Genomic DNA, 576,716 nt, shown 5'->3' with positions numbered 1-576,716 from the left:
ACTACGTGGCTCTGGGAAGAAGGATAAAGGAGTTGGAGGCGCAAGTGGTGTTCTCGTCCATCCTCCCCGTGGAAGGAAAAGGCCTGGGTAGGGACCGTCGAATCGTGGAGGTCAACGAATGGCTACGCAGGTGGTGTCGGAGAGAAGGCTTTGGATTCTTTGACCATGGGATGGTGTTCCATGAAGGAGGAGTGCTGGGCAGAGACGGGCTCCATCTTACGAAGAGAGGGAAGAACATCTTTGCCAGCAGGCTGGCTAACCTAGTGAGGAGGGCTTTAAACTAGGTTCACCGGGGGAAGGAGACCAAAGCCCTGAGGTAAGTGGGAAAGCGGGATACCGGGAGGAAGCACAGGCAGGAATGTCTGAGAGGGGAGGGCTCCTGCCTCATACTGGGAATGAGGGGCGATCAACAGGTTATCTCAAGTGCTTATATACAAATGCACAAAGCCTTGGAAACAAGCAGGGAGAACTGGAGGTCCTGGTGATGTCAAGGAATTATGACGTGATTGGAATAACAGAGACTTGGTGGGATAACTCACATGACTGGAGTACAGTCATGGATGGTTATAAACTGTTCAGGAAGGACAGGCAGGGCAGAAAAGGTGGGGGAGTAGCACTGTATGTAAGGGAGCAGTATGACTGCTCAGAGCTCCGGTATGAAACTGTGGAAAAACCTGAGTGTCTCTGGATTAAGTTTAGAAGTGTGTGCAACAAGAGTGATGTCATGGTGGGAGTCTGCTATAGACCACCGGACTAGGGGGATGAGGTGGATGAGGCTTTCTTCCGGCAACTCACGGAAGCTACTAGATCGCATGCCCTGATTCTCATGGGTGACTTTAATTTTCCTGATATCTGCTGGGAGAGCAATACAGCGGTGCATAGACAATCCAGGAAGTTTTTGGAAAGCGTAGGGGACAATTTCCTGGTGCAAGTGCTAGGGGAGCCAACTAGGGGGAGCGCTTTTCTTGACCTGCTGCTCACAAACCGGGTAGAATTAGTGGGGGAAGCAAAAGTGGATGGGAATCTGGGAGGCAGTGACCATGAGTTGGTTGAGTTCAGGATCCTGACGCAGGGAAGAAAGGTAAGCAGCAGGATACGGACCCTGGACTTCAGGAAAGCAGACTTTGACTCCCTCAGGGAACAGATGGCCAGGATCCCCTGGGGGACTAACATGAAAGGGAAGGGAGTCCAGGAGAGCTGGCTGTATTTCAAGGAATCCCTGTTGAGGTTACAGGGACAAACCATCCCGATGAGTCGAAAGAATAGTAAATATGGCAGGCGACCAGCTTGGCTTAATGGTGAAATCCTAGCGGATCTTAAACATAAAAAAGAAGCTTACAAGAAGTGGAAGGTTGGACATATGACCAGGGAAGAGTATAAAAATATTGCTCGGGCATGTAGGAAAGATATCAGGAGGGCCAAATCGCACCTGGAGCTGCAGCTAGCAAGAGATGTCAAGAGTAACAAGAAGGGTTTCTTCAGGTATGTTGGCAACAAGAAGAAAGCCAAGGAAAGTGTGGGCCCCTTACTGAATGAGGGAGGCAAGCTAGTGACAGAGGATGTGGAAAAAGCTAATGTACTCAATGCTTTTTTTGCCTCTGTTTTCACTAACAAGGTCAGCTCCCAGACTGCTGTGCTGGGCAACACAAAATGGGGAAGAGATGGCCAGCCCTCTGTAGAGATAGAGGTGGTTAGGGACTATTTAGAAAAGCTGGACGTGCACAAGTCCATGGGGCCGGACGAATTGCATCCGAGAGTGCTGAAGGAATTGGCGGCTGTGATTGCAGAGCCCTTGGCCATTATCTTTGAAAACTCGTGGCGAACGGGGGAAGTCCCGGATGACTGGAAAAAGGCTAATGTAGTGCCCATCTTTAAAAAAGGGAAGAAGGAGGATCCTGGGAACTACAGGCCGGTCAGCCTCACCTCAGTCCCTGGAAAAATCATGGAGCAGGTCCTCAAAGAATCAATCCTGAAGCACTTAGAGGAGAGGAAAGTGATCAGGAACAGTCAGCATGGATTCACCAAGGGAAGGTCATGCCTGACTAATCTAATCGCCTTTTATGATGAGATTACTGGTTCTGTGGATGAAGGGAAAGCAGTGGATGTATTGTTTCTTGACTTTAGCAAAGCTTTTGACACGGTCTCCCACAGCATTCTTGTCAGCAAGTTAAGGAAGTATGGGCTGGATGAATGCACTATAAGGTGGGTAGAAAGCTGGCTAGATTGTCGGGCTCAACGGGTAGTGATCAATGGCTCCATGTCTAGTTGGCAGCCGGTGTCAAGTGGAGTGCCCCAGGGGTCGGTCCTGGGGCCCGTTTTGTTCAATATCTTCATAAATGATCTGGAGGATGGTGTGGATTGCACTCTCAGCAAATTTGCGGATGATACTAAACTGGGAGGAGTGGTAGATACGCTGGAGGGGAGGGATAGGATACAGAAGGACCTAGACAAATTGGAGGATTGGGCCAAAAGAAATCTAATGAGGTTCAATAAGGATAAGTGCAGGGTCCTGCACTTAGGATGGAAGAATCCAATGCACCGCTACAGACTAGGGACCGAATGGCTCGGCAGCAGTTCTGCGGAAAAGGACCTAGGGGTGACAGTGGACGAGAAGCTGGATATGAGTCAGCAGTGTGCCCTTGTTGCCAAGAAGGCCAATGGCATTTTGGGATGTATAAGTAGGGGCATAGCGAGCAGATCGAGGGACGTGATCGTTCCCCTCTATTCGACACTGGTGAGGCCTCATCTGGAGTACTGTGTCCAGTTTTGGGCCCCACACTACAGGAAGGATGTGGATAAATTGGAAAGAGTACAACGAAGGGCAACGAAAATGATTAGGGGTCTAGAGCACATGACTTATGAGGAGAGGCTGAGGGAGCTGGGATTGTTTAGTCTGCAGAAGAGAAGAATGAGGGGGGATTTGATAGCTGCTTTCAACTACCTGAAAGGGGGTTTCAAAGAGGATGGCTCTAGACTGTTCTCAATGGTAGCAGATGACAGAACGAGGAGTAATGGTCTCAAGTTGCAATGGGGGAGGTTTAGATTGGATATTAGGAAAAACTTTTTCACTAAGAGGGTGGTGAAACACTGGAATGCGTTACCTAGGGAGGTGGTAGAATCTCCTTCCTTAGAGGTTTTTAAGGTCAGGCTTGACAAAGCCCTGGCTGGGATGATTTAACTGGGACTTGGTCCTGCTTTGAGCAGGGGGTTGGACTAGATGACCTTCTGGGGTCCCTTCCAACCCTGATATTCTATGATTCTATGATTCTATGTACATGGCAGAGGGGCATTGCTGGCACATGATGGCATATATCACATTGGTAGATGCGCAGGTGAACGAGCCTCTGATAGTGTGGCTGATGTGATTAGGTCCTATGATGGTATCCCCTGAATAGATATGTGGACAGAGTTGGCAACGGGCTTTGTTGCAAGGATAGGTTCCTGGGTTAGTGGTTCTGTTGTGTGGTGTGTGGTTGCTGGTGAGTATTTGCTTCAGATTGGGGGGCTGTCTGTAAGCAAGGACTGGTCTGTCTCCCAAGATCTGAGAGAGCGATGGCTCGTCCTTCAGGATAGGTTGTAGATCCTTGATGATGCGTTGGAGAGGTTTTAGTTGGGGGCTGAAGCCCCCCAATCTGAAGGAAATACTCACCAGCAACCACACACCACACAACAGAACCACTAACCCAGGAACCTATCCTTGCAACAAAGCCCGTTGCCAACTCTGTCCACATATCTATTCAGGGGATACCATCATAGGACCTAATCACATCAGCCACACTATCAGAGGCTCGTTCACCTGCGCATCTACCAATGTGATATATGCCATCATGTGCCAGCAATGCCCCTCTGCCATGTACATTGGCCAAACTGGACAGTCTCTACGTAAAAGAATGAATGGACACAAATCAGACGTCAAGAATTATAACATTCAAAAACCAGTTGGAGAACACTTCAATCTCTCTGGTCACTCGATCACAGACCTAAGAGTGGCTATACTTCAACAAAAAAGCTTCAAAAACAGACTCCAAAGAGAGACTGCTGAATTGGAATTAATTTGCAAACTGGATACAATTAACTTAGGCTTGAATAGAGACTGGGAATGGATGAGTCATTACACAAAGTAAAACTATTTCCCCATGGTATTTCTCCCTCCCACCCCACCCCCCACTGTTCCTCTGATATTCTTGTTAACTGCTGGAATTAGCCTACCTGCTTGTCACCATGAAAGGTTTTCCTCCTTCCCCCCCCTGCTGTTGGTGATGGCTTATCTTAAGTGATCACTCTCCTTACAGTGTGTATGATAAACCCATTGTTTCATGTTCTCTGTGTGTGTGTATATAAATCTCTCCTCTGTTTTTTCCACCAAATGCATCCGATGAAGTGAGCTGTAGCTCACGAAAGCTTATGCTCTAATAAATTTGTTAGTCTCTAAGGTGCCACAAGTACTCCTTTTCTTTTTGTATTCTCTGAATCTGATCTCACTGATACTTGGAATATATATATAATTTAAAAGCAAAACTGCTGGGAATGGAAAAGCGAAACACAGAACTACAACAATAAGATATAACCTCCTTCAAAAAAACCCCAACCTAACAGTGCCTAATGCTCACTAGGCAATGATAAAGAAATACATCAATCTTAAATCCTTTCAATTCTGATTTAGAAACCTACCATCCAGAAAACTGAATCTGTTTGACTGGAAGCTAGTTCCCAAATGAGGAAGCTTAATTACTACAAATTATTGCTCCAGATGTTTCCAAGTTATATTTTGGACACACCAACAAATCTCCAGAGTCAGATATCAGTGAGAGTTGAGGAGTAATTCAGATGGATATTCTGGGCTAATGTTGTTAAGCACTTGTAAACAAGGATGAGTAGTCTTGAAATCCATCCAGGATTTCAGTGGGAGCCAAAGGAGAAACTTCAGAATGGTGGGCAAACTGATCAAATTAAGCTCTTTCCAGTCAGAAGTTGTAAGTAAATTCTTGGTATGTAGTTTTTGTTTTTTTACACTGAATAGCTTTGCTGTAAGTGGGTTTTTCACTGAAACTAGAATTGTAATTTGCATATTGTACTTCACTGAGGAAAGAATTAGGACTGTCAATATCATTGTAGTATAGGGCTTGACACATGGGAGGTTTAATACACAGTTTTTTCCTGTGCATTGGGTAATGCATTGTAGGCAAGCCTCAGTAATAGCATGCACACAGGACAGTATGCATCGTTGTGTACACACGATAGCGGGTTTGCTGTGAACTGAGAGTATGGCATTCTTGGAGGGCATCCCATGCTCCTTTGCTTCGCTGCTGAGCAAAGTTCATTGTGGAATGCATAAGAGAAGCCAAGCTAGTTCAATTTTTTTTAAAATCCCATGATTCATTTGTCTCCACCCCATCTTTCCTTTAGGGGTAGGCTAGCGCCGTTTTTGAACCACTGTTGGCTACCATGGACCCAACAATATTCCATGCTACTATGCTCAAATACACAGAGACTGCTTGGGCTGTACTTCGGCACTCAAGGCTTCAGACATCACCTACCACACCACTGAGCAGGTGATGTGTCAGCAGGCCCTCCCGCAGCAGGAGGATCTTCAGTGGTGGTGGAACCAGAACACAGACAAGGAAGAAGAGGAAGACACCGAACAACTGATGATAGAGGACAGATTCCAGGTGCAGCTTCACAGCATTCAGAGCTGTTTCTGGGCTTGAGAAACCATATTGCAACCCCATGCAGTATCTTTGTGGTCCATTGTCTATATGAATGGTTTATGTATGATTGTATTCTACTTCATGGAGACAGTTACCACAGCTCTGCCAGGAACTAAAAGCAGTGAATGATTAAGGCAAATCAGTCAAGTTATAACACCCTTTGATGGGATGCCCACCCCACACAAGGTTTGAAAAGATTTTGGTGGCCAGGTAAGTCAATTAACTCAACAGGCTGCACCTGGAGGCAGAGCCAGGGAGCAGGTGTTGGTTAAAAGAGGCTCACCTGGGAAGGGACAGGCGAGGCCTCTACCAAGTCCTGGAGCTAAGAGCAGAAGGGGGCTTCAGGGAGGTAGTCCACAGTTATTCTGTGATTGAAGGGAATTGGGAGGATGCCAAACCAGGGAAGGGGAGAGCCAGAGAAGTAGGAGAAGGCTCAGGAAAAGAGCAGCAAGGAATAGGAGTGTCAACCTTGGCTGCTGCTTAGAGGTCCCCTGAGCTGGAACCTGGAGTAAAGGGTGAACCCGGGTTCTCTTATCATTCCCTGAGGAAGTGGCATAGATCAGGCAAAGGATAGTGGACTGCCTGGGACAGTTTGTCCTAGAAAGACTTAGTTACACCTCCTTACCCAACCCTGGAAGGGGGAACCACATAGTGACTTGGCTGCGGTTCCCGGAGTGAGAGGGGTGAGACCGGATGGATGAAGACACCACCAGAGTAAGATACGGTGCTTGGCAGAGCTAATCCCCAGAATGGCCAAGAGGAGGTGCCACTAGTGGTGCCTGCACCCTGTCACACACCCCCAGAGAGGTACCACCTCCTGGGCAGGATCACATAGATTAGTTCAAACGGAATTCTCCAAAGACAAATGGACAAAGAAAATACTTTTTTTGATAAATAACCTGAGTTTAAACTGACTCAGGCCCTTCTTTCTGGTCCAGCAAACCAACAGGACCAAGGGATGGGAGACACCCAGAAGGGTTGGAAAGACTTTGGTTTTCTGGGGTCCATAAAATTGATAGGTGACCTCTGGTAAGCTGTTAGCATGCATATAGGAATGTTTATTGTTTATTAATATGTTTTATCTATAATTATTTTACCTGAAGAATAATTGTGCTTGCTTGGAATGAGTTGTGTGGTAATTTGTTACTGAGGGCAATACTCAGAGTCCCTAGAGAGAAAGCAAAGCACAGGTGATGGCCTTTTTAGGCCTTTTGCTCATATCACAGTATGGATCAGGAGCTGTGCAGCCTTTAAACCCCCAATCAGCTGGGAGTGAGATGTGGGTCTCTGCCCAAGAGAGTATCAGAGGGGTAGCCATGTTAGTCTGCATCCACAAAAACAACAAGGAGTCCGGTGGCACCTTAAAGACTAACAGATTTATTTGGGCACAAGCTTTCATGGGTAAAAAATCCATTTCTTCAGATGCATGGAGTGAAAATTACAGATACAGGCATAAATATATATTGGCACATGAAGAGAGGGGAGTTATCTTACAAGTGAAGAACCAATGTTGAAAGCCAATTAGGTCAGGATGGATGTGGTCCACTCCCAATAATTGATGAGGAGGTGTCAATACCAAGAGAGGGAAAATTGCTTTTGTAGTGAGCCAACCACTCCCAGTCCCTATTCAAGCCCAGATGGATGGTGTTAAGTTTGCCCAAGAGAGGTGACCACTGGGAACCAGAAACCTTTAAGTGGCTGCCCTTGAGGGACCACAGAGGGGAGAACACAGGTGCAGTTGCACTAAAACTGTGACAAGAGCTATTTCTGAATTGCTGCCAGCCCAGCATGGACCCAACCATGTTCTTAAAAAAAAGAACAAGGAGTCCGGTGGCACCTTAAAGACTAACAGATTTATTTGGGCATAAGCTTCCATGGGTAAAAAAAACCCACTTCTTCAGATGCATGGAGTGAAAATTACAGATACAGCTGCTTATGATCAAATAAATCTGTTAGTCTTTAAGGTGCCACCGGACTCCTCGTTGTTTTTGTGGATACAGACTAACATGACTACTGCTCTGATACTTGGAACCCTGTTCTGTGCCCCTGTGCGGCAACCTCCTATACGCAATGGCTGCTTGGGTTGCATTTCAGCACTTGCAGATGGATGGATTTGACTTGAGATTTCATCAGCTGCACCACCAAGCTGACAATGTGGCAGCAGCTCCTCCAGCAGTAGCAGGAGGGTCTTCAGTGGCAGTAGAACTGGGGCATAGATGAGGAAGACACCAAGAAACAGAGATTAGAGGACCAGTTCCTGGAGAAGCTTCACAGCCATTTCAGGACTTGGGAAACTAGTGTGGATTGGTGGGAAAGAATGGTTCTGCAGACCTGGGGTGACCAACAGCGGTGAGAGCATTTCAGGATGGGTAAGGCACCCACTTTGGAGTTCTAGGTTGAATTAACCCCAGAGCTACAATGAGAGAACCAATAAGCAGTACCCCATGCCCATGGACAAGAAGGTTGCAATTCCCATCTGGAAGATGGCCACCACCGAATGCTACCAGTCTATAACAAATCAATTCACCACTCAGGCCATTATCATACAGGTGTGATGCCATGGAGAAGGCACTGTTGGTAATGCTCAGGAAATTATAGATGGTTTTGCATGTATGGGGTTCCCAAACATATTTGGGCAATTAATGAGACCCAGCCAATAAAGGCTCAAAATTCATAAACAGAAAGGGGTATTTCTCCATGGCATTCCAAGAGCTGGATGACCATTGTGGTGAGTTTATGGATATAAATACTGGGTGGCCTGGAAGAATCCACGATGCTAGGATCTTTTGGAACTCACCTGTGTTTAAATTAACGGTGAAAAGATTGTTTGCACACATAATCACTATGGACACTAATGTATGGACACTGCTCTAGTTATCCTGGGAGACCAGGTTTGTTCTCTGGTTAATGAAGCTATTCACAGGTGCTTGGGCAGAAGGAAGGAATTATTTAACTACTGCCTAAGTAGTTGCTGAATGGTCGTGGAGTGTGCATTTGGCCATTTAAAAGGGAGATGGTGCTGTCTCTGGAAGGGATTGGAAGCAGCAGAAAAATAATCCTAAAGATTATAGCAGCATGTTTTGCACAATATTTGTGAGTGTAAAGGACAGCGGGAAGCCAAGCTTGCTCAGCCATCTGAGCAGCCAGTAAGGCATCCAATACAAAAGTCAAACAGCTGGAGCAATATGGTCAAAGAAGACTATTGCTCTTATTTTGAGACTCGGGCCTGAAATTGGAAGTTTTTGTGCAGTTCAATGTTGTTTGTGGGCGGTGGGTGTTGTGGCAATCCCTGCTGTATCTTATGTGCCTATTCAAGCCATGTGTTTCTAAAGCCTTATGAATTAGTGCAAACTTAACTATTTTCTATGTAAAATTAACTCCCAAGTCCTTATGAATGTTTAATATACTAACCTTTAAAATTTCAGTTTATTAAGCAGCAAACAGAAACAATCCTTCAACTGAAATGAAAATGAAGCAGGTTTGAATTATGAAACAATATATTTTAAAAAATTAATTAAACCAGCAGTGAAACAAGATGTGCAGTGTGCAATGCTAGAATCATAGAATCATAGAATATCAGGGTTGGAAGGAACCTCAGGAGGTCATCTAGTCCAACCCCCTGCTCAAAGCAGGAACAATCTCCAACTAAATCATCCCAGCCAGGGCTTTGTCAAGCCTGACCTTAAAAACTTCTAAGGAAGAAGATTCCACCAGCACCCTAGTTAAGCATTCCAGTGTTTCACCACCCTCCTAGTGAAAAAGTTTTTCCTAATATCCAATCTAAACCTCCCCCCATTGCAACTTGAGACCATTTCTCCTTGTTCTGTCACCTGCTACAACTGAGAACAGTCAAGATCCATCCTCTTTGGAACCCCCTTTCAAGTAGTTGAAAGCAGCTATCAAATTCCCCCTCATTCTTCTCTTCCGCAAACTAAACAATCCCAGTTCCCTCAGCCTCTCCTTATAAGTCATGTGTTCCAGTCCCCTAATCATTCTTGTTGCTCTCCGCTGAACACTTTCCAATTTTTCCACATCCTTCTTGTAGTGTGGGGCCAAAACTGGACACAGTACTTCAGATGAGTCCTCACCAATGTTGAATAGAGGGGAACAATCACGTTCCTGGATCTGCTGGCAATGCCCCTACTTATACATCTCAAAATGCCATTGGCCTTCTTGGCAACAACAGCACACTGTTGACTCATATCCAGCTTCTTGTCCACTGTAAGCCCTAGGTTCTTTTCTGCGGAACTGCTGCCTAGCCATTCGGTCCCTAGTCTGTAGCGATGCATGGGATTCTTCCGTCCTAAGTACAGGACCCTGCACTTGTCCTTGTTGAACCTCAGCAGATTTCTTTTGGCCCAATCCTCTAATTTGTCTAGGTCCCTCTGTATCCTATCCCTACCCTCCAGCGTATCTACCTCTCCTCCCAGTTTAGTGTCATCTGCAAAGTTGCTGAGGGTGCAATCCACACCATCCTCCAGATCGTTTATGAAGATATTGAACAAGGGCCAGGTGGATGTAAAGTCATGGGCAGATAGATATCTTGGCTCTGCCTCTTCTGGTTTGTGGGACTTTGGATGTTGAGTATCATAGAATATCAGGGTTGGAGGGACCTCACGAGGTCATCTAGTCCAGCTCAAAAGAGCTTATGTCTGAGGGATCCCTGTTCTCAGTGTCCTGAGCTGGGGTCTGTGAGGGAAATAGCCTCAGGGAGCAGTGCTGTGTGGGTACAACCGCTGCTGTTCCCAGTAGACTGTTTTGTCCAGGGTCTGCATAACATGGGTGGTGCTGATTTGCAGCACTGCACTCCCTGCTTCCTTCATGGTAACATGCGCTGCAACCAGGCATGCTGACTTTGTGTGGCTGCTAGGAGTTGCCTCTGCATCTCCCTGTCTCTTTCCACACTGACTTTGGCCATGGCAGTACTTTCTCTGGCAACTTGCCACACTGTCCTTTGGCACTGCACCAATCTCTTTGGAAAGCTCCTTGTCAGATTCTCTCTCTGTCCTTAGGTACTGCCTCCCCCTTTTCTTTTCTTGGGGGGGGGACTCTCTAATGATGTCAACATTTCATCATAAGTTTTCCAGTTTCTCCTTGTAAGGTTTGCCAGACACTTGACCATTGATAAGGGCCCTTTGCTTGAGGGTCTGGCTGTGTGGCAGCTGTGGGTGTATTTAAAAAAAAATGTAAGTAGTTATTGTTCATAATCCCGGGGAGGCTGGGATAGCATTTTGTTTATATCCCTTTCGGGCTTGTCTTCCCTGAGATTCTTAGTCCTGCCATGAGTGCAGGAGACTGGACTAGATGACCTCTCGAGGTCCCTTCCAGTCCTATGACTCTTCCCATTCTTGGGGGAACCTCAGAGATGGGACGTGGTGCATGAAGTGGGATATTTTGTCTGTGCAGCTCATGTGGTTTGTCTTTGCCATGCTGTCTTGAGGGTGGGAATTATGTTCCCAGTATGGTTTCTCAGTTTTGGTGTGCCTTGGAGGTGCTTATATTGCATCAGATGGGTTAACAAGGTGAATCTGGGGACGAGTTGGACAGTAATCCCCTCTATGTCCCCTTTAAGCTGTCCTGACTCTGGATGATATTACATTGAGGCAGGTAACTAGGGGTTTGTCTACACCACAATTAGACATCTGCAGCTGGCCCGATGCAGAGCTCAGGCTAAGGGGCTGTGTAATTGCAGTGTAGATGTTCAGGCTTAGGCTGCAGCCTAAGTTCTGGGACCCTCCCACCACACAGGGTCCTAGAGCCCCTCCTGAGCCTGACCATCTACACTGCAATTAAACAGTCCCTTAGCCCTAGCCCTGTGAGCCCGGATCAGCTGGCATGGGCCAGCCGCGGGTGTCTAATTGCAGTGTAGACATACCCTAGGAGACAGAGAATGGATTGATTCAAACAGGCAAAAGGCAAACCAGCAAGATGTGCTGTGAAGTTATTCCCCAAGATGGGTCCCTTCCAGAAGTGCTGCAGAAATGCCAGGAAAGCATATATACTGGGCAGTATGGCTATGCAGCTATTCCTCATAATCACTGAACAAAACTTGAACAATTTCTCATTCAGAGCTTTTGCTTTATCTCCCCTGTAGACATGTTGAAAGTGCAGAAATAGAAAGGACTCTTCAATGATTGCCTGAAGATTCATTTTACCAGTCTATAAGAGTGTGTGTCACAGGGGAGAAGTATTCTTTTTGTAGCTTTGCCGGCATGCAATGTCCATGTCTATCTCGTGTACAGTGAGAACACTAATCAAACTTCTTTTCCTGTAACCACCATCTCAAGGAATGTTGGCACAAACGTTTACTTATTTGACTCTGCTATAGGAGGGGGTGGGGTAGAGGCTGCAGCTGTGCCATGCTGCCAGATGCCATTATGAGACGGTGAATGGGGTTTGGAGGGCGGCTGGGATTCTCCAAGCAGCTGAGGGAAGGGGAAAGGAAAAGAGATATGCGGGCATATTCCTTCCAGAATGTGGGCCTGAAAATGGTCAGTAGTTGGGGTTTCAGAAAGAGACAGAAGCTAATTGCCCAACAGGAGTAGCTGCCATGTTGGAAAGGTGTATGGAGGGGGTTGGCAATGGATATAACATAAGAATAACATAACATTAAAACATAACTATTACATTACACAAAATTATACAAAGCCTTACATGCCAAGGATATCTCCATAGGATCAGGTTTCAGAGTAGCAGCCGTCTTAGTCTGTATTCGCAAAAAGAAAAGGAGTACTTGTGACACCTTAGAGACTAACTAATTTATTTGAGCATAAGCTTTCGTGAGCTACAGCTCACATCCGATGAAGTGAGCTGTAGCTCACGAAAGCTTATGCTCAAATAAATTTGTTAGTCTCTAAGGTGCCACAAGTACTCCTTTTCTTTTTCCATAGGATCATTCTCCTGAATCATCGTCCAGGTTGCTGCCTGCGAATCGGGGTTGGTTGCCGCATGGCAGGAACTGGGCTCATCTTCTACCTGGCTAGCGTCAGGGCCGTGAGTCTGAAGAGATCCTAACAAATTTATTAGAGCATAAGCTTTCGTGAGCTACAGCTCACTTCATCGGATGCAGGTAATGCATCCGATGAAGTGAGCTGTAGCTCACGAAAGCTTATGCTCTAATAAATTTGTTAGTCTCTAAGGTGCCACAAGTACTCCTTTTCTTTTTGCGAATACAGACTAACACGGCTGCTACTCTGAAACCTGAAGAGATCCTGGATTTCTGGGGAGATCTCTTCACTGGTCTTCTCAAGCCAAGATCCAATGGATCTTGCTAGTCATCCTCAGGGGGCAAAGAGGAGAGTGCTCAGCAGGATCCACAAGCTTCCTGTGGTGGCTGGTCACATAGTTACGTAAAATCCTATCTAAGTCCTGGAAAAAGTGACAGGTTACATTTCCCCTCCTGGAGTTTTCCTGATCAGTTTGCTCTTTATTCAGCACTGTTTGGCATTCTGGTCTTGGCCCCTTGCAGGCATCTGACTAGCAATGTCCACAAAAAGGTCTTTATTTCAGTGGCTGGCCTCAAGAGTTTCCTGCCCCAGTGCTTCTCCCCAGATGGTCATGAGATCCAGGGTCTCAGCCTGGCTCCATGCGACTGCTCGAGGCATGTTGCAGGGCTTCGGGAATATGATTACAGCTATTGTGATAAACTTGAATCCAGGAGAGGATGGACAAAATCTAGCTCTGCGCCAGCGTATGAAACGAGGAGGGGATATCCAGTTAAGCTGACCACACACTAGGGGAGAGCACACAGACAAACAGACAAGTCTATAATGATCACCTACAAAGCAGTGTGATATAGTCACTGGAAGAGTGCCAAAGTAGTTCACAGCAGCATAGCACTTACATGACCAATAGATTGGACTAACTTGCTTCTCAGCAAACTTAGCTCACTTTGAATGAAAACTCCAGAGTTCATGATAAATATGGATTCAGTGCACTACAATGAATTATGTTGTGTGTGTGCTGCCTGGTTTTGACAAGTACATTACCTGAAATAATTTCAGATGTGAACCTCTTCTGGACTACACTTTAGCCTCCTATAATGGTTTGTGAAATTTTCTGGGTTCTGAAGCTAAAAGAGGACTGAAAGGGAGGTTGGAGTGGTAGGAAATCGCCCTATTTGTCAGGTTCTGCAATTGTTGTTGATTATTTGTGAAGAACAGCTGAAAAGCAAAGAGATGCTGTCTGAAAGGTCTGCTATGTTGCTCTCACTGTCCATTTAAAAAAAGGTTGTATCAAAGGATACATCGAGATGACCAGACCAATGTCTACCCAATTGAGGGTAGTTTTGGCCCAAGGGCATTACATGGAATAGGGCTTGAATTATGTCTCAGCTTATGCTCTGTATGCTGTCAATGCTTAATAATAACAACAATTAGTAAATCCTGAGACTGCAGCCACAATCTACTTTGAGCACACTAAAGACTTTGTCACTAAAGACAAGTCCCAAAATGTAATTCTGCATCCCGATCTGATCAAAGTTTTCCAAATGAAACTGGAGGAACATGTGGTGACCAATAGTCTCTCTAGGGTATGCTGTGTGAGAGATGAGGGCAGCTGTTGGCCACATTTTAGAATTGAAAAGGCTGCATTTGGCCCAGTGCTAATACTTCACAGATTTGACCTTAGGACTTTGGAATGAGTCCACATAACACTTTTCATTCTTACTCTCCTAAAATGTAATTGACTCCTGCCCACTGTTTGGCCATCCATGGCAGAAGCATTGTGAATAGTATATTTTAGTGCTCTTCTTTCACAAGCAATTCATACAAAAAAGGCAGGCAGGTAAGGTTCACACATACAACATACTTGACACATATGCAAGGAAATGAAAAGTCATGTCACCAAAGAGTATAGATCCTCCTTCTCCACCCTCAAGTACACACCTTCATTTTACTATAGTTACCATAAACCACAGATCACAACTATAACTTCAGTGTTGCCATCTCTCTCCATCTAATCACAAATATGATATTTGGTGCTTACTTAATACCCCAGCTCCTGGAGCCATTTTATTATGTGTGAATCTCCCTCCCTCCCTTTCCCCTCCCCCAGCCCTCATCGCTGCAATATAAAACTTGAAAATATGAACTCTAAAGACTCCAAAACAAATAAAATAATCCCAAATCTATTATTTTTATGATTTTTTAAAGCCAATCTTATGAAAGTTTGTGACCTGACTTATGATTTTTGAACACTTGAGGTTGGTAACACCGCAACCTTAAATTTGCCGCCCTTCAATGCACTCTGTTCCATACACTCTTTTACCAATCTACTCTCCCCCAATACTATTAATTGTGGATGTTTAGTGTGTTGGGTTAGGTCATGGGAGCTTGATAAAGAGATACTGGCAGACTGACATCTCTAGGGCATGGAAGGCATCGCTCTACTTCTTGAGAAAACCAGGAACTGAGCCCATTTTAGAATCCAACCCGAACTATGGTTCTGCCACCAGATGACACCATAATTAGTGCATTTCAATATGCTAAAACTTAACTAACTTGTCCTATTATGCTGAGCTTTGATTTTATTTTTATCCCAAAGGTCTCTAACTTGATGTTATTTACAATGGTTAGGTTACCAGGCTTCAAATGCTTCTGTCTGGCATTGACTTCCTTGGTTTTCACCTACAAAATTTTCAGAATGACAAATCCAGTATTGCCAACTCTAGCTATGTTGGGGTGTTTTTTTTACTTGCCTCATGAAGACATGAGGAAGGGCTCCCAACTCACAAATTTCCCCTAATTCAAAATGGCCACCTATTACTGTCAATGGATATTGAAGCCAGAAAGGTGAACTCCATTTCCTTACAGTGTATCTAAATGTGGAAGTGAGACTGCCCTTAATTAAGTTGACTGACACCTCCCATGTTTTCAATAAGATAGAAGCCATGACCACAGGCAAAATGGCTGCCTTTTTGTAGTTCACGGGCTGGATAGGACACAGGGACTGTGAGGAGCAGTAGAGACACTATGAAATGTGGATGTGTGAATGTGTGGGAGGAGGAGGCAGATTTAGGGGTTGCAGAAAAAGAGGGTGCAGGAGAACATGGTGCAGGAGGGAGGCTGATGGGGGAGGGTGTAGAGGATAGTGATGGGGGAGAGGTTAGATTGGGAACTCTCCCTGCCTGAGGGTAGTGATGGGTTAGGGAGTCCCCTCTGAACAACCAAGGGAAGCCAGTGTTGCTAACTCTCATGAACTAATTGTGAATCACAGGATTTTGGAGCTGTCACAATGATGTTCAAGCTAAATTATTATAATGTTCAGCCACTAAGTGGCACCAAATGTAACACAGCTTAGCTCACAACAGACATTCCTGAAGAAGAGCTGTGTGTAAGCTTGAAAGCTTGTCTCTCTCAACAACTGCAGTTGGTCCAATAAAAGATATTATCTCATCGCCTTGTCTCAACAGGCATTCCTGGCAGTACATTAAAATATCTTAAGAAGATACATCTCTGGTGTATCTCCCTAGGAGGGAAGCTCTGTAGCCAGTCCATGGCTGCTACAGAAGCCTGACCCATCAGTAACAATGTCCTGTGTACAAGATGTATATGACATGGTGTCAGGAATGCTCTTCAATGCCCCAGAGAACTTCAGTTTTGACAAACCTTCAGAATGGACCAACTGGAAACAGTATTTTGCAAGATGCCATATTGCAATCAAACTCTACGAGGAAACTGGAGATACTCAGGTATCTTCTTTAATTTGTTATGGGAGATCAGGCAGCATATATATATTAAAATCTTTCAGTTTTTACTAAAGAAATTAACAAAGGTGACTATGAAAGAGTTTTGGCTCTGTTGGAGGCATACCTAATACCTCTGAGAAATGTGATTTATGAAAGAGCATGTTTTCATCAGAGAATTCAGGAACAAATTTTGAATCTCTTCTAAGGGTATGTCTACACTACAAAATTAGGTCGAATTTATAGAAGTCAGTTTTGTAGAAAGCGTTTTTATACAGTCAAGTGTGTGTGTCCCCACACAAATGCTCTAAGTGCATATAGTTGGCGGAGTGTGTCCACAGAACCGAGGCAACCGTCGCCTTCTGGAGCTTTGCACTGTGGGTACCTATCCCACAGTTCCCGCAGTCTCCACCACCCATTTGAATTCTGGGTAGAAATCCCAGTGCCTGATGGGGCTAAAACATTGTCGCGGGGGGTTCTGGGTCCATATCGTCAGGCCCCTGTTCCCTCTCTCCCTCCCTCCCTCCTCCATAAAAGCAAGGGCAGACAATCATTTTGCGCTTTTTTTCTTGAGTTACCTGTGCAGACGCCATATCACGGCAAGCATGGAGCCCGATCAGCTAACCATCACCGTATATCTTCTGGGTGCTGGCAGACATGGTACTGCATTGCTACACAGCAGCAGTATATTGCCTTTTGGCAGCAGACAGTGCAGTATGACTCGTAGCCATAGTCAACGTAGTCCTGGGTGCTCTTTTAACCAGGTGCCTGGGCAAACATGGGAGTTACTCAGCCAAGCCATTTCCCTTGTTTCGTCTCATGGCGATTGAGTCCTACTGGAAGTGCACTGTCTTTTAATCTGCAGCTAGCAGAAGATGATGGCCAGTAGTCATACTGCACCGTCTTCTGCCGAGCACCCAGGAGATGACGATGGCTAGCGGTCGTACTGCACAGTCTGCTGCCAGCATGATGTATAAAGATAGATGAAGTGGCTCAAAACAAGAAATAGACCAGATTTGTTTTGTATTCATTTTCTCCTCCCTCCCTCCCTCTGTGAAATCAACAGCCTACTAAACCCAGTTTTGAGTTCTATTCTTGAGGTTTTAAGTTCTATCCTTGAGGCGGTCATTCAGTTTCTCGCAAAGCCACCCCCTTTGTTATTTTAATTCCCTGTAAGCCAACCCTGTAAGCCATGTTGTCAGTCGCCCCTCCCTCCATCAGGGCAACAGCAGACAATCGTTCTGTGCCTTTTTTCTGTGCAGACTCCCGCTCAGATCACTTTGGCAATTAGGAGCACATTAAACACCACACGCATTATCCAGCAGTATATGCAGCACCAGAACCTGGCAAAGCGAAACCGGGCAAGTAGGTAACATCAGTGCAGTTACGAGAGTGATGAGGACATGGACACAGACTTCTCTCAAAGCACGGGCCCTGGCAATGTGGGCATCATGGTGCTAATGGGGCAGGCTCATGCGGTGGAACGCCGATTCTGGGCTCGGGAAACAAGCACAGAGTGGTGAGACCGCATAGTGTTGCCGGTCTGGGATGATTCCCAGTGGCTGCGAAACTTTTGCATGCATAAGGGCACTTTCATGGAACATTGTGACTTGCTTTCCCCTGCCCTGAGGCACAAGAATACCAGGATGAGCGCAGCCCTCACAGTTGAGAAGTGAGTGCCAATAGCCCTGTGGAAGCTTGCAATGTCAGACAGCTACCAGTCAGTCGGGAATCAATTTGGAGTGGGAAAATCTACTGTGGGGGCTGCTGTGATGCAAGTAGCCAACACAATCAAAGATCTGCTGATATCAAGGGTAGTGACCCTGGGAAACGTGCAGGTGATAGTGGATGGCTTTGCTGCAATGGGATTCGCTAACTGTGGTGGGGCCATAGACGAAACCCATATCCCTATCTTGGCACCGGAGCACCAAGCCAGCGAGTATATAAACTGCAAGGGGTACTTTTCAATAGGGCTGCAAGCACTGGTGGATCACAAGGGACGTTTCACCAACATCAAGGTGGGATGGCCGGGAAAGGTACGACGCTCACATCTTCAGGAACTCTGGTCTGTTTCAAAAGCTGCAGGAAGGGAATTTCTTCCCAGACCAGAAAATAACCATTGGGGATGTTGAAATGCCTATAGTTATCCTTGGGGACCCAGCCTACCCCTTAATGCCATGGCTCATGAAGCCATACATAGGCAGCCTGGAGAGTAGTCAGGAGCTGTTCAACTACAGGCTGAGCAGGTGCAGAATAGTGGTAGAATGTGCATTTGGACATTTAAAAGCACGCTGGTGCAGTTTACTGACTCGGTTAGAGCTCAGCAAAACCAATATTCCCACTGTTATTACTGCTTGCTGTGCGTCCACAATATCTGCGAGAGTAAGGGGGAGACGTTTATGGTGGGGTGGGAGTTGAGGCAAATCGCCTGGGTGCTGGTTATGCACAGCCAGACACCAGGGTGGCTAGAAGAGCACAGGAAGGCGCAGTGCGCATCAGAAAAGCTTTGAAAACCAGTTTCATAACTGGCCAGGCTACGGTGTGAAAGTTCTGTTTGTTTCTCCTTGATGAAATCCCCCGCCTCTTGGTTCACTCTACTTCCCTGTAAGCTAACCACCCTCCCCACCTCCTTTCGATCACTGCTTGCAGAGGCAATAAAGTCATTGTTGCTTCACATTCATGCATTCTTTATTAATTCATCACACAAATAGGGGGATAATTACCAAGGTAGCCCAGCATGGGTGGTGGAGGAGGGAAGGACAAGGCCACACAGCACTTTAAAAGTTTAAAACTTATTGAATGCCAGCCTTCTGTTACTTGGGCAATCCTCTGGGGTGGAGTGGCTGGGTGGCCGGAGGCTCCCCCCCACCGCGTTCTTGGGCGTATGGGTGAGGAGGCTGTGAAACTTGGGGAGAAGGGCAGTTGGTTACACGGGGCTGTAGCGGCAGTCTGTGCTCCTGCTGCCTTTCCTGCAGCTCAACCTAATGCTGGAGCATATTAGTTAGATCCTCCAGCAGCCTCAGCATTGAATCCTGCCTCTTCTCATCACACTGCCACCACCTTTCAGCTTCAGTCCTCTCTTCAGCCCGCCACTTACTCTCTTCAGCCTGCCACCTCTCCTCCTGGACATTTTGTGCTTTCCTGAACTCTGAAATTGTCTGCCTCCATGTATTCGTCTGTGCTCTGTCAGTGTGGGAGGACAGCATGAGCTCAGAGAACATTTCATCGCGAGTGCGTTTTTTTCGCCTTCTAATCTTTGCTAGCCTCTGGGAAGGAGAAGATCCTGTGATCCTTGAAACACATGCAGCTGGTAGAGAAAAAAAAAAGGGACAGTGGTATTTAAAAAGACACATTTTATAGAACAATGGGTACACTCTTTCATGGTAAACCTTGCTGTTAACATTACATACATAACACATGTGCTTTTGTTACAAGGTCGCATTTTGCCTCCCCTGAGCGTGTGGCTAACAGCGGTAAACATTTCTGTTCAGCCATAGGCAAACAGCCCAGCAGGAACGGGCACCTCTGAATGTTCCCTTAAGAAAAGCACCCTATTTCATCCAGGTGACCATGAATGATATCTCTCTCCTGAGAATAACACTGAAAGATAAAGAATGGATGTTGTTTGAATGCCAGCAAACATACACTGCAATGCTTTGTTCTACAATGATTCCTGAGTACGTGCTACTGGCCTGGAGTGGTAAAGTGTCCTTCCATGATGGATGGAATAAAGCTGCCTTCCCCAGAAATCTTTTGCAAAGGCTTTGGGAGTATATCCAGGAAAGCCATGAATGCCAGGGCAAATTAATCATTAAACATGCTGGCTTTTAAACCTTGTATAGTATTTTAAAAGGTACACTCACCAGAGGTCCCTTCTCCGCCTGTCGGGTCCGGGAGGCAGCACTGGGTGGGTTTGGGGGGTACTGGTTCCAGGTCCAGGGTGAGAAACAGTTCCTGGCTGTCGGGAAAACTGGTTTCTCCGCTTGTTTGCTGTGAGCTATCTACAACCTCATCATCATCATCTTCCTCGTCCCCAAAACCTGCTTCCGTGTTGCCTCCATCTCCATTGAAGGAGTCAAACAACACGTCTCGGGTAGTGGTGGCTGAACCCCTTAAAATGGCATGCAGCTCATCATAGAAGTAGCATGTTTGGGGCTCTGACCCGGAGTGGCCGTTTGCCTCTCTGGTTTTCTGGTAGGCTTGCCTCAGCTCCTTAAAGTTTCAGGCGGCACTGCTTTGGGTCCCTGTTATGGCCTCTGTCCTTCATGCCCTGGGAGATTTTCACAAATGTTTTGAAATTTGGAAAACTGGAACGTAGTTCTGATAGCACATATTCCTCTCACCATACAGCGATCAGATCCCGTACCTCCTGTTCGGTCCATGCTGGAGCTCTTTTGCTATTCTGGGACTCCATCATGGTCCCTTCTGCTGATGAGTGCATGGTCACCTCTGCTGATTAGCTCTGCATGGTCACCTGCAGCTTGCCACACTAGCCAAACAGGAAATTGAAATTCAAAAGTTCGCGGGCCTTTTCCTGTCTACCTGGTCAGTGCATCTGACTTGAGAGTGCTGTCCAGAGCAGTCACAGTGGAGCACTCTGGGATAGCTCCCGGAGGCCAATATTGTCTAATTGCGTCCACAGTACCCCAAATTCGACCCAGCAAAACCAATTTCAGCGCTAATTCTCTTGTAGGGGGTGGAATAAGGAAATCGATTTTAAGAGCCCTTTAAGTCGAAAAAAGGGCTTCGTCATGTGGACAGGTGCAGGGTTAAATCGATTTAACACTGCTAAATTTGACCTCAACGCCTAGTGTAGACCAGGGCTAAGAGCTCTGCATGCATTGTCTGGAAACTCTGATTTTGGGATTGCAAACCATGAAAATGTCAGAAACAGACTTGTTTTGGGGTTAATAGATAAAAATATTTCAAAGCAGCTACAATTAAAAACAGACTTAACCTTACCCACAGCCCTATCCACAGCTATACAAATGGCAAAGCAGTCTGAAGAAGTCAAACAGCAGAACAAAAGGCAGGAGCAACTTGAAAACCCTGAAACTAGCTTGGGAGCTGTAAACAGCATGAGCACTAATAGTCATTATCATAAAATCCCTGAGGGAAGGAGAGAGAACTCCCAGGCTAAAAGAGACAAATTCCAGTCAAACACCAAAACCTTTCAATCTAAATGCACGAGATGTGGAAAAAATTCATAGCCAAACAGATGTATTTTGGCAAGGTATAATAAATGCACAAAATATCAACATTTTGCAGCTGTTTGCTAGATCAAAGCAGTCAGGAAGTTGACTACTATTACAGTCAATCAAGAGAAATTGTTGCTGGGATCTGTAATGTGCAATGACCCAGAGCCTGCTTGGAGTGTGAAACTGAATATTCATGGAAAGACTGCTGACTTTAAAATGGACTCTCAGGAGTAGATGTCACAGTCATCTCAGAAGGGACTTACAGTAACTTTCAGCCTCTCCCAGAGGTGAAGTCACCTGATGCAGCCCTGGCTAGCTGTGGAAGTATTCTGAACTGCATGGACCAGTTCACCGTAGAACAATTTACACTCTGAATGCAAAGCTTTTGTCTTTGTATATGATCAAAGGATCAGACCAACAGTCTTCTCAGCTGCAGCTTGGCAGCCATGATGGGCCTAGTGAGAAAGCTGGAAGAACTCAATGAAGTATTTGATTATATTAGACTTCTGAAAGGGTATCCAGTACAAATTACCTTAAGAGACAATTGTGAACCATATAGAATAAAACACCTCTATCAGATAGACTTTGGAAGAGACTAGATGCAGATTTATGCAAATTCTGAGGACATCATTACCTGATTGTTGTGGACCATTTTTCCAGGTATGTAGAAATAACGTACTCGAAAGACGTAGCATTATAGAGAAACTGAAGTGCACTTTCGGTACTCCTGAACAACTAGCAATGGACAATGGACCAGAATTCACCACAGGAGAATTTTTAAGTCATTCCAAACTAAATATGATTTTGATCATATTGCTTGCAGCTCACATTACCCAAAACCAAATGGAGATGTTGAGAGCTGTATAGACAATCAAGAAAATCCTACAGCAGGAAGAGACGGAAACGGCTCACCTTGATTATCACTACAAAAGGATTTTTCCCCCCGCTCTCCTGCTGGTAATAGCTCACCTTACCTGATCACTCTCATTACAGTGTGCATAGTAACACCCATTGTTTCATGTTCTCTGTGTATATAAATCTCCACACTGTATTTTCCGCTGAATGCATCCGATGAAGTGAGCTGTCGCTCATGAAAGCTTATGCTCAAATAAATTTGTTAGTCTCTAAGGTGCCACAAGTACTCCTTTTCTTTTTGTGGTTACAGACTAACACGGCTGCTACTCTGAAACCATTCCTTGATCTGTAACTCTGAAGAACAACACCAATAGCATCTACTTGATATAGTCCAGCATAACTCCTCATGGGAAGACAGCTCAGGTTCTTTTCCACAGTCAGAATAGTAGTTCTATTTCCAAACACTCTTATAGCAGATGTCACTCCGTTAGAGAACTTCCAGGTCTAGAATGGTGACAATGTTTGTCAAAGTGGATGGAGTAAAAGGATGGAGAAATCCAGCTGTCATAAAGATAAAGAATTCATTGCCCAGATCATATGTGATTGTTTTTGTTGAACTCTTCACTGTGTGTCTCAATCAACATATTCAATTTGTTCCTCAGAAAGAACAATCACCAGAGCAAACTCAACAGATAGTGGCTGCAGAGCAAATAGAAGCAGACTCAAAGATTCCAAACCAACCACAGCCAGTCATTGCAATTAATGGACAGCCAGATGATCAAGTTTTTACACATTCAGGTTATGCAATTAGAAAATCAGTATGGTTCAGAGATCTGCACTGAACTTCAGAAATAGCGTGACAGTATACATTTTATACATGATGGGAACGTAGAATTTAAAGGTGATGTAATGTTAAACTGTATTATAATGTTCAGCCATTAGATGGCACTGTGTGCAACACTCCTTAGCTCATAACAGGCATTCCTGGCAGTATATAGTGTCTTAAGATGAACACATCTCTGGTGTATCTCTCTGGGTAGGAAGCTCCTTAGCCAGACCATAGCTGGTACAGAAACCTGATTAGCTGGTAGCAGCCATGCAATCCACAGTGTGCAGGGGGTACATGACAGTGAGAAGCTCCCATGATTTTCAGGACTGGGCAGAGCTTTGTGTGAAAGCCTGGAGACTAAGGATATAGGTCTGCCCTGCCACTGAGCCCTGCCTTCCATGTCTGAGGCCCTGGAACCTGCAGCAAAACTCATTTGCCTCCTGCTGCCTTGGGATCTCTCCTCTATTTGGCATCTGGGCAGAGGAGAACCTTACAGGGCAGTGGGAGGCAGGGAAAGGGATGAGTCATGGAAATGGTGCTGCTGGGTCCAGGGAAGGGGAGAACCTTGGGGAGCAGTGGGAGGTGGAGGGAGCAGTCAGGGAGGTGGTGCTGCCAGATCTGAGGGAAAAGGAGAACCCCATGGGGCAATGAGGTGGAGTGGGTTGGGGGAGGTGGTGCTGCTGGGTCTGGGGAAGAGGAGAACCCCACAGGCCACTAAGGTTGGTTGGGTTGGGGAGGAGGTGCTGCCGAGTCTGGGGAAGAGGAGAACCCCATGAGAGCACTTGGTTGGGGAGGAGGTGCTGCTGGGTCCAGAGAAGGGAGGAGCCTTGGGATGGAGTGGGGCAGGGGAAGGGGCATCAAGAAAGTAATAGGAAACAGATGGCAGTTCCCCTCTCTTTAGGGTGAGGTGAGGGTAAGAGGGCTGTCTCTGAGCAGCCAAGGAGAGGCATGCATTTGAATGCATTAAAGGTTGACCTTTCACCCTGAAATCCTCTCTCACACCCAGTCACAAGAGTAGAGGGAAATTAAAAAGTCAAAAGATGGACTAAAAACATGTTTTGATGATTTTAAAATCTCATGATTTATAGGGATCTGACTCCTGATTTTTGATCTCTTGAGGTTGGCAATGCTGCAAACTAGCCATCAGATATCAGGGAGCAGATCATCTGATTTGCTTATCTTGTGTAAGCGTATGGTACACCTAGATTCACAACTTTCTCAAGATCTCAGCTTTAAGTGCATAGTGTAGCGGGCAGAACAACTGTCAGAGCTCAGTAAACCCTCTCCAAGCCCTCTTAAAAAAATAATCCTATTTTATTCGTTTTTCAGTTATCCTGCTGGAAGCTTAGCACCCAGCGACTCCCGCCGAGACCAATAGGGCTGATCATCTTATAGTGCCTAAATGGGAGCTGAAATCTTCTGAAATTTCAGCTCCCTAGTTAGGTGCCTAACTGGGAGTTGTTAGGTGGTGGGCTCTTTTGAAAATCTGGCACTTAAGGTATTTAGCTGCCTAACTCCCATTAATTTCAATGGCTTCTGAATACCTGTGAGGATCTGGGCCTTAATGTCATTACTACTCCTAACTCACCCGCTTTTATAATTGTGATCAAATCAAAATCTCAATACGCTTGGCAAAATGTCTTCTTTCTGAGCTTAGAAGGGAATACCCTGCCTGTGCGCCATCACTTTCCTGCGAAAGTTACTTTCTCCTTCATTGGGCTGAAATACCGGACTTTGAGCAAAGCTCCTTTTTGCATAGGAAAAAACAAGCCTTTGTGCAGATGAAGCAGACATGATTTAGAATCTGGTTTCTTGTGTGAGGTGCTTGTGTCTGTTGCTTGTAAAGATATCCTAAGGAGCTCAAAATTAAACATAGTGTCAGTCTTTAGGCATTTTTTTAGAGCTGCAGTATATCATAACTAGAAAAGCTAGTACAAGTGGTGTTGGGGAAAGTTTTCCACTGCCTTCAGGACCAAAACCTGTAAATTCTCAAAACAGTTTCTGTGCTTTAGCCACCCAGCCAACGTTAAAATCTATGGAGTCACATGGCTCATGCCCTATCTTTAAATGGACCCAAATTATTTTAAGGTTTAAGGAAGGTTCGATTCAAAACCACCCAAGGAGTTAATTTCTCCCTGCATAGTGCCATTGATTACACCACATTTATCTATGGAAGTGATTTCAAAAAGTTTTCATCTAAATATGTTCACTTGTTCCATTTTCAGGGAAAATGAATTAAAATGATGTAAAGGTTCAATTCTTCCTGAGCGGGTTGAAATTTGATAGTTCTAATGTACTCCATAACAAATAGATTTTGTTTGTTGTCCCTTTAAAAGCTAGTTCTTGTTGAATGAAGTAAGATGAAGCAAGAAAGGCTGGTTTTGTGTTTGACACTGGACTGTTATACAAGAAATCTGAGTTCGATTCCCAGCTTTAAGACAGTCTTTCTGTGTAACCTTGGACAAACCAAGCAGAAATCTGTGTCACCTCATTGAAGCCAATGGGACCGCACACATGTGCAGGGGTCAGTGTGCACAAAGTCAATTGTGGTGTTTCATATGAAAGGCTTTCTCCAGCAATATGTACACTGAGTCCTAGCACGATGGGGCTCTGATCTTGGTTGGTACCTACAGACACTTCTGTAACACAAATAATAATGAACAGCATCATTTTTACAAGAGGAAAGGTTGGTATCAAACACAAGAAAAACTGGAAACCTTTTATTGCCAAAGATTTAGGTTTATTAGCTGTTTTTTCAGCCCTTATCATAAATCCCCCAATTTAGCTGGACTACAGGCAAAATATTTGGCAATTGCACCAGCAATCTGTTTCAAGATGTGGTCAAAGTAAGTCATAAACCTTTGAGAGAGACTTGTTTGCCTGTAATTTATTTCCTGCTCTTATATTTCCTTTGGGTTTTAAAGGAGGAGATTTAAAAGTAAAATGTTATTCTCTGATAATCCCATCTTCCATTAGGATCTTTATATGTTCATGCATACTGGGAAATTTTCTATTTGGGCTTGAACATTAGTTTCTTATTAAGAACCACAAAGCCCTAATAAATGCCTATTGAAGTCAATGGAAAGACTCTCATTGACTTCAAAGGGCTTTGGAGTAGGCCCTCAGTGTAAAGATTTACTCACATGTTGAGTGAAATTCTCACCCCACTGAAGTTAATAGTAAAACTCCCATTGGCCAATGGGGCCAGGATTTCACTTGCTGCATTGTATACTGTGCTGCCAGTCAGCTTTGACATAGTCAAAGAATTTGTGGCAAAAATATCTCTCAAGTTATTTAATAATTATCCCAGTCAGTCGCCAAAAAAGCAGAAAAGCTTCAATCGGTTCTTTCACCAATATCTCCAATGCAGGAAAGGATTTTTTTCCACAGTTGTTTCTGATGAGCTTTTTAAATGTTGGGCTGAGCTCATCCTCGATGTGACAACATTGACTTCAGAGGCCTGCAGTGTCTCATGTTCAAGTAATTCCACTATTTCAAATTCACATAATAAAAAGAGGCTCCTGGTCTTTTATTTTCAGCTCAGTCTGATTGTTGTCAGATTATTTCACTCATTGGACATAAATTACGCTACAGAAGAGGGTTTGTGACACTCCAATGTAACTCTCCCATACAGTTTCTTAAGAACCTCTCCCTTCCTTTACAAGGTTTGACAAGCCACTATTGTTTTAACTATTTGGAGAAAAATTCAGTGATGGCCACACTCCTAATTCAGCATTAGAGATGAGTGAAATATTTGATGGAAATTTTAAAGAGACGGCATCAACTTGAAATGTAGACACTTTAAAAAAATAAAAATTTAAAGTAGTCTAAGGCGCTGCAATTTCCCTTGATTCCCACTATTACTTGTGGTTTTACAATCACATTTTACTATTTTTTAAAAAATACCCTCTCTCTTGTTGCTCTGTCAAAGACCCACACATGTCAAGCACCAGTGGCTAGATTCCGTAATCCTTACTCCCATTGGTGTGTAGTTATTTACATGAGCAGGCCCAATGAAGTTAATGGGCTGACTTGTGTGAATAACTGTGCTCATTAGTGGGAGTAAGTGGCTTAAAATGCTCCCAAATATACGAACTGGAAAGAAAAAGGAAGCTTTCCTCTTGTATCTCAGTTCTAGTAATTATCATTGTCACTAGTAATGAGAGGGGAGGAAAAAAACCTGAAAATTCTATTCAGCCTTTATCCATATGCATCACTTTCCAAAAATGGATGGTTTGAGTTCAAAGGATTCTTTTTTAATTTGCAGTGTTTCAAATAAAAGGTTTCCTGTTCTCCACATTGTTGACAAAATGTCCCGCAAGAATAAAGAGATGGGGACAAGCCACATGCAATGGCCCAAATTTTGTTTTCAGTTGCACCTGGGCAAACAGGGAGAAACAGAGTTGGTCAAAATACTCTGAAATTTTCTGACAACAATAAAACACGAAAAACTTTCCATCAAAAATGTTTCCAAAGTTGTCAAGGGTTTCATGGTTTCCAGTGGATTGTTCTTTTTTCTTTTTCTTTTTAATCAAGAGTAAAAACCACTTCACGTGGTTAAATGACTAAACCAGGACAGATGCTGCTGGAGATGTTTCAAGTTCAGGCAACATGGAACTGAATGGAATACTTGTGGCACCTTAGAGACTAACAAATTTATTTGACCATAAGCTTTCGTGAGCTACAGCTCACTTCATCAGATGCATTACGATGAAGTGAGTTGTAGCTCACGAAAGCTTATGCTCAGATAAATTTGTTAGTCTCTAAGGTGCCACAAGTACTCCTTTTCTTTTTGAGAATACAGACTAACACGGCTGCTACTCTGAAACATGGAACTGAATGTACATTAAGTCAGGTAAGTAGATGAGAGACAGCCGAGGCAGCTAAAATGACAACCAGCCCCTTTTTGCACAGCAAGTAGTTGAAATATGTGCAACAGTGTCTGTTTTGGCTAGCAAAGGAATGTGTGGTACAGTATGATGATGCAACAACATGAACATCTGTTGTATTGACATAAAAGAGGCCATTACAGTAATATCCATGATAAGGGTAACATTTCCCCTGCCAGGAATTTTTACTTAATCCAATTAATGGTAAAGTTTTGCTGAGAATTAACTGGTTACAGTGTAGCTTCCTCTCATCTCAAACTCCATTACCCTCACTGATCTTCTGCTGTTCGCTACAGAATCCACTTCAAAATTATTACTTTTTTGACCTAGTATCTACCTAGTCCCATGACACACGCTGCCTTTCTCCCCCTCACCTAATCTGGCCTCCTAAGTAACTCTTGTCAGAGGGGGAAAGTCTTTCAAGTCCCATCTCTATGGATCTTTCTGTCACCAAGCAACTGAGTCATTTCCTTGCTTCAAATCCACTTTAAAATCTTCCTCTTCATTTTCAGTCAGTCGTTGAAACTAAACTTGGCTCCCCTCCTTCCACTACCTCCTGCACCATTTCACTGTCTTCACTGTAACTTGTCTTCAGGAGCACTAGCACAGCTGTATTAACTCTCAACTTGCTTTTTTTCCCCTTTCTTTCCTTTTTCTCTACACCAGTTCCGTAAGTTGCTTTCTGCATGTTTGAGGCACAGTATTAAACTCTGTTGAAGTATTATCTCTCTGGTCAGTTTACTTCTGTCCTATTCAAAATACTTTATTGGCAAGAAAACCATACAAGCATTGCCAAAGATGGAAAGAGGGGATCAGAGCCGTCAGGGCTCTAGCAGAGATAAACACAGTATTTCAACTATTGGCCTGGGAAAGCGCTTGGCAATGCATTTGGAGCTCAATCACCTGTGCAACTTGCTATTGATCATTCCCGATTTGGCAGAAGGTTGCTACATAGCTTAGTACTATCTCTGCTGTCTCTTTCTTTTCTCCCAGGGTTATGCACTAGTTTTCCTCATTTTAATGGAATGTCTTTTATCTTTTCTGAATATATGAGGAAATATTTTTCTCACACTCCCTCATGTTTTTGATCTTGGAATACGAAATCATCCTCTATTTCAGAGTTTCCTTTTCAATTCTGGTTGCACAGATGTTACTCCCTGGTTTTATTCTGGGTTTTAATGGCTGTTCCTATTTCCAGCTGTAGTTTGTAGTCTCTGATCCTGTACAGAGTGTACTGCTTTAGTTTTTCACATTTCATTGTGTTGAGATGCAGTTGTCCCAGTGTGAAGGTTCTGCACTGGGCTCTGTGGCGCTCTTGTTGCTTTGGCTGTTTCTTCAGTGATTCATACGTTACTTTGGAGGGTTGTCCGGTGTTTTGAATATCTTTTGGCATCTGGTGGAGCTGTTTCCTCTGCTGGTCTGAAGGACTGTGGTGTTGAAGGCCTGAAAGGAATTCTATATAGGGAGACTGTGGAGTGCATTATGTTTTCATTTGGATTTGGATTTGATCCCCTAGCACTTTATAGAGGAAAGAAATGATATTCTGGCTGAGATGACACTACACACTAATTTGTCTAGAACCCACTGTGTTCTTAGCACTTTCTAGACATATATGAATGCATGTCCCAAAAGAGTTTACAACCTAATAGAGACTATATAGATTAAGGACTGACGAAAGGGGAGCAACAAATAAGTAATTTGATCAAACTGATGTTAGCTACACCTGTTCCACATTTTCTTCCTATTTATTTTAATTTCTATGGGTTTCAAATGCCATGAGTCTGTGCGATTCAGCTTTTAACTAGCTTAAAATAATAACTTGCTGGTAAACATTAAAATGTGTTCATTGGTAAATTTTAGAGTTAATAATAACAGTGATGACTTCTGGGTCAAGCATTTCCTGTCAAATAATAACCAGCTGGGTTAAGGGCCTTAATCCTCAATTCCTCCAGCCATAACTAACCTCCCAGTGCAGAGGTCATAGTAGCTTACTTATCTAAGAAACAAGCCAGCTAGCTAGAACTGTTAGAAAATGATGCCATTAAAGCCAAGTATCATTAAAAAGTATAAGCTGTCTAATGGTCTCACAGTATGAGAGAAGTGATAGACTTGCAATTGATTGGGAAGTTAGAGACATGTAATCACACCTCTTTGTTTATAAACACACATGGGAGCAAAACTTTGTTTGCAAAAATGTTTACAGAAGGGGAAAGTAGTATAAATACAGGTGCAAATATGCATTCCCAGGTGAAGACTTGTATGAGAATTTACACTAGAAGAAAATTGGCACAAGTACTTCCACCTATTCTATCGGCATTTTTTATAACATGCTCAATGCCGTGACATCTTCATGCCTTGCAGGTTAACTGGAACAGCTGTAGCAACAGAAGAGATCATTATCCTTCATGCTGGGTATGTGTGTGATGAAGAAATGGGTGTAATTCCTTTAGGCGTGGGTGTCTTTTGCCTCTGGCATCATAACCTGAGGATAATAGGTTACAGTGTGTTCAGCCCTTTATAGCTGTGATTCCTGGCGTATCTAGATTCTAAAGTGTGACCATATGGTCAATGGCCTTCTGCTTCAATGCCCTTGAGAGATTCCATATCCCCTTCTGTATTTCTGGTTTTGATAATATCAACTTGTGGCTGTGCCTCTCCAAGATATTGCAGTAAGAAGGGGAGATATTCAGCAGACTATTTCCCATCCAAGGAGTGCCTGGTCAGCTGATTGAAAAATTGTGACAAATTTTCATCAAAACATTATAAAAAAGTTTCAGTCGGGTCTATTTGTCTCCTGTTTATGACTAAATCTGGATCATTACAATGACAGAGTCAGAGAGAGGGGAAAAAAAGTAACACATAACTTATATCGTTTAGTTGCAGTGGCTACTACAGCCACTACTAGACTTGCCCAAACTGATAGAGGCAAGTCATTAGACATTCTCTTTGCACTAAGAAAAGGAGTACTTGTGGCACCTTAGAGACTAACAAATTTATTAGAGCATAAGCTTTCGTGAGCTACAGCTCACTTCATCGGATGATCCGATGAAGTGAGCTGTAACTCACGAAAGCTTATGCTCTAATAAATTTGTTAGTCTCTAAGGTGCCACAAGTACTCCTTTTCTTTTTACGAATACAGACTAACACGGCTGCTACTCTGAAACCTCTCTTTGCACTGAAAACCTTGGACATTTTTTCCAGTACTTCTCATTAGATGACATTACTTTAAAAGAAAAGTGGCCCTTTTAGTTTCTTGCAAAAGAATTCCAGCACTGATGGTGAAGTGTCCCCCATTGGACTCAGCCAGAAGCCTTGGGAATGGTATGAAAGCGTTCGCCTGAGCTGCTATGTTCTGTCTATTGCTCAACGGCAACAGTAGCTGAGTATAAATAAACCCTGTAAAGCATGCAGGGCCTATGTCACTAATCCTTGTCTGAGTTTCTTTTCTACCGGAAATTATTGATCACTGGCATCATCTTGCTTTTAACAGAGGTTCCGATTTATGAGGTGTCACTTTACCCGTGTCTGAAATCAGTTAAATGAATGAAGTTCTTGAAAGTAAATGAGCCATATAACATTACTAGTCTCTTAAAAAGTCTAACTTTAAAAAAAGACACATACAAGATTTGTACAGGTTATTTAATCTGAGAGTCCTGAGCTGCAGTAACTCCATAAACCTTACATCCATCATCACTTTCTGCTCGTATATGGGCCCTTTTTTGTCCTCATGCCCTGTGGCAGTCCCAAATACTCTCTCTTGCTAAGAGGACTGGTTTAAAATTCAGTGTTTTAACTGCAATAAACCTAGCAGCAAATGCCATTGTTATTCTTGAGGCTGGGAATATGAGTGAGGGAGAAAGGGGTATAATACCATTAGGGATAGGTGTGTTGTTTTGGTTCTAGCCTCAGGATAACTGGGTCAGGTTGCTCTGCTCTTTACAACTATAATTACAGCTCCTTTTCTAGCAAAAACTTACATGCTGTATATTCTATCAAAAAATGTTAAAAGAACATTAAAGTTGCTTGGGCCAAATATTCAGAAGTTAGGACATGCCATAATTAAAGTACCCTGTGCAACCTTAATTTGGCTACCTTGTATGTATGCATTCTGCTACAGTCTTTGTTAATTACCAACTGCAGACCAAGCACTTGGGCAGTGGGTTTCACAGATAGAGGGTTTCATGGTTATTGCTGATGGGGAGTAGGTCGGGACACGTGGGAAGCATGGGCACGGGGTGAGGGGGTCCCCACTTGCTCTGGCCCAGGGCCCCATAAAAGATTAATCTGCCTCTGACTGGAGCATGGTCAATGCAGAAGGAATCTTGGGAAAATTTAGGTGCCAATTTCTAACAAGTCTCTTCTGAGCATGTTTGAACTGCTATTTTTGAAGACTTATAGCTAGAGTAAATTTGGGCAAATTTCTGCAGGAATGTCACATCCCTGTCACCAGTGTGAAACCACACATCCTTCACACCTGCACACACACACTCCAGCCAAATTTTAATTCCTTGCTCCAAAACTTGAGGTGATAGATCTTCTCAATATATTTTTTCCTAATCTCATTTCTCAGCCCTGGTCTACACTAGGCATTGAGGTCGAATTTAGCAACATTAAATCGATGTAACCCTGCACCCATCCACATGACAAAGCCCTTTTTTCGACTTAAAGGGCTCTTAAAATCGATTTCCTTACTCCACCCCCGACAAGGGGATTAGCGCTGAAATCGGTATTACTGGGTTGAATTTGGGGTACTGTGGACGCAATTAGATGGTATTGGCCTCCGGGAGCAATCCCAGAGTGCTCCATTGTGACCGCTCTGGACAGCACTCTCAAGTCAGATGCACTGACCAGGTAGACAGGAAAAGGCCCGCGAACTTTTGAATTTCAATTTCCTGTTTGGCTAGTGTGGCAAACTGCAGGTGACCATGCAGAGCTCATCAGCAGAGGTGACCATGATGGAGTCCCAGAGTCGCAAAAGAGCTCCAGCATGGACTGAACGGGAGGTAGGGGATCTGATCGCTGTATGGGGAGAGGAATACGTGATATCAGAACTACATTACAGATTTCAAAATGCCAAAACATTTGTGAAAATCTCCCAGGGAATGAAGGACAGAGGCCAAAACAGTGACCCGAAGCAGTGCCACGTGAAACTTAAGGAGCTGAGGCAAGCCTACCAGAAAACCAGAGAGGCAAACGGCCGCTGCGGGTCAGAGCCCCAAACATGCTGCTTCTATGATGAGCTGCATGTCATTTTAAGGGATTCAGCCACCACTACCCCAGCCGTGTTGTTTGACTCCTTCAATGGAGATGGAGGCAACACAGAAGCAGGTTTGGGGGATGAGGAAGACGATGATGAGGAGGCTGTAGATAGCTCACAGCAAACAAGTGGAGAAACCAGTTTTCCTGACAGCCAGGAACTGTTTCTCACCCTGGACCTGGAGCCAGTACCCCCCAAACCCACCCAAGGCTGCCTCCTGGACCCGCCAGGCAGAGAAGGGACCTCTGGTGAGTGTACCTTTTAAAATACTATACAAGGTTTAAAAGCCAGCATGTTTAATGATTAATTTGCTCTGGCATTCGTGGCTCTCCTGGATATACTCCCAAAGCCTTTGCAAAAGGTTTCTGAGGAGGGCAGCCTTATTCCATCCACCATGGAAGGACACTTTACCACTCCAGGCCAGTAGCACGTACTCAGGAATTATTGTAGAACAAAGCATTGCAGTGTATGTTTGCTGGCATTCAAACAACATCCGTTCTTTATCTCTCAGTGTTATTCTTAGGAGAGAGATATCATTCATGGTCACCTGGATGAAATAGGGTGCTTTTCTTAAGGGGACATTCAGAGGTGCCCGTTTCTGCTGAGCTGTTTGCCTATGGCTGAACAGAAATGTTCCCCACAGTTAGCCACGCAAGTGGGGGGGGGAGGCAAAATGTGACCTTGTAATGAAAGCACATGTGCTATGTATGTAATGTTAACAGCAAGGTTTACCGTGAAAGAGAGTGTACCCATTGTTCGTAAAAATGTGTCTTTTTAAATACCACTGTCCCTTTTTTTTTCTCCACCAGCTGCATGTGTTTCAAGGATCACAGGATCTTCTCCTTCCCAGAGGCTAGCGAAGATTAGAAGGCGAAAAAAACGCACTCGCGATGAAATGTTCTCTGAGCTCATGCTGTCCTCCCACACTGACAGAGCACAGACGAATACATGGAGGCAGACAATTTCAGAGTTCAGAAAGCACAAAATGACCGGGAGGAGAGGTGGCGGGCTGAAGAGAGTAAGTGGCGGGCTGAAGAGAGGGCTGAAGCTGAAAGGTGGCAACAACGTGATGAGAGGAGGCAGGATGCAATGCTGAGGCTGCTGGAGGATCAAGCTAATATGCTCCAGCGTATGGTAGAGCTGCAGGAAAGGCAGCAGGAGCAAAGACTACTGCTACAGCCCCTGTGTAACCAACTGCCCTCCTCCCCAAGTTCCATAGCCTCCTCACCCAGACACCCAAGAACGCGGTGGGGGGGTCTCCAGCCACCCAGCCACTCCACCCTAGAGGATTGCCCAAGTAACAGAAGGCTGGCATTCAATAAGTTTTAAACTTTTAAACTTTTAAAGTGCTGTGTGGCCTTGTCCTTCCCTCCTCCACCACCCATGCTGGGCTACCTTGGTAATTATCCCCCTATTTGTGTGATGAATTAATAAAGAATGCATGAATGTGAAGCAACAATGACTTTATTGCCTCTACAAGCAGTGATCGAAGGGAGGTGGGGAGGGTGGTTAGCTTACAGGGAAGTAGAGTGAACCAAGGGGCGGGGGATTTCATCAAGGAGAAACAAACAGAACTTTCACACCGTAGCCTGGCCAGTCATGAAACTGGTTTTCAAAGCTTCTCTGATGCGCATCACATCCTCCTGTGCGCTTCTAACCACCCTGGTGTCTGGCTGTGCATAACCAGCAGCCAGGCGATTTGCCGCAACCTCCCATCCCGCCATAAACGTCTCCCCCTTACTCTCAGATATTGTGGAGCGCACAGCAAGCAGTAATAACAGTGGGAATATTGGTTTTGCTGAGGTCTAACCGAGTCAGTAAACTGCACCAGCGTGCTTTTAAATGTCCAAATGCACATTCTACCACCATTCTGCACTTGCTCAGCCTGTAGTGGAACAGCTCCTGACTACTCTCCAGGCTGCCTATGTATGGCTTCATGAGCCGTGGCATTAAGGGGTAGGCTGGGTCCCCAAGGATAACTATGGGCATTTCAACATCCCCAGTGGTTATTTTCTGGTCTGGGAAGAAAGTCCCTTCCTGCAGCTTTTGAAACAGACCAGAGTTCCTGAAGATGCGAGCGTCATGTACCTTTCCCGGCCATCCCACCTTGTTGTTGGTGAAACGTCCCTTGTGATCCACCAGTGCTTGCAGCACTACTGAAAAGTACCCCTTGCGGTTTATGTACTCGCTGGCTTCGTGCTCCGGTGCCAAGATAGGGATATGGGTTCCGTCTATGGCCCCATCACAGTTAGGGAATCCCATTGCAGCAAAGCCATCCACTATGACCTGCACATTTCCCAGGGTCATTACCCTTGATATCAGCAGATCTTTGATTGTGTTGGCTACTTGCATCACAGCAGCCCCACAGTAGATTTTCCCACTCCAAATTGATTCCTGACTGACTGGTAGCTGTCTGGCATTTTAAGCTTCCACAGGGCTATTGCCACTCGCTTCTCAACTGTGAGGGCTGCGCTCATCTTGGTATTCTTGCGCCTCAGGGCAGGGGAAAGCAAATCACAAAGTTCCATTAAAGTGCCCTTATGCATGTGAAAGTTTCGCAGCCACTGGGAATCGTCCCAGACCTGCAACACTATGCGGTCTCACCACTCTGTGCTTGTTTCCCGAGCCCAGAATCAGTGTTCCACCGCATGAGCTTGCCCCATTAGCACCATGATGCCCACATTGCCAGGGCCCATGCTTTGAGAGAAGTCTGTGTCCATGTCCTCATCACTCTCGTAACTGCGCTGATGTCACCTACTCGCCAGGTTTCGCTTTGCCAGGTTCTGGTGCTGCATATACTGCTGGATAATGCGTGTGGTGTTTAATGTGCTCCTAATTGCCAAAGTGATCTGAGCGGGCTCCATGCTTGCCATGGTACAGCATCTGCACAGAAAAAAGGCACAGAACGATTGTCTACTGTTCCCCTGATGGAGGGAGGGGCGACTGACGACATGGCTTACAGGGTTGGCTTACAGGGAATTAAAATTAACAAAGGGGGTGGCTTTGCGAGAAACTGAATGGCCGCCTCAAGGATAGAACTCAAAACCTCAAGAATAGAACTCAAAACTGGGTTTAGCATGCCATCAATTTCACAGAGGGAGGGAGGAAAAAATGAATACAAAACAAATCTGGTCTATTTCTTGTTTTGAGCCACTTCATCTATCTTTATACATCATTCTGGCAGCAGACTGTGCAGTACGACCACTAGCCATCATCACCTCCTGGGTGCTCGGCAGAAGACGGTGCAGTATGACTACTGGCCATCATCTTCTGCTAGCTGCAGATTAAAAGACAGTGCACTGCGGGTATGATTCAATCGCCATGAGACAAAACAAGGGAAATGACTTGGCTGAGTCACTCCCATGTTTGCCCAGGCACCCGGTTAAAAGAGCACCCAGGACTACGTTGACCACAGCTTCATACTGCACTGTCTGCTGCCAAAAGGCAATAAACTGCTGCTGTGTAGCAATGCAGTACCATGTCTGCCAGCACCCAGGAGACATATGGTGACAGTTAGCTGAGCGGGCTCCATGCTTGCCGTGATATGGCGTCTGCACAGGTAACTCAAGAAAAAAGGCGCAAAATGATTGTATGCACTTGCTTTTATGGAGGGAGGGAGGGAACGGGCGCCTGACGATATGTACCCAGAACCCCCCGTGACAATGTTTTAGCCCCATCAGGCACTGGGATTTCTACCCAGAATTCAAATGGGCGGTGGAGACTGTGGGAACTGTGGGATAGGTACCCACAGTGCAAAGCTCCGGAAGTCGACTGTTGCCTCAGTACTGTGGGCACAGTCCGCCGACTACATGCACTTAGAGCATTTGTGTGGGGACACACACACTCGACTGTATAAAAACGTTTTCTACAAAACCGACTTCTATAAATTCGACCTAATTTCGTAGTGTAGACATTCCCTTAGAAATGGCTGTACACTTCTTGCTAAAACTTGTATATATTTTCAGCCTGAGGTAGACACCTGGGTCTTATAATGGGAAGTAATGGGCAACCTCAGCCATAGGCATTACTACCTGAGTGCTTATACTACACAAACATTCAAGTGATCTGCTGCGCAAACTCCCAAGGGACTCTAAATCCCTATGAACACTTTCCAGTGATGGTGTTGCCTTTAGGTATTCCAGTGTGGAGAAGAAAACTTAAGAGGAAAGGATGATTTCCTATTTGGGCCACCTGAACAGCATCTTCCCTGAAATGGATCTGCTAAATTCCCTTGTCAAGAGGGAGTGCATTTAGGGATTAGATGTTTAGATGGCTAATGAGAACATCCACAGTGACTTCAAATAGTACACAAGATCTACGGACTCAGGACATTATCCAGTCACTAACAGGGGCACAGTAACAAAGACACTTCCCCTACAGAAAAGCTGTTCCATAATTGCCACTTTGAGTCTTTTGTACCTTCTTCTGAAACATCTGATACTGGCTTTTATCGAAGGCAGATTCCCTCTGTTTTCTGGTGTTTATAGCTGTGACTCCAATTTCTTTTCAAGGTGTTCCCTTACATCACCTACATTCTACAAACAGGTACCTGAAAGATCTTCTGGCCACAATCAGTCTTTCCCATTTATATTCTTGCCAACAATAGTAGCTCACCCAGAGCAGTGTCCTCTCTAGGCAATAATTTATCTTGAAGAAGAATCTTAATAGATAATGAAAGTTACTTATCCAGGCACTACCAAAATCCATAGCTAGATTAAATAGGCTTCATTCAGATGGCATGGAAGACAAAGGGAGTAGTAATTCTTGGCTTTTTCCTGCATGATGAGATCCAGGTAAGTAGTAGATAGTCTCTTTCATTTGGGGAATATTGTCTCTTCATTGATCCTATTCCTTTCATAATGGAATTTAAAGTAATGCAAGACCTCCAGCATTTCTAGAATAAGCCCTGACAACTATCATGCTGGCAAGTCAGACAAGAAGGATAGTAAATAGCTCCTGCACCTGAATTCCAGCACTGACAAATGTCTCCAAAAGTGCATTGACAGATGCATTGACAGCTAATGAGAAAGGAGCAAAGATGTCCATTTCAGCTTCTGTGTTTGCCCCATCACAAAGGCTATTGCCAATGAGCAAATACAAAAACAAACATGTAGGCAGATTTTACAGGTCCCAGTTTGATCCATTTCTTTTCAAAGGAAATTGTGAATTCGATACATCAGTCTTTATTTTTAAGCAGACCCTTTTATGGAAGCCATTATATGCAGGCTGTCTTGTTAAGAAAACATCTCTTGAATTATTTAGCTGAAATAGAATGTGTTGAATATACAGGGCATGCACTCTGCTAGATAAAATAAAACCCCTGCAACTTTTGCGGGCTTTGTCCCAAATCCCATTAACTTTCTAAAAGAACCCTCCAAATTCACACCCTCGCTCCTCTTTGACTTCCCAGTTACATTGTTATGCCAAGTCCATCAGTAACACATCTTTACAAAGGGTCTGTTTTAAAATGTACAGTGTTGCAAATGGAACGTTCCTAGCTGCAGGCATATCATTATCCAGTATGTTGTGAAAATGTGAGGAGAGAGAATATCCCTCCGGTGCCTTCATTTGTCTATTTTATCACTTGGTTACCGGTTCCCTACTCTGCTTAGGTCCCTATAGCTGGACCTTTCAGGTTGGTCACTCCCCAGAATCTAGGTATAGGTACTCTGTGAGACTTTTGATAGTGTTCTAGGATATTTCCCCACCTACCTTTCTTAGCATTGATGGGATCTTCTTGGGGCATTGTCCTTTTCTGCCAGAAAGAGGAATAATTCAAAAGCTGGCTGGTCAGTCCTAGCAATGATGTGCAGTGACTAATAACTGGTTCTTATTTAGTACTTTTCATCATTATATCTCAAAGCACTTTGGAAAGTACATACATTACATTTTCCCAATCTTACAAGGGGGAACTGAGGCACAGAGTGGTGAAATAACTTTCCCAAAGTCCCCCAGCAGGCCAGCAGCAGAACTGGGAATAGAATCCAGGTCTTCTGAGTCCCAGGCAAGTGCTGTAGTCACTCGGCAACACTAGCTCCCATCTAGCTCTGGGGGAACAATTGATTTTTTGGGTCCACAGGCACTTCTGAAAAATCAAAATAATAATAAAAATCAGTTCAAACCAAACCAAATCCAAAAATTATGAAAAATGTTGGCAAGTTTAAAAAAATCTATATTGGATCAAACAATGTATTTCATTTGACCTGAAAATGTTTTAAAAGGCTACATTCACAAAATGAGTAGACTTCTTATGATTTTCAACCCTGTAGTTAATATACTCAGGTGAGCTGTCAGAAATGTGGGTTTATTCCCCAATCTGCCTGATTCAGACAAGAGATTTTAACTTTGGTCTCTCACACTGCAGCAGAACACCCTAACTGGGGGGCTGTCTGATATTCTGATGTGGATGTTTCTCAATCTCGCCTGTGGAAGTTATTCCACTTTTTATAAATAATTAAACAGTTGTTAGAGCAGAGACTTGAACTTAGGTCTCCCACGTCGTAGGTGAGAGTCCTAATCACAAGGTCATAGAAGCATTTCCACTCTATCCCTGTCCCAGTGACTATTCATTGTCAGTATGAATTGCCACTATTTGTCCAAACAAACAAACCTGCCTAGATCTACTCCCATCTGTTTCATTCATCTGGCAAAAAAGGGGCAGTTAGTTTAATTTTGCCCTATTCTTACGGATGGAATATGTTTAGCAAAGCAAATAGAGAGGGCCAATGTTTATCTGAAGTTCTTTTGATTTGATGGTATCTTCTGGTATGCTATCATGTCCATCCTGGTAGGAGATTATCTGTAATTAGAAAGTCTAATTTCAACTTTGACTGTGAAGCATTCTTCCTAGTGCACAGCCCTCGTAGTTATAGCTGTAGTTCACCCTGTAGCAGGGTGGTCACCCTGCTCCTGCCTTGAAGGGGTTAAAAGCAGCCCTGGAGAGGGTTGCAGCTGGGTAAAAGGGATTAAGAACAGTTGGGGAAGCTGACTGTGTAGCTGACCACAGCTGTGACCAGCTCAATTAGGCCCAGCTGGCCCTGATAAGAAGGCTGTGGGCCAGAAGCTGGAGAAGTCTCACTCTAGCCCTGGAGTGGGAAGGGATAGCTACCTGGGAGCAAGGTACCTGAAGTGGAACAGTGCTGGGGAGCTCCAGCCTGGTAAACCCCAAGACTGTAGGCCTTGTTTAAGGCCAAAAGGTACTGGGGTTGCAGTGCTGCAGCCCGGGGACAGGCAGAGGCAGCTGGTCCTACCCTCTTGCTAATGATGAGTGTCCATTACAGTCTGCCTCAAGGGGGCTGGATGACTGTTAGAGAGCTTATTCCTTCACTCTCCCACTTCCCTGGTCCTTCTTGCATGAACAGAGAGCAACAATACCCAAAGTCCGAAGGTGCAAACAATTCAATGTTTATTGGGGTGAACTTCCAGCAAGCTTACTTCCTATTTGCCCCTAATTTATATAGTAATATTCTTAGCTAAACCTTAACCAATCCTTCTACTGAAATTTACCTAACCAACCCTAATATATTGTAACATGATTAGCTAACCAATTATATCCCACCATCTTAATTAGTTTACACCCAGCAAAATTAATTATATAGTGGTCAGAAACAATCACAGAACCAGACAGAGACCATGCAAATAAACAATACCAAAGTGGGAACTATCATGACAAAACAATACAGAGGTGAGGATTTCACAACTACATCTATAAAGACATAAGGGTTTTCCAGCTATGTCTATTGATAAGTGAGTTCTTACCAGACAGAAACCTATCAACCTAAATTTCCTTTTACATCTTCTAGGCTCTTCCTTTTCTCTGGAGCTGATAGATCAGATCACCTTCCTAACAGCCCCATATTGACTAGTTTGGAATATGAGGATGTGACCGTTTGCTTCTCAGCTTATGGCTGCTTCTGCTGCTTAGCCAAAGGCCTTAGCCTAAGAACAAGGCCTCAGATTGTCACAGTGAGAGAAGGCCCTTACACAGATTCTTTCTTGTATACCTCTATTACTAGCTAAATGATAAACATATACCTACATTCTTAAAGTATAGGTCTTTACAGGCAGGCCTGAATATCTATATCCTAACAATGACAACTGGCAGTAGCCACGGAGGCAAGGTGGATTTGGAGGGTTGGGGGTTCCCCGGGAGGGGAGACCCAGAGTAGTTCTGCTGGGGCAGAACCCCGAGGGAAAGAGGCACCGGGGTCCGGGAGGGACACGGGGCCAATGGCAGGTTAGACACTAGCCAGAAGGAGGCGCTCTGGAGCTGAAAAAGAGCTAATTCTCAAATGACCAGCAGGAGGCGCTGCACCGGTGAGTCATTGTCCCGCTACACACCCCCTATTCAGATTGAGTGCCTAAAGTCTATGTAGAGGTACTCTGAAGGACTTGGAATAGATGGAATCCCTTTGGGCCAGCACCTGTTGTAACAGCCAGGAGGAGAAATCTTCAGGGGAAATGGCTATCTTGGGAGAGTCTTAATTTGAGCCCCTGAAATGGACCAAAATATGCTACCAAGACATACCCAACAGACAGTCATGTTGCCCTACACTCACCATGCACAAGAATGTGAAGGTTCTCCATGCTCAAAGGTAATCTGTGCCTTGGTTCTGATTCTCCTCTCATGCTGTCAGATCCCTAATGAACTGTTTGACCTTTTCAGTGGTTCTGCTGGCACCTTAGGTGATGAATGAGAGGATAGTCTGGTGGATAAGGCACTGTATTAAATTGTTGGAGATCTGTGTTCACTTCTTGGCTCTGCTACAGACTATGCCTGTGCCCTGTGAGTGAGTCGCTAATCATTCTGTACCTCACTTCCCATATATAAAATGAGGACACTACTTCCAACCTTCACAGGGTATATGTCTACACTGCCGCTGGGAGTGAGCAGCCCAGCCCAGGTACACAGATGTGGGCTAGCTATGTGTAAGCTAGGGCACTAAACATACCACTGTGGATGTGACAGCATGGGCTATCCTCCGTGTACTGATGCGGAGTTTAGGCAGGCTTGTACTCTGGTGACTAGCCATGCCGTAACCTCCGTACTGCTACTTTTAGCACATTAGCTCGACCAGAGCTTGTACATGTCTGTCTAACCAGGCTGGGTGTCTTGCTTCTAGCTGCATTGTAAACATACCTACAAAGTGTTCTGAGGGACAGTACATTCTTTAATGCTTGTGAGGCACTCAGGTGCTATGGTAATGGAGATAAAAGCAGACAGATAGAAGGGCACATACAGACAGTTGGTTACCTAAATAGCGTGTATGCTGCGTATTTGTTAAGCATTTTAATTTACTTGGTGGCAAGGGAGGGTGAAGATACATTTATTGAAAACTTTAGAGCATACTCTTAGCAGAAGGAATGCTATTGCAAAGATTTCAGTTTCATGTTTGATTAGGTCATCTTGCCTTGGTTTTCAGAAGCCAGAAGAGAATAAGAACAGGTAAACTACAATAAAAGACACTATAAATCTGTTAAAAGAAACTTATACTGACAAAACCAGCACTATTGTACTTGCCCTAACAGAAGTGGACTGTGACACATTACTTTTGTCAGGGCCATCAATTATGGATGTGAGAAGCTTTAAACTTAACCCTAAAAGCAAAATTGGCAATTTCTAAATTTGCATCTAGAAACAGATGATACACAGAGGACAAACTTTACCTTAAAGAAATAGAGAATGCTTGTTAAGTACAGGTTACAAATGAACAAGTGTTCAGAAATAGTAGACTTTATCTGTAACAATATTTCATGTACACAGCTCACTGAATTAGACCCCATGTTATTTGGATACAGGTAGCCATTGAGGATATGGGATCGGAAAAACAAAGCAAAACTCTCCCTTTATTAAACTAGCACATTTTGCTTAAGTATTGGTGGAACAATATGGCCCTCTCATATTACACATCCTTTTCAGTCTGAGATAATGAATTTACTCATTATTCCCAAAATGTGTTGCAATTGGAGATCAACATCATCCCTGCACACACAAAATATTAAACTCTATTCAAGTTGCACTGACCATTGTTAACTTTGCCTTCATGTTTTGTTCTGGAAAAGACATATGCTATTCAATGTCTACTGATGTTTTTTATGCAGTGTAGTTGTAGCCATGTTGGTCCCAGGATATTCAAGACAAGATGGGTGAGGTAATATCTTTTATTGAACCAATTTCTGTTACTGAGAAAGACAAGCTCAAGCCACACACAGCTCTTCCCCCAGTCTGGGAAGGGCTACTCTGAGGTTAAGTCTACACAACAGACCTTACAGCAGCACAGCTGTACTGCTGCTGTTGCACTATAGTTAGGTCTCCTCTGTAACCACTCTATGCCAATGGGAGAGAGCTTTCCCATCGGCATAATTAAACCACCCCCAATTAGCGACAGTAGCTATCTCAGCAGGAGAGTGTCTCCTGCCAACATAGCACTGTCCACACTGGCGCTTTCGTTGGTGAAACTTATGTCGTTCAGGGGTGTGGGGTTTTTTTTCACAGACTTGATTGACAAAAGTTTTATGGACAAAAGTGCTAGTGTACACAAAGTGTGAGTGTCACAGCTAAATGCAGGGTGGAATGGATTGTTTAGCATAAGTAGTTAGCACATATTCTAAGGGATCATTCAAGGTAGAGTGGTCCATTAACATCTCTGCAGTCATAGGACAAAAAAAGAAGGGGTTAGTGGGCTACAGATTGTTGTAATAAGACATAAATCCAGTGTCTCTGTTGAATCCATGATTTTTAGTGTCCAGCACAGTTATGAATTTAACTCCCAGGCTCGTCTTTTGAAAGTGCTGTGCAGTTTTCCTTTGAGGATGGGGACTGATAGGTCAGATCGCTTTGTGAAAAGTGTTCTCTCACAGGTGGTAGTGTTTTTTGTCTATAATAATTTTCCTGGGTGAGTTCATTCAAGAGCGTAGTAATTATCTGGTTTCAAATTAGTTGGGGCATTTAGTTCATTGGATGAGGTTTGCCACATGTTGTGATAGGCATGTGCAGGATCCATGGGTCTTGAAAGGTGTGTTGTGGGGCATGTTGATCATTGTAGCAGTGGAAATATGTCTGCACATTTTGCATTTGTTCTGGCACGGTCTGGTGCTGCTTTGAATTAGTGTGTTCTGGTCTGTGGGGAGCGTGCTTCTGATGATGAACTTGGAGAAGGATGTTTGAAGCCCAGAAGTGGGGATTCAGGAAAGATTTCTTTCAGGATGGGGTTCCTATTGAGTATGGGTTGTAGATGTTTTGATATCCCATGTTGGTTCCAGTATAAGGTGGTAGATTACAAGTAGGGGTTTACGGTTGGAGGGGAATTTATTTCTGTAATGAAGCAGGTTCTTTTGGGCTATTTGGGTGACCCATTCCAGGATGTGATCTCCTTCTCTGGTGGAGTGTCCTTGTTTGATGAAGGTGATTTTAAGTGTGTTAAGGTGTCCTTTGGGCATATTGTGTAGTATCTGACAGTATGGCTGTAGATAACTGATAATTTTGTATATTTAATACATAGCATAGTAGAGAATTATAAAAGAAACAGAGTGCCAGGCTACATCAGTTGCAAAAGGGAGATCTACCGAAGACACTGGATGGGCTTGCAAAACAATGTGTGTTTCTTGAAAGAAGAGAAAACTAGGAATGAGGGAGGTTGAAGACATAAGAGAAGTGATGTAATGTTGTCAGGGAGCCTGTGTTGGGTAGGAGGGAACCGTGTGGTGAACAGTGGACACAATAGCCTGGTGGAGTCCTCCATAGGTATGGTATTCTGGTGGAGTCCTCCATAGGATGTTTGTCCAAATCAAAACATCCCTCACACATTTACTTTCCAACCAATGGCTCATGTGACATGGCCTCCCCGACAAAATTTTTGTCAGTCCTGTCTGCTCTTTTCTTCTTCTAGGGAAGGACCATTGACTTGCTAGCCACTCCAGTATCTTTGGTGGATGCTATTCCTGTGTCTGCCCTTTGGAGTACTTGGGAGTAGGGGGTGTCTTCAGGCAGAACCAGCATTAGGGAAAGTGGCACTCTGGGCAAACTTACATTTTGGCTCACCTGGCCCCTGCTACCTCTCCTGGCCTCCCACCCATCCCCCCGGCTTTTGCTGCCTCCTGGGGCTCCCCAACCACCCTGTTGCCCCTGGGTCACACTGCCTCCCCCCACATTGCCATGAGCTCCCTACCATAGCCTCACACCCCAGGACTGACACACTCCTTGCCTTTTGACAGTGGCATCCCCTAACCATGGTGCCCCTCTAGCCATGGTGCCCTGGGCAATCACTCGCATTGCCCACCCATAAGGCTGGCCCTACAGCAGAGGCACTGTCCCCCTCAAATTCTGGGAGACAATAAATGATCCTCCCTCCTGGCTGCTTTCTGACCAGTGCACATAATGCAACCGTTACCTCTGAGAAAGCGAGTCAGAATGGCTTCTGCTAACTCTCTTGGATACATGGAATATGCCAAGTCAATCTGTCTATGAGTACGTCTACACTGGAGCTGGAGGTGTAATTTCTAGCTCAGGAGATGTACAAGTATAATCCTGTCTCAGACCCTAAGTACATACTTGGGCAGCTAGCTGTGCTGCCACAGCTAGACTGGTATATTTGGCACACTAGCTCAGTCAGAGCCACCATCTGTACATCTGCATTAGCTGGAAATTACGCCTCCAGCTGCTGTGTAAGACATACCTTTAATGGCACCCTTTACCAAAGTTTCTGAGCATCTCACAATCTTTAATGTATTTCCTCACAACTCCCCGCCCCAGGATGTAGAGGAGAATTATTATCTTCATGGGGAACAAAGGCATCAACTTACTCAAGATCACCCAAGCAATCTGTGGTAGAGCAGGGAATTGAATAGGATGAGGGAGCAGCAAAGGCTCCTGAGTTCTAAACTAGTGCCTGAACCAATGGCCTCTGATCTGTAACCTCTAGCAAAGATCAGCCAGCTCAGGTCTAATTTATAAAAGTAGCACATATTTTAGTGATCTTAATACAATGGTTCATCTAACTGGCTAAGAGAATTGCTTAAATATTCTGCAAACTTGCAAAATGGACATTTTGAGGGGGGAAATTGCTATTCTGTAAATTGTAGGAGGGGAACAATCCAGTGTTGGTTGGTAAAGATTATCGACAGCATGACCCAATAAGTCTCATCTAGCTTTAATGTCTACAGGACCAATTCTGCCATGCTTACTCATGTTGAGTAATAGCTAACCCCCCAAATAGTCCCAGTGAGGCAAGATACTGCTCAGTGTAAGGACCTAAGAAAAGTGAAGCTGCATTTTCAGCAATCTGTAAAATACACATTATTCCTTTCTGACTTGGGTGCAGAAACCAAACATTTTTAAGAATGCCTAAGTATTTGCTGGCCAGACACAGAACAGACCACAGAAATGCTGGCCAGCAATTGGAAGAAGATTACATGACTAGCACTCAGTGCTCCTTGCCTTATTTTTGCCCATTATAAATTACCGCCAAGAAAAAATCTCTGAAGTTATCAAGCACTGCTAAAGAGGACATCCCAGGTCTAGTTAGGGAAGTTCATACTGTGCTTCATTCTGTAAGATGATTGAGGCTGCAAAGTTAAACAACAATAGGTATGTACAGTTTAAAAGCACTCGCATGTAATGAGCTTCACATCTTTTCTGTTTTGCACTTTGTCTCATTTGTATAGAACATGAGTTTCTGTGACATAAAGAACCGGCAGAGAACAGAATGTGATTTCAGTAGCCAATATAACTTGTTAGTGATCTGAACCCTTCTTCCAAGTGCCTAAATCTTCAAATAATCTGTGTAGGTTGTAGCAAAAAATAAACTACTTTTCACCGAAAGGCTGAGAATGTTGCTAAAAGTTGAAATTCTCCAACAATTTTGTTAAACAAAACAACCCTGCTTTCTTTATATGTACAGCACACAAATACAGTCTGCCAGATCTTCAGCTGGTCTAAATTAGCATAGCTCCACTAAGTCATTGGAGCTACACTGATGTACACCTGCTAATGATGTAGCCCAGTACAGGTGAGAATGATCGTGTACTAAAGCATAGACTCCTCCCTTCAGTGGAATTGGTAGAATGTTATTGATAACTGTGTATTTGACACTAGCAAAGAAGTCTTCTGAGAATGTTGTCTGAAGGGTGTAATAGCTCTCAAAAAGAAACTTACCTGGATGTATAACTGAGCACTTTGATCAGTTCATTGATAATAAATTGTAAGTAATACCATATGGCAGAAATCTAGTTGAACAAATGGGTTGCACAGTAATGGAAAGTTTAACAGGATGTTCAACTCCACAAATTACAGTTTTGAAAACTCCCCATAAGTCTGGATCAAGATATCCATTTCCATCTGCTGCCTCACTATACACAGGCAATAATGTGGTCATTCTGGAAATTCAGTCATACGTGCAAGCCAGAAAAATTGTCACAGTGAGAAATTATTTTACGGCAATTTGGCACAGCCACATGCATTTCTCAGTCAGTCCTCTAACCTAGCAAATCCTGCCAGCACTTCTGATACTGCTTCAAGGTCAGCATTTCAAAACTTTCTCCTTTTTGGAGAGTTATTTCATAGACTGTCTCTAAACTGGTCTACTACCATAACACTAAGCTACTAGGGGTTTTTTTTAATGTCGTATTTCTGCCTAGATAAACCCCTTCTAGATAGTGCCACAAGCAGTCTATCATAACAGCAAAGAGCTCAGCACTGCAGCTATGAAAAATTCAGTGCTTTTGTTTTGCAGGGAATCAGGCAAACATTGATCATGATACACAAATGAATGAAAGAGGCACAATGATGGATATAAGTGGTGAGCTGTAACTTTGTTAAATTAACAATGGGGAGGGATGCTTGCTTCCCTCTTCCCCCCTTGCCAGCTGTTTAATGAGGTCTAGTGTGTGGTTATAGAGCTCCCACCATATAATCAATAATTTGGTGTAGACCTTCAGCCTGCCCCTCGGACTTAGCTCACTTTTGAAGCCTCCCTGTGAGGTGGAAGAGAATATCAAAAGGGGCCTTAGTCCTATGAAGACTTCAGGTCCCTCCTTTTCTTCGCTGGCAACAGGTCCACCAGCCATGTCCCAGGTCTCATTTACCTCTAGGAGCTGGCCCTTTTAACCTCCATCCCCAATGGACATCGGCCAATAGGGTGCCAGCTATACATCTGGTGCCACCCCACTGCCTGGTAGCTATTTCCTTCCTTATCAGTCCCTAAGCTCCCCCAGAAACATGTCAGCCCCTCTATCTGATAAGTTCACTCCATCATCCCTAAAAAGCTCAGGCTCATTGACCCACCTTGATTATCAATATAAAAGGTTCTCCCCCACTACCCCCACTCTCCTGCTGGTAATAGCTCACCTTAAGTGATCACTCTCATTACAGTGTGTATGGTAACACCCATTGTTTCATGTTCTCTGTGTATATAAATCTCCCCACTGTATTTTCCACTGAATGCATCCAATGAAGTGAGCTGTAGCTCATGAAAGCTTATGCTCAAATAAATCTATTAGTCTCTAAGGTGCCACAAGTACTCCTTTTCTTTTTGGATGTTCCTGTATGTGATTGCTGGGCCACCAGTGTCCAAACAGATTCTGGCATCACACAGTTCACGGTCTTCCAGTCCCCATCTACACAGACTGGCTTGATAGTCCCCTGTTATACTCACATTTCTGACTGCACTAATCTTTTGTTTGTCCATGATCGTCCAATCCATTCCACACCCTTCTGAATCCTAACTGTCAAATCTAACCCCAGTGCGGGCCCTGAGATCATTTTCTCCAAGATGAATAACCAGGACATTAGGTAGTTGTAGTGCATGCATCGAAGAGTACAGAAGAGGTATGAGTTGATCTCACAACATGCCCCTTCTGCCAAACCATTGAAGCCAGACACCCTTCGCACAGAAGTTCAGCTGTGAACTATGTGCTGACCTGATTTCCCACTTGTGTATCCAATGTGTTATAGAGTACCCACATACACAGACATCAACTTTGTTTCCAGTGTCATCTGCAATCACAAACATTGTTAGCTCACATTCTTTACCTGACCCAGTCCCCCATTGGTAAGGGAAACTTAAATCTTGTAACAGTCAAGTTTCTACCACCCAAATGCCTGGACCTCCGGGAGTCAAAACTGTCCAGTGCTGCAGCCCTAGTCCTGGAGAAAGTGTGTCAAAGTTTGCAGGATTGAGACTCAAGTAGGCTAAGGCCTTACTCATTCCCACAGCAAATGGTACCTAGTCAGGTAGCTACCATCCCTTTTGTGCAAAGAGAGGCTTTGTTCCTGCATCCATATGGCTATAACAAGCTCTGAAGGCTCTTACTGGATATACCTGTTCATATGAGCATTCTCTTAGCTCTACCATGGCCCTTTTCCAGTTTGATCAGTTTATGAATACCTTGATTTAAAGGACATTGTGCCTGACTTGAATTGCATATCTGCCAATTCTAAGGCACACCTGGAACTGTCCCCTGTTGCCTGTGGGACAATCTCACACTAACCCTCAAGGCACCAAAAAGACCACAACAAATGCTGCTTTAAAGAGAATCACCTGCATCCCACAACAGAACCCTCTAGGTAAAACTTCCAAAAACCCCCAAACAAAAACTGTATATTTATGGAGTGCCTGTTCAATTCCCTGCATCCCTCACATCTGGATCATCCCTCCAAAAGCTTCTTTAGTAAGAAACTTTTACATGGTCAACAAACCCTGCAAGCCTGTAACAAAATGAGGGGCCAGCAAGGCAATCCAATATTGTGGAGGATGCCAAACCATGGTGCACCAATCACACTTTATATCTCACCACCTGAGGCTTGGGGATGGGCCAAATGCTCTGGATACCTCCCTTAACTCTAAGTTCTATGAACTCGACAAAACTGGTCTGAATGTCCTTGGGGTGATGAAGTTTTATGCCAATCCTAAAGCTGTCAGGAGTGTTCCACAGACACTGAAGCATCACCTGTTGGCAAAAAGTACTAGCTCCTGGAATCTGTCATCCTGATATTGAGAGAGAGCATCAACAATGCCATTATCAGCACCAGGAACATGAAGGCATGGAAATGTTAGCCAAAAGGGCAGTGCAATGAAAATACCCTCTAGTCACATTATGTGTGCCAGCTTTGCTGACTGTTGATTAATAACGTGAACCACTGCCCAGTTGTCACATCAAATACAACCTCATTTTTTTTTCTAAATTCCTCACTCCAGATAGTGACTGCCACCTGTATCTCCCCCCCCCCAAAAATCAAGAAAAGTAATATCTCTTGTTGTACCATGCACTATCCACCTTTGCATACACCTGTTTTCTTGATGTTATACTCCAAAACTGATCCCCCTAGAGGCATCAGCTTGTACCTGAATCTCTGATCCCAGCATGCTCTACTGATACCACATTGAACTGTTCCAAAAAAATGTTTCCCATGCCTCCAAATCTTCCTTCACTTCTTTTGTCTCCTGACAAAATAATGAGGCATCTTGATTCCAAAGGTGACAGATGCCAGGCAAGTACCAAAGGCTCTACCCAGCATAACCACCTGTCAAGGTTTCTTACCCACTCTGAACTCCAGGGTATAGATGTGGGGACCTGCATGAAAACCCCTTAAGCTTATTTTTACCAGCTTAAGTTAAAACTTCCCCAAGGTACAAACTATTTTACCTTTTGCCCTTGGACTTTATTGCTGCCACCACCAAGAGTCTAACAAATATATAACAGGGAAAGTGCCCACTTGGAAACGTCTTTCCCCCCCAAATCCTCCGCAAACCTTACACCCCCTTTCCTGGGGAAAGCTTGATAAAAATCCTCACCAATTTGCATAGGTGACCACAGACCCAAATCCTTGGATCTTAAGAACAAGAAAAAAGCAATCAGGTCCTTTAAAAGAAGAATTTTAATTGAAGAAAAAGTAAAAATAATCACCTCTGTAAAATCAGGATGGTAAATACCTTACAGGGTAATCAGATTCAAAACATAGAATCCCTCTAGGCAAAACCTTAAGATATAAAAAGACACAAAAACAGGAATATACATTCCATTCAGCACAGCTTATTTTCTCAGCCATTTAAACAAAACAGAATCTAATGAATATCTAGCTAGATTACTTACTAAGTTCTAAGACTCCATTCCTTTGTTGTTCCCGGAAAAAGCATCACACAGACAGAGAGAACCTTTGTCCCCCCCCACAGCTTTGAAAGTATCTGGTCTCCTCATTGGTCATTTTGGTCAGGTGCCAGCGAGGTTATCCTAGCTTCTTAACCCTTTACAGGTGAAAGAATTTTTCCTCTGGCCAGGAGGGATTTTAAAGGTGTTTATCCTTCCCTTTATATTTATGACACCATACTACATGTAAAGTTGAAGTGGGCCATGATTTACTGTACCTGTTTTAGCATAACTTTCTTAGAACCTGTGATTGCCACCATCTTTATATGATCAAACTTGTCTTTCGGTAGCCATGATGCACCCTGCATTATATCCAAAATGCCAGAATTCCACAATCAAGGAGGTGAACTGTGGTGAAAAGCCCATCCTGGTTCAGTGTTGAAGTGAAGGTAGCAATTAGAAATAAAAAAGCAAGCAATCCTGATGATTTAGTTGGGGATTGGTCCTGCTTTGAGTAGGGGGTTGGACTAGATGACCTCCTGAGGTCCCTTCCAACCCTGATATTCTATGATTCTAAAATATAGCAAATGGACAAAGGGAGAAGGAGGTAGCAATTAGAGGTTAAAAAGTCCCGAAAATTTATAAAGCTGAAGACCTTGAGAAAAAAATCCATGGTTCACAAGACTAAAAACAATAAGGAATTTATTAGGAACAAAAGAAGCCGTAGCTATGGTTTAGCCCTAGTTAAAGATGGTAAAAATATTAATAATAATGCAGAAAAGACAGAAGTGTTCAGTAAATATTAGTTTTCTGTATTTGGAAAGAAAGGATTTTGTACTAGTATATTTTGAGGATGATAAAGTACTTTCCAATCCATTAGTAACTGATGAGGATGTTACACAACATCTACAAGGGATAAACATTTTTAAATCAGCAGGCCCAGATAACTTGACCTAGGTGTCCTAAAAGAGGAGATTATCTCTGGCCCACTGGTGTTAATTTTTAATACATCTTGGAAGGCTGGAGAAATTCTAGACTGAAAGAGTGCTAAAGTTGTACCAGTATTCAAAAAGGGCAAGCATGATGACCTGGGTTTTTCCAGGGTCCCTTCTGGCCTTAAATGCTATGAATCTATGGATTCACCTCACAAGTATATTGACTTCTGTGCTGGGCCTTCTGTCTTTTTTGCGTCCAGTGCCATCTCTTGAAATAAGCAGGTACTTTTGCCCATCCCATATTTAATTGCTATTTAACTATGAGCCAGGCAATCTGACATTAGTCCCAAGCAAAATAATGGAAAAGGTGATATAGGATTCATTTGGTAAAGAATTAAAAGATAGGAATATAGTTAATGCTAGTCAACATGGTTTTATGGAAAATAGGTCTTGTCAAAAAACCTGATTTAATTATTTGATGGGATTACAAGTTTGGTGGATAGAGGTAAATGCATAGATGTAATATAGAGTACCGCATGACATTCTGATTAAAAAATTAGCACTGTGCAATATGAAAAGAGCACAGGTTAAATTATTAAGAATTGACTAATCTCATCATTGATTGGGGATGTTTCTAGAGAGGTTCTGAGGGGATTGGTACTAGGCCAAAGCTATTCAACATTTTCATCAATAATCTGGAATTAAATATAAAATCACTGCTGATTACATTTGTGTTCTTGACACAAAGATTTTTGGAAAGGGAAATAATGATGAGAACAGGGCAGTCATACAGGTGAACTGGATTGCTTGGAAAACCAGGCCCGTTCAAGCAAAATACATTTCCGTATTGCCCAATGCAAAGTTATACACTGAGGAACAAGAAATGCAGGCCATACCTACAGACTGGGGACTGTGTCCTGGACAGCAGTGACTCAGAAAAAGATTTAGGGGTCATAGTGGACATGAAACTGAACATGGGCTCCCAAAGGGAGGGTGTGGCAAAAAAAGACTATAGTGATCTTTGGATGTATAAACAGGGGAATAATGAGTAGAAGTAGGGAGGTGATTTTCTCTCTGTATATGGTGAGACCGATCCTGGACTATAGCATCTCATTCTAGTGTCAACATTTTACAAAGGATGTTGAAAAATTGGTGAGATTGTAGAAAAGGGCCACAGAAATTATTTGAGTGCTGGACAAGATCCCTTCAGTTACAGTCTAAAAGAGACGGATCTGTTTAGCTTATCAAAACAGAATGAGCACTTTATTACAGTGTATAAGAACCATTGTGGAAGAAAATACCAAGTACGAAAAGGTTCTAATTTAGGAGAGGAAGGCATAACAAGAACGAATGACAGGAAGCTGAAGCCAATTTCAAATTAGACACAAATTTTTAAAAGGGAGGGTGATTAACCACCTGAACAAAACTACCTAGGAAAATGATGGATTCTCCATCTTTTGACGTCTTCAGATTAAGACTAGATGCCTTTCTGGAAGATATGTGTTAGCCAAATACAAGTTGTGCTTTAGTCAAACACAAGTTACTAGGCTCAATAAAGGGGTAAGTGTTTGAAATTTACAGGCTGTGATATACAGGAAGTCGGACTAGATGTTCTAATGGTCCCTTCTGGCCTGAAACTCTGTGAATCTATTAATTCAGTTTCCAAGTTGAGTTTCTGTGTTGAGCCTTCCATCTTTTCTGTGCCCAGAGCCATCTCCTGAAACAGGCAGGTGCATTCACCCAATGCATATTTAACTACAAAGAGGAAGTCATCAAGATAGTGAACTGCCTGGTGCAAGCCTGGCACCTCACTACTTCCATTCCAGTATGGCACTAAACCTTTCAAAGGCTGAGCACAATATAGAGCAATCCCTAGGCCTGGCCTTGTCAAAGTAAAAAAACCCTTCAAACTGAAAACCCAGTGAGTTAAAATGCACTAACTTAATGGAGTAACTTCAATGAAGATTTAAATGTCACATTTTGCTAGCCATGCCTCTAGGCCACATCCCCCAATCATAGCTACCACTGCATCACATGAGATATACCAAACAGAACACAACGGAAGGTCAAACCACCAGAGTAAGATAAATCCTGTATTCTCCCTTAGCTTTTTTAAGTATCACGCTGGTGGGATAGCCATAGGTTTGGCATTATTAATCTCAAAAGAGATCCAGCTGCTCTTTTAGCTATTACCTTTTCCTAAGTTCCCCACCCCACCAGTCTACTGGTTGGAATCCTTTAACAGATTTTAAATTTTCCATCCACACATAATATAAATTGTGTCCCTCATATGGGTTTTGAAAACCTATTAAAACTCCCTTCCATACACAAGACCCATCTGTCTTGTTAGGATACAACCATAACAGGGTGTTATGGTTAACTGGAGGTTGGGCTTTTTCCAGAACTGCTGCTGGATCCCTTTATGGTTCAGGGTGGCCAGCTGCCCGACCCCTTTCAGAAAAGCCTTGCTCATCCTCAGCTGCTGATTTTCTCCTACTTCTTGCCTCAGAGCTAGTCTCTGTTCTAGCTGCTGCCAGTTCTGTCTGGCACCTAACTCTCATGAGGCGGTGGCAGGTAGAGGCTGCTCTGTTAATTGATGCTCTTACTGCTGCTACTGCCCTATCTCTGCTTCTCCTGGTTGTGTGCATATATCATACTTGGTCCTGACTACTGTAGTGCAGCCACAGCTCTCCCAGTGTCAACCCTTCCAGGCATTCCTGTAGTTTGCTCAGATTCTATACAAGCAAGATGGCCCCTGGATGCCAAGGAAGGCTTTAACTGGGGGATGAGGGTGGCATGAAAATCAATTTTCAGAGTAGCAGCCGTGTTAGTCTGTATTCGCAAAAAAGAAAAGGAGTACTTGTGGCACCTTAGAGACTAACAAATTTATTTGAGCTACAGCTCACTTCATCGGATGCATTTGGTGGAAAATACAGTGAGGAGATTTATATACACACACAGAGAACATGAAACAATGGGTTTTATCACACACACTGTAAGGAGAGTGATCACTTAAGATGAGCTATTACCAGGAGGAAGGAGGGGGGGAAGGAGGAAAACCTTTTGTGGTGATAATCAAGGTGGGCCATTTCCAGCAGTTAACAAGAAGGTCTGAGGAACGGTGTGGGGGGGGGAAATAACATGGGGAAATAGTTTTACTTTGTGTAATGACCCATCCACTCACAGTCTCTATTCAAGCCTAAGTTAATTGTATCCAGTTTTGAAATTAATTCCAATTCAGCAGTCTCTCGTTGGAGTCTGTTTTTGAATTTTTTTTGTTGAAGAATAGAATCATAGAATCATAGAATCATAGAATATCAGGGTTGGAAGGGACCCCAGAAGGTCATCCAGTCCAACCCCCTGCCCAAAGCAGGACCAAGTCCCAGTTAAATCATCCCAGCCAGGGCCCTCTTCACCTCTTCACCGGGGTAGTGCAGAAGCCAGGAAAGTTCCCCACAATAGTGGAACTATTCCCTCGCTTACACTTAGAGCAGAGGTCTGGAGAAGGGATTAGGGGAAGGCTCTTGGGGGGCCCCATATTACTAGCAGAAAGGGCAGGACACACAACACTCGTGGGATCAGTGTGTCCCCTGGTCACTTTGCTGGCAAAGCTGCTCCACTGCTCATCTCTCATGAGGAGGATGGTGCAGCTGTCAGGGCTAGTCTTGTTCTCAGTGAGTGGGGGTGCTCTGACTGACTAGACCCCAGATGGAGCAAAAATGGGGAAAGGCTCCTTGCTCCGAGTCACAATCCTTGTGCACCTGCCCAGGGCTCGCCACCATCTGGTACTAACCGTTTTCCTCTCAACCTCTTTGTTTAATTTTAAAGTTTGTTATGCAAAACATTAGAAATGACTCTCATGTCATCCCCACCCATAGCTTGTCTCCCATATCACTACAAAATTTGTTCTGTTTGAGCTGAGAATCTTCATTTACAAGCCCTTAGAATAAGTAATTTATAAAATAAATTACGCAACTTGCATACAGAGAGACATTCAAGTAATCAGTGCATCATGCATTGAAGAAGGAAACTATACAGCAGAGTGACCTAGAAGGCTTGCATTAGCAGCTAACATAGCCTCATGGCAACACATCAGATAAGAGTGGCTGTAATGTTCCCTTGAGTTATTAATAATGTGTTACATCTTGTAGCTCTTCTTTCAAATGATGAAAATCATTTTGTTTCTTCCATATTATTGAGAAGGTCTAAACAGCTTTAATGTGGCCTCTAATTGCAATTTCTATTGTGTTGTATTAAACCTTTTTATTATCTTTCTTTTTGTTCTAAGGTGTGTGCCTCTGAACAAAAAGTACAGAGTTTGTTCTGAGGCCAGGAAAAGCCCTGAGCAGTGAACAGTGTGTAGATACTGTTTTCCCCTCCCACTGGTCCCAGAAGTGACGAGCAGTGATTTGTTGCTGAACATTACACCACCACTTGTCTGAGCTCACCTGTACTGGCCAGCGTGTCGGGGTGGAGTCACAACAGCCCATCCCCCCACACTCTCTGCCCCCTACTCACTTACTCCTGCTCCAGTGTCCTGGTACTGCAGAGCACTGTGAGGTGGATTCTTAATCCTCTTCCTCCCCTATGAAGGTGTGTGGTACAAATCACACTCCGACCCTGGAGTATTAAGCTGCTTAAATGGAACGATCAGGAAGCAAAGTTGGCAAAGATTAAATGTCAAATGCAAGCCTGGTGATCCTACCTATTTACAGAAGCAAGGTCACAGAAAAATGAAGAGAGTAATTTATATGGTCTGTGAAAATTGAAGCATGGTTATTATTCATCATTTTTACATATTGTTTGTAATTCTGTGCCTATAAGGGCTTACATTATAGAGTAACAGAGCTTGCAAATGTGAAGATGAGACTTTCAGGGAGTCAGATACCTTTATATATTAAAGCAGAGTATTATGTGTGTGGAAGGCCCTTTGATAGCTAGTAAGACATGTTCTTATGAACTTAATCTGCGTAGGTAAAATCCATCCTTTTTCTCTGCAACTCAAATGATCAATAAAAAGAATAATTCATGCTTTTATTTATTTTTAAACTCTATTATCTTTTAAATTTCTCAGCATGAACTACTTATACATAGGTACAATTTCATTAACCATAACTGTGACTTATAGTAATGCATAAAAATGAAGAACTTTCCATGCTATTTTACTTTCCAATATCTTTATTAGACCCTCTGACATCTCTTGTCTATAATCATGCATTGCAAATAGCTTACCCCATCATTTTGGGTTTGATCCTGCACAACGCAGGTTAAAGATACTGTGCATGATGCAAATCAATGAGCAGGAAGAGAATGTGTGCTGCATGGCTGCAAAGTTTCTCCTTCCCAGGGGGGAAGAGTAACACCAAAGAGAGAAGTGATTTAAGGTCAGGGACTATAACTTACTATATGTTTTGTACTGTGCCAAGTGCAATGGACCACCAACCTAGTTGACTTCTAGATGCTACTGCAATATAAATGTTTATTATAACTAATGATAATAAGTAATAATAAATAGCATAGCTAAGGCTTCATTTTACATTCTCAAGATCATACTTACACTTCTGTTTTCTCAGACATACCCATTCTCTGCTCACCTGACATGCTTTTTTTAGCCCTATATGTCTCTCTTGACAGGGAGAAAGGAGCTGCCAGAAGAGGCTTCAGACCTTTTATCATGTAGGGTTTGATACTGCAAGGTCCTGAACTTTCCTACAACACCAACTCACCCTGATTTCATTGTGAATTCATAGATTCCTAGGCCAGAATGGATCATTGTGATCACCTTGTCTGACCTCCTGTATAGCAGAGGCCATATAACTTCCCCAAAATAATTTCTAGAGCAGAGCTTTAGAAAACATCCAGTCTTCATTTAAAAATGATCAGTGATGAAGAATCCACCATGACCCTTAGTAAATCATTCCAATGAGTAACTATTTGAACTTTTCAAAATGTATGCCTTATTTCTAGTCTGAAGTTGTCTAGCTTCAGCTTCCAGCCACTTGATCATGTTATACTTTTTCCTGCTAGATTGAAGAGCCAGTCATTAAATATTTGTTTCCCACATAAGTACAAGTAACCCCTAAACCTTCTCTTTGTTAAACTAAATAGAGCTCCTTGCGTTTTTCGCTATTAGGCAGGTTTTCTAATCATTTTCATGGCTCTTCTCTGAACCCTCTCCATTTTTTCCACATTCTTCTTGTATTAAGGCAATAATGCTGGCAGACCAGGTGCAAGCTCATGCCAAGGTCCCCATGCCTCAATTGAATATTGACAAATAGCTGGAATCAGTCTGGTTCACCTGTTCGTTAGTATTGTTAAAACTGGTATTAGAATTATAAGAATGTAGTTAGTGTTTAGATTTTATTGAATGCTTGTGAGTTGCTGCATGAATTAATCTGTGTCTCATATTGTAAGGTAAATTTGAGTGGATGTATTGCATGCCTCAGTTACTATGTAAATCACTAGACAGGAAGGAGACATTAACTAGTGTAAAGTGCTCATCTCCAACAAAAGGTGTCGCACCTGACCTAGCAGGAAAGATGCATTGACACCAGACAGACTATTGTGGGATAATAAAGTGGAAAAAAGACATTTGTTGTTTTGCCCCATACATGATAAATAGGTGCGTAAGGAGCCAGTCATCCTGTTCCCTAGCATGATTTGGTGGCTGTAGCAGACACCAGCTAATACTTCATTTTGTGCTTTTTCTGTTAGGATATTGATCTGTAAGAATTAAGGTTGCTCAGCACCTCTCAGAAGCACATACATCATAGTACCCTGCATAAGAGAGCCCTCAATGAGTTGGACGTAGTGTTTTACCTTATTTGCACCTATGTGTTGCCTCTGCTATATGCATTAGAGTGCAACGGAAACCCACCCCTTTATGTGCACTGAGCAAGAACTTGTAGAATCCTGCTTTGGAAAAAGTATTTGATCCAGGTCCTCAAGACCAGCTGTTTGGCACCTGATGAAGCCTGGGAAGGAAGTAGCCATGGTGGTTACAAGCAACCTTTGTGCTTTTCCCTGCCAGCAATCCTTGCACTGCTGAGACAGTTCTGAAGAGCAATGGAGAACACCTTTTATTGTAGACATTTTTGAGGTACCACACCTCAGGGCAGGTCAGTTGCTATAGGGCACCTCTTCCCACTCATCCTCACCACCTCCCTAGTCAGGCAATTGTCCCAGAGCAGGGATTTAAAATATTACTCTGACTTATTTCATTAAGGGATGTCAAGTTATGATTGCTGCCACCTCTTCACTACAGCCAACTGTCCCTGCCTCCTACTCTCCCTGATCTGAGTGTCTCGTTGCAGTGAGGTAGAAGCAGAGTTGAGAGAGCTGGAGAGGACCACACCTTGTCTGGAGAACTGTACAGTACATAGTTCTAGTGACTATGTCATACACTGCAAGTGAACACATCAGCATTACACTGGGACCAAGGCTTTGTGAACTGCATCAGCCCTGTCTTCACAAATTAATGGCAGGGAAGTTTGACAAGGATAATTGTGGATATATCTAGAACTCTAATCTGCCCTGCTTTTAGTGGATTCTAGGATGCAAATGAACTGTTCAGAGAGCAGTGTTTACAGTACTTTATTGTGTATAATGAAATGACCAAAAGGCCTAAAATTTGGCTAGCACCTCTATTTAGATGAACTGTGTATGGTTAGTGTTTGCTATTTGACAATAAATAAATAAATTTGTTAGTCTCTAAGGTGTCACAGATACTCCTGTTCTTTTTGTGGATACAGACTAACATGGTTGTTACTCTGAAACTTGGCAATAACTAAATCTGTGGTTTTGAGAGTAGTGTCATTGTTGCTATAGATTTATCTCTGCACTCCTAGACTGTGAAGTAATGTTTTACACTTGATAAAATATGTATTAAGCATTGAAGGTCTAACAGACAGGCACATTTTGAATATGTTGCCATTTCCATTGCATGTCTATAGTTATAATCAACAAAACTCTGCTTCACCACTGATGCATCCAAGCACATTGAATGATCTTTGTTAATAAAACTGCATAAAGCACACGATCCTGGAAACCTTCCAGTGCAGAACGGTCCTTAACTACATCAGGACTTGAGCATACAAAGGGCTAGCAGGATTGGGCCTACATGAGTGATATTTGTTTCCTTTATAACAGTACATTCACTAACTAAAGTAGGATTTATTAACTTTTGTAAAGTGCTTTGAAAACACTAAGTGCTGGTAGTATAATCTAAATCACTTTGACACAATCTCTCCCACTGACTGGTTAATACAACAGCTTTTCTGCAGCCTGCAGCCTCCTCAATTACATTAGAATCTTTAAATATGCCTTCATAATGAAACCTCCTTTAGCTGCACTCTATACGTTCTTCAGTTTTTACTAGGGATCTTCTACAAAAGGTTTCTTATTCCCCTTCCTCCTCCCCCCCCCCCCACATATATATAGCAATCACCTCAAGTAATGCTTTCCACCATCTCTGCTTAGCTAGGAGACTCCTCCCATCCCGGCAGACATAGACCTGACCTTAGTTATTTGAATCTTCATCATCTTTTGGCTGTAGTACGGCAATGCGATATGCCTGGGCATGAGGTACGCTGTACTTCGAAAACTGCAGCAAGTACAGAACATGGCTGTGCATCTCTTGAGCAACTCAACCTACCACGAACATGTCAGACCTATCCCTCAGCTCTCTACAGGTTTCCTATAGAATTTCAAATCAAGTTCAAGGTCTTGGACCTTATCTTCAATGGTGTAGGCCCAAGATATCTCTACAGCTCTGGGACGAAGACCATGAGTGACAACTACATTTCTCTGGCACAAGAGAACTCTCTGTGATAAGAATGAAGCTCATATATGTGCAAGACAGAACTTTCTCTGGGAGCTGGTCTGAGACTGGAATGAAATCCCCCAAACTAAGGGTCATCACAAACCTCATCACATTCTCCTCAAAGCGCAAGGCACATTTCTTTGACCTTACTTTCTCTAATATAAATATATAGCAACTGGTATGTTCATATAACAAAAAACAAAGCAAAAAGCCCCCAACATGCTACAAAAGCAAGACCTTCACTGCACATGCTTCTCCCTGCCTCTATCTCAGAATTCAGTAAACGTCAGAATTGCATTGGCACATACAGACTATTAGGTGAAAGTAACTGAGCCAACAAGGGAATATTCTATCCATTCACATTTACTTTGGACATGCTCTCAGTCTCCCCTTAAGGAGACTGGAACATTCATAGCGTAAGCCAGCTAACTCCCAGGTTTAGAAAACCTGCTCAGTGACGTTGGTTACCCAGCACAGCAAAATTTGAAATCACTTTTTCCTGTACCTGGTGCATCCAAATTATTCTGATTGGCTTCTAGTTCCACATGCCAACATCATAATGAGTTTCTACATGCACCCATTCTCCCCAGATAATTCTTCATCTTGGATATACAGGAAAGAATCTGGGATGCCTCAGCTCCATGACCTTCAAATGGGAATTGTTGCTTTTGTTTTCACAACAGACAACCCAGGAACAATTCCACAGTCTAACCCTGATGATCTATTTCAGTGGCAGCAGTAATTTAAAAGCACTCTTGGGCTGATTCTGACCTCACATAACTGTTACCCAGGAGTGTATGCTATGCCACAGTGCCTGATACGAGGAGGACCCTAGGACCGAGCAAAGCTCTTCAACTGAAATCACTGTTCCTGTTGGGATCCAGGAAGTGGGTGGGCGGAAGGACCCCCGCCGCCCCCGTTAGCCTAAGGGGAGGATCCACAGGACCTGGACTGTTGCCAGATTCCAGGTCTATTCATAAAGAGGTAATACTGCTCTGCTTACACTGACAGCCAGGCCAAGCTTTTCAAATTAACTCCCAGGATACTAAATGGATCTGCAATGTGCAACTCTATAAACAGCCTATTCTCAGAAGAAAACTTTAAAAGAAAGTTTGTAGGCTGCTTAAACTGATAAAAAAGAAAACTGAAGAGAGGGGGATAAGTGTGTGAGAGGATGTTAGGAGCAGGAAAGGCATGCTACTTGTCCATACACACACACACACACACACACACACACACACACACCTACACACATGTAGGTACCTGTATTCTCCCTATCTCTATTGTAGAGTGTAAGGTTTTTGGGGCACAGACTTTGAAATCTGTACCTTGTAAAGCAGCAAAGAAACTGTTAATGCTTAATAAATAATAATAGTGAGACTCTTCTTGGAGTATTTCCCTCCTCACGCAAATCTGGATTCAATGAAAATCGTATGCACTTGCAACACACTATAAACAATAATATTCTGCTTTAAAGCTCTTTGAGAGATGTGATATCTGCCAACATCTGCTAAGGTATGGTTTGGAGTTTCCAAACACTTATGCAATTCTGACCCTATACCCTGAAGCTTTCTAGGCTGGTTCCACTTTATAAAAAGTCCTTATAGAGAGATCATTTATAGGTTCAACAGTTAATCGCCCCGCCCCCCCCCAGTAGTGGGAGAAGATGAGCATGCATAAGAAATACTTAAGGTAGCATGACTTATCTGTTTTGGTTTATTAACATTTCAACGTAATGGATAGTTCAATGCAGTCATCAAGCAGATATGCTAGAGAAGGGGAGAGCTGGCTTAGTGTGTGTGTTTAAGGGACAATGTGACATTTATAGCAAGTGGAGGCCATATCAAGGTAAGCAGGTATAAAAATACAGGAGGGTGTGCTGACCTTATCAGGATTAGATAGCTTTACTGGAAGTATTACCTTGAGAAAGAATAGGAGTTTCTGGGAAACCAGCAAAATTGATTGGTGGCTGGAGGCATCTGAATGTGGGCAGGCAAAGCTAGCACATAAAATTATCCTCACTGTTAGCTTAGAGGCTTAGATAAAGCCTATAGAGTATAGGAGTCATTAGAGGGAAAATAAGCCTATTCACAGGTGTTGCTGCTGACAAGAGAACTTGATTCTGCAACCCTAACTGACACAAGTAGCCCCCTTGAACTCACTGGGATTAATCCCTTGGGTAAAGGTTATAAAATCAGACCCAGAATGACCAGTTCAAGCCTATTATGGTCATACTTTCCAGTGTAATGTTGAAGGCAATTTACTTCACAGAATGAAATCCAGAGCTTAGCAGGTTCTTCGCATTCACAAGTGTTGGTATCCAAATCAACCACAGAAAGAAACCTAGATAACATAAGCACTCAGCAATGAAAACATCATTAAAGGTTTAACAGAGATAATTCAGAGGTGTGATTAAGGTCTTGTCTACACTACAGATTTTTGTGAATGCAAGTTAAGCAAACAATCAAAAACTGGTATAATTACATCGCTTGTGCATGTTCACACAACACTCCTTCAGTCGGCAAAGTGTGTCCACAGTTGGTGCTCTACCACTGACAGTGAAAGCAGTGCACTGTGGTTAGCTATCCCACTGTGCTATTCGCCAGCTAGAATATGTGCTTCTGCAGCTAGAAGTTGTGGGAAGGTGAAGTGGATTGCAGTGCATCATGGGTGCAGGCTCAACATCCCATGATGCAGTTCTTTCCATCCCAGCATTCCATGGACTTCGACTGTGTTTCGTGGAGTTTTTCAATGGCCCCTGTTTACTGTGCGCCTGCCATCAAAGGATGGATCCCGCACTGCTCCCTACTGTTGTGGTCACTGTTATGAACACATTGCAGATGGTCATGCATGAGCGGTATCATGAGCACCAAATCTGAACAGGAATCAGAGTGGCCTGACCTGCTGTGTGCCATGGAAAGAAACAACACAAGATTATTTTTGGCATTCACAGACCAGCTGCACATGGTGGACCATTGCTTTTGGGCTTGGGAAACAAGCACTGGGTGGTGGGATCGCATTGTTATGCAGGTCTGAGATGATGAGCAGTGGCTGCAGAACTTTCAGATGTGCAAAGCCACCTTCCTGGAACTGTTTGTGGAGTTCACCCCAGCACTGCAGCACAAGGACACCAAAATGAGAGCTGTCCTCTTGGTGGAAAAACACGTGGCGATCACGGCAAGGAAGCTGGCGACTCCAGAAAACTACCAGTTGATAGTGAATAAGTTTGGAAGTCAACTGTTGGGGCTGCAGTAACATGAGTGTGCAGGGCCATTAATCTCACCCTGCTATGAAGGACGGTGACTCTTGGCAATGTGCATGAAATATTCAATGGCTTTGCGGCAATGGGATTCCCTAACTGTGGTGGGGCAATGGATGGCATGCATATTCCAATTTTGGCCCCGGACCATCTTGTGATGGAGTACGTCCATCGAAAGGGGTACTTTATGGTATTGCAGGCACCTGTGGATCACCATGGGAATTTCACAGATATCAACACAGGTGGTCCAGGAAGGTGCATGACAAACACATCTTCAGAAACACTGGGCTGTATAGAAAGCTCCAAGCAGGGACTTTCTTTCCAGACCAGAAGAATCCAGTGGGGGATTTTGAAATGCCCATAGTGCTCCTGGGAGACCCAGCATAACCCTTGTTCCCATGGCTCACGAAGCCTTACACGGGAAACCTGGACAGCAGCAAGAAGAGCTTCAACAATAGGTGGCACAGGTGCAGAATGACCTTTGGCAGATTAAAAGTGTGCTGGCACTTCCTTTATGGTAGGCTAGACCTAAATGAGGAAAATATTCCAATGGTCATAGCAGCCAGATGCATGCTCCATAACATTTGTGAGGTTAAAGGGTGAAAAATTGCCCCCAGGGTAGAGTTTAAAGGTGGATCACCTGGCTGCTGAATAAATCATCTGGAAAAGAGGGTAAACAGTGAGGTGGCAAAATTTGCAGATGCTATAAAATTACTCAAGTTAGTTAGAGATCTTGCAGTCATTGTGGATTCTCTGAAAACATCTATTCAATGTACAGCACCACTCATAAAACCTAACAGAACATTAGAAACTATTCAGAAAGGGATAAATTATAAGACAGAAAATATAAATCCATGGTACGCCCACACCTCAAATATTGTGTGCAGTTGTGGTCACTCCATCTTAAGAAAGATATATTAGAATTGGAAAAAGTACAGAGAAGGCCAATGAAAATGATTAAAACTATGGAACAGCTTCTGTATGAGGACAGGTTAAAAAGACTTGGACTGTTCATCTTAGAAAAGAGATGACTAAGGGAGATATGATAGAGGGTTATAAAATCATGAATGGTATGGAAATAGTGAATAAGGAAGTGTTATTTACACTTCCTTCATATAACATACAAGCCAGGGGGTCACCCAATAAAATTAATAGGTAGCAGGTTTAAAACAAATGGAAGGAAATACTTCTTCACACAACGCACAGTCACCCTATGAAACTCATTGCCAGGAGATGTTGTGAAAGCCGTAAGTATAACTGAATTCAAAAAAGAATTAGATAAGTTCATGGAAGATAGGTCCATCCGTGGCTAGTAGAAAAGATGCTCAGGTATGCAACCCCATTCTCTGGATGTCCTTAAACAGTCCTTAAAAGTCTGACCACCAGAAGCAGGGCCTAGATGACAGTGAATGGATCACTAGATAATTGCCCTGTTTTGATCATTCCTTCTGAATCACCTGGCATTAGCCACTGTCAGAAGACAGGATACTGGGCTAGATGAACCACTGGTCTGACCCAATATGGCCATTCTTATGTACTTTGGGGCACAATTTATACCATAAATACAAAATTACAGACACAGTCAGATCTGTGTAGTTGTCTTTGTACTGCACAACTTCTACAAGAATAGACAGTTTGTGTAGGGGCACGCAATTCTGCACCATCCCAGACAAACTACCTAAAAACTGTTCTAGAACAACATAAGTCCAGTAGTTCACATGTTGCTCAGTGGATAAAGATGCCTGGCCATATCCCCAAAGAAAAGTCCTCTTTCCTGGAACTGCTGCTGGTGCTTTTCTTCTGAGATTCCAAAGTACTCCAGAATGTCCGATTTGATGGCTTTGTTGGAGGTGGCAGTAACCTAATGCAGGGTCTCACATATAGCTTGCACTTCTGTTTAAAAAGAAGCTGAACAGATAGACTGAGTCTCCTTTTCTCACTGAGCCCCAGTGGCCACCCACTCCAAGGTGACCAGGTAGCTTCAGGGACATTGTCTGCTCGTATCTCAGACTGAGGAGGGCTGCTGCACACCAGCAGCATCTCTGGGTTAATAAATGTTTAGAACATTTGTTTCCGGAGCTGTCATTCCTATTCTCAGCATGGGTTTGCAGTTAGTTCATAACTTTCTGCAAGACTAAGTATTTATCCACAGTGGAATAGTCACTGGACCAGCGAGAAAAGGCCAGCGAGACAGTGGATCTGTAATCCAGTGGTTAGGTCATCCATGTAGAAGACCTGGGTCTAGTCCCCCCCTGCTCCAATTACTCTTTCATTAGCTATTCCACCATGGAACAGCTTCAATGACACAGATTTAAGGAGCCCTCAATTCTGACTCTCCCCAATTAGAGCATTCTCTTGAGAAGTAGAAGCCACCTGTTCCAAACTCTTCTCCCTGACTAGAAGAGATGAGGAATTGAACCTACCTCTCTCCCATCTCTGGTGTTCTCATCACTGTGCTAATAGTTATAATGTGGACACCCCTACCACCTGTGCCTCCTCCAATCATTTTGTGTGGAGTGAGGGAGGTACTTAACCCATTCCCGCAAGAAATGTCTTAGATGTCTAAGCTGCCCAAGCCCAAAAGACAGTTCCCATTCACAGATCGTTAAGCAGGGGTAGGTGGCTCCTTTCATCACAGACCTAGGCACCTATTTCCATGAGAGGGAAGGGGCTTAGCACACACTTCTCTTTGCCAGCAGCTGGTATCACCCGTTCGCTAGCTTAGGTGGCTCCTTGCCTACTGTACTGGCTTTTGTGGAGCACATGCTAAGGCACCTATCTCTCCTTGTTCATTGTGCAGAGAACCTAGGTGCCTAACTCAGGCTTTGTGGATCACAGTGTTGTTCCTGTGGTTTTCTAGTCACTTAAAAGTCAGGCACTGTGATGTCTAAATCCTGCTGTGGTTCCAGCCTCTTATTTCTAGATGTGATAACAAGTTGTCAGTGACTCAGCAGCCACCACTTAACCCTTTTCCAAGAGGATTAAAACCAGTTACCAGGGAGAAGTGTTTAAGGCAAACACTGTCAGTCTGTTATAGGTGAGACACTGTGGGGAGCTTTTTAAATAAAGTCTTAAAATTTACAGGACCGTAATCTGTTATGGGGGCTGGAACTGCGGATGCAGCTCACTGACAAATTATTATAATCACAGGGTAACTGAGATAGCTATTAAAGTGTTTACTGAATTAAAAAATCTTGTGTTTGGCAAGTCATTGGGTTATTTGCTTCTTGAGTTTAGGTTGCTAGTGGTAACAGGATATTGGTTATTAAAATCCCAGAGTGTCACTCAGAGAGAAATGACTCACCAGATCAATCTAACAAGTAATTCGGTCATCATGACACACTGACTCCTGTTCACTAAATTGTGCCACAACTTTATCCATGAAAAAAGCAATCCGAGTATGGCTGTGCATTAATTATAGTGCAGTGCAATAAACCTCACAAAAGACAACACTACAATTAACACAGAAACATATACTTTGACTCAGATTGACAAAAGCAAGGAAATTCAGAATTAATGTCATTGCTAATCCACTCTTCTGACTCTAGGCATTGTATTCAGAACAGGTTAAAAAAATTGCTAAAACTTTTTTGATTGGAAATGCCATTTTGTTGAAACCAAAATGTTTTGCAGAAATGTAGCAGTTTCAAATAAAATTTCTTAGAAAAGGTTTCTCAGTCCAGGATGGACTTGAGAATATGAGCATAGCATAGCTGATAGATCAGTGGTTAATCTGCTGGAATGTGGGAGACCCAGATTGATGTTGCCACTCTGGCTTATTGGGAACAGACTTGAAGCAGGGTCTCCTAACTCCAGCTGAATGTCCTACTTAATAGGTTATTCTGATATCTTTCTCCTTTGTTGTTGTTGTTGTTGTTTTTGAAACCCTTGTGATGATTTGAGGAACACACCTGTACAATTTATGAACTAAGGTCAATATTATGAAGATGTTACTATGAAAAAATGCTGTAGCATGGAAAACTTCTATGTTGGTGGATCCACCATTGTTGACAAGCCTTTAAACACATCTCTGCCAAACTAGATACACTGTGGAGGCATTAACCTTAGTGACTGTACTCTAACCAAAATAGGTATGCAAAGGAGGTTGGTGGGAGCTGGAAGAAGCCACTTCCTCAAGCATGTTTGTAGGGAGCTGGCATTTGGACAATGGAAACTTTCCAACTGCAGAACAAAAATAAAAAACAAGGTGTTGATAATAGCCTTTAAAATCCGCAGAGATTGGGGTGGGTGAGAAGATTCACAGAGCTCCCCAGGAAGCTTTGAGCCAGCCCAAAGAATGCTCCGGAGTGGCAGAAAACTGAGAGAGGGAAATGCTTTTGAGTTCATTATTCTGTATTTCTCATGCAATTAAGAGCAGCAATGGTATTATAATCCTGTTCAAAGTGTCTGTGAAGTGTATATGTTACACCCACTATGTGCCCTTGAAAAGATAATGTGCAGACCCAGAAGACCCACACAACTGGAGTTCTGGCAGAGGGTCTGTTTAAGCTCTTGTGGAGGTCTAAGGGGGTCAGCCCTTTTAACAGGACCTGGGCAATGGGCTGTATGGTTGTAGCTTTCAGGTGGGGGTTCTAGGCAGAGGGTCTGCACTGTGAGAATGTGCAGAGAGGCCACAGGACAGTGGCTGTGTCCAGTCTCTGGAGGTTTAAAACAGATGGGACCCTTCATGGAGAAGTCATTTGCTTTAAATTCCTGCCAGCTTTTAGCTAGACTCATTACCTAAAAAACATGCATGGAAATTACCAAACTACTAAACAGATTAATGGTTAGATCACTAAAAGGAAAATTAGTATTCAGAGATACTAATTGGTTAATATTTGCACAACATTGTGAAGATATAAACAATTTTGGAAATGTAAGCTGCTATGGAAACATTCAGTATTTTATTATTATTATTATTATTATGCTAAGCATAAATTTGCCCCAAGCTGTCTTCATACTCCATTGGGCTAGTAAGATCAGAAACACACGCAAAAAAAATCTATCTCAGCCAAAAGAACTTAACTTGATGAAAATATATTTTAAAACGTATGCACTTAAGAAGAGAATGTATAGACTCTGCATAGACTATCTGCAGAAAACAGTCAACTTCAAGGCGGAGCAATAAAAAACTTTTATACTGGAAATGGAAATCATTTCAGTTTCGTAAGTAGAGTGGGTTGCTTTGAAATTCAGGAACTAAATATGATGAATGGGGCCATAAAAAGAAAGAAAGTACACTGTAAAGAGGGAGAAAAGGAGACGTGTATTCCCATGAGAGACTTTCTCTCTGAGGTGCAGATGCCATATCCAGTTTATAGCACTCTTGTAAAATGGTATAAAAATATATTCTATTGGAATGAAATGTATTGAACACAAACTAAGATTTGAAGCAAATCATAAAAAAAAAACCAGGAACATGGTGGTGAACACAGACATCTTAAATATGGTGAAAGGGATTTTTATGACCTTTCTCAACATTACCTAAGAGATAGGAAAGGCTCTTCAGCTCATGAAAACAGAGATGGCCATACCTTGATTATATTCCACTGGAACTGTAAATGGTTTCCTACAAAATATCTGCAACCTGATTTGCTATGAATTGTAGAACTACTTTGTCAACAATAGAATGCTTAAGCAAGCTCCTCAGCCAAAACCAATCCCAATTTCTTACCAGCTCCCTGACTTTATATCTGTTTCATTAAAAAACCAACAAATCCCAATTTCAGGTTGTCTTTGGTAACATATCTTTAAACAAACACAGACAGGGCCGAGTTCAGTGATGGTATAAGCATGTGTTACACCACTGAAGTGAATGGAATTCCATCTGATTACTTCACTCACCCCTCAGATTTCTGCATGAATTTTACTCTTTTCTCCAGTTTTTATTCTTTAGTGCCTCAAAGTAGCACTGGGTATTTTAGTGAGGATAAGTTTAAGTGGTTCTCCCATAATGTGTAGACCAAGAGCAAAGCTGATCTTCAGAGTTTACTCTTAACTAACAGTTGACTTAGTCTACAACCATAGACTTTCCCACCATTGCTGCCAGTGGAATTGAACTGTAGCACACAAAGGCTAATAGCATTTTAACCACAATGCCATCTACAAGCTGCACTGGGGGATGCAGTTATCACCAGACTTTGTCCCTAATATGCTCAGTGGAACCACACTGGTTTTGTTACCGAAGGGCCTTCTGCACCTATGGTCTTTGGTGTGGGGGACAGGATTTGCCTTCTAATAAGAGTCAAAGTTAAATCAAAGTCTCCACTCCCCAGTGGAGACACTTCAAAGACATCTTTTAAGTTATATTTAGAGATATTATATATAAATAATATATAATAAATTATAATATTGTATTCATATGTTCCAAGGTTGAAGAATATGTTCTGACCCTACAATTACTTTCTGAATATGGAAAGGTTATAGTCAGAGTGTAATTGTAGAGTCAGAACATATTAGTCAACCTTGGAACCATCAGAGTTCTAAGCACTGAACAGCTGCAGGATCAGTCACTAATCTTACTAAATGGAGAAAAGGCTACTGACTGCACAGAATGGTGAGTTTATGTGTGCAGGGTTCTATAATGTGAAGTATGGAGAAAGTGTAACTCTCACTTTGATTTCAAACGTAACGAACAGGGCTTTTTTGGGCTTTTTTTTAAAATACAGTCGATGGATGGAAGCAGTAATAATATCTATTTCTTTAGGTCAAAATTGCCAGAAATTTATTTCTCAAGAGAAAATTGTTTCATTTCCTCTTTCCTGGGACACTTGCACTAGAAGTGTCACTATAGCAACTTGACTAAGGGCAGTATGAACGTTGCTAGGTAGCATGATAGCATAGTTTAGAGCTGAACGTTGGTTATATTGTTTTCAGTGGTTAGCAGAAATGCATTTGATTTAAAAGAAACTTGTTTAAAAAATTTGGTGAATTAAGATGCAATTGCAGATAGGGTATCTGTGAGATATGAAGGGAAAATAGAAGAGACACCAAGTAGTGCATTTCTAGATAATTATTGCATGCTTCCAGTGGTGTTAAAGGTTAAGAGACTAAAGGCAATGACATTAGCCGCTCCAGGAGTGCACTAATATTCTAGAAATGCACTGCCTGGTGTGCCCCATTACCATTATAAAATAGAATTATCCATTTGTATTTACAGAGCACTATTAATTTTGTCATGAGGGAGGCAGAATACATTAATTCCCTCAGAAAGTAGTTGCAAATAGAATCGGAATTGAATAAGTATTTACAAGTAATGACAAAAGTCTAAAATGTGAGACAATGTATTATCAATTACTTGGAAAAGTTGAAGGCAGATTAAAAATAAAATAGTCCCAATTAGTTTTAAATAGAAAAATTCTCTAGTATGAACTTACATCTGGAAACCAATGGGAGGTGTCTTAAAACAGATACTTTAGTGTCGCCACAAGGATTTTTTAAACAATAATACACTATTTGAAATATAAAGAAAAAATGTAGTATAAATAACTTGTACCATGCATCTTACAAATCCCATTGGGACCTAAAAGAGGAAATAGAGTACATTGTAGCATGAAATGATTTTATATTTTATTAATCACAAGTTGTCAAAACTGCATTGAAATAAAGAATATCAAATAGCTGATGATGAATAGTAATTCAACTGAAAGGGAAACTAAATGTATGCAAGGGCAGTAGGACAATATGAATATCTCAACATCTGAACATTCAGATGTTTTCCCCGTTAAGTTACTAACCAGAAATTAGGGGAAACACTTTGATATCAAAATATTTTGGTGGATTCAAGTATCAGTGGTAAAGGGATTTGCTTATAACACTACTTTGAAGAAAAGTTATTTTTTTTAAAGCCCAGCTCAACTCCCATTGATGGCAATGGAAATACTCTCACTGCCTTCATGAGGAGATGGATCAAGCCTTAAATAGGAAATCTTTAATGATGGGAATTGTCACAGGGTGGCCGGTCCTTTGAAGGGAGATGGGTCTTAGCTCCACCTGTGACAAGGCCAACTCACCTCCCCAGATATGTGACTAACATGATCGGACCTCACCTGCAAAATAGGCAGGAAAGAACCTGTTTCTCACTGCTTAGGTGGGAGCTAGATATCCAGATGCCTAACATGGGGCAGCAGTGCATACATCCAGAGAAAGAAATTTAGGTGCCTAGGGAACTTTTACCCTGAAAACTTAGGTGCTGAGTGAGTTTAGTCACTTACAAGATTAGGTGCAGCCGAGCGGGGGTTTTGTGGATTGCAATGGGACCTAACATAGGATATAGGCACTAAAATTTTGGATTAGGTGCCGAAGTACCTGTATGGATCTGGGCAGTAGACAGGCAGTGAGTTGCATACCTTTCAAAATGGATACTGGTTACCATTATATACTTAAGTCTAGAATATGCTTTGTAGGTGCAGTCCTATGTTGAGGACAGAGCAGAGGTGCACCATCCCCTGGGGAGCACTCCAATTACTACTAGGCTAAGTGAAAGTGTTTTAAAAAAGATTCAATAGGTCCAACATCCCAAGAAAGCTAATGTTACTCTGAATCACTCTCCTGTGTAAATACATATCCTCAATATTGCAGTGATTTATTATATATTTCTATTGTGGTAGCAACTGAGATGGGGCTTCATTGTGCTAGGTGCCATACAAACTCATAGAGAGAGACCACTCCTGTCCCAGAGAGTATAGACAAGACAGCAGAAAGATGAGAGGAAGGTTATATTGCAATTATATTTTATAGGTGGCAAGCTGAGGCCCAGAAAGATTTAAATGACTTGCCCAAGGTTACAAGAAAATCTTTGGTCAGTTCCAGGCCTCTCTGTCAATATATTTTGCAATTAATATTGCACAAAGTTACCACGCAGTAAGTGTGCACACGTTTTTTAAGGCACTTCAGTTTGTTCCGAACACAATTTCTGGAGCTCATACAATGTGTTTCCTTAAAGTGTACATCCTGGCAACGTTTGAAAGCAAGATCAGTAGACACTCATGTTTTCCAGATCTTCAATGATTATTTTAGGGAAAAGAGGTGAAATTTTTTTTTTGCCCAAAAGAGTTTTTGTCTACTGCATCTTTTACTATGTATGCATATGTGTTTGTGTGAACTCTATGATTTAATACAGTTTAATGTCTTCCTGATTACACAGCTGCCACTCTTTTTGGCAAAATGTTTCTTTTGCCATCACTATGGCAGGAAACTGAAACTAACAGAGAACAATTTAATTCTGATGACACTTTATTTTTAGAAAATACATGTTGAATAAGTATGCCAGAAACTGAAGGACAACAGATGGAAGGAAACTGAAATTAGATAGTATCATATTTTTTACTCTTATGGCCATATAACTGATCTATTTGTCATACTCATCACCTTAGCATCTGCGTGCCTAAAAAAGAATTTGGCAGATTTGCTCCTACATTGTGTCCCCTTGTGACACACCACTGGTGAAAAGTTAACATGAAGTTGACATAACTGAACATGGGAGGAATCCGTATTCTCCAGTGTTCAAGAGCCAATGTAACAGCCCATCCTCTCCCTGCTGCAATATAGGATGTGGCTTAGAGAAAAAGAGCATGATTTGGAACAACTCATTCCCTCATGGTTATAACATCCCCAGCATGGCCTGAGGCTGCTCTCATTTATCCCAATGGGAATCAATTGGTACAATGGTAACCCACAGTCAGAGGAGCAAAAACGTGGCTTAAAGCCACCTTGGGAAAAACCTCCCTTGAACTGTGCTGTGCACCCTTTGTGGCAGCTGACAATCTAGGTCTTTGTCGTAAAGTACTGAGTATAGTTTCTGATGTAATCCAATACTGAGAACAAAGAGCCAGAATCATAAAGGTACTTAGGCTCCTATGTCCTGCATTCTGAAAACCACCACTTAGCTGCTGCCTCACCCCGGAGGCACCTAAGTTTCTGTGGCAGGCTTGTGCAAAGCCACATAAATCTTGGCGCTGCCCATAGCTAAGGAGCTGTTTGGAGCTCACACCTTGTTTACCCACCAATCTTCCCTGTGAGGCTTCATTTGCATGAAAGACAGCTGGATGTGGGCTGGAATGCTCAATAACCCATTGGGCAAGGCACTCATATAGGTTAATGGAGACCCACATTTGGCTCCTTGCACCACCTCATTTGGAGTAGGGACTTGAACCCCTGCATCCCTGCTGAGTGCCCTGGCCTCCCGGCTATTGAGTCAACTGTTTGTTTTCTTTTCATTTTTGGCCAGTGACTACATAATTATTTATACAAAGTGAAACTGCTCTAACATGACAGACTGAGATAGACCCACCCCAAAATCCTGCACATTCCTTCCCACTCCTGGCTAGCTTAGACAGCGCCCCACTCATTTGCTGGCTTCTGAGAATCCCTTTCTTAGGTGTTGAACTCTCTCCATGCACTGCCTGGACACCAAACTCAGAGCTGTGAATTCCACCATGTGACAGGATGCTTGGGAGTTAGGCATTACAATGCCTAACATCCCTCTGTGAATTTAGCCCAAAGTTCCTTATGCATTCACAACGTACGTGTTAGCACAGACAGCAAAATTCATCAGGTGGGAACAAGCTGTTTATAGATGCACTAACATTGTTCTAGAAGCAATTGCATTTTATATTTGAAGGAGTACTTGTGGCTAGCCACTATGGATGTAGAAGCCCTCGACACCAACATTCCACAAAAAGAAGAACTAGAAGCCGTCAGGAACAGTATCCCCGATAATGTCACGGCTAACCTGGTGGCTGAACTTTGTGACTTTGTCCTCACCCACAACTATTTCACATTTGGGGACAATGTATACCTTCAAATCAGTTGCACTGTGATGGGTACCCGCATGGCGCCACAGTATGCCAACATTTTTATGGCTGACTTAGAACAATGCTTCCTCAGCTCTCGTCCCCTAATGCCCCTACACTACTTGCGCTACATTGATGACATCTTCATCATCTGGACCCATGGAAAAGAAGCCCTTGAGGAATTTCACCATGATTTCAACAATTTCCATCCCACCATCAACCTCAGCCTGGACCAGTCCACACAAGAGATCCACTTCCTGGACACTACAGTGCTAATATGCGATGGTCACATAAACACCACCCTATATCAGAAACCTACTGACCGCTATTCCTACCTACATGCCTCTAGCTTTCATCCAGATCATACCACACCATCCATTGTCTACAGCCAAGCTCTACGATATAACCGCATTTGCTCCAACCCCTCAGACAGAGACAAACACCTACAAGATCTCTATCATGCATTCTTACAACTACAATACCCACCTGCTGAAGTGAAGAAATAGATTGACAGAAGAGTACCCAGAAGTCACCTACTACAGGACAGGCCCAACAAAGAAAATAACAGAACACCACTAGCCATCACCTTCAGCCCCCAACTAAAACCTCTCCAACGCATCATCAAGGATCTACAACCTATCCTGAAGGACGATACATAACTCTCACAGATCTTGGGAGACAGGCCAGTCCTTGCTTACAGACAGCCCCCCAACCTGAAGCAAATACTCACCAGCAACCACACACCACACAACAGAACCACTAACCCAGGAACCTATCCTTGCAACAAAGCCCGTTGCCAACTGTGTCCACATATTTATTCAGGGGACACCATCATAGGGCCTAATCACATCGGCCACACTATCAGAGGCTCGTTCACCTGCGCATCTACCAATGTGATATATGCCATCATGTGCCAGCAATGCCCCTCTGCCATGTACATTGGTCAAACTGGACAGTCTCTACGTAAAAGAATAAATGGACACAAATCAGATGTCAAGAATTATAACATTCAAAAACCAATTGGAGAACACTTCAATCTCTCTGGTCACTCGATTACAGACCTGAGGGTGGCTATCCTTCAACAAAAAAACTTCAGAAACAGACTCCAATGAGAGACTGCTGAATTGGAATTAATTTGCAAACTGGATACAATTAACTTAGGCTTGAATAGAGACTGGGAATGGATGAGTCATTACACAAAGTAAAACTATTTCCCCATGTTATTTCTCCCCCCCTCCCACCCCCCACTGTTCCTCAGATGTTCTTGTTAACTGCTGGAAATAGCCTACTTTGCTTGTCACCATGAAAAGTTTTCCTCCTTCCCCCCCCGCCCCCCGCTGCTGCTGGTGATGGCTCATCTTAAGTGATCACTCTCCTTACAGTGTGTATGATAAAACCCATTGTTTCATGTTCTCTGTGTGTGTATATAAATCTCCCCACTGTATTTTCCACCAAATGCATCCGATGAAGTGAGCTGTAGCTCACGAAAGCTTATGCTCAAATAAATTAGTTCGTCTCTATGGTGCCACAAGTACTCCTTTTCTTTTTGCGAATACAGACTAACACGGCTGCTACTCTGAAACCTGGCTGAACAAAGGGTTTCATGTCTTTTCCTAAAAAAATCCCTGCACCAGAGCAGCCCAGTGTGAACCTGCTTGGAGGGGGCACTACCACCTTTTCCATTACCCCTCGTGTGCAGCATAGTTTCCTGTAAAAGGAGAAGAAAGATGGACTTCCGGTTACCTGTCTAGAATTAACAAGACCATGAACATTAAAGAGCTGAATATAGTTCTGACATACCAAGCCATAATTTCACTGCATTTATCCTCTTGTGAATAACTTCTTGATCTGGGGCCACGCAGTGCCATACTAGGTATCTTAGCAAGCAAATTTTCTTTCTTTCTTTTAAATTAGAAATTGAAGTCTTCTGTAAAATTGTGCAATGTATTTCCTTTGAATTGCAAAAATTACCCTTGACTGAGGTGCATGCTGTGCCTAGGAACCAGCACTGGTTTACTTGAATGTTGATCCTGGCCATAACCTGTCTTCAGGAGGCTTTTGCCTACGTGGCTCCTATGCCTGCCTGCCTGCCTGCCTGGCTGGCTGGCAGATGCCTAGATGTAACAGGGGTTCTGAGTCAAGAGATCAATTCCCCTTCAATATAAGTTAATTGGGATCTAAATGGAGGACCAATTAACAAGGGATGTTGCAGCTGATGGGCTAATTAGAGGGGGATGCAACCCCAGCAGCTGGGAACAGATAAATGGAGAGGAAGGAAACCCTGAAAAGGGGGAGGAGTCTGAGGGAAGGCAGAGCTGGAAGTTGTTAGGACTGCTTCCTTTCCCCAAGCAGTAAGTGGGGTAACTGACTGGGACCTGTAATTATGTATGTGGTACTACAGACAACAGCCTATAGGAGTATATAATAAAGCATAGTGGTAGTGAAGATTATATAAAGTTGGAGGACTCCCTGTGATACTAGAATATTGCAACTTCCTCAGTTATTGGAAAATCTCATTATTATTTTAGATTTTTTTTTGCTCCAACAATAATTATAGCCCAGTTTTAGGAGGGAAAATTAATGAGACCAATTAATTAAGGTGGGCTATTATCTGCAGGAGGGAAAAAAAACCTTTTGTAGTGATAATCAGGATGGCCCATTTCAAACAGTTGAGAAAAGGTGTGAGTAACGGTCGGGGGGAAAAATTAGCATGGAGAAATAGTTTTTACTTTGTGTAATGACCCATCCACTCCCAGTCTTTATTCAAGCCTAATTTAATGGTGTCCAGTTTATGAATTAATTCAAATTCAGCAGTTTCTCATTGGAGTCTGTTTTTGAAGTGGTTTTTTTGTTGGAGAATTGCAACTTTTAGGTCTGAAATTGAGTGACCAGGGAGGTTGAAGTGTTCTCTGACTGGTTTTTGAATCATATAATTCTTGATGTCTGATTTGTCTATTTATTCTTTTGCATAGAGATTGTCCAGTTTGGCCAAAGTACATGACAGAGGAGCATTGTTGGCACATGATGGCATATATCCTATTGGTAGATGTGCAGGTGAATGAGCCTCTTATCGTGTGGCTGATGTGATTAGATCCTATGATGGTGTCCCTTGAATAGATATGTGGACAGAGTTGGCAACTGGCTTTGTTGCAAGGATAGGTTCCTGGGTTAGTGTTTTTATTGTGTGGTATGTGTGGTTGCTGGTAAGTATTTGCTTCAGATTGGGGGGCTGTCTGTAAGTGAGGACTGGCCTGTGTCCCAAGATCTGTGAGAGTGGGGGATCATCCTTCAGGATAGGCTGTACACCCCTAATGATGCGCTGGAGAGGTTTTAGTTGGGGGCTGAAGGTGACGGCTAGTGGCGTCTTGTTACTTTCTTTGTTGGGCCTGTCCTGTAGTAGGTGACTTCTGGGTACTCTTCTGGCTCTGTCAATCTGTTTCTTCTCTTCAGCAGGTGGGTATTGTAGTTGTAAGAAAGCTTGATAGAGATCTTGTCGGTGTTTGTCTCTAAGGGGTTGGAGCAAATGTGGTTGTATCTTAGAGCTTGGCTGTAGACAATGGATCGTGTGATGTCGTCTGGATGAAAGCTGGAGGCATGTAGGTAAGTATAGCAGTCAGTAGGTTTCTGGTATAGAGTGGTGTTTATGTGGCCATCACTCATTAGCACAGTAGTGTCCAGGAAGTGGATATCTTGTGTGGACTGGTTCAGGCTGAGGTTGATGGTGGGATGAAAATTGTTGAAATCATAGTAGAATTCCTCAAGGGCTTCTTTCCATGGGTCCAGATGATGAAGATGTCATCAATGTAACGTAAGTAGAGTATGGGTGTTAGGGGATGAGAGCTGAGGAAGCGTTGTTCTGAGTCACCCATAAAAATGTTGGCATGCTGTGGGGCCATGCGGGTATCCATAGCAGTGCTGCTGACATAACCTGTTTTCAATGTCAGAGCCGCAGAACCATTGTGAACTGTGTCTCTCCCAAACAACTGTAAATCCCTTTATCAGTATTGCCAACCCCAAAAGTCCAAAAATCATGGATCAGACCCCAAAAACTCATGAGATTATTTTTGAATTACACTGTCTTTTGGGGTCTATTTTTTACTTTTAAACTCTCCTTGCCCACCTCCAAAATGTGACTGTGTATGACATTAGTGTTGCTACCTCTCCCAAATCTGAGTCAAATGATTTTGGCTCTGCCCCCAGCTTCTCCCCAAATGCCAAAATTCTAATTAATTCTCTGTCCCCTCTCCAACCTCTGCCTATCTCTTAGCCCAGCAATTAATAAGGCAACCTCAACATCATTTCTTCCCCCGCCATCCCCTATATCTGCCTGTTCCCAATCCTATCCCTGCTTCTCCTCTAGCTCCAGCGGTTTTTCATCCCTCTTTCATAGGTCAGCAGGGCAACTCCAGAGGCTCTTCAGCCCCTCCACCTTCCCAGGCCTTGTTTTGCAGGGATGGGGGAAGGGAAGGAACATAGCCACCCTGACCTACTGGGTTCTTTTTATTGCTGCTTCCTCCCCTTTCTCTGCCTACAAGAATGGTGTGGCTGTTCCCTCTCACCCACAAGCCAAGACAACTTTTGGCTGGGAAGGGGAGAGCTGTGTTTGCCTTATAAAGCAGCCCTTATGGGCTGCTCTTCCAGAGAAGGCAGGCAAGTGTGGCTAATCACCACCACCAGCTCCCCAATGTGTTTTGACCCTGTCCTGTAGGGACCAAGTGTAATTACTTTCATGAGTGAAGAGGCTCCATATATCTGCTATAAAAATATTTTTACAAGAATCTTCAACTACAACATAATCCCCAAAGCTTTTTTTTCCAGTGGGCAAAACTGATTTTAATGCTTCTAAAGCATGTGGTAAGATAGCCACTTCATTTCTGGTCATAAAGGAAATCCAAGATGTTCATGACCATATGGAATGAATGCAGAACTTCGTAAAAACATAGTATTCTTGGCAGCAAGTTAAAGAAGTATGGATTGGATGAATGGACTATAAGGTGGATAGAAAGCTGGCTAGATCATAGAGCTCAATGGGTAGTGATCATAGAGCTCAATGTTTAGTTGACAGCTGGTATCAAACAGTGCTCCAGGGGTCGGTTCTAGGGCCAGTTTTGACATCTTCATTAATGATCTAGATCAGTGGTTCTCAACCAGGGGTTCGGGGACCCCTAAGGGGCCATATGCAGGTTTCGGGGAGTCCACCAAGCAGGGCCAGCATTAGACTCACTTGGGTCCAAGGCAGAAAGCCAAAGCCCCACCCAGTGCTGAAGCCAAAGCGTGAGCAATGTAGCTTTGCAGAACACCCTCTGGCATGGGACCCAAGGCAATTGTCCTGCTTACTATCCCTCAGTGCCAGCCCTGGCTTTTATATGCAGAAAACCAGTTATTGTGGCACAGGTGGGCTGTGGAGATTTTACAGCATGTTGGGTGGGACTCAGAAAGAACCCTGAGAACCCCTGATCTGGATGGATTGCACCCTCAGCAAGTTCATGTATGACACTAAGCTGTGGGGAGAGGTAGATATACTGGTGGGTAGGAATAGGATCCAGTGTGACCTAGACAAATTGGAGGATTGGGCCAAAAGAAATCTCATGAGGTTCAACAAGGACAAGTGCAGAGTCCTGCACTTAGGATGGAAGAATCCCAGGCACTGCTACAGGCAGGGGACAGACTGGCTAAGTGACAGTTCTGCAGAAAACGACCTGGGGATTACAGTGGATGAGAAGCTGGAGATGAGACAACAGTGTGCCCTTGTTGCAAAGAAGGCTAACGGCATATTGGGCTGTGTTTAATAGGAGCATTGCCAGCAGATCGAGGGAAGTGATTATTCCCCTCTAGTCAGCACTGGTGAGGCCACATCTGGAGTATTGTCTAGTTTTGGGCCCCCCACTACAGAAAGGATGTGGACAAATTGGAGAGAATCCAGCAGAAGGCAACTAAAATGATTAGGGGGCTGGGGCATATGACTTATGAGGAGAGGCTCTGGGAACTGGGCTTGTTTAGTCTGCAGAAGAGAAGAGTGAGCAGGGGATTTAATAGCAGCCTTCAATTACCTGAAGGGGGGTGCCAAGGGGGATGGAGCTCGGCTGTTCTCAGTGGTGGCAGATGACAGAACAAGGAGCAACAGTCTCAAGTAGAAGTTTGAGAGGTTTAAGTTGGATATTAGGAAAAACTATTTCATTAGGAGGGTGGTGAAGCACTGGAATGGGTTACCTAGGGAGGTGGCCAAATCTCCATCCTTGGAGGTTTTTAAGGGCTGGCTTGACAAAGCCCTGGCTGGGATGATTTAGTTGGGGTTGGTCCTGCTTTGAGCAGGGGTTTGACTAGATGACCTCCTAAAGTCCAACCCTAATCTTCTATGATTCTATGAAGTCCCACCAGATAAGAAATTGCAGAACCTATGAATATGTCTAGGTAGCTCCTGTCTATACTGGCCAGGGAAACTTTGTCTTCTAACTTGGTATGCCTGGCCAGTGCAGAAAGGACCCAGTCATACTATAAATCTGTTTACAAAGATGATCAGTTTACAGGGATAGAACAGTTGGGGCCTTTCTACAGTGACCAAGGAAACTGTGTTAGTGCCTTTCTCTCAATTACTATGTTTAAGAAAAGATGGAATCATGCTGGAATCATGTTAAATGGCTTCCCTGGACATAGCAGACAGGATCTTATTGCAACAGCACTGGATACAAAACGTTAAACAAAAAAAAGTTCAGTAAACTGTTTATTACAGTTAAATCTTTAATGTGTATCTATCTCCAAGTCATTGCTAACCATGAGAATTTTCAAACTCCTGCCTCCTTTAGATTTCATAAAGGACTTAGTTCAGTGATAATATCCATCAGCTACAAAACAGTAGTTCCAATAATATCCTAGGCTACTTTGATGTGGGGTTAATTAAGTTTATCTGACTTAAAATACCATATAGATTTGGCTAAGGAGAATCCTTGAGGTGGTGAACACAAATGTTGCACAAGTCACTGTGCCTCCTTGTGTCTAAAAGACTGAGGGTGGCATTTTTTGGTGAATGAAACTTGAATGAGCTCCCCCTTTTCTTTTTCATTTGCTTTTTTTATAGAGCCGTTAGCTATTCATTTGTGTAACCTAGAATCTTTTCAAGATGTTCAGACTGTAATGAATCTATTCTGAGTCTGTTAATTATTGTTAGTAAAGCACTCTGAAAAATGAAGAGTGCTGCATAAGTACTAAGGACAGTATTTGGCCCAACTTGCATCTAGTACAGCTGGAAGACAAAACACTTGTGTTATTATTATTATTATTTATTATTAATCACATGGGCCAAATTGGTACAACTCTCAATGGCTACACTAGAAATTGTGCCTGTGTGCTGTTTCTTTAAATTTGTCAGAGGAAGCCAGGTAGGGTGGGGCTGGGGCTGGGGAAGGTGATAGGCAGAAGCTGTGCAGTGAAGCAAAGACAGATGTCTTCCTTATTGTAATAAACTTCCTTGTCCACTGAAAGAGGAAAGCAACTTTTTCAGTGGTTCTTTCCTATTTTCACTTGTTAGGGCTTGTTTTGGCCTTCTGACTTAAGGGTGTTCACTAATAATCTACCTCTCGGCTATCCTATTGAATTTTGCTTTATAAGAGGAACGGGAGAGAGAGAAGCCCTGTCTGCATGGGTTAACCATGCTTAAGCACATTTTTCGTTTTTAACATCTAGTTATGGCCTAGCAGGGTTTTAGCACATTTCAGCCAAATAGGCTAGAATTTCGCTGTTCTAAAAACTAAGCATGATCTCCAAAGTAAGGCCCCAGGACATGGTTAATAGAATACAGGTTTTCCTCATTATCAGATCAGTGAACTTGTATAAAAATTTGTTTGACTAGAACCCATTTTGAATCATACGATGTTTTTAACTCCATTATTTAGCTTGTTCATACTGAGCTGGAGCTTAAATAAAGGGAGGTTCCACATCCAGCTAAGGATTAAAATCGTATCACAAAAGTATAGGGCTGGAAGGGACCCTGAAAGGTCATCTAATCTATGTCACTCTGAGGCAGGACCAAGTAAGCCTAGACCATTTCTGATGGGTGTTTGTCTAACTTGTTCTTAAAAACCTCCAAAGATGGAGATTCCACATCCTCCCTTGCTACCCTATTCCTGTCATTAAATATCCTTATAATTAAAAAGTTTTCAACCTAAATATTCAACCTAAATCTCCCTTGCTGCAAACTAAGTTGATTACTTCTTGCCCTACCCTTAGTGAACATGGACAACAATTGAACACAGTCCTCTTTATAACAATATTTTACATATTTGAAGTCTATCGGGTACCCTCTCAGCATTCTCTTCTCTAGACTAAACCTCCTCGTAGGTCATGTTTTGTAAACCTTTATTATTTTTGTTGCTTACCCCTGGACTCTCTCCAGATCTTGTTCAGATCTTTAAGTGTGGCACCCAAAACAGGACGCACTACTCCAGCGGAGGCCTCACCAGTGCTGAGAAGAACAGAACAATTACCTTCCATGTCTTACACGCTACGGTCCTATTAATACATCCCAGAATTATATTAGTTTTTGAAACTGCAACATATTTTGGCTCATGTTCTATTTGTGACTATAACTCCCAGCTCCTTTTCTGCAGTACTACTTCCTAGCCATTTTGTATTTGTGCATTTTGATTTTTAACTTCCTAAGTGTAATATTTTTGCACTTGTCTTTTCTGAATTTCATCTTGTTGATTTCGGAACAGTCCTCCAATTTATCAAGGTGCTTATGAATTTTAATCCTATCCTTAAAAGTGCTTGTAACTTCTCCAGGTTTGGTATCATGTGCAAATTTGATAAGCATATTCTCCTCCAAATCATTAATGAAAAGACTTAATATTCCAGACCTATATAGCCTGTGTTTTCACCTACATTTACAGGAAATGGGCCCCAGAACCTGTGACTCCTAACTCAACTCCCACCCAATCACTGCCCTTATCATTCTAGAGGTAATTCTTTGAGACCATAACCTGTGGCAACACAACATTCTACCCCCTGAATAAAATTCCAACCTCTAGTTGTCACGGAATACAGAGTGTGATTTTATTTTTATTCTTTGGGAGAACTGGGAGTCACTTTTGAATTAACCTGAGGCCAACTAAAAGCACAAACCTCCTTAGGAATCAGTTATTTAACATTAAGAATGGTTTTTAGAGAACAGGCCAAATTCTGCTGTCATTTACTCTTGAATTTATAGAAGGGTAACTCCATTAACTGCTATGGAAATTGCTTCAGATTTTTACCTTTAACTAAGAACAGAATTTGGCTCTAGCAATAGAGAGGAGTGGGAGAGAGGAAAGGAAGAGAGAGAATTGAGATTTTGGAGCCTTTACTGAAGAATTTTTGTTTTGTTTCTGATTAGAAAACAGATTTAAATACTAAAATGCAGTAGAATGTAAAACAATAAAAAAAATAAACTCCAGTACTTATAATTGAACAACAATTACAGGGCTCTGATGAGACGTTGCAAGTGGAGAATTAGCCTATCCCAGCACCCATCTCATCACCTCCTGATGAGATTGATACCTGCAACAGCCATCTCACAGCCCAATGATTTCAAAACTTTCCAGGAGTTGCTGAACAGGATGACAGACTCACTGGAATCTCTACTGTAGATTGTCCCGGGAAAAATTGTACAAGCTCCTGGATCTCTGAAACACCTCTGTGCTTGGGTGCCTGGCAATGCCATCAATGAGTGACTAGTGGAGACTGCCAAGTTATTCTGGCAAACACCTGCTTCTCTAGCTAACACATCTAGCTAACAAATAGAGCAGATCACCACTACTAAATGTTTTCCCAGGTTTCTGAACAATTTTAAACCTACCCTGCACATGAGTGGTTGTATTCGCTAATGAGAGAACCAGATATGGGCAACAGACATCTCTACCCTGAAACAAAGAACCAAAAAACTCAATAAATTTGGTCAGAAAAATTATTCAACATCAAGCTTACAAGTTAGGATCATCAGTTATCAGGTCTCACTGGAAAATATGATTATTTGAATTGGGATTCTATCTCTAAATTTGTTGACAAAATTCTTCAAGAAAGCAGAGAGGAATTTAAAGTCTTTGGTCCTGGAGGGACAGCTCATAGTGTGCCCATCCCTTCAAGCAGCTATTGATGCTGCAGATACAATCGATGGCATCTTGATTAACAGGAGAAGATCTTCCTGGCTTCAATCCTCTGGTGTCCCTATAGAAGTACAAGTAACAATAGAGGATCCACTGTTTGAGGGCTGCCAATTGTTTAATATAAAGACAAAGTCTTACATATGCTAAAGAGCTCTCAGGGGACACTGACGTCTGTAGGAGTTGCTCCTGCATCCAAAAGAAAACAATTTTGACCTCAGGCATAACCAAGGCAGGACTCAAATTCAGACACATGATCATAGTGGCTCAGGGATGGCCATGGCAGGTTTTCAGACCTCATGAATCTCTCTCACCTCCAATCTGATTACCTCTTCAACCAGATCTGATATTTCCATCTTCCCTGCACCTCATGGCATGGATGCTGGCTGGTTAAAAACAGTAGCCAGGAACTGTTCTATGGCAGTACAGAACATTCTAATACATACTGGAAAAGACTCTACAAGACTATTTAGACCTTTGAGTGGAAGAGAATTACCATTCTGGGACAGCAACATCAATTAGCTCCTTCAGCTAGTTGAACTATTTCTTTTCCTTCAAGAATTCAGGACTGTCTGTAAGCTCCACCTGGCAAATATTTCTGCTTGCCATCCACCTATTCAGGATCATTTAACATTTTAATACCCTACATTCCTAGATTCCTGAAGGGCCATATGCAGGTATATCTTCCAACCAGGATCCTCCCCCTCATTGGGATTTCAAGCTGGTGCTGTCCAGATTGATGGGTCCGACCTTTGAGCCCCTGGCCACTTTTTCATCAAAAGAGCCTTGCTAGTGGGAATAACATCTGCTAGAAGGGTGGGGAGATACAAGCACCCATGTTGGGACCTCCATACAGTATCTTTCACAAAGATAGGGTGACTTCAAAACCTCAACTAAAGTTCTTGCCCAAGGTAACATCTGGCTTATACCTTACTCAAGTTATACACCTGTTTTCTTTACTAAGTCTCATTCCAACAAGGGGGAAGCTAAGTTTCACATATTAGATATGCTGAGGACATTACCCTTTCTTACAGACAGGACTGTGCCCTTTAGAATGTCCCCTAGGCTATTTGTAGCTGTAGCGGGGCAGTCACCCTGCTCCAGCTCAGCCTTGGCGAGGGCTGGGGCTGAGAGCCAATGAAAAAGGCTGAGAGGCAGCCAATCAAGGCCAGGCTAGGCCCTGTAAAAGGGCTGCAGGGCCAGAAGGCAAGAATCTCTCTCTAGCTGTGAAGAGAGAAGGACCTAGCTGCCTGGGAGTTCAGGGTACTGGGAGTAGAGCAGTGTGGGGGAATCATAGAATCATAGAATATCAGGGTTGGAAGGGACCCCAGAAGGTCATCTAGTCCAACCCCCTGCTCAAAGCAGGACCAAGTCCCAGTTATACTGCTCCCTTACATACAGTGCTACTCCCCCACCTTTTCTGCCCTGCCTGTCCTTCCTGAACAGTTTATAACCATCCATGACTGTACTCCAGTCATGTGAGTTATCCCACCAAGTCTCTGTTATTCCAATCACGTCATAATTCCTTGACATCACCAGGACCTCCAGTTCTCCCTGCTTGTTTCCAAGGCTTTGTGCATTTGTATATAAGCACTTGAGATAACCTGTTGATCGCCCCTCATTCCCAGTATGAGGCAGGAGCCCTCCCCTCACAGACATTCCTGCCTGTGCTTCCTCCCGGTATCCTGCTTTCCCACTTACCTCAGGGCTTTGGTCTCCTTCCCCCGGTGAACCTAGTTTAAAGCCCTCCTCACTAGGTTAGCCAGCCTGCTGGCAAAGATGTTCTTCCCTCTCTTCGTAAGATGGAGCCCGTCTCTGCCCAGCACTCCTCCTTCATGGAACACCATCCCATGGTCAAAGAATCCAAAGCCTTCTCTCCGACACCACCTGCGTAGCCATTCGTTGACCTCCACGATTCGACGGTCCCTACCCAGGCCTTTTCCTTCCACGGGGAGGATGGACGAGAACACCACTTGCGCCTCCAACTCCTTTATCCTTCTTCCCAGAGCCACGTAGTCCGCAGTGATCCGCTCAAGGTCATTCTTGGCAGTATCATTGGTGCCCACGTGGAGAAGCAGGAAGGGGTAGCGATCCGAGGGCTTGATGAGTCTCGGCAGTCTCTCCGTCACATCACGAATCTTAGCCCCTGGCAAGCAGCAGACTTCTCGGTTTTCCCGGTCAGGGCGGCAGATAGATGACTCAGTCCCCCGGAGGAGAGAGTCCCCGACCACCACCACCCGCCTTCTCCTCTTGGGAGTGGTGGTCGTGGAACCCCCAACCTCAGGACATCGCATCTCATGCCTCCCAACCAGCGGAGTCTCCTTCTGCTTTCTCCCCCCAGACATATCATCTGGTCCACTCTCCGCATTGGTACCTGTTGCTCCAGACCTCCAGGGAAAGGCAAGAGCAGCTGGGGAGCTCCAGCCTGGCAAATCCCCAGGCTGCAGGCCTTGCTAAAGGCCAAAGCAGGTAATGGTGTTGCCAAGGTGCAGTCCGGGGTTAGGCAGAGACAGCTGGTCCGACCCCCTTGCCAATGATGAGTGGACTTTACAGACTGTAGTTTTCCCCAGTGAAAGGGGACTAGATGACAACTGGCAGTAGTCACTGAGGCAAGGTGGGGGTAGAGGGTTGGGGGTTCCCCTGGGAGGGGAGACCCAGAGCATGGGGACTGCTGTGGGCAGAACCCCAAGATAAAGGGGCACTGGGATCTGGGAGGGGCACAGGGCCAAAGGCAGGTGAGATGCCGGCCAGCAGAGGGTGGTCCGAAGCTGGGGTTGAGCTAATTCCCAGGACAACCACCAGGAGGTGCCTCGCCAGTGAGTCTCGACTTTGCTACAGTAGCTTATGCAGATAGGGTGAGAGGTCAGGTGTTATCAAATCAGACAGTCTAATTGGATTGTGCTATGAAGTAGCTAACATAACATGCAGCTTTGAGGGTTTCAGCTCAGGGCTCAAGCCGCGTCTGCAGCTACTTGAAGATGTTTTTCTAATACTAGGCATTTGTAGAAAAGTAATTTGAGGCTTGATACTTATATTTACCAAATATTACTTCATAATAGAAGCATCAAGTTCTGATGCTTACTTTATCAGAGCTTTCTTGCAATCATTGTTCAGGTAAGACTCTTGGAACCCACCTTGTGTGATCTAGGTCACTGCTTGTGAGTCACCAACAATGAAATATGGATAGGGCAAGCACTCGAAGAAGAAAGGGTTAGTTACCTTATATAAACTGTGGTTCTTTGAGATGTGTTGTCCACATATATTCCACAACCTACTTCCCTTCCCCGCTATTCAGTATGTGCAAAAGAACTGAAGGATAATTTGGGTTCCCTGCCCTGTATGCCCTCAAGTGAGAGATGCAAGGCATGGCCCCAGCAGACACTGCTGGCCAAAAGAATCTGAACTTGAGTGGATGGGACCCATGTGCATCAACAGTGGAGTGTATATGAAAATAACACTTCTTTGAAGAACCATAGTTACTGTAGGGTAAGTGACTGTTTCATATTTTATCTGTATCTGCATACCCAGAATTACTTAAGGTTCCAGGGCTGTACAGCAATAAAATTCGACCCTTCCTACGTGTGGCTTCCATGGAATAGAATGACTAGGGCTTCTAAGTGCTACAGTAATACAAATAAGAAATAAGAGTTTGTTTGTTATCAAAAAAAAAGACTTCTTTCAGGAAACTGACATTTTAAGTGGGGGAGGTTTAGGTTGGATATTAGGAAAAACTTTTTCACTGGGGGGGTGGTGAAACACTGGAATGCGTTACCTAGGGAGGCGGTGGAATCCTTTGAGGTTTTTAAGGTCAGGCTTGACAAAGCCCAGGCTGGGATGATTTAGTTGGGGATTTGTCCTTCTTTGAGCAGGGGGTTGGACTAAATGACCTCCTGAGGTCCCTTCCAGATATTCTAAGATTCTCTGATTTTAAGGTTCAGGGGCTATGTGTAATTTTTAATACAGCTTTAAGCAATTTCAAAAGTTTCATTTATGAACTCATCTCATTAAATTACCACTTCCTCTGAATTTAATGTTTCCACCTATCCAACACAATTGTCCAATGCTATATACAACGTAGTGTTACCATGTACCATCTCTGTTGTACTGATGCAGCTAATTAGTGACAATTACAACAAAGCTACGAAGTCTTTAAAATGATCATAAAGCTAGACATTTACAAGATTCAAGCTGAATGACAGAAAGCTCTTTTTTTAATTGCACTGCAGATAAAGTTGTAAAAATAGAAAACCGCTCTAACTGCGTATTTTCAGGAGATCCCTCAGGAAAACAAATTTTGTATATATGATTTCATTTTAAAAACACTAATGACAGCCTATTTTTAGCTGAAAGAATTGAAGAGTATATATTATAGTCTCTAATTGAAAACAACATCATTAAATTTTTTGGAGACGTGTGAAAAAGCTCTTCAGAAAGCCAGCATGACCTCTACAACTCAATAAAACCCTCAGAATAGCCTTTCTCCATCCATAAAGAGAAAAATCCACTCGCTTCCACTCTTCTGAAGTGATAAGATGGAATAGATGGAGGGATTTTTTTTGTATATTATAGTTACAAAGAACTCTTTGTAATAGCTTATATTCTATAATAATGGGGGAAAGCACTTCTAATATTATCCTGCCACCTAGCAGTTTTTCAGCTCAATAAGTTGTAACTGTATCAGAAACCATGCATTTTCTTAACATGGTAGGGAATGTGTTGCTCTGAGCTGTCACCCCCCCTCCCCAATGTAGGCTGCTGAGTCTATAGAAGAGACCAAATGCTATAATCTCCCAAAAAAGAGCTGGGTAATACATGCCCTTATATGTCTTATTCCAACTAAAAAAAATAGAACGAGGGATTTATTCACTACCGTCTTGTGCTTCAAATATTGTCTGAACTTATTAAAGAATACCCTGAATGCCATTTTCTTCTACTGATTTTGTATGTCTTTACTGCAGAGTTTACCCTTGTCCAGACACCCATGCTTGCCAACCTGTGTGAGAGCATCCACACTGCAGAGCTGCACCAACTCATACCCGTTTAGCGGCATCCACACTGACATGGCAGTAGCCCAGGTTAGGTGTTGGATTTTGGAGAGTGTATCCTATGGTTCTTAGCCCATCATTAACTGGAGTCACTCTAGGACTTGTTTTGTGGTGTATTGTGGCAGAACATATCTGTCCTTCCCAAGCCCCAGTGAGGAAGTCTTTTTAGTCCTTCTGGACATTTAATCAAGGCACTTCAGGCTGTGCATGCCACTCACTTCTGTCCATTTCAGTGGGCGCCAAGGCATGGACCCAGCACTAGCGGATGAACTCTTTCTGCTTTTGTCTGTGTTTGTTGTTGCAGCAGATTGAGACATAGTGGATGGTATGGTGGAGGACATTTCAGCAAGCTATGTCAAGTGTAAGAGGCCCCATACCATAAAAAAAATAATTTATTATTTTCACAGAAAGGACATTGAATATATAAACATGAAAGCCTTATATCTGCATATATATACAAAGGTGAAGTTGTAAAAATAGAATAATAATCTAAACTACAACATGTCTTGCAATATGCCGGTTTACATTATAAAATAATTAACATGTTGTCATCTGTGATTTCTTAATTAGTAAATATGAAAACTTTGTATCTACAGCAACAGAAAACCAGCTACAGTTATACAGACCAGTTTATTTAATGGAAGAAGTACAACCTGCAGTATGTCTGTTTGCACATCACATTAATTTTAACACTGAAATGTAAAACATTTTCTTTCATGATTTTTGGAGAGAAGTCATTGATGTCCTCAAATGACAAGCTATGGAGTTTGTCACTTTCAATGCACAAAATTCTTTTTGGCAGCATTTTCTAGGCAGATATCTCTCTTCCTGTTCACTTCTCTATCCTGTCTCCCCCAGGACTACTAATTAATTTCAAGTAAACACCTCAGACACACAGAGTGACAACAAGCTATATGCATGAAAGAGAGAGACTGGTTATCTCTAAACAGGCATTGAGAAAGTTAATCATATATGCACATAGTTTGAAATAACTTGCTCACCAAGTATTCAGAATATTTTGAAATATATGTATATCTTCCTTCACTCCTCAAGATCCATTTGACCCAAGTCCATAAGACAATCACCTGCAAACTCAATCATTTGAAGCCTGGATAGTGTATGAAGCAGAAAGCAGTGTGCACAATGAAATACACAATTATACATCTGAACAGATCAAAAGAAGAAAACACACTAACACTTAAGAAAACAAAGGGAAAATAGGAGCGAAGGCACTGTACGACTGAGCGTGCTAGACCGTAAACAAAAGATGGCGGCCTTCCAGCTATTACCAGCCAAGGGGGACACTATATATGACATCACTCCTATGATGAGTCCCATACGAGTATGAGCTTGGTAGGATTGCTTCACGGCGCTGCCGTCTCTGACCTCACATTTTTCCCGATTTTTATCAGTGGTGAGATTATTTATTTTTTTTAAATAAATTATGAAGGCATGGTCAGAATTTTGCCAGTATCAGCTGGCCAACAAAATGCTGCCTTAGGAGACTGCTAGCAGACTTACTCATAGAAATACTAATTTTACAAGTACAATTATTTTTTTCCCAGTGTTGACCTCCCACCTCTCAAAAATGAACAATTAGTGAAGGGTAATGGTATTTGTGTAGCCAGCTGTGTATATTTTTGTCATATTTGAACAAAAATGTCTATATTTAGAGAGAATCTTTTTTCCCATATCTCCTTTATTTATGAACAGATTTTGATAAAATTTGAATGGAGTCAGCATTTTTTCTTTTTTAGAGGCCCCTCATATTGCGAGGCTCTAGACTCTAGAAAGTCTTCAAATATGTAAAATGTAAATACTGTGATCAATTGTTCTCCATGTCCATCGAGGGTAGGACAAGAAGTAATCAGCTTAGTTTGCAGCAAGGGAGATTTAGGATGGATATTAGAAAAAACTTTCTAACTATACCGATAGTTAAGCACTGGAACTAGTTACCTGGGTATGTGATGGAATCCCTATCACTGGAGATTTTTAAGAACGGGTTAGACAAACACCTGTCAGGGATGGTCTAGGTACACCTATTCCTACCTCAAAGCAGGGAATTAGGTGACTTCTCAAGGTCCCTTCCAGCCTTGCATTGCTAGGATTCTATGCTGTGGCTCATGTGCCCATAGTTTGCCTGCTACAAGGAGCACATGTATGTGTCAACCATAAAGGCTACTATGTGATTATTATGCAGACCTTGGTCAGTCACAATGGCAGGTTCATGAATACTAGCATGGGATGCCAGAAAGGTGTGTGTAAACTGGGAGGAAGCACCCAGTTCACAGAAGCAGAGAAATGTGTGCAGAGGAGTGTGTTGTTTTGGAATATTTTTATAATATAAATATGAATATTTATAATAAGTTGTTTGTAGAGGTAGAAGGAGTAGGGAAAAATGGACCTGGAGAATTATGGGATGGCATTGGAGGGTTATCAAAACCTGAGTGACACAACCTGGGCTTTATCTATGTCCCCATTGCAGTAGGTGGGTTTGACCCTGCCTTGCAGCAAAACCTAGATGCTAACCAGGAGCAGTACCAGCCATTTTGCTGGGCAGAGCAGAAAACATTTTTCCTCCTGTCACCGATCCACAGGATTTCTGCTATGCTCCAGCTTTCTACAGTCTCTCAGAGGAACCCCTTTAGTGTGACAGACCCCCAAGGGGTCTCTCTCTTGCTCCAGAGTAGGCCACTCACCCTCTCCTCCTCCTAGACTGAGCTTCTGGGCTCCAGCCATCCTGTTTCACACTAAGTTCTGCTCAGCAAGTCCAGCTGAACTAGAGTCCAGGTTAAGGACTTGGATGCACTCCGTGATAAACAGCCTTTTCAAAACAGAGTAGGATTTATTGGGCAACGGAAACACAACACTGGGAGTCCTTAGCTTAGCACAGAGAAATAAAGGTTAAAGCATGCTCCATTTTAGTCGAGCCAGAGCAAACCACCAGCCCAGCTGCAGTGGATTCCATCGCAGCGTCCCTGGTCAGTCCCAGGAGAGAGCTGCAAGCCTCCTCCAGAAGCCCACAATTTATCCCCTGCTCATCCTGTCCTTTGTTCTCAAGCTGGAATCTCCGCTCAGCTTCCCTACTGGTGTTGGGGAACCTGCTTCCTTGGGGTCATTGGTTGCTAGGTGTCAATGTTCTGATCAATGGGGCTTTCCATTGTCTCGTTCAGATTCTGCATTGATATGAGTCGTTTTCAGCAGGTTCCAGTCAGTTCCTTAACAATCTTATTCCCTGCAGCCCAGACAAAAAGGTGCCACACTAACCTCATACTCTGTGCTGCCCCAAGAGCAGAGTTAACCCCTTTTTCCCTCCATTAGATAACAAGGCAGAGTAAGGGGGAAACTGATGCACACGTAGGCTTCATAAAAAGTTACAGAAAATTCCTACTTTGTCACATTCCCTCCCTCCCCCAGCTCCCCAAGCAAAAAGAGAGCCAAGCAGTTTGGCTCCCTCTAACAGTTGGTGTCTTCCCTCCCTACAACCACCCCTGGCTCTATTCTGTACCCCCAGCTAGGCAAACAAGCCTGGGTTCAAAGCACATCTAAGCCTTAGCATAAGGGTTTTGTGTGAGCCCAAGTACAGGGGATTTGGCTAAAACCTGGGTATAAGACTGAAGTAAGTCTGCAGTGAAGTTATACCCTGAAACTGAGATGCAATGAACAAGTAAAAATAGGGAGAACTCCTCACAGAGTTAGAAGTGGGAGATTTATACTGTAATATTGTTGCAGTACAGATTATGACAAACAGTTTTGCTACAGAGGGATTATATATATAAAACATGGGTTATGTATATTATATATGGATTTTGTGTTTTTAAATCAACTATACAGATTATCACTTGTTTTGTTCATAATAATTTTAATGGGTTTTTAAAATTAATTTTAGCTATTTTAGGGTTTCATATGGCTGCCCATTACTGTAGTATCTCAGTGCCTATTTTGTTCTAGTGGTTTCTCTAGCATTTGATTATTATTATTTAACAAATACTGGGAGGGGGAAAAATTAACAGAAAAAGGCAAAATAAAAAGAAACCTTGATGTTTAGTCAAAACCCTGTGAGCATACAGTATCTCTTCACTACCAGCCCTAGATTTGGGACTGGTAAATTAGTGCAAACACACCAAATATAAGGAGGAATGGCAAATCCTTCTATTTATCTTTCCAATCCCTTTTGCATCTGAACATGTATTAGCACATTTGCCTTCCAAAATTCCAGGATCGAAAGATTTCCTGAGCATGGAGATAATGCCTGATATTTTCAGAACATGCTAGATCAGACCTAATGATTAAATAACTCACTTTTTTAAGATAGGGATTAAGTTCTCACATTTTTAAAATCTAGATTTGAGACAGTTATCACCTAAATCTTATTATTTTGTACCTCTATGGGAATAGCACTTAGAAGCTGCAAAAAGATTCTATTCTATATAAGTTCTTGTACCATACACATCACTGTAGTACGAGTGCCTTTCAGCACAGCAACATGACTAACATTTGTCATGTTGTTTGTTCTGTTATCCTCTTTCTTGGGAGGAGAAATGGATGCAGTGGAGTATTTTCTTTGAAAGTTTTTCTATCTACAATGTTTTTAAGAACACCTGTCAGGGAAGGTCTAGGTTAACTTGGTCCTCCTTCAACACAGGCAGCTGGACTTGATGACTTCTCAAAGTCATTTCTATGATTGTGTGTGTGTGTGTGTGTGTGTATTTATTTTACACACATGCATACACACACTCATTCTGGTCTGTTACACTATGTTTCTATAGCACTTAGGTTAAGAGATAGATAATGAGATATTTGGGCAGGGACTATGTTTTAGGACTAGGTCCTGGTCTATGACTAGGGCCCCTAGGTGCTACAGTAATACAAATAATAGGTGCAACATCTGAGTGAAACAAACAAATGGAAGGAGACGGAAAGAGAAGTAGGGATAAAAGTAATGTGAATGTTTCTACATAGACTATCTGCTATGTCTACATAGATATATACTTATGTAGCTCTCATCTGATGTAGCACACTAACAATAACGGCATAGCAGCGGTAGTAGCATGGGCAGCAGTGGCACAGGCTAGCAGCCCCAACTACATACACATGCCATCCAGGTGGATTTATACTCGGGGTGGCTAGGATGGTGCTGCTGCTGCAGCTACCTGTGCTACCAAATACACTACTATTCTTAGCATATTACCTCAGTGAGAGAATCACACTCGTAGTGTAGATGTAACCTATTTGCATAATACGGTATCATGTAATTACTTTTTTCTTTTAAGCATTAAATTTGTCAGTAGCAGTAGTCTCAGCTGTCTGCCTGTCTAGCCATTGTCAGCTGTAAATGTTCTGTAGGCACAGTAAATCTCTAAATAATCCCACTCCAGTGTCACTGCTAGAAGCAATGTACAAAATTATAATAGCAATTTGTGGTCTGTTATATGCCCATTATATTTTGTTTTTAATGCAATTCCTATTAACTCTAGCTTCTTGCAAACAAAACTATAAAATGCCAACACAATTTGCAGTTAATATTACCCAGTTAAATCGACATTGCAAATCCTCACTTTGTATCAATGAAATTGAATACATATGAACTGTCAGTTTCATTCAATGTATGGAGTCCTCTTATGGGTTTAAATGGCCTAACTGGTTACTTCATATACAATTCATTTTTAAAATTTCTCTTTCTTAAAGAGGAAGAAGATCTAGTTATTTCAGAAAAAAATAAGCATGTTACATTAAAGAACACAATAAAAGTATCCTTTAAGGTTTTGCCATTAATGGCAAGGTTAAATGTGGTACTTTTTGCTTCATTGATTCAGAGATTCATGACCTAAGTGAGGTCATTGCTTATGCACAGAACACAATTAAATCAAGGTTAGACAAGCAGGGTGCTTTAGTACAAGATAATGTGCCAAGAAATTACATAGCTCTTGAAAATTTGCATATGAATCATACTTGATGATGAACTTTTATTAGTTTTTGTGACTGTCTCAAAAAAAGATCAAGTGGTGAGTTATATCACATTAGCATTGCTTTAATTTAAAAAAAACATATACATGCTATTATTCTAAGATGGTACCTATTAAATGTAGGTCTAACTTTACAGTAACTCCTTTTAAAAATATGAATAAACAAGCAAAAAGAAAAAAGGTTGCTTCGTTTAGTTTTTTATGCCTTGTTTATACTCTTTCAAGATAACATTAGTATATAGAATTAGTTGAAGAAACTCCAGATACTTTATAAACTTTCTAATCAGAGTTGGACATAATACTTACATAAAAGGTCTCACTTGCAGGCTAAAGATTTCCTATCTTAAATTCCTTTAATACGCACGTATTGTTCAGTCCTTCACATATATGTTTTAATAAAAAGAAGGCCATTGCCAAAGTATGACATGCAAAGACTATGTTCTGACATCAACTGATATTTTAATAATGTTAAAGGGTTCCCTCCCACAACCAAACAGCAAGGAAATTCAGACTCAGAGCTGCTATTTTAAATAGGGAAATAGTTAATTTGCTTTCTATATGTACTATTATTTGTTGAGAACACTCAATATTGTACAGTAGAAAAATTGATGCCTGTTCCATAGAAACTGCCTATCGGACTCGAAGAAGAGCTCTGTGTAAGCACAAAATGTTGTCTCTCTCATCAACAGAAGTTGTTCTAATCAAAGATATTACCTCACAACCTTGTCATGCTATATCTGATGCAGATTAAAGTGCAAACATAAAAGGCTCACAGAAAGAAGGTCCAAACTTCAAGCAATACAAGTATTTTCTTTCAAATATATAATCAATGTGTGTTGATCTATTGAAAGGCCTCACAGGAAAAGTTAGTTTTGAGAGATGAATTGGAAAAAGAGGAGGGAGGCCATTTGGTGCCCAAGGTGAGGGAGGTATTTCTGTGCATGAAGTGTGGGGAGTGGAAGAAGAGAAAAGACTGGAGTGGGAGAGTGGCTGAACCCTGTGACACTGAGAGAGGCAGAGTTAGGAAAAGGCTCAGGGAAATGACAACAAGGTGGGATGTTGCACACCTTGGGGTTCCTGAGCTGGAACCCATAGTAGAGCTGGTGTTGGGGCTCCCTATCAGCCACCGGGGAAGTGCCACAGCTTGGGCAGTGGAGCAGAAGACTGCCTGAGACAATTTGTCCAGTAGGACTTTGATACCCCCAGAAGGAGAAAACACATATGAAAATGGAGCAGTCCCTCCCCCCGGAGTAATACAGAAAGAGAGAGAGAGAGAGAGGGGCAGTGGGCATGGAAGTGAACAAGTGATGGAAGGAGCATCACACCTGGAAGGATCTAATCTCCCGATCCAGCAATTTGATAATATTGCATGTTAACAATCACTGGCTCCTTGCAATCCAAGTCAATGTCATAGGAGCATAGGTATTGCCATATGAGATTGTCATGCTGTCTGGCATGGCTCACTACTGTGAGTGCCTGTCTCAGAGCAGTCTGTCAGAAAACAGGGCTGAGACCCCAAATTGGTGGTGTGTTCTATAATTAGACTTCACCAAGCTGGTGACAAATGTGAACTTCTAGATCACTGTAACAGTCTTACCATGGAGTCACAGACATGGTAAACTCTCCAGTCTATCTTGCCACCCAGAAAAGCTGGACTTTGTGATAAAAGGTCACTTAAATCAAAAATCACACCACATCAGGTTACTTCCAGTCCCAAGAGACCAGTCACTTACTCCATTTCAATTGCTACTCTAAATCTTACACCAAAGACAAGCTTGTAGCCAATTCTATAGTAAACTAACTAAAGGTTTATTAGCTAAGAAAAGGAAGTTTGTGTTGTTGAAAATATATGCACTGGTGAGTCACAGTTTGTAATTCCAAAAGGTGGCAGTGATGTAATAAACTTCCAGTTTCCCAAAAGTCTTTTGAAGGTACACTGTAAGAGTCCAGACAGTTCAGAGATAAAGGATCTTTCTCTGAATTCATACTTATAGCTTCTTCTCAGAGAAAACAAGCTGACAGAGTAAATACCCACAAATGCTTTTCTTTTGATGACAGGGGGAGCAATGCATTTTGAATCTTTGACCTCCAATCACCATGCACAATGACCACTTACTTTGAAATTACCTCTTTTCTAATAGATTTTTTCATTTGCATTCTGCAAGGCTTCTTTCTCCTTTGGGTTATTTAGTGACGGGGTATACACAATGTAAATGTTTGCTACTACATAATAGCACGATACAGATAAGTGAAAACAATGCAAGTAATATCCCATTCCTTTTCATAAAGTTTAAATACCAAAACCACAGTCTTAAACATTTAACAATCACTTTAAACTATACCAGGGGTTCTCAAACTGGGACCCCTCAGGGGGTCGTGAGGTTATTACATGGGGGGGTCGCGAGCTGTCAGCTTCCACCCCAAACCCTGCTTTGCCTCCAGCATTTATAATGGTGTTAAATATACTAAAAAGTGGTTTTAATTTATAAGGTGAAGTCACACTCAGAGGCTTGCTATGTGAAAGGGGTCACTAGTACAAAAGTTTGAGAACCACTGATCTATACTAATACACAAGTGAATTGGCCTGGATCTGCAGCATGAGCTAGTACCTAGTCTGCCAGCATCATAGAGAGCAGAACAGTAATCTAGCCAGTCCAGTAACCTTTCTCTGAAAATATATGGTATCAGATGCTTCAGAAGAAGATGGAAGAAACTGTGCAAGGGCTGAGTTTGCAAACTGATCTTTTCAGTTTGTACCACAGAATTTGGTGTGAACCAACCAGTGTTTATCTATCTATGCTTCAGAGTAGCAGCCGTGTTAGTCTGTATTCGCAAAAAGAAAAGGAGTGCATCCGATGAAGTGAGCTGTAGCTCACGAAAGCTTATGCTCTAATAAATTTGTTAGTCTCTAAGGTGCCACAAGTACTCCCTATCTATGCTATTGGCCTCTGTGTAAGTTTCTTCTGTATCATATTCATCATGATACTATCTGAACACCTATATATCTCAGGTTTGATAGGGGTTCTGGATTGAATGGAAACTTACAAAGGACTCTGAAGCCAGTCTCACCCTCTGAACCCAAATGCCAGTTACCACCAAGAAGCCACTCCACCCTCTTCCTTACCCAGTGAGTCTTAAGGATGGAAAGCACTAGGGCTTATTGCAGGAGAAGAAATGCTAGTTGTTGTGTAGGATGAATGGGCTGGGAGGAGATTTGCTGGTATTAACTACCTCCGTTGATGTTGCAGGCATGGGATGAAGTTCTCAAAAGCATCAAACTTCAAAGCCAATGCTCATGGAAAAGTTCAATGTGAATTTTTTGCATTGCTCTGGTCAGGAGAATTACTCTCCATTATTGACAGGTTTCAGAGTAGCAGCCGTGTTAGTCTGTATTTGCAAAAAGAAAAGGAGTACTTGTGGCACCTTAGAGACTAACAAATTTATTTGAGCATAAGCTTTCGTGAGCTACAGCTCACTTCATCAGATGCATTCAGTGCATTATTGTTATTAGTTAAGCTTACAAATATGGGCTATACATAGTTCTCATTTAAGGACTCTCACAAAAGTATTAAAATGAACATCAAAAGGGTGAAAAAAATCAGATAAACTCAAAGGACCAAATTCTAGAAACACAATTTGGCCACAAAAGTGACACAAAGGAAGCCCCATTCAGACCCACAGTTCTCACACCCAGCCTCCAGCCAAGTTAATCAGGCACAGGACAAGAATGTGCAGGTACCATCATTGATTTAGGGAACATACATGCACAAATGTGCTGATCACATTATTTGACCCCTAATGACCACCTGAGAAGTCTCCTGTGTGAAAGGCCTGGAGAATCTCTGCAAACTTTGGCTGCATATAGTTCACAGTTTTCCTGTTGGCAGAGGTACATCAGCCAATCAAAATTTGGCCAGGTTTTTACATAATTATCTTAAACTTTTCCAAGTCACTATCAATCAGGTTATGTTTCTCAACATTTCCAGTTTAAATTGGCTGAAAATAGTATTAGCTGTTCCTTTCTCTTGTTGCTGTTTTGGTACTCCTGCTTCTGATTGAAACCAAAATATTGAGGCATTCATCGGACAGAATAAATGTGAAAAAGAACTTACAAACACTGGCCACACATGAAGTTACCACATTCCTTGGTTCTCCGGCCATGAGATCCTATTTTGCCATACAAATCCCCAGTCCTCAGACACACGTACATATAATATCTTTGCATGTTTTGTTTAATTTGTGTGGTTAATTCCACATAATTATCAGAAGACTTGCTATGCTTTGTGATATCCATGTATATGAAACTAATAAAAAGATATCATAAATGTAGAGGCACACAAGAATTGAAAACAAAATTGTAAGTAATCCTTTCTTAATGCCAATTAAGATTCAGGTTTAGTTTCAGGAATGGACAAAAATTCAGGACTATTGATTTCAATGGGACTATTCACAGGCTTGAAGTTGAGCATGTAAATCAGGGCCATCTTACTAGGCTGGTATCATAAATGTACTGTAAATGGCAACACAGGTATGTACAATAACTTGACTCGAGACAAAATATAAAACACACTATGGTATGAGGAAAGGCCTAACAGGGCTATATCTTGTTATTCAGCCAGCATTTTCAGGGACTGTTACAAACAAAACAAATGTGACCTATTGACTGCACATTCAATTTAATAAAACATCGCAATTTAACAGCACCATTCACCCAGGGCTCTGAAAATGCTTACAAACATTAATTAATTTATTCTAGCAACACCTGTCCATGAGTAGGCATTATTATTTCATTTTATAATGGAAAAACTTAGGCAGAAATAAGTTAAATGATTTTACCTACAAATAGTCACTGAGCATGTTCTTTATTCAGCACAATTACAGTTTGGTGTGGAGTGTCCTAGCATTTGAAAAATGTAAAAATGAAAGCTGCCCTGTTGCTTAAGGGGGAAAAATAGTCAATTTATGAAGCATCCACAGTGTTTTATGTTCTACTGTTTTGCAGCCAATACAAGTTAAATAACAAACACTGTTCCTAGAGCCATGCTGACATTATCCGTGCTGCTAGTGCACAAACAAGCACATAAATGAAACTAAACCATGTTGGCTTGTGCTCCAGAAGATTCCTCTGCCAAGTGGAAAAGTACACAACTAATCGGGACATAAATGTTAGTTTCAAGCTTCTAAAAGGATAGCACGTTATTACAAACTATAGGAAGCAGAATATTTTCAGTTTTGAGTTTGGATTTAATCTTTTTTCTGGATATTGCTTTGGAATTCCCTTTTCTGAGAAAAAAGAAGATATCAGCCCCCCTCCCCAAAAAAGGCCTGTCCCAGATGTTCCAAAATATAAACAACGGCTTTATGTTTTATGCATTGCAAAATAGCCAGTACCATCAATTTGTCTTGCAGACAGCATGACCATTAGCAAGCAGGAAAAGGGCAGAACAAAACAAAAAAACAAAACAGAGTTTTCAACAAAGAAAAAGTTGGGAAGAGGAGTTGTTCGATTGTTTTATAAATGGCCTCCACACTAAGACTGTCAGGTGTCTCATGCAGCATAGCACTCATGGTGGTATGTCATTTAAAAAATAATCCTGTTCTCGCTAGACCCAGAAGTAATGCTGACCCCTCTAAGTGGCACTTCCAAGTCTTTGTTAATAAACCACTTCTGACTTCTGATTTGCTAGTACACATGCTTCTGTGAGATCCTTGTTCCTATTTGTTTCACAAGGCCACATTGTGTCTTAACTGGCTGGACCCTACTGCCAGAAAATGGAGAAAGCACAATGAAAAGGAATGAAAGAAAAGTGAAGTTCAGTTCCGTATAGGTTAGGTTTGTTTTCCTTGCTCTCATTCATTGGAGCTGCCCACACAAAAGGGTGTTCTTCTGTCATGGCTGAACTGAAAGAGAAGACAAATACAGGAGGGAGAGGGAAAGAACAACACACTGGCCTATAATAACAGGTTTCAGAGTAGCAGCCATGTTAGTCTGTATTCACAAAAAAGAAAAAGAGTACTTGTGGCACCTTAGACTAAATTAAATTAAACCTTAGACTAACTAAATTTGTTAGTCTCTAAGGTGCCACAAGTACTCCTTTTCTTTTTTGGCCTATAATAGGAATTTTAAAGCCTATGATTTTCCTCTCAACTAACCCCTAATTCCCTCTCATCAACTCCTAGGTTTCTCTGTTTGAAAAGAAAAAGAAAAACAATCTATCCCAGACTTTAACAGAATCAGGCCAGCAATGAGGCCTGTGGACTACCTACTTGGACACTATTTCTCTCAGATCTATTCAGTATCATTTTTACCCTTGCTGCCATGTCCCCAAAAGATCTGAGATTTTGCAAAAAGCTCTGAGAATTTCCCCCAAATCCAGAGAAAAGTATGGAGATCTGCTCAGTTCCTCAGAAAAGGCTGTGTAGGTAGAAAAACACACCGGCCTGAAGAGGAGATTGTGAAAAAGAAAACTGACAGGAGCCTAGAAAACCAGACTATTTTCCTCAGAGAGGGAAATGAAAGAGACAGGTGAAGGTAAGCAAAAAACAAAGCAGGCTGAGGAAGGAGGCCAATTGTCAACTGTTGCAGTCAGGAGACCTGAGCTATATTTCTGGCTCTGCCACGTACTGTGGCCTTGGGCTTAAGTCCTGTACCTCAGTTCCCCTATCTGTAACCACACTGCCTGAAGGCAATTAATATCTATATGAGAAAAGCAATATGTAAGAGTACAAAGTGGTGGCATTAAATTTATTATCTCCATGGGAATAGTTAATGAAGCAGAAAAAAAATCTGCTTCTACAGGCACAGAAGAACCTGAAAAGTTAAATAGAGAATGAGTAAAAGAACAGAAAATTCTTTTTGAAAGGATGATGGAAATTATCCAAATGAACAGGCCATTTCAAGCTGTCTTGTTTTGCATCAGGGCTTTTCATCAAGAGCAAGATATACCAAGTCAATTGCTTTGTCTATGCCATGGCAAATAAGGTGCATGGCATAGTGTACACATGGGCTCCTGATCAGAAGAAAATGTACAATAGTGAATACAATGTTTGAAGTGCTTTTCTTTGAGAAACCTAAGCAACTTGCTGAATGTATAAGGAAAACCTGAGGGGTAAATGTATATGTTGCAGAGATATGTTTGTGAAAAATTATAATTTAGAGAATCTTCCTCATAAGGAACTGTATTATGAATATAGGAATTTTAAGACAAACCCTAGATGTTTAAGACATGCCCTGGTTTGAAAACAAAGGGTAGCAGTTCACCATGGATACACTAAAAGTTTTGTTCCTTTCTCATTCACTTCTTTGCTGTTTAATGAACCCTAAGATCATTACATATGCAATGTGAAAGTTCTTGGTGCTTGGCACTTCACAGGATCAGGCCCTGATCAGGCCAAAACTCTACAATAAACTGAATATAACAGTGGTTTTCAACCTGTGGTCTGCAGACCCCTGGAGGTCTGCAAACTATGTCTAAGGGCTTCTGTGAAAGGTTGGCATTACCATAGACGAGTGGTTCTCAGCCTGTGGTCCACAGACCCCTGGGGGTCTGCAGATGGTGTCTAAGATTTCCAGAAGGCTCCACAGCTCCATTTGAATATTTTATGGGTCCACAAATGAAAAAAGCTTGAAAACCACTGGCCTATAAGAAACCCAAACAGTTCCAACACGAGGGTTGGCAGGCATCTAGTTTTCAACTGGAATACCCAATCGAAAAGGGGCTCTGGCGGCTCCTGTCAGCACGACTAACTTGCCCACTAAAAGGTCAGTTGGCCCCCACAGCAGAGCTAAGGCAGGCTCCAGGATCTGCGTGGCTCCCAGAAGCGGCCAGCAAGTCTGGCTCCTAGGTGCAGGGGCAGCCTTTGGGCTGTCATGTGCTGCAGAACCCCCTGGCCCCTCCGCCTAGGAGCCAGACATGCCGGCTGCTTCTGGGAGCCACCTGAGGTAAGTGCTGCCCAGAGCCCAGACCCCTCACCACCCCAACCCCAAACCCCTGCCCCAGCTCTACGTAAGAACATAAGAACAGCCATACTGGGTCAGACCAAAGGTCCATCTAGCACAGTATTCTGTCTTCCAACAATAGCCAATGTCAGGTACCCCAGGGGGAATGAACAGACCAGGTAATCATCAAGTGATCAATCCCCTGTCGCCCATTCCCAGCTTCTGGCAAACAGAGGATAGGGACACCATCCTTGCCCATCCTGGCTAATAGCTATTGATAGACCTGTCTTCTATGAATATATCTAGTTCTTGTGCCCTGAGCCCTCTCCTGCACCCAAACTCCCTCCCGGAGCTTGCACCCTGCATCCCCTCCCTCAACCCAACCCCCTACCCCAGGCCTGAGCCTCCTCCTGCACCCCGAACCCCTCATCCCCAGCCCCTCAGCTGAAGCTTTCACCCCTTCCCACACCCCAACCACCTGCCCCAGCCCTGAGCCTCCTCCCATACTCCAAACCCTTCAGCCCCAGCCTGGAGCCCCCTCCTACACCCCAAACCCCCATCTCCAGCCCCTCCCCAGAGCCCACACCCCCAGCCAGAACCGTCATCCCCTCCTGCACTCCACCCCTCAACCCAGCCTGGAGCCCCCCCCTGCCCCAACTCCTCATTTCTGGCCCCACCCCCGAGCCAGGACCCCTGGAGCCCTCACTCACACCCTCTCCTGTACCCCAACCCCTGCCCCAGCTCAGTGAAAGTGAGTGAGGGTGGGGGAGAGTCAGTATTAGAGGGAGGGGGGATGGAATGAGTGGGGGTGGGGCCTCGGAGAAGGGGCGGCACAAGGGTGTTTGGTTTTGTGCAATTCGAAAGTTGGCAATGCTATCCAACACTACTTTTGTCACTATCTGGAAGTTGGATTTCAGGGCCTGTCTATCAGTCCTATTGGCAGTGGAGACATTGTGGAGGATGTGATGATTGCTAAGGATTTCAGAGTCAATTCTGGGACAAAACCCAAAGAACTGAAACGTCTGAAATGTCTGAAATTACTGGTGGGAAATGTTATGACGCCCTGACTTTCCTGGCATATGTACCCATCCCAACGAGTTGATTGCTCTTAATACCACAAATATGGATGTTGCACAGCATTATTCAGTGATATAAGTGGTGTTTGTGCATAATTTTAATGTTTATTTCTGTTTGACCCTGCAGAGTAATTTAGGGTTATTTGGGATGAGATTCGCTGCATAATAGTAAGATAATTATTATAGTACTAAACTTTTTGATGCAAGTTGATCAGTGCCGAAAAGGACATTTTAAAGATACTGTTGCACCAGCATACAAAATGCAGATGGATGCATGACCTGGTTAACAGCAATTGTATTGTTTATGTTTTACTCTATGTTTTCAAAGTGAAGTGAAAATATAAGTGACCTTGGCTGATCTGTGCTGAGATAGTAAACCAGGAAGGGTGATTTGATTATTATCTATGCAATGCTCCATTAGGAAAAGAGAATACATCATTGTATGGGTTTTGCCTACCCTGGCTACGCAGAGGAGCTGTCATTGCTCATACTTGCAGAGATGCCTCCTGCAAATATTTGTAAATTGATTTCACATCCAGTTCTCTGACTAAACCTCTGGAGGCCTTTGTTGCTGGTATCAAGCTCAAAAGGGATGCATCTGAAAGGGGATCAGGCTGTCTTCAGGAGAAGGCAAATGTATGCTATTAAAAGAGCTGCTAAAGTTCCCTTAAAAGTCAGGAAATGCTGTATCTTCTAAGCAAAAAAATAAGTGACAAATTGCAGATACTTGACTAAAATGGGTTCTTCAAATCGTGCCAGTCACTACAATTCTGGCTTCTCAGAGATTAACAATCTAACAAGTATAGTCACAGCCAAATCTGTAATTCTGAGGCCAGATTTTCAAAGACATCTAAGTTTTGCCTGCAAAATTTACGCAAAGGCATGTGGTTTATGGAAAACCCACATTTGCCTGTTCTGACAATCATTTGTGTCTGATAAACAAGTACTATACACAACAGCACATTTTGTACAAACAAATGTGAGGTGTCTGTGTGTGTAACCTGAGTGCATGTCTGTCTCCAGATAGAAACCCTATTTGGCCAAGTCTAACGATTCCCCCTCCCCCGACCCCCCCATAGCCTATGTAAGACAAAGATATTTTGCTTTGTTGCAGTGCAGGGGACATGAAATGGAATGAGAGCTCAGTCATACTTTATAGCCACTGGTCTCTGTTGCAGAGAAGCTGATCCCTCTCAGATTTCCTCAGCATGCAATGAAAGTGCTCCTGTCACTACATCTCTTCAGGGGATGACACATACTCCTCCTGAATGCCTGGCCAGCTCTGCTAGGTAGCAAGGAGATAAGGAAGGGGGTGTAATCTCACCTCCTTTCTGCCCACTTTGCGTGTCTTGTGCCCCAGGGTACTAGGAGGAGTTGTGACTTTGCCTGGGTGTTATGCAGAAGTGTAAGAGAAGGGAAGGTTCTGTGAAGGATAGGGGATATATCTATGGAGCAGTGGGACACTGACTGGCCCTCAGTGTAGATTTCATTGCTTTTTAATTCTTAGCAGCACTTATTGGGGAATGTTTCCCTCTCTTAATTTTAATATGATGCATTTCATTGCAGAAGCTTGCTCACAGAGATTGAAACTCTATGTTTAAAATGCTAGTGCCAAGTTCTACTTCAATAAATACATATCATGTTGAGTTTAGGATTGGTGAATGTAGTGCTATCTGTGCTGGCTAGTTTGCTAAGGAATTATTAAGCATTTTCCCCTCCTCTTTTGTTTGGCTGCCTGTAGGCTGCTTCCAAAGCCTGTCCCCTCTAAGGAACTGCCTGTTACTCAGGCTGTTTATGAGGGGCCCTGGAACAGCCAGAATATATTAAGAGCTAGCTAAGCAGTTCAGCATGTCATGTTGACATGATGATTCTGGTTTAGGAGCCCCAGGTGCTACGATAATAGAAACAATAATAATAATAATAATATTCACAAGAATTCTTAGAAAAGACTCGTGCTTTCAATAATACAGTACAGAGATGCCTGGGGGATATAATTTAAAAGCTATATGAATTTTTTGGTTTTCGGGGTGAGAGGATTGTTTTGTTTTGTTTTTGTGGAGAGAGAAAGAGAGATAGATACATAGATAGATATGAAGGAATTCATGGACTGATATTGGTTCTATCCATCTATGTAACTATGTAAAGACCAAATTGTGTAAACATTTACTACCAACCATAGTACTTACTGTCATAACTAATCGCACTCTTGAGCATTATGTTGATTGGTTCAGGAAAAAAATTGACTGAAATCCTTAGCAAACATCTCACCTACCACAATGTTCCCACTGCCAAGAGGACAGCTATACAGACCCTGAAATCCAACCTCTAGATGGTGACAAAACCAGTAGACAAAGGGGGTGCCATAATAGTTCTCAATCATGATGACTACGTCAATGAGACCAACTGACAACAGTCTGACACCACCTACTCTAAAGAACTCAAAGAATACCCCACACCACAATTCACCCAGGAGTTTAAGGATGTAACAAATCCTTCCCCAAACAACTCCAGAAGAAATTCTACAACTTCATCCCCCATGAACTCACACACCAGGGACCTTCTGCATGCTTCCCAAGATGTACAAAGAAGGGAATCCAAGCAGACCCACCATATCTGGCCATTGCACTTTTACTGAAGGAATATCTAGACTCCCAAAAACCATTCTCAAACCACTAACCTTACAATTGGCCAGTTTCCTCCAGGACACAACTGACTTCCTCCAGAAACTTCACTACATTAACAACATCCCTCCGAACGCCATCATGGATGTCACCTCCCTATTCACAATGACAGCATCACTGCCTGCCTCAAATATCTACAAGAAAATTGGCAACAGTCAGATATCCTTCCCAACAGTACCAAACTCATCCATTTCATCTTCACCCATAACAATTTTACTTTCAACAACAACCAATTTGTCCAAACCATGGGAACAGCCACGGGTACTAGGATGGCTCTGCAATATGCCAACCTCTTCATGGGCCACCTTGTAGAAGAATTTCTGGACAAATGCACCAAAAAACCAAGGATATACCTGAGATTTATCTATGATATTTTCATCCTCTGGACAGATGACCTAAACTCCCTCATTGATTTGCACCACAACTTCAAAAACCCAGCCATCAAACTTTCTCTAGAACAATCCCGTACCAAGATCAACTTTCCGGACACCATAATCAACATCGGCAACGGAACCCTATAGACAACTATATACAAGATACCAACAAATTACCACTTACCTTCACAGACCTTGTAACCAACCCAAACACACTAAGAAATCTGTTTTCTACAATCAGGCACTCAGATATCATGGAATATGCTCAGAGGAGAAAGACTGGGTTACAAACATTAATACTTAAAACCACCATCACCAAACAAGGACACTGCACCAGAGCAGTAGATCACATCATGGAATGGGCCACCCAAACATCCCAAGAGAACATGTTTCAAAGTAAACAAACCAAAAAAAAAAAGGCCTCTAACTTTACTACCCTACTTGTCACCTACCACCACACAGTGGGACCGCTATTGGGTATCATCAAACAGTTACAAACCACACTCGTTGGGGACCACATCATGAAATAAATCTTTCCCAAACCCCATCTTCTGGCCTTCAAAAACAACCAAACCTCACCAAGCTTATCATCAGAAACAAGCTCCCCACAGACCAGGACCCACCAATTAAAAGTGGCAACAGACCCCGCCAGAACAACAGATGCAAAACTTACTCACATAGCTCCACTGCTATGCTGATGCATACCCACCGCCCACAACACAACTTTCAAAATCCATGGATCCTACACATGCCTATTACAACATGTGGTGTACCTCATGCAGTGCACTAACTGCCCTAATAACAACTATGTGTGAGAAACTGACAATCATTATACTCGAGTGAACTCACACAGAAATATTATAAAAGACAAAAACACCGTATCAGCCAGGGCCGAACACTTTTCACAAAATGATTATTACAAGAGTCTGTAACCCACGAGTCATCTTTTTTGTCCTATGACTGCAGAGGTGTTAACAGGCCATTTCACCTTGAATGGTCTCTTAGAATATGTGTTAACTATTTATGCTAAATAATCACTTCTGGTCTATGCTACAGACCTATATCAATACAACTACATCACTCTGGGGTGTGAAAAATCCATACTTCTGAGCGACATAGTTATGCCAAACCTGTGTAGACAGTGTTTCTCTTATTGATATAGCTACAGCCTCTCAAGGAGGTGGATTAACTACATCAATGGAGAGCTTTCTCCTGTCGTCTTAGAGCATCTTCATTAAAGTGTTACAGCACGCAGACTTGCCCTCAGTTCCACCTTGCATTTAGCTGTGACACTAAGTACCTTTCCTAGAGGTAAAGAAGAGCTGTGTGTAGCTCGAAAGCTTGTCTCTTTCACCAGCAGGAGCTGGTCCAATAAAAGATATTACCTCACCCACCTTGTTTCTCTCACTGCAACAACACTGCATATAACTAATCCTGATACACCCATTTAATTCAATGGGACTATTCATGGTAGTAAGCATCAAACTTCAATGGGAATTTCATTGAGAATTAGGAGCTAGATCCACAAAGGAATTTAAATGCCTAACTGAAAAGGAGTACTTGTGGCACCTTAGAGACTAACAAATTTATTAGAGCATAAGCTTTCGTGAGCTACAGCTCACTTCAAATGCCTAACTGCTGCCTTACCTTATAGGCCGATAAGTTTCTGCCCGTAAAGTTCTCTAGGCACCTACATTTCTGCCACCTTGCATGTGCACAGCCACCTACACCCTGACACCACCGAGCTGCTCAGCACCTCATTCAAACCTAAGACCCAGCAGGATTCTCAAATTAGGTATTTTCCCACTATCTTGCCTGCAGGGCCTGATCTGATAGGCATGCTCAGAGCATGCCTCACCTGCAGAAAAGACAACCAAGAAGGACATAGTGCTCCATTTATACCCCATAGCCAGAACACACCCCTGGAAGATAGGAGACATAGGTTCAATTCCCTGCTCTGCCTGATTTGGAGCAGAATCTTGACCCAAAGTCTCCCACCTCCCACCAGGCAATAGGGTGTTTTGGGGTGGGTCTCTCTGCTGAAGCTGTTCCAGTTTGTATAAAATACTTAAATATTGATTGGAACAGGGGTTGGAACCTGAGTCTCCCAGGTGTATAAACTGACATTGGACTACAGTCTTTCTCACCCTCTCTGGCCCAATGACAGACAGATATCTATGAGTGTGAGTGTGAACAAGAGAGCATTTGTGAAACATTCATTTCCTTGTGGATGAAAGGCCCATCTAAATGTAAGTCATTATAATTAATTGATTTTGAATTCTTTCTCTGGTTACATTTTCTTCCCTCAAAACTGCTTCATATTAGAGATGAACCCAAGCCACAAAGTTGGGCTTCAAATCCCTGTTTCCCCCTGTTACTGCAAAAAATGGATTTTGGGGCATTCTATAATAACCTACCTATTGCCCCTGTGTCTGTTCTTCCCGAGATAAAAGTTCCCGGGGTTGCTAAGGAAACACTAAAGGACACAGATATAACCTTCCAATAAAGTAATGTTTATTGATGAACACAGGTAGTGTTCTTTCCAGAATGAGGGGTTTTTTTTATTAAAGTAACTAATAATCCGTACTACAATATGATCTAAGAAAACAAGGCACAAAACCCCTGACTACACAAATCCCTTATTGCAAGTTAAACAGCACTTATATTACAATATACAATATAGTTTAAATGGTTCTAAGCGAAGCAATTTGTTGCAAGTGGCCAGTCTGCAACAAATTGCTGATGGCAGATCTTAAATTGCTTTAAAGTCTACATAGAGAAAATACACACACACATTTCAAGCATACACATACTAACCCTATATACTATCCAACGCTATACTTATACTAAACTATAATTAAAAGAATATTAAGCTTATTCTATAAATCCATTGCTGTTTTCTTTTAAAGATCACTGCTGCCGCTGTTCAGTTCCTGGTCAGTCAGCTCTGCTCCTCTCCAGCTTTTCTCTCTCTCTCTGCAGCAGTTTTTCTTTTGCTTCTCTTGCTAGCTCCCTGGCTTTCCCCACACACCTCTCTCTTTCTCAGACGCAGCCTCCGGACTCCAAAAGTGCTGCTGGCAGCAGACCTTTTATGCTACATTGTAGCTCTTTCTTTATATACCTTCCTATTCTTAGACAGTTACCTCACTCGTAGCATTGGTCCATCTTGACCATTACCTCAGAATTCTGATTGACAGGTCTGACCTTTAAAATGAGTTGTAACCAGTATGAATGGGTGCTGACCGGCTAACCGCTCAACTAACTGGCCTCTCTGTTTTCCTGCAAATGCTCCGTAGCCACCAATCTTGCACATGTTCACTGGTGTCATTTACCTCAGAGCTCAAAGGCACCGTTTTAGAAATCCTAGGTTTTCACTGCGCATGCTCAGGGTCTGCAGCATCCATCTCAGGGTGGAGTGATTTTGACTTATTCAGAATAGAGACCAGAAATACAAAGTAGAGACTGGAGAATTTTCTCTAGTAATAACCCCCAGTCAAGCTTGCTGGGTTCAAGCTCATCTCTATCTCATATTTGAATGGAAGTGCACATATAATTGGATATATTGGGTTGAAAAAAATGGCCTGGCAGCGGCAGTAACATAATATATTGTCATGTAAATTACAGTTCACTTGCAAGGGAATAAGTAACTTTTCAGTTATTATGATAGTTTACACAGAAGTTTGTCATTATGCTTATTTTATTGTCTGTTCTGTTTGAGAGGGAGAGATTGATGGAGAAACCTTTGCAAAGGCATCTTGCTGATTACTTCAGTGTTAAGTACTTTAGAAAGCAAAGATGCCTGATGTTTGTGATTCTGCCATGCATAAAGTGGAATGTAGTGCATTCAGCTCCGAGCACCATGATTTTAAAAAGACAGATTAAACAACCTGGAGTGAGTTCAAAGAGCAAACATGATAAATAATTTGGGCCCTGAGAGAACATTCAGAGAATGGGGCATGTTCAATCTAGACAAAAGACAGAAAGGAGAAATTTGTATGCAGTGTTGTAGCTGTGTCAGTCCCAGGATATTGGAGAGACAAGGTGAGTGAGTAATATATTTTATGGAACCAGCTTCCACTGGGGAGTGACACAGGCTCTCAAGCAACACAGAGCTCTTTCTCAGCTCTGGGAAAGGTACTAAGAGGTCTGGTCTACACTACAGACATGTTATCAGCATAACTACATCTCTCAGGGTGTGAAAAATCCAACCCCCTGAGCAACATACTTATACCAACCTAACCCCCCTGGAGACAGTGCTTCTCCTGCTGACATAGCTACAGCATCTCAGGGAGGTGGATTAACTCTGCTGATGGGAAAGCTCTCTCCCGTCGGCTTAGAGTGTCTTCATTAAAGTGCTACAGTGGCACAGCTGCATTAGTACAGCTGCGCCACTGCAGGGTTTTAAGGGTAGACTTGCCCAGAGTGTCACAGTTAATATATAGTAAAAAAGATAGAATATGTGCAAACTACTTGTGCTAAACTAAGGGACCATTCAAGGTGAAATGGCCAGTTAACATCCTTATAGTCATAGGACAAAAAGGGTGGTTAGTGGATTACAGATTAGTGTAATAAGCCATAAATCCAGTGTCTCTATTCAGTTCATTATTTTTAGTGTCTTGCAAAGTTATGAATTTAAACTCCCAGGCTCCTGTTTTGAAGGTGTTGTGTGGTTTCTTTTGCTGATGAAGACTGATAGATCAGCTATAGCGTGATCACTTTGTGAAAAGTATTCAACCACAGGTGATACAGTGTTTTGTCTTTTATAACTTTTACCTTTTGTCTGTTTGCCAGAAGCTAGAAATGGGCAACAAGGATGGATCACTTGATGATTACCTGTTCTGTTCATTCCCTCTGGGGCACCTGGCATCAGCCACTGTCAGAAGACTGGGCTAGAAGGACCTTTGGTCTAACCCAGTATGGCCGTTCCTATGTTCTTATAATTTTCCTGAGTTTTGCAGACAATTGACAATACCATATGTAAAGTCTTTTATTTGGAATTACTTGACTGGAGCCCAGAGGAATACCCCATCCAAATATATTAGGAGGTACAGAGAACTTCTCCCTTGTGAAATGTCGGAACTACACATCTTTGCAGGTTTAGCATAGCAGGACTCCCAACAGCACAGCTTAGAAAGTGTGCAACAGCCTACCTCAACCTCTTAGCACCTTTATTGATAGCCCGTGCACACTGCACTATCCTTTATTATGCAAATAAGTTAGTTATGAATGCATGCACAGCAAGTCTTTCCTTACCTGTGTGCTTTATGAATTTAGCAAAAAAGACATATAAAGCCTACTGCACAGCTGCAGCAAGCAGTTCGCAACGGTTTTTTTAACTCAGTTAAACCAAAACCATTTTTCACTGGAACACTTTATCCTATTGTGTGCAGCAATATTGGAGATTTCCTATCTGCTTCCTTGGATTCTCCCTATGTGATGAGGTGAGAGGAGGATTTGACCCTTAGTAAAACAAGGATTTCATTTTTGGAAATATTAACTGAAGAAAAAAATAGTGTTTTGCCCAGAAAGTTTAAAAGAATTCTCTACAAAAGCAACAAGCAATAACAATATTTTTCTAGGCAGTTTTCACCCATTGGCACTAAACCAGAGCTCATCACTTAAAGCCAATTTATCCATCTAAGTGGGGAAATTAGATCTGTACAATACAAATGTACAGAGCAGTGAATCACAAGACATGATCTACAATGATTTGACAAAGAGAATTTTAATAGGAGTTAGACAGGAGAGCAGGGATAAAAGTAGCTTTTAAGGCTGACTAAAAATGCAGTACTTTTCCTGCATGTATTTATTTTATGTCAGTGCAGGTGGGGAGAGATGATGTTGTGATGAAAGTAGATTGCAAATATTTTATTGTTATTATTATGCATTATTTGTATTACCACGATGCCTAAGAACCCTAATCATGGACAAGAACCCCATTGTGTTGGGTGCTGCACAAACACAGAACAAAAAATGGTCCCTGCCCCAAACAGCTTACAATCTAAATATAACTCAAGACAATAGATGGATACAGACAGACAAACAAGGGAGTACAAGAAAACTCAAGAAATCCTGAGACAATATTTGTCAGCATGATAAGTCGTGGTCTCAGCACACCAGCAGCTTAACTATTGTCACTTTTTTTGTAGGCATCACAGAAATTGAGAGTTTTGAAGAGGGGTAATGAGTAAGTTTTGTGGATGTTTATAGGGAGCTCCTCCCAAGTATGAGGGGCAGCCTGGGAGAAAATATGAAGGTGCTTGTTTGAAAATGTAACAAGAGAGCAGTGGAGACTGATGTCATGTCCCCATCAGAGACGAGAATCAACATCTAAGTAGGGAATGAGAGACAATAGGTATCGTGGGGATAGACTGTGAAGATTAAGAGAAGGGGAGCCAATAGAAGGATGTAAAGCAGTGGTGGGCAACCTGCGGCCTGTGGGCCACATGTGGTCCCTCAGGGTAATCTGATGGCGAGCTGCGAGACAGTTTGTTTACATTAACCATCTACAGGCACAGCTGCCCACAGCTCCCAGTGGCCACACTTCACCATTCCCAGTCAATGGAACCATGGCAACTGGGAGCTGCGGGCAGCCGTGCCTGCAGATGGTCAGTGTAAACAAACTGTCTCGTGGCCCACCAACTGATTACCCTAATGAGCCACGAGCGGCCAGCACGCTGCAGGTTGCCCACCACTGATGTAAAGAGAAGGGTGACAAGGAAAATGATTTTTGCAGTAGAATTCTGAATGGACACAAGATTGCATTTATCAAGGCCAGAGAGAAGGATGTTGCAGTAATCAAGACATGAGATGATGAAAGCGGGGAGGAAAATTTTAGGTCTGAAAGATGTTATGCAAAAAGAATTGTAAAAGTTTTAGACATAGTCTGGATAATGAGGACCTTGAGAGAGGTCCAAGTCACAGATGATTCCCAGGTTATGGGTGTGAGTAACAGGCAGTGGAATTGTCCACAGTGATCAAGAAAGGAGGTAGTATGGAGGACTTTGGGGGTGGGGGGATTAAGAGCTCTATTTTAGCCCATATGGAGTTTGAGCCAACAGATAGGATATCCATAAAGAGCTCTCAGAGAGACAGGCCGAGATTTTTGTTTGGGCAAAGGTCTGGAGCAAAGAAATAGATCTCTGAGATGCTAGTTGAATTGTTTTTAAATCATGCCTAGCATTATGGGGCCTCAGTCTCAGCTAAGATGTCTAGGTGCTACTGTGATACAAATAGTAGGAAAGAACATAAGATAAGACTGGCCATATTGGGTCAGATCAATGGTCCATCTAACCCAGTATCCTGTCTTCTGACAGTGGCCAATGCCAAATGCTTCAGAGGGAATGAACAGAACAGGCAAGTGATCCATCCCCTGTCATACACTCCCAGCTTCTCACAAACAGAGGCTAGGGACACTCAGATCATGGTGTTGCATCCCTGTCCATCCTGGCTAATAGCCATTGATGGATCTAACCTACAGGAACTTATCTAGTTTTTTGAATCCTATTATAGTTTTGGCCTTCACAACATCCCAGGCAAAGAGTTCCAGAGGTTTACTGTGCATAGTGTGAAGAAGTACTTCCCTTTGTTTGTTTTAAACTGCTGTCTGCTAATTTCATGGGGTGACCCGTATCTCTTGTGTTATGAGGAGTAAATAACATTTATTCACTTTCTTCATGTCAGTCAAGATTGTATAGACCTCTATCATATCTCCCCTTAGTCATCTCTTTTCCAAGATGAAAACTCCCAGTCTTTTTAATCTCTCCTCACACGGAAGCTGTTCCATACCTCTAATCTTTTTTGTTGCTCTTCTCTGTACCTTTTCCAATTTCAATACATATTTTTTGAGATGGGGTGACCACATCTGCACGCAGTATTCAAGATGTGGACGTACCATGGATTTATATAGCAGTATTATGATATTTTCTGTCTTATTATCTATCCCTTTTCTTATGGTTCCTAACATTCTGTTTGCTTTTTTAATTGCCTTTGCACATTGAGTGGATGTTTTCAGAGAACTATCCACAATGACTCCAAAATCTCTTTCCTGAGTGGTAACAGCTAATTTAGACACCATCACTTTGTATGTATAAATGAGATTATGTTTTCCAGTGTGCATTACTTTGCATTTATCAACATTGAATTTCATTTGTCATTTTGTTGCCCAGTCATCCAGGTTTGTAAGATCCCTTTGTAACGCTTTGCAGTCTGCTTTGGACTTAGCTGCTTACTTTTCTTAAGAGCCTTTGGTGAGGGACCTTGCTAAAGACTTTCTGAAAATGTAAGTACACTATATTCACTGGTTTACCCTTCTGCCCATCTTTGTTGCCTCCTTCAAAGAAATCTAATGGATTAGTGAGGCATACTTTCCCTTTACAAAAACCATATTGACTCTTCCCCAACAAATCATGTTCATATATATGTCTGATCATTCTGTTCTTTACTATAGTTTCAACCAATTTGCCTGGCACTAAAGTAAGACTAACCGGCCTGTAATTGCCAGGATGGCCTCTTTTTTAAAAATTGGTGTCACATTAGCTATCCTCCAGTCATCTGGTACAGAAACTGATATATATGAGAAGTTACATACCACAGTTACTAGTTCTGCAATTTCTTATTTGAGTTCCTTCAGAACTTTTGGGTGAATCCATCTGGTCCTGGTGACTTATTACTGTTTAGTTTATCAGTTTTTTCGAAAATCTCCTCTAATGACACCTCCATCTGGGACAGTTCCTCAGATTTGTCACCTAAAAAAAAAGGTTTAGATGTGGGAATCTCCCTCATATCCTCTGCAGAAAAGACCGATGCAAAGAATTCACTTAGCTTCTCTGCAATGACCTTGTCTTCCTTTATTGCTCCTTTAGCACCTCCATAGTCCAGTGCCCCAACGATTATTTAGCAGGCTTCTTGCTTCTGATGAACTTAAAAAAATGTTGATGTTACATTTTGACTCTTTGCCTAGTTGCTCTTCAAATTCTATTTTGGCCTGCCTAATTATACTTTTACACTTGACTTGCCCTGTTAATGTGTTATTAACAGAGACATCATGCATCCGATGAAGTGAGCTGTAGCTCACGAAAGCTTATGCTCAAATAAATTTGTTAGTCTCTAAGTGCCACAAGTACTCCTTTTATTTTTGTCTTGAAAGACTTATTATGCATGCCTCTTTCCTGGATCATTTGGCAGAATGCTAATCCCTTTGAGCTAGAAATCGGATTTTCTACAATCATAGAAAGTGTATTCAAGATAATTGAAGAAGCAGATGCATTTCTGATTCATAGAAGAACAGAAGGAGGAAGGAGGGGGCAGAAGATTTGCATGGAGGGCACCACCCTGCCTTATTGATAGGGCCCTACCAAATTCACGGTCTATTTTGGTCAATTTCATGGTCATTGGGTTTTTTAAATAGTAAATTTCATGATTTCAGCTATTTAAATATTAAATTTCACAGTGTTGTAATTGTAGGAATCCTGATCCAAAAAGGCGTTGGGGGGGTCACAAGGTTATTGTAGGGGGGGTTGTGGTATTGCTACCCTTACTTCTGTGCTGCCGCTGGCAGTGGTGCTGCCTTCAGAGCTGGAGAGCAGTAGCTGCTGGTCGGGAGCCCAGCTCTGAAGGCAGAGCCACCGCCAGCAGCAGCGCAGAAGTACGGATGACATGGTATGGTATTGCCACGCTTATTTCTGCACTGCTGCCCACACAGCTGGGCCCTCAGTCAGCAGCCACCACTCTCCAGCCGCCCAGCTCTGAAGGCAGCAGCGCAGAAGTAAGGGTGGCATGGTATGACATTGCCACCCTTACTTCTGTGCTGCTGCTGGTGGGGCACCTGACCAACAGCCACCGCTCTCTGGCCACCCAGCTCTGAAGGCAGTGCAGAAGTAAGGGTGGCAATACCACAACCCCCCTAAAATAATCTTGCAACCCCCTGCAAACTCCCTTTTGGGTCAGGACCCCCAATTTGAGAAATACTAATCTCCCCCATGAAATCTGTATAGTATACAGTAAAAGCACACAAAAGACTAGATTTCACAGGTGGAGACCAGATTTCACGGTCCATGATGTGTTTTTTATGGCCCTGAATTTGGTAGGGCCCTACATATTGATATTGTTTTTTTTCTTCTGGGACTTTTGGTCATCAATGTCAGGGTCTTCTTCCACTGCAGTTGTTAAGCTGCTGCAACAGTTGTTAAGACACATCTGGCCTGATTCTGATTGATTTAAATAAATCAGGCGTAACCTCACTGAAGTTTTGCTAGTGTAAAATTGTTGTGTAATCCCAAGGAGGCTTATTATCATTTATGTTGCAATAATTTCCTGTTGACTAGGGAATCATAAAAGTAATTAGTCACATTTCTTCTGTAAAGCTACATTTTAAATTAAGCTATTGAGTTAATTGGGGTTTCTTGTTTTTTGCTCCTTAGAGCCAGGCAATGGGACATTCAATCAGGTGGAAGGCTCAAGCCTCTATCAGACCTGCCCTCTTTCCAACCATCTTAATCAGAAGTTCTGTCCCAGGAAATCATCAAAAGGAATCAGCTTGCTGTGGATACACCACAAAGTCAATACTGTATTGAGAAGAGAAATATTACTGACAAAAATAGAGGAATATAGCCTTCCACCTGGTTGAGTGTGTCATGCCCAATGCAGTGATAAACAATAGATAGCACAGTTAGCTTACGTATTTGATCTTTCTCTATCTAAAGATATAATCTATCTGCATCTATTAAAGCTGGTTGAAAAAAATGGCTGGAATATAAGAGCTCCAAATGGAACTTCTGGAAAGTCTAAAAGCCTAGAATACCAATACCCTAGGGGTTAGGGTCTTTGCCCAGCAGGTTCAAATCCCAGGTCCAAATCAAATAGAGCAATCACTGAGATGGCACTCTGGTTTTCATGATAAATTTTTTAAGGTCTTGTTTTCATTCCAGATTAGGACAAAACAAAACAAAAATCAAAACCTTTTTCATTAAATGGAATTGTTGCTTTCTGGCCAGCCCTAATATCTATAATATAAACATTTTAATTTGAAATCACATCAGTTAATATCAGTCATAAGGCCAATTTACAGCCACAGAACTATTTCCTTAAGACTCTGAGAACTAGACCTCATAGAGGGAAACAGTATATCTGGGACATCAGCCCTGAGATATAGTGTAAACTATTGCTCTCTTCAAACCAGCCAACATTGCTGCTGGATTCTCACAAGTACTGGCTTTTCAAAGGAGTCACCACTGGGGAAAAGGAGTGGGATGGTGCTGGCTCCTGAAAGGAACAGGCATCGGGGCAGGAATCAAGAGCTTACATGGTGCAGATGTTGCACTGTTTCTTCTGAAGGGCTGATATAGGCAGCTAGGGAGAGAGATGGTGCTATCTCGACAAAAGAGGCCAATAGTGGCTAAAGAGGGAAGGCAGGAATCAATGCTATCACAGAGGAACAGAAGGAAATCACAAGGTATACAAAGTCAGCACATGAAGAGGAGGGAAGGTCAAAAATTAACTCTGGAGATGTTAAATAAAAATCCCCCAAATTAATAAAACAATTATTGACTGACAGCAGAGGTAATAGTGATAAAATTTGTCTCTGAGGGACAATAGTTCAAGTGACCAAATCTCATGAAAAGGTGTATGTATATACAGTATTTCTATGTTAGATTCACCAAGATGACATTTTCACTAGCCTAAATTACTTAAGTAAATTATTTTCTAAACCTCAGTGATGTGTGTCTTTCCAGCAGAATGCTGGAAGCTGATATGTATTCAGTGATGATAATAATTATTTTTAAAATCCTTCAAGACCTGGATACATGTGAAGTTAAAGTAATCTCTTAAAAACTCTTGTTCTGGAATTGTTCTTTTCTAAGTCAGCTCTGATAAGCTTGTTGAAGACTTTTATTCAGCAATGATACAGGGAGAAGAACTAGTTTATTCATATAAAAATGTAGTACACCCACTAAAAGCTGCACATCTTTTAGATTTTGTTGTTTGCATATAATATGCTTTGTAAATTGAAGAATACAATATCCATGTTCCTTGAGCCAGTAAGAATACCAAGCTATTCACTAATGGTACAGTGACCCTCTGATACTGTGATTCACATCATCCATCAACTGAAATTATTAACTCTGTATTAGCTACTGTCCCAGGTTCTAGTGAGCACCCCTTCCTGACCACCTACTAGGACTGCTGTGAGGGGAATCCAAGCCTCTGTACTCTGGATTCCTTTCGGTGCACTATGCTTCTGGAGCCTGAATGGAGTCAAGCCACTGTCCCATTCCCGGGGTCCATAGGCACACTCTTAGGGTGCAGACCTTCTATCTGGCAACCCCCTCTGAGGGTTGGAACCCACTGTCCGACTGCCTAGCCCCTCCTCGTGCAGCGCTGACCCTTCAAACTCCCCAGTGCTTAAACATATCCGTCTCCCAAATGCCATCTCAAAGGTGTGAAGCTTCTGGTTTATAGTTCAACTCTCTCAGGGGTATGCAGAAGTTTTAAATCAATAAACACATACACATACATTTTGCTCAGGGTCTAACACCTTAGTGCATTTTTATACTTAAATGTACAAAGCATCAGAGAGTACAGATCATCTAAAACAGTAAACACTAGCTGCATGCCCCTCCTTCAGTTTTCTAACCACTCCAGGGCATTCTTGGACTGGGGTCTGAGTCCCTTGGGTTGTCCAGCGTCCTTAGAACCATCTGGCCTCAAGAAAGTAGACAAGGCCCGTCTCCGCCATGAGACTGCTACCTCCTGGATGATCTCTTTCTCTTGGATCCCCTTACTCAGCTTCTGTGATTTGCTGTCTCTCACCTCACACTTCCTCTCCCTGTCAGGCCCTGGGCCCCCTGTTCCTGTGTGTTTCTTTATTGCATATCCCTCTTAGTCACCGACCTCTTTTGTTCTCCTGTTAATTTTCCAGTGAAGCTATCTTCCCCCTCCCTCCATAGGAATCAGCTAAACTATTTTTTTTAAGGATAGAGCTGCCTTTTTTAGATAACCTTTGTGAGATCAAAGTACTGAAATGAATCTTTGTATTTCCTTTTGTATCTGTCTGATATATACATGCGATAGAACCTGTCAGCAATGGTGGATTCACATACACATAGGCACTCGTAATACAGCAGTTTTTCATAATAAAAATTCACAGTAATGTGATGGGTATGCTGCTCACTCATAACACCCCCTCACCACTTCTTTTTATATCTGTGTTTACTTCCTTATATGTAGGACTTTAATATATAAATACTGAATCTCCTGTTGTTACCTATAGCCCCTACTGTTCTAATCTCTCTAAATTACTTTCCAATTTGTCTCTTCCTTTCCTGGTGTTTGCTAGGTCTCCAATCTTGGTGTAATTTGCAAATTTAATTGTGGTTGAATTTATACCAACAAAGCACCTTACAGACATGAAGCATCTATGCAGAGTGCAGAGAGGTGCTTGGATTTCCCTATTTTTAGTGTAGCTGGACCTCTCCATAAATAAGGAAATCTTGAGAGTCCTGGACTAGGGCACCACTTGCAACAAATATTGCTTGAATACTGACGACGAGAAAAGTCTTTGCATCATGCACGTCCCAAACTCCCAGCATTGTGCTTCCATGTAAGGAACAGCAGAAACTGTCCAGTGGTGGTTTTGACCATTACTGTAGAACACGCTGGTATTTTATTTATAAGAAATAAATGTTTATGGTACAGAAGACTTAAGTATGAACACCTCAAAACTACCAAGCTTACATTTTCAGCATGCCATATCAGGAACACGTAATATAGTCACGTGACACCAGTGGTATTTATCCTGCACAATAAATGCTAGAAAATTATTTTCCATATACTATACAATACAATATGCATTCACAGAAGTCTAAAATATAATGTCAATTATTTTATTTCTATCCTGAATGCAAATGCATCTACTATAATGACAAATGGCAACTTGCTTCCCTCATATTGCTTTTTTAAAATTATTATTCTGAGCTCTTTGGAGCAGATACTCTCCCTCCTCTGAGCTTAGAACGTGTCAGTCATGTTTTGGACATTACCACAACCTAAATAACTATCATGTGAAACTGTCAGCCACTGATTATGTCAATTGTGGAATTCTCAGTCAAACTCCATTTTTAACTTATATACCCTGCTCCCAGATAGCACGTGCTATGCAGCCACTGATTATGTCAATTGTGGAATTCTCAGTCAAACTCCATTTTTAACTTGTATACCCTGCTCCCAGATAGCATGTGCTATGCAGAGCATAACATTTGAGTTCTATAATGTGTAAATTCTGTGTACCTAAGAAATTGCCTCATTCTCCATGGAATATGCTGACACTTGAGATTTCCTGGGATGCTCAATCTCACATTTTCAAAGATGTATACATTAACGAGTTGAGTTCAGGGTGTCCTCCATGGAGTGCTCTCAACTCTTGAACACGCTTCCTCTTTGGTTGAACAGAGCCCAAATTTGTTGACCTTCAGAACATGCTACTAGATAATTTTTAGAAGCAATTATCGGAGTTGAAAATATGTAGTTGTTTGTTTGATGCCTGCTTTTTTTTGAGTTTTTTCTTTTTCATGTTTTTCTCCAGTTGTTTTTGTATGTATTTTGAAATCAATAGGTTTATTTTAAATAATTTGGGTTTTTTGCCAAGAATTCATATGCTTATATCATACAAAAGATAAGTTCTGATAGGAAGACAAAATGCTCATGAGCCAGCTTCTTTTCCAAAAACACAATGCAAGCATATGATGACATTACAGTGAAATATCATGATCAGTGCAAATCTGTTATTTGTTAATAATATTTTATTTATATGGTAAAAATTGTGTTCTAGTGCTGCATAGATATACAAGAAAAAAATTCTTGTCATTGATCCATTTATAATCTAGCAGTCAATATGCAGACAAAGATAAAGAATGGGATGTAACAAAAGCAAGATAACTAGAAAGTCAACGGGTATGAGATAATATCTTTTATTGGTCCAACTTCTGTTGGTGAGAGAGACAAACTTGCAAAGCTTACACAGATCTCTTTCTGAGCTCTGTGTTAGTGCAAAAGTCTGTTAAAATATATTACCTCACACATATTGTCTCTTTAACATCCTGGGATCAATATGGCTACAACACTACAGAAGACCAAATAGTCATGTTCGGCACTGTGTCTGCTAGTTGCACGGGTACTATTAATTATTATTATTATTATTATTAATAATAATATTATTATTATTTATTTGGTGTTCAATCCAACAGCAGAAAATGGCTGTGAAATCATTATAAAAATGTAATGAAACCCCAAAATATGAAGGTCCCATGTCATTTTGATTTTTTTTTTAAAAAATACAGCAGTATAATGAAAATCCTGCAAAACGTTATTGGTTTTGGTCTAAAGTAGAACTATTTTAGGGTAAAAAGTGGTCCATTTTTAATCAGAAATGGTTGCATTTTTTAATGAAAACCATTTTCAAAATTTCAGATTTTAAAATTCTAACTTTCATTCTTATCAGTGATTTATTTAAAAAGTCCATGTTTCTTTGCAATACCTCTGTATTGGAATATTTCACAAAAAGCAAAGTTTTTGGATCATAAAACGGCCTGAATCTTTCTCTAATCTGTGGTTCCCTACCTCCATTAGGCCAGCAGCAGTAGTGAGAAAGCAAGTCACAATGTAAACTGAAGTTTGTGAGGAACTAGCAGAGACTCTGGAGTGATTCCAGGAAGGAGGTGGGGCTGCCTGCAACATGGAGAGAGAACTTTTCTTCTGGCAGATGTTAAAAGGAATCCGGGAAGGCTAGGGAAGTGGAAGAGTCTTCATCTGAGAGGAAGTGGGAAATAAGAGTGGGAGAGAGCTCCCACTGGATGGCAGGGAGAGATTTAGTCAACTCCCCCATTGCTGTTGTTTTCAGTATTTCTGATCTGATCTGTTGGATAGGTCCTCTGAACAGCAACATCTTTTAAGTGGTGTCCAGTTCTCAGTAGTCTTAATACATGTTTCATGTAGAATGAAATGGGCTGATTAAAGGCAATGAAAAAGGGACTGACTGAAAAGCAACTGCACGAGATCCACTCTTACACTCAGCAATGGAAGGAATTGGAGGAAGAAAGAAATCTGCACAGAAGGACATGGAGATGAAGGAAAATTGAGTGGGAATGAGATGACAAAATATAAATGAGTTGATCTCCCATCCCCAGTTCTATAGCCATCATGCTACATTATCATTTTTGTTGTTTTTTCATCCACTTTAGATTGTAGGCTCCTGGGGAAGGCCTGGGGTTGTTAAGGAATGTTAAGCATCATGTGCACCTATGGCATTATATATATAACAGTGCTAATAATGAGTATAGGTGTGGAAGGGCAGAAGAAAGAGACGGCATTTGGAGGAGAGAAAGAGAGAGAGAAACTTGACAATCAGCTGCCAGCGAAGGAAGTTTCCAGGGAAAATTCAACCATAAGTCAACCTGATTAATGACAACCAGTTCTTGATAGTGGGGGATGGCTTCAGAGGAAGGGCAAATGTGAAGTCTGATTCAGTTTTAGCCCAAGAGAAAAGTGATAAACATACCATATCATATTGCATTTTTCAATGTCTTGGCAGTAAAGGGTTAACATTTCATGATTTTGAAGATTAATATACTTCCATTCTAATGTTTTAACATACGCACACACCATGCTGGGTTATGCTCTTGTTGGATCTCATAATGCAGGTAGGGCTGGGCTAGTACTTGGGCAGGAGACCTCAGCTGTTACAGTGACCAGTGTTGCTTGATCAGTACCTGGTAATCTTCTGTCCATCCGATGAAGTGAGCTGTAGCTCACGAAAGCTTATGCTCTAATAAATTTGTTAGTCTCTAAGGTGCCACAAGTACTCCTTTTCTTTTTGTCCAAGACTGTGTCCAAGCATGGAATCATGGAAGTCAGTATGGTGTGTTTAAGGTAGTATTTGTTGGACAGAATGTAAAAATAAAGTTCTGATCACTTTGTCTGTGTTTTTCTTTTTAATATCTCATGACACTTTTACAAGAAAAAGGGTGTTAACCTTTGTGTCATGGCCAGCTTCCTGTTTGGGAGTTATATTCTGTCTAAACTTCCCTCTGCCATTTCAATTGCACAAGGCATTCTTCACCTCCTGCTGAAGAAATACACAAATACATAAGGGCTTGATACACAAATACACAGGGCTTGATACACAAATACACAGGGCTTGACCTGCATGGTGCTGAGGCTCTCCTGAGTACTCACCACTCCCAACTATGCCTGCTCAAAACCTTTCAATATCAAATCCACAGGGCCTATCCCTACCCTCATTAAAATTAATGGGGGTTGTACCATTGACTTCTTTAGTAGAGGCTGAATTTAGTCCATTATGTAAATACACTGGTATAAATTTGCAAAATGTTTTGGCATCCTTTAGAAGAAGACTTGTATATACAGTATCTCCTCACTTAACGTTGTAGTTATGTTCCTGAAAAACGCTACTTTAAGCAAAATGATGTTAAGTGACTCCAATTTCCCCATAAGAATTAATGTAAGCAGGTAAAAAACAGGTAATGTAAAAAGGTCAGGTTCCAGCTGGAGATGAGAGAACAATGTGCCCTTGTTGCCAAGAAGGCTAACAGCATATTGGGCTACATTAATAGGAGCATTGCCAGCAGATCGAGGAAAGTGATTATTCCCCTCTAGTTGGCACTGGTGAGGCCACATCTGGAGTATTACATCCAGTTTTGGGGCCCCTACGACAGAAAGGATGTGGACAAATTGGAGAGAATCCAGTGGAGTGCAACGGAAATTTTTTTCACCAGACAAAAGACATATATATATACACACTATAAGTTTTAAACAAACTATTGTACACAGCAATGATGATTGTGACCTGTCGTCCCTGCCCTGACTTGTCGTCCCGTCCCCCCCGGTCTGTGGAGATGGGATATAGGAGCAGGGGACAGGAGCGAGTGAGGGGGACACCCTGACATCAACTCCCCTCTTTCATCCCACCCCCTGCATAGCAAGCAGGAGGCTCCCAGGAGCAGCTCCAAGGCAGAGGGCAGAAGCAGCACATGGCAGTGAGGGGAGGGACAGCCCGGCAATTGGTAGCCTGCTGGGCGGCTGCCGCTTAGGGAACTTAGGGGAGCTAATAGGGAGTGCTGGTTCCAAGCCCCCACCAGCTCGCTCCAACGGGCTGCTCTTCCTGCAAGCAGTGGACAAAGCAGGCGGCTGCCAAACCACGTTATAAGAGAGCATTGCGCAACTTTAAACAAGCATGTTCTCTGATAGATCAGCAACGTAACAACAAAACAGCATTAACTGGGACAACCTTAAGTGAAGAGTTACTGTACATTTAAAATCACTGGCCAAAATTTTCAGACATAGGCCCCGATCCTACAGATACTTTCCATGTACTTAACTTCACTACTGGGATTCAAACAGACTACTCACAGTAATAAATTAAAGCATGCACAAAGTGTTTGCAGGATCAAGGTCCTAGATACAAAACATTAGGGGTGAAATCCTGACCCTTTTGGGTCAATGGGAGTTTTGAAATTGACTTTAATAGGGCCAGGATTTCACCAACGTACATACATTTGAATTTGGGAACTTAAATATAATTGCCTTGATTTTCAGAAGTGCTGAGCATCTACAAAACAAACCGATGTAATTGAATGCTGCAAGTATTCAGCGCCTATAAAAATCAAATCACTTTTCTATAGGTGCCTAAATAGTATGTAAGTTTGTAATTACTGGCTATTGTATACAGTATAGTAATTTTTATATAAATTTAAAAAGGTAAATAAAAGATTTTCCACTATGTTGGGAAGGGAAAAACAGAGACAGTCCAGCAGCATCTAAGCCTATGGCATGCTGCCACCAGTAAAGTAAAATGGACACATAATATTGTATAAAGCCTACCTTACAACATTGCTTCTGGAAACTTGTCCTGTATAAAATCTGGTGTTAACTGTGAAAATATCTAGGGTAGGGATAGGATCCAGAGTGACCTAGACAAATTGGAGGACTGGGCCAAAAGAAATCTGATGGGGGTAAATAAAGACAAGTGCAGAGTCCTGCACTTAGGATGGAAGAATCCCATGCACTGCTACAGGCTGGAGACCGACTGGCTAAGCAGCAGTTCTGATGAAAAGGACCTGGGAATTACAGTGGATGAGAAGCTGGAGATGAGACAACAATGTGCCCTTGTTGCCAAGAAGGCTATCAGCATATTGGGCTACATTAGTAGGAGCATTGCCAGCAGACCGAGGAAAGTGATTATTCCCCTCTAGTTGGCACTGGTGAGGTCACATCTGGAGTATTGCATCCAGTTTTGGGGCCCCCACAACAGAAAGGATGTGGACAAATTGGAGAGAATCCAGTGGAGTGCAACGAAAATTATTAGGGGTCTGGGGTACATGACTTACAAGGAGAGGCTGAGGGAACTGGGGTTATTTGGTCTGCAGAAGAGAAGAGTAAGGGGGGATTTGATAGCAGCTTTCAACTACCTGAAGGGGGGGGGGCTCCAAAGAGAATGGAGCTAGGCTGTTCTTAATGCTGGCAGATGACAGAACAAGGAGCAATGGTCTCAAGTTGCAGTGGGGGAGGTCTAGGTTGGATATTAGGAGAAATTATTTCACTAGGAGGGTGGTGAAGCACTGGAATGGATTACCTAGGGAAGTGGTGGAATCTCCATCCTTAGAGATTTTTAAGGCCCGGCTTGACAAAGCCCTGGCTGGGATGATTTAGTTGGTGTTGGTCCTGCTTTGAGCAGGGGTTTGACTAGATGACCTCCTGAGGTCTCTTCCAACCCTAATCTTCTATGTTTCTATTATCTGTATATCTTATCATGGAAATAAATTAATTAGAATGAGTATCTTTCCCATAAAAGGCTGTTCTTCCCAGTTGGAAGATACTTAAAAAATAAGAAAGAAGAAAATATTTTATAGTGAATGTAATATTCCAGAAAGATGCTGGGTTGTCTGTCCTTGAGGCTATCCCACATTTACTTACAGAACAGAAACAGCACAGGCAATAGGAGTGCTAGTTTCTCCATGAGTCATGCCATCCTGACTCTACCCAGACCAAGAAGAACCACCTCTAGAGGTAAGGAAGTAGTTTATGCTCAATATCTTTCAGTGCTTAGTTTCTCTGCTGAGACTGCCATGAAGAATGTCATTTAGTGCAAATACTATTAGTGGAGTTTTGGTATAATCTTTAGTCTTATTGGAACTGAATGAACATCACCAAGCTAGTATTGCACATACAATACCAAAACTCCCATCAGATGGTAACAACTTCTTGATCAAAACCAACCAGCGATGTATTTGAACCTGCAATCTAAAGGGTCTCCAGTTCCTAGATATTTGCAACCGCCCCTCTTAGTTGCTCAGATAAAAAATTATACAAAAATATAAGAGGCAAAGAAGGACCCTCATTCAAATACTAAATTCCTTCAGTGATGGCCTGCGTCCTCTGTGACTGTGAGATGAGTGAAAGATATTCAAGGGGCCATGAATGAGAGCTGAGTTTAAACTGCTTTAGTTTTCACCATCTTGTGGAAGGTGCAAGGACAAGTGCATAAATATTTACAGGAGCCCTATAGGATCTTGGGCCAGAGCTTACACTCACATTGTAATATTAAAGTTTGAAGATGTATGAAAAATAGAGGGATGGATGAACAATCACTACAAGTAATTTAATCCTTTGTTACTCTCTCCTTTCCAAGACCCTAACCTGCCCACCCTGTCTTCCCATCAGTGCCTAGGGCAGAGTAACTTATTGTTTACATCCAATGGGTGGTGAAGTGTCTTAACTGGGCACCCACATAACAGCAAAGGGAGAGGGAAAGAAGGGTTACAAGCCAGAGGAGGTGGAGCTTAAGAAAACGTGGAGGATCAGTTGCCAAAGAGACAGAGATAAAGGGGAAAAGAGGGAGAAGGCCAGAAAGGATATTGCCAACTTGACTTTGGCGCAGGGGTCACAAGACCACGCAAATTTGGCCCAGCTGCCTCTCCCAGCGAAGGGGCAGGAGGAGACCTGCATCTGCAGCCCAAGATGCCAGCCCAGAGTGCTGGAAAGAGAGAACCCCTGGGAAGACCAGGAGAGGAGCAGGGCTCTGTCCTCCCTCCTGGGCAAGTCAAGCCCTGGCACGCCCCAGCTCTCGCCGCTATTTTTGAAATAAAGTGTTGGCAACCCTAAGGGGCAGGGGCCTTGGCGGAAAAGGGAACTCGGAGACAGCGGGCGGGGCCAGGGCGAGGAGGGGCGGAGCTGGAGGCAGCGAGTGGCGGAGGGTGCCCAGCGGAGGACTTGGCTGCTTTCTCCCTGCACGGGATCGGTGCCGCCGCAGGGAAGCAGGGCCAGGCTTGGTGCCAGCCCCCAGCCCGGGGAGGCAGAGCGCGCGCAGCAGGCAGCCAGCCGGGGAGCGGCAGCGCTGAGCAAGGAGCCAGCCTGGGGAGCCGGAGCCCGCCTCTGCCCTTCCGACGGCGGCAGCTGGCGCGCGGCTCGGTCTCCCGCTCCGCGCGGGGGCAGCGCCTCCGCTCGCCCGCTCACCTCGGCCGCCTGCTGCCCGCAGCCTGCAGAGGCGCCTCCGCCCGCCCGCAACTTAGAGCGAAGGCGCGCGGGGCGCAGCGTCCCCCGCCGGGGCCCCCGGAGGCGGTGCGGTCCCGGGGCCGGCTGCGGGGCTTGGGGCTTGTGCCTGTGCCCGTGGGGCTGGGCAGAGGCGAGGCCGGCGGCGGGGAAGCGGAGCGCGACAGGAGGGGGCGCGGGGCGGAGGGCGCCGCCCGCTCCGAGGTGCGGCGGGGCAGGGGCAGGATGTGAGGAGCCGCCGGCCCCGAGCCAGTCCCCAGCGCCCGGCGCGGCCTCAGCATGAGCGGAATGAAGGCGAAGGACTCGAGGGCGCCTTCCTCGGCCAGGGCCGGCTCGGTCCGGCTGCAGGGCCGCCCTGAGCTGGACCCCTTCCGCGGGGGGGCGGAGGCCGTGGACATCTCCCTGCACGGGCTGCTCTGCCCCAAAAGCCGCGAGGAGGAGGAGGAGGAGGAGGAAGAGCAGCAGAGGCGCCCAGAGGGGGAGGAGAGGGGCCCCTCGTCGCAGCGGGAAGGCAGCGGCTCCCCGCCGGATAGGGACGCTCTGGACAGCGTCCTCGACACTTTCTTGGCTCCCGCGGCCCACGCCAGCTCGGCCAGCGCCCCCGCGGCTTGGTGCCTCTTCGGGGCCGAGCTCCCCGGCGCGCTGATGAGCCGCCGCTCCGAGCCCCCGCCGGGAGAAACAGCCGCCGCCCGCCCAGACAGCCCGGCTGCAAACTCGGGCTCCGTGCCGCCTCCGGCCCCGGCCGCCCCCCTTTGGCCGGGCGGGGGCCCCCCGGCAGCCGCAGCCACGCTGCCGCCCCAGCGGGAGGGCGGGGGACCCGCGGAGAGCGCGGGGGGGCCGCGCAGTGCCCCCGAGGCACTCTCCGAGGAAGATCACGGCTTTGCCTCTGGGGGCCCCGCTGAGCAGGACGCCGGCTCCGGGAGCAGCCTTGCTCTTGCCCCTGCCTTCACCGCTGCCCCCGGGAGCTCCGCGGCTGCAGCAGGGCCCGGGCAGGATTTCCTCCATGTGCCCATCCTGCCCCTGAACTCGGCCTACCTGGCGGCCAGGACTCGGCAGCTGCTGGATGTGGAGGAATACGAGAGCAGCCTCTTTGGCCGTCGTGCGTCCCCCACCTCCACCCCCCACGACTTCGCGGACTATGTCTATCCCCAGCCCGACTCAAAGGAGGAGCATTATAGCTACGGGGACTTCCAGCCAGCTCTAAAGATCAAGGAGGAAGGAACTAGTGCCACCACCCCCTACTTGGGCACCAAGACCACTCCAGCAGTAACGTGCACAGACTACAGGCTGGCCCCGCCGCAGCCGAGAGCCAGCCAGGAGTCCTCCCCTCTCGAGTGCATCCTGTACAAAACTGAGTCTTCAGTTCTGACCGGGCCCTATGGGCCGCCGCACTGTAAAGCATCGGGGAGCTCAAGCTGTATGGTTCAGCGGGACAGTCTGCCCTCCACATCAGCAGCCCCTCAAGCCCTTTACCAGCCGCTCAACCTGAACGGCCATCAGCAACTTGGCTTTCAGACAGCCATGCTCAAAGAGAGTTTGCCCCAGTTATATCCTCCCTATGTCAATTATATTAGGTAAGATTTAAGGTTACATGCATCTACAGCAAACGGCACTAACCCTTCTTCTTTTAAAACAGATTACTTTTAAAGACACACATCTTTCAAAAGATTTACCTCTGCATTTTATAAGCAAACTTGGGGGGTTGATCTTAACTTAAAAGGGATGGTTTATGGTGTTATCTTTTAAACTGACATGGCAAACAGTTATTGACAGTTTTTAAATAAGATGTTACTGAGCAAGGTGTTCAGCTGATCTTTGTGCCATAACACTTTTTTGTGTTAAGGAGATTAAATCACAGAAGTCGATTTCCGCAGAAAGCAGACTTACAGAAAAAATACAGACTTCATCTAAGTTTTTCAGTAAAATGAATTTTATATTAAAGGAACATTGCACCGATTAGAATAAGTTTTACAATAAAAAGGGGATGTTCTAAAAAAATGTGTAAGACATTGAAACATGACAAAAGGGAATCAAAGGGATTGAGCTTCACTTGATGGAAACTGGGACAGAGCTTTTAAAATAAATACATGTAAAAATAAGACAAATATATTTACATTTGCTACATTGTTTGTGTCATATTTGGAATTTTAGTTCTTGTCAGAAGAACTCCACTTCATTAAATCATACTCTTGTGACAGTGAAATTTTAAATGCTTTTGTCACAAGTTTGACCTGTGGATCCAACAGAGACTATATTACTGTATAATGGACTAATAGGTGATAACTTCTGAACAGCCATAAATGTTGAATATTTCATGATTTATATGCAGGTAACTTCTGTATGCACAGTGGTGTATTTTACAAGTAGATATTATGTTTACATTTACATATTTCTTTAAAATGCATGTGCATGATTTTAGGGGAAAACCACCCAATTTCAAAGCAAAAATTAACATGACAATGTGTCCAAAATTCTGATCTAGCTTATATAGTAATAAGTCGTTAAATAAAATGGTTCAATATAACTTTTATATACAGAAATGCTACAACATAGTTAGAATATTTACTAACACATTAAAGACACTTCTAGTTTTTTAGTAAATAGCTATTTGCTAGCTAAATAAATCAATTTCTTTAGGCAGGCAATATATCTGGAAATAATTCTTCACTATCCTTTTTGTGTTCATTAAAACTGGTTACAAGTAAGAACTCTGCTAATGAATTAGGAGATATTAATTTGATATTTATGAATTTTCTACATAACGTGAAGGCCAGTTTTACCAGTTGCCTAGGGAAAGGGCTGCTAAAGTTAAATTAGTTTCAGTTCAAAGCAGTTTATTATTATTTTAGATTCAGCAACTAGAGAAACTTGCACAGGAGTAATTTTATTCACATGAGCTGTCCCACAGAAGGATCAGGCGTTTATTTTGAAGACCCTAGCAAAGAGCCTAGCTTTCCCGTCTACTATCTAAAATGTGTTAAAATGCAACTTGCCCTCTACACCAGGGCATTAATGTTTTTAATTACTTAAAACATTTTAGCTCATGCATTTTACAGATATGCCTTTTATCCAAGACCCAAGCAAAAACACATTCAGTGCTGGAGTGGCTTTAGTCACTTTTCTTCTATCCTTATCAAATTTGCTTTCAGTTTTAAAAGGCAACCATTAGGATTGTAATTTCCTTTAAAACTGTGTAACCCAGACTGACAGTGAATCTTCTTTACAAGTCTGTTTCATTCCTGTTAATTTTCTTTCCCTTTAAAGGCCAGACACTGAAGTTGGTCAGAGTCCTCAGTACAGTTTTGAATCATTACCTCAGAAGATTTGTCTGATCTGTGGTGATGAGGCTTCTGGTTGCCACTATGGAGTACTTACCTGTGGAAGTTGTAAAGTCTTCTTTAAGAGAGCAATGGAAGGTATGTCAGATGCCTTTGTTTCTAATTGTCTGTAATAAAACTTCCTGGAGTACATTAAGCACTTTATTTTATCTACTTTTAAAAACCAATCTTTGTAAATATTATTGCAGTCATGTTTTGTCCCTGAGAAAAAGATTCAGATACTTGCAGTAGGTGGTAAATTCCTTCTTAGTTATTTAATATTAATACTATTTGCTTTACTTATATTTATTATCTGGCTGGTTTTATTTTGGGTTGTGGATTTGGCAGAAGCTTATAAAACCTTGCAATTCTTTATCTGTTACAAACTTCATGAAATGTTAGCAAATACCAGTTTCACGTTAAAAATATTTAAACGTTGCTGCTTGGCAACAAGCAGTCTCGGCATGAAACTATGTTCTTTATGCAAATAAAAACTCCCATTGGCTTCATTTTCTCATTAAAGTCGGTGGTAGTTTTTGTTGCTTATGGAATACAGAATTGGGCCTTCGAGTTTTAAATAATAATAATTTTAAAATAGTTGTTTTGCTTTCTACTCAGGACATGAATAAGAAAATCAAGTCTAAGGTGTTAATAAAACAGTAGTTTTATATTACCTCTGAAAATAGGTTGGTACTTAGATGAGAATGTATGTTTGATTTCTCTTTAAATCAAATGATATATATGATCCTGCATTCCTTATGTACCCAAAATGCGCACGCACACCTGCTGAAATAATTAACGCGTACAAAATGTAAGATTAGACCCCATATTTTTTCTGAAACTACCAAATGGTACATAAAAGAGTATATACTCTTCAACAGTTTTACCTTTTATGTTTTTATCCTCTCATTATCCTCTCATGTCAAACTAAATACTAGAGTACTGCATATACACAAAACCCTTTCTTATAGTATATTTCTCTAATTTATATTTGATTTGTTTTCTTAATATCAAAGTTGTATAATATGTTTCTCTGACATTTCATATAGTTTATTAACCTTTATATAATTTAATCTTCAAAGGAAAGAACATCTGAATGTGGGGGAAACAAATTAACATAGTTTGCTAGATATAACGCTAATTTTTGATCTGTAATTTGTTGATTAGTCTATGTGTGTATTATTCTATAAGTGTCATATCCTGAAAAGGTCAGTCACATCATAAAGATAGTTGGAGCTTACTAGGTTAGGCTCCAATTCAGGAAAGCGCTTAAAGGCGTGTCTGAACTTAGTCACGTTCTTCACTTGATTAACTCGTTTTCTTGATTAGGTTACATAAACAAAATGAGTTTACTTCAGTTTTAGCAATACCTAAACACAGTCAAATACTTATAACAACAGCTCAAGCAAGTGAAATTTTAACAAGGAATCTAATTTAGAAATGCCACATTTTAAAGAATTTTTTTTTACTTCATCCCTATACAGTAATGTTGTTGTCTTTGCCTAATATTTTTTTCTTTGGTTGGTTGGTTTCTTTATGAACCGTTAAAATCAGCTGGGTACAAAACCGGTTTCCAGTTGTATTTGCCCGAGTAGGCAACTCTACTCAGAAATGTATTTTCTTACCATTTTAATATAAAGGCATTGTTGATAAATGTTATGAACACTTTATGAATAAAATATTAATAGCCTATGGTGGCAAAGTCTTCACAGTCATAGATTTTTAAAGCCAGAAGGGACCACTGTGATTAGTCAGCTCTGACGAATAACACAGGCTATATAGGACTTCCTGCTTCAATCCAAGAGCCGTGGTTCAACTAGAGCATATTTTTTAGAAAAAAACAGCCAGTCTTGATTTAAAAAATTTCCAGTAATGGTGAATCTACCACTTCCCTTGGTAAATTGTTCCAATGGTTAATGTTCTCACTGTAATAAAACAAAAAAAAAGGCACCTTATTTCTAATCTGAATTCGTCTAGCTCCAGCTTCCAGCCATTAGATCTTAATAGCTTTGTCTGCTAGATTAAAGAGATGTCTATTATCAGATTTGTGTTCCCCATGTCGGTACCTATAGATTGTGATCAAGTCACAATATCTTTTCTTGGATAAACTAAATAGATTAAGCTCCTAGAGTCTTTCACTGTAAGGCATCTTTTCCAGTCTTTAAACATACTTGTGACTCTTTTATGAAACCCTCTCCAATTTATCAACATTCTTCTTAAAGTGTGGACACTAGAACAGGACACAGTATTCCTGTATTGATTGTACCAGTGTCAAATACAGAGGTAATATAACTTCTGTACACCTACTTGATATTCTCCGTTTTATACATCCCAGAATGGCATTATCCCTTTTGTTCACAATGTTGCACATGGAGTTCATGTTCAGCTGATTAGCCACCATGATTTACAAGTCTTTTTCAGAATAATTGCTTTCCATGATCGTGATCCACCCGATCCTGGAAGTATAACCAACATTCTTTGTTCAGAAATGTATGACTTTACATTTGGCTGTATTTAACATACATAGTTTGCTTGTGCCTAGTTTACCAAATTGTTCTGAATTAGTGATGTATCCTCTTCATTATTTACACTCCCCCATTCTTTGTGTCATTTTCAAACTTTAACAGTAATTATTTATGTTTTCTTTCAGATCATTGTTAAAAATGTTAAATAGTGTAGGGCCAAGAACTGATCCCTGTGGGACCCCATTAGAACCACACCTATTCAATGATTATTTGCTGTTTACAATACAATTTGAGACCTGCCAGAGATCCAGTTTTTAAATAATTTAACTTTTGCCGTGTAGATTTTGTATTGTTCTAGTTTTTTATCAAAATGTTGTGCAGTATCTAGACAACACTATTACCTTTATCAATCAAATTTGTAATCTCACTAAATTCGTAATCTTGTCAAAAAAGTATCAAGTTAGTTTGGCAAGATCTATTTTCCATAAACCCACATTTAATGGCAAGTAAATTATATTACCTTCCTTTAATTCTTTATAAATCCAGTTCCATATCAGCCACTCTATTATTGATTGATTAGGATTGATGTCAGGCTGACGGGTGTATAATAACCTTGGTCATCCTATTACCCTTTTAAAATATTGGCTTGGTATTAGCTTTCTTCCAGTCCTCTGGAACTTCTCCATGTTCCAATACTTACTGAAAATCAATATTAATGATCCAGCAAGCACCTTGGCCAGCTCTTTCATATTCTTGGAGGAAGTTTTAAATCTGCTGATTAAAAATGTCTAGCTTTAGTAGCTGCAATTTACATCTTTCTTAATCACTGTTGACATGGAAAGTATTTCACCATTATATGATATGAATATTTCATTTGGCTTTATTCCAGCTACAGAACACTTCTGCAGTTTCTACATTATCATTGGCAATGGAACAGTATCATTGTTAGCAGTCTTGTTGTTCCTAATATACTTTAAAACTCCTTATTATTGTCCTTAACCTTGACAGCCATAGAGGTCTACTTTTGTCCTTTTGCTTTCCTTATCAATTTTCTACAATTCCTATCTCCTGTTTATATTCATTACTATGAACTTGTGCTTTTTTCCGTTGTTATACATATTTTTTAAAACTTTTTATAGCTACTTTAATTTCTTCTCTAGGCCAAATTGTTGTTGTTGTTTAACTAGTGTATTCCTTCCTTGATTGTGAACTTTTTGAACATTTAGTAAAATATTTGTAAACAGTTATCAGTTTATCTTTCATATCCCGTTTGGACTTTATTGTGCTAACACATAACAAATGCACTCATGTCATGATCACTTGTATCTAAACAACCATTAATTTTAGTTTTGTGATCAGTCCCTCTCTGTTTTTCAGCATAATGTTTAATAGGGTGTTCACTCACGTAGAATGTAAACATAAGGTGATTGATATCACTGTTTTCCTATGCACAAAGGCTTTCCAGATTAAAGAGTATTCAATAAATGTCAAAAGAATCAATGTGAAAAATAGATGTTTGTACACACTCTTATGTGGACAACACAATGTATGCTTTATGTAGCATCTTTCTACATGCTGGTACAAATGTTTTTATCATAACGTGAGAGATTATTGTTTTAATTATGAGATTTCAGGAGTGGAAGAGTGACTCAGAAAGTTGGACATGACAAGTGAAATAGCAGTCTCTTGACTACTGAAAGTTAATGGGGAGAAAAACAGAAAAGGAGTCAAAGGCTGGATGTGTACAGTGAACGGATAGACAAGTAGCTAGTTACATAGTCTGACACAGAGGTTGCAAGTTTATGGTGTTTTTTTTAATACTAGGAGTTCAGTCCTGAATTTGATTGAGAGCTGGATAGACAGTCATTAGAGTTGATGAACAAGGGAGTAATATGTTCCCATGTACGGGCAAAAGGATAGCCCCCTGCTTTCTATGTAGCTTAGACGTAATGATCTATCTCGCTAACTTCAGCTATTGCAAACCAGTGTAGTAAAATAATTTGTCAGCAAAAACAAACACTCTAAACATTTACTGAAAATACAGTACAAAATAATATTTTGCAAGTTCACAAATGGTAAGTATGTAGTTGAAACCAGGTATGTTTTGATGTAAAAATATGCTACTATCCCCATCATTTCCTCACAGGGGATGTAGCATTACCTTTATGAATTTTTAGGTACTGTAGTACTATTCTAGACACAGTTATTTTGTTTTTAAAATAACAATTAATGAAAACAAAAAACTGAAGTTTGTGAATGCAAGTTCACAGTTATAACTCTGCTCTTCATGCATTTTTCATAAAAATATTGATATGATAAATTAATGCATTATTAGGAATAGGTCGCGGTTGTTATTCATAGCTTACTTTATTGATATAACCTGAATCCTATGCAATGATTGATACGCTCTTTTCCTCCACATAATGTGTGTACATAGCAACTGTGTAATGGAATATGGACTGAAGAAGCCACTTAGCAAATATGGATTTGACTGTCTTCTGGTTTTTTGGTTTTGTTTTTTTTAAGTAATTTTGTTCTAAAAGTTTCCGAGTTGAACTGTGTTTATTGCTTCATCTTTAATTATCTGTGATGGTCTTTTTCACACGCAAATCATTTCCTGCATACAGAATTTTCTTCTGAATCCAATTAATAATTGAAATTCCTTTTTTAAAAAAACTGTTCACATATGGAAATGAGGGATTTATCTGTTATCTAAAAAATTCTATCTATTCAGTCTTTCATTAGCCGAAATATATGTCTTACCATGCATAAACATCAGTATGAATTATATTCTAGTAAATTTGAATAGATAAAAATTATTTATGCTAGTTACATTTGTTGTAACTATATATTTTAGTGTGGCCAGCATATAGATGCATAAATTTTAAAGAAGAACCAAATATGTATGAAGAGCCTTAGTGAAAAGACTATATAATATAAATGTAGAATGAAACTGCTTTATGAAGCATATTGGCAATGAATTGTTAAAATAAATGTGATTGCTCTTATGAAGACTTTAAATCATTTGGTTCTCAGCTTTACGTTTGTCAGTTAACAAGTCTGAATGTTGGGCTGCTTTGTAGAATATGTATGTTTTGCTCTTATCAGAGTTCTGAAGAAGAGTAGCTTAACTGTAATTTTCAAGGTCAGCGAATTAGAAAAGCATTCCTTTCACAAACATAAACTTCTTTGCCAGCCTGTGAAATAGTAAATTTTGTCAAGTTTTCAGCACTGCTGTTAGGCAAAGCATCTTTCAAGAAACATAGCAACAAAACATTTTTCACATCATTTGTACATTACGGTGTCTGGATGCAGGCAGGAAGGAGTCATATTCCAGGGTGGAGAGATTATATTGTAGAACACTGTTTGTTGGTGTAGCGTGCATAGGTTTAAAACCTTCTGAAAATAAAAACTTCGGTTGGGGAAAATTGGATTAGGTGCAGCAGATGGGGAAAGGCTATGTTGATAGGGAGTGGAGGGAGGAGAAAAATTAAGGATAGCCAAGAGTTAGAAGTCTGTATCTTCATAAAAAAAACCTCTTCACAAGTTAGGGATGATTACTTTAGTCAGTTATTTGCCTAGAAAGGACTGTTTCCTAAGTTGTTGTGTTTTTTTTTTTTACTTCTTATTGTACAAACTTGACAATTTCAAGAGCTTTTAAGAAGTGCTCTAAAAAATAAAAGCCAATGTCCTCCTGGTAGCAAGAGAATCACAACAGCTACAATTACTTACTGTCATTTAAGGAATTTTAAATGTAAAAATGGATGCAGCAGGTCACAGTGGCTGAAACTTTCTTCTGTTGGTGAGCTGACAACCAACATATATTTATCATTCATATGAATGCTTGGAAAGGAACTTTTGAATGGTATCAATAACTATATTCAGGATATTTTCTAAGAACTTACAACTGAATAGGAATTTAAAAGATACTGTCAAATGGGCTGTGCCTTTGGTTTGCAGTTGTATGAAGTTCTAGTATGGAACAATAGAAACAATAAAGAGTATGTGGGCTAACTCTTTCTTCTAAAAATTTCAGCAACTTAATTGCCAAATTGAGATATTAACAATATCTTATAAAAAACTGTCTGCAGGCAGGTCTACATTAACTACAATGATTGTGCAATGGGAAGGGCAAATTTAGTTGTCAGATGTTTTGGAGAGGAATTAAATGTTTAGAATTGTTGAATCCCAAACTTCTACCATTTGCTGCTCATACATTGTATCTTGGCAACTTGCATTCATGCCTTTGATTTTTCAAGTGACCCCTTGCAAAATGCTCTAGGTATGGCAGAGTATATAAGTTTAGTTAGACCCCAGATACTCTTGCAAGTTCTATCTTTTTCTCAATGAAGTTCTTTGTTTGAAAATTTTTTACATCAGCTGATGTCACATGTTTTCCTTTGGCCGCTGCTGATACTTACTTCAGCATGCTAAGGAAAAATAGCTGCCTGCATCTGAAGGGTTTGAGACAAGTAAAACAGGTCGTATTGCAGCACGTATATGGGGAAACTGATTATTGGTTTGTTAAGATACTCTGTTCCAAAATAAGTCTAGTAGTTGCAACATCTGCTTTTTACAGTTTTTAAATACATTTTGAGTTCAGGGTGGGAGTGGGTTGCTATGCGGGTAATTGCATATGGGAACAAGCTCAAACAGATGTGGCAAACAGTTCAGTCACCTGTCAGTTTCCACTCCCCTTCTCCTCTTGCCTGAGTTTAGCAAACTCTGCCTTTAGGATTGCTGATGCTCTGGTCATTCTCTGCAAGTGGGGAGCTGTGGCTGAGGTGGTGGCTTCAGCTCTGCTGGGATTGATCAGTGCCAGACCTCCTCCAAAACTACTCCATTCAGAAACTAGCTATTGCACTGCCCATCACTCTGGTAAAGTGTCTCAGACTGTATGGCCAGCTTCATAATGATGGAGGGATTCACCACAAGAAAAAAACAAACAAAAACATGCTATGCATAAGGAATATTACCAGACTAAACACATTGGTTCCTCTCTGCCCATATGAATATAAATAGGCATCTAAAACATAAGAAAATGAATAAAATGAAGTCCTTTTCTGGATGGAGCATTATGGATGCAGCAGTTTGGGAAGAGCTGGGTGTTAGCGCTGCAGAAAAAACTCTGGCCCTGTGGTTGGAGTGGCATCATGGAAAGGATCTGCTGCTGCTCTGTGGTCAGGGTGGAAATTCCCCTGACTCTGCAGAGATTCCCAGTAATCAATTCAGTTACATAGGGTCAGTCTTAGGAACAGGATTTGGTCTTGCATGTATGGCAGGCACTGAGAGTGCTGAAATCTCTGTGAACTAAATACACTGTGAGTACCTAAAGTTAAAAGGCAAAGTACTTTTCGTGCAAGTGTGCAGCGGATGCTGAAGTTACTATTGTAATTAATATTATATTTTGCAAGTGACCAAAATATTCTAAGTGCCTTACAAAAATTCAAATAATTTTAAGATCTGACAAGTTTCAAATCTTTAATTTTTAAGCTCCGTCAATTTTAAAATCTAACCTTGAAATAGTACTTCCAACTGACGTAAAGAATGTGTCAGGGAGAGGGAGGGGAAAATGCCAATAACAAAGGTAAATCAACACTAAGACACAGATATACATCTTGGCAGTGTTGAAGTTTGTTATTTACCTTTCAACCTCCTCAGTTGCTGCAAGCAAGATGGCAGAAATAGAATTTGTAGGAGGAATTTGAATGAGATGTTACAGTTGAATGAACAAGGACTTAGTTACACCACATTCAGTGTGAAAGACTAATAGCCAAAGTGACTGACAAAGTTGAAAGATGAGCTAGCATTGCATAGTTTAAGCATCACTTGGTTCTGATACTTTGCCAATTATAGATTGTTGCTAGTGTTAGGATTGGAAATGGCAGTGATACTGTTGTGACTGGTCATTATTGCTGATTTATTGTGTGGTGAGTTGCACAAATGCTCGCTGTTCATCTTTTTCCTGAGTCCACCTTTCTGCAGTCTATGTAGTGGCAATGCCACCTATTGTACTGAACATCCTTTCAGATGGAACAGAGTCATCTCAGGTAGTAGAAAGCGGTTTGGTTTACAGAATTCCAAACAGGTGACTCTGGTCAGACAATGATTAGGCACAGCTAAAGATTACTTGGCTTTTGCAAGACCAACTGTAACTGTTTAGGTGAGATGGCATCTGTCAAGCAAGGCCCTGTATTTTTTCTACAAAGCTGATGATTTGCTCATGATGGATATTCAGATAGTGCTTCAAAAGCTACTGAATTGCATCTCTTGCTGTCATATCAACAGGCTGCAGAGGCAGTAATATATATCTCCAGCCTCATGTTGGCTCCCTGATTGTGTGTCCATGTTCACAGCTGTTATGCTTTTGCAAACAGCTGTTGCTTAATGCCAGTTAAGCTCTCAGCACATACAAATTAGTCTTTATATTAATATTGTAGCCAGAATACAGAGAGAATTTGTATGGAAACAAGTGGCAAGCAGTTGTTTGAGATCCAGTAGTTATCTTACTTTGATCAGATAGTCGTGGATAGCCACCACTCCACCTTCATATCCGTACTAAAACACACATTTTTTTCTGACTGTAATCTGCCTACTATTATAGTGTTACTAGCACACCCACAATTTACCTGATGCCTACTAGGCAGAGTGAGTAAACCTGTGCTCCCATGCTCCTCACGGTCACACAACCCCATGTTGTCTCCCTGCAGTCTGGAGGAATTAAATAGTTGTGTACTGTAGCTGACCCTCATCCTGCCTTGCAATTCACTGGTGTAGACAGACCCCAGTCAGTTGTGCAGAGGCCCATTGTCAATTAGGTCATCTGGAGTGGGAGCTGTTCTTTGCTCTTTATTACTCTCTTCTGTTTCTGGTGTACAATTTTTTCAGTCTTTGTTACTTTCTGACTGGGGCAGTCTGTCCCACGTTGGCCCACTAAAGCTGTAGGATGGAATTGTGGATCATAGACTCATATAAAATAAATGAGAGGTGGAAGGTCAGGAAAAGAATTATGAATCCAGTGTGTGTATGAAAGGGCTTTATCTTAGTAATGTGTTGTGATTTAAATATTTGAGAGTTTTCCTGGGGATGTTAGTGTTCATAGAAGTGTATCGTGTACACAAGTAATTCAGATGAACTGAACACAAAAGGCTGTCATTCCATTGTTTTATACACATCCATTCACTATCATCAAAATTCTGTGACTGTGGAGCACTTATGATGACTACATAAGTGCCATCTGCAAAATATGCTGCCATAAAAAGGGCAAGAGGAAATTAAATTTTAAAAAGTTAAAATAATGTTTTTGTCAAATGATTAAACTGAAAACTAAAAGTTCTATTATGTTTTTAGTTCATTCTGCTCTACACAAAGGTTATAGTTTTCAGAATGCTAAAATTCTTGAGACCAGGATCAAGTAAGAATCTTAATTCCTTTTTTATGATAGTTCTGCTTATCCAAGAATCTTAATAATGCTTTAATTTGCTTTTCTCCTTTATTTAATTCAATTTAGCCATCAAAGTTAGTGCTATGTTAACTCACATTAGCAGAGTTCTTATTTCAGTTTATTCTCTCCTTCCTTCATAGAATCATAGAATATCAGGATTGGAAGGGACCTCAGGAAGTTCATCTAGTCCAACCCCTGCTCAAGTGGACCAATCCCCAACTAAATCATCCCAGCCAGGGCTTTGTTAAAAACTTCTAAGGAAGGAAATTCCACCCACCACCTAGGTAACACATTCCAGTGCTTCACCACCCTCCTAGTGAAAAGTTTTCCTAATATCCAACCTAAACCTCCCCCACTGCAACTTGAGACCATTACTCCTCGTTCTGTCATCTGCTACCACTGAGAACAGTCTAGATTCATCCTCTTTGGAACCCCCCCTTTCAGGTAGTGGAAAGCAGCTATCAAATCCCCCCTCATTCTTCTCTTCCGCAGACTAAACAATCCCAGTTCCCTCAGCCTCTCCTCATAAGTCATGTGTTCCCGTCCCCTAATCATTTTTGTTGCCCTACAATGGACTCTTTCCAATTTTTCCACATCCTTCTTGTAGTGTGGGGCCCAAAACTGGACACAGTACTCCAGATGAGGCCTCACCAATGTCAAATAAAGGGGAATGATCACGTCCCTCGATCTGCTGGCAATGCCCCTACTTATACATTCCAAAATGCATTCTTGGCAACAATGGCACACTGTTGACTCATATCCAGCTTCTCGTCCACTGAAAGCCCTAAGTCCTTTTTTGAGCCATTCGGTCCCTAGTCTGTAGTGGTCCATGGGATTTTTCCTTCCTAAGTGCAGGACTCTGCACTTGTCCTTGTTGAACCCTCATGAGATTTCTTTTGGCCCAATCCTCTAATTTGTCTAGGGCCCTCTGTATCCTATTCCTACCCTCCAGCGTATCTACCTCTCCTCCAAGTTTAGTGTTATCTGCAAACTTGCTAAGGGTGCAATCCACACCATCCTCCAGATCATTAAGGAAGATATTGAACAAAACCAGCCCGAGGACCGACCTTTGGGCACTCCACTTGATATCGGCTGCCAACTAGACATGGAGCCATTGATCACTACCCAATGAGCCCGACAGTCTAGCCAGCTTTCTATCCACATTATTGTCCATTCATCCAGCCCATAGTTCTTTAACTTGCTGGCAAGAATACTGTGGGAGACCGTGTCAAAAGCTTTGCTAAAGTCAAAGAACAACACGTCCACTGCTTTCCCCTCATCCCCAGAGCCAGTTATCTCGTCATCGAAGGCAATTAGATTAGTCAGGCATGACTTACCCTTGGTGAATCCATGCTGACTGTTCCTGATCACTTTCCTCTCCTCTAAGTGTTTCAGAATTGATTCCTTGAGGACCTGCTCCATGATATTTTTTAGGGACTGAGGTGAGGCTGATTGGCCTGTAGTTCCCAGGATCCTCCTTCCCTTTTTTAAAGATGGGCACTACATTAGCCTTTTTCCAGTCACCCGGACCTGCCCCAATCGCCATGAGTTTTCAAAGATAATGGCCAATGGCTCTGCAATCACATCCGCCAACTCCTTTAGCACTCTCGGATGTAGCGCATCCGGCCCCATGGACTTGTGCTCGTCCAGCTTTTCTAAATAGTCCTGAACCACTTCTTTCTCCACAGAGGGCTGGTCACCTTCTCCCCATGCTGTGCTGCCCAGTGCAGTAGTCTGGGAGCTGACCTTGTTTGTGAAGACAGAGGCAAAAAAAGCATTGAGTACATTAGCTTTTTCCACATCCTCTGTCACTAGGTTGCCTCCCTCATTCAGTAAGGGGCCCATACTTTCCGTGACTTTCTTCCTGTTGCTAACATACCTGAAGAAACCCTTCTTGTTACTCTTAACATCTCTTGCTAGCTGCAACTCCAGGTGTGATTTGGCCTTCCTGATTTCACTCCTGCATGCCTGAACAATATTTTTATACTCTTCCCTGGTCATTTGTCCAATCTTCCACTTCTTATAAGCTTCTCTATATAATGCAGAGATTATGCTTTAATTCTTGTACAAAATTTCATGTTAGGCACTATTATTTTTTTAATTAACTAACTAAACAATATTCTTATTCTGAAGTTTTGTTACCTTCTTCCTCTACCCTATTTAGTTGATACTATTACAAATGAGACAAACTCTGGAATACTTAATCATTTAACTCAAAGAACAGCTCCTGTTTAGTGCATTTGGAGACTTAGATATTTAATAGATTGTTGTACACTTAACTCACTTTATTTTGGCTAGTGAAAATGAAGGTTCTTGCAGTAGCATTTGAGAAAGAGTATGGAGCAACAGAGGAGATTGTAAAGCTAGATGGTTGAAAAGGGAAGTAGAGAGAGAGAGACAAAGTCTATGAAACAAGCTGAAGCAAGTCCAGGGTGAGTTTAAAAAACAAAGATTGAAATTGTAACTGTATCCTGAAATGAATGAAAAGCAATAAAATTGGGTGGGGTGTGTAAAAGTGATAAGGAGGGCAATAGTATTCTGTTTATGCCGTTGTCTGGAGAGCTGGGATTTGGGGAGGTAAAGAGAAAGGAGTTGTGATAGTCAAGACAGAAAGTGGAGATGAAAGTTACAAGACATTGGAGATCTGAGAAGGGAAGGAGAGTGCAGAGTCAAGGATGATGCCAAAATTGTGGACATTAGAGGCAAACTGGCTGTTGGAGCCAGGGAGGGAAAGAGAGAAGTGGTTGCTTGAGAATTTTTCTCTCACTCTAGAGAAAATATTCTATTCTATTCTTTTTTTTTTTGGACATTTAAATGAAAAGTTGAGACAGAATGAAAAGTTTATTGTAGAACTAACCCATGAAGGCTTCACAGGAAGTGTCAGTCAGGGATCAAAGAATACAGTCTCTTAGTGGCCTCAAAAAAAATTGCAGGATTGTTCCCTTACAGTACATTTTCTTCTATTTTATTCGGTCTAGGTTTTGATATCTAAAAATACTGGGCTTCCATCATTTCCCTTCGTAAATGTTTCTACTGCCAAATACATCCCCATGTTGGAATTTCCTCAGTCTGCATCTTCCTACTGTAAAACAAATAATTAATAATTACAGAGGATAAACACAGTCAAACCAAAAAAAATAAAAACATAGGGAAGTCCAATGTTTGACATGCTGAAAATAAAATCTACTCAAGTAATATTTTAGTATGGCTCACTAATAGTTGTTACAAGCTTTCCAGGTGGTTTATCCCCTAATTTTGAATTAACCAATCCTCCAGGATTGCCCTGGAGTCTCCAGGAATTAAAAATTAATCTTTCATTAAGATTATATCATGTGATTAAACCTCCAGGAATATGTCGACCAAAATTGGCAACCCTAACCAATACTTGCATATTTTTCCTTTCCTACTCACACGTTCTGTCCTTCAGTGAGATGCCGGAATTTAAATATAAAGGTCAAACAACTAACAACATTTCTCAGTGTCTAGTTTCACTTAACTGTAGAAGCACAAATATTAGCGTGAGATAATGATAGGCATTTGTATTTCAAATTAATCTGTGTCACCGAAATCCATTTATGTTCTTCAAATAGACATAAAGTTAGACAAAATAGAACATAACCATGTTACTTAACATTTTAAACGGTAATATTCAGGTGGGTCTGGTAGTAGTCATCTGTGTCAATTATATAAGTCACTTATTTTAGACTCAATTATATCAAATGCTCATTGATTTTTTTTTGGTACATTAATTATAGTAATTTATTGAAATTACCTGTAAAAATCCTGACTCTGGAGATTATAGAACATATTAAACATGTTAAAGCAGAGTCTGAAATGTTTTCCAAAGTGGACGCAATAGAATCTGAAATTAATGGGTCAGACTTAAGGGAACTGGATGTTAGTGGAGTGCAGAAATCAGATGGTGGCTAGTAGGAGGCTTCTCTGAAGTTCTCTGTGTTGATGCATCCATATAGAGTTGATATTAAATTAGGAAGGATGAGTGCATTCAGTCTCAGAAGGCAACTGCTGCTTATTCTACAGTCTTGAAGATAAGGAAAGAAAAGTTTTATGTCTGATATTAGGAAAATGACATGAATAGTAAGAACCAAATCAGTGGGCAGCTCTAAATGATATGATAAAAATAACAGTCAGTCTACATTAGCACTAGAACCAGAGGAAATTTCCCTAAAATAATCAGTGTAGACAAGATCAAAGTGACTGTCCAATGAGTAAAATAGTACTGTATGTAATTTGAATATTCTTAGTCCAGCACCTTGCTTTTGTTCTGTTAATCCTTCAGTTATTCCTTGTCTTCTAACTGGCAACTGTCGGTCATTTATTTATTTTTTTTATTTTCATTTATAATACGATAAAGAAATGCTTATCCTGTGGTCTGGATACTTTTACCATAGATGAATACAACATTTTCTGAAATCAGAAACCTCACTGCATTAGCCTCTTATAAGTGAAGCATAGTCCCAAAGCCCACTGATATTAACACTGAAATCCCAGTGGATCTTTTTTGCCATAGGTGTGTCTTTGTTTCTCTATTTTACTATTGAAATTTTGGAGGCATAAGGGAAGTATCTAATCAATTATATTGATAAAGCTGATAATAAAGGATTTACCGTTCACAACTAATAGTCAATAGTAGTTAATGGATTTTAAATTCTAAATCTACTTAAGCTTGTGAAAATGAAAGACATTTCATATCATAGCTCAGTCAAATGGTTAACCCTTATAGATACCATTGTAATGCAAACCCAACCTCAGTGTCTCCTAGTGGCCTCACATACAGATAGAATAGGAAGGATGGCCAAATAAAACCCTGTGGAAGTAACTTCAAGTGAGAAACCTCAGAGCAGATAAGCAGTCTTCAGTAAAATATGTGAAGTATGTGTTTCTGTAGCAGTTTTCTTGGTACATTTCCATTTTAAAAATTAGTTCAACATTACCATCTTGAAGTTAGCATGGTACGTACAATAGACCTGCTTCTCCACTCCATTATATCAGCTTTATGCCTGTGCAACTTGATTTACACTGTCATACAATAGCATTGGAACAACTTTTATATTGTGGGTGCTGAAAGCTACTGAACAAACTGTAAACCCTGTATATAATGGAAATCACTTGAAGCCAGGGGGTGCTGCTGTATGCCCTTCAGAACCCCTAGTTTCAGCACCCCTGCTGTCATAAAATTGGTATAAAATGAGAAGAGAATCAGGACTATTGTATGTACCATGGAGGAGGATTTAGTTACAGTGAACTAAAGCAACTTTACTCCTGAATGAAACCATCCACCCAGGGGTGTAGGTGGAGGTTAATGCACTTTAACTTATGTGCATTAACTTCACATCTTTAGTTGATTTGCCTTAACTTTCTTGAGTGTCGCCATGTAGCTAAATTCTACTAACTGATGCTTCTACCTTTTGAATACATAGTTTCTAATTGGAAATTTGGGGGTTAACTATAAGGGATTTTTCCCTATGCTTTTAATAACTAAAAATCGCAGAACTGATGTGGTTCAGATGTCCAAAAATAATTACTTTTGGGTTGAGACTCAGCATGGATAATTAGACTGGAAGAGGAATTTTAAAAAGTATAGGCCTGTGATATTACCATCTTCTACTGGCTCTGGTCAGATTACCCAGCGTAAGATAGGTCAGGCCAGAAATTGGATAAGAAACCTTCAAAGAACATTTACTGAAGATGCAGCAAAAAAATTGTGTTGGTAATTTGGTACATTGCACTCTTCTCTTTTGGTCACAACTGTATCAGTGCTCCAGCTGGCACTACAGTCTTATTTATGAGACATGAAACTGAGGTTTTACTATTTATGGATATAACTTTTTTTTAAAGTTGTATATGCTGGTATCATGGATACATTTTAAACTTTATTCTGAGTATGTGTATCTAAAATCTACTTACGGCACTCTTGAACATATAAGAAGATAATCTTACAGTTATATAGAATTCTGTTCCATAAAGTTTCACAAGATAGCATCAGCTTCAGCATTTTCTTGTTTATCTAAAAGATACAATTTGATGGCTTAAGGAATATCCTTACTGCCATGTTGGAGACTGTCATAAATATAAAGGGAAGGGTAACTACCTTTCTGTCTACAGTGCTATAAAATCCCTCCTGGCCAGAGGCAAAATCCTTTCACCTGTAAAGGGTTAAGAAGCTAAGGTAACATCGCTGGCACCTGATCCAAAATGACCAACGAGGGGACAAAATATTTTCATATCTGGAGGGGGGGAAAAAGTTTTTTGTCTGTCTGTTTTTTGCTGGGAACAGATCAAGGATGCAAGCCTCCAACTCCTGCAAAGTTAGTAAGTAATCTAGCTAGAAAATGCATTAGGTTTTCTTTGTTTTGGCTTGTAAATTCGCTGTGCTGGAGGGAATGTGTATTCCTGTTTTTGTGCCTTTTTGTAACTTAAGGTTTTGCCTAGAGGGATTCTCTATGTTTTAAATCTGACTGCCTGTAAGATTATCTTCCATTCTGATTTTACAGAGTTGTTCTCTTATCTTTTTTTTGTTCTTCTAATAAAGTTCTGATTTTTAAGAATCTGATTGGGTTTTTGGATCTTAAAAATCCAAGGGGTTTATGCTCATCTTGTTTGTTTTCAAGTCTCCCCAGGAAAGGGAGTGTAAGGGCTTGGGGAGATATTTTGGGGAAATAGGAACTTCAAGTGGTCCTTCCCTGTTCTTTGTCTAAAACTCTTGGTGGTGGCAACATTTTACCTAATCCAAGGGCAAAGACTTTGTGCCTTGGGGAAGTTTTAACCTAAGCTGGTAGAAATAAACTTAGGGGGTCTTTCATGTGGGTCCCCACATCTGTACCCTAGAGTTCGGAGTGGGGAAGGAACCTTGACAGACTTATCTTGATTTTCTTGTCTTGGTTTGTTCATATTCAGAAGTAGTTGTTTGTAGTGTTCAAGGGACAAAGGATAAATTATCATTGGTCAATATCAAGGCATTTGAATAGCTAAGGAGAAACATGGCCACAGTCAAAAGTGACTCTGGAACTATTTTCTTGGTTGAAAGGATGGTGGATGCTTATGTAGGTCTTGGTAGGGACATAAAAAAAAAGTGCTCCTCAGTGCTCCATAAGGGATACTTCCAGAGGGAAAACGTCACCCATTTTTATCTATGTTCCTACAGATGGCTTACTTATACTTGAGTTTCCTGAAAGTATCAATATTTGAGACAGCAGGCAAACTCTGACATATCACTGCATATAGGATAGGCCAATAAAATCATTCCAACCAATAAAATCATTTCAAAACTAGATACATACTGAGTATGCCCTATTTCTTCTCTTAAAGCCCCTGTAGCATAGAGAAATACTGAGAGGGCTTTCAAAGCTAACTAAGGCAAAGTAGGGGAGAGCTCAACTAAATATTGCACAGACTAGGAAGGAGAGGAATATGGTTAAAAATAAACATTCTGCTTCTTGGTCTGTTGCCAGAAATATGAAACATTGTTTTGTTGCTTTTTAATGTTTTACTGGGGAAAAAAGGGAATCGTGGAGCAGATGTGATGGAAGAAGGCAACCGTAACAACTGAAGAAGAGCCCTGTGTAAGCTTGTGTCTCTCACCAACAGAAGTTGGTCCAATAAAAGATATTACTCATCTACCTTATCTTTCTAATATCCTAAGACCAACACGGCTACAACAACGCTAAAAAATTAATGTAAACATTAAAACTAAAAACATGCTATTTTGTATGGTTTGTCAGTAATTCTTGGTATGTTGCCAGAAGAAAATGTCTACTTTCTCATGAAGTAGGTACTCATAGTTGTACCTGTTACTGAGAGGACATTTTCCGATTGTCCTTACTGTACATCTGTAGAACAACTCTCGCTTAACACATACTTATTTTACCAGAAGTGGTCAAAGAAAGGGGATACAAAAAACAGTAGCTGAGTTACATAATGACCATCTCAGACTTGTTTACTACCATTGGCAGTAAAAAGCTAAATCAAACTAATACTGCTCTGAAAATAAATACACACATGAAAAGAAACGATGATTGAAACAATATTCACAGGTACACACCAGAAAGGAGGAACACAAATTTCACAAGGTTGGATGCTTCCTTGTACTTGATCCATACCTTTTTTGCTCCGCATAATTGAGCTGACGATGTCCAACTAACATGTTTTTCTATTGATATTTTGATACTTCCACTCACTTGGAGTCCTGGTTAGAATTAGGAGGTACCAAAACATGGAAGTGGGGGGAATTTAAAAAGTTTTAAATGCCAAAAAATAAGTGTGAGGTTAATTTGGACAGATGAGTGAAGGTTGGGATTGATTGTTTTATCCAGTCAGGTTGTCCCATCCATAATTAAAATGATTGGCAATACAGTTTCAATCAAATAATCATGCGATAGAATTATAATACTTTAGAGCATAATTTTGAATTTGACTTGAATGAGAGAAGAACTGGGCCATCATTATTATTTGTCGTATTTGACTACAACATTATATCTTGGCAATGGAATGCTAATAAGATGACAGCATTGCTGGAATGTAATTCACATTAAAATAACACCAAGACAACAAGATTCAACTTTAACATACACAAAATAAAGCCTAACATTCAAGTAATTACACAACTCTTTCAATTTGACTAAAATTCTTTACAGTCCAATTTTAAAACTTTGTTTTTGCTAAGGAAAATCAACTGAAGCAAGAAAGTATCCATAACATCAGGAAGAATACCCAAATCCTAAAAATTGCAAGACCAGAAAATACTACTTCATACATGATTCAGTCTGATCCACCTGCTTCTGCCTTGCTTGCTCTAGTGGTTCTTGAATCTTTTTGGTGCCCAAAGAATTTCCCTTTGGATTCTGTTCCTCTCTCCAAATGCATTTACTGTTAAGAACTGTTTCATCATACCTAACTAAACTTTTCCTTCTTTAGTGTCCAGCTGTTGCTTTTTGTTCTACCATTTTCAACACTTCGAATGGTTCCTGTCCTTCATTGATTTTGTTTCCATTTAAGGAACACCCCATGTGAACAGAAACTGTTTAAAAATGGTCTTGTCATTTGGATATGATCTTCTTACTCTTCATGCTTCTGTGGGGCTGCTGCAGTCTCCTAGTCTCTTCCTGGTGATGCAACAAGTTTGTGCGTTGTATAATCAGCTTCTGGCAGTTTCTTAAAATAATGTGGCACCCTGTATCACTAAAACAGGTTAAAATTGAGAAGTTTTCTATTATGAATATTTTGGTATAGACAAGTGGCTGCTCTATGGTAAGAACAGCATTAAAGTCACCAAAAAAAGGGATTATGGAAAATAAGCAAACAAATCAGTATTGGAATCAATCTGAATCATGCATGGCATTGTAAAAATCTGTAAAAGTTTTCCTCATTGAATGTACATTATGGTCAGGGCCTATGTGTTCCGCAACCACAATTTACAATAGAATTCACCTCTTGACACAGAATTGTGTGCCAGAGTCTGATGTTCCTTTTTAAAAAAAAGTTTCTAGCCCATATGGTGAGCTCAGTGGGACTACACATATATAAAAAGTTCATTGATCCTTAGATTCTAAGATCAGAAGAAATCACTGTGATCATTTAGTTCAGGGATCGGCAACCTTTAGCATGCGGCCCGCCAGGGTAAGCCCCCTGCCGGGCCAGGCCTGTTTGTTTGCCTGCCACTCCACAGGTTTGGCCAATTGCAGCTCCTACCTGCCGTGGTTTGTCGTTCCAGGCCAATGGAGGCTATGGGAAGTGGTGGCCAGCACATCCCTTGGCCCACACCACTTCCCGCAGCCCCCCATTGGCCTGGAACGATGAAGCGGGGCCAGTGAGAGCTGCAATCGGCCGAACCTGCGGACACAACAGGTAAACAAACCAGCCCGGCCCACCAGGGGGCTTATTCTGGAGGGCTGCCAGAGGTTGCCAAAGGTTGCCAAACCCTGATCTAGTTTGACTTCCTGTATAGCACAGATCATAGAACTTCTCCAAAGTAATTCGTAGAGCATATATTTTAGAAAAACATCCAATCTTGATTTAATAATTGTCAGTGATGGCGAATTCAGCACAACCCTTGGTAATTTGTTTTAAATAATTAATTGCTCTTACCATTAAAAATTTATACCTTATTTCTAGTCTGAATGTGTCTAGCTTCAACTTCTAGCCATTGAATCGTGTTATATCTTTCTCTGCTAGATTTTGAAGGGACCAATATTAAATATTTGTTTCCCATGTAGGTACTTATAGACTGTAATCAAGTCACCCCACAACTGTTGCTTTTGTTGAGCTAAATAGATTGAGCTTATTGAGTCTATCACTTCTAAGACATGTTTTCTAATCCTTTAATCATTCTCATGATTCTTCTGTGAACCCTGTCCAATTTATCAACATCCTTCTTAAACTGTGGGCACCAGAACTGGACACAGTATCCCAACAATGATTGATACCACTTTGGACCTGTACCTCTCCTTTCCCTGATTAAAAAAAAATTTAATGAACTTGTTTATATGTCAAGCGCTGTATTTTCTTGGAATAACTAACAGACAAAGGTAATAGAGTGAACATTGTACAGTGGTTCAGGTACCAGGCCGGGATTCATGAGACCTGGGTTCAATTTCTCCTATGATAGATAGATAGATACTTCTCATGTGAATTTGCCTAAGTCATTTAGTCTCTCTGGCCCAGATTTCTAACAGTATTTAGGAGTTGCAGTACTCAGCATTACGATGTCTAGCTGATTTATGAATCTAAATCTCATTTTCAAAAGGCATTTAGGCACTTAGGAGCCAAAATCTCATGGGCAGTTGAAGAGATTTAAGTGCCCAAATCCTTTTTGAAAATGAGATTTAGGCACCTAAATCAGTTAGGCATTGCAACAATGAGCACAGCAATGCCTAAATACCTTTTAAAATCTGGCATCTGGGCCTTAGTTTGCATCTGTAAAATTGAGGTAATAGTACTTTCCTACCTTACAATGGTGTTGTTAGCATAAAAATAAATTAAAGATTGTGAGATGCTCAGATACTGTGGCAATGGTGGCCATACAAGTATGTTAGGTAGATAAATAAAAGTAATTTACATTTATTTTGTGTGTATTACCTTTAGATGTCACTGTTACATGTTTTTCTCAAAAAAAAATAATTTCTACTATTTCATAACTTTTATAGAAGACATGAGCATATTTTTTTGTTTTGCCAGTATTGTGCATTAAGTCTGCCAATATATAATGGGTTTGGTCAATGCTTAATTTATAATGAAAGAAATGCTGGGGCTCAAGCAATTTTATTTACTTTCAAGCCCTGGCACAAATTAAGTACTGGGTTTGGTGTTCCTATCTGCTGTGAAATGTGGAGGATAACAAATAGAATTGAAAAAGGAATAGACATTTTCCAAGATCAGTGAAAGGGGCTGCAGGGCAAATGTAGCATTCTAACAGGGCCCATTCCTGGGATGCTGAGTGCCCCAGCTTCTGTGGCCTGAAGCAGGAGTTGAGGATATTCACCCCCTTGCAGGAGGTGCCCGGCCCCTCAAAGGAAAGCACCCTCAATTACCCTAAGAAAAGGAGAAACAATGTTTTACAAGGAGGGAAATAAGATCTGAGAAAAGACCCAGAAACTGAGAAATCCCAAATTCGGTACTGTTACCTGATTTATGTATGAAATTTCGATTGTACAGTAACGTGAACAGTATATACTGTCAGTGATCTATTTTGGAACTATACAAGACTAGTGAACCATAAAGAAGCCAAAACAATTACTATAATAAAACTGTGTCAGATGGTAATATCTGAAAGATAATGTAAAAAAATCTCTGTGATTCTTGTAATGGGACAGTCAGCCTTTGGTTTGAAGCCTTTTTAATTTTTGGCTTACCATTCATTGGTTCAGAGAAAGAGTCTTGATGCAATCAGAAACTTTGTGTTAATTCTGGGTTTTTCTTGTTTACAGGACAGCATAATTATTTATGTGCTGGAAGGAATGACTGCATAGTTGATAAAATTCGTAGGAAGAACTGTCCAGCATGTCGCTTGAGGAAGTGCTGTCAAGCTGGCATGGTCCTTGGAGGTAAGATTCTTATAAAGCCTGGATTCAGAAAAATAACCAATCAGGAAGTTTACTGCAATCCATTTAGTGTAAATATTACTACTTTGGAACTTCAATTACTTAAATAAAGGACATTAAGTTAAGGAAAATATATTTCTAGAGGGATAATTTGTCTGGGAATTTTAAATAGTTTTAAACTCATTTTAAATTCTTCTGAATAAAAACACCTTCAAATGAATTCTCTTTCTGGAGTAAAGTTTGTTTTGTATTGCATATGTATACATAGGTGGCTCACTAACATGGACTGGTCTTGCAGGCTTTTATTTGTTTTTGTTTTATTTTTTTGGAGTTGGAGAACTTGTTTTAGGAAATAAGTGGGAGTTGAAAATAAAGTAGTTCACTCTCTGTGTCTCTATCTCTTCTCTTGTGTGCTTACCACCTTTCATCTGGGTGGATGGCAGCAGCATTCTGTCCTTCCGCTTTAGTGAGTAGGGAGAGGGCTTGTTAGCTCTGGCCCTACATGGGCTGGATACTGAGAGCTGAGAACTCCAGTCTGCCCTGGCATATAGTAATAGAACAGAGAGGTTGGTATAGACAGCATTCTGCTTTTTCTGTGTAACAGCAAGCAAAGCCAGTGGAAAGCTGAACACTGCTTCAGCAGACCCACAGCCTGGGAGCCACTGCTCTATAAGGAGACAGCTGATGTAGCATTTTAGACAATAACTCTCATTAACCGTGCACAGCTTTTGAAAATGTATGGCTAAGATGATAAGAAAAGAGCAATTTGAGGATGGTAGAATGGAGAAAAATGGATAGACCTGAATAATAGAAAATAATTAAAACAATAATTTTAAAAATACAAAGAAAGAAGAGACAGAATAAACTAGTATGTCTTGAATGGCATTCATTTAGAGCTGTAGAACCTATTAGATTTTTTTTAACTTGTTTCAGCTGGAAAAAAATCAAGATTATACACTGTGGGTGGTAGATATTTAGGGTATAGGGCTCCATGTGTCATCTTTACATATGAAGGGGAGAAGGAGCTTGTACCCAGATATGGGGCTTGGGATTAGGGGTATGGAAAAGAAATTGCCATTTACAGTATGCTTCCCTATCTCCAATTCCCACTGAAGACCCTCTGGGGTTTAGGCTTTGCAAAGTTTGGTGGATGGAGGTGGAGAAACTCTCTGGATTCTTCGGGATTCTGCCTCTACTCTATAAACAAACACCACACACAAAAAAAAGTTAAAATATCCAGATGGACTAAGAAACTGTTTCCTCTTGGTTTCCTCTTTAAAAATTGGATGTTTGTCTCCTCCCTTTAGGGGAGCTCAGGCAGTGGCAACAAAGAACTGAGCTGTTCAAGAATCAGTGTGAGTTTGGCAGTATAATGGGGGTAAAAAATATCCATGCCGAAACCTCTTGCCTCCTGTGAATACCCTGGAATCCACACTTTACAGTGGGAAATACCCAGCTTCTTCCACAGGTGTGGATATCACCCAAACACTTTTGCATTTAGTGAAGAGGGACTATTCATATGCATAAAGTTAAGTCCATGTTTAAGAATTTGCAGGCTGTGGGGTCTAAGGGCTTCTCTACATATGAAGTTACTCAGGAATAACTCCATGTGTGGAGATTCTTATGCTGGAACAAGAGTGCCATGTTCCTGTTTAACTTAACTTTGAACGGTGTAAGGGTGCAAATGGTTTGTCATGGATAGAGCAGGGGATGGCAGGAGAACATTGGGAGTGGGTGGTGTACTGCAAGCGCTTCCTCCTTTAGTCCACAAGTTGTGGCCACCTCTTGAAGCAGGGTGGCCCATGCTACAAGTGTGGCATCAGTCTCTGAATAGTTAACAGAGGATAACACAACTCATAATTTGTCTGTGCCTTTAAATAAACAAATGAAACTCAAAGGAAACCACTTGGTTGCAGTGCTTGAGGGCAAGGCCCTGACTGGGCACTGGGGTTCTAGGCTAGCACTGATGAGCTCCTGCACTGCCCCAGTCTCACCCAGCACTGCTCCTGGGCCCTGAGAAGAAGCTGGCAAGCCTGCTTGCTGGGTTGCAGGATCCCATTTGGTCACTATCTCCTCTTGGCCCTTCTAGCCTGCTCTGAATAGGTTTCCTTCAGCAGGAGGTATCCAGGCACCAACACCCCCAGCTAGGGCCAGAAAAGGTCTGATAGATTCCATCACAAGGGCTTTTCAGGGCTGCCTAAACTATGCCAGTGACTGGGCTGGGCTTAAAGCCCCTGGAACTTTGTCTCCTCCTGGACTGAATTCAGTGCAGCACAGAACCTCACCCAAGGTCTTTAATGAGTACAAGTGGTCATGGCCTCGTTTTTATATCTGATGAGGTATACATGACACCTACAGCATCCCACATGGTCCTAACATCATGATGAGGGTATTGAGTCAGTACTTCTCAGCAGGAAGTGTGTCACATGGTGAATCATCAACTTCACTTTCTGCAGCATCTAGAAATTCCAGAGAGTCCTCCCATCTAAGTATTTATGGGAACTCAGTTTGTCGCATGAGATCTGTCAGATCATCACAGCTTTAGGTGCCAATTGTATATAGAAAGATTAAATCTGGAGGCTTGACTTTTTTCTGCACTTTGCATGTGTTTGTGGATGCTGGATTAGGAAAAAAATGCTTGGTCTTCCATTTACCTAATGCAAGTATAAGGATCTGAAGAAAGGAATGAGACAGCTGTGCTTCTTGCTGCAGATTATAAGAGCAAACGCTGTTGAAAATTCATAAATTCTAGATACTGACACATGGGAGCCTGATGGGAGGCTGGGAAATAACAATCACATTTCAAAATATAAGAAATTATAAACACAACTGAATTACAATAATCGTTTTGTTTCCTAAACTGTAGTAGACTGCTCAGCAGTCACAGCAGCTAGTCATGTGTCATTTCCAACTGACACTAACACATTTTAGAAGAAAATGTATATTCATATTAACAGAGAATGGTTTTCATTCTTTAAAGATATTATGCTGCTGAAAATAAATCAGGTCAAACTGACCGGCTGTAAACCTTTCCGCAAATTAACATTGTGCTTTTAAACCCACATTTTCCCATTAGTTCCCCTACCCAGGTGAACAAATCCCATCTTTGTCCATAGTAGTATAAAGAACCTCTTTGAAAGTGTATGCTTAACCACTTTCACTTTCAAAGAGGTTCTTTACACTACTATTCTTAATACTTTCTGCAAAAAGTAGAGAAAACAAGTATACCAATATTTTAAAATATGTAACAATCTTGTAGTTTCTTATACACTTAAATAAGTCTGCATGATTTAAACAATCCATATTCTTAGAGTGATAGATGACTCTGGCATCTGTATCAATGCTGTGCCACTGCCTTCTGCTGGGGATCCATAATTCCCATGATAATTATACGGTAAAAGTGCAATAAATAGGGTAGCAGTGCCAAAATTCACTTCATATTGAACAAAAGGGAATGCACAGGCTAAAAATGATCTTTCCACCAAATAAATGCACATTCACTTTCACTTTAACATTCAAATTTATTTCCCTAACTTTTAAACCTCACTAGGTTCCTAAAAAGGGACAAGTATGAAAAAAAATTGGGAATACTTGAGTAATTCATATACCTATTCATACAGGAGATGGGGCGGGGGGAGAATACTGAACATTTTCTCTTTAAAAGATATTTATAGTGCTCCTTCAAACCAGATCCCCTCAATAATAGCATAATATGAAATGTCTAGTTTATTTCCTTATTTTTTACACTGACTTGAAAGTTATCTGGAACAGGTAAATAGCATTTTCAATTTTTGCAGAGGATTGGGAATCTAGTGTTTTGTAAGGCTTCAATATCATTCATAATCCTAATCTCTCTTGCATTGTTTGTGGGCAAGTAATGATAATTTAAAGAAAATATGATAAAAATTGTTGAATGATACACTTTTGTTGCTAGGTCCAGAACATTTTTATTATTCCCTTTGAACATGAGTTGAGCAATGAGTGTGAATTTAGTAGACTTATGAATGTGAGTTTGGCACATTTAGCCCATCGATTTACATAATAGAGACAACTGAGGCTGGATTTTAGGGCCTGATCCTGCACCATTAAAATCAATGGGAGCATCATTGGAGCCTTAATGTCAAACATACCTTTAGATTGTACCAGTACCATTACTGGCTTTAGTATTTGTCTGTCTGTCTGTGGGAAAGCTGTTCCTGTGAGTCACCTTCTGTGTAAACTGGAAGCAAAACTATATGGAAGCATTCTGTGGCCATACTAAAAAGTGTACTTTTGTTGGAGTTTTAAAGGTTAGTACTGTATTACATACAGTGCAGATTTAGAACCATATATTGTCTTCAGAATCAAAACTACTTCCATCCAGTAGACTTCAATAAAAAAAAAGAAACTATAGATAGGAAAAATGCTTATTGAATCATCTAGTTTGTCCCCATCTGTCACAGCAGGGTTGTTCCTCACAGTATCTATTTTCTAGTGTTTTGGCCAGTCCTGTTCTAAATGTGCCAAAATGAAATAGCTTCTCCATTTATTTTGGGAAATTATTCCACATTATCGCAGTTCTCAGAGTTAGGAATTTTGAGTCCTTGCTCACCCCTGTAACCATACAGAGCCAGGTCTTTGGGGGCACATGACTCCAGCAGATCTCTCCACCCAGGAGCACCACATAGTCCTGTTTCCCACCTGATTTCTTGGGGGAGAAATCCTTTAAGAATGTCCCAATATTCACCAGAAAGGAATATCCAGCAGTACATGGGGCCAGAGGAAAGGGGATATTACACCTGCTTGCAGAGCCAGAACTCCAGCAATCTCCTCTCCTTTCTCAGCTGCACCAGGTGGGGTAGCTGCACTTTTACAGCTTCAGCAGCCCAGTGATGTCAGCAGTTCCAGACTCTGGGGGATGGGAGATTGTTGGGTGGGGATAGTGAGCACACGACTTCACTGCCCTAAACCGTATTGACATAAGAGCATATGCTCCATAATTGATCAGTGGAGTTTTGCTCTCTTGCGTCTGACACCTATGGAGACCAAAGCCTCCCCCTTGTACAGCATGTGGCGCAAGGTTTCAAGAGGAGTGAGGCTTATGTAGAAACAGGACTAAAATGGGAGTGTACTAAATCTATATAAAAAGCTCAGCCTTATTTTTTTTCCAAGAGAAGGATGTTGGGGGGAATGGCCCAAATGTTAAGGAAAAGGGGGGGTTTATGGTTGGGTTATGTTTTAATGAGGATTATAAAAGCACAGAATAAATGACTGAGAGCCATCCAGTTGTGCCACTGATGGCCTGTTCCTATTATTGGTTGCCATAATCCTTTCTCTCTCTGCCTTCCATTATTTGTTACATTCAGTTGTTGCTTTTCATTTTTAAGAAGGGTATAAGCTGTTGGGGCAGGAATCATGTCCACCTGTGTGATTGTACGCTACTTAGCACAATAAAGCCCAGATGCTGGACACAACTGTAATACACATAATTAATTTGGGCCCCAACTGGGCAAAGATCCGTAAGCACATTCCTAACTTTAAGTACATAAATTGCCCCATTAACTGCAATGGAACTACCCATAGTGTCCTAGAGTTTAAGGGCATAAGGGACCTAGATCATCTAGTCTGACTTCCTGTATATCACAGGCCACCAATACCAACCAGCACCAAAATCCAACTACTAAAATTAGACTAACGTATTACAGCCACTGGAGATTAGACTGTTGTGCACCACAGGCAGAGAATAGAAGAGATCAAGGTGTACCAGTGCTCGAGTCCCCCTCTATGGCAGGGAAATGATTAGGTGGGGTATTCCCAAATAATCCTGGCAAGTGACCTCTACTCACATGCTGCAGAGGAAGGCAAGAAGTCCCCAAGATCATTGCTAGTCTTACCTGGGGAAAAAATCCTTCCTGACCTCACATATGGTGATTAGTTAGACCCTGAGCATGTGAGCAAGAACTAGCCAGCCAAGCACCTGAAAGAGAGTGAGAGAATGCTTGATGCTACCTCAGCACTGTTTTTAAGTAAGGCATGTGCTTAAGTATCTTGTTGAATCACAACCATATTTTTCCTTTCTTTAATGTCATTCCATTAACCATCAATCTAAACAATTTTCTCACAGTTTGTTTGCAGCCTGCTATAGTGTAAAATTTCCCTTTCAGCTCTTAAACAAGCTATATATATTTAGTTCTTTTGGTCTTTCACTGCAGCCCCTTAATCATGCATTGAAATCTTCAATGCCGATGCTTAATATTGCTTAACTGACTGACATGTATGGCTGTTTAGTCATTGGACTAAACTTACTGCTGGGAGTAGTGAGTGTAGCCTCCACTGACAGCTATTGAGCAGCACCTACTATTGAGTGGTACCTGTTCTTATGGTCTACTTAGCACAGGAGTGAATTTGATTGCGTGTATATTATATTAACAACACATTAACTATGTTTTCAGAAACTAATTTCTAAGCAGTTAAATGCATCTGAATGATTTTAGGATTAATTTTGATGTGCTGTAAGTAAATAGGTCCATAGAGTACTCACAAACTCTCTTGTAGAAACACTGCAGTCTAATTTGCATTTATAGCACCCTAAGTAATAATTCTTCTTCTTCAGTAATTAAAAACTTAAAATACTTGTGGACCTTTATATTCTGACACTTCTCCCCCTAGAGTTGTCACTCCCTCAGTTTTGTCATTAGCTTTCTGGTAACATCATTCCAGAACTGAACACATTAATTTGTCACCTCCTTGCACTTCTGCATGCATGCCCCAAGTGAATGACACTTCTGCATATGTGGTACAAAATCACATTTGTCTTGTGTTGTTTCTGTACTGCATTGCAAACTTATATGCAGTCTACTGAATACGGTTGCCCCAGCTTTCTCTGACTGTTACAGCTTTCTGGATTTTTCCCTTCCACTGAATCTATGCTGCCATTTATTTTTCCAAACTGAATCTCATTATATTTTTTCTTGCTGACATTTTCAGCCCTTCTTGATCTCTGTTATCTTTGTCTTCACTGCAGTTCACAGCTTGAAGTATAATATTCTTTAGCCCTTTCTGCCAGATCAGTGGCAAAGACTTTAAAAATGACCCATGTCTAACATAGATTTCTTGTTGTGCCCTACTGATAGAAAATCACCTTTCAGTTAGCTTTCAGTCCCTCTGACAGTGCTCATATGCAAGCAAATTTGAATTAATTTTCAAGGTAATATTTCCTAAAACACTGCATCAAATGCTTTATTAAAATCAAGATGTATTACCTCTGCTTTGTTCCCTTAGCTTGTTTACAATCTTCTGAGGTGTATAGAACTTGCTCTCTCATATGGAACCAGAGGAGTATAGTGACCTTGGAGTCAAAACCATGGTACGGTGTCAAGAATAATGAATCATTGACATTTTTCACCTGATTACGGGTTGTGGAAAGGGTGAGGCATTAGTGTCTTATGAGAAGACTAGCTGTCTAATACAGAATGCCTGGTGCACCATGGTACCTGACATGTAATCTGCTTCTATACACATGCTTAAAAGGAAAAAAACAAAGTGCAGGATTATGCGCCAAAACAATGTAATGAATCTCACATATGCATGTTAAGCATTTATCATTTAAGTAGTTTTTATTATGTTGTTGGTTTATATTCAGTAGTTGTACATAGTTCCCATGCACTATTAATGTACAGTCCAATAATGTACAGTAAATTGTGGATTTGGGAACTGTTAGTACCATAAAGCTGCTGGTGTGACTGAATACCCCAATGACAGAAGCTACCAAAGGTTTACTGACAAAATGCTCACAGCTGTTATGTGTTATGATGAGTTAGTGCCAAAGTGACATTGCTATTATTTATTCAGTATAGGACTAATTTGGGATGTTCGTTCATCTTAGAGCAGGAAATAATGTTTAATATTTTGTATAATACAATTTAAAAACTCAAATATTGTTAAACCTCTCATTTTTTCGTGTGGCATTAAAATTCCAGCAACAGAGGCTTAATGTGGCATGACTAGCCTGAAGCAGGTGCCAAGCCTTTGCAAATGCCAATGTGACTCTGGTCGGACTCTCCCTTGCAGTTGACTGGAAAGTTCTGCAAACAGTGCATATGCAATACTGGAGGCCACTTAACTATATTTCCAGAAACAATTATCTGAGCAATTCTGTGAACTGGTCCTTATTTTGATGCATTCTAATTTGTTAGAAGCATGTATCTTTATTCATTCACTACTGAAGATTCCCTGTGGTTACAAATCCATAAACTATCATTAAGGCTTCATTTTTTTTACTCATGCCTGGCATCCTAAGAATCTGCAGGTTTATTACCTCTGCTGACCTTGTCTTCAGTTCTCTTCCCTGGGTCCATGAAGTCATTCTTGAACTGTCAGATTTTCTCTTGCTGCTTTTTCTCCCGCTTCCACACACCCCTCATCAGCCACGCACACTTTGACTATAATTAGTGGGAAATTTCCAGCATTCTTAACGATACTATACATCTTTGTTGTCATGTCATTTCATCTGGAGGTAATAGCATATAATCCTTTTTTCTTTATCTGGGTCAGCTGTGACCCAGGTTTGAGTGTCAGGTTTGTTTTTTTAATAAGGAGTCACTAACCAGGACTGCTTGCCTCTTCTTTTTTCTGTTACTATCTTTAGTGACAACGGATGTAAAACAGTTGATAGTTTTGAAGGAGGGATTTTCAAAAGCACTTCATCACTGGCTTAATTGTGCTGTCATTGAAGTCATTGAGTCTAAGGACAGAAGAGACCAATGTGATCATCTACTCTGATCTCCTGCTTAACAAGTTAATGGGAATCTTACCACTGACTTCACTAGAATCTCGCCACTCACTTCCCTGGGAGCAGTGTTAGATCACTGCTTGAGTGCTTTTGAAAATTCCATTCTGTATATTTATGATATTAGTAGATTCTTTTCCTTGAAAAAATATTTAATATGCTTCCCTATTTCTCTTAAGTATTATACAGGATCACAAATAATGTTGTAATCTAACTTTTAATTGTGCACTTTTTTGTGTGCTAAATATTCATGTATTCATTTTTATGGATGAAAAATACTGAAGAATTAGAAAAATTATTTGACATTATAAAACTGATTCTGTGTTTTTAGATTAGCTATAAGTATACTCACCTATACCCCCTCTAATTTGAAGTCAGAGGGTTTGAGTCTCCTCTCACGCCAGTGTAAATCAAGAGTGACTCTTTTAAATAATGGAATTACCCTTCTGTAAAATGTGTTTCAGAGTAGCAGCCGTGTTAGTCTGTATTCGCAAAAAAGAAAAGGAATACTTGTGGCACCTTAGAGACTAACAAATTTATTTGAGCATAAGCTTTCGTGAGCTACAGCTCACTTCATTGGATGCATTTTCCACCAAATGCATCCGATGAAGTAAGCTGTAGCTCATGAAAGCTTATGCTCAAATAAATTTGTTAGTCTCTAAGGAGCCACAAGTACTCCTTTAATGTGTATATTTTCATGTGTTTCTTTCTATTTCTTTCTCCACTGGAACAAAACTTTAAGAATTTTCTATAAGGTTTTTGAATTATATGTAACTTGCAGTTGTAAAAGAAAACAAAATAGAAAGAAACAATATTCCAAGTTAAAAGTGTAATAATGTAAGAGATACTAAAAGAGTTAATCTGCTTTGTGGAAATCTGCTTTTTTGATGTGTCATTAAATTATTTTTTTCCACAGGTCGAAAGTTTAAAAAGTTTAACAAAGTCAAAGTTGTGAGGACACTAGATATTGTTGCACTCCAGCAGCCAGTGGCCCTTCCCGATGAAAGCCAAGCTCTAACCCAAAGAATATCCTTTTCACCAAATCAAGAAATACAGTTTGTTCCCCAACTGATCAGCATCTTACAGGGCATTGAGCCGGAAGTGGTCTATGCAGGTTATGACAACACACAGCCTGAAACCCCAAGTGCTTTGCTGACCAGTCTGAATCAATTATGTGAGAGGCAACTCCTTTGTGTAGTCAAATGGTCTAAATCACTACCAGGTAATAACATCTTTCTATATATAGGTATGCTAATATATGTCATCAAGCTAATTATCTAAAGAGTATTTAGTCTGTTTATTGGCTGTGCACTAAAACCAGGAATATACAGAAATGTAATACATAACGAACGCATAATAATGGAATCCTTCATAAAGACATTTAATTGAATATATAATAACACTGCCATTTCACCAAAAGAGTATAAAGTTGGACTTTCTGTGTACCAAAGATATATTTTAATCAGACAGTAGAACCTTCTTAAGGGAATTCCTCTAAATGAGCAGACATGTTTTAAAAAACATGCTTTTACTTTATATTCTTTATGTGTAAGAATATTTAAACAGACAGTATGTTTATCTTATTATAGTTAGGATGATTTAAAAAAATAACATGAGAAAACCGAGAGCAACACAGTTTGGTGTTATATGACTAAGCAGATATTAGGTTTAAAGAGATTAGACAAATGCTCCAATATCACTGAATATGGAAGGATCCAGTGACCAATGAAGTAGTACAGATTAAACAAATGTGCAACTTGTACCTTTTGCAGAAATTGGTTTAGTTTAAAAAACAACTACTTTTGAAGCTGTTTTAAATGAAAAATATGTTCAGTGTTTTATGCAGTGTGGCTATAGGTGGGTCAGTCCTAGGATATTAGAGACACAAAGTGGGTGAGGTAATATCTTTTATTGGTCCAAACTTCTGTTGGTAAGCGAGACCAGCTTTCAAGCCACACAGAGCTCTTCTTCAGGTACTCCCATTATCACAGAAAAAAGCAACAGATTGTTTAGCATAAGTAGTCAGCAAATATTGTAAGGGACCATTCAAGGTAGAGTGTCCTGGTAACACCTCTGCAGTCCTAGAAATAAAAGAGGGGGCTTAGTGGGTTACAGATTGTTGTAATAAGCCATAAATCCAGTGTCTCTGTTAAGTCCATGATTTTTAGTGTCTAGCAGTTATGAATTTAAGCTTCCAGGCTCCTATTTTGAAAGTGTTGTGCAGGTTTCTTTTGAGGATGAGGACTGATAGGTCAGATATAGTGTGATTGCTTTGTGAAAAGTGTTCAACCACAGGTGACTGGGTGTTTTTGTTTTTTATGATTTTCTTGTGTGAGTTCATTAGAGTACGTAGTGATCATCTGGTTTCACCCACCTGGTTGTTATTTAATGCACTGGTTGAGGTACACCACATATTGTGATAGGCATGTGTAGGATCCATGTGTGGCTCAAAAGCTTGTCTCTTTCACCAACAGAAATTGATCCAATAACAGATATTCCTTCACCCATCTTGTCTCTTCAGTGTTTTATGTCAGTTTTTGAGATTGCTTTGTATGGAGATATAGGAGAATATCTGGCACTTTGGCAATTGTGTATTTATCTTGTTTCCTTGTAAATCTCATATTCTGCTTTGTTTGGAATTTAGTACTCTACACGGTTGAGATTGAGAAGTCTACAGCAGGCTCAGCATACTTGCTCATTTCAGAAGGAACTCAGACTCAACTTTCTGCTTTTCAGCATACTCTCCCTTCTCTGCTTCCTTTTAAATAAATATTTTTATTTCCTGAACTCTCTTTTATCTTCTGTCATCATTTGACATAGCTGGTCATTTAAACCTTACAGATTGTACACACTTGAAGGAATATTATACAAAAGAGGCATTCTCTGCCTGTAGACTGTGGCTGTAAAAACTGCTGTTGCATAATTTGAATATGCCAACTTTTAAAAATCTATATTTGGTGCCTCAGTGAGCCACTTCCTAAACATACGTTATTGCTAGCATTAAAACTCATGGGAACAGGGAAAAGGGACATAGTATATTATTGATCTGTGCTAAAGTAATAATTATAAACAACTTCAGATCAATCCTCCCGTCATTCTTCTCACAAACCCCAAAATATCCTTTACTTCTGTAAAAAATCTGTAGTACAAATACCACCACTTTGTTGTTTCCTAAAGTACATAGTCACTCATAACTGGTAACATTATATTTGATTTGATCCTTTCAGGATCAAAACCAAGAAAAGGAATAATATGTGACTCAGCATAAAAATTTGGGAGAGGTTAGCGAATCTAGTCAAATGGCTAGTGATAATTCAAATATCACAAGCCTCCTGTTGATTAGTCTCTAATTACTTAAGAAATATTGCTAAACTGTCCTGTAAAATTAGATACATTTGAATTGTCAAGTCAATGTTACCACTTACTGGAAACAGCTACATGTTAGAAATGTACATGTTTACTCTTTCATTAGCTGATCCTGGAGGCTCTTAAAGAAAAATATAAAAGAAAAATATAAAGTCCCATTGAGTGAACTCAAAGGAATTCAAAAATTAAAGTCAATGCCAGTTTTTGTGGTAGTAGTCTTATTTTCAGTGGATGTTTAATAGGATTCTGTCTGATATTGTTAGTACTCAGATCTTATTTAAGACATGCACAAGGTATGAAAGGAGACTGTATAGATAGGTACCAAAAATACTACATATTTAAATTTATCTAAAAATAATGGATAGCTTGTCTGATACATCAAGAACACGTGACAAATATAAATTTCTTACTTTGTGAAATGTTTTATAGAGTAGTATTTGAATTCTTTTAATTCTTCATGTGATTTTCAGGATTCCGGAATTTACATATCGATGATCAGATAACCCTTATCCAGTATTCTTGGATGAGTCTAATGGTGTTTGCAATGGGATGGAGGTCATATAAACATGTCAGTGGTCAGATGCTGTACTTTGCACCTGATCTGATACTAAATGAGTAAGTAGACAGTTACTGCTATTTACTAATATAATAGATGAAATCCTGACCCCATTGAAGTCAATTGAAATTTTGCTATTAACTTGATTGGGGCCAGGATTTTGCCCAATGTTTCTGTTTTGTTGTTTCATTAAACAGTGTTAAAATTAAGATCAAAGGAGAAAGCTCTGATCATATCAAAGATCAGTATCCTCAGTAAGGATTGCATAAAAGTCCAATGTATTCCATTGATATGACCATCTGTCGACCCAAAAGCAAAACAGTTTTGATGGTGGTTTTGTTTATCTGAGGGAAAGTTAAAAAAAGAATTACGTTATCACGACATTAAACCTGAATTAGTTTGAATGTAGATTTCAGGGCAAAGGGTTAATATCCCATATTGTTGTAACATGATATATAGGAGTATTTCATAGGCAATCATAAAAAGAAAAGGAGTACTTGTGGCACCTTAGAGACTAACAAATTTATTTGAGCATAAGCTTTCGTGAGCTACAGCTCACTTCATCAGATGCATTCAGTGGAAAATGCAGTGGGGAGATTTATATACATAGAGAACATGAAACAATGGGTGTTATCCTACACCCTGTAACAAGAGAGTGATCACTTAAGGTGAGCTATTACCAACAGGAGAGCAGGGGCGGGGGGGGGAGCCTTTTGTAGTGATAATCAGAGTGGGCCATTTCCAGCAGTTGACTTATGCTCAAATAAATTTGTTAGTCTCTAAGGTGCCACAAGTACTCCTGTTCTTTTTGTGAATACAGACTAACATGGCTGCTACTCTGAAACAGGCAATCAGAGTATACTTTTTCCTCCCTCTTTAATAATTTGTCCTTGAAATTCACAAAAGAAGCCTTTACAAGGCAAGATGAAAATTAAACAAATAGGTTTATGATTCATCTTAACATAAAACTAAGAACTAGTTCCCCATTCCTATTTCAGGATCCCAGTGCACAGATCCTCATGCCCATGTAGAGTACCCTTGAAATGAGTGGAATGCCACACAATCACAGAGGTCATACATTGGGATCTGAGGGTGAAATTCTGTCCCCACTGAAGTCAGTGGCAAAACTCATTGATTTCAGTGGAGCCATGATTTCACTCTATGTATTTACAGTAAACACTAGGAATTAGAAATCAAAAGTTGAATAATTTGGAATAATAAAGCACATCAAAGATGTTATATATACCAGAAAATACTCTGGAAATAACTTTTATTAAATTAAAAGCTACCTCTGGTCTTTATCTATACCGTTGTCTAACTGGTATTTTAAAACCAAGCTGCCTCTTAGACTTGGTTTATCCATAATTCAGTCCTAGTGCAGATGGATACATATCAGCACACAGCAACACCAGCCTCAAACCTGAAAATGAGGCAAGAGCTGTTAATTTCCAGATTAATTCCCGAGTTAGAATCATAGAATATCAGGGTTGGAAGGGAATTCAGGAGGTCATCTAGTCCAACCCCCTGCTCAAAGAAGGGTTGTTTTTAAAAGCACTGTAGATATTTGCCTACACCTTCTAATACTTAAAATATGTCTAAGGGTGAGATCCCCTAAGGGACTTAGGAGTTGCAGTGCATGTCTTTTAGGCATCTTGTCATCCAGTGGAATCCACAGTTCTAAGTTATGCGCTTAGGCTCCCTGTACAAGGCATGGGGCGAATTAGGTGCCTATGAATGGGTCCCACAAAAGCCACCTTGCTGAGTGGGGAGCTACCTAAACTAGCCAGGAGATGTCAAGGAAAGGATTGTGGCCCCGCCCCAAAGGGATTTGTATGGCCGGATTGGAGGGAGCTGCATACCTCTGCTTGGGATTCTTGGCCATCAAGTCTCTCCTTAATTTAGGTGCCCACACCCTTTCTTGGAAAACATGCCAGAGGCGAGCAAGGTGGAGGCCCCCCCCATACATTTTCCCCCAGTGATTAGGGCACTCACTTAGGAGGTGGGAAACCCAGGTTCCAGTCCCCCTGCTCCAATGACTTAATATTTATGTAGAACAGCTTCAACGGGAGCAACTGAGTGATCAGTAGCATAATTTCCCAATAAACAATAAATGATTTATTTAACGAAAAGAACGAGGAGTACTAGTGGCACCTTTACAGACCTAAAAGTGGCAATATTACAACAAAAAAACTTCAAAAACAGACTCCAATGAGAAACTGCTGAATTGGAATTAATTTGCAAACTGGACACCATTAAATTAGGCTTGATTAAAGACTGGGAGTGGATAGGTCATTACACAAAGTAAAACTATTTCCCCATGCTTATAGTTTCCCCCTATTGTTACTCACACCTTCTTGTCAACTGTTGGAAATGGGCCATCCTGATTATCACTACAGAAGGTTTTTTTTTCTCCAGCAGGCAATAACCCACCTTAATTGATCACTCTCATTATAGTGGGTATGGCAACACCCATTTTGTCCTGTTCTCTGTGTAGATATATATCTTCCTACTGTATTTTCCACTGCATGCATCTGATGAAGTGGGTTTTAGCCCACAAAAGCTTATGCTCAAATAAATTTGTTAGTGTCTAAGGTGCCACAAGAACTCCTCGTTCTTTTTGCTGATACAGACTAACATGGCTGCCACTCTGAAACCTGATATATTTAACTTATTTAAAAGAGAGTGCAGCGCTTCAGATTCTGAACAGATTTGAAGTATTTCTCACTTAAAACAATAAAATGTTGATCTATATGCATTGAGAAAAAGTTTTTTGTCATACCAACAATAAACATTTTGTTGATTATAATGCTTCCAGCCAGACTGGAATCATGATTTAAAACACTTGGGATGAAATTCTGTCTCCATTGAAGTCAATATTAAAAATCCTGTTGACTTCAATAGAACCAAAATTTCACCCATGTTTTTTTTTTAACTCATTGATTTAAATCAAGTTGAGGCTTTGTAAAACTAACCTGTGCTACTGCACTTTTCTATTCAGTGTATAATGAGCTAACAAATGCTGGACTTTTTAAAATGCTACTACTGGCAATATATCTTAGCTGATATTTTGTAAACTGCTGTAAGTAAAAAACAAAATGATTGAAAATGAAAGCCCTATTCCTGAAAACATTTCTGCAGTTATTTAACTTTACTGACATTTTTAGTTCCATTGACTTTAATGGGACTTCTCATAAAAGGCAGCATCAGGAGCTAACATCTATTTTAAAATTTTCTCTTTATAAAATCTTTGTCACTTCAAAAACATTGTGTCACTGTTAGTAGTTAAAAGTTATTTAGACTTTCAATCCATTAACAAAGTTATTGTAAACTTTTTTATGCAACGGGCCAAAATTTGTTAAAATGCCCATCTTTGTTTTCAAAAGCATCCTCAAAAAGTGTTTAGGCTCGTAACTTCCTTAGAAATCAACAGAAGTTAGGAGCTTAAATGCCTTTGAAAATCTGGGTCTAAGTGACTTAGGAACATCATTAACATCATTTGACTTGTGGAAGTTCAATATATCAGAAGATGATATTGGGTCCAAGTATAGCACAGGCTCTTTGTTAATTTTGTGTTTGCCATTTTCTCTTGTCCTCACAGTACAAATATTAATGGGTCTTTTACAACATAGATAACCATTTAAATGTGCAGGTTCTTAGTAGAAAAAATACGATCTAAAAAAATCTGAAATTCCACTAACAATTAGAACGCTAATTAAAGAAGCACTTGCAAAACATTTATTTTAGCAATGTACGATTATAAATGAGAAGAAAGTAAAGGACTAGCAACATTTAAATTAAAAAATCTGATTTACATTTTAAAAATTGTTGGGTTTCTTTAATGTAAAAAAAATCATGATTATTATTCACCTGACATTCAGCTCCTGTCAGTCTCTAAGATGCCTGTCTAAACAATGACACCACTTGAGGAGAATTAATTTACTTTTAAACTTCCAATCAAATGTCAAGTTACGATTTTTTTATGTATGTGAAAACTAATAGGTACACAAAAAATTCAGAAAATTGTTTTACTTCATATATCTCTCTTCTTCATTTCAAGAACGTAGTAATTAATCTAACAGCAAAGTAGGTACTGTAAAGAATTAGTTGCTGAGTCTTTTTTATTTTTACCTTTTTGGGGTGTAAGACAGAGGATGAAAGAATCGTCGTTTTATTCATTGTGCCTATCCATGTGGCAGATCCCACAGGAATTTGTCAAACTACAAGTTAGTCAAGAGGAGTTCCTCTGTATGAAATCATTATTATTGCTCAATACAAGTAAGTAGAAAATGGATGGTTTTGTCTTTAGCATTTTTTTTTGTTCTGTACCTCATATATTAAAACAACAATGAAATGTTGCAAAGTTTCACACGGTGTTATTTATCATGAAAATCATAGTAGGGCTGTATGCCCTGAAAAACAGGAAAAAGTTCCTTTCAGCAAAAATGTCTCAGGCCCCAAGCACTAAAATACTGCTTTTTTTTGTTGTGCACAGAATAAAATCAATGAGATACATGTTGAATATAATTTGACAGGTAGCCACATTAAGCTGGACATTTTCAGAGCAATTGTGCAGGGTTTCAGCCATGCAACTCTGAATGACTTCAGTGACAATACACAGATAAAGCCCCATGCAAAGCTGCGAAATGTATCACTAAATGACAAATACAAAGAAAAAATCCTTTAATACACTGTCAGGTTTGTTGACGTAGGGGCCACATCCCGCTCCTGTGAAGTCAATATTTTGCTCTTTGGAGCAGGGGAGAATGGACATGGCTTTCATACCTTGTCAGGTTACTAATATTAATGATTATTCAAATTATTCCTGGACAAAGATGGGCAAATTTAGCCCAGGTGTAAGATAGGGCAACTCCATTGACTTCAGCTGTCTGTTCAGAACTAAAATTGGCCCACCACCTCTAATCTGATCCCAGCTACAAAACACCTTTCCAGGTTCAAGTTTGCTCATTGGTCTTCCACTTTCCAGTGGAAATTACTAAGAAAGTAATCTGTTGCTGACCTCATTTGTCAGTAATGAATTCCCTGATCCAGTGCTGAAAATGATTTAGCTGCTAACGTAGGACAAAAACTATTTTCAGAACTCTTACGGAAAGTATTCTTGAGACTTGGCTCCCCAGGAGCCTGACACCTATACTGAACCATAGGGCTGACAGGATAGACTCCTGTAGTATGTTGCTTGGTTCCTCCAAGTGCCAAGAAAAATATTAATTGAAGGCTTATTTCCTTATGTACCTTTGCTTGTGACTTCTGTGCTCAGTGTGTGACATCTGTGTTCAACTTGACTAGCATTTGCATAAGCCTAGACTTTTCTTAAAAGACCTTTCCTCAGCAACAGAATACTGTGTATTTTTAATAGATGTTTAGAATCCAGAGGACAGTCTACATTAGTATTGCCAGAAACAGCTGCAGGAGTGAAAACAACAGCTTCTATGTGGTCGTCTTTCTACAACTTTATATTCGGCATTTTTCTGCAAAAGCTAAATTTCCATTTTTAGAAAGCTTCCCCCCACCCCCGTTGAACAGAGTATATTGGTTTCCAGTCTGCTTCTGCCCTGTTAACACAGCCTTGCTGAAAAGTCTGTCTAGCTAAACAATGGCTGCATAGAAGTAAGAGATGGAAAAGACCGGTTGGGTCATCTGAGCCATCTTTCACAAAAGTGTGAGCTGTCCCCCACCACATTCCAGTCACACCATTAAGATGTAAACATCAAAGATTAAATTTAGACCATATGAATGTTAAAATGATTTGAAAAATAGTAATCTAAGAAACAAACATTCAGCTAGAGTCAACCATTGGGCAAAATTCATCCCTAGTGTAACTCCAGTTGCTTTAACGGAGTTGCATCAGGGATGAATTTGCCCTCTTTTTTTTTTCTCTTTCCAGGATGAAATAGTGATATATACTTGTTTACAGTCAAAGAAAACATGCCTAAATGGAACAGATCTTTCAAAAACTGTACTTCTGAAATTCAGAAGTAGCTGATGTTTTGGCTTATAATTTTCATTGAATGTTAGGAAGATGGAAAGGTTTAAACCATTGCTCTATTGGGAATTTTGCTCTTTTTTATTTTGTATAGTTGTCTCCTGCAACATATTGAATAATGCTTTTGTATTACACCTTCCTGAGACACCACCGGGGATATGCTAATCAGTGCATCTCCTAGTGCCCTGTCCATGCCCCTGCCTCCCTAGTCACAAATGACTTTATTGCAGAGGGAGGATTTCAGTCATTTTGCATCACTTTCACCACCACCTCTGGCAGATTTTCCATATCAGTGACCCAGTGCCAGGATACTGACTGATTCTTACTTATGTATCCACCTGTCTGTGTCAGATCACCATTTCTGCACTTCACCGACTAACAGGAAAAAGTCTGTAGTCCAAGATAAAATAATTAAACAAACATTACAGTGTAAAATACCATATAAATTCTTCCTCAGTTGTCTTCATAATATAGTGCAACAATCAAGATTATTCTTTTCTCTTTAGTTCCTTTGGAAGGTCTGAGAAGTCAAAGCCAGTTTGATGAGATGAGAGCAAGTTATATTAGAGAACTGGTCAAGGCAATTGGTTTGCGGCAGAAAGGAGTTGTGGCCAGCTCACAACGTTTCTATCAGCTTACAAAACTTATGGACTCCATGCATGATGTAAGTTTGTTTCTTGGGGAGCACAGTTTATGCCAGAAACAAGAACCATTCTTTAAAGTCAATTTAAAAAATATATACATATATTGGGATGTTTGTGGTTTCCAGGCAAAGTTGGCCACATCGTCAGGGCAAAAATCAATGCAAAATTAACCAGATGTTCACATTTTTATTTATAGAGGATTTAATTGTATGGGACATATATATTTAAAATGCCAGTTCATTTTTTATATTTTTCTTAAAATTAGTTCAGAACTGTAGTACATGTATTTCTATACATTACAGACCAAAAAAAAACCCATACAAAGAATATTATAAAGGTTTCAAAGGCATACTCAAACAATAGGAAATGCCAGAATTAAGGTTGCTTGTGAGAGCAACCTTAATTTGGCCTCATTGTGCATATTTATTACAATACAATCTTTAATTACGTGATCACATACAATTTTTTCCACAGGACCTCTGCCTTAATTATTCTATTTTCTAATTTTTCAGTCTTTGACTTTGCAACCTTAACAATGTTCTTTTAACATGGATTTTTGTATGTAATTTACTAAGTTTTTAAAAAGCCAAATGAAAAAAAAACAGAAATTCTATTGTGATATTATTGACATCAATGTGGTTCATCAGTAGCATTGGAATTTTTATACCCACTTCATAGATCTCTGCCACTGGAGCAAAGTGACTAACTAATAGCATTAATAGGTTGTCATTCTCTGTGGACCAACACTAGAGGAGGATGGGACACACACATGTTGCCAGTGGGTTTCACAGATATTTGCTGACAGCAGAGAAATGATGAGACTTGGGAATCTTGGGTTCCCATCCAATCTCTGGAGGGGAGTGTGTCTAATGGCTATAGATTCTTCTGCTCATTTCCCCCAAGTTTCATCCCTTCTTCTCCTCCAACCTCTCCCTGTTCCAGTCCTGTCTCTTCCCCTCTCCTAGCTGCCAGTCCCACTCTCCTCACCCAGAAAGTCCCCAGTCCCCATCTGCTTTCCCAGCCATTCCCAGTTTTTCCTACCTTGTAGTTCCTTGTTCCCAGTCTCATTGCCTCCTTTAGTCCCAACCCCAGCTCCTTGTCCAAACCAGTTCTCATCCTGACCCACATTTCCTACCCCCCAGCTCCCAGTCTTCCTCCAAACCCAACTCTTCATCACAGTTTTCTTCTTCCTCCCCTGGCAGCCTTCAGCTCCAGTCTCCACCTCTCAAGCTCCTTGGGAGTCTCCAGGGAGAGGGCAGACTGGGTCTGAGAAAGGGAAGGTGCAGTGGGAGACTGGGACTAGTTGGACAAGGAGACTGAGGTTGGGAGAAGCGAGGAGACTGGGAGTGGAAGCCAGTGTTGGAAACAGGAGGGACACGGGGGACTGGGAAACAGTTGAATGATGGGAGCAACTGTGATCCAACGAGGAGCTGGGGAGACTGTTGTAATTGGCAGGACAAGGAGATGGGGACTAGCCGCAGTGAAAGGGGGATAGAGGTCTGGAGGCAGGGGAAACAGTTGACAAGGAGTTGGAGAGGGAAAAACCGGGAGTGGCTTGGCCAAGAGGTTGGGATAAAGAGCCAGGGAGAGGTTGGGAGGGATGACTGAGATTGAATGAGGAGCCTGGGGAGGAAAATTGAGACTGTGAACCAGTGGAGGGGAAGGAGAGAGACAGATCAGATGAGCAGCCAGGAGGGAGACCTGAGGCTGACTGGGCAAGAGCGCTGGGACTGAGTATGAGGAAAGGGAGAGAGGGGGAGGAGTGGGAGACTGGGATTCAGACAGGCTGGAGGGGACGGAGCTGCAATGTCAAAGCTTATAGAAAGTGGGCAGAAAAGGCAGTACCCACTAGAGTACGCTCCCCTCACGAGCCTGGAATAGAGAGCCTCGTGCTTGTTCACATATAGGATAACAACCTATTACTGCTGTCACTTAGCTCAAGTGGCAGAGGTCTGTGCTGTGGATCTAAACATTCCAACCATGAAAAATGAATCATGTTGGTGTCAATGTGATGCCCCAGGATGGAGCTTCTGTATTTTCAATTTGCTGTTTTTAAAACCTAGGAAATTACACACACACAAAAACACATTAAACAAACTTTATTAAGTTCAGAAAGTCAAACATGCAAAAGTTGGGAAATATCAGAATTACAGTTGCCTGCCTCATTCAATGCACAGGATGGATCTGCTCTCGGAATGAATTAGGATTGTGTAGTAAAGGAGGCTGTTGCTTGCCTTATTTGCGGCAGAAGTTGGAAGTGGAGCTGAGCAAAATCATTAGATCAAAACTTTTTTTGGTGAAAATGCAGATTTGCTGACATCAAAACTTTTCGTGAACTCAAATAGATTTTGCTGAATTATTTTGGTTGAAAAGAACCTACAAAAAATCCAGTAAAATAGAAACATTTTGTTTAGGCATTTTTTTAAATGAAAGATTTAGATTTTTTTTTATTAGAAATGACTTTTTATTTAGAAATTGTTTTTAATTTTATTTTAAAAACTTTCAAAATGCTCAAATGCTAAACAAAACATTTCAACCTGAAATTAGTATATTGGAAATGCCAGAGAACCAAAAATTCTATTATTCGCACAGCAGTAGTTTGAAGGTGTGCAATGAGAGAAGCAGGGGTTTGCAGGTAAAGAAAAGGTGGTTTTATCACTAAGACAGTTGAATGATGTCCTGGAGAACTGGAGCCTATTCCTGTCTTGTCAGTTTCTTTGTGATGCTAGGCAAGTCGCTTAAGCCAAACTTTACACAGGTGGTCACTAATTGTGTGTTCCTCATTTTCTGCCTGCCAAACTTGATACCTTGGGATCTGATTTGTAGAAGTGCTGAGCACTCACAGCTACAACTGAAGTTCCGTATGCGCATTGAACACTTGAAGCACTCTGCAATGCTGCGTTATAGCATTTGGAAAATCAGTTTCTGGGTCATGCAAATAGGGCACTAAAAATTAGTGGGCACTTCTGGCATTAATCTCTGTGCCTCAGTTCCGTAAACTGGGGAATAATACCACATTCTTACCTCGCAGGGGTTTTGTGAAGATAAATTGATATTAGTGAAGTATTCAGATACTATAATGGTGAGCACTATAGAAAAGCCCATGAGGAATTTAATAATTCTGTTTTCAGAGCATGGTTGAGTAGTGTGCAGTGAATAAGTCACGGGACCACATCTTTCACAATGAGGATAGAAATAATATTATGAGGACTGTCTGTCCTGTTCATTGAATGAAGCTGGGGATATTTTACAGTGGGGTTAGTGTGTTAACCCATTTTTTATATACTGAAGTGTTCATTTAGATAGGGTCATGACTGCTGAAGTGAAAAGACCTTTTGGCTTGCAAGGCAAGACTATGCACAGTATGATTATGAGTGATAGAAATATGTAAAATTATATTGATTGAGTGAGATATTTAAAATAATCATTGGGCATGTTTAGATAAATGTATCATGTATTATTAGTAGTCTAAATTCTCACATGTTTGTATTTCATTAAAACCAGATAGTGAAACAACTCCATCTGTTCTGTCTGAACACATTTCTCCAGTCCCGGGCACTGAGTGTCGAATTCCCGGAAATGATGTCAGAAGTGATTGCTGCCCAGCTACCCAAGATTCTGGCAGGGATGGTGAAACCTCTCCTCTTTCACAAAAAGTGAAATGTCTTTTCTCTTACTGAAGAGACAATTTTTGTGCCTTTTTTGTTTGTTTGCTTGTTTATTTTGATCAGGATTTTGCGGTTTATTTTGGTCAGTATTTTGCAGTGTCAGGACTTTAGGATATTTGTTCTATTTACCATACCTACCACCTTACTGTGTAAGTTTGATGTCCATATTGTGCACTCCTGATTTATTTTACTGTTAAAATCACAACTGATATTTGTCATCAGAAATGTTTTGTACTCCGGAATAGGTTGCTCCTTAGGAATTCACAAGAACAATACTTAACAAACGGAATCTGTAGTTATCTAAGAACAGTTACCTTGTACATTTTTTCTTTCATATTATTCCTTTGAAAACTTCTGCTATGACCTGGAGTAAACTTTTACTCCAATATACTGGGAGGGTGGGTGGGTGTGCATATGTATAAATATTAAAGGTCTGAATAAATTAAAATGTACAATAGCCACATTTACTTATGGAAATGTTCCCTTTTACTTACTAACCTGCCTCTCTGAAGTAGCATTTCAAAGTACAGTATCCAGATTTAGATTGATAGTGGTACGGTATCTTCACAAGTAGTTAGCATAGTGGCAACAAAATTTTGTGTGAGTGTGTGTGTGTGTGTGTGTCCATACCAAAGTAAAACTGAAGCAATTCTCTGCAAAGATTGGAAGGATTAAGAAAATGTCAATAAAAAGAAAAGGAGTACTTGTGGCACCTTAGAGACTAACAAATTTATTTGAGCATAAGCTTTCGTGAGCTACAGCTACAGCTAACGAAAGCTTATGCTCAAATAAATTTGTTAGTCTCTAAGGTGCCACAAGTACTCCTTTTCTTTTTGCAAATACAGACTAACACAGCTGCTACTCTGGGAAATGTCAATGTTTTCCTCCAACTGAAACCAATGAATACAGTAGAATATATATGGACGTATCCTACTGTTATTACCATTTCTCCTTAACAGTATGACACTTATCAGAAAAGCTAAACCACTTAACTCTCATTTTAAACTTATAGATTTTAAATTTAATCCATTTAGCCTCTACTGTATCTTTTAGACGCTTTAAATATATCTTAGTTACGTGTCGCTCTTTAACATTCAATAATGTTTAGTGACTGCAGCCTTTGGTGATCTTAATGTGCAACTGGATAACTCAAACACCCAATAAAATCAAATTATAGAGAGATCAAATACAAAAATAAATGGAAAGAATGATTACTGAAGCTTTGATACACACCAGTCTCATTATAATGCCATTCAGTGGACCTTTGTGAGGTTTACAAAGACAAGTTGTTATAACTGGAGTAATTGTAAAGGAGGCTAATGTGGCTGTGAGTACAAGTAAAGTACCCTTATATGAGCAAAGAGAATGTCATAACTTTTATAATGGGAGTGAAATGTTTTACTGAAGAATTACTGTGATATTTTCTTTGACATGGATATGAAACACCTCATGTGATCACTTAGTCAGTTAGGTTCAAACAACGTAGGAATAGCTCAAGGGGAAACAAAACCAACTATTAGACTACAAATCATTAAAAGCATTAGTGATTTTATCTGCTACTCGAAGCCATGTCCCAAAATTCCCAGAAATACCTTTTCCAGGGGTTGACATGCTGATTGGCTGGGGCCTCCAAGAGGTGCATGAGAGCAAGCTACAGTAAAAATGAAAATAAAGATGAAAAAAAACCTAGCCAAATAGTTACAAAAACAGAACCAGCAGGATGCTGAGAAATGTCCCTAGATAAGCTGGGACAATGTCACTTTCTTTTTTGAATGACCAGATTTGAAATTTTTACTGTCTATGGCTAAGTGATTTTGATTTTTTTTTCCACCACAGCCTGACTTTAACTCTAATCCTCATAGCATTTATATTTTAATAAATTATAGGTTTAAGCTGCAAGAGTTCTTTGGTTTTGCATTATGGTGGATTTTTTGTTAGTAGTATTTGTATTCACTATTTACATTTATACCCAGGCTACATGCTTTATCCCACTTGCTCACTAATCCATTGCATAATAATACCATTTCTGCAAGCTCTCTGGGAAGGTGACTATTGCTGTGGGTCCTGAAAACAGTATGGCAAGATTTTTCATTCACTTAAATACACTATTCACTGTCAGTAACCTATTCAAACACACATCCTTGCCATGCCAGAAAATCATCCTAATCATCCCACCTTTGAATTTACAATATGGAATGGTGAATATGACCTTAAGAATGCCCCTAAATTCAGGCTACATAAATCTCTGACTGAGTTTCTGCAATATGTTCCAAGAGTGTATTAGTTTAATGATCATTTTTATCGCTGCCTTCAGTGCTGTGGCAACCCACCTTATGTGGTAGGTACCTCCAAAATAGCTCACACTTGCCTCAAAGCCATCAGTAGCAAGAGTTTAAGCTACCATCATCTTTTGGGAATAAATAGTAAATTCCAAAAGAAGCTTTCCAAACTAAAAAACATTTTAAGATCTAAATCTCAGAAAATAGTGTCCATAACAACACGTTCACAGTTGTATATTTTGCAGTGTACAGCCACCTGACAAGTCTGCCTAAATTTGGCCTTAATACCATTTGGAAATCCTGTATTCAGTGCTGCATCATCTACATATAGACAAAACAGCTTTTCCTCCCCTGATCCCCATGTAATTCCTCAAGCTGTTTTATTCCCTAATTTGAGACTGTCATCTGTCTTTGCTTCCAACTGTATTGTGTCAGTAAGCAGAACACAAGTTTTTCCATAGTGTACAGATCTAATGTGCAGCAACTCTTGATCAGCTACAGACCTGTCCAGGAATCCAGCAGCAAGCACAGTAATAAACTTAGCTTTTTGTAGGATTTTCTGAGACTTTGCAGTTATCTATATAAATTTTTTTTATTGTATGGATGGTTAAGATGAAGGTCATTTTTGACCAGCAAGTTGCAAATATCTCTAAAACTGTCATGTTTAATGATTGTGTAAATGGTATTTAAACAAGATCTCACAATTCTGGATCTCCTCATGCTGAATTTTATAGCACAGTCCAGTAATAGGAGAGTCTTATGGGTGAAGTGTGGCACTCTATGGGCAGTAGAGCAATAGCATACATGGACAGGATACATTTTAAAAGTCTTGCCCACTTATGACTGTACCAATGAAATTTCTGATTCTTTCTGCAAATTTCACAGATCTTTCCCTCTTTCTACCATCATCCCAATGATTATTTAGTTTTCTGCAAATTTGGGAAAGTGGGTTTAAGTCCAAGTCTCTCATATACATTTGCATGTTCTTCTGTTCTATCTGCTTTATGTTTTCTTCTCCTGAGATGTTCAGTATTATCATCTGCTGCATCAGACTGATCTTTAAAAAAGCAAAACAAAACAAATGAAAAACAACCTTGCAGGGTCATTTTAGCATTACTGCAATTTTTCCCCTTTTTTTTAGTGTAGCTGTATGTGTGTGTGTGTGTGTGTGTACACATACATATATTTTATACAAAGGATTGATTTGAAAATTAAACTGGCCCTGGCAGAAGCAGTTATGTTTGCAACTGGAAGGCTGTAACAAAGTGTTGAAGAGCGAAAATAAGCAACTTCCCAGTGTCACCAATTGGCCCACTCTGTTACATATAACCTGAACCTGTTTATCTCAGAATCATCCAAGAAGGTCAAGAAGACCCCAAACAGACGGCACATAGACCTGACCTATTTTTTCTTAGCGACTAGGACCCAGGAAAGTATAGTCTGTGTGCTATATCTGGGCTTTATCGAGAGCCCATTCAAGTCAATGGTTGTTATTTCAATGGGCTTTGGATCAGGCCTGCTGGTCTGACATCATAAACTTAAACCTGGATATTTTTGTTATTCAGCTGTTCCTGGAGCTGTATTGCAAGCACATTTTCTAGTTCCATGTCTAAAAAGTGTAGTTAAGAACTGAGCTTGTACTTTTAAATAGCAGAAGACTGAATGGAGTCTTCTTTAATTGAGGCTTCTCTGTCACTTGCTTTAAACTGGAAACAGACCGCTGTCACAGTGATTAGTTAATACAATTGGATAAAACAGATAACCTCCCTATCTCCCAAAAAGAACTTTGTTGGGCCAGGATCCACGCTGCAGGTCGTGGGACAAGGCTCAGCAACTTAACTTAATGATTTTCAACTTGAAATTAATCTGGAAACCTTGCACCAGACGGAGGATTTGTGGCATCAAAAGTTCTTCTAAGAACTCTTGATGGCTCTCGTAGCTCTCGTGTGTCCTAATCTAAAAGCATAGAAATGACTCAGGTGAGGTTATAAACCAGAAACAGGAAACAAATACTGTCAGTGTGAATCCCCTACTGCCCGAGGAAGCAAAGTGACTGAGAAGGGGGGGGGCAGGTCTGCTAGGTCCCTCTGCTAGGTCCTATATTCTGTGTGAGTGGGGTGGTGCATTCACAGCTTTTGGGAAAAGGGGTGAGTTCGGTGGCAGAGGCATTATAGACTCTAGGAAGGCATCACTGGAGATGTAAGTGCTGTCAGGACAGCTTTTTTGGGGGGGGGAGAGGGAAGGAAGGGAGAGAGATTATTAGAGTAATTGGAGATTTGTGGGTACAGATCCTTTGCTGGGGTAAAATGGTAATGAAAACAAATGGGCCAGCATCCATTTATAGCAGGTAAACATCTGTGGTCTAGTGTGCTGAATTTGTGTATTGAAAGCTTTACGCTTGTAGATGTGTGTTATAAGTAAAGTCTGTTGGTAATACAATTGGGATAGGTGCCAGACACATAAATAAATATGTATCCCTGGCCATTTGACTAAGCCAGATCCATCTACCCTAGTGTTGCAAAAGAGTGAGTCCCACAAGTTAACAACCCCAGAACTGGAGAATGCAGGAAACGCGCTTACTTTAACTCTCCTTCCTCTACACACCATAACAGCTCTGAACAACAGCGATTCTTCTTCCCCCTTCCCGCTTGGGCAGAAGGCTGACCTTTCTTTCCTCTTGATAAGTCAGCCTGCTGCCGCAGAGCCAATATCCAAAGCCTTCCCAATTTTGCATGGCTCAGAAGCTGGTGGATATACCGGCAGACCAAGCCTAGATTGTCAGCCTTATTAGATTTACTGGCTTGTGCTGCTTTGTGTCACAGTGACCTGAGTACTAAACGTAGGGTTTGCTTTTAATTTAATTTTTTCCCCTTCAAAGATAAAAGGGGGAGGAGAGAAATATTTCTTTTAAGACTGTTAAAACCTTACTTACATGACAGTGCAGTTTGTCTGATTAATCTGTTTTGAATGGAACTGGTTTATTTTGAAGTGTTATTGACTCAATAGGCTGAAATGAGTAGCATACAGAGGCAAAGTATGAATTGTCAAAGTGCTTAGACAGCTACATATAAGAAAAAGGAAGAGGTAGAGTAATAGATTTCAAGCATTAGAACAACACTAAGCAGAAACTCATCCACTCGGAATTAAGGCCACTGCTCCAGTAAAGCACACGCATAACTCTGATTTCCTATGACTCTAATCCTGGCAAGACCCTTCTGGCTGCATGGCACCTCACTGAATTAAATGAGGCTCCAAACAGACAAAGGGGGATGCTCACACATTCCCTTGCAGGATTGGGGCCTGTGTGCAGGATAAAGTTTGTGAATATGGACATATTTGGATTTAAAATAGTTGATTCATTAGAAACCAAAGACTTTGAAATGTTGACAATTTAGTAGCCTGGGATTTAAAGTTTTTAAAAGGATATTTGTGACATGAGTTTTTATAAAGCCCTTAGTTTTATAATTGTAAATTCCCTAAACGTGGTCAATTGAGTGTTTAATTCTCAGGAGAAATTCTAACTCAAAAACATGCCATCTTACTATTTTGGTATGCTTTTAAATCTTCATAAAAATCTTCAGAAGCCATATATCTAAGATGATCTAAAGGAACAAATCTATTTAAAAATGTTCTCAATTGCAGCTGTTACTAAGGGTATCCAAAGGTAAGGCTAAAGCCCTCAGTATGAGTAATAGTATTTCATTCAGTACTTGTTCCAACAGATGAGGAGCACAAAGTGTGCATCATTGAAATATTTACTTTTTAATTTAAAATCTCTCTCACACACGCATTCTTGATGCAGAGATGTAGATGGTCCCCTTTTGCAATACAAACAGTTTTAAATTGCAATTTATTTTGCCAGCAAGGATAAAGTTAGATCAGGTACAGGTCAGATGTCTTCTCTTCATATGTAGGAGTAAGTGCCTGGTACAGGATCTCACCATCATGATTCATTTTACTTATGCAATGTTGTGTTTCAATTCCACTTTCAATCATATGATGAGATTTCATCTGTACCTCACATATATTGGGGATCACAACTTTAATCTTTCAAAATGGGAAGTGAAGATCCAGTGACAGACAGGTGTTAACAAAAATGATTATTACATTACAGTCTTGATACTGATGCTGTTAAAACTATTGGGAGTGGGGGTGGGGACCTGAAGCTGGAGTTCTGCCATTGAACTCAATGGGAGCTTTGCCATTGACTTTGTTAAGGGAAAGAGTAAAGCCTATAGTGTTTTTCCACGTATTAGCAAAGTTTCTAATAATAAAACAGAGAAACATTTTGTTTCATAGAACTGTGTATTTTAATTTGGCTATGACAGCACATTTAAAAACGTCATTTATTAGGGCATAATGAGGATCTTTTAAACTCTCACCCTGATTAAAAGCTCCATGGGTGTGGAACACTGTAGCAGTATACAGTTAAACTGCCTTCTATCATGATGTCACCATTCAACAAGGAGAGATTCAATTAATCTCCCCCTGTAAAACATAGTATTTACCAAGATACTGTTTAAGGGGGAAAAAGGCTTTAGGGCTATGAATTTCAATGGAAGTTTTATACCTAACTTTTACACCCCTGCAGTATGTACATATGTGTACACACGTACACACACTCACACACACACACATACTTAGGTTCCTTTTAAAATTCCATCTTAACTCACAATTTACTGCTTAAAATTATAGAGCCTGCTCTTCCTTTCACTCCAGTTTTACTTCAATAGCTACACTTGATTTGCAGTGACAGGAAAAGAGACTCACTCCTGTTCAATTCTAATTGTACTTTGAGCCAGATTCTGATACCTTTTCTCGGACTGAACAGCACATGACACACTGACATCTATTGGACTGTTCAGGAAGTAACTAAGAAAAGGAGTACTTGTGGCACCTTAGAGACTAACAAATTTATTTGAGCATAAGCTTTCATGAGCTACAGCTCACTTCATCGGATGCATTTGGTGGAAAATACAGTGGGGAGAACCAGTTCTTTTTTGCGAATACAGACTAACACGGCTGCTACTCTGAAACCAGGAAGTAACTAGTCACTCTGGGTAAGGTTATTAGAATCTGGCCCTTTAAAAATGGAGCATCAAGGAAATTCTGAATACATTACAATATTTTCTAGTATATATAGGAAGACGTTACATTTGAAACGGCCTGAATTTCTTTGTACATAATAAGAAAAAAATCACAGCTAAGAGAAGAAGTACAATCTAGTAGTTAAAGTACAGGCCTAGGAGTAATGAAATATTCAATTTACTTCCTGGTCTCCATGTCATTTAAACATTGTTTCTCATTTTCACATCTGTAAAATGAAGATAATAATCCTTCACTGTCTCACAAGATTGTTGGCAGGCTTAATGCACTAGCACTTAGTAAGGGCTTTGAGATCCTCGGTGGAAAACAATACCGAAGTGCCAAATATTTATATTTTATTTGAAACAACATTTGGACCGGTGTTAATATTTCTGTGTATTGAACAATCAGGAGTGTAAGTGATGGCCACAAATTTCCACTCTGTTCCAGTTATTTTTATAAAAACGCTGATTTGAGACTTGTATAAGATTTCTGTATTTTCCATCGAAGAGAACTGATGTCTATATATTTGTAAGTCTGAAATAGCATTCAAGTATTTTTGTAAAAGTTGTTGCCTAGCTAATGTTGTGTCATGTCCAATAAATTGGAGATGTGTTTAACTTGCAGGAATGTTAGAGTTGTTTAAAACCCTAATTACAACAGAACTGGGAGGCAGCGTGAAGCTATATAGTATTGTGAGGTCACCGAACATTAATTTGTGACCACTAACATCATTCTTTGTAAAAAGTACTAGCTTCTGTAACTGTGGAGCAGTGCTTCTATGGGTCTGCAGCCATGGTGTCTAATTTCAACTTGATTGACCCTGTCAGGTCCAGTACAGTGGATAATATGCACAGCTTCCTGACTGAAGAAATCAATTCTCTACTGTGGTAGCCAGTGTTTTCCTTTGGTTCAGAGCTTGCATAAGAAATGGTAGAGTGGAAGCCAAACATAATTTTGACTGATTTGGGTTCACGGTTTTAGGGCAAATCCAGTGATACGACATGCCGGTAGTGATTTTAATAAAATCTGCTCACTGACGAATTGTAATTTTTTTTTACCAACTCAGAATTTATTTATTTAAAAGTTGAAGAAATGAAATGCAAAATTATCAGGATTGCGGTTTCATGCATTGATAACTGGACATGGGGAAAAACTGAACATAGAATGAGCTGCACTATTATATTTTATCCTGCAGGAGTGCCTAGAGGCCTGGGATCTGAGCCCCATTGTGCTAAACACGGTACACACACATCATAAAAAAGACAAGTGGATAGCATGATTATGTGAATGAATTACCCTCAGTGTTATATATAATTTTTCTATAGTCTTTTAAGTGCAGTAATTTGGGGACAATAAGAAGACTTATTGGCCCATTTTCTTTCACCAATTCTTTAATACTCTTATTGCCATCCTCTGTAACTGTTCCTACACATTACAGCTTCTGTCTGAGCTGATTCACTATGTCCATACAGGAAATTAATGGATTCATCAAATGAGCTATCTGGACTGAATATTTTCAGGTGGTCAGATGAAACTAACTGTAGAATATCATTCATCATGCACTGCCCATGGACTCTTGAGTTCTCCTATTTGTTCTTGGAGTAGTAGAGTAGTTCCAAACAACAGCACTTCAGAGCTTGTCGAAGTCTCATTGGGCTAAATTGTCACAACCCTTCCTGGGCTGCACAAGTGAGTAAATACTCGCTTCCCTCTTGCTCCCTTGATTGGCCCTCCTCCAACAGTGGTGGGTTGAGCAGAGGCTAGTTCTTTACCTGACGCTCCCCGTCTCCCCCCTGCACTGAGGAGATGGACAGGGAGAGGGTATAAAGGGGCAGCAGTAGAAGGAGGCTTGACTCCATTCCACTACTTTCCAGACCAAGTAGCTGTGGGGAGCAAAATGTTCCATGGAAGGAGATGAAGTAACTTACTCCCTCCTTGGAATAAGGGAGGAATTACAACTCTGGTCTGCTCCTGCATTGCTGCAGCCACATGCCACCCCCTTACTCAGGGCAGACTGGCAAATGACAATCTAGCCCATTGTAAGCAGGCTCTTTCCCCCCAACCTGCGCTACATACACTCTAATAGAGTTCAAACACACTCCCTCCTGTGGGCTGACTTTATACCATAAGGCAGGGGTTGGCAGCCTTTGGCACGCAGCCCATCAGAGTAATCCACTGGCGGGCCGTGAGACATTTTGTTTACGTTAACCGTCTGCAGGCACGGTCCCCTGCAGCTTCCAGCGGCCGCAGTTCACCGTTCCTGGCCAATGGGAGCTGCGGGAAGTGGCGCGGGCCACAGGGACCTGCTGGCTGCCGCTTCCCGCAGCTCCCATTGGCTGGCAAACAGTCAATGTAAACAAAACGTCTCGCGTTCTGCCAGCATATTAACCTGATGTGCCGTGTGCCGAAGGTTGCCAACCCCTGGCCTAGAGCCTCTGTCTCCCCTCAGCCATGCCCACCTTGCTTCTTAATGAATCACCTACTTGAGTGAGTCAGCAGCACCCACTTAACTTTTTTCCAGCAGGATCAACACCTGCTAGGAGGAGGTTTAGGCAAACACTGCAGGCCTGTTACATGCATCTACAATGCGTGTCAGAGTTAAGGTTAAAAAAATACATATCTAGGCTCAGGCACTCATCTCAGAAGAACATGTTAACATGCAACCACTAGTAGCTGTGTTTTCTCTACATCAGTGTTTCTCAAACTGGGGTCTGTAGAATCCTGGGGGTCCACGACAGTACTCCAGGGGGGCTGTAGGCCCCACTGATCAACTCCTTCCCCCCCAGTGGCTCCTGCATGCTGGGGAACAGCTGGAGGCGCTGGGAGAGAGGGTGAGGAGCAGGGAAGTGGTGCGCTTGGGGGAGGGAGGCGGAAAGAGGTGGGGAAGAGGAGGGGCAGGGGTGGGAAGAGGTGGGGCAAGGGTGGGACCTTCGGAGAAGGGGTGGAGTGGAGGCAGAGCCTGGGGCTAAGCAGGGGCTTTGGGGGGGTCCGTGAACATTTTTAAATCAAAATGGGGGTCTTCCGTTGCTAAAGTTTGAGAACTGCTGCTCTACATGATAGTACAAGCTGAAAAATAATGTTTCAGTCTAGTTTCTGAATTTCCATGTGCTTGTGAATTGAGATTTTTGGGATAGTATCAGATACGTGTGTGTGGTCTAAATGCTTTGAATGTAACAAATTATTGGGTTAACCAGTGTTTACAAGTAGACTTCATTACAAAACATTCTCTGTAATATAAAACTACAGGAAAAGACATTTGGTTCTTGCCACTTTTTTGTAAAAATGGGATGTGATGTTAGTACATTAAAAAAAAAGCAGAAAAGAATATTTGACACTATACATTCAATGTGCAATGTAAAGCCCTGATCTTCCTGTTATTTACACATGGATCCAGGCAGGTGCAGTGCTTTGGAGAGCAGTTTTCCTCTCCACAGATTGCCAGGGATTTACTCACCCCATTCTACTTCTCTGGTTTAAGATTGATGCCCTTGTTATTTATACCTGAGGCTTGCAAACCTTGATTTTAATCAGTCTCTACACCCCAATCATCTTATAACTATTAGCTCTCTATAAAATATCTGCATGTCTGGATGAAAAGTGCTATATAAGAGCAAGGTAATAATAATTATTATTATTACTTGTTTTAGCAGAAGGAGTGATGGGAGGGAGAGATGAGAGTTAAAAATTTAACACCCATGATTTGAGTTAGAAGAGGCTAAATCAATTGGGTTTGAAGCCTCTGTTTTAATCAGTGGCTGATAAAAAGCCACATATTTGACATCCTCATTCTGTGTAACATGAAAGCTACTATGGGGATGGACTCAATTATCTTTTTACATGAAGCAGATGTCTGTTCACGTAATCCTCTGGGGGAGTTGATATTATAATTGTCCCCTCACGTTGATAAAGACAGATAATTCCAGAAATCAGGAGTAAGTGGAAGAAATGAAATCTTTTGGCTGAAACTATCACTTTAAAAAAAAATTGTAAACACAGAAGGAAGGAGATAGAGATAGAAGGCAACAAAGTGACCGAATGCAAGACAGGGAGCTGTATAATCATTCTATGCTTATGTTGGCATTGTAGCGTATACAGCTTGATTCTGTTATGCCTTTGTTTTCCGTGCACTGCACCTTTAAATTGCCACAAACCTTGTTTGTCTATAATGATGGCAGAAACTTTGTTCTTACCATTGCTGCCAGGCCTGTAATGGAGAAGAGCTACATATGAATACAATTCCCTGCACTGATTGAGTGAATCTTTCTCTCATGGTGAATGTACTGATGTTTTTTCCTGTTGATATTTCTTTCATCGAAACCAACATTGTACACTGGGAATATATGTTCTGCACTTTGTATATGGAAAACATTATTATAATAACCTTAGCAATTATGCAAATCTTTCTGCTATGATTGGTTATTGGTGTCAGAACATCCCATGCCTTTACACCAATCATGGCTGCCTCAGCTTCTGACTTTCCTTTCTCCCAACCCCAGCTGTGAAAGGAAACTTCCTTTAGGCATTTGGATGAGGGACTAAGCTTTCCTCAAGGCACTGGGAGTCGGGGAGGGATAATAAGAAAGTATTAAAGAGTTCTGAGCAGAGCAGCCAATCAGAACAAAGCAATTTAAAGTAGCCAGTGAAATCCAGGGGAGAAAGGATACAGAGCAGATTTTTGCGCTTGGAAGGTGTTGGTGGCTGCCAGCAAGCGTATCTTCGATCTGTGGGAAATCACAGACCAAATTAGAGCTGATGGTACTTTCATTCAGGCGAAATGTAAGAAGCAATTAAGCTCCTTTATGGATAGTTGAACCAGAAACAATAGAAGCCACCCAAGGCAGAGGGCCAGTGGGAAAGGCCTGAGCAAGAATGCGAGGAGAAAAAGAGGAGTTTCCCTGGTATGCATTGCAAATGCGGGGCTGGGACATTGACTGGTGGAGGCGTGTGTCAGAAACAGACAGGAAGCAGGAGAAAGCAAAAGAAATGGGTGGTAGGGTGCCCACAAGAGGGAGAAGAGACAGAGGTCTTTGCACCACAGGACTGGCTGGAAAGAGGCTTGGATTTCTGAACAAGCAAATTGCCTGCTGTGGTTTTCCAGGAAATGGGATTTTGTATAGCTTCTTTGTAAATAAACAGGATTGCACCAAAGAGGTACACAGCTCATATCCTCAGTTTCTCCTCTGAATGGAAACAACCTGGCCAGGCCATGAGTATTCGCTAAATAATTGCTCAAGTGAAAAGGGGCAACAATATTCACTGGAGTGCCTCCTGCTGACTCAGTAATACACGTATCCCTGACATTTGGCTTCAGAGTTAATTCAGCTAGGATACATTTATTTCCTCATTAACAGGAAGCAACTCCAATTAGGATTTAAATACTGAAATACAATGGCGGGAGCTTTATCAACACTTTAATGTTGACCTTTCTCTCAGAACCTGATCCTTTCTGTGAAATCCACATATTACCTTCGTTTAGCTAGTGTAAAACAAATGGTTTGTGATAAGCAACTGATATATTAAGTCAGATGAAGCAAAGGGCCCCACATTCCAAGCTAAGACCTGCCTGAGGAGGATAGCATGGCATTTACCTGCAAGTCTTCCCATGGACAACCTCATTTGTTACCTATCTTGCCCATAATACCCGAGCCTGAGATTTTGTAGCAAGATGCTAAGATGTTTCACCTTCCAGACCCACTTTTCCATCATTACAGTATAATATGTTCTCTGCTCTAATGTGCTGCTATCTTGCTTTTATCTGCTAGGTTTTGACGCAGAAAACCTGTCATTTTAGGAATGTTATGTGAAACGCTAAAGTTAAACCATTCAGATGCATTTTACATAGAAACGGTCGAGCAACAGGAAGTGCAGATACAAGGTGCTGTGTCTTTTTGTTCCTGGTGTCAGGTACATAGGAGGGTTGTTGCACTGCAGGCAGAAGGGGTCTTCTAAATATTTATTGGTTTGTTTCTTTTGGGTTTTTTGAAAGTACGTAAAAATCAGAAAACAATAGAAGTAAAATATTCAGCTCTTGTATTCCTGTCTGTAGACTTCATATTAAATGGATGTTTGAGAATTTGTTTTAAAAAATCTCTCTTTTTCATAAGCAAACATGAGGAAAGAGAACTAAAGACTTTTAAAAGGGGGAACTAGAAGAAAAGTTGTGATTACTGTGTTGGACCTTTCATTCTTAATATTTATCAGGGATGGGCCCACATTGTTTGTCATTAGCTTGTAGTCGCTCTATTACTCTTTTATGAGACGTAGTTTAAGTTATTGGCATAATCTGATCTGTAAAGGCAGATTTAGCATTTGATTGTTCCACCAGATAGATTTATTGCCTGCTGAATTGTTCTCTATCTTCTCACAATAGTTCTGGTTCTACTTATTCAGCTCCTGAACAGCTAAAGAGAAATGCAAGCAGTTTACAGCTCAAGTTAAATGGCACGTGGACTAGGCCTTTGAATTGGTAAATGTTTTTTTAAAACCAAGGTGAATTGCCTGCCATACGGTGCAGAATAGGGTGGTGAGAGCTGCAGAAACCACCCCCTGCCAGTGTCATTTTTTAAACAGTAGGATTTACTGAGCCTAAGAAAGTGATGTGGGAACTGTAAAACAAAGGGCACACGTCCCTGGGCTTGTGAACTGAAAGACTGGAGCCAAGTTTACTTTTTCACCTGCTTGGAAGGCAGTCAGGACTTTATGCCATATCCACCTACCCTGCCCGCTCATTCTGTGCTGCTTCCACCCTGCTAGATCTGGCTCTGAGTGAGTAGGAACTGGCAGCAAGGAGAGGTAAGGCATATCGGGAGGCCACGCTAGGAGGGGCAGAGGGACTGCCTGGCCAAGGAAAGACAGAGCCAGTTTGCACTGTCCCCTAGGTAAGTCAGCCCAGTAGCTAGAAACCCTCTCCCTTTTCCAGCCGAGTGACACCTAATGGGCCCTAAACAATACTTAGGAACTGACCAATTTCCAAAGCCTTAAAAACATAGGTCCACTGGTGTAAATCAGTGTCGCTCCACTGAAGCCAATGGAGTAATGGTAATTTACACAAGCTGAGGAACTGGCCATGAAGATTATAATGTATTATTTGTATCGTGCCAGCACTGAGGAGCCCCACTCCTGGACCAGGACCCTGTTGTGCTAGGTGCTGTACAAAAAGTCCCTGGCCCAAAGACGTTACAGGCTAAGTCAGATTAACCAGTGCCACAGAGCCAGAATAACAGTGAGAAGGAGGAGATTGAAACAGGAAGTGGTTTCACATCTTAATCTTCCCTATTCATTGTGGTTTGTGTAAGATGGATATGTTTCAATGACAGCTCACTCCCTCCATTCTCCCTATAGCTACCAGGTAAGCCAGAACATTGTGATTAATAAAATAATAATAATAATTATGCCTATTTCTTATATAGGGTTTTTTACCTGTAGATGTCAAAGCCTTCACCAGCTGTTTAATGTGTGTATCCTCATCCTGCCCTTCAGAGGCAGGGAAGTGCTATTATCCCCATTTTAAAGATGGGAGACCAAGACAGAGAGGCTAAGTAACTTTTCCAAGATCACACAGGAAGTCCAGGGGACAGCAGGGAATTGAATCCAGGTCTCCTGTGTCCTAAGCCAGTACCCTAACCAAAGCACCATCCTTCCCCTTATTGCAGTGCCTGCTGTATAAAAATAACCACTGTACACAGTTGCCAGCATTTGAAAAAGTTTTCCAGGAACCGTTCGCCAACCTGAGGTTTGATTGCTGCTTGACCTTTCCTTCCATCTTTACCTGAGTGAGAACTGTGAGCAGGCTTCAGCAGGTTTAAATAAAAGACCTGGAGTACTTGTGGCACCTTAGAGACTAACAAATTTATTTGTGCATAAGCTTTCGTGGGCTACAGCCCACTTCATTAGATGCATGCAGTGGAAAATATAGTAGGACAATTTTATATACACAGAGAACATGAAACAATGGGTGTTATCTTATACACTATAACGAGAGTGATCAATAAAGTGAGCTATTACCAGCAGGAGAGAGAAAAAAAACATTTTGTAGTGATAATCAAGATGCGCCATTTCCAGCAGTTGACAAGAACGAGTGAGGAACAGGAGGGGGGAAATAAACATGGGGAAATAGTTTTACTTTGTGTAATGACACATCCACTCCCAATCCTTATTCAAGCCTAGTTTAATGGTGTCTAGTTTGCAAATTAATTCCAATTCAGCAGTCTCTCATTGGAGTCTGTTTTTGAAGTTTTTTTGTTGTAATATTGCAACTTTTAGGACTGTAATCAAGTGACCAGAGAGATTGAAGTGTTCTCCAACTGGTTTTTGAATGTTATAATTCTTGACGTCTGATTTGTGTCCATTTATTCTTTTACGTAGAAACTGTCCGGTTTGGCTAATGTACATAGCAGAGGGGCATTGCTGGCACATGATGGCATATATCACATTGGTACTCCTGTTCTTTTTGCGGATACAGACTAACATGGCTGCTACTCTGAAACCTGTCATTATGCAGGTTTAAATAGGCATCCTTTAATCCTGGGCCTCACCACGCTTGGCTAAACCTCAAGAAGTTTGGCTGTTTATCTAAATGTATAGTGCTCTCACCCTGGGACCTTCCATCCCCATCAAACTCCTTTCCCAATATATCCTCCTAAGTAATGGACACTCGTAACATTCCTACCTGCCTGAGCCATCATGGTAGTGGCACTTGCAACAGCTTGTTTTCCCTGACCCCACATATAGTCGCCTTTACCTCCTGAAGACACAGAGAGCTTTAAAATAGAGGCAAGGGCTTTTTTGGTTGTCTGATTTCCCTTACGGGGTGAAAGCTGGTGCTGTCTTTGTTGCAGTGTCGCAGCTGGTTCATGACACTGATTCTTCTGAGGTGTAACTTCCTGTATGGCTGGGAGTTCTGAGGGCAGACACAAGTAGAGGCGTATCTGCTGAACTGCTATTCCCTTTTTGAAACTAATCACAGCCAAAGATAAGCAATTTTTTCCATTTGGATCTGACAAAATGAGACTGTTTATTGCAGGAAGGAAACAGAAGCAACAACAAAAATAGATTGCTAATGTTTCTCACTTAGACTGGACTCTAATCCCTTATAAGGATACACCAGATCATGCCAGGAATGGCAAGTGAAATATGCTGTAGTTAAGTAAATCTAGCTAATCAACTTCTCAGTTATGCTGGCAGAAGAATATACCAATTATCAGAACATTTTCAAGTGAATAAAGACTCCTTGCTTTACTGGCTGTGGAGGTCACTGACTGTTCCTATGAAACCTTGCATGTTTATTTTAAAAAGCACACCATGATCTTTGGCAAAGGCTGTTGCTCTAGGTTAGTTATGCATTTGAACTTGTTACTGTAAGTACAATGGAAAGCCAGTGGACTTTACATCATTGCTAAAAAATGTAAAGATATATTTCAGTACCATCATGGACCCTAATTATAGATGAAGAGTTTTATAAATGTAAAAAAAAAAAAAAACCCAAACAAACAAACAAGTCAACCTGGAAGCACAAACACCTTCATCCTCATCTCAGATAAGCGTGGGGTGATGTCCAAATTAAATTGTAAAAGACTAACTCTTGGGCTTTTGGATTGGGCCTAATGCTTCTGAAGTTTGGAGCTGAACTTTGCAGCCTGCTCCCCCATGGAGGATGTTAGAGTATGTTTATGGTGTTTTGGCTATGAGGTCTGTGGGAGCTGGCGTATCTGAGTGGGCTGTGAGGGTTGCTTGGAGCCACTCTGGTATGTACATTTGAAAATCCCCCTGCTAGAGGTAGGGTTGGCACCTGTCCAGGTTTTCTTAGGATTGTCCTTTTTTTGAGGTAGAGGTCCCAGGAAATCTGAAACGGTGCTCAGTACACACAGACAGCCATCCAATTTTAGGGCACAGGGTCATCCCAGATGGTCTGTTTTTTTGGTACCACAGAGGTGGCAGCCCTTATTGGTGGAGTGTGTGGAGGCTTGCCAGCTGGAGGTCATTTGATATGGGCTTGCTGAAATTGCAAAGAAAGGTGACTCCAGTAGTTGGTCCATCAGGGATAATAGAGGTCCAGGCTGCCAGAGGATGGCTATGAGAGCAGATTAGCAGGACATTGAACTCCATGGTTTATGAAAAGAAAGCTTGAATTGGGATGTAAAATAAAACTTTCTGGGCTTTAAAAAGGACAGTGGGCACTTCCAAGTAATCACAACCAGAGTTCACTCATTGGTATTAATTGTAAATAAATTACAAATTTGTTAATTCAGCATGGACTGGGATTTTGGTGAACAGGAATTTCTGCAGCTGCCTTTAAAAAATGCCTACCATACCTCCTGGGGGACTCTACTGCTGGGGTCAAGGTCTTTGTAACAAGGGATGGGGGCCCTGACATAAAATTTCCAAGTAAGAAGGTTGGGGCTCGATTCACAAACAGACATGGTTGCCACTGCTCTCTTTTAGGTGACTAGAAAAATCACTGGGATTCACAAAGCTTGAGTTTGGCACTTAGGCTTCCTGTACGATGAATGGGCAGAAATAGGCGCCTCAGAAAGGGATTCACAAAAGCCAGCATGTTAGGCAGCTAGCCAATGGGAGATGTCAAGCTGGGGAAAGGCAGTGTTAAGTCCTATATCTATCTTAGAGATAAATGCTTAAGTCCAGGCTGCAAAGAGGTACTGCCCTCTGCTTAGGATTCTCAGCTGCAAACCCTCTCGTGGCGTTATGCGCCATTGCTGTTTTTGCAAGAAGAGGAGGAAGGAGGAGACCCTCATAACTATTAGACCAGTGTTCTCATCTAGAATATGGGAGACCCTGCCCCAACTCCAAGTCCCTTCTATCTAAGGGGGAGGAGGGATTTGAATTGGGATCTGCCACCTCATGTGAGCACCCTTGCCACTGGGCTATGGGATATTCTGATGCCTAGGATGGCATTTAAGTGCCTTTTGTGAATCTCACCCATGACAGCCACAACAGGCATCCCTACAAAAATCTCTACACTGGGCTTCCCTAGATCCCCAAACTCCTGAATTTTCTTCTCCTGAAGCACTAAGGTTGTCATGACCAAGGCCTTCAGACAAACATAGGGAGCACTGGCCAGGCAACGTACCTGAAGTCAGAGCTGTTCACCACAAACTTCAAGTGCTTCTGGATGACAGTGAACACTAGCAATAAGGAGATAAGCAACTTTCAGGCCCACTAAGGCCGAACACTTGCCTTGCTCCATTGCAGCTGTGACTCTTTTGAGTGCCTCCATTTTGAACTGCATCTACTTCATGAATCGATTGACTCATTTTAGGCCCAACCTGGGCATATTAAGTGATATGCCAAATCCTTTTATAGTCACTTCAAGCTGCCTGCACATGAGGGCATCCATTTTTCTGAATGCCTCAGATTCATGAAGGATGACATAGCGTGCTGCAGTTAAATACTGCAAAGTCACTCTTGTCACGTGACCAGGACCTAGTGGTTGGAGCAGGAGTCAGGCTTAGTGGTTAGAACAGGAGTCATAACTAAAAATAGGAGCTTAGCATCAGAACCAAATTCAGAGGCCAGATGCCAAAGCCAAGAGTCAGAGGTGAAGTCAGATGTCAGGAATCGGAGCTAAGGTTAGAACTGGTATACTAGGATTGAGGCCAGGCAGGGGCCAAGCTGAAAACAAGCAGGCACAGGTGCTACTGCAGCCTGGGGTAAATGTTTTGAGCATCCACTGAATTACTGTTAGGTTTAAGAGCGGTCTGGTGACTCTTCCAACCAATCAGGCAACAAAGGCAATCAGGCAGCCTACTGCAGGCCAGTTGTGCTCATTAGGTTGTCCAGAGACTAGTTCTGGTTTACGCTCTGTTTCCAGTTTGGCTCTGCTCCAAGCTCTGATTCTGGACAGTACCATCCCCCCTCTCGAAGGGTGATGCCTAGGGACCATGGGGCACAGTTTCTTGGGGACTTCCAATGAAACCCTCATATAGGTCTGGGGCATGGATATTCTCTATCAGTTCCCAACACCACTCATCTGGACTATAACCTTCCCAGTCCACCAGGTACTGGAGCCTTCCCCTAACTTGCCGACAGTTGAGGATTCAGTGGATTCCTTCTGTCCTCAGACTGTTATGGGTGTTACAGTGGTTTGGGTATTGGTTCTTGTGAGCTTTAAAGGGGAGATGTGAAAGGTGGGGCGGGTCTTCAAGGGCTCAGGCAGCTGTAACCACAAGGCCACTGGGTTTATAATCTTGACCAAGGAACTGGTAGTCTTGTTTGGTGGGTGGGTGCCTTGATTTAAGGTTCTGGGGAGAGAGCCACACCTGGTGCCCTACGGCCAAATTGGGAATAGACAGACATTCTTGGTTCTCACAGTTTGATAGGCTTCTTTGGTGGACTTCAGGTGTTCTTTGAATTGCTAGTGGACTCAGTGTAAGTGAGAGGCTGAATCCACTGTAGCTGTCATTGGGGAACTCATAGGCAAATCTCTGTGGAAATAGGGGTTAAAACCAGAATTCACGATGGACAGGTGAAGCATGTATTGTGAAGTAGCATAGCAGAGGAAGCCAGTCATCTTGGGGGGAACTCAAAAAGCAGCAAAGATACTGCACCACAATTTGATTGACTCATTCTGTTTGCCTTTAGTCAGCTGGTGATAGGTGAATGAGGTGAGTGACTCAACTCGGAGAAATCTAAGAAATTTCCATCAGAATTAGAAGATGAAGTAGAGACCCCAGTCTGATACAACGCCCAACAGTTACTCATGGTATCAGAAGACATTGTCCAGGAAGAACTGAGCCATCTTCCTTATGGTAGGAACAGTATAGCATGGGATGAAGTGCACAATCTTTGGTAGGAAGTCAACAACAAACAGGATTACCAAGTGACCTTCGGAATGTGGCAGTTTTACAATAAAGTCCATTGATATAACAGACCAAAGCTCTAGACGCATGGGCAGAAGCTTGAGGAGACATAGAGGTCTTGATCATGGGTTCTTGGTACAGGAATGTGGTCACAGGATCTTATAAAATTCTTGATGTAAGCTTGTGGGTCGGGTCACCAGAAGCTCCTCAAGACTAGATTCCAGGTGTTGAATTGGCCAAAATGGCCCACAAGTGGTGAATAATGGTATAGTTTCAATACTTCAAGTCTAGGTTGTCCCTCCAGAACATAAATACAATCTTTGTGATAGAGGAGGCCATTCTGCAGTCAGAAATCAGTCAGGTCAGGTACCTGCATCTTTCAGGGTCAGATGAATCTGGGTTGCAAACAGGTTGTTAGGGAAACAGGGAGTGGATGGAGGACATCAAACTGCTCTTGATCATCCCATTAACAAAGTTGAAATAAGCACTTGAGCACAGTGGCAGGGAGCTCTTTACCAGGTTCATATTTGTCTTTCTGGGATAGGGCATCCACCTTCCTGTTTCTTGTCCCCATGTCATAAGTAACGACAAAGTCAAGAGAAGAAGAGAGACCAGTGGATCTGACATTGTTTAAGGTGCATAGGTGTTCACACCACACACTCCAGTTTCTTGTGGCCCTTAACGACTTGGACCAGTAACTAGGCTTCTTTTAAGAGGTGACACCACTCCTCCAAAGCCACCTTGATAGTCAGTAACTCCTTGACCCAACTACTGTATTTTTTTCCTACCAGGGTTAGCTTCTACAAAAGCACAGGGGTGAAGCTGGTTGCAAGAGCCTGCACATTGAGATAGTACTGCACTTCTGGGAAAGTTTGAGGCATCAGCATTGATCATAAATGGTTTAATAGGATCTGAGTGAATCAAGATGGGTGCTGAGGGAAATGCCTTCTTCAGTAGATCACAGGCTGCCTGAGTCTTTGTAGACCAGGCAAATCAACTCTCCTTTTGCAGTAGTGCCATTTTCAATGTAACCAGGCTACAGAATCCTTTAATAAATCATCTGTAGAAATTGGTGAACCCCAAGAATCATTGCATTCCAGATACATCCTTGGGTGAGGACCAGTCAGATATTGTGCAGGTCCACAGTGAGTCCCTTAGGTGAGAGAAACTATCCCAAGAATTCCGCTGTGTCCTTATCAGACTCACATTTCTCTAGCTTTGCATAGAGATGGTTCTGGAGGAGTCTCTCTAAGATTGTTCACATGTGATGATTGCAGAGGTGCTGACCTTTGGAGATAATGAGGATGTTGTCCAGGTAAACAATGACAAATTTGTCTAGTGTGCCCCTATGGATGTCATTTATGACATGCTGGAACATCACCAGGGCATTGTACAACACCAGGTTATAAGCTCCACAGAGGTCCAACTTTGTGAAGACCTTGGCAGAGCAGAGTCTTTCAAATAGTTCATTAATAAGAAGTAAGAGATACCAGTTTCAGATTGAAATCTTGTTCAGAGCTCAGTAGTCCATACAAGACTGGAAGGAGCTGTCTTTCTTCACCATGAAGATGTTGAGGAGTAAATTAATCCCTTCTGCAGGTTTACCTTGACATAGCGCTGGAATGCCTGTAGTTCCGGTTCATAGAGGGAATAAATGAACTCAAAGGGAACCTCTGGTCCCAGCTAGACATCAATATGGCATTTGTAGCTGTGATGGGGCAGTAGGGTGTCAGCTTTCTTTTTGTTGAACTTGTCAGCATAGTGTTGATATCTATCAGGAATCCCTGTAGCTGTTAAAGAGGTTGTGGAGAGTTGAAGGGGTAAGCTTTAGATTCTCTCTTCACATATCTGAATTATTTGGAGGACTGAGTAAGCTGCAAAGGGTTGCTGGTCCTGGATAGGCTCTCAGGAAACAGGATTGTTGGCAAGACAGCGAGTCAAAGTGTATCACTTCTGACTGCCAGCAGATGCATGGGTCATAGGGAATAAGACAGGGGATGCCAAGAACAACCAGTGAATGCAGTGTATGAATTAGCCCTAACCGGAGGTCTTCTCTGTGGCTTTGTAGCATAGTTACCTATAAAGGAGCTGTCTGGTGGCTGACTGCTACTGATGAAAGGAGTTACCCTTTCACTTTGGACTTCACTAACTTGGGGGACTGCTTCCTCTGGGTGAGGATACTATATGCTTGGACACATTTCAGATCCAAGAAATTGCCTGAGGGTCCTGATTCCACCAGCACCTGTAGGTTGGTGTTGGGCATTGCAGGGTGCTGGAACCAAATGGGGAGCTGGAGATGTGTTGGATGCTGATTAGCCATTACCAGGGTACCAGTGGAAAAGTGTTTGAGCAGCCTGCTGGACAGAAGGGAAGGGTGCCAATTCAACCTGGACCCCCCAACAGGGGTTGAGGGTCGGCATTTCCTAACCTGGGCACAGCTTGGACATTGGCAAGGCAGCTTGATGCAAAGTGTACTGTCTCCCTGCAGCATAGGCATGTGTCCAATGCCTGGTGTCATTTTTTCTCCAGATTGCTGGGGTGAAAAGTCACAGAGTGTAGCCTTGTACTAGGGAAGGAGTTTAAATTATGGTGAAGGGCTCCCTTATAGTTAAAGTTGCACAACAGAGTTCAGTTCTAATGTGAGATTAAAACCTTTACTTGGTAAAAATCTGACATGCCAAAAAGCAAAATGTCATTTAGACACTTTGAGCACTATGTGAATATTTCATGGTGGCTTCATGAAAGATGGCTCAAAGAATAAGAAGACTTCAAAACGACCTGCCTTCTGGTGATTTTTCTCACTGGAGTATGTCACCTTTCTTTGAACCACTTTTGTGAGAAATCTAGACTACTTAGGGCCACAGTGTTGCACCTTATGTAGCAGTTCCCAGAATAACAATTCTACTTTGCTAGTGTTTGTACACAGAGCATTTTATGACTTTTTAGCCATAATGGAACACTTGTGAAGCAAAAAACATTTTAAAAAAACCCCAAACCCTGCTGAATTTGACAACATTCCAGACTGTGGAGGGGAGTGTGCTCAGACTCTTCCAGTCTCACAAGCCTGATCTCTTTTGCACCTTCTCTTCCAACCTGTCTTTGTCCCAGTCCTGGCTCTTCCCCACCCCAGTCCCATGTCCCATCCTCCAAGCCTAGCCAGTTCTTGTCTCTACTCCTCAGGTTTCTGATACAACACCCAGTCTCCTTACCCAGCCAGTTATAGTCTCACTCTCTGGGCTCCCCAGCCAAGTCCCCATTCCCTCTGTTCCTTCTCCACTCTTTCTCTCCCTAACTCCAGTGTTCATTTGCTCTCTCCTCTCCCCTGGCTTGCTCACAGTCGCAGTTTCTCTCATCCATTCTCAGTCTCATCCCTTGTTTTAGTCTCTTTGCCCAGCTAGTCCTAGTTTTCTCCCCGCACCTTGGCTCCTTGTGAGATCTGTCTCACCACCCCTCACTGATTCCTGGTCTCTTTGTCCAACCACTCCTGCTCTCCCTGGCTTTGTCTCCTTGCTCAGCCAGTCCCAGTCTTCCACTTCACCCTACCCGCAACTCTCACTCCCAGTTTCTTTCCACCATCCCCATCAGTCTCCTGTTCCAGTCTCCCGTCCTCCAGGCTCATTATTCCAATCCACTCTACCCACCCCAACCTGGCCCAGGACAGGTTCTTGTCCATTCCATGTTCAGTTCAGGTGTCTTCTTTTTCTCTGCATTCTGTGGGCCCAGGATGATGAGCACTGGGAACCCAGGAGAGATAGTCTCCCTGCTCTCAGGTCTGGCAACTAATCTCACCCTAGGCTGCAGCATCAATTGCAGGGCAAGTCCTGCTTGCCCCACTTCTAGTGCAGACAGGATTTTTGGAGATTGTAAATGTTAAACTCCAATAGGTCTCTACTGAGCATGTGACAACTGAGTTTTTTTTCAAAGGCTTATAACGTGGCCAAACTTTGATGAATTTTCACCAGAATGGCAAAAGGCACATTCTGACATGAAAGGCTCCCTCTCTTCCTCCCCCCAAACAAATTTCAAGTTCTTGCACCAAAGCATTGAAGTGCTAGAGCTAGACTGTCTAAAAGCAAACATTGCTAGAATTTTTTTAAAGAACAACCTATTTTCTCCTTGCTTTGTTTTTCAAAATGGCTTAACTGTTCTGTTGGAAACTTTCCATAAAAAAATCAGCAGGAGACCAACATTCATCATGGAAAACTGTATCCTCATTAAACTTTGCAAGTTATAAGCAACTGAAAACAGAATCTTATGATGGAAAATGTTGGGCATTCTTAATAATAGATGGTGCTGCCAGCCCCACCTATAATAGCTTGTAAAAAGCCCCTTGGAGACTTACTAAGTACACACATCAATTTTGTCCAGGTTTCCTAGGACAGGAATAGGATTTTCCTTTGTATGCTCATCTGGAAAGTAATTCTTCATGAGGGTTACCTTCACAGAGGCAAGCGAGAAAGGCTCAATGTATGTTGCTGGAGCTGGACTCAAACAAAACCCCAGATCCAAATATAATGACCCTTCTGTTGGGGTCAACTTTGAGGACTGAATCCAGACCCTCTGGAGCTAAAAGCATGACTTAATGGACCAGCTGCATTAGCCCAAAGGCAACAGCAGACTTATAAACCTTTATGCAACATGTAGCTAATAGAGGAGTACTAAGAAACATACTGCATTGGTGTGGGTTATCTAAACAGCCCTGATCACTGTGGGGAACGATAATCAAGAGCATTAAGGTTGAAGCTTGAAAAGCCAGCTATACTTGTCTGGAAGTAAATGCTGGTAATTTGCAGCCACACTGTCTTTCCAGCTAACTAGACCAAAAGGTAGAGACATCAAGACTTGCTGCTGACAACACTTGTGCTAGGTTAGGAGCATTTTTGGGTGCAAACATTGCTTTAGAAGAATTATGGGTACCTGATCCAGTAGTGTTAACACATTCCTTAGCATAGATGGACCTCCAGCTCCCCCATCTGTTAAATGGGGATAGTACTTCCGCTCATGGGGGGTTGGGTGGGTTAGTTCACTGAGGTTTTTCAGATCCCTGACTCTAAGAAAGCAAACTAATACAATCACTATTATCCTTGGAATATTCTGATTAAACGGAATAGACAAGTTCCAGGAGACTGTGTCATTTCCATTGAAACTTTAGTCAGAAACCAGGCAAGCAGGGAGAGACCAACATACCTCAGTTCTCTTGCCCACCTCCCTGGCTCCTCAGCAGCTGTGCAGCCTGCCTGGTGGGCTGCTGTGGAACCTGGGCTCCCAGGCTCCTTGCTGGGCAAGCGACCATGCAGCCTGGTAGCTGGCATAGAAATTTTTCAAAAATTTCCCATTGCAGTTCTTGCAGGACAAGATTATTTTTTTTTAAATGTCCCTGCTGTGCAAAACTTCACACTGCCAACATTTTGTTCCCATTCAGAGGAAATTTTTTCTTCAGAAATACAAAATTTTCCAAGGGAGAGAACGCTCTACTCCTGGACAGCTCTAATTGTCATTTTATCATTGAAAATAGGATGTGCCACCACCATTTGCCAAAAAGAGTCACAGGCGCTGACTCCGTGGGTGCTCCAGGGCTGGAGTATTTATGGGGGAAAAATGGTGGGTGCAGCCCTGCCAATCAGCACCTTCCCTTCCCCCCACCCAGTGCCTTCTGCCCACAGCAGATCAGCTGTTCCGTGGCATGCAAGAGATGCTGGTGGGTGTGGAGCAAGGGTGCGCTTGCGGGAGGGGGAAGAATGGGTCTGGAAGAGGCGGGGAGGGGGCAGGAAGAGGTGGGGCAGAGGAACCTCCAGGCACAGCAGAAAGTTGGCGCCTCTGAAGAGAGTAATTCATGGCTATTATGTAGCAGAGCAGAAGCCTGCCAAACGTACAGAACAAATGCATTTGACTTGATTTCTTGAACTAGTCTTCTGATTTATGACAGTGTTTTTCAGATGCAAATATAAATATGTATGGTCAGCCAACCAGTCTCTTCTGTTCTTTAATCCTGTCAAACAAAAGATACTTAAAAAAAAAAGCCAGTAGCGTTTCCCTGTAGCAAATAAGACAGACTAACTCCTTGTAAAGTCTTATAAACAAAGACTGAAGATTTATGTAAGCTGTGCCCTGCTGATTCCTACATTTTTGCTGCAGTGGGTGTGCATTTATTTCACTTTATGATTTATCCCTTGAAGTTCATGTTTAGTTTGGCATGCAGAAAAAAGTTATGAGATCTGCCTTTATTGTATGCTGGATCTACAATATGTGAAAGGACTGAAGGATTGTGTAAGAATCTCATTTTGGTTGGAAAGGGGCTCTAAGAGCATGTCTACACTGAAATTAAAAACTTGTGACTGGCCCATGCCAGTGGACTTGGGTTTGTGGGGCTCAGGCTGTGGGGCTGTTAAATTGCTGTGTAGACTTCTGGGCTCAGGCTGGAGCCCAGGCTGTAGGACCCTGTGAGATGGGAAGGTCCCAGAGGGTCCTGCCTGAGCCTGGACCTCTACACTTCAATAAAACAGTCCCATAGCTGAGCCCCGCGAGACTGAGTCAGCTGGAAAAGGGGAGCCACAGCAGTGCAGTGTAGACATAGCCTAATAGTCTATCCTCTGGCAGGATTGGTCTTACTGCAAATCATCCTTCACTTACAGGGATCTAGTCTAACCTGCTGTATCTTAAATGATTACAACTTTTTTTGCCAACACATTATTATTCTATTGCCCATCTCTTCTTAACCTATTTCTCTGCACAGAGCTTTGATCTATTACATCTTTGTCTTCTACTGCTGGTAACTGTATCATCTCCTCATGAAGTTTTGTAACATCTCAATCATCAGTACTCTAGACTCACCATGTCCAATTCTCAGATCTTATCTAAACTTTGCACTATTTTGTTGCTTTCCTCTGAACTCTTTGTGACCAAATGAGACCTACATTGGACACTGCCTTTTTGTGAGATCCTAGTAACATGGTGGACTCATACATTATGTTACATCATCTGCTCTAACCATCAGCTCCTGCTCTGTGGAAATATTGTCTAGAAAATATCCCTCGTGAGCATGCCAACGGCCCTGACAAAGGTTTTTCGAGAATCTCCTTGCAACACATATTTGTGATGTACTTCATGATATACAATCACTTGCTTAATTTACTTCCCACTTCTCATTGTAGGAGAATCCTTCATTGCTGGGATTTGAAGAGGAACCTGATAGGAGCAACTTCACTATTTTTCATTTTAAATACCTGTTTTGGTACTTTATCAAAGTGTCTTTTCACAGAGATAAGACATTGGAGCCCAATTTTCCTCTCAATTACACTGGCATAAATCAGGAGTAACTCTACTGAGATCAATACCTTAGGTTCATCAGAGCACAGATTTTCTCCGCTCTACTTTCCCCAACCTCAACTCAGTCCCTATTTCTACTATTTTCCTTCCACCTACATTCACTCTTCCCTGCTAATGCCTCTCCATTGTTGGGCAGGCCAGGGAAAGGATGTTAATTTAGGGGCTGATATCACCATCAATTCACACTCCAAAGTCCCACTGACCTTAGTCAGTGCAAAGATGACATCAAGGCCAAATATCCTTGTGGAAATTTTGAGACATGTGAGCCCCCAAGTAGTTACAGCACCTCGCTCATCTATAGGAACTTCAGCTGGTACATGTCACCAAATACCTACCTGCCTATAACTATGAGAGACACTAAGGTTTAGTTGACATTATTATTTGTTATGTGCCAATGATGCTCTTCTCTGTTATCTGAAGTGCCATTTTCTCATGTTCACTTCAGTCACATATTACAAATTTCCCAGTTAAAAGATTCTATGATCAAGAAGGTATTTGCTGAACTATGAATTTAGCATTTTTATATATGTCCATTGCTTAGCAGTTTGAACATGTTTGTAAGTCACCATCTACATCAAATGGCTACATAAATAATATTTATGCAGCATTCAGTCATTGTGGTATCTAGGCAAGAGTAACAAAATAGCACTCCAAAATAAAAAAATAAATGGGATGAATAGGAATAATAAATGGAATAAAATAATGGGCTGAATGGGAATCCAAATGTAAAAATAATGAAGAAAAAACACCTGTGTAGACAGACTTTTTATTTTTAAAAATATTTCTTAAATTCATGAAATACAGTGTAAAGTACAGCACAGGTACTGTAGCAAGTCAGTTTATGAATAACATGACAGTTATTTACATGTATATATGTACAGAGTGCAGATAATTACTGAAACCCCACTACAAAACAAACAAAAAGTTCCATATGATAATTTACTAGTAGTAACTTTTAAAATATATTTTACTTTCTCATGTTATTGATTGCATATAAGTTCCTGGCATTAAAATACAGTATAATATCTAAGACTTCTATAAACTCTAGTACCGGCAAAATAATCATAAATATCATTCAGAATTGAAATCACAAATGTATAATCTTCCTAAACTTTATATTTGCTGCAATCCAAACTCTCAGAGCATTCTGGGAGCACTCTGAAATCCTGACCACCAGTGCCAGAAGATTAACGCTGATTCCCAACACAAGCTTTGCAAGAAGCTCAGATACAGAAGGACTTTCAAATAATGTATCCAAGGAGGAAAGCATCATTTAAAACAACAAAGTTAAATAACCTATGAAATGCTGCCACATACAGGAGAACAAATACTATGTTATTACCTTCAGTGGCTGGATGGCAAAATCAAAGCAACAGCTGCTTGGATACAGAGGACCCAACCTATTTTGATTATCCTGATTAATAGCTTGGTCAACACTCTCAGTTTTGCATGGGCAATGCCTGAAAGGGTATTACAGCAGCAGTCACCAAGGCTGTGTGAGCTGCAGGAAAATGACAATGCACTGTGTTTCATCCCTGGTGGGTGGGGTGATTTATGGGGGATCCTTTACTAGAGAAAACAAATTTTAGAAACTCTAAAGATAATATTGGGAGATATCACATCTTCCACTTTTCGGCAGAACACCTACTGATTTCAATGGCACTTCCTTTTAAATACCGAGGGGCAGATCCTCAGCTGATGTAAATTGTCAGAGCTCCATCTTTGATGTCATTGAACTATGACAATTTACGCCAGCTGAGGAGATGCCTTATGATTGTATAACATGGTCCTTGATTAGGAGAGTCATCTTCTTGTCACTTACCCAAGAAGTGCATGAATTGGTGGTCTCACACCGGAAACATTCAGATTAATGTACTTTTTTATCTCACTATTTATTCTGATGTAATATTAATAAATAGAAAATAAAACAGGGCCCAGTGCACAAGTATACAAATTATTGCTGTGTTATAATGCTTTTTTGCTGTTTGTAAAAAGAAAAGGAGTACTTGTGGCACCTTAGAGACTAACAAATTTATTAGAGCATAAGCTTTCGTGAGCTACAGCTCACTTCTGCATGGCTTAAATTTTACTGTCACCCCGCTAAGGTTCCTTTCCTAAAGGAAAAAACCCAAACAATTTCAATTACAGACAATGAAGAGAGAATATCAAGTGAAAATGTATAAAAGCATTGGTATGTTCCTTATTACTGTCAGGAATTAGCTCTGGTGAGCAATTCTGTGCATCATTTCCTCCAGAAATAATTCAACAATGCACTTGTAGATTAGTTATATTATCATAAATAGCACTTGGGAGAATGGAAACATTTCTCAGGACACATAACTATAGTTTAATTTAAAAGCCATCTCACACAGTATTCAAAACTCCAAAATGTGGCAAGAATATTTTAACACTGAACTTGTAGAAATGATACTGAAAAATCATTTTTCGCTCTGATCAACATTATTAAAAAAACCTTGGATATAAAATACTTATATACTGTACATATTTATCATACACTTTAACAATCCTTCAGCTGATTAATTTGAGTCACTATGTTAGATTGCAATAAGTACCAAATGACTTAAAAAGTAAAACACACAGTTAATTATATAAACTGTATACACCGACAAATGCTTTTCACATGACATTAACATCAGTTAGAATATGCTACAAATGTGAATCTTACAACTTTGAAAACAGTGGTTGCCTTGACAAGATTGCTACATCTTTACTGGCAGGGTAATACAGAAGATTTATCGCAAGCTTCTTGTGCTTGCAGAGTGAATCCACGGCTGTTTTTATACAATAATACAGGGACATAATCAATTTTTTTAATTAACTAATTTCCTGATAGAACAGCCTTCAAATACTGTCTTTAACAAATTCATTGAAACAAAAAATAAAAAGGAAAAAAAATTAATAAAAATAATTAAAAAACCCAAGCCCTATAAGACCTTGAGGGGTTTTCTGCTCCTCTATTTCAGGAAGGAGTGGGAGCACCACTATCAAACGAGCTCAGGCCCAACGCTCTCCTGCATTCCTGTCTCTCTAGACACACTGCTTCCTCATGTCTCTTCAATTCCAGTTTTGCTCCTGTTGCTATGTCTTACAAAGCTTGGGGTTGGGTGTGCACCATCAACACAACAGAGAAACTGATCACACATAAAGTGCTCACTTAATGCACCACGTGAGAGAGAGAGAGGAATAAAAAACCAAACAAATAGTTTTCATCTCGTTCCGTTAAAGCATTGGTAGGGGTTACTTGTAAGAAACCACACGAATACCATTTTCAGATGGCAATGTGAATTTAAAGGTGGCTGTGTTCCTTGAAAATGATATGCAGGATGCAGAGTGGCTGATTCACAGATTCCTATGTACCCCATGTCTATTCACTATACACTACTGAGGAAGAGAAGGAGAAGGCTCACATAGTACATAGGCTTAAGGGGGAAAAAAAGATCGTCCTCTCTCTCCCTAAAAGTTCCATGACTGATAACTCACTCCAAAGGGCTGTAAGGAATGATTCATCTCAATGGGATTTAAGAGGAGATGCACAAAAAGGGCCAGATTGTGATTACCCTGATGGGGAAATCAGGGTGGGGGAAAGACAGCTCAAACAAGAATTTTGCCCCAGCCCATTGCACCCCTGTACAGAGGTCAGACAGCGTGTCTGGGGGCACTACTCCATGCAGGGTCACTGGTTGTCCTAGTCTTCTGAGCAGGGCCCTACCTCCCTCTCCACTAACAACCCCCAGGAGGAGACACAGCACCTCTCCCTGGAATGGTGAGAAGGCGCAACCCCCTTGTTATCCCACCACCTTAGGATGCAGCCGTCAAGCACCGCCAAAGCATAGGCAGTCAACAGTGTGTTACACAGCATGGGATAAGAGAAGTTGACATTTCAGAGGTTAATTACTGGGAGGTCTCAGAGCTCTGACTCAGGGGAAGTGCCCATTGAAGTCAACACGAATTTTGCCTGACTTAAGAGCTTCAAGCTTTGACATGCTGAGGAGCCTCCTTCCTACTTTACCTCAGTGCTGAATACAGACACGTCAGAAAGATATTTGCCTCTACTGTCCAAGAGGGCTAGCTTTGGAATTATCCTTCACAACAACCTACCGAGGAAACACTCTTCATGACACGAGGTGTCAACTGCTGATAGTGACCTGGGCGAGAATGCAACTCTTGATAGCGGAGTAGCATGAACAGCCCAAACTATTGTAGTCACTGAATTACTGTAGTCATCGATCCCATGGTCTGACTCCAGTGCCCGGTTCCAACCTGCCCCCTACTAGCCTGCTTGAAGCTGGTGGGAAGCCTCCGTCTGTGTCATGCAAATGATTCCAAGAGCTCCACCCCCAGCAAGCTCCATTTGGTGCTTTCAGTGCAGAGATGACACTTGCCACCAGCCTGAATTTCAACAATAAAATTGCTGTCAAGAAATGACTCACTGTGAGCAACACTCGCTGCGTTGTCCAGGAGGCAGGTTCAGAAGCTGTTAGAGATACACTACTTTTGAAAGACTGCGTATGTTGGCTATAGAGAGCCTACTAAGACAACCAGGGAAAGTGCCAGAAAATTTGGCAGTGTTTAAAGCTTGGTAAAGTTTTCAGCCCTGGGAAAAGCTCCTATTTAACCCCTTAGAAAGCAGTGTCCACTATTTTGGTAAACAAAGGATTAATATACTTAATAGAGCTGGTAGAAAAAACGCTGAGAAAAAATGTTTTGTTGGTTGTCAAAATCAAAATGTTGCATGGAGACGGTTTCATTTCAACAAAGGTCTGAGGAAGCCCTGCCTGGTGAGCTGCTGTGAAGCCAGCGCTTCCAAGGGCTGTGGATCCAGGACAGCCCGCCAGATGTACTGTCTCAGCGTTGGGGACTCCTGGGCTTCCAGGGTCTGCAGCTCCAGGACAGGCCACCAGGCAGAGTGCCCAGGAGCCGGGGTGCCATGCCAATTTGCAGAAAACTTCAAAATTTGGGGGTTTCATTCTGAATCGGAACAAAACCAAATTTGGAAATATCTAAATCTTCGGCACAATGGAATTACTTTGCCCTGCATACCTGCAATATTTAATACTGTTACTGGAGAAAGAGCTAACAAGCAGGAGAGTCTGTATGAGAGGCAATTCTTCCTGTAGCACGAACAGCAATGAGCTCAGCTGCTAATGTGTTAATGTGGCACTGAAATGATTTTGCTTTGAATAGTATATGCAGTTACTGCCGTTTTCCTGGAGCAGTTCAATAAAGAGCTATGCCCTGACTGAGCCACTTGCTTAAGCACATGTGTGATTCTGTTGACATCAGTATAGGGTTTTGAGGCTATGGTGTATTGACTCCCAAGAATGGATTCACCAAGTTAGCAGCCCTGTCTATTAACTAATTGGGGTTGTCCAAATTCAAGGGGAATTTTGCCAAGAAAGCCTTCAGGACTGGACTCTATGATAGTTTTTTCAGCAAGCAGAGTGTCTGCCTTGGACATATGCTTACTGCTTACTCTCTTCCTTTTCTGATTTCTGTTCTTTGTAAAGGATTGTTATTCTGTAATAAAGTGCCAGTGCCCTCACTGTTTATTACAGCCTTTTATTAATATAAGTCATTGTACTTTGATGGGAAAACACACACAAAATTTAATGTCAGTAGTTACAAAATGACTGCCTTTTAGTTCCAGCTAGAGTAATTAATGGTTATTTGTAAATATCTATACTAAGCAGTTTTATCATCATGTTTTGGAATTGTTGTCAAATAATTCAGTGAAATTCTGAGGAAACTGTATTTCAAACTTAACAAAATAATCAAAGTTTATCTAATGTCAGATACTTTTTACAGCTAAAAGAAGCCTTTAGAAATCATAGCTTATAAAACTAGACACTTCATAGGTCATTTGTCTTGTATGCGGTGGAAAATCTGAAAAACAATTTGGGTGTCTTAATGGCATTGTGGGACTATGCTGTTTTATTTCAGGTTTTAGATTATTTTCATTCTTTGTTGCTAACCTCACACATTTCCGCATCATTTTAGTTTCAGTATTTTTTTGTTTGGTATGGTTGTGGTTTTGAGACAAGCTTAGAATGTCTTAGGGAAGATGGATGCTAGAAATATCATTTATTATTAATATTAATTATATTGATAAAACAAACTGATGAAACCAAGGAGGAAATAAGATAAATCTGTATAATATTTGAATTAAATGTTGATTTTAAAAAGATCACATTCTGAAAGAGCACTTACTGCTTAATCAGTGTACAATCTAATTTGGTTATCAGTTATATAAATTACATACATTAATGCATCTGCATATTGTGATCTCGCTGCATAACAAGAGATTCAAAACTCTATTCTTATGGCAGATTAACTTCTTTCATGAAATGACTGGGACCCGTCTCAGAATCAAATTTTCTAATGCAGAAGACAGATCATAGAAATATATCTTGCTTTATGAACAAATATATAATTTTTTACATGTAAAACAATATAATTGTAAGAATCGGCAGAGTGCATTGCCTGTGAATTTCACACTGGTTGAGCAATATCTCAGGTCCGACATGTTCTGCAGCTAATTTTCTGATTTTATTGCTCAAATGTTCCTTATCCATAAAAGAAGTATGCAACATGCTTGTGTTACAAACAATGGAAGTTATTTAAACAGAGTACCATCTGCAGTACAAAAAACTGTTAACTATTTTATTATATCCCGTTCCATTTATAGGGAGCTACCTAATTTGCCCTTGCAGAATTTGAAGAAAATCTACCACTCTCTGCTAATGGGCTGATCCCCACATCTGTGTCAGATAAAATCATAGAGCTTATTATTTGTTACCATGGATACCATGAAGATACTGCTGTCCACTAAAGATTACTAGAGGAAGACAACATAATTCTCTGGAACTAGTCCTGTTTTGCCTTCATAAGTTGCTTTTAACCAGCCTGGTTCCACTGATGGGTACACTGCACAAAAAAAAAATTATATATTAAATATATATTAAAACTTGTTATAGTTAATAAAAAGATCAACATCATTATAAAAGATCAACATCAGATTGATGTAGACATAAAAACTAAATTTGAAGTGAAAATCTCTTGGATTATCTCACAGATGCAGTTATGTTTAAATATTGTCTGTAAAGGAAGACTATCTAATACATCTTACCATTTGAAAATATCGCCCCCTGTGGGAAGGAGAGCTCATGACTGTGCTCAGCTTTACAGGAATACATGGCTTTGGCTTGTCTGAAAGATCAAAATATAAAAGTTTGTTACAAACAAAAAAAAGGAGAAAAATGAATTTAAAAATCTGAGAAGCAGAGTAATCTGATGAACACTGAGCTGGGAACCAGGGAATCCTGACAGAGTTCTAGAGGAAATTCAGGAACCTATCTAGACTAATTCCAGGTCTGAACATGATTTTCTGTAAGGCCTTGGGCAAGTCATGTAACTTCTTTGTACCTCATTTTTCCCAGCTCTAAGTAGAGATATCAAAATTTATGGGCATCACCTACCACACTGAGGTGAGGTGAGGATAAATTTGTTCAAGATGTCATGTGTTAAGTAAAAGTACTGCAGTTTGTGATGCAATTGGAGATTATTGGTATCACTTTTTTCTCAATCAGAATGTTAACTCAATGATCTAATATACCAACTGTGGTAGATTTTAATTGTTCAGCATATTATTTTGTGTGCGCTACATAACTCCCCACAACTTTCCTCCCATGAAATTAAATTAGTGAACTCAAACCGTTATATTAAGGTGGACACAATTTACATGTTAAGGACCTCTCTGCTCCACCGTGTGCTAGTGCTGCTGTGAAGGCTGATGTAGAAGGATGGTTCAGCCATTCCCCTGCCTCCTCCACACCCACTTTTAGAGCTCCATGCACCCCTGTAGGAATTAGTAAGGAATGAACCCTTCCCCTAAAGGGGTTCCAGAGAGTGTTTAATGGACGGGTGCTGGTTGCTGACGTTGTGGTGGAACTCTGAGTTTAAGCAGTCTGTCCAGAGGATGAAAATATCATCAATGTATCTCTGATATACCACTGGTTTCATTATGAATTTGTCCAGAAATTCTTCTTCAAGGTGGCCCATGAAGAGGCTGGCATATTGCAGAGCTATCCTACTACCCATTGCTGTTGCCATGGTTTGGACAAACTGTTTGTTGTTGAATGTAAAATTGTTATGGGTGAGGATGAAATGAATGAATTTGGCAATGAGCTCAGGTTGGATACCTGAGGACTGTCCACTGTCTTATAAATATATGAGACAGGAAGTTATGCTGTCATTGTGAGAGACATTGGTGTATAGGGAAGTGACATCCATGGTAGCGAGGCTGGTGTTTGGAGGGAGGTTGCTAATGCAGTGGAGTTTCTGGAGGGAGTCAGTTGTGTCTTGGAGGAAGTTGGATCTTTGTGTGGTGAGTGGTTTGAGGATGGTTTCTACGCGTCCTGATATTCCTTCATGGCTCTCTTACTCTGGAACACTCCCACGCTAGCATCAACTTCCTGGACATGACAATCAGCTTCAATAATGGAACCCCACAGACAAGCATATATAAGAAATCTATGGATCGGTACACCTATCTTCATAGATTCAGTAACCACCCCAAACACACCAAGAAATCTATTATTTACAGCCAGGCACTCAGATACTACAGAATATGCTCAAAGAAGAAAGTCCAGGGTATACACCTTAACACACTCAAAACTGTTTTCACCAAACAAGGACACTCCACCAGAGAAGTAGACTGCACCATGAAATGGGACATCCAAATACTCCAGGAGAACCTGCTTCTATAAGAAATAGAACCCCCTCTAACTGCACACCCCTAGTTGTCACCTACCATCCCACACTGGAACCCATATGAGATATCATCAAACAACTACAACCCACAGTTGATGGGGACCCTATATTGAAAGAAATCTTTCCTGAACCCCCTCTTCTGGCTTTCAAACAACCTCTCAACCACTCCAAGCTCATCATCAGAAGCAAGCTCCGCAGTGACCAGGACACACCCACTCAAAATGGCACCAAACCCTGCCAGAACAACAGATGCAAAACCTGCAGAAAACAACACACCTTTCAAGGTCCATGGATCCTGCACAATCCTATCACAATGTGTGGTGTACCTCATGCAGTGCTCTAAATGCCCTAACAACAACTATGTGGGTGAAAACAGACAATAACTACGTTCTTGAATGAACTCACAAAGGAAATGATAAAATACAAAAACTCTCTATCACCCGTGGTGGGTGAACACTTTTCATAAAAAGAAGAGGAGTACTTGTGGCACCTTAGACACTAACAAATTTATTCGAGCATAAGCTTTCGTGAGCTACAGCTCACTTCATCGGATGCATACGGTGGAAAATACAGTGGGGCAATTTTATATACACAGAGAACATGAAACAATGGGTGTTACCATACAGACTGTAACAAGAGTGATCAGGAAAGGTGAGCTATTACCAGCAGGAGAGCGGGGGAGCGGGGAACCTTTTGTAGTGATAATCATGCTGAGCTGTAGCTCACGAAAGCTTATGCTCAAATAAATTTGTTAGTCTCTAAGATGCCACAAGTACTCCTTTTCTTTTTGCTGATCACTCTTGTTACAGTGCATATGGTAACATCCATTGTTTCATGTTCTCTGTGTAAATAAAATCGCCCCTCTGTATTTTCCACCGTATGCATCCGATGAAGTGAGCTGTAGCTCATGAAAGCTTATGCTCGAATAAATTTGTTAGCGTCTAAGGTGCCATAAGTACTCCTTTTCTTTTTCCAGATACAGACTAACATGGCTGTTACTCTGAAACTTTTACCAAATCACCCTATATGTGACATATCCATCCTCATTCTCAAAGGAAACCCACCCAACACTCTCAAAAGACAAGGCTGGGAGCTTAAATTCAAAACTCTGCTACACACTGTCTGCTACACACACTCTGCTACACACTAAAAACCACGGACTGAACAGGGACACTGGATTTATGGCTTATTACAACAATCTGTAGCCTACTAACCTCCTTCTTTTTGTCCTATGACTGCAGAGATGTTAATGCGTCTCTCTATCTTGAATGTCCCTTAGAATATGTGCTAACTACTTATGCTAAACAATCCATTCCATCCTGCATTTAGCTATAAGGCTCCAAATACCTTTAACAGACCTGAAGAAGAGCTCTGTGTGGCTTGAAAGCTTGTCTCTCGCACAAATAGAAGTTGATCCAATAAAAGATATTGCCTTACCTATCTTGTTTCTCTAATAAACTCCAGTCTGCACAGACCAAGATTTTCACAAAGCTCATACTTCAGTTTTTTGGGTGTCCTCTTCAAGGCACCTTAAAGAGGCCTGATTTTCAGCACTTTTTGATAATCAGGCCCTTTTAAGGGCTCTCAAGTTTGAAACCCAATAGCACTAGACACTTTTGAAAACCTTGATCATAGCCCCTCTTGTATGGTGGCAAGGAGAACAGCACACCACTCGAGATATCTCTCCCTCTCATTTCTAGCAGGGAAGAGAAACCCTGAACTCACTCCCAAAAAAAAAAATAGATTGTGCCTCCCTGTTGATGCTATTATTTGAATTCTAGTAGCACTTAGTGGAGCTAACTTTGATTAGTGCTTCCAATGTTGTAGGCACTGTACAAACACGTAGTGAGAGACCGTAAGCTCTTCAGGGCAGGGACTATCTAAACAGACAAGACAAACAAGCAAGTGTTGTTACCCCCTCTTACAGCTGGAGAACTGATGCAAAGAGAATTCTGATAGCTTGTCTAAGATCACACAGGAAGTCCGGGACCTGTTTCAGACTGAACTCTTATCTACAGAGTCCCAATTTGGTGCCCTAATCACAAGCCCTCCTCTTTAATTTCATATGATAAAGAGTTCTATAAACATTTATGATAAGTATGCTGACATGTTCATAGTTCTCCCACAAAATATCTATTTCCCATATCATTTAACCATAAAACTATACATAATACAAACATGAGACAAAAAAAAAAACAGATAATCCAAGGTATCCTGTACTGAATTTAATAATCCACAGATATTATTATAAACACATGGATACTATACAATACCCTCAGTATTCGGTCAGGTTGTAAACCATTACAGTCAGGCTGTGTTCTAAACCAAGGTTAAGAGTTCAAATGCTACAGTGAAAAGGGGAAGCTAAGAACAGAGAGAGAAGAAAAATGGTAATATTTGTGGATTGTGTGTGTGGAGAACTAAGCTATTTAGCTTTCCTAGAGTCAGAATATGTTGATTTTTATTGTAGCATTCAAATGAGATAAGTGAGAAAAAAAACAATTCTTTCTTTCTGTGGCACTTTCTTATGCTTAGTGAAATATACCAATTTCAGCTGAATGGAGGGATGTTTATTTCCAAAAATGAAATAAATTTGAGAAAAAAAAAAAGAGTCTTGGTCTTGCATTCTCCAATTAAAAGAAAGTTTGTAGGACCTGAGTGTCAAGTCATTGCACCTGTAAAATGAGTGAATGAAATGCAGTGATTAATTGACTGCACAGTCTTATAAATGCATTCAAGTATGAACAAGTTTGCTTGAATTAACAGTTTCTTCTAGTGATCTTCCTATTACCTTATTTATTACTATTGTTCTTGACATATAATAAAACCCCACTGACGCCATGTACAAATAAAACTGTGTGTGTGTAATAGCACAGTGATAGACATAATCTAGGAATATATTCCCATGATTTTTTCACTAATTTTCAGGCTCCTGATTATTCCCTCAATCTCCATCACATTTTGTGATTATTAAGAAATAATTTTCCTATGATGGTATTGTCTAGCCACAAGTGTTATCAAGCTTTCACGGCTCAAGGCAATCTTATTGTGTGCAACTACGCAGATGGACATTCTCTCTTGCGGTGCTAATGCGTTCTTTCAACCAATGCTGCCAGTTGAAGAGGGTGTGAAAATAGCACTATCATCTATAGTGAAGATCTTAAAATGACTAACATTATTTTGAAGAAGAGAGTTACTCATGCCATTCAGTGAAAGAGTTAGATAATGGCACCTACCTCTCCTAAGAGCTCACTTTCCTTAACTTGAGTTGAAAAGGTTACCTAGCAGAGAATACATTTGTCTTCCCCTCATAGGGTGGCAGGCCCCACTAAATAAAGTAGGTCAGCTCCCCTTGTGCCAGAGCAGTTGCTTCCATTTAGCCAATGAAGAGGAAGGGCAGGAGCTGGGAGATATCAGGGATCAGGCAGAGAGCTGGTGACAGAAAGTCCCAGTGAGTCATTGCAGGCTGGTTCAGTCAGGAAGGGCAGGTGGGCACTGGCAAAGACCAGGGGACAGGAGTGGTCCTGGAGGGAAGCAGAAGGTGGTTCCTGGGGAAAGGGTGAAGGCAAGGGAGCAGCAAGACGGGTTTGCTGACTGGCATCTCTAAGACAAAGAACCAGGGCCAGAGGACTGAAGGCAGGAGGAGTAGCAGCAAAGGGAGCTGCCTCCTGGCTCTAAGTTGGAGAACTGCAGCCAAGGGCTGGAGAGGACTGAAGGAAGGAGAGCAGCGGAGGAGCTTAACTTCTGACATCTCCAAGGCCGGTGGATGGGACCCAGAGACAACATGATAGGGCCAAGGGAGTGAGGGATGCTCCGCTGGCAAGGATGCTCCCACACGAAAGGCTGTGGGAATTCCCAGTGGGAAGAGCAGAAATCTGTCCTGGTACAAGAACAGGAGAGGGCTGATAGAGTCCAGGCATTGTTGAAGGCATGTGCAGTATACAGGGCATCAAGGGATGAGGTATCTTGACTGCTTGTGCTGGGGTGAGAAATGGACTACATTTGGGACTTTTGCTATGGATTATGTTGTTGTAATAAATCAGGAAGGGCAGTATTGAAACAAGAAAGCCTGAATAGAATTAGGGGATCACCTGAGAGGAGAAACCGAAACAAGTGTGCCTGTCATGCCATGACCTGCCGCAAGAGGGCACTCCAGGCAGGGGCTGCCCTACGACACTCCCCATTTTCAGGCCTACTTTTACATTTTTCCTGAATCCCCAATGATGAGTTTATGATTGTTGGCATCAGAACATTTGGGTGATTATCTAAATCTCAGCAGATCATCAAATTATTATTGATTATTGCATGGTGCCAAAGCCCCTGCCCCTCCAAGCTCATCATCAAAAGCAAGCTACCCGCACACCAGGAGTCCTCATCTGCCAAGGAAACCTGTATAACACCTTCAAAAGACGAGCCTGTGAGCTTAAATTCATAACTTTGGCTGACACTAAAAAACATGGACTCAACAGAGACACTGGGCTTATTACAACAATCTATAACCGCACACACCCAAGCTGCCTTCCCTCCTTTCCTTTAACTACTTATGTGAAACAATTTGTCCCACCTTGTAATTCTCTATGACATTCTGAGTAAAAGACCTGAAGAAGAGCTCTGTGTGACTTGAAAGCTTGTCTCTCTCTCACCAACAGAAGTTGGTCGAATTAAAGATATTACTTCACCCACCTTGTCTCTCTAGGCACTTTATAGGCAACCTGAAATGTTAGATTCCTGCTCTAAAGAATGTAGTCTAGATAGACAATGTACACGTGAAAGAAAGGAATGGAATGCAATTGTTAGTGCCAGAGATTTTGTTTGGATTCTTTTAAAAAGTGTTATCCTTTGTATAGGACTGTCAGATAACTGATTAGGTAACGCTTCTTTGCAAGGATTCATAGGACATGGATTTACAGGCCTTGAGGTACAGTCTAAGGTGGAACTTGAAGGAGAACAGAGTGTGGAGGCACCCTGGATTCCAGGTTTATAAGGACATGTGAAATAAGGCACAGACGCAAGAGGACGACGACGACTGGATGGATATGTTTAATTACATAGCAAGAAGGAGACACAAAAGGGAACATAGGTCCCCCCCTTCCCTAGACATCGTACAAACAAGTCACATTGATTCAAATCCTGAGCCTGTTCCCCTGGGACCTTGCTGCTAGCCCAGATGAAATATGATCACTGCACCCTCTCTCTCATTCTTTGAGCTGTTCCCTCTCATGCAATTTTGATCGCCTCTATGCCATGATGTTCACTCCAGTCAGTAGCTTCTCATTTATCTGAACTCCCAAGAGTTCTGTGTGCCCCTAATGGAAAGCTAGAGAACAGGAAACCTCACATTTCTCAGACTGTAAGCTCTTCGGGGAATGGACTATTTCTCTGTGAATTTTTGTACATCATCTATCACAATGGGGCCTCAATCCCCATTGGGGCTGCTGGGCAATACAGCGATATATGCATAAAGGAATAATAACTATGCTGCTTCTCTGTCAAGGGTATTATACATCAGTGACAGGGATTAGATCCAGTGTGGAGCAAAGGGATATACCATGGCCTGGTAGCTGGGTGCTCCACCAGATTGAAAGCCTATCTTTAAAGCTAGGTTTAAGGGAAAGAATTATTTTCTTTCAGATTATTTTTCACATCCAAAATTGCTTCTGGTTTTTGTTTGTTTTTGCACTTTGTAACAATGGTGAGGAAATGGAAAGAATCCTTGCTTTAGGTCCTGATCTTGGAAGCTGATCCATGTGAGAAGACTTCTGGGGAGCTCTGTTGGGGTCTGTTTGTGCAGAGCAGTTTGCAGGACCAAAGCCTCGTGGTGGAACATATTTGGCCAAGACACAAATGTTAGAAACTGAATTACACACTGTATTGCAGCTTCATTTATAACAGAATGCACAGTGCCTCTTTAACAGTGCAACATTTACATGCATGAGCTAACAGCATAGGTTCCTGTACTAACTTACAGAAGGACATCAGATCTCAAAGCTCAGATACCAAGCAACAGACACCCCAGAAACACCTCATATGGATGAATGGATGAAGGCGGCGGTAATATTGTAACGTCAGAATTTACCATACTTTTACTTCTGGTTTTTACTGCATAACTGTGTCTGTGTTTCCCCCCTTCTCTGTTAAAATGATCCATATATTTGTATTTTTATGAATGCACATATGCTTTCTAGTAGGCTATTATGGAGAGATCAAGAAAATTAACTTGTGGGGTGAGGCAGGTCATATTTACCATGATTTCAATGGCGCAGAGAGACAGAAGAATGCTTTAAGGGCTCAGTTTGGCCCTCCTGTGCATAACATGCATGCAGGTTTAAGCAAGAAATGGCTCTGACTGCTCCCTTGTTGCAGAGGCTGGTCTGACTCAAACAGCACTGTAATAACAGCTGAGCCACCTTTTATCTCTTCTTTCCTCATTCTGTCTGCTGACCTCTCATTCTCCTTGTTATTGTCACTATTCTGCTTTCTTATGAAGACTGGACAGAGGAGCTATTAAGCCTGTCAAGCCTTTCCTCCTTAGCCATCTATCATCTGCCCTCCACCCCCATTATGAAGCAGCACAGCTGTGTTCTTCTTTGTCAGATTCTTGCTTCTTTGTGGTTTATATACAAGAATGGGAGGGAGGAAGGGGAGAACGCACAGTGGGAAGGAGGAGGAGCGGAGTATGGTGGAGGTAGAGTGTCAGAGAACTGCAGAGCAGGGCTCTTATCGAGGCTCCCTCAGCTTGTGTGCCCCACTAAACTCAGCCATGCTGCTGCCTCCTCCTTCCCTCATGTAACATCATAAAGTCCCGGCCACTCAAACTGATCAGCTTTCTCTTGAATTGGATCCTGCCACCTGCTGGGTGGCAGGCAGCTGTCAGACTTGGACTGTAAGTTACTAAGCATTTTGGTGCCTGCCTGCTTGCCAGTTTCACATCAGCACCTATGGTTCCATGGATTATTGTTATTGGATGTTGTATGTCTATTACTCTATTGCTCAGAGGTCCCATTAGGCTCAGGATCTTGCTGTTCTAAGTGCTACACAAAAAGGTGGCCATGATCCCAATCTCATAAATTAGAAGGCCAGAAGGGACTATTGTGATCATCCAGTCTGACCTCCTGTATAATACAGGCCATAGAAGTTTCTTGAGTTAATTCATGTTTGAATTAGAGCATTTTTTCTTAAAATCAGGGGATGGATCACAGGGCATGGATCACTTGATGATAACCTGTTCTGTTGATTTCCTCTGGGGCACCTGGCATTGGCCACTGTCAGAAGACAGGATACTGGGCTAGATGGACCTTTGGTCTGACACAGTATGGCTGTTCTTATGTAATTCAATACTGAGTTTAAAATTGCCAGTGATGGAGAATCCATGAGAACCTTTGGTAAATTGTTCCAATAATTAATTACCCTCACTGTTAAAAATGTGCACCTTATTTCCAGTCTGAATTCATCTAGCTTCAACTTCCAGCTGTTATATTGTGATGTATCTTAGTCTGCAAGACTGAAGTCTCCACTATTAAATTTTTGTTTCTCATGTTCCTCATTTTGTTACTTATAAACTGTCATCAAGTCACCCTTTAACCTTTTCTTTAAGCTAAATGGATTGAGCTCTTGGAGTCTCACTACCTCAGAGTGCTTACAGTCAAAGAGAAGGTACACAGGAAGGGTAGGGGGAAGAAAATATACACAGTTTTTATATTTATATACATTTGATTTTTTTTTAATGGTCTTAGGTTTGCAATTATGTAAATAAGTGCTGCTCAGTCTTGCCAGCAAGCCTTGGCTGATTTATTATAAAATCATGGCAGAAAGGACCATGAGTAAGGCTATGATTCTGTTACGGAGGTCACGGATTCTGGGATTCTTCTGGGGCAGGGCTGGAGCAATGGTCAGCCCCAGAGTTGATAGAGCAACAGCCACCAGAACAGCTGACCACTAGCTAGCCCTCAAACTGCCACAGCATCAGTCCCTGGCCTGCCAGAACAGCGCCTGGGGCTGGAGAAGCAGCAGTCAGCCCCTGCCACAGGAGCAGGTTCTAGCCCACGTGGCACTTTCTCTCCCCCACAACCCCAAGGTGTTTTTAGTAAAAGCCAGGGACGAGTCTGGCTTCTGTGAATTTTTGTTTATTGCCTGCAACCTGTCCATAACTTTTACTAAAAATAACCATGACAAAATCTTAACCTTAGTCCTGAGTGATCTTCTGATAGTGCTTGAGCACTTTTCTGGTGCTAGATCTGGAACTGCTTATTTGCCTTTAATCTAGCCCTTTGGTTGGGAAATCTATGGAAGCCCACAATGAAATGTGACAAAGAAAAATAAAGCAGAATGGAAGAAAGAAGAGGTTGGATAACATAGAGATGGTTCCTCTTCCTAGAGGAACGACATCCAAGGAATGGATGTCTGCTCTAGTATAATTAAAGTGACAAGACGAAAACAAATCCCACTGATTGTGTAAACAACTTAAGGGCCCATGTGATGATCACATATTTCCCCAAATGGAAACTGAAGCAAGGAAGGTGTGGTGGGAAGAATAGTAACAAGCTTGATTATTTTTATCCAAAGCTAAACTTTGGAAAGGGCAGTTTCACTAAGAGGCACCCTACTGTCCTCGGCTTCTGTAAAGGTACTGTCACAGCAGATGGAGAAAATCAACGGTCTAACTCACTCTCTTTCTATGAGAGAGGTATAGAAAGGATGAACCTAACAAATGGGGGCATGTTTGCACAGCAAGGGATGCTTCCTTGGAAGGTACAAAGTATTGTTTCCCACTCCTCCATGTCAGTCTCTGAAAGCATATGGCTTTAATTTTTAACTAAAATTCAATTGTGTAGGGCACTTACCGTCCTGAAGAAGTTTGTTTAAGTGAACCAGCACTTTCGAACAACTGGGCTCTTGCGGCCACTCTGAAAATTGAGTTAAGAGGCATTTGGTTTTAAACTTGTCCCTTTCAATGAATTGCAGAGAGTTATTTCAGTTTTAATAATCTAAGGCAGCGGTTCTCAAACTGTGGATTGGGACCCCAAAGTGGGTCATGATTCCATTTTAATAGGGTTGCCAGAGCTGGCGTTAGACTTACTGGGGTCCGGGGCCAAAGCTGAAGCCCAAGCCCCACATCCCGGGGCTGAAGCCTGAGCCCCACTGCTCAGGATCAAAGCCCGAAGGCTACAGCCTTGGGTGGCAGGGCTCAGGTTACAAGCCCCCAACTTGGGGCTGAAGCCCTTGGACTTTGGCTTTGCTTCCGCCCTTCCCCATCTCTCTCCCCGCCTAGGGTGGCAGGGCTCGGGCAGCCTCCTGGCAGTAATTTTTGTTGTCAGAAGGGGGTCATGGTGCAATGAAGTTTGAGAACCCCTGATCTCAGGTATTTTTAGTTGGACAGACAAGAAAATGTTAATTTTTATTTTAAATTCTTTATTTGATTCTTAAATTGACTGTGCTCCTTTTTTTCAATCTGAAAAATGTAGGACCAATGGAGGAAGCCAAGAAGCAAGTCATGCTGAGCTTAGGTTCCAGTTCAGGAAGAAACTTAAGCATGAGTCCAGCTTGAAGGACATGAACAGTCCAAGCAGCTTCAAGCGAGGCATGTGCTAAAATAACTTGCTGAACTGGTAAAACAGTAAGGAACTCTGCTGAAAATGCAACACAAAACATTGCCATAATTTTTAATTCATATTCATGTCTTGTCACTAAATAAACCTGAAGTGAGGGAGATGTAGTTTCTGGAGAGGGAAAATGGATGTTATCATTTCTGGGTTCACTGACCACCAGTCCTGTGCTCTGAGCACTAGAAAACATTTTTAACTCACAGTTTATGTGAAAATAATCATTTCTATTTTGTAATGCATTCCAACCCAAGAAATCTCTAGCTACTTTATCAAAAACAAATAAATTATTTCAGTGCATGCAATGGAACACATCAATTTCAGAGAGGAATTAAATTTGTCTTGCTCCGATTTCTGACTGTCAAAAGAAAGAGGTGATGATGAATAACACTTTATCCTTGACATGTCACCTGGCAGTCCTTGGCATTTACATCTCTTAAAATAATAAACACAGAAGAAGCAGAGAGATAATGTTAGAGCTGGCTGAATAGTATTAGTTAAATAATTTATTTGATGGATTTAATTTTCTCTCCTCATTATTGGCTTAATCCAAAGCCCAATGGTGAAGTCAATGGGAGTCTTTCGCTGATTAGAGCTGGGTGAAATTTTTCAGATGAAACTTTTTCACCAATAAATGAAGATTCAGACTGACCAAAACATTTCATGGATGAATACTTGTTGATTTCAGCAAATTGTTTTGGACAAAATGAAAAAAGAAAAACATTTGGAAATGTCCAAACAGATAATTTCATCACGGTCACAATGAAACATTTCGATTGTTCAGACTTCAGTCACAAGAGGATTTGGGCATCATTCACAAAGCCGTGGAGGAGGTGGTCATGGCAGTTGTGCTGCCCCTCGCTTATCACCTTTAGGGCACTCCCTTGGGATGTTGGAAACCCAGGTTTGAATCCCTGCTCTGGAGCGGGGTTTGAACCCACGTCTCCCCCTCTAGAGTGACTGCCCTCATCACCAGGGTATAGGATATTTGGGGATGGACATCTCTCAATCTCTCCTGTTGAAGATATTCTACTTTGTGCAAAATACTTGAATAATCAATGGGAGAGTGGGAATGACTCTATAGCCCAGTGGCTAGGGCATTCCCATATGAAGGGGGACACCCACGTGCCAGTCCCTGCTCGGATGACTTCTTAATTATTTATACAAAGTGGAACAGTTTCAACAGGAGAGGCTGACAGACCCCAGAACTAGAATAGTCTATAGTCTGGTGGTTAGGGCACTCACCTAGAGAGGGGAAATTTACATTCAAGTCACTGCTCCAAAACATGGATTCAAAGCTGGGTCTCTCACATCCCATGTGAGTGCCCTAACCTCTGGGCTAAAGGTTATAAGGGGGTATCACTACCTTGTCTTCTGTTTCTGTGAATCCAGCCCTTCACTTCTTTTGCTTTTATTAACAACACATGAAATGAAACATCTTGGTTCAACCTAACCAATTAGTCAAAAATTTTTAAAAAATATTTTTTTATTTCAGTTAAACTCAAAGCAATTTTTAAAAATTTTTCAGAACTGCCAATAAACCAGAAAAATCTATTATTGACAGAGCTCTCCCACTGATTTCAATACACTTTGGGTAAGCCCCCATCTGCCTAGTTTTCAGAGTTTATGAAGCTTGATGAATAATTCACAAAGATGACAATTTCATTTGATTTATCTCATCAAATATTCATGAATACTTTTCCCATCATTCACCCAGCTGTATAGGATAGTTTGTATGGGAACATAATGCAATACATCAAATCTCCACTCAGTCTTGATGACTTACACGGATCCTGGTCTCTGATAGCCATTACTTGATGCAGTATCCAATCTCAATCTCCTGTGCATTTTGGGTGGCAACTCAGGATTTGGTGGAGCCTTTGATGTATCTTTGGCATCAACTGAGGCTAAGCTCTGTACAGATCCGTCGCAGCTTTTGTTACCTACAGGGAACAACCAGAGTGCAGGGAATATAAGATTTCAGTGTGCCTTAATAACAAGTATATCATACATAACATAGCAGGATTTTTAAAAAGAAAGAGACAGTGTTTACTAAGAAAGAGAACAGACAGCCTATCAAGCAGAAGGGTAACTAGGAAAGCATCACCACCAAAAATGGAGAGAATAAAATTAAAACTTTGAAGAAGGCGGAAGATTGTTATGCTGCACCGATGAATAGATAATACGTTTTCTGTACACTGATGATGCTAAAACTCTATTAGTAAAACACTAAACAAGCCAGCCTCCTGTCTGTTTAATACTAATAGCTTCCCCCCCAATAAAAACAGAACAAACAAACAAACAAAAAAACAGGTTTATGAAGTTTTTGTCGATTAAAATTAAAACTTGTTTAAATGACTATTTTGTTACCACATCTTAATAAAATAAAACAAACGTTGCATAGCTTGGATTTTATCTGTCAGAAACAAGGTCCTAATGTAATATTAAATAAATATTCAGTAATAACAGCCAGGAAGCCTTAGAAAAAGATGCGTCTTTGTACCTACTTTGTTCTTATATATGACTTTCACAGGTTTCTAATAGGATAATAATACATAATAATAATGATAATAATAATAATACAGTGGTTCACATTTTCAAAGCACTGTATAAAGACTAATACATTTCATATATTTCTTGCAAGGCAGGTAAATTTTACTTAACAAAGTCCCGAATTTCTAGATGAAGAAACAGTTACCCAAGTTGATCTATTTATTTGTACTGAAGGAGCACTAAGGAGCCCTAGACCATAAGGCCATCCTACTAAGCACTGTACAAATCTACACAGTAGATCAGTGGAAGAGCTAAAGGAAGAACTCAAGGGTTCCTGGTTCCGAATCTCATGCTCAATCCATCAGAATTTATTGTCTCAATGATTGTGTTAACCTTAGCAATCCACAACATTATAAATAAACTAACTTCTTTTGGTAACTATTTTTAAGGGCGCTACCAAGTCAATTATCAAGATATTGTGAAATCATCTTGTGATGGACTGCACTCAGTTTCTGGATTCCAGAACAGGAGAAGTGGCCAAAAATCTTTCATCCCATGTGTGCACACAGACATGTTCAGTCACACCTTTGTAACCTAGTGGCTAGATTATATGATATACCTGAACATAAGAACGGCCATACTGGGTCAGACCAAAGGTCCATCTAGCCCAGTATCCTGTCTTCCAACAGTGGCCAATGCCAGGTGCTCCAGAGAGAATGAACAGATCAGGTAATCATCAAGTGATCCATCCTGTCGCCCATTCCCAGCTTCTGACAAACAGGCTAGGGACACCATACCTGTCCATACTGGCTAATAGCCATTGATGGACCTACCCTCCATGAATTTATCTAGTTCTTTTTTGAATCCTGTTATAGACTTGGTCTTCACAATATCCGCTGGCAAGGAATTCCACAGGTTGACTGTGCATTGTATGAAAAAATACTTCCTTTTGTTTGTTTTAAACCTGCTGCCAATTAATTTCATTTGGTGGTCCCTAGTTCTTGTGTTATGAGAAGGAGTAAATAACACTTCCTTATTTACCTTCTCCACACCACTCATGATTTTATAGACTTCTATCATATCCCCCCTTAGTCATCTTTTTTCCAAGCTGAAAAGTCCCAGTCTTCTTAATCTCTCCCCATTTGGCAGACGCTCCATGCCCCTAATAATTTTTGTTGACCTTTTCTGAACCTTTTCCAATTCCAATATCTCTTTTTTGAGATGAGGGGACCACATCTGCATGCAGTATTCAAGATGTGGGTGTACTATGGATTTATATAGAGGCAATATGATATTTTCTGTCTTATTATCAATCCCTTTCTTAATGATTCCCAACATTCTGTTCGCTTTTTTGACTGCCGCTGCACATTGAGTGGATGTTTTCAGAGAACTATTCACAATGACTCCAATATCTCTCTCTTGAGTGCTAACAGCTAATTTAGAAAAATTATCATCGGATGAATAGAATGGAACATAAAGTAAGAAGATAGATAGATATATATACATACTATATGTTCCATTCTATGCATCCGATCAAGTGGGCTGTAGCCCACAAAAGCTTACGTTCTAATAAATTTGTTAGGTTCTAAGGTGCCACAAGTAATCCTGTTTTTTTTTGTGGATACAAACTAACACAGCTGCTACTCTGAAACCAGCTAATTTACACCCCATCATTTTATATGTATAGTTGGGATTATGTTTTCCAATAAATTTTGCATTTATCAATATTGAATTTCATCGGCTATTTTGTTGCCCAGTCATGCAGCTTTGAGAGATCCCTTTGTAGCTCTTCGCAGTCAGTCTGGGACTTAACTATCTTGAATAGTTTTGTATAATCTGAAAATTTTGCCACCTCACTGTTTACCCCTATTTCCAGATCATTTATGAATATGTTGAATAGGACTAGTCCCAGTACAGACCTTGGGGGACATCACTATTTACCTCTCTCCATTCTGAAAACTGACCATTTATTCCTACCCTTTGTTTCCTAGCTTTTAACCAGTTACCAATCCACGAGAGGACCTTCCTTCTTATCCAATGACTGCTTACTTTGCTTAATAGCCTTTGGTGAGGGACCCTGTCGATGGCTTTCTGAAAATCGAAATACACTATATCCACTGGATCTCCCTTGTCCACATGCTTGCTGACCCCCTTTTGGGGACATTTAAAGAAAAGCCATCTTCTAAGTAGAACATACTGACTAGAGCACATTACAACAGTATGTAGCTTTCTGCACCACTTGCCAAATCACCTTGGAATTCAAGATATTGGTAGTGTTCTACAAAAATCCTACATGATCTTGGATCGAGTTATTGTAGAAATGGTCTTGACCTCTTACGAGATGCAGCTGAAAACAAAGCCAGCATATAGCCATAAGTGGTGAAAGTTTGGGTGCTGGGGACTAGGTGTTCTCAGCCCAGAGCCCTATGGACTTGAATTCAAACCCCAAGTCTTGTCACCTTTAATCATGATGCAAGACTCATCTCTGTTAGAATGCTGAATCCTGGCTTTCTACTTCAACCCTACATGTAACTAAGCCATGCTAGATGAGGTGAGACTATTGTTCCAAGTTGTGAGGAGGGTTGATGCCTTTTAAACTATGCAAAGGGCACAAATGAAGGGCACCTTAGAAATACTGCTCAAAAAATGTCTGGACAACAAAAGAACATGCTGGAAAGATTCCAAAGTAAATGAACAAAATCAATTAATTTCAATAGCCTTTTGATTAACTTAATTTTTTCTGGTGCATCATGTTAAACTCAGTGGTGTCCTGATAGAACAACTTAATGCAACATATAGGACCTACCTTCTGCTGAAGGAATTGATCTGAGGGAGGAAGCTGCAGACCTTTTCAGCCCAGACAGACCATAAAGCCCTTTTTTGGTCAGATCTATTGGTGGAGATGTATTCTCTGGGCTAGTGACAGAAGCTACACTTTGACAGTCTGACTCCACATCTGTTTTGGTTGCATCCTCCTTAGAGGAGGATTCTGGACTTGTGGTCCAGAGGCCTGAGCTCTTCTGTCCATTGGAAGAAGGTGGAGATGCAATCCATGGAATTCCTCCTGATTTCTCCCTGGGTTGGGATGAGGCAGATTTTGTGGTGCTGTTTTGTTCTGATGAATGAGAAGAGAGTGATTCTATGCTGCCCATGGGGGTGCTGTCTGGGCTACTACTGTATGAATCACCTGAAGAGGAGTGGGGAAAAGAAGAAAAATGACATTTTGCATGTAAATTACGCTTTCTAAAAGTGTCCATTTTCCCAATGCATATGTGCCCCTGGAGCCTTCAATAATCATGAAGCTCGTTAGTATATAGCTTTTGCAGATAACAATTCTCCAAAGGGAATGGGTATTTGGTTAATTTGCATTTCAATGGGGCAACTGTTTTATGTCCCCTCCTATGTGAAGGAAGCAGTCACATATTCCTCTGATGGTTTGCTCCAGCCATAGGCTACCGTGACAATACATGTGACTCGGATTGATGACAAAGTCTCCAGTTCTCTTGTTTCACAGCAACTACTTCTACTATTTTGTTTTAGTTTGAACTTTCCAGTCTCTTTGAAGATTGCACTCCTGGAAACTTTCTACTTCTGGCTCCCTATTCTCCAACCCAACTGCTGAAGACTGAGGGGATATGGCTCTTGGATCCAGGGATTAACAGAAGTAGGAGATGCATCTTTGCCTCTCTGGACCCAGCTCTCTGAATGCTTTCCTACTTAACCTGAAGATGATCCAGGAATTAGGCCTCATTAAAGCAAGTTAACGTAATCTTTATTGGGCATGATGTGTTAATTGTATATATGGTTGAATACTGATGCTAATTATTGAACTGTTTTAAGGCTGAGAAGGGATCTCTGGAAGTAGTGGAACTTGTGCCGTTTCTCTACACAAGGAGTGGGGTGGCAGCAGTCCATCGGCTGGTGTATCCTTTGCTCATGGAGTTCAGTTCCATATGAGCTTGTTGCACATCAGTGCACTGTAGGGACCACCTAATTCTTTATTAAACAAAGGCCTCTGAAGTTATTTTAGCCAGTAGACTGGAATAGCAGCTAAGAAGTTCCACGTCTTAGTGGTGATTCCTAACTGGCCCTTCGCTTGCCATCTGTGCATGCAGACACCCAGTTAGAGTGCACAGGTTTGGTATCTGCACACGTTAGGAACACATAAGCATCTGTATGTAGCTAATTTTGAAAAGTTGATGCTAGGTACCCAAGAACTCCCAAGAACTCTTTGGAGATTTGTACAACAACTAGATACAAAAAAATACATTCATTTACCGCTTTATCTATGAATTTAGTTTTTTATGGCAGTAACATAAAGGCTCCTTGAGAAGCCATGAGACCCAAAACTTCTTTTGGAATCAATTTCACACCAATGGAGATGCTAACATTTAGCAGATTAAATTCAATCTGGGCTACAATTTGACTGAAGTTCAACCCCTACTAATGGTAATATTAGAAAACAAAAAAGTGGGTGATAATGAATAAAGAGGGACTTTTTATTTAAGTATATCTGAAAACAAAGAATCCCTTCAGGTGGCAATTTACTACAAATAAAACCCTCTGCTTTTAATTATAAACCCATATAGAGGACTAGGTTTAAAGTTCAGCCTACACGCCATTCAGTGCTTGGCCTTTTTTTTTAAGATTGCCAACATGGGTGTCAATTAACAGCAGCTGTGTAGTGGTTTTGGTGGTATAGATAGCTGTCTACTGGGACTTAGACAGAGACCACACAATTCATTTCACACACACGGAAGAGCTGTCTAATGGTAACAGCTTTTGGCCAAGACTAACCTCAACTGGATTGACCTTACTACTGATGAGGTGAAATGCTCTATTATACCAGTTCCAATCTTAAAGATCTTATTAAAAACAAACAAGGTGAATCTTGCATTCTTTTTAGCATTTCACAGTCTGGAGAAGGCCATTTCAAATCATTTGGTGGTTAGTTTGGAATAACAAGCCCCACAATGTATTTTCAATCACTTTATGCCACACAAGAACAGCTTGACAGAACATACTGTGAAAGGAGCAAGGAAAGCACTCATTCAACAACACTGACGTCTCCTCACTTTATTGTTACTTTTCATAGAACCACTTCAAATAAGCACCCACTGTGCTTGGAGCACAGCAATTACCATTGCTTACTAATTAACAACCAGGGGAACTAAAGAACAAGACATGAATAGAGAGGTAAATAGCTAACAGTATGAATAAACTTACTATCATGGTCTGCCAGACATGGGGTATATCTTCCTTTGGGTTTGCGTGAGCCTGTTGAGAGGCAAATTGCTCTTGTTCTTCTGGAAGCTGAACGGGACTGAGGCTGGGGAAGAGGAATGTTGGGGTCTGGTGCACTGTGAAATATCTATAAGTACAAAATATCACAATCAATAACTTTCATTTTCTTTAAAGCTATGATTTACCATCTTCTTCTTATACCCACTTACAGTTGCACCTGATAGGTTTATTGGAAAAAAAAAAAAAAAAAAAAGTCAATAGGAATTTTTGTATGAAACTAAAATGAAAGTTCACTGAAGATAGATTTTGTTTTGATTTAATTTGCAACCTAAGAACTACAGCACTGGATTAGTGCATCACAACATGCAAGTGAAACTGACAGATACAAGACTATAAAAAAATTAACTGAACTAGTTTACTTTCAATGTTCCTATTAAGAGAAATTAAGTAAACAGAGCACAAATGGTGGAAAATACAATAGATGTTTAACATTGCTCCCATTCCAGTAACCCAATGTATTGTTGGTAACAAGGTAAGAGAGTTGAATTTTCAAAAATCATGATTTTTCACCAGAAAATGTCTTTTGGCCAAGTGCTAACATTGGATTGTGTAAGGGAAAGGCTGGGGGCAGGATCATAGCCCTGTTTGCTCAGCCTGCTTCTAGACAAGAGGAGGGACTACACTTTCCAATGAGATTCTGGCCAGCTCCTACACAAGGCTGGGTGGCTGCTCCTTGTGCTTACACCTTTCATATCCCTATAACAGTTGGCCAGAATATGGCCCATAGGTTTGATTAAGAAGGAAACATTCTATCTGAAAGTGATCTTCTATAAATGCAGCAGACTCTCTTCTTATTTGTAGGAATTTGCTGAAGGTAGTGAATAGGAGATCCGGTAGCATGTTTAACTCCAGTTGCATCACAAATGATATTAAAGTAAAGGTTCCAGATGAAGTTCTTTTACCTTTTCATAATGCTCTATCAAAATTTCCACTACAATATTCTGAAACTAATGTTCATCACAGCAAGCCACGGTTTCCTCCTGTGCTCTCATTAGAGTCGGCCCAAAGATAACACCAAGGTTGGAGACGGTCATGAGATTTTGATGACTGTGTAAGGAAACCCTGCAAAGGAATTTTTTTAAAAAAGGCTAATTAAACATTCCCAAAATATTGCGCTTATTTCCCATTCTAATAAGGCATCTGACACCACAGAAGTGGACTTTTTTTTTGTTCAACAGCTCAAGTTTCCCTTTTGAAAATAATTTAAAACTTGAATGTGAAAACTTTGCCCAAAAAGCTAGAAAATATTGTTTTTTCTTACTGCAAAGCATGACCACCACATAATTGCACATAAATGATTCACACAGTAGCGATGATGCAGACAGGCCAATGTAGACCACATTAGCATAGATAAAGACAACTATGCTGGACAGACATTACAACTTGGTCTGAACATCCAAGAGAGCAACTGTGCAATTAACTTTAGTGACCACAGTAGTTTTCCAAACAGCGAATGTTCAGACACAAATGTATGTATCTATATAAGGCATTGATATGGGCATTGCCACAGAATAACAGTGGAGACAGTAACTCCATTTATGACAGTGTCATTTGTTGGGAATAGTGTCCCATGAATGCAGACTCCTGGTTGGCAAAAAACCCTGGCATCATGAACTTTCCCAGTGCAGCCCACATGAACATTCATAAATCAACCTCTGTGGTCTATGAAGGCCTGCATAACAATGGAGCAGTATCCCTTGCGGTTTATATACTCATGTGGTCTTGAGGAAGGAAAACTATGGGCATATGAATCTCAGTTTGGAAACCCCATTATCTCAAAACTGGCAATTACTTCAGGAGTATCTTTCATGCTCGCCACCTTGGGGTAAACCATACTGCCTGATTGTCTCTGAAACCTGCACCACCACTTTACCCAGAGTTGACTTCTCAACACCAAACTGGTTGGCAATGGACCTGTAGCGGTTTGGGGTAGCCAGCTTCCAGATGGTTATAGCAACCTTCTCTAAGCAAGGATGCCCTTATGCATGTGTCTTTATGCTGGAGGTTCGGAGTAAACTGCTCACAAAGCTGCAGAAATGTAGTTTTCTTCAGGATAAAGTTCTGGACCCACTGCTGGTCATCCCAGGTCTGCATGCTGATATGATCCCAACAGTCTGTGCCTGGGGCCCTGCTCCAGAAGTGCCAGTCCATGTAGGGGACATGAGCGGCTATACCAAGTATTATGAGCAGCATCAGCCAGTGCAAATCTGCCATGCCTGGGGCCTCATCCTCTGCCTCCACTTTCTCCTGCTCTATCATAAGCTCTATTAGGTGCCTTTGGTGGGTCAGAAAATGTCACCAAAATGTCCACCAGCATCTCATGGAAGCTCTTCCAGTTTCCTCACACAGGAGTGAAACCGCAAGCAAGAGAAGTTCTTCAAAGGGGCACCTCGCTCCGTGTTGCTGGCTCTGGTAGTTGGTGCATAGACCAAAATGCTGCTCGCCAGGCTATACTGATGGGCTGTTCAAACTTCCTGTAACATGCAGAGTGGGCAGTAAAGATTTCCCACAGAGCACCATGGTCAAAGGGCTAGAGCGGCCACATTTTAGGAGGGTGCTAGAAAGTCTGGTATATGGTTGGTTTGACTTGGGTCTGCATGCTGCAGTGTGGATGCTAGAGTATCAAGATTGAGCCTGGGTTAGAAAATTCTTAAACTAGGGTTGACAAACAATATAGATGTTCAAGCCCTGGGTTCTCTAACCCAGGGTCAGTTGACTTGCGTCCCACTAACCTGGGGCTTACACTGTAGTGCAGATTTACCCTGGAAGAGCAGGGGGTTGAAAAAACAGCTTCAAAATGACCAGAGGAGCTAGCAAACAGGGGACTTTTGTGAGGGAGTGAGAAAGGCATTCCTTTCATTCTGCTCTCAAGCAGAGAGACCCCCCCATGACAGAGTGAAAAAATACAAGTCAAAGGTTTGGCTCCAGTGAGAGTCCAGTAGCAAGGAGAGGAGGCAGAGGGGTAATACCTACACCATTAGAAGGGTTCCAGAAAACTCCCAAGAAAGAAATACACAGGAGAGAGAGAAAACAAACAAAAAAACAATAATCCTATCAAGCATACTCTAAACTTAGTCCAATAAAAAACTCCCCCCCAAACAACAAAAAATAACCAAGCAACCAAATATCAATACACCTAACAACATACTCTACATTTAGGCCAGAAAACCATACCCCACCACAATTCCCCCCCTCCCGCTAAAAAATTCCCAACTCCTAAACCCTCTGCAAGAGTAAAAAGGATGCAGGCAGAGCGGGGGCTCAAGAGGCAATCCTTGCAATTACAGACCAGTAAGCCTAACTTCAGTACCAGGCAAATTGGTTGAAACTAAAGTAAAGAATAGAGTTATCAAAAAAACAGATGACACAAAAAAGAAAAGGAGTACTTGTGGCACCTTAGAGACTAACAAATTTATTTGAGCATAAGCTTTCGTGAGCTACAGCTCAGTTCATCGGATGCATCCGATGAAGTGAGCTGTAGCTCACGAAAGCTTATGCTCAAACTTACAATTTTGTTAGTCTCTAAGGTTCGCACAAGTACTCCTTTTCTTTTTGCGAATACAGAACTCAACACGGCCTGCTACTCTGAACACCTGTTCACAGATGAATGACCACAATATGTTGGGAAGAGTCAAGGACAGTTCTTTGTTAACAGGGAAATCATGCCTCACCAATCTATACACTTCTTTGAGGGTTTCGTCACCAACTATGTGGAGATAGAAGGGTTTGCGAAGGGTTGATTTAGTGAATACAGCTGTCTTTGGAGCTCTTGCAAACTTCAGAAAAGCCTTTGCCAAGGCGCACTCACCAAGCTCTTAAGCAAATTAAGCAATCATGGATAAAGAAAAGGTACCTCTCATGTATCCGTAACTACGTTATAAAGACAGGACAACAAAGCGGTTAGGAATAATCCGCCGTCAGTTTTCACAATGGAGAGAAGAAAATAATGGTGTTCCCCCAAAGATCTGTACTGGGTCTCTGCTATTCAACATATTCATAAATGATCTGGGAAAGGGGATGAACAGTGAGATGGCAAAATTTTCAAGCGATAGAAAATTATTTAAGATAATTAAGTCCAAAGCTGACCGCAAAGAATTACAAACTCTTTCTCTCTACACTAGGTGATAGGATTGGATTGTGATGAAAATATGGGATGATGCGCAGTGGCTTCAGAACGTTCAGATTCGCAAAGCCACATTCCTTGAACTGTGTGAGGAGTTCGCCCCCCCCCAGCCCTGCAGCACAAAGACAACAAAATGAGAGCTGCTTTCATGGTGGGAAAAGCACGTGGGTGATCCGTGTGTGGAAGCTAGCAACTTTTGGAGTCGTAAAGTCGATCATTGGGGCTGCAGTGATGCAAGCGTGCAGGGCCATTAATTGCCTTCTGCTATGAAGGACTGTGACTCTGGGCAACGTGCAGGAAATAGTGGATGGCTTTGCAGCAATGGGATTCCCCAATTGTGGCAGGGTGATAGACGGCATGCATATTCCAATTTTGACCCTAGACCATCTTGCAATGGAGTACATCAACAAAAAGGGCTACTTCTCTATGATATTGCAGGTGCTGGGGATCATCATGGTCATTTCACTGACAACACAGGGTGGTCAGGGAAGGTGCATGATGCACACATGTTCAGGAACACTGGCCTGTATAGATGGCTGCATGTAGGAAAGTTCTTTCCAGACCAGAAGGTTCCAATAGGGGATGTGGAAATGCCCATAGCAATCCTGGGAGACTCAGCCTACATCCTGGTTCATAAAATCTTATACCAGAAACCTTGACAATAGCAAGGAGTGCTCCAACAACAGGCTCAGCATAATGTGCGTTTGGCAGAGTAAAGGGTTGCTGGTGCTGCCTTTTGAACAGCCAGACACCAGGGACATTAGAGGGGCTCAACAAGAAGCTATTCAAATCAGAGAGGCAGCATTTTGACAATGAACCACAGTAATGTGTCTTCCGTAATGCATTCAGCCAGGCATTGTTTAGTTGCCACCTTGAATGACCCTTGTAATGATTCCTGCCTGAGCATAATCTGCAGATGTGCTAACTTCTGTTGCAATCCTTGTGTGTGGTACACAAAGAAAGAATAATTGTATTTGTAAGAATATTTTTTATTAAACAGCAATACACAGATTAACATTTCTTACAAGGGACCTGATCCTCTCTGAAATGAGAAGTCCAGCTGTCATTATGGTACATATTCATAGGGGTGGAGTGCAAGGGGTATTATGACGGCCTGGGAACATGTGAAGAATGTGTGTGGGGAGTTTGGGCAGGGCATGGAACGCAGTTCTGTATGGGCTCCAGGTGGAGTCGAGCACAGATGTGTTCCGAATGCAGTGCAGTACTCTTTTGGTATTTGGTACTCCATGAGCATTATCATCTGCTCCTGAGCCTCTATTATCCACTCCTGCACCCATTTTTAGTTTTTAGTTTATTGTCTCATTCCACGTTCTGTGCTTGCTATTGGCATGATCAGATGATTGCAGCACTTCTTCATTCACCTCCTTATCTGAGGGAGGCGCTCCGCTGGTGTGTAGGAGCTGGCCCTCCAGTGCACATCTGCAGAAGCGAAAGAAACAATATACAGAGTCAGTATTGTGAGTGCACTCACAGTCGTGAATCCTAAAAGTTACACACACCTCTTTCTCACCGTCCCTTGGTAAGCACACAGCACAGCAAGAGCACTAAACACGGTGCGTTCAGCCCGGGAAGAGGGAGAGGTGCAAGATGGGACAAAGAGAGTCTGGATGGTTTCAGAAGGGGTTCAGCACAAGCGCCTAGGGACACTATTCTGAATACTGGCATCATTTTCCACAGGCGGGGTGATCAAAGCTGAAATCACACTACCAAGGGTCACCAAAGATGCAAAGGTGAATCTCCTGCAAGCATGTGGCTTCAGACTAGGTCTGTATGTACTTGCTTGTGTGCTGCTTTGGTTCCTGCAGAAGTAATTACTGATTGGTGCAGCAAAGTTTCCTACAACAGGAAAAGAAACAAAGCAGCTCTGCCAAGGAACCTTTGGCAGAGGATTGCAGAGTACCTTCAGGAAAGTTTTTGAGAGATCTCTATGGAGGATTCCTGGGAGATCTGGGTGTGCATTAACAAACTTTTTCACTGGGGTCCCACTGCATAGTTGCACCCGGGAATGCAAAGCAGATGCAAACAGTACCTAGTGTAGTTAATTTCTATCCCTTCTCTGACATGCACCATGTTACAAAATAAAGGACACGTCTACCTCATGTAACCATGCGCTACCAAAGAAAAATGTGTACTTACCAGAGCTCCCCTCTCCTGTTTCAGGCATGCCAGAGGAGGACTGCTGTTGGGACTGGCTAGACCTCTCTGGAGTCAAAAAGAGGTCCTGGCTTGCCACTGGATGAGTCTGTTGTCTGTCCCACATTCTTCTCCAACCCGATCTCTTTGTTCATCACTTTGTCCTCGGGGTTGACTCCACTGGCTGCTGCCTCCAGTCCCCCCGAAGTATCCCACAGGGCTTTTGGCAATGGAGATTGGGCTGCCACCAAGGCTGGCGTGCAGCTCCTTTTAAAAGCGGCATGTTTTCGGCACCGCACCAGAGAGATGGTTGACCTCCCTTGCCTTCTGGTATGCCTGCCTCAGCTCCTTGATCTTAGCATGGCACCACTGCATGTCCCTTTCATGCCCCTTCCCATCCATGACACAAGCAATCTGCTCATAAGTGTCAAAGTTCCTATGGCTGGATCCGAGCTGCGACTACGCAGCCTCCTTTCCCCACAGACCCAACAGATCCAGCAACTCTGGTGTACTCCAGGCAGGAGCACATTTGCTGTGGAAAGCCGGCATGGTCATCTGGGAAGATGCGATGTGATGCGATGTGCTACCCCAAGCAAACAGGAAGTGGAGTTTCAAAAATTCCCGGGACATTAAATGGGGAGGGGACGCATGCCTGTGTACCTGGCTGAAGGGCAGTGGACTAGAAACTGCTGACGAAAGCAGTCATGATGGAGATTGTGGGATACCTCCTGGAGGCCACTTAAGGCAACATAAACAAATGGAGTGTCTATACTGATAGCGCGTCACTCTAACTTCGTCACAAAAAGCTCTATGCCACTCGTTGAGGGGGTTTTATTATGACAGTGTAGTACTTCATTGTTTTGTTGATGAAACCTGCCTTTTGTTGACAAAACTGTGTAGTGCAGGCAAAGCCTTCGAGTTCTGTGTTAGAAGAAAGTAACTCTTTTTTTGATTCTTTATTACTGCCACATGAGAATAGCCAATTTGCATATGCAAACATCTTGCATATCCACAAAGTTAGGACCATTTGAGATCAAAACTGTTAATACACATTTTTTAGACCTATCTGGAAAATGTGGCCCTGAATATGACTAGATCAGGAGTTCTCAAACTTGTGGGTTGTAAGCTCTGGGGAGGTCATGAACAGTTTCAGGTAGGTCATTAGCATCATCACCTATTCTCAACCTTTCAGTTATATATAAAAAAAAAATGTTTCTAGCCCTTATGATTGTGGAGATTACCTTGAAAATGTGATCTAAGTGTTAATGAATGCAGTGTTGCTTGCCTAAATCTACACAAAACATGAAACAATAGCTCTAAGAAGTGTAAACTGCTCTGTTAATTTCAATCAAGGCCTTATGGACTTGCCTCTGTTATTCTGCAAACATGGAATTTGGGATTTCTTCCAAAATAATCTGGAATTCAGCATTTTTGTCATGGAATTTCATTTTGTTACAGCCAGATGCTCAACGTTATGTCTCCTTGCCACACAGCCTGCACTCATCCAGGGAGCCAGGCAGCAGGGTGCTTGTGACAAACCACTTCTTTCCTCCATGGATCTGACACTTGCACCCTGAATTTTGTGTCTGGCAGACTCTGTACCACAAACACGTACTAGACTGCTTATCAGTGTTGTAGTAGCTGGCAAAGATTTCTGGAGCACAGAATCATAGGATTGGAAGGGACCACGAGAGATCATCTAGTCCAGTTCCCCACACTCATGGCAGGACTAAATATTATCTAGACCATGCCTGACACGTGTTTGTCTACCACGTGTCTAATCTACTCTTAAAAATCTTCCATGTGGAGATTCCACAACCTCCCTAGGCAATTTATTCAGGTGCTAAACTACCCTGACAGTTAGGAAGTTCTTCCTAATGTCCAACCTAAACCACCCTTGCTGCAATTTAAGTTCATTGCTTCTTGTCCTATCTTTAGAAGATAAGAATAATTTTTCTCCCTCCTCCTTGTAACAATCTTTTATGTACTTGAAAACTTATGTCGCCTCTCAATCTTCTCTTCCCTAGAATAAACAAACCCAACTTTTTTAATCTTCCCTCAAAGGTCATGTTATCTACACCTTTAATCACTTTTGTTGCTCTTCTCTTGCCTTCCCCAATTTGTCCACATCTTTGCTGAAATGTGGCGCCCAGAACTGGACACAATATTCAAGTTGAGGACTAATCAGCGCGGAGTAGAGCGGAAGAATTATGCTGTTGACTCAGATTTAGCTTGTGTTCCACTATAACCCCCAGATTCCTTTCTGCAGTACTCCTTCCTAGGCAGTCATTTCCCATTTTGTATGTGTGCAACTGAGTGTTCCTTCCTAAGTGGAGTAGTTTGCATTTGTCCTTATTGAATTTCATCCTATTTGCTTCAGACCATTTCTCCAGTTTGTCCAGATCATTTTGAATTTTAATCCTAATCTCCAAAGCACTTGCAACCCCTCCCAGTTTGGTATCGTCTGCAAACTTTTTAAGTATACTCTCTATGCCATTATCTAAATCACTGATGAAGATATTGAACAGAACTGGACCCAGAATTTATCCCTGTGGCATATCCCACTTGATATGCCTTTCCAGCTTGACTGTGAACCACTAATAACTACTTTCTGGGAACGGTTTTCTAACCAGTTATGCACCCATCTTATAATAGCTCCATCTAGGTTGTACTTCCCTAGTTTGTTTAAGAGAAGGTCATGCGAGACAGTATCAAAAGCCTTACTAAAGTCAAGATATACCACGTCCACCACTTCCCCCTGTCCACAATGCTTGTTCCCTGTGAAAGAAAGCTATTAGGTTGGTTTAACATGATTTTTCTTGACAAATCCATGCTGACTCTTACTTATCCCCTTATTATCTTCTAGGTGTTTGGAAATTGATTGCTTAATTATTTTCTCCATTATCTTTCCGGGTACTGAAGCTAAACTGACTTGTCTGTAATTCCATGGGTTGTCCTCTTCTCCCTTCTTATAGATTAGCACTATACTTGCCCTTTTCCAGTCCTCTGGAATCTCTCCTGTCTTCCACAACTGAACTAATGGCTTGGATACCTCCTCAATCAGCTCCTTGAGTATTCTAGGATGTATTTCATCAGGCCCATATGACTTGAAGACAGATTCATAGATACTAAGGTCAGAAGGGACCATTATGATCATCTAGTCCGACCTCCTGCACAGTGCAGGCCACAAAATCTCACCCACCCACTCCTGCAAAAAACCTCTCACCTATGTCCGAGCTATTGAAGTCCTCAAATCGTGGTTTAAAGACTTCAAGGAGCAGAGAATCCTCCAGCAAGTGACCCGTACCCCATGCTACAGAGGAAGGCGAAAAACCTCCAGGGCCTCTTCCAATTTGCCCTGGAGAAAAATTCCTTCCTGATCCCAAATATGGTGATCAGCTAAACCCTCAGCATATGGGCAAGATAATGGAGTTTTGGTAAGTAATTGATCTTTAAATATTCAGGGTAAATAGGCCAAATCCCCTGAGATGGGATATTAGATGGATGGAATCTGAGTTACTATAGAAAATTCTTTCCTGGGTATCTGGCTGGTGAATCTTGCCCATATGCTCAGGGTTTAGCTGATTGCCATATTTGGGGTCGGGAAGGAATTTTCCTCCAGGGCAGATTGGAGAGGCCCTGGCGGTTTTTCGCCTTCCTCTGTAGCATGGGGCATGGTTGACTTGAGGGAGGCTTCTCTGCTCCTTGAAGTCTTTGAACCATGATTTAAGGACTTCAATAGCTCAGACATGGGTGAGGTTTTTCATAGGAGTGGGTGGGTGAGATTCCGTGGCCTGCGCTGTGCAGGAGGTCGGACTAGATGATCAGAATGGTCCCTTCTGACCTTAGTATCTATGAATCTATGAAGATTCACCAGCCAGATACCCAGGAAAGAATCTTCTGTAGTAACTCAGATCCCACCCCATCTAACATTCCATCACAGGCCATTAGGCCTATTTACCATAAATATTTAAAGATCAATTACTTACCAAAATCATGTTATCCCATCATACCATCTCCTCCATAAACTTATAGAGTTTAATCTTAAAGCCAGATACATCTTTTGCCCCCACTGCTTCCCTTGGAAGGCTATTCCAAAACTTCACTCCTCTGATGGTTAGAAACCTTCGTCTAATTGCAAGTCTAAACTTCCCAATGACCAGTTTATATCCATTTGTTCTTGTGTCCACATTGGAACCGAGCTTAAATAATTCCTCTCCCTCTCCGGTATTTATCCCTCTGATATATTTATGGATAGCAATCATATCTCCCCTCAACCTTCTTTTAGTTAGGCTAAACAAGCTAAGCTCCTTGAATCTCCTTTCATAAGACAAGTTTTCCATTCCTCGGATCATCTTAGTAGCTCTTCTCTGTACCTGTTCCAGTTTGAATTCATCCTTCTTAAACATGGGAGACCAGAACTGCATACAGTATTCCAGCTGAGGACTCACCAGTGCCTTGTATAACGGTACTAAAACCTCCTTATCTCCTGGAAATACCTCGTCTGATGCATCCCAAGACCGCATTAGCTTTTTTCACGGCCATATCACATTGGCGGCTCATAGTCATCCTATGATCAACCAATACTCTAAGGTCCTTCTCCTCCTCCTTTTCTTCTAATTGATGCGTCCACAGCTTATAACTAAAATTCTTGTTATTAATCCCTAAATGCATAACCTTATACTTCTCACTATTAAATTTCATCCTATTACTATTACTCCAATTTACAAGGTCATCCAGATACTCCTCTATGATATCCCGGTCCTTCTCTAAATTGGTAATACCTCCCAACTTTGTGTCATCAGCAAACTTTATTAGCATACTCCCACTTTTTGTGCCGAGGTCAGTAATAAAACGATTAAATAAGATTGGTCCCAAAACTGATCCCTGAGGAACTCCACTGGTAACCTCCCTCCAGCCTGACAGTTCACCTTTTAGTAGGACCCGCTGTAGTCTTCCTGTTAACCAATTCCTTATCCACCTTTCAATGTTCATATTGATCCCCATCTTTTCCAATTTAACTAATAATTCCCCATGTGGCACGGTATCAAACACCTGTCTGAAATCTAGGTAAATTAGATCCACTGCATTTCCTTTGTCTAAAAAATCTGTTACTTTCTCAAAGAAGGAGATCAGGTTGGTTTGGCACGATCTCCCTTTTGTAAAACCATGTTGTATTTTTGTCCAATTTACCATTGACTTCAATGTCCTTAACTAATTTCTCCTTCAAAATTTTTTCCAAGATCTTGCATATTACAGATGTCAAACTAACAGGCCTGTAGTTACCCGGACCACTTTTTTTTCCTTTCTTAAAAATAGGAACAAAGTTAGCAATTCTCCAATCATACTGTACAACTCCTGCGTTTACAGATTCATTAAAAATTCCCGCTAATGGGCTTGCAATTTCATGTGCCAATTCCTTTAATATTCTTGGATGAAGATTATCTGGGCCCCCCGATTTAGTCCTATTAAGCTGTTCGAGTTTTGCTTCTCCCTCAGATATGGTAATATCTACCTCCATATCCTCCTTCCCATTTGTCATGCTACCATTACCCCTAAGATCCTCTTTAGCCTTATTAAAGACTGAGGCAAAGTATTTGTTTAGATATTGGGCCATACCTAGATTATCCTTGACCTCCACTCCATCCTCAGTGTTTAGAGGTCCCACTTCTTCTTTCTTTGTTTTCTTCTTATTTATATGGCTACCTAACCTTTTACTATTGGTTTTAATTCCCTTTGCAAGGTCCAACTCTACTTGACTTTTAGCCTGTCTCACTTTATCCCTACATGTTCTGACCTCAATAAGGTGGCTTTCCTTGCTGATCCCTCCCATCTTCCACTCCCTGTATTCTTTCGGCTTTTTCTTAATCACCTCTCTGAGATGCTTACTCATCCAGCTTGGTCTCCTGCCTATGAATTTTTTTCCCCTTTCTTGGGATTCAGGCTTCCGATAGCTTCTGCAGCTTTTATTTAAAGTAATCCCAGGCCTCCTCTGCCTTTAGATCCATAAATTCTTCAGTCCAATCCACTGCCCTAACTAATTTCCTTAATTTTTGAAAGTCAGCCCTTTTGAAATCAAAAACCCTAGCTGCAGATTTATTTTTGTTAATCCTTCTGGTTCAGTTTGAAGAAAATTAGCTCATGATCACTTGAACCAAAATTGTCCCCTATAACCATTTCTTCTATGAGGTCTTCACTACTCACCAAAACCAAATTTAAAATGGCATCCCCTCTAGTCGGTTCAGCAACTACTTGATGAAGGAATCCATCAACTATCGCATCTAGGAAAATCTAAGCCCTATTATTATTACTAGCAGTCATCCTCCAGTCTATATCAGGGAAGTTAAAGTCTCCCATGATCACGCAGTTTCCATTAGTATTTACTTCATTAAAAACATTAAAAAGGGCTCTATCCATATCCAAATTAGATCCCGGAGGTCTAGAGCACACCCCAAGCACTATCCCATTGGAGGCTCTAATACTTTTCTTCCCCAATGTAATTTTTGCCCAGACGGACTCTGTCTTATCTATTCCATCACTTCTTATTTCTTTACATTCTACCTCATCATTGACATACAATGCTACTCCTCCACCTTTACCTTTATTTCGGTCTTTCCTAAACAGCACATACCCTTCAATACCTGTAGTCCAGTCACGACTACTATTCCACCATGTTTCTATTATCCCTATAAGATCTGGTTTCACTTCCTGCAACAGTAGCTCTAGTTCCTCCATTTTGTTACCTAGGCTCCTCGCATTGGTGTACAAACATTTTAATTTTTGCTGTTTGGCCTCGCTCACATTCTGTACCCTATTAGGCATGGTCATTCTACAGCCAGTATAACTATTAGACTGGTATCCACACTGCCCTTCCTCCTTATATACATTCTCCTACTCATGGCTATATCCTTTCTTACTTTGTTTTCTTCCCTCTCAATGCTAAAATCCGGCATGGAGATTACCTGGACATCTCCCAACCATCTCCCCCAAATTCCTAGTTTAAAGCTCTCTTAATCAGTTGTGCCAGCCTACATCCTAGAAGTCTATTTCCTTCCCTACTCAGAAGAAGTCCATCCCAAGAGAACTCTCCTCTGTCCATGAATGCTTCCCAGTGGCCATACATCCCAAAGCCCTCCTTATAGATACATTGTCTAAGTAATTTTTAGGTTGTTCTTTCCCTAGTTTAGTCTCTGATCCAACCTCATTTTCACTGGCATTCAGTATGTTAGATGTCCAATCGCTACTAACTTTTTTGGTGAAAACAAACAAAAATATCATTTAGCACTTCTGCCATTTCCATATTTTCTCTTATTGTCTCCCCCCCCGCCCCATGAGTAATGGGCTTACCCTGTCCTTGGTCTTCCTCTTGCTTCTAATGCATTTGTAGAATATTTTTGTTTTACCCTTTATGTCTCTAGCTAGTTTAATCTTGTTTTGTGCCATGGCCTTTCTGATTTTGTCCCTGTATACTTGTGTTATTGTTTATATTTATCCTCTTTAATTTGAACTAGTTTCCACATTTTGTAGGACTCTTTTGCTAATGTCTGTTTTCCTGAAATCCATTATCTTTATTGCACTTTTTTCAGAGTAGCAGCCGTGTTAGTCTGTATTCGCAAAAAGAAAAGGAGTACCGGTGGCACCTTAGAGACTAACAAATTTATTAGAGCATAAGCTTTCGTGAGCTACAGCTCACTTCATCGGATACATTTGGTGGAAAAAACAGAGGAGAGATTTATATACACACGCACAGAGAACATGAAACAATGGGTTTATCATACACACTGTAAGGAGAGTGATCACTTAAGATAAGCCATCACCAGCAGCAGGGGGGGGAAAGGAGGAAAACCTTTCATGGTGACAAGCAAGGTAGGCTAATTCCAGCAGTTAACAAGAATATCAGAGGAACAGTGGGGGGTGGGGTGGGAGGGAGAAATACCAGGGGGAAATAGTTTTACTTTGTGTAATGACTCATCCATTCCCAGTCTCTATTCAAGCCTAAGTTAATTGTATCCAGTTTGCAAATTAATTCCAATTCAGCAGTCTCTCGTTGGAGTCTGTTTTTGAAGCTTTTTTGTTGAAGTATAGCCACTCTAAGATCTGCTGAAGTGAAGAAACAGATTGACAGAGCCAGAAGAGTACCCAGAAGTCACCTACTACAGGACAGGCCCAACAAAGAAAACAACAGAACGCCACTAGCCATCACCTTCAGCCCCCAACTAAAACCTCTCCAACGCATCATCAAGGATCTACAACCTATCCTGAAGGACGAGCCATCACTCTCACAGATCTTGGGAGACAGACCAGTCCTTGCTTACAGACAGCCCCCCAATCTGAAGCAAATACTCACCAGCAACCACACACCACACAACAGAACCACTAACCCAGAAACCTATCCTTGCAACAAAGCCCGTTGCCAACTCTGTCCACATATCTATTCAGGGGATACCATCATAGGGCCTAATCACATCAGCCACACTATCAGAGGCTTGTTCACCTGTTCATCTACCAATGTGATATATGCCATCATGTGCCAGCAATGCCCCTCTGCCATGTACATTGGCCAAACTGGACAGTCTCTACGTAAAAGAATGAATGGACATAAATCAGACGTCAAGAATTATAACATTCAAAAACCAGTTGGAGAACACTTCAATCTCTCTGGTCACTCGATCACAGATCTTAGAGTGGCTATACTTCAACAAAAAAGCTTCAAAAACAGACTCCAACGAGAGACTGCTGAATTGGAATTAATTTGCCAACAGGATACAATTAACTTAGGCTTGAATAGAGACTGGGAATGGATGAGTCATTACACAAAGTAAAACTATTTCCCCCTGGTATTTCTCCCTCCCACCCCACCCCCCACTGTTCCTCTGATATTCTTGTTAACTGCTGGAATTAGCCTACCTTGCTTGTCACCATGAAAGGTTTTCCTCCTTTACCCCCCTGCTGCTGGTGATGGCTTATCTTAAGTGATCACTTTCCTTACAGTGTGTATGATAAACCCATTGTTTCATGTTCTCTGTGTGTGTGTATATAAATCTCTCCTCTGTTTTTTCCACCAAATGCATCCGATGAAGTGAGCTGTAGCTCACGAAAGCTTATGCTCTAATAAATTCGTTAGTCTCTAAGGTGCCACCGGTACTCCTTTTCTTTATTGCACTGTTTCCCTCCCTACCATTCCTTAGAATGATGAATGCTATCATTTGATGATCACTGTCACCCAAGCTGCCTTCCACTTTCAAATTCTCAACCAGTTCTTCCCTATTTGTCAAAATAAAATCTAGAACAGCCTCTCCCCTAGTAGCTTTCTCCACCTTCTAAAATTAAAAAAAAAATGTCTCCAATATATTCCAAGAACTTGTTGGGCAATCTGTTCCCTGAATATGGCCACAAATATGGTTATTAAAAGAAAGGAGCACTGAGCCATTTGGAGATCCAGCATCCATCTTTATGAAAGAAATCCACTCAGCCTCACCTCAGTCTCTGGAAAAACCATGGAGCAGGTCCTCAAGGAATCCATTTTGAAGCACTTGGAGGAGAGGAAGGTCATCAGGAACAGTCAACACGGATTCACGAAGGGCAAGTCATGCCCGACTAACCTGATTGCCTTCTAGGATCAGATAACTGGCTCTGTGGATATGGGGAAAGCAGTGGATGTGATGTATCTTGACTTTAGCAAAGCTTTTGAGATGGTCTCCCACAGTATTCTCTGGGGTCTGGGGCATATGACTTATGAGGAGAGGCTGAGGGAACTAGGCTTATTTAGTCTGCAGAAAAGAAGAATGAGGGGGGATTTGATAGCATCCTTCAAGTACTTGAAGAGGGGTTTGAAAGAGGATGGAGCTAGGCTGTTTTCAGTGGTGGCAGATGACAGAAAAAGGAGCAATAGTCTCAGGTTGCAGTGGAGGAGGTTTAGGAAAACCTGTTTCACTAGGAGGGTGGTGAAGTACTGGAATGGGTTACCTAGGGAGATGGTGGAATCTCCATCCTTAGAGGTTTTTAAGGCCCAGCTTGACAAAGCCCTGACTAGGATGATTTAGCTGGGGATTGGTCCTGCTTTGAGCAGGGGGTTGGACTAGATGACCACCTGAGGTCTCTTTCAACCCTTATCTTCTATGATTCTATGAAAATCCACGGTTCTATTACATAAATATATTGTAAATATGATAGCCCTCCAAGCATCAGATGTCATATCACTGCAAATAATAAAAGGTGCCAAAAAGCTCATAATTTGGGAAACGTTGCTTGAACCCCATGTCCTGTCAAAACAATTACTTCCTCCAATATCATCAGCTGATGTGATATGGTTTTCATGACACAGCTTCAGAGGCTGAGGAGAGCCAATATTTCTCAGTACACATGGATGAAACTACAGATGTGTCTTCCTCTGACCAACTTGTAACATTTGTCCAAGATGAGTGAGAAGAATTCATATACGAGGACTGCCTCTTTTGCTGTCTCCTGATATGGGCTATGGGGTGGAAAAGGCATCTTTGAAGCTTTCCAGTAATCAATTCTTGGCAGTTGGGTTGGATTGGTATTTGAACTGATAGTACTTGAGCTATGACAGGAAAACACAGTGGCCTTATGACTAGAATCTAGTTGATTCTATGCCCCAAGCATTGGGAATATTATTCAATTCACAGAGACACTGTAGTGGCAAAGAGGATGTCAGTGGAATTGCAGAAGGTACTTGATGAGTCTATAAAGTTGTGAACTTTATTAAAATTAAGCCCACTGCATGCCTCTTTGCTATTTTATGTGATGGAGCAGATAATCAACATTGACAGCTCCTTTTCCACTCTGAAGTGTACTGGCTTTCCTGGAGTAAATTTTGAATTACTTGTCTGAGCTCAGAGAAGACATAAGGGTTTTCCATCGTCAATGTGGCTCTCCCTTTGCAGAATACTTCTCTGATCAGCATAGGCTTGCTCTGAATGCTTCTTTCCAGGAGCAGAATATAACCTAGGTTATTAACCTGAGGGTTGTGAACAGAGGGTTGGAGGTCCTGGTATGGATTGATCTTCTTCAACGCTTAGCCAGTTAGTCGGCTGTAGCGATCGTTTGCCATTTGGTCCATTCCTATGAAACCACAAAGGCTTGACGGCCTGAGAGTCCAACATCAGATTTAATCCACATTAAATGAAAATGTGGCACGCATTAAATATCTTACTAAAATCGAAATACACGACAATATGACTACTGTATTTGTTTATTCATAAAGGCTCCAAATCCTGCACTGATTTATGCCCGTGCTTGACTATGCACTGAACACAATGGGATTACTCAAATGTGCTAAATCAAGTAAAAGTGTAAATCTTTGTAGGATAGGGGCCTCAGAGCCATGAAATATCTTTCTTAAAAAAACATGCTCTAGAGATCAGTCACAAGATATGGGATTGATGTAGGAATTCATAGAATATCAGGGTTGGAAGGGACCTCAGGAGGTCATCTAGTCCAACCCCCTGCTCAAAGCAGGAGCAATCCCCAACTAAATCATTCCAGCCAGGGCTTTGTTAAGCCTGACCTTAAAAACCTCAAAGGAAGGAGATTCCACCACCTCCCTAGGTAACGCATTCCAGTGCTTCACCACCCTCCTAGTGAAAAAGTTTTTCCTACTATCCAACTTAAACCTCTCCCACTGCAACTTGAGACCATTATTCCTTGTTCTGTCATCTGCTACCACTGAGAACAGTCTAGATCCATCCTCTCTGGAACCCCCTTTCAGGTAGTTGAAAGCAGCTATCAAATCCCCCCTCATTCTTCTCTTCCGCAGACTAAACAATCCCAGTTCCCTCAGCCTCTCCTCATAAATCATGTGTTCCAGTCCCCTAATCATTTTTGTTGCCCTACGCTGGACACTTTCCAATTTTTTCACATCCTTCTTGTAGTGTGGGGCCCAAAACTGGACACAGTACTCCAGATGAGGCCTCACCAATGTCGAATAGAGGGGAACGATCACGTCCCTCGATCTGCTGGCAATGCCCCTACTTATACAGCCCAAAATGCCGTTTTCCTTCTTGGCAACAAGGGCACATTGTTGACTCATATCCAACTTCTCGTCCACTGTAACCCCTAGGTTCTTTTCTGCAGAACTGCTGCCTAGCTGCTCGGTCCCTAGTCTGTAGCAGTGCATGGGATTCTTCCATCCTAAGTGCAGGACTCTGCACTTGTCCTTGTTGAACCTCATCAGATTTCTTTTTGCCCAATCCACTAATTTGTCTAGGTCCCTCTATATCCTATCCCTACCCTCCAGCATATCTACCTCTCCTCCAAGTTTAGTGTCATCTGCAGACTTGCTGAGGGTGCAATCCACACCATCCTCCAGATCATTAATGAAGATATTGAACAAAACCAGCCTCAGGACCGCCCCTTGGGGCACTCTGCTTGATACCGGCTGCCAACTAGACATGGAGCCATTGATCACTACCCGTTGAGCCCGACGATCTAGCCAGCTTTCTATCCACTTTATAGTCCATTCATCCAGCCCATACTTCTTTAACTTGCTGGCAAGAATACTGTGGGAGACCGTGTCAAAAACTTAGCTGAAGTCAAGGAATAACATGTCCACTGCTTTCCCCTCATTCACAGAGCCAGTTATCTCATCATAGAAGGCAATTATTTTAGTGAGGCATGACTTGCCCTTGGTGAATCCATGCTGACTGTTCCTGATCACTTTCCTCTCCTCTAAGTGCTTCAGAATTGATTCCTTGAGGACCTGCTCCATGACTTTTTCAGGGACTAAGGTGAGGCTGATTGGCCTGTAGTTCCCCGGATTCTCCTTCCCTTTTTAAAGAATTAACAGGTGAATTTTTTTTTGCCTGTGTTGTATATAAGGTCAGGTCCCCTCTGACTTTAAAACCTGTTAGTCCATACTCTGTGTTTTGTTTTTCATTAACCCACACTGTCTACTGTTTCTCTTTTTCTCTAAGAACTGACATACTGACTACTGTGAAAGTTTTTCTACAAATTTACCAGAGAGTGAAGTAAAAAATTCTGGTCAGTAATTCTCAGTGTCCCTCCCTCCCCCTTTTCTCTCTTCATAAATAAGAATGTTTGCCGAATACAGGTCACAACCTCACAAACTCTTACAAATAATTACCAGGTTTCAGAGTAGCAGCCGTGTTAGTCTGTATTCGCAAAAAGAAAAGGAGTACCCGTGGCACCTTAGAGACTAACAAATTTATTAGAGCATAAGCTTTCGTGAGCTACAGCTCACTTCATCAGATGCATTTGGTGGAAAAAAACCAAATGCATCCGATGAAGTGAGCTGTAGCTCACGAAAGCTTATGCTCTAATAAATTTGTTAGTCTCTAAGGTGCCACGGGTACTCCTTTTCTTTTTGCAAATAATTACCAGTGGTTCCAATGCTACAGTTCTCCTATTGTTGTAGCCTATTTAGCAGTTTCTAGAGAATTTTGTGGAGCCTTGCTAAACTGAATAGAATAAGTTGCCGTGGCATTAACTTCTTCCTTCCTCATTCTGCTTTATGATCGCTCCCTGTCATTGTTATCTGATATTTCACTAAGCACTCTATTACTCTGAACATTTCTAGAGATGACAAACAACATTTTAGCTGCCTCTTTAGTGTATTTATTCTTAGTCCCTGGTACTCTGCAGACCCCACCATTTGTGAGCAGCAAGATTCATCCACAAAAGCTTTAAAATATAAGTTAAAACAACATCCCCTCCCATTTTCTTCCAATCCACAAACTACCTCTGAGAGCGTTCCATTAATCAAGGTCACGTGATGAGCTTGATACTTTTACCTTTTGAAGTAAGATCACTTGGCCCATACTTACTGGTAGCTCTATTTGTTTTTAAAGCAGTATATAAAAAGTAACTAAATTAATCCTCAGAGCACCATTGTTTGGTAGGCAAGTACAATAACAAAGATAGTATATGGTATGTAACAAACCATCCCCATTACAAAGATGGGAAAACTGAGGTGGAAATATTAAATGACTTTCCACAGGTCACAGAGGGAATCTGTCTGAAGCAGGATCAAATCTCAGGAGTTGCTGGCTCCCAATCCTGGGCATAGATCCCATGACCTCTCTCATTCTGATTGTTGAGCTGTTAGTACTAGGTACGTATAATAATGAGTGGATAACAGAATTCTCTGCAGCACAGAAAATAATGGGATGACCAGAGAAATGAGACAGTGAATACAAAAAATATTCCCTTTCTATTTCAAAGTGCAGACTTTGATACCCCATTTACATTGAGATCCAGTAAAAAAGAGTATTCATTTCTTTGGATTCATGATAACCAGATAAAAATGGAGGAAGATAAATGCCTTCTACTGAACACTGCTTCTATTTTACCTAATTAAGAGTAGCTTAAAACATCTCAGATTGCTGTTTAAGTAACAATTCTGGAAGACACATTTGAGGCCCAAATCATGAAAATGAGGTTTTTTTTAGAAGCACAAGTTATTGTCCTGGATAAAAAGTTTTAAGGTCTTTTAAACAAACTATATAATCTCAAAGTATAGACAATAGAACACAAAGAGTAATGATTTCACTATACTTGGGTTTCCTTGGTGACAAATTGGTTCATGTAGTTAATAAATGGAATGATGTATTTAATATTATTCTGACAATAAATGACTAGGCAGAAATTCGGATATAGCATCAAAGACTCACTTTGTTGCAAAAGGAAAGAAAAAAAAGAATTGTTGCTCAGAATGCTTGTAATATGGAACATTTTGATAACCAATTTTCTCTTCACTAGTGTTATTTTTGCTGGGGTATTGAATGGATTCAGACCTATGTCCTCAGACATTTCAGGTGGCTGCATGTCTCATTCATCAAGGCACAATTGCTTTCTCCTTGAAATCTCACTCTTTGCTGTATCACAGTGATGGTAAATTTTGGATATTACCAGTCTGCAGACTCCTGGCTACCTGTACTCTGGAAGTATGGAATTATTCAAGCACATTATGAAATGATCTCTACTCTCAAGGAGGCAAATGTGTAATTTGCATGGGAAGTTTTTCAAAGAGTGAAATACTTCTTTTCTTTTTTTGAAGACAGTGTCAAGCCTCTGTTGTTTGCCTGTTTGCTAATGTATTATGATATATTTACATAGCATCATAACTGTGCATGCTCCTTTTCAGAGGTTCTCTTTTTCTTAAAAAATCCAAACCTGTCTATGTCTCAAAGGGCATGAAATCAAGGATTAGACAAACATATGCAGATAGATACAGGGAAGAGGGATAGGGAAAGGAAGTACAAGGAAGAATGAAAACAAATTAAAATAGTGTGACTTATATTACATAGCCAGCAAATCATACAGTGTTTTTTTTTTTTAATAGATGCAAGAGTGCACATTGGAGGGAAAAATATAAATTACTCATTTATCTTACAGGGTTCTAAATTAACTATCAGCTCAGGAGAGGGACCTGGGCATCATTGTGGATGGTTCAATGGAAACCTCTGCTCAGTGTGCAGCTGAGATGAACAAAACAAAGATGATATTTGGACGCATAAGGAATGAGATGGAAAATAGTCTAATGTCTTTATAAAAACCAATGGTCCAGCCTCAGCTGGAATACTATGTGAAGTACTCATCACCTTATCTCAAAAAGGATAGCGCAGAACTGGAAGGTGTTCAGAAAAGAGTGACGAGAATGATAAAGGGCCTGGAAAAACTATCATCTGAAGAGAGATTGAAAAGATTGGGTTTACTTTGGAAAGGAGATGAGTAAGAGAAATAAACAAAATAATGAATGGTCTAGAGAGAGTAGAACAGGTTTTTATATCTTCCTTATCTCATGACATAAGAACAAAGGGACAGTCAATGAAATTAAAGGGTGGCAGATTCAAAACTGATAAAAGGGAAGTTTTTCACACAAGGCATAATTAGACTGTGGTACTCATTGCTACATGAAGTTGCCGATGACAAGCATTTAGCAAGATTCAAGAAGAGACTGGAGATTTATATAGCTATCAAGAATATCCAGAGTTATCATAATTAATGATAAATATTTTGGAACGGATATAAAATCTCATTCTTCTGGATAAAGCCAATGTCTATCCATTAGAGATCAGAGTGAGATCTCATTTGGGGGGCAGGGTGGAGGGGGAAACGCACAGATTTTTTCACATCTGCTATGACAGCGTTCTTAAACTTTCTTCTGAATCATCTGGTATTGAGCACTGACTGAGACAGGATAAAGGTCATCAGTTATGGATCAGTTATATTTATTACATGAACATTCTGGGAATTGTACTTCATATAAACTCTGCTAAAATAATGGGTGAATCATAAGGACAGCTTTGGTCATCAATTCAATTTCATTAGTGTTAATTCATGCACTCAGAACAGGAGTGAGAACAGTTATATGAATTAGTCCCATTTAATACATACAATCATTTTCTGAGAACATCCATGGCTCTGAGTTATGATCCTATTTCTAGTTGGCAGTTCTTTGGTCACAAAATTTTGTCCTGCATTTTACAAGTCTGATGAAATTTTCAAGTACTTATCTTCTCAGTTAAAAAACCCCAAACAAACTTGAATAGCCAAAATTGACAAACAAAAGGGGGGAAAAGAAGCCCACATCCAAGTCCACACCCCCAAACACCAAACAGATAAAAATAATGGTGGAATTACTTGACCAAATGCTTGATTAGGATGTCCAGCATCTCTCTGTTTTTCTCTGGTAATTTATGAACAAGTGCATGTACCGCCTCAACCCTGTAGTTTTGGTCATCGGATTCTGTTAAATAAAAATAAGGAGCATGTTATTAAATTAAGGTGCACCCCAAAGATGTGTGTAAGGATGGTGTCAATAACTCTAAACTAGGCACACTACACATTACAATAAGGCAAACCATCAATCTGCTGTTAAAAAGCCTTCAAAAAATCTGAGAACAATGCAGGTATGTTTATTACATGAACATTCTGGGAATTGTACTTCAAACAAACTCAGTTAATTCAATGGGTGAAATACTGAAGTCAGCAGGAGTTTTGTCATTGATTTCAACAGAGCCAAGATTTGACCCAATGATCCTTAACAGCATCTTTTATATTTACTCTTATGGTGGTTTGAGGAGGGATGAGGATAATTAGCACTTTATGTATTTGTAAATATCAGAAAAAAATCAAAAAAATTAAGGTTGCACAGACAGAGAACCTTAATTCTAGCATTTATTAACTTTTGAATGCTTGATTTTGAAACTTTAATATTCTTTTAACAGAGATTTTGTGTGTGTGTGCGTGTGTGTGTGTGTGTGTGTGTAAGTAAGAGGGAGGGAGAGAGAATATTATGTACATACATACTTCAATTTTGAGTTCCTTGGGGCAGGAACTGTCTTTTTATTATATTAGTATAGAACCCAGCACAGTGAGCCTGGAGCTTATGATTGGGGCCAGTTGGTGCTAATGCACTACAAATACATAATAATGTCCACATATGTATAATTTCATATCTCTTGAAATAAATCATTGCCTGGGTTATTTGAAACAAAAGTAGGCAGAACACGGGAAAATATATTGTAACGAATGTTCTCCAGAAACAGTGGGTGAGAGATGGATCAAAAAAAGTATTACTCTCCTGAAGACTTACTAATTTCTTTAGTGTTTTACTTACTAACGGCAACAATGAAATCCTTGTGCAACTTGAAGGTCATCAGTGGTTCTGTAAGACACCTGGTCATAAAATTTAAAAAAACATAATTTTAGAAAATGTATTACTTTTAAAAATCCTTTCTTGTATTTTATTGCTGTTGCTACTATGTCAATATGATTAGCATCTGGGTGCCAGTGAAACGAATTCATTGCCTACAGGCTACAACCATAGCACCATTCAGTCACGTGCAAGGTCTGATGAAAATCTTCTCTAGCTAAATCCAGTGCCACTCTGTGAGTAATTTAAACAGGAATGCCAATACCATTGCCTTTATCACAGACCAAGGGCCTGACTGCCTTCTCACTTACAAAGCTGTAAAAACAGGAATAACTCCACCAAAGTCATCAGCAGTTTTGCTGAAGGTGGAAAAGTGAGGGGACAATTAGGCTTCAAGCCTCAGCTGGTGAAATCCACATATATCATGAAGACTCCAGTGTGGCACTGAAATCCTGATATGTAGTGAACTGGGAAGACTCTTCAGTCAAAAGACAACCTATGAATTGTCTGCAGTCATAAGAAACATTATTACTACAATTTCTTATTATAAAATTACATAAGCAACCACCTCAACCTAACCAAGATTTTCAAAAGTGATTAGTGATTTTTGATGCCTCCATTTTTGAGTGACCAACTTAATTGAGTTTCAGAGGTTTTGATTTTTAGGACGTCCTGAACACCTAGTCTCTGCAAGCTTGGTCCCTTCAAAGTGTCACAAATTGGCACCCAAAAGTTGAGGACTCCAAAATCACAGTCACTCTAGAAAATCATGACCCTTATTTTTAAAGGGTTTCCAAATTGCTGAAGGTTTAGTATGAATGTTCTAATTGTTTGGGGATATATTTATTCCCAATTCCTGTAAAGTGACCTGTATAATAGGATATGAAATGAGAATTAACATTTATGCAGGGAGCCATGATTTTACCCTGCTTTAACAATAAATTAGTGAAATATCATGCTGTGCAATTTAGATAAAGGATTTAACAAATTAGAAAGATTTAGTGTCTCATACTGTGCAGTTTAGATAAAGGATTTACAGATCAACAAATGCAATTAACTTTCCCCCCCTCCAAATGTAGGGTTTTATAGAGCACAACTGATTCAATAGCAGGCAGACAGATAGCATAATCAAATGCAGATTCATTAAAATAAATAATTACTGGAATATTATTAGGCTAGCCAAAATCATTATATATATTTACAAAAAGAAAAGGAGTACTTGTGGCACCTTAGAGACTAACAAATTTATTAGAGCATAAGCTTTCGTGAGCTACAGCTCACTTCATCGGAAATGCATCCGATGAAGTGAGCTGTAGCTCACGAAAGCTTATGCTCTAATAAATTTGTTAGTCTCTAAGGTGCCATAAGTACTCCTTTTCTTTTTGCGAATACAGACTAACACGGCTGCTACTCTGAAACCTATATATATTTAGTGTTCTAAGGTGGTGAAAGAGAGGTAATGCAATATCAATAAATAAGGGTAAATGGGACATGAAATGAGATACATGTAGAGCATCATACTCACCTGAGGTAGTTTTTTAGTCCGCTTGTTATTGTTTTATTGTCCCAAATGTCCATATCAATATCCATATCAGGAGGAGATTTAGGGGCTGGTAGAAAATTGAATTAGGAATGTGTTATACTTTGACTAGCAGACTAGTTAGGAAAGCAGCACAAAGCTTAAACAACATACAAAGATTAGGTGTTAATTTCTTATAGTTATTTTATTACCCAGATTAACTAACAACTTGAACATACATTGAAATCCTTTAATTTTTGTCAAGTATCAGAAAAATGAAATAGCATCTAGTATACAGACATCTCAACTCTGTGCCCAACTTCAAAGAGTAAACTAAACCCAAGGTGATACAGGGATTGCCAGTTGCTTTGGTTTTGATGTAGAGCAATCTTCAAAAAAGAGGGAGGTTATATCCAGATTAACAAGATAAGTGAAACCCCAGAACCCCCAATAAAGAAAAATGTTATAAACTGTGAGTTAATACTTGATGATGGTTGTAATATATTGACCTAAAGTTGAGGGACACTTCTGGGTGTTTGGTATTCCATGCCTCAACAAACAGATTCAATAAACTGAGCATAAAAATTAAATGAAGAAAGGGATTTATAGATGTATTTAAATAATCCCAGCTGCAAAATATAAACAAATCCAATGGGTCTCATTTTTCCTCAACTGTCTGCATGCGCCAGCTTTGTTCAGTTATTTGCATTGACTGCCCATTTGTTTCTTAATTGAATTTAAGATGTTGTTTTTGATTGGTAAACACCAAAGGGTCTTGCTTAAGGTGTTCCGACAGGAGAGACTTCCTCTATCCTTGTGTCATACTGCCTCAGTCAGTAGACACACTCCAGTTGGATTCCTCTTAAGTTAAGAGAGAAGACTGGCAGCAGACTGTTCTCACGTCTGGAGCCAGCTTTCCTGAACAGCCTGGGTTTGTTGACCACTGGGGCATGTTGCAATGTACATCCATTTATACAGGCTGCTGTGGAATTAGTGTTTGATTAAATGTGGGAGGGGAGTTCTGTGTTTCACAGAGGATTGAGTCCTGTTGATCATTGGGAGGTAAAACTTTTTTCCCCTTGTAAATAGTGTCAGGGGTGTTGAGAGCTCCGGACAGATTTCCTGTTTCATTTTTAATAAATTCAAATAAACAAACTAAATTAATTGTGAAAAATGAATATCTATCCAGGCTGTGTATGCAACTTCAGTGACTCTCTGCACAAACTGAGTAACAATGTATACAAGTGGCCAGTTTCATACATAGCTAACTATTTGCATGCTTATTCACTTAATTTGCCACCTATAATTGCAAGTGCAAACTAAACTTACTATTGTACACACATTTTTGAGTAGAGACAATGAAGGAAACCATAGTCATAATGTCCTTGGTGGATATTAGAGTTTTTGATGCAAAATCTTTCAAAACTTACAAAATATGGTATTCATCAGCTTTTGCACTTTGGAGTTTACACCTCCTATTCTGTACAGCCCCAAGATTGTGATACCTACATGGAAAAAATACAGGATAATGAACTGACTCATGGCACCAAAAGTACAGCATGTTCATATAAATGGACACATAGGTGAGAAATTTGGGTGTAAATTTTCAAAACGGTTTATGAGATTTAACCATCCATTAATTTATAGGAAGTTATGCAGTGTGACAAAGCTCTGTCCTTGCCCCCATGGGTCCCGCGTTACCTGGCAGATTTCGCTAGCCTCAGAGGCTCACTGTGACCTTCCACGTAACCCTTCTTTCTCTAGAGACAAGGGTCACAGTCTACTGAGTCATTTTCATCATAAGCCAGCGAGGGAGGTGAGGAGAAGTTATCCTTCCTTGCACAGTCTCCGTTGTTTCCCAGTCTCAGTGATTAAACGGGGCAAAGGTGGCAGGGGGGGAGCCCGGGTCCACCCTCTACTCCAGGCTCCAGCTCAGGGACCCTAATAGTGTCAGCTATGGTAGCTGACCTTGTAGAAACATGACATGTACAATTCCCTGGGCTACTTCCCCCACAGCAGCCCTCACTTCCTCAAGCTCCATTTCACCCTTACCTCAGGGCCTCCTTCCTTTTGCCTGATATGGTGTGTACTGCTCAGCCTCTCCAACAGCGCAATTTCTTCCCATAGCTCCTCACATGCACCCCCACCTGACTGACTGGGAGGCTTTTAACTAGTTTCAGACAGCCCCGATTGGCTTCAGGTGTCCCAATCAACATAGCATTCTCCCTGCCTTCTGGAAAGTTCTTAATTGGCCCCAGGTGTCTTAATTGACCTGGAGCAGCTTTCATTTCACTTAACCTGGTACCAGGAATTTGTTTAGCCTGGAGCTAATATATCTATCTCCCACTACTCTTCCATAGCCATCTGGCCTTGCCCCATCACATATTTCCCCCCCCGCCCAACACCATAGAGTTGGGCAACTTGGGACGCCAGGCAGTATGCTCGTGACAGACCATCAGCATTGCCATGGTGGCATCCAGCCCTGTGCTGTATGCGGAACTGGAATTGTTGGAGGGATAAGAACCACCTGATGACCCTTGCATTCTTTTCCTTATTCCGCTGCATCCACTGGAGGGGTGCATGGTTTGTCACTAGAGTAAATCGCTGGCCTAAGAGGTATAACAACAAGAGATATAATAACGCAGTGTCTCCATAGCCCATTTGACAGTAAGGTATTCTCTCTCGACTACTGCGTTTTCTGTTCTCTTGGGAGAAGCTTTCTGCTTAGGCAGAGGATCGGGTGTTCCTCTTCTCCCACCATTTATGACAGAACTGCTCCCAACCCCACTTCAGAAGCGTCTGTTCATAAAATAAATTCCTTGTTAAAATCCGGGGCTATGAGTACGGGGTCATTACAGAGGGCCGTCCGAAGGTCTGTAAATGCCCCCTCTGCTGCGTCGGTCCACTTTACCATGTCAGGACCTTGGGCCTTCACCAGGTCCATTAAGGGACTTGCCATAGTGGCGAAGTGGGGAATAAACCGTCAGTAGTAGCCTACCATGCCTAGAAATGCGCGGACTTGCTTCTTTCGGGTCGGCCGGGGCCAGTTTTGAATTGCTTCTAGCTTATTCATTTGGGGCTTCACTATACCCCTTCCCACAATATATCCCAGGTACCTAGCCTCTGCTAGCCCCATGGCGCATTTAGTGGGATTAGCAGTGAGGCCAGCCCGCCTTAAAGTGCGCAGTACTGCCTCAACTTTCTCCAAGTGGGTTCCCCGGTCTGGGGTATGGATGATGACATCATCTAGGTATGCAGCTGCATAACTAGTATGGGGGCGCAGAGGCTTATCCATGAGGCGCTGGAATGTGGCTGGGGCCCCATGTAGCCCAAAAGGGAGGACGGTGTACTGGAATAGTCCATCCGGGGTGGAGAATGCTGTTTTTTCTTTAGATTCTTTGGTCAGAGGAATCTGCCAGTACCCTTTTGTCAGATCCAGTGTAGTCAAGAATCGGGAACTACCCAGTCGTCAACCAGTTCATCGATGCATGGTATGGGGTATGCATCAAACTGGGATATTTCATTCAGTTGGCAAAAGTCATTACAGAATCTCATGGTACTGTCAGGTTTAGGCACTAGAACAATTGGACTGGACCACTGACTGTAAGATTCTTCAATAACCCCTAATTCTAACATTTTCTTTACTTCAGCCTTGATTTCCTCTCTTTTGGCTGCTGGGATTTGGTAGGGTCTCAATGTTACCTTGGCTCCGGGGATTGTGCGGATATGGTGATAGGTCTCAGTCGCCCGCCCTGGTTTGTGGAGAACACATCTCTGTTGCGATTAATCATGTCGGCTGCCTCGATCTTTTGGATCGGCGTCAAGTCGGACGATATCCTCACTTGCTCGTGTAAGCTATCCTCCTGGGGAAGGGTCTCCTGCATGACTAAGCATGTCTCTCGATCATGCCAAGGTTTTAGAAAATTGATGTGGTAAATTTGCTCCGATTTCCAGCAGCCTGGCTGCCACACCTTATAGTTCACCTCTCCCACGGCTTTGATTATTTCGTAGGGTCCCTGGCACTGGGCCAACAGTTTACTTTCTGCTGTGGGCACCGGTACCATCACCCGATCCCCTGGTTGGAACCGTTGAAGCTTCGCTCGGTGGTTATAATAGGTTCGTTGGGTCTCCTGTGCTCTCTCCAAGTGTTCTCGTACAATGGGCGTATCCGATCTCTCATCTGCAGTACATGCTCAACTATGTTCCTTCCGGGATTTGGCTCCTCTGGCTATATCCAATATGCCCCGAGGGTGGCGCCCATATAGTAGTTCGAATGGAGAGAAACCCATGGAGGCTTGCGGAACCTCCCGGATAGCGAACATGAGGTAAGGCAATAGGGTATCCCAACCTTTCCCATCCTGGCTCACCACTTTCCTGATCATGGCCTTGAGGGTCCTATTGAACCTTTCCACAAGGCCATCTGTTTGTGGGTGGTATAGAGAGGTCCATAGGGCTTGTACATGGAGCAATGAACAGAGAGATCTTTCATCAACTTGGACATGAAAGGTGTCCCTTGATCAGTCAATATCTCCTTGGGTAGCCCAACCTGGGCAAAGATCTGTACTAGCTCCTTAGCTATTGTCTTGGAAGCTGTGTTGCGCAGGGGAACAGCTTCCGGGTACCGGGTTGCATAGTCCAGTACAACAAGCACAAGTTGGTGGCCCCGAGCTGTCTTCTCTAGGGGCCCTGCCAGATCCATGGCTATCCGTTCAAAAGGAACCTCTATTATTGGAAGAGGTATCAAAGGAGCCCGCAAGTGCGAGCGAGGGCTATGTAACTGACACTCCGAACAAGAGGTGCAGTATCGCTGGACATCTTCATGTACTCCTGGCCAGAAGAACCTCCGCAGGATCCGTGCCTGGGGTTTTCTCTACCCTTAGGTGTCCTTCAAACAGGTGATTGTGGGCAAGACTCAATATGGCTTTTTGATGTTTTCGTGGCACCAGAAGTTGTATCTCTTGCTCCTGCATTTGCACCACGCGATACAGGAGATCTTTCTTCACTATAAAGTAAGGTCCGGGACCCCGGACCTTCCCATCCACGGGTATCCCATCAATCTCGGCCACCACTTTCCTGGCATTATCATATCTGGGGTCCTCCGCCTAGTCCCACCCAAAAGTTTCTCTCCCGGGACTAACCTGCCCAAGATTCTGCTTCTTCCAATGGCTCACCACTGTCATGGATGGGGGCAGCTTCTGGCTCACCTTCTGTGGTGGAAGTTTCTCTGTTGGCTGCTCATGTCCATCTGCCTATTAGGGAGGTCTTCTGGCCCTGGGTCAGGATCCGGGTTCCCAAGGCCTTCACGGCCTTCCTCTCCTTTTTTGTCTTCCGGGTCTTTCGGGAGGCTGAGAACAGATCCTGAGAAATCTCAGCGAACATTGGGGGTTGGACATTCCCCCAGTGATGAGTCGCTGTCCTCAGGGTCCCCACCTCCTTCCAGCCTCTCTGGGGGGAGTAAATTATCAAACCCTGGATAGTCCTTCCCAATGACTACAGGATATGGGAGTTTAGGAACTACGCCCACGGTCACCTCAATGGGGTTTCCCTGAACCTCTATCTCCACTGGGATGGTGGGGTAATGGCTCACGGCCCCATGCACGCACGTCACTGCTACGCGTTTGGCTTGTAGCAGCTGACTATTTTTTACCAGCTTACCCAATATGAGGGTGATAGCACTCCCAGAGTCCACAAGCGCTGTAGTCTCTGCCCCATTTATCCTCACTGGCCTGGTGTAATTATGCGGGGCTAATGCGACCCCCGCAAGGTGGATAAGGGAGCATGGGACCTCCCAATCCTCCAGGTTACATTGCATAGGCTCCTCGGTGCTGGGACACTGTGCTGCTATGAGTCCCCACTCCCCACATGCAGAATATCTTTAATTGCTTTTAATCACTCCCCTATCCCAGGGGTTAGGGGGTTTAGTCCCGGGGCTCCCCCCACTCAGGCCAATCCCTTCCTTCTGGGATCCCCACTGCTTTTCGGCCCCCCCTTCTTCCACCTAGGACTCCCCATGGGGTTTGGCTGCCCAACCTTCTAGGGTTGGGGTCGGGTGCTTGCTTCGAAAAGGGCCTTCCTTGGGTATTCGGTTCAGTCCCCTGGCTGTCATCCGTCTTTCTACCGTGTTATCATCTCATTGTACGTAGACGGATCGTTCTGGCCTACCCATTTGTGGAGATCTGGCGGCAGTCCCCGCATGTAATGCTCTATGACCAGGGTTTCCAAAATCTCCTCCAGCCTGCACACCTCAGGCTGTAACCACTTCCGTGCGAGGTGTATGAGGTCGAATAGCTGGGACCTCGGGGGTTTGTTCTCCTGATATTTCCACTCATGGAATCTCTGGGCCCTTACCGCTGCCGTTACCCCTGCTCGTGCTAGGATCTCTGCCTTCAGATGGGTATAGTCAGTGGCATCTGTGGCAGGCAAGTCAAAGTAGGCCTTCTGGGCCTCTCTACATAAAAAAGAGGCGAGGATGTTGGCCCACTGCTCCTGGGGCCACGTCTCACGCTGAGCAGTCCTTTCGAATGAGAGGAGATATGCCTCTACGTCATCTCTTGACGTCATCTTTGGCAGACAACTAGTGACCCTCAGGGTTTGCGTCCTATCGGACCCCGGGGCCTGGGTGTTGAGGATTTTCAGCTGGTCCACCACTTCTCTCAAGAGAGCACGATCTTGGGTCACCTGGTTCATCAATAATTGATTGGTTTCCTGCTGTAGCCGCATAGACTCCTGTTGTGCCATTGCCTGAACCCGGGTGGCCTCTGGCTGGGCTGCTGTGGCTTGTACCAGAGCTCTTACTACCTCCTCCATTGTGGTACAAAGCAAACAATCAAAAACCAAAACAAAAAAAAATCCAAAACCCCAGTGCACTTTCTTTTTTTTTTTTTTTTTTAAAAAAAACCCCTCTTTCTTCCGCCACGCTGTGAACGAAATCCCACTCCTGACACCAGTTGTAACAAAGCTCTGTCCTTGCCTCCGTGGGTCCCGCGTTTCCTGGCAGATTTCGCTAGCCTCAGAGGCTCACTGTGACCCTCCACGTAACCCTTCTTTCTCTAGATACAAGGGTCACAGTCTACGGAGTCATTTTCATCATAAGCCAGCGAGGGAGGTGAGGAGAAGTTATCCTTCCTTGCACAGTCTCCGTTGTTTCCCAGTCTCAGTGATTAAACAGGGGGCAAAGGTGGCAGGGGGGGAGCCCGGGTCCACCCTCTACTCCGGGCTCCAGCCCAGGGACCCTAATAGTATCAGCTATGGTAGCTGACCTTTTAGAAACATGACATGTACAATTCCCTGGGCTACTTCCCCCACAGCAGCCCTCACTTCCTCAAGCTCCACTTCACCCTTACCTCAGGGCCTCCTTCCTTGTGCCTGATATGGTGTGTACTACTCAGCCTCTCCAACTGCGCAACTTCTTCCCACAGCTCCTGACATGCATTCCCACCTGACTAACTGGGAGGCTTTTAACTGGCTTTCAGCCAGCCTCTGATTGGCTTCAGGTGTCCCAATCAACCTAGCCTTCTCTCTGCCTTCTGGAAAGTTCTTAATTGGCCCCAGGTGTCTTAATTGACCTGGAGCAACTGCCATTTCACTTATCCTGGTACCAGGGATTTGTTTAGCCTGGAGCTAATATATCTATCTCCCACTACTCTTCCATAGCCATCTGGCCTTGCCCTGTCACAGCAGCTAAATTCCTGTACACCACTTTGGACTATTTAGCTCCATTTTGGGAAATTACCAGACATATTTTACTGAAATTATTGTAAACCATCTTGTAAACAAATCTTAGCTACAAGTTAATTAAATGAAACTCCACAAAGGACCCAACATTCTGTCTGACTGACTCATGGAAAGGTACCATGATAGCAGACACTGGAATGATGTCTGAGAAGTGAAAAATAAGTCCCAGAAGCACTCCAGAGGCATGTCCCGAGTTCTTAGCCCTGTTCATGCTTACCAAGAAATGTAAACTTGTGTAACGCAAACCACTTCAATGGAGTTACTCTGAATTTACACCAGTGCAAATGAGAACAGAATAATGTCTTCCATATCCAAATGTTGCTGATAATCACAGCAATTACTTTTGTACAGAATTTACTGGTGATACAAACAAATTCTACTTAAAATATCTGCACAGTCTAGTGTTTTCCTTGTATATCTGCAGTACTGCAGCTACTTTGCCAATGCTGAATGACAGGATTGTTTTAATTTGTAGAGCCCCAAAACAAGATAAAGAGACAGCCTTAGGTCCCAATTGTCCTCAAATGGTTGAGAAAGGCCTGGCCCTGTTGGATCATATTAAAGAAGTTCTGTATTCAAGTCACAAATGAGTTTGATTCCCCATGGTTTGAATTCCAGGGCATTACTGGTTAAGAGGTCTCTTGGTCTTTGGTACTCTTTCTCTCCCTCTATGTGTGAAACTTGCAAGCTGCTAATTGTGTTAGTACATTCTAAGACAGAGTCTGTTCTCAAAGCAATTCTTTGTAACAACAACTACTCACACAGAGAGAGACTCAAAGCAATACTCTAACAACAGAAACAACACCCAGAGACTCCCCGCCCTTTTGTTGTATTCATCTCGCTTTGTTAACAATTGTGATTAAAATAGAGATAGAGGATGCATGTGGATAGATGCTTGGTGTGGATAATAACTGAATGATCAGGGAGGTGCCAGCCTAAAAATCCAGTGTCCATCGGTTGAAGAAGGCATCAAGTGGAAATAATCAGAGGACCCCTGGAGGGCAGATTGGAATCCACCCAACAGCCTGAAGAATGGGAGAACCAAAGAACAAGATAACATCTGGCAGCATGGAGCCATCAGGGTTGTGCCATCTGCTGATTGATTCAGCAACAGCATGATGAAGCAATTCCCATAGACTGGCATAGGAAGAAATTCCTATAAAAATGGACTCTAGAAAGTAAGAACTTTGGGGTCTGATTCTGCAAACCAACTTCCAGGAGCATCAGATGTGCATCTGACAAGGCCCTCCTCCCTCATGTCCAGGCCACCTGGTCAGTGGCTTGGCATGAGCAACTCTAAGGCTGGTAACTATGATAACAACCTTGCAGAACCTGTGTGTGTGTGTGTATGAATGAATGTGTGAATAAATATGAGATTGAATGGAATGCTATAGCTATAACTAACTGCTTACTATGATTCTTTCTGTATTCACAATAAATGTGGTATTTTGCCTTTTCCCCTTTAATAAGATCCTGCTGGTTTTTATTTTATAGGTATAACATCCCAAATGCTAAAAATATTTTTTATAGTACAATATGGGAAAATGCTACTGGATAATATTCTATTTCAGGCCTTTATAGTATTATATTTTAACACTCAGATGATGGGAATTTCATGAACCTTGATTTTCAAAGCAATACTGAGCAATGGTAAAAAATCAAGTCAGAAACTAATCTTGACTTGATCTCTTTTTTTTCCTTAGCACCTTTTATTATACAGAGTTCTTAGGTGTAACTAGGGCAAAGTTCTTTTCTGAGGATGTTTGAGAAAAAACAATTATAATTTGTCACAATCTCAAAAGCCTAAACAAGAAGATGCTTCTTAAGTTCAGCCAATTTATTTAGAAAATCATCCCTAATACATATATTTAATTTTAATGTTATTAAATTTTGTCTATTTGTCATATCAAGTTTTACCATTTAAAAATGCTTGTATTATTGGTGCCTCTTTCAACATAACGGCCAAAATTCTGCTCTCAGTAAGGAGCAGATGACCTTATTTGTTTCAGAAGGTTACACAGGAATAACCGAGGACTGATTTATTATAAGTAGTAAAATACTAAATCAGCAGTAGCTAGACTATTATTTTGTTGTTCTTCCCATATAGTGCATACATTTCCTACTATTGAATTTCAGTTATTAAACACAAACAATGGATAAACAATGGATGAAATGTATGCCTGGTGTAAGGCAAATAAAGCTAAGGGAGTAAGCTAGGGATAAATTTGTCCCAATGTGTATTAAGTACAGCTGAGCATTAAATTGACTAATAACAGAAAAGTGTCATTTTTTTTTAAAACAAGAAGTTGCTATAATTTATACTTAAATGATAAATTAAAGAGTCTTTTTGGAAGATTTTGGCAACAGTGTTTCAGGTGTAAAAAGTACAAGTTGAGTGACACAGAGATTCCAAAATGCACTTGGAAAATATTTTCTGTTTAAGCATTGTAAAGTAACCTATATCAGAGAAAACCATATGCATACTATGTAATATATAGAGTGTAATGTAATACATACCTCTTGTCTCAACAGCATGAATACATTTCCTCACAAAGTTAAAACCTGCTTCATTTAAGAACACTATAAATTGAAGAAAAGTACATTATTTACTTTAATCTGCCTTTCCATTTAGCAATATCTTAATGTTAGGATCAGATGTGAGCTCTGTATATTTGTTCATAAGAGCATAGCACCTAAAGGTGGTAACTGTTCTTTATATTATTGTTTAATTACATCTCTATCCAAAAAGAATGCAATCAAAATGTCTGCTCATTAGTACATTCATGTGTGTTCCTTGTTATATTTTTAGTATGTATATTTCAAAACCAGAATTGTTTAACATCTGTTAGAAATAAAAGTGTGGTATCCTAACCCCACCACTTATACGGCCGAAAGCGTGTTTTTGTATAAAAGGATGCACGTTCTAAGAATACAGAAACAAAACACTAAGAGAATGAACCAAACACAGATGCCTACAGTTTCTACTAGACACCATTCCCTCAGCTCAATACTTTGCTGTTTATAGCCCCAGCTCTGCAGAGACTTACACAGGTGCTTCACTTCACACACTCAGTGTCAATTAATTTAAATGAGACTACTAACCATGCATAAAAATGAGCATGAGTATAAGGCTGTCCAGGACCAGGGCCTAGGACATGAATAATATATTTTATGATTGTCTTATTATATCTTAATAAAGTATATACTATGGCTGGGATTTTCAAAGGCACCGAAGGAAGTTAGGTGCCCATCTCCCATTGATTTCCAGGAGTTCAGGTGCCTAATTTCCTTAGGATCCACTGAAAATCTCAGGCTTGTGCGGGTATGTATGGGATAGCTGAAAAGGTAGTACCTCTGCATAAAGAGAGCCACATCCACAAGGTGTGGTTTGCTTGCAGTTTGTCCTGGTGACTACTCAGCTCTCACAAGTGGTTCCAAATTGAGGCAAGTGTACTGCAGCACCACACCCTATGACTTTGCCTTGGCTGGCATGCTAAACCTAATGAGGATAGCTAGCGGTGATAAACACATCTGGCTGTCCAAATGCACAAAGTCTCCTAAGACAAAACCAGCAAAAACAACTTTCAAAGAATAACACTGGTGGAAAAGGTGCTGGAGAAAGCTAGTGGGTAGCTTAAAGTAGTGTTGCAGACTGATTACAATATGCTGATCAACCATAAAGACAGGAGTCATGGTAGAACACTTGGCGAATACTGGACCATAGAATCTGAATGAGGAATGGTAAGAGAAAGAAAATATGCTGGCTTGGTCATCATTGGGACAAACATGGGTCAGCTTCAATTGATAGTATGCAAAGTACGTACAACAACACGCAGATCGGGGAATTACATGATGAAGTTGAAGGATATTTATTGGAACATGGGATGTAAGGACATTATACCAGGCTGGAGCACTTGTGGTAATGATACACGAGCTGAAAATAGAGAAGTGGCAAATCATTGGTCTATGTGAAATGAGATATTGAGAAGGTAAAGGAGAATTCTACCATGACGAGCATAGATATTGACATTGGTAAGAGACGATGGTGGACGATGGTGTAGCATTGGTGCTAAAGCCAAAGATAAAACAGGCTCTCATGGCATTTAACCCAATATCTCCTTGTATGTTGAAGGTGAGATTCAGAATCAAATCTGGTGCAGTTACAGTAGTACAAGTATATGTGCCAACATCAGCAGCACCCAAGGAAGAAATTGAATATTTTTATAATCATCTACAGAAAACAATCCAAAAAGTTTCAAGACAAGACATATTTTTGGTGATGCGAGATTTGAATGCAAAAGTAGAATTGGACTGGAATTCCTGGGCTGCAGCCATAGGCAGAGTTGGATTAGATGAAGAAAATGTAAGAGGAGAAAGGCTACTAAGTTTCTGCTTAAGCAACAACCTGGTGGTAACAAACACACTATTTCATAGATTCATAGATACTAAGGTCAGAAGGGACCACTCTGATCATCTAGTCCGACCTCCTGCACAGCGCAGGCCACAGAATGTCACCCACCACTCCTATGAAAAACCTCACCCATGTCTGAGCTATTGAAGTCCTCAAATCATGGTTCAAAACATCAAGGAGCAGAGAAGCCTCCCTCCAGTCAACCATGCCCCATGCTACAGAGGAAGGCAAAAAAACCTCCAGGGCCTCTCCAATCTGCCCTGGAGGAAAAATTCCTCCCGACCCCAAATATGGCAATCAGCCAAACCCTGAGCACATGGGCAAGATTCACCAGCCAGATACCCAGGAAAGAATTTTCTATAGTAAATCAGATCCCATCCATCTAATATCCCATCTCAGGGGATTTGGCCTGTTTACCCTGAATATTTAAAGATCAATTACTTACCAAAATCCCATTATCCCATCATACCATCTCCTCCATAAACTTATCGAGTAGAATCTTAAAACCAGATAGATCTTTTGCCCCCACTGCTTCCCTTGGAAGGTTATTCCAAAACTTCACTCCTCTGATGGTTAAAAACCTTCGTCTGATTTCAAGTCTAAACTTCCTGGTGGCCAGTTTATACCCATTTGTTCTTGTGTCCACATTGGTGCTGAGCTTAAATAATTCCTCTCCCTCTCCTATATTTATCCCTCTGATATATTTATAGAGAGCAATCATATCTCCCCTCAACCTTCTTTTAGTTAGGCTAAACAAGCCAAGCTCCTTAAGTCTCCTTTCATAAGACAAGTTTTCCATTCCTCGGATCATCCTAGTAGCCCTTCTCTGTACCTGCTCCAGTTTGAATTCATCCTTTTTAAACATGGGAGACCAGAACTGCACACAGTATTCTAGGTGAGGTCTCACCAGTGCCTTGTATAACGGTACTAAAACCTCCTTATCCCTACTGGAAATGCCTCTCCTGATGCATCCCAAAACCGCATTAGCTTTTTTCACAGCCATATCACATTGGCAGCTCATAGTCATCCTATGATCAACCAATACTCCAAGGTCCTTCTCCTCTTCCGTTACTTCTAATTGATGCGTCCCCAACTTATAACTAAAATTCTTGTTATTAATCCCTAAATGCATAACCTTACACTTCTCACTATTAAATTTCATCCTATTACTATTACTCCAGTTTACAAGGTCATCCAGATCCTCCTGTATAATATCCCGATCCTTCTCCGAATTGGCAATACCTCCCAGCTTTGTATCATCTGCAAACTTTATTAGCACACTCCCACTTTTTGTGCCAAGGTCAGTAACAAAAAGATTAAATAAGATTGGAACCAAAACCGATCCCTGAGGAACTCCACTGGTAACCTCCCTCCAACCTGACAGTTCACCTTTCAGTAGGACCCGTTGCAGTCTCCCCTTTAACCAATTCCTTATCCACCTTCTGATGTTCATATTGATCCCCATCTTCTCCAATTTAACTAATAATTCCCCATGTGGCACGGTATCGAATGCCTTACTGAAATCTAGGTAAATTAGATCCACTGCATTTCCTTTATCTAAAAAATCTGTTACTTTTTCAAAAAAGGAGATTAGGTTGGTTTGGCACGATCTACCTTTTGTAAAACCATGTTGTATTTTGTCCCATTTACCATTGACTTCAATGTCCTTAACTAATTTCTCCTTCAAAATTTTTTCCAGGACCTTGCATACTACAGATGTCAAACTAACTGGCCTGTAGGTACCTGGATCACTTTTTTTCCTTTCTTAAAAATAGGAACTATATTAGCAATTCTCCAATCATAGAATCATAGAATCATAGAATCATAGAATATCAGGGTTGGAAGGGACCCCAGAAGGTCATCTAGTCCAACCCCCTGCTCAAAGCAGGACCAAGTCCCAGTTAAATCATCCCAGCTAGGGCTTTGTCAAGCCTGACCTTAAAAACCTCTAAGGAAGGAGATTCTACCACCTCCCTAGGTAACGCATTCCAGTGTTTCACCACCCTCTTAGTGAAAAAGTTTTTCCTAATATCCAATCTAAACCTCCCCCATTGCAACTTGAGACCATTACTCCTCGTTCTGTCATCTGCTACCATTGAGAACAGTCTAGAGCCATCCTCTTTGAAACCCCCTTTCAGGTAGTTGAAAGCAGCTATCAAATCCCCCCTCATTCTTCTCTTCTGCAGACTAAACAATCCCAGCTCCCTCAGCCTCTCCTCATAAGTCATGTGCTCTAGACCCCTAATCATTTTCGTTGCCCTTCGTTGTACTCTTTCCAATTTATCCACATCCTTCCTGTAGTGTGGGGCCCAAAACTGGACACAGTACTCCAGATGAGGCCTCACCAGTGTCGAATAGAGGGGAACGATCACGTCCCTCGATCTGCTCGCTATGCCCCTACTTATACAACCCAAAATGCCATTGGCCTTCTTGGCAACAAGGGCACACTGCTGACTCATATCCAGCTTCTCGTCCACTGTCACCCCTAGGTCCTTTTCCGCAGAACTGCTGCCGAGCCATTCGGTCCCTAGTCTGTAGCGGTGCATTGGATTCTTCCATCCTAAGTGCAGGACCCTGCATTTATCCTTATTGAACCTCATTAGATTTCTTTTGGCCCAATCCTCCAATTTGTCTAGGTCCTTCTGTATCCTATCCCTCCCCTCCAGCGTATCTACCACTCCTCCCAGTTTAGTATCATCCGCAAATTTGCTGAGAGTGCAATCCACACCATCCTCCAGATCATTTATGAAGATATTGAACAAAACGGGCCCCAGGACCGACCCCTGGGGCACTCCACTTGACACCGGCTGCCAACTAGACATGGAGCCATTGATCACTACCCGTTGAGCCCGACAATCTAGCCAGCTTTCTACCCACCTTATAGTGCATTCATCCAGCCCATACTTCCTTAACTTGCTGACAAGAATGCTGTGGGAGACCGTGTCAAAAGCTTTGCTAAAGTCAAGAAACAATACATCCACTGCTTTCCCTTCATCCACAGAACCAGTAATCTCATCATAAAAGGCGATTAGATTAGTCAGGCATGACCTTCCCTTGGTGAATCCATGCTGACTGTTCCTGATCACTTTCCTCTCCTCTAAGTGCTTCAGGATTGATTCTTTGAGGACCTGCTCCATGATTTTTCCAGGGACTGAGGTGAGGCTGACCGGCCTGTAGTTCCCAGGATCCTCCTTCTTCCCTTTTTTAAAGATGGGCACTACATTAGCCTTTTTCCAGTCATCCGGGACTTCCCCCGTTCGCCACGAGTTTTCAAAGATAATGGCCAAGGGCTCTGCAATCACAGCCGCCAATTCCTTCAGCACTCTCGGATGCAATTCGTCCGGCCCCATGGACTTGTGCACGTCCAGCTTTTCTAAATAGTCCCTAACCACCTCTATCTCTACAGAGGGCTGGCCATCTCTTCCCCATTTTGTGTTGCCCAGCACAGCAGTCTGGGAGCTGACCTTGTTAGTGAAAACAGAGGCAAAAAAAGCATTGAGTACATTAGCTTTTTCCACATCCTCTGTCACTAGCTTGCCTCCCTCATTCAGTAAGGGGCCCACACTTTCCTTGGCTTTCTTCTTGTTGCCAACATACCTGAAGAAACCCTTCTTGTTACTCTTGACATCTCTTGCTAGCTGCAGCTCCAGGTGCGATTTGGCCCTCCTGATATCTTTCCTACATGCCCGAGCAATATTTTTATACTCTTCCCTGGTCATATGTCCAAGCTTCCACTTCTTGTAAGCTTCTTTTTTATGTTTAAGATCCGCTAGGATTTCACCATTAAGCCAAGCTGGTCGCCTGCCATATTTACTATTCTTTCGACTCATCGGGATGGTTTGTCCCTGTAACCTCAACAGGGATTCCTTGAAATACAGCCAGCTCTCCTGGACTCCCTTCCCTTTCATGTTAGTCCCCCAATCATTCGGTACCATTCCTGAGTTTACAGATTCATTAAAAATTCTTGCTAATGGGCTTGCAATTTCAGGTGCCAATTCCTTTAATATTCTTGGATGAAGATTATCTGGGCCCCCCGATTTAGTCCCATTAAGCTATTTCAGTTTCGCTTCTACCTCTGATATGGTAATATCTACCTCTATATCCTCCTTCCCATTTGTCATGCTACCATTATCCCCAAGATCCTCTTTAGCCTTATTAAAGACTGAGGCAAAGTATTTGTTTAGATATTGGGCCATGCCTAGATTATCTTTAACCTCCACTCCATCCTCAGTGTTAAGCGGCCCCACTTCTTCCTTCTTAGTTTTCTTCTTATTTATATGGCTATAGAACCTTTTACTATTGGTTTTAATTCCCTTTGCAAGGTCCAACTCTACTCGACTTTTAGCCTCTCTGACTTTATCCCTACATCATCTGACCTCAATTAGGTAGCTTTCCTTGCTGATCCCTCCCATCTTCCACTCCCTGTATGCTTTCTGCTTCTTCATAATCATCTCTCTAAGATGCTTGCTCATCCAGCTTGGTCTACAACTCCTTCCTATGAATTTTTTCCCCTTTCTTGGGATACAGGCTTCCGATAGCTTCTGCAGTTTTGATTTAAAGTAATCCCAGGCCTCAACTGCCTTTAGATCCATAAGTTCTTCAGTCCAATCCACTTCCCTAACTAATTGCCTTAATTTTTGAAAGTCAGCCCTTTTGAAATCAAAAACCCTAGTTGCAGATTTATTTTTGTTAATCCTTCCATTTAGTTTGAACTGAATTAGCTCATGATCACTTGAGCCAAGATTGTCCCCTACAACCATTTCTTCTATGAGGTCCTCGCTACTCACCAAAATTAAATCTAAAATGGCATCCCCTCTAGTCGGTTCAGCAACTACTTGTTGAAGGAATCCATCAGCTATCGCATCTAGGAAAATCTGAGCCCTATTATTATTACTAGCACTGGTCCTCCAGTCTATATCTGGGAAGTTAAAGTCTCCCATGATCACGCAGTTTCCATTAGTATTTACTTTATTAAAGACATCAAAAAGGGCTCTATCCATATCCAAATTAGATCCCGGAGGTCTATAGCACACCCCAAGCACTATCGTAGGAGAGGCTTTACTAGTTTTCTTCCCCAATGTAATTTTTGCCCAGACAGACTCTGTCTTATCCATTGCATCGCTTCTTATTTCTTTACATTCTAACTCATCGTTGATATACAATGCTACTCCACCCCCTTTACCTTTGTTTCTGTCTTTCCTAAACAGCACATACCCTTCAATACCTGTAGTCCAGTCATGACTACTATTCCACCATGTTTCTGTTATCCCTATAATATCTGGTTTCACTTCCTGCACCAGTAGCTCTAGTTCCTCCATTTTGTTACCTAGACTCCTCGCATTGGTGTATAAACATCTTAATTTTTGCTGTTTGGCCTCGCTCACATTTTGTACCCTATTAGGCACAGTCATTCTACAGCCATTATAACCTATTAGACTAGTATCCACACCGCCCTCGCTCCTTATATACATTCTCCTACCCATGGCTGTATCCTTTCTTACTTCATCTTCTTCCCTCTCAATGCTAAAATCTGGCGTGGAGATTTTCCGGACATCTCCCATCCATCTCCCCCCAATTCCTAGTTTAAAGCTCTCTTTATCAGTTGTGCCAGCCTCGATCCTAGAAGTCTATTTCCTTCCCTACTCAGATGAAGTCCATCCCGAGAGAACTGACCTCTGTCCGTGAATGCCTCCCAGTGGCCATACATCCCAAAGCCCTCCTTATAGCACCACTGCCTAAGCCATCTGTTGACAGTCATAATCTTGTCACACCTTTGTTGCCCTTCTCTAGGAACAGGAAGGATCCCACTAAAGATCACCTGAGCCTCAATTTCCTTAAGCGTCTTCCCCAGCCTAGCATAGTCTCCCTTGATACTTTCCAGCGAGAATCTGGCTGTATCATTTGTTCCCACATGAAGGATAATTAGGGGATTCTTTCCCGCTCCCTTGAGGATCCTTTTCAACCTCAGGTCTACATCCCTTATCTTAGCACCCGGAAGACAGCACACCCTTCTATTCTCAGGATCAGCTCTAGTTACAGGCCTGTCTATTCTTCTCAATAAAGAGTCCCCGATCACATAGACCTGCCTTTTCCTGGTGACAGTGCTATTCTCCAGTCTCTCCCCTGTTCCCTCTGGCTGCAAGTTCTTTCCATTCCTATTTTCCCTTACAATTCTCTTCAACCCATCCTGTATCCTCCTGGAGCTCATATTTGGTGTAGTCTCCCTTGACTCTTCCCCTTTTTCTATAGGGCTAGCCTCTCTTCTCTTCTTCCTTACCCTTCCACCTTCAGCCACTACCTGCTGAGCCCCTTCTTCATTTTCCAACTCTGCAAACCTGTTCCTAAGCTCTATTTCTCCTTCACTAGCCCGTCTTTTTCTCTGCCTGGTTCTTTGAGTCACATGTTTCCACTGACCACTTTCCTCATCCAGTCTCTCCTCAAAATTCCCCAGCCCTGCTTCCATCCGTGAGTCTGAGCTTTTCCCTTCAGATACCTCATATCTTTGCTCCATCATCTGCTCAAATGCCTTCCTAAACTCAACGATACTTTCCACCTGCATCTCCAAACCTCGGATCTTTTCCTCCATCAGCTCTATCAGACGGCATTTCATGCAGACAAAACTCTTACCCGTTCCCCCCTCCAGGATCATGTACATACCACAGCTTCCACATCCAGTCATCCTCAATGTGTCTTTCACTGCAGGAGTCACTCCCACAGCTTCCTCTGTATCTGTCATCTCCTTCCCACCTAAATCCTGTTAATCTGGGAAACACAAGCCACACCAAAAAGAACACCCCCCCAGCAAAAGCAAAGCCCAAACAAGCACCACAAGCCAAACTCCCCTTGCAAACTCCCACTCAAACTCCCCTGTTTAGAGCTCTGTTTGCTAGCTCCTGTGCCACTGCCTGACTGGCTGGCTACCTTTATAGGACCCCTAGTCAGAAGGACCACCCCCTAGGCAGGGCTCAGCTGCTCTCTCAGCACAAAGCCCCACCCCCTAATCAGGCTCAGCTGCTCTCCCAGCACAAAACCCCTACACACACAAATACAAATACTAAAAATACAATACCAAGTACAACTACCTTCTCCTCCAACAGAACTCCCACTCCCACTGTTTAGAGCTCTGTTTGCTAGCTCCTGTGCCGCTGCAGCTGTCTTTCAACAAAGAAAGCCACAGAAGAAGTGGACATATGTCACCTAATGGACAAACGAAGAACATGACAGACTTTGTACTTGTGAATCAAGTCTGTTGTCATGCAGATCATTTGCAGCTGATATTGGATCAGATAATAAATTAGGGCTGCCATCAATAGGTTGAGGCTGAGAGCAACTGAAAAAGTGTCAAGAAATAAGATCTACGCCATGGACAAACTGAAAGAGCCAGATTTCAGGAAAATGTACAAAGAATTCATATGGAAAAATATCACATCTTCAGTGAAAGAAGAAATGAACACCGAAGAGACGTGTGTGACATACTGTACCCCAGGTTATCCCTGGTATGCACATATCCACCACTTAAGAACATACGAATGGCCATACTGGGTCAGACCAAAGGTTCATCCAGCCCAGTATCCTGTCTAGCCTGGCCCAAGAATAGCTTCAGCTCCTGAGTGGAGTGGGGAGAGTTCTGCCTACAGTGGCTCTGATTTGCTGTTTATACCTCAGAAACCAATGCCAGGTGCCCCAGAGGGAGTGAACCTAACAGGTAATCATCAAGTGATCTCTCTCCTGCCATCCATCTCCACTCTCTGACAAACCGAGGTTAGGGACACCATTCCTTATCCATCCTGGCTAATAGCCATTAATGGACTTAACCTCCATTAATTTACCCAGTTTTCTTTTAACCCGTTATAGTCCTAGCCTTCACAACCTCCTCAGGCAAGGAGTTCCACAAGTTGACTGTGCGCTGAGTGAAGAACTTCCTTTTATTTGTTTAAACCTGCTACCCATTAATTTCATTTGGTGACCCCTAGTTCTTATATTATGGGAACAAGTAAATAACTTTTCCTCATTCACTTTCTCCACACCACTCATGATTTTATAGACCTCTATCATATACCCCCTCAGTCTCCTCTTTTCCAAGCTGAAAAGTCCTAGCCTCTTTAATCTCTCCTCATATGGGACCTGTTCCAACCCCCTAATCATTTTAGTTGCCCTTTTCTGAACCTTTTCTAATGCCAGTATATCTTTTTTGAAATGAGGGGACCACATCTGTATGCAGTATTCAAGATGTGGGCGTACCATGGATTTATATAAGGGCAATAAAATATTCTCTATCTTATTCTCTATCCCTTTTTTAATGGTTCCTTGTATATGGTTATGACATTTTGTACAAAGAATGCCTTGTTAGGTATCCCTTGAAAAGTTATGATTTGCTGAATTGTATTATCCTGTTTAAATGTGTGTATCTTCATTGTATATGAAGTTATGAGATTTTGCTATATGTTTACATGTTGTGAGTCTGGGAAATGCTCAAATACTAACTCCTGAGAGAAAACAAAAGAGTGATCAACACCTAGCCAGGTGGCCATCACTGGCTATTCTCCAGCAAGGGTGTAGAAAACAAAGACAGTTGCTCGAGCATGTACACTATGGGGGCAGCCTAACCCCATGACACTATAAGATTTTCCCTGAACTGGGAAAAAGTATAAATAAGGCACAGTAACATTACCAAGGCGCCTGCATCTTCCCCCTATCTCTACACAAGGAAGCAAGATAGTGGAGATCTCTCTGTTCTAGACTGAGACTTTGGGAGGGGCTGGACTTTGCTTTTGGGTGGGAGAATTATTAGCCTGGTAAAATTTAGGAATTAGATAGCTGTTTTGCTATTTTATTTCGTTTTGTAATCAACTCTAATCTTCTATGCCAATGACACTTAATCACTTAAAATCTATCTTTCTCTAGTTAATAAACTTGGTTTGATGTTTAATCTTAGACAGTGAGTTTGTCAAAAGTGCTTGGGGGATCTGTTCAGATTACAGAGGCTGGGGCATATCCACTACCCTTTGAAGAGCAGCAAACTAATTAATGAACTTGCATTGCTCAAGAAAGTCTTGAGCAGTGTAAGACACACATTTCTGGAGTGTAAAACTGGAGCTGGGGGAATTTGCTGGTGTCTCCCTACATACAATTCATGAGTGGCTTGAGAAAGTCTTTATGCAACTAAGCTGGGTGTGCCTTTGCACACTGATGGATGAATTAACAGAGCCTGGAGTGGTTTGCTATTGACTAACATGGCAGTGTAGGAGACAGCATGGGCAGGAGAGGAAAAGAAGGCATAGGAGCTCCACAGTCCAGATTGCACCCTGGGGCATGGAACAATGTGGAACAATATAAAAACGGGATTACAAGCACAGCTGAACAAGTGTTGGGCTACAAGGCCAAAACAAAGAGACCAAGGTGGATAATAGATGAAGTACTGCAGCTGTGGGACAAACATAGGAAGCTGAAGGAGAATAAAAAATAGGACTAAAGTCTTAGAGCTAAATACAATAGGCTGCTTAGAGAGAACACAGAAAGCAAAGAGAGACAGAAACAATTGGATAAGTGAACAATATAAGGCAGTAGAAGAATATGTGAAGAGAAATGTGGCACAGGAACGGAATTGTAAGATGAGAGAACTGAGTGGGACATATGAGTTGAAGATGTTGGCTGTGAAAGACAAACATGAAGCAACTGAGCATGAACAAGCGAAGAATAAATGATGGAAATAATATTTTGAAGAGCTGTACAATGTGCAGAACACAGTAGATGAAATGGTTCTAGAAAAGTTTCCCAGAACAAATGAGGGCAAAAAGATGCTGGAATTCTTAGACAAAGAAGTAAATATCTCAAAAGTTGAAAAACAAAAAGGTAACAGATAATGACAATGTAACTGCAGAGATACTGCAAGCAGGGGAGGAACACTTGGTAAATGTGATGCACAAACTATTCAACAAGATTTAAAAGCAAGTGCCGAACAAATGAGGGAAAGTGATAATAGTGCCGATCTACAAAAAAAAAAAAAAAAGAGATCGGAGTGAGAATAAGAAACTACAGAGGGATCAGCTTAGTGAGTGTGTCAGGAAAAGCATTCACCAAAATGTTGTAGAGGAGAATGAAGAGGTATATGGAAGTGGCTCTTGCAGAACTGGCTGGATTTAGATCAAAATGAAGTATAATAGATCAGTTATGTGTGATAAGACAGATATCAGAGAAGTATACAGAACATACATACATATATACCAGAAGCTGCTAGTAATAGCTCACCTTAAGTGATCACTCTCTTTACAGTGTGTACGGTAACATCCATTGTTTCATGTTCTCTGTGTATATAAATCTCCCCACTGTATTTTCCACTGAATGCATCTGATGAAGTGAGCTGCAGCTCACGAAAGCTTACGCTCAAATAAATTTGTTAGTCTCTAAGGTGCCACAAGTACTCCTTTTCTTTTTGCAAATACAGACTAACATGGCTGCTACTCTGAAACCTGTCATTATACATAGAGTACTGCTTTGGAACCAGGTTAGCCAGAAGCACGATTTATTTTATTTTCTCCCAATTTATATTTGATTATAATACAAATATTGAAGACTTTTTCACACCTGATGTAACTGACCCTTGAGACAGAATGCACTTTCTTGCAAGTTGACAGAAAAGAGTAATTCTTGGCAATATATGAAAATATAATTATGTAATTTGTAACCTAATATGCTTGAAAACAAGGACATTATACTGTAGAAATCCAGGTATATTTAATAATTTTACATAACTAAAAAAAAAACTTACTTTCTTCCTTCTTGCTAATAATTGCTGGCAAAGTGTAAATCTGAAAAAGAAAACATTGCAATATGAACATTTGTGACTTCCAGGTCAGTTAAGAGCTCTCAAGCCGGTGCAGACATATTTTGCATTAGCATGTTGCATTGGGCAAGCCTTGCCTCTGCCATTTATTTACTAAACAGTCATTGTAAATGGGCTTAACAAGCATAAAACTTAAAATGTTGCCTCTAGCAGGCACTCTCTCTTATGAGAGTTCAGTTCAACTACACGTTTGGGTAGCTGAAAGATGGTAGTGAGTAGCCAGAATTGTAGATTCTGTATTGTTATATGTGAACCCCGTTTACTCTCAGCCCTAACTCCTTGGTTGGACCAGTTCAGTGAGACCAGGTACCATCTAGCTCATAATTCTGAACAATCATTTTCTCCCTTTTGGGTCTACATGTGGAGCTTTGCCATTGTATTTGATGGAAATCTCAAGTGTAGGTTAATGGCAGGATGAAATCTCAGGTGAGCTTCTTTCATCAACACCTACCAGCCTCCATCACAGTTTCTTTTCTCTGCAGAACTTTAAAGGTGGTGATAATGCTGCTCAAAGGCATCACCCCTAAGATGACTTGCTGTCACCAGTCTGGAGAGCACAAATTCACAAATTGTGCCTGTGCACATGTATCCCGTATGCCAACGAAATATGCTGTTGGCTGGATTGTCAATATCCCAACTAAAATAAGTGACTCAATGCATGACTACAGATTGAGATATACTATTTTTTCTGCTTCATTATTAATTTAATGATTATCTTATCATTCGTGTTTATTTTGCCACTGCTTTGTCCATACAGCTTGTGAAATACCGTTTGCACGTACGAATTTGTGTTGTAAAAATTTATGTAAATTGTTTATCCGTGTTTGAGATATTTTGAGATGCACAGCAATTTGTTCTTTTCACTTCTGTATACAAGAAATCTGAACTCATAATAAATAACAACAAATTTCCTTACTGGTTCCTTTCCATCCATAGCTTCCAGCCAAAGTTTCCTGTTGGACTCTGAAAAAGCCTGTAGTGTTATGATCCCGTGTCTATTAAAACAAAATATATATTATTTAAAACATATTAATTATTTTTCCAACCAATGATATTTAAGATAATTTTAACAGGAAATGTGATTTAGTCTAAACATAATTATTTACTTTTTTGTAGTGTTAGGCATGTATTTTGACCTTTCTGTGTCTGTTTTTTGTCTCTGTGAAACTGGGATAATAAAACTTACTTTGTCACAAGGGAGTATAAGACTTCATTAGTTAACATTTGAGAATCTCAGATGAAATGTGGTGTCAAAGTGTAACTATGAATTGTTTATACAGCTGATAAAAATAAAATTAATTCATTAGATGTGCCTACTTAACTAATGGAAGAGGTGCTGTAGAAATGGTTTTTTTAGTGATACAAAAGCACACACACCTACTAACAACTAAGTGTAAATATTACTTATATATAAACTCAGCTGTATAAACAATTCATAGTTCTGGATCTTTTTGTCTGCATCAGTGAGCTACTTTAAAAGTGATGCCAGTCCAAAAAGTGGCAAACATGGAGCGGCAAAGAAAAGCCACTTTAAGAAGCTTTGCTCTCACCTGTCTAAGACCCATCTATTCAAAACTTTTGACACCTTGTTCAAACCCACAGTCTTCCTTTGCCAAATATAGAAATAAAAGATACTACATTTATACTCATGACCCCCCAGAGCACTCTCACCACTTAATTATAACATTTTTCATGAAGGACATTGGAGAATATGAAAATATAGATATACACAAACAGAGCTCCACAATACTGAAGAAGAAATGAAAAGTCTGCCTCATTAAATCAATATTGGATGTTATTCTACAAATTATGTGCTATCTCAACCACAAGATATTAAGAAGCTACCGGGTGAAATTCTACAGCCTGCAGCATGCAAGAGGTCAGATTAGATTATCACAATGTTCTCCAATAGCTTTAAAATCTGTGCATCTCTACACATCATATATATATTTAAAATGTAAAGGGTAAGTTACAGATTCAAACCAAAACAGGGACAGAGAGTGGGATACATATAAAGAATCCTCCTACCTAATTGAGGATTTGATAAACATTTTCCACCCACACATAATGTTTCACAAAACATTTTAAACTATACAACCTTGGGCCAAACTCTGATTTCTATTACACTAGTACATATGAAGCGTGACTCCTTGACACCTAGAGACCAGGGACTGACGCCGGGGACTCTGGCAGTAAGCCAACCTGCGCCCAGGGGCTGATGGTGCTGTTCAGGCAAGCGCTGGCGGAGCAATCCCTGTGGTGGGAAGCAGTGCCGCACGGATGGAGACTGCTGGAAGGGTCCCAGAGAAGTTTTACCCCTCGAATGGTGCACCTCAGTGGCCGACATGGTCGGTACCAGAAGGGACGGTATGTCCTTAGTGGCCTGAAAGGCCTCCAGTTTGGACGGCACGCCAGGTACTGAGGCCTCTGCCACTTTCCAGGATGGCAGGTGGGTCTTGAAGTGGGCTCTACAGCTCAATGGGAGTCGGAGATTGGCCACCATCTGGAGGGGAAGAGCTGCCCCATGCAGATCTTTGCTCTCTGCCAGCTCTCTCCTTCCCTTCATGGGACAAAGCATTCCCAGGTTTTCTTAGCTTTTTTGCGGGTACTGGGGATGGAGATTGGCGGCGCACTCTGCGCTGAGGCCGCAGTGCTTGGAGTAGAGTCTGATCTTGTCGGCTCCGAGGACAGTGCAAGGGCCGACTCCATGAGGAGCACTCGGAGATCAATGTCCCGCTCCTTCTTGGTCCGTGGCCTGAAGCTCTTGCAAATGCTTTCTAGCTTAACACTAAGGGAACTATTAACTATACAACATTAAACAACTATATACAACAAAAAGAGAAGAGAACACTTTAATCTCTTTGGTCACTCGATTACAGACCTAAAAGTGGCAATTCTTCAACAAACAAACTTCAAAAACAGACTCCAACGAGAGACTGCTGAACTGGAATTAATTTGCAAACTGAATACAATTAACTTAGTCTTGAATAAAGACTGGGAATGGATGTGTCATTACACAAAGTAAAACTATTTCCCCTTGTTTATTCCCCCCCCCCACTGTTCTTGTCAACTGCTGGAAATGACCTACCTTGATTATCACTACAAAAGGTTCCCCCCCTACCCCTGCTCTCCTGCTGGTAATAGCTCACCTTTCCTGATCACTCTTGTTACACTCTATATGGTAACACCCATTGTTTCATGTTCTTTGTGTATATAAAATCTCCCCACTATATTTTCCACTGTATGCATCCAATGAAGTGAGCTGTAGCTCACGAAAGCTTATGCTCTAATAAATGTGTTAGTCTCTAAGGTGCTACAAGCACTCCTTTTCTTTTTGTGGATACAGCCTAACACGGCTGCTACTCTAAAACCTATATACAACAAATTCACTACTAGACACAGTAGAGACAGGGAAGCTTGTCAAAGGAAGGAAACATTCCAGCGCTGTCACTGGCGGTAAAAAGGAACTGAGGGAGAGGGGAAGCTGGTGGCGCCCCTTATACTGGTGCATATGCGTGCCACTCCAGTGGGCACCAGAGCTGGTCCACTACCGATATCACTGAGGCAAAACATCCAGCACTGGTGCATGTGGCGAGCATACACACCTACAATGAAATGGACGTGAGCAAGCACTTGAAGAAGTATATATGTTATGTGCAGAACTGGTTACAGTACTGCAGTACAATAAAGATAAGTGACTACTAGAAGAACTCATAAAAATCTGAGCTGAAAACTGCTGAGAACAACATTTGAGTAAAATTTAAATTGTTTCAATTAGATGTGTTGCTTCCTGTTAACAGTTTAAAAGTTTTCATATCAGATTGTTTCTTTCATTTAGTGCAGTGGTTTTCAATCTTTTTTCATTTGTGGATCCCTAAAAAATTTTGAATGGAGGTGCAGAGCCCTTTGGGAATCTTAGACAGTTTGCGGACCTCTAGGGTCCCAAGACCACAGGTTGAAAACCAATGGTTTAGTGAAATGTTCACTTCAGTCTATGTTGTCTTATCAGCACTTGCAACATCTCCATATAGATTCTGAGTACTAGGTGGGAGAGGATTGAGTCTCATGAGATGAGAGGCTTGGAGGTGGAGGAAGAGTTGCTCATAACAGTCCTTTCCAGATCTTTAAAGACTTTGTTGTATCTTATAAACTGTATGAGTAAATAATTATTCAATGAAGGCAAAATCCTGCAAGTTACCAAATGCCCTGCCTTTCTGACTGAAATTAATCACTGTTGAGGATACTCAACAATGCTCAGGATTACATCTTAAAAAAACTTAAGCCTAATCTTTAAAATCAGTACACAGTAATTTAAAATCAGTCGTTAGCAACTTTGTGTTCTTCCCAATTCCCCTATGCTTTATTAGTGTATAAATTAAAAAACATGGAACAGCAAGGAAGTATTTTATCATTACAAATACACTTGACATCAGAGTCTCCCTTTCACAGAGGAAACCAAGTTTCAATTTATGTCATCCAGAAGTGATTAGTGCCACTCTTTGCATATGGGCTGCCTGCCAACTGATTATTTCTCGGTATCATATTGACCAGAACTTTTTATCTACTCTGCTGACATACGTAAAGTCCACTAGTTTCCTGCTAAATATGGAACCGATTTCAAAACTTGACTTTTCGTCAGTCTCCTTCTCATAATAGTATTTTAAGCAACCTTGTGATCTAGTGTGCTTTCAACTGTTTTGTCTGCGTTTTCAGAAAACATTTAGGTGTAAACTCTCTGCATTTTAACTTGTAAAAGCAAGTCAAAATAAACAAGACTTGTTAAACCAAGTTAAAATTAACTAGTTTTATTCCAAGTGTATAACTCCATTTAAAGAGAACTAAAAGAATTTAAGATCTTTCTAAAAATTGAAAGACAAAACTTACAATAGCATTACCATCATTTTGTCTGATAAAGTTAGTTCTGATATATTTTGAACTTTGCATTTGAACCACTCTCTGATTTTGGTTTTCCAAAACAAAATTGTAACCTATGTTTTTTTTTTTTTTAAACAAAACCAGAACAAGAACAACTCAGTTTTGCCCATATTTCTGAAATTAAAGGTCACCAAATATCAAGTAATTTATCCCAACATATCCCCAACCCAAATTTGTAGTGTTAATGTCTGCATTTTACCTATTCTATTAATACAGGACTTCAGATTACAGGTATATTTATCTTTCACGTGCACAAAATTCACCACAAAATTAACATGTTATAAAATAGTGACATGGCTGCATAGTACATTACTATTGTTATTGTAGTCACAAAATATTTCTCAGAGAAAGACCATGAAAGATTTATATAAATAGTGTGAATTTACTAATTCTGTTTATATCACCATGATTTTAAGGCAGATGTTTATCCACCGCTTCTCTCCTGTCCACTAGCCCAAAATTCTTAAAAAAGAACAAATATAACTTTCACTGAGTATTTGCATTCCCGCCCCCCCCCAAATGCTGTAAAACTGTTCCTATTCATTTCATGCAATTAAATATATCCAGTAGTACCTCGAGAAACACTTGTACAGCTATTTCAGCATATGGGAAAAAATAAACTTTCTTAACTTTAACTTGAATAGGTAGAAATAGATTTAACTTCCACATAATTCATGGATAACTAGAAACTGTGAAAAAAACAATTTGAGAGAGACATGGAATGCGTGTGTGAGAGCGAGCGAGCACGTTTTTTTTTTAAGACATTTATCACATGGGCCAAAATTCTAAAATTAGCCTCCTTAATAGAATCATAGGACTGGAAGGGCCCTCGAGAGGTCATCTATTCCAGTCCCCTGCCCTCAAGGCAGGACTAAGTATTATCTAGACCATCCCTGACAGGTGTTTGTCCAACCTGCTCTTAAAAATCCCCAATGATGGAGATTCCACAACCTCCCTAGGCAATTTATTCCAGTGCTTAACCATTCTGACAGTTAGGGAGTTTTTCCTAATGACCAACCTAAACCACCCTTGCTGCAGTTTAAGCCCATTGCTTCTTGTCCTATCCTTAGAGGTTAAGAAGAACCATTTTTCTCCCTTCTCCTTGTAACAACCTTTTATGTACTTGAAAACTGTTATCATGTCCCCTCTCAGTCTTCTCTTCTCCAGATTAAACAAACCCAATTTTTTCAATCTTCCTTCACAGGTCAGGTTTTCTAAACCTTTAAATCATTTTTATTGCTCTTCTCTGGACTTTCTCCAATTTGTCCACATCTTTCCTGAAATGTGCTGCCCAGAACTGGATACAATACTCCAGTTGAGGCCTAGTAAGCGGGGAGAAGAGCGGAAGAGTTACTTCTCATGTCTTGCTTACAATACTCCTGCTAATACATCTCAGAATGAGGTTTGCTTTTTTTGCAAAGCATTATACTGTTGAATCATATTTAGCTTGTGATCCACTATGGCCCCCAGATCCCTTTCCGCAGTACTCCTTCCTAGGCAGTCATTTCCCATTTTGTATGTGTGCAACTGATTGTTCGTTCCTAAGTGGATATTGCATTATAAGGTTTCCAAAAAACATATATGTCTATCCAACGTGGTTAATTGTGCATGGATAATACACACATGTAGTGTTATTTGTTTTGTGGTCAGAAAAATAGGTTCTGAGCAATTAGGAGCACACATTTGAAAGTTTGGCTTTATATGCACATAGTTAGTAAGTAAATACATTTACATACACTTTATTAAATAACTAATAATGTTCTTTAAAAAAAGAACCTCAAACCTTTCAGATACTTCAATATCAAAACAGAAACGTTTGTCAATTGAATCAGTCTTTCTCCGGATGCAGGATTTTAGCTTGAATATTTCTGGTGAGCTTGTGACAAGGCCATTCTGTAAGACATACAAAAAAAGAAAATCAGCATGCAGAGACTACGTTGATAAAATAAAGCCCTGATCCTGTGAATATTTACACACAGGCTTAAACCCCTCTACTCTGCTTAAATTTAAGCATGTATATAATTGCTTGCAGGGCTTAAAATTATACAAGCACATTATACAATCATTTTTTCTCTCTGTCATATATATACTGTAAGAGACAAAATTACTTAATGTACTTTCTCACATAATTGTTTACCATTCTTCAGACAGTTCAACATAATATATTTAATAAAATGTCTAATTGTGAAAGTTTGCTTTGAAAACTCTCTCTCTAAGTAAAACTATTGGTATTTATCAAGTCATAAGAACCTAAGTCTGAAAATGTATCTACATATTTAGATCTGATAGGATTAAATGTCAATCAACTTTTAAGGAATAAAAATGAGGATGTCTAACTCATATTTCTGTGCTAAGTATGGTCGTTTTCTTACCTGTTCGGAGATACCACAGATAATGATGATATTGTATTTAGCATGTAAACCAGTGATGGAAAAAGTAGATATTTTCATTTGAAATACTTAATATGATCTTTATTTTCATAAGTAAAAACATTTGTTAATCATCTTGTTGATCCATGACAGAGGGCATTTTGTTTACCCTAACTTCCCTAATACATAATTTTTTCCTCAAAAATACATTTAGTGGATAATATAAAATACACAAGCTGGATCTCATGTATATACTAAGAGATATGTCAAGATAATACTCACCACTTTCCCACCAGACTTTGTTTCAGCTCCACTCATTGTAAATGTTTTTGTCCCTTTATCATAAGTACAGTAATGTTTTACCCAGGTAAATCCCAGGGGTCCTAGATGAAAGAAATGTAACGTATTTTTTTTAAATATGGACATTTTACCACAATTTTATCATATTATGGATACATGGAGAGGTCTGGTGTAAGTACCTGAGCACAGGATGAGGAGTCAAAGTCCCCTACTCTACTTCAGGCTCTAACGCTGACTCATTCCTGAACCTTAGACATGTCTTTTAAGTCTAATTTTGAAGTGCCTCAATTTTGGGCCGCCCAATTTAAAACTCTGAGGGTTGGATTTTCCCTAGTGGGATGCACCTGCAGCTCTCATTCATGTCGACCGTAGTTGGAGATATTTAGCATCTCTGAAAATCAGGCCTCTTGTGTTTGAGTGGGTAAATATGTCTTTACGGAGGCAAGTAACTTGGCACCCAGCTTTGAAATTTTAGCCCAAACATGCCTGATTTGTGACATTATACTTGTTATTTATAACCCATTGTCAATGTGAATACAATCCATTTTAAATACAATTTTATTTTATCCTGGCATCGACTACTATCAAAACTTTGTTCTGAGGGATACCTAGTGCTCCTTTTCTCCAACTCGTACTCACCCTGCTATTTCTACAATACATTTGTTATAGCATTTTACAAATTTGCTTTTTGGGAAAAATTAAATAACTCATTGTGTCATAGTCCAACAGTATCTTTAACCTCTTGTGTATTACTAGCAATAAACGTGTATCGTTTTACATTCAGGAGTGGTAAATATTAACCAAACTAACTTTTGGACAGCATACGTAACTGGTTGTAGGAAGCTAAAGCCAGCATGATAAGGGAATAAACAATTAGCACCTTCATCTCTGAGGCAGAGATTACAGACCTTCTGACTTTTCCCCAAAATAAACTAATGATCAAATCCTTTGTCAGTGAGAGGATGTCAAGCTGGCTTCTCACCATTTAATGAAACACTTCATGTGCCTGACATTTCACTCCTTTCTTGGTCTCCCATTAATAATGCCCAGTATAGTTTCCACTTAACACTAGTTTTTATTATTATTTTTCAATTAAAGAGTACAGGCTCTGCTAAAAACCTCAATGCTACCGTTACGGCTGCTAAAAATATGCAAGGTTAAATAACAGAACAAAACAATGGCTCTCTCCTTTTTGCTCATATATGTTAATAGGAGTTAAGGCCAAGATTTCAGTGGGAAAGTCAATTATCTATATCACTCTACAATCCCTTGAAAGGGTTCTGGGAAGGCAGCTATCCTCATGACTGAATCTATACTAGTCTTCGGGTAAGACCAGGTATGATACAGGAGATTCTAAAGCCAGATTCCAAGTATTTTAATGTTAGACTCAGAAATTAGGAATGAGTCAAAACTGGACTTGTATTCAAATAAATACCAGCATTTTATCATGATCTGTATTGGTCAGAAACTTGCATGCACACATACACATCTCAAACAAGGTCTCCCTACTTCTCCAGCTTCAGCCAAACCCTCATCAAACAGAGCACTGGGTAGCACACAGGATTGAAATTGCTCTACTAAGGGGTTATAATGAACTTGGTGCAGCTCACTCAGCCAGGTTGTTTACATTTGATTAGCTCTGAACAGTGCTATTTGATACTGTAGATCACATACAGCTTTTAATCTCTCTTTTATCCTCAGTGTTTGGTATCTAAGGCTGTTCACTCTTTCAGTTTGGGTCAAACTGCTCTATGGTTCATTTCATGAGGTCTCTGATTCTATTTCTTCTTCACATTGTGAAATATTGGTTAACAAAGAACACTGAGAGGAGTCAAGTCCATTAACTTTTTATTCTATTTGTTTAACCCCTTTGGACCCTGCTTAATTCCAATGGCTTTTCTTATCACTTGCGTATAGATGAGCTATAAATCTATGCCTCTTTATCAGGGTTCTCCAATTACCTTTGTTTTTGTATTTCATGTTGTTTCTCTCACATATCAAATTGGAAGATGTGCTTTATTTTGCTTCTAAGTCTCTACATCTTAAGCTTTGCCCCCAACTGGCTCATGGATTGGACACTGAGTTGCTTCCTAGAACTCGTTGATCACCCTATATCTGTGAGGATCTGCTAGAGCACTGGACCATTTGGGAGGCATAAGGCTGCTGGCTTTCAAGAGACAGAAGTGGTGGCAGGGGTCACCTGAGGCATGTGAGAGCACTGAGAGGCCAGTCTCACGGAAGTTACTAGATCGCAGGCCCTGGTTCTCATGGAAGACTTCAATCACCCTGATATCTGCTGGGAGAGCAATACAGTGGTGCACAGACAATCCAGGAAGTTTTTGGAAAGTATAGGGGACAATTTCGTGGTGCAAGTGCTGGAGGAACCAACTAGGGGCAGAGCTCTTCTTGACCTGCTGCTCACAAACTGGGAAGAATTAGTAGGGGAAGCAAAAGTGAATGGGAACCTGGGAGGCAGTGACCATGATATGGTCGAGTTCAGGATCCTGACACAGGGAAGAAAGGAGAGCAGAAGAATACGGACCCTGGACTTAAAGAAAGGCCTCTAACAAATCAGGATACTTTTTTTCCAGCTTGTGATTAGCTGGGGCCAGATAGCTCCTGGGAGAGTTCCCTGTGGGCCAGTTCCCTGTGACCCAGCCTGACCTTAAATATAAACAAAGCAACAAAACAGACATGAAACCTACCTTACCCTGAACAATTTACCTGGCATCCCCTAAAAGCTGAAATGCAAAAAGGCAATCTTCAAATACTGGTTGTACGCTGATGTAATTACTCACGTTTCTCCTGGACATAGAGATAACCTTCCATTGTCCATTGACTGGGTGGTTGGTAATCCTGGTTGGCAGATTTCATTCTCTGCATCAGTCTCTCTACTTCCTGCCTGGTACTTTCAAAATTATTTCGTGTCTAAGGAAAATAAAAAGAGCAAAATCATACTAGTAACATACTATTTTTGCAGTATCTAAGACTATAAGTATAGGTATTATTACTACCTCTACTACTACACTGGAATATGCTAGTACATTCACATTTAAACAAACAGGGATGCTTCTCCAAAGGAAACTAAGTTATTAAGCCTAGATATACCCTATCCTCATTAATATGCTTTTAAAATGCTGTCAGTGGATCACTGAAAACCTTTACTTAATTCCACAAAAATCAAGGAAATTCAGAGTGAAAAGCAGGAGCTAGACCAGTGGCTCTCAACCTTTTCAGACTACTGTACCCCTTTCAGGAGTCTGATTTTTCTTGCGTCCTCCCAAGTTTCACCTCACTTAACAACTTACAAAACCATACATGAAAATACAAGTGTCGCAGCACACTATTACTAAAAAAATGCTTCCTTTCTCATTTTTACAATATAATTATAAAATAAATCAAATGGAATATAAATATTGTTCTTACATTTCAGTGTATAGTATATAGAGCAGTATAAACAAGTAATTTTATGAAATTTTAGTTAGTACTGATTTTGCTAGTGCTTTTTATGTAGCCTGTTGTAAAACTAAGTAAATATCTAGATGAGTTGATGTACCCCCTGGAAGATCTTTGTGTACCCCCAGAGATACATGTACCCCTTGTTGAGAACCACTGTGCTAGACTTCAGTGATAGTACACTCAATATCTTGCAAGATCTAGTCCTATCTGGTCAAAATATACAATCATATATTTGCATATTTGTGAAAACTACACGTTGTTCCTGCAGCAAATTTTAAAAGATCAGTAAAAAAATCCTAATCCTATTATTTAACTGGTATATACTGCTTTATATTTTCACATACCAAAATTAATTAATTAATCCTCACAGGGTTCCTGTGAAATTGGAAGAGTATGTACTAAACCAGGGGTCAGCAATCTTTCAGAAGTAGTGTGCCGAGTCTTCATTTATTCACTCTAATGTAAGGTTTCATGTGCCAGTAATGCATTTTAACGTATTTAGAAAGTCTCTTTCTGTAAATCTATAATATCTAACTAAACTATTGTTGTATGTAAAGTAAATAAGGTTTTTAAAAACTTTAAGAAGCTTAATTTAAAATTAAATTAAAATGCAGAGCCCCCTGGATCGGTGGCCAGGACCTGGGAGTGTGAGTGCCACTGAAAATCAGCTCACGTGTCGCCTTTGGCACACGTGCCATAGGTTGCCTACCCCTGTACTAAACTAAAGCTAAAATTTACTTAGCCCATGTCTGTACAGCACTTTGAAGATGTAAAGCACTGTAAGTACTTATTGGAGCTCATGCTACTGTAATTAGAAAACAATATGTGATTTAACTGACAAAAAAAAATTAAGACACATACTTTCATGGCTTAAAGCATTAGTATAATCATATGCAGGTTGAAGCGCTCCTCTGTGAGGGAAACTGTGTTTAGCCACGTAGTGAAGTCTAAAGAGGCAAGGTTCCTATGAGAATTTTTAACGAACACTTCTTCCTAGGGAGAGCAAGGGCCCAATCCAAACTCCACTGAAATCACTGGAAGTCTTGCCATTGACTTCAATGGGCTTTGCATCAGGACCCTGTTTCAGTGCTCATCCATGTGTCACTGCTAATATTTTTTTTTAAACTGTCATAAAAATAAAGGGTAGGGTTAACACCTTTAAAATCCCTCCTGACCAGAGGAAAAACCCTTTCACCTGTAAAGGGTTAAGAAGCTAGGATAACCTCGCTAGCACCTGACCAAAATGACCAATGAGGAGACAAGATACTTTCAAAAAGCTGGACGGGGGGAGAAACAAAGGGTCTGTGTCTGTCTGGCTGATGCTTTTGCCAGGGACAGAACAGGAATGGAGTCTTAGAACTTCGTAAGTAATCTAGCTAGATATGCGTTAGATTATGATTTCTTTAAATGGCTGAGAAAATAAGCTGTGCTGAATAGAATGGATATTCCTGTCTTTGTGTCTTTTTGTAACTTAAGGTTTTGCCTAGAAGGATTCTCTATGTTTTGAATCTAATTACCCTGTAAGGTATTTACCATCCTGAATTTACAGAGCTGATTCTTGTTACCTTTTCTTATATTAAAATTCTTCTGGTAAGAAACTGAATGCTTTTTTCATTGTTCTTAAATTCCAAGGGTTTGGGTCTGTGGTCACCTATGCAAATTGGTGAGGATTTTTATCAAACCTTCCCCAGGAAGGGGGGTGCAAGGTTTTGGTGAGGATTTTGGGGGGAAAGATGTTTCCAAACAACTCTTTCCCAGTAATCAGTTAAACGTTTGGTGGTGGCAGTGAAAGTCCAAGGGCAAAGGGTAAAATAGTTTGTACCTTGGGGAAGTTTTAACCAAAGCTGGTAAAAGAAAGCTTAGGAGGTTTTCATGCAGGTCCCCACATCTGTACCCTAGAGTTCAGAGTGGGGAAGGAACCTTGACATAAACCAAGACAGCGTTTTGTCTCAGTTCTTGTAAAACCAAGCAGAGTGGTCACCTGAAGGAAGTGGCTGGCAAGCTGAGCCAGTGAAACTGACATCAGGCTGGGTGAGAACATGTGAACCCTGCAGGACCTATCACTTGAGAAAGGGCTGTCATATATTATTGCTGTCCTGCCCTCTGTCAGGTCACCCAATGAACAACCCAGCCTTCCCTCATGCAGAAAGTGTGATTCAAGTTCCGTCTGAGACTGGGCACTGCTGTGAGTGATGAATCTACAGGTAGCTCAGTCGATTCAAGCTTCTGCTCAACTCCTCTGCGTTGCAGGTGAGTTATTGGCCTGTGGAAGGGGCTATTAGAGGAAAGAACAAAAGGGGAAAAAAGAGGCAGACAAAGGATAGAGTGGATGTGACAGAGTGAACAAATATGGCAGAGAGGATGAGGGAGAGATAGCAGGGCAAAAGGTAGTGAGGGAAGATGAAAGAAGCAGGAAAGAGGAAAACAAAAAGAGAGAAAACTAAAGCATTGAAAATATAAGACAAAGGAGTGGACACCTTTTTTTCTCCTCCAGTTCCTAATCTCCTGAGAGCTTGCTATATGCCTCCCGGATCACCACCACACCCAACTAACTCCCCTGCTCTCTCCTGCAGGAAGACCATCTCCGTTTTCTGTTCATCACCCTTTTGCTTATATCATTTTAAGTTTCTAGCTTTTGCATGTTTTGCATGGGGGGAATCAAAAAGGTTTCTTCTTCTCTCTGCCTGACTTAGAGCTATGGCCCTGCAGATGTCATCCCACAAGCAATTTAGAAAAGGCACTAACAATTATTTAAACAAGAGAAAGAGATGAATGTGTTTTTACCTAACAGTGAAAGAGGAGAAACAATTTAGTAATTCTGGTTCTCATGGCACATTTACATAGGTGTTAACACAGTCTCAATATATATTTTCTCTCTTTGGTCCATAATCCTAGACCCAGATTGGTGGAGATCTCCCCTAGTTTAAACTATTTAAGTCATTGGACTGTAGTATGGGTATTTTCTCATCCCTGGAATACGGGGTATGCAGTGAAGCAACAGTGACCCCTTGTGCCTTTAACCAAAAGTGGCACATATACAATTTGGAAGAAGAAAAGATTGTGAGGACTTGCAGACAGAGGGGGTTCTGTGTACAGACTTGTGTGTGAAGTGAGGGCAGTGTTAGCCACCAACACTCTATGTCCTTGGACAATGGTCTCCATAGGTTTTAGGATTCACATGTGGGAGCAGGCATAAAGGAGGGTAGAAGGGTTGGGGCCATCAAACCTAAGAAGAATACATTAATACAGTCCAGGGCAAAACCACCTCCACACTATGGAGTCCCTCACCAACTTTGTCCCTTAAGGGAGTGGTTGCAGGGGCAGCAGCTAGCAATAAAAGTCCTGTCAGCACATCTCTCTTGGAGCCATGGAGACCAGCAGTTGGCCTAGAAGCTGCAGGTTTGGGAAAGGTGATCTCTCAGGTAATTAGAGCCAATCTCCTGGATGGCTTTCAGTATCAAGATAGAGACTTGGAAGTACACTCTGTATTCAATGGGGAGTCAGTACATTCAACAGACCAGCAGGACTAGTGGTTAATGGAAACCTGTAATGCTATGCAGATGAGCTGCTGCATTTGTACCACATGAAGCATTTTCAGGGTGTGTTCCTTCATTCCTGGACATACGCCCTGAGTCAGGAAAGCACTTGAGCACGTGCTTAAGTCCATCTCTATTTAAGACAACTTAAATATGAACTTAAAGTGTGAGGTTAAGTGGTGTCCTGTAGAGGGATACATTTTTGAATTGAGGAGACCGTGAGTTGCACTAGTCAAGCCTGGAGATCATGGATCAAACATCTGACAACTGATTTTCAAAGATTTCTGGTGGAAAGAAACTTGATACCATACCTTTCATTCAGCAAACACCTTTCAATTATTCATATTTTTTATTTATGTTCCTAAACATTTCGAGATTTAGTGTTGCAATAAAGCATTTCTACTCTTTTATTTTGAAATTCAATTAGCTAAGAAATTGTAGTAAATACTGTTCAAACTTACATTCTGCAAGTTGAATTGCAACTGTTGCTTGTATGGGGTAAACTCCTGGGCCAGCTCATATCCCTCATGGTAAAAAGTAAATAATCCCTGAAGAAATGCCAAAAGCTGAAAAGATAAAATAAGGTGTTAATGTCAAAACATGCATTACAAATACTAAGAACCACAAATATCAAAACAGGCATTATAACTATTAATCATCACAAATATAACAGAACACATGCTGATTTAGGAATAACTTAAGAAGGGCCATACTGGGTTAGACCAAAGGTCCATCTAGCCCAGTATCCTGTCTTCCTACAGTGGCCAATGTCAGGTGCCCAGAGGGAATAAACAGAACAGGTAATCAACAAGTGACTCATCCCCTGTCACCCATTCTCAGCTTCTGAAAAACAGAGGCTAGGGACACTATCCCTGCCAATCCTGGCTAATGGCCATTTATGGACTTATCCTTCATGTTCTTTTTTGAACCCTGTTATAGTCTTGGCCTTCACAACATCCTCTGGCAAGGAATTCCACAGGTTGACTGTGTTGTGTGAAAAAATACTTCCTTTTGTTTGTTTTAAACTTGCTGCCTATTAATTTCATTTGGTGGTCCCTAGTTCTTGTGTTATGAGAAAGAGTACATAACACTTCCTTATTGACTTTGTCCACACCACTCATGATTTTATAGACCTCTATCATATCCCCCCTTAGTTGTCTCTTTTCCAAGCTGAAAAGACCCAGTCTTTTAAATCTCTCCTCAAATAGCCCTAATCATTTTTGTTGTCCTTTTCTGAACCTTTTCCAATTCCAATATATCTTTTTTGAGATGGGGCGACCACATCTGCACACAGAAAAAGTTATTAACTGCAAAGGAAAAAAAGTCATTTCAAAGCACAACTGACCCATTATCCTTATATATACAGGTGAATCTTAAGATGCTGGAAAACAAAAAATAAGGATACCTTAGTTGTTGATCTACTCTAATTAGCAAAACTATGATCTTAATACTTTTGGAGCCCATACTTGCATTCCTGGAACACCCAAAACTCTCATCACTTTCAATGGCAGCTTTGCATGAGCAAGGAATGCAAACTTTCAAAGTTCAAGGGATTTTTGTTTTGTTTTGAATCTATGACAATTCGGAACATTTTTCCACCTTCCTCATTCCAAAATCTATTTGACCTATTTTCTCCAGATGAGAGTTTTGAAAATAAGTTTTGGACAGCTTCATAACTGAAATGAATACAAAAAGTTCCAGACCACTTCTTCCTGCTCTAAAGAACAAAATATAAACTCTGATGAATTTCAATTGGTATGTCTTTTACAGTTTCCAGTAAGGAAATTTAAATCTGTATCAAGACAGGATATGTTTTTTGTCATTTACTTTTTTTTTAATTAACATTTAAGCATGAATGAGTGCCACTGAAGTTTTTGAAAGACTCATTTTGGTCCTTTAATGAATATACTCCTGCCATGTATTTATGTTTAAAAGCCTTGTATTTAGGTTGATGTTTTTATACTGTGCCTATTGATAATAAAAAGAGGATGACTACTGATGATGCAGCAAGTTATATTACTATTAAACCATTTATAGCTATTTTTTCTTGTGGCATATGGCATAATTTAGTTTACTGTAATTATCTAAACATAAGAGCCTGAAAATGAAAGCACTATAGATACAAAGTATTATTAGTACTATTATTATAATTACGTTTAACATACAAGTCAAATCTACAATAAGGATGTTTTCCACTTGGATACATAATTGAAAAGGCAGAAATCAAACGCTTAATGTATTTTTTTTCTTTATTTATGCTAGCAAAACCACAGATTATGAAAAATGAAACATTTTTAAAGTACTGATTTCATCATTTGTGCAATTTATGTAATATTTTTTGCACTTCTCTCACCTGGGATATTGAATCTAGATTGTTCCGTCTCATTTGCTTGTTTCATGTGCCAACAGACTACTGCATTCTAGGGTGGCAAACAATGCGAATATCTGAAATAAAGCTGCTGCTGAGGATGATACTTTGTACATTTAGAGACCCATGACCCAAAAAATCCCTCAATGCCCACTGGTAGAGGGCCCACTATACTGTAACTCATATCAGGCTGGGCACACTCACTATCCCGAACACGTGTTGTCATAATATGTATCTAAAAAGTGTCTTGTAATGTTTCATATGCAAACTGGTGACATGCAGCTCCTGAAAAATCACTGTGATGTACGTACTGGTTGGGTACAAAGAGTTACGTATGTGTGTCAACATAGGTTCTTAAAATATGTTTGGGAGGCAGTGCATATGTACCTGCACACCTTCTGGGGTGGTGTTCTGTCCCATCTAGTGGCACCAAAACCACTCAGAGAGAGTTAAATGAGTCTGCCCTACAGCCTTAGGTAACAGCCGGTTGGCTTTTGGTAGAGGCTCATGCACTAAGCTCCAGAGGTCCCTGGTTTGATGACCCCGTCGGTGTTACGCATACATTGAGCCTGCCCTAAACAAGGAATGTGGATTGCCTTGTCTGATTGGCTTGAATACAGGCAGAGGACAATGAAAGTATATTTGCATAGAAGGTAAAAAAAGCAATCCAGCTAATGGAGGAAGGAGCTTAGAGAGCTCACCAGAGGTCAGAGTCTGCACCCCAGGAAGCCTTCCTGGTTTCTGAGGCAAAGACAATGGTCTTTGGGTAATATAAAGGGAACAAAGAGACATTTTAGTTATCCACCACTTAAGGGACAGAGGATGCAACACGGTCTGAGCCTGTGAAAGTTGAATCCCCTGGCCTGGAGGGTTAGAGATGCTGGTAACTTGATGTAAGAAAGAAAACTGCTTAGGCAAAGACTAGTGAGCTGTAGCTCACGAAAGCTTATGCTCTAATAAATTTGTTAGTCTCTAAGGTGCCACAAGTACTCCTTTTCTTTTTGTAAATTCCTAAAATTAAGTCTGAGTGACTAGAAAGCATGTTTTGTTTTGCTTGTAACCAGTTCTCTCTCTTTTTCTCTTAGTATCACTTTAAACTCTGTCCTTTATTAAACATATGCTTGCTTTATAACAGAACCCCCTCGGCGCTGTGTATTAAAGTGAAGTGTGAGTCGTCAGTTAACTTAACAGGCTGGGGTGTGCACTGTCTACTTGGAGGCAGCAAACTTCTGAGTGTGTCACAGTGAGAGGAACTGAACACTGCAGACACACATCTCCAGGGAACTTGGTATCTGGGGTTCACTGATTGCTACCTGCAAGACAAGGTTTAGACTGGCAGAGTCTCAAGCAGTTTGCTAGTGAGGTAGACAGACTAGTGTGGCAGGTAGACAGACTAGTGTGGCAGTCTAATCACCAGCAAAGCTCTCACCTGCTGAGACAGAGGGGTAACACTGTGGCTTAAAGTTCTAGGTGTCTTGAACTTTCACAGGCCTTTCAATCTGGGGCTCTCAAAACACTTTACAAACAACAATTCATTAAGTTTCACAATACTCTTTTGTAGGTCAGTAAGTATTATTATCCCTGGGGGAAACTGAGGAAAAAAATAAAGAGCTCAAGGTTGCACAGCAAGTCAGCGGTAGAGTCTGGAACATAAAATAGGCCTCTTGAGCATTAAGCTTTTTTAACACCTTATGTTTATTTTACATATATGGCTTTGAATTACATGTCAATGTCCATTTTAAAGCAACTGTAGATTACACTGCCAGGAGGAAAAATTCTCAGCTGGTGTATAATCGGCATACCTTCACTGACTTCAACTGGGCTATTACAAGTTATACCACCTAAGGATTTGTCCCTTGCAACTTTCTCTTTATTAGAGGTTTTGCAAATAAAATATGACAATTTCTCAGAAAAAATAAGAGATCTATCCAAGATCTGAGAATTGACATTGACTAGGGAATTTTTAAATTTGTGTTTTCCTCACCTAAAATATTTTTAGGACATCTTTTGTTTTAAAGCTACTCTATAAAATTTCTTTTTAATATGATAAACCAAAATTAGAAGAATGCACTCTATGCGTATAGTGGGCTTTCTTAAATGACTAACCCATACAAAAAATGCACTGAACCCTTCTTGCTGTGTCAGTTTATAAGTTTTTTAAAGATAAGTTTAAGACCTGTTTGTGAAGAACACTCACTTTTGGCTGTTTAATCTATAGCTCTGGGAAAGATGCAGAAAAAAAATTCACACAGCTTATTTACTTTTTCATTTTTTTTGTTTTCATTTTCCCTAATACAAAAGGTTTTTGTTAAGGTTTGAGCGTACTGTGAAATGAGAAAAAAATAACTAGCACTAGATGGCAGCAAAGTTAAATTTATAAGAAAGGATAACATATCTGGATAAATATAAGAATAAAATACTTTATGTTTTAGCTACGATGCATTAAGTTGTGTTTGTTTTCATGTAACTATTCTTGAAGTGTCGCAGTTATGCATTTCACGGGATCTGGCCTTGGGAATCTCTTGGCCAAGGGCTCCCCAAACACCCACCCCCCAAAAATGTTACAGTGTCTCTCTCACGCAGTCCCCAGGGTGATGTATTTCATGCCCTGTGTAGAAATCATGTGTACTGAGGATGCAGGTATGCATGTCTGTATACATGACCTAATAAGCACTGTGTTTGGAGAGCCAAAATTGAGGTGAAAAACTTTTGTCCCTGGCTCATGATTTTTGTGGCTTTTTGGTGGCTACTTCAAGCAGCACTATGTCAGAGTCTGGCTCATTCCATGTAAATGCAGAGAAAGCATTCTGAATGTTTTTTTTTTTTTAAAGATGATTCTCAGTATGTATTTTTCAGTATGTATGTGATCTGAATGTGTTAAGAAGTGATTGGTTTCACCAAATGTTACATACAATCCCCAATGTATTTATATTCTCAATTTTCCAAGTGCAACAAGCACTTTACTGCTACTTCACTCTGAATATCTCATCAGCCAGATCAATACAGAAATCAGACTTGTACTCATTTAACACAATAATCTGTCTGCATGCTGCGATAGCTGCAAGGATTTCAACAGAGAACCTGAAATAGAATCCAAAGACTGCTTGGGCCTTTATTTATTTTTATGTAAAGTTTGTGACCCTGAGATTGCTTGGTCATTTCATTCTCACAGGAAGAAGATTGTACTTAGGTTTTGGACAGAAGAAGAATTTAACCTTTGGCCTGTAGTGCATCAGCCAAAAGTCACTGTCTCCTTACTTCCGTTTATTTATGCATATAGAATGAAAAGGTATTTAGCTATCCAGTTTAAAATGAGTTTGGTGAATAACATTGTGGGAAATGCAAAAAAGATGGAATTTGTTTTTGAGTTTTACTACTGTATCTAGACAAAAATTCTTTTTAATAAAAAACCAGTATTTTAGATAGCTCAAGTTTACACAAGGCCATCATTTAAACATATGCAATTAGAATTAGTTTTATTTATTTATTTTTAAATCTTTGATGACTAATTAATGATCCTATTCGTCACACTTCGGATAGGTCAGATTTTGATGATCTCTAAGGACCTGATCCTGCTCCATGGAAATCAGTGGGAGTTTTGCTGTCAAAAGAGGGAACAGGGTCCAGCTCTAAGCAAGCATTAAGAGAAGTCTAAAGTCAGCTTTCTATCAAACCAGTGTAAATCCTGAGAAAATGGCATTGATTTTCACAGGGTTACTCTGGATTCACACTGGCATAACTAATAGCAGAAGTTGTCTGAGAGGTTGTTTTCATTTATTTATTTGCTTCTGGTTTTAAATGTGTTGCAAGATTTATTGCAGAATTAATTTAAATTGTGCTTCAGAATTCAGTTCAAAACATTATTTATCCATCTCCATGTACAGTTTCACTCTTGTTTTCCAAGAAAGAACTAGTTTTAAAAGAGTCAAGTAATATGGTAGATTGCACTGTGGTGGGAGCTGTGGGCTACAACATATACGCTGAAAAGAAAGTCTGGGATACACATCTTAACGGACTTAAAACTGCCTTCACTAAAGAAGGGCACTCCACCAGAAAAGTACATTGCATCATAGAACGTGCCACCCAAGTACCCCAGGAGAACCTGCTTCAATACAGGAAAAAAATAAACCCACCACCAACCGCATACTCCTAGTTATCACCTACCACCCCACACCAGAACCCATATGGGTTCCCAATTACAACCCATACTTCATGGGGAGACTGACCACATCTTGAAATAAATCTTTCCCCAAAGCCCTCTTCTGGCCTTGAAACAACCCCATAACCTCTCCAAGCTCATCATAGGAAATAAGCACTCCATGGACCAGAACACACCAACTCAAAGCAGCACCAGGCCCAGTTAGAACAACAGATACAAAACCTGCAGACAAATCTCCACTGCTACGATTATCAATACGCCCCACACTACACCTTTCAAGATTCACGGGTCCTACACATGCCTAGACACAGTGTACCTCATCGAGAGCATCAAATGCCCCAATAACAATCATGTGGGTGAAACAAGACAACCCCTACACTCTTGAGTGAACACACAAATGATAACAGACAAACACTTAGTCACCCATGAGCAAAACACTTTTCACTAAGCGATCACCCCATATCTGACCTCCCAGTCCTCGTCCTCACAGGAAACCTGCACAACCCTTTCAGAAGACAAGCCTGGGAACTTAAATCCATAACTCTGCTTCACACTGAAAACCATGGACTTAACAGAGACACAGGTTTTATGTCCCATTACAACAATTTGTAACACACCCCTACATTACCTACTAACCCTCCATTGTCCTACAACTGCAGACGTGTTAATGGCCTACTTCAATTTTTGTGTCTCTTATAAGAATAAATGGACACAAATCAGATGTCAAGAATTATAATATTCAAAAACCAGTTGGAGAACACTTCAATCTCTCTGGTCACTCATTTACAGACCTAGGAGTGGAAATACTTCAACAAAAAAACTTCAAAAATCAGACTCCAAAGAGAGACTGCTGAATTGGAATTAATTTGCAAACTGGATACAATTAACTTAGGCTTGAATAGAGACTGGGAGTGGATGGATCATTACACAAAATAAAACTATTTCCCCATGTTATTTCTCCCCCCTACCCAACCACTCACTGTTCCTCAGACATTCTTGTTAACTGCTGGAAATGGCCCACCTTGATTATCACTACAAAAGGTTTTCCTCCTCCCCCCCTTCCTGTTGGTAATAGCTCATCTTAAGTGATCGCTCTCCTTACAGTGTGTATGATAAAACCCATTGTTTCATGTTCTCTGTGTGTGTACACAAATCTCCCCACTGTATTTTCCACTGAATGCATCCGATGAAGTGAGCTGTAGCTCACGAAAGCTTATGCTCAAATAAATTTGTTAGTCTCTAAGATGCCACAAGTATTCCTTTTCTTTTTGCGAATACAGACTAACAGGGCTGCTACTCTGAAACCTGTCTTATAAGTGTGTGAACCCTTTATGCTTAGCAATCTGTCCCACCTTATATTTATCTTGGACACTAAGATTACCTTCTCCAGACTTCAGGGGGAGCTCTATGGGGCTTGAAAACTTGTCCTTTTCACCAACAGAAGCTGGTCCAATAAAAGATATTACCTCACCCACCTTGTCTCTGTAATACAGTAGAGGCAGCTCCCCAATCATTGTAATGTTAATGTAATGTATTAAAGAAGAGAGTCCACAAAAAATTTACTGATGCAAACACAGTTTCTAACACCTGAATTATCAACAAGAAAAATAAAGAGGAACTTCTGTATCATAATGCAATAAAATCTATAAATATGGAAGATAATAAATACAAAACTGCATAGCATACAGACTATAAAAACTGCCAACATTTTAGCCAGGTCTATATATCTAGGCTTAGATTTATCCTTAAATGGACCTACCCCACCCAGCCACAGTGTTCAGGAAGGGGACAAGGCAAGGGCAGACAGAGAATGCAATGGTTCAGTGTCCAGTGGGCAACATTCACTGCAGTGTTTCTATAGCTTCTTTTCTTTGGTAAAACCACCAAAGGCAGGGCGGTACTGAAGATACCCCTGCTGTCCTTTGAGTATGAACTTTCTTGGACTGCAAAAGCCACAGGTTACCTACAAGAGTCATTGTCTCCATGGAAATTATTACCCCCAAGGACAAAGGATTTTGAAGACTTCAAGACCACAGTCTTGAGACGAGAGGCACTGCGCAGCAAACATAGAAGTAGACCCATGGTCTCTGGGGTTGGATACATAGGACCTTTGTAAAGAACTAGAGTCCCCAATTTAGAGATAATCCACTGAACATAATTCATCCACCATCCTTCCCTCATAAACCACCCATTCCCTCTGCCCCCACCCAAAAGAAGACTATCCTCCTACCTGGCAAATTTCCTCTCCAATGCACTAGTGTAGATGAGGCTAAACTTGGATAAACCCAGTTTAACTTAAACTAAACGCCATATTCCCCAAATGAGAACTGGTAGTTTACCCGCTTTTTTCCTCTCCACTCCTCCACTGCACCAATGGGTATTACACACCTGATTTGCTGGGCTACTTTCCCCACTTTGTTTCCCATACCACTGAGCCTTTCCAAGGTTCAGTATGAAGGGACTTTAATAGTGCAAAGTGTCAGGCACTTAGGGACTAACAATAAATTTTTTTGCTATAAGCTGGGGTTGAAATCAGTTGAAAGCGACAGAGGTGGCCAAAGACTTGATGCGGCTATGAAAAAGGCTAATGCAGTCCTAGGATGCATCAGGCGAGGTTTTTCCAGTAGAGACAGGGAAATGCTACTACCATTATACAAGGCACTGATGAGACGTCATCTGGAATACACAGTCTCCCATGTTTAAGAAAGATGAATTCCAACTGGAACAGATGCAGGGAAGGGCTATTACAATGATCAGAGGAAGGGAAAACCTACCTTATGAGAGGAGACTCAAAGAGCTTGGCTTGTTTAGCCTAACCAAAAGAAGGCTGATGGGAGATATGATTGCTCTCTATGAATACATCAGAGGGATAAATACCAGGGAGGGAGAGGAGTTATTTCAGTTAAGGGCCAATACAAAAACAAATGGATATAAACTGGCCATCAATAAGTTTAGACTGGAAATTAGACAAAGGTTTCTAACCATCAGAGGAGTGAAGTTCTGGAGCAGCCTTCCAAGGGGAGCAGTGGCAAACTTAACTGGCTTGAAGACAGCTTGATATGTTTATGGAGGGGATGATATGATGGGACTGCCTACGAGGGCATATGGCTGATCTGTGACTGCTGGTAGCAAAAATCTCCAAAGGTTGGTGATGGGACACTAGATAGGGTGAGTCCGGCTGGTGGGTCTTGACCACATGCTCAGGGTCTGATTGCCATATTTGGGGTCGGGAAGGAATTTTCCCCCGGATCAGATTGACAGAGTCCCTGGGGGTTTTTCACCTTCCTCTGCAGCATAGGATATGGGTCACCTGCAGCTTTAAACTAGTGTAAATGGTGAATTCTTTGTAACTTGAAGTCTTTAAACCATGATTTGAGGACTTTAGTAACTCAACCAGAGTTTAGGGGGTCTATTACAGGAGTGAGTGGGTGTGATTCTGTGACCTGCAATGTACAAGAGATCAGACTAGATGATCATGATGGTCCTTTCTGGCCTTAAAGTCTATGAGTCCTGTTTGGCACAATAATTTCCCCTCTTTTTACCTCCACAGCAGAATCTCTCCTTTCCTCATTGACAGATCTCTTTGAAGGAAAATTTTAATAAAATAAAAATACAACTCCCTGTATTCATTAGTTATACTTAGGACATTTCAAACTGTATAAAGGAATGAGATACTAGGCTGGAGAATCAGAGGCATGACACCAGCAAAATACCTTATAATTAGCACAGCTAATGAAGAACAATTAACTGTTTCTGAATTTATATGACACTCATCTCGGTAGTATCTGCGCACATGTAGAGCATGTGTTGTGAATTGCACTGAGCAATCAATTCTATCATATACTGAAATAAGATAAATATAACAGAAGTTACTTAAGATGACATTTTTCAGTAATCTGAAAGTAATTTGCACTACACTTTCCACAGCAAAAAAAGAAATAAAAAAAAAATAGAAACAACACTAATGCCCTCCAAAATCCCTATTGAAATATATGAAATGAGTGACTTTGTCTGTCAATTACCCTTTGTGTAAGTGTTTATAGTATGATGTTTTTATATACATCATTTTAAACCTCAACAGGCCACAACTATTTACCACTAGTTTGCTGCTTTCTAGGACTTCACTGGGGAGAAAAACATAGAAAGTCAGTCTCCATTGTTCATTCTGTTGATTTCAAATGGAAAAAAAAAAGAGCCTCATTTAACATGTAATTGTTAACATCCCACCTAAATCCACTCTAAAATGCATCTACAACCTGTGAATCATTTTCACTGCTGCTTGCATACAGTTATAAGCACAGCCTAGTAGAAGAGAAAGTTAATGGAAAGTTGACACTTTGGACTTCCCAAAATCTTCAGGTGAGATTAAAGTTTTGGGTTTTTTTCTACTGAATATGTTTGATACTACAAATAATGTTTTACGGTGGAACAGTAAAAAACTTCATCAACAAATGTCTCTATGTCTTTTTTCCCATGCTTCCCCTTTAGCTTGCAGTGTCCTTCCAAAATCTAGGTATGCAGTGCTGTTGTAACTATGTCAGTCCCAGAATATTGGAGAGACAAGGTGGGTGAGGTAATATCTTTCACTGGACCAAACTTCTGTTGGAGAGAGAGACAGGCTTTTGAGCTATACAGAGTTCTTCTTCAGGTCTGGGAAACTTACCTCAGATGTCACAGCTAAATACAAGATGGAACAAATGGTTTAGCATATGTATTATTTAATATAATTCACTGGACCAAACTTCTGTTGGAGAGAGAGACAGGCTTTTGAGCTATACAGAGTTCTTCTTCAGGTCTGGGAAACTTACCTCAGATGTCACAGCTAAATACAAGATGGAACAAATGGTTTAGCATATGTATTATTTAATATAATTATTTATTATATTTAAGTTTAAATATTTAACACATATTTCAAAGGATCATTCAAGGTGAAGTGGCCATTCATACCCCTCCAGTCATAGGCAGGAAAGGAAGGGGAGGAAGAGAAGTAGCTGTGGGGGGGAGTGGGGGCTGTTAATGAGTTATAGACTGTTGCAGTAAGTCATGAATCCAGTGTCTCTATTAAGTCCATGATTTTTTGTGTCTAGCAAAGTTATGAATTTATGGACACTGGAAAAATCCACACCCCTGAGTGACGTAGTTTTGCCGGCCTAACACCCCATGTAGACAGCGCTATGTCGGCAGGAGAGCTTCTCCCGCTGATACAACTACTGCCTCTTGGGGGTTACCTGCACTGATGGGAGAGCTGTCTCTCTCTCCTCACCTTTGAGCGCCTTCATTAAAGCTGTGCCAATGCAACATTTTAAATGTAGACTTGCCCCAAGTTTCCCAACATGAAGAAGAGCTCTGTGTAAGTTTAAAATCTTGTCTCTTTCACTAGCAGAAGCTAGTCCAATAAAATATATTACTTCACCTCCCTTGTCTCTTCCAAAATCTAGTCAGCTAGCCTTTTTCTTCATGGTTCTCAAATCTTTCCTAAAATCCCATTCTTACAGCCCCAATATGAAATGAGGGTGAAATCCTCGCTCTGATTTGCATCTTTCCTTACTCCTCCTATTTTGGTGTACGTTACATCCTCACTAATAGCAAGTCCATAATATAAATTATAAGTAAGGCTATGTTTTAGTCATGGGTATTTTTAGTTGCTGGATCAAGGTTCGTTAGTTTCTCACCAACATGCAAATATTCACTTTGAAATATATTCTCATCTCAAAATACATGAAGATAGGCACTTTAGAGTAACTCTTCTTGGGGAGACTGGGAGTTACAGATGAATTTCACTCTTGTTCACAATCTAGGACGATGCCAAGGTTAGATACACTGGAAGCTAGTGGCGTTGTTTGGGAGAGACAGAAATGAGAGAGCTGTGTTTGAGGATGCTCCTTTTGCACAAGTGACGCATTTCTGTCTTTGAGACATTTACCAGAAAGCCATTTTGTCAAGGAAACTACAGATACACAAAACAATGCAGGCATATGCAACTGCTATCCCGCCTCAAAAACAAAATGCTAACTAATATTGCTTGGTTATCTGCCAATAAGAAAAAAAAATGCACTGTCCAGTTGAAATGTTTCATGAAATCTGTGAGGTATCAGGATACTGTTATGTAGCAGGACAATTGCATAGTGAACAAATCTTTTATCTGTATTGTATTTGGTGGCTGTGATGGCGGGGGGGAAACAGAACACTTCTGGCACTCATCCAAATGACGTGGGCCAATATTTTCAGAACTAGTAGCCTACTGAATCCATGGGAACTATGGAGTGTCCAACATTTTAGATTATCAGGCCACGTAAGTCCTGGTAATTAAAGACCTATGCATGTACTGAACTTTAAGCATGAAAGTAGTCCCACTGAGTTCAGTAGGCACTCTCATATGCATAAAATTAATTACATACACAAGTCTTTCCAGGACTGGGGCTGAATTTAGGTGTCTAAGGGTAGGTACTCCCACATCTTGAATACTACGTACAGATGTGGTCCCCTCATCTCAAAAAAGATATGTTGGCATTAGAAAAGGTTCAGAAAAGGGCAACTAAATGATTAGGGGTTTAGAACAGGTCCCATATGAGGACAGATTAAAGAAGCTAGGACTTTACAGCTTGGAAAAGAGGAGACTAAGGGGGGATATGATAGAGGTTTATAAAATCATGAGTGCATTGGAGAAAGTGAATAAGGAAAAGTTATTTACTTGTTCCCATAATATAAGAACTAGGGATCACCAAATGAAATTAATGGGTAGCAGGTTTAAAACAAATAAAAGGAAGTTCTTCTTCACTCAGCGCACAGTCAACCTGTGGAATTCCTTGCCTGAGGAGGTTGTGAAGGCTAGGACTATAACAGGGTTTAAAAGAGAACTGGATAAATTAATGGAAATTAATGGCTATTAGCCAGGATGGGTAAGAAATGGTGTCCCTAGCCTCTGTTTGTCAGAGGGTGGAGATGGATGGCAGGAGAGAGATCACTAGATTACCACCTCTTAGGTTCACTCCCTCTGGGGCACCTGGCATTGGCCACTGTCAGTAGACAGGATACTGTGCTGGATGGACCTTTGGTCTGACTCAGTATGGCCATTCTTATGTTCTTATGTATTCACTGCAGTTTAAACCCCTCAGCTGGCCTGTGTCAGCTGATTCAGGTTCATGGGGTTCAGGCTAAGGGCTGTTTAATTGCAGTGTAGACATTTGGGCTCGGACCAGGTGGCTCTAGGACCCTGGGGCTGCAGCCTGAGCCTGAATATCTACACTGCAATTAAACAACCCCTTAGCCCAAGCCCCAGGAGCCTGAGTCAGCTGGCACTTTAAATATAGATTTATAAACATAACTTCATAGTCCTAATTGTTAAAATCTTGGCACAACTTCTGCCAGTCACACAGTGGTCTCAGACATGTTCTGCTACAGACATTATATAACTTTACAAAAATACCTTAATAATTATAAAAATGAATTTTAATGTCCTATTCATGTTATTTCATATGTAACTTAACAAAACTAAACATGAGGTAAACTTCATACTCTGAGCACTTAAAGACTAATATGTTTGGAATTTTGAGCCAATTTTTATATTAGGAAATCTCTGTTACGTGTTACACAGACACAACCTTTTAAGTTCAGTTATTAAAATGTCATGCAGATTTCAAACTTATTTTACTTCACAATAGACATGAACATTTTTTCTTTAAGAAATGGGGATAATTCCCAAGGAAAGAACGTTATGCCTGTTTGCTCATGAACTACTTTCAAGAACTCCTTTAATTAAAAAGAGATCAAAAAATAAGAACATTAACCAAAATTTTCATCTTTAAATATAGTCACTGTAAATGTAGGTAAAGGAAGTGAAAAATAAATACAAAACTTACAGGTTCAACAAATTCAAACTTCTTTTTCTCCTGTACTTCTTGAATTTTAAACACATATTCTAATGACGCTTCATAAAAGTTTTGATGTTCTCTGTCAATCTGCGTATCTGCCTAAAAATAAAAATGAAGTACATTAAATTAATATTAATTTACGGTTATAACTGGCTCACTTAGGGTTTCCATTATTAACTATTTATTTAAGAGTTCCCTAAGTTCCAGTTTCCTGTTTTATTTTCCAGCCCTATATACTCTTATGCTCGTAACACAACCCTCATTTTGACAGAGAAGAGTAGGGTTACTAGCAGTGGCTAGACGAGGATGCTAAAAAATGATGAAATACTCTCCATCAGAAGCTAAGTAAAATTTTTCTACAATGCTCTCAGACCAGGGACCTTTGTCCTATGAGACCTGTAGACAAGCCAATGTTTCTCTTCCTTTAACAACCAACCTTTCCATGAGGGCTGCATGAAATGTAATCAGAGACACTATCTGTCAACAGTTTAACTACTGAGCCATTTCAAAGTGAACTAGAATGAAATGTCAGGTTTCAGAGTAGCAGCCGTGTTAGTCTGTATTCGCAAAAAGAAAAGGAGTACTTGTGGCACCTTAGAGACTAACAAATTTATTAGAGCATAAGCTTTCGTGAGCTACAGATGAAGTGAGCTGTAGCTCACGAAAGCTTATGCTCTAATAAATTTGTTAGTCTCTAGAATGAAATGTGGTACACAGTACAAGTCACCAGTCCAGACATTAGGTATTTGGTGAAGGACATCTAAACTGGCAAAAGTGCAAGGAACACAAAAGGATGACGAAAAGCAGTCAAGGAATAACTATCCTAGATTTAAAGCAAGGAACATTATTATTTTGGGCATGCAAAAATGTGCTAGCTGCCATAGAAACACAAATAGAGACAGTCCCCCTTATTGTTTTGCAGTCTAAATGTAACAGGACATAACAGGCCAGGGTCATAAGTAGACAAAACAGAAAAGGAAAGGGAGAAAGAGGACAGGATAACAATAAAATCAGACAGCTCCTGAGTAAGGCAAGGACAAATCTGCTAGCCTGCAGGGGGCGGGCATTAGGGTGTCTGTGTGTTTGCGTCAGGGAAGCCTGGCTGTTTAAAAATAGCCGGAGCCTCGCGAACCAGCTGAGCGGCAGCGAACCAGCGGAGCAGCGGGGACAGCAGAGCAGCTCACAGCAGGAGTTTGCCTGGGAGTTCGCCTGGAGTGAGCCCATTGAGGCTTACATCTTGCCAACGTCTCTGAGGAAGCTCCGTAGTAGGTAGGTGATATGGAAGGGGGGAATTCAGCTGTTGTGACCTGCACTGGATGTGCCATGTTTGTCTTTCTTCCACAGGACAGAAGCGACTTTGTCTGTACAAAGTGCAAGCTGGTCTCCATATTGGAAGAGAAGATTGAAGGTCTGGAGCAACAGGTAACGACCCTGCGTTGTATACGAGAGACTGAGGATTTTCTGGACCAAACTCAGGATAGCCTTCTAGGGGCACAAAGCTCTAAAGATGTAGAGCAGGTTGCACAGAGGAGCCAAGAGGCCAGTGAAGAAGCTTGGCAACATGTGACCTCCAGAAGAGGTAAGCGGAATGTCCGGGTTCCAGTAACACAGACACAGGTAACTAACCGCTTTCATGTTCTCTCCACAGGTACCAATGCGGAGAGTGGACCAGATGATATGTCTGGGGGGAGAAAGCAGAAGGAGACTCCGCTGGTTGGGAGGCATGAGATGCGATGTCCTGAGGTTGGAGGTTCCACGACCACCACTCCCAAGAGGAGAAGGCGGGTGGTGGTGGTCGGGGACTCTCTCCTCCGGGGGACTGAGTCATCTATCTGCCGCCCTGACCGGGAAAACCGAGAAGTCTGCTGCTTGCCAGGGGCTAAGATTCGTGATGTGACGGAGAGACTGCCGAGACTCATCAAGCCCTCGGATCGCTACCCCTTCCTGCTTCTCCACGTGGGCACCAATGATACTGCCAAGAATGACCTTGAGCGGATCACTGCGGACTATGTGGCTCTGGGAAGAAGGATAAAGGAGTTGGAGGCGCAAGTGGTGTTCTCGTCCATCCTCCCCGTGGAAGGAAAAGGCCTGGGTAGGGACCGTCGAATCGTGGAGGTCAACGAATGGCTACGCAGGCGGTGTCGGAGAGAAGGCTTTGGATTCTTTGACCATGGGATGGTGTTCCATGAAGGAGGAGTGCTGGGCAGAGACGGGCTCCATCTTACGAAGAGAGGGAAGAACATCTTTGCCAGCAGGCTGGCTAACCTAGTGAGGAGGGCTTTAAACTAGGTTCACCGGGGGAAGGAGACCAAAGCCCTGAGGTAAGTGGGAAAGCGGGATACCGGGAGGAAGCACAGGCAGGAAGGTCTGTGAGGGGAGGGCTCCTGCCTCATACTGGGAATGAGGGGCGATCAACAGGTTATCTCAAGTGCTTATATACAAATGCACAAAGCCTTGGAAACAAGCAGGGAGAACTGGAGGTCCTGGTGATGTCAAGGAATTATGACGTGATTGGAATAACAGAGACTTGGTGGGATAACTCACATGACTGGAGTACAGTCATGGATGGTTATAAACTGTTCAGGAAGGACAGGCAGGGCAGAAAAGGTGGGGGAGTAGCACTGTATGTAAGGGAGCAGTATGACTGCTCAGAGCTCCGGTACGAAACTGTGGAAAAACCTGAGTGTCTCTGGATTAAGTTTAGAAGTGTGTGCAACAAGAGTGATGTCATGGTGGGAGTCTGCTATAGACCACCGGACCAGGGGGATGAGGTGGATGAGGCTTTCTTCCGGCAACTCACGGAAGCTACTAGATCGCATGCCCTGATTCTCATGGGTGACTTTAATTTTCCTGATATCTGCTGGGAGAGCAATACAGCGGTGCATAGACAATCCAGGAAGTTTTTGGAAAGCGTAGGGGACAATTTCCTGGTGCAAGTGCTAGGGGAGCCAACTAGGGGGAGCGCTTTTCTTGACCTGCTGCTCACAAACCGGGTAGAATTAGTGGGGGAAGCAAAAGTGGATGGGAATCTGGGAGGCAGTGACCATGAGTTGGTTGAGTTCAGGATCCTGACGCAGGGAAGAAAGGTAAGCAGCAGGATACGGACCCTGGACTTCAGGAAAGCAGACTTTGACTCCCTCAGGGAACAGATGGCCAGGATCCCCTGGGGGACTAACATGAAAGGGAAGGGAGTCCAGGAGAGCTGGCTGTATTTCAAGGAATCCCTGTTGAGGTTACAGGGACAAACCATCCCAATGAGTCGAAAGAATAGTAAATATGGCAGGCGACCAGCTTGGCTTAATGGTGAAATCCTAGCGGATCTTAAACATAAAAAAGAAGCTTACAAGAAGTGGAAGCTTGGACATATGACCAGGGAAGAGTATAAAAATATTGCTCGGGCATGTAGGAAAGATATCAGGAGGGCCAAATCGCACCTGGAGCTGCAGCTAGCAAGAGATGTCAAGAGTAACAAGAAGGGTTTCTTCAGGTATGTTGGCAACAAGAAGAAAGCCAAGGAAAGTGTGGGCCCCTTACTGAATGAGGGAGGCAAGCTAGTGACAGAGGATGTGGAAAAAGCTAATGTACTCAATGCTTTTTTTGCCTCTGTTTTCACTAACAAGGTCAGCTCCCAGACTGCTGTGCTGGGCAACACAAAATGGGGAAGAGATGGCCAGCCCTCTGTAGAGATAGAGGTGGTTAGGGACTATTTAGAAAAGCTGGACGTGCACAAGTCCATGGGGCCGGACGAATTGCATCCGAGAGTGCTGAAGGAATTGGCGGCTGTGATTGCAGAGCCCTTGGCCATTATCTTTGAAAACTCGTGGCGAACGGGGGAAGTCCCGGATGACTGGAAAAAGGCTAATGTAGTGCCCATCTTTAAAAAAGGGAAGAAGGAGGATCCTGGGAACTACAGGCCGGTCAGCCTCACCTCAGTCCCTGGAAAAATCATGGAGCAGGTCCTCAAAGAATCAATCCTGAAGCACTTAGAGGAGAGGAAAGTGATCAGGAACAGTCAGCATGGATTCACCAAGGGAAGGTCATGCCTGACTAATCTAATCGCCTTTTATGATGAGATTACTGGTTCTGTGGATGAAGGGAAAGCAGTGGATGTATTGTTTCTTGACTTTAGCAAAGCTTTTGACACGGTCTCCCACAGCATTCTTGTCAGCAAGTTAAGGAAGTATGGGCTGGATGAATGCACTATAAGGTGGGTAGAAAGCTGGCTAGATTGTCGGGCTCAACGGGTAGTGATCAATGGCTCCATGTCTAGTTGGCAGCCGGTGTCAAGTGGAGTGCCCCAGGGGTCGGTCCTGGGGCCCGTTTTGTTCAATATCTTCATAAATGATCTGGAGGATGGTGTGGATTGCACTCTCAGCAAATTTGCGGATGATACTAAACTGGGAGGAGTGGTAGATACGCTGGAGGGGAGGGACAGGATACAGAAGGACCTAGACAAATTGGAGGATTGGGCCAAAAGAAATCTAATGAGGTTCAATAAGGATAAATGCAGGGTCCTGCACTTAGGATGGAAGAATCCAATGCACCGCTACAGACTAGGGACCGAATGGCTCGGCAGCAGTTCTGCGGAAAAGGACCTAGGGGTGACAGTGGACGAGAAGCTGGATATGAGTCAGCAGTGTGCCCTTGTTGCCAAGAAGGCCAATGGCATTTTGGGTTGTATAAGTAGGGGCATAGCGAGCAGATCGAGGGACGTGATCGTTCCCCTCTATTCGACACTGGTGAGGCCTCATCTGGAGTACTGTGTCCAGTTTTGGGCCCCACACTACAGGAAGGATGTGGATAAATTGGAAAGAGTACAACGAAGGGCAACGAAAATGATTAGGGGTCTAGAGCACATGACTTATGAGGAGAGGCTGAGGGAGCTGGGATTGTTTAGTCTGCAGAAGAGAAGAATGAGGGGGGATTTGATAGCTGCTTTCAACTACCTGAAAGGGGGTTTCAAAGAGGATGGCTCTAGACTGTTCTCAATGGTAGCAGATGACAGAACGAGGAGTAATGGTCTCAAGTTGCAATGGGGGAGGTTTAGATTGGATATTAGGAAAAACTTTTTCACTAAGAGGGTGGTGAAACACTGGAATGCGTTACCTAGGGAGGTGGTAGAATCTCCTTCCTTAGAGGTTTTTAAGGTCAGGCTTGACAAAGCCCTAGCTGGGATGATTTAACTGGGACTTGGTCCTGCTTTGAGCAGGGGGTTGGACTAGATGACCTTCTGGGGTCCCTTCCAACCCTGATATTCTATGATTCTATGATTCTATGATTCTATGAAATCAGGATGGTTGCTTTAATTTAGGATAAAATCTTCAAACCTGAGTGCCTAAAGTAAGGCACCTACATACGTGGCTCACCACCCAGAGTTGCTGAGCATTCATTAAGGTCAGTGGGAGTTGTGTGTGCTCAGCACTTCTGAAAATTAGGGCACTTATTTAGGTTACTAAATACAGATTTAGGGCCCTACGTTTAGACATCCAAGATTAAAAATTTTGGCCTTAGGGTTCCCCCAACCCTGCTCCTCTTTCCTTTTTCTCCTCTCTGGATTTATTCTATGTGAATTTAGGAGAGCCTGGCGTGAAGCAAGGAAAGGTGGTTTGGGGGAAGGTGCTCCACACTTTCTGAGCATCATGGAAAAAGGTGCAGAGGAAGAAGTGGGATAAGAAAACAAAAAAGGGGCATCAGAGCTGGTGTGCCTTGTTAAGAATTCTCTTGAATATCACACATGACTAATTCCTTGCACATTTCCCAGCATGAGCAGTTTCAAATGCCTTTTCCACATATTATCTCACAGAGAGAGAGGGAGAAAAAGAGAGGGATATGTTTTTAAACACAGAAATCTTGCAGCCTATCATTTCAGAACATGAATCAAGCTGTCTGAGAATATAAAAATATTTTATAGTTTTACACTTTCACGATAGTTCATTTTCATGTTTTAGTTTTCCCAATGTTTTACAGAAAGTGTAGTGCAGTGTTTGCTGGAAATTTAAGAGTATTGACTGCTACCCTGGGTGATATGCAGGGATTGAACCTGGAAACTCCAGAACCAAAACAAAGGCTTCTGTCACTGGAAATAAAGAATTAACTCCACCAACTGATGAGTAGTAGGATCTTCCATGTAATCAAGCCATTAGAGGGAGACAGAACACATGGCCAGTTCCCATTTTAATTCCATTTTTCAGTTATTCATAACTTTCCTTTTGGGCTGAAATTGTCTATGTCTGACCCCAGCACTAAGGGTATTTCTTTTTTTAATTGTGGAAACTTTCAGTAACATCAGTTCAGCTATTTCTGATTTATGGGAATATAGAAATAATACCTTTTCCTCTTATGTTCTGATTAAATTTGGAACTCAAATAACAAACGTATGTGAAGCTAGAAAATTGAAGATGGCTTATTTTATGGTTTCCATCAAGGAACAGAAAGAATATTCATTTCTAAAGAAAACAAGTTTAGTATATTTTAAATCTTGTATCTGTACAATCAGTATTTGCCTTCAGTTAAAGATTCTGCCTGTTAATAACACCTCTAATTAATACTGCTTCAGGTAAGATAAAATCATCATAATCATTTAGTAGCATGGAGACATTGAACATTGAATCACTTCTACAGTACTCCATTAGCACTTGAAAACAAAAATATTAGCTTTAATATTATCTTTAAAATGAATCAGTAGCACTTGTTCCTTTTTAGGCCTATAAAAACAGGAGATTAAATACAAAAGCTAATGTTAAGGATAAGAAATCAAGCACTCAAAAGCCACGCAATTCCAAAAATTAAGGCTTTTACCACAAAGTTAACTTGGCCATGTGGCATTTTTGTTGTATTTTCTATTACTGGTTTCCTTGATGAATCTAAAACTTAGTGTATTAATCGCTATGTTATAAAAAGTATATAAAATAGGGCATATAGGGTATGCAATTTGGCAGAATTTAACAATGTGTTACAACTTTAGGGTATGATCCTGAAAACCTTAACTCAGGGGAATGCAGACAATGAAAATTTGCATAACATGGGCCTCAGTTTTTACTTTTGGTTGTATATAAATACAGTTTAATTTGGTTTTAGCAATGAGCTCTTTCAGGGCCCAATTCAGGAAAGCACTCAAGAACATGCTTTAATCCATCCACAGAAAACCACGTAAGCACATGTTTAACTTTACTGAGACTTAAGCATGTTTTGAAACACTGTCCAAAACTTGGGCTACAATGATCATTTGGGTATAGGGATCAAATTACACTTTCCAAAAGCCATCTTCTGTGAAGGCTGATGAGTCTGCTTGATCAATGAGGATTCACAGTTGTACGAATCAATTAAGAAGTGGTTTATCTGAACTTTTCCAAGGCAGGAAAGATTTTCACACCTTTTTGTATGCCACTCACCTGATGGTAAAGAATGGCTTACTGTATGGTAAATTACAGAAGCAGCTTTTATGATAGACAGTTAGAGTCAGTATTATTTTGACTGACCGGCAATAGCACTAGAATGTACATCAGAACTCGATCTGTTCTTCCAAGATGGACATGCCTCCCTATATGAGCACCATTCTGAAACCTCAATTTCATGAATCCGCATTAGTGATCAATGGGGGCTACCAAAATGGATGCTTGTAGCATTGATTCAGATCTATTCCTTTTTAATTCTGTAACTCTTATTTCTTTCCATAGGTTTTCTCATAGGGATAGTAAAAAAAATTGGTCACCATGGGTTTTTGGTGTTTTTTACTTGTGCAGTTTGTAAAAAGTATGTCAATAGTCTGTGTACTATTATGGAATGTGCTGCATATTATGACAAAAGTCAAACTCAAATGATCTTCATCTTGCACGCTATTTGACAGTGGTAGCTCAAGGTCTGGCACAAAGAAGAATCTTTACTATGTGACCATAGCCCTGTAAATACAGATGTACGGAAAACACAGGCCTCCACTTAGATTAAGATGGAACATCAAATGCAGGGATCTGAAATCTCTGGTGGCTGTATCTCTGCATTACAAATAAATAACTTTGCAACCTACTTCATTTTAGGGAAATTGCATGTGGCCCTCTGGCTCACAGCTAGTGCCAACTTCAGCTTGGCCAAGTCTGGACAACCATGACCTAAGGTGATAATACTATCATCAAAACTAAACATATGCCCAATATTAAAATTGCACATTTTGAATCAAACTCAAAACAAGAAAAGCTGCCCCATTCTTTATTTAACTCCCCCACAACCAGTTTTTATAATGTAAATGCCTGATTCAACATTATCCTTACTCCAGTTTTATGCTGGCGTAACTCCACTGATTTGAGTGCAGTTATATCAACATAAATCTGGAGCAATGTAATGGTGAACTAGGCCCTATATGTTCTACAATCACGGCCTTTATAAAAGTAGACTAACTAGCATCCCTTATGAAATTCAATATCTAGGCATGAAGTGATTATTTAAGGAAGAGGGGAAAACTTTTATTGTGATTTTCAATTAATTTGCATGCTCAAGTCAAATCCTTCGTGAGTCTAAGACATATATATATATTTAATTATATTCACAGTTGATACATTTTATTTCATTTCCATTAGTTTTTTAACTGCAATATAATAAATAATCTTCATAACAATCCCAGCAAAATGTGCTTTATTTAAACCCGACAGTAAATTAGCACTTAACTTGATTTAACCAAATCTTGATTTATAGGTAAATACATCGAAAATTGTTTTCTGACTTCCTGCTTAATCTCTAATGGAACTGTTTCCCTATTAATGTAAGGGGAATTTATGGACTTGTTGGAGTTGTGTATATGTAAATTTGGCCTGTGACTGGAACAAAAAAAAAACCCTGTAAAATTAATGTTTTCTCTACAGTTGATTCATCATACTGACATCTGTTTTAGCGAGTACAATATAAAAGAATAAATGTTATGAAATTGCAGTATTATATCACGTAAATATAAATACCACACATTGTGACTTTTTGAGAGATGGTTAGGTCTTTTGTGTAGAATTTTGTCAGCAAAATAATTTCCAAGATTTCAGAGTTTATCATTGACAATAATGCTATTAAAATAGTGCTCATCTTTTTTGGAATATTTAATATAGTATCAGTAATACTGAAAAAAAACAACTTGTAATTTGCTACACAGGAAAATAATTTAATCTAACAACATAGCTAAAAGAGGGATCCTTCCGCTAAATTAGAACTATGCATGCTTTTAAAAAGTAAGAGTTACAGTATGTACTCTTTAAAATGGATGATGCATCTACATTTAATGCTATGACCATGGTAGACCCTGTTGAAATCAAATGAGCGCCACATAAATGCACGGTTATGTGGAACTGCATCAGATTCCAGGATTAGCTTTAAAACACTGTTACCCTATATAATTAGAGCTTTGTGCTCATAATAGAACAATCCTCTCTGAATAGTTTTTTATTACTGTGGATCCTTAATCTGTACACAGTATGGCAATTAAAAGTGGACTCTATTGGAAGTACGGTTAACTATTAGGAAGCAAAACTAATGCACAAAAAAAAAATATGTAATTCTGCATCCAATTATGCAAGCTTCTACGCATGCAAATAGTCTCAATGAGACTCAATATTCATTGCCATATACCTGTGTAGTCATTTACACTACTGCAAAATGATACAGACGTAAAATGCTACCAGATAAAAATGGCACTTTGTACAGGCATTAATGGCTATACAAGGCACAAGGCAGCGCAGAATCAGGCTCACTGACTTGTGTTGAAATTGTTGGTTCAAAGAAGTACTAGTCACAAGAGTACAGTGACCAGACAGCAAATGTGAAAAATCAGAACAGAGGGTGGGGGATAATAGGAGCCTATATAAGAAAAAAAAATCAGTACTGTCCCTATAAAATCAAGACATCTGGTCACCCTACAGAAGAGTAAGTGTAACCCATGTGCCTAATAGGGAGATATATCTTTAAGAGACCCTTTGGGGGGAGGCAGGAGTGAATTGTGTCTGGGTCACTGTTGCTAGGCAGATTAAGCACTCCATATCCAGAAGCTTCTGGAATTGGGTGTGGTAGTTTTGGGTGTGCTCCAATAGGTTTACTGTTGCTGTGGTCACACTCCATGAGGGTAAGCAGTCAGGGCAGCTGCTTTGCAGAAGGGCATGTGCCCTTTGTGAGTTGGAAGAAGCTGAGCTCAAGAGCAGAAAGCAGGCTGTTGTCCCTAACTCTGAAGCATTTTGCAGCAGGTCAGTGATATTGTTAATCCTCTAGCAGGGAAGCATGGGCAATGCTAATTACAGCAAAAGGAAATTGGGAGGGAAAAATTACTTCTATTTTAACTGTATGCTTTGAATGTTGTAAATGTAGTAATGGGGAAAGAGTCATTTATATTTTGCTATTCTCAGTTTTGTATTTTCTTGTAACAGGGTTTTCTTTACATCTATACACTTAGCTGGGTGATTGGTTAATCAGTTAGCTGACTGGCTAGGAGTGATTTCAGTAGAGGAAGAGTCTGCATGGATTCCAGCTGACGATTCCTACAAGCAAGTGGAGGGAAGATGTTGTTTTAGACTCACCAGACTGTATATATTTGGTGATCAAAGATTCTAACTGTGACTTAGGTGAACTAAGCTTTTGGGAACTTTCAGTTTCTTCCGACTGTATTTCTGTGGGGACTGTGCTGTTCAGATTTTAATTTGTTTTCTTTATTTATGTTTATGTATAACTGTGAAGGTAATGTCTGTGGATTATAAAATAGCCATGTCATCCTGTAAAAATTTGATTATTTGTTTATCATAAGATTTTATAAAGTTATTTAATTAAATTCATTTCTTTAGTTCCTTTTGGAACTTGAATGCGGGGAGGTTGACCCTGTGCACTCCTTGCTGAAAATCCTTAGAGACTGAACTCTAGGTCTCCAGATACTTTCTATGGGAGTTGGGTTTTTTTTTAAGGAACTGGAGGCGGGAAACAAAGTGAACTCTAGCCCACCCATAGGTTACATAAGGACCAATCATTCTTTGCTCAAACTAAGAATCTTCTGAGGCCATATTTGACTACATTTTGTTATGACAAACACAAGTTTACCTGAACATCACACGTACAAAAACTGCCAAAAACTTTTGGCAATCTATTTATCTATCTGCAATATGGCACTCTTTTTAATTTCATAAAATGCAGCCATATAGTTTTATTATGGAAAGAATGTTTCTCTCAGATTAAAGCAGAAAACATGACATGCTGAAAAGCATAAAAAGTGTGATTAAAATGCTTCAGGCTAAGTTATCTAGCTGAAAATTTATGTAAAACGGAGTCAATTAAATAAAATTTAAAAAGTCAGCATAGCCTAATTATATTAATTATAAATATTCCACATATACCTTCCAAATAAAGGTCATACATTTTTATTAGAGCATTACAAATACAGTATTGTAAATAGTAAAAATTAGGTTTGCAACTTAAAATATGGCAGAGCACATGGGAAATACTGCCATGTTAAGAGTTTTATTTTACATCAGAATAGTATTAATCTCATATATAGAATTTATGTATACGTACATAGCAACAGGGACCGACAGAAATCATCATTTTATGTAAAGAAAAATACAGCATGTCCTAGAAACAACTCTTTTTAAAGATAAACTTATGGTCTAGTAAAAGGGTAAGAGCTTACATCTTGCAAATGAGATTCTTTTTTCTTTGCTGATAAATTTAAGTGCTTCTCTAGAATGGAATAATATTTCTCACTTTCCTTGTCAAACTTCTTCTTCCCATCCTGAAAAACAAAACATTGCAAAGTAAAGAATTTGATAGAACTTCAAAGCCCACAGAAAGGAAAAGCCAGCACATTTGCTAAAAAAGACTAGCTGTGTAATTATTTTTGCTGATTCCACTGGTTTTATGGCAAGAGACTCATATCTGAATTGGGGTCTAAAAGTTATTCAGTGAGACATTAAGTATACGTTAGTCTTCAATGGGACTGGTTATGTGCTTAGGTACCTTGCTGTAATGGGGCTTAAACTGATTTAATTTACACTTTCTATTGGCTCCATAAATGTGCGTGTCTCAGATCATTCTAACTTGCAAAAACCTACAGGAGTGGGTTCTGACTGAAAAAAAAAAAATCTTTGCAACAGTCCCTCCCATCTTATCTTTTCATTTGAGTTGATGTTTGTCTGACCTTTGTGTTCAGAGTATTGTATTGTGGTTTTTACTCATATTCTTAGAACACGAGGAAGAGGAAGGAAAACTATGTATGATTCTAATATAGCTGCAAAGGAAGCTAATGCAGGCAACAGAGTTTTTCAACAAATGCGTTGCATAGTTTTGAATGTTTAAACGTGTCCTTTTTAGGGAGTTTCTCCACTCTCCCACCTTCCCTCTTTTGAAAGCTTTCCTCATGTGGAGTCAAGTATCCCACATTCCCACTAGCTGAGTACTTCGATGCATGAAAAATAATCCAGAAAGGAAATTATTGATTATAAACAAGGCAGACTGAGCGATACTCTTCTACTTTAAAAAAATAATAATTCTGATGCTTATGGGCTGTAAATCTAAGAAAAAGACCTCTCTCTCGCTGTCTGTTGAGATCTCTCCCATCATTCTAGAAGTGACAGCACTGGGAAGAAAAGGAGTACTTGTGGCACCTTAGAAACTAACAAATTTATTTGAGCATAAGCTTTCATGAGCTACAGCTCACTTCACCGGATGCATTCAGTGGAAAATACAGTGGGGAGATTTATTTACATAGAGAACATGAAACAATGGGTGTTACCATACAGACTGTAACGCGAGTGATCACTTAAGGTGAGCTATTACCAGCAGGAGTGTGTGGGGGGAGAAACCTTTTGTAGTGATAATCAAGGTGGGCCATTTCCAGCAGTTGACAAGAACGTCCGAGGAACAGCGGGGGGGGGGGAGTAATGGGGGGAAATAGTTTTACTTTGTGTAATGACCCATCCACTCCCACTCTCTATTCAACCTAAGTTAATTGTATCCAGTTTGTAAATTAACTCCAATTAAGCAGTCTCTCGTTGGAGACTGTTTTTGAAGTTTTTTTGTTGAAGTATTGCCACTTTTAGGTCTGTAATGAGTGACCAAAGAGATAGAAGTGTTCTCCAACTGGTTTTTGAATCACTTGCCCCATAACCTCAGCCATGCAGAACACAATGCCACCCACAGCCTCAGAAACAACTCTGACATCATAATCAAAAAGACTGACAAAGGAGGTGCTGTCGTCCTCATGAATAGGTCGGAATATGAACAAGAGGCTGCTAGGCTGCCTTTCCAACTCCACTTTCTACAAGCCATTACCCTCTGATCCCACTGAGGGGTACCAAAAGAAACTACAACATTTGCTCAAGAAACTCCCTGAAAAAGCATAAGAACAAATCTGCACAGACACACCCCTGGAACCCCGACCTGGGGCATTCTATCTGCTACCCAAGATCCATAAACCTAGAAATCCTGGATGTCCCATCATCTCAGGCATTGGCACCCTGACCTCAGGATTGTCTGGCTATGTAGACTCCCTCCTCAGGCCCTACGCTACCAGCACTCCCAGCTATCTTCGAGACACCACTGACTTCCTGAGGAAACTACAATCCATCGGTGATCTTCCTGAAAACAATATCCTGGCCACTATGGATGTAGAAGACCTCTACACCAACATTGCACACAAAGATGGACTACAAGCTGTCAGGAACAGTATCCCCGATAATGTCACAGCAAACCTGGTGGCTGAACTTTGTGACTTTGTCCTCACCCATAACTATTTCACATTTGGGGACAATATATACCTTCAAATCAGCGGCACTGCTATGGGTACCCGCATGGCCCCACAGTATGCCAACATTTTTATGGCTGACTTAGAACAACGCTTCCTCAGCTCTTGTCCCCTAATGCCCCTACTCTACTTGTGCTACATTGATGACATCTTCATCATCTGGACCCATGGAAAAGAAGCCCTTGAGGAACTCCACCATGATTCCATCAACCTCAGCCTGGACCAGTCCACACAAGAGATCCACTTCCTGGACATTACGGTGCTAATAAGCAATGGTCACGTAAACACCACCCTGTATCGGAAACCTACTGACCGCTATTCCTACCTACATGCCTCTAGCTTTCATCCAGATCATACCACTCGATCCATTGTCTACAGCCAAGCGCTACGATATAACCGCATTTGCTCCAACCCCTCAGACAGAGACAAACACCTACAAGATCTCTATCAAGCATTCTTACAACTACAATACCCAGATGCTGAAGTGAAGAAACAGACTGATAGAGCCAGAAGAGTCCCCAGAAGTCACCTACTACAGCACAGGCCCAACAAAGAAAATAACAGAACGCTACTAGCCATCACCTTCAGCCCCCAACTAAAACCTCTCCAACGCATCATCAAGGATCTACAACCTATCCTGAAGGACGACCCATCACTCTCACAGTTCTTGGGAGACTGGCCAGTCCTTGCTTACAGACAGTCCCCCAACCTGAAGCAAATACTCACCAGCAACCACACACCACACAACAGAACCACTAACCCAGGAACCTATCCTTGCAACAAAGCCCGTTGCCAACTGTGTCCACTTATCTATTCAGGGGACACCATCATAGGGCCTAATCACATCAGCCACACCATCAGAGGCTCGTTCTCCTGTGCATCTACTAATGTGATATATGCCATCATGTGCCAGCAGTGCCCCTCTGCCATGTACATTGGTCAAACTGGACAGTCTCTACGTAAAAGAATAAATGGACACAAATCAGAGGTCAAGAATTATAACATTCAAAAACCAGTTGGAGAACACTTCAGTGTCTCTGATCTCTCGATTACAGACCTAAAAGTGGCAATACTTCAATAAAAAAAACTTCAAAACTAGACTCCAGTAAGAGACTGCTGAATTGGAATTAATTTGCAAACTGGATACAATTAACATAGGCTTGAATAGAGACTGGAAGTGGATGGGTCATTACACAAAGTAAAACAATTATTTTTCCCCATGTTTATACCCCCCCCCCGCTGTTCCTCAGACATTCTTGTCAACTGCTGGAAATGGCCCACCTTGATCATCACTACAAAAGGTCCCCCCCCCGCTCTCCTGCTGGTAATAGCTCACCTTAAGTGATCACTCTCGTTACAGTCTGTATGGGAACGCCCATTGTTTCATGTTCTCTACGTATATAAATCTCCCCACTGTATTTTCCACTGAATGCATCCGATGAAGTGAGCTGTAGCTCATGAAAGCTTATGCTCAAATAAATTTGTTCGTTTCTAAGGTGCTACAAGTACTCCTTTTCTTTTTGCGAATACAGACTAACACGGCTTCTACTCTGAAACCTAGCACTGGGATGGAAGGAGCAAAGGGGAAATCAGTAAGTACTCACAGCATTTTAAGGATTAAAACAACTCTTGTTACTGCATTATATTATTGTAATAAAAGTGTCTATCCTGTGGTTGGCTGCGGTTCTCCCCAACTGTTTTATAGGCCTAAAACTTACCCTGCATGATTCCCTGTAATGACTAACAAACTGAGTATTTTAAGAAAACAAAGAAAGGCTATCAGGACTGGTCTGATCAGCACATATGCAAAAGCTATTAATGGTGAGAAACCAATCAGATATAATGCAATAACATCAGGTCATGAGCAGGGCTCAATGATCCTTTCCTTCTGCTCTCAATTTCTCTCTCAAAGAATTATTGTTTTATATTAAACAAGTTACTGTAGTAGATTTTAATGGGAGGATTTGAATATTCTCCCCCAATTAATTTTTTTTTCATGCGAAAGTCATATCAATAGTCAAAGAAATCAGAAATAACAGGGAGATCTTAACACCATACATACTGAGATACAACAGCAAAGCAACAGTTAATTATTACCAGCAATATAATTAACCGCAATATAAATAAGTTCACAATGATAATCATACCAAACTGGAAAAAGAAAAACTCTCAATTATGTGGAAGATTCATATGGCATATCTATTATTATAAGCATATTTCTAATGGCTTGTCTACATGGTACACAGGTCCACACCAGAAGGGTGTAAATTCTAGTGCACACTAGCATGTTGTGCACTAAAAGTTGCCTGTTGCTCATTAATATAGTCCAGTTTTAAACAGTATTGCATTAATAGTCATTAGGGAACTTGTAATGCACTCGAGCAGGGTCAACATGGGTCTGTTAGTGAGCAACACGCTTGTTTGCTCTAGAATTTATACTCTTCGAGTGCAGATTAACGCATTGTATACACAAGACCTAAGGTGCTCATCAACATAGAATCTAGGCAGCACCACATAAAGAAAAGTATATAAAGCATCCTTACAGGAAATTAAATAGAAACGGAAGGACCTGATCTAACAAAATATCAACAAGTGAATAATATAGTACACATCCAAAAACCTAAAATATTTTATTACAGATTAATACATGTGGTCACATGTTAACAAACTTAAACATTTACAAAAAAGAGTAAAGACCAATATACACAAGGTAAAACTCTTGTATTACACCTGTAACATGCGCCTTGAAGTGTGACAAAATTAGCCACAAAAATCAGTCTCTGGCAAACTAACAATGAGATGAGAAAATCAATCCCAGAGTCATGGTTTCCTCACTGAAAATACACAGCCTCCAATATCCTCAAGATTAAATCAAGAAACTATTAGCGTGTATACGTCAAATAATTTCATCAGTGTCACACAAGATGGTAAGGTTGTCTTTGAAATGACGACGTCTTTCTGGCCAGCTGTAGATACATATTTTTGACTCCTGCTGTTACCTGGGACATCTAGAAGCAGATGTAAATCCACCAAGAATTCCAGGTTTCAAAACACACAGAAGGCATTGAAAACAAGAGAGTCAATATGAATTCTACTAATGATTCTAATTACTCCCCCCTGCCAACTAGCAAAAGTTTATCTGGATTAAATCAGAGTCAATTTGCCCTCAACCAAGTCTCAATCCCAGCAAGACAATGGGTAAACCTTCAGGTCCTGCACTCTCCAGGTCCTACACAGCAACTACATTTTTAAATGCTTAAAAGAGTTATATTATTCATTACATTGGAAGCACAGAGGTAGATGAAATATGGCCCAGTTATACATAGGAAGGAATCTTCTTTTTGTTGTAAACTGATGTGTTTGTTTATGCAACAAGGTTACCAAGGTGAGATGGAACACTGATACTTACCTTGGGTACCTTCCCGGCAGCGCAGATCCTGTGTAATGCTAGCATGTCCAGATGCTGGGATGTTTTATACCTAGAAAGCGTGAAGTTTGCCTCTAGGCTTCTGGAAATATATTTTTCTAGTCAGGTGGACATTTTTGTTGGTGGTTTGTTTGTGACTAAAGCAAATTAAATGAATAAGAGATTAAGAATTAAGCGGATGAGTTGCCTCGTTATTGAGGCTGCATTACATGTGGTGAGCAAATTAAGATTTGGTTTGTTTATTTTTTAAATGAACAGGTTTTAAGTTCTTTTGAGGCTAGATCATCCTCTTCTACAGAGATTTTTGATGCTACCTCTGTTGGGAGAAGCCATGAGATATTCATCATAATAAGTAGAAATCTAGCTCTAGTAATTAAGGTTTAGGACAGCATCTTTTAAATCAAGACAAAATCTACCATAGGTCTTCCCTGGTACTTCAATGAGATGTCCCAGCCTCTCTTACTATTACAGAACAGAATTGTGTAGTACCTCACATGAGAAGTATTTTTTCAGTTCTTTACAGTCTTCTCATGTGGCAATCTCAAAGTTAGAAAGGTTAACGAATTAAGCCTCACACAATTCCTGTCAATTAAGTATGTATTGTTTACCCAGGTGTGAAAGACAAATGAAAACACAAAGGGGTTAAATGAGCTGGCTCAGGTCAAAACAGGTTTTTATCCTGCAATGAAATCCACAAGTACAGTGGAAATCAATACAGTTGCACAGGCACTGGGGTTCCATGTTAGAGAGTCTGATCTATGACCTAATGAAAGCTGGGATTCAAAACTAAGAGTCTATATTGATAAAAGAGAGACACAAAAGTGGAAAGGGGAACTAGGCACAGAGCAGTGAAATGACTTCCCAAACACCACAAAGCAAGGCCAGTGACTGGGAACAGAATCCAAATCTGCCAGCTCCTAGTCTTATTCCCCATCCACTAGATCAAACACTTACATTAAGTTATGAAAGAAATATTTATTTATGTACTTCTCATTTTATTGGTAGGAAAAATCAGTCACATAGTGACTTGTAATAGGTCACGTAATGAAGACAGAAAAAACCCACATATAAAAAAAAAGTGTAAATACCGTAACACGCCCCCTCTCAAAAAAAAGAAAAAATCCCAGAAGTTAACCAATTGTGATTGTGATGCATTAGATTAAACTTCTTGTTCCCCGAATGAAATTTAATGTAAATCTTGCTGGCATTCTGTCTGTGAGGATATGAAGAATTTGCAGACTTTCCTGTTCCACTGCCAATATTCCCAGCCCCGACAGAGAATGCATGAAACTGCCCCACTGGGTATATTGTAATGATTCACCCTACCTTAAAATTGATTCTTTAGACACCTGTTAGTTTAAAAAAGAGAACTAACAACTGGGACTCCCTGTTACCAGGGTAACTTCTGGTCTGACTGCTGCCTTCATGTGGAGTTCTCATCAATCAGCTTTTTATTTTGTTTCAGATTAGAGCACTACAATTTCTCACTCTAAAAACAAGTAGGAAAAAGACAGCAAAACGAAGTTGACTGATAAGAAAGGCAGTTGCTCAGGTTTCAGCTGTATTTGTATCTTTATTTTAACTCAGACTTTGACGGGGTTTTTGGGAATAAGGCTACAATGCCAACAAATCAGCATTTCTGGCACTGTAAAAATCATTCTCAGAAGTGCTCCTGGGAAGAGTTTAAAAAATGTTTGGCTGCTCACACCCGTAGATCAGCAAGTACCCCTCTATTCAAAAGTTCTTTTGATATTGCCAATAAAAACACATCTTTGACTTCTGTGAATTCCCCAACAGCTGTTTACTTTATGAGAATTAGCAAAAAAGACGTACTCCACAGCAGGTGATGCATTTTCTGGAAGACACAAGGCACATCTGGATATTCCAAGAAATGCTCACCTCACAAACACAGTGACTCAGTGTACAGGAGCATCCTAGAGGGAGGGTTTTATCTCACTCCAGTCTAGGCCACCTTTTCTTCTGTAATCTCCATGGCCCTCTTTTATATACAGCAGCTGCATACTCTCAGTCAGCAACAAAAGGGTTATAAAGAAAGTTTTAGATATAAAATCCCTCTCTTTCTTGAGCCCCAATTTGGGAGACTGAGGGTTACACCTCTATCTCTAATTGGAGCCTCTACCTGGTTCAAAACAGAGGAGATGTGAGGTTTCTCGTGAAGCCAAATCTCATGTCTGGTATTGTTGTCAGGCCGCTCAGTACAAAGAGTATGTGGATGGTGTGCAGACACTGTTACTCTATTTCCAGGACAAAGAGAAGGGTTGAGAATGGAAAAATACGTTCATAAAGCCATTTGCCCAAAATATCAAATACAACCACAACAGAGATATACACATGAGATACTGGCCTTATCATCTGGAACCAAAATAACACCTGTGTGTTCAGTTCCCACAGACATCCTGTGCAATGTTGGTTTAATACTTCTGTGTCTCAGTTCCTCATGTGTAAAATGGAGATAATATTGTTCTACTTCACGGGTGTGTTCTTAGCCTAAATCCATTAATGCCTGTTGTCATAAATATAAAGGGAAGGGTAAACACCTTTAAAATCCCTCCTTGCCAGAGAAAAAACCCTTTCACCTGTAAAGGGTTAAGAAGCTAGGATAACTTTGCTGGCACCTGACCAAAATGACTAATAAGGAGACAATGTTGGGGACACCGGGCATGGCCACTAGGTAACTCAAGGGGATGGAAGACCACGAGTGTCGATAAAACTCCCTCGCTTTAGGTCCAGATGGCCCCCCCTTCCCTTTTCCGCCCAGAGATACTCACAGCAGTCACGCTGAGAAGTTTGCAACAGTGTATTGCAGGCGCAGACTGGCTGGAGCAAGCTTAGGTCAAGCAAGACAGGAATGTTAGATAATGCTGAACAAACAACTCCATATATGGGGGAATAGATGATAAGAGGAAGAAGGGGAACTGGCTGGTATACCGGATTGGCTATATGGATATTCAGGGCAGCTTGCTATTGGATAAGTATGCTAAAGAATGAATGTATAAAATATGTGTAACTGCTTGCACTGGTGTGCAGGATTTGAGATTGTCGTCTCCCTGTACTGCTTGAAGCTTCAAATAAACTTTTCTACTTCTCCACCCCGTTGTGATTATTGGGCGACGCACACTGGGCAACGAATCCAGCTGTTGCTTGCCTTGGGCACTCTGTGCCTGCAACAATACTTTCAAAGCTGGCGGGGGGGGGGACAAAGGTTCTCTCTGTCTGTGTGATGCTTTTGTCAGGGACAGAACAGGAATGGAGTCTTAGAACTTCGTAAGTAATCTAGTTAGATATGCATTAGATTCTGTTTTGTTTAAATGGCTGAGAAAATAAGCTGTGCTGAATGGAATGTATATTCCGGTTTTTGTGTCTTTTTGTAACTTAAGGTTTTGCCTAGAGGGATTCTCTATGTTTTGAATCTGATTACCCTGTAAGGTATTTACCATCCTGATTTTATACAGAGGTGATTCTTTTACTTTTTCTTCTATTAAAATTCTTCTTTTAAGAACCTGATTGCTTTTTTCATTGTTCTTAATATTCAAGGGCTTGGGTCTGTGTTCACCTATGCAAATTGGTGAGGATTTTCATCAAGCCTTCCCCAGGAAAGGGCGTGTAGGGTTTGGGGAGGATTTTTGGGGGTAAGACGTTTCCAAGCGGGCTCTTTCCCTGTTATATATCTGTTAGACGCTTGGTGGTGGCAGCAAAAAAGTCCAAGGACAAAAGGTAAAATAGTTTGTACCTTGGGGAAGTTTTAACCTAAGCTGGTAAAAATAAGCTTAGGGTGTTTTCATGAAGGTCCCCACATCTGTACCCTAGAGTTCAGAGTGGGGAAGGAACCTTGACACCTGTGAAGGGCTTAGATACTCTGATGACAAGGAGTGGGGCATATAAGTACTTACAGTTATGAAGAAAACACTGTTGCTGTTTAGACTTACATCATAAGGCTTTAGAGTTAATATCACATTGGGCAGAATACGGGTAACTTCACTCTTGTTTTAAGCTGATGTTTTACAGACTTAAGAAAAGAACCCTGCACATTCAGAAGGTTTTTTACAACAACATAGGGTACATTTAAAAAAAAAATGAAAGCTTATGTTACAATAGGTCACCGGGGAGCTGCAGACCACACCTTGATGGATACTGGGCTCTGCACTGCCATACTCAGTGATAGAACATTTGCTCTTACTAGTTTAATTGAAGTTTTAATAATTAAGAATGGCAGAATCTGGTCTTTGGTTTGCAAGCTCTCCTTGATTATGGTTATTGGAAAGCATTTCATCTTCAAAATGGGAAAACAAATGAATAGATTCTCTATCACGTATTCTTTGCACTATTCTGTGATGTTTATCACAAGCTAAAGATGGGGAACATTGTGTGGGAGTCCCTTTTTAGAATATTAGTGAGCACATTGCTGATTAAGCAATAATAAAAAATGTTGCCCAGAATAGGTCTAAGCCAACTGACCTACACACTTTTAAATCATACAGTCTCAGGGCCCAGATGCTACCTACAAGCAGGGGTCTCTTCATTTAAGTGATAGTGGACTTTTAAGAAAGGTGTTATCTGGAATCTTTAGTAACACAAGAGGAAATGATTTAACTCTATGCAAAAAGTTTTGTTTACTCATCTGGCCTGAAAAACTGAAAAAAAATAAACTATCAACTAAAAGGATAAAATTCCTCCTAATATATTAAACAAATCTGCAATTAAAATAGATATAAATGCAAATTAGGAAACAAATCACAACTGAAGAGGTAACCTAATTGAAAATCCTTGTTTCTTTCCTAGTATCTTGCACACAAAATATAATTTGTGTATGTTCCTGTCTTCAAGAGAGGAAATGATAATCAACTACTATATGTGTTGTGTTTAGATCACCTTAACAGTACATCAAAGACTAGGTGAACTAAAACAGAGCTAGGTTTTAGTCTGCCCTCATACTCTCTGGGGAGACAAGTCATTATCCAAGCTTGTGAGATCAGACTGAGGGAGCAGCTCTCCATTACTGAAGTAAAGAAATAGCATTATGCTTTTATATATTTCCTTTCTTTCCTTTCTAGCTCAACATTAGAGTACCTGTTTTCAGGGTCTTACAATATAGTGCTTGCAAACCTGTCCATTTTAAACCACTTATTTTCTCTTCTCTTGCCAATAATACTCTTTTGCATAATCTAAACTGACATTGATCTGACATTGATTCATATCTTTAGAAAGTACAAGATGCAAATATAAAAAAGAAGAGCAGATCTCTGGGAAAAGATCAATATAGTAACCTGGGCACAGGTCAAGTGCACTGGAAATGGCTGCAATCTTCTATTTGTAATAGTGCCACACGGCAGGACTATTGTGGGCTGAAAAGGAACAAACCAATGATACACAGGTACCCATACAGCTAGTTTAAAGCACAAGCAGTGCTCTGTATAGATATAACTCATGTTCTGGCCTAATCTTCCACTCCAGGTGGTCTCTATGCTTTACCTCTCCTTTGAACAGTTGGGCAAAAGGCTCTTTACCTCTTCACCTATAATAATCTTATAGCTCCATTTCCTAACTTTAATGAAAAAACTGAAGAAATCTAACTTTTTCTTGCTCCTCCAGTTCATATGCTGAAATCAGACAATACAGAATGTATTCCAGCTTGCTCTCCCATAGCTGTACTGAATTTTGCAATACAAAAACTTGTGACAGTAATGTAAGTTCATATGATTTGCATAGAGAGCTGGTAGAGGGGCTTGTCTACATTTGAAATGCTACAGTGGCACAGTCAGCTGCACCTGTACCACCAAAGTGCTTCAATGTAGACACTACGTTTGCTGACGGGAAGGTTCTCTCGTCAGCATCAGAATCCACCTCTCCAAGAGGTGGTAGCTAGGTTGCTGGATGAATTCTATGTCTATGCTGGGAATTAGGTTGGTTTAATTGCACTGTTCAGGGATGTGGATTTTTCACACCCCTGAGCGACATGTTTAAGCCAACTTAATTGTCTCGTACAGACACTTTTCTGATCATAATTGTACTAACATTTTTCTTAACTGGAATTAAACATTGGGATTTTGATAGATTTCACATGTTTAAATATTTAATCAATTTATCTATCTACCTAGGTAATTATATGTATCCAGTCACCATAATATTCAAATATTTATGATTTTTTCTTGTGAACACCTCTTTGAAGTAGGTATGTATTATTGTATCCATTTAAACTAGTTACATTTAAACTAGTTACTTTAATTTAAAAAGATTAATGACTTTTTTGTGAAGCCTGAGATGTCAGAAGACGTATAACACAACTTACTTTTCTTAAATAAAACAATTTAAAAAAATGACTATGGGTAAAGAAATGGAAGGATTTAAACACAAAATGCAAACACAAGGAACAAATCAAATAAGTGTGAAGCTTTAAGTAAATTGCATAATGGTTTCAATAGACAAGATCACTAATGATATGTAAGCTTGCGAGTTTGTCATGGAGGTCATGGATTCCACGACTTTCCAGGACCTCCATGATTTCTGCAGCGGCCGCTGTGGCTGGCCCTGGGGCTGCTTGAGATGCTCAGGCAGCCCCTGGGCCAGCCACACCGGCTGCTGCTGGAACAGTCTTGGGCCACGGCATCCCCCTCCCCAGGAGCAGCAGCAGGAGTTTGGGTGTGGGAGGGGACTCAGGGCTGGGGGTTGGGACACGGGAGGGGATGAGGGAGCTCAGAGTGGCGCTTACCTCAGGGAGCTCCCCAGAAGCAGTGACATGTCCCTCCCTCAGCTCCTAGCTCTGCGTGCTGCCTCCGCCCCAAGCGCCAGCTCTGCAGCTCCCATTGGCCACGGTTCCCGGCCAATGGGAGCTGTGGAGCTGGCGCTCAGGGTAGAGACAGCACACAGAGTTGTCTGGCCCTGCCTCCGCGTAGGAGTGAAGGGAGAGACCTGTTGCTGCTACTGGGGAGCCGCAAGAAGCCGGGTAGGGAGACTGCCAGCCCTGCCAACCCATCCCCTACCACCAGGGGGGTTCCAGGACCACAAGCACCCAAAGCGCCCGGACTGCCCCCCATTGAGCACTAGTGGTGCCCTCTGGACTGCCCCCCCACAGCACATGAGGCACCCCCCAGGTTGCCCCCCCATCATGAGCACTCACAGTGCCCCCAAGCTGCCCCCCTTCTGAGATTTAGTCAGGATATATAGTACAAGTCATGGGCTGTGAATTTTTTATTGCCTGTGACCTCTCCATGACTTTTACTAAAAATACCAGTGACTAAATCGTAGTATTAATTATATGGTACATGGTTGAGCTGACTCATAGTAAAATAAAAAGACTTTTTTCAGATTTGATCAGCATTGCATTGTGGTAATATGCTTAGCACCTTCTGACAAAGGCACAATTTGACATATGGCATTCTCGAACTACAAAAGAAAATCCAGTTTAAAAAAGCAGTATATCACTAAATTATTAATCCCTTGGATCTAAAACCTATATACAGATTTCATCTGCAAGTAGTTAATAAAGATATATCTTACCTCTTTTTTGTCCACTTATAAAATACACACTTATGTTTACTAGCATATAGTTACACAGACTTTGCTATGAAGAACGGAAAGATTTATGGAATTTAGATTGCTTTACTTTATCATATAGAATACTTCAGAAATAATGCACCATAACTTGACCTAAATGCCACTATATTTTAAAAATAGAAGATAATTTAAAATTTCTCTCCACTAGGTTAGTTGCTACTTTTTTTTGCTACTTTTTTATGCAATGCTCTTTGGAATCATGCACTCCTTGGAATCTTTGTCCCAACAAAGTTATGCTAACCAGGATTTGATTCAAGAACTTTAGTGGAATGTTTGATATTGCATACTTTCCCATGCAACTTTCTACGTCATCGCACTGTGAGTGTAACCCTTATCTGAGGAAGAACTAGATTCATGTTATGAGAAAGCTTTCAATTAATGTGCAAAACTGGAAACAATATTGTTTACAGATGGAAAAAAGGATATCATGTCATGTGTTAACGTCTTTCTTTCTTTTTTAAAGCACCTATTTTCAGGGTCCTGCATAAACTCATGAGACTGGTAAAGTAACACAGAACCTTTCACCCTTAAGAGAGAATCTGAAAGTCATGTCTCTTCAGAGACCAACATAAAGAGTTTTCAGTTTAGTTCTTCATCATCAAGAACTATGCATATCCCCAAGTAGTCTCAACAAAGAGGAAAGGACTAAATGGGCATGGCAACTAACTACGCCCAGGAGGTGATCCTTACAGGCCAGATTGGAGGTACATTGTTGCATCAGAATGGAGACATTTGTATGGTCACTGCTCATACTGCACCTTTTTGATGGGAAACTAAAGCCTTCAGTCTCCGGGGCTTTTAGTCCAAACACTGAATTCACTTTAAATAATTTTTTTTCTCACAAGTCTATCAAAGCATTCCAAATTAAGACTTGAAAAATAATAAAGGCTTTTCTGACAAAGAATTGAGATGTCCAGTCCAAACACTGCCCATTCAACACTACTCACCTCTTAATTTACTCAAAACACATGTCCACACATAAAATCATTACCAAAATCATGAAACTAAGAGGACATTTGTTTAAGTTCTTTAATCAATCATTCCTCCTCTTCCTGTGTTTTCTTTGAAAGCTCTTCAATCAGGGACCTTCCCTTATTATTTGTCTCTGAAATGCATAGTAGAGAATTCGCAAAAAGAAAAGGAGTACTTGTGGCACCTTAGAGACTAACAAATTTATTAGAGCATAAGCTTTCGTGAGCTACAGCTCACTTAAATAAATGTTCTCGCACTAAAACTTAAGTTTCAAGTAGGTTCCCCTTCTGGTGGTTTAAAGGAAAGCTGAGTAATGGGCCGGTTTGGAAGGTGTCAATGGTATTTAGTGAATGCACCTCCAAGGAAAACAATACTTCTTCCATAAGTGATACTACAGTGTGATTAAAGTGCTACGATTGTGTTGGCTTCTGTTAAGAATACTGCAAGATCTACCTTGTTTCATTGCAGTGTTGTTTCTTCACCTTGTAAGCAAGTATCTGCAGGATCATTTTAAGGACTTCAATAGCTCAGACATGGGTGAGGTTTTTCATAGGAGTGGATGGGTGAGATTCTGTGGCCTGAGCTGTGCAGGAGGTCAGACTAGATGATCAGAATGGTCCCTTCTGACCTTAGTATCTATGAATCTATAATCCTGAAAATTATTTTGGGCCTTCATTTTACATTGCATAACTGATAGCTTTGCTTTAGGAGTTTGTTATACCAAAAAAAGAAAAACAAACCTCCGACCAGATAAATTATAAATATGTGCATACCTACAAGTTCAACCTTGAAGAACCCTGTCTCTAAAGCAGTGGTTCCCAAGCAGGGGTACATGTACCCTTAGGGGTACGCAGAAGTCTTCCGGCGGTACACCAAGTCATCTAAATATTGGCCTCGTTTTACAACAGGCTACATAAAAAGCACTAGCAAAGTCAGTACAAAATAAAATTTCATACAATGACTTGTTTATACTGCTCTATAGACTATACACTGAAATGTAAGTACAATATTTATATTCAGTTTTTTAATTTTATAATTATATGGTAAAAATTAGAAAGTAAGGAAATGATTCAGTAATAGTATACTGTGACACTTTTGTATTTTTATGTCTGATTTTGTAAGCAAGTGGCTTTTAAATGAGGTGAAGCTTCGTGGTACACAAGACAAATCCAAACTCCTGAAAGGGTTACAGTAGTCTGGGAAGGTTGAGTGCCACTAGAAACTACTTTCAGTAATAAACTCTGTTTGGGGCTTCAGTATCTCAGCGTATCTCCACGGATACTACAGATGGGCAATTTGGTAGAATGCTGGAGGCTTTGGTGCTCCCATTCCTAATGACAAGACACATTAAAGTTTCAAGTGAAGAAACTTGTCTCTTGTTACCCTACAAATGTTCTGATTTAGAGCTATCATCATCCACTATCCATTGGAGCAGAGCCATTTTATATTCATGTTGCCGAAAGCAAAACTGTTAAGATGACAGAGTCTATGTTCTCAGATTTCCAAATCCCTACAGAGTATCTTTCATAAAGAGAATAAAATTCTGAACAGAAAAACAGTGAGAAGGGAAGTGTATGGTAATATAGCTAAGTACTCAGATAGCATGATTTTCTTTTTAAATGTGAAGAAAAGAATTACAGTGTAGGTGGGGAACAGCAGCTCAGTGACTTAACACCCTTATGTAATAGTAATGCCTGGGCAGAACAGAGCTACTTATTATTCTATTACTTCAAACGCTGTCATGTCTCTAAGGAACAGGATGGAACCGAGGGGAAATAGTATTGTAAGAATCAGGGTTTCACTTGTCCTAAACTGAAAAAAAAAAAACAGCATACATGACATGATCGATTAGCAAGATATTGGTTTCAGAGTAGCAGCCGTGTTAGTCTGTATCTGCAAAAAGAAGAGAATACTTGTGGCACCTTAGAGACTAACACATTTATTGGAGCATAAGCTTTCATGGTCTACAGTCCGCTTCATCAGATGCATCTTTTAGCAAGATATTGTTACAGAAACATGACACTGTCAAACTCTGAACTCCTAATTCACAATAATGCACCTCTCAGGCTTTGGGGGTTTGGGACTGCGGTGTGTCACCAGGCAATTGTAACAATATCTCCATGGGCATTTCAGTCTAGAGTAATCCTTGAGTGGGGAGAGGCTGGGTGAATTTTAAAGAAGCTGTGAACTAAAAATGTAATAGGCTGGTGTTCAAAGTGTGCAATGCAGCTACCTTCCACTCTAGGCCAGATCTCCTCATTTCCCCTCTGTTCCAGGAGAACCATTCTTTTCTAGGTTGAAAAGCAGCACAGCTAAATTACACACTACTACATGTCCCTCCCACTATCCCCTACCCTTTCCACACTCTGGGTTGTATCTCCTACTTCCTAGGTTTCTCTTACCTTCTCTTCCTTGTGATGACTGCTTGCGTTGCCCTCCTGCTCCTGTTTTGTTTCCTGGTTCCTGCTTCTCAAACTTGGCCACAAGCTGTTGCTTCAATACTGTTACCAGCTGATCGTAGCAGTTTTATGTTTGTTCCTTGGCCTAGCTCAGTACATAGGTGGCCGTGCTCTGCCCCATTTTAGTATCCTTGCTAAGCCCCTGTGGGATTTAACCAGGGACAATTGGTTTGGACTAAAGAAGTAAAGCAAGCTTTTGAACCATATGTCAAGCCCTCAGTTGGATCTAATCCCATGTTTATTTTGATCCATGCAATCGGGATCTGAGCACAATTCTGCTCCAGAAGGGATGGCTGGTTATAGTGGCATCCCATACTCTTATGCCAGCGGAAGCAAAATATTCCCAGATTAAGGTAGAGTTCTCGGCAATGGTTTTGCTATTGTATGATTCAAGGCCTACTTAATGGGAAGACCTTTCACCTTAGAAACTGATCATTTACCAATTCTGCATCTCTAGCATAAGATTATTGATCTGCTTAATATGAGGCTGCAGTGGTAGATTATTCAGTTGTCACAATATGATTTTAATTTGGTATATAGCATAGGAAAGACAATTTATTCACTCATGTTTTTTCAAGAAATTCTGCTGGGTTGGCACCCCAGTATGCACAAAAGCAGAGTACACGGTCTGCTTTTTACTGGAAGATATGTCAGTTGACTTAGGGTGGACCTCTGATGCCACTCTCCAAGATGCTGCATGGTGCAAGGTGATACGTGTTGTATAAGTGGGTTGGATGGACCCAGTCCTTAAGACAACTTTGTCTCCATTCTACAAAATTTGTTCTGAGCTCATAGTAAAGACTTGTGTTACTCAACATATCTTATGCAGAGGACCCTGGGTGATCATCCCAGTAGCATGAGACATGCAGTCCTGAATGAAGCTAATGAAGGACATTTGGAAGTTACGGCGATGAAAGAACTTCTATATAGTTATGTTTCACGGCCAGAGCTGCACTCACACATTGAGCTTCAGGTGAAGACATGCTCAGCCTGCACGATGCATAGAACTACTGTTCCACCAGGCCCTTTGAAACTGGTAGTTGTAGACAGACCATGGCAGAGAATTGCAGTGGAAATTACTAGCCCCTTGATTGAACTACGTGACTACACACTGTTGACTGTTATAGACTATTACTCATGTTACCCTTTTGCATTCATAATTTCACAAAAGAACTAATTTATTGTCACCGCTTTATTCACTATGTATGGCCTACCAGAGAACCTTGTTTCACATAATATACCTCCTTTTTTATCAAGAGAGTTTGAAGGCTTTCTGATGAGTATTGGTACAGTACATTACAAATCTGCTGTGTACCATCACCAAAGAAATGAGATAGTGGAGAGATTGCATGGGAAGGAGAGTGTACCATGCATACTGGAGGAGCGTCAAGATACACCCTTCCCTATTGCTTTACATGACATTTGGGGTACACCTCATGAAAATATTGGAGAAACCCCTTTCTACTACTTCTTCAGCTGACCTATAAGGGCAAAGTTGTCTATGCAGATGAAAAAGGTTCATCCCATCCTTTTGCTGACCTGGAAGCCAACTAATGTGGCTAGGAAATATGTAGATTTCAACAATATATCCATGCAAGATTCCATGCATTCTATCCTGGATAAGTAGGATATGTTAGGAAAGGGTCTGGAAGCATTTTTGATACTTGTGGCATGATCTTTTGGGCGGCAGGGTATGGAGTGTGGCATGTGCACAGGGAGAATGCTTTGTTAACCAGTGAGATTTACTGCCTACTGAAAGGGAAAAAAATAATAAAGAGGACACTGTGTCTGCATATGATGATGTCATGTGGCCAACTGGGGAAGTTGCACCACAGCACCAGAATCTACCTCCTGAGCTGAATCAGAGATACAACCTATGGCCCTGGGATCACCTAGTGCTTCCGGCTAGGTCCGAGTGGGCAAAGTTTTTGGCCCGAGGACCACATCTGGGTATAGAAATTGTATGGCAGGTCATGAATGCTCACAAAATTGGGGTTCGGGTGCAGGAAAGGGTGAGGGCTCAGGCGGGGGGTGTGGGCTCTGGGATGATGCTGGAGATGAGGGGTTTGGGATGTAGGAGGGTGCTCCAGGCTGGGACCAAAGGATTTGGAGGGCGGGGCTGGGGGGGGAGGGAATCAGGGTTGGGGCAGGAGGTTGGGAGTGTGATGAGGACTCTGGCTGGGGGTGCAGGCTCTGGGATGGGGCTGGGGATGAGGGGTTTGGGGTGCAGGAGGGTGCTCCAGGCTGAGACCGAGAGGTTCGGAGGGCGATAGGGGGATCAGGACTGGGGCAGGGGGTTTGGGCACGGGGGGGAGGGGTGGGTTAGAGGTTCAGGCTCTGGGCAGTGCTTACCTCAAGTGGCTCCCGGAAGCAACAGCATATTCCCCCCTTCAGCTTCTATGCGGAGGCGCGGCCAGGCAGTTCTCTGTGCGCTGCCCCATCTGCAGGTGCGGCTCCCATTGGCCGTGGTTCCCGGCCAATGGAAGCTGTGCAGGTGGTGCTTGGGGTGGGGGCAGCATGCGGAGTGGAGCCCCCTGGCTGCCCCATGCATAGGAGCTGGAGGGGGACGTGCCACTGCTCTGGGAGCTGCATGGAGTGGCCTTTGACCCTGCTCCCCAGCTGGAGTGCCGGAGCGGGGCTAGCTCCAGACCCCACTCCCCAGCGGGAGCTCGAGGGCTGGATTAAAATGGCTGGCAGGCCAGATCCAGCCTGTGGGCCATAGTTTGCCTACCCTTGGGCTAGGTATTGCTGAACTTTTGGGGACAAGAGGAGGAAATTGTGATGACTGTTGTGTATTGCCTTCCTGTTCCTGTTTTGTTTTCCTGGATCCTGCTCCTTGAACTTTGTGTTCCTGTTCCTTTTGGGTTGCAGGGGAAAACTGCTGTGTATACCTGCATAGCACAGGGTGTGTGCAGCTACTCAGGTCCTGCTGCTACGTATCTGCTGTTTGGACTGTTATGTTTTGTTCAGACTGTTGCTGTCCTGGTTAGTACATGTTTTGATTGACAAGCTACCTGCATGTCTTGCTTCATTTTCTTGTGGGGATTGCTGTTCTGGGGTGAATCAGAATGTAACACACATCTACCAGTGTTCCTTTCTGTCTCTCCCTCCATCTGTTCAGCTGCATTCTTTGTCCTTCCTATCTGCCATTACTAACACCCCTCTGCTTTATGAGTGTTACTAACAGCAGACTGAATATTCAGAAATCTCCTCTTCAATTCATCTTTAGAAATCAGGATTCCACTAATTTCCACACTGCTCCTACCTCCCTCATACTAAAACAGAGCAGAGTAAAGCATATGCAATAGAGGAACCAGAGAAAGGAAGGGAGAAGATTGTGTGTGAATGGGAACCTTATCTTCGGTTTCTATGGTGATTGGACATTCTCCCTTCTCCAGGGATATCTCCTTTAATTCACTATGTAGGCGACTGTAACCAAATGCTGTAAGTTAAAATGGCAGTGTCCTCCACTTCACATTATTTTGCATATTCAGTTCAGCAATGATCAAGGTGGAACTAGCTGGAATACATTCTTCAGATTATTCATTCCCTGTATTTGCTGAATGAAATATATACAAATTATTATTATGATTATTTTGCTATTTAGTCTGCTTATAGAGCTGGGTGAATAATGCTGAATGTTTCTGAATGTGGAAATATTTTGCAAAGTTTGTCCAATTCAAATGTTAATTGATCCCCTCCCTTCACACATGCAGCACTTCTCAAATGTCTGATTTCCCTGAAACATCATTAATAAAATTGGAACTGTTACTTATTTGGTGCAACTCGTTATTTCAGTGATTATACCCTAGTAAGGACTGTTCCCACAAGTAGTTACTTGCAGGTCCTGGCCACAGACAATCCTGTCCCTAAAGAATTTACTCTTTAAACACAAACATGTCAAGGTTGAGGCTGGAGACTGGTGCGGCTTTGTTAATTACCTATTTTTTAGTTTTTTAATTTTTTCAATTGGCGGTAGATGTAGAGTGAAGAATGACCGGAATTGGGGAGTTAGTGAGAATAAGAGAAGGCAGAAAGAGGAAAAGAGGGTGAATCAGCTATCTAGCCACAATTAGCAGATTATTTTTGTTTCTCCGATGCCTCTTTATGACATATATTTAAGCACCTTCTTGCAGACACAAAGAAGTAGAATTGGTCTACTGCAAAACAGCTGGTGCAATTTGTTTACTGCTATTACACAGCATTAGTGACTTACCATGAACATTCACTTCAGTTATTACTGCAGAACAAGATAATTACATGAGCAAATGCTAATCTATGTGCATAGGTTGTCATATGCATACATTGTTTGTATTATGCAAGCACATATGCATGTTTTACATACACAAAACAGATACATTTGCAAGTTTGGAAGACACTGGTAAACTTGTTGCTGAAAAAGTAAGCCTATGTGTCAAGGTTCCTTCCCCACTCTGAACTCTAGGGTACAGATGTGGAGACCTACATGAAAACCCCCCTAAAATTATTTTTACCAGCTTAGGTTAAAACTTCCTCAAGGTATAAACTATTTTACCTTTTGCCCTTGGACTTTATTGCTGCCACCACCAAGTGTCTAACTATTATATAACAGGGAAAGAGCCCGCTAGGAAACGTCCTTCCTCCCAAAATCCCCCCAAGCCCTACACCCCCTTTCCTGGGGAAGGCTTGATAAAAATCCTCATCAATTTGCATAGGTGAACACAGACCCAAACCCTTGGATCTTAAGAACAAGGAAAAAGCAATCAGGTTCTTAAAAGAAGAATTTTAATTGAAGTAAAAGAATCATCTCTGTAAAATCAGGGTGGTAAATACCTTACAGGGTAATCAGATTCAAAACACAGAGAATCCCTCTAGGCAAAACCTTAAGTTAAAAAAGACACAAAAACTGGAATATCCATTCCGTTCAGCACAACTTATTTTCTCAGCCATTTAAACAAAACAGAATAACACATATCTCGCTAGATTACTTACTAAGTTCTAAGACTCCATTCCTTTTCTGTTCCTGGCAAAAGCATCATACAGACAGAGAGAGCCTTTGTTTCTTCCCCCTCCAGCTTTGAAAGTATCTTGTCTCCTCATTGGTCATTTTGGCCAGGTGCCAGCGAGGTTATCTTAGCTTCTTAACCCTTTACAGGTGAAAGGGTTTTTCCTCTCGCCAGGAGGGATTTTAAAGGTGTTTACCCTTCCCCTTATAGTTATGACACTATGTGTTTAAATTTTTATCCCAGGTTAGATCGTGTGAACTAGGGCCAAAAGGAGTTCATTGTCTGTCCTGAATAGAGGTGGTGAAGTCAGCTCGGCCCTGCAACACCTGCCAACAATATCAAGCCTAGAAACAGGGCCCAGCAGATGGAGAGAATAAAAATGCAGGAGAGAACAAGAGGCGTGGGAGAGATTGAGCAACTCCGAGCTAGAAAAGGAGTACAGGATTGGATTTTAGATTGCCTTATTGTTTGTTTGTTAAAGTAAAACCACAGGACAGGTGTGAACTGTTTCAGAGTAAGTGGTAAAGTCCCCTCCCCACACACAAAGCATCAATGTGCTAGTTTTGCTTTCTTTCTAGAAGTATAGAATCTTTCCACAAGATTTGAAGCCACTGAGCATAGAGAAGAGAGTTGTTGAAGTCACAATATACCACATATCATATCAGCTACCTATAAAAACCATATATAAGATATACACATTTTATAGGGATTCTCCTTATCTCTTGCTTATATAACAGGAATATTTAAGATGTCAGAGACAATCCAGCTTTTAAAATACTTTCGACCCAGCTGCACAGAATCATAACAGCCCTCACCTGAATAGTGGAAATTTAAAGTATAGAAAGGGGGATAACAATAGCCTTTTAAAAATACATAGGTTAAACTTTGCAGTCAAACTTTAGACATGGACTAAGTTATGTGAGTGAAAAATAATATTCAACTTTCACACACACAAGGAGGGAATTTTACCAGAGAGAGAACAAATAATCTGTTTGGTTTATTTATTTCTCTATCAATAAAGACATTATCCAAAAGATGAGGGTGAATAATATTGGTTATTATGAAGCATCCAGCATCCGCAGATAGCCTTTTTTATTCTTAAAAGTCAGTGTCTTTTATGGATGGCAAAAAACGAGGCCTTCCCATAAACATATGATTGGGTAGGAATGCAGTTTCTTTCTCACAAATAATATTCAGATTTTCAATGGAAATCTCATTGCTTGAACTTTCAGGACACTTTGGCCATTATATTACGGATACAACTGGGGAAATTTGGGGTAAAACCAGTAAAGATTTTTTCGCTTTCCTATAAACATATTTATATAGGCTACTGGACTGTCTTCCCCAACTCAGCTCCCAAAGTCTGTTCATCTGTTCAGGTTCTTCCAGGGGACAGTTTATTCTTCAAACACAATGAAACAGTTCAACATAAGTTTCTCATATAAACCCAGTCTTTTCTCCTGATCTTCTTAAGAGGCCCAGAAGGCTTTCCCCTGGCATCTCTCTCCCTGCTCCAGGGCTAGTCACAGGATTCTTATGGCTTCCTGCAGCTCCTCTCTTCAGTTTCAGTCCTTCATAGGAATCATCTGACCACTTATCAGCTGGATTTGAAAATCCCCTCCCAGGCTCAAACACATGTTCTCAAAAAGACCTTGTCTCCATACAGGGTTGGCTGGCCTCAAGCTCCCTGGCCCTCAAAAGCCTGACCTGTTAAAGTCATTGCCTTCTGGATCATTTCAGTCAAGCTTTATTTTTACTGCAAACAACAACTCACCTGATGATGAAGGAATTCCATGCAAATAATAATTCAATTTAAACTGGCAATCAAAGCAAGCATCTAAAATACCAGAATCCTGGAGAAACAAATTCCAAATGCCAAAACCAAAGATTACATCTCCAAATGCGTAGGAAACGCAAGAATATGAAATGCAAATTTACACTCCACTGAAATTTTCATAGTCAAATATACATGACCAGAGACTGCCACACATGTATTACCACAAACAGGAACACAGCCCTGGTCACCAGGATTTCTAGACAAGTGTTTAAAATGATAATCTAAAAGAACAGCCCCACCAGCTCAAATGATCCCCCTGGTAGCCTCAGAGGTAGGAAGACTTTGTTTGGGCCAGCAGAGGAAAGAGAACCATTGGCCCCTTTGAGGATTGCTCCTCCCCTGGAGGGCTTTTAGCCTCCTTATGGTCATAGGCTTCAGGTAAGGAGATGGGGAAGTTATTCACCTTGCAGTAACTGAAGTTCTTCAAGATACGTGTCCCCGTGGGTGCTCCACTCTAGGTGACAGTGCGTCCCAGTGCCGTTGATTGGAGATCTTTGGTAGCAGTGCCTGGTTGGGACACACGCACTCAGCTGGTATCGTCCTGCAGCCCCCTAAGTATATTGATTGGTTAAGGTGGATGATGGATACCACCTTAGAGAGAAATTTAGGATGTGGTCTCAGAGTGACTTTGTCTTTGGAGAAGGTTGTGTAAGGAGGATAGGCCATCAGGGCTCTTATTTCATCTACTCTCCTTGCGAATGTTATTGCAACTAAGAAAGCTACCTTCATAGACATATGAAGAAGATGAGGTAGCCAAGGGCTCAAATGGAGATTTCATAAGACCGTGAAGAACGAGGTTAAGATTCCATGTAGCTGCCATTGGGTAAATTTCAGGGTAGAGATTTTGTAGGCCCGTGAGAAATCGTTTTATGGTGGGAGAGTCCATGGATGATGGGAGGACATGTGGAATAGGTAAGGATACCATGATGTTGTATGCACCAATTCCATAGTTGGATGGCTTCCATGCATAGGGAACGTGATCGGGCTCTCCCTTGTCTGTTGATGTAAAACATACATGCTGTGTTGTCTGTTAAGACCTGAATAGATTTGTTCTTTATGAGTGAAAGAAAGTGAAGGCATGCTCGTCGCACTGCTCTGAGCTCTAAGAGATTTATGTGTAGGCGCGTCTCTTACGCGGACCACCGGCCTTGTGCCCTGTGTCCCCCTAGACGCACTCCCCAGCCCATTAGGGAAGCATCTGTGGTGAGCATGAGCTTTGGGGATCGTTGCTGGAAGGGAATGCCCATGCAGAAGTTTTCTGGTCTTGTCCACCAGTGTAGGGAAGCTAGAACATTAGGAGGAGGAGTTAGCAGCATCCCTAAGGTGTGTCTGTTGGGTTGGAAGTTGAAGCCCTGAAGACATCTCATGAATAGGCTGGTGTGCTGGACCGTGAAGGTGGTGGCTGCCACGTAACCAAGGAGCTTCTTGCAGGATAAGGATAAGGATCCTTATTCTTGCATAGGCAGATTCTTGCCTGTGTCCTGGGACGAATAGAGAGCATGCATATCAGTTGTGTGATAGCGAGGAATCTGTGATTTGGGAGTGAGGCTCTGCTTCGGATTGAGTCCAGATGAGCTCCAATGAACTAGGTCTGTTGTGTAGATGTAAGGGTGGATTTCTGGAAGTTTATTTGGAGGCCTAGGCTGTGAAAGAGGGAGATGGCAAAATGGGTAGCTTGAAGTGTCTCGCCATAGGAGTTGCCCTTGATGAGGCAAGCATCCAGGTAGGGGAAAAAGCGTTATGCCATGTCTGTGGAGGTGAACCACGACCACAGCTAGAGTCTTGGAAAAGACTCTCGGCACTGTGGAGAGTCCGAAAGGAAGAACTCTGTATTAAACAAGGTCATGACCGATTGTGAATTGTAGGAAGCATCTGTGAGCTGGATGAATTGGTATATGAAAATAAGTGTCCTGTAGGTCAAGGGCTGTGAACCAGTCCCCTTGATGCAGTGCAGGAATTATTGTGCCCAGTGTGACCATCTTGAATTTTTGTATCCTCATAAATTTGTTCAGTCGGCGAAGGTCCAGTATAGGCCTCCATCCCCCGGTCTTTTTCTGGGTCAGAAAGTAATGGGAGTAGAACCCTTTCCCTCAATGTTGTGTTGGCACAGTTTCCACTGCGCCTAGTTGTAGAAGGTGAGCCACTTCTACACGAAGTAAGTGCTTGTGAGTGGGGTCCCTGAAGAGGGATGGAGAAGGGGGAAAGGTAGGATATAAAGGGAACAGAGTAACCGGACTGAACTATTTTGAGGACCCAGCGGTCCTGTGTAATCCGCTGCCGGGCATGTTGGAAACTCTGAGGCGGTAGCCAAACGGGCAAGGAGACGGTGGATTCAAGGGGAGGTCCTGCGAACCCTCTACCGTTTCAAAATTGTTGTTTATTCCCCGGTGGGTGGGAGGTGGTTGCTTGAGCTTGATTTTGTCTGGAGTGACTCCTAGTTATGTTGTCTGATTTGGGTTGAGGCCGATAATACTGTTGTGTGCATGGTCTTTGGTAGGCTTGGTATTGTTGTCTCCTGGGAAAAGATAGGTGAATGCCCAGGGTGTGCAGTGTCACTCTAGAATCTTTCATGGTGTGGAGGAGTTCATCTTTTTTTTGGAGAAAAATTTATCCTTATCAAAGGGGAGGTCCTCCACTTTGGTCTGCAGATCTTTAGGGATGCCAGATGCAGAGAGCCATGAAGATTTGAGCATAACCACAGCAGTTGCAGTAGTAGGGCTGCTGTGTCTGCCGTATCTAGAATTGTTTGAAGGACCGTTCTGGAAATTAATTGGCCCTCAACCAGGATTGAAGTCTGCTCTCCTATTCTCTGGAATGTAGGAGGCAAATTCAAAAAGTTTATTTTAATTATCGAAGTCGTAGCTGCTGAGGAGGGCAGAATAATTCGCAATTCTGAATTGTAGAGTGGAGGACGTGTAAACCTTGCGACCAAAGACGTCAAGGTGTTTAAGGTCCTTGTCTTGCAGGGTAGGCCAACATTGCGGCTGTTTTGTCCATTGTGCAACTGCATCCATGACAAGAGAATTCGGTTCTGGATGAGAAAATAGGAAGTCAGCGTCCTCAGTGGGAACATAGGATTTACGTTCAGCCTTTTGCAAGTTGGTAATAAAGAAGCTGGAGTTTACCAGCGTGTGTCAGCTGGCTCCAAGAGTGCCTTGTTTATGGGGAGCGCGATCTTTGAGGGTGCAGAGCGTTGAAGGATTCTGAGGAGTCTGTGTTGTGTTTCCTGAACCTCTTTTAAGGGGATGTCTTGCCTGAGTGCCATCCTCTTGAAAAGTTCTTGAAATTGTTTACAGTCGTCCACATTCTGTGGAGGCGGAGGGAAAAGGACTCCGTCTGGAGCTGATTGAGAGTCAGGGGTGGGTGAGTCAGAATATGGTCCATAGCTCATGCTCTCAAGGGGGAGAGGGGGTTCAGGCACTCTGTAAGTGGACGGAGCTGGAGATCGAGGCACAGAAGGAGGTAGTGATTCGGTAGGAGAGATCTGAGGGTGAATGGTAGGAGGATGTGACCAAGGGTACCACTGAGGCCAAGGCATAGGGTAGGAGAACCCAGGTGCCATTCACGGAGGGGTGAAGTAGCGAAACTGAGACTGGTGGTTGTGAGCCATGACCTGAGGCGGAAAAGGTTCCGGTGGAGGAGGAGAGGCAAGTGAGGGGAACTCCTCCTGCTGCTGTACATCAGGTTCGCTATCAGTAAAAATAGCCAGTTCAGGAGGGGAGAGCAGCTGTTCAAAAAATGAGTCCTGTGTGTTCAGAAGCGGGGAGTTAGGCTCAGGTGGCACTGAGGGGTCACCTTGAGCGAGAAACTGTTGCTCCTGCTCCCTGGGCTGCGCTGAGCCTGGACTGTGCTCTAGCGCATTGTCAGTTGAAAGCCTCACTGGTGCCCCGGGGAGGAGTCATGTGGAGGAGCCCTGCAGGGGGTCTGCTGCTGGTGCCAGGACAGGAGGCAGAGCAGAGCGCGCAGTCTGCACCGTGGCTATTTTTAGCGCTGAAGTGCTCCGTGTCGCAGAAGCCTTCCCAGCACAGGAGGTTGGGTTCCTGCTTCTGCAGGAGCCACGGCTGAGGAGTTGTGACAGCTTGAGGCACCTGCCTTCTGCGCTGTCAATACAGAGGGTAAGGATCTCGCAAGAGACCCTTTACCCTTGTTAAAGTCTCTCCTCGGAGACTGTTGGGCTTCTTGCCTCTGCTATAGAGAGGGTGAAGCCATGCTCCCAATTGGCTCTGATCTGGCCGGGGAGCGTGAGGGAGAGGGTTTAACTTTCCCCGTCTCCGAAGCGGCTGCAGAGATTTATCCATTAGTAACATTTTAAGCCGCAGGTCCCTGTCGCGACGAGCCCTGGTCTTGAGGCTTGCACAGTGAAGGCATTTTGCAGGGACGTATGTTTCGCCAAGGCACTTCACACATCACGAGTGCCCATCAGACCGTGGCATGGAGTCGTGACAGGAAACACACTTCTTGAATCCCGAAGCCCCTGGCATATTGAATTAGAAATGGCAAGGGGAAAGTGACGCTGTGGGAGACAAGCCTGAGGCGAATTTTTTTTTTTTTAAACTAAGTAACTAAACTATGTAACTATTCTAAAGGAAGGGAAACAACTGGGATGTAACTAATAACTATTTCTATGTTCTTTGTTACTGTTTCCTACAGAACCAGGGAAGAGAAGCAGCACTGCCCCGAGTCCCGTCTTCAACCGAGGATGGTTGAGAAGGAACTGAGGAGGGTGCGGGACACACGCACTCAGGAAGATTCCAATGAGAAGGGAGATACCAACGGAGTGCATGTGTCCCGACCAGGCACTGCTACCAAAGATCTCTGATCAACGGCGCCGGGACGCACTATCACCTAGAGTGGAGCACCCATAGGAACAGCACTCAAAGAAGAAGGGGGGGCCTCCTTGGCTGATTAGTTGCATAAAAGGGTGCAGACTAAGCCTATTAGCTCCCAAGAACCCATGGGGACAGCTTATAAAGTCTTCCCCCTGACTGGGGCACCATTTTGAGCCCATGAGAAAAAGGTCCTCTCCCCATGGATGTTGAGTAGAACTGGAGTTTGGCCTTGCTGTGGGGGCCTGATGCTAGCTGCATTTTGGGAGCTAGGAAGGAAATTTTCCCACATTCTCGGATTGCCTTGGGAGGTTTGGATTCTTTTCACCTCCCTTTCAGCAGCTCATGGGCCTAGTGGTTGGGATTGGCAGGTGCCCATTGCAGGTATTCAGTCAAGAGTAGGTCATAGTTCCCTGATAAACTGGAACTGGAAGGGAGAAGATATCTCCTCAAGAACGTGGAAATGGGGTTGGGGCTGCTAATGTCTGGTAAAGTGTGGAAACAACCCCCTCCTCCTCACCCTGTTAACCCTCACAAGAGTAGGACCATGGGCAACACTACTAGGGCCAGGTTAATGGGAATGGGGGTGATGACAGCCCTCCCCCAGCTGGGACAGATTACGGAAGGGTAACTTCCACTGGACGAGTTACTGCTGCATAGTTTCCAGATGCATTATTTAATGAAGTTGCAGTCTAGTTAAACCATATCCCTGATGTCTTGTCCTTCCTCCTAGGGTGGCCAGGACAATTAGGCCTGGTCTACACTTAAAAATTAGATTGGGGACACAGCTATGTCGCTCAGGGCTATGAAAAATTTAAATTTGCATGCAGCTGTGGAGGAAGTTGTACCACAATTCACATACACTCTTTCATATATGTCTATGAGTGGCATTCCAACCACTGAAACACAAGACATTCTTTTAGTCTTCCTTTTAGTTTTATGAGGAAGAAAGGGGATACTTTTTTATGTATAGAATGTTGGGAGGAAATTTATGGGGAATTGTTTGCTTGATTTGTAATACATTGATCCACTTTTTCAATTTTTAAAATTTAATTATGCTTTAGTTATATATTTGGTAACGTACCAATAGGTCTTAGGGGAAAGTGTTATGTAAACATACTTTGTTGTTAGAGCTAGTTGAAATTTTTGGTTGAATTCTTTTTTTTTTTTTCAGTGAAAAGTGCATTTATGACTGAAATGTCAAGAAAAAACATCATTTTGGTCAAAATTTGTGATTTTTCTGTCAAGAGGCTCACTTATTTCACTAGATTTCCTTCATTGGGAAAAAAGGGGGAATAAAAAGGAGAAAAAGAGGGGGGAACACACACACCCTTCCTACTCCTATCCCCTTTTTTCCAGTGCAAATAAAGGGAAAGGCAAGTAAAAAAGTAATATTTCCCATCAATATGTAGATATTTTTCTGAAAAAATTGAAAAAAAAAGAAGTGAGAAAAACTTCATTTCAAAGTTCTTCATCAAAATAAATTTCACAAATATTTTTTCTCCAATTTTTTTTACAAATCGCTTAAGATGTTTCAATAATCTTTTGTTGTTATTAATATTATTATTATAAAAAGGGACAGGACTAAAACCCTGAAGCCCAGCATTCAAAAATGACTTTTCTTCTAGAGGTCTTTCTAGAGGAAGCAGTTTTCCTCTAGTTGCAATCAGCATCAGAAAAAAATAATTTTTCTTTTTGTGAAAAAAAGGTCCTTTTTCATTTAAAAATGTGAGACTTAGAAATTTTGATCCCCTGTAACTGGCACAATTATATTATACATTACCTATTTATAATATGGTTTATTAAGAAAATTGCTAAGGCGATTCTACTTGTGGATTCCATGTTCCCCAGGAAAGAGCCAGGACTTGCATGCAATTACTACACAGAGGTATATTAATTACTGTACCTCAGTATTTTACTGTTCTTTTGGACAGGATAAAACTTACCTCAGAAGTATATCTAGTGACATGTAGTAATTGTTGGCAAATTTTGAATTCAAAATGATTGCTTTAGGTACCAGAAAAGATATGCCATATGCCTCAACTATTCATGGTCCTTATGCACATATTTCTAGCCTTTTGCTGGTTTGCAGGACAGCTATTTTGATCTTTCAGTGTTATTTCTGTGCATACATTCCCTTGTTACTAGAGTTCACTGTTCCCTCTAAGCTGTGCGCGTATGCGCGCGCACACAGATCCCAAACCCCCCGCTCATGGCGAAACACCGTATACATAAATATTTGCAGAGAAGCACAAAAATTTGCACAGAAGAAATTGTTTGCGCACACGGCCTGTCAAAAATTAGAGGGAACAATGCTAGAGTTGTTTTGGTAAAATGACTGGGTCCCTTGAGAAGTCTGTAATAAGCAGAGATCCTTTAGGGTAAGTTTCTTTTTTTGCCTGAACAAATTCACAGATCCCTAACATGGGGAAAAAAAAAAAAAAGACAAACAAACCCAGCACCCAACAAACAAGATGACAAGGAAATGTATTAGAAATGAGGGATTAACACATTATTCAGATTAGAGATTCTAATATTTTGGACCCCTGAATAGTAATATCTGATTAGAAAACTAATATAATACCATTCCCCCATAAACTCTTTTTTGTTGGTCTTGTAAATAATGGTGAAAAGAACTACCTCCCATCCTCAATCTTATGATTTCAGTGTTTGACTCATCCAGCCAAATTAACCTGAAAATTACTCAGACTCAGCTGTGAGCAGGTGGCCACATACTGCTGAACAGAAGTGCAGTGGGGTGGTAGAACCAGAAATGCAGCTGGAATCAGGAATGTCTGCCCGTAACATGCTAAGTTCTTCACCTGTGTCACCTAGTCATTTATTTATTTTTATGGAAAAGCAACAAGTTAAAAGATGGCACAGCTGAACTTTTTTTTCCCCTTCCCTCAGTCTGTCAAAGCTGCTGGAGCTTTACATTCTACTTGCTGTACTAAGGCTCAGATCAAAAGGTGTCTTTTTAAAGCCAAAATGTTTACAACAAAGTGGTTCTATTCTCCCATGTAACCGTCTGGTGTCTGTGCAGCCTTTGTTCAGCAGCAAACCACAATTACATGCTTTCTAGCATTATAAAAGTGGAGCAATACCCAGTTTATAGGGAAGTTGCATTTACCACAGGTCTATTAGGAGTCACTCAAATAATTAAATACAATAGATGAAAAATAATATTTTCAAGGTGAATTTAGCAAGCTGTCCCGGATGATGATGATAATATTAAGGGAATATTTTATTATTATGCACCAACTCATAGTTGGCAATGTAGACACTTTACATAAAACACAGATTAAATCAATTTATAAGAAATTGAACAAAACTATAAAGCCAAGCCAATTCTTTCTAACTTCAGAAATCCTCTTAACCTCTCCAACTCTGAGCAAAGACAAAGACGACATATTCCTGTATCACCATCATGGTGCTATGGTTATGGGTCAGTTGCAAGTCAGCAATAAAATTTTGCTCTGGATTCCAGGCTGGACCTTGGCACTGGGGCACTTTTAGATGAAGAAACAATTTTGTTTAATTAAAAACCAGAAACAAGAATAAAAAGTTTGGTTAAGCCATTTCTGAAAATAAAATGTTTATACTAAGAGAAGGAGTGTCTCATTTCTGCTTATTCTTTCTCTCTCATTCCCCCCTCTTCTGTTCTGACCATTCCCCCATGCTCTTACCCACATGGTCTCTTTCCCTTTTGCCCTGTATACTTTTCCTTCTCCTTAGCCCACCCAACTTTCTCTCTTGTCTTTTTCTTTTCCTATGACCATTACCATCCCTAGATTCCTTCTTTCTTCTCTCCACTTACTGGGGAACCCCATGTACCTTCCCTCCTCCCAGCCCCTGAGATTCACACCTCCCTCTCCAGTATTCACCTCCTTGCTCCTCCTTCTGAAAGAGTTCCCCACCTTCATGCTCCCATCTCTCCACAAATAACCAGGGGAGCTGCTGCTATTGAATGGTGGGGAGAGTGGATGGAGCCCTCTTCTTTTCTCCCTCCATGTAGTCTCTTCTCCTAGTAGAGGGAAGACGCTGGTGTTGAAGGGCTTATTATTCCTTTGTGCCAGCTGCCAGGTGAGCTGTCTCCTCCACTGCACTGCTCTATTGCTTCCACTGCCCACAATGTCAGGCCAGCATAGGAACAGGGTCAAGAGGCAGCAGCCACTTGGCCATTAAGGGGAGCTCACAGAAGTCCAACTTCTGTCCCCTCAACCTCATATTGAGCACGAATTGGGGCAAGAGAAAAAGCTTAAAAAGTCCCACAGTGACCTGGCTTTGGGGACAGGCCATGGCCAGCTTAAAACAACTGACAATTGCTTACAGCCTTACAATTAAAATAACTTGACATGTACTTTTGTTTTATTACACGACAGCTCAGATTCACTGATACTTAAAGAGTTTCAAAACTGGTGACCTTGTGAACATACAAGGCCCAATGTTGACTCTGCTCAGATACCAGCTTACCATGACACGTTCACTCTGCCCATTTCTCTAACATTAAGGAGTCTGTTTACCGCAGTTAAAAACCAATTAGCATTTGCACCAAATATCCTAAAACTAAACTAAGTTAGCTTCCTTTACGGAATCATAGTGGATTTCAGCTGCTATAGGGTGACTCGCCAAGAAACTCTAATAACTTCTGCATAATGTAACTGTAAAAGCTATATTTTCATTTTGTTTTATGAGTGTTACATTGTTGGGCAATACAAATGTGACAGTTACAAACTACACTGTAACTTCTGTGGCTAGACTAAGTGAGCTGCTCTGAAATATAGCTGGGGTAAATTAATCCCAGCAGTGAACATGAATTTGTTTTCTAAGTTAAAAGGAATACTTATAGCTAAGAATGAATTAAAGCAAAAACAACAACAGAAATTCCCTTGAGACAGAAGAAACAACAATTTTCTGAAATATGACATTTTAAAAAGGGAACTTTTTTAACACTTTTTTAAACTCTTAAAAAAATTTAAGTTTGCTTCTTTTCTCTGATCTAATTTAGACTGTAGTATAAGTCAATGAACATTTGAACAAATATTGCTAAATACTGTACTTGATAGATAAAAAGAAAACATGAGAGTTTGGCTTTAGCGCACACAACACATCACACAATGATCTCACCAATGTTACCAGCTGGGGACCAGCAAACCACATTTACCAAATAAGGTAAGTTGCTTCGTTCCTGAAATTTTTTCCCAGTTAGCTCACTCCACTTTTCCTATGATTTATACAATAATTACAGAGGTCATTTTTTCAACTCAGATGGAATAAATCATCAGGCTACCTAATGCAAGGCTGGATTTCTGTAGTCTCTGGAGAGCTCTCCGTTTTATTTAAACTGAGTGTGCACAGAAAAGGAAGAACTGAAATATGTGCAATAAAAACAGAAGAGCAAGTAATATAAATAATCAAGAACGGCAGTAAGGGATGTAGATTGTGTACTATTGGTTTGGTTACAAACACTAATATTTTATTTCCAAGATTTGTGGGGACAGTTTTTGATTGGGTACCTGCATATTTTTTCAGCACTTACAAAGGATTATTCTTTATTATTGGAGATTCTTGTGATATACGAAAACCACTTGAACTTTACTCACAGGGTTGATGGTGACACTGAATATAAAATACAGATGTACAGCATACTGTTTATTGGGTATAGTTTATCCTCAATAATCTTTCTGATTTGTGGAATAGCATTATCACAATTCTATCGGAAAGCCTCTTCCTAACCCTTATTTTTAACTCTGTGGACCTATATCTGCTTTAAGGTATACATGCAACTCCCACTGAAGTAAATCCAGTAATTAAAAAGAAAGAAAACCTGAAATACTCAAAACTCTTCCTCACATCCTTTCCTTCCCCACTGAATTCTGACAGAAGCTGACAGCTCATACTGACATGTATACACGCCAATAATGCTCACATCTGAGGTAAGGTGCTACTTCAGCAAGGTTCATACTTTAAGCTTAACAGGAGTAAAACAATTAAAATTAAAAGGGTCTGATAAAGAAAGAAAACGATACAATATTTAGAACATGTTTTTAAAAGAATACAGGAGCACAAACCAGGTAATTGTGGTCACGAAGACTAATTAACCATTTTCACACCCAATTACTTGAATTGTGCTTGCAGTTGTGGGAATTGTGCATGAAAACTAGGCGCATAATTCAACCTACCTTTGCATGCCTAATTTCTCCCACCCCCCAAAAAAATCAGACAAAAATCACCTCTAAATATTTTTTTTCTCTGTTCTATTCTGTATAGGTTCTATACACACATCACCATAGTATCTGAGCAATTTGCAGTAGTGCATTCGCAAAGTGACTAACATCTGTCAATTGTGATTTGTTTTCTCTCCCATCTTCTCTTCATGGGGAGAACTGTGTGTGCAGTTTATTGTGTTCTTTGGTAGGGCTATTTTGTTTTGTTAGGTTTTGAATCTTTTTAAATGTACATGCTGCTGTGAGTTTATGTTAGAAAAAAGCAAGTTCAAAGAAATGCACCTTCCCTGTTGGAACAGAAGGTGATGAGATTTGCGTCTTTGGCACCTTTACTACTATCCAGAGAGTTTGACGGCCCAGTGAAGATGTCAAGTATTAATGAAATCCCTGTGTACAGACATCCTTAGAGCGCTGTGAAACTTTTGTTAACGAAAGTCCAAACTGGGTTTCCAGTTTGTTACATATGCAGAGATCACTCCACATTCAGCCAAAGGTTCACAAATCTTCTGTGCAAACCTGTGTTAACTAAAGAGTTTTGTAAGAAATGCGTAGTTTCGAACAATTATTAAGCATTTGGTTTGGTCAAAAACAAAAATTCGGTGGCTGAAGCCAGGTGAACAGAGATTGAGGTGAATGTTCATACCATCTCTGGCACTGTAAGTCCACTCAGGCTATGTCTAAACTACAGCTTTTGGTGAAGATGCGCTAAACTGATGGGAGAGAGCTATTCCGTTGGCTTAATAACTCCTGCCTAGTGAGAGGCGGTAGCTATGTTGGCAGGAGAAGCTCTCTCACTGACACAGCGCTGTCCTCGATGGTGCTTAGGTTGGTATAACTTACGTTACTCGGGGGTGGGGATTATTCACACCCCTGAGCGATGTAAATTATACCAAAGTAATTTGTAGTGTCGACATAGCCTCACTTTTGCATACCTTTATTACTAACCCATTCCTATTGTACTTCACAGATTTACCATTCTTGTTAGAGGTTTTCAGGTTTTTTTTTTTTAAGAACATTAAGTGTAATTAATTATTCCCTCTTTGTGCTTCTCTCATTCATCTCAGTGCCCTTTGTAACTATTTCATTTGACAGATCCACCTCATATCATACCCAATCATACTCTAGACTATGTGGGTGGTCTGAACCACCCAGTGCTGAAGCTGACAGTTGAACTCAAGCAAAGCAGAAGAAGAAAACACAAACATATTTATTTTAGAGTTTTCTAAAACAACCAACTAGTAGAGCTCCCGTCTGGTGGCTGAACCTAGGTCAACCCAGGAACCTAATGGTCCAAAAGAGAGATAATGAGGTCTAATGGATTAGACATAGGACTGAGTTGGAAGATCTGCGTTCCAGTCCTAACTCAGCCACTAAGTTGTTGTGTGGCTTGGGCAAGTCTGTTGACCTCTGCATGTTCCTTTTCCCCAGTTATGAAATGGGCACAAATGCCTAACCAGCAGGGATGATGTAAGAATTAATTAATGTTTGTAAAGTGCTCTGCCCAGGTAGAGCCCTATACAAAGTGTTTGGTGTTATTGTTAATGGCAACAGCAACCGGGAGTGAGCTATCTCCAAACACAGAAGTATTAACTGTCTAGAGAGTCACTGATTGCATATATCTAAAGGGGATAGGGAGTGCTGCACATTGCTCTGTAATGATCTCAGCATCCTGACTAAGAAGCCATGTTAATGATCTCTGGATAGAGTCTTGTTTAGCTTCTCCAGACAGAATGCCTGTCAACAACACAGTGAGTCTCTACAGAAAAGGCAATCACGTCCCTGAAGCTACGTTATTACAAAATTAAATAGCAATATAAAGAATCAAACAACTTTCAATGTATGTAGAAATGAAAACTGTTAAAAAAAATAGAAAGCATTCTCAGATGGCATTAAACTCTATTATTTGCAGCATAGTTAAAAACAAATTCCCATGTTCTGCATCTACATAGCAGGACATAGGTGTGGTGTGGAAAGCATGCAACTGTACACACAAAAAATATCAAACATGAGGGAAGAAAACATCTTCTTTGTCCACAGAAGTCTGACCACAAGTCCACAGCAGGAATTTGCTCGAAATGTGTGTTTAGTTCCTGTACAGCAGAAAGAGTGCAGGCTCTATTACTTATTTTATAGGCCCACCACATTATGCTCTTTATACAAGAACTAAGCAAAACTAGAATGGTTTCTTCAAACCAAAGCAATATTAAAAATTGAAAGATTTCCCAGATAATCTATCAGCAAAGTTTTAAAGGGTACAATATTTCAGAAGCAGTACATGTACTCAAGGCAAAAAGTCCTGTGGCACCTTATAGACTAACAGACGTATTGGTGCATAAACTTTCGTGGGTGAATACTCACTTAGTCAGATGCACGTAGTGGAAATTTCCGGAGGCAGGTATAAATATGCAAGCAAGAATCAGGCTAGGGATAACAAGGTTAGTTCAATCAGGGAGGAGGTCCTCTTCTAGCACTGGCTGGTACCAGAATCATGCACCTTATTAACTATTGTACCCTTTAAGACTCTCCAAGGCGACTAATCTGCAGAGTTCTGTGTACCTTAAGAATTCTACATTGAGGTGGAAATAGGGCTTTCTAGATTGAGAGAACTAAACTCCTTTTCTGAATGTGCTCCCAGGTTCCCTGGGCTCAATACTGAGCCTTGCTACAGTCTTTGGTGCCGCTCTGCTAACTGTATAGCTGTCTTAAACCACCGACTAGAGATTCTCCATATAGAAGAAATATCTGGACACTGCAGCCCAGAGGGGTGTGGAGACCGAAGGAGACATGGCCAAAGCACACTGAGCTCTGAGAATCCGCAGTGCCCCTTTGGGACCACTACATCCAGAGCACAGTTTAGAATAGCCCCAAGGTAGTTCTAAACTATACCAAGGATTGAACAAGACCTTGGCTGCTCTTAGAATGAGGGAGCCACAACCAGCTGCTTTGCCATTCTCCACCTCTGCTGCGCCCAGAGACACCACAGACCTCAGTGTAAGGAGTTGGAGGTGAGTCAGTTCATCTGACTGTTTTTCCTCCCATTTAAAAAACATTCCTTTTTATTTCAGAGGGGTAGCTGTGTTAGTCTGCATCAGCAAAAACAACGAGGAGTCCTTGTGGCACCTTAGAGACTAATACATTTATTTGGGCATAAGCTTTTGTGGGCTATAAACCATTTCATCTGATGGATGGAGTGGAAAATACAGCAAGCAGGTATAAATATACAGCACGTGAAAAGATGAGACTTACCTTACTAAGTGGTGGGGGGAAGTTAGTGCTAACAAGGCCAGTTCAAGGGTTGACAAAAAGGGGTGAACAACAACAGAGGGAAATTTACTTTTTGTTGTGCTAATGAGGCCAATTTAATCAAGGTGGATGTGGCCCATTCCAAGCAGTTGACAAGAAGGTGTGAGCATCAACAGAGCGAAAACTATTTTTTGTAGTGACCCAGCCACTCCCAGTCTTTATTCAGGCTTAATTTGATGGTGTAAAGTTTGCAAATTAATTTCAGTTCTGCAGTTACTCTTTGAAGTTTATTTTTTAAGTTTGTTTATTGAAGAACGGCAACTTTTAATTCTGTTATTGAGGATCCAGGGAGGTTGAAGTGCTTTCCTACTGGTTTTTTGAATGTTACAGTTCTTGATGTCCAATTTGTGTCCATTTATTCTTTTGCGTAGAGACTGTCTGGTTTGGCCAGTGTACATGGCAGAGGGGCATTGCTGGCACATGATGGCATATATCACATTGGTAGATGTGCAAGTGAATGAGCCCTTGATGGTGTGGCTGATGTGGTTGGGTCCTATGATGGTGTCCCTTGAATAGATATGCAGACAGAGTTGGCAAGGGGGTTTGTTGCAGGGGTTGGTTCCTGGGTTAGTGTTTCTATTGTGTGGTGTACAGTTGCTGGTGAGTATTTGCTTCAGGTTGGGAGTCTGTCTGTAAGCGAGGACTAGCCTGTCTCCCAAGATCTGTGAGAGTGAGGGATCGTCCTTCAGAATAGGTTGTAGATCCTTGATGATGCGTTGGAGAGGTTTTAGTGTGGGGCTGAAGGTGATGGCTAGTGGCGTTCTGTTATTTTCTTTGTTGGGCCTGTCCTGTAGTAGGTGACTTCTGGGTACTCTTCTGGCTCTGTCAAGCTGTTTCTTCACTTTCCCGCGTAGGTACTGTAGTTTTAAGAACTCCTGATAGAGATCCTGTAGGTGTTTGTCTCTGTTTGAAGGATTGGAGTAAATGCGGTTGTATCTTAGGGCTTGGCTGTAGACAATGGATCGTGTGATGTGGTCTGGATGAAAGCTGAAGGCATGTAAGTAAGTATAGTGGTCAGTAGGTTTCCGATATAGGGGGGTATTTATTTGACCATCGCTTATTTGTACTGTAGTGTCCAGGAAGTGGATTTCTTGTGTGGACTGGTCCAGGCTGAGGTTGATGGTGGGCGGGAAATTGTTGAAATCCAGATACAATTCCTCAAGAGCCTCCTTCCCATGGGTCCAGATGATGAAGATGTCATCAATGTAGCGCAAGTAGAGTAGGGGCACTAGGGGACGAGATCTGAGGAAGTGTTGTTCTAAGTTAGCCATAAAAATGCTGGCATACTGTGGGGCCAAGCGGGTAGCCATAGCAGCATCGCTGACTTGACGGTATGAATCATCCCCAAATCTGAAATAGATGTTGATATTCACCCCTTCTTGTCAACTGTTGGGAATGGGCCACATCTATCCTAACTGAATTGGCCTCGTTAGCACTGACCCTCCTCCCCCCACCACTTGGTAAGGCAACTTCCATCTTTTCACATGCTGTATATTTATACCTGATTACTGTATTTTCCACTCCATGCATCTGATGAAGTGGGTTATAGCCCACATTCTTTTTTGATTTCTCCTTTCTTTCATCAGTTTTGTTTATCAATTATTTAAGTTTTTACAGTGTCCCAGATGCACAAAATTATTATTACTCATGTTTATTATGACAGTCCTTAAGGGACAACCAAGAATGGGGCTGCATTGTGCTAGGCCTTGTAAAAACACCATAGTAAACAGTCCCTACCCCCAAAGAGCTTGCTATCTAACTAGACATGATAGACACAAGGTGAGGCAGGGATCTAACACACAAGCAGAGTGAACAATGTGATGACAGCAAACATCACACTATTTCCATACCTGTAAGAGGAGACGTGATATTGGATTTACTTAGGAGGAAATAAGATAAATGGAAAAGAAAAGGGAAGGGAAGTAGGGTAAGGTGACAGGAGAGAAGAGGGTAGACATGGCAGGTGTGGAGTGAAGCTGAGGTGAAGAGACCGTGACTAGGGTTTTTGATTTCAAAAGGGCTGACTTTCAAAAATTAAGGAAATTAGTTAGGGAAGTGGATTGGACTGAAGAATTTATGGATCTAAAGGTAGAGGAGGCCTGGGATTACTTTAAATAAAAGCTGCAGAAACTATCGGAAGCCTGTATCCCAAGAAACGGGAAAAAATTCATAGGCACGAGTTGTAGACCAAGCTGGATGAGCAAGCATCTTAGAGAGGTGATTAAGAAGAAGCAGAAAGCATACAGGGAGTGGAAGATGGGAGGGATCAGCAAGGAAAGCTACCTTATTGAGGTCAGAACATGTGGGGATAAAGTGAGACAGGCTAAAAGTCGAGTAGAGTTGGACCTTGCAAAGGGAATTAAAACCAATAGTAAAAGGTTCTATAGCCATATAAATAAGAAGAAAACTAAGAAAGAAGAAGTGGGGCCGCTAAACACTGAGGATGGAGTGGAGGTTAAAGATAATCTAGGCATGGCCCAATATCTAAACAAATACTTTGCCTCAGTCTTTAATAAGGCTAAAGAGGATCTTAGGGATAATGGTAGCATGACAAATGGGAATGAGGATATGAAGGTAGATATTACCATATCTGAGGTAGAAGCAAAACTCGAACAGCTTAATGGGACTAAATCGGGGGACCCAGATAATCTTCATCCAAGAATATTAAAGGAATTGGCACCCGAAATTGCAAGCCCGTTAGCAAGAATTTTAAATGAATCTGTAAACTCAGGAGTTGTACCGAATGATTGGAGAATTGCTAATATCGTTCCTATTTTTAAGAAAGGAAAAAAAAAAGTGATCCGAGTAACTACAGGCCAGTTAGTTAGATGTCTGTAGTATGCAAGGTCCTGGAAAAAATTTTGAAGGAGAAATTAGTTAAAGTTGAAGACAATGGTAAATGGGACAAGATACAACATGGTTATACAAAAGGTAGATTGTGCCAAACCAACCTGATCATCTTTGAGAAAGTAACAGATTTTTTAGACAAAGGAAATGCAGTGGATCTAATTTACCTAGATTTCAGTAAGGCGTTTGATACCAAAAAGAAAAGGAGTACATATGGCACCTTAGAGACTAAAATTTATTTGAGCATAAGCTTTCGTGAGCTACAGCTCACTTCATCGGATGCATAAATTTGTTAGTCTCTAAGCTGCCACAAGTACTCCTTTTCTTTTTGCGAATACAGACTAACACGGCTGCTACTCTGAAACCTATCAATATGCAAGGCGTTTGATACCGTGCCACATGGGGAATTATTAGTTAAATTGGAAAAGATGGGGATCAATATGAACATCAAAAGGTGAATAAGAAATTGGTTAAAGGGGAGACTACAACGGGTCCTACTGAAAGGTGAACTGTCAGGCTGGAGGGAGGTTACCAGTGGAGTTCCTCAGGGATCAGTTTTGGGACCAATCTTATTTAATCTTTTTATTATTGACCTCGGCACAAAAAATGGGAGTTTGCTAATAAAGTTTGCAGATGATACAAAGCTGGGAGGTATTGCCAATTTAGAGAAGGACCGGGATATTATACAGGAGGATCTGGATGACCTTGTAAACTGGAGTAATAGTAATAGGATGAAATGTAATAGTGAGAAGTGTAAGGTTATGCATTTAGGGATTAATAACAAGAAGTTTAGTTATAAGATGGGGATGCATCAATTAGAAGTAACGGAAGAGGAGAAGGACCTTGGAGTATTGGTTGATCACAGGATGACTATGAGCTGCCAATGTAATATGGCTGTGAAAAAAGCTAATGCGATTTTGGGATGCATCAGGAGAGGTATTTCCAGTAGGCATAAGGAGGTTTTAGTATCATTATACAAGGCACTGGTGAGACCTCATCTGGAATACTGTGTGCAGTTCTGGTCTCCCATGTTTAAAAAGGATGAATTCAAACTGGAGCAGGTACAGAGAAGGGCTAATAGGATGATCCGAGGAATGGAAAACTTGTCTTATGAAAGGAGACTTAAGGAGCTTGGCTTGTTTAGCCTAACTAAAAGAAGGTTGAGGGGAGATACGATTGCTCTCTATAAATATATCAGAGGGATAAATACAGGAGAGGGAGAGGAATTATTTAAGCTCAGCACCAATGTGGACACAAGAACAAATGGATATAAACTGGTCATTGGGAAGTTTAGACTTGAAATTAGACGAAGGTTTCTAACCATCAGAGGAGTGAAGTTTTGGAATAGCCTTCCAAGGGAAGCAGTGGGGGCAAAAGATCTATCTGGCTTTAAGATTCTACTCGATAAGTTTATGGAGGAGATGGTATGATGGAATAATGTGATTTTGGTAATTAATTGATCTTTAAATATTCAGGGTAAATAGACCTAATCCCCTGAGATGGGATATTAGATGCGTGGGATCTGAGTTATCCATGAAAGAATTTTCTGTAGTATCTGGCTGGTGAATCGCCATATTTGGGGTCGGGAAGGAATTTTCCTCCTGGGCAGATTGGAAGAGGCCCTGGAGGTTTTTCGCCTTCCTCTGTAGCATGGGGCATGGGTCACTAGAGGGAAGATTCTCTGCTCCTTGAAGTCTTTAAACCACAATTTGAGGACTTCAAGAGCTCAGACATAGGTGAGGTTTTTCGTAGGAGTGGGTAGGTGAGATTCTGTGGCCTGCGCTGTGCAGGAGGTCGGACTAGATGATCAGAATGGTCCCTTCTGACTTTAGTATCTAGGAATTTATGAATCTATGATGGAGGGGGAAGGAGAGGACTGGAGCAAACAGCCAATGAACATAGGACAGTCAAAACTGTAAAAAGCTCTCTCAATGTTCCTGCTTTCGCTGCTTCTTCAGCTGCTAGGATAGGAACATTGGAGATGTTCACAATGTGTTTAAGAATGACTCTGGGCTAGTCAAAAGTAAGTGTCTGCAATTATTTCTCAGTTACTTTTTGGTTTTTCATATGGGATTGAATTAAACCTAAATACCAGAAAATAAAGGCAACTAAAGGATTTGGCAGATTTGCTGCAAAACAAAAGGTTCTGTTAGTGCCTGAGGTATGCAATATATCCAGAACCTTAAAATGTCCTTTCTAAAATGTTCCACTCCTCTGAAGCAAAGAACTAAAGTCCAATTTGTCAATACACACATACACTGAGAACAATGGTATCATTACTTTAAAATGTCTGTAATCTAACAATCAACATAGAGTGAACGTCAAGCAAATATAAAATAAATAAGAATCGGTTCCTTACTTTTGCTGCACCTATTTGTTCTTTACGAAACTTTTCCAGTGGTGCTATTAACACATCATTGGCATTCTGGATCTGAAATGTCAAACATAAATATTCAAATGTGTCTCTTTTCATATATAGTATTTAAAGAAAGTTGGGAGCGACAGTACAACTTCAGTAAATCTCAATTGTCTAATCTACAAACCTGATAAAAACCCAGTGGTTTCATCACAGTTGTCAACGAAGGTTTAACTGTACAGTGCAGGTAAGGCTCCAGTTACAAATGCTTCTTTGCTTTTATAAAGTATACTACAAAACATTTCCCAATGTATTATGAAGCGTCATCATAAATAATTAAAACTTAATTATATTTGTCAATTTAAAATAAATAAAAAGTACTCATGCTGCATACATAGGATTCCTGGTATTTATTTTCCCTGAAATTTAGAGTTTACAATCTAATTTCAGACAAGATGCAACAACTGGAAGTAAAACAATCTGGCAAAAGTGGGGAGAAGACAAAAGGTAACAGTCTTAGGAACATGATTATATAGACTAGTTATGTGCACAAATGGATAGCTTAGACATTTCAGCAATCCCCTCTGATCATCTAGCCATGCCAGTTAAGGGAATAATCCAAAAGAAAAGCTGAAAAAAGTTACAAAATATATAAAATTGGCAACTATCATGTTTATTTTTTATTAATAAACTGAAAAATGGCTATTGGGTAATTTTATCCTCTTACAATTAACCTGGAAGCCCTAATTATGTGATAGCTTTCATTCTTTTCCATTGTTTGTTTGTTCACTTAGAGCAGGGGTTCCCAAACTTGGTTTGCGGCTTGTTCTAGCCAATGGGAGCTGTGGGAAGTGGTGGCCCGGCCTGTGCCATTTCCCGCAGCTCCCATTGGCTGGGAACAGCGAACCGCAGCCACTGGGAGCTGCGAATGGCCATACCCGCAGACACTCAGGTAAACAAAGCATCTGGAAGCCTGCCAGGGGCTTACCCTGAACAATCCGTAAACCAAGTTTGGGAACCCCTGACTTACAGTGAAACTCACTCCACTGCACAAGGCAAACAAAAATGCTTGTGCATTATTTAAACCTTACTTAACCTAAAAGCTAAGGAGTTATGTGGCATGTAAGTCACTCATTAGGTTTTGGCTAGGAAGCATATATTCATTTATTTTGCTATCTTAATTTATTTATCTTTTTGCCATGCAATACCACTTTAAAAAAAAACTGTTCTCAATCTTTTTGCGAACATTTCTACAAGAAATCATCCATTTTCAGGTTTAGACACAACCGCCAGAGGAAGACTTTTTATATGAGCCTCATTCTGAGTCATGTCACTGACTTTAGTTGCAAAGATATGCAACTCTCACACAAATTTGGTGTCCCCCCTTTTTTATTGTTGTAAATTATTCACCTCAGAAATAAAGAATAAAAAAACCTGATTATACAAAGTTATTTACCTTAAAGCAATTAAGAGCAAACATTTCAAGTTTCCTGCATAAATAATTGTTTGTTTTCTCATTTCTGGTCTTTACCACATGCGTTGCATTCCACATTTGGATCTTAGCAGCTAGGGAGGATGGGCAGAGCTAATGTGAATAAGACAGATATGAATGAGGAATGCTGTGGTAGCTTTTACATAATAAGCGACAAGACAGTGCTATTATAGCATGAAAGCTTCCCAAAGGGCTATAATAGTCCAGACAAACTAATCTGTAAAATATAAACAAAAAATTCAGCAAGCAGACCTTTTCAAAACTTAAGATTTCATTCCCAAAGCTCTGATAATGTCCAGTACTACATGCTTCACAGAAAGATGCAAAAAATACTATAGTGGGTAGTTATGGAATAACATGCCCTTAGAGACAGTTCTTACTGAACCCTCAGCTGGAGGTTGTTTTATGCTCTGAAACAAGAAGGTTTACATGGGCAGACAGAGACATTTGACCATGGTCAAACGATACATAATTTGCATAGGTAGAAACTGAATCCAGGGGTGAAATAGCTGGCCCTGCTGAAGTCAATGGCAATACTCTGGTGGAGTACAACGGCACCATGGCTTTCATAGATTCCAAGGCAGAAGGGACTGAGTGATCTAGTCTGAACTTCTGAATAACACAGGCCATAAAACTAAGCACCTAACTTCTGGTAGGTAGAACTAGGTAGAACAATTAGGTAGAAACTCTTCCCACCTACTGATCCGCTCCTAACATTTACAATGATCAAAAAGGATTGCAAGGTTTGTGGTGTCATTTAAGGTTTTCAAAGTACCAGTTTAATAGAGCATCTCACTTCCTGCAAAACTCATGTTCCCTCGCTTGCTCAGTTACTGTGCCAAGGTTAAGATCAAAGAAATGCAAAACAGAGGGATGACGTCAATAAGGCTATAATGGTTTGCTGTAAATAGCAACATCAGAACTCCTCATTCTGTTAAAAAAAAATAGATATCTTTTCCCCAAAAGCATTTTTTAAAATTAGAAGCTCCTTTTAAGAAGTTTTAAAAGCTTTTTTGATCAATTATTGATTGGTTCTTGAGTACTATCCTGTCCATTCCCTATTATTACTTAATGATAGCTCCCCTAACCTAGATCAAACAATATAATTTGTTGTGTGTTCTGTGGTATAAGCACAGTAGCATTTTAGATGAGAGAAGGCAATTTCACAGTAACTTACCGTACAACAGGCAGAGATAATAGGGAAATGATACTTTGACAAAGTTTGAGACTTGTATTAGATTTTCTACCAAAAAAAGGGATACAAATGTTACCAAAAAACAATCAAAATTTCTAACTTTGACATTTTCGACCAACTCTAGTTAGCAGCTAATTAACCCTAAGTAAAAATATATAAAAACATGTAATCATAGTTATTCTGGTTGGCCATGCATACAGTTAAGGTTACTGAGCTTTTCTATTCCAACCTTTCTTTTCAGTTGTTCATAATTCTTCAAAACTTCAGATCAGAAACCCTTTAAGAAAGTGATACTTTCTTTTTCAGACACACATGGACACACACACGTACACTATTTATTAGAAACTAGTTATTGCAATCCTGTTGATTGCACTTAAAGGAGGGATTCAATCACTTTTATCATGCATGAAGAATACAGTGTATCCTCCCCAAAATTACAGCACTGATTACAGAATTAATCTTCTGAGAATTTACTTAAAATTACTTTTTATTTACAATGAATGATCACAGTAACAAAGTAATGCAGACCCTTAAAACTTCCTATATTTTTAAACTCACTGAATCCTGTTGCATATGCTACATGGGATGGCTGCAGGACTAGCTGCACCTCTATCCCCTTCCACGTACTTCTGAGTATACTCCCTCAGATGTTAGGCCTCATGCTTTTACTTCTCCTTCTCTTAGACCAGGCCCTGAACTACACTATCCTGGCCCAGGTTCTTAAAACACTCTATGGGGTGCAGAGAGAGAGAGAGAGAGAGAGAGTCTTTTTAAACAGTTGGAGTTCTTTTATTTTTTATCAGTTCCCAGGTTTTGTCCCTACATGTCAAAATCAGCCTGGTAGGCTCAGCAGGAGGTTAAGCCAGATCCTCGGAACCAAAAATTAGGCTACTGTCCCCTAACAACCTTAGTATTAACTGAGGGGTGGCTTATCTTGAGCTATTCTTTTGTCCTTCCTGCTTACTTCCCTCTCCCCTCATATAGCAAGCTATTAAATGAAACCAATATATTCATACAGTAAGCATTCCAATAACCGGGTCAACCTACAGTATTCATAAATTACAGAGCAGCGCTAAATCCATTATAATGTATTTAAATACTTTTTAGGATTAATTATATTTTTTGTCATTGTTCTTCATAACTGAAGTTTCTCCATCAGGAACAATGAGGAAAAAAAAGCTAGCGATTTTTCAAAAATCAGTTAAATCTAATATGGGACCATAAAAACTAACATGACCTAATCATAAGGTTATTGCATTATATGCAGGGCAGAGTTAAGGATAGCTTTGCATTGCCATGTTTAGATTTCTCTCAAACTGAACCTTAACTTTGAATGTCCTGGGTTTATCATGCTCCAGTACATCTTCCTTGTAATGCATTTTACTGTAAATTACCGATATACATACTTTAAATCCTTAATTCCATTTTAACTTAATTTTTGCCTGGGAACATGCACACACGAGATATAATACATACACACATACACATATATGAATGGCAGAAGATATTAAGAATGTTTCAGGGACTTATTTTTTTACTGAGGAATCTCTCTGTAAATCCAGAAGTCCAATTGTATATGTCTGAAAAGGAGTCTTAATGTCTAAAAATTATTTAAAATAGCTTTTTAGTACATTAAAATAACATGCCCTATGTTTTAATTCTTACTAGGGTTTTTAAATGAGTGATTTGTGTAGTCAGATATGTTTTACCTTGGTGAAAGAGTTAAAATGAATGAAGTGAAAGTTTTAATATGTGTTAGATAAAACTGATCTGACCCTACATTTACTTTGAACTGGTTTTAAACAAAGACAGAGTACAATCTTGTGCTCCAAAAAATAAGAATATACCGAATGAAATGTTCCCCTGAGCCTCTCCCCCAATACCCTGCCCCAGCCCTGATCCCCCTCCCGCTCTCTGAACCTCTCGATCCCAGAGCACCCTCCTGCACCCCAAACCTCTCATCTCCAGCCCCACCTCAGAGCCCGCACCCCCAATCAGAGCCCTCACCCCCTCCTGCACCCCAACCCCAATGTTATGAGCATTCATGGCCTGCCTTACAATTTCTATTCCCTGATGGGCGCTCAGGCCAAAAAGTTTGTCTACCCCGCCATATAGGATAGAGCAGGGAATTCTTTTTTTTTTTTAAAAAGGAAGCCCGTTGGCACATTTCTGTCTAAACATAATCTCAATATCTGATATTTTAAAATTAATTACTTTATTTTAACTAACAAGGTATCTGCCCTCAGCTACTGATATTTGAAAAGCATACAAAAATTAAGTTGTAAATGGGCAGAGGATGGGGGGGGGAATAACCTGTTTCACTGAAAACCAAAGTATACTATAATATGTCATTTGGGTCTTTGGTGCAGCAGCATGCACTTGGTCATGTAGCCAAGGGCAAATGCGGGTAAATGGAGTTGACCTACTTCTCATTTGGGGAATATGGATTTTTACCTACTTCTTATTAGGGGAACATATTTAGTTTACCCATTGTTTTTTGTGTTTTTTTTTTTTAACTACCACACCATTGCACATACCCATTTTCTTTTTGAAGAAAAGAGTTGTCTTAATTGTGGAATACTCCAAGGGGCAAATTGAAAAGATAATGGAATAAAAAAGGCCTGGAAACAAATTTAATGAAAGCTGTTAAAGCCCTTCTTTCCCTATGTCCTTTCCTGGTATAACTGTAAAGTGTAATATGCATTAGTTCTATAAGGAATATAAATGACTGTCTTTAACAGAGATGGAGTCAAGGTACTTATCTATCCAATATTTTAAGAGCTTGTACATCTTTGAAGTAGCTAATGTCAAAGATGAGAAATCTGTCTATCTTTCTGGAGGCCAGTGGCCTCAGGCTGTTCTTCAGTCAATTGTGACTATGTCAGTCTAAAGTCAGTAACTTATACTTACAAACTTAAGCTACTTTTTCTATTTGGGTGGTCACCTGCACCTATGCAGAACTCCACTGATGCTGATGGGTGTGCACCCTTGTGGAACAAACTGCAGGGTCGACATTTTAGGGTCTCAATCCTGCTTCTATTCAGCTGAATGGCCAAACTCCCATTGACTTCAACAGGAGTAGAAGCAGGTCCGAAGTTAACTCTGTACCATATATAGATTTAAGGGTGTATGATCACTTACTTTTATTTAAGACTGATAGGAGACCCAGGAGGGGGTATTATCATCCCTTGAATAAATATATCAATAGTTAATAGTTAATACTAACAAAACTATCTTACATTTATTTGAAGCTTTTCATCATAAACGAATTTATTTGAGCATAAGCTTTCATAAACAAGAGGCTGGCCCTACAAGCTGAGTGCCTCCTGTAACTTCAGCGGGACTACTCCTGTGTAAGTTATACATGTTTGCAGGTCTGGACTGTAAACAGGCAAGATATATGAAGGGTGGGAGGAATGAGATGTTCTCATCTGCATTTGGCAAATAAATTGAGACAGAGAATGACTGAGAGACTTGCCCAAGGGCACACAAAAATCTGTGGCAGAGCAGGGAACTGAGCCCAAGTTATCTCAGTTCCAGTAAAATGCCTTGACCACAAAACCAACCTTCTTGTGCTTGCTTCATGTTTAACAAAGTAACTTGCTCATTTTTTTTCTGAAATATGCTGCATCACATTGCATCAAATTGTCCACTTCCTCTACAAAGAAGAAATCTTCACATTAAATTTGGGACTTCAAAACAGAGATTTCCCTGAAATGTTTAATGTTTCGTGTCCTGAATTATGACAAAATATTCACTTGCTTCATGTTGATTTGAGAATTCTAAAAAAGGGCAATTAAAATGCATTCATCAGACAAAGCCATGTATTTCTATAAACAATATTGTTATTAACAAGAATACTTGTCCCCTAGAATGTATGGCTGTGCCAGAAAACCAATTTAATAACTGCCAGGATTTTTTCCCCACTACACAACGTTTTAATCAGTCTGGGAAGAATTATCTTTCTGCTAGCTAGCACTGTGTATGAACAGCTATTCATCAATACAACTTTAAGTTAATGTGTTTGGGGAAATAAAAACAGTGGGTTAACATGTCTAATAAAATTTTGATGTCTAATAAAATTATGCACAAGCATGTTATCACTAAAATGCCACACTCTTATAGGTATATATTTTAGTCTATATTTTTTGCCTTAAAAGTTACAGAAAAACATTATAACTAGGACAAAAAACTACTTTTACATCATTCAATGGCTCTATAAATATATTATATATTTTCCAGGGGCTTTAAAAGTGAAAAATTGTATACCTGTCAAATTGTTACAAACAGCATATACATGTATCCAAATTTTATCATAAGCGCTCTCATGGCTGCAAACAGATAACATCAAACATTATATCCTTAATATACATCTTGTTTGGGCTTCTGGAAAAGTCTATAAATATTACCCTCCATTTCAGCTATTTTGAGTAGCAGAGAAATTCAGTTGATGCTGAAGTATGTTTAGAAGATAATCAACATTTTAACCATGGGTTAAATACTACAGAAGGTCAAACACTTCAATATACTAAACATAGCACAATATTAAGTTTCCTATCACTCGCTTTTTGCTATTTCAAGTGTTTTTTTTATAAATTGCCACAAGCGAGTGCTCATAAATCACTCACAAATCAGGGCTAAAAATGTTTATAAATGGCTCAAAGAACAATTTTTCCAGTACATTTTTTTCCAAGTGAATATTCATTTTAATTTTCCATCCACCATGGCTTTTAAAGTGGCATTGAAATAAAATAGTGGATGTTTTAGTTTCTTGCATTAAACAAAATAAAAAACATGTTTTGGCTACATTGTTAAAAATTGCAAAGAGTCAAGAAATGCAAGAGATAATGTTCCTTCATCAACATTAACTAGCTATGTTACATAATATAACATAGCAGGCCAGATATGCATGTTTGATTTTACCAAATAAACAGTAATATACAGCACGTTTAACCAGAAAAACAGGAAATGAAAACACATTTATGAATTGAGTTCAAGTCAATGTTGCCATTGGAATATTAACTTTTCCATATCTTGCCTTTGTAATTTCAGCAGTGCAACCCTAACTTTAAGTATATGCCTTTCTTAACTGTTTTCCTGAACAAGGCCACATCTAGATCAGAAACTTTTTTGGAATAACTTTAATTTTGGAGGGATAAACTGTCTTGCATCCATATAAAAAAAGTTGTGTTCTAATTACGTGACGGCTTATCCTGCAATAATTAATCCCCTTTGGAAAGTTAAATAATTCTATTCTAGAATGAGTTTTTTCTCTCTTTGTGCGTATGCATCCATACGTCAGATTAACTAGTCTGCTCCTGGCTGTCTTCCTACTGCTATGCCACACTGGATAGCGGCAGAATTGGACTAGCTGTTTACCTGTATGTCCTGGACTTCTCGAGATGTCATCTCCTCATTTAAATGCTGACGCACAGCTAGATGTGCCCCTTTATAATTCCAGCTTGAAGTGAGTTTACACAGCTTAAGGCACATACCATTATAACAGCCATGTCCTGTGCTTCCACATGGTCCCATCAGTTGGTCCTGGAACTCCTTGCCCTCTGGGGAGAGGAGCAGTCACTGGAATACCAAGATCTACAAATGTCTGGCAGAGTAACTACAGAAGAGGTACTCCTGGGACAAGGACCAGTGCTACTTCAAAGCAAAAGAGCTCCAGTGGAGTTACAATAAGGCAAGGAATAAGAACAGGGTCTCCGATAATGCTCCCACCATCTACCCAGGCAGCTGGATTGGATTTTTGCAAAGGGAAGCCTCCTCTGAACCAGGTTTAGGGTTCTGGACAGTTTGGGGAAGAAGGCTTTAGAATTCATCCAAGTGTCCAAGGACCCCAACTAGGAGGATATATCATGAGCCAGAGACCAAGGCACCGGAGATGCTTTCCAAAATGTAGGCAGCCAGCCAGCATGAAACTGTTGTGGAGAGAAGCTCTACTAGTAAGTATTATGCTGCATATCTTTTTGCTGTTTGCCTTTTTGAACAAAAAACTCTTTTCTGCCTCTTGGGGACATGCCTCAGCACAACAGGATTGTGGCACTCAGCAGAGCTCCCTCCATACTGTCTCACAGCAGTCTGAAAATGGTGCTGGCTTGCCAAAAGACAATGCATTATGGTATGCCAGGAAAGGAGAACAAACTAAACAATTGGCATGATTCAAGTCCCAGAATTCTATTAGGCACCCTAGAATGCACCATGAGAAAAATCCCAGAATGCAGAGAGCCTAGCAGTGGAACATTGCACCATGGGATATCTGCCCAAGCACAGAATACTGTGCATTTATCTCAAAAAAGTGCAAAACTGTGTGGCGCAATGATTCATAAAGGACGTAGTTTAAACCAGCATAAAAAAAGCAATGTGGAGAAACTATTTTGCTATACTGTAGTTATATAAATTAAATGAAGGGGACACTAGACACGCAGTAGAACACAGGCTTAACAAAAGAATAAATTAAGCAAACATTTATAAAAGCTCACAATGATGCATTAAATTATTGGTTAATACTATAATGCAAAGTTATGCTCAAAAAAGTGTAAGGCACTCCTCATTTCCAGCTGACCAGCTGAGCTATAAGTGAGTTAAAAATCTCAGAATTACTGAGCATAAATTCCCAAACTACTGAAACAAACAAATATGGATAATGAACTATATACAACCTATTCTTTTAAATACTCGGTTTAATATATTTTTACAAAATTCTCTGAAGAGAGATTAAAGCAAGGCCATTTCAAAACTGGGATGTGGTCAGACACAAGAATATAGCCCATGTCTTAAGCACCAAAAGAAAACATACCATTGTGCCTTCCTGCTTCCTTTTATTTGTTAAATTATCAGCATGATTATTATAATATCACCATCTGGAGCATGTGTGGAGAGCTCAGATTGAAATTGAAGAAATATTGCATTAAGTTATTTGTCTGATCTAAACTGTAATGTATATCAACAGCCAGTCCTGATACATGATGTCACCTCTCTTTAAAAATGAGAACATGTAGGGATAAAGTGAGACAGGCTAAAAGTCAAGTAGAGTTGGACCTTGCAAAGGGAATTAAAACGAATAGTAAAAGGTTCTATAGCCATATAAATAAGAAGAAAACAAAGACGGAAGAAATAGGACCGCTAAACACTGGGAATGGAGTAGAGGTTAAGGATAATCTAGGCATGGCCTAATATCTAAACAAATACTTTGCCTCCGTCTTTAATAAGGCTAAAGAGAATCTTAGGGATAATGGTAGCATGACAAATCAGAATGAGGATATGGAGGTAGATATTACCATATCTGAGGTAGAAGTGAAACTCAAACAGCTTAATGGGACTAAATCGGGGGGCCCAGATAATCTTCATCCAAGAATATTAAAGAAATTGGCACCCGAAATAGCAAGAATTTTTAATGAATTTGTAAACTCAGGAGTTGTACCGTATGATTGGAGAATTGCTAATATCGTTCCTATTTTTAAGAAAGGAAAAAAAAGTGATCCGGGTAACTACAGGCCTGTTAGTTTGACATCTGTAGTATGCAAGGTCTTGGAAAAAATTTTGAAGGAGAAAGTTATTAAGGACCTTGAAGTCAATTGTAAATGGGACAAAATACAACATGGTTTTACAAAAGATAGATTGTGCCAAACCAACCTGATCTCCTTTGAGAAAGTAACAGACTTTTTAGACAAAGGAAACCCAATGGATCTAATTTACCTAGATTTCAGTGAGGCGTTTGAAACCGTGCCACATGGGGAATTATTAGTTAAATTGGAAAAGATGGGGATCAATATGAACACTGAAAGATGGATAAGGAGTTGGTTAAAGGGGAGACTACAACGGGTCCTACTGAAAGGTGAACTGTCAGGCTGGAGGGAGGTTACCAGTGGAGTTCCTCAGGGATCAGTTTTGGGACCAATCTTATTTAATCGTTTTATTACTGACCTTGGCACAAAAAGCTGGAGTGTGCTAATAAAGTTTGCAGATGATACAAAGCTGGGAGGTATTGCCAATTTAGAGAAGGACCGGGATATTATACAGGAGGATCTGGATGACCTTGTAAACTGGAGTAATAGTAATAGGATGAAATGTAATAGTGAGAAGTGTAAGGTTATGCATTTAGGGATTAATAACAAGAAGTTTAGTTATAAGCTGGGGACGCATCAATTAGAAGTAACGGAGGAGGAGAAGGACCTTGGAGTATTGGCTGATCATAGGATGACTACAAGCCGCCAATGTCATATGGCTGTGAAAAAAGCTAAAGCGATCTTGGGATGCATCAGAAGAGGTATTTCCAGGAGATAAGGAGGTTTTAGTACTGTTATACAAGGCACTGGTGAGACCTCACCTAGAATACTGTGTGCAGTTCTGGTCTCCCATGTTTAAGAAGGATGAATTCAAACTGGAACAGGTACAGAGAAGGGCTATTAGGATGATCCGAGGAATGGAAAACTTGTCTTATGAAAGGAGACTCAAGGAGCTTGGCTTGTTTAGCCTAACTAAAGGAAGGTTGAGGAGAGATAAATATAAATTTATCTATATATCAGAGAGATAAATACTCGAGAGGGAGAGGAATTATTTAAGCTCAGTACCAATGTGGACACAAGAACAAATGGATATAAACTGGTCATTGGAAAGTTCAGACGTGAAATTAGATGAAGGTTTCTAACCATCAGAGGAGTGAAGTTTTGGAATAGCCTTCCACGGGAAGCAGTGGGGGGCAAAAGAGCTATCTGGCTTTAAGATTAAACTCTATAAGTTTATGGAGGAGATGGTATGATGGGATAACGAGATTTTGGTAATTAATTGATCTTTAAATATTCATGGTAAATAGGCCTAATGGCCTGTGATGGGATATTAGATGCATGGGATCTGAGTTACCCAGGAAAGAACTTTCTGTAGTAGCTGGCTGGTGAATCTTGCCCATATGCTCAGGGTTTAGCTGATCACCATATTTGGGGTCAGGAAGGAATTTTCCTCCAGGGCAGATTGGAAGAGGACCTGGAGGTTTTTTGCCTTCCTCTGTAGCATGGGGCACGGGTCACTAGAGGGAAGATTCTCTGCTCCTTGAAGTCTTTAAACCACGATTTGAGGACTTCAATAGCTCAGACATGGGTGAGGTTTTTTGCAGGAGTGGGTGGGTGAGATTCTGTGGCCTGTGTTGTGCAGGAGGTCAGACTAGATGATCAGAATGGTCCCTTCTGAGCTTAGTATCTATTAGGCTTCATCAAATCTCAAAAGTAAGTGTTGTGCTCTCCACCACATATTTCATTACAATATATTTAATTATTTCTACTGAGTATATTTTCTGTCATCAGCTCATGTTCGGAAACTATATTCACCACCAGGTTCTAAAAACAGTGGCCAACTGAATGTCTGACAAAGACAGGAGTGATAATTTATTTTAAAAGGAACCCACAGTAAGCTCTGAGCATGAACAACACTTAAATAGGCATACAAAATGGAAACAGATTTCAAAATTAGTAATTCTCCAAAAAAACTTGACCTACCACCACTCAAATCTATTAATTCAGCTCTCTTTCCCAGGAAAGACCTTGACATTGCTGTGTGACCTGAAGGTCAACAAAGGCAGGTTCTCATGTATCAATAATAGAAACTCACTCCTGAGACACACAAAGTATGCTAGGAGCTTTACAGAACATAGCCCTCTGGTAGAAAGTGTGGACAAGCTTAGGGTGTGGGCCACATCCTACCATGAATACCGCTTGTTACAATGAGTAGTTTCATGGAATTACTCAACTCTTCATGAGTCATAAGCACTATCCATTGTGGCAAATTGCAGAATTGGACTCTAATTTCAGACAACACAAGGAGAAATGTGACACAGGTGATAGCAAACAGATCACATGGCTACTATAGGATAGTTATGCATGCATCCTTATGATCTACATAACAATACAAGCATTAAGATCGAGTATAATAGGACTATATAATTAGCAGGTAGGCTTGTAGATGTGCTGGCAAGTTAAAGGTTAAAAAGGCTGTGAAGTGGGAAGAATTGTAAAACTTCCATCTTCTTTTTTTAAAAAGAAAGCAAGTAGGGAGAAGTGACATTTTAGCACATCTGGATAATACATTTTAGTTGCATGTTCATTTAATATTTATTTTTAATATGATTTCCTCTTAACTATCTTGTTCACTCTCATTGCATTCATTGCTTGTGATGTCTCTGGAGGAGAAAGCTAAATATTCACTCCATCTGTTTTAAATTCTGCATTTGCGAATTTGCAGTAAGCTTAAAACAGTCTTTGTTGGCTTATAAATATTTAAAGAGAAAACATCATTACACAAACTCCCAGAATTGCAGTTATTTTACAGTAATTAAGTTTTAATGTTTGAATGCTAATCTATTTCAGTCATAATTGCAGAATTTTTGGGTAGTGCCAGATCACTAATATTTGAAGTGTAATTTTAAATACCATCAAGTCTTAACCTGCTCATTTAATTATTTACTGCTGTTTGTATCCAAAGCAGAATTTGCATCCATTTTAATCACAATCTAAGTGCATCAGTATTTGACAAGCCAAATGAACTGTTAAGGATATTTTGATAGCTGATGCTTAAAACTGTCCTGCTGAACTGGAGAAAAACTGCTAATACATTTTATCAGTCATTTCAGTTAGCAGTAAGTTAGAGGTTACAAACCTTGCATGTATCCAGTGAGAAAGTTATTTCTGATAACACATGGTAGCAATGAGCTGTCTGGTTGGTAGGTTTTATTGGCAACCTTAAAAATTATTTACGCCACTTAATACAGTGTCATCTGTATGCTTAAAGCAGATCTGCCCTTGGAAGGGTACCATAAATCCTTCCTGCCTGACTTGCTCAAGTAGAATACCTGGAAACAGTTTCATGTTAATTCTACTTTACATTTAAGTACACCACAACAATTGCTGAAAGAAGATAGTTCATGTTCAGTATTTATAAAAAGTTAAAACAACGAGGAGTCCTTGTGGCATCTTAGAGACTAACAAATTTATTTGGGCATAAGCTTTCGTGGGCTAAAACCCACTTCACCAGATACATAGAGTGGAAAATATAGTAGGCATATATAAATACACACCACATGAAAAGACAGGAGCTGCATTACCAAGTGGGGGTGGGGGGGAGGCAGTGTTAACGAGCCAATTCTATTAAGGTGGAAGTGGTCTATTCTCAACAGTTGACAAGAAGGGGTGAATACCAAGGTAGGTAAAATCACTTTTGTAGTGCTAATGAGGCCAATGCAATTAAGGTAGCCCATTTCAAACAGTTGACAAGAAAGTGAGAGTATCAGCAGATGGAAATTAGTTTTTGTAGGGACCCATCCACTCCCAGTCTTTATTCAGGCCTAATTTGATGATGTCCAGTTTGCAAATTAATTCCAGTTGTGCAATTTCTCGTTGGAGTCTGTTTTTGAAGTTTTTTTGTTGAAGAATTATGACTTTTAAGTCTGTTATTGAGTGTCCAGGGAGACTGAAGTGCTCTCCTACTGGTTTTTGAATGTTACAATTCTTGATGTCTGATTTGTGTCCATTTATTCTTTTGTGTAGAGACTGTCCAAGGGGCATTGCTGTCACATGATGGCATATGCATTCAAAAACTTAAAAGGACTCCTCGTTGTGTTTGCAGATATAGACAAACACTGCTACCACTCTGAAACCTTTGAAAAGTTAGATACCCTACCCTTTTTTCCATTGTTTATTCCACTACATATTTTTAAAGATTGTTAGATTTCATTTTACCAGAGTTTGCTTCCAGAAAATTAAAGTGAAGAAACAGAAATTTTATCTCAAAACTTTGATCACCTGGAGGTCAAAAGTTACTTTTCCTTCCATCCTCCTATTCAATGGGATTGGACGAGCTCAAGCTATGGCTGGAAAAACATATGTAGATGCGGACTGTTTTTTACATTTTCTAAAACCATTTTATCTAGAAAGTCCCCAATATGATCATTAAAAATCAAAATCAAGCACAAAACAGTATACATTTCAAACAAGATTCTCTTCAAATTTGATTTATAGTACACAGGATATTACATTATGAATTTGTTTTTTGCCATTTAATACTACAATTATTATTCAGTATATATGAATAAATATGTTTTTAAAACACATTACATGTTGATAAGTTAAAGATTTGATTGAAATATTCAAAATGATGAATGGCTGAGTGAAAACTAATCACTTGCTCCTTACACCCTGTCTCTTACAGTACACAAAAGCAAGGGGTCACAGAATTGAAATTAGTATGGCAAATTGTAACTAATAAAAAGGACATTATGTTTGTAGCACATAATCAACCTGGGAACTTCAATGCCACAGTAGGACATCAAATCAAATACTCGAGCTGGAATATTAAAGAGGCTTGGGTAATTTTATGACCATCAATAACTAGGCAGTTGCTATGCATGCTAAAACCAAGCTAATCAGATCTCAGGCTTCCAGGAACTTGCTGATTGCCTGTAGGGGTGAGGATGCAATTTTCTACCACATGAACAGCATTATGCATTTGCCAATGAGTTTTGTATGCTCTTCCTCTGAAGCACCAGCTACTGCCCAGAGGAAAGATTTATGAATCAATTATTTGATCTAAAATGGCAAATACTTTCAAGCTGCAGTGACATCCGTTTGAGTAAAATATAAATACATATGAACACCACCTCTTCAAAAACTCTTGTAGCACCTTCCATCTGAGGATCTCAGAGCACTTTAGTTAGTAGACCGTCATGGGAGACTAAGACACATTGAAGTCAAGTGAAGTGATTTCCACAAAGTCTGTGGAAGAGTTGGAAAGATTTCTTGGTACCCAGGCTTGTTACTTGACCACAGAATTATCCTTCCTCCCATCTTGACAAAATTTACTCTGATTCGAGTTTCACTCCTTTCCCACTGCCTGGCTGAGATAGAAACTTGAATAAAGTGGCCTGGTTAGAACTCAACCCTCGTTTTGATATGAAAACAATTTACAGAAAGAAAAAGACAGCTATTTACTACATCCACTACTGTTGGTGTACATCTGACTAAATGCACCCTACTGAGATTGTACAGGGGTTCTTTCACCAAATGGTTCTCCTTGGAACTATCTTTGCTCTTGGTTTGTTATATGGTGGTGAAAACCATGATGTCTTATCTATAGTGGTGAAGGGGGCTGCAGCTCCTCTTCTATAATGCAAACCTCAATGATTACCCATTTTTTAACCTCCTGGCTAGACTGTAATGCAGAACTGAAAACCACTTGAAGGCTTCAGCAGAGGGGTATATACTAATGTGATATAGTACAGTAACTCCTTGCTAACATAGTTATGTTCCTGAAAAATATGACTTTAAACAAAACGATGTTAAGCAAATCCAATTTCCCCATAAGAATTAATGTAAACAGAGGGGGTTAGGTTCCAGGGAAATTTTTTTCACCAGACAAAAAGCTACACACACACACACACACACACACACACACACTGTAAGTTTTAAACAAACAATTTAATACTGTACACAGAAATGATGATTGTGAAGCTTGGTTGAGGTGGTGAAGTTAGAGGGTGGAAGAGGGTGGGATATTTCCCAGGGAATGCCTTACTGCTAAATGATGAACTGAGCCCTCAAGGGTTAACACATTGTTGTTAACAGAAAAGGAGTACTTGTGGCACCTTAGAGACTAACAAATTTATTAGAGCATAAGCTTTCGTGAGCTACAGCTCACTTCATCGGAATGCATCCGATGAAGTGAGCTGTAGCTCACGAAAGCTTATGCTCTAATAAATGTGTTAGTCTCTAAGGTGCCACAAGTACTCCTTTTCTTTTTGCGAATACAGACTAACACGGCTGCTACTCTGATTGTTGTTAATGTAGCCTCACTCTACAAGACAGAAGGAATGAAGGGAGGGGAGACAGCATAGCAGACAGAGACATACCCTATGTGTGGAAGAGAGAGATGTGCATTGCCCCTTTAATTATGCTGGAACCATTCTAAGTACATTGCCTTTAAAAAGATCAGGAAGTTGAGATAGCAGCTAAGGCCAGCAAGCTCTCTCTGTCCTGAGCCCTGTCATGTCCCCACCCTGCCCTATATGGAGAAGGGATAAGTGGGGGCAGGAGTAGGGGGGGAGGGGGACACCCTGACGTTAGCCCCCCTCTTCTACCCCTCCCCTGCACAGCAAGCAGGAGGCTCCCAGGAGCAGCTCCAAGAGGGCAGGAGCAGCACATGGCAGTGGGGGGAGGGACAGGTGAACTGCTAGCAATTGATAGCCTGTTGGGCAGCTGCTGCACAGGGAACTTAGGGGAGCGGAAAGCTGATAAGGGAGTTGATGGCGGGCTGCCAGTCCACCCTGGTTCCAAGCCCCCACCCGCTTGCTGCAACGGGCTGCTTTTCCTGCAAGCAGTGGACAAAGCAGGCAGCTGCCAAACAATGTTATACGGGAGCACTGCGCAACTGTAAACGAGCATGTTCTCTGATAGGTCAGCAACTAACAACAAAACAGGACGACTTTAAGTGAGGAGTTACTGTATATCACATATACTAATGTGATATATGCCATCATGTGCCAGCAATACCCCTCTGCCATGCACACTGGGCAAACCGGACAGTCTCCACGTAAAAGAATAAATGGATACAAATTAGACATGAGGAACGGTAACATACAAAAGCCAGTAGGAGAACACTTCAATCTTCCTGGACATTTTATAACATATTTAAAAGTAGCTATACTACGACAAAAAAACTTCAGAAACAAACTTCAAAGAGAAACTGCAGAACTAAAATTAATTTGCAAATTCAACACCATTAATCTGGGCTTGAATAGGGACTGGCTGGCTCACTACAAAAGAAACTTTCCCTCTCCTGGAATTGACACCTCCTCATCAATTATTGGAAGTGGACTACATCCACCCTGATTGAATTGGCCCTGTCAATACTGGTTCTCCACTTGTGAGGCAACTCCCTTCTCTTCATGTGTCAGTATAATAATGCCTGCATCTGTATTTTTCACTCCATGCCTCTGAAGAAGTGGGGTTTTTACCCAAGAAAGATTATGCCCAAATAAATCTGTTAATCTTTAAGGTGCCACCGGACTCCTTGTTGTTTTAGTAGCATATATGGTCATTATTAAGGTTCACAGAGTGCAAGTTTGATTAAGAGGTTTTACGTATTGCTCTTCGGTATCTGTTGAAGATGGAAGTCAAAGCCCCATAGTCTGTAGTAGTCCCAAACTGGGGGTCGGGACCCTTCAGTGGGTTGCGAGGTCATTACCTGAGGGGTCGCGAGCTGTCAACCTCCACCCCAAACTCTGCGTAACACCATTATAAATGCAGGAGGCAAGTATATTTAAAAGGGTGTAATTTATTAGGGGGTTGCACTCAGAGGCTTGCAAAGTGAAAGGGGTTGCCAATAAAAAAAGTTTGAGACCCTCTGCTGTAGCATGACTGGAGTGAGCAGCAACTTAACCAACTCTCCAGGACAAGACGTGAGGGAAGTGACGCAGGCCAATGCTGCTATGCTGGAAATGGACATAATTAAGGCAGCTGTGCATGATCCAGCTGAGTTGAAAATACTGGAAGAACTGCAGAAGCGGAATGCAGATGTGTTCTCTCAAAATGACCTGGGCTGCACCTCCACAGTCAAGCATGAGATACCCCAGACAGATACTATGGCTGTGAGGGAACCCTATCAGAGGATACCTCCAGCACAATACTAGGAAGTTCACAACCAGCTGCAGGGGTTGGCGGAGGCAAGAGCAATCAGATTGAGGTAAAGGCCATATACGTCACGAATGGTGGTGGCAAAGAAGGAAGACGGCTGTATGCTAGTGTGTATTCACTAAGAGCCAGCACTCAAGCCAGAACTAACAGCCAGCAATCAACTGCCTGGGAAAGTTTAAAACAAAGACCTTGTAAAATAAATCATATCACTTGTTTGTTAAACTATAGATTTAGATAATATTTGTTTAATGATGAATACTTTTGTATTCAGAAATGAAGTAAAAAAAATCAAATGTCTTCTTTCTCCTTGAGAAGTTCCCTGTAGTAATTTAGAGAAAAATAAAAGCATTTTGTATTGTGATTCAACACAGTGTTTCAATGTGATTAAACAGTGAAAGAGATTTACTCTGACATTACAGTTTCTGAAGAGACTTACACCATGTTTACAAAAGCAGACATTGTGGGATAACTTACCATAAAAATGTGAAATGTAGGTGTACTTAATGGCTAAGACCATTCAAGATGCATTTCCTCTGCCCCCTACTGAGGAAGCCCTGGATACCTTAGAGGGAGCCAGCTACTACTCCTTCTTAGACCTTACCTCAGGATGCTGGCTGGTGGAAATGGCAGAGCAGGATATGCCAAGACCACATCCATTGCCCCTATGGGGCTATTTTAACATAACTGGTCTACAGAATGCCCCGGCTACCTTCCAAAGGCTGATTACAAATGTCTTGGTGGATTTAAACTTCTTGGCAGGACTGATTTACCTTGATAATGTCACAGGGTTCTCCTGCACTTTTGAAGAACATCTGTGTTGCCTAGAGATGATTTGGGTTTTTGTTTTCTTCTTTTCTTTTCTGTAATACTAGTCCTACTACTGCAGCAACCCATGATTCTGGCTCTTGGTTTGGGAAAAAGTAAGCAACAGATACAGAATGAGCTCAAGAATATTCTTTCAGATAAGCAATCTATGAAAACTACCCACCCCCTCATCCTTTATGGCTTTGTTAAAAAAAGAAAACTCTTTAGTGGGATTGTTTACACTATGTGCTATCTAGACACAAGCTGCTACATAGACACAGGAAATATCGTAATTAGAGTACTGATCTAATTAGAAAAATAGAACTAGAAGTTAAAGCACACCTACATTTCACATTTTTATGGTAAATTATCCCACAAAGTCTGCTTTTGTAAATGTGGTGTAAGTATCTTCAGAAATTGTAATGTCAGAGTAAATCTTTTTTTACTGTTTAATCACATTGGAACACTGAGTTGAATCACAATACAAACTGCTTTTATTTTTTCTAAATTACTAGAGGGAACTTTTCAAGGAGAAAGAGGACATATTTGTGGTTTTTTTACTTCATTTCTGAATACAAAAGTATTCATCATTATACATATATTATTTAAATCTATAATTTAACAAATAAGTGATATGATTTAATTTACAAGGTCTTTGTTTTAAACTTTCCCAGGCAGTTGAGTGCTGGCTCTTAGTTCTAGTTAAGAATTACCCGAAATAAGTTCCATATGTTATTACTCTGTCTCTGTGCTTTTCCAAATTCAAGCCTGGCCACAAACTTTACAGGCCAGTTTTTCACACTGTGCAGATGTCAACAAACTTTTATACAATGGAGTAATGCACCCAAAGCAGTCCTCCCTGTTAGCTCTATTACAGGTGAAGGGAAAGTTAGACAACAATAAAAAAAAAAACCTGAATACTTGACTAACCAAAATAAAAAAAGAAAAATCTTACTTTTTGTTCCAAGTCAATAAAAACGAGCAGTAATTTTTAATTATCACAAATAATTACTTCAGGAATATCGAACTGTCAGACTCACTACACCGTTTAGTTTAAAATTTCATTTGTCAAACTGCTTGAAACTGACATTTCGAATGCTTCCCTCAGTAAGCAGAATGCGAGAAAAAAGCCCCATTCCTTGGAAACAGAGCAGGATTAAACAAACACACAGGTTAGCCATTAGCATAAACTACAGAAGAGGTCTGGAACTTGCATAGTGAATGTGTAAATGAGTTTCTCTAGGGCACCCCCTCCGGGCTTGGGAGTCCCTTGTTACGCTCAGCTACTAACACTGGGTCTACACAGTCAGGCTCCTGCCTCTTAGCCTTTGTGTGCAGGCCTCCTCACCTGTTTGTCAGTGGAAAAAGAGAAAAAACCCACAAATGTTCTGACATCCCCAATAAGCCCCTTCCGGGGGGTCTGCTAACTAGGGCAAAGACCACTGCCTTACTTTAGGGGTGCTTGCATAGCAACTTCACTTGGCAACAACCCGACAGTGTAGCCCAGGCAGCCACTCCCACTCGCTTACTTCACAAGATGCCACCCAGTTTCAGTGTGCATTGGAGTCTTCCTAAGGCTGAAGAGTCTCTAATGAGGGGGAAATTTCACTCACAGCTTCCAGAGATACTCTAGCTACTTCCTGCTTCAGACTTCCCCCTCTGTTGACAACAGCTTCTTCCTTTTAAAGCCCTCCTATCAAAAGCACAACTGGCATGGATGGAGTGGCAGGGCTACCTTAGTATCTTAGTCCTTCTCTGTTAGTGTGGGGTTTAAGCACCCCATCTCAGAATGTCATCACATCAATTTGAGCAAAGAGGCAATTCTAGGAACAGAACTGGTCAATGTTTTTGTTTGTAAAAGAATCACGAGCAAAAGTCCCAAGGACATTGCACTGAAGAGGAAATTCACACAAAACGGAGTTGGTTGGTGGAAACATGTTTAGTAGTTGTGGCCAAATTTTTCAAACTTTCATTGTAACTTCTTTCATAAAAAATAATTTTGCTGGTGTTTTGATCAGTTCTAATATTTAGCTTTTTTAGGTCTCTAACAAGTGAAAGCAGCCTTTCTGGCTTTTGGCACTTGTGATTTACACAACTAATGAGGTTATTCTTAATTACTATTGGATAAACAGATTTTCAGTCAAGACCAACACCCCAATCTGCTCCCCACCAACCCAAAAAGCATAGCAGCCTTTATGCCAAACACATGGGTGATTGGGTGCTCTGCTACTATGACAGACATCTATGAAATGAACCACCAAACAATGTTCAACAATGACTTCAGCAAGCAAGATCCAGGCTGGGACAGAGCTGACAGGTTCCCCTTTGGTAGCTGAAGTAATTAACAAGAAAAGATAGCTCGCCTGTCTCTCATCCAGTGCTAAATCTTATATTATATTTCCTAGCATTTGGTACAGTCTCATTTTCAAAAAAAACAATGAGGAGTCTGGTGGCACCTTAAAGACTAACAGATTTATTTGAGCTTAAGCTTTTGTAGGTAAAAAACCCACTTCTTCAGATGCATGGAGTGAAAATCACAGATGCAGGCATTATTATACATGAAGAGAAGGGAGTTGGCCGTGTCAACACTGGTTCTCCACTTGTAAAGTGAGCTGTAGCTCACGAAAGCTTATGCTCTAATAAATTTGTTAGTCTCTAAGGTGCCACAAGTACTCCTTTTCTTATTCCCCAAATAGAACACAAAAGCTCTGTTTATAACCTACACGGGGAAAAAATAAAGTCCTCTCTTTTTCAGGGACTCGTAGAGGAAAATAAACCCTTCCTAAACTTTTTTTTTTTTAATACATTGTTTGATAGGAGATTGGCCACTCTTTTTATACAAGAGTACTGTTTGTTGTTGTTTTTTTAGTTTCATGTATCTGTTACCAAACAAAAATAAAAATTTATTTCCTCTGACAGTAAACATGGCAAATTTTAACCAACATTTTTTTTTCTCTCTAGAATAAAACATGGAACAGAAATACAAACCTGCTTGAAACCTTAGCTATGGTGCTGCGACCATGGATAGCATCTAAAGGTTTTTTCACTACTGCACTTTCATTATTCTATTCCATGGCTTAATAGGTCATACTTTAAGTGTATTTTCAGTGCAACCCTCAATGAGTTGGTGGCATAACTATCTGAAAGGTTACCTCTTACTCTGCATATCACTAGAATAGCTACATTCAACAAAGCCACTAATGGCCTGTCCACACGAAGTGTAATTTTGCACTCACAGCCATCTTCCATGATGTGTGTTGGGGTATATTCTAATCTAACACATTTTTAGTGCTACTATGGATAATAAAATTATATATATATATATATTTTGAAGAAGGGACCAAAGCTCCCATCTCTTCCCCTACTAGATTAAAAACATTTATTTAATGTGACTTAAATCTAGATGTTTTATTTTCTAGAGCCCACAGCAAGGGCCATTTTTCAGTTCATTTCTTGCCAAAAGATTAGTCCTGCATTGTGTCCTAAAGTTAGCAAGATTTCCTATAGGGATCCTCACTGCCAGGAATGCATTGGAATTTAAGCTACATGGGCAGGATCCCCTGGGAGAACTGATGGGCAGGATCCCCTGGGAGAATAACATGAGGGGGAAAGGAGTCCAGGAGAGTTGGCTGTATTTTAAAGAATCCTTATTGAGATTACAGGGACAAACCATCCCGATGTGTAGAAAGAATAGCAAATATGGCAGGCAACCAGCTTGGCATAACAGTGAAATCCTTGCTGACCTTAAACACAAAAAAGAAGCTTACAAGAAGTGGAAGATTGGACAAATGACCAGGGAAGAGTATAAAAATATTGCTTGGGCATGCAGGAGCGAAATCAGGAAGGCCAAATCACACCTGGAGTTGCAGCTAGCAAGAGATGTTAAGAGTAATTAGAAGGGTTTCTTCAGGTATGTTAGCAACAAGAAGAAAGTCAAGGAAAGTGTGGGCCCCTTACTAAATGAGGGAGGCAACATAGTGACAGAGGATGTGGAAAAAGCTAATGTACTCAATGCTTTTTTTGCCTCTGTCTTCATGAACAACGTCAGCTCCCAGACTACTGCACTGAGCAGCACAGCATGGAGAGGAGGTGACCACCCCTCTGTGAAGAAAGAAGTGGTTCGGGACTATTTAGAAAAGCTGAACGAGCACAAGTCCATGGGGCCAGATGTGCTGCATCCGAGAGTGCTAAAGGAGTTGGTGGATGTGATCGCAGAGCCATTGGCCATTATCTTTGAAAACTCATAGTGATCAGGGGAAGTCCCGGACGACTGGAAAAAGGCTAAAAAGGCCTAGCTTTAAAAAAGGGAAGGAGGAGGATCCTGGGAACTACAGGCCAGTCAGCTTCACCTCAGTCCCTGGAAAAATCATGGAGCAGGTCCTCAAGGAATTAATTCTGATGCACTTAGAGGAGAGGGAAGTCATCAGGAACAGTCAGCATGGATTCACCAAGGGCAAGTCATGCCTGACGAATCTAATTACCTTCTATGATGAGATAACTGGCTCTGTGGATGAGGGGAAAGCAGTGGATGTGTTGTTCCTTGACTTTAGTAAAACTTTTGACACAGTCTCCCACAGTATTCTTGCCAGCAAGTTAAAGTAGTATGGGCCGGATGAATGGACTATAAGGTGGATAGAAAGTTGGCTAGATTGCCGGGCTCAACGGGTAGCGATAAATGGTTCCATGTCTAATTGGCAGCCGGTATCAAGTGGAGTGCCCCAAGGGTCGGACCTTGGGCCCGTATTGTTCAATATCTTCATAAATGATCTGGAGGATGGTGTGGATTGCACTCTTAGCAAGTTTGCAGATGACACTAAACTGGGAGGAGAGGTAGATATGCTGGAGGGTAGGGATAGGATACAGAGGATCCTAGACAAATTAGAGGATTGGGCCAAAAGAAATCTGATGAGGTACAACAAGGACAAGTACAGAGTCCTGCACTTAGGAAGGAAGAATCCCATGCACCGCTACAGACTAGGGACCGAATGGCTCGGCAGCCGTTCTGCAGAAAAGGACCTAGGGGTTACAGTGGACAAGAAGTTGGATATGAGTCAACAGTGTGCCCTTGTTGACAAGAAGGCCAATGGCATTTGGATGTATAAGTAGGGGCACTGCCAGCAGATCGAGGGACGTGATCATTCCCCTCTATTCGGCATTGGTGAGGCCTCATCTGGAGTACTGTGTCCAGTTTTGGGCCCCACATTACAAGAAGGATGTGGAAAAATTGGAAAGAGTTCAGCATAGGGCAACAAAAATGATTAGGGGACTGGAACACAAGACTTATGAGGAGAGGCTGAGGGAACTGGGATTGTTTAGTCTGCGGAAGAGAAGAATGAGGGGGGATTTGATGTTGCTTTCAACTACCTGAAAGGGGTTCCAAAGAGGATGGATCTAGACTGTTCTCAGTGATAGCAGATGACAGAACAAGGAGTCTCAAATTGCAGTGGGGGAGGTTTAGGTTGGATATTAGGAAAAACTTTTTCACTAGGAGGGTGGTGAAACACTAGAATGCGTTACCTAGGGAGGTGGTGGAATCTCCTTCCTTAGAAGTTTTTAAAGTCAGGCTTGACAAAGCCCTGGCTGGGATGATTTAGTTGGGGATTGGTCCTGCTTTGAGCAGGGGGTTGGACTAGATGACCTCCTGAGGTCCCTTCCAACCCTGATATTCTATGATTCTATTTCTCTAATTTAAGGGCTTAATGAGACTTAAGAACCAGGTTAAGATCCCAAACAGGGGTAGGGACTTTCACCAGTGGGAAGAGATTTTCCAGACCTTTCAGGAACCTTACAGTTGCAGGGTGAGCAAATAGGGACAACCCTTCAATAGTAGTATGAAAAGCTATTAGAACAGCCAGATGAACCTTGAGGGAACTAAATGGCAAACTGTTTTCTTTAGGGGCAACAGGTATTCCAACATGAGAAGCAGCGCAGCAGATTACAGGACAGTATCCTGGAGTCCTGCATTCAGTATCCACCAGTGACTACATCTCCACTTTTGAATGTAACTATTTCTGGTAGATTCTTTCCTACTATTTAATATATGTTGTACCCCAGCAGAATGGGACAATTCTCACACTGCAAACCATCAAGGAGCCATGCCTTGAGGCAGAGCACATTCTAGCTCCAGCTCAGGCTGAGGCGTTTAAGAAGGAGCTGAGGGTGGTTTGCCCATGCAACCTGATATATCCTCAATGCCAGGCACAAGACTAACAATGGCACATGTGGAGACCAAATGGACACAGCTAATGACGGAAGGCACATGCACACCAGAAGTGGAAAACCCATAGAGGCACTACTTGAAGAAGAACATCTAGTTTTAAGCCACATTAAATAAGTGGTTTTAATCTAGTGAGGAAAGAGATCGGAACTTTCATCCCTTCTTTAATGTCCATTATTATTATTATTATTATTTAGTTTCCCCATTATGGGAATGGGTGCCTTGGAAACATGTAGAATAGCAACAAACAAAAAGCACACCAAACACTATGCATTTGAGTACGTGTAACATTATTGGATATAATATCCTGAAATCCACTGTATACCTAGTGCTTTTAGTTAATAAAGCAAAATGAGAAATGAATGTATATGAAACAGTATGCATACACACTCCCTGGTATGCAGACACACTAAAGAACAAGTGTTGGGGGAGGCGGGGAGGTGGTTATAACAGGTTTGAATGACAATTCCAACCACTTCATGTACAATCAGCAGAAATGTAAAAATAGCAAAAGGAGTAAAAGGAAAATCTGATAGATAATAATGGAAGACACATGCTGGCAACAAACATCTTCATTCATTATCCTGCCAAAATATATGCTACACTTGTTACTTGTTAACTATGGTGCTATTCTAAATCTAGAAATTGCGAACTGTGGATAATATTTTTAAGTCTCTGCACAAAGACAGTAAGATCTACAATACCCTCAGAATAACACAAATCTATAAAAAGAAAAGGAGTACCTGTGGCACCTTAGAGACTAACAAATTTATTTGAGCATAAGCTTTCGTGACCTACAGCTCACTTCATCAGATGCATCTATAATGAGCCTTTTTTTATGTCATATCCTTGCATATATTATAGGGAGTCAAAGGAAGGAACAATTACCAGCTAGCCATTCAAATCATATACTATATGGACTGAAAGAGGTGGCCATCACCAATCCAGATTTGATAATTTCCTTTCAAGATACTTACTCTCTTCTTCCATCACTTTTCAACATGAAAATGATTAATAAGCCAATTCAGTCAAAAAACAAAAAGCTTTCTTTTGTGATTTTTTAAATTGTCCCTGATATTGCCCCCTTGTGTGTTAGTCTGCCCCTAATTCCTTTTTAAAAGTTGGTTAAAGGCTCTACATCTCCTCTACATTCCCTCACTAGGACCTGATCTATACTTAAAAGTTAGGTTGACATAACAAGGGCGCTCAGAGATGTGAAAATTTACACTCCTGAGCGCTGTAGCTATGCCGACCTAACCCCTGGTGTAGATGTGGCTAAGCTGATGGAAGAATGCTTCTGTCAATGTAGCTACTGTCACCTGGGGAGGTGCATTAGTTACAGGAATGGAAAAAACCTGTTCCATCACTGTAGGAAGCATCTACACTACAGCACTACAACAACACAACTAAGGAGCTGTAGCTGTGCTACTGTAGCTCCCATATCTTAGATATAGCTTAGGAATGCCCCCAAGACTTAGTCCTGGCCCTCTGCTCTATATTTCTTTTTCCCTTCAGGACATTTGATTTATAGTTTTAAAAAACGGTTACTAACCTGATCGATAACTGTTGTTCTTCAAGATGTGTTGCACATGTACATTCCGCACTTAGTATCTGTGTGCATAGCACATGGCCCCTGGAAACTTTTTCCCTCAGCGGTACCCACCGGGCAGCTCAAGTACCCTGTGCTGCTTGAGCAACCTCTACTGTTGCATGCCACTGTGTGCAGGTAAAAATGTCAGAGCCACCCCTAGCCACCCTTAGTTCCTTCTTGTCAGAATTCCGATGTAGAGAGGCACGAGGGTCATGGAATGGCCCTCATCTCAGAGACATCTCAGAGAACAACAGTTACCAAACAGGTTAGCAACTGTTTTTTCTTCTTCAAGTGATTGCACATGTGCATGATACACTTGGTGACTCACAAGCCATGAAAACAGAAGGTGGGATCTGAGTCTATTTAAATAAAGATTGGAGAAAAACTTGTCCAACTCTAGCATTGTCGTTTGAGTTTGAGCTACAGCATAATGGGAGGCAAACATGTGGACTGGAGGACCAGACTGCTGCTCTACAAACATCCACAATTGGCTCCAGAAAGCCAACCAAGGCCAACTACAATGTCATCAAATGAGCGGTGACTCTGCTCGGTGGAGTGACGTTAGTCAGGTCACAGCATGTGTGTAAACAGAAGGCTATCCAAGAAGAAATTTTCTGGGTTGAGACTAACCGTCCTTTTATTTTGGTCTGCTGCTGTTAGGAAACAGTTGGGAGGACTTACAGAAGTGCCTGGTTCTGTCCAGGTAGAATGTCAGAGCTCTTCAGACATCCAGGGTATGCAAACACTCCCCTTCCCTGCTCAAATGTAGCTTCAGGCAGAATGCAGGCAAATAAATTGGCTAGTAGATATGGAAAGATGAAACCACACAGACAAATTTCAGACGAGGACACAGGTAAACCTTGTTTAGAAGATCATATAGGAAGGCCCAGACTTTAAGGCACGCAGCTCTCCCAGTCTTCTGGCCGAGGGGATAGCAACCAAAAATGCCACCTTTGTTGATAGAGTATCGATTGCGGGCAGGCAAAAAGAACATCTCCACATACATTGGCTAGACTTGTCCACCAAGTTAGTGAGGTGGGCATATGAGAGCATGCCCTCACCACCGAGTCTAGATGATGAGTCCAAAGAAAACTTTCGTGGCACTGAACAGGGGTTTCCATGACCATCAGATGTGATAAGAAGAAAATTAATGGGGCTAGAGGCAGTTCTGCCCTTTATACCTGCATGCAGTGGTGCATGGCAGAAGAGGGTGCTTGAGCTACCGAACTGGTGCCGCTGAGGGAGAAGGTTTCTGATGGACACACACTGGGTGCACAGACACCAAAAGTGGAATGCACATAGGCAATCACTTGAAGAAGAACCTTAGATATCACAACTTTGTGGACATTGCCCATTCTACATCTCACTGCCTGACCCCTTTGTAAAATCTCTCATCTCTGTTTGAAGGTTTTAGCAAGAGGTGACAATCAAGGGCATTCAGCCCCTCACCATCTCACATTCTTATTACTGTAACTCCCAGCATTCTGGCCTCCCCAACAATCACACGGCTAAGAACATCTTCCTTGCCCACTGATCTGACCTCTACTGGGTTTCCCCTTTTCAACTCTATCAAATTCAAGTGTCTTGTCCTCATTACCAAAGGACACTTCACATCTCTGATTCACCCTACTTATCCACTTTTGTCTCCTATTACTCTGCTCCCTATCCTATCATCTTCCACATTCATTTGTACACTTCTCCCACAAACATTTCTGATTTTTCTTCCATGGTGCCCTTATATGGAATGCTCTTTTCTGATCTAATCCACGAGGTTATAATCTTCTCCTTCAAAAGCCTCCTCTATGTGCAGTTCTACTGCAACAGCTACAAGGAGTGAGCCAGCTAGTTGGAAATAGCTGGTACTTATTAAAAATACCTTTTAATTATTCGGAATCAAATTGTACATACAGCTTAATTATGTAATGATAGGATCTCATCAATAACCTTATCCTCCCTTTCCTTTGCTTCCTCTCATTTGTAATTCTAACTGTCACTTGCAGAGCCTTGTTTCAAAATTTCAGTGCAAGTTCTTCAGGTAGAGGGCCAACAGTCCAGAATAGAAGGGATCTTCTGTCCTGTGTATACAGCAACTAACAGAATGGGGCCCTGATCCTAAGTGGGGGGCTTTGGGATCCAGCATAATATATGCAATAAATAATATCATGTGTATTATAGTAGCACCTAGAGGCTGTGGCTGAGGTCAGGACCCTATTCTGATAAGCACTGTAAAACACATGGTAAAATACTCCTTGTTCCAAAGAGCTTGCACTATAAATAGACTAGACAATTATCCCCATTTTTATATGAAGTACTGAGTCGCAGAAAGAGTAAGTGGCTTAATGAAGGCTCACAGGAAATCTATGATGGTGGCAGGAACCGAATCCTGATCCTGAGTCTCGGTCCAGTACTTTAACCATAGGTTTCAGAGTAGCAGCCGTGTTAGTCTGTATTCGCATCATGAATAGGTCGGAGTATGAACAAGAGGCTACTAGGCAGCTCTCCAACACCACTTTCTACAAGCCATTACCCTCTGATCCCACTGAGAGTTACCAAAAGAAACTACAGCATTTGCTCAAGAAACTCCCTGAAAAAGCACAAGAACAAATCCGCACAGACACACCCCTGGAGCCCCGACCTGGGGTATTCTATCTGCTACCCAAGATCCATAAACCTGGAAATCCTGGACGCCCCATCATCTCAGGCATTGGCACCCTGACAGCAGGATTGTCTGGCTATGTAGACTTCCTCCTCAGGCCCTTCGTTACCAGCACTCCCAGCTATCTTCGAGACACCACCGATTTCCTGAGGAAACTACAGTCCATTGGTGATCTTCCTAAAAACACCATCCTAGCCACTATGGATGTAGAAGCCCTCTACACCAACATTCCACACAAAGATGGACTACAAGCCGTCAGGAACAGTATCCCCGATACTGTCACGGCTAACCTGGTGGCTGAACTTTGTGACTTTGTCCTGACCCATAACTATTTCACATTTGGTGACAATGTATACCTTCAAATCAGCGGCACTGCGATGGGTACCCGCATGGCCCCATAGTATGCCAACATTTTTATGGCTGACTTAGAACAACGCTTTCTCAGCTCTCGTCCCCTAATGCCCCTACTCTACTTGCGCTACATTGATGACATCTTCATCATCTGGACCCATGGAAAAGAAGCTCTTGAGGAATTCCACCATGATTTCAACAATTTCCATCCCACCATCAACCTCAGCCTGGACCAGTCCACACAAGAGATCCACTTCCTGGACACTACGGTGCTAATAAGCGATGGTCACATAACCACCACCCTATATCGGAAACCTACTGACCGCTATTCCTACCTACATGCCTCTAGCTTTCATCCAGATCATACCACTCGATCCATTGTCTACAGCCAAGCACTACGATATAACCGCATTTGCTCCAACCCCTCAGACAGAGACAAACACCTACAAGATCTCTATCATGCATTCCTACAACTACAATACCCACCTGCTGAAGTGAAGAAACAGATTGACAGAGCCAGAAGAGGACCCAGAAGTCACCTACTACAGGACAGGCCCAACAAAGAAAACAACAGAACGCCACTAGCCATCACCTTCAGCCCCCAACTAAAACCTCTCCAACGCATCATCAAGGATCTACAACCTATCCTGAAGGACGAGCCATCGCTCTCTCAGATCTTGGGAGACAGACCAGTCCTTGCTTACAGACAGCCCCCCAATCTGAAGCAAATACTCACCAGCAACCACACACCACACAACAGAACCACTAACCCAGGAACCTATCCTTGCAACAAAGCCCGTTGCCAACTCTGTCCACATATCTATTCAGGGGATACCATCATAGGGCCTAATCACATCAGCCACACTATCAGAGGCTCGTTCACCTGCGCATCTACCAATGTGATATATGCCATCATGTGCCAGCAATGCCCCTCTGCCATGTACATTGGCCAAACTGGACAGTCTCTACGTAAAAGAATGAATGGACACAAATCAGACGTCAAGAATTATAACATTCAAAAACCAGTTGGAGAACACTTCAATCTCTCTGGTCACTCAATCACAGACCTAAGAGTGGCTATACTTCAACAAAAAAGCTTCAAAAACAGACTCCAACGAGAGACTGCTGAATTGGAATTAATTTGCAAACTGGATACAATTAACTTAGGCTTGAATAGAGACTGGGAATGGATGAGTCATTACACAAAGTAAAACTATTTCCCCATGGTATTTCTCCCTCCCACCCCACCCCCCACTGTTCCTCTGATATTCTTGTTAACTGCTGGAATTAGCCTACCTGCTTGTCACCATGAAAGGTTTTCCTCCTTCCCCCCCCCCCCCGCTGTTGGTGATGGCTTATCTTAAGTGATCACTTTCCTTACAGTGTGTATGATAAACCCATTGTTTCATGTTCTCTGTGTGTGTGTATATAAATCTCTCCTCTGTTTTTTCCACCAAATGCATCCGATGAAGTGAGCTGTAGCTCACGAAAGCTTATGCTCTAATAAATTTGTTAGTCTCTAAGGTGCCACAAGTACTCCTTTTCTTTTTACTTTAACCATGAGACCATCCTTCCGCAATCCATCACCTTCCCCAATCCATCCACTTCAAAATCCAAAATTGGTCTCGGCTCTACACAGAACATTATGGACTAGCTCCCACAATGCCTTACAGCCAGCTACGATCTCTCTCAAACACACACCAAGCTATCCATTGCTCTAATTTTGGCTATCGTTCCTTAACAACCTAGATTTGTGAACTTTTTCTAACATTATATGTATATCTGCAGCTGTCTCCTTTCTCCTTGTATCAAGTCAAGTCTGTTTTTCGTAAAAACTTTCTTAATACAATATATGAAGAGCATGCAATCACTTCCATGAATGCAGGAAGAAATATCTTCTCCCTTCACCACATAAGCAGAGCTTTTTGGTCACATTAACTGAGTACCTTTTCAGGTTGTGTGTAGTTTTGTTTTTTGCTGGGGTGTTTTGGATCGGTTTTAAACTTTACTTGCTATATTAACATAGAGAAATTAATTTCCATTACTACAGAAGCTTCATGTCCTTATGTATAGCTTCCAGTAACTGAAACACAGTAGGGTTAATGGCTTCACAATTAATCTCTATTGTCTAATGTTTATTGCTGTTAGAGGCATTTTGTGATATACAGTACAACTGAAACAGAATAAAATGCTCTGATGCATAGTCAGATACAGTTTAAAAGCCCTGTTCTATATGGTGTCTCCTTTTGATACATTAAAGCATGGTATACCCCAATCCTCTAATATTAATTGTTTCTCCACATTTTACCTCACTGACCCATATAAAATCACTGTTAAGCCATCAGAGTTGGTTATGAGGAAAGTAACTGTTCCAAGAGAAGAATGTAATTGGAAGTTTTTATGAATGAACATGTCCAGGCAAAAAGCCAAAATCAGCTTAGTGGTTTGTAACGGTATTATGCAGAGGATCCTTTAACTCTTAGATTGAAAGACTACGGTCTAACTCTGTATAGTTTTAGGAAAAGCAACCATATGTATGCATACCACACAGAGAGAAAAGGTTTCCAGAGAAATGCAGGTAATTCATAGATTTGACCTATCCAAAGATAAATATGCTGCTTTAACTGGGTTACAGGATCTGTAAAAAATCTGGATCAGATACTTTTGACTTTCATGTTATTGTGCTATGTCTACACTGCGTACCTTACAGCAGCACAGCTGCGCCATGTTGCTGTAAGGTACGCAGTCTAGCCGCTCTTTACAGGCAGGAGATAGCTCTTCTGCTGGCAAAATAAAATCACGCCCAACGAGGGGCAGTAGCTTGCCCTCCTGCCGACAAAGCACTGTCCACATCAGCACTTTTTGTTGTTAAAACTTTTATTGGTCAGGGATGCGAAAAAACACATCCCTGACTGACAAAAGTTTTAATGACAAAAGAACAATGTAGACATAGCCACGAGAGTATCTGATCCAAAGTGCAGTGTAATTTACTTTTCTCCTTTTCCAGCAAAAACTGACAAATTACAGTAAGAACACATGAACAACATGAAACCGTGGTTTTAGGATCATTCATCAGAAAATGCTCTCACAAAAAAAACAAGAAAGGAGCTCCTCAGGAAAAGAGAGAGTTTTACTTATCCACCGTTCATTTCTAGACATTAGAATTATTAGTTTAAAAATAAAACATATAGAACAGTTTTAACACATTAGAAAAAACTAAATTCTAAATCATAGACTTTATATTTTAAAATGTAATGTTAGATGCATAATCATATCCGAAGTTAGTTTATATATAAAAAGCTTCACTGATAACTGATGCAGTGAAAGCTGTTTAAAGGTTTAAACCTAGAATGTCCCAATTATGCTTCTTGTGAACATCTCACCACTTATCAGTGGTGAAAAATTTAAAATGATTGGGAGATGCCATACAAAATTTTTCTTGCAGGAAATGAGGTAACGGGTATTGTGGGCAAAATGTTTAATAGAACAGTGCCAGAATTAGCGGCAGTTACATCCTTCCAACTCCCAAGAGAATATGGTTGGCAGCATTGCTTATCCATTTTGGAAAGCTTTCACTTGGCTTTTAAATAGGATACCAGCATACAGAAAAAAAAATTAATCTAGCAAGCTTTTTCTTTTAAATGCCGTTTTCTTACCTCAGTCTAGCTTTCCAAAGAGGTATCCCATGTAATGCTTTTATTTTTTAAATGACCGGGAATATGCCTGTTTTGACCATCAATCTCTTCAATACAGATATATTACAACGGGATCCCAATGTATTAGTATCTCTTTCCGTTACAGAAGACCTCTTTCCCCACTACATCCACGGGCGACTGGTATAAAAGGCCGCTGGACCCCTGGTTGCAGGGTTTTGTGGGGGACGTTTTTGTTTTACTATGCCCCATGCAGGTTCCAAGGCAGCCAAAGAGGCGGTATGTGCTATTCGAGAGAGATTGCTGGTGAACCCAGGAAGCTGAGGAGCAAAACCTTCTTCCGGAGGAGAGTCTGAGACGTTTTTCCCCGGAGTGGCTTGGGGTCTGCGGAGGTGCGTCATGGCTGGCTCACGGCTCCTCTGGGCAGGTGGGGGCAGGCACTCAGGCCTCCAGCAAGCCCGGGACTCCTCCAGCCGAGGGGGGTACTCTGACTTCTGGCCAATCCGTAGCTCCTCCAGCCGGGGAGGGGTGGGGGGAAGGGTGCTCGGCGCTCCTATGGGCTCTTCAAACCCACAGACAAAGGTGACCCATGGCTGGAAGCTGAAGTTACACAAATTCAGACTGGAATTTAGGTGTACAATTTTAACAGTGAGGGTAATTAACCACTGGAACATTTTACCAAAGGCCATAGTAGATTTTACTTCACTGGCAGTTTTTAAATCAAGTTCGGAGCTTAGAGAAGAATATTCTAGGAATATTTTGGGTAAGTTCTAAGGTCAGTGTTGTACGTCAGGTCAGACTAGATGATCACAATGTTCCCTTCTGCCTTGGAATCTATGAATCATTTTTGTGCATCTTCTCTGTACCCTATCCCATTTATAAACATCCTCCTTGAATTGTGGACACCATATCTGGACTCCAGCAGCAGTTGCATCACCGTCCAATACAAAAGTAAAATGATCTCTCTACTTCTGGTCAAGATTTCCCTGCTTATGCACATAAGGATCACATTGGCCATTTTGGATGCAGTGCTGCACTGGAAGCTTATGTTCAGCTGACTATCCACTGGAACCCCAAAATCTTTTTCAGAGTCACTGCTTCTCAGGATAGAGTCCCACATCCTGTAAGTATGGCCTGCATTCTTTCTTCCTAGATTTAATATGTCTAAATGTAAATATATACAACACACACTATTTATTTCAGTCCAACTTAACAAGTGATCCAGATCACTTTGTATCAGAGAACTGTCCTCTTCATTATTTACCAGTCCCCCAATTTGTGTGTCATCTGCAAACTTTATTAGTGATGATTCTGTTTTCTTCTTTGTCCATTCTATGTCCCTTGGGAGCTGAGACAGAGAACAAGAAAGAAGACACAAGGGAGTGGAAGTAGCTCGGGAGACCAAATTGTAAAACAAAAATTCCCAACAGAAATTGTTCATGGGCCACTTACATAAGAGCGAAGCTTTGTTTCCTGAATTACTTGGAAAAGATCAGACTAGTTCAGATCCCGTAAATAAATTTAAGAACATGAGAGATCATCAGGTAATGGACTACTCTGACATCAGTATATACAAGTTACCCAAATGTCCCTCTGATGGAAGCAGATCCTCTCTTGCAGTCACAAAAGAATAATCCCTGCTTTGGAGGGTTGGCGGGTTACACTTCATCTCCCCAAACTCAACATTCTTTACAGCTCTATTTAGGAGGAACATAAATATACATTCTTCTTCTCCTCCGTCAATAGTCATCTAAGTAGAAGATCAGTAAGTGAAAGCATTGAAGGCCAAAGTTTCTGCAAGCTGAAATAGCAACTAGCTGATTTTGTACAAAGACAAGAAATAAAACTTCAAATAAACCCATCCTATCTACTAGCGAGTGAACTCCTTTCAAAAACAATTTGAAAAGTGACTGTCATGCCGTGTAAGTCTGCTTTCATCGCATTAGAAGGGATAAGAGAAATGTATGTGAAATCAAGAAACAAATTATATTTATAAATGAGAAGTAGCAAACAGTTTCACAGTTACAACCCTGTTACAATCATTTTGCACTTTTACTGAATTCTGCCTGGTCAGATTTCATCTCACTCTCATGGCTGATGATTTTCAAAATTGGGAGTAGCAAGTAGTGTCATTTATGTGAACCTTTTCTCCTGTCTGAGCATAATGCAAGTTAAGCAGAAACAGCCGTAGATTTGATTGTTAGCTTTTTTCTGTTTTACTGAAAGATTTTAAGTAATCTCTATTCTTATTTGCACTAAGTACTGATTATTAAATCGAGAGCAGCAAAGAAAACTATTAATGCATTATGTTAACCATTTAGGAAATTGGAGATGTTGTGGGACTCTATGCAGCAAGCTGTTAAATGACTTAATAAAATGCTTCATAGCCTGAAAAGCAAAGTTTTTGGCAAGTGCTTTATGTTGCTACGCTTTCTTTGTAATAAGTGGGAACGTTCTGGTTAGAAACATAAATGATCAGAGGGTTTTATCACCCATTCAGGTTTTTATAAATGCAGACTTCATAGATACATAAAGACTCCATGCAGTAAAAATCTTACAATTGCATGTCAATTGTGTTATTTTACAGTGTATTGTTTTGTTTATACAGTAGAACCTTCCTAATTTACACCAAGTAATTCACACAAAAATGACACTTCTTTTCCCCAATTCTCTGTAAATATTCAATGGCAAGTATAGTGCTACTGTGAGGTCACTTATTCCTAAGGCTTTATTATTACTGGCAAAGTGTGCTATCGATTCACTATTATGATTATACACTAATTACATTCAAATAAACATTATGATGAATCTTTTAAATTGTTCAGTAATTTGCAAAGTGTTTTCAGCTCATCTGTGCAAATTAACAGTGGGTTCCTGTATTACTAAAGGATTCTGAATGGTTTGAAACCTTTTTTGAGAAATATATTCTTAATGTATTTCTAATATATTATCTTTTGCTATTAAATTATTGCCCAAACTCTTGTCAGATGCTGACTGGTTTCCTTGTGCAGACATCTGCATAGGGGTATGAGTCTTTAGCTCTTTCCTCTCCTTATACTTCATCACCAGCACCATGACTCAACATAGCATCTTTCATGTTATCAGTGAACCAGTTACCAGTGGTTCACAGTCATGCTGGAAGGGCATAACAAGTGGGGTCCCTCATGGATCAGTTCTGTTCAATATTTTCATCAATGATTTAGATAATGGCATACAGAGTACACTTATAAAGTTTGCAGATGATGCCAAGCTGGGAGGGGTTGCAAGTGCTTTGGAGGATAGGATTAAAATTCAAAATGGTCTGAACAAACTGGAGAAATGGTCTGAAATAAATAGGATGAAATTCAATAAGGACAAATGTAAAGTAATTCATTTAGGAAGGAACAAATCAGTTGCACACATACAAAATGGGAAATGACTACCTAGGAAGGAGTACTGCGGAAAGGGATCTAGGGTCATAGTGGACCACAAGCTAAATATGAGTCAACAGTGTAATGCTGTTACAAAAAAAGCAAACATCATTCTGGGATGTATTAGAAGGAGTGTTGTAACCAAGACACGAGAAGTAATTCTTCTGCTCTACTCCGCGCTGATTAGGTCTCAACTGGAGTATCATGTCCAGTTCTGGGTGCCACATTTCAGGAAAGAGGAGGACAAATTGGAAAAAGTCCAGAGAAGAGCAACAAAAATGATTAAAGGTCTAGAAAACAGGAGCTAGGAGATTGAAAAAATTGGATTTGTTTAGTCTAGAAAAGAGAAGACAGAGGGGACATGATAATTTTCAAATACATAAAAAGCTGTTACAAGGCGAAAAATTGTTGTTCTTAATCTCTGAGGATAGAAAAAGAAGAAATGGACTTAAATTGCAGCAAGGGAGATTTAGGTTGGACATTAGGAAAAACTTCCTAAGTGTCAGGGTGGTTAAGCACTGGAATAAATTGCCCAGGAAAGCTGTGGAATCTCCATCATTGGAGATTTTTAAGAGCAGGTTAGACAAACACCTGTCAGGAATGGATTAGATAATACTGAGTCCTGCCATGAGGGGACTGGACTAAATGACCTCTTGAGGTCCCTTCCAGTCCTATGATTCTATTTTTTAAAAAAAATGAAAATTGAACCTTGCTTCCTATTAAAAGAGGAAGAAATTAAAGATGGAGAATGTACTACCCATTCTAAAGCTGAGGCTATAAAGGACCCATTGATTAACAACATTTAGAGTTGTTTCAGATGATCAGGCATCTGGGAGGCAGGATGGGTAGCCTGCTTTCTCACTTGTGGATGTGGAAAGAGTTCGTGGTCATGGACTTTACCACATGTTCTACTGAATTAAGCAGATGGCGGGAACCAGGAGGTCCTGGATAGTCTTACGTCTATCACAGGTTTTAAATCATATCTTGCACTTTACCAATGTTATTAAACTGATAAATATTACTTCAATTTTACAGATAGGGAAAATCAAGCTAAGAGAAGTGAAGTGATTAGCACAAGGTCATACATTTTAAGACTTGTCTACACTTAAAATGCTACCACAGGCTGTGGTCCACAGCCAGGGGTGAAAGTAAGTCTAGGGACTTACCGGTATGGGGCTGGGCTGAGGTTGGCTCTGGCCCCCGGAAGGGATGGGGCCTTGGGCAGAAGGGGCAGGGCTGGGGGAGGTCAGAGCCAGTCCCGGCCCACTCTGTACCGGCAAGTGCCTCCCTCCTCCTCCCTGGGGTAACAGCGGCAGGCGGGGCCTCTGGCAGCAGTTTAAAGGGCTATGGGCGGTAGCAGCGGCCAGAGCCCTGGGCCCTTTAAATCGTCCCTGGAGCCCCGCCGCCGCTTCCCCAGGGCTCCGGCCGCCACTACCGCGCTGGGCCCTTTAAATCATCCCCGGAGCCTGAGAGAGCCCTGGGGAAGCAGTGGCAGGGCTCCAGGGACAACATAAAGGACCCAGGTCTCGGCCATCGCTACCGCCCCGGGCCCTTTAAATTGCCACTCCAGTCCCACCGCCACTACCCCAGGGTTCCGGCAGTGGGGCTCTGGCAGCAATTTAAAGGGCTGGGGGCTCCAGCTGCTGCTGGGAGTCACAGGCCCTTTAAATAGCGCCTGGGAAAGTCGATCCACACCGGTACGCCGTACCGGGGCGTACTGGCTTACTTTCACCTCTGTCCATAGCACAGTTGTGCTGCTGTAGCACTTCAGTGTGGACACTACCTATACCAAAGATATAGAATACATAATTGTATATAATCCATAATATTATCCCAATGCATTTAATAGGAAAATTGTCATGGGGGGGGAGGGTTAAATACCAAATTGTGGATTTGTGCTCCCCCAGGAGGACTGCCAGTCTTCCACTTCCTGGTCCCCTTACCCCATTCTTTGACTGAAAAGGATCAGATTTTTATTGGTAAATGTCTATTTCACCACACACACTCAAACTTGGGGAAAAATATTTCCCTCAATAATAACTGAAATGTACAGATAGGAAAAAATAAGAACAATGTTGCTTGAGAACTTATTAGAGTTTGATTTAAGGATATTTGCTTTGTGTATTTTGATCTTGACATATGCCCCAAAATTTCCCAGAATGGTGAAAATGTAAACTGATAAAAATAAAAACAAAATTATAAAAATAAACATTGATATCCATTTAAACTATAAAAAAATAAAATAAAATTCTGCCAAGCCTACCTAATGTGAAGCAGAAGGAAGTAATCTATGCCAAGCCTATACCTGGGATAGATTACTTCTACCAATCCACCAGGTAAATGGAGAGCCAAAGCTCCACATACGCATCACATCTGCCCTCCAAGACTCTACATACAAAGAGGTCTAGAAAACCTGCAGAAGCTTCTCTCCCCCTCCCAGTATCCACTTTTCACTCTGTTACTGGTTGGTGCAAGAGCCTTAGGCCACAGTTTGACCCTAGGTGAATTGCATGCGGCCAATGGTTGTCTAGTGGCTTTAATATTTCATTTTAAAACTAAGAAAGCAGTTTCACTACACCCCTTGTCAGCATGCTTTGTGTTGCAATTATATGTCCAGAAATGACTGCTTTAATTTAGTCATTTTGGAACAAGGTTATATTTAAATGTTTTCAAAGCATATTGTATGACACTAGTATATCTGGCTCACTATCCTGAATGTTTTCAGAACAAGTCAACCTTTTTTTGCTTTTGTGCAAGTGAATAAATGTGTTTCAGGTGCCAGACCACGTGACCTTACCGGGCCCAAAGCTGCCTTCCATTGAAGTCAAAGGGAAGTTTTGTCCCCTTTAATGAAAGCAGATTAGACTCTTCAGACATAAAAAGAACAAAGCAAGCTATGTTGGCTATCATGATTTTCACAAAGAATGTAACTACTGTTAAGGCTGAAGAACAACAAAAACTTGGAATCCTTTAAATACAAGGCAAAAGTGCTTTTTACAGCCTCACATTTGGACACAAACACTGAATTTTTTGCAACTGCAATTCCATATCCCAGCAAGCCTCGTATTAACAAATGAACAGTGTCCTTGAACTTAAATGTACAAGGAAATTAAATTACTCAGGAATAACCTTAACCTACCTTGTGATAGCATGGTTACATCTTCCATATTTTTCTTGTCAACAGACCCAATTGCAAGTCTACATCAGCATATATTGTGCAAATGTATATCACATTCTGAAAACAGAAACTACACTGAGGCATCCCTGGCAAAAACGGTTGATAGAAAAAGTAATGATTTCATACTATATACACTTTCAGATAACCTGTCCATTAGCTGGCTGGACAGCCTGTAGGGTTGAGTACTGTTAACCAATGAGCTTTCTTCATCATCAAGCCAGTTTGTGAGGTAGTAGTGGAATATCAGAGTAGAGGAGTGATATATTTAGGGTTGTGTTTATATTAGGGAAGCAGAATGTAATTGTTCAATAAAGAAATGTACATTGATGTTGTGACGCATAGCCAGAAAAGTTACGCATCCTGCAGGATGAATGACTCGAATTAAACCCTTAAAGATATATGGGGAGATAATGTTTGTGTTTTTGTGTATTTACACATCTATGGGTAGTGGTAAACATGTAATCAACAGTCCCTGTCTATGCTGAATTCTGATAATTCAGAGATCAAAAGAACAGCCTAACATTTAAATGAATTGTAAACAGGGGATATTGCTGTATTCATCTCTCTTTGAAATGTATAGCAAATCATCTGTGAATGGTGGAGGAACAGGCAATTGCCTTATGATAATTCATATAGCTAAGTACCAGTGATGGACCTCCTTCAAAGTCGCCCTAATTACCTATTGTTCCCCGAGAGAGTCTGACTTGTCAAAGAAGGCTTGAATTGTATTAAAGATCCTGGCGCCCCAATCCTTTTAATCTCAGATTTGCTTAAGCTTCATCGGGGAAGATTGAGTGGCAAGATTGAGGTCCCAATTCTGCTGGAAATACCCTGAATGTAATATTGGACATTGGACTATAACATTTCTTCCAGTGGAGAAAAATTCCAGAGACAGGATAATGCATCCTACTTTCCTAAATTCCTAAAAAAGCACAGTTTCTCCTGCTGCAGAGCATGGGAAATCCCCATAATTTGTATCCAAAGTGGGCATGATCTGTGGACCTTTTTATTCCAAAAAGAAATTTTCAGGTAAGCACTGATGAATTTTCCTTTTCATTGTGCTAAGGTCCACAGATCTGATACAAAGGAATAGGAAGCAAGATCATCCTTTAAATGAGATTATAATATAGAGCATCCATCTTCCTTCTCCACTGAGTTATAAAGAAGATGTCTTCCAAAAAATGCTATTGGCTAATGCTAGATGACCAACATGTAGAAACTGGTGAACTTATGTATTGTTGGTCATGTGGTTGCCTAGAAGATTTCAGTACAGGCAACATAACTTTTCCTCCCTGTGACTGCCAGTGCTCTTTAAAACACTGGATTTTTATACTAATTGAGAAAGAACAGTCTCCTTCCTGCAGATCTGGGAAGGAGCTAGGAATTAGACAGACATTAGTGAGCCCAAATGTTAGTCAAATTTAAAGTAAAGTTTGGAATTTCCCTCAGAACAGCCATGCAGCCGGGAGGTCTGGTTAAGCTGCTAGCTACTGCGAAGCATCAAAAAACTGGAGGGAAGTTTAGGAGGTGAGGCATTCTCTTGTTGGTCTGGTTCTGTTCCTAAGCTACTCCATTGTAATAGGTCTGTGAACCATAGCATGATGAAGAAATATCAATATTAAACTATTTCACTGTGATATTCTGAGCAAAAGAATCCAACCCCTGTGCGACTGTCCTGAACCTGACCTGCAAAAAATCAGAATTCAGCTCCCCGCCCCGACGAATTCAAAAACCTACAGCAGCATGCTGAAAATGAAAAGGTTAGGGGCATAGTAAAATAAATTTAATATCAAACTAACAGAATAATTCAGTACTGTTTTACTATTCACTTTTATGGTGAGCTCAGTAAGAACTTCAATTATTTAGATGAAGCTATAGTTTACAATTTCCAGTCTGCCACAGAAACTCAGGGGTCCTTGCTACAGAATTTTGCTTCAACTAGCTGCACAGCACACAGTGTGCCCAAAATTCTAGTCGTGTGTGTAGGTCTTTAATGAGGCGTTAACTATGAAATCTGATTTCACTATGTGTTCTTCCTTAAGCACTTTTATAAATCTAATGATCTGATAGAAATAATACTAATTCCCTCAAGAACAACCATTTTCTTCATGCTGTTGCAGCTTCATATGTAGCTAACATATTAAAAGCTGATTTCATGATACACAGTCAGAATGAGAAGTGATGACCACTGAAATCAATACTAAAATATTTGGAAGCATTACAATAGACTGTAATATCTTAGTTACTTTAAGGATTATATTTTTTTGTAAAAACCCAATGCCAGATGTGTGCTTTACAATCTCAGGGTACTAGTAGATAGCATTTTATGATTTACCCCCTTTTAATGCTGAGCAACACAAGCAGCATGTATGGAATGAACAGTAAATAACCTTCTGACAGAAACAGTAGGTTGCATCAAATACAGGGCTCACTTCATTATTCTGGTTTCAGAGTAGCAGCCATGTTAGTCTGTATCTGCAAAAAGAAAAGGAGTACTTGTGGCACCTTAGAGACTAACAAATTTATTTGATGAAGTGAGCTGTAGCTCACAAAAGCTTATGCTCAAATAAATTTGTTAGTCTCTAAGGTGCCACAAGTACTCCTTTTCTTTTTTCATTATTCTGGGACATGCTATATCCTGTGATCCCTGCTGTTATGCACCGATGCATGAACACTGGTTTAAATAATTCATTTACTTTGTAAAGTGCAGTTCTTGATGCTAATGAATAACTTGAGGCCTTTCCCTTGCAGAGGTGGAGATGCCAGCAGTCCTCTTTCATCAGGGTAGTTACAGTACCATAATGAGAACATTCACAGGTAGGATTTTTTTTTTTTGTAAAGCAGCCAAAAGATATGCCTGAAGCATGAAGGTTATGGGGGGAAGCATGGATCAGCGTTCACATCACACACCCCATCAGTACCCAGCCTGAGCCGGAGAAGCTAATGAACCAACCAGTGGACCAAATTCGGTGATGAATCCTGGACAAGGGCTGCCTGAGGCACACTGCGTATACATTAAGATGATGAAGCTTATCGGTGACTAAATGACAGGAGTTAGGAAGAAGCTTCACCTTTGGGTAGATTATTTCATAATTGTCCACCACAGGATTTCTTGTACCTTTCCCTGAAATATCTCATGCTGCCCATTGCCAAAGACAGGATCCCTAACTAGATAGATGACAGATCTGACTCAGTAGGGCAAGGCCTGTCTTTTATAACATCAAAGAGGGAAGCCATTACATCCCATCCCCCACCCAGACACTCATCAGCATTCCAAGATCACACAATAAATGGGTAAATGGCAAGGAATTTCACAATTAAGGGAGATCTTCTGCAGTGCAGCATCTGGTAACCTTTCAGAAATAATCAGGGGTTTACACTGACAACACAATATAATCTAATCACTGCTTCAATTGTCAAGGGAATTCAGGAATGAGGAGTTGCATGCAGAAATCAGTAGCATGAACCAACCTATCTATTCTTGTGTAAACATAGCATTAATCCTACAAAAGGAAAAAAAGAATTAGAAATGTACCGTGAGTAATAAAACACTATTTATTATAAAGTTTAATAACATCAAATGAAAAGGGAAGCATAAGTAATGAATATCTTACCTCCACAATGTATATCATTTACTTAACCAAAACACACCATAGACGTGATCAGTAAAGTCCATAAGAGTGGAAAGAAATTATTTAAAATACAATTCCCAGAAATAGACAAAGTAGTCACATGAAACTAAATTATTGCATCTCTAGCGTTCCCTAATGATTCATTAGGAATTGGAGGCCATTATTTCACAATTCCCATGTAGAATACTGCTGACTTCAGTGGAAAAACAGTAGAGATAAATTAGATCTCTTATTACTAGGGATGGACAACTTGCAAAACCTAATGTCCTTGGAAATAATCAAGATTCTTCCCCATATGTAGGGATCATTAATTTAACAACCAAAACCAGGACTGATACCCTGATAAGGATGTATACAATGGAAAGTGAAAATTTCATTTTTTCTATTTCTGGGCCTGCTAATTAGTCTTCCTGAAAGCAAATGAAAGACTAAAGAAGATTAAGGAAATTTAAGGATGGTAGTTACTGCTCTACTAAACTGCTGACAATTAAAATAGCAAATCTTCAAATGACAGAATTTCTCCCTTCTGTAAGACACATGGCTTTCTTTAATTCTAACCTCCAGTATTTCAAACTGAACATCTTTCCTAACAATTTTGTTATTGTTTCATTATCTGGTTAAAGAAAAGAAATGGGCTTGTAAATCAGTATTTTTTATTTTTGAATGTAAAATTAGTAAAATGGAAGATTGGTCCCTCTGCATCAGCGTGTTTTCTTGAAGATTAAGTTATTAATATACACCTTCAGCTGGAACAACACTCCAACAGACCAGTTAGTACTTTGCATTCATATAAACAAAACTGTTATTATTTTCCTTACGAGGAGTTTAACAGGCAATTATCAAAGTGCTTCAGACAAGATGTAAACATATGATATGAATGCATGACTTTCAACATGGAAGTCTGATGCACACACACTGGCTTGTTAATGCCACCCTTTACATAGTAATAGTATAAATTACAATACAAAAGAAAATTAAAACATTAGCAAGTAATGGTCATGTGTAAAGTGAACATCTGTCATTCTATAGTCCTATACATCAAACAGTTAGTGAAGCAAAATTGTCTTTTAATGCCTAACTGTCACACTTCATCGAATTAAAAGGAAGCTGTAAAATGACATGACAAGTTTCTCCATAAAGGGTCATAATACTGAACTACTGTAGTCCCAAGGACGTTCTGTAATATAACTATGTCACAAGATAAGATTTTATTCATGTTATACAGAACATCTTTCTGGTCAGAGGGAGGCACACAAAAACGGGGAACGCCTGAAGAGTCTCACGTCCAACCAGAAGTTTGTAAGGCAGTTGGCTCAGTCTCTTCTACAATCATTTCATCACTAAGCTGCAGATTAGTTCGTTTCCTGTGTTGTGTGAATGCTTTTCAGCAGAGGGACCAGAAATATAACACCTCTGCATAAAGCACCTTGTTTCCTCAGAAGCCGGAAAATTAAAAAGGAAGTTCTGAAGTTACACAATTAGATTGTAAGCTTGTTAGGCAGGGAGTCTCTTGCAAAGTGTTTGCTCAGAATCTAGCACAATTGGACCATAAGCGTGACTGGGACCTCTAGCTCTACCACAACCGTTCTTATTACAGCAGGGGTTCAAGGCATCATCCAGCAAACTAATGAAATACAAATCAATATTTTAAAGACAAAGACAACATACCCTTGATTTTTTTTTATTTCTAATTCCCTATAGCAATGATATATTACCTTATAAATCAAGAAATTTATTCATAGAATATGAGTGTTGGAAGGGACCTCAGGAGGTCATCTAGTCCAACCCCCTGCTCAAAGCAGGACCAATTCCCAACTAAATCATCCCAGCCAGGCCTTTGTCAAGCGTGACCTTACAAACCTCTAAGGAAGGAGATTCCACCACCTCCCTAGGTAATGCATTCCAGTGCTTCACCACCCTCCTAGTGAAAAAGTTTTTCCTAATATCCCACCTAAACCTCCCCCACTGCAACTTGAGACCATTATTCCTCACTCTGTCATCTGGTACTATTGAGAACAATCGAGATCCATCCTCTTTGGAACCCGCTTTTAGGTAGTTGAAAGCAGCTATCAAATCCCCCCTCATTCTTCTCTTCTGCAGCCTAAATTATCCCAGTTCCCTCAGCTCCTCCTCATAAGTCATGTGCTCCAGCCCCCTAATCATTTTTGTTGCCCTTCGCTGTACTCTTTCCAATTTTTCTACATCCTTCTTGTAGTGTGGGGCCTAAAACTGGACACAGTACTCCACATGAGGCCTCACCAATGCCAAATAGAGGGGAATGATCACGCCCCTTGATCTGCAAGCACTGCTCCTACTTATACAGCCCAAAATGCCCCTAGCCTTCTTGGTAACAAGGGCACACTGTTGACTCGTATCCAGCTTCTCGTCCACTGTAACTCCTAGGTCCTTTTCTGCAGGACTTCTGCCTACCCGCTCGGTCCCTAGCCTGTAGCAGGGCAGGGGATTCTTCCGTCCTAAGTGCAGGACTCTGCACTTGTCATTGTTGAACCTCATCAGATTTCTTTTGGCCCAATCCTCTAATTTGTCTAAGTCACTTTGTATCCTATCCCTCCCCTCCAGCGTATCTACCACTGCTCCCAGTTTAGTGTCATCTGCAAACTTGCTGAAGGTGCAATCCACGCCATCCTCCAAATCATTAATAAAGATATTGAATAAAACCAGCCACAGGACCGACTCTTGGGGCATTCCACTTAATACCAGCTGCCAACTAGACATGGAGCCATTGATCACTACCCATTGAGCCCGACAATCTAGCCAGCTTTCTATCCACCTTATAGTCCATTCATCCAGCCCATACTACTTTAACTTGCTGGCAAGAATACTGTGGGAGACCATATTAAAAGCTTTGCCAAAGTCCAGGAATAACGTGCCCACTGCTTTCCCCTCATCCACAGAGCCAGTTATCTCACCATAGAAGGAAAGGCATGACCTGCCCTTGGTGAATCCATGCTAACTGTTCCTGATGACTTCCCTCTCCTCCAAGTGCTTCAGAAATGATTCCTTGAGGACCTGCTCCATGATTTTTCCAGGGACTGAGGTGAGGCTGACTGTCCTGTAGTTCCCCAGATCCTCCTCCTTCCCTTTTTTAAAGATGGGCACTACTTTAGCCTTTTTCCAGTTATCTGGGATATTCATTATATCATCTTATGCTCCAATTTAGTAGGCTTCAGTTTTCTCTGATACGGCCAAGATTGTATTTGCATTAAGTAGCCATTTGGGGGAGAGGAGGGGAGAGTGTTTGTATGAGTATATTTTAAATCGTTTAGGAGTCTAGGTGCTCAGGAAATGAAGGCCCCAAATCAGCAAAGTACTTAAGCATGACTATGAGTAGTACTAGGGCCACTGTCTGTTACTATGACATGGCTATGTGAAGTCTAAATACAACTCCTCATGGAAAGCACCTCTATCGAAAAGACCACCATCACCATACTGCCATCAGTTGTAGTACCACTCCTGGCATTCTAAACAGAGAGGACAAAGCCAGGAAGCATAAGCTACCTTTCATCTCTAAAGTTTGTCCCTGCAGAACAGAGTTACCATACTGACAATTGTAATGAGGGGAACTATGCAGAATTGCTGCTTATGCAATGTATATTACAGTAATTTCTCTAGCTTCTCTGAACCCCACGTCCCTTAATGAAATTATTAAAATTTTAGTGTATTTATCTATTATATGGGGATAGATTAAGAACTTTAACCCCCAAAATGTTAAACTGTCCCCCAATGACAATGCATAAACTGTTTAAAAATAAGAACTTTCCCAATTATGGTGAATTATCCTCTTGTCCCAGTATTACTTGCTAGATAACTGTAGGCCGTTTACATACTGTGTACAGGGGTGACTTATTGTACCTGCATGCAGTTTCGAGAGAACAAACAGAACTGTGGTACAACAAGTTTAGTCAAGAACAGTATAAAATAGTTGAATGCTACTCTACCACCAAGAAAGACAATGTGATACCTTTACATTAATAATCATCTGTGGTATTATCTGCAGTTGAACTCTATTGCTGAGAGTGATAGTGGTTAGTCACTTTAAAAAGCCACTATTCAATAAAAAATTAGAATCTAAACATATTACTCAAACTATTGGTTTTAATTATTCCACTTAGGTTATTTAATTCCCTTGCACATTTTATATTTTTAAATTAAGAAGCACGTATAGAAAATTTCTACATAAGGGGGAAATTAAAGACCAAGGCCATGTTCCTGCATCGGAATCTGCTGGCACAGCTTTTGAATCCAAATAAAGCCCTCTGGTGTCGGACTAAAAGATTCCATTGAAGAATCGGGGCATTAAATTCTAACTCTCTCTTGTCCACTAACCTTTTGTTTGTTTAGCCTGCAAAGAACAATAAAAAATACAATTTTATTTTTTATGTAGTGTTCATCCTATACAATATATATGAAACACTTTATGGAGAAAGCCAATTGTAAACTGGAGAGCCCAGGAAGGTTTTAAGGCAAAAAGAAGTGACTCATTTGGAAAGGAGGATAAAAACCAGTGAAGGTAGCTTTATATACTACGAAAGATTAACCAGCTTTAGAAATAAAACCTTCATTTCTCTTTATTGTTCTCTCTTCTCCTACAGAATCACCTTAAAATAATCTTCAATTTAATTTGGAAAGTTATTCATCCAGGACCTGCTTTAAAGAAGTAATTCAACATGTGGTGAACTGGTAAAATGATGAACTCGAAACATTCACCTTCTATTCTTCCTCTCACTTCTCTCCAAGACAGAGAGAAAAAAATTACACAATTACAGTGCAAAGTATTAAATTTAAAATTGCACACAACACTAATATTTTAAAATGGCAAATTCTGATTTACAGCAGATGAACACTCAGAGGCAAGTTTGCTCTCAGTTATTCATGAGAATCACAGAACCTATTGTAAACCTCTTCCTGGATTAATAATTTCCCAATTTAAATGGGAGATTTTTTCAAGATTACACAATTATTTCTACAAGGAAGGAAAACAAACAGACAAGTTAGCTGGATGTTTCTTGAGGTGGTTAATCTTTTATGGTATATAAAAATCCCATCACTGAGTTTTACACTTCTTTCCATAATGCGTCACTTTTCCTTGATTTAAAATGAGTTCTCCTTAGTTTATGATTGACTTCAGTGAAAACAGACTAGAAGTTGATCTCATATTTGTAGGGTTTTTTTAAAATCTATTCACTCATTTTAAGCTTTGTATTCAACCTAACAGATGAAAAATTCTAAATTAGAGCTGCATTTGTAATCTCTATAATATCTACTATAGACCTAACAGCCTGAAAACAGAGACTTTTTTCATTTTTGTTACCATAGAGGGAAAGCTATTGTCTGAGCATGGAAACTCACTCACCATATCCTGTGGTTACTCAAATTATTAGCACACAAGTTAGCCTGTACATATAGAACCCAGTTCAGAAAACATTTAATCATGTGCTTACGTTCACCTCTGCTCAGAAAAAAGAAAGTAAATCTCCACAAGTAAGTCTATAGAGTAAGTACACTTGAGTATAAAAATCTATGTAGGTACCTAAATGACCTCCATAACCTTAGCATCCATAAACCTCACAATTACTAATAAATGTTATCATCACAATACTTTTGTGAAGCAGAAAAGCATTTCCATTTTACAACCTGGAAAATGAAGAACCACTGCATGTTCATTTAATTGTCCTAACAATACAACAGAGTTAAGAAGAATGACTATGGCTCAATTTTTAAATAAAATCAAAAGTACAAGAGACATAGATCTGGCTTTCTAAAAGAAAATATTAGGGCTTTTGATTAATTGCAGTTAACTCGCATGATTAACAAAAAAATGAACTGAGATTAAAAAAATTAATCGTGATTAATCGTACTGTTACACAATAGAATATCAATCTAAATTTATTAAATATTTTGGATGTTTTTCTATATTTTCAAATATATTGATTTCTATTACAACACAGAATACAAAATGTACAGTGCTCACTTTATATTATTTTTATTACAAATATTTGTACTGTAAAAATGATAAACAAAATAAATAGTATTTTTCAATTCACCTCATACAAGTATTATAGTGCAATCTCTTTATTGTGAAAGTGTAATTTACAAATGTAGATTTTGTTTTTTGTTACATAACTGCACTCAAAAACAAAACCTAAAACACACAAGTTTATTTACATTTACAGGAGATACTGCAGACTGCTTTTTATTTACAATGTCACCTCAAAGTGAGAACAGGCCATTCTCATTGCACTTTTGTAGCTGGCTTCCAAGGTATTATACGTGCCAGATATGCTAAACATTCATATGCCCCTTCATGCTTCAGCCACCATTCCAGAGGACATGCTTCCATGCTGACGACGCTCGTTAAAAAAATGAGTTAATTAAATTTGTACTGAACTCCTTGGGGGAGAATTGTACGTCTTCTGTTCTATTTTACCTGCATTCTGACATATATTTCATGCTATAGCAGTCTCGGAAGATGACCCAGCACATGTTCATTTTAAGAACACTTTCACAGCAGATTTGACAAAATGCAAAGAAGGTACCAATGTGAGATTTCTAAGGATAGATACAGTACTTGATCCAAGATATAAGAATCTGAAATGCCTTCCAAAATCTGAGAGGCACTAGGTGTGGAGAATGCTTTCAGATGTCTTGAAAGAGCAACACTCCAATGCAGAAACTACAGAATCCAAACCATCAAAAACAAAAATCAACCTTCTGCTGGTGGCCCCTGACTCAGATGATGAAAATGAACATACATCGATCTGCTCTGCTCTGGATCGTTATCGAGCAGAACCTGTCATCAGCATGGACGCATTTCTGGAATGGGTTGAAGCATGAAAGGACATATGAATCTTTAGCACATCTGGCACAGAAATATCTTGCGATGCCGGCTACAACAGTGCCGGCTTCAGAGCCTGTTCTCACCTTCAGATGACATTGTAAACAAGACGTGGGCAGCATTATCTCCTGCAAATGTAAACAAACTTATTTGTCTGAGCGATTGGCTGAGCAAGAAGTAGGACTGAGTGGACTTGTAGGCTCTGACGTTTTACATTGTTTTATTTTTGAATGCAGTTTTTTTGTACATAATTCTACATTTGTATGTTCAACTTTCATGATGAAGAGATTGCACTACAGTATGTATTAGGTGAATTGAAAAATTTTTTTTTACAGTGCAAATATTTGTAATCAAAAATATAAGTGAGCATGTAAACTTTGTATTCTGTGTTTAATTGAAATCAATATATCTGAACATGTAAAAAACATCCAAAATACTTAAATAAATGGTATTCTATTATTAACAGTGCGATAATCATGCGATTAATCATGATTAATTTTTTAATGGTTTGACAGCCCTAGAAAATGTAGGTTGTCATGCAGTGTCACATGGTACCACTGGATATTATTTTGGAAGAGGAGGTTACTTACCTGTAACTGGAAGTTCTTTGAGAGGTGTGGTCCCTAGCTGTAGTCCACCGAGTGTTTATGCATGCGCACAATGCATCTGGAGCCAAATAATTTGAAAGTAATGTCCCCTGGTCTGTGCATGCGCCCTGGTTTGCCTCATGGTTTCACCCAAGGTGATAAAGGGCAGGACGGACCAACACATCTCCAATTCCTTCTCCACCACAAAACCAACAGACCCGTAACAAAGGGGAAGGATGGCAAGAAGTGGAATACAGATAGGGACCACACATATGGAAGAACCTCCAGTAACAGATAAGTAACCTCTTCTTCTTCAAGTGATGATCCCTATTGTATTCCACTGAGGGTGATTAACAAGCAATACCTAAGTCGGAGCAGGGTGTGACGATGAAGATGGAATGGTTGAGTGGAGGACTGCCTGCTGAATAAGGCATTTACCGCCGAGTCCTGTACTAAGGTGTAGTGTATGGCAAAGGTGTGCACTGAACTCTATGGGGCCGCTCTGCATATGTCCCAAAGCAACACATTGTGGAGGGAGGCTGTGGTCAAAGCCTGGGTTCTCGTGCGTAATAAGACCATATCCCAGTAGGTGGAGGCAGGCAAGATTGTTGAGAAGGTTCTGATGCGGCCCTTCTAAAACCTAACAGTTAGTGGTTGTGTAAAGATGGAGCGCCCTTCCATGGGGGGGTAGGTGGTGCTAATCACCACTAGGTGGACATTTAGAGAGTGGAGGACGAGACCCAATGCCTTCAAGGACAGGAGGTAGTCCAGGAAGAGGGGGATCCCCACAGATACTGGGGAAAGTCCCTTTTGTTGGGCCTCGAGGTGAAGCATTTCCACTTGGCCTGGTAACAGTGCCAAGTAGACTCTTTCTTGCTGCTGGAGAGACTGTTTTGGATATCTGAGGAACACGCCTATTCTAGAGAAGATACCTATTCAAATACCATACTCTAAGATGGAGCACCTGTGGACTGGAATTTCTGATCTTGCTGTCATTCTGCATCAGCATATTGGGGAAGATGGGGATGGGAAATGTTGGTCAAGTTGACATATGAAGGAGGTTGGTAAACAGAACTGTCTGGACTGTTGCTCTGTCACAGCTAATCTTGTGGAGTACTCAGGGTAGGAGCTGAAGGGGAGGGAAGGCATAGTTGAGTTGGTCTGATCAGGATAGTATGAAAATGTTGCCTTGAAAGTGGTGACCAAGACTTCTCCTGGAGGTTGTATTTGGTGCTTACGTGGGAGGTGAAGAGATCTCTGTTCAGCATCCTGCATCAGCTAAAGATGTCGTGAACTACGGATTCATAGAGTTCTCACTCATGGTTGATCATAAACTGCCTGCTGAGAGAGTCCGCAATCATGTTCTGTGTCCCTGAGAGATAGGCTGCAGCCAAGAGGACCTGGTGGGTGATACAACAATTCCAGAGGTTGATGGCTTCTGCAAACAGAGCGGTCAACCTCAAACCCCAAACCGCCCTGTGTTGATGTAGAAAACAGGGTGGTTTGTCCGACATGATAAGAACATGATGGGAATGGATGAATGGAAGAAAGGCTTGACATGCTTTCCTTACAGCCCGGAGCTCCACAATGTTGATGTGCATCCTGGATTCCCAAGGAGTCCATGTTTCCTGTGTCATGTGATCATCCATGTGTGCTCCCCAACTAACAAAGGATGCATCCATGATGATCATCCTTTCTGGGAGGAGGGGAGTAAGGGAACCCATACACAGATATGACCTGGCTCTGTCCACCGCTGGAGGGATGAGAGCACCCTGGGGGGAACTGTCAGGATCAAGTTCACGGTGTGATATTTTGGTGCATAAACTGTTTTGAGCCACATCTGGAGACAGCGAAGGTGGAGTTGAGCGAAGGCAGTATGTACACAAAGCCATGTGGCAAAGGAGAGAGAGAGAGAGGCAAGTCCTGGCAGAGACATAGGATTGTGACAATGCGAGTTACGAGTTCTTGCAGTGTCCTGGATCCTGTTGCCTTAGTAGGTAGGGGTCCATGCTGTGACCAAGTGATGTGGCCTCTATAAAGTCCAAGGTTTATGTGGGGTCCCAAGGTTGATTTTCCTACATTGATACTTGCCCTCAAGGCATGGAAAGAAGGCTAAGCAGGAATGGAAGTTGAAACTGGGCTTTAAGTCTGGATCATGCAGCCAGGAACCAGTCATCTAGATAGGGAAATACGAGGACCTCATGATGCCTGATGTAGATCGCCACATCAGAAAAAACCTTGGTGAAGACTCTGGGAGCAGTGGTTAGTCCAAAGGGAAGAACCCTTTTTTGGAAATGGGTGAGAGCCCATCGTGAATCTCAGGAATCAAAGTCAATTGTACCTGTGCTTCGGTACCCGGGACTGCCTGATTCCCTTGATTGTGGGAATTCTTCTCATGTTTAGGCATATAAAATGCACTTCAAATTCATGGAAGGAGCATCCTCTTTCTTTGGTTTTGAGAAAGACTTAATGTCATGTTTATGGACATGCTTCCTTACCTCCTGACTAGATAGTGGTGGCTCAACCAGTGCCAGATCTGGACTCAGTAGCCACAGGTGCACTCCTGGCTGTTTCAGGCTAATGTACACAATGAGTCCTCTGGCATGGGTCTGAGTGAAGCCTCATGAGGACTTCCATAAGGCGATTTTGGAGGTGGACAGCCCGGCCTTCTCGGGTACGGCTGGGAAAGGACAGGCAGATACTGCATGTGGATGCATTGTGGGCTTCTCCCAACCAGTAAAGGCAGCACTGATGTTTGTCACTGACCAAGAAGGAACGCAGGCAGGAGGTACAGATTTTAAAACCAGGGGTCTTAGGCATAGTCCAGTATCTCCAGTATCCATCCTAATCACTAAAACTACAAAAAATACTATTAAAAATCGCTAAAAACACTATAAATTGTAAAATTCTAAAACTACGCACAACAATGTTTTTAAAGCTGCATCAGAGACGAGGACACTGAAAGTGCCAAACTGGCCCATGAGAAGGAAAAACCTTAGAGGTTTTTAAGGCCCAGCTTGACAAAGTTCTGGATGGGATGATTTAGTTGAGGTTGGTCCAGCTCTGAGCAGGGGGTTGGACTAGATGACCTCCTGAGGTCTCTTCCAATTCTATTCGTCTATGATTCCATGAACTGGAAACACGGTTGGGCTGCCTTGCCCTTTATCACCTCGGATGAAACCTTGAGGCAAACCAGTGCATATATGTGGTCCAGCAGACACTACTTTCAAATTCCCTGGCTCTGGATGCATGGTGCACATGCGTAAACCCTCAGTGAAATGCAATAGAAAATGTACTTCAAGAAGAAATATACACTTCATTAAAACAAAATAATTTAACTGTTTCCATAAATTAAAAAAAATTAAAAGTCTATATTAGGACAACAATGGAATCTTAAATGATTTGTGAGTTAGTGTTTATGTACATTATTTTTCTAAGCAGCTAGAAGAAATGTGCATCAGTGTTCAAAGCTATTTTGAAAAAAAGTGAATTACAGTAGAACCTCAGAGTTATGAACACCAGAGTTACAAACTGGCCAGTCAACCACAGACCTCCATTCGGAACCAGACGTATGCAATCAGTCAGCAACAGAGAGAGAGAGAGAGAGAGAGAGAGAGAAAGAGAGAAAGAAAGATAACACAGTACCGTACTGTGTTTAATGTAGACAACTACAAAATAAAGGGAAAGCAGCATTTTTCTTCTGCATAGTAAAGTTTCAAAGTTGTATTAAGTCAAAGTTCAGTTGTAAACTTTTGAAAAAACAACTATAATGTTTTGTTCAGAGTTACATTTCAGAATTATGAACAACCTCCATCCCCGAGATGTTCGTATCTCGGAGGTTCTACTATATGTGGAGATAATTTTCAAAGGGAGGCACAAGAATTTGGCCACACAAACCCATTAATATTGTTGGGAGTTGCACAGCTAAATTCTTATGCATGACTTTGAAAACCTAGGAATTCTGCTCATTACCAGAGCTGGTTGGGAATATTTTGACACAATGTTCATTTCTCAGAAAATGCTATTTTGTTGAAATGAATAAACTTTTCACAGGAAACTGTCTGTTTCAACTTTCATTGGGAAAGTATCTCGAGTCCAGTGGCCAGGGCACTCATCTGGGATGTGGGAATTTCAGGTTTGAGTCCCTGCTCCACTGAATATTTTTAATTATTTACACGATATGGAAGAACTTTAACAGGAGACTGAGAGGGACCCACCCAGAACAGCCAATAACTTAGTGGTTGGGGCACTGATCTGGAATGTGGGAGACTTGGGTTTGAGTCCCTGTTTCAAATTAGGCTGAGTTTTTGAACATGAATGTTCCATACCCCAGGTGAATGCCCTGACAAGTGGGCTACTGTTGGTAGCCCCTCTCTCTAAAAATTTCAAAAGGACTCTGTTTTCTCCCAATGCAAAATGGAATTTATTTATTCTTTAAATTTCCAAAATTTTTTGCAGGAGAGGAAAACCATGTCCTGGCTGCCTTTCTTCGGTATGTTCCTGAGTATTGAAACACAGTTTATCACTTCTCTCAGGATCTTCAGCTGAGGAAGGTGTGAAGTAGGCCTTACTGCCAATATGATTTTTAAGTTCAGCTTTTTCCTTAAATAAATTATGTGAACATATTCATGCATTTGAAGCGCTCTGAAAGGGGGAAATATAACCTTTTTCAGGCCTTTTCTTAAAAGAAAAAATTTTATATTAATCAAGTTTATATTAATGAAGTAAATACTAATGGAAACTGCGTGATCATGGGAGACTAACTTCCCAGATATAGACTGGAGGATGAGTGCTAGTAATAACAATAGGGCTCAGATTTTCCTAGATGCGATAGTTGCTGGATTCCTTCATCAAGTAGTTGCTGAACCAACTAGAGGGGATGCCATTTTAAATTTGGTTTTGGTGAGTAGTGAGGACCTCATAAAAGAAAAGATTGTAGGGGACAATCTTGGTTCAAGTGATCATGAGCTAATTCAGTTCAAACTGAACGGAAGGATTAACAAAAAAATAAATCTCCAATTAGGGTTTTTGATTTCAAAAGGGCTGACTTTCAAAAATTAAGGAAATTAGTTAGGGAAGTGGATTGGACTGAAGAACTTATGGATCTAAAGGCAGAGGAGGACTGGGATTACTTTAAATGAAAGCTGCAGAAGCTATCCGAAGCCTGCATCCCAAGAAAGGGGAAAAAATTCATAGGCACGAGTTGTAGACCAAGCTGGATGAGCAAGCATTTCAGAGAGGTGATTAAGAAAAAGCAGAAAGCATAAAGGGAGTGGAAGATGGGAGGGATCAGCAAGAAAAGCTACTTTATTGAGGTCAGAACATGTAGGGATAAAGTGAGACAGGCTAAAAGTCAAGTAGAATTGCACCTTGCGAAGGTAATTAAAACCAATAGTAAAAGGTTCTATAGCCATATAAATAAGAAGAAAACAAGGAAAGAAGAAGTGGGACTGCTAAACACTGAGGATGGAGTGGAGGTCAAGGATAATCTAGGCATGACCCAATATCTAAACAAATACTTTGCCTCAGTCTTTAATAAGGCTAAAGAGGATCTTAGGGATAATGGTAGCATGACAAATGGGAAGGAGGATATGGAGGTAGATATTACCATATCTGAGGTAGTAGCGAAACTCAAACAGCTTAATGGGACTAAATCGGGGGGCCCAGATAATCTTCATCCAAGAATATTAAAGGAATTGGCACATGAAATTGCAAGCCCATTAGCAAGAATTTTTAATGAATCTGTAAACTCAGGGGTTGTACCATATGATTGGAGAATTGCTAACATAGTTCCTATTTTTAAGAAAGAAAAAAAAAGTGATCCGGGTAACTATTCATGGTAAATAGGCCCAATGGCCTGTGATGGGATGTTAGATGGGGTGGGATCTGAGTTACTGCTGGTGAATCTTGCCTATATGCTCAGGGTTTAGCTGATCGCCATATTTGGGTCGGGAAGGAATTTTCCTCCAGGGCAGATTGGAAGAGGCCCTGGAGGTTTTTCGCCTTCCTCGGTAGCATGGGGCACGGGTCACTTGATGGAGGATTCTCTGCTCCTTGAAGTCTTTAAACCACAATTTGAAGACTTCAGTAGCTCAGACATAGGTGAGAGATTTTTCGCAGGAGTGGGTGGGTGAGATTCTCTGGCCTGCGTTGTGCAGGAGGTCGAACTAGATGATCATAATGGTCCCTTCTGACCTTAGTATCTACGAAATTTAGTAGATATGAAATTTCACAAAATCTTCCAGGATTTCTATTAATAATTTAATAAAAATCTATGCAGCACCAAGAAGAGAAAGACTAGATTAAATCAAAAATACTGCAGTATAAACTTCAAGGGCAAATTCTCAGCTAGTGTACAAGTTGTCATAGCTACACTGAAGTCAACAGAGCTATAACACTTTATATTGTTTGAGGATGAACTTCTATTTATTCCTTCTACCCTGCTGCCGTTTCTTTCAGTATCCATTCTGGACGGGCTGCGTTCTCATCAGAGCAAAGAAGGTATTTTTAAAGTAATAACCTTACTTTGTTGAGGTTTGTAATGAAGTACTTTGCTGAGCATCTTTCAACCCAGTGAAAGCTCGAGACTGGCTAATTTCCTGATCTTGGCAGCCTAAGCAGCAAAATTACACCAAATTTAAAAGCTGCACTACTGCCGTATTGTTATTACCAAATCAAATTAAACTAATATTTTAAGCCAAATGTTTCATTAAAGTGGCTGCAAATCTTGTATAGGATATATCTTACAAGTACAGATGAGCTCAGAATGTTCTCTCAGGATGCATGAACAATTTTGGTATTTTCAAAAATAAAATAAAAAACAAAACGAAACAAAAGTATATTATATCAGACTTACAAGTCGTCTTCTCTCCTCTTCTACAGCAATCAATAGCCGGGCAAACTCTTTCAGTGACTGGGCTGTGAAAAAGAAAGATCAAATTAATATTCATATCAAGAGCAACGGAGAGGGCCAAGGATCCTCTTATGCCAAAAGGTCTAGAGGTGCATCAAATGAGCACTGCAACTGTATGTTATTAGCTTGGGACTTTCTTCATCTATCTCTGAGTTGTGAAGAATATGTATTAAAGTTGTAACAACCAACAAGAATGCACTTTTATGTAGAAATCCATGATTAAATCGAGTCTTCCTGACTAGTGATTTAAATCAATTTGATTTAAATCAAATCCACCGTGAACTTTACACACAAAATAAAAGAAGGCCCCTTGGCAAAGAAAAATCCTTTGTTCCTTGTATAAACATGCAGAGAACAGGTATTGCACAGGAGCCTAGAAAATATTCAATTAAAACTATGGAAGTCAGAGTGCAAACATAAGTCTGAAAGTAGTCCATAGTTGGATCCATCTATTTATGTTTACAGATTATTATTATTATATCCATAACCTCCTTAGGTTTCTGTCCTGGTAGGTGAGGATTCATCTTGCCACAAAAGGAGAGAGAAAGTGTGGAAAGTATATTTTATAGGTAACAGCAAGAGGGCTAGGTATGTTCAAGGAAAGGTGGAAATACCTCCTCCTCCTCTCTCTCTCTCTCTCACACACACACACACACACACACACACACCCACCATTAGTCAACAAAAAAAAACCCGTGTATTTAATTCCCTGAAAAATAGAATTACCCATTCTTCTAACCAAACGTCATTATCGGGAAGTACAGTCACACTCTGTTTGCAGCCAACCTGGGAGTTATGCATGAGCAATGAAGACAGGATAGGACCCAAATGAGGACATGCTTATAACTACCAAAGCTCAATTAAGTACCTTGACTGAGAAGAAAAAAGGGATTTTATTGGGTGGTTTTTTTTGTTTTTTTTTTTTTTGCTCTTCAATGTAGACTGTACAGTTAGGTAATTTCAGGTAATCTTTTTTGGGAATAACAGTTGGGAAAAATAAATTGGTATGAAAGTTATGCAGCTTGAAATGCAACCATTATATTTAGATCATCATTCTGTTCAGAATTAACAGAAATCAAAAGCTTATTTTGGAGGCAAATGGAAATATGAAAAGCATTAAGCTGTAAAACAGAAGAACAAGGAAAACATTCCAATACTTTGGGCAATGGTCTGCCTAGGAAAATGTCCAACTATTGATACTTTTTTTTGGCAGGAGACTAGTGTAATCAGAGAAGATACATTTACATCCACTTGTGACACTACTGAGCTAGAAAACAGATATTTTTACACTCTGAGCATGTTGTGACTGGAATCTGTGAGAATAGGTCGTTTCTATTTTCTGTTTTAATCAATTGAGTCTTTGTCTTTAACTCCTTCCAGATGACTTACTACCAGCAACGCATTATTGACTTCCCAAACATTTTTTTACACAATTGGCACACCTTCAGAGAAGAAAGCTTTAGAAAATTATGCTGGACCAGCTGCAGGGTTAAGAAAGCAAGGGTTTTGCAAGCAGGTGGTGAGAAAACTTCTAGAAAATCCCTTTCCTTTTGGTTTGTATTATTTTCTTAGGGCATAACGGGTCATTAATGATTTGCCACCACAATTCCATGGATATCACTGCACAGGCAGGACAGGCATATAATAGTTATTTCGGGTGGGTTATCTTCCTTTGAAGCATCCAGTATTGGCTGCTTCCAAAGACGTGATGGTGAACTTGATGGACCATCCGTTTGTCCTAGGATAGCAAAGTCCTAGGTTCCTATACTCTCAGAATCTGAAAATAGAGAGGAAAGTAACCTAATCGCTCTTCCTTGCAGTATCTTTTCTAGAGTTTTGTGCAAGTGTAATGAAAGAAGTATGTGAGCTTTATAATAAATTTAGTAGCCATGAAGAACAACAGTTCCCATGGTCAGTTTGCAGAAGTGCCAATTAAAAATCTTTTTATTTGTAAATTAGGCGCATAAGTCAATAAGACGTAGAAACATGGAACCCCACAATGCATTTTTCAGATTTCCTTTGACTGATCTGGGGATCTCAGAAAGACACATTTGCACATTCTGCAGATCAGCTGTAAAGACTGCTATGGAAATGATACAAAATAGTCCTAGCTTGACATTTAGAAAGCCAGCAAGGGGATTTAGACACACAATTTGGTTAAATCCCCTAGTCACCTTTGAAAACATCAACCTTAGTGAATATAACAATGCTTGTCGAAGGTTTAATTGATACTTTTGAATAATCAACAGCACCATCGCTGAAGTCAAACAATGGGAGCTGTGTGTGGGGAATGACTAAAGAACTCTTTTCTCGAAATAGTTCTACTCTTTCTCATCCCCTTTCTACCCAAGTGATATGAAATAATCATTTACCTTTTAGCCCCAATATACCACTTTAATGGTATATCTCAGTAAACAAATATTTGCAAACTCCCACCATGCTGCTCATGTGATTGGTGACACTGATCTTTTTCCTGCTCAAGCTCATCCTCAGTGTCCATCCCTCCTGCTGCTTTGGCTGACCTCATTAGCTTCTCTCCGCTTCTGCTTTACCATCTACTTCTCTCCTGTTATTGCTCCCAGCAGTTCAGCTCCTGCACTTTCCTGCCTGACCTATCGCCAACTACCTGTCCAATTCTTTATGCCTGCAGCTCAACAGCCATCTCTCACTTGCTTTCTACTGTTTGACAGTCTCTTTTTCCCTCTCACACAGGCCAAAATTTTCCTCAATTTAAAAAAAAAGCTAATTGCTAGATAATAGTCTTTAAACTCTTTGTTCCAAACAGACCACATCCATTATGTAATTATTTTTTAAAAGTGGTATATGCCTTATAACCAGGCAGGCAAATTACTGAGGGTCAGTATTCTCATATTTATATTCCCAACAAGTTAGCATAATATTTTTTTTTCCTATAAAACAGACAGGGTGGAACCTTTTTATTCCTGGCACTGCATGTTGAAGTGATTCTCTATCCATTACTAAATAATATCCTATTTTGTTTAAGGACATGAAACACTGTTTGAATTTTATTATATATTCAGGAAAGTAGGACGTACTTTATAAAACAGTTACATTTCTAGTTCAGTCAGCAAGATAAATTGTTTCCAGATTATTTCATTGAAATAACTACTCAGTTTTTAACCACAAAATGACAAGTTACTGTTGCCAAATGTTAAAATCTTATTTTTGCTCTTTATTTTTATTTTATTTTATTTTTGCTTTGGAGTCACTTTGCCAGTGACAGAATTTATTTCAATTGAATCATATACAGAACCCATTGTACTGAGCACTCTATATATCTAATCATTTAGGGCCAGATCCAAACCCATTAAAAGTCAATGAAAGTCTTTGACTTCTGGAGTTTTGACCCATATTGCACTCTTCACCCCAGCATACAAACACCTTTTAGAATGACCACCCTCACACTATAAAGGCCCATGACGCAACTACTGTTCTAAAATGTGGTCCAGACTACGAAAAAGTTTGACAATCTCTGATATACAGGTACACACACCTTTTATCATCTGAGCCTAGGCATTTGACATACATAAGCAAAATCTTCTGACTTCCCTATTGCCTCAGCACAACCCCTATCTAATGAATGAAACGAATGAAATAAAATAAATAAAACCTGACCTCTCAGCTGTACATAAGATGGCATCATAATCAAGGAGAGAGAAAAGAGGAAGTTACTCACCTTGTGCACTAACAATGGTTCTTTAATGTGTCTCTCTCTATGGCCTGGTCTACACTGAGGGGAGGGCGGGAGGAATCGATCTAAGTTACGCAACTTCAGCTACGTGAATAACGTAGCTGAAGTCGATGTACTTAGATCTACTTACCACAGTGTCTTCACTGCAGTAAGTCAACGGCTGACACTCTCCCGTCGACTCCACCTGCGCCTCTCGCCCTGGTGGAGTATTGGAGTCGACGGGAGAGCGCTCAGTGGTCGATTTATCGTGTCTAGACTAGACGCGATAAATTGACCTTCATTGGATCAATCGCTGCCCATCGATCCAGTGGGTAATGTAGACAAGCCCTATGGGTGCTCTGCTGTAGGAGTATCTGCATCCCTACCCCTCTAACTGGAGATTTTAGGTAACAGTGTCCATTCATACCGCATGTGCGTTCTCCCTCCCTTGTGGTCTGCCCCCAGTTTTCTTCTCTACCGCAGAGCCCCGAATTGAGAACTCTGAAGTAAACAGTAGGAGGTCGGTTGTGGAGCACCCATAGGGAGACACATCTCAAAGAACCATCGTTACTGCACAAGGTGAGGAACTTCCTCTTCAAGTAGCGTCCCTATGGGTGCTCCATTGTAGGTGACTTCACAGCAGTAGTGCCTCATTGGGGGCTGGGTCTTCTGAGTGGAGTCCATTATTGCAGAGAATACTGTGGATCTGAAGATGGCACTGAAGGCCAAGGCTCCAATGAACGAATAGTGTTCCATGAAAGTATGGGCAGAAGTCCAAGTTGCTGCTCTGTGAATTTCTGAGATAAGTACATCTTTAAGGAATGTGACCAAGGTATAGATTGACCTCATGGAGTGCATACAGATTCTGGACAGGTTGTGCCTTTGGTAAGAGTGATGAATGCAAATGGGGACCCACTTGGATAATCTTTGAACCAATGTGCAGAACTTTGGATCTTTCCGCTAAGGAGAGGAAGAGCTTAGGAGACTTTCTGAAGTCCCTAGTCCTGTCCAAGTAAGATACCAGCACTCTTCTAAAATCTAGCATGTTTAAAATTGCCTTTCTTTTGTGACAATGTGGTTTTGGGGGCGGGGGTCAGTTTTCCTCTGTGTAGCAACAGGTCTTTCACTTGTGACAGCATTCCACTTCTAAACCTTGAAACCAAGAAGGAGCCAAGGCTGGAGGTGGAGGATCCACAAGTTGGGGTGAAGGATCTGTCCGTCGCTTTGAGAGGGCAGGTGAGGAATGGGCCGAAGAGGAACCACAGGACATACCCCCATCTGTGCCAGGTAAGGGAACCAAACTTACCTTGGCCAGGAAGGGGCAATCAGAATGACTCTCTTATTGTCTCCTTGTATTTTCAACAGGATCTTGGATAGCAGAGGAAATGGGGAAAAGGTGTATAAAAGTTCCCTGTGTCAATGGAGCTGTACCCATTGAAATAAGGGCTGAATTAGGCTATTTGTTTACCTTAAAGTTATAATCCTTACAATAAGAGGAATTTTATTTTTTATTAAATTTTATTAAATTTCCAATAAAAAAAGATAACCTATTTTGGTGACATATAATGTTTCACTTTGGAAAAAAGTCTGGTGAATGAGGTAAGGCCTTTGATTGGGTCAATAAAAGTTGCAGTTTAAAAAAAAATCATGTTACTATTTGGATTAACTCAGTGTATTTCATGCAAATTAAATACTGAGAGAGACACACTAAAGCCACTTGTTTTCTGTATGACCTATTGTACTCTATCAGGAAATCTATGAATTCCACACAAGTCATAACCTTTTTCTACTAATTCTGCAATGTACAATGCACATTCCTTATCAGACAAGGCACAGATGAACTGAAGTGAATAAAAAAAAAACAAAAACAGATATAAGTAATTTTTACAATAGAAAATGTCTTCGGTCACTGAACAGTAGTGATAAGATATTAGTAAAACAGAGGAAGAAAATGTAGGATTCTATTTGTTTACATTAAGATATTTTAAATTATTTTCATGAATCCATCTCCAGAGGTTTTAGTTTAGCAGAATAAGTAATGGCATTATTTTGAGGTCATTTTTAGTAAAGCAGAGCAAATACTTCCTTAATCAGTTTATTTATATCCAGTCAAAGTAGTTAAAAGGTACTAGTTTACGTAATTTGAATAGTTTTACAGTCTACTTCCTATGTAAATACTATTTGAAGACCTGGTAAGATAACACTTCTCATTATGATGGGAAAGATGTCTGGGAGACGCAAGTTTTAACATGCAAAAACAATTCTGTATTTACCCGGCTGTTTATTTGTGGCTTCTTTCGTCACAACAGGTCTCCAGCTGTTTTCTCTGGAGCTTTCACAAACCCAGCAATAATTTGCTGGAATCTCTCTTCCTTTTTTTCAGAGAAATAGCTCAAACTATTTTTTTTTTTTTAAATCTCTACTCTCATTGAAAAGTCCTTTCCCTAGTTTGCCTTGTAAGGAAGCAAACTAATGTTAGCAACAGCTTACAGGGATGAATGATTTGACATCATTTATGGCAAGTGAAAACTTTTCATAGTCTTTCAGAGTGTGGTCTAGGCTTCTGTTCTTTCGCATTAAACGGATTTTGTGGTTCATATGAACAAAAAAAATCAAAATCATAACTGACTTTAAGAAGTTTTGTTGTATATTCATGTATATGGAGTTTACCTCCAGGAACCAGATGCATACCTATTTAAACTACTGTAGATACTCTATAAAACACTTTAACCTAGTGTCAAAGTTCAATGTTATTACAATATAAGACTAATATTAAAGATAACCGCTATTGAGCTATCTGTTCTCACTAAGGTCTTGTCTACACTACGAAATTAGGTCAATTTATAGAAATCGGTTTTGTAGAAAACGTTTTTATACAATCGATTATGAGTGTCCCCACACAAATGCTCTAAGTGCATGTAGTCGGCGGAGTGTGTCCACAGTACCAAGGCAACCGTCGACTTCCGGAGCTTTGCACTGTGGGTAGCTATCCCACAGTTCCCGCAGTCTCCGCCACCCATTTGAATTCTGGGTAGAAATCCCAGTGCCTGATGGGGCTAAAACATTGTTGCGGGTGATTCTGAGTACATAACATCAGGCCCCCCTTCCCTCCCTCTGTGAAAGCAAGGGCAGACAATCATTTTGCGCCTTTTTTCTTGAGTTACCTGTGCAGACGCCATACCACAGCAAGCATGGAGCCCGCTCAGCTAACTGTCACCGTAGGTCTCCTGGGTACTGGCAGATGAGGTACTGCATTGCTACACAGCAGCAGTTTATTACCTTTTGGCAGCAGACAGTGCAGTAAGATTGGTAGACGTCGTTGACATAGTCCAGGGTGCTCTTTTAACCGACCTCACGCCTGGGCAAACGTGGGAGTGACTTAAGCAGGTCATTTCCCTTTTAAGTTTTGTCTCATGGAGATTCAGTCCTACCTGCAGTGCACTGTCTTTTAACCTGCAGCCAGCAGAAGATGATGGCCAACAGTCATACTGCACCGTCTTCTGTCGAGCACCCAGGAGATGACGATGGCTAGCGGTCATACTGCACAGTCTGCTGCCAGCAAGATGTATAAAGATAGATGAAGTGGATCAAAACAAGAAATAGATTTGTTTTGTATTCATTTTCTCCTCACTCCCTCCATGAAATCAACAGCCTGCTAAACCCAGTTTTGAGTTCTATTCTTGAGGTTTTGAGTTCTATCCTTGAGGGGGACATTCTATTTCTCGCAAAGCCACCCCCTTTGTTAATTTTAATTCCCTGTAAGTCAACACCGTAAGCCATGTTGTCAGTCGCCCCTCCCTCCACCAGAGCAACGGCAAACAATCGTTTTGCGCCCTTTTCCCTGGATTGCCCGAGCAGGAGCAGACGCCATAGCGCAGCAAGCATGGAGCCCGTTCAGCTCACCACAGCAGTTATGACCACTGTAAACACCTCGCACATTATCATGCAGTGTATGCAGAACCAGCACCTGAAAAACCAGGCGAGGAGGCGGCAGCAGCGTGGTGATGAGGACATGAACAAACTTTTCTCTAAAATTGCGTTCCCCCGCAATTTGGAGATCCTGGTGTTAATGCGGCAGGCTAATGCCACGGAAGGCCGATCTGGGCCCGGGAAACAAGCACAGAGTGGTGGGACCGCATAGTGTTGCACGTCTGGGATGATTCCCAGTGGCTGCAAAACTTTCGCATGCATAAGGGCACTTTCAATGGAACTTTGTGACTTGCTTTCCTCTGCCCTGAAGCGCAAGAATACCAAGATGAGAGCAGCCCTCACAGTTCACAAGCGAGTGGCAATAGCCCTGTGGAAGCTTGCAATGCCAGACAGCTACCGGTCAGTCAGTAACCAATTTGGAGTGGGCAAATCTACTGTGGGGGTTGCTGTGATGCAAATAGCCAACACAATCATTGAGCTGCTGCTATCAAAGGTAGCGACTCTGGGAAATGTGCAGGTCATACCAGATGGCTTTGCGGCAATGGGATTCTCTAACTGTGGAGGGGCTATAGACGGAACGCATATCCCTAACTTGGGACCGGACCAGAGCAGCCAGTACATAAACCACAAGGGGTACTTTTCAATGGTGCTGCAAGCACTGGTGGATCACAAGGGACGTTTCACCAACATCAATGTGGGATGGCCAGGAAAGTTTCATGACGCTCGTGTCTTCAGGAACTCTGGTCTGTTTAAACAGCTGCAGGAACGGATTTACTTCCCAGACCAGAAAATAATTGTTGGGGATGTTGAAATGCCTATAGTTATCCTTGGGGATCCAGCCTACCCCTTAATGCCATGTCTTATGAAGCCGTACACAGGCACCCTGGACAGTAGTCAAGAGCTGTTCAACTATAGGCTGAGCAAGTGCAGAATGGTGGTAGAGTGTGCATTTGGATGTTTAAAGGGTCGCTGGCACAGTTTACTGACTTGCTCAGACCTCAGCGAAACCAATTTCCCATTGTTATTGCTGCTTGCTCTGTGCTCCACAATCTCTGTGAGAGTAAGGGGGAGATGTTTATGGCGGGGTGGGAGGTTGACGGAAATCGCCTGAATATGCGCAGCCAAACACCAGGGCGGTTAAAGAGCACAGCAGGAAGCGCTGCGCATCAGAGAAGCTTTGAAAACCAGTTTCATGACTGGCCAGGGTACTGTGTGACACTTCTGTTTGTTTCTCATTGATGAAACCTCCCCCCCCCCCCCCGTTTGACTCTAATTCCCTGTAAGCCACCCGCCCTCCTGCCTTCGATCACAGCTTGCTTGCAAAGGAAATAAAGTCACTATCATTTTAAAAACATGTATTCTTTATTAATTGATCATAAAAATAGGGAGATAACTCACAAGGTAGCCTGGGTAGGGTATGGGAGGAGGGTAGGAGGGAAGGAAAAGGCCACTTTAAAACTTGTTGAATGACAGCCTTCTGTTGCTTGGGCCGTCCGCTGGGGTGGAATGGTTGGGTGCCCGGAGCCTCCCACCCCGCATTCTTGGGCTTTTGGGTGAGGAGGCTATGGAACTTGGGGAGGAGGGAGGGCGGTTAAGCAGGGGCTGCAGCGGCAGTCTGTGATCCTCCTGCCGTTCATGAACCTCTACCAGACACCGGAGCATGTCCGTTTGATCCCGCAGTAGCCCCAGCATTGCCTCATGCCTCCTCTGATCTTCCTGCCTCCACCTCTCCTCACATTCATTGGCCACTGTCCTGTACTCTGCTATTGTGTCCCTCCACACAGCTCTGTCAGTGCCGGACGACTGCATGAGCTCAGAGAACATTTCATCGCGCATGTGTTTTTTGCACCGTCTTATCTGAGATAGCCTCTAGGACGGAAGAGGGAGGCTTGAAACATTTGCAGCTGCTGGAGGAAAAAAAGGGAGTGAAGTATTTTAAAAGATGCATTTTACAGAACAATGGCTATACTCTTTCACGGTGAACAACACTATTCACATTACATAGCACATGTGATTTTTGGTACAAGGTCACATTTTGCATCTTATATTGAGTGCCTGTGGCTTTGGTGTTAGAGATCACACACACAGGGCCGGGCAACAGAATTTGGCTTGCAGGCGGCCATGGTAAGCCATAGTCTTTCAGCTTCTGCAACCTTCATAACAGCAGCGCCCTCCTCTCCCAGACCAAGCAAAGCCCATTGAGTTGGCCATTTAGTGCTGCAGTTTTCCTGTTAACATGCAGCAGCAGAAACCAAACTAACCCCCTTCCCCCATCCAATTCTCTGGGATGATCGCTTTTCCCCTCCCCCCACTGCCTGGCTGGTATCAGGGAAGATCCCTGCTAGCCAAACAAGAACAGCTCAGTGCCAATGGCCCCCCCACCCACCGCGTGGCTAACTGCGGGGAGGATTTCTTCTCAGCCACAGGCAAACAGCCCAGTAGGAAAAGGCACCTCTGAATGTCCCTTTAATTAAATTCCCCTATTTCAACTAGGTTACCATGAACAATGTCACTCTCCTAAGGATAAACACAGAGAGATAAAGAATGGATGTTGCTTGAATGCCAGCAAACACCGGGACCATACGCTGCGCGACTTTATCATGCAATGATACCAGATTACTTGCTATTCGCATGGCGTGGTAAAGTGTCCTACCATGGAGGATGGAATAAGGCTGCTCTCCCCAGAAACCTTCTGCAAAGGCTTTTAGAGCACTTCAAGGAGAGCTACATGGGAGATGTCCCTGGAGGATTTCTGCTCCATTCCCAGACACGTTAACAGACTTTTCCAGTAGCAGTTCTGGCCACAAATGCATCCCAAGTCCTCAGGGCTACTTAATCATTAAAAATGCTTGTTTTTATAACAACATGTATTATATTTAAAAAGGTACACTCACCAGAGGTCCCTTCTCTAGCTTTGTTGTGTTGGGAGGGTATTTCAGTCAGGGTGATAAAAAGATCCTGGCTGTCGGGAAGAACGGTCTGCGGTGTGCTCTCCTGAAGCTCATCCTTCTCCTCATCTTCCCCATCTGCAAAATCCTCAGCCATGGCGGATAGTACCCCATCATCGGAGTCCATGGACAGGGGTGGGGTAGTGGTAGCGGCCCTCCCTAAAATTGCATGCAGCTCAGCGTAGAAGCGGCATATCTGGGGCTCTGTCCTGGAGCGTCTGTTTGATTCTTTGGTTTTCTGGTACGCTTGTCTGAGCTCCTTAAGTTTCACGCGGCACTGTGTTCCGTCCCTGATGTAGCCTCTGTCCCTCATGGCCTTCGAGATTTTTGAAATGTTTTGGCATCTCGTCTTTTGGAACATAGTTCTGATAGTACGGATTCTTCTCCCCATACAGCGATAAGATTCAGTACCTCCGTTCAGTCCATGATGAAGCTCTTTTTTGATTCTGGGACTGCATGGTCACCTGTGCTGATGAGCTCGCCTGGCCAAACAGGAAATGAGATTCAAAAGTTCCCGGGGCTTTTCCTGTACATCTGGCCAGTGCATCCAAGTTCAGAGTGCTGTCCAGAGCAGTCACAATGGTGCACTGTGGGATAGCTCCCAGAGACCAATACCTTTGAATTGCATCCACACTATCCCTAATTCGAAACGGCGATGTCGATTTCAGCGCTAATCCCCTCATTGGGGAGGAGTACAGAAATCGGCTTTAAGAGCCCTTTATGTCGAAAAATGGCTTCATTGTGTGGACGGGTGCAGGGTTAATATGGATTTAACGCTGCTAAATCTGACAAACTCCTAGTGTAGACCAGGCCTAAATTATATTAATTCAATCCTGATTTGATGTAATCTATCACTAGGCACACAACTATCTTGTACATGAAAACGAGTGAATTTAAAGATGGAAATTGAAGTTAAATGATGGTTTTCAATATATGGCTAAAGCAGAGTTCCTTATATCAGAATGGAAGGCAGAACAAAAAAAATATTTTTAATTGTGGACCTCAGTCTAGACCAGAGGTCAGCAACCTTTGGTACATGGCGCATCAGGGTAAACCGCTGGCGGTCTGTGAGACATTTTGTTTACATTGACTGTCCACAGGTACAGCCCCCCCGCAGCTCCCAGTGGCCGCAGTTCACTGTTCCAGGCCAATGGGAGCTGCGAGAAGCAGTGCAGGCCGCAGGGACATGCTGGCTGCCGCTTTCCACAGCTCCCATTGGCCGGGAACAGTGAACCACAGCCACTGGGAGCTGCAGGGGGCCATGCCTGCGAACGGTCAACGTCAGCAAAATGTCTCACGGCCCGCCAGTGGATTACCCTGATGGGCTGCGTGCTGAAGGTTACTGACCCCTGGTCTAGAACATAAGGACCATAAGGTTCAGACGAAGAGTCCACCTACCTCAGTGTCTTTTCTTGTGACAGTAGCCAGTGCCAGATTCTTCAGAGAGATTGAACAGAACAGGGCAATTTCAAGTGATCCATCCCCCGTCATCCAAACCCAGTTTCTGGCAGTTAGAGGTTTAGTGACACCCGAAGCATAGGGTTGTGTCCCTGACTATCTTGGCTAATAGCCATTGACAGACCTATCCTCCAACTTATCCAATTCTTTTCTGAACCCTGTTTGGCATGCTTCCTGCTTCGGATGCACTTAAACATTTGCTGTCAGTTTTCATGTATTTAGTTAGTTTCTCTTCAAATTCTCTCTTGGCCTGCCTTATTATACTTTTGTATTTGACTAGCTCCTTTTCTCCTTTCTATTCTTCTCATTAGGATTTAACTTTTCATTTTTAAAGGATAGCTTTTTGCCTGTAACTGCCTCTTTTACACTACTGCTTAGCCATGGTGGCATTTTTTTTATTTTTGTATTTGGGGTATACATTTAGTTTGAGCCTCTGTCGTGGTGTTTTTAAATAGTCTCTGTGCAGTTAGAAGTCTCTGTGCAGTTCACCCTTGTGACCATTCCTTTAAATTTCCATTTAACTAGCTGGAATTGTGTTGTCTGTGGGATGTGAGCCATTTTGCCAGTAAGGTCAATGAGCTCATATCCTCCTTCCAGTACTAGTCATATCTAGTACAACACATAGTAAATGGTATTAGTCAAGAAGGATCCAGAACTGATGGTTCAACAACCACACTATACTTTTAAGACCACACCCTGCCACCATTGCATGGGCTAAAATTCCATTAGAGTAATGGGAGTTTGAGGCATTACTCAATGGCCAAGTATGTGAAGTTATATTTATCCCAGTGTAGAATTGAATCTGAATGCAAGATCAGTTGAGGAAACTTACTCTATAATGGATTTTGATTACTACAGCTTTACTCATATGATAGAAATAAATACAGACTTAGGGGGAACCTAATGCTAGAAAAGTTAGTCTACTACTAAAAATGAAAGCAGAGACATTTTGAAGAAGCTATTCCATTTCTTTGAACCAGCTATAGAAGAATATCCACAGTTATAAAATACTGGCAATTTTTGCAGCCACAAATTCCATGTCAAGTAGTTCTTTAGAAGCCGCAACATCAAATACAATTTCCCCCAGTCCTTTTGTGGCTTCAGGCTTGGTTATCAGACCTGACAGAAAATATCACGAAGATACTGACAAGCCATGACAGGTCACTATAAAGTTTGGCATAAACAGACACTAATCTTCTTTTTCAGATCTTTATAGTCACTAGGTTTCAGAGTAGCAGCCGTGTTAGTCTGTATTCGCAAAAAGAAAAGGAGTACCCGTGGCATCTTAGAGACTAACAAATTTATTAGAGCATAAGCTTTCGTGAGCTACAGCTCACTTCATAGTCACTAGGAATCACAGATCTTATATTAAAACAATCTGGGATTTATAGAATTACCTTTAAAGGTACCTAAAAGGTACCTGTTGTCACACAATGTCATCCTACTGACAATATGCCAAAATATAACTCAAATGCAGACATGTCTTCAAATAGTACCTGAAAATCTGCCATTCACACTGTTCTTGACTATGCTACCAGATTTTTCTTCATATACGTTCTCTAATGATTCCCCCCCTTTTGCGTGTAGGGGGCAAGGGGGGACGGGGCGGAAAATGGGACATTGACACAAGTTGGCCTGGTAGAGGTGATTCATTAACATCTGTTTTTTTAATTATATTTAAAAAGCCTATACAATCTGCAATAAGTTGTACACTTATTGACAACTTCAAAGGAAGTTATGTGCAGGGTTCTTCCCAGGTGGAGCAGTTCACAGGACTGGGATTTTAGAATGTAAACTTTGTCAGGTAAAGAATGACTTGCAATCCAACCCTGAGTAGGGCCTCTGGTCACTACTGTAATGTAATTAAATACAATAACAGTGCAAGATGACAAATCTGCTTTTGTGAAGGAATATATTCATTTTTTAAAACAACAGATCCAACAAATAAGTTTAGAGCAAGCACATGCCAGTTAAATCTTACTAGTTTCATTTCCTTTTTGTGGATTGAGAGAGTTTCCCCTGCCACTTCCATAGTAGTTCATCCAGAAGGGGAATTTTGGTTTTTTTTGTGGAGCAAGGGTAAAGTGAGAGGAGAAGGTTGCAAGTCAGACTTCCTCAATTTCCAGGGTGGATTGATTTATATCAAAATGATTGAAATAATCAATCATCATGATTTAAATCAACAAGCAGGAAACTTTGATTTAAATCATCCATTTTAATCATGTTTTGCATTTGTACTTTGTTATTGTCCCAAAGAAAAATTTATCCTCATTGGTTGGTAACCATTAACACATGACAGGTTTCAGCTGATTTGCAACTAAATATAGCCTTTACACTAACTTTGCTGCCTTTGTGTGTGTGCTAACAAGGATTCACTATATCTCTTCATATTTGTTTAAACAATTATATAGCTTAACATACATGTATTCCAATTCTTAATGTTCACCTCTTTTTTCTGTTAAAACATGGTAAATCATACATTTTTATTTACTAGATGATAACTAATATTTTACTTGTGATTTGTATCAAGCTCTATTGGGATGGAAATTCAAATTAATTAACTATGCATAAAAACCAGCATTTTAATTTTTATTAAAGTAAGTTAAGTACGGTGGATACATAAGAATTTTTTTTTATCAAAGTATGTTTTACATTTAAAACTAACAGATTTATTAAACAAAGAAAGTATTAACTGTAGCTAGTAAACTGAACTGATTGTTTCTGGTCACCATGTCCTTCAAGATTTTATAACTAGTAGATCTCATCCTATCATGCCTAGTTTTTATTCATAGATTGGAAGAGGAAAACAAGCTTTCATACTTTTTCAACTCCCAATTGATTTCTTAACTTTGAATGAACTAGCTGAATAAAGTGAAATTAAGAAAATATTCTCTCTACTCCTTCAGAAAAGGTTATTGCTGTCAAAAAGGTGGTTTAGAAATTCAGCAAACACTGGTTTCTAATACTTAGTCAGTGACTGCTGTCAGTTTAGTTGTTTGACCTTCTTTGAAATTTGATAACAAGCTTGTACTATTTCATTTACATTATTTTAACAGATTATAACAAATTTAGGCCTTAATATAGATTGTCAATTTCAAATTAAACTTCACTTATTAAAAATAAACTCTGTATTTAATTTAAATTTGATAAAAATCAGATTTTTTTTAATTGAATTAATTGATTTAAAATCATCTATTTTTATCCATCCTGGGGAAAAAGGAAGAAAAAATGTCATCTGTGCAAAGTCATTGTCTTCTGGGAATTACTTCCAAGATACCGGAGGAAGCAGACTTATTGATCCCTTTTGGGTCTACGATCAACAAAATAATTTTATCTCTGTGTTACACCTAAATTTCAGATTTCAGAGTAGCAGCCGTGTTAGTCTGTAGTCACAAAAAGAAAAGGAGTACTTGTGGCACCTTAGAGAGTAACAAATTTATTAGAGCATAAGCTTTCGTGAGCTACAGCTCACTTCATCGGATGCATTTGGTGGAAAAAAACAGTGCATCCGATGAAGTGAGCTGTAGCTCACGAAAGCTTATGCTCTAATAAATTTGTTACTCTCTAAGGTGCCACAAGTACTCCTTTTCTTTTTACCTAAATTTCAGTTTACAACTAAAAGGTATGATGTATCAGACACTGATACTTTGATTCCACCCCCATACCGCTGTTGTCCCCTTTTACAATTAGATCTGAATTCTAACTTTTAACACAGTAAATTATTTGTAACTTCACAGAGTCCAGTTTTGTAATTTATATCAAGCCAATTATTATGGATAGTGTTGATTATGGGTCAGAACGCCTGTCTCTTTCTTCCTCTGTATTTTTAAGCCTATTCCAGACACTAGACTGGCTTATGCATTTGGTTTTCCCTTTTTCACCCATGCTCCCCTAACATGGGCATGCATACTTTTGAAGTGAGAATCAAAGTAATGCATGTCTATAAGCTAAATGCCACACGTGTTTTTTATGTATCATTCTGTTTGTATTTATGATAATACTTAGCTACTTAAGGAAGTTAACTACCTGACCCCCCTTACAAAACAATGAAAAGTGCTTCTGCTAGTGAAGGATACAATCAGAAGTCAAGTTTGAAATGTATAGCTTTGGTGATATACTGAACTGCAAAACCATTAGGAAAGTTTCTGGAAGTGAACAATGGAATGTATTTGTAATCTTCATATCCCCAAACTTTGCACAAGAATTGTATTGCAGGATGATATGAAATATGACAAGTTTCAGGGGGATTGGTTTGGTTTTTTTGGTGTAATCAAAAGATGGTGGTTTAGAGTCAGGCTTATAACAGGTAGCAATTTAAAACTCAATAAATTAGTACTCCTCCATAACACGTTTAGCGCTGGCAGTCTTCTTAGTCTTGTAGAGGGCACAGAGAAAGGCCTGATCCCTGCAGACAGGGGTTTACTCCAGTGTTTGCAATCAAAGAATTATCACCTTAACACACTGATATATAATGCTGCAGGTTCCTAATAAATCTTCCACATTTTCAAACAATTTGCACCTAGCCCAGAACATGAACTCTCAGTTCCAATAACTAAAGTCAAGAAACTGCCAATTCCACTTAAGAGGTGGATTATCCGGATCCAGGACAGAGATGTCTAGTAACAAAAAATAATAATTGTTAAAATGAAAAGTCTAATTAGTTAAATTATTTTAAAAATCCAGTCATATATAGGAACATATTTAGGTCCCTCTTTTGCAGTTTCCTTTGATACTTGCTACCCTAAATCATAATGAAAGATCTATTTAGCTGGTTTGCTAAAAATACAATGGTAAAATAACCTTTTTCTGTACCAGGACTCTGGAAAAATATATTTGCTAATTTAAAACAAAAATATTCAAAACAAAACAAGTCCCCTCTTTGCAATGAAAAGGGACAAACAGATAGATGATGAATGATATCTAGTCTAAAGCCTTCCACAAATGATTACACCAAAAAGGAAGAGAAAACAATTCAAGCAAACAAAATGGAAACTTTAAATTCTAAGGACCACATTCTGTTCTCAGATGGACCTATGGTTCTTATTATTATTAGAGAGCACAGAATGTAGCCAAAGTATGACCCCTGAAATATGTTGGTCATGTTTGACTTTTTCCTCTCTCTTTGCTCACACATCCAGGCAGTGTCCAATTCTTGCTGCTCCATCCTCAAAAATTTCCAAAAATCCAAGCTCTTCTTTGACTTCATTGAAGTTACTCTGAATTTTCAAAAGTATAAGTGAAAGCAGAATTTGGCCCTCTGTGTCAAAATGTGGTTCTGCTTGGGATAGGAACTGCATCTTCCACGCGTCTATTCTATATTAACATGTAGAGCTAGAACAGCAGTTCCCAGCAGCTGAAGCCCTGATTCCTGGCATCCCCCGCGCGGCTGAAGCCGGGGGAGATGCGGGGCTGAATCCCAGAGCCCCACGCCCTGGTGCTTCCTGTGGGGCAGAAGCCCTGAGCCCATGCTGGGCAGAGTTGGGGACATGGAAGACATTACCCCCACACCTCAAACTGCAGTGCAAGATCAAGGCAGTTCCGGGGCCAGCTCCACATCTCCTCCCTCCCCCACACATCTCTTCTCCCCACCCCCAGGCCAGGTTGGGTTGGGGAGCGTACATTGTGGGGCACCTGCTACTCTGGCTGGTGCCATGGAGCAGGAAGCCACAGCATTCCCTCCTCTCCTGCTCATGCCCCAGGTTGAAGCTGTTTCTCAGCTCCCAGCTCCCTTTGCTCCCACAGAGGCAACCAGTAAGAGCCTCCCGGATGGAGAGACCCAGCTCCACGGCTGGCAGACCCCTTTGGGAACGGACACAGCAGGGGAGTCCTCCCAGCACAAGGCCTCTAATGCCCCTCTCCTTAGACCCTGAGCTACGCCCTCCCTGCACCCTGAGTTACCCCCCGCTCACATGGAGCCCCTAGACACCACCCTCTGTGCACCCAGAGCTATCCCCCTGCCTGCACACAGCTCCAGCTACCCCCCTCAAAAACGTTGAGAATCCCTGCTCTAAAATGATGAGTGCCTTCAACTCCAACTGATGTTTAAAAAAAAGGAAAGTGGCCCACAGCAATTTAAGTCATTTGAATTTTGGCCCCCCCAAAAAATATTTTCATCTTACCAAATTTGCTAAAAAAATGTAACTATGCCTCTTCTGAAATTTCTTTTTTAAAGTGTGATCAGCATCTCAGAGCCACTAGGGAAAGATTCTGATCTTGCTTATGATCTGTGAAAATCCATAAACCATAATGGCTTTATTCAGGATTCACACTGGTGTGACATCAAGGTCTGGCCCAGAGATCAAGGTCTCAGACTTGTTCCAATAGTAGCAGCCAATACCAGTAAAACTGGGAATTCTTGGCTACAGAAAGTAGTTTAAATGTGTGGGATGTCTCAATAGTAACAATTAAAATTAATCATCATAGCCTCAGACAAAGAAATGATCTTATATGTAATACTTTAAAGTGAAACACTAGCTTATTCAGAAATTTCAGATCTGGAATCTGCCTCTGTCAAACACACACTTTTGTTTCCAATGCTTTTTTCTCTTTAGATACGTAACCATAAATACTAATGCATGCAATCCCATTTAATTCACACAAAAAAAGTTTTATGTCCCCCTTTGAAATAAAGTAGGGTAAATTTAACAGCCACGTTCCATCCACATCTCTACTTGTGTTGATTTTGAAACTCTAAGGAAATGCTTAAGTGCAATGGAGGCCAGAACTGAGTCCAATGCCTGTAAACTGGTTATGCTTTATTCATGCTAAAAATACTAAATCTTATTAACAAAATACATCTACAAGCTGTATGAGACAGTAGAGAGGTATTTCTTAAGAATTCATAAGGATCTCTGCAAGTCAATCAGGACAACCCTCTTCCACAGTTTCTTGTTTAATGCATACAATTATTCAAACACCACAAAAACTTTTAATACTTAAAATGATTAGATTACAGCAGACACATGCTATATCTTATTATATTTAACACTGTGAAAATTGTAGGTATTTTGAAAATAAAGACTTCTACTTGGAAATTATTCAGTTTCCTGTTATGGTCTATGGATTCCCTTGAAGCATACATTTTTTAAATGTATATTGAATAATCAATTAAAAGCCAGCTTTAACTTAACTTATTACACTTACAGCCTTTGTGGGATGAATCTGATGATTTTCCAAAATTTATTATCTGTAGAGCCCTGCAAATCTGCTGATATCCGCAGATCACTTTTGCGGATCAGATGCGGATATGGCTCTAATAATTTGTATTACAAGACCCAGTCTAAATCAGGGACCCTATTGCTAGGAGCCAAACAAACATATAGTAAGACACAGTCCCTGCCCTCTTGAGGGCAAAACAGAAACAGAGAGGTGAAGGTACTTGCCCAAGGGCACACAGCTAGTCTGTGGCTATGATCTATACTACGGAGTTAGGTCGAATTTAGCAGCATTAGGTCGATTTAAAAATAACTGTGTCCACACAACCAACTCCGTTCCGTCAACCTAAAGGGCTCTTAAAATCTACTTCTGTACTCCTCCCTAATGAGGAGAACAGCGCTAAAATCAACCTTGCTGGGTCGAATTTGGGGTAGTGCGGATGCAAACTAATGGTACTGGCCTCCATGAGCTATCCCAGAGTGCTCCATTGTGACCGCTCTGGACAGCACTTTGAACTCCAATGCACTAGCCAAGTACACAGGAAAAGCCCCAGGAACTTTGAATTTCACTTCCTGTTTGGTCAGCGTGGTGAACTCATCAGCACAGGTGACCATGCAGTCCCCCCAGAATCGTAGAGCATAGAATGTTTCTATGCTCCCCCTATCATCTCCGTCCCTGAAGTTATCACAGATTAGAAGGTGAAAAAACCCGCACTCGCGATTACATGTTTTCCGAGCTCACACAGTCCTCCTGCTCTGATAGGGCACAACTTAATGCATGGAGGCATTCTGTGGCAGAGGCCAGGAAAGAATTAAGTGAGCGCAAAGAGTGGAGGCAGGACATGATGCTGAGGCTATTGGGGGAGCAAACGGACATGATGAAGCATCTGTTGGAGCTGCAAGAAAGCCAACAAGAGCACAGACCCGCACTGCATCCACTGTATAACTGCCTATCCTCCTCACCATGCTCCATAGCTTCCTCACCCAGACCGCCCAAGAACATGGGGGGGGGGGGGCCGCGGGGGAAGATTCCAGGCACCCAGCCACTCCACTCCAGAGGATGGCCCAAGCAACAGAAGGCAGTCATTCGAACAGTTTGATTTTTAGTGTGGCTACAATAAGCAATGTGGCCTTGTCCTTCCCTCCTCCCCTACCCGACTCGGGCTACCTTGTCCGTTACCTCATTTTTTTTAAATTAATAAAGAACAAATGCATGATTTCAAAACACTAGTTACTTTATTTTGAAGGCGGCAGGGTGCTTGGCTTACAGGGAATTAAAATCAACAAAGGGAGTGGGTTTCATCAAGGAGAAACACACACAACTGTCACACCGAAGCCTGACCAGTCATGAAACTGGTTTTCAAAGCCTCTCTGATGCACAGCATGCCTTGCTGTGCTCTTCTAATCGCCCTGGTGTCTGGCTGCTCGAAATCGGATGCCAGGCCATTTGCCTCAACCTCTCACCCCACCATAAATGTCTCCCCCTTTCTCTCACAGATATTATGGAGCAAACAGCAAGCAGCAATAACAATGGGAATGTTGGTTGAGCTGAGGCCTGATCTAGTCAGCAAACAGCACCAGTGAGCTTTCAAACGTACAAAGGCACATTCTTCCACCATTCTACACTTGCTCAGCCTATAGTTGAACTACTCCTTATTACTGTCCAGGCTTCATGAGCCATGGGAGCAAGGGGTAGGCTGGGGTAGGTACGACCGGGTGGTGCTACCAGCTGGGAGAGCAGCCTGAGACAGAAGCCTCCAGCTTGCATGATATTCCAGGCAGGACTGAATCTCCATGAGACGAAACTTAAAGCTCCCATTCAGTGCTCTAAGAGGAGGATAGCCATATCTGTCCAGGCACTCCTGATCGACCTCACCAAGGTCTGCCAGGAGAACCCAGAAGATATACGACGGCTATCAGTCCTACTGCACCATCTGACGCGAAGGCAAGGAGCTGCTGCTGTGTAGCAATGCAGTACCGCTTCTGCCAGCAGCACCCAGGAGATGTACAGTGACGGGTGAGCTGAGCGGGCTCCATGCTTGCCGTGGTATGGCGCCTGCATGAGTAACCCAGGAAAAAAGGCACGAAACAATTGTCTGCCGTTGCTTTCCTGGAGGGAATGGGGGGGGGGGACCTGATGACATATAGCCAAAACCACCCACGACAATGTTTTTGACCCATCAGGCATTGGGAGTTTAACCCAGAATTCCAATGGGCAGCGGAGACTGTGGCAACTGTGGGATAGCTACCCACAGTGCACCACTCTGTAAGTCGATGCTAGCCATGGTAGTGAGGACACATTCTGCCGACTTAACACACCTAGTGTGGACATATTCAATCGACTCTATAGAATTGGTTTCTAAAAATCGACTTCTATAAAATTGACCTAATTTCGTAGTGTAGACATACCCTAAGACAGGACAACCACCCAGTTCCCCTGATTCCCAGTCTCCTGCCCTATCACTAGACCATGCTGTTTCCCTGAAATTTGATACTTTTGTAAGAAGAACTTTGATCAACATTGAACACAACTCACTGAAATCTCTCAAAATCTATTCATCATCCGGTGAGAAACAAAAGGACACAAACTTACTTCTGCAAAGTCCATTCCAGCAGTCAGTCTTTGTAGCTGTTAACTCCTTATACAAAATGGATTTCCCCCTTTAGTAGATACTGCCCATGACTATTACAGTAACTCCTCACTTAACGTTGTAGTTATGTTCCTGAAAAATGCGACTTTGAGCGAAACTATGTTAAGCGAATTCAATTTCCCCATAAGAATTAATGTAAATGGGGGGTGGGGATTAGGGTCCAGGGAATTTTTTTTTTTTTTTTTGCCAGACAAAAGGCATTTTAAACAATTTTAAACAAGCAACTGGCTGGCAGCCCCTCTACGCCCCTCCCCCCAGGGAGCAGGGAGAAGGCACTGTTCTGCAGGGTCCGTCTGTGGGGGGGGCACGGTGGGGGCTAGGGGAACTGAAAGGGGGTTGCCAGCCGTGGACAAAGCAGGCGGCCAAACATTATAGGGAAGCATTGCACAACTTTAAACGACCATGTTCTGTAATGGAGCAGGGACATAACATTAAAACAACGTTAAGTGAGAGGACGTTAAGTGGGGAGTTATTGTACAAACTGTCCCCAATTATTAAGTAATCAGGTGCACACAAGTGACATGTGGAGCCTTGTTTGTTGCTAGCTGACTACCAACCAACCAGCAAGGGAAGGTTCTGGAATACAGTCTAATTAGCTGGCTGAGGGCATTCCTTCTCAGGGGGATGGGGAAGGAGGGGAGGAGGAATGCCCTCAGTTTGTTGGCGGAGGAGAGAGGGAGTAATTTTTTTTTTTTTTTAACACACTGCAAACTAATCTATGAGCCTCATTGCCACATGATATTGAGAAGAAGAACTTGGCAGGATTCAAAAGCATTAGAAGTTTATATAGACAGAATATTCAATAGCAGTCGGCATTGGCCTAACTCTGTTCCCACGGAAGTCAATGCAAGTTTGACCACTGCTCCCACTGAAATCAGCAGTGACGCTCCCAATAGGGAGAGCTTTTGAAAATCCCTTTATGATCATCATCCTCATCCACAGTTACAGTAGCACCAATGATAAGGTACAAAAGACATAAACCCTCATGCTCCTGGTCATAATCCAACTGTTCAACTGCCTGGGGATAGGAGGAAAATTCCCCGAAAGGCAGGTTTTTCCACAACTGTCTGCTACAAAGTTTCTTGCTCCTTCCATTCAAACATCTGGTATTGGCCACCATCTGAAACAAGATACTAGGACCATACAGACCACTGTTTTGACGTAGTACGAGTCCTATGTTTCTATGGCTCTCTCACGGGGTGGAGAAAATGAGAGTGCCAACTCCTCAGAACCACCAGTCTTCAGGAATCAGGGCATAGAAGCCCTATATCCATTTCCCTTTAGACAATAGGGCTGAAGATACATGAGGAAGTTTACCAGGTGGTAGCTTTATTATTTTTTTTTTTTTAAACAACAAAAAGTCAGCCTGTCTTCCCTCCCAATAGGGGGGCCACACACAAAGATATCAGTACAACCATAGGGCTGGAGTAACTTAACTGCACAGCCCACCAGGGGAGAAATCTGTAGCCAATCTGTGACTGCTAGCGGCCGGTGATGGGACACTAGATGGAGAGGGTTCTGAGTTACTACAGAGAATTTTTCCCAGGATCTCACTGATCATTATGCTTGGTGTCGGGATGAATTTTCCCCTGGGTCAGACTGGCCTTTTTTGCCTTCTTCTGCAACATGGGGCATGGGTAACTTGCAAGTTTAAACTGATGCAAATGGTGACATTTCTCTAACTTGAAGTCTTTAAATCATGATTTGAGGACTTCAGTAACTCAGCAAAAGGTTGAGGGTTTATTATAGGAGTTGGTGGGTGAGCTTCTGTGGCCTGCAATGTTCAGGAGGTCACACTAGATGATCATGATGGTCTCTTCTGACTTTTTTCAGAGTAGCAGCCGTGTTAGTCTGTATTCGCAAAAAGAAAAGGAGTACTTGTGGCACCTTAGAGACTAACAAATTTATTAGAGCATAAGCTTTCGTGAGCTACAGCTCACTTCATCGGATGCATTTGGTGGAAAAAACAGAGGGGAGATTTATATACACACACAGAGAACATGAAACAATGGGTTTATCATACACACTGTAAGGAGAGTGATCACTTAAGATAAGCCATCACCAGCAGCAGGCAGGGGAAAGGAGGAAAACCTTTCATGGTGACAAGCAAGGTAGGCTAATTCCAGCAGTTAACAAGAATATCTGAGGAACTGTGGGGGGTAGAGTGGGGGGGGAGAAATAACATGGGGAAATAGTTTTACTTTGTGTAATGACTCATCCATTCCCAGTCTCTATTCAAGGCAAACTATTTCCCCATGTTATTTCTCCCCCCCACCCCACCCCCCACTGTTCCTCTGATATTCTTAAAAAGAAAAGGAGTACTTGTGGCACCTTAGAGACTAACAAATTTATTAGAGCATAAGCTTTCGTGAGCTACAGCTCACTTCATCGGATGCATCATCCGATGAAGTGAGCTGTAGCTCACGAAAGCTTATGCTCTAATAAATTTGTTAGTCTCTAAGGTGCCACAAGTACTCCTTTTCTTTTTGCGAATACAGACTAACACGGCTGCTACTCTGAAACCTCTGATATTCTTGTTAACTGCTGGAATTAGCCTACCTTGCTTGTCACCATGAAAGGTTTTCCTCCTTTCCCCCCCGCTGCTGCTCGTGATGGCTTATCTTAAGTGATCACTCTCCTTACAGTGTGTATGATAAACCCATTGTTTCATGTTCTCTGTGTGTGTGTATATCAATCTCTCCTCTGTTTTTTCCACCAAATGCATCCAATGAAGTGAGCTGTAGCTCACGAAAGCTTATGCTCTAATAAATTTGTTAGTCTCTAAGGTGCCACAAGTACTCCTTTTCTTCTTCTGACTTTGAAATCTATGCGTCTTTGAGGATGAGGAGTTCAAGTAGAAAACTCATTTTTCATGTGCTTTCTTAGCTGGACAGTTCTGGGAGACTCCTTGAGGTGCAGAATTAGAGTTTCTAGAGACGTGGTACAACCTTTAAAGGGTCTGATTCTGCTTCTATTGAAGCCAATGGCTAACCTCCCACTAACTGCAATGGGACAGGATCAGGACTAAATATCAGGTCAACCATTGTCCTGAATATATCAGATTGCTGCAGCCGGTATCTACAGCCTATCATGGGCTAAGCTACTTCAAAACCACATAAAAACAGGGCTAGGTAAGATCAGAGATTTTTTTTTTCCTTCCCCAGAAGCTCTGGCTGGGCAGTATATCATGATATATACTTCATGTTTGTCCTCCTCCAACTTATAATCATTTGTTTCAGTATATAAAACTGAGTTTTCTGAGTCGTTACAATATTAAACCAGTGTGAAAAAAGTGTTCTTCAGGGAATTGGTCTGTCCATGATATTTCCCGTTACAGACAAGAAATATTTAGCCTCGGTATTTCATAACAGATGACTGGGAAGGAACTTATGCCAGACGCTTAAGAGTTTGTCAGCTCACAGATTCTTCACTGAGGTGCATACACATTTCAAATGAGGGAAAATGCCTGATATTTCCATTTTCACCGCTGTATAATCATTTCCTGTGGGTGGTTCTGTGTGGGTGCTGAAATAACGGGTGGTACAAGGAAAAGCAACAGACTTGAGAATACAGCTGAAACTTATTAATATGTTTTCCTTTGTCAAATTTAATAAAAGATATGACAAGGTATTTGCCTAAATAAGTTTAGCATTTGAAAACTGAATTCACTTTCATGAAGTATTTGCTATTTTCTTCCTAACAACGTGCAGCCACAAAGAGTTTGTAGTACTAATACATTTTAGCTGCTATGCCTATTTTGGTCCACATTTTCAAAGGTGACTAGTGATTTCAGATGCTCAAACCTAAGATACCTTAAAGGGGCCTGATTTTCAGAAAGCGCAAAGCACCACCCTCTTAAAGCCAGGCATAGAATCACAGAAACTGTAGGGCTGGAAGGGACCTGGAGAGATCATCAAGTCCAGTCCCCTGTGCTGAGGCAGGACCAAGTAACCCTAGTGTTTATTCAAGTCGGGCACCCACAAATGGAAACAACCAAAAATCGCTAGACACTTTTGAAAATGTATGTTACTGCTCATGAAGTGTGCTAGGTTGACAACCCTAAATACTGAAGTCATTTATAGGTTCACCGAACAAGCATATCATGGCCAGCAACAGCGTACACTTCCCAAAATTCTAGCCCATCAATAATTCTCAACCCTGCTCTGTAGGGACCACCTCGAAGGTTAAGATAGTAGTTTTTTTTTCTCCAGAGCCATTCATATTGATTGTTTGACACTTCTGTTGAGACTGTCTGCACACAGCCTATCGTAATGGTATCTGTGGGAGCAATAATTGGGCTGGGAAAGATGTGTGAGGGGAGTTACTGGGAGATCTGAGTTCTCAGAGTCCTAGGTTTGGGGGAGAGGAGAGGAACAGAATAATCATATGCAACCCTAAGGTAACAGAGAAAGAAGCAAAGACCCCCCGCCCCCCAAAATATGAAGTAGAAGGTAGCTGAGAGAGGCTGGGGGTACCAAAAGCAATCCTCTTGGCTCCACATTTAGAAAGAAGGGCTTTGGCTGCTGCTCTATCTCCCCTGTTCTCCCTGCTTCAAGAGCTGTCCCAGCATTTCTCTGACAACCACTGTGGCAGCCTCCTTTTGAGACATCAGAAGGAAAAAGCAGAGCTGTGGGCCAAGCCCTCCTCTCCGCTCCTTTCTTCTGGTGTGGGCATTATGCAAGATATCCATCCGTAAGCATCTGAGTGCTGGATTTATCTGCTTCAAGAAAAACTCTTACAAAGTCCCAACGAAACGCAAGTGTCATTCGATCAAGTATTAACTGGGCTAAAATCAAATATGGCAATGGTGGAAATAGAACTTAATTAAAATTGCTTTTTTAAAAAAACATTATGAAACACACATGTATACAGATTGCCTCTAACAATTTGTTAATGTTTACCTTCTGTAGACTTTAAGTATCCTGGTAGAAGTTACCAGGAAATCAATTTCATGATTCAGAAGACCTTTTACCAGCTTCCTGAAAAGTACCTTTAGTTCCCATTCCTTTAGATGTCTGACTTACATTAACTTAACTCATTCCCCCCACCCTCCACCCCAATTTATAAGCTGCCCTTATCAGCACCGCTAGGCAAGTGTATTGTGCATTAGAAATCCCATGCAATAAATCCATATCTGAAAGCAGCACAATGTCAAACCCAGAAACATGCCATCCACACCCTAATCCAGGACTCAACCCTACCCTACTCATCTGGCAAAGCCCTCAGTAAATACATAGCTCTTGCAGAATGCCCAGAAGGTCAACAAACTTGGACTTTACCTTAGCAGCAAACAAGTAAATTCATGAGTTGATGGCTCTGCATTGAAAAAATCCTGCCACCATTCTGAGGATGGGCAACCGTAGGTGAAGTGGCTTTTCACTCTGCTTTCTTCCTGGTTTCAGTAAGGCTGATTCATTGGTATTTCTGAATTCATTCATTGCTTATACAGTAAAGCCACCAAGGAGACATGGACTTTTGAATGTTTGTATAAAAATTTAAATAAAATACTTAAGCACATGAAGTTTTAAATCTAGAGACTGTGAGCTTGAACATCCAGCTGATCACAACTGTTGGGATACAGCATGATTAAAGGGGCATCCTCTAAGAAATCTGTAACTCAAACTGCATACAGCTCTCTAGAATCTAAAAATCAACTGCTTAAACAACACTTACAAAAAACCTGGAGGTCAAGGCAGTCTATAAAACATAGGTATAACATGGTTTGAATTTGAAATGCTCCTTAACAGGCAACCACATTCTGAACATGGTGAGATTTCTGAGGAGTCTTCAAGGAGTTGCCTCAAGTGGAAAGCACGTTAGTAAATCAATTTGCAAATTGCAAAGGCATGGGTAATTTTGTCTAAACTCACAATAATTCTTCATGTTTTAGAAGTACACTGAGTCCAGAGACAACCTGAAAATCATATTTTGACCTAAAAATGTTGTGCCTAATATTGTTTTAAGCAACCTCTCAAATTACTGTAAATGACAGACGAGAGAAAAATATTTTCCTTCACCTCCCTTTTCTTTTTACTTTGCATTAGACATTGTATAAAGTCAATTTCTGCTGGTTTTGTTTATTGTCAGTTGCAACACACTAACTTGCTGCTTGGGTGGGAAGGAGTATGCTCTCTCAAATTCAGCACCAGCAAAGCTGAAAATAAAAAAGCAGCACATAGGTGGGTTCCTGGAAAGAAAGGGGAGAGAAGTGTTTGAATGTCTGGTATGGCCGCTCAACCCTTACAAATACAGCAAAAAATGTCAGGATATTGATTATTAATTAATTATTAATTACTATTATTATTATTTAAACAGCGCTTTTTCCAAAACCTGCTTTTTAAAAAAATTAGTCAATTTTTAAAAGTTCAAGTTGGAAGTGTCCCTTTAAGTAAATCATATTGATCAGTTATGTAGTATAGGATTAACAGTTCTGCACACTACTAATTACCAACAATTTTATCACCCCATTAACAGTTTCAGACATTAGTCAGCAAAGATCATATAAGCCATAACCGCTAACAGCAAGATGAGAATTCTATTCCAACAAGTAACTATACCATATTTCTGCACATGTTGCTAACTGAACCTCTAAAGCCAGTTAACACAACTGTTATAGTACAGTTCTCCGATACCCTGTTCTTGACTGAAAAAAGATTAGTCAGTCAAAGGGTGAAACAAACGCCTTTTAATGTTCTGTCTAGACTGCACCTACTAACATAAACAGGGATAAAAAATTTACTTTAATAAAGTAAATACTAATGGAAACTGCGTGATCATGGGAGACTTTAACTTCCCAGATATAGACTGGAGGACCAGTGCTAGTAATAATAATAGGGCTCAGATTTTCCTAGATGCGATAGCTGATGGATTCCTTCATCAAGTAGTTGCTGAACCGACTAGAGGGGATGCCATTTTAGATTTAATTTTGGTGAGTAGCGAGGACCTCATAGAAGAAATGGTTGTAGGGGACAATCTTGGCTCAAGTGATCATGAGCTAATTCCGTTCAAACTAAATGGAAGGATTAACAAAAATAAATCTGCAACTAGGGTTTTTGATTTCAAAAGGGCTGACTTTCAAAAATTAAGGCAATTAGTTAGGGAAGTGGATTGGACTGAAGAACTTATGGATCTAAAGGCAGTTGAGGCCTGGGATTACTTTAAATCAAAACTGCAGAAGCTATCGGAAGCCTGTATCCCAAGAAAGGGGAAAAAATTCATAGGAAGGAGTTGTAGACCAAGCTGGATGAGCAAGCATCTTAGAGAGGTGATTATGAAGAAGCAGAAAGCATACAGGGAGTGGAAGATGGGAGGGATCAGCAAGGAAAGCTACCTAATTGAGGTCAGAAGATGTAGGGATAAAGTCAGAGAGGCTAAAAGTCGAGTAGAGTTGGACCTTGCAAAGGGAATTAAAACCAATAGTAAAAGGTTCTATAGCCATATAAATAAGAAGAAAACTAAGAAGGAAGAAGTGGGGCCGCTTAACACTGAGGATGGAGTGGAGGTTAAAGATAATCTAGGCATGGCCCAATATCTAAACAAATACTTTGCCTCAGTCTTTAATAAGGCTAAAGAGGATCTTGGGGATAATGGTAGCATGACAAATGGGAATGAGGATATAGAGGTAGATATTACCATATCAGAGGTAGAAGCGAAACTGAAACAGCTTAATGGGACTAAATCGGGGGGCCCAGATAATCTTCATCCAAGAATATTAAAGGAATTGGCACCTGAAATTGCAAGCCCATTAGCAAGAATTTTTAATGAATCTGTAAACTCAGGAATAGTACCGAATGATTGGAGAATTGCTAATATAGTTCCTATTTTTAAGAAAGGAAAAAAAAGTGATCCAGGTAACTACAGGCCAGTTAGTTTGACATCTGTAGTATGCAAGGTCCTGGAAAAAATTTTGAAGGAGAAATTAGTTAAGGACATTGAAGTCAATGGTAAATGGGACAAAATACAACATGGTTTTACAAAAGGTAGATCGTGCCAAACCAACCTAATCTCCTTTTTTGAAAAAGTAACAGATTTTTTAGATAAAGGAAATGCAGTGGATCTAATTTACCTAGATTTCAGTAAGGCATTTGATACCGTGCCACATGGGGAATTATTAGTTAAATTGGAGAAGATGGGGATCAATATGAACATCAGAAGGTGGATAAGGAATTGGTTAAAGGGGAGACTGCAACGGGTCCTACTGAAAGGCGAACTGTCAGGTTGGAGAGAGGTTACCAGTGGAGTTCCTCAGGGATCGGTTTTGGGACCAATCTTATTTAATCTTTTTGTTACTGACCTTGGCACAAAAAGTGGGAGTGTGCTAATAAAGTTTGCAGATGATACAAAGCTGGGAGGTATTGCCAATTCGGAGAAGGATCGGGATATTATACAGGAGGATCTGGATGACCTTGTAAACTGGAGTAATAGTAATAGGATGAAATTTAATAGTGAGAAGTGTAAGGTTATGCATTTAGGGATTAATAACAAGAATTTTAGTTATAAGTTGGGGACGCATCAATTAGAAGTAACGGAAGAGGAGAAGGACCTTGGAGTATTGGTTGATCATAGGATGACTATGAGCTGCCAATGTGATATGGCTGTGAAAAAAGCTAATGCGGTTTTGGGATGCATCAGGAGAGGCATTTCCAGTAGGGATAAGGAGGTTTTAGTACCGTTATACAAGGCACTGGTGAGACCTCACCTAGAATACTGTGTGCAGTTCTGGTCTCCCATGTTTAAAAAGGATGAATTCAAACTGGAGCAGGTACAGAGAAGGGCTACTAGGATGATCCGAGGAATGGAAAACTTGTCTTCTGAAAGGAGACTTAAGGAGCTTGGCTTGTTAGCCTAACTAAAAGAAGGTTGAGGGGAGATATGATTGCTCTCTATAAATCTATCAGAGGGATAAATACAGGAGAGGGAGAGGAATTATTTAAGCTCAGCACCAATGTGGACACAAGAACAAATGGGTATAAACTGGCCACCAGGAAGTTTAGACTTGAAATCAGACGAAGGTTTTTAACCATCAGAGGAGTGAAGTTTTGGAATAACCTTCCAAGGGAAGCAGTGGGGGCAAAAGATCTATCTGGTTTTAAGATTCTACTCGATAAGTTTATGGAGGAGATGGTATGATGGGATAATGGGATTTTGGTAAGTAATTGATCTTTAAATATTCTGGGTAAATAGGCCAAATCCCCTGAGATGGGATATTAGATGGATGGGATCTGATTTACTATTGAAAATTCTTTCCTGGGTATCTGGCTGGTGAATCTTGCCCATGTGCTCAGGGTTTGGCTGATTGCCATGTTTGGGGTCGGGAGGGAGTTTTCCTCCAGGGCAGATTGGAGAGGCCCTGGAGGTTTTTTTTTTTTTGCCTTCCTCTGTAGCATGGGGCATGGTTGACTGGAGGGAGGCTTCTCTGCTCCTTGAAGTTTTGAACCATGATTTGAGGACTTCAATAGCTCAGACATGGGTGAGGTTTTTCATAGGAGTGGTGGGTGACATTCTGTGGCCTGCGCTGTGCAGGAGGTCGGACTAGATGATCAGAGTGGTCCCTTCTGACCTTAGTATCTATGAATCTATGAATCAAAAGCCATGAGCCAAGACCCATCAGTTTTATTGCAATGACTAAGATGTGAGTTTACAGCATTTCTAAAAATAAAATTTTCCATAGAATTTTCATCCTTCTTCTTGGCATCCTAGTTTCTGTCCTTTTTGTTTCTAAGAGTCTGATCTTTCACCACTGACATCAGTGGGAGTTTTATCTCTGACTTCAGTGGAAATAGGATCATGCCCTAAGCTCTTTAGGGCAGATTCTGGGTGGAGTTTTCAAAAGCACCTAAGTGACTTAGAAGCAAAGGTCCCATTGACATTCAGTAGCATCTGAGCTCTTCTGTCACTTAGGACTTGTCTACAGTGGCACTTTACAACACTGCAACTTTCTCATTCTGGGGTGTGAAAAACCACCTCCCTGAGAGCTGCAAGTTTCAGAGCTGTAACGTGCCAGTATAGACAGTGCGCCAGCACTGGTAGCTGCGTTCCCAACGCCCCTCGTGGAGGTGGGTTTTTTAGAGCACTGGGAGACCTCTCTCACAGCACTATGCCAAGACTACACAAGCCACGTTACAGAGCTTTAACGTTGCCAGTGAAGATGTGCCCTTAAGTGTATTTGTAACCCCCACTTTCTCTCTTTATCTGTGTGTTTAGTTCAGATCTGAGCACATCAACATTTTAGCAAAATAATAAACTCCAATAAGAGGCGGATACAAATTAAGGGGGAGAGGGGAAGTGGTAACAAAAAGATCCAACTTTATTGGACTACATTAATTACCAAGTAAATATCACTTCATATGACAAGGGTATGAATCCAATAATTTTTAGAAGTAATGAAGTTGCATAAAATAGGAAAAAATATTAAACTTGAAAAAAGTGAAATTGCTCTCTCTCTCTCTCACACAATTTTTTTTCCACATCCTATTTGTGTGACATGCTAGCCTACAAATGTAGGAAATATTGCTAACCTCAAAAGATAAGAAATCACAAGTCAGATCCCCAAAAAATCATGAGATTAAAAAAATCTCCTCATGACTTTTTTGACCAAAGACTATTTATTTCTGGTCTATCTTGATTTTTGAATTTTCCCATCCCCTCTGTGTTGGGGACACAGGCGGCAGAGCCTTCCCAAAAGTGGGGAGGGTCAGGGGTCCCTGTCCCCCTAGGCCCTGCCCCTGCCCTTTCTTTCCCCACATGGTCCCATCCTGCCCCTTCCCCCGAGGCCCCTCCTCTTCCACCCAAGACCCTGCCCTTGCCCCTCTTCTTCCCCGGAGGCCCTGCCCCCGGACAAGCAAGAAGCTGAAGCAGGGCCAGTGAGCCTACTCCCCCATGCCTGGGGTGGGGATGGGGCAAAAAGCAGGCCCCTGCTCATGTCCCCACCCCACCAGGTCCTCCACCCAGGCAGGTGGAGGGACTCAGGCTCCCCACAGCTGCCCACATGGCTCTTACCCAAGCTCTGGCCAGGGGGGCAGGGCCTCGGAGCTACAGCCCGGCCATAGTAAGAGCAGCGCAGACACCTGAGGGGAGCCATGGTGTGGACCCTCCACCTGCCCTGGGCAGGGGACCCAGGGGGCAGGGATATGAATTGGGGGCTGCTCTGGGACCTTCCACACAGGCAGGTGGAGGGTCTGCTGTGGCTCCCCACAGCTGCCTGCATGGCAGCCTCTTATCGTGGCCGGGCTGCAGCTCTGAGGCCCCCAGCCGGAGCCAGGTCAGGGTAAGAGCCATGCGGGAAGCTGTGGGGAGCTGGGGCGGACCCTCCATCTCCATCTGTCCTGGCCGGGGAGCCCTGGGGGGCAAGGACACTATGCAGAGGCTACTCTCAGGCCCCCTGCACTGGGAGTAGATGGAAGGTCCGTGTGGCTCCCACAACTGTCCGGGCTCCCCGGCTGGGCTCCACCAGCTGCTGGCCTGGTCAGGTGGTGGGGCTTCAGGGGGAAGAGGAGGGGAAGGGGGCCCTGTTCCAGCGCCACTAGTTGGGAAAGGGAGGGGGCAGATGGGAGGGTGTGACAATTAGTGTTGGCCACTCCCCCAAATTTATTGGGTAAGGTGATTTTGGCCCCTGCTGCAGGAGCTCTCACCCCCACATCTGCTCATTCCCTGCCCAGCAATTAAATTCTTCCCCCATTTAGCCCCCACCCCTCCAGTTCCCACCCAGGCCCCACTTCTGCTCCTCCTGGATTTTTCACCCCTCTCCCAGATCTGAGGGGGCTGCAGTGGTGTTCCCTCTCCCCCTTCCAGGCTGAGAGAGGCGGTTTCAAGGGCTCTTCACTCCGCTTTCACTTCCAGGTTGGGTGCTGCAGAAGGAGGAGCAGAGGTACCATCTGGTCCCTTGTGGCACCTTAGAGACTAACAAATTTATTTGAGCATAAGCTTTCGTGAGCTACAGCTCACTTCATCGGATGCAGCTCACGAAAGCTTATGCTCAAATAAATGTTTTAGTCTCTAAGGTGCCAGAAGTACTCCTTTTCTTTTTGCGGATACAGACTAACACAGCTGCTACTCTGAAACCTGTCATCTGGTCCCTGATACTCACGGGGGGGGAGGGGGGGGAGGAGAGCAGCCACCCTTAGCTGTATGGCTCCTTAATTCCCTCCCCTCTCCCCCACAGCCTGTGAGAATGGCTCTGGATTGCTATGAAGGGGAAAGAGCTCTGCCTCCAGCAGCTCTGATTGATTACTCTGTCCCAGGAGATGGGCAAGTGTGGCATGCAGCCAAGCCGAGGCATCAAATTCGCTAGAGCTTCACACATCATTGCAAGACTGGGCTCCGGCTCTAACCAAAATCGTGCCACTTGCATACACGGGCTAGCTCCGCTCGAGTCAGCACACTAACTAGAGCAGTGTGGCAAGAGCAGCAAGCTCAGACTAGATGACCAAGTACATACCTAGAATATCAGATGGGGCTATACTTGGACACCTAGCCCAATCCATTGCCCATGCTGCTGCAGCCATGACCACACTGCTGTTTTTACCTCGCTGGCTCAGCAGAGCTAGTGCTAGTGTGTCTACCAAAGCTGGGAATTACACCTCCCAGCTGCAGTGTAGACAGACCCTTCGTGTGCAGCATTGTATGCACACAGTTATTTTGACATTAGCAGAATCATGAGGCATGGCTGTGGTACAATTGATCTCAGTGTCATTCATTCACTTTAGATTCTTTATTCTTTGAGCAGTAGCTTTATTTCAAAGGTGAATGGCTAGAACCAAATGCAAGATGACGCATTTTCAATATCCAAGATTCTTGGCTCTTTGTCAACTTGTCTTTGTTACTGAAATTTGGAAAGATGGAAAAAATGCAGCCATTAAGGATAGGAAGAGTGACTTATATTAAACCGCCAGTCTAATGCCTTTCTAGATTACATTAACACACCAGTATCATCCATCATGTTATTTGCTGCTGCATGAAAATGTCATTTTTTGTATGACAACTATTCAAATTGTACAAAACTACATTGTAATTGATTTGCCTGTCACTGTGACCAATATCCGTATCGTAATATTAATTAGTAATATTACTGCTCTTGTAATGCTGCAGATGCTGTCACTGCATTTCAGAACAAAGACAATAATGATCAGTGTTGTTTTTAAAATAATTTATTTTCCAAATCAAAGGAGATTAGGACTGGGGAGCTTTATCTCATGAATCCGATTTGATTGCAGCTTTCAAAGAAAAACTTGTTCCAATTCTCTATAGCACAAATCCTTCGATATTTAGTGCTTTAAAAATCAGATTATCTTTTATTTGAAGAACAAGTGATTCTATTTATTTGAAGGAGATAGGAACACATTTTACAGTCTGCACATAAAATGCCTCCATGACTCTGAACTGGGACACGGTAATGTTAAAAGTAGCTGTAAAAAGCATTATGTTAATTTTAATATTCCCCCCCCCCCCGCAACAATGGGGAGAAAGGAAAATGGAAGCATAGTACAAAGCCATAAATAGACTTCTTGTATATGTTTGGTGAATGAGCAAATTAACTTCTATACAACAATCAGATATTAGTAGATAAATCTATAGTATCTTGAAAATGTAGGAAATACAGCAACAAGAAACTGTTAAGAATCCATTAACCAAAGTAAAATAATAAGTAGCCCAATGAAAAAACTTGTGTGGCTCAAACGCAGTACAAGGGAATGTTATCCTATTTCTAGCTTATGATCTAAAAAAAATGGGATGTTGAGGATAACCTCCTCCTGTAACAGAATTAAACTTGCCTAGGCAAAGCCAAAGGGTTAGGCCAGTGTGCTCAGAAGATGGGAAAGAAGCTATAAAAAACACACATATATTCCTATACAAATATATACACCTAGGCATGCCTGCCCACCCTACTTGCCAGGATTATGTGGGTCTCTCTCCCTTAATCATTTCCCTGACATTGCAGGAGCCTTATGAGTCCAGTCCCTCCTGTTCTCTAACTGTGGCACATAATAGTCTGGTCTTCTGCGCGCTGTAATACTTTCGTCTAATTTTGGTTGTTGGCTTTAGTGGGCAGGTGCTGGAGGGTGCTGGTAGCCTGTGCTACACAGCAGGTGGTAGGAGGTCAGACTAGAACAGTGTTTCTCAACCAGGGGTACATATCCCTTGGGGGTAAGCAGATGTCTTCCAGGGAGTACATCAGCTCATCTAGATATTTTCCTAGTTTTACAACAGGCTACATAAAAAGCAATAGCAAAGTCAGTACAAACTAAAATTTTGCACAGACAATGACTTGTTTATACTGCTCTATATCCAGTCTATCCCTATCAGGGATTCCCCCACTCCTCTTTCGTCTCATTGATGAGGAACAGTTCTGTTGACAGTGCATAGCCCCAGCTCTTCAAAAGAAGCCTCGCCTGTATCAAACCAGCACCATAACGAATGTATCCTATATTAAGGACAGATTGTGGGATACTTTCATTGCGAATAGTCACCAAGTCTACTATTTGTGAGCAGAAAGAATAATCAAAAGCCTTATCCAGCCATCCAAACACTTCTTAGTCAAGAAACAAGTACTCTCCTAATCTCCCTCCCTGGGCTCCTCATCAAATATCTCAGTGTCGCATCTTCCCTGGCTCTTTGCCCAACTAATTGCAATGCTGACCCCCAGACACCTTAGCTTCTTGTCAGATCTGTCTCCTCCCCACCTACTCCCGCTCAGTCCCAGTCTCCTCCCAAGAACCTAATCTGATTTTATCCCTGCCAGGTCCCAGTCCCATTCCCAACCACTCCAATGCCAGTTTCCGTTTCCCTCTCCTTGCCAGCCTCCAATATTGGTCTCCTCAACCCAGGCTCTTTGTCCCAGTATACTCCCCTTCCCAAACCTCCCCACTGGTCCAGGTCTTCTCTCCTGTGCATCTGAATCAGACAGCTTCCTTTTCCTCACAGTGTTGGGCCAGCAGAAAGATCACAGAGCACAGGAGACACAGTCTCTTGCATCTACCAGATGTACACCTCGCACAGCCCATAGCAGCCCAGATCTGCAATTCCAGGAGAAGTCCTGCTCAGCCCAATGCAAATGGAATCTTTGGGGAATTTAGATGCTAAAAACTAAGGAATGTCTACTGAGCATGTGTGAACTTGAGATGACTTTTCAAAGGCTTATTACTCAGCCAAATGTAAATGGATTTTCCCAAGCACAGCAAATGGCCTCCTTCCTGCCAAATTTCAAGTCTCTCCTCCAAAGCACGACAGCAATAGAGCACAAAGAAAAGGTCACCAGAATTTAACATGAACAAAACATCTTTACCCCGGCCTCATTCTTAGCAATGACTCAATCATTTTGGCTAAAATTTTTGAAAAAAGTTCAGCCTGAGGAAGACACCTGACATGAAAATTTCAGCTCAACTGGTTAAAGTTTTGGCACAGATATATGCAACCAAAACCAGGATATTATAATGGGCAACCTTAATAACTGGCAGTGCTACCAGCTCTGTCTATAAAACTTGTGTAATAATTTGCTCTCAGTGAAACACAACAAAAATCAGCTCTGGATTATTCACTGTTTCACATCACTTCAGTCCAAACTGCTTCTAAGAATCCTTCAGAAGTCATTTTTTTACAATCTAGATAGTTAACATTTATCCTGTGCCAATTCATTTTGATTATTGTGTTCTCATACCAAAAAGTAATCTTCAAAAGAAAATGATTGCAGGAAAGATTGTTGCAGTATGTCAGATTTTAAAAATATATATTTAGCAAGAACATCAATAAAGAACAAATAGACTAAAAGATAACTAAATTTCATACACATCATCACTCCAGGACATCACGGTCTTTTATTGGAAAAAAAAATGTACAACAGTTAAAAACAGTCTGGAGGGCCTAATTAACAGCTGGTATTCTGGGAAAAGTAGCAAGCCTTCAGTTTGGAGCCGGAGCTCCCTAATATCTCTTCCTGAGAAAGAGTGCTAAAATGGCTGAAGTAAAGCTACCCAAAGTGATATGTTTGTTGGGTGACAACCTGCTGTTTTGATCCCACAAACAGTAGCTCTACTTTAACTGCAATAGCCATTGTAGAAAATGTGTAGATAATAATGCCTAGATATCGGGCAACTAAACAGCTCAGAGTTACACAACAAATATTCCCAGACCACAAAAAAGAAGATAAATATTGACAGTACAACTATCTAACTGAAAACACTGAACAGATTTAACTACAGATTAACCATTGGAAAGCGAGGTAACTGATCAATAACAATTCCACAAACAACCTTTATTCTGGTCCTATATCCCCTGCTAGATCTGATATTCTTACAGCCACAAAGCCTACACCATACATAGTTCCAACATGGACCACTCATCAACAGCTTACAGAATGCCAACCAGCTAATTCGCTCATCAAGGGGCTAGTGACACCACTGCCATCTTGCCTCCATATTTAAAAAAACCAACAGAACCTTCTCCAATCTGCAATTTTACTATAGTTATAATGTTGTTCTTATTCTCTATACACCAACTCCATCACCATAGATTTACTACTACAACACATCTTGCCACAATAATTTGAAAACCTCATTATTACTACTTCAAATTTTACATTCTCAAAGTCAAGAGACCCTTCAAAATACAGACCCCATACACATTTAGTCCTCTTAACACATTTTATGGAACCCACTCTACATATTAAATCTCATAATACTCCAGCCTCCACATTATTTACCATAAAGAAGATATAGGAGTCAGTATGTTTATATAACGTATTGCATTTTCATTTGTTAGATTTTAAAAAAACCTGAATTTGTAAGAGTTAAGGTTTGTAGGAGTTTGTAAGAGTTAAGGTTATTTGAACAACAACAAATTTACTCAATTCCAATTTTTTAAACATATGCAGCAGTCAAATTTAAAACTAGAGATAGCTGACATTTTTTAAACAAAAAAGTTTTATCCTCCCAACAAAAAAATCTACTTTTTAAAAAAAAAAATTGTAAAAAAAAAAATAAATTTATTGAACTATTTCTTTTTTTAAAAAATATTGTGACATCAAAAGCTTTTTGAAGTTTGTTAAGGGTTTTCTGGAAGTGAAATTTTTCAATAACCACTTCAAAAATGTTTTTAAAAAAGGCAAGTTATACCAAAAACTATTCATCTGTTTCAAGGAGTTTTGAAACAAACATGTTTTATTTTTCATCCAGCTCTGCTTAAAATATTTCCTCCATTTTGAAAAAAAATTCTACTGATTTGAGAGACTCCTTCTGCTTAAAATAAGCACTCCTGCCGCTTAAAATAAGCATTTCTGCCAGAGCTCGTAATACTGTTGTGCATCTCAACATGGAAGAAACTTCTAAAAGTGACCACTGTGCACACCTCTCTCATAACAGTGTTTAAAATTAACTGATATTTACAACCTATACTACTTGAATGAAAATTCTTTGTAACGGGGTTGCCACTCACTGCTAATGTGCCGCTTTCTGTATAGGTCTTGGAACGTAGCTCTTGTGGCACCAGATGCCCCCTTGTTGCTCATTTCTCTGCAATAGTTTTTATTCTGATAATCTGGCCATTTAGTCCACCCCTTTCAGGGTTACAAAGTCCAGCAAGACGTCTTGAGATGGCATTTGGACACTTAGCATTCAGCCCCAACTCGAGGCTCTATGTCACCATACCAGTGGCTGACAGGGGAACCCAGGCCCACTTGCTACACTGGGTTCCAGCCTATAAACAGCAATCCAAGTCCTCAGCCTTCATCCCTGTTGCTGCTTCCCTGGGCTCCTTCCTACCAACTCTCTCAATCTTCTCTTGCCTGGTTCTGGGTTTACCACAGGACCCTGCTTTACTCCCTGTGGCTACTTCACTACCTTCTAGCTTCTTACCAGACTCCTTACTCTAGGACAGGATATCAAGGTTTACTCTCCCCCTGTACTTCCTCCTTGTCCCTGATGGCCTACCTCATCCCAGAGAATGACTGAAGCCTCCTCTTGAAGCCCCCTTCTACTTTCAGCTTCTTGGTTTTATTGTTCTGGTCCAGCCCTTCCCCAGCTTGGCTTCTGTCGAAGTTCCTTCCCCACTCTGAACTCTAGGGTACAGATGTGGGGACCTGCATGAAAAACCCCCTAAGCTTATTTTTACCAGCTTAGGTTAAAACTTCCCCAAGGTACAAACTATTTTACCTTTTGTCCCTGGACCTTATTGCTGCCACCACCAAGCGTCAAACAACTATAACAGGGAAAGAGCCCACTTGGAAATGTCTTTCCCTGCAAAATCCCCCCAAGCCCTACACCCCCTTTCCTGGGAAAGGCTTGATAAAAATCCTCATCAATTTGCATAGGTGAACACAGACCCAAAACCTTGGACCTTAGGAATAATGAAAAAGCAATCAGGTTCTTAAAAGAAGAATTTTAATTGAAGAAACAGTAAAAGAATCATCTCTGTAAAATCAGGGTGGTAAATACCTTACAGGGTAATCAGATTCAAAACAGAGAATCCCTCTAGGCAAAACCTTAAGTTACAAAAAGACACAAAAACAGGAATATACATTCCATTCAGCACAACTCATTTTATCAGCCATTTAAACAAAACAGAATCTAACGCATATCTAACTAGATTGCTTACTGACTTTTTTTTTTAGGAGTTCTGACCGGCATTCCTACTCTGGTCCCAGCAAAAGCAACACCCAGACAGAGAGAACCCTTTGTTTCTGCCCCCTCCAGCTTTGAAAGTATCTTGTCTCCTCATTGGTCATTTTGGTCAGGTGCCAGCAAGGTTGTCTTAGCTTCTTAACCCTTTACAGGTGAAAGGGTATTTCCTCTGGCCAGGAGGGATTTAAAGATGTTTACCCTTTCCTTTATATTTATGACAGCTTCATTCATAATTAACCCTGGTCTTCTTTCATTCAGGTGATAATTGTTGTCTCAGGCCCTCGTTAACCCTATCAGGACTGTTGTGGGGTGCATATCACATTACATTCCTATATAGGAATTGTCTTGATTTTTGTAAAAAGCAATTCTGCACACTAGATCTCCACTAAGCAAAGTATATATAGATAATGAAATGGAGTTTCTAGATCAAGATGTTCTTGAGTTATGATGATGTAAAGCACATTTAAAGAATGAAAAGTTGGTAGTTTTTCCTTTAAAAGTTTTATTAAAAATGGCTTTTGCAACTCAACTCAAAATGTTCCCATACTGTCTTCTTTCCTAGAGTACACACAATGAAATTCTGGCAGAAAAGAGGTTTGTTTCGAACGTTTCCAAGACTGATCTTACAACAAAAATTTTTTCATAACCTTAACCAATGGAGTCATTCCCAAGGGTCAATAATTCTGGGGCAGTTGATATTCTGATAAGTGTGCAAAAACTTTAGGGTCAACCCTCCTGGTATCAGTAAACAAACAAAACTGAAATCTCAAGTAATAGCATCTTGGCAACTGTAGAAACACTAAAGTAGTACTCTTACCAAAGAGATAAAGGAGAGGGGAGGCAAAGATAGCAGGATTCATCTGTACAAAGCTGTTTTTGATGATGAGTGAACATCAAGCTTGTAGTGGCATGTAAAGATATGGACCAAATTCTAGGCCACTGCTTTAGGGAGATCAAAAACTGAGGCTTATTCTATAAAGGTGCACAATATCACCTCAAGCCCTGTTAGACTGGGATTCAATTCCTGCCAGTTTACATTTTGCTCCTGTGAGCTTCTTTGATGCATATGACAATCCACCAGGAAATGGCTGCCTTGGAACGTAGAAATCCCGTCTTTGAAGTTCAAAGTGAAATAAATCAGCTGTCAAACATCTTGAAGTTTCTGGTTCTTTCTAAATAGCTTTAAATGCCTGTTTAACATCCAAATAAAATACCCTTTCCTCAACACATTTAGGATCCAGACTAAGACCAATCAGGACCTTCTTTTAATCACTTGAGGCTAAAGTAATTCAAAGTTGTGGGTTTGGGTTTTGGGGGTTTTTTAAAGTTAAATATTGACTAACTTTGAGGTTACAAAACTTGGAGAGGTACTGTAAATTTTAAATACACACACTACATATCTTACATATCCATGAGCTAGACTTATCAACCATAAAAATATTAAGAGATTGTCAAATACAGTGTGAGGGGGTGGAGAGGACAATAAAACAAACAAAAAACAAAAAGATATTACAAAATAGGCCACGATTATTAATGAGGATAACCACAGATCATGGCAAGAGAGTATAAAATACAGAAAAGAGAAAAAGGTTTGGTGGTCCTGATGACCAAAATTATTTTCTGCTTTGTGAATATATCAAAATGTATAAAGACATATAAAATTTAGATGTGAACAGCCATAATACCTCTTGGGATTAATCTGCCTATGTCTCATACTCATATTAGTCATAAGTCATATGTCATAAATATGGCTCTAATTCAACCTTATATTGTTGTACTCTGCAATTTCTGTAAATTCATTCCATTGGCATACTGTAAATCTGTAAGGGATGGTCATTTATCCGCCATGTAAAAATAAAGGAACTACTTACTGAAAGTGTTAATCTCAAAACCATTTTTTTTTTAATATAGATAATTCTTAGGCTAAAGCCTACCAGTTAATTTTGCGGATCACACTGTTTAAGAAAGATTTCAAAATCAGCAATGCCACATCTATCCCACTGACACACAGTGACCCATTAAATAGAGGCACCAGACTGAAGCAGTTTGAATTGCCTTCCTAACTTTCGGCCCTGTCAGGACTCAAAATATTAATATTTAGCTATCCATCTGCCACCAGAGGATGTAGAGACTCTAAATGTTCAGTTCTGACACAACTCTGAACCAATGGAGGAGCTAATAAAGGGGATGGGAGTGTGTGTGTGTGTGTGTGTGTGTGGTGTCGAGAGCTCCCACGGCAACTTTTAGGTGAACACATGATGCCTCTTCTCATGGGGCTTGGTAGTGGTGGCTCCCTGCTGAGGTTGTTGCAACATGGCACTTGGGATCATGTGGTGCTGGGATCCTGTACGCTACGTCACAATGACTCTTACTTACACTTGGCCCAACAGCCCATCAGTCATGATGGTCAGCAGTCAGGCCAAACCTGAATGGCACTGCAGTCCCCTGTGCCAATTCACAATGCTCGGATTGGGGAGGTAGGCCATCCCGCAGGACAGGAGCCACTGCTGTTAGGTGAGTGTGGGGCAGCTCACTCTCCAGCCCCCCACCCTCTTCAGGGTCTCCCTTCCACATCAGACTGAGATTAGATGGTGGGGCAGAGGATGATGAGTGGTCAGTGCCTGGATTGCAAAACCTGGTTCTACCATTGCTCTGAACACAGCCTTTAAGATCAGGTACCTGAACATTTCACACATTCACTCTGGGTCCTCTCCCAAGCCTACTAGATCACTATGAAGAGCTGAACCCAATCTGAGATTCTGAAGATATGGGTTATATAAGGACATGGAAAGATGGTACACTGGGCCTTGATTATGCAGAGTTAATGTTAACTGGGTTTTTTCCATTGACCTGAATGGGAGCAGAATGAAGCTTTTGCTGATGAAATTCTCAGAGCTTACTGAAATAGACTGGCAGTTTGGTGTGATCGGTACAGGGAAATCAGTCCACTTGCAGTTATGACCACTCTGGCACATAAGTAGAACACTTTCTTACTGAATTATAGAGGAAAATACAGATTGCCAGACCAGATGTAAATCTAAGTCCAGTGTTCTACCTCTCACAGTTACCAGAACCAGATGCTTCAGAGCAATATGAAAGAAAATGTCAAAGATGATTAAAATAACACATCCACTAGGGCTTAGAAAGAAACTACCCCTATGGGAAGTTATGTCTGAAATCAGGATTTTGCTTTAAATATACCTTACACAGAATGTTATATTATAAGTGTCTGTACAAATGTCTAATCTATTTTTGAAACCTCTATCCTCAAAAAATATCTTGCAGCAATGAGCTCCACTGATTAATTATGTGCTATGCAAAAAAAAAAAAAAAAAAGTATTTCCTTGTTATTTCATGTCATCTGCAAGTTTTCTACCTAATTTTTCACTCCTTCAAATCATTAATACATATTAGTACGAAACATTGAGGCACTACTCCTGACCTTTTCCCATGCTATAAATTGACCATTGTCCCCCATTCTTTGTTTTCTGTCTCTTAGCCAGTTTCTAGTCTATCACAGCTCTTTGTCAGCACTCTGAGTACTTAATAGCCTATTGTGAGGGACTTTGTCAAAGGCATTCTGAGAGTCCAAGTGGATGCCAGTTGTTTCTTCGCTATATATAGCTTTACTGACACACAAAGCAGTTAAATTTTCATTAATGCAACCTTTGCCCATTTGAGCAAATTATGATTTACATTGTAGTGCGGCTACCTGAATCACCATTATTTGAATTGGGTTCTTTTTTGACAACTTCATTAGCATATGAGCTTTCATTCCTAAGCAGGGCTTTGATGCAGCACACTTTAGTGCTTGGATAATGCTATTTATTTTCATTTGAGCAAGGAATTGCACCTTGAAAAGAGAAATCTAAGCCATGGTTTCTGATCTTGGGTGTGTCCATCCTAAACTCTATTAGGAAGTAGCTTATAAAACTGTCTGAATCACCCCTTTTGGGCTGAAATTTTTCAAGCCTGATGTCTGCCTGAAGCAATTTTTTATTTATTTTGTTTTAGTTTGAGAAAAATCAGTTCAGCATTTTTTTTTTGCCTTTGTATGGAAGGGAAAAAAACCTCACTGAACATTTTTCCCATAAAAAAAAAAAAAAAAGATTTTGCCCTTTATTTGAAAAGGTCTAGTGCCAAAACGATCGCAGCAAGAAAACTGAAAATGGACAGGAAGCTTGTTCCTAGGGAATAGGGATGCCTTGCAATGGCCCAGTTAAAATTGGTTTTCATTTAAAAGAATTAGCAGGGTTTGAAACAAATCATACTTGACTCAATGGCATTCTAAAGGGGCTGGGCTACACTTTACATGAACACATCCCATTCTGATGTATCAAGATAAATGAAGTGTTACAACAGCTTTCCAGGGTTTTTCTCCTTCATACACAACTAAGCCCTGGTCTACATATAAAATTTGGATGGATGTGAAAAATTCAAATCCCTGAGCAGCACCATATTTAAGCTGACCTTACCCCTGGTGCAGACACGGCTAGGTCAGTGTCAGCCTAGTTACTGCTGCTCAGAGAGATGTATTAGCTACAGTAATGGAAAAACCCCTGTGCCGTTGGAGACTCTGTAGCGTAGACATACCCTGCATGAACTCTGAAAGAGCGTGTTGCTTACACATTTATTGTTATAATCAATCTTTTACATTGTAAAAATGGGATTATTATTGCGCTGGAAGTACAGAACACACTTACCAATGTTAATTTCATCATCTGTTTCAGCATCTCCAATACACTCAAACTGAAAATCCTGTAGCGACTGGGAAAATTTTTGCACTGCCATGGATAGATCTATGATAAAGAAAAAGGAAACAAGTCTTACAATTATTCCAATAACTATACCACAGTATATGCAAAGTCTCATATAGTGAGGTTATACTTTGCTTACAAGATTTCCTTTCTAGAAAAATCATCTCACATAAAATAAGAGAATACCATTCAAATCAAACTGCTTGCTATGCCTTAAAAAGTCACTGAAGCAAACTAAATTCCTAAATCCCAGCCATAACAAAGCGAATCGTATTCATACTGACGAATAATCCTCAATTCTCGTTTTCTTGAAGCAAGAGAAATTGATACATGAACTGAAGCTTCAGTGGTAATAAGTAGTCCTAGTGTATGCAGTGGGGCTTCTTGCAAACAAGGACTTCTTACATATACAAGGATTGTAGGATTGGGCCCATAGGTTACCGTGAGTTTTATTTTAATATACTTCTCCCACAGTTAAAGTTTTCCATAGGGGCTTAACAGATATTTTAAAAGTAACTAAATATAAACACAATACTGTACACTGTTCTAGAGAGACTTCAAAAAAAAAAGATATTGAAAAATATATCTTCAATTACTTGCTCATTATGTATGGACTACTTTAGTTGAGTGGCATTTACAGTGACAACACATATCTGCACTTTAAAAAAAGGCAAAATTAAACTTCACAGCACCAAGATTTGATCTCAGCAGTAAAGAAGGTTCCAATACACAGCATTCGTAAATATGGAATAACCAGTGTGACCAAAATATTCTTTTTTTACAAAAATACATAAAGATAAATGTAAGAAGAAAAGTGAGAACACATATTAAGAATGATCAGAGTTCTATCAGTCTAGACAAAACATTGCTTGACTGATAGACCCTCCACAGTCCTCATGAGATATTTGTAGCATCAGTTTGGAAGCTAGAAAAATGAACAGACTACCTGAACTCTGATGTCTGCAATATCTAGACAGACATCTCAGTATGGAAAGAGAGGAAAAGAGTTTTACCAAAACCCAAGTTAAGCACTAGTTCCAATGCATCACTGGAGTATACAAATCTGATTAGAAACTTTGTCCCAATGTCTTGTACTGACAGCATGTTCAGTTCTGTGCAGCCCACGAGAATAAAGTCCTTTACCTGAAGATATTCAAATCTAGAAGATAGATGCACAGAAAATGGATGAAGTTGGGAAATCCAAAAGATGGGGATAGTTTTCTCTGGTTTTTAGCTAACTCTTTTGGGGCAACACAGAAGGAAGTGCATACTTTAAGAGAGACTTGAATGAAGAGAGGGTTTGGTGCATGACAATCTGGAATTCGGGTAAATGCATCAAAACAACAGTGGGAGGGGAGGACACAAAAGAGGAATAAAAAGGCCAAGGGAGGACCTAAGCATTAGTGTTGGTATTTTCCTTTGAATTTCACTTATGTAGTAGATAATTTTAATGTGCTTCAATGATAAAGAGGATTCCAATATAGCCAGTGAAATCGGGGCTTAAATTCCAGACACTAAAATGTAAGTACAGTATAGAGCAGTGTTAACAAGTCATTGTCTATGAAATTTTAGTTTGTACTGACTTCGCTAGTGCTTTTTATGTAGCCTTATGTTGTAAAACTAGGCAAATATCTAGATGAGTTGATGTACCCTCTGGAAGGCTTCTGGGTACCCCCAGGGGTAAGTGTACACCTGGTTGAGAACCACTGTCCTAGAGACAAAAATAACTTCCATTGAAATTACTCGTTTCCCTCAGGGTAGAGAGACTGGAGCTTCAGGTACAAGACAGGGAGTACTGTCCACTTTAAATCCTGATTTACACTCAATTTAATTCTTGTTTGGCCAACTGCCTTAGAAGATCAGAATTCAAAATCAAAAAAGATGGCAAAGTGATGGGAAGAAAAGAGAAAAACGTCAAAAAAAAAAAAGAGAAAGTCTGAGAAAAGCAATGGCTCCTTCAAAAAAAAAAAAAAGGGTGTAAGTCCTTTCATCATCCCATTTCTTAACTTTGCAACCTATGCTTTTAGACCGCTGTGATGGCCATTCAATAGTGTAATAATCTCAAAAAGAAACTGAGGGGTAATAATTATATGAACACTGTATATCAGTGGTTCTCAACTAGGGGAACATGTGCCCCTTGGGGTACCCAGAGGTCTTCCACAAGGTAAAATCAACTCATCTAGATATTTGCCTAGTTTTACAACAAGCTACATAAAAAGCACTAGCAAAGTCAGTACAAACTAAAATTTCACAAAAAGAAAAGGAGTACTTGTGGCACCTTAGAGACTAACAAATTTATTAGAGCATAAGCTTTCGTGAGCTACAGCTCAAACTTTCCACCAAATGCATCCGATGAAGTGAGCTGTAGCTCACGAAAGCTTATGCTCTAATAAATTTGTTAGATTGGCTCTAAGGTGCCACAAGTACTCCTTTTCTTTTTGCGAATACAGACTAACACGGCTGCTACTCTGAAACCGGTCATTATGCAAGGAACTAAAATTTCACAGACAGTGATTTGTTTATACTGCTCTGTATAGTATACACTGAAATGTAAGTACAATATTTATATTCAAATTGATTTATTTTATAAATTATATGGTGAAAATGAGAAAGTAAGCAATTTTTCAGTAATAGTGTGCTGTGACACTTTTGTATTTTGTGTCTTATTTTGTAAGTTTTAAAGATGAGGTGAAACTTGGGGGTACACAAGACAAATCAGACTCTTGCAAGGGGTACAGTAGTCTGAAAAGGTTGACAGCCACTGCTGTATATGATCTGGTCAGTGAGGTAACGTTACTGCATAATTATGGAAGGGTTATTAGAATTTCCTCTATGATGGTATTGATTTAACTTAACAAGGGGCTGTGGGAAGTACAAACAGGAAATCAACACAATAGATCTAGATAAGGACACCCCAGAACACACTTGAAAGACAAGGAGGCAAACTGTTAGCATTAAGGACCCTGTCTCCAAAACACTGCAAGACTTGGCTACTGAAGCTATGAGCCAGGAGAATAAAAGAACAGATTTAAAAATTTTATTAAGATGATGTTTAAAAAAATAAATGAACGGTACAGAGTTTAAGCATAGAAGTTTCTGGTTATCAGGGAATAATTTACAGATTATCCAAGGGGTGTGAAGTTCAGTTTAAGATTGGATGGCGTAAGGAATACATAATCTGCAATATCCCCAATTGGGGGTAAAAGGTTAATGGGTCAAAGTACAGACATAGAGGGTATGTTGCTCATATAATGCTTATGTTCAGGAGTGGAGTATAATGAGTGTATACGATGATGAGGATAGATAGACCTTCATTTTGTGAGATTTAACGTTCAGTGAGTTTATGGTTCCAGTTCATATAGTCCAATGGAAAAAGTCTCTCGGTCCCTTTCTTGTAGTCGATGCACGACGTCGCTCCGGCTCATGCCTCCTGGCGGGTGATGTGTTCGGTGTAGATGTCCCTGGACCATCGGATGGTGTCTGAGACCATTAGGCCCTGCATACTAAACAGTTATAAAGACTTTCTCAGGCAGGAGAAGATGGCCACTTGTCAAAAGATTAGGGTGACCACACAGCAAGTGTGAAAAATCAGGATGGGGTGGGGGGTAATAGGAACCTATATAAGAAAAAGTCCCAAATATCGGAACTGTCCCTATAAAATCGGGACATCTGGTCACCCTACAAAAGATGTACAGGGAGAAAGACAGAGAGCCTAAAGAAGTCAGGCTTTCCCAGATACAGAGAGGTTTCAGAGTAGCAGCCGTGTTAGTCTGTGTTCGCAAAAAGAAAAGGAGTACCTGTGGCACCTTAGAGACTAACAAATTTATTAGAGCATAAGCTTTCGTGAGCTACAGCACGAATGCATCCAATGAAGTGAGCTGTAGCTCACGAAAGCTTATGCTCTAATAAATTTGTTAGTCTCTAAGGTGCCACGGGTACTCCTTTTCTTTTTGCAGATACAGAGAATAAGCCTCAGGGGAAAGCTAGATAACATCTTAAATAACAACAGAATTTAAGTGTTTCTCTGAAGTGCTTTTTTATAGCTAAATAATATTTTGCTTGAAGGTTATTTGGTCTCTTCTTATCACTGCCATTGCTCCCAGAGGGAGCAGAACTGCAGGGTCTGAGCCTAAAGCAGACCTGCTGAGGCAATCACAGTGAGTATCAGGGGACTACCACCCAGTCAGAGTGTGGGGGGGAAAAAACACATGATTCCATCTCAAGAGTGGTGACGGCCTGAGGCTTGAGAGGAGGTTTATTCAATGAGACCAGGAAGGTCAGAGGTACAGTCAGCCCACTAACTGTGACAACTGCTAATGTTTAAACACAACAGAACAGTCTAGGCAATGTATTAATTGACTGGGATTCTGAGAAGGAGAAGATAAAGAAACTGAAGTAGATGATAGGCACTAAGAGAAACAATTCCCTGCCTGAGTTTTGGCTTTAGACAGTGATTTTAGTGAATGAAGAGGTTTCATTGCGAGTACACATTGCGATTGCTAGATTGTAAGGCACAGAATAATTTGATTAATACATCCACATCTCAATATATTTCAAAATCAAGGACAACTTAGAACAGGAAAATGTATCCATGCTTGCCTGAAAATGTCCTTTTAAAAACAAAACAAAACAAAACAAAAAACAACAAGGTCCACAGATCCACTACAATGGTACTCCAACATGGTTTTGCAGCTCAGGGACAGAAACAGACCTACCATTCACTAGCAGGAGGGAAATGTTCTACCTCCTGAAAGTTCCTTCCAGCTGACATAACTTCCAGTGCCAGGGGAACTTAAATCTACTTTCTTAAATTACAGATTGTATTAAATATACTTTGACGAAAAAGGACAATTTCTCCTAGGGAAGGGCAGGGCACATTCTACCTAATGACAACAAACCCTAATCTATGGGTGTCATCTCTATTCTGGATGACCCATTTGTATCCAGGATTTCTTGGCCTTGTTACTCAAACAAAAGGAATTTTTCAGGTGAACAGAGATGGCATGAAAAATAGGAAAATATATGGTCCACTACAATGGGATTTTCATAGCACTGTGACTCCAGGGCATGAAGCATGATCATCCTTTAAATGTGAACATCATATTGAGCTAAATTGTATAAGTATTCCCCCCATTTTTCCCTTGACATTAAGGCATGGAGAAGACTTCTGCCAAAAGGGAAAAAAGAAAAGAAAAAAAAAAAGAAGAAGGAAAGGACATTGGCTGAGACTGAATTAAACAGAAGTACAATACTGGTCTCGTCACAGAAAGCTCACAATTTCTAATTCAAATAACCTCTCATCTGACTGGAGACTGTAGCCATAAGGAGACCTACTCTAATGGATCAGAAGCATTCTGATGCCCTTTACAGTGGTTCAATCTGAGTAGTACCGCCCAGGTCAGAGTGAGATTCCAAAGTCATGTTCTATGGTGCTGAAATAAGATCAGTCCTTAAAGAAATTGTAATGCTAGATTTATATAAAACTCCCTTGTTTTGAAGGTGCTTAGAACATTATGCTACAGAGAGTTGACCTTTTTGCTTGGACATTCTTACACATACAGAATAAAGCCCTCCTGGAGAAACTTAAGGTTAAGTTTCGCTGATTTAACATGGATCATGGAGTTAAAGTATGGACTTTGGACCAGCCAATAGAATACATTTTATTTGCCAACTTCAGTTTTTGGGTACATTGAACTTCATCCAATTATTCGTTTTAAACTTTTCTGGTTCCAGATGGAGTGCAGGCCTGCAATAGCAGACCTCCTCTGTGCAAGAAAGGCATCCAAATACTCAGTTGTAGATTAATCAGGCTTGAGAGCCAAAGCCTCTTCAACCAGAAGGACATCAACAGTATCATTGCCACTTTCACGGCTATCATTTGTACTGTTCTGGAGAAGCAGTGGAAGAGGTGGGAAGACACATAGCAGGGGCCTTGCCCTTACTCATTCACCACCTCACATTCTGAGTCCTGACAAGTACTGAGGTAACAGGGCAGGTTATTTACTGTTTCCAGATGCAAAGAGGCTGATAATGAGCCACCAAACTGATTTACGATAGGGGAGATTTTTTGGGGTGGAGGAGCCACTCTGCTAATATACAAATCGGGGATCGGGGACTCTCTCCTCCGGGGGACTGAGTCATCTATCTGCCGCCCTGACCGGGAAAACCGAGAAGTCTGCTGCTTGCCAGGGGCTAAGATTCGTGATGTGACGGAGAGACTGCCGAGACTCATCAAGCCCTCGGATCGCTACCCCTTCCTGCTTCTCCACGTGGGCACCAATGATACTGCCAAGAATGACCTTGAGCGGATCACTGCGGACTACGTGGCTCTGGGAAGAAGGATAAAGGAGTTGGAGGCGCAAGGGGTGTTCTCGTCCATCCTCCCCGTGGAAGGAAAAGGCCTGGGTAGGGACCGTCGAATCGTGGAGGTCAACGAATGGCTACGCAGGTGGTGTCGGAGAGAAGGCTTTGGATTCTTTGACCATGGGATGGTGTTCCATGAAGGAGGAGTGCTGGGCAGAGACAGGCTCCATCTTACGAAGAGAGGGAAGAACATCTTTGCCAGCAGGCTGGCTAACCTAGTGAGGAGGGCTTTAAACTAGGTTCACCGGGGGAAGGAGACCAAAGCCCTGAGGTAAGTGGGAAAGCGGGATACCGGGAGGAAGCACAGGCAGGAATGTCTGAGAGGGGAGGGCTCCTGCCTCATACTGGGAATGAGGGGCGATCAACAGGTTATCTCAAGTGCTTATATACAAATGCACAAAGCCTTGGAAACAAGCAGGGAGAACTGGAGGTCCTGGTGATGTCAAGGAATTATGACGTGATTGGAATAACAGAGACTTGGTGGGATAACTCACATGACTGGAGTACAGTCATGGATGGTTATAAACTGTTCAGGAAGGACAGGCAGGGCAGAAAAGGTGGGGGAGTAGCACTGTATGTAAGGGAGCAGTATGACTGCTCAGAGCTCCGGTACGAAACTGTGGAAAAACCTGAGTGTCTCTGGATTAAGTTTAGAAGTGTGTGCAACAAGAGTGATGTCATGGTGGGAGTCTGCTATAGACCACCGGACCAGGGGGATGAGGTGGATGAGGCTTTCTTCCGGCAACTCACGGAAGCTACTAGATCGCATGCCCTGATTCTCATGGGTGACTTTAATTTTCCTGATATCTGCTGGGAGAGCAATACAGCGGTGCATAGACAATCCAGGAAGTTTTTGGAAAGCGTAGGGGACAATTTCCTGGTGCAAGTGCTAGGGGAGCCAACTAGGGGGAGCGCTTTTCTTGACCTGCTGCTCACAAACCGGGTAGAATTAGTGGGGGAAGCAAAAGTGGATGGGAATCTGGGAGGCAGTGACCATGAGTTGGTTGAGTTCAGGATCCTGACGCAGGGAAGAAAGGTAAGCAGCAGGATACGGACCCTGGACTTCAGGAAAGCAGACTTTGACTCCCTCAGGGAACAGATGGCCAGGATCCCCTGGGGGACTAACATGAAAGGGAAGGGAGTCCAGGAGAGCTAGCTGTATTTCAAGGAATCCCTGTTGAGGTTACAGGGACAAACCATCCCGATGAGTCGAAAGAATAGTAAATATGGCAGGCGACCAGCTTGGCTTAATGGTGAAATCCTAGCGGATCTTAAACATAAAAAAGAAGCTTACAAGAAGTGGAAGGTTGGACATATGACCAGGGAAGAGTATAAAAATATTGCTCGGGCATGTAGGAAAGATATCAGGAGGGCCAAATCGCACCTGGAGCTGCAGCTAGCAAGAGATGTCAAGAGTAACAAGAAGGGTTTCTTCAGGTATGTTGGCAACAAGAAGAAAGCCAAGGAAAGTGTGGGCCCCTTACTGAATGAGGGAGGCAAGCTAGTGACAGAGGATGTGGAAAAAGCTAATGTACTCAATGCTTTTTTTGCCTCTGTTTTCACTAACAAGGTCAGCTCCCAGACTGCTGTGCTGGGCAACACAAAATGGGGAAGAGATGGCCAGCCCTCTGTAGAGATAGAGGTGGTTAGGGACTATTTAGAAAAGCTGGACGTGCACAAGTCCATGGGGCCGGACGAATTGCATCCGAGAGTGCTGAAGGAATTGGCGGCTGTGATTGCAGAGCCCTTGGCCATTATCTTTGAAAACTCGTGGCGAACGGGGGAAGTCCCGGATGACTGGAAAAAGGCTAATGTAGTGCCCATCTTTAAAAAAGGGAAGAAGGAGGATCCTGGGAACTACAGGCCGGTCAGCCTCACCTCAGTCCCTGGAAAAATCATGGAGCAGGTCCTCAAAGAATCAATCCTGAAGCACTTAGAGGAGAGGAAAGTGATCAGGAACAGTCAGCATGGATTCACCAAGGGAAGGTCATGCCTGACTAATCTAATCGCCTTTTATGATGAGATTACTGGTTCTGTGGATGAAGGGAAAGCAGTGGATGTATTGTTTCTTGACTTTAGCAAAGCTTTTGACACGGTCTCCCACAGCATTCTTGTCAGCAAGTTAAGGAAGTATGGGCTGGATGAATGCACTATAAGGTGGGTAGAAAGCTGGCTAGATTGTAGGGCTCAACGGGTAGTGATCAATGGCTCCATGTCTAGTTGGCAGCCGGTGTCAAGTGGAGTGCCCCAGGGGTCGGTCCTGGGGCCCGTTTTGTTCAATATCTTCATAAATGATCTGGAGGATGGTGTGGATTGCACTCTCAGCAAATTTGCGGATGATACTAAACTGGGAGGAGTGGTAGATACGCTGGAGGGGAGGGATAGGATACAGAAGGACCTAGACAAATTGGAGGATTGGGCCAAAAGAAATCTAATGAGGTTCAATAAGGATAAGTGCAGGGTCCTGCACTTAGGATGGAAGAATCCAATGCACCGCTACAGACTAGGGACCGAATGGCTCGGCAGCAGTTCTGCGGAAAAGGACCTAGGGGTGACAGTGGACGAGAAGCTGGATATGAGTCAGCAGTGTGCCCTTGTTGCCAAGAAGGCCAATGGCATTTTGGGATGTATAAGTAGGGGCATAGCGAGCAGATCGAGGGACGTGATCGTTCCCCTCTATTCGACACTGGTGAGGCCTCATCTGGAGTACTGTGTCCAGTTTTGGGCCCCACACTACAGGAAGGATGTGGATAAATTGGAAAGAGTACAACGAAGGGCAACGAAAATGATTAGGGGTCTAGAGCACATGACTTATGAGGAGAGGCTGAGGGAGCTGGGATTGTTTAGTCTGCAGAAGAGAAGAATGAGGAGGGATTTGATAGCTGCTTTCAACTACCTGAAAGGGGGTTTCAAAGAGGATGGCTCTAGACTGTTCTCAATGGTAGCAGATGACAGAACAAGGAGTAATGGTCTCAAGTTGCAATGGGGGAGGTTTAGATTGGATATTAGGAAAAACTTTTTCACTAAGAGGGTGGTGAAACACTGGAATGCGTTACCTAGGGAGGTGGTAGAATCTCCTTCCTTAGAGGTTTTTAAGGTCAGGCTTGACAAAGCCCTGGCTGGGATGATTTAACTGGGACTTGGTCCTGCTTTGAGCAGGGGGTTGGACTAGATGACCTTCTGGGGTCCCTTCCAACCCTGATATTCTATGATTCTATGATTCTATGAAATCCTACCATGTGAGTCCTGGTGTTCATCTCCCCTTATGGTATGTCTAAATGGCATTTTGGAGCCTGCGGGAGCAAACTTGCTGGCCCGAATCAACATACTCAGGTTAGCTGGGCTTGTGCTAATGCTCTAAAAATAGCTGCGTAAACATTGCCTTGAAGTTGTGGCTCAGTCTAGCACTAGGCTCTGAAGCCTAGGTGAGGGGGTGGGGCTTCAAAGCCCACGGTCCTGCCCAATCTGCAACATAAAGTGCTGTCTATATTGCTATTTTTAGAGTGCTAGCACAAGCCTGGCTAACCTGAGTCTGTCAACCCAGGCTAGGAGGTTCACTATGAAGGGCTCCAAAAAGCTGTGTATTAATACCCTGCGTGGGTAGTGCACCTAGGACAGGAGAATTTTTCTCTGGGGTAAGGCTGATCATGTTCTTTCCAGTTATTATACAAAACCTATCAGACACACTGACTGCCACAACCTGGAAGAGTCCATTATGCATGGAAGGAGCAATGCTTCAGGACCTCAATGAATCATTGTATTTCAGCTGCAGGATACTGTGCTCTCCTTTTGGTACCTGTTATGTTTGGACTCGGCAGAGAAGGCAATAGAGACAAAGCTGTCTGTAGTGCTCGCTGTATTGTTCAGGCAGCAAGAGCTGAAACTAATACGAAAGTGAGGCTTTCCACTGTGAAGTGGAGAATGCTCAAACATTTAAAGGGACAGGACATCATACTACCCACTTCTTGAACTAGATCAGAAAGATCCCTTTTGGGAGGGAGGGAGAAACAACCCAAAACCTTCCCTGAGAAACAACCCACCCACATTCTCTGCATTCAAGAGTTGTTGGAGTGGATACAATACAATTGGAGCTAGACTTGCCAAGAGTTGAGATGCAGAGGGAATATCTAGATTTACTGATAGGTGCTATAAAAACTCCAGATCACTGAAACATGCCTCTGTATGAGATCATAATTCTCCCAATAGACTCTTATAAGAACTAGATTTTTGCTTTATCTGACACCACTTGTTTTCCTTCATGGCCGTCTTCTGTTAACATTCTACTGAGATGAAACCTTGTATCTGATAGGTTTCAGAGTAGCAGCCGTGTTAGTCTGTATTCGCAGAGGGCCCTCTGTTTTTTCCACCAAATGCATCCGATGAAGTGAGCTGTAGCTCACGAAAGCTTATGCTCTAATAAATTTGTTAGTCTCTAAGGTGCCACAAGTACTCCTTTTTTTCTTGTATCTGATGACATTCCTCATCAGTCCAGGCCTATGACTGACTTCCCTGGCACCTCTGTGTCTACAGTTGTCCTGAATCCAAGATACTCCAGGAACCATATCGTTCTGTGTTTGCTTCACTTTTCTCTTTGTGTAGAACCTTGATCAGAGATACTGTCCAGGAAGATAAGTGAATTTCTTTCTTCCCGAAAGTAAATATTATTGCTACAATGACACTGGAGAGAGACCCTGGGAGAACACATCAGATCAAATGCTGAGAAACTGAAGCTGAGAAAAGAAAAAGGCTGCCATCCAATGGCAAAACATCAGACGTATCTGAGGATGATAAACTGAATGTTTTGAAGACAAGCCTCCGTTAGGAATTTACTTAGATGCTTCAGACAGGGCCTTGTATTTCTTGTCTCTTATTGTCTGGGGCTAGAAATAGGAGAAGGAGTGGGTTATAATCCTTTGACCTGAAATCAATGATGTTGTGTCCTTTCCATGGGCTGCTAAGTTTATGTCTACACAAACTGCTACAGCGCTTCAGCATAGACACTCACTGCAGTAATGGGAGGGATTCACCCATCTCTGTAGTTAATCCACCTCCCCAAGAGACAGTAGCTAGGGCAACAGAAGAATTCTTCTGTTGGCTACATCAGTGGTTAGCTCAGCATAGCTACATGTCTCAAGGGGGTGGATTTTTGATGTAAATTCGCAATGTTGACCAGCCCTGAGATTTGGAATGGGACAAGGTGGTTCCCCCTGGACAAATTCACCTCATTTGATCAATGGTACAGGAAGCTCTTTTTGCTCCCAAATCAAAAGAGCCTGGCACCAGTCCGGGATCTAACTCCAGAGAGGGCTGGATGGGAGACCTGTAGATAGCTCTGAAGTATCACAGAATCATAGAATATCAGGGTTAGAAGGGACCTCAGGAGGTCATCTAGTCCAACCCCCCGCTCAACGCAGGACCAATCCCCAACTAAATCATCCCAGCTAGGGCTTTGTCAAGCCTGACCTTAAAAACTTCTAAGGAAGGAGATTCCACCACCACCCCATGTAACGCATTCCAGTGTTTCACCACTCTCCTAGTGAAAAGGTGTTTCCTAATATCCAAACTAAACCTACCCCACTGCAACTTGAGACCATTACTCCTTGTTCTGTCATCTGTTACCACTGAGAACAGTTGAGATTCATCCTCTATGGAACCCCCTTTCAGGTAGTTGAAAGCAGCTATCAAATCCCCCCTCATTCTACTCTTCTGCACACTAAATAGTCCCAGTTCCCTCATAAGTCATGTGCTCCAGCCCCCTAATCATTTTTTTGCCCTTCGCTGTACTCTTTCCAATTTTTCTACATCTTTCTTGTAGTGTGGGGCCCAAAACTGGACACAGTACTCCAGATGAGGCCTCACCAATGTCGAATAGGGGAATGATCACGTCCCTCAATCTGCTGGCAATGCTTCTACTTTTACAGCCCAAAATGCCGTTTTCCTTCTTAGCAACAAGGGCACACTGTTGACTCATATCCAGCTTCTCGTCCACTATAACCTCTAGGTCCTTTTCTGCAGAACTGCTGCCTAGCCACTTGCTCCCTAGTCTGTAGCAGTTCATGGGATTCTTCTGCCCTAAGTGCAGGACTCTGCACTTTTTATTGTTGAACCTCAGCAGATTTCTTTTGGTCCAATCCTCTAATTTGTCTAGGTCCCTCATATCCTATCCCTTCCTTCCAGCGTATCTACCACTCCTCATCTGCAAACTTGCTGTGAGTGCAATCCACGCCAACTTCCAGATCATTAATGAAGATATTGAACAAAACTGGCCACAGGACCAACTCTTGGAGCACTCTGCTTGATACCAGCTGCCAACTAGACATGGAGCCATTGATCATTACCCATTGAGCCCAATGATCTAGCCAGCTTTCTATCCACCTTATAGTCCATTCATCCAGCCCATACTTCTTTAACTTGCTGGCAAGAATACTGTGGGACACCATGTCAAAAGCTTTGCTAAAGTCAAGGAATAACACGTCCACTGCTTTCCCCTCATCCACAGAGCCAGTTATCTCATCACAGACGGCAATTAGGTTAGTCAGGCATGACTTGCCCTTGGTGAATCCATGCTTACTGTTCCTGATCACTTTCCTCTCCTCTAAGTGCTTCAAAATTGATTCCTTGAGGACCTGCTCCATGATTTTTCCAGGGACTGAGGTGAGGCTGACTGGCCTGTAGTTCCCTGGATCCTCCGCCTTACTTTTGGCTTCACTTTCCTCATGGAGATTTGGGGGGAGAGGGAGGAATTCTGCTCACCTGAGAACAATTTCTTTTCCAATACTACCTGGCTCCTTTCCTGCCAGGTGTAGAGGTGCTGAGGCAACCCTGTCCAGCCTGACCTGCCAAGACTATGCCAATCATTTATAATTATGGAATGAAAAGTTTATCCTGAAGTGCTATATTTCCCCCTATTCTTTCTGTCCCACTTGACATCAAGTTGCCTACAATAGCTCACTATGAGTTATAATAAAGAACACAAAATAAGAATAAATAAAGAATACAAAAGACTACAAGATGAGTGAGGTGCTCTAGGTAAGTAAATGATGTAGTCTTTAAGAGTGAGTAAGTTTGAGGATGCCACAGTACAGGGGACAGTATGAAAACAGTTGACTAGTTTTTCTCCTTGATACTTCTCTCACTGACAGATATTCAGGACACCAAAGAACCATTTCCTATGTTACAATTTGAAGAGGAGGGGGCCCTCTGATCCCAAATGCCTTTGCAAAAGGGCTAGGAATGTCAAAGATTTCACTCATTAGAAGAGGTGAAATTTAGAGTGTCGAGTCCAGCACAGCCCTTCAGGATAAGGATTAAGCTCCAGAAGAGAGAGCATCCAGGAAGCCTGAAAGCTTCCAGAGGTTAGTAGGCACAGAGTCTTTTCTACTGGACTGACCTTTGGAAGAACAAAGAAAAGCCAAGGCTATCTAAATGGGAGTTAGACTGGTTCTAACCCTCCACAGTTGATGCATGTGTAATGCCACATGCACACAGCGACAATCTACAAGAATCGATCCCCAGTACACATGGTACCAAAGGTAAAAGCCCCTACCCACTTGATCTAAAGGAGGAACTCCATTAGCTGACAGTAACAGACCTTTCTTCTGACGGCAGTCACACTGGCTTCACGTGTTACACAGGGCCCAGAATAAAGGGAAACTGACCTTAAAACCTAGTCACAAGAGGCATCGGTTAAACCGCAATGAGCACTGCAGAGGACAAGAAAGGTGAAATGGACTACTAAAAAGGAAGCTCTGGCTGAAACTGCCTGGGACAGGCAGACAACACAAGGGACCACTGAGGGGGCGGCAGGAAAGGAAAGAGGAAGAATTTCACAAGCATAGCTGCAGATGTGGAACAAAATTTCCAGTGTACTTAGTAACACTTGGATCATTATTACATTACACTTGTCTTCTATTTTACGATACTCTATTCACCGCTCCCCCAACACACACACACACACACACACACACACACACACACACACACACACTCTGTTTTAATTAAGACAAATCAAACTTGTGACTTAAATTGAAGTTAATTTCTACTGGACATTCTGGGGGAAACACACCTCTTGCCTTAAGGGACACGGAAGCTGAGCATAGGTAACAATTTAAGCCCCTGATTAAAAGAGCAGATGGGGCCAATCCCCTATCGCTGCTGCTACCATCATCATCTTCAATGAGTTGAAGTTGGGGAAAGTCCAAGACCAAGAGGGGTGCAAACAGTTATATCTGCTATTTCACACTTTTGTCATTGATTCTCCATGCACCCTCTCCCTAGTGAGCCCATGTACTGTGGTTCAATGCTTGATGAGCTGCCAATGTCCCATTCAGCTGCGTATTCACTCATGTACAATTAATCTTGGGCAGCTCCAAACCCCAGTTTCCCAACCACAAGACTGGAGCGTGAAGCCACCCTAAGTGCACAAAAAAAAAGGTAGCTGGAACTGGCCAATATAGTATCAGCCTAAAGATAAAGTAGTGCATAAACCCTAAAATTCGGGGAACTACTTGTCTAGTTCAGAGCCATCTATTGTTTTGCCCTCTGAGAACTTCATATGGTATCACAGATTTTTAAAAAAATTCTATTAAAAATAAGTTACTCCTTGGCCTACTATAATCAAGGCTCAGCCCACAGACAACTTAATGCCCAAGTTATACAAAACCATGAGAAAGGACATTTATAATGGAAATGCTGTTGTGACTGTAAAGCAGCAGCTACAGGGGGTGCCACTGTAGCATTTGTACTACACAAAAAGCAAGGAGCAGAGAAGCATTTTAAAAGATATACCCCTAAGTGATGGCTTTCAGTATTATAAATCCAAATCTTGAGAATACAACTTCTCTGAGAAAATAATCATACGAGGTAAAAGGCCTTAAATTAAATACTGTATGGTGTCCCACATATTTTTTCTTTAAAGATAAACTGAGAATTAACTTGACTTCATTATTTTATATCAAAAGAACCGCAAAACAGGCAAATATATCAATAGCCCTTAATATGCTGTAGCAACATATGCTGTCTCTTTGAGAAGCGCTGAACTTCAACAGCTGCTGTTTGCTACAGTCAATTTGATTAAAAGTAGAACATATCAGTGAGACGACCTTTTCCACATCAGAGATTGTACACACAGCAGCTGGCGATATGATTATGCTTAGGAAGCATGAAAGATTAAACAGTAATAATACAAGGAAGTACCTAGAAAAATTATATCTGAAATTTCTGTTCCTATCTTTTGGAGCTTCCCATTAAAAAATCCAGTTTCACAGAGGTTGACATCGATTCAGGAAACCAGCAAAAGTTGTTGTTTCATGTGCCTTTGATGCTCAGGGCTTCTTCTAATATCATCACATCATAGAAGACGGGTCCTAATGACAGCAAGTAGCCCACCCAAGGAAGTCTTTAAAGGTTTTACAATCCCTCGATGTAGTATAAAATAGGATAACATCGAGTGTGTGAATATTGCCAATCATATATCACAGGGAGAGAAAACCCTTCCCCTTAAATGGTATTTAAAAACAGCCCTGTGTTTTGCCAGTGGAATAGGTACCCAGCTGGTGATTTACAGATGTGCAAAGTAGTTAATCACCCTTCATCAGTTTAAAAAACTTGTCCTGAGGCTACTTAGGGAGTGAGTGTTTTTGAACATAAAGAACTTGGCAGAAGGCAGACAGCATGTTAATGTCCACTTTCAACGCAAAGAAAAACTTGCGTAATATAGTTAGGCAAGTTGCTTATCCTGATAAGGAAGCCAAACCCAGTTTTTAATTGTTTCCACAGCTCAGGTCTTTTCTACTGAGTATGGCCATTAGAATATAATTTAAGCCATGCCATCTGATAAAGCATGGTCTTCTATGTTATATCTATTTTTAGAAGCACATTGTATGTTTTATTGATTTTAGACATTTGTTATTCTACTTTTTTCCAACTGATTTACTTTCCAGGATCAAACTAATGGTCATTCCAAATGAAATGTATCTTTACTTCTTATTTTAACAATCATCTTCAAAGTTCTGAAGTAGTAATTCATTCTCTATAAAAACAGGGATCTGGCAAGTTGGCACAGAAAAGAGGCTGCTTGCACGGACAGATGAAACTAGTTCTGGCTGCTTGCCTACCACCTCCAAAAGAAGACACAGCACGACAGGAAGGACTGCACTGAGACACAGGGTTAAGTGTACATTGCCAAAGATTTAAGGGCACAAGGATCATTAGTCTATTCTGACACAGCCTTTTGTTGTCATCTTCAATGAACTCTTTATCCCACTTATTGCTAGATTAATCATGCTACTGGCCTTTGCCAACTTGCAACCAATGGAACAAGAATGTACAATATGAAAAGAATACAACTCTTTTCCATGTTGCAGCTCAATATTTTTCTCTTCAACATTTCAGAAAACTAATCTCTGCTTCGTAACTGGAAGGGAGAGCACATCACAGCAGATGCTAAAAAACTGCACTTCATACATTATATTATCTTTGGGCCAAATAGCTTTAAAGCTGCTTGCAATTATTTATGAACACTTTCATGAGAACTTTTCACTATTTTTAATAAGCATGTACAAATCCTCCTGCTCAAACTTTAACAGTATGATTGAACAGCGATTTAAAAAAACAAAAAAACAAACAAAAAAATCTTCACAAAGACATCCAATTTGCAATTCCTTATTTCTATTATTTTCAAGTGCCCCCCCACTCTCCTTATATTAGAGTCATTTTAATTTTAAATATTTTGGATATTCTCAGTGGTTAAATAATGGACGCCAAGTAGTCTCGTAGAAGACAACTGAGGCACAGTCTCAGGATATCTAATGGGAGGAGATTTTTAGTGACTGCAAGTCTCATTGAACTATACCACCATTTTAACCACACCATGGTTCACCTCCCAAGAGTTTGGCCGTTTTAAATGTACGGTATAATACAGAGAGATTAAAAAACTACAATTCCCCAGCTCTCTTCTCTTTTAATGCTTTAACCTCTTATCCACTTTACGTTTTGCCAATCTACTCTTCTAATTTTGCCAATAAGATATTTTTGCATGTCTAGGAAAATTAGTTTAGAATGCAGAAAAGGGAAATCACATTCAAAGGTTAGCCCACTGTGACTCTGACCAGCATGAGAATAAATGTACAAAAAAAAAAAAACCTTAAAAGTCAAAATGTTTGCCAAAATTAATCCCATAATATAAACTAACTCTGATCTTTCGGGTATCAACACACACCATACTAACAATGCTTATCTGAAGCTTTTGTTTGGCAACCAATTGTGAAGGGTTCCATCTGTATTAAGTGCTGCAGCTCTGTATGTTTGTAGAGCCTCCCACATTCTCTGCTGAATTTTATTTCTCATTATCTTATTGCTACAAAGAAAAAGTCCTTTCTTCCCAAGATTTTAGGTGTCTGCATAAAAACAGGGGTTTCTGCATTTAATTAGAAAGCAAATAGGCTATGCCGGGAATGATTAGATCATTGTCTACTCAGATCACTTGCAACTCACAAACAACCCCCTAACATTAAGTTGCCAAAACCAAGCTGTACAAGTGAATAAGTGCAAGGTCAAACACCAAAAAAAAGGGAGAATATCCTTCCATACCAACTTCAACTATCTGGCAATTTTCCATTGTGATTGAGACTTCCAGGATACGAAATTACACTTTATTCTTTAACTGTAAACCCTGACTCTTGTGTACATAACTACTTTCATAATATTAGAATGAAGAGAGTTTTACTGGGGTTTTTTAAATAAAATAATAGTTCTACACCACATAAGCCTGCTTAGGGTTTCCAACATTCTAATTACAGAAAAACGAATAGCCTTGCCCTGCCCCTTCCCCAAAGCCCCACCCTGCCCTACCCCTTCTCTGAGGGCCCACCCCCTACTCAATCTGTCACTCTCCCCCCACACTTCCTCACCTTCACCGGGCTGCTGCAGGGGGTTGGGGTGCGGGAGGGGGCAAGGGCTCCAGCTGGAGGTGCGGGCTCTGGGCTGGGGCTGAGGGGTTCAGAGTGCAGGAAGGGGTTCAGAGCTTGAGCAGGGGTGTGGGAGTGGGTAAAGGGTACAGGCTCCTGGAGCGGATATGTGAGGGGGTTCCCGAGATTGGGCAAGGGGTTGGGGCACAGGCTCCAGGCGGTGCTGACCTCAGACAGCTTATGGGAAGCAGTGGCATATCCTTCTGGCTTCTAGACAGACGAGCGGCCAGGGGGCTCCACGTGCTGCCCCCACCCAGAGGCACCGCCCCTGCAGCTGCCATTGGCCGTGGTTCCCAGCCAATGGGAGCTGCAGAGCCGGAACTCAGAGTTGCGCCTGTGGGTGGGGGCAGCGTGCGGAGCCCTCCCAGCCACCCCTTCACCCAGGAGCCAGAGGGACATGCTGCCCACTTGCCAGGAGCCACGCAGAGCTGGGCACAGGGCCTGCCGGCCCCATTGCAGGCAACCAGACTTGTAGCAACCCGGTCAGCTGTGCTGACCAAAACGACCAGGGACCCTTTTCAATCAGATGTTCCAATTGAAAACAAGATGCCTGGCAACCCTAAGCCTGCTAGATGCTCCCCGTTTTCATTCATTGATTCAGGGGGAAAAAATCTGCTCTCACATCCACATGATGATCTCCATTCCAATATTGATAGAACAACAATGGAAGTTAAAGAGAGAAAAGACCTATTATATTTCCAAGAACATTTCCATGCAAATACATTTGTACATTGCAAATACAAATGTACACGAGTACATTTCCTAGTTCCCTGGTATTTTTAGAAGTCTCAGAACAGCACTTTCCCCGATTCCCTGGATAAGATTACTTACAGCTCCACACTAAATAATTCCTCTCTCTCTCTTCAGTATTATCCATTGAAATATCTGAACCTTTCTGTAACCCCTTAGCAAGTGCTTACCCAAGTTAAAGATTTATATATCTCAATTTCTTCTCACAAGCCAAACCCTCTAATCTTTTTGTTGCCCTTCTCTGTAGTGTCCAATTTGCCAGTATCTTTCTAGTAATTTAGTGCACAGGACGGAATGCAATATTCTAGTTCGGGTGGCACTAGAGAGACTATTACTACTTGCCCCTTGCCTTGAAGTCTTTGCGTATTAATACCCAAACTTCACTGGTCTTGGGTGTACAACAGTAACTCTCCCCTTGTGTGCGTGTGTATGCATTAGGGTAACCATCAGCTATGTTATATCACATTATTTATTAATTAATTTGATGTATTATATATGTTCTCTAAAACCTTAGATAAAAGTGGGCGGCATCTGTCTGTATTCTGTACCACTAGAGTGCATGCCAAAGAACACTGATCAGTATCTTAATAAAGATATGAGTAATGATATGGAAAACTGCTTAATGCACATGACACCACTGATGTGTGTGACACTGCAGCTCTTTCTGCAAAAAACTGCCAAACTTCTTAATTTATAAATTTATAAATTATTTAAAAAGCATAAGCAGTTAAAATCAGGACTCTTGACATATGGGAAAGGCAGATTAATAAAGACATTATGTCCTGGAAAAACTTGTCAAATTTTATTATTATTTTAATCGCTGTGTCTCCTGTTTTCCTTTCCTTTTTTCCCTGGGTTCAGTTTTGTCACAATATTTTTCTCCTTTTTCTTTTCTGCCAAGTCTGTGTATTTTTGAGTAATTTTATTACCATCTATTTGTTCCCTCCCCTGCTACTCGGCTTTGTCCAGGGATGTTCTGTAACACTCTCCCTGCCCTTCCCTCTGCCCCCTTTTAGTCTTCTACCTACTCTTGCCCTCCCCTAGAATCTTTTTCCTCATCTCAGGGATATCTTTTCCCCTGAACATTGTCCCTCCCCTCGCTGTCATACCCTCTATGCTTCCTCTACTGCCCCCCAGATTCCCCTCCTTTCTTTGAAAACTGGCTTGTCAGGCATGCTGCTGCTACCTCTCAGACAATGCTGTTGTAGAGTGGTGTAGGAAGCACTACAATGGGGTTGAGGGAGAGAGAGAAATTGAGAATCTAAAACCAGAGGTAGCCAGTGGTTGAAACAGCCAAGAGAGAATCTGTGCATCTTATTTCCTGCCTAGGAACCTGGGAGTTTCCAGAAAAACATGGAAATGCCTATGTTTTTTCAGTGTAACATAGGGTATCGGTATGCCAGAATTTGAACATCATTTACATATTTAAAATATACACATCAAAAGTGTTACTACAGATAAAGTATAATAATAAAAACTTGCTCATATGTTTAGGTTGCCTATGTTTGTCTCTAAGGTGCCACAAGTACTTCTTTTCTTTTTATGTTTGTAGCAAGACTTGATTTGCTCTTAGCAAAGACAGCTGTGCTGCTGGTTGAAAATAAAATGTACGCTACATGAGTATTTTTACGTTTCAGACTGCATTTTCTCCGTTTGTTCTTAGTCTGAGAGTGAATTTTTGGCAACGTTTCAGCAAAAAAGCATTCCACCATGCTCAAGTAGAAAGAGTGAAAAGAAAACACAAAAATATCGTAAAATTAAAGACTGTGTTGTAATGCATACTCACAAGGGGGCATAGTTATGATTGTGTAGGCAATCTTTACTTTGCTGTTTCCTGCCAGGAGTAAGTACAGAACAGAGTCTTTTCTGAGGACACAGTTTTTAAAAAGCATGCTTAGAGTTGATCAGTCTGAATCAATGTGAAGCTGCAATGAACTGCATCTAGACAAGAGCATCCACAAATCACTGCAAGTGTTCTTGTGAATATATGGGAATATACAGAGGGACGTTTATGTTTATCCATTCAAGGTATCTTCAAATATGCTCATTTGTCATAATTGTATGATAGGTAACATCTCCAAAAGTGGTAAGAAGTTGTTAAAACGAGGATCTGACATATTCTACTGCATGTAGGGGGAGGGGGATGAAAGGAATGAAAGCAGTTATCAAGGCATTTCTAAGTAGTGAGCCCTTGGAACAACATTAGAGTGAGGGTCATGGGAAACAGAAGCTTTGCTCACCCTTCTTCCGGGCAAAGTTTTCTGCACTTGGGCGGTGAGCAAACTGTTTTGCAAGAAGGGGGAGGGAGTGCGGGGGGGTTGAGAAAACAAACTTAAAACTGTGTATATTTAGTTCATTTAAAAAAATACTACCACTTTGCTTTAAAGGAAATGAAACACATTCTGTAAGCAATTCCTTCAAGCCCTTAGCACTTAGCTATACAACACTTGATTAGAGTCCTTTGATCAGATGCTGGGATCACACTCACATGAACCTCAGCCGTGCATATAACAGTTAATTATTCTTAAAACACACGCAAAGAAACTGATGTGATCAACAGCTGTTTATAGAATCATATATGCACTCACTCCTGGACCAAACTTAAGAACCAAATTCAGTCCTGGTGTAAGCTGGGGTTTACCCACTGAAGTCAATGGCATTGACTCCACTTGCCCCAGGGCTGAATTTGGCCTTAAATAGCTTTTGAAATCAAATATTCAACTCTAGAATTGACCATTCACTTCTGAAAAACTAGATCCTTACTGCAATTAAAAGCCTTCCGCTGGCCCATGCCAGCTGACATGGTGCTCGGGCTAAGGGGGCCGGGGCTATTTATTTGTGGCGTACACGATGTTCAGGCTCAGACTGGAGCCTGGGCTCTAGAACTACTGCAACGGGGGAAAGTCCAACAGCTTGGGATACTGCCCAAGCCCAAACTGTACACCACAATTAAACAGCCCATTAGCCGGAGCCCTGCATGCCCAGCTGGCACAGGTCGGCTGTAGGTGTCTCATTGCTGTGTTGGCATACCCATACTGTCTTCATATAACAAAGACAGCAAGATGCATTACTAATAGAGCTATCCTACTTCACAAGAAAAAGCCATGAATACCAGAGCGGTGTTCAGACATTGTGGTGATGGAACAATAGGAGAAACTAGATAGAGGAATATACACCCTCCCCCGCTCCCCAGGAAACTAAATGTACACTTCAGAAAGCTGCTTAAAGTAAATGATTCATTCTACCTAAAACTCTAAAGCCAGCAACCAAAGTATTTACACTTTTGTATAAGGAAAAAAATTACCCCCCCACCACACACACACACACACACACACACAGAGTTCCTCACACATTCTTGTCAACTGCTGGAAATGGCCCACCTTGATCATCACTACAAAAGGTACCCCCCCACCCCCACTGGTAATAGCACACCTTTCCTGTTCACTCTCATTACAGTGTGTACGGTAACACACATTGTTTCATGTTCTCTGTGTATATAAATCTCCCCACTGTGTTTTCCACTGTATGCATCCGATGAAGTGAGCTGTAGCTCACGAAAGCTTATGCTCAAATAAATTTGTTAGTCTCTAAGGTGCCACAAGTCCTCCTTTTCTTTTTGCGGATACAGACTAACACGACTGCTACTCTGAAACCTGTGCACATAAAGTATGTTCCTATTGAAATCTTATTAGGACAACAACTGGTATATTTGCATAGTGAGTTATAGAAAAATCTCATCAAAGTGTATGAATTATTAAAAAGTTAAGGCCAGATTCATCCAAGGGAATCAGTAATTATCAGAGGCTGATATTTTGATATGAATTATGAAGCCCTTCAAAAATAATTTATCAATAGTGAACCAAAAAAGTTAATAGACAGACGACTAACACGGCTGCTACTCTGAAAACTGTCATATTGTAGGTTGGCATTTAAACTGTCAAATCCAGTCCTAATTTATTTCAGGCTATATTTAATAAGACTATTATTTTGAAAAATTAAAAATGTAAGTGGTGTCTATATGGTGAGCGCAGAATATAGCAGCAAATGGTCTGATTTCCACAGGTGCTGGGCAATCTCAGCAATTTAGGAAACCAATCCAAACTATGGTATGTCTGTAACACAAGAGTTGTAGGAGAACGATACATCCACATGTTTGATAATCTGGTGATTGAATACATGAGTGTGGCACTGCCATATTAACACAGGCTCCTAGAATCAATGGTTTCAGAGTGCTTTTGAGTGAGGCAAAACAAATTTGCAGGTTTCTAAGACACTGAAAAATTACAAGCACTTGCAGAAAAGTCAGATTAAGTTTCAGGGAAGAACTAGTTCATAAGAAGTAGTTCAGAACATATGCTGTACATATTCAGCAGGAAAGAAACGGGAGTGTCCTTCAAGTTCACTTAGCTTGAAGGTTATTAATTTAGCCTGTCAGACAAAATATAGCGTGCTAGTGACCTTGTCTTGTGCTAAAGTTAATGGAGACTTTCCTCTTTCAAATTCCTTATAGGCAAGACAAAGGTAGGCTCCAGCCCACTCCATCTGTGGACATTTAGTGTTACTTCAATTCACTGAATTTTCTCCTACCTCCCCTACCTCCTATTGCTCCAAAAAAAGTATTCAGGTACACATTACTGCATTTCGGGGCATACTCTTGCCCCAATCTGTGTTCCATGCATATTACTTTCCTTTGACATTCGTAGTAATGTACCCTAATTTGATGCAAGTGACTTGCTCAGCCTCATATGGAAAGTCTGTGGTAGACATCTCCTGTGAAACATTCACATGCCTGAACCATGAGACCATTTGTTTTCTTCCTTCAGACCCCTGCCTCATTAAATGCATACTTTCTGACTTCTGCAACAAATGAGGCAGGAGCGCTACAGACAACCTCATTCACTGCACAACTCTGTGAGCACGGTACTTCCCGAGTACTGAATGAGACAGGGGTCCCGTGAAAACAGTAAGTGATTATTAAGGCTATGATTTAGTCACGGGTAGATTTAGTAAACGTCATGGACAGGTCATGGGCAGTAAACAAAAAGTCACGGCCAGTGACCTGTCCATAACTTTTACTGAAAATACCCCTAACTAAATCTTAGGTGCTGGGGAAGGGGAGCGTTCCAGTGGATGCTGCTGCTCGGGGGTGGCTCGCGGCCCTGCCACTGCCTCTCCTGCGGGCGGGGTGGCCCAGGACCCTGCTGCTGCTTGGGGGGGTGGGCAGCCTTGGGCCCTGCTGCCACTGCTGCTCCATGCTTGACATTGCACTCTGCAAAACTTCATTTTAATGTAGTTTTGTACACCGTTTCCTAGAGTTGTCTTTTTTGTTCTGTTTTGTTTTTAAAAAAAGTATAAATAAATCATATTGCATGCGATTGTAACCACCACTGCCCCTCATTAGTATAATTTGAGCCTTGACCCTCCGCACATGTTGAGTTACAGTACTATCTACATCCTGGCAATAAGACAAAGTTGTTGTGGGGGACAGTAGCAGAAATGGATCCCTGGGGCCACATGCTGGTTCCAGGCAGAGTCTGGCAGGATTTTTCTCCCCTTTACTGGTGGAGGGGGATAGGGGAACTATTTCCCCATGTGGTGTCCCGAAAGTAGGGAACTGGGACCATGCACTGAGGAGAGCTGAACTGAGGCCATGTCTACTCTTCAAAGACTGTGCTAGTGTACCAACAGGAGTTTTTCTGTCAGCATAGGAACTTCACCTTCCTGACTGACATTAGCTATGCAGACACAAGCTGTCTTCTGTCAGCATAGCTGTGTCTACCCTGAGGATTTTGAAACCATAGCTATGTCGGCTGGGAATGTGGTTTTTCCACATCCCTGACCAATACAGCTATGCCGAAAAACCTTTATAGTATAGACCTGCCATTATTCGCAGAGCTATACTACTATAAGCACTTTTATATCAGTATTATTACACCCATATAAGGGGGCTGTAAAGCTTTAACTATGCCGGTTTCTAAACTGATTAGCTACAGTGGACAAACCTATGTGTACACAATCTTGAAGGTTAGGGGGAGGCACTTCTCTAGCCCCAGGACTTTCTCCCTGCTGCGACAATGCCTTATACAGTGGGATCTTGGTCCACAGCTAGGGCTCATGGGCACTACAGTAATACAAATAGTAAGCAAATAATCTTGTATAATGGAAAGCGTTACACCACCAACTACCAGCTCCTTTTATAATAAAATGGAGTTAGAGCATGTCTACACTGACTGCTCCATAGTTCAGACCAAAGTGCTGCACTGAAACTCCCCTGCATGGATACTGCAGGTTCCTAGTTCATGTTAACGTAGTCCTCTTCCAACAGGACAACATTAAAACGGACATTAACATTCTCACAGTGTTCACACAGGGGTGTGCCAACACAGAACTATTTACACCATCTAATCCAAATCTCAGGGCAGTAAAGACAGACTTAGTTCTTACAGCACTAATCAAAGCTGCTCTTCTTGTCTCACTTCTCAGGAAACTGATTCTGATACAGAATATTCCATGTTTCACATAACAAGCTGGGACTCCTTAGAAAGATTTACTGACAAGCGTAGATAAAAAAAAGTTCTGTAAACCATAATACAACTTCACAATAATTAATTAAAGTCAGAAGACAGTTCAAGTTCCTTATATAATTAAAAGACAGTCAAAACAAAGGATAGCCATTTTAAAAATATTAATTACTCTAGGAAACAGATCTACAGAGGTAAAGTTACACAGTCAGTAACTAAGTTCTAATGTTTAGAAGGCGGGTACGGCTGTCAGAACTCCTGGATTCCATTCCTAGTTCTGCAACCTTGTTCAGAAACATGCTCCTTTGTTAATCTGTAAATAAAGTACAACACTTCCTCTCAAAGGACAGTTTATCTACTTTACAAGTACTGCATTCTGATGGAAAGGTCCTGTTAATGCTACATGTATTTCTATTTTAACCCACTACTGGATCTTTGTTTAAGACACAAATTACTATTGTTAATCATTTTTGTGTTACTGAAGAGGTTGCAAAACTAAAATACGCTACTCCCAGAATGTTCAACAATTACATCAAAGAATTTAAGAATTTACGGAAAGTCATGTTAAGATATCACACAAAAAAGGAAGAGGATGGAACAGTTAAGAGAAACAAATAATGATTTTGAGATGCTATTATAAATAAAAGAATAAAAGCAGGTAACTGAATAAATGAGTTGCTTTATAGGCATCTATGTGTACACTCTGTATAATAATGCATAGCATCTCCAAAGAAAGCATTACAGTTATTATGTCAATGGTTTTTAAATTAAAGACTCCCAATCTACATATTGACAAGATGGATCATAATTGTCCATTGATTAAGGGTTCCCTAAATATGCAATGACATGACATAACATCTCTTACCAAGCCAATTATCCCCAAGAAAGGATTGCAAGATCACTTTTAGAAGTAACTTTTAATATAGAACAATAGTCTGAGGATATAGTGATACATGGACAAGGTTCAGAACAGAGACATAACTCAGAATACCCTCAAAATGATTTAGCCGCTTTCATCCCAATTCCATGTTAACCATCTGGACACTAAAGTCTTTGGTTCCAGGGACATACAGTGGAAGATAGTAAAAGAAGGTAACATTGGGTGTTCCACGGCTGCTACTCTGAAACCTGTCTTTGTTTTCTCACTGATGTTCTACTAAAAAGATCCCTGGAGAATGTTCATTATAGTCTATATATTGATTCTTTTGGACAACAGTGTTTTCCCGATTGCAGTGGCTGAAATATGAAAGACTGTTTCCCTAGTGAGTTTTGAGCAGTAGTTATAAATGTTATAAAAGGAGGAGCATGTGGATAATCTCACTGAATGTCGTTCTCCTCCTAGTTTTGAAGGCACCAAAAACACACATGCAATATTAACTATGAAGTGAAAGCACAAACTAGATGAAAACAACTGAATTACAGTGCTGAGTTATAAAAACCTGATTGTTGTTTGCCTGTTGGTTTTATTTGTTTGGCCCTAGTATTAATAACTTATTTTTTCTCTGGCAAAACAACAAAAACAAAAACAGAACAATGACCTGGCATTAACAGCAATGCTTGGCAAGGTTTTTGGTTTAACTATCCTAGTTATTTTTATGGCTTCCCAGTTACAGTAAAATTTACCACAACAGCAGTAGCTTTACCAACATGAATATAGGTTTCCAAAGTTACTTGACAAATTGATTACATCGTTGTTTCAAAATTCCTGTTCCTGTGATCTAAAAAAATAATAATAATAAAAAAAAAATCAATGAATGACTCATGGACAAGTTTCTTCAGAAAAGCAATGCCACAGAGGCTTTTGGGAGTTTCAACTACATAAAACTATGAGATTGATGAAGACTGGATACACTGAACTAGTCACCATTTTTCAAGCAGTGTGTGTGTGTCTGTGTGTGTGTGTGTGTGTGTGTGTGTGTAAATAGCCACTACAAAAAAAGCAAAATATAATTTTATTTACAGCAATTGTACAGCTATCTAAATATTTGCTCTTGACAGTAGTCTACAGAAAGAACTGATAAAACTCTTCCCTGGAAAAAATTATCATTGACACAAGTTGATTGATTTTAAAATTAATGCAGAAGACTGTGCAAGACATATTAAACAAGCCACAAAGTTGGGAAAAATGAAGCTCTACTTCTATTTTCTACTGCTGTAATATTTACCCCTTGTCTATACTACAAAGTTTTGTTGACAAAAAGTAGCTAGTCTTTTGTCGACAAGGAGCTAGTGTGGACATGCAACAGCGGTTTTAATTAAAGCGGCATAACTTTTGCAGACAAACTTTGTAGTGTAAAAAAGGCCTAAGTGCTGCAGCTGCACTGCTGTATGTGTAGACAAGCCTTAAGAGCATCACAGCTAAATACAAGATCAAACAGATAGTTTAGCATAAGTAGTTAGCACATATTCTAAGGGTTCATTCAAGGTGAAGTGGCCCAATGATTACAGTTACTCTGTAGTCATAGGACAAAAACAGGGAATTAGTGGGTTACAGATTGTTGTAATAAACTGTAAATCCAGTGTCTTTATTATGACCATGACTTTTAGTGTCTATCACAGTCCACATTTGGTAAAGACAGTTTTGAGTGTGTTAAGGTATATACCCTGTACTTTCTCCTCCAAGCATATACTATGGCATCCGAGTGCCTGACTGTAGATAACAGATTTCTTGGTGTGTTGTTGGGGTGGTTACTGGATCTATGAAAGTAAATGTAGTGATCCATGGGTTTCTTGTACTTAGTTGTCTAAAGGATTCCATTGTGGAAGTTGATTGTAGTGTCCAGGAAGTTGATGCTAGTGTGGGTGTGCCCCAGGGAGAGTGGAATGGACAGGTGGTGGTCGTGGTAGAAATTTTGAGGGAGTTTAAGTCATCTGTCCAGAGAATGAAAATATCAATGATATACTGGAGATAACTCAATGGTTTTGTGGTGCATTTGTCCAGAAATTCTTCTTCAAGGTGGCTCATGAAGAGATTGGCATATTGGGGAGCCATCCTAGTACATACATCTGTTCCTGTGTTTTGGATAAAGTGTTTGTTATTGAATGTAAAATTGTTATGAGTGATGATAAAACGGATGAGTTTGCCGATGTGTTTGCAGTGGATATCTGAGGGTTGTCCGTTGTCATGTAAATATTTGAGGCAGGCAGATATGCTGTCAACACAAGGGATGCTGGTGCACAGAGAAGTGACATCTATGGTGACAAGGATGGTGTTCTGAGGCAGGTTATTAATGTTGCAGCTTGTGGAGGAAGTCGGTTGCGTCCTGTAGGAAGTAGGCTCTGTGTGGTGAGTGGTTTGAGGATGGTTTCAGTAAGTCCCCATATTCCCTCAGGAGGAGTGCTGCAGCCAGATATGATGGGTTCCCTTATTTGGGAAGCATGTTGAAAGTCCCTGGGATGGGTTCATAGGGGATAAGTTTGTAGAGTTTCTCTTGGAGTTGTTTGGGAAAAGATTTGATGATATCCTTAAATTCCTGGGTAAACTGTGGTGTGGGGTCTTCTCTGAGTTCTTACTGTAGGTGGTGTCAAAGAGCTGTCAGCTGGCCTCATTCACATACTCATCACAGTTGAGGACAATGATGGTACCCCTTTTGTCTGACAGTTTGATCACTATCTGGTAGTTAGATTTCAGGAACTATATAGTTGTCCTCTCCACGGTGGAGAGATTGTGGTGGGTGTCATGTTTGTTAAGGATTTCACAGGCCAATTTAACAAACAGATGAAAAATTAAAACTGATGGCTTTAAGAAGGGTAAATGGAATAGTTTTATACTAAGGTAATGTGTTTTCTCCTCTGTCTTGCTAAGTCCTATTTTTGTTCAGCCTCTATTGCTGCCTTTAATAGCCTGTTACCTATGTTAGTATCTTCTGTGTTATGAACTTTAAATTTAAAGCAGCATAATGCACCTGTCCAATTTAAACTATGCATCCCTAAAGTTTAGCATACATATTGAGAAGTAGTCAAGCACCTAAAGGGGAAAGGGGGAGATTCCAGATATCTAAAGGGGGAAAAGGAAAAAGAGGAAGAAATTTAATCTGAATGTTCTTATTTAAATTTTCTGGAAGTTTAAAATAATGCAATGCAAACGGTAAAGAAGCACATTTAACTTGTATGACTAGTCTTTAGGAGATCACACTTGGTGTATCCTTTGCCAACATAATTCAGAGTCCATCTCCATGCCAGTTGGGAACAGTCCCTTACAGTTTACTTTCTACCAAAAATTCCCACATAGGGTTCAATTCTGCAAGGTGCTGAACACACTTGCCCTGATCCAACAAAGTATATAAGCAAGTGCATTATCTCATGGACTTCAGTGAGACTGCTCAAATGCTGAAAGTTAAAAGTGTACTTAAGCGCTTTATTGGATCATAGCCAGAGTATTTAACACCTTGTAAAACCGAGTCCTTAAGTGGTAGTTAATGCTTCAGAGCTTGGACCATCTACACTGGTTGTTAAGTCATTTGCAATGCACTGGGATTACAACTAGTGCTTTATTATTATATTGCAATGCAAACTAAAGTCTAACTTGGTGCCCACTATCAAACCCAAATCTCTGAATTTTACTCTTTTCCCCGTGTCCCCTATAGCACTGATCCCTGCACCCCACCTCCCCACAACTCAATATAATATAGTGCTATTTATCATTACCTTCTTTTTTTTTTTTTTTTTTTATCCACAGGACACTGCTGATATCCAGTAAAAAGAAAAGGAGTACTTGTGGCACCTTAGAGACTAAAATTTATTTGAGCATAAGCTTTCGTGATGAAGTGAGCTGTAGCTCATGAAAGCTTATGCTCTAATAAATGTGTTAGTCTCTAAGGTGCCACAAGTATTCCTTTTCTTTTTGCGAATACAGACTAACACGGCTGCTACTCTGAAACCTGATATCCCGTGTTATGTATTATTATCATCCTTTGTTTGCGGTCCTTCAGCCATTTTTCAAACACAGAGGGCTCATGTCCAATCCAATTTGTATTAATTATGTAAAATGTTAGACATTATCCACTTTTCAATACAAAAATATATAGTATTACATTTACTATAGTCCCATCATCCACTAATTCCACCCGAAGAAAAGAGTTTGGAAAGGCTTTTTTTTTTTTTTAATATATAAATCCATTCTACTCATGATTCAATTATCTTTTAAAGACTCAGAGATTGTATTAAGTGTACATTGTCAATTTAAAAAAACAACAACCTTACAATTTTTTTTAAAATGTAACATTACTCAAGGTGTCTGTACTTAAAAACATATATGAAGCTATTGGGGGGAAAAACAAATAATGGCTCAACATAAAATATGGTATAAGGAAGAACAAAAGACATGCCTTTCTTTACCTTTTGCCTTTTACCATCTCACGAATAGCTGCTCCAGGTCTATGCTTATTAGAAATATAACCAACCCAGTCAGAAATTCAACTATCAGGATTATTTGTGAATACAGCATCTCAAAAAAGGATTTGTTGTGGGCTCAAATAATTTAGTGAAGCCATTCATATTTCATATTCATGCGAAAAAGAAGTATTTAGCTCAGGATCTGTACATCTGCCATAGTTTAAAAGCCTCTTTAGTTTAACACACACAATAAAGTGCATTTTAGCACACTGCACAACTGAAATCTGAAAATTGCTATACTGAAGCTTCAGGGTGGAATTCAGGCCCTCTGTAATTCTAATAGAGATTTGTGATTTAAGTATATTAGTGATAAGTAGATACAGGATAATTTAAAATAGCCTTAGAAAATTAAAGCTAACTTTTGATACCACAGTGGTCTTATTAGTATTAGAACAAAGCTTCAAGATTAATTTGTTTCACATGGAGTTTTTCAAGTTTGACTGCAATTGAACTGGACCCTATTCTTATTAATTTTTGAGCTCATATTGCAATTGTAAACGAATTTCTGAAAAGATATAAAATTACATATTGTAGTTATGGATCTTCTGGTTAGATCAAAAAAATACCAAGAGACCATTGACTGGAATAAATGGGCATTTTTGGAATTCCAAAGAACATGAAGATCCAAAGTAATTTTTAGTTTAAGGAAGATTACCAAAGCAATTTGGTAGCGCAAGTCTTCAGATACAGAAACAAGGTAGCTTAATACAGTTGCAAACATTGTGTTATATGAATAGGCAAATTTATTACAGGTAACAACCCTACTCTATTTCAGTTCAGAATGAATAATTAATATGGTTGTGCCATGCATCTTGCTGAACCACTTCTTTGCTATAAACAAAGCAAAGGAGATGAATGGCAAGAAATCTTTGGTTTTATGAATTTTCTAAAGGGGTTTCTCTCACGTAAAATGCTATTCAAATTTAAAAATAAAAATAAAAAAAAACAACACACCCGATAAAAAGGAATAGCAAAGATTTTAAAAGTATATAACTCACTATCTGTCTATAGACTTATACTTCATTATTCGTAATATCACTCTGTGTATTGATAGCATTTTAAAATAAAGTCATATATAAACACACAAACACTGAATTTATATTTAGAGGACTGGCTATTTGTAATGCCCAGAGGCCCCAACTAGTATCAGGGCTCCATTGTATTAGACAGTGAATGAACAGAGAGTAAGAGACCATCCCTGCCTGATAAATTTATAATCTACATAGACTAGAAAAAGAGGAAATATCACCATTTTATTGATGAAGAACTGAGGCAGAGCGAGATTAGGAACTAGATGCCAGGCAGGTGTAAATTCATTCACTGCAGCTGAAGATCTAGCCCTAAATGCCCTCCCCAAGCTCACACAGGAAGCCTGTGACATAAGAAGCATCCGAACCCAGATTTCCTGATTCCCAGTCCGGCGCTTTAATCGTAAAGTCCTTCTCTTGGTCTGCAGTAGTTTGGAATTGTTTATACAATGTCACCTATGAAATATACAAGATAAGTTTTTAAATAAAGCAGCTAAATTGAAGCTTTGATACAGTGTCAAATAACTGCAGCCCTCTCATAATTGCACAGCCCATGCAGATTGAACTAGTAAGAAGAACAGCTGTCCAACTGGTACTCTAGGACCACACAGAGAAGAGTCCTATTTGCCAGGAAGTTGAAGAGTTGCTCTAAGGAGTGGCTGCATAGGAGTGGCTCTAGTTAAAACAAAACAAAAAATAACTGTACACTCCACAACTCCCTCTCTCTTCAGGGATTGCAGCTCAGGCTTCCAAAATCCTATGCCTACATTTGCTGTGCACAGTACTTCTGCCACAGAATAGGCCCTCCACACCCATGCAGGAAGAAGACTGGATATCGGGAATATGGCCTGTTGGGAGAGACAAAGCAACTAGTCACAGGGATGTGGTATGTGGTTATTTACACAATAACTCCTGAAACTGATGTTAATAGTATATATGAAAACATATTTCATTCCATGTGCATGAAAAGTAACTGTGCTCTGCAAAAGAGAGAGTTATTTTATTTATGAAGGGACAAGAGATGTTTGTCATACTACCAATAAATTCCTTCTGTACAATAAACAATATTGTGACAATAAGGCAGATGTTCCATCAATGCATTGTTTGTAGGACAAGAGAAACAAGAGCAGACATAAAAGCAAGCTTTTATTGTGTCATAGCACGGTATATTGAAAGCTGTATTTTGCAAGGAACCACTAGAACCATGAGGATGCTCTCAAGTGGCAATGATGACAGAAAGTGTGACAGTTGACTAAAAGGTAACTTGTACTCCAAACCTTTTTTAAAAGTTTTGGAGTTGTTAGAAAGCTGGTGGGAATAAAGACTTTATGAACTTTTTTTTTACTTATGTAAACTTTACTGCATTTTACTTATGTAAATATAAGATTACAGCACCCAAAGAGAGGAGAATGCCATCAAGAAAGCTCAGTACATGCAAGAGTACAACTGCTGAATCAACAGCAGAACATGAAATTTGAAGTACTGCATAGCTAATGGCAGTGCAAATAAAATAAAGGATATTCATCTTTGGAACCAGTTGTATTTGTTTTTCCCTGGGAAGAGTGAATTAGTGTGATTCACTAGAAGGTACTCAACAAAAAGAGTGTCATGAACTATGAGCTAAACAATTAATTCTACCAGACAGGATTCATAAAAGCAGCAAGTCCTTCCTCGGGCCCTACAACAGCAGATGAAGGAGAGTGCTATAGTGGCAGGGGAAGAGAAGGGAAGGAAAGCAAAGGAAAGGCAGTGTTTTTGATTTAGGTATTTGACTGAGGGCACATCTTCACTATGGAGCTAAATTGGCGCTGCTGCAATCAATAAGAATCAAACATTTAGTGGGTCAGGTGAAGAAGTGCTAAATCGATGGGAAAGCGCTCTCCTGTCAATTTCTGTACTCCATCTCCCCAAGAAGAGTAAAGCAAGTTGGAGGGAGAGCATCTCCCATCAACACAGCATGGTGTAGACACCACAGTAAGTGGATCTAGCTACGTCGACTTCAGTTACGTTATTCACGTGACTCAAGTAGCGTAGCTTAGATCAATTTACTGTGGTACTGTAGACCTGGCTTAAGACAGCACACACAGTAAGCTTGGGGTTTAGATTTGTTCTATTACATTGTGAGTTTCAGCTGAATGCTGTGCTGCTCTCAGTTGTTGCGTTGTTGTTTTTTTAAAGATAACTCGAATAAAAAAAGGAAGCCCATGCTACTCATAGAGAGGTATTTTCCTAATAATTCTAATTTCCTTTCTAATAGTTATGGCAGGTTAGTGTCTTCCCAATGTTGCAATAGCAGTCACTCAAACATGGCATAATGGGAAAGCTTACTCATATTATATTACTCGTATACCAAAGGTGATGTACACATGAGCAAGACACTAATCATCATTTTCAGAACAGAAGGGAAACTAGTCCACACTCTTCCTTTCCACCCCCTCCAACTCATCTTCTCTTCCTTTCTCTACTTCCACAGTTACTGTCACTCTTTTATAGAACACCTATCACTAAAGCACACTTGCTCTTTACTTCACAGACAAAATGGTTGAGAACATGATCACCCCTCATTAAAAACTGGAATTGGCACAAATCTTGTTAGTTCCAAGGTATTGTGCCAACCTCTCGTCCCTGTACTGGACACGGGTACAGGTAGGTGTCATAGGTGCAGGCTTCCTACCCTAGTCCTCTCTGGATAGGGCAATTTGTCCCTTTGCTTACATGGTCCAGAAACTCCTGACACAAAACCCAATTACACATGGAGAAGTTTGTAATAATTTACATAAAAAAATTTTAAGCAAGGGAATGGATACAGACCAATGGGCTGGAAGGGGATGGGAATCTAAGGGAATTCAACAGCAATAGGGAAATAATAGTACAATTCCTTCCTCCACCTCTGGAGGTGCTCAACACCTTTATCCCACCCCCACTAATGGTGCACACAAAGCGGAGATGTGCTGCTTGTTGGCTACTCAGTCTGTGTCCCTGGTTGGGTGGAGGAATGCCACTCAGTCAACAATCAGAGATTTTTTTATTTTTATTTTCACAATCTTTTATAGGGATAAGCATTTGTCTGACGAACAACAAACATGGAAGTTAATCAATTAATTATAAAAGAGACCAGTGTTATACAGTGAGATAAGGTACTGTGAGATCCAAGAAAACCTCCCCTTAGAGACCGTCATTAGGCAGCTCTGTGGTTATTAATCCTTTTGGGATGAACAATCAGAGATGAGCCCAGGATGTGCAGTTTGGGTCAAGACTGCAGGCACCAGAATACGACAGGTCAGCCAAGGATCATGGCCCTAGAGACAGACGCTCCTGTGGGGATTCAGCCAGTTGAGAGACACCAAAAGAAGGGGAATAAAGGATTTGTGAGGGGTACAGTGGCATCCAAGCCATACGAGGTGATTATGCAAGAGGGACAGGTAGTCCAAGGGAACAAGACACTTATGATCCAGCAGAGAGAGCCTGAGACCATCACAGATTGCAGACACAGAGAATCATCCACAGGTCAACTCCACAGGATGGAGAAGACTACACAGAGACAGTATTCTAGACTCGGTGACAGGGAGACAGAGATAGGTCATTCCCAGCATGATCACCTCTTGAGGAGACCAAACTATCCCAAAGACTATGTAACCAACTGAGTCTGTGGTAAAGACAAGACTCCAACTCTGCTATATACTAGCCACCTTTGGCCAAAGGTATCAGGTTGGGGGTCTTGGCATCAATTATTTGTGTTAAAATGTTTATATTAAAATGTTTGTAAGATAAGGAAGAGGTATCATGATCAGTGGAACTGGAGTCAGAGGGTCCATGTTCTCTGGAGGTACTGTCACTGATGGGACACCAGGAGAAACTGAAACAGGTGGAGTAAGCCTGGAAGATCAGAACTGAAAAGTGAACTAAGATCTCTGAAAGAAAAGGAGTACTTGTGGCACCTTAGAGACTAACAAATTTATTAGAGCATAAGCTTTCGTCAGCTACAGCTCACTTCATCGGATGCATTTGGTGGAAAAAACAGAGGAGAGATTTATATATACACGCACAGAGAACATGAAACAATGGGTTTATCATACACACTGTAAGGAGAGTGATCACTTAAGATAAGCCATCACCAACAGCGGGGGGGGGGAAAGGAGGAAAACCTTTCATGGTGACAAGCAGGTAGGCTAATTCCAGCAGTTAACAAGAATATCAGAGGAACAGTGGGGGGTGGGGTGGGAGGGAGAAATACCATGGGGAAATAGTTTTACTTTGTGTAATGACTCATCCATTCCCAGTCTCTATTCAACCCTAAGTTAATTGTATCCAGTTTGCAAATTAATTCCAATTCAGCAGTCTCTCGTTGGAGTCTGTTTTTGAAGCTTTTTTGTTGAAGTATAGCCACTCTTAGGTCTGTGATCGAGTGACCAGAGAGATTGAAGTGTTCTCCAACTGGTTTTTGAATGTTATAATTCTTGACGTCTGATTTGTGTCCATTCATTCTTTTACGTAGAGACTGTCCAGTTTGGCCAATGTACATGGCAGAGAGGCATTGCTGGCACATGATGGCATATATCACATTGGTAGATGCGCAGGTGAACGAGCCTCTGATAGTGTGGCTGATGTAATTAGGCCCTATGATGGTATCCCCTGAATAGATATGTGGACAGAGTTGGCAACGGGCTTTGTTGCAAGGATAGGTTCCTGGGTTAGTGGTTCTGTTGTGTGGTGTGTGGTTGCTGGTGAGTATTTGCTTCAGATTGGGGGGCTGTCTGTAAGCAAGGACTGGTCTGTCTCCCAAGATCTGAGAGAGCGATGGCTCGTCCTTCAGGATAGGTTGTAGATCCTTGATGATGCGTTGGAGAGGTTTTAGTAGGTGTTTGTCTCTGTCTGAGGGGTTGGAGCAAATGCGGTTATATCGTAGCGCTTGGCTGTAGACAATGGATCGAGTGGTATGATCTGGATGAAAGCTAGAGGCATGTAGGTAGGAATAGCGGTCAGTAGGTTTCCGATATAGGGTGGTGTTTATGTGACCATCGCTTATTAGCACCGTAGTGTCCAGGAAGTGGATCTCTTGGGTGGACTGGTCCAGGCTGAGGTTGATGGTGGGATGGAAATTGTTGAAATCATGGTGGAATTCCTCAAGAGCTTCTTTTCCATGGGTCCAGATGATGAAGATGTCATCAATGTAGCGCAAGTAGAGTAGGGGCATTAGGGGACGAGAGCTGAGGAAGCGTTGTTCTAAGTCAGCCATAAAAATGTTGGCATACTGTGGGGCCATGCGGGTACCCATCGCAGTGCCACTGATTTGAAGGTATACATTGTCACCAAATGTGAAATAGTTATGGGTCAGGACAAAGTCACAAAGTTCTGCCACCAGGTTAGCCGTGACAGTATCGGGGATACTGTTCCTGACGGCTTGTAGTCCATCTTTGTGTGGAATGTTGGTGTAGAGGGCTTCTACATCCATAGTGGCTAGGATGGTGTTTTTAGGAAGATCACCAATGGACTGTAGTTTCCTCAGGAAATCGGTGGTGTCTCGAAGATAGCTGGGAGTGCTGGTAACGAAGGGCCTGAGGAGGGAGTCTACATAGCCAGACAATCCTGCAGTCAGGGTGCCAATGCCTGAGATGATGGGGCGTCCAGGATTTCCAGGTTTATGGATCTTGGGTAGCAGATAGAATACCCCAGGTCGGGGCTCCAGGGGTGTGTCTGTGCGGATTTCTTCTTGTGCTTTTTCAGGGAGTTTCTTGAGCAAATGCTGTAGTTTCTTTTGGTAACTCTCAGTGGGATCAGAGGGTAATGGCTTGTATAAAGTGGTGTTGGAGAGCTGCCTAGTAGCCTCTTGTTCATACTCCGACCTATTCATGATGACGACAGCACCTCCTTTGTCAGCCTTTTTGATTATGATGTCAGAGTTGTTTCTGAGGCTGTGGATGGCACTGTGTTCTGCATGGCTGAGGTTATGGGGTAAGCGATGCTGCTTTTCCACAATTTCAGCTCGTGCACGTCGGCGGAAGCAGTCTATGTAGAAATCCAGGCTGCTGTTTCGACCTTCAGGAGGAGTCCACCCAGAATCCTTCTTTTGTAGTGTTGGCAGGAAGGTCTCTGTGGGTTAATATGTTGGTCAGAGGTGTGTTGGAAATATTCCTTGAGTCTGAGACGTCGAAAATAGGATTCTAGGTCACCACAGAACTGTATCATGTTCGTGGGGGTGGAGGGGCAAAAGGAGAGGCCCCGAGATAGGACAGATTCTTCTGCTGGGCTAAGAGTATAGTTGGATAGATTAACAATATTGCTGGGTGGGTTACGGGAACCATTGTTGTGGCCCCTTGTGGCATATAGTAGTTTAGATAGCTTAGTGTCCTTTTTCTTTTGTAGAGAATCAGACCTAAGAGTGGCTATACTTCAACAAAAAAGCTTCAAAAACTGGAATTAATTTGCAAACTGGATACAATTAATTTAGGCTTGAATAGAGACTGGGAATGGATGAGTCATTACACAAAGTAAAACTATTTTCCCATGGTATTTCTCCCTCTCACCCCACCCCCCACTGTTCCTCTGATATTCTTGTTAACTGCTGGAATTAGCCTACCTGCTTGTCACCATGAAAGGTTTTCCTCCTTTCCCCCCCCTGCTGTTGGTGATGGCTTATCTTAAGTGATCACTCTCCTTACAGTGTGTATGATAAACCCATTGTTTCATGTTCTCTGTGCGTGTGTATATAAATCTCTCCTCTGTTTTTTCCACCAAATGCATCCGATGAAGTGAGCTGTAGCTCACGAAAGCTTATGCTCTAATAAATTGGTTAGTCTCTAAGGTGCCACAAGTACTCCTTTTCTTTTTGCGAATACAGACTAACATGGCTGCTACTCTGAAACCTAAGATCTCTGAATGGTTCTGAACAACACTAACTGTGTTTAAGACTGGACCAGATAACAGATGAGAAAATACATTTTAAGGAACAATCCTGTATTGGCAGGATGATGAAACAAATGATCCCATGGGTCTTTCTCATTTCTCATTTTTAATAATTGGCCATCAGCATAGAATAAGTTTGCTTTTTACCCGACAGGACAGGAAGGAAGAAGAGGTGTTAGTTTATGAAGGCATCTGGTTTTCTAGAGACATTCTGGCAGGGTGTGAAATTCAGTCCTGTTAAAATGTTTTGTTAAATAGCATCTGAAATGTCTATCTATTTTTGTTTGCAGTTTTATACTTTGTAAATCTATGGATAAATCAAGATCCTAAGTTTTAGATACACATTACCTCCTTTACTTTAACAACATGAAAATTTGTTGCATCACCCAGCAAAGATGCAGATAAAGTTACCTTCAGAAAAATACATGAATAATCAAACTTCAGAAATAAAGCACCAACTCAAAATTCTAATTAACAGGCAAGTCAGGAAATCCCACAGCATAACAACAGAAGTTCAGGGCTATTTAAACAGGAAATAGTACCAAAGTGCCTGCACCCATGTTCTTGAACTGTATTTTGAACTCAAGATGCGAGCAAAATGCAGATACAGAGATTAAAATATTGAGACTTGCAAACAACAAACTGCACTGTCTGTATATTTGCATATAAACTATGGCCTCTAATGTAGGCCAGTAACTTAATGAAAAATAGTTATCAGAATCCTCCTTACTTTTATGCCCATAAAACCTCCATTTAAAATGGAGTTTTTCAACTTTTAAAAATATATAAGATAATTTTTGATTTATGAAGACATCAGAGACTTTGTTGTTTTGCTGTAAATTACCTAGTGATAATCTTTAAGTAAACAAGAGAATATTTAAAAAAAAAATCCACACACCTGAGGCCCCAAATGAACAAAACATTTAAGCATGTGCCTAATTTTAAGCACAGAAGTAGCCCCATGGATTTTAATGAGACTACTCATGTTTAAAGTTAGGTACACATGCTTAAGTGCTTTGCTAAATCCATGTCTCTCAACTTGACCATTTAGTGACGGCCATGTGAAGGTCTTCAATTTGCTGATTACAGGGCTGACCGTGGCTCGGAATACTGCAATACTACTATCAGCAGGCCAGGTTGCTGCTAATTTAACAATGCTGTCAGGCTCTCAGCGAGTGCCCGTCGCTTCACCTGGAAGAGATCATCAAAACACATAGAGCCCGATTCACAATGGTATTTCAGTTATTTCAATGGAGTTACACCTGTAAAAACTGAGTGTAACAGAAACGAGTCTCAAAGAATGGATGTGGCGAGCAGAAGTCAGTCTTCAGAGAATCAGGGAGGATTTCAAAGGTGGAAATTTAACTACTTAGATTCATACTTTTAGTCACTACTAGTATTAGTTCCTCCCAAATTTTAGGATTCCACGCTCACATTCTGAGAAGTGGCATGTTTTTAGAAGAGATGTCCAAGCAATATTTGGTCCATAGATGTTAAGGCCAGATGGGATCATTAATAATCATCTAGTCTAAGCTCCTACACAACATAGGCCATAGACCTCCTTCCAATTCATTCAACCACAACTATTAGATTTGAACTAGAAAAACATCTAACCTTGATTTTGAAGCTTCCAGTGATGGAGAATCCACCACAACCGTTGGAAAGCTATTTCAAGGGATAATTAACCTCCCTGGTTAAAAAAAAATAAATAAATAAAGTGTTTTTTTTTTCTAATCTGAATTTGTGAAGCTTCAACTTCCACACACTCTGTCTTGTTAAGCCTTTTGCCTGTAAGACTGAAGCAACTTCTACTATCAAATTCCTGTTCCCAGTATAGGTATTTAGAAACAGATCAGGTTACCCTGTTGTATTAATTTAGATGGAAAGTATGGGTCCAAAGAGCCAACATGCTAACATTACCCTGTAACTGTCCAACATTAAAAAACAGCTTTAAACAAAAAGTTTGGGAGTTGATATACAGAGACGTCAGCCAGCTTAGTACAATGGCAAACATATCATTAAAAATCTTTTTAACCTTTCATTAAAGATACACTGAAAAATAACAATCAAAGCATTTGAAACGTAGAATATTAGAACAGGGCTTTCATTTTAACAACATCCGTTGTTCACTTTAGCTGTAGAGAAACTTTAGAAACGGGGGGGGGGGGGGGAAGAGGGGAAGAACCTTGTTTGACGGTCTCGTAGATAGTATTAAAGATGGTAACAACAGAGCTTTTGGGGAATGGAGAATCAGCTAGCTGAGATGGACTGGAGCTGTTGAAGTCCAATCCCTTTCCCTAGAAGGCAAAGCAAAGCAAAACAACACACACAGAGAAGGGGAAAGAAAAGAACAGCAAAGATTAAAAAAATGCAGCTTCTGTCTCTGGGGTAAACTCTCAATTGCAGCCTCACTGTTGGAAAAAACACAGGCACAGCACATAGCCTTATTAGCCATGCCAAGACTTGGCAAATTTGTACCAGTACTAGGACATTGGGTACAGCTGCCTCTCTAGTCACAGGCTTACAACATTGTTGTAAAATATGCAGTCTTGGCCAGCTAAGCCAGACTCTTATTAGACAGAAGCAAAAAGGAGACAGATAGGAAAGAGAAGAAATAAGATAGGGAAGGAAAAGGAAAAATGGGGGCTGGGAGGGAGGAGATGAAGTCTCACATCTCAGGTGGTGCTCAGGATTTAGCAGAGGTTGGCAGTGTCATCATCTGGTCCCTCTTTTTCGCCCAGTCTGGTCAGAACATCTCTCAGGATTATGATAAAGAAGATCCAGGGTCCCAGGAGCCCGGGGAAGCCATGATGGTAAAGCTTGCTCATTCCCTTCTCTCATCTTTCATGTAGCCAGCATTTGCATCCCCTCCTTTCAGTCAGCCAGCATGATGGTATCCTGCTTTCCTCCAAAGTGTGTGCCTCTCTTTTTTTTTAAGAAGGACCCCAAAAAGGAATAATACATAGAATAGTTCATCTCATCACTTTGTCCGCCAGTTAGGCCTAATTTCCAAACCACCAATTTTGGTTCACCAATTTCCAATCTCACACCATTTTTGTTTACCAGGTCTGATCTTAACACAGTCCTTGAGTTGTATTTGTAGACCTTTTGTTTGGACAAATTCAGTTCCTGTCTCTTTTGTGCATTTTTTCCCCCACAAACATTTGTCATTATAGGTTATTGAACCCTATACAATTTATGAACTTTCGCTCACTTTTCCAGTTAAACTGACAAATAGGGTAAATTTGTAGGCCCAAATATTTCACTACCTTTCACTACTTCACTACTCTTACCTCCTCTTTAATAAGATAAAAGATTGAGCTCATTGAGTCAATGACAATAAGGCATATTTTCCAACCCTTTAATCATTTTTGTGGTTCTCCATCTCTGAACCATCTCCAATTTTTCAACTTTCTTCTTGAATCGTAGCCACCAAAACTAGACATAATATTCCATTGTGTATTACATACATACCATTCCAAATGCAGAAGTAACAAAACTAGGCATGGCAGAATTTGGTTTTTATTTTTTTATGTAATTTCCGCAAATAATATCAATGTTTATTTTTAAGCATTTTTTTTCTATTTTATCTATTTAAGTTTTTCACTGTTGTGTAAAATTATAGGGATCAGACAATTGCAATTACAGTAGATGTTAAGATTCAAAAGTTGAAAGCTTTATATAACCATCAAAACTCATGAGCTGTAGCTCACGAAAGCTTATGCTCTAATAAATTTGTTAGTCTCTAAGGTGCCACAAGTACTCCTTTTCTTTTTGCGAATACAGACTAACACAGCTGCTATTCTGAAATATATATTTTTATATTCTTAAATCAAACACTAATAAGTTTTCAAGCAGCATTTTTCTTACTTTGCCTAGCTATAGATTTTGATCTTCATCAATAAGAATATTTTTCATGACTTTCTGTGGTGAAATCGATCCTTGCTGATATTTACCAATACAAATTGAATCCATTCTCTCCCAAATATAACTCCCCTGCGGTCACGATATTCATGTATCACTTTTACTCCTTACAGCAACAGTGCTGTGCTGAGAGTTCAGGTTCAGCTGACTATCTACCGTGACTCCCCAAGCCTTTTTAGTAACTGCTTCCCAGTCAACTTATTTCCCTATAGTGTAAATACCAGCCTGATCCTGGTAGAAAGGGCTGCTCCTTAGCTGCATGGGGTACAAATACCCCTCCCATTCTTACAGTCAGCAAGAAGGGCACTGCAGTAATGTTGACCTGGCCAACTGCATCTTGCTCTTCCTGTCCATTCCTGTAATTCTCTGCCTTCTCCTCACTTCTGCAAAAAAGCCCTTCAAGAGGCCCTGCCCCTTTTCTTCCAGCTAGCCAGACAAAGGCACATTCACATATAGGGTTGCAGTGGGCACAGTCTCTGTTTCTGGATTTGTGCCAACACTGAAGCCTATTGGCCGAGGAGGACTGCAAATTTAAAGTACTCAAATTTTATTAACAATAATATTTAGGATCATCCTTAAAGTTTCTTTATTTAAAAATTGCCCAAAACACTAGTCCATCAACACACTCCAAAGAATAAAAACTAATGACAGAACTGTGGAGTATGAGCACCGTCAAAACATGCTGCTGGCCGTCAAAGAAAAAGAAATTTGAGATGTTGCATTATGTCAAGTTGCCTATTGTCAGTATAATCCAAGTAATAGTGAATTTGTGATATTAGTCCCATATTATAAAAACACATCCACTCAGTAATACCGAGACAGAGTTTCATGAGCCAAAAAATCTGCTCTTTAGACACTCCTGCTAGCTATGGAAATAACTGCATTCGTTTTTGGTTCTCTTAGAAAGCTTGGATAATAAGATGTAAACAAGATAGCGATTTGCAGCTCTCATTCTACTGAATTTTATTACTATTAAGTACATGTAGCTTATCGAAAAATAAATTACTCCTGAAGATTTTTCTTCCAGATTTTGTTGTTTAATCCTGACTGACATAGCAAGAAGTCCTGTTTTGCTCTTTCTATAGCAGATGGAGGGCAGCATTTCTGGAGCAGATCTTACCCTTATTTCAGATCTGTTCTGGGCTTAGTAACAAACATTGCAGCCATCAGCACACCACTGAGGGATCTTTCATAGACAAGGGACAAATCTATTGTAGTTCAGACTTAACTCTGTGAGTTGGCATGCATCCTCAATTCTCATTAGTTGAGGACAGTCAGCACCTTAAAGGATTAGGCATTGTATCTGAATAATATGTCCTATCAGACAGGCTTCTTAGAAGCAGCAAGTTCTCCTTCAGGACATATGGAGCATACTCTAATTTTTCTTAGAGGAGCACTACTTTTCCCACATCTTTCACTATGCTAAACACGCATAATTTTAATACAAACTAAAATATGCAAATGAACTTTGTATGGGTTACATTTGAGAGGATAAACATGACAATATTTTATGTATTTGGACAAATAGTTCACACACACACACACACACGTTTTTAGATATACTCATTGTGTACATTGCAGATTCAAAAATACAAAAACAGTTTCACTTTGTTTTCCATTTCTATGACTTCTGTTCCTCCCCAAAGGTAAGGGATTTTACATTTCCTCCAGTTAAGCTTTATCATTGCAGGAGTCTTAGTTATTTCAAAGTTTCCCAGAGGGCAGGTTCCAAATCCTTCTCTACTTAAAACCTATCTAGTGACTTCACTTGATGAACTCTGAAGTCTAACTAAAGTTTTTCCTCAAGCACTGGTGCAGATATTCTTTTCATATTTTTAATACTAAAGCTGCCTGATCCCCTTGAATATTTTAACGGGGCAGACAAACAACTAGGGATTTTTTTAAAATTAATTTTTTAACATTAACTGTGTGCTTACAGCAATCATTTCCAGAACAGCAAGTGACCAGCAGGCTTGCTAGCAATTTATGAGCCAGTCTGAGGAAAAAAGAAAAGGAGTACTTGTGGCACCTTAGAGACTAACAAATTTATTAGAGCATAAGCTTTCGTGAGCTACAGCTCACTTCATCGGATGCTGTGAGCTGTAGCTCACGAAAGCTTATGCTCTAATAAATTTGTTAGTCTCTAAGGTGCCACAAGTACTCCTTTTCTTTTTGCGAATACAGACTAACACGGCTGCTACTCTGAAGTCTGAGGAAAGATATTCTTCATTCTCCAATATCAGAGCTTTAAACTAACAGTTTCCAGACACTGGGTGCCAAATCAGTAAACAGTAGAATGCCTCCCTGCTTTTATCAGCATAAAGAAAGGTTGCTGGCCCAGTGTGGGTGGGAAGGGAGGGGAAGAAAGGGGAGAAAAGCAAATACAAAGAAGGAGATAAATTGCAGTGCAAGTTTTCTGAATTGTTTTATCTGAGCCATTCAGAGACTACCTTCTAAGGACTTGATTATCTGGGGATTTCAAACACCAGTGTAGCTGCATCAATGCAAACCCCCAGCACAGAGAGACTGTTGTAAACAGCAATTTATCAGAGCACAACTCATCACGGCTTGAAGCCAATTAGCCACAATGGTATGAATTACAGTTTACCTAGTCCACATGAGGGATTTATACTAAGAGGCTGACAGCTGATGGCCATAACAGTAATTGGGGTAAATCGTCAGGATAGACAAGACCTAGAACTTAGACGTTCATCGTTATTAGTGTGCTTCTCCAACTGAGGACCAAACAAAGAATTTGCTTCACTTAAATGGGAGTTTTACTTACCAAACAGCCCTAATCCATGTAATTCTTCTTTTACCAAACAGTGGCTGCTCCTTAATTACATGCTCTTTTCTGTGAAAAAAGCACAAGCCATTTGCTATGGCACTCCAGAAGAATCCAAAATCTCCCCACCAAACAGGGCACCAGATTGGAGCACCTTCGTATCCAATCATTTTATTCCCTATTAAGCTTCAATCTCATACTGTCAATTATAGAATCAAAGCATTACATTTTAAAGCACTTGATCAATTAGAATCCCCTTCCCCTCACCCTCCACCCCTGAAAGAAAATTCCTTAGTTCTTCAACTTAATCTTAATACAGCCAACCTGACTGGAGCCTGTTAAAACAGCCAAAATTTGTCCTCTCCAGTCAAAAAGGGGATGAAAAACTGGCACAGAGGAAAGAGGGTAAGGCAGTTAGAAAGGGGGGGGGAAGCATTGTCCCTGCAAAAGCAGATCAGCACCTGAGGAGGGGCAAGTCGTCCCCAGACAGGAATGCTACATACTACCTGGAAGACCGTAGAAAACCTGAAAAGTTAAGGGACTCAGTTTGTGTTAACTTTGGCACACCCTCTTTCTCACAGAGGATTCCTGGGGCAGAGGAGTAGCAGCCGTGTTAGTCTGTATTCGCAAAAAGAAAAGGAATACTTGTGACACCTTAGAGACTAACAAATTGATTTGAGCGTAAGTGAGCTGTAGCTCACGAAAGCTTTACTCAAATAAATTTGTTAGTCTCTAAGGTGCCAGAAGTACTCCTTTTCTTTTTGGGGCAGCGGATAGCTCCATTGCAGCATTACCAACAGGGGATGCAACAGAGCCAGAGAAGCAAGACGACAGCATATAGACACAGGGCCCCTGCATAGTAGCCTTGGGTCTCAAGTGGACAGCCTCCAAGAGCCACAGCTTTGAGGTGGGAAAGGAAGAGAAGCCACATCCCATACAACAGTGTGATGGAAGTTCTACAATGTGAACCTGGGAGTTTCTTCCCCCCTACATGGGTTTGTCTTTGTAGAGGAACAATCTGGACCATAGAAAATAAACTACATACTCATTAGCTTTAACAGAAACTCTTCAGCTAACGGGTGCCTAGAATCAATTAGCATTGAAGGCTATTCACCTTATTACACAAACATAGCTTTAAAAGGGCACAGTTTAAGAGTCCCTACAGCAGCAGAGGAGCCTCCAAAACCTATGGCCAGCTCTCCAGACCCTAACTGGTTTAAAAATAGCAAAGTAAAAAGTATTTCAAATATAACCTAAGGTCTTCAACCACTTTAAACATTAAAATGCACCACCCAGTTAGGGGAATAATAAGTGGGCTAGAGGACTGAATTTCCTACTTATCATATCGAACATGCAGGGCATCTGTCTTTAAGTGCTCACCTCCCAACTTGAATCTACAATACATACCCCCCCCCACACACACACACCCCCAAGCCAAGCAAAGGCACTATTCCAGGACCAAAATTCAACTTTTAAACTTTACTTTTTGACATGTTCAAGAGAAGTTTAAAGAAAAATCTACTCAAACTGTAGGTCATCCTCTTCAGTCACCCACACATTTCTATAACTCATTTAATGGCTGGAGGGGCTTTGCTCAAATATTACCAACTTTATCACCAAAAACTAATTATGGAAAAGTTTAGTCCAAAATATATGTGTACAAAAATGAAAAAGTGATATTTTAACAAAAAGTGTGGCATGGCTAGTATTGCCATTTAAAACCACACCTGACCAATCAAGAAAGCAAAGCTAGCTCCTTTATACAGAGTCTGGTTCTATCATCTTTATGCCGACTAGTACCTTGCTCTGATTAGTACCACTGATAGTAGTAATACTCCTTACTGAGTAAGATACTACTCAGTAAAACTGTGGTAGAATCTGGCCCACAATGACAACACAATAGTGTTGCCAAAGGCAGAAACTCACTTAGTACTTACTGTCTGTGCTGCTCATTTATCAGAAATTACCTCTATCCAAATCTAGCTGTACTAGCTGAAAGAAGCCTGAAAACACATGGTCTCTTTAACATTAAAAGTTTGTCTTCCATATTCTACAGAAACTAATATAAGTCTTATTTTTATGGAGAAATAATTCTGCAATATATAAAAAAAAGAGAGAAGATTCAAGGTTTATCTGCCTTGTTCTATCAGTTTATAGTTATGTTTAATTAATCTGAGCTTCTTTTCAAAGAGAAATGTTTACACAGTACAGCCAGTTACAAAGGCCTTCTTCATTAATACTGAATAATCCTAATAGTGTATCTGTGTTCATTTATATATTGCCTTTCATCAGAGAACTTCAAAACACTTTTACAGTTAACCAACATTTCACCCATACTACAAATGAGTAAAATCAAGACAGATGTTAAGTGACTTGCCCAAGGTTAGAATTAGATCAGTGGCACAGCCAAAAATATAACCCAGGCATCCCAACTCCCAGATCCTTGGTCATTAGACCAAAATAATATGCAAAAATCAGTACATTATTCTCATTGTCCATACTACTTCCTGTCCCCTGAGGCTCCTGGGGAGGAAGCCTCACTGCAGACTAATAACTACAGTATTAAATATATTTACTGTACTGAAGAAGATTAAACGGGGGTGATTTGGGGCTGAGAAGGGAGGGTTGGATTGCTGATAAAAATATACTTGATAAACAGCAGATTGTCTGTGCAAGAGGCTAAATCGTGGCTGTTTCCAAAAAATTGATCTACTCTAGTTCCAGTATAGATGCACTGTAACAGTAAACGGTGTACTAGGAAAATAACATTTGCCCACTGTGAACTAATTTCCCTTTGCAGACTATGGTGGGAATTTCTTGAGCAAGGAGAGAGAGAGGGAGGCCAGACTTCTGGCCGAGGCACTGCTCCTAGATCTCGTCTCTTGCCCCACCATCTTTCATTCCTATCCGTAGCTCGTAGGCTTAGTCCTCTAGTTACTGTTGCAGATATCTGGTAATTTTTTATAATCCCTTCAATTGAGGATTGCACGGCACAACATATATGTTAGTATTACTCCACTTATGGTTTCACTGATTCATTTGGAGATCATCCATTATGGTCCCTTCTGGCCTTAAATGCAATGAAATGGTTTTCTTCCCCCAAAAATGATGATAAAACCCAAACTTGTACAGGTAATAGCTATATTTTCTTTTTGCTAATCAATATATTTTTTCACATCTGAATATCTAATTTCTGAAAGTGGATTGTCTTCTTATCATATCAGTGTGTTATTTTTCTATACAACTTCAAAGAGCAAGGCAAAACACTGCTTTACAAATCATTTCAATGGAAAGAATAGAAATTTCCCCTGTATGCTTGATGGAGATAAACCTGTTCTTTAGAGGACAAAGTAGACGTACAAGTCCACTCAGTCCTACTTCTTGTTCATCCAAGACAAACAAGTCGGTTTACATTTATCGGCATTAATGCTGCCCGTTTATTTACAGTGCCACCTGAAAGTGACAACAGATGGTCGCATGGTACTGTTGCAGATGGCATTACAAGATATTTACATGTCAGATATGCTAAACATTCATATGCCACTTCATGCTTTGACTTGTAGTCTCTAAAGTTTTACGTTGTTTTGTTTACGAGTTTACAATTATGTGAAAAAAAAAATCTACATTTGTAAGTTGCACTTTCAGGATAAAGAAGTTGCACTACAGTACTTGTCAGAGGTGAATTGAAAACTACTATTTCTTTTTCCTTTTTACAGTGCAAATATTTGTAATAAAAATATGAAGTGAACACTGTACACTTTGTATCGTGTTGTAACTGAAATCAATATATTTGTAAATGCAGAAAATCCAAAATATTTATAATAAATTTAAATTAGTATTCTATTATTGTAACAGTATTATTAAAACTGAGGTTAATTGCAACTTTTGTTTAATCTTGCGATTGTGATTACTTTTTTAAATCATTCGACAGCCCTACTTTTGACACTGTCTCGCATGACCTTCTCATAAACTAGGGAAATACAACCTAGATGGAGCTACTATTAAGTGGGTATATAACTACTCTCTGGAAACAGTTTTTCAACCAGTTATCAGTAGTTCATGGTAAAGCTGGAACGGCATATCAAGTGGGATCAGTTATGGATCTGGTTCTGTTCAATATCTTCATCAGTAATTTAGATAACAGCATAGAGAGTACATCTATAAAGTCTGCAAATACCACCATGCTGGGAGGGTTTGCAAGTACTTTGGAGAATAGTATTAAAACTCAAAATGGTTTGACATAAACAGGATGAAATTCAATAAGGACAAATGCAAAGTTCTCCACTGAGGAAGGAACAATCAGTTGCAGATATACAAAATGAGAAATGACTGCCTAGGAAAGAGTGCTGCAGAAAGGGATCTGGGGATTATAGTGGATCACAACCTAAATATCAGTCAACATTGTAACGCTGTTGCAAAAAAAGCAAACATCCTTCTCAGATGAATTAGCAGGAAGGTTGTAAGCAAGAAACAAAAAGTAATTCTTCTGCTCTACTCCACACTCATCAGGCCTCAACTGGAGTATTGTGTCCAGTTCTTGGTGCCACAATTCAGGAAAGATGTGAACAAACTGGAGAAAGTCCAGAGAAGAGCAACAAAAATGATTAAAGGTCTAGAAAGGATGATCTAGGAGGAAAGACTGAAAAAAATCGTTTACTCTGGAGAAGAGAAGACTGAGGGGGGACATGATAACATAAAAGGTTGTTACAGGGAGGAGAGAGAAAAATTGTTCTTCTCAACCTCTGAGGATAGGACAAGAAGCAGAGGGCTTAAATTTCAGCAAGGGTGGTTTAGGTTGGACATTACGAAAAACTTCGTGTCGGGGCAGTTAAGCACCAGAATAAATTACCTAAGGAGGCTGTACAATCTCCATCATTGGAGATTTTTAAGAGCAGGTTAGACAAACACCTGTCGGGGTGGTCTAGACAATACTTAGTCCTGTCTTGAGTGCAGGGGACTGGACTAAAAGACCTCTCAAAGTCCCTTCCAGTACCACAATTCTATGAAATTCAGTGACCACAGAGTCACATTTTTCATTGTAATAAAGATGATAATAAGAAACTGGCTATTTTATAAGTAATAGAATGCATTTATCCTATTCATATCAAATGAAGCACATAGCAGGAAAAGAAACAGGATCATTAAGAATCAGATTAAACTGACCTTTGCAGAAGTAATTTTAAATATTAAATGGTTGAAGTTTCTGATTAAAGAAACCATATTCACATTTGGTTGCATCCGACGAAGTGGGTATTCGCCCACGAAAGCTTATGCTTCAATACGTCTGTTAGTCTACAAGGTGCCACGAGACTCTTTGCCGCTATCCAAACTAACACGGCTACCCCACTGATACATATTCACATTTGTTTTTTTTCAAGTTACAATAAACTCTTTTGCTTCTTCGACTACCTAGAGTCTTACACCACACTTAGCACCTTGGCATTTGAGCTCTAAAGTTACTCCTTTGGTATTTTAAAATCATGCAACTGCAGACTCTTAAAAGAATGGCAATTTCAGAGTTTAAGCATAAAGAAACCCACCATAGCGTAAGTGCAATCTGTAATGCAGTTCTCTCATCTTTAGCAGACTTGAAGCCTGCAGTGACCCCAGGGCCCAGAACACAATGCTTCATCTTGATCCAGTCAGATGACATGCTGCTCAAGTTGAATCATTGCCTGCTAGAACTGGTGTTCTCCATGCAGTGGTGGATTAGCCACTTGGCCAACAGAGCCTGTGCCCAGGAGCCCTGGCCAACTGGGGGAGGAGGGGGGAAGACACCCGCTGTGTCACCAGGACGTTCTTGCTAACTACTGCAGCCTCTGGGCTGTGAGAGCTCTCACTCCAGGCTGCAGCCTCGGGCCATGGCCTTGGGGCAGAGCTTCTCCAGTCTTTAAGCTGCAGTGGGCGGGGGAGGGGGGACAGAAAGGAGCAAACAGGTTACGGGACCGCAGTGCAGGGGCATAATCGGGGATTGTGATGGGGTGCCACCTGGAACTGGGGTACTGCAAAGCCCCCCGACCCACCAGCCTAGATTCTCTCTTACACTGTATTGCCAAGCCCTCCAGGCTTCAGCCTGCACCTTCACCAGTATACATACAGGTAGAGGCACACCCAGCTGAAGTACATGCAGGCAGGCTCTTTAACCAGAGAAGGCTTCAGCTAGGGCACCTCCCAGTTCCTAAGACACGCACCCCCTCCGGAGTATAAACTCAAAATGATACCATCTTGCATTGCACAGGGAACTGTAGAGTGTAAGTTCATAAAATTCGCCCCCTCCCTCAATGTGGAGAGGAATATGCAATAGCTTTCTCCCCCTGTGTTATGATTCCCACACACTGGTTTTAGATAAAGCAAAACCAAATTTATTAAATACAAAAAATAGATTTTAAGTGATTATAAGTGATAGCAAACAGATCAAAGCAGATTACCTAGCAAATAAACAAAAACAAACTAAGCTTAATATTCTAAATAAATTGGATATGAATAGCAGATTCTCACACTAAGAGATGATACAAGCAGGCTGCAGATTCTTAAGGGGCAAGCTGTACTTACTTACAGCTTGGAATCCTCAGGTGTTCTATTCACAGGCTAAAAATCCCTTTAGCCTGGGTCCAACACTTCCCCCAGTTCAGTCTTTGTTCCTCAGGTGTTTCCAGGAGTCTTTGGTGGAGAGTCACTGAAGAATCACAATGACATCACTCCCCTACCTTATATAGCTTTTGCATATGGCGGAAACCCTTTGTTTCAAAGCTTGGTTCCCACGCCAGTCAGTGGAAAAATACTGACATCCCAAGATGAAATCCTGCACCAGGTGACCCATCCCGATATGCAGAAAGAATAGCAATTATGGCAGGCGAACAGCTTGGCTTAACAAAGAAATCTTTGGTGAGCTTATACACAAAATGGAAGCTTACAAGAAGTGGAAATTTGGACAGATGACTAGGGAGAAGTATAAAAATATTGCTCGAGCATGTAGGGGTGTAATGAGGAAGGCCAAAGCACAATTGGAGTTGCAGTTAGCAAGGGATGTGAAGGGTAAAAAGAAAGGTTTCTACATGTATGTTAGCAACAAGAAGGTGGTCAGGGAAAGCGTGGGACCCTTACTGAATGGGGGAAGCAACCTATTGACCGATGATGTGGAAAAAGCTGAAGTACTCGATGCTTTGTTTGCCTCGGTCTTCACAGACAAGGTCAGCTCCCAGACTGCTGCATTGAGCAGCACAGTATGGGGAAGAAGCGAGCAGCCCTTAGTGATGAAAGAACAAGTTAAGGTCTATTTAGAAAAGCTGGACATACACACGTCCATGGGGCTGGACGCAATGCATCTGAGGATGCTAAGGGAGTTGGCTAATGTGATTACAGAGCCATTGGCCATTATCTTTGAAAACTCATAGAGATCAGGGGAGGTCCCAGATGATTGGGAAAAGGCAAACATAGTGCCCATCTTTAAAAAAGGGAAGAAGGAGAATCCGGGGAACTACAGACTGGTCAGCACATCCCTCGGCCTGCACAGCTTCCCGCAGCCCCCATTGGCTTGGAATGGCAACCCGCAGCTGGTGGGAGCTACGATTGCCAAACCTGCGGCCGCTGCAGGTAAACAAACTGTCCCAGCCCACCAGCGGCTTTCCCTGATGGGCCGCGTGCCAAAGGTTGCATAACCCCGCTTTAGATAGTTTAATAAAAAATAAAATATTTTATGCTCTTCTAATTAAATTTTCAACGATACACAGCAAAGCCCAAGTAAAAAATTAGTCAGTCATCATCTAGTAAATAAAGAGCATATCATTCACCATATTTTAACACAATAAAAAAAGTGTAAAAAAATAAGAATCCAAACAAATATAAATTAAGCTGTATAACTGCTTAAATAGTGTCTCCTCCTCAATAGCACAAAAAAAACCCCACTAGATTTAGTGTAAAGGCTGTATTTAGTTGCAAATCAGCATGTTTTAATGGTACCAAGCAATGGGTATCAACTTTTCTTTGGAAAAAATAACTAAAAAGTGTAAATGCAAAACCAGATTAAAAATCAATTATTTAAATCAAGGTTTTCTGCTTTCTGATTTAAAACATAATTAAAATCAGTTATTTAAATCACTGAGATTTAAATCAATCCAGCGCAGAAACTGAGTGTGTTGCCATATGTTCTGGACCCTGCTTTTTCATAGCTATACTAGCAGACAGCAAGTCATAATTTTGCATTATAAATAAATTAATGAAATAAGACTCCCTAAGGAAAGCTGTGTATACACTTCCATATATATTATTTTCAAATCTCCTCTCAAACAGAAGTCATATGTGAATCTTTCAACAACAAAACTAAAGTAAGTCACAGCAAAGAACTGGTGCATCACCACTATAATAACTCTACCACAGAATACTAGGTGCAAGTGGACGAAATATTTGCTTAAAAAGAACTAAAATTATAAAAATAAAAGACTGATTGCTACCAAAAGCCAGTAAGTATAATTTACTGACATCCTTTACTGCTACTATAGTTGGAATCTAGAAGACATATTTAAACATTTCCTGGCACCAGAAGTATACATATCATTATACATGGGAAAACTGTAGAAAAATATAAATCTTTTACAAAAAAAATTCCCCAGGGGAATATAGTGACCACACTGTCAGTTCCAATTTTGTAATATTTTTGCTTAACTTTTGTCCAGCCTGTAAATCCCAGTGAGCTTTTCACACACAAAGCTGGGTTCGTCACCAGGGTTAATTATTAGTTTGTACAACAAGGAAATAGCTAGCTGTTTGGCATAGACTGTGCAAGGGTTTCGAGGCAGAGACTTGTGGGTGGAAGCTATATAAAATTCCAGTCAAACAAAAAAACAATATGCATCTGAAAGATCTGGCATTTCCATTTATGGGCCAGTTTCTTTTTTAAGGCGAAGTCAGGAAGATTACAATACTGATAGCTTTTTCAAGGTGTGGGAATAGAAGAGAGTTTACCACGCAAGAAGTCATTCGATTACTTGTACTGTATGTGTATTAGTTGTGTGTATTTTTAATTCAATTTTTATTAACTTGCCATAACAGTAGGCCAGTAACAGACATTAACATTAAACAACTTAATCTTATATTACACCTTCCATGCAATTTCTCTTGAAATGCTTTACTGTATTAAGAATTGAATAGACAGTACATTGACCAACTTACTGAAAAGAGCTGTAATAAGACTGTAGAGAAATATTGTGACTGAGTTCCTTATATATTTCACCATACAATCAATAATTAAAGAAAGAAATTAAGAAGTATGCTGCGAACAAAGGGAAACTTTTCATACCGTCTCCCACAGTATTCTTGCCAGCAAGTAAAAAAAAGTATTAATTGGATGAATGGACTACAAGGTGGATAGAAAGCTGGCTACATCGTCAGGCTCAATGGGTAGCGATCAACGGCTCGATGTCTAGTTGGCAGCAGTATCAAGCAGAGTACCCCAGGAGTCGGTCCTGGGGCCAGTTTTGTTCAACATCTTCATTAATGATCTGGACGATTGGATGGATTGCACCCTCAACAAGTTTGTGGATGACACTAAGCTTGGGGGAGAGGTAGATATGCTGGAGGGTAGGGATAGGGTACAGAGTAACCTAGACAAATTGGAGGATTGGGTTAAAAGAAAATCTGACAAGGTTCAAAAAAGACAAATGCAGAATCCTGCACTTAGGATGGAAGAATCCCATGCACTGCTACAGGCTGGAGACCGACTGGATAAGCAGCAGTTCTGCACAAAAGGACCTGGGAATTACCATGGACAAGAAGCTGGATATGAGTCAACGGAGTGCCCTTGTTGCCAAGAAAGCTAACGGCATTTTGGGCTGCATTAGTAGGAGCATTGCCAGCAGATCGAGGTAAGTGATTATTCCCCTCTATTCATCACTGGTGTTGCATCCAGTTTGGGGCCTCCCCACTACAGAAAGGATGTGGACAAATTGGAGAGAGTTCAGTGGAGGACAACGAAAATTATTAGGGGGCTGGGGCACATGACTTACAAGGAGAGGCTGAGGGAACTGGGCTTATTTAGTCTGCAGAAGAGATGAGTGAGAGGGGATTTGATAGCAGCCTTCTACTACCTGAAGGGGGGTTCCAAAGAGGATGGAGCTAGGCTGTTCTCAGTAGTGGAAGATGACAGAACAAGGAGCAATGGTCTCAAGTTGCAGTGGGGGAGGTCTAGATTGGATATTAGGAAAAGCTATTTCACTAGGAGGGTGGTGAAGTTACCTAGGGTGGTGGTAGAATCTCAAGGAAGAGATCTTGGAGTCACTGTGGATTGTTCTCTGAAAACATCCACTCAATGTGCAGCGGCTGTCCAAAAAGAAAACAGAATGTTGGGAATCATTAAGAAAGGGATAAATAATAAGACAGAAAATATCATATTGCCTCTATATAAATCCATGGTACAGCCACATCTTGAATACTGTGTGCAGATGTGATCGCCCCATCTCAAAAAAGATATATTGGAATTGGAAAAGGTTCAGAAAAGGGCAACAAAAATGATTAGGGGTACGGAACGACTTCTGTATGAGGAGAGATTAATAAGACTGGAACTTCTCAGCTTGGAAAACAGATGACTAAGGTTGGGATATGATAGAGGTTTATAAAATCAAGACTGGTGTGGAGAAAATCAATAAGGAAGTGTTATTTCCTCCTTCTCATAACACAAGAACTAGGAGCCACCATTGAAATTAATAGGCAGCAGGTTTAAAACAAACAAAAGGAAGTATTTTTTCACACAACGAACAATCAACCTGTGGAACTCCTTGCCAGAGGATGTTGTGAAGGCCAAGACTAACAGGGTTCAAAAAAGCATTAGATAAATTCCTGGAGGATAGGTCCATCAATGGCTATTAGCCAGGATGGGCAGGGATGGTGTCCCTAGCCTGTTTGCCAGAAGCTGGGAATGGGCGACAGGGGATGGATCACTTGATGATAGTTCTCCATTCTTAGAGGTTTTTAAGGCTCTGCTTGACAAAGTTCTAGCTGGGATGATTTAGTTGGGATTGGTCCTGCTTTGAGCAGGGGGTTGGACTAGATGACCTCCTGAGGTCTCTTCCAACCCTAATGTTCTGTGGAGGGGGAAAACAAGACAGAATTAATGAGAAAGAAAGATTTAAGACCAGTTCAGCGGTCCACCTTTATTTAGAAAAACACTTAACTTAAGAAAAGCACTTAAAGGTTAAGCATGATTTTAAAGGATTTGCTGAATTGTTGCCTCAGGAACATATCAAATTAAATAGTTTATGAACTTGTATCTGGCTATGACATTTATCAACAAGTTCAGTTGGACCAGAAACAGAGTGGTTTTTTCCCCCTAAATTACAAGATAAATGAATATTACTTCAATTCACAAGTTAGAGGAAAGTCAAGGGTAAAATAACCCTTTATCAAAGAACACAGAACAGTGCATGAGCCTACTTTATCTTTACTGTCAATATATCAAAGTTAAATGTTTGGAAAGGTACCTTTCCAGGGAGTCTATTCTCTTGACAATAGAAATGGTCATTATGTGCATATAGATAAAGTGAACCCTTAAAAATGAGCTGCAACACTAGATACACTATGATAATGACAAAGTGATGTATCCCATTGTACTGAAACCACAAATATAGATTGTAAGACAGGCTGAAATCACCTTGAGAGCTATAAAAATGCAATGTTCTAGTATGCAAGCCACCACCAAACTGAGCTGAGCTCACCAGAAACTATAGGCTACTTGAGGATAGCCTCAAAAAGCCTAGCTTATGTGCAGGCAATATGGAATATGAGAAGTGAATTGCGGAAGTTGCTAATGATCTGACATCAATCCAGGTAATATCATTCTAGCAAATTGTCTAGAATGACCTCATGGAACTCAGCCAGCATGTCATATACTATAGTATTACAGACCTATGCATTACTTTGGAAATCAGCACTTTTAAGAATGACAGAGAACACAGCGGCGTTGATGGTTGTAATATATGAACTTGAGTCAGCTTCAAAATACTCCATGATTAAACAAAACATCCATTAAATCAGGGGTGGGCAAACTTTTTGGCCCGAAGGCCACATCTGGGTATGGAAATTGTATGGTGGGCCATGAATGCTCACAAAATTGAAGGTTGGGATGGGGGAGGGGGCGAGGACTCCGGCTGGGGGTGCGGGCTCTGTGGTGGGTCCAGAAATGAGGAGTTCAGTGTGCGGGAGGGGGCTCCGAGCTGGGGCAGTAGGTAGGGGTGAGGGGGCGGAGGGCTCTGTCTGGGGGTGTGGGCTTTGGGGTGGCGCTGGGGATTAGGGTTTGGGATGCAGGAGGGTGCTCCAGGCTGGGACCAAGGGGTTCGGAGGGCAGGAGGGGGATCAGGGATGGGGGCAGGGGTTCAGGCTCCGGGTGGCGCTTACCTCAAGAAGCTCCCAGAAACAGCAGCATGTCCCCCTTCTAGCTCCTATGCGGAGGCGCTGCCAGGCAGCTCTGCCGCTACCCCGTCTGCAGGCGTTGCCCCTGCATCTCCCATTGGCCATGGTTCCTGACCAGTGGAAGCTGTGGGGGCGGTGCTAGGGGCAGCGTGCCGACCCCTTGGCTGCCCCTACATGTAGGGGTCGGAGTGGGGACATGCCAGTGTTTCCGGGAGCCATGCAGAGCAACGGTACACGCTGAGCAGGGCAAGCCCCTGACCCCACTCTCCTACTAGAGCACCGGAGTGGGGAAAGCCCCAGACCCTGCTCCCTGGCGGAAGCTCGAGGGCCAGATTAAAATGTCTGAAGGGCTGGATGCGGCCACCAGGCCGTAGTTTGCCCACCCCTGCATTAAATACTAAACTCATTCATCCCACCTTTACCAACATACAGGGCATCCTGGCAGAGATTTTAAAATTATGTTTTTACAATTTATCCTGACAAGTGTTCATTACAAGCCACTTTAACCAAGGGAAAGGACTCATACAATTTTCAGATGGAAATAAAAGTTGATATCTACTCTAGAGTTAAAAGTAACACCTAGGATTTAAATAACTGTAAAATTAGAAAAAGAAATATTTCTCTCCATCTTTTCTATTTAAGTAAAGCCAGTTTCACTGTTTCTCCTACATATTTATTATGGAAGGACCTACTCCAAAACCCTTTGAAGTCTGTGGAAAGATTCTCATAGACTTCAATAGGCTGTGCATCAGATGCTCAGTTTCTCCCTTCCCAGAAAGGACTCTCTTAAACAACAGCAAGGCAACATGAAGATCCATATGCAATCCAATTCCTTTTAAAAGTTTTAAACAAAACGCAAAAGAGGTACATAAACACTAACCTAAACTCTTGAAATCCAAAGTTTCTGAGTTTCATAAAGCTCTACTTGTAAGCAATTTCTTAGAGAGTATCCATATATCAGAGAATATTAATACTAGTTCATCAAAGAAACGTGGGACAGAGTAAATGAAAACAGTAGTTTTCCAAGATTGCATAACAGACTGTTAAGGCTTGAAGACCGAAACGCAAGAGCCTGTCATTACATTAATTATTTACTCAGGTGTTTGATTAGATTTTTCAACTCAAACAAAACAGCCTTGCTATAACACTGCATTGATTTTAAAAGCTAAGATAGAATAGGTAAAGCATATAAACAAACCAAAAGACCTCTAACAAATATTCCTTCTCCATGAGAACTTTAGTTCTTGTAAACTGCTGTTACTTGCCAGAGAAGTGATGGTGTTTTTGCAGTCCTCCTTTATACCAAAATCCACCCATGGGTACGAAAACAAATTTCTCATTTTTTTCCCATAGTCAATGATAAACACAGACACTTCCAAAGTCACCTTGTTATAAGTTACCCTGGCATTACTCTCCTGGAGTCAAATCTCTGCATCTGGCCACTAACAGAAAGCTGTTTGAACAGAGCTGGGAGGAGAGTGGTAGTTCTTTCTAGAAAATAAAAGATCTCAGCTTTGGAGGACTCAGCAGTACTACAGCAATGAGCACTTCAGAATAGCATATGTAAATAAAATGAGAGATGTCAAACGAAGGAAATTCTTCAATAAGGCTCTTAAGCTAATTAAGACTTGCAGAACAAATCATTTTAATCATCACAGAACTGGTATTTTTGCCCAGAGAATGGGAAAGTGGTTGAGATTAAGGTATCAATCCTGCAAGCACTGAACTCAATGGGATTACTCACACGTGAGAAGTTTAACACATACACCTCTACCCCGATATAACGCGACCCAACATAACATGAATCCGGATATAACATGGTAAAACAGCGCTCTGGGGGGGCAGGGCTGTGCACTCCGGTGGATCAAAGCAAGTTCAAAATATAATGCGGTTTCACCCATAACGCGGTAAGATTTTTTGGCTCCCGAGCACAGCATTATATCGAGGTAGAGGTGTTTGCAAGATTGGGGCCTAAATTAGTGCATCCAAATAACACTATCCACACACACTCACCTCCAACTCTACCCTCTTTAGGTTACCAGTTAAGAAGAAATTTCTTGTTCAAATTTTATTTAGTTTCAAAACAATCAGCGAAGTGCCCGTCAATTCCAGATGTGAACACAAATTAATCTGGTTTAGAAAAGCACTAAGCACCGACTGATAAGAAAAATTGTACAGGCTCAACACCACACAGGATCAGGGCCAGTTTGGTTTTGCCAGCTATCTATATAGTTGTGTCTAATCCATATAGAGAAAAAAGAAAAAAAAAAAAAAAAACCCTTACATGCTTGCAAGAAGAAACAACTTTTTCTCTCTCTTAATTTAAGAGTATTTGAAGTTTATGACTGGTGATTTCTTTGAAATCTCCTGTTTTAAACACAGACCAAATCTAAAATCAATCTATAAACTAACTAAACAAGCATTAGCTAATCTGTAGCATCAAAGTTCCCGGCTATATTGTAAATCCATGGTACATGGTAAAACTATATAAATCCATGGTACGCCCACATCTTGAATACTGCATGCAGATGTGGTCGTCCCATCTCAAAAGAGATGTATTGGAATTGGAAAAGGTTCAGAAAAGGACAACAAAAATTATTAGGGGCATGGAACAGCTTTCATGTAAGGAGCAATTAATAAGATTGGCAAAAAGAAAAGGAGGACTTGTGGCACCTTACAGACTAACAAATTAGTTAGTCTCTAAGGTGCCACAAGTCCTCCTTTTCTTTTTGCGGATACAGACTAAGACGGCTGCTACTCTGAAACCTATAATAAGATTAGGGCTTTTCATCTTGAAAAAGACACAGCTAAGGGGGGATATGATACAGGTCTATAAAACCATGATTGGTGTGAAGAAAGTCAATAAGGAAGTGTTATTTCCTCCTTCTCATAACACAAGAACTAGGGGCACCAAATGAAATGAATAGGCAGCAGGTTTAAAAAAAACAAAAGGAAGTATTTTTTCACACAACTATCAACCAACCTGTGGAACTCCTTGCCAGAGGATGTTGTGAAGGCCAAGACTAACAGGATTCAAAAAAGAACTAGATAAATTCATGGAGGATAGGTCCATCAAAGGCTATTAGCCAGGATGGGCAGGGATAGTGTCCCTAGCCTCTGTTTGCCAGAAGCTGGGAATGTGCGACAGGGGATGGATCACTTGGTGATTACCTGTTCTGTTCATTCCCTCTGGGGCACCTGGATTTGGCCACCGTTGGAAGATAGGATACTGGACTAGATGGACCTTTGGTCTGACCCAGTATGGCCGTTCTTATATATACCCTGCACATTTTCTACATAAACAAAGATCTGAGAGTCTGACAATTTAATTCAGTATGTACTTGCATAAAATTAAGTGCTTAGACCAAAGCTAATCCTGAGAATAGATGTGCGCAAATGTATTTAGGTTTATATGCACATATCACCAAAGTCTCTGATTGTTTATTTATATAAATACAAATACCTTACCTATATTATACCTATAATGAGCAGTGGAAATTGTCAATAACACTGTTGCCCACCTATAATACTTGCAAGTTCAAAGCCTGTTCTGAGAAATGAGGCAAATGTCAGAGCACAACAAACAGTGAGATTTACTAGTACAGATGTGTAGGGAGCTTGTAACATCTGCTCACAGTTTGCTAGGCTCCGTGATACTGCTAACACTCACTTTTATTAGTATTAAATAATCATTTTGAGAAAAATGTATGTGAAGACATAGCACATTATGGTGGAGATATGCAACATTTAACAACCAAAGGAAAAAGCAAGAGAAACTGTACGTCATCAACTCCTCTGGTCAAGTAATAGCTCTGACCAAATATGTCTGATCAACAGGCAAAAGGGATCATCCAGTCTGACTAAATGATAAGAAGTGGATGACAATGGCTAGAGGGGGAAAAAGGTGCAAAATGGAAGCATTAACACCAGAAATAATCTTTAATGTTTGCTCTACATTCTTCAGACTCAACTCGAACAAGATACCCATTTCCCAGAACACATTAAGAGCCCCCTTCACCATTCAATAAAAGTACCCGGAACTTCAAGGAAAGTGGAACATTAAGCTACTTAGTTTACTCCTTCCTTCACTATCTTCTTAACCATATAGTTACGTTGAAGTCAAAAAGCTATACAGCTTATATTTAAAAAAAACAAACATCCATTAAAAATATACATCAAAACCAGAAAAGTTACAAATACTCTTTCACACCCAAAGTCATTAGAAATTGAATTTGTTGCTTTGGCCATTTAACATATAATTTTTCCATCATAGTTTAGAACCACTACTTCAAGATATCAGTTAGCTACTGATGAATGCAATTACTGAGAAAGTGTGATAGGTGTGAATTTATAATGACATTCGCGATCTGAATTTTGATCCCCACAAATCCATGTGGGACTTATTCTCCTCACTTGCTGGGAATATTTCCCTCATGGCAGCCTTACCATGTGTGTTTTAATTGCTGCACACATGTGAAAATACATACTACATGGGCACACAGATGCAGCTTTGATTATCAAGGAATCATATTGTTATCCAAAGCGTCACTGTGTTCTTAAAGCACTTGAATTTATCTGGAATGAGTTGGGTCTTAGACCGGGCACAATTATCACCCACTCCTAAAACGCTGGGGTCTCTTCAGAAACACACCAGCTATGCACAAAGACCAGAAAAACGACATGCAAGTCAAGACTGAAGGTCTCACCCCCACGCTTTGATCCATCTCCCTGAAGGAGGTGGGGACAAAAACTTTAGCAAACTTTGTGTTTTGGCTGCCAGCAGGGGAGCCCTTTCCCTACATCCATTCAAACAAAAGAAGCCTCTTTCTCTCACACCCTCCTCTCCCTAAATCCCCCCGCCCCAGATATGCCCTGTCCCGCTTCCAACCCCTTACTCACTCCTGAAGGCCCCGATGAGCAGGCTGCCGTCCTTGATCAGCTCCTTGATGAACTTGTTGGTCCTCTCCAGCTCAATCTCGTGACACTGCAGCCGCTCTCTGAAATCCGGGCTGTCCAAGTAGGAATCGCTGAACTCCAGAGTGGGCAGCCCCATGGCAGCAGCGGCACCAGCCCCGCTGCCAAAGGGGGGGGCCAGGCGAGGCTGAGCGGAGAGCAGCAGAGGGGAACTTGCAGGAAAGCGCGTCCCCGGGGAAGTTTGCTTCTCTCCCGAGCCGGCCCCCTTGAGTCTGCTCCGGCCCCGTAGCAAAGCAGGCGGCGGATGCAGCAGCGCTCCTGGGTTGCTGTCAGCTGCTTCACATTGTTCCTTCAGGGCATCACGGGCTCCCCGGGGCTAGCGCGGCAGCCGCTTGGACGCTTCCGGCTGCTCTCGGCGCTGCCTCCTCCTCGAATCTGAGCCGCCCCTGGCCGGCCCGGGGGAAGCCGCCTCCCAGCCCAGCATGCACACGCGCCGGGGGAGGAGGGGCGGGGGCTGCACCGCCCGGGCAGTCAGTCCCCGCCCCGTCGCGGCGAGGGCGCCCTGCGGCTCCCCCCTGCCCGCGTGCCCGGCCCCGCGGGGAGAGGGAGCCCGGTGCCTGGAGTCCCCCGGACACGGGCGCTGCTGCGCGGAGCGGGGCCCGCGTGGCCAGGGGAGCGGCGGGCCCTCACCCGGCGCTTCCAGAGCCCTGTGGCCGTGGCGGAGGAGGGAGGGGGACACGGTGGGGGCAGGGCGGAGGAGGCAAATGTTGCGCCTAACTTGACTTCCATCCACACGCGAAAGTCTAAAGAAAAGGAGGACTTGTGGCACCTTAGAGACTAACAAATTTATTAGAGCATAGGCTTTCGTGAGCTACAGCTCACTTCATCGGATGCATTTGGTGGAAAAAACAGAGGGGAGATTGATATACACACACCCAGAGAACATGAAACAATGGGTTTATCATACACACTGTAAGGAGAAAAGGAGGACTTGTGGCACCTTAGAGACTAACAAATTTATTAGAGCATAAGCTTTCGTGAGCTACAGCTCACTTCATCGGATGCAATGCAATGCATCCGATGAAGTGAGCTGTAGCTCACGAAAGCTTATGCTCTAATAAATTTGTTAGTCTCTAAGGTGCCACAATTACTCCTTTTCTTTTTGCGAATACAGACTAACACGGCTGCTACTCTGAAAACTGTAAGGAGAGTGATCGCTTATATTTCTTAGTTTCTAAGGTGCCACAAGTACTGCTTTTCTTTTTGTGATCACTTAAGATAAGCCATCACCAGCAGCGGGGGGGGGGGGGGGGAAGGAGGAAAACCTTTCATGGTGACAAGCAAGGTAGGCTAATTCCAGCAGTTAACAAGAATATCTCAGGAACAGTGGGGGGTGGGAGGGGGAGAAACACCATGGGGAAATAGTTTTACTTTGTGTAATGACTCATCCATTCCTCATCCACGAAAGTCTGTAGTTCAAGTGAAATGGTGCTTTAAGCTCGAGACAGCAGGCCCAGTGGGGAAGGGGGCTGGTTTCCAGGAGAGAGGCTCCTCCAGCCAATCCACCACCCCGACAAAACTTCAGTTTGCTGCCCTCTTCTTACCTGCTTAGAAGTTTGCAACAAGCACCCGCTCGCCTTCTGCCCCCTCTCCTTATCCTTCACCCCCCAGGACTGGGGCCCTCCACCCCCAGCCACTCTTCCCCTGGAGCCACTCAGCTCAAACATACCCCAGCCTTCACACACTGCAGTGCTGTCCACGCCCCCAGCTCAGCCTGCACACACCATCTGGCCCCCAGGATGCCACACCCCTGAACCAGCCCCTAACAACCCCCACCTAGCTTCCACCCTGCCCCTATGTCTTTCTGTATGAGCCCTTTCCTGTCAGGTCCATAGCATAGAGCAAGTCCAGGGCAGGGCAATAGTGCCAGGCATGGAGTCGGAGGTGTGGGCTGGGTGCCAACATGGAGCTGAAGCAACAGCAGTGCCTCAGCCACAGCCACGATCTCCCTTGTGTGGGGGCAGGGAGTGGCTGAGGAGTGAGGAGCACGCAAGAGCACTTCCCTAGCACCTCAGTTGGAGCCCATTTTCTGCTCCTTTGAGCCCCAGCTGGTGGCCATCGCATTCCAGGTAGCTCCACCATCCTCATCCCCTGCCACCACCAGTGGAAGGAAACTAGGGAGGTCCCAGCATGTGTAACCCTCAGAAATCTGCCTCCCTAAGCAGCTGCCTACCTTGCCTATGCCCAGAGCAGCCTCTGGGCAGGGAGGTTGAAACTCACTAGAGATAGTACAGTGATGCAGTAGCTCAAGTCACAGCAACACATTGCTAATCCAGTGGTTCTGTGCTGCTAATTCAATCACTCTGAATAGCTCAAGTGTTGTTTCACAGGGTGGTTTCTGTCACTCGAGATAGTAGGCTGGAGTTCAAGCTAGCCTAATTCAAGCTAAATTTTGCACTGGAGAAGTACCCTGGAGTGCACAAGCCCCTTGTGTGGAAGAACTGCACTGAGTCTGCTGTCATGGCACATGCTGTAGACACACAAACATGGTTAACACACAAATTGGGTTTTGAAAGAAAGGCTGCTGTCTGGACACACCTCCACAGTGTTTGGGGTAACCCAGTCAGATCAGAGCATCATGTACTGATTACAAAAACCGTTTTACTTTAGCATAGACAAGGCCATTAATATCAGTGACTGCCTCCAGCCAAAACTGCATTCAAGAGACTCTTCCCCTTCTGCCGCTAGCAGCCCACACAACACAGCCATCCACAAGATCTGTTTTGCTATAGAAGTATTAATACCTGCAGAATGGGAAGCAACACAGAAGTTGCTGCATGTCTCTTGGACCCTGCTTCCTCCTCAAACCCACCCCTTCATACACACACATATCAACTTCTCTGCCAACACAGGGGCGCAGTCATTCACACCAATTGTATGTGCAGAGGGTGAATGTTCCCACCACTTAGTGTGTAGAGTAATTTGCTATAGCCAAGTACCCCAGGAGTTGTTTTATTAATCTTCCCCTTCTACCCTCCCCACACATAGGCCTTCTCTGGGCTACCATTTATCCCCATGTCTGTGCATGGTTTTCAAGAATTGTGTTGCTAGGCACTATATTGGAGACTATTCAAAAATGACCTCTGTCATCATGTCAGCTAACATGATTTTTGACAACTATAGTCAAGATTGTACTATGCTGAACATGGTTGCTACCAAACATATTAGCTGACACTATGCTGAATGCATTTTAGAAGTCAACGTCGACCAGGATAAATACTGTGGATGTCTCTACTCCAGGAAGAAATGATTTTTTTAAAATAAAGAGCCTAATTGCCTTGTTCCATTCTGCCTCACTTTACATCTTGGGGAACACTAGCTATAGAGCCTCGTAGCACATTCCATCCTTTGAAAAGGGCTGCCCTAACTTGAAAGAGTGGGGAGTGTTGGGATGTGGGGTGATAGGGACAAGGATATTGGAGAACTAATGCTAGTATAAGTCCACTTGAACTACTCAAATGTTCAAGATAAGCTCTGTGCCCCTATGTCACAGGAAACATTAATTGCATAGAAAACATCACTATCAAGTAGTTACTTACAAAGTTTATGAACTTGTTTTAGCCCCTTTAAAGATCTGTTTTACATTGCTTTGTTCACTTGAACTGTTTGTTAAAAGATTAATAGTCAGTTCCTGGGGGGGGGGGGGAATGCCATGGAAAGCTTTTATATTCACTTAATTTAATTAGGATTTTAGACTTTAGCATTTATATTGGTCACAAGTAATATAAATATTAGACAAAAGGCTGAGTTAGAAACAAACATGCAACAAATGAAAAAGACAAGGCAGAGAATTAATAATCTACATTTGTAGTCTCTTGCTTGTGATATTACTCTGCCTTCTGAACATTATTCCAATAATAGCCTGCCATCAACACAGTAAGCATCATCAGAGGTGGAGGATAAGGAGTAACAAATGTAGTTTCTGTATTTCAAAAAGTCTGACCTAGAGCTACACAAGGTCAGTGGATGAGACTATCCTGTGATATCCTAAAACAGTTTTAAAGGCTGCCCTGAACATTTCCAAGGTCACAGTCCTGCAGCAGACTTACATGGGGTTCTCTGTGGGTACAGGGATTTGCACATGTATATATTCCCATGTGTATATTCCCAGTGTTACCTGAATGGAAACCTATACATTATTTTAAATCATAGTCTTGAAAAATCCCAACCGCTTCAGTTATATTTATCTCTGGGATTTTTTTGTATAATTTGTTATGTTTTTCTTTTCTGTACACTTGTATTTTTTCTTTCAATTTTAAAAAATTCTGTAAAAAGCTGTATATTTACCATGATTTATTGGGAAAAAATAAGGGCGGCAGTCATAGAATCATAGAATATCAGGGTTGGAAGGGACCTCAGGAGGTCATCTAGTCCAACCCCCTGCTCAAATCAGGACAATCCCCAATTTTCCCCCCAGATCTTGGGATTTTAAGAAATCTAGTTGCCATAGTGAAAAGTGAAAAACTCAGAAATATGTTTTTTTAAAAGGAACATTTTTTTGCTACCCCCAAATAACCATTTTTATATTCAAGACTTAGTTCCTCATTCATATGCCACTACCTGTTAGGCAAGTCTTCTTCTTCACATCTACCTGGAAGACATCTTTCAGTTAAGGAGATGCAGATGGCTTCAGAGCCTCACTATGTCATACTACAGTCATCTCAGAGTATCACTCCAGAATGGTCTGAGGCACTCCACACAAACTCTACCAGCTGAACAAAATGGGTCTGATTCTCTGTTGCCTTGTACATTGTGTACTCATTTACACCTCTGCAACAAGAGTGCAAGTCAGAACAGCAGCATTTCACAGCATTTCACTTTGTATAGGTGTAATTGAATCCACAAGGCGAAAGTCAGTAGAGCGTGGGACACAATGCCTTTGCAGCACAGCTAGGAAGTAAGAGGTCTGGGCGGAGAACAAGATGCATTACTGTAGTATTATCACAAGGCCACTGGGGTGGTTCCATTTTCTCTTATCTATGAACAGTACACTGCAGTTTCACAAGCTCTTTAACAGAGTTCAAATTCTGCTAACAACTTCAAAACTGTTACTCACTGTGTTACATATAAAATATTAATTACAAAACCGAACAAGAGACATAATTTTTCCACATCTAGTACACACTTTAGCTCAGCTCTATTTATCTGTCCTGTGCCACAAAAGCTTTAGTATCCTAAGCTCCTGAATCCTTCAGCTCAAGTCTTCAGTTACTGGTAGATTCATGCCTTCAGCATCCAGTGAACTCAACCAGTTAACTTACACTTTACCATTTCATATACTAGACAAGATAATCACATACACAAAAGACAAGACAATCTTCTCCAGATGAGACAATAGATTCTATGATAGTCTTGCTGAAAAAGCTAGGACCTCGATGGTCAGCCCCAGGAGAAGCAAGAATGGGAAACAAGTTGACTCTGATAGTTTGATATTCTGATAGCAACTCTTCTTGAAAGATGGGCACATGTAGAACATAAGAACGGTCATACTGGGTCAGACCAAAGATCCATCTAGCCCAATATCCTGTCTTCCAAAAGTTGCCAATGCCAGGTGCCCCAGAGGGAATGAACAGAACAGGTAATCATCAAATGATCCATCCCCTGTCGCCCATTCCCAGCTTCTGGCAAACAGAGGCTAGGAACACCATCCCTGCCCATCCTAGCTAATAGCCATTTATAGACCTATCCTCCATGAACTTATCTAGTTTTTTTTTTTAACCCTGTTATAACCTTGGCCTTCACAACATCCTCTGGCAAAGAGTTCCACAGACTGACTGTGTGTTGTGTGAAAAAAATACTTCCTTTTGGTTGTTTTAAACCTGCCACCTATTAATTTCGTATGGTGACTTCTAGTTCTTGTGTTATGAGAAGGAGTAAATAACACTTCCTTATATACTTTGTCCACACCCGTCATGATTTTAAAGACCTCTATCATATCCCCCCACCCTCACCCCAGTTGTTTCTTTTCCAAGCTGAAAAGTCTCAGTCTTATTAATCTTTCCTCATATGGAAGCTGTTCCATACCCCTAATCATTTTTGTTGTCCTTTTCTGAACCTTTTCCAATTCCAATATATCTTTTTTGCGATGCGGTGACTACATCTGCACGCAGTATTCAAGATGTGGGCGTACCATGGATTAATATAGTGGCAATATGTAACACTGACAGACTATCATTTCTCAACTATTACTTCAATATGGAATGGAGGCCCTACAGTAGAGCCTAAAAATAGGAGGGCGAGGACGTAAAAATTAGGGCTTAAAGTAGGGCCTAAAAATAGGAGGTTTTGGGTTATAAGCCTATGGGTTAATGCGGCCCTGGGCGTACCATGGATTTATATAGAAAATTATGGATTTATATGTAGAGAATGGGATAGGCCCATTGTCACATTATTAATGTTTTCGTTGCACAAACAGAACACAATTGACATTCCCATTCGAAGGGCAGGTCTGATAATCACACTGACACTCATAAGGCAAACCTAATTCAAACATGACTCCAGATAAAAGGCAGGTTGAATTCAGTGCTTAAAGACACTGCTAGACCGAGCCAAGGAAAACAATGCTGTTACAAATGTCAGATGACCAACTCATGCAATGTTAACTCCAGACTTGGTGAAAAACCACCTAATTCTAATTTAACTGCAGAAAAGAAAGCTCAGCAATTCAAGTTTGACAAAATATATAATATAGTCAGAACATAAAGAGCACTTCTCATCCATGGATATCAAAACAGTTTATAGACTGGGTAAACATGTGAGGCAGAATTAATTATTTGTTTGTTTATCTGTGTATTTACATACCCATAAGCATCATAGTACTTGATCATCTCACAGACATTAGTGAATTTATATTTGCAGCACTCCAGTAGGGTAAGAAAATAATATCCCCACTATACAGATAGGGAACCAAGGTGGATTATATGAGTCTCCCAAAGTTGCACAGGAAATCTGTGGCTGAGTCAGAATTGAACCCAGGTCTTTTCAGTTTAACTATTCTTATTTGTAGATGGTCTGGATTTTGTTATGGGATTGGGTAGGCTGGATCGACTTTCTGTATTTAAATTTGTGTATGTAACATTTAAAGTGACTTAGAGGTGCTGAGGACTATTGGATAAGCACATTGTCATTTTTGGAATCTGAAATAAACAGATGGGGAAACCGAGGCACAGAGAAGTTAAGTGGCCAAGATCAAGAGTGGTTGGTTCTATAGGCCAACACCTAGCTTCCGAGGCTTCCTCCATCCCAAACATGTTTTCCCTGTATCTGGATAATCCTGTCATTAGCCTGTCTCCTTTTTTCTATTTACTGCAGGATTGAGAGTTGTAGGATGGGGCTAGTATAATTCTAGAATCTAGGTATTTTAGCCCCTTCCTCTTCTAAAATATGTAAGCTGCACTATAGCATCTTAATAGTGGAGACATGTACAGACAAAAAGGTGGAAAAATTAGTCTCATTTTGTTAGTAAAAAAAAGCAAATCATGCAGTAAATGAGATCTGGTTTCCATGACTGTATCCATGAACGTGCAATAGATTTTGATGTGGGAAATGCACTTTCTTTGAACTCTATCCCCCTTCTACTCTCGGTCTTTTTTTGTTTGTTTCTTTTATTCACATTGTTTTTAATGCATTAAAGGGACAACAGGGTAGCCTTCCTGTAGATAGTGTAATAGCTGTACATTTCCATGAACAGTAACCTAGTGGGTAACTTGTTTTTCAGTTTCTGAGCTTTAATCCTAGTTGGTTTGTATTCTTCATATTTTTCATACTTTTTAACCCTTTGAATGCCAGCATTTTCATAGAATATATGGATATTAATGCCTCCATACACTGTAATTCAAAACATTATAAACCCAGTTTTAAAAAGAGCAGTTCAACCATCTAAAGATATTAAGTAAGACAATTAGAGTTAATTTGGTACCCCCTCCTAAAGCTGATTTACCCACAGGAAGAATAGCATAGGAGCAGTGAATTTATGAATAGCACAGATTGCCATGATGTAAAATCTGATCTATGCTTTTATTTATATCTCAGCTTGTAAGATGGGGAATTAGGAAGCCTACTACAGATCTAGAGGGGAAAGATAGCTATATAAATGACCTAGAGGTACTATATCTGGAGAATGGAGGCCACCTAGCACATGGAGTTCTAAAAATAATCAAAGAAGTTGGAGATAAAAAGAAAGTATATTTTATTAGGTATTTTCCCAACTCTCTACCAATGCAAGACTGAGAAAGAAAGACCAAGTTGTGTCTTATGTAATTTGACCATTGCACTGACTCTTTCCTCCTTCACCTCACTAAGTTAAAAGTATTTGACCATCTTGAAAAACAAAGACAAGGAGAAATATACGTGCATAACATATTTGTAGTTTATAACTATAATAAATAATATTGCAGCTCAAATGCTAGCAAAACCTTCCAAATTGTGAGCTCTTTGGGCCTTCAGCATCCATATTCTGTGCCTTTTACAAGATTAGGCCTCATTTTAGATCCCACTGAAGTCAATGGAAAGACTTCCATTGACTTTTGTTAGCTTTTGAGTCAGATCTATTGTTGACACTTACACAGTGATGGTTAAGGATACATAAGTATGCCAGTTCTAAACCATTGTCCATGTTGTCTTTGCACAAAGATTATTTTTATTTTAAAAGTTGGAAGTGAAACAATATCTCACCTTACCTGATCTCTCTCATTACAGTGTGTATGGTAACACCCATTGTTTCATGTTCTCTATGTATATAAAATCTCCCCACTGTATTTTCCACTGCATGCATCCAATGAAGTGAGCTGTAGCTCACAAAAGCTTATGCTCAAATAAATTTGTTAGTCTCTAAGGTTCCACAAGTACTCCTTTTCTTTTTATAATCACTTATGAGTATGAAGAGAGGGAAAATACATATTTCCCTATTATAAAAGTATTCTTGCAGTATTTTCTTTCAATCACTTTAGTGTTTAAGCTACTGGAAGCAGAGAGTTGAGTGTTGTTGACTGCTGTGGTGAAAATTGGTTTTCATTTGACAGAATTGTGAACCTTAGAAAAAGTTACACTTCATGCAGGCACACTACAGTGAGTGATTTGTTTCTTCATTTTTAAAGCAAAGGTCTCTGCCTCCTTCAATACATGTTTTGTATGGTAAAAGCTGCACAGCTCTTATCATCCACCAAGTGGGCTTTCTCCTGCAACTCACTCCATTGTGCAGGAGAGGGACGTGGTGATCAGTTATGTTTACATAACTTTTTGGGTTTGCATACCCTATTTGGGCATTCAGATAACCAGTTCTATTTTATGCAAAACATTATTGTACAAACAAGCAAAAAGAACCATAATCATACAGTACTAAGATAACAGAAGCCTGGAAAAAACAGCTTGAGGTCTAAATGAAACAAAAATGCCCCTGACGTAACAATGTCATCTAAGTGGTAGAAAGATATTCTAACCACATAATTTAGATGTTTCTCAAAAGAGAGGGTAGGATATAAAATAGCCTCATGGTTCCGTATTGCTGAGGCAGAGAGATGTGATAGAACCCAGACATGGCAGATGTAGCCAAAAAAGTTAGGACAAAGAAACAATATTTCTGAATTAAACGTTTGTAAACAGCAATATTCTCCAATACCAGTGATACTGTCACCAGCACCAGCGTTATCTAACTTGCATCTTTAAGGAACAAACACTTATTTATCTCCCCTCAACCTTCTTTTAGTTAGGCTAAACAAGCCAAACTCCTTGAGTCTCCTTTCATAAGACAAGTTTTCCATTCCTCGGATCATCCTAGTAGCCCTTCTCTGTACCTGTTCCAGTTTGAATTCATCCTTCTTAAACATGGGTGACCAGAACTGCACACAGTATTCCAGGTGAGGTCTCACCAGTGCCTTGTATAACGGTACTAAAACCTCCTTATCTCTACTGGAAATACCTCTCCTGATGCATCCCAAGACCACATTAGCTTTTTTCACAGCCATATCTCATTGGCAGCTCATAGTCATCCTATGATCAACCAATACTCCAAGGTCCTTCTCCTCTTCCGTTACTTCTAATTGATGCGTCCCCAGCTTATAACTAAACTTCTTGTTATTAATCTCTAAATGCATAACCTTACCCTTCTCACTATTAAATTTCATCCTATTACTATTACTCAGGTTTAAAAGGTCATCCAGATCCTCCTGTATGATATCCTGTCCTTCTCTAAATTGGCAATACCTCCCAGCTTTGTATCATCTGCAAACTTTATTAGCACACTCCCACTTTTTGTGCCGAGGTCAGTAATAAAAATACAGTCTTCTTTCATGTTATTGCAGGAGTCTGATTCTTTGCAGCTCATCCGTTCTTAATAATTTCAACAGAAACTAAATATGATGTCACTAGCGTACGACTGGGATTAAGTGAAAAGTGAGCAGATGGTGTCCTTCATCAAAAAACCTAGGAGGAGAGAAATATAGAAAAATATGATATGGAAGTAGACCTGTTTCTAAACACAGCTGAATGTTTTTGCAAGATTTTCTATGAGGTATTATCAGTTCTTTGAGATGTTTCTTTCATTAAAAAAAGGACTCTTGCATGCATAATGGTATTCTAAAACTAAACTGTTTCATTCTCATTATAGCGGTAAAAATGTCTGAGAAATTCTGATCATTCTTTACTACTTAGGGACATATTATTCTTGACATGTACTATAATTTACAAATGTGTCTGTAGTAGTTAACATTAGGAAGAAAATATTTCTCTAACTGCCACATAAATATCTTCTGATGAAAGTATAGAAATAAGTACTGCAATAAGACACCTGTTGCTTTTACATTTATATATAGGCATTTCTACAATGCTTATCACAATATCATGCGACTATTATTATCATCATCTTCCTGGAGCATTTGCAAGAAAGAAAATGGTGATTTCACAGTGGAGCGGTACACAAATAACCAGTGATTTAGAGAATATTCAAAAGAAAGGTTAACATACCAAATAATTATTCTTTTTTTAGTATCATGTTCTTATTTGTTTTACCATAGAAAATAAAAAGGTTGGAATCATATAATCAAAGCACATCATATAACTAAAACATCCACAACAACATGCTTTTTAGCTGTCTTCACTAACCAATATTTTTGTAGATTTTTTTTTTAAAGCCATTCATGGTAGTGAGCGAGTTCTGCACAGACCCACATTTCTTTGGTTTCCATCCTAAATCTCTGCTGATTCAGCTATGAAACTTGTAATATTCTGTAGTAATGGTATATAAAAATTTGCTGTGCCAGCAAGATTTTTACTGCTTTTGGTTTATGTGCTTGAAGATTTCAGTTCTCTTTGGTATTCCAGGGCTATATTTACTCTATCAAACTATTCCTTCTCAGACACACACACACACACAAAGAAGTGGAGTCCAAATTAAATTATTTCTAACCTTACAGAGCTCTGAGCTACTGTAACACTAACACATAACGAAAGCCCTCCAATCCTACATCATCCATGTACTCACAAACATCTTCTCGTATATGCCTCACTGAAGTACATCTTTACATTCTCCTTGTCACTTTCCCTCAGTGACCTGTTGCTCTTCACTGTTACCTTTCCACCACTGCCACTGTTAATCTGGTACAGGGTATTTCCGCAGGGAGCTAAGGATTTAACCACAAACCCCCACACTACAGATCCGTCCCCCTCCTGTATCCGTCACTGGGTGGTGATTGATACTCCTAAAAATACTAAGGAGGCAGGTATAGAGCATAAACAGAACAAGAATTTATTAAACAGGACCCCCGACAAGCATATACAAGATATAACAATACAAAGCACTCGGATGTCAACCCCACATACTGGCTTGAAGCCAAGAACCGCAAATTAATACAGGAAGGTACACAAATAAATCAAAGAGATCAATACGTCACCATATCTGATGTTTTTATAGAACAAAGACCACACACAGGTTCAGGAGCACAACAGGACCACAGGGAACACCAGGTACACAGGAACTACGCAAGGGACCAGGAATGACAACACCACAGGATCAGGAACCACAGGTAAGCAGATCTTCTCTTCTTCTCTTGACGCGTAGTCTTGGCTAGGACACAACAGGCACCGGGCTGCCACTGGGGTGGACAGCGCTGTGTGCTGTGCATACAGTCCTTATGCAGAGTCTTATCTCTGGGCAGTTGACATAGATCACATCACACTGTTCCTGCTTGAGATTTCCCACTTGGGACAGAAAAAGGCACCAACTGGTGAACAAGAAGAGGTAACAATATGGAAGGTGAACTACAACTCAGGCAAACCAAAATGGTGGATTGGAAAATTGATCCTATACCACTTCCTGTTGGGCTGCTAACATCTGCAATTATGCCACTTACACTGAGAGCAGGTAAATAACACTGTGTATGTCTGCATTGTAATTAGAGGTGTGACTAAAGCACCCGCAGACACACCTGAGCTAGCTTTGAGCAAGCTGGCTCCAAAAACAACAGCAGTGAAGCCATGGCAGGGGTCTGGGACCCTGGATATATACTCAAATGGTTAGCCCATGTTTCCAGCCCGACTGCCCTGAGTGGCAGTTTCATTGTTCCAAGTGAATGGTCCTGTTCTAGGAGGTCATGATTATGTGGGGTCAAGTGGTCTCTTGGGTAACTTGGGCCAGTCCCACGGAGGACTCTGAAGAGGGACAATCAATACCTTGAATTTGAGTTGGTATTAAATGGAGAGCCACTGAGACCCTATGGAGATGTGCTCTCAGAGACTTGTGTTCCTCATGGGATGGACTGCCCCATAGTGAACAAACTGCAGCTATTTTCTTTTTTAAGCTCTGTGTCTTAGCACTTAACCATAGAGAATTACATAAATGAAGCACGGAGGTCAAGAATGGTTGGACCACTGTGGCCAAGTCTGTCTGGGTGTCCAAAAACAGTGAGTCCCAGTGAACACAGTTGTGGAGGAAACGAAAGATAGGCCCCAGTGCAGATTTGTGGCTCCCTTCTTCAAATATTAATGAGTGTAACACTTACTTACACATCAAACATGCATGAGAGTCGGGGTGGGGCTCACAGCTAAGATTCCAGATGCTCCAACCAGATGTGAACAAGTGGAGAACACTCCCCCCAGCCAATGGGGGGAGGGATGCCAAGCTAAGCTACTCCCTCCAAACACACACTCCCCCCATGGCCCACAGGGGGCAGAGATTAAGGGGGACAGAGCTAAAGTGGGGAGATGGGGGTCCTGGGGATGTAGAGAGGAAGGAGTTGGATGTTCGGGGGCGGGGGGACTGGGAAAGGAATTGGGGGCCAGAGGGGTGTGGGAGTGCAGTGGGGAGTCTGGGGGAAGGATATGGGGAAGAGGGATCCAGGAGAGGGACAACAAGCCAGTAGTTCCCCCCAAAATATGCATCCACCCACATGGCCAATGGGAGGGCAGAGGGTACAGAGATGCGGGAATTTGGGAACCTGGGGTAAAATGTGGGTTTTGGGGAGGGAGTTGGGGGCAGAATGGACTGGGGCTGAAGTGGGGGAAGATCTGAGGAGCTTGGGTTCAGCATGGATGGTATGCCAGAGGGAGAGTTGCCCAGTTGTGGGGAGGTACATTAGGGGCCGCTTCTGGGGGGAAGGGGTGGGGGTACTGAAGTCAGCACTAGGGTTATGGAAGATGAGATGTTATGTCCAGCTGCAGGCTGTGGGGTGTTATGGGGCGGGTGCTACTGTGACACCAACTGTGCTCTCCTGACTCTTGTCTTATGGGACTGGCTGGGTTTCTCAGCTCCGGGGTTACAGCGCCACTCAGGTTTGGCCTGGCCCAAATTTGTGTGAATGGCCTTGGAACCTGGTGCATGGGACTGCAGTGCCACACACTCAAGTTGGGCCTGGCTGGCCGCCCCGCTCAACATAATGGAGGAGCAGCTGAGCCAAACCTGAATGGCATTGTGACCTCGTGCACTAGGTCGTGGGGAGCTCGTGCACCCGGAGTGGGGAGCTGAGCCAAGCAGCCTCCCAAGTCTTTGATGCATTCCGATGACCCAATTTTGGGTCACAACCCTGAGGCTGCAAAACCCTGGTCTAAGTTGCATGGGCTCTGTGCACTGCACTAGCTATTCTTTTGCCTGTGGCTGATCTGTTGTCTGTGGACTATTTTAATTTGAGGACAGATTCCCTCAATGGAAGTGAATTTGTAGAAGTGGCAAGTTCTTTAAATTGATGCCCTCTTCCCTCCAGCTTACTTCACTCTTTCCAGAATACTTTTTCAGCCAGCAGCACTTCATCTCATTTAGACCTGTGGGTAACTGGGAGATGGTGCTGTTTGCATCTGATGTGAAAGTGGTGTAGAGCAGGCGCATCTGGCTATTGCTGGCATTTTAGCTCATGCTGTTTCACACTCTGTCCTAGTGGATTCACATAGCTGAATGGCAGAATAGAGGAGAAGATAAAACCTTGTGGGACTCCACCAAGAACTCTGAAGGTGGCAGAGCAAGTGTTCATCACAACTCTGGATGTGGACTTAGAGGAATGATTGATGACATCTCAGCACAATCCCATTAGCTCCCCCCACATCTGAGGAAAACAGCAGGATTACATGGTTGCCAGTATCAAATCCATTGGAGAGGTGAATATGGACCTATGACCTTTCTCCATGGCCAAGAAGAGATCCACCAATGCCACCAGCACTAATTCTCTGCTATGCCCTGGCATAAAGCCTGATTGAAAGGCATCCAGGATATTGGCAGTAGCCAAAAGTTTTCAGAAGTATGTGCCTAAATTAAGGCTCCTAAGTGCATATTTAAGCATATTTTGGCCCTTAAGATATAGTAAAATTTTCTAACCTACAAATGCAATAGCTATTTATGTTGTCCAAAATTACTCAGCACTAAGGATCCAACTAACCTGTTCTCAAATCACTGTCAAGTTTTTCAAAGTGCTTCTCTGTTTTTCCTGGTTTTTTTGATCATTTCAGTCTTTCCAGGATTTTGGTTTCAGTCAACTGCTCTTCATCCAGTAGCTTGGAACTTGTGCTCCTAAGTCACTCTAGATGCTTTTGAAAAGTTTAACTAAAGGCACCTAATATGGATTTAGGAGCTTAATTTTAGGTACTTATTTTTGAAAAATGTGACTATTTTTAGGTGGTATTTGAGGTGACCCTCAGCAAGGTTCCCAGTTAGCTAAATCACCCTTAAAAAGTGAAACTTGATTATCAGTCATGCATGCTATTATCCACCAGCAATCACTTTTTGACTCTCCTCTGGCATTGTCAGAGTTTTCTTTTCACTAGATTAATATCACTTTACTCAATTCACTGAGAATTCCCTATTGGAAGATACCTTGCCAAATGTAGTATTATTTCAAGACAATTTTACATGAGAACCAGTTATTCAGGTTCTTGATGTAAGTCATTTTGGAATATGTAAGATGGCTATAAGATTTGTAGTTTGGAAAATTATATTATGTCTTAAGGATCAAATTCAATAGTGTCATAAACTGTTTTCTATTTTGTTTAGGTTCTTATACCACACCAATTGTTCTGGTATCTGAATGCCTTCCAATTATGCAATTAGCAATGTCACATGTGGTTCTTGCTTCTTTTCTTGCCCCAAAGGCAAAATTCCATGGTGTTTTTTTGTTTATTTTTTTTATAAATGGCAGTTTAACTTACCAGTGGGGGTATAAATTCAAAATGCTTCCCCTGTTTTATAAAAAGGTCATTGAAATGAGGAAGATTGCATCTAGCTCTAATGCTGTTTCTTATATATGAAAAAAAAACCCAACCTAAATCCAAAACCGTATTTTTATGTTACAAAACAGCTTGTGGAAATTATACTTACTACAGTACATTCATAGCACCTAAAGTCAAGAACAATCCAAAACATGTAACACCGGTGCAAAGCAGTCTCCCAAGCATGGAAGGTAGCTACCAGGTGGAAAAACTGGGGCTTGTTTACATGGCCCAGCAGTGCATGCTTCGGGGTGTGAATTCTAAAGCACACCAACATGCTGTGCTCTAACAGGCCCATGTAGACCCTGCTGGCATGCACTAATAGTTCCCTTGAGTGCATTAACATGTATTACAGTTCCCTGTTAATGTGCACCAGGGCACTTTTAGTTAGTGCACAGCTCATTGTTGCACATTAGAATTCACACCCCTGTAGTATGCATTGCTGTACCATGTAGAAAAGCCCTTGATTATACTACAGTGATTAAGTTTTTCTCTGGACACCAGGACAAGTGTGACAAAATCAGCTGGGGAAAGAGTTAATTGGGCACAGCTTTGCATGTTCACATACCCAGTTTGTGTAATTGAGTGCTGTTGTGCGTGCACATTTTTTAACACCAGGCCATTTCGGCCAGATTTTTAGCACTTGACCCCATTTATACAAGTGGAAAAGTAGGAAATGGAGAACAAAGCATGACAGTCAGAGCACTGATAATTAGCTATTATTTAAACAGTGTGCCTAGATTATCCATTGTCTTAACTACTGCAGGAGCAACCTTCTGATCTGCTGCCTATACCTCACAACTCTCTTCCCTTCAGTCTAACAGAAGCTGCTTCTTACTGCTCTGAGCGCCTCATCTTCCTTCTGAAATCCTTTCACTGTTTTCTTTTGAATGCCCAGTTCAAATGTCACATTTTCATTTTCAGGGCTCTATACAACCATACCCCTATTTACATCTCTGCTCCCATTTTCTCCTATACTCTCTTTTCAGGCAGGTATACACCTACAACCCTGCACCAATGCTACCTGTGCCGGTAGCTATGTTAATAGGAGAAGCCCTCTGGACATAGCACCGTCTAGACCAAGGGTTAGGTTATATAACTAGGTGGCTCAGGAATGTGGATTTTTCCATACCCTTGAGCAACATAGTTATACCAACATAAATTCCTAGTGTACACCAAGCCTCCACCTTGAGATCTCTCACTCTTGGCTTCTCCCTTAGGAATGTGTCACTCGAAATCTGAAACAGCCTCCCAATTCTTATGCTCAGCATCCTTCATTTGTGCCTTCACATTCCTCTTTAGAATCTACTTCCACAAAGCTTTCCAGCTTTGATCACCTCTCTATTTCTACATGCCCAGTTCATTGTGAATTATTACTTATCCAAATTATATTGGCTCTTATATTGATCCAGTTTAGACTATACACTATTCAGGGCACAAACATTGGCCCAGATCCCTTTACAATGGCTGAGAATCTGGCTCGTTGTCTTTTGCATAGTGGGAAAAAACCATACAGATATATGCTGATGTATAAACAGTCCTAACATGCAAATGCATGACATGCAATTACATGGTTAATGAACTGGGATTGTTTAGTCTGTGGAAGAGAAGAATGAGGGGGAATTTGATAGCTGCTTTCAACTACCTGAAAGGGGTTCCAAAGAGGATGGATCTAGACTGTTCTCAGTGGTAGCAGATGACAGAATGAGGAGTAATGGTCTCAAGTTGCAGTGGGGGAGGTTTAGGTTGGATATTAGGAAAAACTTTTTCACTAGGAGCGTGGTGAAGCACTGGAATGCGTTACCTAGGGAGGTGGTGGAATCTCCTTCCTTTGTAGTTTTTAAAATCAGGCTTGACAAAGGCCTGGCTGGGATGATTTAATTGGGAATTGGTCCTGCTTTGAGCAGGGGGTTGGACTAGATGACCTCCTGAGGTCCTTCCAACCCTGATTCTATGTTGAAATAGGCCTTTCCCTCATTATGTAGTGTAGATAAAAAAAATCATTCCCACAGACCTAAACGGTATTTTCTGTTCTCATTTAGTGATGCAGTAGCGGGTTTTAGACTTTTTAAAAGGTATTATGCATCAGTTGTTAAGGTAATATCCATTTGGATGCATACAAATCATTTTCACAATATTTTTGAATATGCACAATGAACAAATGCCACTTTTAGAAAGGTAGCTGTGACTAGAATAAATGTTGCACGTGGCATTTTACGTAGAGATAAGGGATCGGCTGTTTAAATGTAATGTTTTAAAACTTTATGCTCAAGTATTTTTTAAAGTTATAAAATGTAACTCAAAGATTGCTTCAATACCAGCAAATTACTATTTTTGATGGAAATGCTCATCTTTTTTTAATTTTATATTTGTGTGTATTTACATAACTCAGTCCTGACATGCCCTCTGCTGGTTGTAGACAGAAGGCAACCAATTAAATAAAAGTCTTTATGTCTGGTCATGTGGATATGCTTGTCATGAGCTTGTCATATAAACCAGCATGTTTTTTGCTGTTCAGTGCCCACAAATTTATTCAAGGCCATTCAAATTGTATCTGTGTCCAATACAGAATAGTTTAAAAGTGGAAGATGTAACTGGCACTAGTTAGATCAGTAAAGGAGCTGCTTCAAAACAACAAATGGTCTTGTGTATCCATTATAACTGATCAGATACTATTTTTTAATTGATATCACCCCCTTTCACTGTCTTTTATAGATAGAGAGATAGATGTTATTTAGGCTAGTGATATAGGAAGGAAAAAGTTACAAACCCCACTGAATTATTTTTTAAAAATCATTGAGTGTGGGTGAGGAAAGAATGGAAGTCACATAAAGTTCTCAAAGCTGCAGACCAAGGCAAAAGTGCCTTGAAATATATGACAACACATCTTGTGGCAAAAGCCCAATGCATATTAGAGCCAAGCAGTAGCTAACAGAGAGAGTGAGGAATGTCTTGATTCTCCCATCCCCTCTCACAGACCCATTAAGTACCTTCTCTCAATCTGCTTAGAGTAATCATCTCAGGTAAAAGATAGATGGCTGCAAAGGTTGGCCCTATATCTAGACCTGGATTCAAAAGTCTCCTGTTTGCGGTGTTCAGAACTAGTGATTTGCTGCCACATAAAGCAGAATAAATATATTGACATGTACTGCTCTTTTATAGGGATATATCTGTGGTAAATTGATTGGTCCAGAACCTCAGCTGTGCTGGAGAGCAATGTCTGGGGTGTGCATGCAAAGATTGTTTCAAGAAGGGTAGAGATGGCTCTTTTTCTCCCCACTTCCTCATTAATGTCCTTTATTATCCACAAAAACACCTCAGGTTCCCAGATATTTTTGACAAGCTGTGTCTATATTTGTGTGCATATGCCAATTGTTGTCTGCAATTCCACCCTTTATTTTGGGCATCATTTGTCACTGGGTCGGGATAAAGAACTATGAGTTCTTATTCAGACACGTACTTGACAGAAATATGGTATTCCAGTTGTGACATGGTAGGATTGTATCACAGCACACCAAGATGTAACTCAGCACAGTGAGTAACTAGTACTAGCCTGAGATGGGAGAGGGCATTTGAAAGTGCATGGTGGCTGTGAGCATGATATGAGTATACTGTGTATATATGCTGGTGGCTCCTCTCTAATCTACTGACATGACTCTCAAACCATGGAGCAACAGCCTCACAGCAGATCAGAAGAGCAGCTTCCATGAGGAAACAGGGAGCTAGCAGCAGATCTGCTGCTCCCCTCTGTGGATGACATTCTATGCCATTTTTACCCACTTGGAATCCTTTCCTTAAGCACAACTGGAGGAGAGCACTAGGGATGGTGTTATTTTAAACTTCCCCAAAAGATCCTTCACTATTCGTTACGGAAAGTGCCCTACCAACACCTGAGAGCAAGGTTACTTGAATAATTTCATCAGAAATCCAACAGCATGAATCTGCTGATTTGGATTACTTGTGATTAGAAGATACTATAATTATCCTTTAAATGACTGTTGAATGAGATGGCTCCTAAAACGTATTACCCTTCAAACTGATTTCAGATCTATATCTGAATTAAATGAAAGCAGACAAAAATGCAGTCTCACTCTACGTGCATCAAGCTTGAATTTTAATAGCCAGTGCTACTTTTCAAACAAGTTAAATGGATATTGAATATATACTTAGAGATTGTTTAAAGCATTAAAGCTAGAAATTAACTTAATTGTCCAGAAGATGTCACTGTTGCAGAGAGAAACAGGGCTGCAGGTGTATTTATCTGTCAATACAAGTAAATTATAGATTGTAGTCTGGAAGTTTCAGGGGTTTGGTCTATGCATAGACCAACTATAGAATTATGTCCATATTTTTAAACTTAGCTAAAGGTGACTTACCACTTCTTTGAAGTGATAGTACAGGCTTGCCAGTGCCACAAGTTTTAAAATGCTAAGAACATTCAGAGTTTATATCATAATAGCTTCAAGAGCCAGATCCACAAAGAGGACTTGGCCTCTCTATTGCAATACCTATATCTTAGGTGCTCTGCTACCTAGTCAAATCCACAGCCCTGAGTTAGGTGCCCTCGCTCCCTTTACAAGGCATGGGAAGAGTTAGATGCCTAAGAATGAGATTCACAAAAGCCAGCAAGATGAGAATGGAGCTTTCTAAGCTACCCAGTTGGAAATGCCAAGGACATTGGTGGGCTTTAGTCTCTGGCCCTCAGAGGGAGTTCAGGCTTGTCTATCCTGCGAGTCCCGGTGTGAGAAGCCAGGATGTGACTCTGGAGCATACCAGTTTGCTGCACAGTAAATCACCACACAGACATTTGTTACTAGCTACCTTAATCAAATGTAGCAAAGCTTTCAATATTTGACCAGCTCCATCATATAGTCACTGTTATTTTAGGGAAATGGACTTCAGTGTTCATGCTGAAAAAGCCTTTGACACAAAAAACGCCCCCTCATTTCTTCGCTCAACTTCTTAGGACTTTCAGAGGTTACTTCCTATCCAACACAAATGATTATCATTAGACCTAGTCTTCAGGCTCGATGTTGTCATAGAAGACATTATAATCTAGACACTATTTTGGACAGACCATCACCTCCTCTGGGTAGTGATCAGAATTCTCACCTCATCCAGATAACATGAGGAAGCATATAGGGTGATGGTTCAGGCTGAAAGGCTCATGGAGCCAAAATGTGCTCCTGAACAATAATAGCCCATTCAAAGAATGAGGAGTGGTGGGTTTGCCTAGTCCTTAGCATCACTCTCTAATCATGAGTATTAACACAATGGTCCTTGTAATGGAGTTCTGCTCACCTCACACAACCCCCCCTGGCTGTTTGTGTGCATGTGCCTGCACTCTTCTTAGCTTGTGCTGCCTGCAGTGCCCGCTGTTGGTCGTTCTGGTTATCTTGTATGGGGAGACTTTGGCAAACCAGTAAAGTGCCTGAAACCACTATGGCTTATTGCTAAAAGCAGCCAAGTTAGGACGCTGTAAATTAGCCAAGTCAGCAGGCTTAGCTTAACCAAGGCAGGAGGGGGTGCCACAGAGCAGGCAGTTTGACCCCGTGTCCTTCTTGATAAGAATTGTGTTGAAGTTGCTGATACATGCATCTTAGAAGAGCAGGATGTGCCCCAGGAATGTCTATTGGGGCCTCAAGGCTGCAAACTCTGGAAAACCCCACACCTGGTTAATCGATAATCAGAAGGAACCTCTCACTTGACCATTGAAATTGCTTACTTAACAAGTTTGCTTTAAGGGACATGTCATTCTATTACTAACGTATAAATAAGGGGAAAAAGTTTGAGGTAGTGGGACTCTTCAGGACTAGACTCCCTCTCTGTGGATGCATCTTGTGTTTCCCAGAGGCAGACGGGCTGCCACTGTGCCACTCGAGAGCCACACTCAGCTTTGGTAATTATTAAGGGTTGGGGGTGTTTTACTAATCTCTTGCAGACATGTGTATAAGTGCTTGAGACTAAGTAAAGTTTAGCTTTAAGTGACAGCACTCTTGTGTTGTCCTGTTTGTGCCAGCCATCTGTCAGTCGGATGGCCGTGTCTCCCCTGATTTTATTTCCTGACACCACCTCACACAGAGTAAAAGTTACCAAGAGCTTTGGGTTGAAAGAACACCATTCTCCAGTGGGTGTTCTGTGACTCAGCCCTCCAGTCGAGTTACACACAATCTGTGGGTGTACAAACAAACAGACCCCTTCCAGGGAATCCAACAGGGCCTTTCACAGTGCCCTCAACAATGTCCTTTGTCTGCAGCCCAGTCCCTGGGCTCAGTCTTCAATTAGTCAGTCCTCAATTAATCCAGTGGGGCCCATCACCAGACCCTCGGTTACTAATGTTCTACAGCCCCATCCTGGGATAGCTTTCAGTTGTCTCTTGACTCTGCTATGGGCCCATGCCCCGAGGGCTTCCTCCCTGGAGACTATTCACCTTTGGCAGCCTGTCTCTGACCACAGCTCTCCAGCTGAGTCACTCTTCTCATTAGTTCTCTTCTGGTGGTGTATTGGAGTCTACAAATGCTGACCCTCTTCGGGGTCTTCAGCCCCTTTCTCTGGGCCTGTTAAACTCCCCTCTCGGGAGTTAGGCCACTCTGCCTGTGGCTGGCGGGGAGGCCCAGGCCCAGGTCCACCCAATACTCCAGGCCCCAATCCAGGGACCCTGTGAATAGCAGCCACCAACTGCTTTTCTTTAAGTCTGCTGCTGCTGCTGCTGCTGCTGCTGCTACCGTTCCCTGGGCCACTTCCCATATGGTCACTTCAGCTTTGCCCTTACCTCAGGGTTCTTCCAGCTTCCCTTCCAGAAGCCAGCCAGGAGTTCCTTCTTGCTCCCCTGGTCCCTACCAGCAACTGCTCTTCCCTGGTATTGCAGCTCCTTCAGCCAGACAGGAGCACTGTTTTTGCTCCTCTAGATCCAGGCAGCAACTGAACTTACTCAGGCCCTGCAGCTCCTTTTAGCTGGGTCTGCAACAATCTGACTGGCTGCTCCCTGCAGCCTTTCCCTGATTGGCTGCTTGCCCCTCAGCCTCTCTATGCAGTCTGGAGGACTCACTTCTACTGCTCTTTTTGAGGCGGGGTACAGGAGGAGGCTTTGGGGCTGGTACATCCCCCCCCGCATCCCTAAATGACATTTTTCTTCTCATTGACCATACAGATACCCTTCTTCTCAGATGCCTTGCACCAAATGGAGGGATGGATTGAAATGTAAATGATAGTGGAGTCTGTGGTCTGGACACAATAATGAGACAATATAATTAAATAAGTATTTTATGTACCATTATGCCTTAGCTGCTGCTTTTTTTGGCCTGCAGACAGTGGGGAACTGAATGGAAAAAATTTCAAAGCGTGCCTCCTGTCTTGTATCTGTGCAACCCATAGTTGGCTGTGTGAGTACAAGTGGCTCTTGAGCAATCCTGAAAATGATGTTATGTGTGCTTATCTCCAAGGCCATATCTACAAACCAGCTATTTTGAACATGCCTGCCTTTAGCATGCACATGCTCTCTATGCCTCCCCTTACATAAATCCCATCAGCTTTTATCTGTGGATGCATCCTCTGGACATATGAACATGCTCTATTGAAAATTTAGCCCAGGCTATATTAAAAATAGCACATTCAGTATCTAATGATTGTCAGTACAAGGAAAGAATGTTCATGTCAAATCACTGAACTAGGGTTTTTGGCAGCACACAGTCCCAATAAGCATCAAAGATCCCACTGGGAAAATGTATCTAAAACCTTTTGATTTTGTTGAACTTTAGCCAACATGAGGTTGCTAAAGAAGGCTCTACATGTGTATTACACAGAGTCAGACACTAGACTTTTTCCCATTTGTTATCAAAATGCTGGCCTGCTGCCCATAATAAAGAATTCAGATTTACTGAACCAAGTAATGATGAGTTGTCCTTCTAGGAGAGGGCATAACATTGATTAGAGGGTTGTAAAAAGATTGCCATTGACCATCACTCCTCACGATGTGACTGTTTTGGCAACTGAGCAAAAACAACATTGTCTGCTTGTTATTGATCAAATTATTTCCTCATAATCTTATCCAGTGTGATCAGTATTTGGCAGAAGCATCTTGTGCTGTTACTTTGTACTTCCTCAATGTATTAATCAAAATCTGAGCTCCTTTCTAGTGTATCTGAGTAAGCAAAGCCTCCCTGAGAAACTCTGTAAGGAAAATGGGGTCATTTTATGTTAAAGATTAGGACCCGATCATCTACTTCAAGCCTCTGCAAATATGAGGATTGAACTGATGTTCGTGTTGTGCAAGTGAGAATCCTCACAAGCAGAACTTTAACTTTTCCTCCCCGTAGAAGCCATCCAATAGGTTTTCCCATGGAGGAGGAAATCTTTTATTTACAGTAGATGTACTTAAATAGTTTATTCTGGTTTTAGAGGTTTCAGAGCTATTCCTGGTTCTTCGTGGGGAACACGGTTATAAATGAAACAAACATTTCAAGTGCACTGACATTTTATCCATTTAAATAATATATATGTAATTAGTCTTGTAAGGGTTAGATTTTTATCAGTAAATGTTGGTAATCATTAATTTCACTGCACACACACAAACTGACAAAAATATTTCCCTCAATAATAATCAAAATTTATAGATAGACAAAGTAAGAAAAATGCCTCTTGAGAACTTATTAGGGTTTGATTTAAGGATATTTACGTTGTATATTTTGACATGTGATGCTGACAATTTGTGTTTTAATTGTTATAAATCTTTAACTGTTTGAATCTCAGCATCTACTGTCGTTAAATAATTACTGTCTGAACCCTGTATTGTCTGATCCCCTCCCCTAATTTTGGGCGACTGTGAAAATTTAAATCAATAAAAAATGCTTTAAAATAAACATTGACGTTATCTGCTACAATTATAAAAAATAAAAATTCTGCCAAGCATATAATATATATATTCCTCTACATCTGACATTTATCCCTGACTTGTGAACCCTACACCATTTCTTCTAAAAAGAATATATACAATGTGGATATTTTCTCAGGGAAACTCTAATTAAATAGGTCAAACACTCTAAGAAAAATATTTCAGTTAAAATGTCCTTTAGTGAATTACAGTGGCCACCATTAATATCTTTTTAGTTGTGTGATGTATCTAAATACTGTTACCTAGAATTCTCTAGGTATTTCCCATACTAAGTATTAGGGAAGTTAGCTAATATTCCAAATACTATTGTAATTTTGTCTACTGCCACAGCACAATTGATATATGTTAAAGGTGAGCACTATGAAACAGACATACACCACTGACAGGGTAGTCTAGTCTAGTCTAGCTGGGGTGGAGATACTTGTTTTCAAAATTTTTCACAAATGTTTTAGAAATAACTGGTTTCAGAGTAGCAGCCGTGTTAGTCTGTATTCGCAAAAAGAAAAGGAGTACCGGTGGCACCTTAGAGACTAACAAATTTATTAGAGCATAAGCTTTCGTGAGCTACAGCTCACTTCATCGGATGCATTTGGTGGAAAAAACAGAGGAGAGATTTATATACACACACACAGAGAACATGAAACAATGGGTTTATCATACACACTGACTGTAAGGAGAGTGATCACTTAAGATAAGCCATCACCAGCAGCAGGGGGGGGAAAGGAGGAAAACCTTTCATGGTGACAAGCAAGGTAGGCTAATTCCAGCAGTTAACAAGAATATCAGAGGAACAGTGGGGGGGAGGGGGGGGAGGGAGAAATACCATGGGGAAATAGTTTTACTTTGTGTAATGACTCATCCATTCCCAGTCTCTATTCAAGCCTAAGTTAATTGTATCCAGTTTGCAAATTAATTCCAATTCAGCAGTCTCTCGTTGGAGTCTGTTTTTGAAGCTTTTTTGTTGAAGTATAGCCACTCTTAGGTCTGTGATCGAGTGACCAGAGAGATTGAAGTGTTCTCCAACTGGTTTTTGAATGTTATAATTCTTGACGTCTGATTTGTGTCCATTCATTCTTTTACGTAGAGACTGTCCAGTTTGGCCAATGTACATGGCAGAGGGGCATTGCTGGCACATGATGGCATATATCACATTGGTAGATGCGCAGGTGAACGAGCCTCTGATAGTGTGGCTGATGTGATTAGGCCCTATGATGGTATCCCCTGAATAGATATGTGGACAGAGTTGGCAACGGGCTTTGTTGCAAGGATAGGGTTTGCATCCGATGAAGTGAGCTGTAGCTCACGAAAGCTTATGCTCTAATAAATTTGTTAGTCTCTAAGGTGCCACGGGTACTCCTTTTCTTTTTGCGAATACAGACTAACACGGCTGCTACTCTGAAACCTGTCATTATGCAAGGCACTGAATTTAGCCGTATAGAGTGGAAATCTGTCAACTTCATGAAAAAACTCGCACAGATACAGACAGACATCATCTTCCTCTCCAAATGCAAACAGATGGACATCATACCGAAAGGACTGAAGGTAAAAAATCCATTACAATCTACATACCACACAGACTATGCTGACAGCTTGTGCTACACACTCTCAAAGAAACTGCGGAACCACCCGATCAACATCCTCTACAGCAAACAGGGAAAGATTAAGAATGAGCTCTCAAAACTGGATACTCTCATAAAGAACCAACCTTCCACACAAACTTCCTCATGGCTGGACTTTACAAAAACTAGACAAGCCATTTACAAAACACACTTTGCTTCTCTACAAAAGAAAAAGGACACTAAGCTATCTAAACTACTATATGCCACAAGGGGCCACAACAGTGGTTCCCGTAACCCACCCAGCAATATTGTTAATCTATCCAACTATACTCTTAGCTCAGCAGAAGAATCTGTCCTATCTCGGGGCCTCTCCTTTTGCCCCTCCACCCCCACGAACATGATACAGTTCTGTGGTGACCTAGAATCCTATTTTCGACGTCTCAGACTCAAGGAATATTTCCAACACACCTCTGACCAACATATTAACCCACAGAGACCTTCCTGCCAACACTACAAAAAGAAGGATTCTGGGTGGACTCCTCCTGAAGGTCGAAACAGCAGCCTGGACTTCTACATAGACTGCTTCCGCCGACGTGCACGAGCTGAAATTGTGGAAAAGCAGCATCGCTTACCCCATACCTCAGCCATGCAGAACACAGTGCCATCCACAGCTCAGAAACAACTCTGACATCATAATCAAAAAGGCTGACAAAGGAGGTGCTGTCGTCATCATGAATAGGTCAGAGTATGAACAAGGGGCTACTAGGCAGCTCTCCAACACCACTTTCTACAAGCCATTACCCTCTGATCCCACTGAGAGTTACCAAAAGAAACTACAGCATTTGCTCAAGCAACTCCCTGAAAAAGCACAAGAACAAATCTGCACAGACACACCCCTGGAGCCCCGACCTGGGGTATTCTATCTGCTACCCAAGATCCATAAACCTGGAAATCCTGGACGCCCCATCATCTCAGGCATTGGCACCCTGACAGCAGGATTGTCTGACTATGTAGACTCCCTCCTCAGGCCCTTCGTTACCAGCACTCCCAGCTATCTTCGAGACACCACTGACTTCCTGAGGAAACTACAGTCCATTGGTGATCTTCCTAAAAACACCATCCTAGCCACTATGGATGTAGAAGCCCTCTACACCAACATTCCACACAAAGATGGACTACAAGCCGTCAGGAACAGTATCCCCGATACTGTCACGGCTAACCTGGTGGCTGAACTTTGTGACTTTGTCCTGACACATAACTATTTCACATTTGGTGACAATGTATACCTTCAAATCAGCGGCACTGCGATGGGTACCCGCATGGCCCCACAGTATGCCAACATTTTTATGGCTGACTTAGAACAACGCTTACTCAGCTCTCGTCCCCTAATGCCCCTACTCTATTTGCGCTACATTGATGACATCTTCATCATCTGGACCCATGGAAAAGAAGCTCTTGAGGAATTCCACCATGATTTCAACAATTTCCATCCCACCATCAACCTCAGTCTGGACCAGTCCACACAAGAGATCCACTTCCTGGACACTACGGTGCTAATAAGCGATGGTCACATAAACACCACCCTGTATCGGAAACCTACTGACCGCTATTCCTACCTACATGCCTCTAGCTTTCATCCAGATCATACCACTCGATCCATTGTCTACAGCCAAGCGCTACGATATAACCGCATTTGCTCCAACCCCTCAGACAGAGACAAACACCTACAAGATCTCTATCATGCATTCCTACAACTACAATACCCACCTGCTGAAGTGAAGAAACAGATTGACAGAGCCAGAAGAGTACCCAGAAGTCACCTACTACAGGACAGGCCCAACAAAGAAAACAACAGAACGCCACTAGCCATCACCTTCAGCCCCCAACTAAAACCTCTCCAACGCATCATCAAGGATCTACAACCTATCCTGAAGGACGAGCCATCACTCTCACAGATCTTGGGAGACAGACCAGTCCTTGCTTACAGACAGCCCCCCAATCTGAAGCAAATACTCACCAGCAACCACACACCACACAACAGAACCACTAACCCAGGAACCTATCCTTGCAACAAAGCCCGTTGCCAACTCTGTCCACATATCTATTCAGGGGATACCATCATAGGGCCTAATCACATCAGCCACACTATCAGAGGCTCGTTCACCTGCGCATCTACCAATGTGATATATGCCATCATGTGCCAGCAATGCCCCTCTGCCATGTACATTGGCCAAACTGGACAGTCTCTACGTAAAAGAATGAATGGACACAAATCAGACGTCAAGAATTATAACATTCAAAAACCAGTTGGAGAACACTTCAATCTCTCTGGTCACTCGATCACAGACCTAAGAGTGGCTATACTTCAACAAAAAAGCTTCAAAAACAGACTCCAACGAGAGACTGCTGAATTGGAATTAATTTGCAAACTGGATACAATTAACTTAGGCTTGAATAGAGACTGGGAATGGATGAGTCATTACACAAAGTAAAACTATTTCCCCATGGTATTTCTCCCTCCCACCCCACCCACCACTGTTCCTCTGATATTCTTGTTAACTGCTGGAATTAGCCTACCTTGCTTGTCACCATGAAAGGTTTTCCTCCTTTCCCCCCCCTGCTGCTGGTGATGGCTTATCTTAAGTGATCACTCTCCTTACAGTCAGTGTGTATGATAAACCCATTGTTTCATGTTCTCTGTGTGTGTGTATATAAATCTCTCCTCTGTTTTTTCCACCAAATGCATCCGATGAAGTGAGCTGTAGCTCACGAAAGCTTATGCTCTAATAAATTTGTTAGTCTCTAAGGTGCCACCGGTACTCCTTTTCTTTTTCTCCTTACAGTGTGTATGATAAACCCATTGTTTCATGTTCTCTGTGTGTGTGTATATAAATCTCTCCTCTGCTTTTTCCACCAAATGCATCAGATGAAGTGAGCTGTAGCTCACGAAAGCTTATGCTCTAATAAATTTGTTAGTCTCTAAGGTGCCACGGGTACTCCTTTTCTTTTTTTAGAAATAACTGTTACTTGCATGTACAAAATTGCCTACTCTTCTACAGGTTTTGATACAGATTTTTAAAAAGATAAATGTTATAAAATCCAACAAGTTAAAGTAATAATATCAATGTCTTATTAATCTATAATATGTTACTGCATATTGCTTTATTTCCATCATTGTGGAGATGAATTCCCCCGACCAGCTGTACTCTGGGTGGCTGCTAAGCCTCTCCATGATTCTGAACAGCAAAACTCAGCTCCTCAAATCTTCTTTGCATGCTTTACATTGTCCTCAGGATTAAACCATTGAGCCAGATCCTTAGCTAGCTTAAATTGGCATTGTGATAGATACGACAGTTTCCTGCAATATCCTTGAAAAATCTTGAATTAAATTTAAATAGCTTTACAATCCATTGTATTTAAAATGCCATGTTTGTGTTATTGTGGAATTGTATGTAACTTCTTTAGGGAGAAAATGTGACCAGTGTAAACTTTTTGAAGTGTTATGAGCTTCAAAGGTCTATCTGAAACAATATGCCAGACAAGAATGAACTTTTGGAACAAACAAAGCTAAGTGGGTTTCCTAGGAAATCTCTAGGGGCAGGTGAGTGCAAATGTATCACCTCCAGTTATGCAAAAACTCAGCCTTTTGAAGCTGGGGACCACTGTCTGCTGATTATCAGTTCCCAGAGTCTGAGGATCAAAGGCCCAAGCTGCATAAAGAAGAGACTGACTGTTTCATCATTGTTCTCGTGTTGAGCTTAGGCTCTAATGAACTTGTAACCACAGAGAAAGCCCTTTATGGGGTTTGAATGACTGATCACTTATCAGAATCCTTTTTGGAGTGTGGGATAATCACTGGCAAACTTATTAGCATGCATGTAGGTTCTTTCATTGTTTTAATATGTTTTCTTTGTAATGCTTTCACTTTAAGAATAAATGTGCTTGCTTAGAAAGTGCTAGGTGATGACTTACAACTTTAGGCAATTACACTGTTTATAGCCCCTGAAGAGAAAGCAAAACACAGATACTGGCTTGTTTCAGCTGTGTGGCTTGCTGGAAATAATACTTTTTAGGCAGGGAACTCTGCAGCCTGGAAAAACCCTGGTGAGGAGGGAGACCCCCAGGTGCATTTGAACAGGTGAGCTGTGATACGCAGAGTTCAACTGAAGTCAATGGAGGTATTCTAATTTACACTAGATGATGATCTGCCCCTTAATTCTTTGTGCCTGAGTTTACCAATTTGTAATATGGGAAAAATCATACTTACCTCCATCCTTGGTGCATTTAATGAATTACTGTTAACAAACTCCTTTCAGATTCCCGAATGAAGGCTGCTACCAGACTGCAAAATAAGTTTAATTATTTATTGCATAATTATAAATGTGAAAATTCTTAAGGTAGTTCTTTGAAATGATGGTACTTAAAGAAATGGGTGTTACTCCAGCACTGAAACTGCTCATTGTCTATAAAATTCCTTTCTGAAGTTTGGCAAGTTTTCAGCTGACATAGCTGTATTTTATAAACAAAATATCCTGTTCCATTAAAGCTCCAGCTTCCAAGTCTTAGGCCCACTTCTGTGCTTACTAAGGCCACCTTCTTGACAGCTTCCATTCCATTGAGGGTTTGTTTGTTTCAGTATGTTCTCTCACTTGTATTCTTAGCTCCCTTAACTCTACTGACAATATATCTGTCTTTTTTTTAAAAAAAAGTTTCCCTGCAGTTTAATTTCTTTTCAGTTCCACTTTCTTGCTCTTATTTTGCTATGTCATCTAGTTGGTTTAACTTTTGCTTTAATCAGGACACAGCCTCCTAAATTAGGACTGTCCTTATTAAAAAAAAGTGAAACTACAATCATTGCATATTTCAAGGGGAAAATTATCTCTAATAATCCAAGGAAGCTGTCTTTCAATTGCAGTTTGATTTGACAAAAGTTTGATGCATGATCATAATACAGTACTGTGAATCTTATTAGATAGGCTATATTGAGCTCTCATTAGATTTATATAATGAGAACAAAAAGACAATCCATATGTCCTTTATTTTTTAATTTATTGAGAACTTATTTATCTTGATTTTAGAATATTACAGGATGCATTCTCAGAATTTTCAACCTCCCACTGAGGTTGGGAGGATTATTTTATTTAGTGATTTTGAAGCTTGTAATTGTGGTATATATGCTAAGAATGACCTACTTCAATAGAACCTCCCAATGAGCACTTGCTTTGTTTGATTTATCATTATTTGAACTTTGATGCTGCTTTTAGCAAATTATGTCGAAAGTATATATATATTGGCCCAAATCAGGGGCACTGCCCTGATCCAGTATCTGCAGATATGAGGATTGAATTGTTGTTCATTTTGTATGAATGGGACTCCTCCACAAGGGGAGCCTCAACTTTTCCTCCCCTCTAGAAGCCACCCAGTGGGTTTTCCCATGGGTGGAGGCAATCTGACCCCTCTGATATTTACAGTAGATGCACTTAAATTGTTTATTCCAGTTTTAGAGTTTTCCGAGCTATTCCCTATTCTTAGTGGGGAACACTGCTACAAATTAAGGAATGAATTAAAGAAACTTTTTATGTTTGTCTGTCCGTTTCTGCAATTGTATGGTTTACATCAATATAGTAACAATGAGAATTTTGCCAGACCAAGCATCAAACACCCCTGAAGTTGAACCTTGGATCTCAGTTTTATAGCCTGGACCATAAGGGCTAAACTAACTTGTACCTTTGGCACCTGATTTCAGGGCACAAAGCTGAGGGCACTGTTGAGATGCTCCTTTTTACACCATTGCTTCCCTGCAGAATGAGCATCTTCCAGAAATTCATCCTAATTTGTCTCAGAGAGGCATTTTGCCAAAACTAGGTTTTGATTTTAAGTACATTAGGGCTAGGAAGCCCCAGCATGAACTTCAAAGCAATTCAAATTTGAATTTTCACATATCTCTTGATCATCCTGATTTCCTTCCAAAAATTGATGAAATTCTTGACATTAATGATTCTGGTAGTTAAGGCTGCAATATATTGTAAAATGTGCCAATTTTCTTCTACTCTTGTCCTTGAGAACCACGATTGATTTGCCATGCTGATTCAAGGAGTGCTGCATGGAATATGCTTATGTATTGTGAATTTTCAGCACCATCTCTGCCTGCAATAAACGGGACAGTGCTATCACTTCTTGGATTTGGAAATATTCTCTATCCTGCAGTGAATATGCATAAAGTCTCATTTCTAATGCTCCTGCTCTTCAACTGTCAAAGATTGGAATCAAAATGGAGACCAAAAGAAGGATATTGCTATTGCCATCTTTTTTCTTGACATGTATAGTATTTATTAAAACTTTCTTATTCACTGCAGTTCCAGCGGTATGGCTGCATGTTGCTTCTTGATTTCCCCTTGCTGGCATTCCTGTTTTGCTGCCTTTTTGTTGTCTCTCTTCTCCCTCGGGGAGGGAATGAGGTGCTCCTTGCTCCCTCAACTTCTCTCCATTCTTTCATCTTTATTTCCTTCATAGTTCCACTGTTACGGGGAGGAGACATTTGAGCCCCTTCCCTGCATCTCCACAGCTTCCTGCCTCACTCTCTGGAGCAGGGCAGTGAAGATTTTGTTCCCTCCCTCTCCAGCTTCAACCTGCATTGGCTAATGGCAGAGGTGTGATCATCCCCTCACACGTGCTATAACTACTTTCTAACTCTGTTGCCTCAGGGAAAGAGAGTGACAATTCCCCTAGGATCCTGTCAGCTCTCTTCCCAACTCCCTGAGGCAGGGCAGTGATAATCCCCCCTTTTGTCTAGTCCCCCTCTCACTCTGTGGAGGAAGGGAGTTATGTTTTCCCTGCCTCCACTAGCTCTTTCCAGTCCCCCTCACCACTTCCTCACAGTTTGGTGGTGAGCCGGCTCCCATCACACACCCCATGCTGCCTGGGGAAGGTAAGTAACCTTACATCTTCCGGCTGCCCCAGTGCCCATACTCTTTGTCTGGAGGAAGAAAATAAAGATTCCCCCTGCTTCTCCTGGCCCTCTTCCTTATTTCAAAGGGAAAGGGTAGAGATCCTCTCCATGAACGCTTTCTCCCCACACTGTGGTTCCTCCCAGCTCCTCTCCCACTTCCATACTGCGTGAGGGAAGAGAGTGATACTTTCTCATCCCGTAACTCTCCCAATTTACAGAAGAAGGGGTAAAATTCTCCACAATGAACCACAGACAAATTCTGTCTCCCACTCAGCTCCTCTCCCTTGGCAGTGAAGATCACCTATGTGGTCTAGCTGCCCAGCTCTGTCCATAAACATTGAGGGAGTGAATGACACACACATCCCCCAACATGATATTTCCAGATCACTCTTTCCCCTTATTTATCTTCCCTCTTTCTAGCTTCCCTCCACACAACTTCCCACATTGGTGTTATGGAGTAAAAATCGCCAGTGTCTCAAAGCTGGGGAGTGAAGTTTCTTGCTCCTCTTCTTGGATCTAGTCCCCTCCACTGTGGTATGAGGAAGGAGAGGATCTTAGTGGCACTTTCTCTGAAGAACCAGCAGCAAGTAAAGCACTGTGGGGTATGACTCTGTACAGTTGAACGGGGATTGAGAGTTAATAGATTGTTAATGAGGACTGGGGAAAAGCAAATAAACTGACAATGTACCCTGTTTTTTTTAACAAGGGAGATGACATCCCCCCCCCCCATTTCCTGAATCCCAGAGCCTTGAGATGTTAGATTTCCTGCACCTCTTCCTCCTCTGCCTGTACTTCCACGGCCTGTCAGGTTTTTTCCCCTTTCTTTCTTTTCTTCAGTTCTTATTGGTTGTGAACTCTCATGTGTTGTTTGATTGGCCGAATCCCTATCTCAAAGAGTGAATGAGCTGCTCCCTGTTTGAGGTAGCGATTCAGCCATTTCTGACTTCTTGGAAGCGGGTGACAACTCTCTCATTGGGAAGAGCATAAAAAAAGAAGTGAACTGCACAAAACGTAAACCAACCTTGTACAACAATCCTGAACCCCACCAGGTGAGGGCACTGATCTCAATGGTCTGTATATAATCCTTCTACCTTCACAGTTTTCATCACTTTCCCTCCTCGCCCACCCCCCACTCTTCAAATCACTGTTTAATCATTGTTCTTTATAACTCACCCCCTTCATCCCCTTAAACGTTTTTGCTCCCTGCCCTGAATTCCCTCTAATTTAACAATATTCACCCAATACTGAGGTGCCCAGGCCTGTCTGCAATACTTGAGGGACAGTGACACAGAGCATCCCTGGTCTGTGACGCTTAGTGGTCTAAAATCCCATTTACTTTATAGGTCACAATATTGTATTGCAAACCCATATCCAGTTGATTCTCTTCTCTTACCTCTAGGTCTCTTTCAACATTTCTGCTATCCAGCTCTCTCCCTCCCAGGGATTATCTGTGTTTCAGGTTAGTTTCCCCAGATGTATTACCTTGCATTTTTTTAAGGTTGAATCTCATTTTCTGCTCATATTTCCAACATCTCCAAGTTCTTTTGTATTATCTTTTCCTCCTCACCGGTGTTCATACCTCCCACTTTCCTATTTTCTGTGAATTTAACATACTATTCACCTCAATTTGTCAATTATTTATAAAGATGTTACAAAAAATCAGGCTTAACACCAGTCCCGCTGGCCCCACACTGGAATCTACCCCCAAGTCAATACATTGCAATGTATCACTGCCCATTGTTTATGGTCCTTAGTCCTTATCAGTGCTCATGTCCAAGCCTATTTGAATTAATTTTTCCAAATAAGATTTGGCGAGACACTGAGAACTTAAAGTAAAGAAATAAAAGAAGAAAAGTTTTACCATTATTCTCTTTACCTGTATATAGTTCACTTTCTAGCCATTCAAAAAGGACTTTTGAGGATGCAGTGTAAATGGTAAGTTTTGCCAAAACTGGATCAGCAGACCATTGGGTCCATGTAATCAAGTATCCTCCATCTGGCAGTGATCAGTATTTGATGCTTCAGAAGAAGATAATCCTTCCCACATACTGCAGTTTAAGAAATGTGAATTGCTGTACTGGATGAGAAAACAATCTTTTCTGATCACTGAAAGTGATAAATTTATGCCCTGAGATTTAACTCATAGCCTTCCCACCTGCAAATGGAGTTAGTTCAGGTGGTTACCCTGTTGGTAGTTCCTATGGACATGTGAACACAGGTGAATTGGGACTATTATCTCTTTACCTACTGGTCAGTTTCTAGACATCCTCCAAAGGGACCAGGCAGGAACAAACACTAAAAACTTTTGGCTTTTTGTATATATCCCTACCAGCGAATGAGACATTGAACACTTGGATGTAATGCAGACAGCAGCAGCAGTCATGGACATTGGTGCTATCTTTGAATAGTATTATTGGAGACACACAACACTTGGAGCAGTCCACTCATTTGGCCTACATCTCCCATCCAACCCAAGCCTCCATACATTGACATTAGTATAATATTTTGGAGGAAGCGCTGTGCTGAAATCCTTCCTGATATTTGTATGGGATGAGGCTGTAATATTCCCAAATTAGCCGATTGATGTTGGGATGCTCTTCAGAGGACACAGTCCCTGAGAACTAGACAGCAAGGCAGTTCATCAAAGGCTTGAGGTGAGGAGATAACAATGGCTGCTCTTCATTCACAGCCATCCAGCCTCCCCACCCACTCGATTAACTGCACAGCAAGGTAACTATGAGGGTTGATGGAAGCCATACACCGTGACTCATGCCATTCTTGCCAGTGTATTCATGGTGTCTGAAAGGTAGCTGTGCCATTTAAAATATAAACCAATATTTCTAGTTTCAGAAAAAAGAAAAGGAGTACTTGTGGCACCTTAGAGACTAACAAATTTATTAGAGCATAAGCTTTCGTGAGCTACTGCTCACTTCATCGGATGCATTTGGTGGAAAAAACAGAGGAGAGATTTATATACACACACACAGAGAACATGAAACAATGGGTTTATCATACACACTGTAAGTAGAGTGATCACTTAAGATAAGCCATCACCAACAGCAGGGGGGGGAAGGAGGAAAACCTTTCATGGTGACAAGCAGGTAGGCTAATTCCAGCAGTTAACAAGAATATCAGAGGAACAGTGGGGGGGAGGGGTGGGAGGGAGAAATACCATGGGGAAATAGTTTTACTTTGTGTAATGACTCATCCATTCCCAGTCTCTATTCAAGCCTAAGTTAATTGTATCCAGTTTGCAAATTAATTCCAATTCAGCAGTCTCTCGTTGGAGTCTGTTTTTGAAGCTTTTTTCTTGAAGTATAGCCACTCTTAGGTCTGTGATCGAGTGACCAGAGAGATTGAAGTGTTCTCCAACTGGTTTTTGAATGTTATAATTCTTGACGTCTGATTTGTGTCCATTCATTCTTTTACGTAGAGACTGTCCAGTTTGGCCAATGTACATGGCAGAGGGGCATTGCTGGCACATGATGGCATATATCACATTGGTAGATGCGCAGGTGAACGAGCCTCTGATAGTGTGGCTGATGTGATTAGGCCCTATGATGGTATCCCCTGAATAGATATGTGGACAGAGTTGGCAACGGGCTTTGTTGCAAGGATAGGTTCCTGGGTTAGTGGTTCTGTTGTGTGGTGTGTGGTTGCTGGTGAGTATTTGCTTCAGATTGGGGGGCTGTCTGTAAGCAAGGACAGGTCTGTCTCCCAAGATCTGAGAGAGCGATGGCTCGTCCTTCAGGATAGGTTGTAGATCCTTGATGATGCGTTGGAGAGGTTTTAGTTGGGGGCTGAAGGTGATGGCTAGTGGCGTTCTGTTGTTTTCTTTGTTGGGCCTGTCCAATATTTCTGAGCATGAAAAGCCACCTGACCTCAATCCAGTAACTTGAATCCTAAACTGTTCTCATTTTGACCCTAGGACAGAACAATCTGCTGAAGTAACCAACGTTTTTTTGGGAGGGTGGGAAGATATTGTGGTGTTGGCTGTACGACACTGATATGTCTCCGGCCCCAACACTTTGACAGGAGACCTATAAAGTGACAACAATCTATCTAGGAGCTCCGTCCCATTTTCTTTTTTGGGGCGTGTTTGGTTATGCAGCATTAGAGAGCAAAAGCACGGTACCAAGGCAAATACATCTTAATACTATTGAGATGGAGCAATCATGTTTTGTAAATGGTTGCAGTATTCTGCGCCCTATAAAATTGTTTAGATTTGTTGACTTGGGAGTATGAACATCCTGTTTCATTCCTAATTACCCCAGTTCTTCACTAGTCTGTGACTCAGCCCAACATTTCTTATTAATTGTTTTATGATGAAAATCAGTGCCTGATATTTGGAATCTGGATCCTAATTTGATCAGGTAATGATCTGAACAGTAGAGTTGATACAGCCAGGAGTGGAATTTGATTGCAGTTGGGGAAAAGATTTGGAGCATTTTGGGCTTCACACCATACCACACGACACCAGGCTACAAGAGGATCATCAAGACGTTTTGGGGAATAACCGAGAGATCATGGTGTACAAAGGGTCTTCACATTTCTACTCCATATCTCTGTAGGTGTTCTTGGAGTTGGCTTGCCTCAGGGATTACAATATCCCTCTTAATTTCTAATTACTCTAGTTCTTCACCAGCCTGTGAATGGGCCCATCATTTCTCCTTAAGTGTGTGTGTTTTATTTCTTAGTTCGAGCTGACTTGGGGCTGGAAACCTCCTGACGCATTCCTAATTAATCCAGTTTAAGCAATTATTTGATTAGGAAACTCAGTTTCTGAAATTTGGAATCTGAACCTTGGCTTGATCAAATAAGAATCCTAGCAAACACTCTCAAGAATGGAAGCTGTCAAGAAGGTGGCACATGAGGAAGTGTTTGTTGCATGCAATACTTATAGCCATGTATCATGCAGAGAACAGAGAACATGACAGATTTAGGAATAGGGGCAAAATCATGGAGTATACAGTCCCAATAATCTGCATTGTATCTGTGTGTATTTTGTTTGACTCCATTGTAGGAATATCCTGATTAATTTCCATTTCCCTCAGTTCTACTCTGTCTGTGATTCAGCAACAAGATAACACCCTGCAGATTTGTTTTTATTATTTATTTTTTCCAGATTTGTGACCAGAATAATCCTACAACATTCTGAATTAACTGAATATTGTGGAATTATTTTCAGAGGAAGTATGGATCCTGATGTTTGCATTTCAAGCTCACGTTGGATCAAGTAAAGATCCAATCACTAGTCTAAAAAGGAAGTTAAAACTATTGAATTTGGAAAAAGAAGTCTGAACCCTAGTTTGATTAACTACGCTGTGTATGATTAGCACAGAGGTAAAACTTTCAAAAATGGACCCTGTGAGTCAGGACGGTACAAGATGTTTTTCTGACTTCCTCTTTATGCGGGTTTGACACCAGACTATGAGTGCATCCCATTATTGTCTCTGTGTCTATTTGTTTTAAATGTGAGTTGAATCGAGGATAGGAACATCATACCTCATTTCTATTTAGCTCAATATTATGTAGTAATCTGACAAGGAGAGATAGTGCCTGAGTTTTGAAATCTGATCCTTGGTTAGATCAGTTAAGGAAGCCATCGATTGTGTGAGTAGAGAAAGGACAAGATCAGGAATTGAATCTATCAGGATGGGAGAGACAGGCGGGGAGTTGTCTGCATACCACTCATATCCCTCCAGCCTTGCATCCTGACATACTTTGGGAATAAATTATCTTTTATTTTGTATCTTTATGCTGCATGTTTTTTTTATTAGTTATTGTAAGAGGATGTCCTCACATCTAGGGCTCCCTTTTGTGCGTAAACATGGTGCTGCAGGGGACTTCACCTTTAATACCACCTTCTGTGGCCACTTCCTTAATCACAATGCCTAGTTGCAGCCAGTGCTTACTCCATCACTGGGTTTTCTGTGGCTCAGCCCTCTGGCCCAGTCACAGAACAAATTGGTTCCCTTCTGGGGTAACAAAAGTTCCAAATTAAAATACTAATGAAATGCCCAGCCTAATAGTTTTTTTGCCCCTCAGGGTCCATTGGAGTCCTCTGCTCCTTGGCATTTTCTCCTAGCCCCTATAGAGCTTTTCTACTCTAGCTGCTTCCCCAGTAGGATTCCCCTGCTGCTTCCTTTCACCGGAGGTTCCAGCAGTTTGCCTGCTCCTACTATGCCCTATCTCAGGGCTCCCCTCAACATGAGCCTACTGTGTTTCCTGTGGGTCTCTTTCTCCGGTTGCAGGTGCTACCACAGGGTTCCCCACATCCATATGAATCTCCTTCTTGTGTGACTCAGCCTCAGGCTCTTCCCAGAGGGAAAGTCCTTGTTCTTCTATCCAGAGTCTTCTTTCTTCTCCTGCATTCCCAGCTCTATTTAAATAGTGCTCTTCTCGCTTCACCACCACAGCTGGGGGTCAGTCTTTCTAATTATGCTCCATTATATTCAGCTGGGGTCACTAATTAGCCCTCATGTTGCCAGCTCACCAGTGAGACTGAGAGATAGCTTCTAGGTCATGGTCAAGACTGAGCCCATTGTGGCTCAACGGGCCAGCCAGCCTATGATAGTTATCGTTAAGTTGGACTCAGAGTTGGAAAAATCCTGTTTTATTGCAAATTACACCCCTATGATTTACTAAGTAGTAGAGAAAACTTAATGCCTTGACATTTGGAATCTATACCTGGTCTAAATATTTATGGGATCCTAGAATTTTTCTCTGCATGAAGGTAATATTTTAAAGCTAGATTTTATCAGAAGGGGTGGCATAAAAGTGGTCCTACCTTCCTACTTAACCGCAAAAAGAAAAGGAGTATTTGTGGCACATTAGAGACTAACAATGAGCTGTAGCTCACAAAAGCTTATGCTCAAATAAATTTGTTAGTCTCTAAGGTGCCACAAGTACTCCTTTTCTTTTTGTGGTTACAGACTAACACGGCTGCTACTCTGAAACCTCCTTAACCAGTTTCTGTGCCAGACTATGAATTGGTCCAATTAGTATTCAGTATGGGTTTATTTGTTTAAAATTTGAGCTGATTCAGTGATGGGAATATCCTCCCACTTTTCAAATTATTCAGTTTTTTTCAGTAATTTAGGAGGGGAGATAGCAACTGAAGTCTGAAATCTGATCCCTGGTTTGATCAGCTAAGGAACCTGTTAATTGTGTGAGTAAGCTCATGGATAGACTCTGTCAGGAGGTGAGAGACAGGAAGCAGTGTTACCTGCATACCACTCATATACCTCCAGGCTCATACCTCATCATGAGATCTATACGCTAATAGTCTGGGACTAAAGGATCGAATATTTTGTATAAACAGGCCCTATTTTATACTCTCTGTATGTTTTCTATATTAGTTATTTCAACATTGAGTGGATTCGGAGCTGGAAACATCCTTTGTTATTGTAAGTTGCCCCTCTATTATTTACCAATTGGAAGAGAAAATGTAATGCCAAACATTTAGAATCTAAACTTTAGATTATTCAATTATGGATCCTAGCATTACTTGCAGCATGGACATAACATTTTAAAGCAGGAGTCTATCAGAAGGGGTGGAATAAAAGGTAGTACTCCTTCCTGTTTACTCACTTTCTTCAAAAGACTATAAACAGGCCCCATTATCTTCTCGATATGGGTTTATTGGTTTTAAATTTGAAATTAGTTGGGGATAAATATATCCTATTCCTACCACTTTCCAAATTATCCAGGTTGACTCAGTAATTTTAGAAGGAGAAAGAACACTTGAATTTTGAAATTGGATCCCTGGTTTGATCAGCTACTGAAGCTTGTCAGATGCATGAGCAGGGAAGGGACAAGCTTAGGGATGGAATCTACAAGGAGGGGTGAGACAGGAGTCAGTGTTCTCTGAACTCCACTCAAATGCCTCCAGCCTCATATCCTACCACAAGGTAGTTTGATAATAAAGGATCAATGATTCGGTATAAATGGTGCATATCTTTTTTACTTTGTGTATGTTGTTATCTTACTTATTTTTAAGTTAAGTGGACTCGAAGCTGGAAACATCCTATCTTATTGAAAAAGACCCTTCTCTTTGGTACTCGTTAGAGGAGAAAGCTCAATGCCCAAAAATTAGAATCTAAATCCTGTTTAAATCAGTTATGGATCCTAGCCTTATTCTCAGTATAGAGGTAAAATTTTAAAGCTGGTAACTTTCAGAATGGTTGTGTAAGATGTGGAACTGCCTTCCTGCTTACTCATTTTCTAGCCCAGACGTGAATGAGCCCCATTATCGTCTCTGTAAGGGGTTTATTTGTTTTCAGTTTGAGCTGAGTGGGGATGAGAATATCTTGCCTCTTTCAAAGTTTTGTTATCTTATTTATTTATTTTAGGAGGAGACGTAGCTTTTAAAATTTGAAATCTGATCCCTGGTTTTTATGCATCATTTTCATAACAGTTTTCTCAGCACAGAGCTAACAGATTCTAACTCTTAGGAGGAATGTTTTTTTCTTTCTATTTACCCATTGTCTTCAAAAACTAAGGTGTCTCCCCATTTTCTTTCATTCATATTTTTTTCTTTGTTTCAGGATATTCAGGGATGGCAAATCATCTCTTGTTCCTAATTGCGTGAATGTTATGCAATAAATTTTAGTGAACGCTTTTCCTGAAATGTGGAACCTGATAGCTACGTTGATCAGCTATTGATCCTAGCAGTATGATCTGCCTGGACGTTACCTTTTCAAAGATGGACTCTGCTAGCAGGGGTAAGACATTGTTTTCTTTTCCTATTTACCCTCTATCTTCCAGAGACTATGAATGGGTCCCAACTGTTATTTTTCTTTGTATTTCTTTTTAGTTTCAGGACGTTCAGAGATGGGAACATCCTGTCTCATTCCTAAATAGCTGAATGATTATGCCATAATTTTATTAGCAAACTCAGGGCTTGTCTGCGGCTGTGTGAATAGCAGTGCACACCAAACTGCTGTACTATAACTCCCCTGTGTTATGCTGGGGGTGTAGGGTGACCAGATAGAAAGTGCAAAAAACTGGGACAGGGGATGAGGGGTAATAGGTGCCTATATAAGAAAAAACCCAGAATACCGGGACTGTCCCTATAAAATCAGGATATCTGGTCACTCTATGTGGGTGTGATCTAAAAGTGCGGTCCTCTTCAAACAGGATTACATTAAGGTGAAGTAGGAACCTTTTAGTTTAGACCTGCAGCATACACACTTAGGAGTTACACAGCAGCACTGTAGTGTGTACTGGTATTTACTCTCCAGTTATCTGAACTGCAGGGCATGGTAGATATGGCCTCAGTTTCTGGAATTTTGAATCTGAATCTGGTGTGATCAGCTGTGGCTCTATCAGCAGTCTGCATTCCTTTATACCCAGTTTCTTTACTAAACTATGAATGGACCCCATTATCCTCTCTGCATGTGTGTAGTTGTGCAAAATTTGAGCTGAGTCAGGGAGGAGAATATTCTGCCTTATTCCAAATTACCCATGATCATTCAGTAATTTTAGCAGGAGAGATCACTCATTATTTTTGAAAACTGATCTATGGGTTGTTCAACAAAGGAACCTGGCAATAGACTGAGTAGGGAGGTGACACCTGCAGGGATAGAAGGTAGTGTTGGTAGTATAGGTAGTGTTGGCGGAAAGCCACCAATGCACCTTTTGCCACAAACCCAACTAGGGAATCTACACACCATGACAGTTTTTGGAATAACAAAATAATCATAATCCATAATTGGGCACCAACAGGTTTATCTCTAAGCTTTTGTTCCTGTTTTTGTTTTTCGGGGAAACTGACTTGGGTGTTGGAATATCCTGATTTACTCCTGATTTCCCCACTGTTTTATCTCTCTGTAACTAGGTGCTAGCATTCTCCTCAGTGATTTTTTTGGAGTGTTTTTGTGTGTGCCTATTCAGTAATTGGAATACTCTGTTTCATTTGTAGTTACCGCAATTGTTATTGGAAAAAGGAAATCTTCTAAAATTTGGACTCTGGGCCCTTGTTTTATGCTTGCAGTAGGCTCATCAGGGAGGTGACATTCTGAGCATGGAGGTAGTGTTGGTTCCAGAACACTCATATATCTCCAGCCTTGCACCTAGGCATCTATAATAGTCCAGGAGAGAGTTCAGGGGAGATTTGGATTTCTCCAAGTGGTGCCACGTTTTTTGCTCAGAATACCCCAGTTTTTGAGCATTTGCTGTTCAGGAGGCCACAGTATCTCAAATTGGGACCTGAATCCTAATTAAATCAAATATGCAAATCCCGCTATCAGTACTGGAAAATTACATACACCAGGCACAACACTTAGTTACAACACTGGAAAACAGACCTCAAACCAGCAAGGAGGGAACGTCAAAAATATTTGAACTTCAAGGATAGTGTACAAAAGCAGTGAAATAATGGAAATTCAGGCAGTCTAACTGCCCCAAAGATATCTAGGCCCCCAACCCTGCCAGCCTCCCACAATGTACTTCTTCACCAGCGGCTGTGTGGACCAATCCACTTTCAATTCTTCCTGCTACTGTTTATAGATGGGAGCCTAGTGGCTTGCTTAAGGATCAGAGAATTAATCTTTCTTTCTCTGTAGAATTTAGGAGACAGGCATTAGGCGAGCTCACTCATCAAAGGGCATCTTCTCTTCTCTTTCAGTCTTGCTGGGAATGCTCCCTTTTATCTCTGCCCCAAGGGAAATTAGGGTCTTCTTCCCTCCCTCCCTCCGGCCCTGTCATAAATATAAAGGGAAGGGTAACCACCTTTCTGTATACAGTGCTATAAAATCCCTCCTGGCCAGAAGCAAAGTCCTTTTACCTGTAAAGGGTTAAGAAGCTCAGGTAACCTGGCTGGCACCTGACCCAAAATGACCAATGAGGGGACAAGATACTTTCAAATCTGGAGGGGGGGAAAAGGCTTTTGTTTGTCTGTGTGATACCTTGCTGGGAACAGATCAGGGATGCAAACCCTACAACTCTTGTAAAGTTAGTAAGTAATGTAGCTAGAAAATGCATTAGGTTTTCTTTGTTTTGGCTTGTGAAATTTGCTATGATGGAGGAAATGTGTACTCCTGTTTTTGTGTCTTTTTGTAACTTAAGGTTTTTGCCTAGAAGGATTCTCTATGTTTTAAATCTGACTGCCTGTAAGATTATCTTCCATTCTGATCTTACAGAGTTGTTTTCTTATCTTTTTTTGTTCTCGTAATAAAGTTCTGTTTTTTAAGAATCTGACTGGGTTTTTTGGGTCTTAAAAATCCAAGGCTGGTCTGTGCTCATCTTGTTTATTCACAAGCCTCCCCAGGAAAGGGGGCGTAAGGATTTGGGGGGATATTTTGGGAAATCGGAACTCCAAGTGGTCTTTCTCCTGATTGTTTGTTAAATCACTTGGTGGTGGCAGCATTTACTTAATCCAAGGGCAAAGACTTTGTGCCCTGGGGAAGTTTTAACCTAAGCTGGTAGAAATAAGCGTAGGGGGTCTTTCATGTGGGTCCCCACATCTGTACCCTAGAGTTCAGAGTAGGGAGGGAACCCTGAGAGGCCCCTTAGGCAGTAAGGGAGTCCAGGGCCTTCTTTGTGTTTTCTAATGTCACTTTTCTCCACTGTCCTGGGAAAAGGGAGAGTGGGGGGGCTTCTACATTGGTGATAATGGAGCTGCTTGGAACTCGCTGCCTGAGTGACTCTTCAGACCTGGGTCTGTTGCTTGGTCACCTCCTCTGACCCGCAGGGAAATGAGGGTGGTGAATAGCTCTGCTGGCTGTGGCTGACATGACGTGTGCAGACAAACCTCTCTGTCAGTGGTTGTACTGAGGTCGTACTGCATTCCTATTTACCATCTATCAGTGTGGCAATGAAGGGGGAAGGGAGAAGGGTACCACATCTATCAGTCTCATTTCAATCACTTACCGGATAATTCCAGACACAAGAAGGACAGGAGATTCTTTTTCCTCCCAGGGTTGCTCCCTCAGCACCTAAGGTGATTCCTGAGGTGTCAGTGAGAGGCTTTGGAAAAGTTTGGACTGATTCCCTGGATTAGATTTATCTAGACTCTCTCCCTGCCTCAGCAGGAACCTGCTGTTTCTCTAGCACTGAGGGGACAGAAGATGGAAGGAAATAACGTTACAAATACTGTTGTCACTGTGTGGGCTGTGCTCAACATTCTCCATCTCAGCACTATTCTGCAGGGAGAGAGAGAATCTGGTACATCAGTGTTGGGGAACGAATGTAAAGGTACAACACGCTGCTCACATATGGATCTGCGTTGTATAAGACACTGTCTCGGACAACTGACATCTTTGCCAATATGCATCACAAATACGCACCTATGTGCCCCTGTCCCACTACTCAGTCAGGCCTAGGCAGAGGATAAATGTTAGATTTCAGCCCAGCAGAAGGAAAATAATCCAACACTAATGGATCTAGGGTGTAGATTCAAACCAGCCTCCATTGGAGGTCACGAAATATTATAAATTGGGTTGTAGCAATCCTGCTGCCCATTTTCTTTAGAGCTGCAGCACCTTGACTAAGCACAGTCAGCAGACAGGCAGCAGAGATCCCATGGTCACCAGGGCCTTTCACTAGAAGTCAGGGAATAGGCCCTTCCTTTTTTTAGGTGTAGCGCTTTGATCATCTCTTTTTTCTATCGAAGTTCCCAGGCTTTCAACCTTGAGGCCTTCTTTACTCACCACAGACCGAAAGCATAAGGTCAGAGTCCAAAGTGCAGACAACGCAATGTTTATTGGGGTTAACAAACAAGCATAACCTCAGATCTTTACAGCACTAGAACTTCCTTCTTCCCTCCTCCTTCTTAGTAGGCTTAATTATACCTGTAATGCTCCCCCTGGTACCACCCTTTACAATTTATGGTCATATTTGTTTTGGAGGGTCTTGAAGCTGCTTTGGGACCACCTCTTTTGTACCCCATGGGAGGTTAGGAAGTGAGGTTGTGCTCTGGCCAGGGTCACCTTTTCTTTGGCTTTTAGCATTTCTTATACCTCCTTACCATCCCCTTTGCCCCTCCCAATTGGTTGCTTGATCTTGTCTTTGGAGAGGAGTTGGGGCAGAACTGTCTTTCAATTGTACATTTGTAAATTAAACTCCCACCATATCCAGCAACACCTGAACTCTATTTCTTATCTTTTCTCATTGTACTAAACCCCCCATCTGGCTGTAGGCAGAAGCAACACACAGTGTCTTTGTTCCTTG

The 576,716-nt window shown here is 41.2% G+C and overlaps 2 protein-coding genes and 2 long non-coding RNA genes across 4 annotated transcripts; 2 read left to right on the top strand and 2 right to left on the bottom strand.

Annotated features, from left to right (window-relative positions):
* Nucleotides 1-77,598: 77,598 nt before the first annotated feature.
* On the top strand, nucleotides 77,599-85,065 carry LOC119849338. Its single transcript, XR_005290441.1, has 2 exons — nucleotides 77,599-77,660; nucleotides 84,764-85,065. It is a non-coding gene; the product is annotated as an uncharacterized LOC119849338 (long non-coding RNA).
* A 44,690-nt stretch (nucleotides 85,066-129,755) lies between these two features.
* On the top strand, nucleotides 129,756-179,047 carry PGR (progesterone receptor). The gene is made up of 8 exons (XM_038406880.2): nucleotides 129,756-131,658; nucleotides 133,349-133,500; nucleotides 155,253-155,369; nucleotides 165,050-165,355; nucleotides 167,970-168,114; nucleotides 172,200-172,330; nucleotides 174,563-174,720; nucleotides 178,205-179,047. The coding sequence occupies exons 1-8, from the start codon at nucleotides 130,364-130,366 to the stop codon at nucleotides 178,358-178,360; spliced, it is 2,460 nt and encodes an 819-aa protein (XP_038262808.1). The 5' UTR covers nucleotides 129,756-130,363; the 3' UTR covers nucleotides 178,361-179,047.
* A 27,579-nt stretch (nucleotides 179,048-206,626) lies between these two features.
* On the bottom strand, nucleotides 206,627-513,115 carry ARHGAP42 (Rho GTPase activating protein 42). Its single transcript, XM_043504183.1, is given in 24 exon segments — nucleotides 206,627-212,821; nucleotides 213,024-213,103; nucleotides 223,507-223,569; nucleotides 226,052-226,208; nucleotides 229,565-229,945; nucleotides 231,985-232,129; nucleotides 232,965-233,124; nucleotides 254,963-255,068; nucleotides 255,942-256,000; nucleotides 257,503-257,587; nucleotides 258,927-259,001; nucleotides 267,748-267,810; nucleotides 280,410-280,449; nucleotides 281,401-281,479; nucleotides 287,203-287,312; nucleotides 288,071-288,171; nucleotides 290,887-291,016; nucleotides 295,545-295,649; nucleotides 309,470-309,580; nucleotides 321,120-321,221; nucleotides 364,046-364,117; nucleotides 422,204-422,265; nucleotides 467,404-467,499; nucleotides 513,092-513,115. Coding segments are annotated over 23 exon segments (2,463 nt in total). The 5' UTR covers nucleotides 467,492-467,499; nucleotides 513,092-513,115; the 3' UTR covers nucleotides 206,627-212,732.
* LOC122457885 lies at nucleotides 423,303-443,449 on the bottom strand. Its single transcript, XR_006277586.1, has 3 exons — nucleotides 443,318-443,449; nucleotides 429,913-429,918; nucleotides 423,303-423,315 (listed from the first exon to the last, which is right to left on the bottom strand). It is a non-coding gene; the product is annotated as an uncharacterized LOC122457885 (long non-coding RNA).
* Nucleotides 513,116-576,716: the final 63,601 nt, after the last annotated feature.

This window comes from Dermochelys coriacea, chromosome 1, assembly GCF_009764565.3.
Source record: "Dermochelys coriacea isolate rDerCor1 chromosome 1, rDerCor1.pri.v4, whole genome shotgun sequence".
Classification (NCBI taxonomy): domain Eukaryota; kingdom Metazoa; phylum Chordata; order Testudines; family Dermochelyidae; genus Dermochelys; species Dermochelys coriacea.
The sequence above is the reverse complement of the archived record's forward strand: the minus strand, read 5'-3'. Positions and strand labels throughout refer to the sequence as shown.

Bases quoted from the DNA above. Each gene is read 5' to 3' on its own strand.
- PGR (XM_038406880.2), top strand. From the start codon at position 130,364: ATGAGCGGAATGAAGGCGAAGGACTCGAGGGCGCCTTCCTCGGCCAGG. The intron at 155,370-165,049 runs GTAAGATTCTTA...TTTTTTCCACAG, and splicing joins AGCTGGCATGGTCCTTGGAG to GTCGAAAGTTTAAAAAGTTT. The intron at 174,721-178,204 runs GTAAGTTTGTTT...CATTAAAACCAG, and splicing joins TTATGGACTCCATGCATGAT to ATAGTGAAACAACTCCATCT.